General features: G+C 38.6%; 22 protein-coding genes, 1 long non-coding RNA gene and 2 other non-coding genes across 37 annotated transcripts; 10 read left to right on the plus strand and 15 right to left on the minus strand.

The window, feature by feature from the left end:
• Nucleotides 1-20,030: 20,030 nt before the first annotated feature.
• LOC134790481 (uncharacterized) lies at nt 20,031-22,355 on the minus strand. The gene is made up of 2 exons (XR_010144192.1): nt 21,704-22,355; nt 20,031-21,458 (listed from the first exon to the last, which is right to left on the minus strand). It is a non-coding gene; the product is annotated as an uncharacterized LOC134790481 (long non-coding RNA).
• A 707-nt stretch (nt 22,356-23,062) lies between these two features.
• On the minus strand, nt 23,063-51,924 carry LOC134790482 (transcription factor Sp3-like). Of its 3 annotated transcripts, none has more exons than XM_063761286.1 (17): nt 51,243-51,924; nt 47,622-47,727; nt 47,012-47,187; nt 46,036-46,152; nt 44,947-45,021; nt 37,197-37,316; nt 36,412-36,522; nt 35,322-35,424; nt 33,586-33,789; nt 31,407-31,567; nt 30,709-30,795; nt 30,155-30,220; nt 29,023-29,143; nt 25,329-25,536; nt 24,712-24,858; nt 23,744-23,888; nt 23,063-23,318 (listed from the first exon to the last, which is right to left on the minus strand). In XM_063761286.1, the coding sequence occupies exons 1-17, from the start codon at nt 51,300-51,302 to the stop codon at nt 23,154-23,156; spliced, it is 2,172 nt and encodes a 723-aa protein (XP_063617356.1). In that variant the 5' UTR covers nt 51,303-51,924; the 3' UTR covers nt 23,063-23,153. The 3 variants fall into 3 exon arrangements, with proteins under 3 accessions (XP_063617356.1, XP_063617358.1, XP_063617359.1); XM_063761288.1 differs by lacking the exon at nt 51,243-51,924 and adding an exon at nt 50,251-50,386; XM_063761289.1 differs by lacking the exon at nt 33,586-33,789 and having other exon boundaries at nt 23,064-23,318; nt 51,243-51,922.
• Nucleotides 51,925-57,053: 5,129 nt separating this feature from the next.
• On the minus strand, nt 57,054-80,405 carry LOC134790483 (glycerol-3-phosphate dehydrogenase, mitochondrial). Of its 2 annotated transcripts, none has more exons than XM_063761291.1 (16): nt 80,093-80,405; nt 77,092-77,186; nt 73,627-73,795; nt 64,853-65,075; nt 64,483-64,646; nt 64,124-64,257; nt 63,712-63,869; nt 63,406-63,599; nt 62,913-63,107; nt 62,409-62,530; nt 62,157-62,293; nt 61,692-61,845; nt 60,395-60,583; nt 59,912-60,010; nt 57,890-58,035; nt 57,054-57,709 (listed from the first exon to the last, which is right to left on the minus strand). In XM_063761291.1, the coding sequence occupies exons 2-15, from the start codon at nt 77,182-77,184 to the stop codon at nt 57,901-57,903; spliced, it is 2,166 nt and encodes a 721-aa protein (XP_063617361.1). In that variant the 5' UTR covers nt 77,185-77,186; nt 80,093-80,405; the 3' UTR covers nt 57,054-57,709; nt 57,890-57,900. The 2 variants fall into 2 exon arrangements, with proteins under 2 accessions (XP_063617361.1, XP_063617360.1); XM_063761290.1 differs by lacking the exon at nt 59,912-60,010 and adding an exon at nt 59,361-59,459 and having other exon boundaries at nt 80,093-80,402.
• Nucleotides 80,406-82,950: 2,545 nt separating this feature from the next.
• On the minus strand, nt 82,951-87,001 carry LOC134791078 (signal peptidase complex subunit 2). The gene is made up of 5 exons (XM_063762106.1): nt 86,865-87,001; nt 86,545-86,610; nt 83,846-83,979; nt 83,501-83,653; nt 82,951-83,190 (listed from the first exon to the last, which is right to left on the minus strand). Exons 1-5 carry the CDS (start codon nt 86,880-86,882, stop codon nt 83,007-83,009), a joined length of 555 nt encoding a protein of 184 aa, XP_063618176.1. The 5' UTR covers nt 86,883-87,001; the 3' UTR covers nt 82,951-83,006.
• Nucleotides 87,002-87,433: 432 nt separating this feature from the next.
• On the plus strand, nt 87,434-114,182 carry LOC134790376 (probable histone-lysine N-methyltransferase CG1716). Its single transcript, XM_063761145.1, has 25 exons — nt 87,434-87,598; nt 87,840-89,898; nt 90,193-90,321; nt 92,445-92,744; nt 93,391-93,478; nt 94,430-94,582; nt 95,713-95,933; nt 96,696-96,832; nt 97,230-97,354; nt 97,906-98,114; nt 98,732-98,824; nt 99,245-99,392; nt 99,458-99,564; nt 99,764-99,908; nt 99,974-100,080; nt 100,280-100,424; nt 100,744-100,973; nt 106,133-106,168; nt 106,769-106,871; nt 108,071-108,215; nt 108,638-108,739; nt 109,465-109,568; nt 110,203-110,355; nt 112,998-113,291; nt 113,924-114,182. The coding sequence occupies exons 2-25, from the start codon at nt 87,872-87,874 to the stop codon at nt 114,080-114,082; spliced, it is 5,460 nt and encodes a 1,819-aa protein (XP_063617215.1). The 5' UTR covers nt 87,434-87,598; nt 87,840-87,871; the 3' UTR covers nt 114,083-114,182.
• Nucleotides 114,183-117,615: 3,433 nt separating this feature from the next.
• On the minus strand, nt 117,616-121,607 carry LOC134790484 (uncharacterized). Its single transcript, XM_063761292.1, has 5 exons — nt 121,494-121,607; nt 120,046-120,102; nt 119,467-119,550; nt 118,698-118,931; nt 117,616-117,864 (listed from the first exon to the last, which is right to left on the minus strand). The coding sequence occupies exons 1-5, from the start codon at nt 121,533-121,535 to the stop codon at nt 117,772-117,774; spliced, it is 510 nt and encodes a 169-aa protein (XP_063617362.1). The 5' UTR covers nt 121,536-121,607; the 3' UTR covers nt 117,616-117,771.
• Nucleotides 121,608-126,937: 5,330 nt separating this feature from the next.
• On the minus strand, nt 126,938-129,719 carry LOC134791079 (outer dynein arm-docking complex subunit 4). Its single transcript, XM_063762107.1, has 3 exons — nt 129,098-129,719; nt 128,621-128,881; nt 126,938-127,468 (listed from the first exon to the last, which is right to left on the minus strand). Exons 1-3 carry the CDS (start codon nt 129,584-129,586, stop codon nt 127,220-127,222), a joined length of 999 nt encoding a protein of 332 aa, XP_063618177.1. The 5' UTR covers nt 129,587-129,719; the 3' UTR covers nt 126,938-127,219.
• An 11,632-nt stretch (nt 129,720-141,351) lies between these two features.
• LOC134790485 (cyclic nucleotide-gated cation channel beta-3-like) lies at nt 141,352-160,943 on the minus strand. Its single transcript, XM_063761293.1, has 16 exons — nt 160,603-160,943; nt 149,047-149,153; nt 148,234-148,302; nt 147,970-148,113; nt 147,245-147,384; nt 146,623-146,882; nt 145,993-146,142; nt 145,460-145,634; nt 144,966-145,096; nt 144,282-144,405; nt 143,926-144,008; nt 143,604-143,750; nt 143,347-143,459; nt 142,892-143,051; nt 142,372-142,557; nt 141,352-142,147 (listed from the first exon to the last, which is right to left on the minus strand). The coding sequence occupies exons 1-16, from the start codon at nt 160,633-160,635 to the stop codon at nt 142,046-142,048; spliced, it is 2,124 nt and encodes a 707-aa protein (XP_063617363.1). The 5' UTR covers nt 160,636-160,943; the 3' UTR covers nt 141,352-142,045.
• A 168-nt stretch (nt 160,944-161,111) lies between these two features.
• LOC134790377 (uncharacterized) lies at nt 161,112-164,251 on the plus strand. The gene is made up of 6 exons (XM_063761146.1): nt 161,112-161,490; nt 161,664-161,863; nt 162,311-162,499; nt 162,724-162,784; nt 163,455-163,589; nt 163,939-164,251. The coding sequence occupies exons 1-6, from the start codon at nt 161,481-161,483 to the stop codon at nt 164,103-164,105; spliced, it is 762 nt and encodes a 253-aa protein (XP_063617216.1). The 5' UTR covers nt 161,112-161,480; the 3' UTR covers nt 164,106-164,251.
• Nucleotides 164,153-164,224, minus strand: Trnad-guc (transfer RNA aspartic acid (anticodon GUC)). Its single transcript has one exon. It is a non-coding gene; the product is annotated as a tRNA-Asp (tRNA).
• A 1,714-nt stretch (nt 164,252-165,965) lies between the features above and the next one.
• On the plus strand, nt 165,966-171,747 carry LOC134790495 (venom serine carboxypeptidase-like). Its single transcript, XM_063761310.1, has 8 exons — nt 165,966-166,087; nt 166,709-167,493; nt 168,162-168,274; nt 168,732-168,899; nt 169,553-169,720; nt 170,094-170,353; nt 170,723-170,851; nt 171,501-171,747. The coding sequence occupies exons 1-8, from the start codon at nt 166,044-166,046 to the stop codon at nt 171,730-171,732; spliced, it is 1,899 nt and encodes a 632-aa protein (XP_063617380.1). The 5' UTR covers nt 165,966-166,043; the 3' UTR covers nt 171,733-171,747.
• A 1,883-nt stretch (nt 171,748-173,630) lies between these two features.
• On the plus strand, nt 173,631-200,471 carry LOC134790378 (uncharacterized). The gene is made up of 19 exons (XM_063761147.1): nt 173,631-173,812; nt 175,402-175,727; nt 176,840-176,952; nt 177,286-177,456; nt 178,010-178,177; nt 178,421-178,680; nt 179,375-179,506; nt 180,156-180,515; nt 181,133-181,321; nt 187,403-187,538; nt 190,258-190,385; nt 190,912-191,161; nt 191,444-191,618; nt 193,205-193,317; nt 193,829-194,002; nt 198,320-198,487; nt 198,953-199,212; nt 199,639-199,767; nt 200,239-200,471. Exons 1-19 carry the CDS (start codon nt 173,775-173,777, stop codon nt 200,432-200,434), a joined length of 3,486 nt encoding a protein of 1,161 aa, XP_063617217.1. The 5' UTR covers nt 173,631-173,774; the 3' UTR covers nt 200,435-200,471.
• On the minus strand, nt 174,293-452,468 carry LOC134790502 (uncharacterized). 2 transcript variants are annotated; one of them, XM_063761319.1, is made up of 3 exons: nt 451,207-452,468; nt 450,243-451,174; nt 174,293-174,431 (listed from the first exon to the last, which is right to left on the minus strand). In XM_063761319.1, the coding sequence occupies exons 1-2, from the start codon at nt 452,349-452,351 to the stop codon at nt 451,033-451,035; spliced, it is 1,287 nt and encodes a 428-aa protein (XP_063617389.1). In that variant the 5' UTR covers nt 452,352-452,468; the 3' UTR covers nt 174,293-174,431; nt 450,243-451,032. The 2 variants fall into 2 exon arrangements, with proteins under 2 accessions (XP_063617389.1, XP_063617390.1); XM_063761320.1 differs by lacking the exon at nt 174,293-174,431 and adding an exon at nt 378,012-378,022 and having other exon boundaries at nt 450,247-451,174.
• Nucleotides 201,956-283,846, plus strand: LOC134790494 (transmembrane 9 superfamily member 2). 2 transcript variants are annotated; one of them, XR_010144193.1, is made up of 10 exons: nt 201,956-202,300; nt 202,560-202,952; nt 211,373-211,528; nt 212,099-212,434; nt 212,910-213,002; nt 213,937-214,142; nt 214,583-214,742; nt 216,282-216,443; nt 217,120-217,574; nt 283,837-283,846. XR_010144193.1 is itself a non-coding variant. In XM_063761309.1 (9 exons), exons 1-9 carry the CDS (start codon nt 202,169-202,171, stop codon nt 217,459-217,461), a joined length of 1,980 nt encoding a protein of 659 aa, XP_063617379.1. In that variant the 5' UTR covers nt 201,956-202,168; the 3' UTR covers nt 217,462-218,226. The 2 variants fall into 2 exon arrangements, 1 of the variants encoding a protein (XP_063617379.1); XM_063761309.1 differs by lacking the exon at nt 283,837-283,846 and having other exon boundaries at nt 217,120-218,226.
• On the minus strand, nt 219,800-225,283 carry LOC134790490 (DNA excision repair protein ERCC-5). The gene is made up of 7 exons (XM_063761304.1): nt 225,064-225,283; nt 224,801-224,976; nt 224,124-224,332; nt 223,531-223,729; nt 221,272-223,321; nt 220,760-221,046; nt 219,800-220,547 (listed from the first exon to the last, which is right to left on the minus strand). Exons 1-7 carry the CDS (start codon nt 225,149-225,151, stop codon nt 219,876-219,878), a joined length of 3,681 nt encoding a protein of 1,226 aa, XP_063617374.1. The 5' UTR covers nt 225,152-225,283; the 3' UTR covers nt 219,800-219,875.
• Nucleotides 225,516-246,774, plus strand: LOC134790500 (suppressor of hairless protein). 2 transcript variants are annotated; one of them, XM_063761316.1, is made up of 5 exons: nt 225,516-227,015; nt 236,519-236,763; nt 240,283-240,328; nt 240,770-240,949; nt 244,057-246,774. In XM_063761316.1, exons 1-5 carry the CDS (start codon nt 226,158-226,160, stop codon nt 244,249-244,251), a joined length of 1,524 nt encoding a protein of 507 aa, XP_063617386.1. In that variant the 5' UTR covers nt 225,516-226,157; the 3' UTR covers nt 244,252-246,774. The 2 variants fall into 2 exon arrangements, with proteins under 2 accessions (XP_063617386.1, XP_063617387.1); XM_063761317.1 differs by lacking the exon at nt 240,770-240,949 and having other exon boundaries at nt 225,652-227,015; nt 240,283-240,508.
• LOC134791160 (U6 spliceosomal RNA) lies at nt 232,269-232,372 on the minus strand. Its single transcript, XR_010144277.1, has one exon. It is a non-coding gene; the product is annotated as a U6 spliceosomal RNA (small nuclear RNA).
• LOC134790489 (myosin-VIIa) lies at nt 256,834-310,401 on the minus strand. 4 transcript variants are annotated; one of them, XM_063761301.1, is made up of 14 exons: nt 310,114-310,401; nt 289,290-289,335; nt 276,748-277,008; nt 275,128-275,406; nt 270,914-271,198; nt 269,247-270,842; nt 268,590-268,817; nt 264,618-264,857; nt 264,173-264,337; nt 263,808-264,092; nt 261,262-263,730; nt 259,874-260,073; nt 259,316-259,583; nt 256,834-258,643 (listed from the first exon to the last, which is right to left on the minus strand). In XM_063761301.1, the coding sequence occupies exons 2-14, from the start codon at nt 289,305-289,307 to the stop codon at nt 258,437-258,439; spliced, it is 6,501 nt and encodes a 2,166-aa protein (XP_063617371.1). In that variant the 5' UTR covers nt 289,308-289,335; nt 310,114-310,401; the 3' UTR covers nt 256,834-258,436. The 4 variants fall into 4 exon arrangements, with proteins under 4 accessions (XP_063617371.1, XP_063617369.1, XP_063617372.1 ...); XM_063761299.1 differs by lacking the exons at nt 289,290-289,335; nt 310,114-310,401 and adding an exon at nt 278,712-278,865; XM_063761302.1 differs by lacking the exons at nt 276,748-277,008; nt 289,290-289,335; nt 310,114-310,401 and adding an exon at nt 276,552-276,705.
• On the plus strand, nt 324,218-327,793 carry LOC134790499 (uncharacterized). The gene is made up of 3 exons (XM_063761315.1): nt 324,218-325,387; nt 325,470-326,799; nt 327,384-327,793. The coding sequence occupies exons 1-3, from the start codon at nt 325,306-325,308 to the stop codon at nt 327,682-327,684; spliced, it is 1,713 nt and encodes a 570-aa protein (XP_063617385.1). The 5' UTR covers nt 324,218-325,305; the 3' UTR covers nt 327,685-327,793.
• LOC134790504 (WD repeat and FYVE domain-containing protein 2) lies at nt 328,680-344,912 on the minus strand. 3 transcript variants are annotated; one of them, XM_063761322.1, is made up of 10 exons: nt 344,613-344,912; nt 343,637-343,817; nt 342,745-342,911; nt 341,495-341,608; nt 340,971-341,096; nt 339,983-340,179; nt 339,482-339,623; nt 338,866-338,959; nt 337,911-337,987; nt 328,680-329,701 (listed from the first exon to the last, which is right to left on the minus strand). In XM_063761322.1, the coding sequence occupies exons 1-9, from the start codon at nt 344,771-344,773 to the stop codon at nt 337,913-337,915; spliced, it is 1,257 nt and encodes a 418-aa protein (XP_063617392.1). In that variant the 5' UTR covers nt 344,774-344,912; the 3' UTR covers nt 328,680-329,701; nt 337,911-337,912. The 3 variants fall into 3 exon arrangements, with proteins under 3 accessions (XP_063617392.1, XP_063617393.1, XP_063617391.1); XM_063761323.1 differs by lacking the exon at nt 328,680-329,701 and adding an exon at nt 331,224-331,710; XM_063761321.1 differs by lacking the exon at nt 328,680-329,701 and having other exon boundaries at nt 335,764-337,987.
• Nucleotides 345,611-360,463, plus strand: LOC134790501 (aspartate aminotransferase, mitochondrial). The gene is made up of 9 exons (XM_063761318.1): nt 345,611-345,800; nt 347,024-347,180; nt 347,534-347,677; nt 348,103-348,306; nt 349,847-349,942; nt 355,177-355,327; nt 356,948-357,122; nt 358,006-358,156; nt 359,400-360,463. The coding sequence occupies exons 1-9, from the start codon at nt 345,715-345,717 to the stop codon at nt 359,520-359,522; spliced, it is 1,287 nt and encodes a 428-aa protein (XP_063617388.1). The 5' UTR covers nt 345,611-345,714; the 3' UTR covers nt 359,523-360,463.
• Nucleotides 365,653-372,370, minus strand: LOC134790491 (BRCA2-interacting transcriptional repressor EMSY). The gene is made up of 6 exons (XM_063761305.1): nt 372,157-372,370; nt 371,839-372,013; nt 368,883-369,186; nt 368,612-368,780; nt 366,605-368,449; nt 365,653-366,382 (listed from the first exon to the last, which is right to left on the minus strand). The coding sequence occupies exons 1-6, from the start codon at nt 372,215-372,217 to the stop codon at nt 366,051-366,053; spliced, it is 2,886 nt and encodes a 961-aa protein (XP_063617375.1). The 5' UTR covers nt 372,218-372,370; the 3' UTR covers nt 365,653-366,050.
• LOC134791080 (uncharacterized) lies at nt 372,725-374,543 on the plus strand. The gene is made up of 2 exons (XM_063762108.1): nt 372,725-373,523; nt 373,805-374,543. Exons 1-2 carry the CDS (start codon nt 372,766-372,768, stop codon nt 373,914-373,916), a joined length of 870 nt encoding a protein of 289 aa, XP_063618178.1. The 5' UTR covers nt 372,725-372,765; the 3' UTR covers nt 373,917-374,543.
• On the plus strand, nt 380,398-402,775 carry LOC134790380 (uncharacterized). The gene is made up of 16 exons (XM_063761148.1): nt 380,398-380,669; nt 380,953-381,105; nt 381,574-381,659; nt 382,156-382,263; nt 382,798-382,941; nt 385,575-385,634; nt 386,146-386,258; nt 386,602-386,762; nt 392,701-392,858; nt 393,818-394,046; nt 396,006-396,094; nt 398,366-398,509; nt 398,940-399,072; nt 399,480-399,651; nt 401,070-402,271; nt 402,417-402,775. The coding sequence occupies exons 1-15, from the start codon at nt 380,498-380,500 to the stop codon at nt 401,458-401,460; spliced, it is 2,313 nt and encodes a 770-aa protein (XP_063617218.1). The 5' UTR covers nt 380,398-380,497; the 3' UTR covers nt 401,461-402,271; nt 402,417-402,775.
• An 11,933-nt stretch (nt 452,469-464,401) lies between the features above and the next one.
• On the minus strand, nt 464,402-468,068 carry LOC134790486 (uncharacterized). 2 transcript variants are annotated; one of them, XM_063761295.1, is made up of 2 exons: nt 467,814-468,068; nt 464,402-465,225 (listed from the first exon to the last, which is right to left on the minus strand). In XM_063761295.1, the coding sequence occupies exon 2, from the start codon at nt 465,217-465,219 to the stop codon at nt 464,722-464,724; it is 498 nt and encodes a 165-aa protein (XP_063617365.1). In that variant the 5' UTR covers nt 465,220-465,225; nt 467,814-468,068; the 3' UTR covers nt 464,402-464,721. The 2 variants fall into 2 exon arrangements, with proteins under 2 accessions (XP_063617365.1, XP_063617364.1); XM_063761294.1 differs by lacking the exon at nt 467,814-468,068 and adding an exon at nt 465,409-465,614.
• Nucleotides 468,069-530,875: the final 62,807 nt, after the last annotated feature.

Genomic DNA, 530,875 nt, shown 5'->3' on the forward strand with positions numbered 1-530,875 from the left:
CGTTGTATTTTCTCGCAAACATTCGTATTTGTCATGCTACTTCAGTCACCTGTTCTGCGGTTGACTGAAATAATATGAAACGTTCGTACATTTTCGTGAAAATACGATGGAAAAAGATTATGTAATTTTTTTGGTGATAACTAACTTAAAAAATGTACAACCGATGTTCTTTAAATTTAAACGCATAGTTAGATATAGAAGAGAAGAACATATTATTGCGGATTTCGAAGTAATTTTTATATGCACACTAGGGATCCGCCTTATTTATTTATTATACACCTAAACCTTCCTCAGGAATCACTCTATTGATAGGTAAAAACCGGATGAAAATCCGTGCAGTAGTTTTTGAGTTTATCGCGAACATACAAACACACAAACAGACAGACGCGGCGGGAGACTGTTTTATAAGGTTCATGTAGTGATATTATTTAAACGTTTTTATAAATTTACCCTAAAAGTCACTGCTGGACCTGCGCTGATTGCAACAAAATATGCCTTTATTCGTTGAACCTTTTCTTAACTTGTAGTACGTACAACCAACGGGATTTCTAAACCTTCTTCAGCAAGACTAATCCGCGGCAATTTTTGTAATGACATGTTGCGGCGGTCGCTTGCCGGTCATTAGCCACACCACGGTAGCCAAATTATACATAATAACTAATAAAATACATAAACAATCCGGTATTTAGTTTGAGAACCGATTTGTTAACACCAGCAGAAACCAGTTAGGTTAGTTGTAAACAATTTTGAAAGTTCTGAAATAAATACTCAGATAGATTTCTAACAGAAGCAAGCAGAAATCAACTAAAAAAACCGCTTGTTGGTTTGCTAATTATTGGTTTTCATTTCAAAATATATAAATTACCATCAATAAAATTTTAATATTCATTATTTATCCAATACCTTAGTATGTACTCTTTTTACTACCATAGAAAATTGCTACTAACTGGTTATAACATACACTACATACAGACACTATGCAATGCTAGCATCACAGCATCGTAGTTTTAGTGAGTAGAGAGACAGGGGTTCAGCAGCATGGAATATAATACGCAAAACGTGTGGTGCCTTGATTGTGCCGTCTAAAATAATCTAGCTCTATCTAGCTTGTGTCCACCGCTCGGCCTACTGAAAGGCGGGGTCGGCCTAACTGAAAAATCTCTCACTGAAAGGTGGGCGCCGCGCTGCCGCTTCATGCCTGTTCTATGCGAATCGCGGCCTCTTTTGCAAGAACTCGAAGATTACTCTCAAAATTATTGACAAATTGTGCAGATATAGCGAAACTATAACTCTATTCCCTGTTTACACACGCAGTAATCTTAGTAAATGTGCGCTCTGAAAACGCTCTAAAACTTAGAATAGAAAAATCTGTTCAAGTTACCCAATCCCCAGAACATACCGTAAACCGGGGATACTTTGATCAATTTTAGAGTTTGGGACCAGTTTTTGACGATCCTAATATACGTAGAAATATGAAATAAAAATATAATAATCGGTTTTTTCTCTTCTTTCAGCCTGCCAAATAAAAAAAAATTAGGACTTATAATTTTTTCAGAAAAAAATAAAAACAACGTGATCAAAGTTATATTGAGAATGGGGTTACTTTGAAACCACTACTTTTTTTGCTGACAATCTAAAGTAGACCCGCTAATAAGCCCGTAAAAAATAAAAAAATAAAAATTTGTTAAGTACTTTTTAAGTTATATATATTTTTAAGGTGTGGGGTTACTTTGATAACATACCAAATGATACAAATTAATAACTTTAAGCGCTTATTAGATCATTTACTATAAATAACGTAGGGGTTTAACTTATCATCGCACTTAGCAACAGATTTTTGAATTGCAAGCTTTTCCGTTTCAGTAAATTTGGTATGTGCCTTTGATATGTTGCCTTTATACTTATTGTATAAAGTTCTATATAAAATATTGTATGCTTTCCATGGCGCACGAATAGATTTTAAGCCCGCCACTATTTTTTCAAGTGCATCATTGAGTTGATCTTCTTGGTATTTTTTGTAGTCTCGATTTTTTTTTGTAATCTCTGGCATTGTTTCTATAAAAGAATATGCATTATTATTTATTGTAGAATTAATACCCTGGTGGGCTGGTGGCCTCATGCACGTATGATAAAAAACCTAAATCAAAGCCGCAGGATAAAATATAGCCAATTTCCACCCAGAAAGTTAATTCCATACAATAAAAAAGAATGTTTTAAATCAGATAAGCAGTTCCGAAGATCAACTCCTACATACAAACTTATAATTTTACATCCTCTTCCTCTTGCACTGACTCAAACGATACTTATTTATTATATAACTATTGAAAAATATACATTAAAAAATCGTAAGCTGCCAAAATAATTCATGGTGTTACTTTAATATTTTGATCAATTTCACCACGTATAAGTGACCAAAGACACCCCGACCCATGGATTCCCCGGCTACGTGCGCATGTGTAGGTTGTCGAATTCGGGTATTTTTTTATAAACTCACGAATAAACACTGATTAACCTAAGACACTATAAAATTACATGTTTAATACATTTGGCACAAATACAGTCAAAGTTTTTCAACCAAGAAAACCAGGTAGAAAAGCGTACCCGCCATTAATATTTTTTTTCTACACGAAATATTAATAATTACACTCGCATCCGATTACTACGCGGTTAAGCAACTATCAGTATTGCCAAAAAAGAAAAAATAACTGCGAAGGTATTTTTCAATTCGTTAAAACAAGCACTTTAGTAGCGGAGGGAAGTTGTTATCAAAGTCGACCCGCAAATCAAAGTAACCCCGGTTTACGGTACCATGCATTCTCTAGTCCAGCCATACTCTAAGTGCGTTCCGCGGAACCCTAGGGTTCCGCGACGCCCCTGCAGGGGTTCCGCAAGAATTTAGAGTCTTTTGCATTGTTGATATAATACCTAGCTATCTCTGAATGCATTTATTTGCTTTTATTATACTTGGCTTCATTTGAAAGTATTCCTTTTGAAACGTAGAAATAATTGGAACGTTTGGCAGCGGTACTGCCGCATTAGGTAGGTATACCACCATAGAAATATAAGTGGGTGTACCACCTTAAAAAGAGGATCATTAGGTCGATCTGTTTTCTGTGGGCTTTCGGCTCAGCGAACAACAAAACAGCACATCTTAATGACACCTATGCCTTTTTAGTACCGATGTAGTGCATAAATCTTTTTCCATTGTATTTTCTCGCAAACATTCGTATTTGTCATGCTACTTCAGTCACCTGTTCTGCGGTTGACTGAAATAATATGAAACGTTCGTACATTTTCGTGAAAATACGATGGAAAAAGATTATGTAATTTTTTTGGTGATAACTAACTTAAAAAATGTACAACCGATGTTCTTTAAATTTAAACGCATAGTTAGATATAGAAGAGAAGAACATATTATTGCGGATTTCGAAGTAATTTTTATATGCACACTAGGGATCCGCCTTATTTATTTATTATACACCTAAACCTTCCTCAGGAATCACTCTATTGATAGGTAAAAACCGGATGAAAATCCGTGCAGTAGTTTTTGAGTTTATCGCGAACATACAAACACACAAACAGACAGACGCGGCGGGAGACTGTTTTATAAGGTTCATGTAGTGATATTATTTAAACGTTTTTATAAATTTACCCTAAAAGTCACTGCTGGACCTGCGCTGATTGCAACAAAATATGCCTTTATTCGTTGAACCTTTTCTTAACTTGTAGTACGTACAACCAACGGGATTTCTAAACCTTCTTCAGCCAGACTAATCCGCGGCAATTTTTGTAATGACATGTTGCGGCGGTCGCTTGCCGGTCATTAGCCACACCACGGTAGCCAAATTATACATAATAACTAATAAAATAAATTAAACAATCCGGTATTTAATTTGAGAACCGATTTGTTGACACCACCAGAAACCAGTTATATCTAGGTTTGTTTTGAAACAATTTTGAAAGTTCTGAAATAAATACTCAGATAGATTTCTAACAGAAGCAAGCAGAAATCAACTAAAAAAACCGCTTGTTGGTTTGCTAATTATTGGTTTTCATTTCAAAATATATAAATTACCATCAATAAAATTTTAATATTCATTATTTATCCAATACCTTAGTACTCTTTTTACTACCATAGAAAATTGCTACTAACTGGTTGTAACATACATACACTATTATGAATATTACAATACCTATGAGAAACAAAACAACCTCCCTATTGTTCGTTGATGTGTAGTCTGTCAGAAAGCAGGCATTTCTGGATATTGTGTCCGCAAATGAGTTACATAAAAGTAACTTTACACGAATGTATAATAACGGTTCTGGATAGTCGTTAATTGATTCGTTGATCGATTTATGTTTTAGCATCGTAGTTTTAGTGAGTAGAGAGACAGGGGTTCAGCAGCATGGAATATAATACGCAAAACGTGTGGTGCCTTGATTGTGCCGTCTAAAATAATCTAGCTCTATCTAGCTTGTGTCCACCGCTCGGCCTACTGAAAGGCGGGGTCGGCCTAACTGAAAAATCTCTCACTGAAAGGCGGGCGCCGCGCTGCCGCTTCATGCCTGTTCTATGCGAATCGCGGCCGCTTTTGCAAGAACTCGAAGATTACTCTCAAAATTATTGACAAATTGTGCAGATATAGCGAAACTATAACTCTGTTCCCTGTTTACACACGCAGTAATCTTAGTAAATGTGCGCTCTGAAAACGCTCTAAAACTTAGAATAGAACACTTAAAATCTGTTCAAGTTACCCAATCCCCAGAACATACCATGCATTCTCTAGTCCAGCCATACTCTAAGTGCGTTCCGCGGAACCCTAGGGTTCCGCGACGCCCCTGCAGGGGTTCCGCAAGAATTTAGAGCACTATGCTTTAGTCCCTCGAAAAATTTTACTATGCCGCCCCCGCCATTGTAGGGTTCTATCAAGTATTTCGCTTTCCAAAAGGGTTCCGTCAAAAACAAAGATTGAGAACCGCTGCTCTAGTCTGAATTAAGCACGCTCACGGGCGGTATAAATTAGACGCCGACGGTCATCCACCGTCACGGCCGACCGCGGCCGCAGCCGCCACGAGTCTTGAACTTTACAGCGCTTTGAATTCAACGGAAACTTTTGAAGTATCTGTCGAGTTACGTGTTGAATTTAATAATTGTTTATTTTATCATACATGTACCAAGGTACTTTTTTCTTTCTCTTGCTTATAAAAGCTATGTCATGAGTAAGCTGCATTAAAATGGAACTTTATGCTCTAGTGCATCATATTTTAAATCAGTTATTAACTTGTCAATAGAGTCCAAAGTCTGCCATATAACCACTGGGCATGGTGGAAGGCTTTCGTCCAAGCACGCGGGGGTGTGCGCGTAGGTATAAATACGAATTTATTTACACCCTTAAATATTTAATATTTCTTTATATTTGCCATGCAATCAAAGTGAAATGGCCAAGGCAGATCATAAAGGTTTTCTAAACAATCTTTGAATGTGGTTTTCTTAAGTATCTCTGTCTTTTAACCCCCGTAATTCCTAAGAACAGACTTTAGCTGTCTCTTATATTATAGGTTTATGATTTTATCCCACTATTCCGTTTAGATTCAACGACCTGTAGCCGAAGCAAAGACTACAAAGCGAATTAATTTGCCCTTTTTCATAGATAATAAAATATTAAATTTCCTTATAAAAAACACATTTCTTTGGTAGAAATGGCAGGCAGACCCGGGTGTCATTGGCACTGACAGCAAAAAGGCCCTGAAATGCCAACAACCTCGTTGTTCCATCATCAACGAGTGAATTGCCTCAAACGACCAGTAAAAGTTGAACTATGAGATGTGCATCTTACTTATATGACGTAGATAGATACCACCACACCATCACTTCATCAGAAACATCATAGAAGGCATAGGCGTACCCACGGTGGGGCAAGGTGGGGCAATTGCCCCACCCTGGTCTGTGGTCTGACGAGAAGCTAAAAAAATTTAGGAACAATTAAGGCACGTAACCCTACTTCTACCCCACCCTTTAAAAAATGCTGGGTACGCCCATGATAGAAGGGGAAATAAATGGAAGGAGAGGGAGGGGAAGACCAAGGAAAAGTTATATGAGCCAAGTCAAGGGCTCGTAGGAGCTGTACCAGGACACTAAAGGGCTGGCTTCGGATCGACCAAGGTGGGGACAACTTCATCATGCTGCACCGGCAAGCCCAGCTCTTAAATTGAATGATGATGATGTAGATAATATGTATAAGTACCGCGGATCGGAGCGTACCCTGTGGGCTCCAAAACAATTAAGATTGCAACTGGGATGAACGTGAAGATAGGACAAATACAACTGATGCCTTAAATCAGCTGATCGAATCAACGAAATGCCGCATATGACCAGTTATATCCAATGATGGTAACCGAGACAAGAGCGCATAGTCAAACATAGTTTATTAATAGGACGGAGATAATCTACATACAAACATGCAACTGATATGATTCAAGTTCTATTGACAATTTCGATGAAGGTAAGAAAAAGAGTAGATACCTAAACTACAAAGGCAAAAGAAGGAAAAGTTTCAAAAGTGAGATCTTGCACAAAGTGACATAAATGCAAACTGCAGAGACTCCCAAAGAGAAAGTATTACTGAGATCGAACCACTGATACAAGGATTAAAATTGGGTAAGACCTGATCAGACCGCTGGCTACGTTTAGGTCTTGTTCAGTAAGAGACTTGGTAAGTTGTTGTAATACCGATGGCGTCACGGCGCGGGCGCACATTATGCACCCTCTTTAATTAGCCTGCTTTATGGCGGCCGTCATTAAGACCAGCTAATTGAGGGCTTTGGAAACTTCAAGCCTTTCTAATGCCAAGTTTGAGGATAGGAAAAATATTGTTCCTTTCGTACTTCATTCATCAATTAAAGGTTCACCAGAAAGCAGTAATGTTTATGATCGTGTCGTGGACCACGCTATGTTCGTAGCCGATGACACGGGGAAACCCATATGCAGTGAAAAGCGCCTACGAACAGAGAACCCGCCTAGCGGATTGATGGCAGTAGATGTGTAATGTTTAAGAGTCACACACAGAAATTAGACCGAGTAGAAGTTTCAGGTATAAAACTTCTACTCACTCTATTTTCTTTGCATAACAATTTTTAGCCTTATTTTCAACATGCTTATGTTGTTAGATCGAAAGTAAGCCGATGGGAATGGAGTTGCCCCACGATTTCAAGAGCCAGTACCAGTGATTATTTTATTTTGAGACTATTGAGCACGAAACATTCGAAAATAAGCATGAAAAATTAACTGTCTGTAATTTTACCTATTTGATTGGCCACATTATTTTACCATATCGCTGCCCCAATATTGCAGGGTTCTATGTTTCACTTTTATCGAACTGAAGTTTGAACATTGTCATAGTGACATTAAGTCGAATTTCAACTATCTTGAAAATGTAACATAGAACCCTGTAATATTGGGGCAGCGATATGGCGTTACGGCCCAATTTGTCAATCACTGACAAACTCGCACCATTCCCCCACAATAATTTTCCATTTCTAATACATATATAAAATCCAAGTGCGGCGGAGGCGTCGACCGCCACGCGCCGCCGCGTGCGCAGCCACCGTGGCAAAATGTAAGGTGCGCGTCCTAGCAGGTGATGTTCCATCACAGTGCTCGGGCGAGACCAAAGTTCCGTTGAACCGTTATAAGAGGGTACTGGGGGCCGAGATGAAAATCTTTGATAGAAAACGCCAATCAAAACTTTGATAATGAATGGAAATAGTCACGTGACTTTTCGTAGCATCTGTCATCCCGATACATTTGGCATTTGTCGATGTACGTCATCTTGACTAGGCACCCACGTTCGTGAAAGGTCGGCAACACGCTTGTGACGACCCTGAAGCTCCATGCGTCCATAACTTATTGAAACCATTCTTAACCACACGTGCTGTGACAGTGTCTGTCACCGTTAAAGCGTCCGCAAAATTTTATTGTATGGGAATTTTCATAGTTCTCTGTTGAGTGATGTTGACTGGCCCTAAGTATAAAAAAGTTCCTATTACGCTGGATAGCATGAGATCTTACCTCGCGTGCACCAGGGGAGCGTGAACGCAGGTGCACCGTCACCTGCTTATGGGACTGTTATGACATTTGCCAACGGTTAACGATGATCTAGAAATGTCTAGAATGTTAATCGGTACTATTACGTGATAGTAAAGATGGGTGGTTGTAAAGTCGGCTGCAGCGCACAATAACCTAAGAGCTTTTGAGTAAAACATAACTACGCAACGGCGGTACAGTTAGCATATGACAGCTTAACAAAAATATACGGAACAATTTTATTAAAATGTTGCAGATACATTTGAGCGCGAACTGTCCATATGTATCTCTATTCGGAGAAGTATTTGGCGGTAGCAGATACTTTTGGCGCGTTGTCTCATACGCTACTATTGATGCTGACTGTACAAGTGTACATATTATATGTACACAGGCGCATTCAAGATGTTTTTAATCGCTTTTTGTTAGAAATGTGCTTCGTTAAACGTTCTCAAACATCTTATTTAGTACCTATACCTACCAAGTAACATACACTTTCATAAAATAGGCACAAAGTATGATTAATATTATACTAATTTGAAATGCAAACCAACTACACTAATTACAAATTTGGTCTCTGAACCCCTTTTTCATCTATACCTCTCTTCTTCTTCTTCTTCCTAGCCTTATCACATTTACTTGGGATCGGCTCTCCGTATATGGCGTCGCCACGAGCGTCTATCCTCGGTCGGTCTCTGGTGGTATTCTTTCATCTATACCAGGAGCCAGAAATTTATGCTTACGACTTTCTATCAGGTACTTTAAAGACGATTTGCCTACTCAATCACCATGATTATGGGCTTGTTTACGCGCTTCAGTAGGTACTGTAAGCTGCAGTAAATCCTAGAAATTATACAAAGTAGCTTCATGGTTCAATGCGGTGGTATATTAGTGGTCGTGGTTATAAATTGGCGGATGTTCTAAGCTTCTGGTTGGTGGAGACAACGTTGGGAAAGTGAGGATTGTTTAGGATGTCCGAATTGGTTTAGAACAATAGCTTTGTGCTTTAAATTAGACTTCCTATACCTACGTCCATTATTGGGCGTCCATTAGTGCATTGTAAAAAAGAAAATACTTACAAGATAATACGCATAAATATCTACTTTTTTTTTATACCACATCGGTGGCAAACAAGCTTACGGCCCGCCTGCCCGCCCGGCCTTTTTTTGTACTTATCTTAAAGTTTAACGTTCCTTAGGTAAAATGTTAATTTTAGAAAAATGAAATACCTAATCTATTTCCTTTTCATAGGTACCGAATCATTCAGCACCTAACCTTGCTGTCATAAACGAAAAAGCGAGCCAAATAAGCTAAAGCTTGCCCAACGAACACTTTTAAAGTGTAGTAACGTAGGTTCAGCCAGCAGAGTTTTTGAAAAATCATAACGCTTTTTAGGGTTCCGTACCTCAAAAGGAAAAAAACGGAACCCTTATAGGATCACTCGTGCGTCTGTCTGTCCGTCCGTCTGTCCGTCTGTCACAGCCTATTTGCTCCGAAACTACTGGACCAATTAAGTTGAAATTTAGTACACATATGTAAGTCTATGACCCAAAGACGGACATATATAACGTCAACAAATGAATTTTAAACATATATAGGGACTACTTTTGGGGGTAAATGAGAAAATTAAAAAACAAAATTTTTGCAAACTATATCGTGTTACATATCAAACGAAAGGGCTCATTGTGAGAATCTCAAATATATTTTTTTATAAATTTAGGATAAAACATTTAGAAGTTATTCAAGAAAATAGATAAAAAATGACCTTTCCCCCCCCCATCCCTCTATCTCCAAAACTATAAAAAAATTCACAAAAATAGTTCTTTACCTAAAGATGACAGGAAAATCTATTAGAAATCTAGAGTCAAGCGTGAATCGGATTTAAGAACAAAAATGCGGTTAGGCTTTTTTAGGGACACAGCCGCAATGGTTTAAGTGAAACGTGCTGTAGACAGCTATTGCGAAGGCCCTAGGCCGATAGCCGCATAAGATCGAAGGCTCGAAGCGTCCTGATGATTTAGGTTCGAGCGTGAGTCGGACTGAAGACAAAAAATGCGACTAGGCTGTATCTGGCACACAGCCGCAATGGTATTTGTACTACTAATTGATTAGGTTTTCTACTATTGTTACGAGTTAAAAAAAGCACTATAGGTATTACCTCTCTTCGGTCTTCGCTTTTAAAACACTTGCGGAAGTTGTAGGAAGCGCGAACCCGTCGGACGCTCCGAGCATGCAGCCCTACGCGGAGCTCGGCCTTCAGTCTTCGCATTAGGCACTTGTACTATAATCTTCCTATTCAAGCTACTTTGCATAGTTGCAGAGATATAAGCCACCGCGCCGTAACACGTCATGTTACATCTGGTTTTTGATCTGACCCATTCGGGTTTTTCAAGACGTTTCACTCACGTCACGTTTCACGTACAAAAAAAAATTGTTAAAAATTGTGTGATGTACGGAACCTTGAAACGCGAGTCCGACTCGCACTTGACCAGTTTTTTAGATCACAATACAGTTAGGTAGGTACCAATATTTTAATTAAGTAGATCTTGAGGCCTTTCTCAAGTAACTTCATCGATTCGGAACCTGATTTATTGACTTTTGCGCGATAGAAAAAATCACGAACATAGGTCTAGAACGCGCTCTAAAAATTTGTATCAATTTTTGCACATAAGTTAAAAATAGAAAACTTGCGTCTATAATAATGCGCAGTTTTGGGAAGCGGGGCAGCTTGGTACACCTTTTTTTGAAATCGATTTTAGGCCCCAAAATGAAATCAAAATACATTTTTTTTGTACTTAGTAGATGACAAATTTACTAAGGTATACAAAGTGTATCATTTTTTGTTAAATTTATGGCCAGTAAAAGAGATATATGGATTTTAACAAAAAATGGGATTTGTTCAATTGTGCCCCACCTGCAGGGCACTTTGATACATTACATGGGACACTTTGATACATCATTTTGGGGTACTTTGGCACGTGAATCAAAGTGCCCGGTAAGTGTTTCAAACTGCCCCCCAGAGCACACTTTACAGATCAACTCAGTTAGCTGACCATCAGTAAACTTTTTAAACATTATAAAACGTCTATTAAGTGCGGTGCTATTAGAACATACTACAGTTAGTAAGCAGCAGGTGCACTAACTCTACAAAAAACAACTTTTAATGAAATCAGTGTCGTTTTTGACAAAAAGCTACTTTGGTTGTTTTAACTTTTCTTTGTTAATTTTCTTTCTCTTTGTACGTTCGCACTATAGGTACAGTAAAAAAACTTTTAACAAAAAAACAGGCAGGGGCACTTAGATACACTAGAGGGGCACTTTGATATTTTCAAAACTGCCCCAATCTTTATTGTACCAAAGTACCCCAATGGTCAAATTAATTAAAAATAATTTATTAAAAATATACTATTAAGTATTGCTTTAAAATAATAAGCTAATCCTATTATTGAATAAACGTACTAAGCGCTCATTATGATGTTCATGCGGTAAAGTCTAAAATTTCGCACCACGATCGATAAAAAAATCATAATTTATTTACTATGCGACCGCGGAAACACGTTTTCACGCACCAAGCGGCAACGGCTGTCAGGAGAGATGTGCCGCTGCCGAAGCTCGTACCTCACTCACACATACAAAGCCACGTTTTAGTGTTGCAGAAGGTGAACATAAGTTTTTAGTTAAGGAATTAGTGTGGGTGTTCAAAACTGCCCCTTGTGCCTATCTACCCCGCTTCCCCCTAAATCTTCCAAAAAATTAAAATTCAAAAACATTACATCCGTGATCCCGAGCACGCACAGCCATCTCGCTTACGCTTCAACTCAGTGAGAGTGAAAGAAAAACCTGAACCCACGGGACCTTAACGCCACGCCTGCAACTGCAAGTCACTTATTGTCACCTTAATACCCAGTTGTGAGAACCAACGTTACGTCGATTCCGAATCACCGAGGCGTCAGGGAAAATAGAAAAAACCTATCGTTTTGTGGGCAGCGGCATCACGATTTCACGGGCTCGGTAATGGCAGCCATTAGACGACTAACGACACGGAAAATGGACGACGACCCGCCACGGTTCCGATTGCGGCTTCGTAAATGTAGCATAACATAGTTTTGGTCTAGGTCTGTGCATTTGGAGGCAACTAGCGGCGCGCGCATTCGTAAAATTACCTTTAATCCCGAACTACTCAAAATATTTTGATCCAAAAGCATCGTTAAACCAGAATGGTTTGACGCGATACTCCATTCCGCAGTACTTAAATAATTGGGTACATTCCTCTACTTAAAAATAAATTAATTATTTCACACCGTGCACGAAATAAAGCACCAGATCATTAACATAGATAGCAGTTATTTTTAAACACAATTTCTATTTAATCAATCGGATGGAAGTATAAAAAGTAGGTGAGTTGACTGTGACGTCACTACACACGTTTTCATATAAATTCCATATTAGCAAATCGTTTTGACAGTTCTAAAAAAGAAGCTGATTTGACTAGTTCTAGAGAAGAGCAATAAGTACTAGAGAAATAGACTTAATATGCTGAGATCTCTACAATGAATGTGTCCAGATATATAGATGATTTTATATAGAGTGAAAAATTAATGACGATACGTGCTTAGCTATATACAAAAGTAACGCTAAACCAACAACGAACAATTCTGTATGGTACCTGAGGGCCTACCGCGAACCACGTTCGACGTGTTGCCTCCCTGTCACACTTACGTACTAATTTACAAGTGCGACACAGAGGCAACACGTCGAACGTGGTTCGCGGTAGGCCCTCTGCTTCTGTAAATTCTGTAATAGTTAGGTGTATTTATGAGCAGGCGCCGCCGGAAAGGCTTTGAACACTTCGACTTATATTAGCATACTTATTTGTATGTAAATTACGAGCCACACCTCCTTTTTACTTCAGCTAACATAATCACGATAAAATCCACTCCGTTAAACCATTATCTAACTAATCCGTTACCCATAATGTTCGTTCCTACACGTAGAACAGTAACCTACAACACAGATAAGGCCATAAACGCATAAACTAGTGGCTCTGTGAGCTGTAGACCTCGCGAGCAGAGCTTGAAATAACATGGTGCTAAGAGCTTTAAATACACCGTGTTTTTTTTGATTTCCGTTAATTTCAAGGGTGCATTCCTGAGCTTAAATCAAGTAACTTTCTCAAAGACACCGATGTTCTAATTAAGTCCATTTCGGAGATAATCCATAATTTATTTTTTTACTATAAGGCCTCTACAAGCGTGTACACTTGCCTTAGGGCCGGCTTACATAATATATTGATTAGTGTTTAGAATGAGTTCATACATTTGCTACTAAACTTAAGTACAATCTCGGTCGATTGATGTACGAAATGACATTGATATGTCACAGATTTCAATTGTTTGGTTGAGTTAAATGTAATGCCCGTGTTACAACAACGCTATATGCTACATTTAATTACTTTTTAAACAAAAAAAAAAAACAAAAAAGAAAACAAAAAAATTTTTTTTTTTTAAATTAACTATGCCATTTAGTTCTTATAAACGTACTTAACTATACCCCGAAGTTAACGGAATTCAATAAAAACACGGTGTATAGTAAATTAAAGAAAAACAATACGAAATTTATGTGTAAAAAAATACAAAAAGTTATAATATCCCAGCATACAATTACTGAGGATCGAACCCAGACCCTCTGTGCAAACAGAAAAAGCGAACGTTTACAAACTGAGCCAAATAGTTCTTAGATGGGTTGACGAAATTTAGCTACTCCTTCTCAAATTAAAATTAGTTTAAATTAAATATCTAAATACCGCCTAAACCAGCGATAATTTTTTTCTGCATTTTTTGCTATTAACTCTGTAAACATGTCTCAAAAAGAAAAAAAGTCTTATGATATCGATACGACTATTTGTTTAGGCGCCAGGTATCACGACTCCGCCATTTTTAAAAAATTCCAAAAACCGGATTGACAAAAAAATTTTATTTAGTCATAAAATTCGGTCACAAAATTTCACGAGAATCGGTTAAGAATTGCGACCTGTAGAGGAGAACATCCGGACATACGAAAGCAAAATGCCCGAGTCAAAACGTAGACCTTCGCTTCGCTTCGGTCAATTATGGCAGATACATCTCATTCCGGCAATTAACTCTGTATATCTATTTTCTAAACAAGAACGGAACCAGTGCTCCGCGGACGGGAAAGATAAAAAGGCACAAAACCGTTGGAAAGCATTGCGATTGCCTCTTAGTGCTTCGGATAGGGTTGCCGCATGCTATGGCTATCGTAATCGGGGGTTAAGAAATTCGAAGTCTTCGAACAGCGGGTCTACTTCGGACACTAGTAGGTATAGGTAGGTACCACAGATATGAAATTGAATCTGTTGTAGGTACTTACTTGTTTTTGCGCTTATTTATGAAATATAATATACAGGATGATTCATGAGACGTGAGCAGGACTAATCCTGCACACTCAGTAACTGATAATTGATCGATCACCATCGTATTTAGGCGAAATAACAACACTTTTTCCTATTTTTTTACTTTTTGGTGAGGGCAAATTTAATTCTCAACAATCATGGTCACCCTACAGGACCTAATTAATAAACATAAAACCTCTTTAACCGTAATGACATTTTGATTACGAAGAAAATAAACTGTCAAACTTGAGTGAGATACGAGTTTTCAAAAGTAACCAGACCGTGATGACAGTAATGACATTCAATTTGACACAGAATATCGGTAGTTTAGTATTCTAATTTTAGGGTAACCATGCATGTAGAAAAAAAAATAACTTTTTTTTTCAACACGACTAGAAAATTAACGTTAACCTCACTAATACTAATACGAAACAGTTGCTTATAATGAACGATATGCGCAGTGTTAGTCCTGCTCACGTCTCCTGAATCACCCTGTATACGAGTATATGATTTTGTACTGGAATTCAAGCGTTGAAATTATTTTTCCTAACTGTAGTGCTTAGGGTGTTCCACCTGCCTACCACCACCACCTGGATGGGTGGAATACCACTCTAACGCATGCAGCGAGAAATTCTAATTTAGAATTTTGAGCGTAAGGGGATCTTATAAAACCTTGATCTTGTCACTTGTGTAGGCATATGCATACCTATAACTTTTCACCTTAGCCATAAGAACATGTACGACCCCGGCCCCACCCTTTTGCCGTGACCATTAAACTATTTTTTAAACATTTTATATTACCAAAACCTCGAGTAAACTCGTGTAACAAGCCTTATTATGGAAAGTGTAAATGTTTTATGTTTATTTTTAGGGTTCCGTACCCAAAGGGTAAAACGGGACCCTATTACTAAGACTTCGCTGTCCGTCCGTCCGTCCGTCCGTCTGTCACCAGGCTGTATCTCACGAACCGTGATAGCTAGACAATTGAAATTTTCACAGATGATGTATTTCTGTTGCCGCTATAACAACAAATACTAAAAACGGAATAAAATAAAGATTTAAATGGGGCTCCCATACAACAAACGTGATTTTTGACCAAAGTTAAGCAACGTCGGGAGTGGTCAGTACTTGGATGGGTGACCGTTTTTTTTTTCGTTTTTTTTTTTGCATTATGGTACGGAACCCTTCGTGCGCGAGTCCGACTCGCACTTGCCCGGTTTTTTCAAACAGTTTTTTGTCGTTGGCATCGTGGTGCCCGCCGCACTTGGCACAACCCTGCGACCCAGTTCTGGGTTGCATCAAGATCTAGTTCTGTTACGAGATTATAGTACTTACCTCCTTATAGAATCTCAATTATCACTCTACGCAATCTCAATATAGATAAATATTTAGTAAAATGATATTTCAATTTTGTTTTTATTGTGTAACATTTTCATAAAGTAAATGCGCTGCTTTTGATGACGCCATCTATAGTGTAAATAACATTATTTGCGGTATTTGACACATTATGACTGACGTATATATTATAGAGATGTAACTAACGCAAATCGATTGTCACAGCAAGCGATTACGATTGGATGGCACGTAGACTGAGGTATCGAATTGTGACGTATAATGAATTTTTATTTGAGATTTAAATAAAGCTAGAATTATATGGTTTTCCCGCAAGCTACCGGTCGGTCGGTGTATTTAATACACCGACCGAGTAGGTCGCACCCATTATCAAAATTGAAACTAACTGGGGATCTATTTTAAAGTTTATTTATGTTATTTCTGTGTCAAATTTGTTGTCTGTTAAGGGCGGGTTGCACCAAACCACCTGCTAACGTAAGCACGGTTCGCTAAATTTTAACGCTGACGTGGGGGTCTTAACGATTGCTAAATAAAATGCGTTGCACCAACTATAAAATAACAGGACGTTAAAATTACTAATCGGTAATCGTATTGCCGTATTATGAACGCATTCCTACCAAAAATTTTATGGTAGAATTTTTATTTTATATAGCAACCCAGTCATAAATGCCAAACTGAGTTGTCAAAATTCTCAAAGAGAAAAGTTTTGTAGGCGCGACCTACACATTCTTTGCAGATTTAAAATCTAAATATTCAACAATATAAGCCATTCCTGAATATATTTATGGTTATATATTAAAAACACTCTAAAGTGAAATGTCTGACTACGATTGTTGAATGGCCTAGCTAAAGTCGGAATCAAACAAGGAGCGACATTGCCCGGTAAGTTATCTTATTAGTTTAATGCTTATAGCTGCTTCCTACTTCCAGTCCTTTCAGAGCCCTAAGCACAAGCATGCACAAGTGATTACTTGCGCTAACTACGCTATCTACAACTATGAAGCAAAGACGATATTTAGGGAAAAAATTCCAATTATATTGTTGACAAAATAATGCATAACTGTTAGTAGCAGGCATTTGAGTTACTTTTGTACTTTAATTTAAAACTGCTTGGTCTAAGCATTAGTTGCCAAGCGGACCCCAGGCTCCCATGAGCCGTGGAAAATGCCGGGACAAACGCGAGGAATATGATGACTTATAATAATATCATGTTGCTTTCTTTTCAGGTTAGATTGACACCATATGATATGGAATACAAGATAAAAGTTACACACAAGTGAATGAATTCAAGAAATCAACAAATTATACAATTAAATTAACCGGAAGAAACTTGTTACAAAAAATAAAGTACAATTAGAAATATTATCTGAATTTCAATTTTGACAAGAAAATATATTGCTAGTTACCTTATCTACTTTGTTTTCCATTTCATACTACTATCCTTTTTAGGTACTTAAGCAGTTTAGTGACCAATGGAGGTAAAGGGTTACCCGGAGAGTAGATAAAGAACTTATTTATTTTACAATTATATTTAAGGAGGTACCTACCTATCAGTTATTATATTTTCAGTCATACAGGTAACTTGGTTATTAACTATTTTATTTTCTTCGGGTGTAGATAAATAATTAAAAAGCCAGTATGGAGGGAAAACAAATAAAATAAAATAATTCAGACCGAGGGCCTTTTCTTGTGACAAATTCAGGGCTATTTAGGTACCTATGTTAGGTTTAAATGTTATGTATATAGGGACTTGAGGTAGGTTAATCAGTAGGTACTGTACTGGAACATTATTTCCAATACATGGCTAGGGTTAAATATATTTCAATGTATGACTGGTTGAACACAAATTCAGGTGACAAGAAAACAAGCCATATTATATTTTATTTGACCCAGGTATTGGTAGTTGTATTAAAGTTTTATAAATGTTGCTTTGTATTTTTAAAGTCACTGCAAATGTTTTTTGACTATAGTGGAAGAGCCCTACTTACAGAATACCTTGAATTTTGTCAATAGATATGCTTGTCAGATGCAGATAGGGGTATTGTTCCTTTCTGCATCTGACAAGCATATTATAAGTTCCTTTAAAACAACTCAGTTGTTCTCATGTATGTTCCATATTTCCAGAATAATTACTCTACTAAGCTTGACAGCCAGTATCGCCTTGGCACGGTAATATATATTTTAGCTTTTTTTATTACTTAGGAAAGCGGCATCCCTCGGGCATTTATTTTTATTTTATGCTAAAGCAGCGGTCGGCAACTTGCGGCCCACGAGCCTCCATGGCTATTTTGTATGTAATATTGACAAACGTCAATGTCTGATAAAGACATAAATATTAACAAAGTGCGGCCCGCGACTACTTTGTTAACAAATACAATATAAAAGTTAAACTTAGTTAGTTAGTTAACTACTATGTGGCCCTTGGCTGCTAAAAGGTTGCCGACCGCTGTGCTAAAGGATGCTTTGCCATACTATGTTGATAATGGGTGCGGGATCCTATTAGAAGCAACACAAATTGCACTTGTAGTTGTAATTGCAATTCAAATATAGATAGCTCCAAAAATAATATTATTTTAGTTTAATGCCTACTTGGAAAGTTGTTGTTAGGGTTATGAATAAGATTATGTTGTAAAAGCAAATAAAACCCAAGTAAGTAGGAGTTGAAGTATTATAATCACTTTTGCATTACACATTTTTGTCACTTTATTATAACCTATTAGTTATGCCAACTAGTCTGGAATTGTCCCAATACATTCCACACTTCACAAAACTTCACTTGCCATACTTCACAAAATACTTGATTTTATATTTCGCAATTTGTTTTATGTACGTTTATAGTTCTAAACATAGTTCACTTCTATAGCGGGTTACGATTTTCAGAGGCAGACTTGTAGATGGCTATAGGTGCCATCTCGCTGTTTTCGAATATCATAGTTCGTCCGTGGTGGATTTGTCCAAAGGATTTATCATTTTTATCTTGATTCCAATAATCAGAAGCCTTTAATTGGTTTTAATTACCATCCTGGCGACAAGTAGTAGTGCCGACATTATATGCCGTCGAGTTTCATCTGATGGGACGTATTTGTTAACCTGTGATAACGTCAATCTGGTCTTAACTCCAACTTTGAGTCATTTTGCACGCAATTTAAACTTAAAACACGCACATTTCTTTTAAACTATAAATGAATTAATGTATTTATGAAAGACGGATCGTCTCCCAATTATAATGACTTTTAGAGCCATTCATGTCAACTGTCACACGTTTTTGCGTTTACAAACTCCACATTTCATTGTTATTAACATTTTTTAATAATTAGAATAACATATTTCCTAAAATTATTGAAAAATCAAATATAAATTCATGAAATACGGACAAATTCAATAAACTGCCGCCATTTTTATCAGGCGGTAAAATCGTTAACCAGTGGTCTACGACCGGTTAAGGGCAGCGTAACTTTTTAACAGACGTTAGGCGTGGTGCAACCCAAATATGCAGTTAGCGTTCGTTAGCGCCATCTTTAGCCATGATCAGCACATCAAATGGGCACGGTGCAACCCGCCCTAAGTGACGATAAATATATCCATATTTACAGTTAATTATCCACCTTTTCCTTATTTTTATTAAAAGAAAAATGAAAAATTCATATCAATTTACTTAGACGACTACCGATTCATAACGGTGGTGTCCGGCCAACCCTAAAATTAAAAAAAAAAAGACGTAGAACGTAAACGTTCGCAGTGCAGTTGTTTTCCTTTGTGATTTCGATGTGCAAAACATTTTACGTAGTATTGCTGTTGTGAGTGACAGACGTCAAATACCGCAAATAATGTTATTTACACTATACCATGCGCTATGTAAACTAAATAAATTAAGTACAGTCTGGGGTCGTTGTTCTAAGATGTTGTTGTTGTTTGATCTTGATATCGCGATTCAAGATTTTTACTACGCCGAACAGCGCCATCTAGCACGTGATTCATAAACTATACAATTAATGCTCTACTGTGGGGTCACGTGGGGTTCCCAAGAAAAATCTTGATAGCGCGATTCAGGATTTCTAGTCCACACCTCCACAGAACAGCGCCATCTAACATGCAACTTGTAGATATCATGAATAATACAGTAATGCGGCTTACGCTGAGCGCAGCCAGATAGGACGAAAAGAGGCTTAGAAAAAGAAAACAGCTACATTGTGTAAAAATATTTAATTTAAAATGGTTCAACGATAAAATTATATACAGGCTTATGATACAGCTAATATACACTATATAACAGATATACACGTATTTACAAGTTTGTTTTCCTAAATTTGGACCTCACAGTCACAGTGCTTGGTTTGGTTGTGACAATTGATGTACAGTACAGTCAGGAGATTAAACACAGAATTAATATCTATGGAAATCAAATCGTCAGGTGACAACCAAAACTCACTAATTACAAGTTAAAATTTTGATAATTTTTATTTTGCTGTAAGTGAGCTTTGTTTGTTATCTGACGAAATGTAAGTTATACAATTTTATATAACAAGATGGGTTCAAGGAGGGTCAGTGAGGGTCTAATTCCAGTCATTAACCTCTGACGCTCGGCCCACGCGGAACAACATTTCAATTATATGGCAATAACAAATGAATACAATCAATAATCACAATGTGGGTGTATACAATACTGCATCTATCCTCCTAAGTCCTGACGTCCTTTTAAAAGGACTGTAATGGAAAAAAATAAGGTTCCGAATGCAAAACTGCACTTGAGATACTCTGATGTAATTTAACTCTGATGTGAGACCCAGGGCTATTTTTGAGCGTTTTAATTTGGAACTTTCTTAAATTTCTAGAATTGAATGTGTACTTGTACAAGTACGTGGGGTCTCGCTAGGTTAATTTACGTTAAAACACTAACTACAATGCTTATAATATAATTTACATTATTTACAAAAATTATGACTATTTACACAAGTTCAAATTTAAAATGCTTATGTTAGATAAAATTGCAGGTTAAAAAATGGAATTAGGATTAGGAAGTTCGATAAATTATAAAGTGGGCATACATTGCATTAGTAAATTTATAACAAATCCGAAATTTAAATGACTTCCTTGATACACTATGGCGTTAAAAATGATAATCTGCTAGAGTCGGACCACGCTACATGGCATAAATATGACGTTTATAATGACACTACCTCACTTTGTCGCTGCAGATTTAACTTAGACAGACTCTATTAACATAATACTTACAACTCTGTACTTTTAAAACACCCACAGCCATGAACATTTTTAATTTAAACATGAAGGTAAACAAACCTATCGTCGGTACACCATACTACTAAAACTATGTGCTAACGTTCGGTACCAATAAATGGTTTGTTTACCCTAGTAGACATTTTTTTATCAATACAGGCGGCTCAAACGACGAGTAACAGAAATAAACTTTTTTTCACTTATTCGACACACATATTTGCTATAAGAATAACACTCCAAGGCTCAAGAACCAGTCTGTTATGAACCTTGAATGTTCTTATTATTTACATTAATGTTTAATGGACTTCAATTAATCTCAACGAATTTCATCATGTAAATATGATGTTTAACAAAATGTTTTAACTTCTAGACATTTACAAGCTCTAACCTGGAAATCGTAATTCAAGACCAAAAAAGTAAGACAATGTTGCCACTGCAATAATTTGTTTGTAAAATAGCAAATTCCTTTTTATAAATAAACACGCTAAGATAATTTATTAATTGGTAATTTTACTCCTACGATTTAAAAAAGTACTTTTGTTTACTTATTTTTACATAAATACAAGACGCGCTAGTAAAAAGTGGCTACATTGTCTTACTTTTTTCGGTCTTGAATTACGATTTACAGTTTAGCTGTATTATTCTAAGAGCATAAAGGACAAACAATTTTGTTGATTCACTCAGGAAATTGATTATGCTTTCAACGACAACTACTGATCAAGAACCATTTCATCCTAAGAGTATACAATATAAATATATTACTTTTAGTGTAAGATGGTTCATTCATTTAGTGTCCTACAAAAATCGGACACAATTTTATAATAGCGCTTAGGCCTTATTGCAGATTTGTATATAAATAATATAAATAAAAATACAAGACGATTCCACATAATTACGAATTGTGATGCTATTAGTAAAATATCTACAATAAATAATAATGCCTTTTCATTTTCTAATATTAAACTAGCAACAAGTAAATGACAATTTGCACTTAGGCCAACACACATACAATTGATCTTCAACACGTTAACGGATAATTCATTAACTTTATCCTTCCAAGGCCCACCATACAAAAAATAATGCCATTTGAATTTGAAATCAATTGTGAAGGAGATACGGTTAAATTTGCAACTTGGTTCCAATTGAAAATGGTTTAAATCACATTAAATTAATTAGTCCTGCGAGTAGGACCTTGGGCTTACGAGGATATTGCAAATAAAATCCACTGATGATCAGTTTTAAGGTGTTAGCAATTTTCTTAAATAAAACTTTGTTGCGATCAACTATACTCTCATTATTGCTTATAAAACATTCCTTGATTCACATACTATGTTAAAACCCTATTTAGATACTGACCGTATTACTTATTTTAACAGAAGGGGCACCAGCGACACAAATAGAAACATCTTAAAACGTAGTAAAAGTTGACAAGACTTGTGACATCTACGTTCAATAATCACAAATCTTGCAGGGGTCCCTTTCTCAAAAGCTTGTAACTGGATGTCACTTTTTGACAGCTTTTGTTATAAAGGGACTTCCACTTGTATTACAACTTACAAGCTTTTAAGAAACGGGCGCCTGGCAGGATGGATACAACATTATTTTCACACTTGTTTTTACAATCAGAGCAAATATAGTTTGCTATCCTCCTTAGGACTTTGCTACAACATAGTTCGCTCTATAGGAACAGTGCCCATCTGCCACCTGATAACCTAAACCGGAACGGCGCCAACAAACACAACAGTGGGCTCCTATGCTGTGTAAAGTTCACTTACGCTCCTATTCCGGTTCTACTAACACTTCCTATCCGCCGCTCCCATGAAAGGCACTATGCCTTCAGAACCGTCTCATTCCCTCTCTTTTCGCCCTCGAATTGGATGGTCACGCTACAGTTCACTCATTCCGGTACAAACCACCATAATATCATAAGCTACTGCCTATCCATGGAGGTACCAGCCTCCAAAACTGACCATCTCAACTGCCTATCCATGGAGGTACCAGCCTCCAAAACTGACCATCTCATTCTATCTTACTTTCCTATTCACTCAGCGACGCCTACCCGTCGCTGTGCTCGTCCTAGCTGTCGTGGTCGGGTTCTATCTTGCCTGCAGGCCGGATCATGACCAGCTGCTTATCGTCTTCACCCTCGGGATGGATGGTTTCTATGGTGAGCATCATCTTCTCGTCGCAACTGTCGTCGCCGGAGTCCGAGTACATGGATTGCGTTGAGGTGGCTACCTCCTGGAATGGTAAGGATGGAAATTTATAGCTAGGGATATTTAAAGAAAATCCTGTTTCCTAAGATGTTCTAGAGAAATGTTAAGAACGAGAGAATTAGTCTGTTGTGAGATTGGGTTGTCTTTTGTGCAATAAATATTATAGAAACAAAGCTTGGTTTGACAGTTTCAATGAGAGGTGATTAAAATGGTGGAGTGGAGTATAAGCCACTTAGCATTGGTTATCAATGATTCTATCAATAATAAGATTTATCATAAACGATTTTTTTTTTACATTTTTAGTATTGACCTTTACCATAAAGGACCATAGAGGCCTTTGCCCAGCAGTGGGACACTCAAATAGGATAGGAAAAAAAGTATTGGCAAAAAGGTAATTAGTAGGTTTTCATTCAGTTTGTTAACGTGATAGTTGTAAATGCTAATGCTTACCGTGATGCGATTCTTGGTATGTATGCGGACATGCTTGGCGAGGTGGTCAGAGCGCATGAACCGCTTGCTGCACTCGGGGCACTCGAAGCGTTTTTCGCCGGTGTGCGTCCGTCTATGCCGTTGTAATTCGTCTGACCGTGTGAACCTGGAAATGGTTTATGCAATTTACTAGTACTCCACATTTCCGAACTAAAAAGCGTTTAACAAGACACTCCAGTTTCGCTATCACCATACACGCGCGTATCTAAAAATCAACGCAAGCCGCGCTTCTCATTCCAACACTATAGTGTTGTTGAGTTTTTGTATACTACTTGAACCCATAAACCAAAGAAACTTTTATTTGCCATTTAGTAAAGATCGTAGGACTTTAATGCAACTGACGTGAACCGTTAGCATTTCAACTGCTAGCGCTGCCACTTTTACCGACTTCAGTTTGAGAGCCCCAATGTGTAATGATCGCGAGTCGTTTCACACACTCCATCTAGTCAAAGAAGTAAAATCTAATACCTTTAAACGAGCAATTCTTGTTTATATATATATCTCGGAACGATTTCGATGAAATTTGCTATATAGGGGTTTTCGGGGTCGAAAAATCGATCTAGCTAGTACTTATCTCTGGGAAAATAAGCATTTTTTAGTTTTTATATATTTTCCGAGCAAAGCTCGGTCTCCCAGATATTGGTAACACTATAACCACAGAATAAGTAATAGTACTACCATACAGAAAAGAAACTTCCTACAAAACCGAAGTTTGACAGCGGTTCAGGGATGAATTATGCAGTCCCTTTCTAATGGCACTATCCCTTTCGGCTAATTAGGGTTGTCAAAATTCAAGTAATTATGTTATCTGTTGTTGTGCACGCAACGGGACGTCAAGTTGTGCCAACCCTAATAATTGCTCGGAGCAATGCTGAGCCGAACGGAGCCGAGAATGCCCGAACGCTCAAGTTTCTTAACCCTGACTATACCTCTTTCCACAGAAGAGCCAATTGCAGAGGAAGGGCCGCTCGCCGGTGTGCCAGCGGAGGTGAGCGCGTAGATGTGAAGTCTTGCCGTACACCTTGTTGCAGCCCGCTATGTGGCATACGTGTTGCTTCTTGCGGTCTACTAGCCGGCTGTATGAGGAAAACATAATTTAATATAATTTGTGAGATTGAACAGAGAGAAGAGTTTTATGACGTAATTATACAAATATAATACTTAACTAAAATTATCCTGTTATTGAAACAACAAATTTTAAAATGCAGAGCGATTTTATGTTGGTGTAATCTGTGTAATTCATAATTCAAATGGAAAATTAGCAATGCCCTTTTGTTTTAAACAAAATCTTTACTCCATCACAACTTTTATCACAACAGACAAAAATGAGGAACTTGTACCAAAAACACTGTTAATTATTTATTCAGCAGGAATTGAAAGCAAAACAGTATTAAAAAATGAATAATATAAACTACATACCTACAATAAAACTACCTACAATAAACTACCTATAATAAAAATTATTAAACACCTTCATATTCGACAGCTGGTATATAAAATTGACTGCAACATATTTTTACATAGATAAATTCATAAAAACACTCACTTCTCTCCTTGATCACAGTTGGGACATGTACAGGCAACCCGCTTCATCATCCTCTTGCCACTGGGACTGGCCGCTCTCTGCTTCCCATTCTCACACTCGGTACCCGAAGTGTTGCCGCTGTTGCTGTTGTTACTGTTGTTGCTATTGTTGCCAACTGTGACTATCTGCCACTTGCCCGGCTCGTTGGGGTCTTGTTGGATTTGCTGGCCTGCAATCAAGGATGAACTTTTAAGTTTTATTTTTAGGCCTTTGCCCAGCAGTGGGACACAGTAGGGTTTCAATAATAATAAATTTCACTTATTTTCAAATTCAAATAGAATTAGAAGATATATTTATTTCAAAAATTAATATTACAGGAGAGTAGGGAATGCAAATTGGTTATTTTTTGTATGGAAATAACCGCGGTTTCGGTTAATAACTGATAATTTCCATACAAAAAATAACCGATTTGCATTCCCTACAGGAGAGGCAGTACAGTGATCCCCACACTAGGCTCAGCCTGTGACGTGGGGATCTTAGCGAAATACGGAGTACTGACATATCGTGGCTATTATTTTACCGGCTATTTTTTATTTCATAGTAGGATTAACTCAAAGCTCCACTTGCACCATCACACTAACCTGGGGTTTTCCGGTTAAACTGTTAACCCAGTGTCAAATTGTACTGGTAACCATGGTAACTCCAGGCTTAACTGGTTAACCCTGATTTAGTGAATGGTGCAAGTGGCCCTAAGAATCCCAGACATAATCCAATTGTGGTAAAAAAATTCATACTTTTTGTATGGTTTGATGGAGTTTAAGACATAGGCACAAATCACGATAATGACAATGAAGATAATGCATGGACAAAAAGTAATAGTCCCACTCTTCCTCTTTAGCTGGCATTTTTAAGTCATACCCACAATAAATGCCATATTCATCTTTATGGCAAAGGTAATAAAAATTAATGACTAAATACCGCATGATGATTACATGTAAGCTTACAACACTATTTACCAAATAAAATTGACTTAAAATTACACAGTCTAACCTAAAAATGATTGCTACCAGTAAGAATTAAACATTTCTAAAAGCAACCCACTACTTCTCCTTCTTGACACAAATATCTCTTAAATACAAACCTGCACAAAACTATACTTAACCAATAATAATAACACACCAAACAACATGTGATATAGCTTAACTCCCCTATCTTTACTCATAGAACTTTAAGTAGTAAGTGAATTCGTTAGTTTACATCCTACAACACATTATTAAACAATTTACCATTATCGCCAGTGAGTGGATCGTCTTCGCCGGACAAAGGCTCATCCTTTGGTTCAATTTTAACTTCATCTAATTCTGCTGGCCACATTGTTTTAACTATAAATTAAAGTTGCAGATTTAACGTAATATAAATATTGAACTAATAAAAATACAACAGTTTTTAATCAAATAAATTACGCTTAAATTTGGAACACGCAGAAACAAAAACTATGTTGACGTTGACTGCGTCGGTCTGACAGACGCTAGCTTGACAGTTACTCAGTGTTGCCATACGAAAAATTTTACGTAACCTTGTATGACATTTTTTTGTAATGTTGGCTAAATTGGTGCAGCCTTGAATCTATATAACCTTATTGTTTGTGAATAAAATTAGAATAGTTTTTTTTTTATCTGAAGTAACGGACGAAATACTAAACTAAAAAAAACTCCACAGAGTCCAAACATATGAATGGAGGGATAAAAAGGAAACACCCTTCGAGCAACACCGGCTTCCGACACATCGGAAGGGAGGGGCCCAAGCGATATCTCACCGTACAAATCTTTCTGCCATTTTTCGCGGGGGGAAAGGTGCACACAGTCGCACTTCTCACACACTTACATACAAAATCCAATCTGTAATTACGACACAAATACATAGAAAATGACACACGTCAAAGACAAATCTTGCAAACCTCGATCTCTTTTTGTGTACGGACGAGTGACAAGTGTCACAACACGCACACTAACACATTTTCGTTGAAGTATGTTATTGTATTCTGAGAGATGAAAAGTCGGATTTGTCGCTCGACCGATCCGCAATTTGTACTGAGCGAGCAAAATCGATAAATCCAACAATTACATGAGACTAAAATTTAATAATTGTGTTTAAATGTAATTAAACGTATGATATGTAAAAAAAATATTACATGTGAAATGTAACACTTTCTTTTTGTAAATTTGATGTCCCCGACCTCTTTTTATAACAAAAAACCGAGCAAACAGGCATATTTGTGCAGCAGTGTTCACGCGCGCGTCTGGACTCGGTCTAGTGAAAAATCCAAGTGCAACTAGTTTTATTACCCGCGCTAGATTAGATTGACGCGCTAATCTTGTACCTCGGCAGAGGGGAAATAGTGCGAATGCCGCCTCCCTTCCGTGTTGCTCGAAGGGAAACACCTCATAAAAATAGAGAAATGGAAACTTGATTATTTCTGACAGTATACTTCTGAGAGATTTGTGTTCTTATAAAAAAATAATCAGGAGGATTAAATCTATATCATACTAAAATTCGAGATGACCGTTCTGGCCTAGTGGGTAGTGACCCTGCCTATGAAGCCGATGGTCCCGGGTTGGAATCCTGGTAGCTATGGTAAGGGTATTTATTTGTGTAATGAACACAGATATTTGTTCCCGAGTCATGGGTGTTTTCTATAGTACATTATAGGAGAGGACGGAAAACCGCTAAAAGATGGACGAGTGCGTTTGAGGGCCGACACGTTAGTGGAGGCCCTCAAATAATACGAGTCCATCTTTAGCGTTTCCGGCCGAGGCCTTACATAGTGCTTTTCACGACTACTGCGAGGAAATAAGAAAACATTTGCATAACTATAAGTACTAGCCCGCGATTTCTCTGGTAGCTAATTACTAACCACTGCCTGTGCTGTCTCTTGAATTTCGGTAGGCGTCAGCGTAAGAATATAATTTTCTTCACTAGATGAACTCATTTTTATAGCGAGCGTAGATACGTGTTTCTTGTATTTTTAGTCAAACACAATTTACACTATCCAATTCATTAAGTATTTTCAGATCCCGCCTTTTCTACTTTTTTTATTACTTTTGAGAGTCGTTTTTCTGTTATTTGCTTCAAACCCACTCTAAACTTAGAAGCGTTTTTGTTAAAAAAAAACACAAACAGCTACAAAAGTAAAAAACGCCTTAAGCGTGAACTGAATGGATAATTGTTAAAAAAAAATGAACTGAATGGTTTTGACATTTCTTTTTTTTTAAACAAGAAAGTGGTCCTATAAATAACGTAAGTTTATTTTTGAAGGAAAAAGTTGCGCCAAAAAAGACCTTTTATTGATTTTTATGTTTTTTAACTGATACTCATTGCTGTAGCGAACCGTCACCAATGACAGATGATAATAACAATGAAACATTGTAGTAGTGGTGGTTCAAGTGCTACAGCTATTGCCTACTTTCCAGCTTGGTTTTAGATCATCTATTGCCATATTTCCGAACAGTGGCGTGAAAAGTATATAAGTATAATTATATTATATTTATAGTTGTCTGAGTACCCACAACACAAGCCTTTTTCTTCTTGAGCTTACCGTGGGGCTTACTGAATTTGTGTAAGAAATTTCCTATAATATTTATATTATTTATTTCACGACATTACCTAAATCTAAGGTTTCCGATACCGTTGAAGACAAAACGCCTAAACTACTTACCAATGACAGGCTGCGGTTGAGGCTGAGCCTGGGGTAACTGTGCGATTTGCACGCCGGGCAAGCCCAGCGCTGGGACTAGCTGCACAGCTCCGCCGATGCCGCCCACGCCCAACGTTGGCATCTGTGCAAATCATTTCTAATTAGTTCAATTGAATAAGTCTCGAGTTGTTAAAAGTTGTATAGCAACAAAATTTAATATTGGAAGGGAAGAGGGACTAGATTTTCTCAGCTCGTTAATGGTGAATAATGTTTTATGAAAGGTCTACAGGGCATCAAGGGTGAGGTTCATTTCAATGTTCCAGTGACCGTTTAGTTTAGGTGTTTTTTTTTTGTGAATTTAAGGACTGCTCAGCCTGCAAACCTACAGCTCTTAGTTCCCAGTCGGAAACGAGGCTTCCGACCAATGTGAATTTGGTAGTTTCCGACCGTGATGATTGGGCGTTCGGAACAGAAAGCTTGATTGGTCACCGTGTAGTAAATATAAGGTTTTCTGAACCTTGGATTAACCTGTAGGCACATTTCGTCTGCGTTCTGTAGTCCTCTGTATGTTAGATCTACTGGATCAAGTGTCTCTTAAGAACGCTACAGCTATTCTTCAAGGGGTTCTCTCATCCCCTAGTACCTGAACGACATTAGGACGCACGTTGCTAGTGGCGGGTATGACTGTGACCTGCTGGCCGGCAGGCGTGCTGGTTATGATGGTCTGCGATGGTTGTTGCTGGATGGCTGTGGTGTCGCCCTGCATGGGGTTCTGTACGGCCTTTATACGTTACCAGGGTCCGAGCAGCGTGGGATAAGGTGTGAAGTTTAGATAGATTTTAAATTTGAAATAAGAATTAAGAAGTTACGCTCACCTTTTCTGCCATAAGCGTAAATAGTTAAACGCAGTACAATTCCTTCCTTGAAAAGAGAGCTATAGTCTGTCAAGCCATTTCCGTCAGTTGAAATGAAAGAAGCGGTAAGTTTAAATAATTTAGGCTCGAAGGCCGGTGGCCTATTTTTGCAAGTATAACTTTCTATGTATCTTGTATGGGAGGGACTTTTTGATGACGGGTACGTGTAACTCTAACTATGGACTTCTGTGTAGTTATGTCATTTAACCACATAACTAAATAAACAATAATGTTTTTACCTGTAGCGTTATGGTTCCTGGCGTTTGCCCGGCACTGGCGGTGGCTTGTGTTGCTCCGTTTTGCTGCTAAAAAAACAGTACATTATGATGTGACCTAGTCAGTTCATACGAATTCATTATGCGAACGCCAATAATATCGGGAGTCCTCGTATATGTTTCATCAGTTACACGCTTCCAAATACGTTAACCCGCATGATAATTACCTACAATGTAGGACTACTCTCGCGATGGTTTTTGACATTCGCAGTTATCCAAGTCGTGTCAGTTTTTTGACGAATATCACTGACAAACCTCAAACATTTTGCGTAGTCTACATATTCGTGCAATCACACATCCTTTCGCAAACCCACTCACGCTCCGCATTCGCGAATCCGACAGCCTCTCACATGTGTGCAAATCTCCGCACAAATTACAAATTCTCGTACGAGCGTCAGTGTCTCGAATTAGGTAAGGGTGACGAAATACATAATAAAGTGAGCCAATCTCCCAAACAAGTTTGAACAAGATCGGCTCACTTTATATTTCGTCAACTTTAATTTGAGTGTTGTAGTTACCTGAACATTGGCCAGCGACGCGATTTGAATCTGCTGAATCTGTCCCGATGGCGTGAGCACGTTCGCTACTTGCGGCTGCGCTTGCATCTAAAGGAATTGATAATGATACATATTAGGATACCATGTAAGTAAAAGTTTGCTTATCAAAACAGACAAGACAGAAAATAGAATCCGAAAAAAAATTGTATCTATTAAAAAACTTAGTAAAAGCGAAGAGAATTTGAAATAGAGGAATGTTGTCAAAGTAAATTATGTAGTCAGTACATTTACTGCCATCTTTTGACACAAATGATTAAATCTCCTCGAGCGATGGCGCCATACCTTTGGCATACTCTCGAGTAAATGGCGATACTTTTTGATATTTAACAAATTGAACACATTATATTAGTGCAAAAATAAGGATGAAAGTCGAACGGAGTTCTAAAAGTTACTGACTACATAATTTACTTTGACAATATTCCTCTAATCTAAATTTTCTTTGATAAAATAACTCGCTCAAGTTGAAAAATGAAAATTGTTCGTTTTTTTTTAAATTGAAATCATTGAATAAAGTTTTGAACAATTTTACATTGTTGTTAAATAAAAAGAGATGATGATGGTTTCTCCAGCCGGTAGACTCACACCACACGATGTCTTAGTTAAAAGTTGGTAAAAAGAAATCATGACGTAGATTTAGGGGATAATTATGAATGACTTACTTGTTGCAGCTGCGGTATGATCTGCAGATGCTGCGGCGCGTGCACGGGCAGGTGCACGGTCTGGTACACGGTGTGCCCGTTGGCCACGCTCACCGGCACCTGCACCGGCACCATGCCCATGCCCACGCCGCCCACGCCGCCGCGGACCGCTACCCCGCCACCTGCTGATATGACGAACATTGTAGGGTGGCGAGAAAAGACTCACCCCCTTATTCATAAAACTTTATGGGCCTGATTTAGTTCAATTATATTTTATCCCTTTCTTACAAATACGTTAAGTCAAAATGACAGATAAAGACAAACGATTTATAGTTAATTCAGGTCAGTAACGCGTGCTGCTTAACGCCATCAATCGGTTGACAAGGTTGCGCAACGATTTTCTAGTAAGACGTATAGTCTGACAAAAAAGAGTAGAAATTAAAAAGTGGCAATACTGTAGTGTCGTCCCTTTCAAATCAATATATATATATATATATAAGAAAACGGGACGACACTACAGTATTGCCACTTTTTAATTTCTAATCTTTTTTGTCAGACTATACCTACGGTCTGTTTTATATTCCTGTGAATAAAATGACAGATGACAGATCCATTGACCATTTTACTACAGTCGGACCAAGCTAACTCAGCATGGCATTTGCAAAGACAAAGTGTGACAATGTCATTATTAATGTAAATTTTCTATGAAAATATTACGTTTGTAATGACACTCCCTCGCTTTGTTCTGTTCAAGATGGTGCAAAGTTAGCTTAGGGGGTTCTAGTCTCTACACCATCTGGGCAGATGGTAGATTGTAAGGCAGTAAATTGGCCCAGACATTATAGACAATCTGTATCTGGAATAAAAATGGCGTTCACCGCACTGACACAGGCTCTCTAAAGATATATTCAGTCCTTAAAACAGCTACTATTTTATATCAAACCTTCAAAAATAAATTACAATACAAGCCACGCTCTGTTAAAACAAAAAATACACAGGTGTTTATAAAAGATACCTTTGACCATATTGGTTTTCTATTTTCAAGATTTATTAAAAGTCAAAGTGCAAAGAAAACATAACAGTTTATCAGCCAACGTGAGGTACAGATCTGATGTAGTGCATAATTGTTTTCCATCGTATTTTCTCGGAAACGTTCGTATTTGTCATGCTACTTCAGTCAACCTCAGTACTTTTTGTGCCAAGACTGTGCGAAATAGCAAGACACGTTCGTACGTTTCCGTGAGAAAACGATGGAAATAAGCACTACATCTCGCTGCCCCAATATTACAGGGTTCTATGTTTCACTTTTATCGAACTGAAATTTGAACATTGTCATAGTGACATCAAGTCGAATTTCAACTATCTTGAAAATGTAACATAGAACCCTGTAATATTGGAGAAGCTATCTGTATACATGTTTTTCTTTACATTCTCTGCAGCTCTATATGGACTAGGTAAACTATAAATTTACCATTCAAATTTTATAAAGTTATAGCAAATAAATACAATAGTGGTCTAACACCGTGTTTTACTAAAGCCGTGATGGTAATATATAACGATGATGTGCATGATTGTGAAGGAAATGATTACACCAAGCAAAGAAACCATAACAGTGAAACAATATGTAAGCTTGGGAGATAGAATAGTATTAGATAACGTTAGGGTGGAAACAACTTCTCACAAGGTGTATAGTCATTTAGTCAACATAAAACTACAAGCCCTCACGGTAAATGTATTTTTCTTGTGACCATAAATTCGAGTTGTTCTTATTTATATGATATATTAATTGTTGGTTCAAAACGTCAGCACATTTTTATTAGTACCCTAATATTCTCATAATAATCTTATGCAATGTACTCCTAAATTCTCATTTTTAACAACATACTTTGTGATAAATACTTCCACAAAGATTGTTTTTTAATGTTTATTCTACGAGGTGAATATGTACTAGGAAATATGTAGTCATAGTGAAACACTTTTGTTGTTGGGCCCACCCCAAAGTTGCGAAAAAATTTGAGATCAGACAAAGCACGAACACGTGTATGGAACAGCCATTTTTTGCGATTTTGGGGTTGGCCGCATAGTGAACGTTGTTCATTTTGAGATTCATACTCCTACAAAGTATGGGCAAGTGTTTACAAAACCTGTGTAAAGCAATGTGGTTGTTCAAAAGTTGTTCCCACCCTATTAGATTACAAACCTTGCTGCTGCGGACTGCCCTCCTTCTCTTTCTTGTCTGGCGCGCTACACGGTATCGATATGGTCTGGCTGGTCGGCACCTGACTAGTCGGTATCGATAAGCCCTGCACTAGGTTGGCGCCGGGTATCGATATCATTTGGTTGCCGAGCGCGGATAACGGTATCGATATGTTAGTGCCCGGTATCGTCACGGTGGCCTGTTGCTCTGTTAGCGGGGGGGTGGCAACACTGATTAGTATGGTGGTTGTTGAAGCTGCATGCACATGCTAGATAGAACAGTAGGGGAATGAGTGCCTAGACGGTGCCCTCATCCATCACTTAAGTTTCAGTATTTCTAAACTTTTTTAAATTTATCAGATGGTTCGGACACCGAGGCGAATCGAATCGAATCGCAATAATTCGCCTCCTATATTTTCTATGCAACTGCGTCCATTGACGACCGGCCGCGGTGCGCCGATTCTTGTGTAGGAGGCGAATTATTGCAATTCGATTCGATTCGCCTCGGCGAGTCTAGTGGACGCCAGCCTTCATACCGCTCCTCTCAGATGAGTTTCAATATCGATTGGTATTCGCACTATTTTAATTAATTATTATAGACACTTTGGATGAGGGTACAGTCAGGATCTTTGCTCAAAAATACACCTCGACAGTTGGAGGTATGGAAGAAATGTATAGCGTGTACATAATTATTTGTGAAATGTGCGAGTGATGGTAACTAAAATTAAATATATATAAGCAAACATAATTTTCTTATTATAGTATATATTAATACAGTTGCTAATAACACAGAGTATATTAGGGATAAGAATTTAATAATGTTAAATTATGTTTTAAAATTTTCACAAATAAAATGGTAAGCCATACATTTCATTATGTATACGACTGATAGTTCGAACGTAGGGTATGATAACTACATGATACATGATCCAAACCATTTAATGTCTGATAACTGGTGAAGTATTTACATTGATGACGTACAGTCTGAACTATTAAAAGGCGAAGCTTATGAAATGAAATAAGACAGCAATCCCAAAGCAAAGGTCGAGTTGTGAGTGTTATAAGCTTAGGACTTATGATGATAATATCATTCATTCATTCATTCATTGTCTTTTAATAAATAAATTCTTGTAAGTCAGAATTTCCATACAAACTTGTAAACGTCATGAAATAACTATAAGTGAAACATTATTTATTAAATGATATCCCCCATTAAGAAATACATACATCGTTACGGTTACCATCAGTTTGTCACTGACATAAACGCCGTCGAGAACGTAATTTACTTTCTATACATCTCGCTCGCACTCGCATATTAGTGCAAACGGGACGTATAGAAAGTAAATTACGTTCTCGACGGCGTTTATGTCACTGACAAACTGATGGTAACCGTACTTGTGTGTTAACTACGCCACTTTTATACATAAACTGTATTAAATTGACCAGGTTCAAATTTTACAGCAGGCAACTTAATTCCATATACATATTAATATGATCTATACTAGCCAATCCAACTTTCAACTGCCAAATTAGGTAGCTGATTAATTAACTGAATTGTTAGTTTAGTATTAGGGATATGAAAACAGAGCTAAGACTTTCGCTAGGTACGTAGTTTATTAGCTTGCAACGAAAAGAGTAAGACAAAAGTATAAAATTTTAATTTATGGGATGTTATCAAGTTTGTAAGGTAACTCCAACTTATACTAGATATTTAACAATGAGCTAATTGTCAAATCTTACCCGTGGGCAGGTGCATGACGTTCTGCAGGAAGCCGGCGGGCAGCACCGGCGTCCTCACGAGCTGCCCGTTCACGAGGCTCACTTGGCCCATGCCGGAGAAGTTCTGCAATGGAAGTTGGTTGACATTTATTCAACTAACTATTTTGGCTCAGCGATCCAAAGAGATCGGGCTGTCAAGAGGGCGTTCTTGGGACGACCTACTGGTAGACGTCCGGTGGGTCGGCCCATGTATCGCTGGGAAGACAGTGTGACGGCGGAACTGCTTCAGCTTCGCGTCAGTAACTGGCAGGAACTTGCGCAGGATCGGGACAGGTGGCACGCTCTCGTTTCGGGGGGTGACATTTATTCAAGTGTGTTCATTTAATAAATATGTATATGCAATTGGTTAAATGTGTTATCTAATATACTGTGTCTATTGTTACAGTTTTTTTTGTCAGCTAAGGTTGTAAGTTTAGCATTCAGGACATCCACGTCTAAAGGTAAAGGTGGTCTACCACACTGCACGAAGGCTGCGACTTCGCTATTAAGAGGTCCAAAACCAGATCAATGTCTATTGCATCAAGCAAGTGGTGTTGACCGACTTTAAGGTGTTGGTCTTGGCACAGATGTAGTACATAATTATTTTCCATCGTATTTTCACGAAAACGTACGAACGTGTCATGCTTTTTCAGTCAGTCTCTGTACAAAATGTTCTGAGGTTGACTGAAGTAGCATGACAAATACGAACGTTTCGAGAAAATAGGATGGAAACAATTATGCACTACATCTGTATCTGGTGGGCGTCGTATGGTTTAAAGGTACACCTGCCATGTTGGAAGCATTGGAAACTCAACATTATTTATGTAGTGACCCGTACGCTGAGCGTAGTGTCAAGCAGAGATCGACGCCTAACGGCTCGGTCATGACATCGCGCGGCGGCGTCAGCGGAAAGCGGCAGCCATAGATTAAAACGGGACACAGCGATCGGGTCTTTCGTTCCCACCTACGGTTGCCGCCGCCGCCGATCGCGCAAAGTCGTAGCCGGGCCGTAACGACGTAGGTTGCAGAAATACAAGTATGTCGAGCATATCAGTACAAGTTAGTTACCAACCTGCGAGTGCTGCGCGGGTATGAAGAGCGCGTCCTGGCCGTCGACGGTGACGGCCTGCATGGGCTGCACGCCGCCGCCCACCAGGCAGCCGCCGTACACGCCGCCTTGTTGCTGCAAACAGAACCGAACGTAAACCCACTAATACCACCTCACGGATCCATACAACAAGGCTCGGAACCGGTTTTTTTGTAAAACCCGAAATAGCTCAATATTTTTAATTATTTTATGCTCTTTACGTAGGACTCAATCATGTATTTAGGAAACAACTTCGTATTATTAAATTGTCCCATTAAAAACTAAATAATAAACCAAAGAACGAAAAAGAACGTAATAATACTGGTATTTTTGTATGAAGAAAAAACCGGTTCCGAGCCTTGCCATACAAATACTGCCTTGTGGGGCAGCAGTTACCAAAGCAACTTGGTCAATGAAAACGTGGCTCGTCCGAGGTGTCGCACCTGCGCGTGCGATTACTTCGGCCGAGGCTCATCTACATCTACACAGACCAAGCTGCTTTGCGCGACAATTTCCTCACAAGGCAGATCGTTTTGTGTGAACCCGCCATGTAACTCGTTTGACGCGTACCATCGCCCACACTGTTAACTGTCCATCGGTGGACCTTATGCCTTTTGTAATAAGGTCCACCGATGTACAGTTAAGAGTGTTGCTGTTTGTAGATATATGGTATACCATATCAGGCCCGCTAAAGTATACCTATTCATGCTAAGATAACCTGCTAATACTAGTTCTCATTCTAACATAATATAATGCTGATTGTAAATTACCTGTAATAGCTGTGGATGTATCTGCAGCAACTGTTGCGGAGTGTTCTGGTAGGTGGCGCCCTCGCCGTTCGAAACCACTCCACCGCCAAGCAGAGACTGTAGCTGCTGCATTGATATAACCTAAAATTATACAATAGTACATTGTAGGAGAGGACGGAAAACTGCTAAAAGATGGACGAGTCGTTTGCGGGCCGACACGTTAGTGGAGGCCCTCTAATAATACGAGTCCATCTTTAGCGTTTCCGGCCGAGGCATTACATAGTGCTTTTCACGACTACTGCGAGGAAATAAGATAACATTTGCATAACTATTAAGTACTATCCCGCGATTTCTCTGGTAGCAAATTACTAGCCACTGCCTGTGCTGTCTCTTGAATTTCGGTAGGCGTCAGCGTAAGAATATCATTTTCTTCACTAACTCATTTTTATAGCGAGCGTTGATACGTGTTTCTTGTATTTTTTAATCAAATACAATTTACACTATCCAATTCGGTACGTATTTTCAGATCCCGCCTTTTTTACTTTTTTCATCACTTTTAAGAGGCGTTTTTCTGTTATTTGCTTCAAACCGACTCTAAACTTAGAAGCGTTTTTGTTAAAAAAAAACACAAACAGCTTCAAAAGTAAAAAACGCCTTAAGCGTGAACTGAATGGATGATTGTTAAAAAAAATTAACTGAATGGTTTTGACATTTCTTTTTTTTAAACAAGAAATTGGTCCTATACACAAAACAAAGAAGTAATAGAAGTGAAACGTACATCTATAGCGTGTGGCATGATTAAGCCTTATTGTACTCAGTTTCACCACAGACTATTGTCAGTCGTGTGTCAATTCAGTATGGCGCTTTTGAGATGTCAGATATGAAAACGATTCCAGGAAAAATTAGAAATAATTACAAATATGCCGCGCTGCTCCATTTTGGAGTGTAAAAACGCTAGCCGAACAATAAATGTTAGATATGGAGGCATTTCATATCATCGGTAAGTATTATTTCAAGTAATATTTCAATATTTTTTACATTTTCGGTTTCCGCAAGGATTTTTGGATTGTTTAGTGCAAAAATCAAATTTATGTAAATGAGATAAGGTTGATATCTACTTAGCGTCAAAGTCATGTACGGGTGCGCTATTCAGCCACAGTGCGAGGACCATATCTAAAATGTTATCGATGTCGATGTTCGTATAAATACACAGTTCGATTTTTTTTATGTTCATACATGTTCTTAATAATTTATTTTTGTTTTGCCTCTGGATGATCATATCGAAAAAGTCGTCGCTTATGCACATTTTATATTATGTACAAAATATGTTCTTACTTATTTATTGCTATTCAATGGATTATTTGATTTAAAGTTTTTCTTATAGTATTGCATCCATGGATACATATTTGTCAATTTTGTATATTAAATACGAGTAGGTAAGGTGTCAGTTTTAAGCTGTCACATAATTTTACTGCCGGGTATTTGCTGGCCAGTCTAAAGCTCGCTCCACACTCTTGGACAAATCTTAAAGCGGTCTTCACATTCGACCTTTGACTAGACTTTTGACACTTGTTTGACCCATATCGTTTCAATATTTAGTATTTGACGTATCTCATTGTTCGAATACAGCTGTAAAGTCTCCTCTCGGAGTTGGACGGCCAGATGACAGTCTCTTTTGTACAGAAGAGTGCATAAGCCAATTCTTGTGATAAGTTTCCAAGCAGACCCCAGGCTCCGTGCCTGACGCGGGCCGGCTCACGGGCCGTGGCAAATAGCCGGAACAACGCTAGGAACAAGGAAGATGATGGTTGCGCGACATGTAGCACGTAACTGAGGACGCGGACATCACGCGGGGTGTGCTAAGGAGTAACAGTTTTTATTATATACTCGCTTACAGTTATATGCGTGGTTGGTGGCTTGATTACTTTCAATACGAGCATTTTTTTATTAAAAAGTAAGTAGGTACCTAATCGTCGCCAGAAAATATAGTAATACATATGTATAAAAAACCTGAGTAGTTTACGTGTACACTAATCTTTAAGAGCGCTCTTACAAGAAAAGTCGAAATAATGCAAAATTGATGATACTAGTCGACGAAATTCAGGACTTTGCGCTCATTATTAGAAACAATGAGTACTTGTTCCAGTAAAAGCGTCTTCTTATCTTTATAAATATCGTTGTAAATATTAGAAAAAGGACTTATTAAATTAGTAATGATTTTTTTTCTGATGGTCGTTTCCGAAAAACCCCGTGAAGCACTGAATGGCGAGCTCTTATTTGGAAATGTTGAGAATTTTACTCTGCTAAACCTGGCTATTTTGTATTACTAATACCCTGTACTTTAGGCATATCAAACTATATTTTTCCTACATACCTTTGAGAAAGAGAAAATCAAAGTAAAACGAACTCGATTTTCTCTCCGAAACAAGTGTCAATTCCTACGAAAATCTACTTAATATCGAAGTCATTTTCATACTCAAGCAATCTGCAACGTTTGCTTATACTGTTGGTATACATTAGTGTTTATGAAATTCTACTATAATTTTTTGGCAATTTTTTGAAAACTACTCTATATTACCGATGACGCGCGCTGCGCCAGCTCAGTAGAGATGGGCGAAATGTGTCAGTAGAAAGAAAAGAGTGATATATATCTTTCTATCACTGGGATATGTATCACTCTTTTATATCTTTATATCCGTATATATCAGTTGTCCCGCTCGCAACTGTATCGGCACTTGCTGACTATGCGTCATCTTATGAATGTGTGTGTGAGAGAGAGAGTAGTAGTAGTAGCGAGCGAGAAATACTACACTTACTATATCTACTTCTCGCGGAATATTTAGCGAATGACGCGTCCGAACCCGCCCGAACGACCGCTGTCGCTCTTTCGTGTTACTTCGGCCGACGCGCGACCGAGACATCGCTTATCGCTTTAGTAATTTGTTGCTGAGGGAGTGAGACCTGTACGGATATACTGATACATTCGGATTCGTAAAGACAAGAAGAGTGATTCATGAAAAGAGAAAGATATATATCTTTTTTATCTATCACTCCTGAGTTACCCATCTCTACAGCTCAGTGCCGCGGCAGAGCTTGTAGAGGCAGGACGTGTGTCGGTCGGCTCCGCACATTTTCAACGGCGACGACGAGGTTTTTTATCATTGTGTGCGGCGGGCGCCGTGTAAAACGCTATACTGTGTGCGTGTAAACCGCAACGAGAGACTTTGATCCTAGCACTGTTTTTATAGTATTATAATTTATAATGGTACAGTTTAATAAACTACCGGACAGGATTAAAAATATTTGAAACGACCTGACATTCTATATGTATTTATTTGACTCAAGATAGTACTCAGGGTCTGATGATGGAGCCGGAAGGTGGTCACCGGTACCAATCAACCATGCAACTAAACCACTTCGTGTTTAGGCTCGTTTTATTCATCTCAACAAGATCTTTGACACAAGATAGTACTCAGGGTCTGATGATGGAGCCGGAAGGTGGTCACCGGTACCAATCAACCATGCAACTAAACCAATTCGTGTTTGGGCTCGTTTGATTCGGCTCAACAAGATCTTTGACTTAAGATAGTACTCAGGGTCTGATGATGGAGCCGGAAGGTGGTCACCAGTACCAATCAACAATGCAACTAAACCACTTCGTGTTTAGGCTCGTTTTATTCGTCTCAACAAGATCTTTGACTTAAGATAGTACTCAGGGTCTGATGATGGAGCCGGAAGGTGGTCACCGGTACCAATCAACCATGCAACTAAACCACTTCGTGTTTGGGCTCGTTTGATTCGTCTCAACAAGATCTTTGGCACAAGATAATACTCAGGGTCTGATGATGGAGCCGGAAGGTGGTCACCGGTACCAATCAACCATGCAACTAAACCACTTCGTGTTTAGGCTCGTTTGATTCGTCTCAACAAGATCTTTGACACAAGATAGTACTCAGGGTCTGATGATGGAGCCGGCAGGTGGTCACCGGTACCAATCAACCATGCCACTAAACCACTTCGTGTTTAGGCTCGTTTTATTCGTCTCAACAAGATCTTTGACTTAAGATAGTACTCAGGGTCTGATGATGGAGCCGGAAGGTGGTCACCGGTACCAATCAACCATGCAACTAAACCACTTCGTGTTTAGGCTCGTTTGATTCGTCTCAACAAGACCTTGGACACAAGATAGTACTCAGGATCTGATGATGGAGCTGGAAGGTGGCCACGGGTACCAGTCTACCATGTAACTGAACCACTTCGTGTTTGGGCTCGTTTGATTTGTCGCAACAAGATCTTTGACACAAGGTAGTACTGAGGGTCTGATGATGGATCCGGAAGGTGGTGACCGGTACCAATCAACCATGCAACTAAACCACTTCGTGTTTAGGCTCGTTTGATTCGTCTCAACAAGATCTTTGACACAAGATAGTACTCAGGGTCTGATGATGGAGCCGGCAGGTGGTCACCGGTACCAATCAACCATGCCACTAAACCACTTCGTGTTTAGGCTCGTTTTATTCGTCTCAACAAGATCTTTGACTTAAGATAGTACTCAGGGTCTGATGATGGAGCCGGAAGGTGGTCACCGGTACCAATCAACCATGCAACTAAACCACTTCGTGTTTAGGCTCGTTTGATTCGTCTCAACAAGACCTTGGACACAAGATAGTACTCAGGATCTGATGATGGAGCTGGAAGGTGGCCACGGGTACCAGTCTACCATGTAACTGAACCACTTCGTGTTTGGGCTCGTTTGATTTGTCGCAACAAGATCTTTGACACAAGGTAGTACTGAGGGTCTGATGATGGATCCGGAAGGTGGTGACCGGTACCAATCAACCATGCAACTAAACCACTTCGTGTTTGGCTTCGTTCGATTCGTCGCAACAAGATCTTTGACACAAGTTAGTACTCAGGGTCTGATGATGGAGCTGGACTGTGGCCACGGGTATCAGTCTACCATGTAACTGAACCACTTCGTGTTTGGGCTCGTTTGATTTGTCGCAACAAGATGTTTGACACAAGGTAGTACTGAGGGTCTGATGATGGATCCGGAAGGTGGTCACCGGTACCAATCAACCATGCAACTAAACCACTTCGTGTTTGGCTTCGTTCGATTCGTCGCAACAAGATCTTTGACACAAGTTAGTACTCAGGGTCTGATGATGGAGCTGGACTGTGGCCACGGGTACCAGTCTACCATGTAACTGAACTACTTCGTGTTTGGGCTCGTTTGATTCGTCACAATAAGATGTTTGACACAAGATACTACTCAGGGTCTGATGATGGAGCTGATGATGATAGACAGGTACCCGTCGCCACCTTCGCGCTCCATCATCAGACCCTGAGTACTACCTTGTGTCAAAGATCTTGTTGAGATGAATAAAACGTGCCTAAACACGAAGTGGTTTTGTTGCATGGTTGATTGGTACCGGTGACCACCTTCCGGCTCCAACATCAGACCCTGAGTACTATCTTGTGTCAAAGATCTTGTTGAAACGAATAAAACGAGCCTAAACACGAAGTGGTTTAGTTGCATGGTTGATTGCTACCGGTGACCACCTTCCAGCTCCATCATCAGTCTCTGAGTATCACCTAGTGTCAAAGATCTTGTTGAGACGAATCAAACGAGCCCAAACACGAAGTTGTTTAGTTACATGATAGACTGGTACCCGTGGCCACCTTCCAGCTCCATCATCAGACCCTGTGTATCTTCAGTGTCAAAGATCTTGTTGAGACGAATCAAACGAGCCTAATCATGTTACTACATGGTTGATTGGTATCCGTGACCACCTTAATCATCATCAGATCCTCAGTACCAGTTCGTTTTTAAACCCTCGTTGATACAAACTTTACAACCTATAGGTACCAAATGCAATGACGAAACATGTAAATAAGCGAGTAGGTACCTATAATTTCTTTCGAGTAATATACCTTCATAAGTACGAGTATGGGGCTATTCATAAATTACGTCGTTTCAAATGGGAGGAGTGGGGGGGGGGTCTGGACATCGGATGATGGTAACATGACGTAGGAGGAAACAGATTCATCCGAAGCTTGATTTTTGGATGATTTGAGGGGTGGGGAAGGTCAAAAATCGTCAAAAATAGATGACGTAATTTATGAACAGCCCCTATGTACATTTGCATTGCATTTAGTATTTTCGTACTTACCAAATAACAGTTTTAGAACTTTAAAAGTTAAGTACAGTTAGTGTTGTTATGGTTGATTTCAATATGCTTCGCGAAGGATCAAGAATGTTTAATCCATCATTGTAGTGCGAGTGTGGTAGAAGGGATCGGCATACTGAGCTCGCACGGCCTGCCGCAGCGCGTAAAATACCTAAACTCGCTCAACGCCGAAATGTAATAGCGCTCTTAATAAGCGTTTATCGATATCACACCGAATCATGCACATCCCTATCGCATGTGTCAACCTCATAGTCGAATATTTTATCCTATCGCATTCACTCTTGGAAAAGCCATGCAAGTGTAAAGCAATAGAGCATAAATGTCAATTTACAAAAATAAAAATCGTAGTGCATTTTCGACATAGTTTTCTTTGCTGTAAAGTTCAAATTATTGAGATGGGCGAGGGCTCATAATCCTTTTCGAAATAAGAAAAATATGGCCAATTTTTGTGACAGCGTTTTGGCGACATAGGTTTCCATACTAATCCAGGCACATGCCGTTTCCCGTCAGAGCGCGGCGCGCTCATTCTTTCTTCCGTGGTCCTATAAATAACCTAATATTATTTTTGAAGGAAAAAGTTGCACCAAAAAAGACCTTTTATTGATTTTTATGTTTTAAATGATACTTATTGCTGTAGCGAACCGTCATCAATGACAGATGATGATAACAATGAAACATTGTAGTAGTGGTGGTTCAGGTGCTACAGCTATTGCCTACTTTCCAGCTTGGTTTTAGACCATCTATTGCCACATTTCCGAACAGTGGCGTGAAAATAATATTGTTATATGTTGAATTCTCTACATAGAGAATATATTGTTTTTTTTTTTACTGTCCCATTCAATGAAACATATTTTGTTACAATAACTGGTGAAACACATTGTACAGTCAACAACAGAGCTATGAATACAGGCAAAGTGTCAAAAATATGTATACAGTACTTTATTGCCTGTATATTAAGGTCGTGTATACATATTTTTGGCACTTTGCCTGTATTCATAGCTCTGTTGTTGACTGTACCACTTGTACCAGCATGCTTATAGTAGCAGTTATCTCATAGTTAGTCAGGTTTGTAACTTCCTTGAAAACCACAGTATGTAGTAGTAGTAAACCCAAGATATGTAACCAATGACAGGAAAAATATATAAATAAATAAATAAAATAAAATAAAATAGCCTTTTATTTCTTGCAATTATGACATTTTAGAATAGTTTTTAAAGTTAATATTTAGCAAGAACCCCGTCTTCGCAGGTGAAGGCCTCCTCCAGAGTTTTCCACTCATCTCTATCTTGAGCTATTTGCATCCAGTTTTGACCAGCGATATTTTTTATTTCGTCTTCCCATCTAGTCACAGGTTTTCCTATACCCCGTTTTCCTAGTGGCCCTTTCCATGACGTCACATTTTTGGGACAGGAAAAATATAATCCTTCCTAATAATTACTTAATTCAAACGAACCTAACCCAAGGAAACAGAATTACCGGAAACTTACAATCGTCAATCTTGACAGATTGGCGATTGTAAGTTTCCGATTAAAGTGTATCGATGTTTTTATGAAACAAAGCATAATATACTTAGAGCATACCTGAGGTTGTTGAACTTGAATGCCATTGGGGACGGTATTCGCCGCGTTCGCGATGGCCGCCGATAATTCATTTCCCTGAAAAATAAGTTCCTCCGTTAGAATTTCAAAAAAGTCTCTTTTAACATAATTGTGTATTCCGGTTGAGCTCAAACGTAATATGAATATACGGTATGCAGAATCTGATTTATACACTGAAGAAAACTTCGTCCTTTATGTTTATTGAGCCCACGTTACTCGGTAAGCAAATAAACTCCCTACCAAAAAAATTGTTTGCAACTTCATACACCAGTGCCCTGTTTATCAAAAGCTTGTAACTTGTAATACAAGTGGAAGTCCCTTTCTAACAAAAGTTGTCAAAAAGGGACTTCCACTTGTATTACAAGTTACTAAGAGTACTAGTAAGCTTTTGATAAACAGGGCACAGAGGGCCTACCGCGAACCACGTTCGACGTGTTGCGTCCCTGTCACACTTACGTTCAAATTTACAAGTGCGACAGGGAGGCAACACGTCGAACGTGGTTCGCGGTAGGCCCTCTGGTATATCGATACTCGTCGAAGCTTAAAGAACCCTGTTGCCACCGCAGCTGAGTTGTTACAGGCAGCGAGTGCGCACGCATGAACAGTTCACTCGTGCAGTCACCATCAGATAATTGGAGAAGCCAAAGTGGTCAAAAATAATACCTCGGCCACATACTCGACGAGTGGCATGTGGGAAGTAGCGAGGGAAGTAGTCAGAGGCGTAGTGTGGCCGCGCTAGTCGCCATCGGCCGCCATACTTCCCATACCACTCGTCGAGTGTGTGGTCAAGGTATACCTGATTATGCATTTAACGTCTTGATAGTAGAGGCTTTGTTCAGATATTTGTCTACCGTGCAGTACCTTTGCCTCTCCAATATATCTATCTGATGGCGACTATCCGCAAGTTCTAAACACACATAATTTGGCTCTGTTGGCAACCCTATTAATAAAAAATAAAAATAAAAAATAAAAAGCGCTATGTGACGTAAGCGCCAGACGCCATATGATACCTTTTGCCGTGGAACGTCACATATTGTTGATTGATATTGGTAGAAACAATAAACAACTCACAGAGAGCCCCTGAGCACGAAGCTGCTGCACGACGGCGGAGCTGATGACTCGCAGCTGCGGTTGCTGCTGTAGGTATTGCTGCTGGATTGCTGCAAGAGTGGCAGCTTCGCTCTGCACCTGGAATCAAAGCAATATGCAACTTATTCTCTGTCTTCTACTGCCTCTCCAAGTGAGGGTTGACAGCCAGCTTTGAATATTTCTCCAGATCTTTGGCAAGGTTAAAAAGCTTACGATTCCGATTCCGGTCCATTCCAGGATGTTACGCAGCCATGTTTTTCTACGACCAGAACGTCTTTTTCCAGACACTTTTCCACTTATTATCAAATCTAATCAATTTTATATATATTTTTGTCTGATATGTTGCCTTACAATTAGTGGAGTTTTAGATCCTAGACATGATAAATACTAATATTTGCGAAATAAATGTGATAGAGATAAGCAGATATGGCTAAGAATTTAAGTACTGTTTAACATTTTGATTGCCTAATATCTACTACATATAATATTATACTACAGAATAGAACTGTCATTCAAGCACAAAATTGCTAAACACATTATAAATGAATCCTTCCATAATTATGCCAATATACTTTTGCGTCTGCGTGTACAAAGCCCGATGGATTGGGTAGTAGATCTGACAATCAGTCTGAAAATTTTAGTATCAGACCGGTTTAACATGAGTTGCGTTCTCGCGCGTGAGTCCATACTTAAAGTCGCGCTAGAACGCAACTCATGCTAGCAGGTCTGAGATTTTGTACAGCCTGGCAAAAAAGAGTAGAAATTAAAAAGTGGCAACACTGTAGTGTTGTCCCTTTCAAATCAATTTATGAGAACGGGACGACACTACAGTGTTGCCACTTTTTAATTTCTACCCTTTTTTGCCAGGCTGTAGAGTTAACAAACAGAATTTAGTTTCAAGTACCTACCCAAACATGGCCGTCACATTTTGCAGTATTATAATAATTATATTCGGTACCTGTTGCTGTATCAACTGCTGCTGTTGCTGCTGCGCTTGTTGCTGCGCTTGTTGTTGGGCCTGTTGAGCCTGTTGTTGGGCTTGCTGCTGCGCCTGTTGTGCCTGTTGTTGGGCTTGCTGCTGCGCCTGTTGAGCCTGTTGTTGGGCTTGTTGTTGTTGCGTTTGTTGTTGTGGGCCTGGAAAGTTAATGGTAGAATTAGTAACTTATAACTATAACGAACTAGATTTACTTAGTCATCTCCTCTAGCCTCTAGTTACCGAGAAGTTTATAATAAGGCCTTCTTCTATTCCATTATACTCGTATTCTGAATCTTTATTTTGCGCTTACTTAATAGTTAGCCTGATATATTGACTAGATCATCACCATCAGTCTACCTACTGTATCTTCTAAAGCCCAAAGCCCTACCTATAGTACTTATTCAGTTCAATGAAATTTAAATCATATTCAATTTGGAACAGAGTCGCATTTGTTTAGTTTCGTTCAATTTTCAAACCAAACCAAAATCAACTCTATTCCCTGCACTATAGGTTCAAGGTTCAGTGGCAAATTCTGGATTTTTCATTTGTATGGCTGGGTATTATAGCTTCATGTCAAAGAGTTAAAACTTACTGAAATGTTGTTGCTCCTTCTGTTCCTGTTCTGGCCCCATGTTGGCGCCGAGACGGCTGCACGTGGCTGCCAGCAGCGCTAGGGGCGACTGTGGGCCGCTTCCCTCCTGCCATACCAAATATGTATACATTTATTACTAATGTTATAAGGCAGCACCATGCTCCAGTGTTAAATGACCAATTTTATACCTTATTGCATAGGAATAAAGTCCACCATGTAATAACGTGGGAAATTATAATTATAGGTGAATTAGAGCCAAACACACTAGACAGACTGATCAAGTTAGCTATGAAATTTCCGTTTAAAGATTTAACAATGATAGATGGTTTTGTGCAACTGACCCAATTTTTTTTTATTTAAGATGCTTTATTGAAAGCCTGATAGGTATAGAAATATATGATGGTTAAATAAAATAAGTCAGAATGATATTGTATAGATAGAGACCAGGGACCGTTACCGGTATAACTAAAAATCAAAATATCTCATAGCTTTCACATTATTTCTTTGATATTATAGAATAGTATTTAGGTAAGGATAACGATTGATCAGATTAGCTACATTAAGTGCAAAAATATACATAAACAACCCAGATACCGAAATTGAATACCGGTTAATTTGTATGAAAAATATACCGGTAATCGGTCCCTGATTAGAGACTGCTAAGGCCGACCCACAGTGTGAACAAAGTTACTTGCACACAAGTAAGTACATTTATCTATTATTTAAAAGTACAGGCCTTAAATGTAATCAAGAGTATAAAGAGGAATGAAAATGGGTCACTTTCTATAGGTATTTCTATAGAAAGTAACCTGTTAAAATTGAATGAGCTTATGACTATGATGCAAAATAAATTTAACCCACCAAAGTATATCCTGGATGGTAAGCTACAGTGAATAGGAAAATATTAGCATTAAAATATGGTTAGCGTGTTATAAATATAATAATTACTATGCAGATGAATTAGTATTATATTAAAGCGAACATGAAATAGGAAGATACAATAAATAACATAGTTTGATAGAGGCCACATATATTAGCAGAAGTAAGGACTAATGTAGTTACACTTAGTGACCACTTATTGTTAGGATAAAATATTTTTTTAGTTGTTTCTTCATGTGATTGATACACAGATATCTTAGATATTATTGTATGAGCATTCAATTTATGATGTACATTACATTTGTGAATTTAAAACAGACAAAGTATGTGTGGCTATTGTGGCTAATCAAATTTACATATTCATCACTAAGACTGAATAGCCATTAAATTGTAAATAATTTAACAAATATAACAGTAATGAAACAGTGTTTTCTTGAGACAGTTAAGACACTTTCTGTAGCGGTAGATGACCATTAGCATCAGACAGTTACCTTAGTATTAATATCTCTTATCTCAACAACATAATGTTTTCAATCGCTCAATCAAGAATTTTATTCAGTATATAGGTACTACACTGAATAAAATTGCTAAAACCTATAATATTTAAGTCTTATTACCAGTCAGTAAGGAAGCTATTTAGATAAAAAGTTTATCTGAAATAATTTTTACTATCTATCAGATCAAATAACAAGCGCATGAGACGGGTAATGGGAAAAGGAAGCAAGCTTGATGGTTCCATTGTGCAAGAGCTGGGTACTTTTTTAACCTAGTTGGTTATCTACTATCAATCTTAATGATTGCAAACTAACTATGCCTGCTTGTGGCTCTGCCAATGTAGATTCTGACCCGTGTCATTTACCTTTGCCACCAAGGGAAAATGAAAAAATAATTAAGTAGGCTATGTCCATCTCCAGGGATTAAGCTTTCTACATATTACTAGTTCATTCAAAATCAGTAAAAAGACAGTTAATAATTTGTTTTATATTTATTATCTTACCTACATGTTGATGTTGCTTAATCAACAAAATAAAATATGAAAGTAATTAAATAAAAAAAGGGCTCTAAGAGATTTAAGTAACATATTTGATAGTGAGTATTTGTTGTCAACCAGTTTAGCTTGTTAATTGGTTATTTTTAATAAGTTGTAGTCTATTTTGATGCATAATGTATTCACTGGGACAGCTCTAATGTGCCAGCCAGACTTGGTCCTAGGTGAAAAGCCTCTAGAGCATCTATTATATTCAATGCACAGTCAGACTAGCTCTATATTGGGAAAGTGTTATGATTTCTAAAGTAAAAGTAAAGGTTTCCCTCCAACTCTTAAATTTCAGTATACTATGTTTAGGGGTTACTTTAATGTTTTTTTAAGTTCTTATGAAAATGAGGTATTGAATTAAAAGTTTCAAGTAAAATATTTTTGAGTTAAAACTAGTTAGTGCAAATTAGGCTATCAACTAATTAGCACAAATTTGCGATCGAACCGGCTTCATTAATGAGTAATGAGTGTACCGCTTCATAAAGTACTTTATTCGAACATTATATTTTAGCGGAGCGGACATATATATCGACATAACTTACTAAACAGATAGCCGCTCAAGCACAATGAGTGCTAAAAGGCGTGAACTAAAGGGGGAAAATGACACTGGGAACCCTTTGTAGTACAAATGTAGGCTCAATTTTTTTCTGTAACGGTTGTTCAGATAAAACCAAAACTAAAATACCTACTAAGTTTATTTTAACACACACTTACCATGTATTGCAGAACTGGTGCTGCAACCATTTTCACTTAAGTAATGACACCATGGATGTTAAATAAAATAATTTAAGCGGGTGAAGATTTAAATTTTGAACAAACTTTAATTTTCGCCAAATTAACATGAATAATATGACAGATGTCCGTTATTGCACAGATTAAGAAAAAAATTGAAAAAACAAACAACAAATGCATTAATCATAGACAAATCATTCGTTCAACTACGTTCGTTTTTTTATTATCTTCAGTAATAAAACTTCCGGTAGTAACAACTTCACAAGTACAAAAAAACGTGTTATTGACTGACACTTGAGAGATTTTTGATGAACGCGTAGTTACGAAATAAGTTTTGCTGAATACTTCAAGGAAGTTCAAAAGTTCCAACTGTTCAGTGTATACATCGCAGTAGTTGAAGTCGACACGCCTTTTCCTAACGAGTGCCGGGAGTCGTCGCACGCAAGGCCGCCGCCGCCCTTTGATCCACCCACCTCAAATCGCGTGACTGATTTTATGCAGTTGTTGAAGAGGTTATCTGAGACGTATTGAATATGCTGTGATCATTAATATATCCTACGCTCAGGATTGTACGTAAGACGTATCAAAATCTTTGATCAAGTTTAACAATAAATCAATCAACATGTTTTATTTTAAAAATGGCGACATCCGCGACCTTCATTGCAAGAGTGAGTACAATCAAAATGTTAATTCTATTGACAGTTTTACAATGCTCTTATCACGTAACTAGTTTGTTATTGTTGGTGTTAAATTGTAAATGGGTGGGAAGCGGAACTGGAGGAGGACGCTGATGCTATTTCGGCAAGGGAGTTGCTTGCAAAGCGGTCACAACCTCCTGCGTGTGGCCTGGCGGGCCCCACACGCCAGGGGCCGCACTCGCCCCGCCCTCCCCCTGCGCCGACACGAGACCGCTGCCCGCTGGCGTCCGTTTTGTTACACAATAATACTACGTCCTTTCACTTCAAACAATTTACCTTGCCTGTTTTATCCTCGTTTATGTATTCCACCTCCACTTTAGTAGGCTCAGACGACATTATCCACTTGACACTTGCAAAATAATATTTTTCTTTGTTCGCGAACGGAACGCACCATCCTCACGACCGGCCGCCAAAATGCGGCGAGCGTACTGACGAGCATAGGCGAAACCGCTCGGCAAACTTCGGAGATCCGCCTCCTATCGCGGTCGGATTTATTTCAGTTTTAAATGTTTTTCAGGGATGACGTTTCTTCTTGAGGGTATGAAAGTTGCCGAAACTCACCAATAATTATATTTACTTACAATTTGATACCTGAAAAGTTTCACTGGGCATTAAAATCAAGTATAAGTCTTATTTTGTGCTTGTCGGTCGTTATCTCTGTCCCTTTCTATCGAGGACAGGTCTCGATTATTGGTAGGCAGCAGCTGCGCCTCTCTCCTCCTCCCCGTCGCGGGTGCGGCGCCGCCGCCCGATAATAATAATTGAAAGTAGGAAGGACGTAATAATGGGTGTATAACCTCGCGCCCGCGGCCTCCTTGGGCGGGCAAAAAATGCACACATGTCGTGCCGCTTGGCGCGCCAGCCGTGTCTGGTAACGAGACGTGGTCTGTAAACAAACGATAAGGGTACACGAGGTACTCTGTTGCATTTGCAAGTCTTTGTTCACATGACTCCACGTAGTAACTCACATTACGACATGCTCATGTTTGAGCAACTTTTATCGTATTCGAGCAAGTACCCTTGGTAAGTGAATTACCAACAAGAAGGATATGTCAGTCATGTGGCCTTATAGTTTGACCTACAAAGGAAGAACACAATTACCTGTGCAATCAGGCATCTAGTTATCATTTCTCAATACATATGTGTGATATGTGTAAACAAATCATAACGGGCTGCTGGTACCTATTTAGTATTTTTGTTGGTTATTAGACTAATTATTGCTATGACCGCTTTGTTCGTGCAGATAGATATTACTTATATTACTTACTGAACATAATTATTTCGTTTAATAACTATAGTTTCTTCTATAGGGTACTACCTACTCTTAGGTTGCCTGAAAGTGATAATATGCGGAATGCATTGAAAAGTTATGTAAATAAGCTCACAAGGCCGAAGCACTGTAAAGAGCGATAAATTTGCTTAATTATTGAGCTGCCCAATGTGTGGTAGTCTCAAACTAGTTGGAAGCGAGAGTGAAAGTCGCGCCACATTTTGTCAAGCATCAGCCGCGTCGCCCCGAGTCCATTATGCACGAATGAGCAGCCGCCCCGAGAGAACGTGTGCGGCTTAATTATCTCTTCCCACGAAAAAGTATTCTCAACCTTAAATCAAGAGCAACAAGGCTCACTTTACTCTGTGAGAATATCTCGGACAACGATTACCGACTTGGTAGAGCTGTTATCCAACATTAAATCGTATTACAGTCTGATAAGGCTCATTGCTGTAGGTTTTTAATTTATAACCCGTTGTTAATTTTACTTAGTTCTATTATGGGTGTAGGCACTTCGACGCGACGCGTGGTGGTATTTCATGCGACAGAAGCGTGACGTGATGCTGTTTGCGCTAACTAATTATTCGATGAACTATTAAAAACAGCTCTATTGATTCACGAATTATGGGATTATAATTTAATTTTAAGTTATAACATACTCATAGATTTTGTAAGTCGATGCCAAAATATACTTAAAATAATGATAGGTCCCTGTAAAGTTAGAATTTACGCCTCCTACGCCAATCCCTTTATCAGAATGCCAGCGGCGCAAGAACATTCATTCATGCTCTTGCACTGGGTTTCGAAAAGGACAACTCAAGAACGAGTTTCTGCGTGCCTAACTTATCTCGAAAGATTGTAATCAAGATTGATAGTTTCCTCTTGAGGATGTAAGCGTAAAATTATGTCCTTGTAAACCTATTTCAATAATGCAGGGTTTTAGGAGTTTACAAATTTGGCTTGAAGAAGTAGCTCTAGGCATTGATATGATGTGCTTTATAGTGGGTACATACCTAGTAAAGTCTTGGATGTAAGTACGTGTTTATCACCTATTCTACCCTGCAGTTAATTTCCTGTGTTTTGAGGGCGAAGGTCCTTCTATTGGTAAAATGTAAATCAGAATGATAGTACTCCCTAATTTTTACATTATTTTTACCTTTACGGTCTTTTACTGTATATGTAGCGTTTCGTTTTTAGTTTTGTCCGATCGACTTACTTAACAGCGTCCTTAAGAAAACAAAACAATTGTTAGTTTGCCCGCAAAACACACTAGTTAAAAAAGTCCTTAAAACTATCTTGAAAGTAAATAAGGTCTGGCACTGGCAGCCAGAACCAGCTAGAATGACCAACCAACATGTAGCCGTCTGAAAAATGTTTGATGTGTCTCATCACACATACAAAGATTGCAAACAGAAGAAAGAAATGAGCTAGAATCAAAGAAATGAGCTCTTATACGTACTCGGACGACGCTCACTAATTACGGTAATATGTTATGATGGAATAAGAGAATCAACTGAAAAAAGAAGTTAGATCTTACTTCACGTAAAAACTTTTGCAAGGATGTTACACCTTATCTTCAGGAATACCGTCATCTGAGATTTACAGTTTTTGTTTACGATTATAAACTCACTTATGAGTATTATGATAAAGATCTATTCATAGGTTTAGTATGTTTAGCATATGCTTAATAGGCCAGTGGTCGATACCACTCTACCTACTTGTTAAGGACATTACACCAGAAAATCCCTTTCTTCTCTCCGTGTATAGTGTTATCAATGCATGTAGTAGTTATTTTTGAACACTGCAAATAGTGAAAAAGTCGAGATCTATTACAACTACCGGAAACGAATAGATGGTCTATTAATGCCACTGAATTAAACTTTGCATTAACCAATATTTTGATTCACAACACGATATTTTTATATGCATTTATATAACGTCCAGAGCATTATGAATTATTGTTACTCCCTAACAACAAACTATAGGGGACTATTCAATAGACCTATGGGGTTGACATCGCCAAATGGGTGTGGAGAAAAAGTGCTACTAATCAATTGTTCACGACTGTCAAATTATAGTCAGGACTACCAATGACCAAATGATTGTTGCATCATTATCAACCACCTGAGGGTTGCTGAGTGTCCGGTAGGCTTACGTGCTAGCGGAAGTGGAAGTGACGGTGGGCGGTCCGAACCGCCCGCGCCACCCGCCCCCCGTACCCGGACACGCCCTAGCTCTCACGATGCATCTCGCACTAATTAAAATATTAACCTAAACAAATTGGTTCCATACATGTAATTGGGCTCATGTGTCGTCAGGGCAGGTATTGAAGAAGGGCGAAGGCGAACTCACCGCAACGAGCCCTCTCGAGTGTCTTGTTCGACGTACGATGCGATTAATCATGGTGCTTACATCCGGGATAGCAGCCTTTTATTTTTCCAATGAGGTGACGACGGTTTTATACTTTTATAGTATCTTATTGGGTAATAGTAAGTCATACCTATGTTTGATTGAAGACTTCGAAGGTGAATTATTTTAGGTACTTAGTACCTACTGTCAATTCAATTAAGTAATAAATTAAGTATATTTGGGGTGTGGTGTTTCATTAACGTAATTGTTAAGAAACCTCGAACGATACTTTAAGTGTGAATGCTGTCAACAATCATGTATTCAACTCAACAACTCAAGTCAACTTCAACATGATTTAAGGTAATAAATTAATAATGTAGGTTGGTCGGACACTGAGGTCGATAGTTGAAGGGATGGCTTTTGTCAGATTATTTCATCTTAGATAGTTTTGATTCCATTTGACCAATTTTTAATTTCTAGGGAAGGGGTTATTTCACAGTCGTGTTTTCTATTGTTAAAAATCTTGGTTATCACTTATGACAAAACCTAGTACAGTATTTTCCACATAGCTTGCATAGCTTAGTACGGTGCCAGCTGGCATCACAAGACATATTTTTCGTTTTAAGACTTAAGGTTATACATTGAATGGAGATGAAAGCTGTCACCGTACCCAAGCTGTGTGAAAAATACTATAGTACTTCGTTGACAAAGTATCGTCGTTAAAAACCTATTTATTTTTTACTAACATGTTTGTACCAAGCGTAAAAGTCGGTACGAATGTTTTACGCCAGGTACTAGTTTGTTGGCAAAAGGTGTGTGAGTAATTAGTTTGATTAATGGTATGAGTATAAATAAATGTTAACTGCTCCCAACAAACAAACCAATTTAGTATCATTCAAACCTATCAACATTTGTATTTGTACTAAAAAGCCATGGACCATGGATCCTCCCTTTGATCACTCCACTCGCCCTAATACTATTGTTTGCCCGTCAATCCCTCATCTCTTCACGCTGCGTAGCGGCCCCCTTCTGTGATCATTATTTAAAATTCGCAAGAACGCAAAAGACGCTCCCACCCACCGCCCGCCCGCGACAGCACGCCGCGGGGGCGTAACCGCCGCCCTACGTCGTGCAGCCCACGCGTCATCATAACTTTTTCCCGCCAATTTCCTTCAACAGATTTCTGAAGAAAGTATAATTACCAGACCGTGTATTTTCTTTATAATCAGCACTGAAATTTTATATTCTAAGAGCATTCAATTTGGAAAATCTAATAATAAAATTACGATCAGGGCCATGTTGCATAACAAACTACAACTAATATTACAAGCGGAACTCCTTTTTTAATTAGTGAAATTAGAAAAGGAGTTCCGCTTGTAATATTAGTTGTAGTTTGTTATGCAACATGGCCCTGGTCTGAATCGTAATGAATTGCCACAAGCACTACTATTATTTTGTCGAGCCAGAGAAAATTAATAGGATAGTGAATATTATTCATAAGAATAAACGATTCCACTTCGTTTACTGAAAGCGTGAATAACCTTGTAAAAGTGAATTTAACGATTCAGCTTATACAGCGCCATCTGTTTAAACTAGTGTGAACGGCGTAGGTGTATCTAGTTTGAATTCAAGCATTGCTAGTAAACCAATTGTGATGTAGATGGTAGCAGTATGGCGATACATTTAGTTTGATAGGCTGTCGCTAGATGTCTTTACATGCAATAAAAAAAATTAAATGGTGACAATGGAAACGCTGAGCGTGGTGTTACACCTGTACAATTTCTTTCTCAAATTCCATTGCGTCTCACTCTCTCATTAAGCAAAATGTGAGACGCAATACACATTGGACAAAGAAATTGGATAGATGGAATACCATCCTGAAACATGGCAGTAAATATAGCGCGACAAACTAATTTGTCAGTAGGAATTTTTCATTTTTAAAGGAGTACTCTTGGCGCATAGGTACATTTATTTTAATTTTCCTACTTTATTCATTAGAATAGATACATATATGTATATGAAACGAGGCAACCATTCGAGGTATCACATTTTATTGTGGTAAAGCGCACTATACTAATTGATATTAAGTACGTCGTGAATGTTGACTTTGACATAACACACCTCCGGCATGAATTTTTAGAAATTTATCCTTTTATAGTGATTAGTTGATTACTTCTTTAGCCTTCTTCATTTATCTGACTTGTAAGTAAGTAGGTACGTACTTACATTTAATGGACAGTAAATTTAAAATGCACCACCTGGCAACGAAAGTGATAGATACTTGATGCCCTTGATGGGCAAAATTGTTGCCACATAAGTTGAAATAAAAATAGCATAAGTATCTATATATTACAGGATAAGAATAACGTAACATAATGGGTATATCTATTTATAACATAATAATTAATTAATTATTATTAATTTAATAGGTATGGCATATCTGGGAAAATTAACAAATTATACAAATGCTTGATTCAAAATTGATTTATTAAATTGCACATTTTATAATACATAAAGATCTTGTTCAAATTGTTTATAATATAACTTAACTTATTTTAGTACACTAATTCATAAGCTATTTGTGGCTATATAAAATGTAACAATGTTTTTTTGCCTGTATATGGTTATAAAATAAAGTTTTCATTGAAGTAAAGTAAAAATTTAGAAAATAAGAGCACCTGAATAAAAATATGACATTGATAACAATATTTTTTCCATCTTTAGTTGTTATTTTTATCATATACCTATGTAAATAAATTAACTCATAAAAGAGTTTAGGTATGATTTGTTATTGCTGAAGAAGTATTCACATGGTTAAAAAAGGCTTGAAACAGTCAAAAAAATCCTAGAGAAATATAAAGAATTTCTAATGGCCTACAGCTAATACTACAATAGGTTGTCTTTGTAAAGAAAATTATATTTGTGTGTAAGTACCTACTTAAATAATGATCTCCGTTGCAAATGCTTTAAGCTACAATCAAATATTCGAGTACAGCACATAATGCAAGCTAAATATAAATTAATTGTTGGTCTAACCAAAGAACTAATTTTAAAGAGTAGTGCATGGGTTGTTTGGGATTTCTAATAATACTTAAGACTGGGTTAGGGTAGATACGCCTTGGATCTGTAACAAAAAAAAAAACCTTAGTGCTTTGGGCATTTAAATAAAAAAGAACACGAAATCTACTGCAGTCTGTACCTATACGCATGATTTCAGGATTATGGCCGCAATAGGGTACCTGACTCGTTACAACAGTCATTGGTTAGTCAAATTTGTCAAAAATAAATACATGTAGGTACTTACGATATGAACATTTACAATCCGCCGCCGCTCCTGTCGACCGTGATCATTTTCTTCAGCATTTCCTTTTCGTGATGTTCCTCTTCCATCTCGGCCATGCGCGCGAAACGGGAGTAGGCCACGTGGCCGGATTTGATGGCCGACATCATCTGTCGTTCAATTAAGGATTAGTACAGGGCTATATTTGAACACTTTGTATAGTTTCAAAAATCCCGATGATTCGCTTAAATCTGTGCCTATAGTAGATTAGGTAAAAACTAGGAGAATCAATGTTTATGAAATATATCTTCGAAACAGGCGAGCTATCCATATTTCCTAGTCAATAGCACCCTAGTACCGAACAGTCGTACAGGAGACACTGGTCCTTTAAACGGATCATCTGTATTTTTAATACATTGTATAATTTCTCTAGTATGAGAATTTTTGAACTTGCCACCTTTTTTTGAGTATAAAACTGTTTGGCAGATTATATAAAACTAGTAGGTATCAACATTTGAATACGAGTAATGGGTTCAAAAGCTCGTTACAAATGACAAAACGTTTTCGAATGTCCCCTGATATTTGTAAACTTTGGCATTTAATTAATTAAAATTACAAAAAATTTTGAATCGCTAATTTGATCCAGTTTTTTCTAATGGCGTTATATAACACAAATAATAGAAGGATCTGTCAAAGGAATGTTATGCAGTGAGCAAATGACAGTTTTACAACCCATTTACGATATTACGTGTCCATAAACGTTCAAATAAATTGAAAGTTTTATCATGAGATAAATGTTGTTTTCAATAGGTGTAATATAAAAACAATAGTTCTTTCCATTTAAAACAAGTTATATATAACTCTAGTTATGTCAAGCACAACTTGTAATAATTATTTCTTAAGTTAGAATTATTAGAACCTCGGTGTAAAATGGAAATTGTTAGTTCATAACATGATTGTTAATATTGCTAGGTTACTAAACATTGCATGCAGTTGTGGTAGTTCATGCAGTGTGATAAAGACACGGCAAGCGACATAGCAGTAGCAAGAAAGAAAACCACGACCGTTTAGAAACTTTAGAAGAAGTAGACAAACGATATGTTATAAAATAAATAGTCCACACCGTGCAAGATCAATCATATTTAAAAAATACTGCTAGAAAACATTGCACTTGTATAAAAAAGTTTTTAGTCTAGCTAGGCCTTTGTCGATGGAATACGAAGCGCAGTCGAGAGATTGCTTTTTCAATTAATTATCCAAACGAAAGCTGTGGATATATTCATTCTGCTTTGAATAATGAAATTTTATTGCGGATGCCCAGAATTATATTCGCAAAGGTTTACGTTACGTATACGTCGTACAAAATGCCTGTAGTTTCGTGCGTCGTGCTATTTATATCATACAAAATTAAGCAAAATAAATCCAAATTAATAGCAAATAAAAACGGTCTGCAAGGCCTAGCAAAAAGATCATTCAAAACACTCTAGATATGGACCTGTAAGTATTCGTCGAGCTCGACTTGGCCGTTCATGTTAGTGTCGATCTCTTTCAGAATTTCGTGCAACTGTTCCCCGGTGACTTCCTCGCCGCCCGCCTGTGGAAATGCTCCGGAATCAAGCAACATGGACATGAGAAGCGAAAACCATGCTATACGGAACTTGTTTATTTGCCACATCATGGTCAAAGGATAGACGATTGCAGAACATGAAGGAATCATCCAGGATTTCAAGATGGTGCATCTTTTTCAAAGGTTTGATTACTCGTAAAAACTGATAAAATTGTTTGTTTATTAGTTGATTTTGCACCACAGGTTTTGAGACTTTACCGTAGTTTAGCCTCGCGCCTTATTACCACGCTCTCTCCAAAATTATCTCGTGAGTTTACTGACTAGTAGTTAATCTTTGCATGGAGATTTTATTGTCTTTTGAGCGCAATCAAATACGAGTTCCATATAATACAGTTCAGCATTATTTTACACTATCTGTGAAAAATATTCCCAACGACGACACAGACATATATCCTCTACAGTATATTTCTCCCTTCTACCTGCAGGTAGTCCTGTATTTCCATCTGCCCGTGGGATGTCAGATCTATCTCGGACAGAAGAGCGCTTAGTTCAGCGTCGGACGGCTTCAAACCCATAGTCTATAACATTTGTGGTTAGAAAATTTAAAAGTGGTCTTACTTCGGTCAATAGGTACCAATGTTTTAAGACCAAAACAAACGTACTCCCTTAATAATTACTGGGCAGAAAACCTCGTGAATTATCTTGTCATTCTTAACTAATATTTTCAGGTCGTTCTAAAATTACGAAATGACTTCTCAAGTTCTCAAATTAAATCAAATCAGAAGTAATTTCGTTGAACGAAATTCAATCACTTTTTATAACACTTTTTAAAACAATTTGTAAGGATTTCAAAAATTTTAAAAGAATGATTACTTACTTATTAATTGCATTAGACAGAAACTATTAACATTTTGAATCCTTCAAGGAAATTCCGTTAATAATAATGAACCCTATCACGTTACCTTAAGACTCCTCCTAATGTCGTTGATAGACACGTATCCCTTCCTATCGGCGTCAATGATCTGGAACCGCTTGATGTACGTCTGGATCTCGTCCTTGCTGAGATTTATGGGGATCTTGTCTCGACTGGCGCGGTTAACGAGTTGACCCATCTCGTTGGATAAGAATTCGTTGGCTTCTTTGATTTGCCTCTGAAAGTGTTTAATTGTAATCAATATTACGACACTACGTGACGACCAGTCTGGCCTAGTGGGTAGTGACCCTGCCTGTGAAGCCGATGGTCCTGGGTTCGAATCCCAGTAAGGGCATTTATTTGTGTGATGACACAGATATTTGTTCCTGAGTCATGGTTATTTTCTATGTATTTAAGTACATATTTATATATTATATATATCGTTGTCCGAGTACCCACAACACAAGCCTTCTTGAGCTTACTGTGGGACTTAGTCAATCTGTGTAAGAATGTCCTGTAATATTTATTTTATTTAATATTCTAGTTTTTTCTAGAAATGTATAAATATTCAAAGTTTTTGTGCAAAGTTAATACAAAACGGGGTGGGAAGAGGTGACCCAAACTTCCCAGGTGAAAAACAAGTGGAAGAATATAAGCCCGAATAGCGAATATCGAGCCCTACACACCAATAGAGTGCAACAGTAAGAAAAAAGAAGAAGGCACAAAGTATATCGGTATGTATAATGGACTCCACTTCAAATTACTAGAATTAGACTCTACTACACACATAATTAAGTATTTATGAACTGAAGTCAGAACTAGTGGTGTTGTTGTTACATTAATATAGAAATGTTGATACAAACGCAGAAAAACAGAATCAAAATGTTGAGAATGGTATGTATAGAGAGTCGGTCGTCACGAATACAAACAAAATCATCAGACTCAAACTCGACCCAAACAATTCTATCTCTTATGTGCGTTAACTACATGATAATGACGGCAGAAAGAGGAATCACTTTCATTTCAAAGTAGGATACCTTTGAGATTTCTGCATGATGTCCGCAACCACTGCAGGTGACAACTCTATGGTTGCTTGTACGAGGAACGTGAGCCGTAGATTTAATGCATGATGAAGGTAGAGAGAAACCATTCAAACCTACTAAAAATTATGGTTATCCTACCTTCTCGTTTTTACGGCACTTGAGCACCTCCTGCATTATGTGGTAATGCATCTACGGTCGCTAGTACTTTAAGGAACGCGAGCCGTAGATTTAAAACACACATGTGACACATGTTGATGAAGAGAGAGAAACCGCCTAAAAATATTATTTTTACGGGTACCCTACCTTTTTCTCGTCGTTGCTCCATTTGAGTTCCTCCTGCATGATGTCGGCTACAACTGGTAACGCCTCTACGGCCGCCTGTACGTTGAGGAACGCGAGCCGTAGACGTCTTGCGAGCATGTCCACGCAAGTACACGCGTACTCGCGGACACCATATCTGGAACACGGACGTTTAGTATGTAGCGAGATGAAAACTTAGAAAAGCTGGACTATTCCGAAAAGTGGAAGGACTCGATTCGTTCAAAAGATGATGCTTTTATCAACACTCATTCAAGATTCCGTTTATATGAGGTTCTACATGGTGCCCATCAATTGAAATTCTGCATACACCTACTACTGTCGGCCGAATGTGAATGGACTCTCATTATGGCTTTGGTTTTACGGTCGCTTGTACGTTGAGGAACGTGGCCGTAGACACCTTATAATGTGTATGGGGATTCGCGAAAGAATATGAAAATTATTTCTAACCTGATTTCAGCATCAATGTAAGGGAATTCTGGATGAATTTTCTTGCCGATGATAGGCCATCTCTTGCCGGTCATGGAAGCCATCTTAGCAACAGCAAACGCTCTGTCACCGTATGACTTGGCCAAGTGTTGTGCTACCTGAAACAAATGTAAAAACGGTACATATCAATTTGAACCGATTATTAAAATTTGCTATACGACAGAAGTTACATCTACGTAACGCCTCGCTCTGCGTACTTGATTCCGCTATTACCTCCATCTCCAGGCCGAAATCTTGTACTAATCTAATGTACATGGTCGGGGTCCAGCCGTGGGCGCCTTCGAGGAGGAATCCGTCGGTCTGGCACTCGCGGAACAGCGGCTTTAGGTTGGCGCCTGAAATACAACGGGTTTTGTGAGTTATGGTATTTTGAATCGCGATCACAAGAGTTGACACCAGTTAATAAGTAGTTACCTATTTTATAATGGGAATTCGAAAAGAAACTTCAAATAGGCACTGATTTCCCTTTAGATTTAAGAGTTACTGTCTTGTAGAAGAGTTACTGTATTATAGAATTTACGGACAGCAGAACTGCAGCGTGTTTAACTATTAGTATAAGAAGATATTAATTTGTGATAATTTTCTAGAAGATACTGAAAGTACAACGTAACTCATAAAGCTGTATTTTCGAGTTAATTTTGTGCCCGAAAGAGCTAATGAAATCTCAAATTGGATTTTAACACTGGAAAATATCCGTATTTGAGTCTTATCACTCACTTTCAATAGCAGCGTCAATGGTCTCAGCCGCCATAGCACGGTACGTGGTCCACTTGCCACCCGCAATAGTGACGAGGCCGGACTTGGATACGTGCACGATGTGATTACGGGCCAGGGACTGTGTGTCCTCCTTGTTGGGATCGGAGACTAGGGGTCTGATGCCGGACCATGCTGAGAGTACATCGCCGCGACGGACTGAAATTAAAAGCCAGTCCAGTATAAGCCTATCTGCAGTATCTGCAGCGGTTAAACCCTAAATTCTAGAAAGTTTTAAGCGCACATTGTGGATCTCCCTGTGGAGCGTAAGGTTATAAATGCCTTGACAATTTAGAGCATTAAGGTTTAATGCCTTCATGTCATAAGCTTAACCTGAAGTTTTATACTTGTAAATATAAAAACGGGAATACCTAAACCTTGATAACAAGTCAGAAGAAAAAAAAAGGTTATATTAAAAACGGGGTTCTACAACAACCAAAAGCTGCTAAATACAAACCTTCAACATCAGGATTGAGATAGTTTTTGACTTCAGTGAGGATGAACAGAATCTCGTCTTCCGTCGGCTTGGGGTTGTGCGTGACCTTGCAGGGCATGTCGGTGGTTCCCGCGATTGTTCCTTTCAGCCACGGCAGGAAGAAAATAACGCGACCGTCAGATGTGGCCGGGTCTAGAAGACCCATATGTTCGGGGCTGAAAAGTTTTTGTTAGACTTTTTCGTCAAGATTTCGATCATACACAGTTGAAGTAAGCTTGCTCCACAAATATAACTATCACTCTTATTTTTAACTTTCATATGTATTACCTGTAATAACCAGGCAAGACAATGTGAACTCCGCTGGACGGACAACAGATCTCTTTAACCGTGGGCTCGTCCATCTTGCGGATACTGTCGGTGAAGGGGCCGGTCGCGTTGATGATGCACTTTGCTTTCACATCCCATTCCTTGCCGGTAATCTCATCCTGGAATTAATTGGCAGCAAAATTTAATACATGTATAAACAAATTCGTTTCGCGAGCGTTTGTTGGGGAACATATAAGATAACAGTTTCGGCCAGCAGTATTTCGATACGTTATTTTAACTTTTGTTTTAAGTTCTAGCTACAAACTATTTGCATTTAAGATAAGAACGATTTTTAGACCTAAATAACTTTTGATGTTACCTCTAGGGTTTACTCGATACCTATTCTCATCCGTGATTAAAAATAATGATTTACCTTAACCCTAGCACCGCTGAGTTTTCCTCCAGTCTTGTGCAGTTTGGTGACACTGACGTGATTAACGATTGTGGCCCCATGGCGAGCTGCAGTCAGCGCGATGGCCAGATTCATTCGAGCGTCGTCTTGTTGGCCTGAAAAAATAGCATTAATGTACTGATCGAGAGCAAACTGACATTGGCTATGCTTATCTACAAAGTGAAGTATTTGGCGGATGAAGTCCAACGTATCACAGCCTGGCTGTGGCATTTAACCGAATTTTAATTGCATGGCGGTTAAATTCACAGGTCGATATGGGATTTCATTAATTGATGACTCTAAAAGGTTTAAAAACTTGGAAAGAAAACTTAACTACTCACCATCATAATATACGATGCCACCGCAGAGATTATCAGATTTTAACATGGGGAACAGTTCCAATGTGTTCTTTTTGGACAGATAATAGGAGCTCTTCACGTTCCTGTCGCCAGCTACCACATCATACATTTTGATACCGAACCAGTAGTAGGGTACTTGCCACCATCTGGAAAACAAAAGCATTGGGCTATTCAAAACTAATATGCCAAAGAAAGGCAACTTTCATTCAACTATCACAGCAGATGGTCAGAATTTTCAAACAAATAAAGGGATACTAAAAGACACGTAACAAATTGTTAGTTGAAGTAGATAGCACTGTACGATACGACCCCGCAGTAGCTCGGTCGATTATATATAAAAGGTTATACTAACTTGTAAACCGGTAACAAAATCGGTAGTGGCCTGGTCAAATGCGGCGCCACTTCTAACATATTAGCTCTCTCGTGAAGCGCTTCCTTAACCATCTTGTACTGGTCGTAGTCGAGCTGCATGATAGCTTTCTGCAGGTATCTGACACCGCCATGGATGAGTTTGGTGCTGCGGCTGGAGGTGCCGCTGGCGAAGTCGTCGGCTTCGACGAGGGCTGTACGGAGCCCTGAAATTGAGATGAAGCCTTAAGTACGACTGTGGAATAAAATAATTTGGCCAACCTTAGCTTGGTATTACAGTTACACTGTACAGTCACCTGCAATAATATGTTACTCTTCGAAGGCCGCAAAAATATCTGACACGCTCTTATGGCTCTACAAAATAAGATTGTGTCAGATATTTTTGCGGCCTTCGTTGTGTAACATATTATTGCAGGTGACTGTACATACTATTATTTTATTTTTTTTATTTATTTTTTTATTTTATTTATTTGGAGAACCAACAGCTATGACAATACCATAGAAATTATAGTGGATACAGAAAGCCAATTATAGGAACTCACAGGTAGTAACACAATACTAAACTAACAGGTACTACTTATACTAAGGTTACGCACTATCGCAAGCACATATGTGAACAAAGCCAACACAAATTATATCTAGTAAAGATAAATGGAAAGTAACAAAGATACTAATTAATAAGTAACAAAATGAGGAATATTAAAGTAAAAATATTAATAATACATTTGTAGGTATTTAAGAAGGCGACAACACGCTCACTCAATAGACTCGAAATATCTCTGCACTACATTACGTCTCACGTTAGGGATTCTACAGTTGAATATATCAATATCAAATTCTTTAGACAACTCGTTAAGGTTACGACTGGCGCGCGTTAAAAAACTATTCTGTCTGTATTTGGAAGATGCATTTTTGATTGCTAATGGGGGATGATACCTTTTAGAACGAGAGGGGGTTTTGAAACACAGTTTACTTAGCAACTCGGGGCAATCGATTACACCATTAGTAATACTTATTAGGTAGCTAATATCGGCTACTTCACGGCGTTTTTGTAAAGGGACAAGGTGATGGTGCTTACATATTTTAAGATAGTTGGAAGAACTGTAGGGATATTTTAATTTAAAGCAAAGGTGTTTTACGAATTTTTGTTGAATGCGTTCGATTCTGTCTATATATGTATGGTAGCAAGGGTTCCAGACCTGAGAGGCATATTCTAACTTACTTCTAACATATGAACAATAAAGCACTTTAAGCGTCTTAGCCTGAGTGAAGTGAATAGAATTGCGCATTATAAAACCTAGTGCTTTATAAGCGCCACTAATAATGCTATTGATGTGATTATCAAAAATCAGTTTTGAGTCGTGCATGACACCTAAATCTCTCATACATGATACTTTGTGAAGAGTTTGGCCCTTTAAGGGATAGTTAGTGTCGATTAAGTTACGTTGGCGTGAGAAGGTCATTGTAAAACATTTAGAGGGATTCAAATCTAATCTGTACAATTGGCAGTAATCGTCAAGGCGTGCAAGGTCAGACTGAAGTAATATAGAGTCAGCAGCAGATTTTATCTTTAAGAAAACCTTCATGTCATCGGCGAAACATAGAAGCTTAGAATGCAGGAGACATTTGTCAATATCATTAATAAATATATTAAAGAGCAATGGCCCTAGTAATGACCCTTGCGGTACCCCACTAGGAACAGTGACCCAGCCAGACATATAATTATTTACCACAACAGCCTGGGTCCTATTCTCGATATAGGATATAAACCATCGCAGTAAATCCCCACTTATCCCGATGTTATTCAGCTTAGATATTAATAAACTGTGGTCAATACGATCGAAACATTTGCTGTAATCAGTATATATTACATCAACTTGGGACCCACTGTCCATAGCTTCAGTAACATAATCGTTCAATAGAATAAGATTAGATACTGTAGATCTACGTCGGAAAAACCCGTGTTGATTAGCACTAAAATAGTTACTTAAAGAATTATAGACTTGTTCAAACACAATTTTTTCAAGCACTTTTGATATAATACATAGTTTGGAAATGGGCCTGTAATTCGCAATATCAGTTTTGGGTCCTTTTTTATGTAATATATTATTATCAAACTACACACATCAAATCAGATCAGAGAGAGAGAGTCAGTTATTGACAGACTGACAGTGGCCTCAGTAATATGGATAACTAGATGAAAACCCGGCTTCGCTCGGGTAAAATAAATAATAGTAATAGGTAATACTCATTTTGAATTAAGTAATTATTTACTTTTAGACTTCATACCTTCATTAAGGCGGTTACAAACCTATCTCATCTCAGAAAACTTTAAATCCGTAACATACAATCATAACTCGAAAAATTTACTATTCCGATAATTATATCTAAAAACAAATATGTAATTAAAAAAACCTAATCCGCTTTTCTGGTAGCAGTTCGGTTCTGTAAGGATCACAGTTCTAACCTGACCCACTTTTCTGGTCGCAGATCGGTTCTGTGAAGGCCGCATTTATAACCTAGCCCACTTTACAATCTCAAAAGAGGGAACCCTTTTGTACCTACCCTTCATGGCACTAAAGTGAAAGTATGGAAATTATCACTACTATTTCATTCTTTAATATTAATGCCTATCCGTTAATATTAAATTCGTTTACAAAAAAAAACTGAATAAGTGCGAGTCGGACTCACCCATCAAGAACGGAACACTTTTTAATATTTGTTGTTATAGCGGCAACAGAAATACATCATGTGTGAAAATTTCAACTGTCTAGCTATCACGGTTCATGAGATACAGCCTGGTGACAGAGGGACAGTGGAGTAAACTGAAATAAAGGTTCCGTCACACCGGCGCGATTTCAGAGCCGGGCCTGAGCGTTTTATATGAAAAAGCGGCGCGCCCCGCTCACGCGCCGCACGCGAAACGCGCCTGTGTGACGGAGCCTGAAATGTCAAACCGGGCAAGTGCTCGCGCACGAAGGGTTCCATACTTTTTAGTATTTGTTGTTATAGCGGTAACAGAAATACATCATCTGTGAAAATTTCAACTGCCTAGGCCTATCACGGTTCATGAGATACAGCCTGGTGACAGACAGACAGACAGACAGACAGACGGACAATGAAGTAAAACTGAAATAAATGTCATACCTACTAAGAAAAACCGGCCAAGTGTGAGTCGGAATCGCTAATAGGTTCCCGTTTTTTAGTTACCCTTCAGGTACGGAACCCTAGTATGAGTGTAATAGATTTGTAACCGGTCAGCAATGTGAGTCCCTTGGAGAAGCAGAGGTCTAGTCTAAACCCCCACTTACCATCGGCATTAACAGCCTTGTATTCTTGTTTGCCACCAACATGTCATATTAAAACATATTAATAAAAATTTACTCGGTCAACAATGTGAGTCCCTTGGAGAAGCAGAGGTCTAATCTAAACTCCCACTTACCATCGGCATTAACAGCCTTGTATTCTTGTTTGCCACCAACATGTCATATTAAAACATATTAATAAAAATTTACTCGGTCAACAATGTGAGTCCCTTGGAGAATCAGAGGTCTAGTCTAAACTCCCACTTACCATCGGCATTAACAGCCTTGTATGAGTTGTATGCTTGTTTGCCACCAACATGCCATGTTAAAACATATTAATAAAAATTTACTCGGTCAGCAATGTGAGTCCCTTGGAGAAGCATAGGTCTAGTCTAAACTCCCACTTACCATCGGCATTAACAGCCTTGTATGCTTGTTTGCCACCAACATGTCATATTAAAACATATTAATAAAAATTTACTCGGTCAGCAATGTGAGTCCCTTGGAGAAGCAGAGGTCTAGTCTAAACTCCCACTTACCATTGGCATTAACAGCCTTGTATGCTTGTTTGCCACCAACATGTCATATTAAAACATATTAATAAAAATTTACTCGGTCAGCAATGTGAGTCCCTTGGAGAAGCAGAGGTCTAGTCTAAACTCCCACTTACCATGGGCATTAACAGCCTTGTATGCTTGTTTGCCACCAACATGTCATATTAAAACATATTAATAAAAATTTACTCATTTCATCAGTCATATCCAGCCTAGCATTGCATTGGCCCCGCTTAAATATTTCTTTAATTTGTTTTTAGTATTTGTTGTTATAGCGGCAACAGAAATACATCATTTGTGAAAATTGAAACTGTCTAGTTAATCTAGTTATCACGGTTCATGAGATCTTGAGATACAGCCTGGTGACAGACAGACGGACAGCAGAGTCTTAATATTTAATAGGGTCCCGTTTTTACCCTATGGGTACGCAACCCTAAAAAGTGACCAAGGCCTCCAGTGCCCTAGGCTGGAATCAAAGCAGCGTCCTCTGCTATTGCAGCAGGTGCCTGTGCCATTCTGCCACCGGGCCACCCACGGCGGCATAGGTCGAATTTTTCCAAGGATACTTATGCACTACTTACTGAAGGTTTATGGAGCCTCGCCATCCCTAAGCCTAAATTAAATATTTTCTGAAAATAATTTGTTTTGATCTAATAACATATTGGAGTCCTCGTAATAGGGGTCCCGTTTTTACCCTTTGGCTACAGAACCCTAAAAATCAACCTTGTTTTGGTACTATGTACTATGCTTCACTATGACTCTGAAATTTTAGCAGGAATTAATATTTTTTTTGTTGTCACCTGTCAATTTAGAATAGAATAGAATAGAATAGCCTTTATTGACCAAAAAATTAAATTTCAGCACATATTACATTTAAATAAATTCACATTTCATTTATATCAATTAGTTTCAATATTTTTTCCTTAGTAACTTTATTAAATAATTTTTATGTCATTGCTTTTTAATAATTATTTCAGTCTGCCTTCTTGGCATAGGCCTCCCCCAGCTCTCTCCACAGCTCTCTATCCCTTGCCGTCCCTATCCAATTAGGTCCCGCATGCTTCTTTATGTCATCCGACCACCTCATTATTGGTCTCCCTTCTCTCCTTTTTCCATCTCTAGGATACCATTCCGCTTCCTCTCTATCCCACTTATCTTTACCTTCCCTTGCCATATGTCCAGCCCAACCTGTTGCAGTCAAAAGTGTGAACTGGCCAAAGAACTTTTAACCGACAAAAACAGGCAAAACTGCTTTGACTGAGCATGTTAGTCAAAAGTAGTTTTACCTGAAAATCATACCTATTTCTGGCAGCAGTTTCGTTTTTAGGGCGTAGCAAAAAAAAAATAACCCTAACCTACCTATCTCTGGGAACAGTTTCGTTTTTTGGGCGTAGCAAAAAAATAACCCTAACCTACCTATCTCTGCGAGTACTTTTGACTGATAGTAACAGTCACAACACAATTACTATTAACCAATGATTTTCAGGTATAACTACTTTTGACCAACATGCTCAGTCAAAAGCAGTTTTGCCTGTTTTTGTCGGTTAAAAGTTCTTTTGACCAGTTCACACTTTTGACTGCGACATATATACTATCTATATATCTTATTATATTTAATCTTATATTCAACTTACATTGACTCCGGAGATAACTTATTAGCTTTATGCAGTTGACTTTCCAATTCACCGATACACCTCAAATTTGATTCATAGTCTAAAGCACAGTTATTAAATATGTCCACAATACACTGTAGCTTTTTGCACTGTTTCACACTGGCAATGTACTTAATTAGAGTGTGTTACAGTCAGCTGGCACTTAACTCAAAGTTTCTTTGAACAACGTCATTTTCATCTCGCTCACTTATTAGTTTATCACAGCTGCTTCAAGGTTGCTTTCACTTGCATTTCCAGGTAGCTAGTAGTGCCTTGACATGTAAGAATATTTGGAATCATTCTGAAATATTAAAATACAACTGAGAGACCGATGTTTATACTAAACACAATACACCCATGGAACGCTTTGAAGTTCAAATCTCGTTACGTTACGATGGCGTTTGCACTTTGCACTATGTTCGGTGACTATTTTTTATTGTTAACACACACAATACACTATTTAACAGGTTTTTATCACGTCTGGAGTACCGGATAAAGTATTTTCGAATAACAGCCGTCGTTGACGTCTAGGCAGTGTTGCTATCGTCTTAAAAGCCGTAACAGACTATCGCACGTTCTGGCTTAAAAACTAATTTATGTAATAATTATACCGGTATACATATCCATATGAAACGAAACTTAATGCAAATAATAACCATTATACATACCGGAAAGTCATCAAATAAACAGTAATATTCGTCTTGCTTTTTATTAAAAAAAAAACGACCAACCTAACTTGTAAGCATGTTTGCAGTTTCTAAACGCAACGCATAGCTGTCAAATGTCAACCAACAAATTGAGCCTTTAGTATCACTGAAATATGAAACCTATGGAAGTGAAACGTCAACGAAAAATGCGTGCCAGTGTGACGTCATCCGGCCGCTAAACATGGCGGTTTTAGTGCTGCCCAAAAGATTTTTACTGTTACTAGGTTTTATCGATACGTCGATAACTTTTGAACGTTCTCGGCTCATTTTATTTAAAATATGAATGAATAATGAATATGTATGAATTATTTGTGGAATTTATATTTTAATAGTAAGTAAGTAAGTAAATATTCTTGATGAGTATATTGTTATGTGAAAAGATACTTTGAGTAAGATGTGTAAAATCTAAGACAATTTCGTGCTTCGAATTTAACAGGTAAACCGAGATGACGCTGTTCAACTGCATATATATTGCGATTTTTGCGGTAACTCTGATTTTCAAAAGTTGACGTTTGACAACTCAGTGACCGCAAAACACATGGCGCAGTACAGCGCCATCTGTTTTGGATGTCAGAATAAGTGTACGTGTTTTTCTTAGACTTTACCTCTCTATTACAATCAATTTTGTTGTGTTGTTAACCCTAAAGTCCGTAACACATGGTAACACACTACCGCACCGCACCTCGACCTTGGTGCGCCGTACCTACAAGTGAGAGCGATACAAATTCAAACTTATCAAGCGACGGGTGAAAAAAACAAAACACTTTCAGAACATTTATTTAATTACAAAAATAAGGAATGACTTCCGCTCTTCAACTTCTTCAACATTTATTTAGCAAATAGGCCAAAAGGGCACTTGTGCACGTCAACATTGAATTTACATACAAGCAATAATAATAACAATACATCAACAATTTTATAAAATACAACTAACTGCAACTACCAGTCCAAACTAACATATTACAATTACTTATTGATGTACCTATATGGTCTCTTAATGTCGAATTACATTAAAAAAAACTATACTTAGTAATAATATAAAAAAAGCCCGCAGGGCAGCTTGTGGAGTAACGACCCCACGGACCCGAGTGCTCCCGAGAGTCCGTCAGGGTCTCCGTCTCCAACCACTTTTTCTTTTTATGTTCATTTCTTGGTACTTAACCTGTAAAACATGTTTTTATTATTTAATTAAGATAATTTAGTTGGTTTTAAGCGGGGTAGCATGATAAAATAAGAAAATATAAATAAACAATCATAATAAATCGATATCAAAGTCGATAAATAAAGTACAACCCTAGCTAAAATGTTTACATTATTTAAGCGTAAAAATATAGTTAAATAAGTCAAATCACTTCATGATCTATAACTGCACATAAGAACCTTGCTATTTATAATGTGAAACATCCTTAAAATTCCCAGGAACATTAACAATAACCAATATTTTTAATGTAAATTATAGCGTACCTGTGTAAGGTTAAAGATGGCTGTTTTGGTGTTTTTCTTATGCAGCACCCTAATACACTACACACTGGCATATTCGCGACGTAATTGTTCACATTTGGCTTCAATTATTTTCAAACAGAAGCAAAATACTGAAAGATAATTAATAATTTTCATTTTCACCACGACTTTTTGACAGGACAAGTACCGGCTGAACTGACTGACAATGACATTTAGGCCGCTAAACATGGCGGATTTTCGGCCGCATTAGTATTTACGTATTTTCATGAACCACTTTATGTACGTACCGAAATACTGTCATCCTTTTTTGCTGTGGGTGACAGTGCTGAGTAAAAACGAGATAGATAGATATTTATGTTTGTGCCGTCAAAATGGGTGCTATTTGTATAAGCAATTGTACGTATAGAACAATATGTCTTGTCCCTATTATACAGGTCTATGTTTAGTATTGTTTGTCGAAATTTTTTCACTTTTAAATGCAAAATACGCGACAATACGAATTTTGCGGATATATGTTCTCGATTCAAAAGTGATATTTTTTCAAGCTCTTTCGATTGAGCATAATTTAATTTGTTTCTACCGTCAAAGCCGCTCGCGTTTATATATAAGGATAGTCAAATGATGTGTGGTAGCATTTGGTATTCTGTAAAATGAGAAAGATAACTAATATCTGTTGCCCTACAAACACGCCTCTCTAAGTGGCCCCTCTAATGATGACTGATGACCATCCTAAATATACTTACGTTCTGAACTGACCACGGATCTGGCTCATTGTTATTGCATTCACATAAGTCTATATTTATATTTATATTAACAATACGACACATACGACCTTGCTATCTTAGGTCAAGGTGAACTTGCCTATGCGAACAACAACAGACCGCGCATAGAGACCTAAAACATGTTTGTGGTCCTATTAAACGCCTTATAAGCAAGTAATTTATTCGACTATCCACAGTCCACACATCCGGCATATTGCATTCACAAACTGCTAGTTTAGCATATTGACGTGAAGAACACCAAAAGAGTAGAACGTAACGTACGAGAGTAGAAAAGTAAAACGGTTTATGATCCTAACCTCTTGTGCAAGCGTCCAAAGCGCAGCCGACACCAGTGGCGCCTCCTCCGACGATAAGCACATCGTATGTATGTCCCCCTTGTAAGCTGGTGACCTGTTCAGCTCGGGACGGCAGCGGTCTCTTCTTGCGTTCAGTCTTGGCCGAAACCGTCGATGGCTTGTACCAAATCTGGAATGGAATGCCCGGTAGGTATATTTGTTGTTATTGTTTACAAATTGATTGCGGACACGTGGCTGTCTGGCAGCAATAATGTTTACTTATCTAATTATGAACTATAAATGGGTATTCGTATGTGTCAGGCTTTATCGCGGTAATTTAAACAAAATTTGGATTTCCAAAAAAATGCATTGTGTCTGAAATAAGTTTCCAGAAAAAGAAATGGGTACTATAATAACAACACATGCTATATTTATAAAAATATTACCTAAATGAAGTAGCTTCTTAGTTCTTAGCGACACGAGTGACGACCGCCTATTGTTATAGTTACAAATTTTCTGTGTATTTTTTATTTCTTAAATTTAATTTTAGGTTATTACCCCGACTTATTACTGTTACGACAAAGAGTACCTACTTAATAAAGCAAATAAATATACACAACACGTGATTAATTAAAAGAACCTACATTACTTCGTAATAATATTATTAAATCATTAATAATTTAATATTCACTACTACACACACACACGATACTATATGTATACCTACACAGGTTCTATGAAACATTAATTGAAGGACGTTATATTAAAACAATATACCTACTGTGTTAATTATTTAACTAAACTGTCTTAAAAGCCGTAACAGACTACCGCGTTAAGGACGCAGCTATGAGTTAGAGCGAGAAAGATATATTTTGACCGCACCAAGGTCGCGGTGCGGTGCGGTAGTCTGTTACGGATATAATGTCGAGCCGTCGAGAGACGACCGGTCTGGCCTAGTGGGTAGTGACCCTGCCTATGAAGCCGATGGTCCCGGGTTCGAATTCTGGTAAGGGCATTTATTTGTATGATGATGCAGATATTTGTTCCTGAGTCATGGTTGTTTTCTATGTATTTAAGTATTTATATATTATATATATCGTTGTCTGAGTACCCACAACACAAGCTTTCTTGAGCTTACCGTGGGGCTTAGTCAATTTGCGTAAAAATGTCCTATAATATTAAAAAAAAAAAAATGTATGCATAGTAGGTACCTATTCATTTGCACGTTTTATGTTTACTTAAAGTTAAGTATCATATCTTCAAGTCTTATATGAATAATATCTATAACCCTTCAAGTGGCGCCAGCGAAAACGCGAAAAGTAGTCAAGTGGCGGGGCCCCGGTGGGTGGTCAGCGCAGATTAAGAAAATTTTACAAAATCGTCGATCTAAGCTTTTCTATGTTTGAAAGTATATTAAATCACATATTGTTAGAATCAGCCTTATATAGGCTATTTGAATAAAGCAATTAAATTATTCTAATGTTTATACATTTGACCAGACCTAATCAAACTCCGGAAGAATGACAGTTTTCCAGCTTCCTTGTTAAAAATGACTACCACCCATGGTCTAATAAAACATGGTCTTCCATTCCCAGAGTGACACGGGCCTACGTCACAATAACATTGCCACTTTATTTCAACATACATGTTACATGGGTACATTATACCTATGGTTAATAAGTTAAAATATTTCTTTATAATTTTCATTTATATGTATTTTAGCTTAAATTTTACAATAACACGTCATTTTTAATTACTCGTTAGCAATATCTTCCGATTCACGAAAGAAATTTCAGACTTTCGGGTAATTCTGTTTATACTACTGGCAACACAGGATAGCGCTGTGCACATTTGACAATTCGGATCTAGATAACTTCATGCCCTGACCGTCATCCTTGTCGAACGCGTGTTAATTGTTATTTCCTTCTCGCTCAGTGTCAGCAGTCGCAGTGTTTTCCAAACTTTTCACGTCGTAAGCTTGGTAATTAATGTGTAACTGTGAATTCGTTTTTTAAACGTTTGTCTTGTATAGATAAATAAAGTTTAATTTAATACATTAGATTTGTTTTATTTTACTATGTTTCTATATGAATAACTTAAAATTAATGCCGTTAAAATAATTTTCACCGTTGGTTAAAATTCTCCCACATTTCAAAGTTTGAGAACCTGTAAACAGCATGATGACGTAGGCGCGTGTCAGTTAGGTCATACGCGAATCTCGGAATGGAGTACCAGGCGGAGTATATTATTATACCATGCTACCACCATAAAACTTATTGATCATTGGAGGTAATTGCTATTTAATTATCAAAGGAAGACTTTTATCTTTAAGATTAAATCAATAAAAGAGACGTAAGATACAATTTCTTTTACAAAACAACCTCTTAAAAAACGAGACTGACCTCGGACTAGGCGGTCGCTCCCGGATCAATGGTCCTCACCAACAAATTTTATACCAAGTGTTTTTGTGTTTCTTACGGTATGCTATCCTTCTCTAACTCGCTACCTAATTTTGGGCACTAGAAGAGCGTAAATATACTTAAATGCGTTCAATTTCACCTCTAAATACGTCAACACCTCATTAACCACTCACTGGTGGATGACAGTTTACTGGTTTTCGCATCGACCATTCACGGGTTGACCGCCACTTGAAGGGATAAGAGTCTCAATTATTATATTCTCATCCGAAACAGTTCTTCAAGGTTAAGTCAAGGATAGATATTCTTGAAACAAAATGAAATTTTTCTCAAAAATGGACGGCAAAGTCGACTTTGCCGTTTAAAAAATAGGTTGCGAAGCGCGTAGTTTATGGTCAGTCAAAAATTAAAAAGTTAAAAACATTGCAGTCTCGATTTTGGGACTGCAATGTTGCATACAAATTCCATTATTTGTCGAGTTCCAAACTTTTTAAAAGTTGAAATGGCCATATCAAATGAAGGCACAGGCCCATTAAACAGCCAAACAGATGATTAGTACCGCGACTATTTAGCTGTCTCAAATAGGTTGGCGTATTTTCGGCAGAAAAATACACTTCTATTTTTTTTATTAAAAAAATAAAAAGGCGGCAAAGCTAATTTTTTCAATTGTTTCTACTTTTTTCTGTGAAAATATATACGTAAGAAAGTTGCTTTTGTAAAATATTTCTATGATATTTATATTTCTTGCACCATTTTTGAGAAAAGCACTATATATGACTCGGCTGGAAGGCTACTTGCTGGCTTCGGATTCAATTAAACGGACTCCCAAGGTCGTCCGTTTAAAACGAATCCTCAGCCTGCAAGTAGCTACTTCCGAGCCTCGACAATAATGTACTATTGTAGGTCTCGGTACTAAATTAACATAAATGTAAGTGACCTTCAGACATATTTCACAACCATTACATTAAAAAAAATGCGTCAACATAGATAAGCATAATTAAGATACTGGCTCTATTTCGGTTGCTACTCGAGCGTTATCTTTAGTTGCGAGGGTTTCCTCGTTACTTACGGCGGGTGAGTCATCTGCGGAGAGAGCCCATGCTGCTAGTGCTGCGCCGGCAACACCCGTGGCGCCCCCAACAAGTAATCTTCTTCGTGACATTACTGAAATTCAAAAGACTTTAATTTTAGCCGTTGTCAAAGTAGCTGGGCGTAGTGATGGACGATTGGGCATATGCCCAAGGTGGAAATTTTCCCTTTTATGAAAATGAGTAGTAGTAGTATGAAAAGGAGTAGTTCATTTGTCAAATATTTGTTAGATGTTTACGGTACTTGGAGATAGAGATTATAATTACTATTTGTTAAATTTATTATATTATTTTTAGTGTCATATAGTAGTTTACATTTCATTTGAATGTATTACTAGCCTTTAGTATAATTCGGTGATATTTTAGTTTGGTTTAAAATGTAAGTAACCCCCCCTTTATACGTTAGAGTGGTATTCCATCTGTCCAATGAGTATACATCTCACATTTTGCTTTAATGATAGACTGAGACGCAATGACATTGGACAGGTGGAATACCACCCTTATATACTTACGGAAAATTTTTAATGCCGTAGGCAGGTATCTAAGTAGTTATACGTATTGGTATATGTAATCTAGATAACGGCGAATAGTGTAAACTAGGAAATAGTGATATTCACGTAAATATCACGCGTACATTGCGTGTTCACGTCTATCTAGCGTGATACGAGGAAATATAAAGCACTATGTCCCATGCACTATTTATGCAGGCTTACATCATAATATGGGGTGATACAACTGAGGAATCACCTCACACTGCATGACATATCTGTAATTATCGTAATTGTAACCAAATGCCTGAATCACGTAAGGTCAACGTACCTAATACTTGTAGGTAGATACGTAGTTTACGTTTAAGCCAAGAATTCGAGGGAGAGTTATTTTGGGACTTTTGTAGCAGCTTTTTAGCGCGTGATTGTTATGCAAATTTGCGATAAAAAATATTTACTAAGGACAAAAACTACCAATAGGTACCTACTTTTTATTCATTGTCGCAAACTTGTGCGGAAATGTCGAACTTATGTTTTTAAGAGTTGCGAATTGAGACACCCGGCATAGATTTTTCATACATCATTGCCGGCCTAAGGCTTTAATAGGCTCGTTTATTGTTAGCTGTCCCATAATGATCAGACTAGTAGGTAAGACCATCCCCTGTTCCCGGTCTTTTTAGTACTTACTTAATGTTTTACTTTATTAAGATAGGTACACTTAAAAGATTTACGTCAATCTGTAAACCGTTATAAAGGTTTCAAATACTTTAGGAGTAAAAGATTTAAAGATATGATAAGTCTTTATCAAGTGCCTAGATTGAATCTATTCATTAGAGGGATTATCACTTCCGACTTGTCTGTCTATACCGGTCCCCCTGATAACGCTCAAGGCCGCATCACATATTGTACGTGCTCACCTAATAATATCCGCAAATTACATTGTAGTGCAGTAATGCGTGTTCGCAGCTACTTAGGTCGCCTGATTTTAGCCAAAATACAATGTCGTTGGCCGCATAACAGAGTTCGATCTAATCGGAGATAGGTGAATGTTGGCAGGCGTTCGACGTTCGTCGCATTCAGTTCCAATTTTATTTGAGACAACCACGAGTTTACATGCCATCAGTACGTACTTTATTATATACTCTTCGTTCAATACATAGCGTTTATACCACGCCGGTAGCCAGAACTAAAATAGCCTGTGAGCTTGCGAAATAATGACTGCGGTACGGTTTAATAGAGACGGACGCGTGAAGTCAGGTGACACTTGCACTACTTGCAGGGAATATAAACGAATTGTCTCTTACTTAACTGCAAAGGCGCGGTTGCACAAGTATATTCACTGTGTTTCTTTTATTTTATGTGCAGTATCAATGTACTTTCTCCCGAAGGACTAATAAAACTCTTTAGAAATGTATTAATTTCGTATTGAATAGTTTAAGTCACCGCAAGACGAAAAATGTGTGCTGTATGTAGGAATAACGTTGCCAAAATTTTTGTAGTAGACTAAGAAAATGTAGAGATTTAAAGTTTAGGATTACAACTTTTAAATGATATAAAATGGTATCCCCTCGTGTCTACCAGTCATCTTTAGGGCAAACAGCGACACAATTAAACCGACCTAAAGGGTCCTTGCCAATGCAGCCCTAATCAGCGTACTGTAAGGTGTAGGTAGGGATAATTAGTTAACTGATACGACGACGATACCTACCTTCTTTAACACTAAACAAAGATTTTATTAATATTTTATAGGTAGGTACCTATACTATTTCTTTTTCAGTGACTGAATGCTGCAAAATATTTGAAACTTCGGCATCTGTATGTAGGTAACATCAAATAAAGTATGCGGTAAATACATAATTTAACGTTTCATTTAAATTATTAATAATGGCGGAAATTATAAATGATTGGTAGTTGGAGATAAGTACCCAATCAGTAGGTACCTACACTATATGCCTAGATTGCCTAGCTAGTGCAAACTAAGCGGAAGGAGGAAGCGTTTGCCATCGGTACTATTGTTGAATATTATGTTGCTGTATTAAGACAATAACTCAGTAATATTCATTTAACACGCAATATTGCTATGCTGATAAATCTAATCAATCTCTAAGTATGATCAAAGAAATAAAACTTGTTATAGGTAACTCCATATAATGGATTAAAGGCCTTGAGTTGCAACGCCAAGTAGGATGATGTCATGTGAGGCAGCATAGGCTTTTATTTCACTCTGAGATATTCTCTTGCAAAAAAACAAGTCATTGGATCTTAAATAATTTCATGAGAAAATGTGGAAGTTCCTATAAGTATTTCAGTCAAGTTATATATAGATACATAAAGTAAATTTAGCTGAATGGAAAAACCCTAAAATATTTAAAAATGTGCAAGAAAAGATTGACATCGCGAATACCAATACACTTAAACGCGATCTTTCCGTTATTAAATTAATATTTGCTATACTGATAAAGTTAAAATTAATATGAACTAGTTTTAAACTCACCTTTAGCAATTTAATTGTATGAAGGAAAACTACGTAGAAAACATTTAACGAATGTTATATAGAAGAAACAATTTAACAAGGACAACAAGGTTACCGTATTCGAAAAGGGATAATTTTGTATGAACACTACAAAATCCCCTTATTAAATTCACTTTATTTTGTATGTTATGTAATTTAACATTACACTGAGGGTAATGTTACGAGGATGTTGTTTTAGTTTAACTAGCACTTATTAGCTAATCGTGAATGACATTCATGCGCGACCGGGCGTTGGACGCCCCAGCCCGGTTTAGCCGACTGACCGTATTTTCGTTCGATCTCGAGCTGAAGCGTGACTCATTCCCCTTTTGACATAATCGCAGGCAGTTTGGTACAGCACTAACTTCACTGCCAAGGCCAAGCGACATCTATAGGCGAACTTCAACAATAACTAATGAGTTGTTAACGCCATCTAGTGACAAACTAGAAAGTGGTGACTTTCTTGTGTCAACTGTCAAGTCATAGTTTGAAATAAATAAGTTCATACGGAGCTAACACAGCTAGTTAACTTTTAATTACATTAAGCGCCGCGCCCGCGGTGTAATCATCGTGGTTTACTTGCTCATTATCGGATTCACAAAATTCAAGAAGTAACATGTAGCTTAATCACCTACCTAAATTATTTATATGACATATTTTTTATCCAAGTGGTCGTTTTCATTGTGTTTTTTGGGTGAGAAAAAAAAGACAAATGTAAAGTTTTCGTATTTTTGCAAATAAAAAAAAAATTAATGAAATCACACTTTTAGTTACATAGCATGTTTTATTCTACATTTCATCAGCTTTCACAGGACACCTCATTTTAAAAAATCTGATAATAACTTGCCGAGTAACAATCTAAACTTTGAAACCCGGGACCGCCATCTTTGTGACGTCACAGTTAACCCCTCCACGGTCTTAGAAAGTGACGAGTTCTTATTTCGTACTCAGTAAACTCTACCGAACACAACGATACCACTCGTCGGTAGGATCACAGAATAATTAATAGTACAGTCACATCAAACAGTGTATAAGGTCCTTGGGCCGCTGTACTATTAAAGCAGCATTAAAGTTACCGTTAATATGCCATTTAACGTGTAAGTTATTTTTAATTTTAACTCGTGTATCTTGGGAGTTTTCAGAAAATAACAAAACTGATAGTGATTAACTACTTTTCTTAACTAATCAGTAATCACACTTATTGGGGGTAACCCTACTTTCAGAAAACTTCTATCTTCACTAGTGATAGCGATTAAATAAGAAGCAAATTAATGATACCTAAGTACATGTATTTAATAATAAAATCTTATAAGTAGATTTGAACAAACTTCTAATAATGGTACCGATATGAAACTGCTTACTTTGTGCATGTGCTACCTAAATTAAATTATTCAGTGTTAAATTTTCATGTAAGTAGGTACTTATTTTTTAAGATCAAATAGTATGTGTAAACAACATCAAATCAAACACAAAAATATTTTGGTACTTACTCCTTATGCTTTCAGAACTTGCAAGAATCTACAGCGAGGGCCATCTAAGAAGCTTTTATTTACAATCGAGAACAATTTTGAAAACTTAAAACATGTCAAAACCTCTAGTTTGATTGCTGAGGAGGAAGAAGTGCTTCATGAGGGTATTGTTGCCAATATGGTTAATGTATGCCTGCTATTTGGTCAGGATAATCTAAACTTCAATCCAGGAGACAAAAATTCCGTGTATATATTTGTCAAGATTGCAGCTAAAATAATAAATTCAGCCAACCATAACACAATTATATTGAAAGTAACATGCAATGAACTCAATTATTCAAAGCAAATTACTTGTACTGAACAGTGGTTAGAATATATACTTATTGGTAAACACGAGGTGATTCTACCAAAGGAACAGTTTATAGTTTCAACTGATTTAGAAATAAATGTAAACATAATTAAGAAAGAACCAGTTACTTTTGGCAAAGCTTTATGATGATACAATCTTGACGGACTTTCAACTGAGCACTGCAGAAGGTAGTGTAGCGGTACACAAAGCATGCCTGGCTGATGCTCAGAGTGATGTATTTAAAACAATGTTTAATGGGCCTTGGAAAGACACTTCAAATGGTGGTGTGGGATTAGCAGTTACTTTGAGCAGTCTACAGCAATTCAAGGACTGTTTATTTGGGCAAGCTGCCTGATGAAAAAGAAGACCTGCAATCTTTGCTGCTTCTATCTTCATTATACTTCATGGAATCTCTAAAGTCTGAATGCATTTGGAAGTTGATGGAACTGGTCAACCCAGAAAATTTGTACAGCCTTCTGAAATTTGCTTGTATAAACAATATACCAGATTTGTCATTTGCTATGCTTCTGCAAGTTCCTGATGATGTTATTCATAAAACTTATGAATTGAGGAAAACTAACCGGCCTATGGATAAACAGATATGTGCACAAGAAGACAAAGAACATCATACCAGTTAATTAAGTGGTAGGTATGGTCTTGTAGTCTCTCTTGCTCATTTTCTTACGTATGTTCCCTGTAATAATTGTAAAAGTTATTATTTAGAGAAGTATTTAGTAAATCCCTCTCATAAATATTTGAACAATCTTGTTTTTTTTTTTCATATTTTATGCTAGTTTCTACAAATGAAGATAAAGAATTTCGCAGCTATCATGAAATTATATTTACTTATAACAATACAAGCAGATAAAAACAAGACTACATTTAAGTTTACATATATATTTATGATTGAAATGGGGGATTTATCATTGAATACCATCATACTCATAAAAAAATGTTATTGCATATAGTAGCAAAGAATTTTTAGGAAATCAGCCTGTTCTTAAATCAGAACTCGTTGCATCATTACAAATTATTTATTGAGACGAAATTGCAGTCACACATTGATCTTAACTTTAGATTACTTCTCCTTCTTCTCAGAGGACAGAGAGTTGTATAACTTATTTACTTCGTTGAGTACGAGGTTTTGGACAACTGTTCCATTGGTGTCAATGAAGTTAGCGAAGGACTTGTTGACGGAGGCTTCACGGAACTTGCCATTGGTGTCGCGGAGCACCAGGATCAAGTTGTATTTGTCGTCATGTCTGGAAAAAAATAATTGTAAGGTGATGCTTTAGTTTAGGAACTAAAAAAATTACTTACTTTTTTGGCCAATTAAGAACAAGTCACACAAGGGTTTTGTCTCTATACATTATTTTAAGGCCCTAATGGAATAGACCGTATGTTGATCTGGTTATCAAATATTATCTTCAATTTCTTTAGGAGACTATAAATGCTGCAATATTATCTCAATAGAGCATACCTAATTACCTATACTATAATACGAAGAATGTATTAAACATAATTAGTATAATTAAAAAATTTTATACAGCTATAATAAATATATATACTTACTTCTTCACATATGAGCTGGCTTCCCACACTCTGGTGTTGTTCCCAACTTTCTCCTTGGCAACAACAAATATGCCCTTCTCTTTGAAAGTTGTGTACAGGGTCAGAATGCCCATTAGCACAAAGTAGGAAGACACACAAATGATTAGCACCAGTCTGAAAATTACAAATAAAATATTGATTCATTTGTTGATGTTGTAAATTCTTCATAAAGAAAATAACAATACTTTGATACATTTGTTATTTGTATTCATGCTGAGAAATTGAGGTTTAATAGCTTTTTGGATGTGTACCACTATTGACATTAAATAATACATTTTCTAAAATAGTGAATTATAAAAATCACACCTTGACTGGGGGAAGGGGTATAAATAGTCCCAGAGCAGGGCATACAGGGCAACACCAACAGCGAGTGCACAGAGGAACAGGCGGCCATCAATTAGGGCAAAGCTCTCTTTACATTTCAGATCTCCAGTTAACACCTGCAAACATTAAAAAAAAACAACTGAGCAAGACCAAAGGTTTAGCTTGGTAAATGCTTTTGTAGGCTGTGCTGTCTGGCTGTTCTCTATACAGGGTGTCCCTAGCCATTGGACAAAGCCGAAATGTACATATGCATTAGGATATTTAGAACCAGTATACAAAGTAGGTATCATAACAATCGGTGTAGGTAGCGGTTACGAAGAAATTAACAAATTACGATTTTTTTACTTTGGAGCAACCTGTATATGTTAGTAGCTCCTGAGTTTGCTCCTGAGGTAATAAATAGTATGAAACCTTCTTCAACCGTTTTGATTATCCTTTTTATTTATGACAATAATATTCTGACTTTTGACAAATGTCATCGTCACCGCATATTTTCAAACAAATTGTCAAAAGCAGTGCCAATGATTAATACAGAATGTTTCTTTTTGATGTAGATTATAGGAAATAACTTTTGTTTGATAATTTATTTTTTTATCTTTTGTTCTAATTAAAAAAATATTACCGTTAGAGCATTTCTGAGAAGTAACCCTACGTGAGATTTCAGGGTTTGTCCAATGGCTAAGGTCACCTGTATAAATAAATAAAATAAAAAGCCTTTTATTTCGTTGCAGATTACAAAAACTTAAAAACAAAAAAAGTTAAATCTAATAAGTTAGTAATTCATTTTGTTAGTAATAGAGTTATTAGTGATTTAAAATTTATTTTTTATTCAAATGTTGGTATTATTTGATACAATTTTAATACAATTTTAATCTGCAAGAACCCCTCTGCAGGTGAAGGCCTCCTCCAAAGATAGCCAGTCCTCTCTAGATTGGGCTACTTGAATCCAGTTGGGGCCGGCTGTTTTTTCCAGCTCGTCTTCCCATCTATCTACCGGTCTTCCTTCCCTTCTTTTGCCTTGAGGACCTGCCCATGTAGTCACCCTTTTAGTCCATCTCTGGTCTTGTATGCGTGCCACATGTCCGGCCCACTTCCATTTCAATGATTGAGCGTGTATCAATCCATCCTTTGCCTTCGTGATATGTCTTATTTTTGTGTGTCTTATTTTTTGTATTTTTTTAATATTCATCATACTGCGCTCTATACCCCTTTGGCAAGAAATAATTTTGTCCTTTATTTTTTTGTTGAACTTCCACGTTTGGCAAGCATACGTTAAGCACGGTATAAGGCATGAGTTTAGTACCTTAGTTTTAATATTAGTTGGCAAGCTGCTTTTGAATATCTCCTTTAGTGCCCAGTATTTGTTCCACGTTAACTGTGTTCTACGTTCCACTTCTTGGTAGTTACTATTTTGGTCAAAGCTAATTTGTCTACCCAGGTATATGTATCTGTCTGTATACTCGAGCGGCTCACTACACTCACTATCAGCGTATATTGTCCTCTTTGTGCTGTTAGTCATCAACATTGTTTTTGACAGGTTCATTTCTAAGCCTACTCTTTTACTAGCTTCATTAAGTGACTCTATCATATACTGAATATCTAGTCCTGTATCCGATAGGAGTACCAAGTCATCTGCAAATCTTAGGTGGTTTAGATAGGCTTCTTTGATCTTAATACCCCGACCCTTCCAATTGAGCTGACTGATAATCGATTCCAGTGTTGCTATAAACAGCAGTGGTGATAGAGGGTCGCCCTGTCTTACTCCTCTACTGACCGGAAACCAAGGCCCAGGTGTCTCTAGTTTTACTCTACTCCTGCTGTTTTTGTATATACTCTTGATTATACAAATGTATTGATTTTCTACTTCTTGAGCTTTTAGAGTTCTCCATATGCTTTCATGTGATACGCAATCGAAAGCTTTTTGGTAATCAATAAATGCGATGTAGAGTGGTCTATTTCTCTCTCGGTATTTTTCTATGACAAGATCGATTGTATGTATATGGTCAACAGTTGAGTAACCTCTTCTAAATCCGGCTTGTTCGATAGGTTGATGCGTCTCTAGTGTAGAGTTTAATCTCTTGTATATTATTGAAGAGAAGAGCTTGTAGATTGTAGGTAGCAGGCTTATTGGTCTGTAATTCCCTATGTCATTTGGGTCGCCTTTTTTGTAAATGAGAATAATGTCAGATTGAGACCATTGGGTGGGTGTTTCTCCAGTTTTAATAATGAGGTTGAACAGTTCAGTTAGGTGGGCCGTAAGAGTTGTTGATCCAGTTTTCAGTATTTCGTTTGTGATGCCGTCTGAGCCTGGGCTTTTATCCGCCTTTAGAGCTTTTATTGCATTTGATACTTCCGTTTTTGTAATCTGAGGTACAGGTGAATTGTTGTCGTCTTGGGTTGGACATGGGTCTCCGCTTTCATCTGAGATCGGTCACCTGTATATTTATATCGAACTCTTGTTGATTCACAGTTTGGAATATTTTTTAATGGCAGTGCCTGTTCAGTCTACAGCTCACAGAGTCACTAGTTTATCTTCTAAAATTAATACTGTGTACCAAACAATGAGAATTTGTATGTAGAGCTATTCAAACCATTTTGGCTAGGCTAACACAACCTCACTTCTTGGAAATCGTCTAAGAAAATATTTAAAAAGTAAGATTCAATTTAAAATAATACAGTACCTCTCTGACCGCATCATCAATAGCATTTTTCGCCGCAGCACCATCCCATTTGTTGATTTTTACTACCTGCAAGCAAGTTAAAAAATTTATGTATGTATATTTATATATACTTCAAGTACAGATAAATTAAATAACCAGCACGTGCCTTTCTAGCGGACATCGTTAGTTATTAACATACCTATAAGGCGCAACATTATTTCTCATATTCAAAGCACCGTGGATTTAGTTAAGGAAGGGAAAACATGACGTGTCCCCGGGAAAGATGCAAAATCAAGTGAACCAAACGAAAACGTAACGAGATTTTATATTTATAACATTACCTCTGGTGTTTCAGTCATGTTGATTTGATTTAAGAAAAAATATCTTAAAGAAAGTTTGATATTATAACAATTTTCTCCGAAAAAACGGCGTTTCGACACGACTGCGAGTCAGTGTCGGTCGATTTGTTTGACGTTTAGTGAAGTGAAAGTGAAGAGCTTATGAAGAGCTGAGAGCTGAACTGAAGAATGTTTGAGTCTATGGTTTGAGTGAATGATTGGTAAATGACAAATTTACTTTTACAGCTTGGCAAAAAAGAGTAGAAATTAAAAAGTGGCAACACGGTAGTGTCGTCCCTTTCAAAACCAATCAATATAAGAAAACGGGACGACACTACAGTGCTGCCACTTTTTAATTTCTACTCTTTTTTGCCAAGCTGAAATCAAAGCAATCTGGAAACAAAAAAAATATTAGTGATAAAATTGATAACAAAGCACATTCAATTATTTAAAAATTAAGCGATCAATAAAATATATATGAAACAACAAAATGATTTAAGCTCTTCGCAAGAACAACACTAACTTCAACATCTTCAACGTTTTGTTTGGTTTTTACAACACTAACTCTCGATGGCTGCCATAATTAAAAAAAATAGTTAATGAACTGAGAAAATATAACTCGCTTCGCTGATTTATTTTATACATATACTTATTTGATGTATTACGAGCAGTAATAGTAGTGCTATTTACATAATTCCAATGACTTTAAAGAATATTGCTAGATTAAGAAAGTAATGGTATGTGCTCATGATTTCATAAAACATACTGATATACCTATTGAAACCGGTGGTTATGATACCAAAATTTCATTACATTATACTAACATGTCGTACATGATCTCATTGTCTCTCAAAAAACCATTTCAAGGTGTCTGTATTGGTTCGACCGTAAATAGTATACGTACCATGTGGCGTTGACAGGCATCTTGAAACAATAACGATCGAAAGAGGTCATTGTATTCGTTTTTCACTTCTACAGGTTGATTGTCACCGTGCTGAGCAAGGGGCACGATGGCAAGGCGAAAGAAGGCAGCAGCAAAGCCCGCGACGCGGCGGATGCCTCGGCGGGGAAAGGCAGCGGCTGCGGCCGCGGCCGTGGAAGGCGAGTCGTCCGCCGTTGAGCCTCCTCCTGAAAAGCCCTCCGAGCTAGAGCCGCCTGTCGAACCAACACCCGTTGAACCGACGCCCGTCACTGACTCCCAACCATCTGTCTCCCAAGACTCGCAAACTAATCAGACACCAAAACCAACAGTACCCACTGTCGTAGTTCACAAGAAATTCGGCAAATATCGCTGCCTCTTCAACAACGAGGATTCATTTACTAGAAGATATGACTTAGGAAGTGATAGTGAAACTAACAGTAGTGTCGAAATCAGGGTTGTTGACCCCTGTGCTAGCTCAGAATCTGATTCAAATACAGCAGCAGATACACAGACAGAAAACTGTGGTGTAGTGACAAATTTTAGTTCTTTGAACAATGTCAATCACCAGATAAACATAAATAACACAAATATGTCAGCAGCAATACAAACAAATTCTGTACTTCCGATAGCAAATGAAATACCAATGCCAAGTGAAGCCCCTTTGACTGAACTACCTCTAACTTCTGAAATACCTCTACCTATTGAACCGCCTATAGCTTCCGAAGAACCTGTACTATATAAGACATCTGAGCATAGTGAAATGTTATCTGAATCAACACCAATTGGGGAAAACGAAAATTTACTAGCTGGCATCTCATTGCCGTCTGAAATTCCCCTACCAGTAGGACCACCAAGTTCATCAGAACCTTTTGTAATTGAACCATCTTTGACTTCAGAAATTCCATTTCCTGCAGAGCCGACTCAAGCTAGCATACCATATCCATCAGATTCAGATGCAATACCAGGCTTGATATTGGCGACGGGAGTTCCTCTACCAGTTGGCATTCCACTGTTGAATGATATACCAATGCCTGAAGCACCAGCAACTGACAGCACTTTGAATCATGTACCGGAAGCAGCTACCTTAGAAACAGCCTTAGAAACAAATACAGAAGTAACATATAATCAGACTGATGAATATCCAAATACAGTAAATAAAGAGAACATGAACCTAGACATTCCAGGTGAACAGGAACCAATGGAGTATGGTGCTGATGATGAAGAGCTCATAACCATTGTTCAGATTGTTGAAGATGACAACCAAGAGCTGTACTACAACATCAAGATGGACAGTCCAGATGACACAACAGAAAAGAAAGAACAGGATGGAGAGTTTCAAAAACACTTTGAAAAACTCAACATTACTGCTCATAATGCTGTTTCTATGGACTGTTCTCAACCTGGGTCTAAAGTACAAATGCCTGAGCACTTATCTAGACCAGACCCAAGTCTAACTCCCAGCTCCATTGTATCTGATGACAGTAACTCTTCAAGAGTTGCTGAAACAGCTGTAAATGCAACTGAGTCAACAGAATCTTCCCCTACGGGAGTTAGACGCTCAAATAGAATAAAGACTATTAGTAGTCAAAAACAAAAATCAAAAGGCTATGGATTAGTAAAGACTCCATTAAAGAAAGCTTTAATCACGCAAACAAAGCTTAAGCTTGAAGAGAACAACTCAGATAGTCAGGAAAAATCAGGAGATACAGCAACTAGCATTGCTCCCAATTCTCCTTCATTCCCAGTGCCTTCAGATCTGCCTGTCAAAGTGAAATCAAGATGGCGTCGGTCCAGTGAGCTAGAAATGGGCGCCAATTCTCCAGCAAACTCACCATTGGCTAGCCCTAGTCTGCCTCAACGGTTGCAACCAGTACCTGAAGCTCAAAACCCAGAAGACCAAACACACACATTAACTAAAGAAGCATATGACAAAATTATAGATGAGAGAATGAGACAATTTCAGCACTTGGATGAGAATGAGTATTTGTGTGAGCGAATGATCAGTAAGGATACAAAGAAGATGATTTGCGACTGTTTTATGACCAAAGAGGAGATTGAGAGGGGAGAGCTAGGCTGTGGAGAAGACTGTCTTAATAGACTGCTTATGATTGAATGGTAAAGTATTAAAAAAATTACAATTATATCATATATTTTTTCTATTAATTTAGTAGGTAAGCCTTTTTCTATTGATGCATAGCTTCATTCAGTGCAGTGCAAGTCGAGAGCTAACCAATTCATTTAAGATTTTAGCATTGTACAACATTACAAATCATAAGTTAAAGTTTAAGACAAGGATATAATAATATATTCAGACTCTGTTGTTGCAACTGCTAACTTTGAGTGTTTTTTGTACTTTTATAATTTTTAAACAGTAATTGCTACTTTTAACACAATATTTTATTTTTTCAGTAACTCCCGATGTCCTGTGGGCGACCGGTGTACAAACAGAAGGTTCGAGAAGCGAGAGAATGGGGCGCTGAAAGTGTTCTACGCTGACAAGAAGGGTTGCGGTGTGGAGGCCGCTGATGACATTACGGCGTAAGTGATATTTCTGACTGCTTACGCGAATGTTGGTTGACTTAAGGTATTGTATATTGGTCTCTGGTTGGTGGCGTAAGGCATTGTATGGGAAAGCAATATTTTTGTGGCTTCAGCTATGCACAGTATACGGCGTCAACCAGAGACAAAACCTTAGGCAATTGTTTTCTAAGCTGCAAAGCTTACTGTGATATTGAATATTGATATCTACCAATTAGAATACTTTATATCTTTATCTTCACTTTTTGTATAAGTGAAGATTAAAATATAAACTAGGTATTTTAGTACCTAGGTTAAGTGTAATTGCAGCGGCGAACTTATGACATTTCTATTATTTTATTCTATTAAGCCCTTTTATGGCTTTCATTCTCTCTCATCAGCTCTTGCCATTGGGTTCTGTCGTGGGCCACTCTTCTCCAGTTCGGGCCCGCTGTGAGTTTGAGTTCATCCTCCTATGACATTTAGATTTTCTTATGTTAATAGGAATAGTAGTAAAACATTTTATTGCTAACAAACAGAAAAAGTAACGAATGTGTACAAAGGAGAATGTACATTCAGACATAGGTACTCTATGACTATGAGTAACCACTGTTGAAAATCTCTTATACAATGAAACTCTCGTAGTTTAAAAAACCCTTGTATCATGCTCCTTTTTTATCATCGACGTACAACTAGTTCGTGTTGAAAGACAATAACCCCCTCGTTCATAATACTTAGCAAATCTCTGTTAAACGTTATCTCTTTCTGACAAACGCATATGTTAAAATGTCAGATCGTGATACTGAAACATCAAACAATTATTAACGGCATGTTATACGTACATTAGGCGGATGCTTATGAATAACGCTACAAGTGTTACAGAGCTGTCGTTTGATGTAAATGAATAAACACTTCACAGAACCCTTTAGTTTAAAGATGATTTTATCAGATAATATAAGGAATAAAGAATGCATACTAATTCTAAAGAAATCTGTTTAGTAGTTTTACAGATGACAAGTACCTACAGAGTTAGTATTGATTATGCATTTATTTCGTTGACTTTTTCGCCATCATACGAACTTGAGCGGACTAGATGCTCACAAATACCTGGGGCCTGTTTCTCAAAAGCTTGTAAGTTGTAATACAAGTGGAAATCCCTTTCTAGCAAAAGCTGTCAAAAAGGGACTTCCACTTGTATTACAAGTTACAAGCTTTTGATAAACGGGGCACTGCTTGTATTACCTACAAGTTACAAGCTTTTGAGAAACCTGAACACAATTATACTATATTGAACCATGGAGATAATTAACTACTAAAATCTCCTGTTACCACTTTATATGGTCCAGTCACTCGCAATATATTGTGCAGCGTGCAACAAAGCGCCTAAAATATATGACAAATTTCGTCTACAGTCTATATAGCAATTATTTGTGTAAGAGTGCTGGTTAAACACTAAAGAGCATAATTTTAAATGTGCCCTTCATGTCACTTAATTTTCGGGTACCATCAAGTCCACTCCCACACACTGGCTTCCAACATTATGCCATGCAGCCCCACCGCACCTGCGAAGGAAGTGTGCACTAAAAAGGGAAGTTGCAAAGATTAGAGTCCGCTGCCTCATTACCCATTCATGTGGAGTATTGTGGAGTTCTGTTACCCGCCACCTCAGCGCCTAAAGTCCCGAAACCCTTCATTTGTTGCTGCCCAGCAACTCCAGGGCTTCAACAGTCTCGAGGCATGGAAAGCCGAATGGGCGGCTGCAAATGCAGACTCACTTAGGAATCGTGGACCCCACGCGCCAGCTTCCAGGGTTCGATCTTCCCCGAAAACTATGGTGTCGCCTTAACAGGCTCAGAACGGGGCATGGGCGCTGTAATTATTTCCTTAACAAGTGGGGATGGAAAGATTCAGCCTTGTGTGAATGCGGCAAGGACATCCAAATCATAGAACACATCATCGAACGCTGCCCTCTGCACTCATACTCTGGAGCTAGAGAAGACCTGCTGCCATTCACACCCGATTCAGCAGCGTGGCTACCCTCAACCCTGTTTAAATGTTGACTTAGAATTGTATTAGTTTTGACCCGTTTAATTATATATTAGGGATAGGCATTACATGATCACACACGTTATTTTCTCTTACAGAGGCGAATTCCTCATGGAATACGTAGGCGAAGTGCTAGACTACGACCAATTCTACAAGCGCGCACAGACCTATTCTGATGAGAACAACCTTCACCACTACTTCATGTCCCTAAAAGGAGACACGGTCATCGACGCGACGATGAAAGGCAACATATCCCGGTTCATCAACCATTCCTGCGACCCGAACGCTGAAACGCAGAAGTGGACCGTGAACGGGGAGCTCAGAATAGGGTTCTTCAGTAAGAGAGATATCGGCGTTGGGGAGGAGATCACGTTTGATTACCAGTTCAAACGGTTTGGGTGAGTTTTTATTAATAACAAGTGTAGATGACGCAGTTATTGATCATTTTATTATTATTTGTAAAGGTAGGCAGTTGAAATAACTGATAATGCCTGTATTTTTGTTTGTATGTAAGTATATATTACGCACCTTGGAATGGAAATAATTTCGGAATATGCATATGTTTTGTGATGACGAAAATGACGATTACAATATAGTCATTACTTTTCAGTCATAACTGTTTTGTTTTTCTTTAAGGTTAGGGTAAAACTTGCTATTTTATACCGAAACCATTTGAGCTTCGGGTTAGGTACGTGTGGGGCAGGCGTGTTTTTAATCCTTTTTTAATCCAGGATTTTACTTTAGAATTCTTCGATTCGGATCACTTCGGATTCAATGTACGCCCTCGCCGCAAACTTTACTTTGCTTCTACGACTGATAGTTTCCAAATACTTATGGAAATAACTTAGTAATCTCGTAAAATTGCCTAGGTATGGGATTTTCCCAAAATGATATTTTGTGGAACTATACAGAGGCTTCGATATAACTTTTTAGAACATTTCTCAGTCCATCCAATAAAACAGCTTACATCAAATACAGTGTACAATTTGTGCCTATTCCAGTAGAGGTGTTTATGCGGAAGTTTGAGAATGTGTTGTTCTGCAGAAAAGAGGCGCAGCGCTGCTACTGCGGGGCCGACGCCTGTCGCGGGTGGATCGGCGCTGAACCCGACTCAGACGACGAAGATGAAGAGGTACAAACTACACGTATTCAATGTTTAGCGCGGTAACGATGTTCGTTTAGTTAGACTTATCTGACGGCGGCGACTGGCTTGACGTAAAGATGTAGTTGTAAGGAAAGAAAGCTGCTACTGCGGGGCCGACGCCTGCCGCGGGTGGATCGGCGCTGAACCCGACTCAGACGACGAAGATGAAGAGGTACAAACTACACGTATTCAATGTTTTGCGCGTTAACGATGTTCTTTTATACATATCTATCGGCGGTGATTGGCTTGATGTAGTGTAAGGAACGAAAGCTGTTACTGCGGGGTCGACGCCTGTCGCGGCTGGTTCGGCGCTGAACCCGGACGAATATGAAGAGGTATAACAGAGAGAGTTTTAACAGTATATTAAACTCTTAATGTCGTTTATACTTTGCCGCTGTGGGTAGGACAGAGAGCGGATGTGTAAAAGTCGCTGTTTATGCCGTAGCAACATGCATGGCAGTGGCAGAAGTCTCAGTTCCACCTCCTTATTCCTCGCGTTATCCCGGCATTTTGCCACGGCTCATGGGAGCCTGGGGTCCGCTTGACAATGAATCCTAGGCATTGGCGTGGGCACTAGTTTTTACGAAAGCGACTGCCATCTGACCTTCCAACCCAGAGGGTAAACTAGGCCTTATTGGGATTAGTCCGTTTTCCTTACGATGTTTTCCTTCACCGAAAAGCGACTGGTAAATATCAAATGATATTTCGTACATAAGTTGCGAAAAACTCATTGGTACGAGCCGGGGTTTGAACCCGCGACCTCCGAATTGAAAGTCGCACGCTCTTATCGCTAGGCCACCAGCGCTTGTTCCATGATCGTATATAATGTCAGCGGCGACCGCGATTGCGTATCTACAATCTACAACCCAATTCAGTCCTTTATATTTAGCTGACATGTTTATAGAAAACCTTATATTTCAAATAAGCCATAATCCCCAGGAGGAGGAAGACGACGTGTCAACAACGAAGGTTCCAGAAGCGGTGTCGGTGGAGGCGCCGGCCGCCGTGCTGGAGGCGCCGCGCCCGCGCCCGCGCCGGCCCCGCCGCGACCGCGTCTACAAGCCCAACCAAGAACTGGTGCAGGATGCCGACGTGAGTTATACGTAGCCTAAAGATAATAATGGCGGCCATTTACAACGTTTTCATTGTGTGGCCGATAACATTATAATGGAAGCAGATTCAACTTAGCATGTTGACCTGAATTATACTAAACTTGACTGAGATATTTGACTTATTGCATTTGAAATAAATAGTGTACATAATATATGGATTATTTGTATCGGAAGCAGATTTAACTGGGTAAAAACTTACATTCGATTTCGTGCTAAACACCGCCGTGATTTTCTCGCATTGTATTGGTTTAGCGTTATCTAGGTTGCAGGACTTGCAGGTCAAAGTTCCACTCGCATGGAAAAAGTAGCCGCCGTTTCGAACTTGTTACTTATATGACCGATTGCATTAGTTATGTTTCGATCTGTCAGTTTTATTACTCGTACTCTTCGAGCAACACCGGCTTCCGACACATCGGAAGGGAGGGGCCCAAGCGATATCTCACCGTACAAATCTTTCTGCCATTTTTCGCGGGGGGAAAGGTGCACACAGTCGCACTTCTTACACACTTACATACAAAATCCAATCTGTAATGACGACACAAATACATAGAAAATGACACACGTCAAAGACAAATCTTGCAAACCTCGATCTCTTTTTGTGTACGGACGAGTGACAAGTGTCACAACACGCACACTAACACATTTTCGTTGAAGTATGTTATTGTATTCTGAGAGATGAGAAGTCGGATTTGTCGCTCGACCGATCCGCAATTTGTACTGAGCGAGCAAAATCGATAAATCCAACAATTACATGAGACTAAAATATAATAATTGTGTTTGAATGTAATTAAACGTATGATATGTAAAAAAAAATATTACATGTGAAATGTAACACTTTCTTTTTGTAAATTTGATGTCCTCGACCTCTTTTTATAACAAAAAACCGAGCAAACAGGCATTTTTGTGCAGCAGTGTTCACGCGCGCGTCTGGACTCGGTCTAGTGAAAAATCCAAGTGCAACTAGTTTTATTACCCGCGCTAGATTAGATTGACGCGCTAATCTTGTACCTCGGCAGAGGGGAAATAGTGCGAATGCCGCCTCCCTTCCGTGTTGCTCGAAGCTCGTACTGAACAATACGTTAATATTTTCTAACCTATTTTTTTTCTCAGATTGAAGAAGACCTGGAAGCGTTGCACCGCACCGGGGTGAAGAACCAGAGCCACACGCTGCGCCTGTCGCGTACAGTCGTCCGCGCAAAGACACGCCGTGCGCAGGTCGCACTACTGCGGCTGCTACGCGACGCGGACCTGCCGTGTCGCCGCCTGTTCCTCGACTACCGCGGCCTGAGGCTGCTGGCGCCCTGGTGTACCGACGCTCCCATGGACTTCAGGTTACTCTTGTTTTTTATCACTACTAGCGAAAGCCAACTTGGCAAAATACTATTTTATTTTGATGCTGATTGTACATAAAAGTTCTTTGCAAAATTGGATTGATATGCTATACCTTGTCTAAATAAAAACCGGGCAAGTGCGAGTCGGACTCGCGCACGAAGGGTTCCGTACCATAATGAAAAAAAAACGGAAAAAAATGCAAAAAAAAAAACGGTCACCCATCCAAGTACTGACCACGCCCGACGTTGCTTAACTTTGGTCAAAATCACGTTTGTTGTATGGGAGCCCCATTTAAATCTTTATTTTATTCTGTTTTTAGTATTTGTTGTTATAGCGGCAACAGAAATACATCATCTGTGAAAATTTCAACTGTCTAGCTATCACGGTTCGTGAGATACAGCCTGGTGACAGACAAACGGACGGACGGACGGACGGACGGACAGCGAAGTCTTAGTAATAGGGTCCCGTTTTACCTTTTGGGTACGGAACCCTAAAAAAACACATATTCACTTGACGCTGCAGCTGTTTGTCCTGGTCTTCGTATTACACTTCTACATAATGCAGACCTGCTGTGGTACGACCGGTTACCGTAAAGTTAGAGTAATATCGTAAGGGCCAGAGCACAGCGTGCGTATGCGTAGTCTCTCATAAGGATCTGCATATTTCACAGGCCTTAATGCGTCGTCAATTGATATTTTCAATGCTTTTACGCAGTAACAAAAGCCAAGAGATGATTAACATATTGTGTTTATTTTGTTCAGACTCGAGATGCTACAGACAGTGGATCGGCTGCCAATAACGAACAAGACCATGGTCTCTGAGAGCCGATTCTTCACCATTGTCGAGCGCTGGCTCAGCGACACTCCCACTCCTGATGTCTTCATTGATGAATCCACAGGTAAGGCAACGTACAAATAAGTTTGGGGAAGGCGATTGCCAATTTGATTGTCTGTATTGCATTGTAGAATTTAGTATAGAAAAAAAAGTTACCGTGATCGAGAAAGCCATCTACAATTGCCGTGATTGGCTGTGACCGGCTGTTGATTTCGATATAAAGAAAGTACCATCATCGAGAGATTTCGAGAGTGCCATCAACGTTTAATTTTTACCGGTCTTCACCGTTATTTAGGTACTTTTAGTAATTTCAAGTGGTTGTGCAGATTAGTGGATTAAAGAGCCAATAATTGATAGAATGTCTGCATATCACATACAATAGTAATATGTTTCTGATGTGGATTACCCTTCTTGTGCCCAATTTACTTCTCTGCTTTTATAATCACATTTTCTGCTTACAGGTTTGCCAGTAGAACTGACCAACAAACCGCAAGACGACAGTACAGATGTCAGCTCAGTGTTGGAAAACTTGGAAAAAGTCAAAGATCTATGTAGTCAGTTACTGGAAAGATGGTCCAGCTTAAAGGTATGTATATCTTGCTGAAAATTTTACCCATTTTCTTGTCAATGTATATAGAAAGAGACATAACTTTTTACTTTCTTTGTGTTTTTTCGTACTTTTATGCTTTATTGGGTGCAACCGAAGTTGTTAAGTTACATTTTTTTTTTCATTTGCTAAGTAAAGGGTTAAGTTATTAAATAAATAAATAAATATTATAGGACATTCTTACACAGATTGACTAAGTCCCACAGTAAGCTTAAGAAGGCTTGTGTAGTGGGTACTCAGAGAACGATATATATAATATATACTCGTAAATACTTAAATACATAGAAAACAACCATGACTCGGGAAAAAATATCTGTGTCATCACACAAATAAATGCCCTTACTGGGATTCGAACCCAGGACCATCGGCTTCACAGGCAGGGTCACTACCTACTAGGCCAGACCGGTCGTCAAATATAATATTAATAAGTAAAGTAACAATAGTTACTGTAAATGTGTAGCTGAAGTAAATATCCCTATACGTGTAAACTTTTAACTTGACAGCGGAACTAAAACAAACATTATTTACAGGAGGCCTTCAAAATACCCAAAAAGGAGCGCATTCAACAAATGAAAGAGCACGAACGCCAAGCCAACGTCGAGCGACGCGCCGCAGACTCGAGCGGTTCCCGCGACCGCGACCGCGAGCGGCGGGACGAACGCGACCGCGACCGTGAGCGCGAACGCGACCGAGACCGCGAGAGGGACCGCGAGCGGGAACGTGAAAGAGAGAGGGATCGGTATGTATTTTGATATAAATTAAAAAGTGTGTGCAACTAAACATGCCGCCGATTCCAGGGGTTCTCGCAAGCGTGAACTTGAAAGAGAGGAAGATCGGTATGTTTATTTTAAGTTTTCTTGATATAAAATAAAAATATTCAATATATAAAAGAGCACGAACGCCAAGCCAACGTCGAGCGCCGCGCCGCCGACTCCAGCGGTTCCCGCGACCGCGACCGTGAGGGAACGTGAAAAAGAGAGAGACCGGTATGTTTAAGTTTTCTTGGTGTACATTAAGGGTCCTTTCCACCAAACCGTCTATCATCGTTAAAAATTTGCAGTTTTATTTAATGGCAAATTTTATAGTTCTCTGCTGAAGTAAGGTGTTAGTATTATAGCTATTAAAAAAGACAAAAGTTCGATTATCTCGAAAACCACGAAACTTTTACTAGACCTAGCGCATTTTCTGGACCAGTCTAAGGTGCCCTGTCGGTGGTTAGAAGCTTATCCATTAATTATTGGGCATCCTGTATAAATTGCAATACATTTTTAATTTCTCGGAATTCAATTACTTTCTACTGAAGAAATCAGTTTTGTAAAATCAGTCAATCGTGTTTCATAAAAGATATTTTTTTAGGTATCGGGAACGAGAGCGTGACAGAGACAGGGAAAGGGATGAACGGGACAGAAGAAAAAGGAGAACCAGTCCAGACGCTAGGAGAAGTATAAGGTAAGATCATGGTAACATAATTACATGTTGCCCACTTTACAATGCTATAGTAGGTTGTCCCTAAATTCGTTTAGGATGACTGCTACTTTTGAAGCTTTTTAAACGGCGTCCGATGTCAGCATATTGATTAATTTTATGTGGATTAAGGAAACATTTCTACCTACAGTGGAGCCCGCTTAAATACGATTTGCCACCATCGTGTACAGGGCGCTGCAACTCTTTATAATATATTTTTTCTTTTCACGGTTATTACGTTTTCTTGGTTAGATGAGCGTTTTCAAAGAATTATCTTCTGCGTGTTTTACTATATTTTGTAGGAATGGTTCTTACATTCTTAATATAATTTTTTGGCTTACAAATTCCCCAATAAGTCGAATGCTCAAGAATATTAAAATAACTAAGTTAATAATGTCGTCACAGGAGCAGTCGAGTGTTAGCCACAGTACCGCCAATGAGCAAAGAAGAACGGCGGCGAGCTTTTGCCGAAGCGGCCGCCGCGGCCGAGGACTCACGCCGACAACGGGAACAGCACTATGCTCACTACTGGCCCGAGCAGGCCTTCCCACAGGTAACAACATGATAACGTGCACTCTAGTCTTACTGTGATGGGTGTGATAGTGTCAATGAGCAAAGAAGAACGGCGACGAGCGTTCGCCGAAGCGGCCGCCGCGGCCGAGGACTCACGCCGACAACGGGAACAGTACTATGCGCACTACTGGCCCGAGCAGGCCTTCCCACAGGTAACAACATGATAACGTGCACTCTAGTCTTGCTGTGATGGGTGTGATACTGTCAATGAGCAAAGAAGAACGGCGGCGAGCGTTCGCCGAAGCGGCCGCCGCGGCCGAGGACTCACGCCGACAACGGGAACAGCACTATGCTCACTACTGGCCCGAGCAGGCCTTCCCACAGGTAACAACATGATAACGTGCACTCTAGTCTTGCTGTGATGGGTGTGATACTGTCAATGAGCAAAGAAGAACGGCGACGAGCGTTCGCCGAAGCGGCCGCCGCGGCCGAGGACTCACGCCGACAACGGGAACAGCACTATGCTCACTACTGGCCCGAGCAGGCCTTCCCACAGGTAACAACATGATAACGTGCACTCTAGTCTTACTGTGATGGGTGTGATAGTGTCAATGAGCAAAGAAGAACGGCGACGAGCGTTCGCCGAAGCGGCCGCCGCGGCCGAGGACTCACGCCGACAACGGGAACAGTACTATGCGCACTACTGGCCCGAGCAGGCCTTCCCACAGGTAACAACATGATAACGTGCACTCTAGTCTTGCTGTGATGGGTGTGATACTGTCAATGAGCAAAGAAGAACGGCGGCGAGCGTTCGCCGAAGCGGCCGCCGCGGCCGAGGACTCACGCCGACAACGGGAACAGCACTATGCTCACTACTGGCCCGAGCAGGCCTTCCCACAGGTAACAACATGATAACGTGCACTCTAGTCTTGCTGTGATGGGTGTGATACTGTCAATGAGCAAAGAAGAACGGCGGCGAGCGTTCGCCGAAGCGGCCGCCGCGGCCGAGGACTCGCGCCGACAACGGGAACAGCACTATGCTCACTACTGGCCCGAGCAGGCCTTCCCTCAGGTAACCGCTACCTATACCCTAGATAGCCTTACGGTGTCGGTTCTATGTAAAGATGGGAGTGTTAAAGTAGCCGCAGGCCTTCTCACATGTTAGAGTTTAGGAGTTAGGCGAAGCAGGATTACTGTGTGTATTTTCATTTGCCTAAAATTAGAAAATGGTATATTCCATTTTCCAAGTCCCTATGAAGTAAAATGCTATTCTAAATGTTTCTCATTTAACTCTAAAATTATGCGGTGCAACTTAATATTACAGTAGCAGATTCTGTTTGCCTGCTTACTGTATTTCTTCAAACATATAACATAAAATAATATAATTTCAGATGTTCCCACCCGGAATGATGGGCGCACCGCCCAACATGCTCCCGGGCATGCCGCCGGGAATGCCCCCGGGGATGGGCGGGATGCCGCCGGGGATGCCCGGGATGCCCGGGATGGTCCCGGGCATGGACGTGCCCGCGGAGTGGCTGGGGCCGGCGGGCGAGTTCCAGGGCCCGCCGGGCTTCTGTCCGCCGTTTGGAGGCCCGCAGCAGTTCTGCATGCCGCAACCTAAGTAAGTTACATTATTACCTAGTGTATGTCACCACGTAAAAATATTACGTACTGTCACAGAATAACTAATAGTACTACCGTACAGAAAATTCACTCCTTCAGTCAGATTTAGGTATAAAATTATACCTATACACGAACCGTGAATCTTCTTTGCGCGAGCGCCACGTGACACGACTATCGTGCGGTCGAGCGGCAGCCCACTGCCATACGCCTGCCCTGCCCGGGAGGTGCGCCGGCCAAATGTACCTAAACTGCGTAGTGACACCCCCCTGGTACTGTTATGAATCCACCCTTTAATTATGTATCAAGCAGAAACGTCCGTGAACGATGCTATTAACCCTTTACCAGGCTAAGGGATATACATATATTTCCCACATACGGCACTTCAAACATGTGTTCTATTTTCGATGAGTAGGACTGACATTCGATTGTCATTTTTGAAATGTCAGCCTGGTAAAGGGTTAAGCTTAGAAACAAATTAAAAGTGGAAAAATTCACTGTCTTAGCTAGCTTACTAGCCCAGTGCTCTGCCATCTGAGCTACCAAGACCTTACCCAATACAGCGAATATTTCCACCATATACGAACCTTAGGAAGGCCCTAACGACATCTACCGAAAGAATACCGTATGATCCTCTCGGTACTAAATGGCTGAGTAAGCCTAACATCAGCACATCGCCTCCCTTCCCTCGCCTCTACAGCGAGCATGACCTCAGTCAGTTCCCTGTCGGCTTCCAAACACACCGCGTCTTGCCAATTTCGTACCGTTACCCCTGGCCTTAAAGAACAACATGTTAATCTACTTTAAGCCATATTTTTTTTAATGGCTTTCACATTTTCCATAATTTTATGTATTATTATTGGTGGCAGCTTGAGGGATTTTCCGAAAAACCTAAAAACTATGCGGTGAAAAGTGATAGTGAAGTGTAACAACATTTCAAAATTTGTAAAGTGGGCTAAATCGAAAATAATCTCGATAATTAGGTTAAATCGTCAATTAATGGCCACCGGTTAATAACTGGCCACCTTATACTAAAAATGAATTCTGTTCACCTATAAACTGAATTCATTTTAGTATAAGGTTTCGATAACTGGCCGCCCTTCAATAACTAGCCACTTTAGACTAAAATGAATTCTATTTAACGGTGAATAGAATTCATTTTTAGTATAACCTCTAGCGATCCACCATAAGGAACATTGACAATCGAATTCGAATCAACGGTATTAGAAAATAGAGTTCAATTTGTTTTGTATTAAAATCGAATGAAACAAAATAAAAGCAAAAACCCGCGGTTTTAAAATAAAAACAACTCTGTTTCATTTCATTAAGATTTAGATTTCATTGGAGGTAATTTGTACTAGTATTGGACTTAGGACATTGAAACCCAAGAGGATAAGGTGGCCAGTTATTAAACAGTGGCCAGTAATTGACAAATTACCCTATGCTTCCTGTGTGTATGTAAGTTATTTTTAAACGCTTTATTGACAATTAATAGAATTAACTTAAATAACATAAATACATATAAACTAACTAATATACTAAAACTACAAATAAATACAGCACAATACATTAATTTGTCAAAATAGATAAAAAATCTAAAATAAACCACCCTGAATCGTACCTGGCTCAAAGGTCCCCATTTTCCCGCTGCGTTTCCCCGCTGACCTGCAATGGAAACCTGCTGAACCAAATACGACCCAGAGCGAGGACCGCAGCCCCTCTCGCGCAAATGACGCCTTTATTCTTTAAAGAAAGTGCGAACCTCTGACCCCCAAGGCCCTGCCGTCTCGATAGCCACCGGCACAATGTGAGAATAGAATAGAGAATGTTTATTTGTGACAAAAAGAAAGAAATAAAACAACAAGTAACACAATAACACAGTCACGAAATGGTCCCGACTCAGCAGGTGCTAGCCTGGCTAGGCTAGCGCTGGTCTTCCGTCGGGGCCATGATCTTATACATCTAAATTATAAAAAGAACATATTATGACTACAATAATGTTATACAATAAAAATTGGAAGAGACAAAAGGCAGTAAGTACTTAGGTACGCGTTAGGAGTACTTAAATGTAGCTTGTCTCAAGTTTGAGGCACTCTTCGTTAAATTGGTGTTTGACATCTGAAATGTCATACGAGGATTCCAGCGCGGAATACTTCGCGTGCTTAGCGCTTGCCGCGGACTCCGCAGCTGAGCCAGCACAGCTTGTGGTTTTTTAAACTGGAAGTCTGACGTCATTATTATGACTGTGTATAGCCCAACAACTTTGTATTTGACTCTGAGATAGTGTCGCTACAAACAGCTTACATAACATATGGCAATAATGTGTGTAGGTACAAACAGCAACACTCCTAACTGTACATCGGTGGACCTTATTACAATAGGGATAAGGTCCACCGACGTACAGTTAACAGTGTGGGTGATGGTACGTCATGAATAGTCGGCAGCAGTGTATTGGCTTCGTGTTATAGTTGTATAATGTAATGTCAAAACACTGTTTTCATAGAATCGAACCCTTATAATAATATATATTCGTTTAACCTTTTGAACGCCACAGACGACAATTGAAGTCAACGCAAAACCGTAACAACGACGCCAAAGACGACATTTGACGTCGATCGTTTTTTATGAAAATTACTGAAAAACACCCCACTTTTAGGTTGGCATTATTTATTCACAAAACTAAATTTTACCCCCGTGGCGTCAGTGGCACGGCAAATGGATGCGCCGTTTGGCGTTCAAAAGGATAATAAAACGTTGAAAAAATTAAATGTTAATTCTACGCGTCTTACGGGATACAAGCTGCGCGAGTCTACGGGCACCGCATCTCAATTCCAAACTGCGAGACCGTTTCTCCATTTCTCCAAAATCCGCGAGTAGACGGACATCGAATATTCTATTTTCAAAACGCTGTCTAAGAATGGTATTCTACCTGTCCAATTTCTTGGTTCAAACTGATTGCGTCGCACTCTCTCATTATTAAGCAAAACGTGAGACAAAATACACATTGGACCAAGATATTGGACAGATGGAATACCACCCTAATGGGAGTCCTGTTACTAATCCTACAAAATCGGGTATACGGGCACCGTACTACTATTATCTTACGGGATAGTTATGCTGCAACCAATAAGATGTACGGACCAGGTCAAAAATGCAGTGGATGGGTTGGCACACGAATGTGCCAGAAAGGCGGCCAACAGAGAAAAATGGCGGCGTGTTGTGAAGCTCGTCACCATCCGATAGTGACCACGACCAGACGACCACTCTGTCAACAGTGAAATGACTAACAAGATCCTACAAGTTCACCGAGAGTCTACAGTTCCTGAGTTCCTGATGTGTTTGCTGAAATGGCATATTCATATGCTTTTTTAATCCTGCTGAGTACTTTCTATTTTTACACGACTGCCCAAAAAAAGGAGTGTATTTTCAAAAGTGATCAATGCCATTCGTGAAAGTGTTCATGTGCGTCAATTATCAATTCATAACATCTCTTATCTGTAACATAACACCGTCCGCCTACGCGATGATTTTGCCCACTGTAAGTTACTTGGAAATAATTAGAGATAAAGCTCGCTATTGCAAATTAGAACAATTTTAGTAGTTGTAAAGATGCTTTAATAAGTAATAACTTTTATATTTGAAAAATTGACAAAATTTTATTCCACTACGTCATGACATGACCTATTTGAAATTGAAACCGAAGTTCGGTCGTTATCTTATAAACCTGATGATTGTAAAAATAAACTTTTGCATAAACTTAATAAGAAAAAGTGGATTTATGTGATTATTCAAAAATCAATATGAGATGTAGAATGCTAAAATAATTCTAGCATATACGAAATTGATATTCAAGATACTGGTTTATTAACATTACCTAATAAATGGACCATTTCTAATATACCTAAGGTTATGGGAGCTGACTGGCCAAAATTCTATCGACAAGGAAATTCTCCTTAGGAAATGGCGCTGGATAGGTCACGTGTTGCGAAGACCAGACAATCACCTGTCCAAACAAGGTCTGACTTGGAAAACCTCTGGAAAAAGAAGACCCGGTCGTCCACCTGGAGGCGCACAGTCAACAAAGAGGTGGCATCCGCTGGCCTCGACTGGAAGAAACTCGAAGAGACAGCGCAGGATCGACAACAGTGGAGAACCCTTCTGAGAGCCCTATGTCCCTGATGAGGGATAACAGGATACCATCATCATCATCAATAAATGTACATCATACTTACTATAAAAACATACAATGGTTTCTAAAAATAGTATAAACTTAATCTAGTTTAAGTGTTGTAGGAGGTTGGGAACCGTTTGCGAGATAGAGGCTTGGATCCCCGCTCCGGGTCATTCCTGGTGGAGAGGTTGTCTATCGCGATTCAGCGCGGTAATGCGGCGAGCGTTTTGGGCACCTTTGCGCCTGGGATGACGCGGGGTGGGATATTTGACTGACTACTGACTGCTTTGTTTTTGACTTGTTGATTTTTTTTTTGTGTTATGTGATTTGTAGACAATGTAGTATGTAATTATGGGATGTTTTTTATACCTAATTAATGTAATTTTGGTGTAATATTTGTAATTGTTTTTTTAATTGTAATTTTGGTTATTTTATTGCTTGTAAAAATATGACATGTAAAAGTGATATGATACGATTTTAATAAATTATCTAACGTTTAAGTGTTAGAAAATATATTCTTTTTAAAATGGCTTTTGCGTTTTCCTTATAACAGTACCTACATAGAAACGAGAAAGTATATGTCCAGCTTGTAACACAAATAAGTCAATTATTATACGGTGAAAGTCAAAAATGAATTCCTGACTTCAGAACAAAGCTGCCTTATCTAAAGTAGTGTTCATCATCTTCACACATTTGCGTTCATAATACGAATATCACTTTTTTTGGGTACCGTACTCAAGCGCCATCTATTGAAAGTGATATTATGATGGCAAAACTTCTTAAGGCTCCTACACACTATACCGGCGGCCCGGCCGGCGGGCATGCCGCCAACAAACCCGGCGGGTATTGTAAACTTAGCTTTTACGTGGTATGTGTATGGACTTTAGAAACTTGTACCTCAAAAAAAAACGCATAAAAAAGTAATGATATGTTGAAATATCTGTGATTTTGCCCATGTGCTTTAGCGAATACCTTTTTTATGTTAAAAGCGGCATACGGGTGCTCGAGTCACCTACTGGGAAGAGGTAATCATCCACGGATATATGTAACACCCTAACACCACATGCTTCCATTAGAGAACTCTTTTGGCATTTCGTTGAACCCTTGTATGTCAGAGGCGATTTAGAAGCATTATGCGACAGCATTTCATGACATATTCATAGTCTAGTCGACAAGTTAAAATGGTGGAAAATAGTGATACTGCTCCTAAAAATACGTGTACCTAACTACCTAGATAGAGTTCAAAACTTATGAGTAGTTGATTGGAAATTTTCTCCTTGTTAAGAATTTTTTTTTTCTTAAATAGTCTATAAGATATTGGCGAAAAACGAAATACCTTTTATTTCATGTTTAATTGTTTAATTACTTAAAAAAAAATGTGGTACTAATCACTTCAAATACATTTTTGTAGAGTTAATTCCGAATCCAACGAGGTATCACACGTATTTTTAAGAGAAATATCTCTTTTTTCCACCATTTTGAAGTCGACTATCAATGAGTAAGACATTTTCGATTGTATTTCCGAACAGTCAGTCCGGATAAGGGTTAATTCGCATTTGTGTTTCTATCAATGTCGTTACTTTCAATTGTGATAAATTATTTATAGCAAACTGTTAATTTTTCAGTATAATGGGCATGGGCGGGTATGGGATGCCCGGCTTCATGTTCGGGCAGCAGATGCCGCCCAACGCCTTCCCGGCCACACCGCAAACTGAACCCATGATGCCAGTAAGTCGAATTAATTATGCAAGCTTAACATTTTAATTTATTTTATTTAGCATATTAGTTGGTCCTACTGCTGGGCAAAGGCCTCCCCTCTTTTCCGCCACTCGGCTCTGTGTAATACTTTAGCTTTAAATTAAATTTTCACAATTTTCGTAGACAACAAAATAGAGGGTTTTTTTTAGTTCTGGCATTTTTGGTGAGGTGAATGTACTGAACATACTGAACACCGCCAACGTCGAGAAAAAATTAATCGTCTTATAATAAAAACCGGGCAAGTGCGAGTCGGACTCGCGCACCAAGGGTTCCGTACCATAATGCAAAAAACAATGCAAAAAAAAACGGTCACCCATCCAAGTACTGACCACGCCCGACGTTGCTTAACTTTGGTCAAAAATCACGTTTGTTGTATGGGAGCCCCATTTAAATCTTTATTTTATTCTGTTTTTAGTATTTGTTGTTATAGCGGCAACAGAAATACATCATCTGTGAAAATTTCAACCGTCTAGCTATCACGGTTCGTGAGATACAGCCTGGTGACAGACAGACGGACGGACGGACGGACGGTCGGATGGACGGACGGACGGACGGACGGACAGCGAAGTCTTAGTAATAGGGTCCCGTTTTACCCTTTGGGTACGGAACCCTAAAAAAGAAATATGACCGTCCTGTAAAAATACGAAATCATTCTTATTGATCAATAAGAATGATTTCGTGTTCGGTATCGTAGGAAAGTCATTCAGTATGATTTACGTAATCACCTCCCGAAATATGGCAGGTAAATATTGATATAGCGATCGATTGAGTAGATCAACAAAGAACGAGCTTCGCAAGGAAAACCCCTCGAAAATCAGCTGTTTATGCAGCTGTGCCTCGTGTCCTATGTACAGTCAACTGTAAAAATATGGGTGCATAAATAATTTTAAAAATATGTCCCATAGCTCATATGTCAGCGACGATGGGACATATTTTTGAATAAGTTGGCTACACCCATATTTTTACAGTTGACTGTACAGCCTGCAATTCTATTCGCTTAGCACCTTCGTATACACTTTTCTCTGCAGCTGACTGTACTTTGGCCGCGCTTACGTTGGCTTCGGAGTTGCTTTCCTCGATGGTTCCTCGCGAAAGGTCGTTCTTTGTAGACCTGCCGTATGATATCAAAAGACAAGGAAAGATAATGATTTATGTTGCATACTTATCAGCAGGTAGCCGAGCAACCGCCTGAGGAAGTGATCCTGCCGTCGCACTGGCGCTCGGCGCTGGACGCGCGCGGGCGCACCTACTACTACCACGTGAAGCTGCGCCAGCCGCAGTGGCTGCCGCCGCCGCCGCCCACAACCAATGGAGGTATACAAAAATATAAACTTGTCTTTTTAAAATCTTATTTAATAAAAATTGTCTTGGGCGGGATCAACTAAAAGTGTACCTAATTGAGAACATTGGTCAAAATCTGGAAGTTTTTTTTATATTTAACACATTCAGGGCCAAGAACCCGACTGTCGGGTACACTGTTCATAGCGACTACGCGCTCCATGCGGCAAAGATGTGGCTACGCGCTACGAGCGTAATCCGTAGCACTTAGTGGCAATGAATGTGTTAAAGCCCTCATATTTGCCCGGAAACGACGAGAATTGTCTGTTAGTAGTTTTATCCAAGAACGAAACATAAATAATTAAAAACTGAACGGACCTCTTCAAAGTTCAAAAACTACCGAATGGTATTTACATTTGCAAAGTTAACAAATATTAACATTAAAAATGTATTGGCAGACGACAGTTCATCAGAGGAGGAAGCCGAGATACCCGCCGACACGCCGGCCGTGAGGCGGCCCGGCAAGGTGGTCGAAGGAGTCAACGGAATCATTTATGAAGGTACACTTTTTATCGGCATTGTTACAGCAAACCTATTCAACCCGCATATTTCGTCAGACATTTCGTTGAGGCTCGATAGGAGCATTCGATAGGGGCTGTCCCGTACATACGCATTTTATTTCCTGTGTTGCGACTTTTTTTTCGGCATTTAAAGCAGGCGCATATTTTTGACCATTTGTAATAGAAAAGGAAACTCTTATACCTGCAAATCTTCAGAAAAATCGCGTTTGTATGGGACAAACGGTAGACAATTTCATGGAATGCTCCGATAGTATGAACTTTGAACAGTCGGAACTATATTTGCGGGTCATTCGCTTGAAAGTAGAAAGTAGATTAACTGGATCTGGCATGAAAGGTGGGGAAAGTGACTGAACAGGATAGTCTTATGTATCTTTCAGTAGGAGTAGCAGCGAAAGAGCTATTATTGTTTGCCCTTGTCACAGTCTCACATTTTATTTGTTCCCCACCTTAAATTTAGTATGGATTATGGTGGGCAACAAATAAATTCGACCAATCATAGTGTCGCATTGCATATGTTTTGTCCCTCATGGAGGCACGCGTATACCACTTCTATAGGATCCTACCTTCTATGAGATAAACAAAAGAATAAAATTACCATGCAGCGCACTCGCTATAGATGGTACTCCAGTAGACGATCTTTGTAATGGATGGAAATATGATTGATGACTAAAATGACATGAGATTTGTTTATACATATATTGCAGTGGTTAAAGAGAATCCTCACAACGGCTTGATTCCCGATCACGCGCTGGTGAGCGTCAAGCCGAGGAAGCGGCGCCCGGGGCTGGTCTCTGAGCGGCCCATCAGTGTAAGTACCTATTTTACTTTTTATTTCACAGGAAAACTATAGAATACACTACGTGAAAGTTACGTTATGACAGCTACTTGACAAAGTCCATAAGTGAAACTTTTGATAAACTATAACTAGACTACGGATTTTTTACTTAGGAACTTCATATTTTTTGGATGTACCTAGTTTTGTACAAAACTACTCATCGTCATCTTCCTCGCGTTGCCCTGGCTTTTTGCCACGGCTCATCGAAGCCTGGGGTCCGCTTGGCAAGTAATCCCAAGAATTGGCATAGGCATTAGTTTTTGCGAAAGCGACTGCCATCTGACCTTCCAACCCAGAGGGTAAACAAAACTGTTTGATAAACACACAGGCCGTAATCACAGAATAAGTAATAGTACTAGCGTACAGAAAGGAAACTTCCTACAAAACCGAAGTTTGACAGCGGTTCAGGGTCGAATCATGCCGCACTATCCTATATATATAAAAATCAAGCCATTATCTGTGGTCGTGCACGCAAAGGGACGTCAAGTTGTGTCAACCCTAATAATTGCTCGGAGCAATGCTGAGCCGAACGGAGCCGGGTTTGCCCGAAGTCAGGAGTTTCGCACCCCTGCCGTAATGAAATTTGTTTGTTTGGTTCGCTTGACAGCCCCGAACGGAGGAGGACAAGCTAGCCGGGAGACTAGAGGTGAAGCGCTACAAGCAGACTAAGGAGAAGCTCCGGCGGCGCCGCGAGAAGTTGCTGCACAAGGTGCGCCAGCTGGCGCAGCGGTCCAGGAAACCCAACGTCGACGAACTCAAGGTATGAGCCAAAACGAACAACAACATACCGGCATCTCACCGGCAGATAGATGGCGCTGATCGCCGTCCACTCCCCGCCGCTAAGTCGCGTTCAGTTTTATGATGGGGCCGTGTCGTACAGCTGCGTTCGTGACCCGCAAATGGTCTCACCGGATGATCAGCGCTGACTTTTGGGTTAGCATTATGCTGAGGCGGTATAGTAGTTTATGTGACTGCTACATAATGAAAGGCATTAAAATACGAGTGTGGGTTTATGAAACGAATGAAATGAGTTTCATAATAGTATCACACGAGTGTTTTAATGCCTAATTATGTACAGTTACATACACTGCTTTATCTACACACATATTATAAACTTTCTATGATATATTCACTAACCTCATATTACACCCGACATTGGGGCACTTTGCTCTCTGGCGGAACTCGCGGATATGAGATGGCGTCTCCGAAATATATTTATCGCACATTTTACACGAAACTTTTGTTATAGTTAGGTACTTTAAAAACAACAAAACAAATTATTGTTTACTTACAAACTAATTCAAAGATAAACTGTACGTCAAATGGCGGCAAATGAAAACTTTTTTCACGCACGCCACGCATCCGTAGTTTTTTTTTAATTCAAAGACAAACTAGAGTCGGGGTCGATTACTATATCGTCCGATACCAACTTACATGCGAGATTTGTCAATATTGTATGCAATTGTCATTTGATTTCGAATAAAACGTCATCTCGACTGATATTAGAATAGGGGTCAAATCAATTTGCTTTTTTTTCCAGAGATGTTCGAAATTTGAATGCATTACCAAATCGATTTTGATATAGTAATGAAGCTATTACCACATTTTCACAGATAAGAAATTTGCTGTAACAAAACAGTTTATCGTAATGTGGGCCATTATTTACGGATTTTGAAGGCATCATAGAGAGTTTATGATATGTGTGTAGATAAAACTATTTATTTATTTTATGTTTAACTTTCTTTGTTGTTCTGTACTTGTGTATGTTATAGTTTATCACGAATAAGTGCGATGAAAATAGCGATGAAAAAAAAATGCTACAACGCATTGTAAACAATGATTGCTACGTAATCGGATCGGAGGCTTTAGAGACCAATTTAGGTTAAAAATCTAGTGACAACCCTGGTTTTCGAGCGCCTACATTAAAGGGTGGCAACATGCCCTTTAAAAGAACCTTGACAAATAGTAATAGTTTTTGTTCTTTGCTAATAGTTACGTGTCTGCGGCCTGTACGGATATGATGGTCGTTCTTGTCTACGTGACAGCGTGATAAAAACAGCGTCCGTCACTTTCAATCGCGATCTGTCAAAAAGTGACGGAAATTTGGTAACGTGGATAAAGCCATCCATAATAGGCCTGTTGATAATTTTTTCCGTCTTTCGTCTTATCAAAGACATATGTAACTCCGTATAAGATGAATAAAGTCTAAGGAAAAAACGTGCCTCGGAAGTCAAGAAAAAGTCATTCTCGGACAGATGGCGCATACACCTTTGGCCTATCCTCGGCTAGATGGCGGTGACGACACCGTTTCATATTTAACAATTTTAACACATAGGTATAGGTAAACCAGAACTTTGGGAGTATTGTCAAGAGGGCGCTCGTTTTCAATTTTATATAGCAACAATTTGTATAGTGGGGACAATGGAAATTGGCAGATGATTTTTGTTTTATTCCGACAACTTTAATAAGTGCGAAGTTTGATGTTTGGATATTTCTTCGGTTTTTACGCTATAAAATTCGTGAATTTTACGACGTATGACACATAAATCAAAATCATCGAAATCTATTTTCTTTTTTTGTTTTCTTTTTTTTAATTTTAATTCCGCCCTTCGCCCTTCGCTAGCAATCCGTGATGCCGATGCATGCGATACACCTAATACACAAATCAAATTATTACAAGACATCAACCAAATCGTGACGACCTGACTATAGTGACATTTGTCCATAAGTTTGAAACTTACCCGTCAATTCAGGTGCTAATTTCGTTATGTTTTCTAATGGAAGAAATTTCTCTCCCGCACGTTTTTTCCCAATAAATAACTATATACACTATTTACAACTTTTTTCTCTGTAAAATCTTAAAATTTCGGCATGATTATTGCAGTCTAATAATAATTCACACGAAACTAGACAAAGCAATGTTTACATTGTCAATATTGACAACTATCATAGAGGGTAGATGTTGTCTATTATTAAAATTGTTGCCATTGCTAGAAATTAGTACCAACAAATTTCCGTAACATGGCGCACCCTCAATAGATCCTGGTTCACCTATATCAGTGAATGAACATGGGTCAAAATGATATAAAAATAATAAAATCATTTATCCAATCATTAACCATTTATTTGATAGTTTTATACGTTTTCATTTTGAGTTTTGGTCGTGTGTCGATAGATGGCAGTAGATTTACTGTGACTACAAAATTTACTATGACAGGACCCCTCTATACTATCTATTCTCTTTGGTCTTATATTTTGTCACAGTACGGAATTCATATGTGATATGGACTCTGTCGCTATTCGATATAGCAGATCTATCGGTCATCTATTTTATCAGATTTTGTAAAAAGCAATATGCTAGAAAAAATAAGTTTACGCAATTTACTTTCTAATATCACCCAGATCGTGGACCTCGCCGAATCCGAATCAGACTCCGAAGCCTCAGTTGAAGAGACCGAGCCAGCGCCGGTACCGGTACCGATACCGGTGGCCGTGGTCGAGCCCGAACCCGTACCCGTACCCGTACCGGTTCCATCTCCCCCCGTGGACGCCGAGGAAGCCGCGAGGAAACTCAAGGAACAGTTCCGGAGTAGCATGGCGAGGGTTATGGTGCACCATCTTAACCCGTACCGGCATTCGGACGCGCCCGCTGGTCGAATTACTTGCACGGCTGACTTCAAACATCTGGCTAGAAAGGTAGGCTTGATTCATCTTTCCCTGTCGAAAAGTAAGCTTACTTACCTCTTTCGATATCATTTTTTAGCAGAAAACTCACTAAAGTCAGTGCTGAAAGATGGGTCTTCTGCACCCTTTCTCTCTCTCTCTTCAACTAGTCCATCGGTGGATCTAGCGATTACTGGCGATACTGTTCTAGCATTCTAAAGTTCAATGACATAATATAATTTCTGTGATCGATTTTAAATTTGTATAATTGGGTACTTTCCTCTACTTAAAATAAATTATTTCACACCGTGCACGAAATAAAGCACCAGATCATTATTAGAAAAACATAGATAGCAGTTTTCTATTTAATAAATCGGATGGAATGTATAATAAGTAGGTGAGTTGACCGTGACGTCACTACACACGTTTTCATATAAATTCCATATTAGCAAATCGTTTTGACAGTTCTAAAGCTGATTCGACTAGTAGGAAAGTAGCCAATTTCAACAATGCTTTGCTGTGTAGTTTTGGATTGCGCTTTCTAAGGTGTTCCAAATTGTGCCTATAGATTTTTGTATAATCATGTTTATGTTATGGTAGAGATAGAGTTCGGAAGTAAGTCGGTAATGAACGAAACATAACCTAAAATTTCCTTCCTTCCCCAGCTAACCCACTTCGTGATGCTAAAGGAACTCAAGCACTGCCGCTCCGTGGACGAGCTGGTGGTGACGGACTCGGTGCGCTCCAAGGCCAAGGAGTTCGTGCGGAAGTACATGGCCAAGTTCGGCAAGGTGTACCGCCGCCCCGCCGAGGAGGCCGACTAGCGCAAGCAGGGGCCCAGGGCCCCGGGAATAAACCGGACTACTATAAGCGCGGTACTGTAAGCGCCACTTGCACCATCCCACTAACCCGGGGTTAAGCGGTTAAACCGTTAACCCAGTGTCAAATTGTACTGGTAACCATGATAACTCCAAGTTTAACCGATTAATCCCGGTTTAAGTGAATGGTGCAAGTGACCCTAAGTGGCCTAGACTTTGCCTTAGAGCGTAGCCATGATTTGATACTTCTTTAGAGAAAAAAAACCGCGAGCGGTGCATTAGGCTTCAATACCAAGTTCATCAAGTACGTGGTAATGTTTGGCATGGTATATTCACTCTAGGTCACCCTGCTGATAAGGCAGATTTGCACTTTGCGGGGTGCGGTCCCCAGGTGTATACTAGTGTATACTAAAAGTAAACTGCAGTACTTAGCACTTTTATAATTTGCTCTATAGCAACAATATATCTGTCAGAGGTTTACGCGTTACAATTCTTGTTGAACCCAAGTGAGCCTTTTGTTGATGATATTGATAACTGAAATTACGACTGGTGCGGAACAAAGTTATGCGAAAAATGTTTCTGAAGGAAACTGGTGTGATGTTGTGTAAATTGGTATTCGAAGACTGGACTTATAGAAAGATAAATGTTACTCCAATACTTTTAGTAAAGAGAATGAACTAATGTAATTAGTCGAGATTTGAAATGAGTTTTATCTTGACATACGGAACAATAAGCTGATGTATCATTTTTACTGAGCTCTACAGCTTAGCAAAAAAAAAGTGGCAACACTGTAGTGTCGTCCCGTTTTCTTATATAATTTAGTTTGAAAGGGACGACATTACAGTGTTGCCACTTTTTAATTTCTACTCTTTTTTTGCCAAGCTGTATACAGTTGAACTTTTAGCGTAGTGGGACAGGAATTCGTGGCGTTATGAAAGCATATAAGTACTGATAGCAAAGGTCTTAACCAATTATCAATGGACCTTACGTCTTCGGTATAAGGTTTACTATAGTACTCCTCGGATTATTCAATGTTTAGCGGTGATTGGACTTGTCATCCGCTAAAATGTTCTGACTCCATGAATTTTTGTTTGACTTCGCGCATAGTTCATTTGTTTGAGGTAATACAAAGTTATGATTCTCCAGTGGCGATTTTTGTGCGAAAATGCTAATCACTGATTTATTAGTTATTTTTAAACGAAAACTATGTAAAAAGATTAATCTGACTTATATTAGGTAAAATAAAAATATATGAATTTTCCTCGTGGCTGCATATTTGATGCACGTTTGAACTGATTCAAATCCAAATCGCGTCGTCTATTCTAAATATACATAGCGAAATTATAATGATCTTTACGTTAGTTCCTAATTTTAAATGCGAAATTTTTACACTGTTCGATCTACTATAAAAATAATGAATAATCCTAATTTTATATTATTTTAATATTCTAGCGGACAGTGTACAATGGGATGATTGTAGGCTAACCCCCTTATTAAAACTTTACGGTCCTGATTTAAGTAGTTAAATTATGTTTTATCCCTTTCTTACAATTACATAAGTCAAAATGACAGATAAAGACAAATGATTATTAGCTAATTGAGGTTTGTAGCGCGTTTATGAATAAGGGGGTAAATGTTTTGATTGGAGTTAAAAACAACAGATTAGGATTATTATAAATAATTGATGGGAATAGTATTGTAATCGTTAATCAATATTTATGGATTGATTATGAAAGACCCAAAAAGAACAAATAAATATACCACTGCAAGCGACTGATCTACTTGCAAGTGTAGTAGATATCATTTATTAACCCTTTAACGCCTATCGTGCGCGACGTGCCTTGACGGAATGATCAAAGGTTGATGAGCTGAAGCCGGTACGTCAGTTGACGGTTAAAGGGTTAAATAAAAAATCTAGCCAAAATATCTGAATAGAAATCTATTCTTAGATTTTCTTTCAACCAACGAATTAAATCTGAAGTTTTGAGTTAACACAATTATGTTTAGCTCAATAACATAAGATGTTATTAAACAGACAGGTGTCCTCTCGATAGATATCGCATTGGGCGCCAAATTGTAAATAAAACGATAAGTCACTCCTCATTTTCCTAAGTGTAGTAGTATTTAGTTAAGAGTAGATTCTAAGCGTGTCTAATTCATGATTGTGCTCGCTAGAGCGTGTAACCAGTGAAATGAGTTATTCTGGTATACGCAGTTTCAGCGAGTGATGTACTTTCGTATATAAAATGCAATTGAATGTACAAATGTGCAAGTTACGGAAAATTTCCAAAAAGTTCGAAAGGTTCTCGGAAATTTCAGAAAAAATATTCAAAACAAAGGAATCGGAAATGAAATATTTCGATTCTCATACAGTCTCAGAAGTTTCCGAAATTTTTCCATGTGGAAATTTCGCAATCATGGAAAGTTTCCGACAGCGCATCAGTAATTGAAGGTATTTATCACAATGATCTCTAGTTCGACTGGGATGCCTAGGATTATTCAAATATGATAACTACTCGAATATGAGATACCCGCATGTAATATTTTCCAAGTACATACACAGTATTATATGAGTTTTGTGAATGAGTTAACAATAGTGGCCGAATGACACAGTAATAGATAAGAAATTCATATTATTTTAAGGGAAATATCTATTTTTTCTTTTTATTTTCTAGAGAAAAGGGAGATAATTGTGTGACATGTTTGGAAACAATCCTGGATCTTTTTGCTAGCGGAAATGACTGAATGTTATATAGAAATGTGTTAAAGAACTGACTTGTAGGTACCTATATCACCGGAAGAGTCGCAAATCTTAGTCATTTTAGACGTAAACCAATTATGTGATCGTTTTTTTTGTTTATTCTTTTTTCTTATTTTTATTTTCCGATTTGAAAATTAAGTATGTGTTAATGAGTAAAGTATATTTTGAGTAATCATCATCATCAGCCCGTTGCAGGACCGCTGGAGTAAGCGTGTTCGGGAGTGGAGACCGCGTCTGGGCAAACGTAGCGTGGGACGCCCTCTGGCCAGATGACGGGATGACTTGCACAGGAGGGCCGGCAGCGACTGGATGCATAAAGCGGCAGACCGGGCTCTGTGGCGTACCTTGGGAGAGGCCTATGTCCAGCAGTGGACTGCAACGGGCTGATGATATTCTGAGTAAATATCTGAAATGATTTTAGTAAGTTATTTTGGGAGAATGATATGTGAACACCAAAAGCGTATGTTGGAGAAGTGGGTTTTAGTTAACTTTAAACATCACTGTTTTGTTGCTCTTAGACGCTTTTAAGTCTATGCAAACTTTGTTTAAAATAAGCAGTCGTATAAAGGTTATATAAAGCTTACTTTTTCAGAAGGAAAGTGACGAAAAACCGTTGTCAGCTGAAGGTAATTCCCATCCGTTCTGTAGAAATGTAAATTCTTTAAGAAATAAGGTTCAAATTCGGAGAGAAATTATTCGTTCTTTAGAATTAATGGGAAGTGACCTTTAGTAGAGGAGTGCTGTAAATATTGTAAATAAAACACTTATTGCTAAACGCTTGTTCAAGTTGATAGAGTGACAATTTTTATTTTTATCTCTAGTACGTATGGCTTGCTGATTTTATTATTTTGATGTGGCGATGAGATCGAGGCCGAAAGAACAAATAAAATGTTATCTTTTAATATTGTGTTGTTTTCTTTGACGCCGGGCTGATTCATTCCTTAAGTTTGTCGAGCACCGACTTGCAGGTTTTGGCGTGGTCTGAGAACTTTTTACAGGTGTCATCTTGCTTCCATTTGTCACACTCCTGCAAAAAATATTGTTTGTTTACATTTTCGACGCCATGGACTTGATATAAAGTCAGTACATTCAGTGCCCCCCACGACATCGCCATTTATATCAAGTCGTGGCTTTGGTCAGGTTTGTTTGCGTCCAATTTGTTGCTTGGCCAATTTGTTACGGTAGTACTATTAGTTATTCTGTGGCTTGGCGTTGATGACACTTATTTACTTCATTGCCATGGCGGTGAAAAGGTCAAGTAGCTTTACAAGGGTGCAAGTCGTGTCAAAATATAACTGTGAGTGTAGTTTAAAATGTAGAAGCTTGCGCGTTGCGAGGGTTTCAAGGCATAGGCATACAAAGTTTGTAGTCCGATCAAAACATATTTTTGCAATATAAAAGTACTATCATCATATAAATCAAACAACAAACAACTTATTTACATACAACATGAAACTAATTCATTCGGAACACGCCATCATTACATTTAAAAGGACAAAAAGAACAACGCGCGGATGGCACCATTATACACATTTAAGTCCATATTGTATGATATAAACATGAATCATTATTATTTCCTCCATGCAGGTGATAAACATCGGATTGTTTATCGTGCCCTGATCATAAAAATAACTTACGCTTACAATTTTATACCCAACTTATTTTAGATTTAACTTTGATCTATAACAATATAAACCACTGCTGTAACTATTATGAATTATGATGCCTAATAAAATAGTCACCCAGGGGGACACAAGATCGGCCATATCTGTGATTTCTGGACTTATTAACTTACCCCTGCAAAGTCCACTTACCGTGGAAAAAAGATGCAAAGATAATTATGCATAAATAAAAACTCACCACAAGAGCATTAATGTAGCTGCATATCTGGAACCTTATGAGTGGACAGGCCTCCTTCGGAGGGTAATCTTCGTACTTCCCTTCCAGACACTCTGTCCGCACCCGATCGACCATAGCCTTACTTTCCGGACGTTTTTGCTTTATCTTCTCTAGGAGATCTATGGTTTTCTTCTCGTCTAGAGTGTCGCCGTTTAATAGATCGGACTTTCTTAAAACACATTTGGCGTTTTCACACTGAAAATTGCATGGTCGATGTAATGAACATTTATATATAAAGTGCCTCGTTATCGTTATACATATTTAATATTTATGAACGGTGTTACAAATCGTGTCTCTTGTAGTGTTATTTTCTATATTTAATCAGTCATGAGCTTAAAAAAAAAAAAGGTTTTTTCGTTATTGACTAAGTACCCAATGTATTTCTAACAGCTGATTAGAATATTTACAATCAAACTCCAGAAGCAAAATGCGTGGTAGGTACCTAATACCTAGTAGTACTACCAACTATACCCTAGGCACCAGGCTATAGTACAGTCAACTGTAAAAATATGGGTGTAGACAACTTACTCAAAAATATGTCCCATAGTTCTTAATTCACTGACATTAGAGTTATGGGACATGGGACATATTTTTGAGATGATTTTTACACCCATATTTTTACAGTTGACTGTACCTAGCTAAGGTATAGTACTTTGGTAGGTAATAAAACTAACCACTTTTGTTGCTCCTGCCTTTCCCAATTGTGTCGGTTACTAAGGCTATGTCTTACCTCCCATTCGTCACCGGTTTTGCAGGATTCGAAATGTTCTTTATTTTCTAAATCCGCAATTTCACAGCAATTTTGTTCTATGTTCTGGCGAAGGAAAGCACAATACAAATTACAATGTCTGCAAGATTTGAACAAGTCACTATAGCCATGTAGGTCGCATTGCCAACATCGGGAAAAAAGTATTAATCAGTTCTCTACTATACTGGGTACAGTTATCATCAAAAATATCTGTAGTAACTATATAGAGTGCTCTATAATATCCGATCATAAATCAACTATGCCAGCCATTTATAGAGGCTGGATTTTATTAAATGGAGCAATGGGGGCAGATAGCACAGCTACCTGTTCTCGTGCTGCTACGCGAAAATTGTCCTCGGAGATCTTCCCTAACTTTTGATGCAGTACCTGACGATGTCAATGCATTTACAGATTTTGGAAAAATGTGCAGTCAGCGTCGATATCGTCAATTTTGAAATAAAAATGCCAATCAATGCTATTTATATCCAGGATTAAAGTTAAAAAAAAAATACCCTAGTTGTGAACGCTAGAACGCACAAGTATTATTTGTTAGGTACAAACCTCGGGTTTAAACAGTTCCAAGCACGACGTGACGTCATCGTCTCCTGCTGCGACCATCTATTAACACAAAGGTTTCATTATATTCAGTAATGCCATTTCAATTGACTCCGATTAAGGTCACTGTGTCAGGCTGACTTCATCTGGCTAATCTGGCTTTGGCTAGTTCCACGCCTTTTGTGCTTGTGCCTAAAAGATTTCTGACAATTGACCTGAACTGAACGTAAAAACCTTTTCATAAAGGTTTCTCAATGTAAATAGGAGGAAAGCTAACTTTTTGTATTTTCGGGTCGGTAATGTAGTACCTATATAGTAAAACTAATAAAGTATTTATGTAAAACACAGCTTATTAGGTAGGTAGGTTGGGTATTATACTCTGTATCTTTAGGTATTTAAATAAAAGTAAACAAAATCTACCCTCAAATAGCACCTTAAGCCAGTTGAGGGTAGATGAAAACATTACATGATCAAATAATGCAGGTTAAAGTCAGATCGTTCAGTGACAGATCCATGCGGTTTTGTATATGGTTGGTAAATGTTATAACTACCTGAAAATGTACTATTTGTTTGTTTACTTCAATTTAAATACCTAAAGATAGGTACAGACTATAGGTACCTGGATTTGTTGCGCTGGTATGAATTGCGTCTAAGATATGATTTCTTTACCCTGGCTAACATAAGTTGGACTTATAATATATGTCAAAATATTTCTTTGCCTTTTTTTTTCTTTAACCTTTTCGACGCCGTGTCAAACACAAAAGCTGTCACGCGGACGCCACGTCACCGAAGTGTCAAAACTCCATTGTTGAAGTTGAAATTGAACTTTATGCATAATGCACGTAGGTCTATGTTGCTCTGTGGTCTGTGACCGATTAATCAGTCTTTGGCGTTGAACCTGCGGTGCGGATATATCGTTCAATGGCGTCCAAAAGGTTAATATTTTCCCCCGATGAGTTGTGAGACTTGTGAGCGAGGGTGCTCTCACTGGGCGCTCATTTTAAACAATGGGTTATTCACTTATTTCTATCACCCCTTGACACTAGAATACCACCGCTAAATAGGTAACAGTTATAAGATAGGTAACGCAGAATCTCAGTGGCGAAGAAAGCCCCCCTCCGGGCCTGTAGCTACCTACAGGCCCGGTATAGTTTTTTCGATAATTATCATAATTTAAGAAAATAGCTTAGGTATTAGCCGCAGTGGTGATTGGTGTAGGTAGAAATACCTGCATGCATTCTTCCTTAATCCTCGAAAAACCATTAATGGGCGAAGCGTAAGGACCTATATATTCTAGACATTCCTAGAGCATTTAAGGTGTTAAACAATCTTTTGAGTTCAGGCAAATACGGTTGCTAGATAGGCAAAGTATACCTGCATGAATGAGTAGATCTTTTTTTATGTGGCTAAAGGTAAGTATCAAATCATGTAGTTATTTGACATTAAATACTTACATGAATTGTAGCAAAGAACAAGGCAAAAATGTAGTAAACCATGTTAGCGTCACAAACAAACTGCTGGGCCGCGCCAGCCGTTCGGATATTTTATATCGCGCCAACAAAAGGCTTGTTTCCTGTGCAGAAGTAATCATCTCATACTTACATCGGTATACAACATTATCATCATTATACATTTCATGATCGAATTTTTTTTCGAACTGTTGTAAACTATCGTTATTTCATTTTGTTACAATGTTATGGTTTATTTACAAGGTACGTAATGAGCATGGCGAAGTATGCTGCTGTCGGTACAAGTTTTTATGGACCAATTGTTATGTATCTACCAGTAGCGGCGGCTTCATACAACCCGATTCCCACCGGCTTGCCTAAAATGTATTGCTACATATGTATCCATAACGAAAACACTACGTATTACCTTGTAATCGATAACACGATTTACTAAAGCTTCACTATTGATTAAATTTCAACTAATCATAGCGGGCGCGCGGGCGACTAAGTTTAAGCTTGAGTATTCATTCATGAGCCACCACACACATACGAAAACTCACGCACACGCTCATAAAGTTCGCTAAAGAAAGTCCGCGTATTTACGCATCAAAATAACACGGTTTTGTATCGAGTTATTCATTCATTAATACCAAATTTTCAAAAAACCTTTAAAAAAAGAAATTTTATTACAAAATCTAAGAATATTATGGAGTCGCAAGTTTAGTTAAGGTAATTTGATAACGAGGGTTTCTTCAAAGAAAGTACTGTTTATAAATTTGTAGTAATAGGTTTTGGAAGTCCGTAGGTCGTGGGTGAAAATGGAATAATATTATGACAACACTTCCGTTCCGGTTATTGCCAAGATTTGTTGTTATTGTTGTTTTTATTAGAGTTTTATAGGTTTTAATGAGATTTTACTTAGTTGTGTGCATATATTTATATATAAAGACTAAATCAGTGAATTTTTGAGTGTTATTAGTGTTGCGTATTGTTCGTGCAGGTGTTTCAAGGTCAGTCCTTGTTTTTATTAGGTCGATCTGTATGTAACTAATGTAATGGAATCTAAGGTAACTAATTTAAACACCTTCCAAGGATCGTAGCGTCATGAAAATTGGCAGCTGTATGTAGTTCTGCTGACAATACAATAATATCATACTGTCGAACTGATCTGATGATGGAGACAGGAGGTCGCCATAAGAACTCTGTGATGGAACAACGCAACCTAATTGTGTTAGGGGTTCTTAGAATTGTCTCGATGAGTATTAGTTGTCTGTCGTAAGAAAAGTATAGTCAGCGATAAAAGCTTGTACCAAAAATGAAATTTTTGCAAAAAACTTATTAGTTAGGATTGTTAGGAATTTAGGAGTAGGAATCCGCTTTTGTCATACACGACATACACTGTTTATGTGACGTCAGTGATGACAAGTATGGCAAAGGTGGTTATACACTAACTGCAAAAGAACGAACTCAAGGACACACCTAGCGCTTTACTTTACCTTCGCTTATCATGAAAAAATAAGTACATAATGTAGGTGTTTCATGTAGGTGTTTTTTTTTTGCTCCGAGTTGTCTAGAGAAAAATTCCACACGCCGCCACTGGTATCTACAGACCTTTATGTAAGCAATATTGCCTACTCAAGTAAGTTGATTTTTCCTAAATTAGTGCGGTTACTGGCTCTGAATTATCTCTTCGACCGCTTCCCAAAAGGCATGACTAAATATCCTAAATATGTACGCGGTTTTGTGTGCGGCTTCTAAATTGGACGTCTTGGTACATCTGCTGGTACAGTCAACTGTAAAAATATGGGTGTACAAATCATCTCAAAAATATGTCCCATAACTCTTATGTCAGAATTAACAACTATGGGACATATTTTTGAGTAAGTTGTCTACACCCATATTTTTACAGTTGACTGTGCTAATGAATTCTTTCTTACTGTGTAACAAACAGCGGAAGATCACGAATCATGACCGGTTCCGGGCTGTCTTAACTAACCTGCGCTTGGGTCCGAAATAGCCTGAGTCGAATCGGCTCCCTTTACTTTTTTTGTAATGTTTCAAATCACCTATCGCAATGTAATGCAATTTTTTTTAAAGTACAAATCACCTATGTCAGTGGTCGGCAACCTTTTTTTGCGTAGTTTTAATAGCGTAGTTAACGATGAGTAAGTTGACGCGGGCCGCACTTTGTTAATATTTATGACTTTATCAGTCATTGTCGTTTCTCAATATTACATAGCCAGAGAGGCTTGCAGGCCGCAAGTGACAGTTTCACGAGCCACATGCGGCCCGCGGGCCGCAGGTTGCCGACCGCCGACCTATGTACTTAATGCAATTTTTTTTAAGTGCAAAAAGCAATGTTCATTGTTAAATTCCTGTAGTCTCATGCATGCACGATACGTGGGTGGAATTAGATAGGTACACGTTTTTATAACTCGAAAAGGGCGTATACTTACTATAAATACACAGTACGAGTATATTACATTTTAACACGATTACATCAACACACGGGGAATAACTTCAACTAAGTAGGTACTTAGTATTATTTTTATACTTAGTTTAGGTACTTATATTATATGTAGTGGCCCCAGTAGTTTACAGTTATTTGCTCCTTGCCCCTACGGCTACCTGTGTGTACCTAGGTGTACGCAAAGAGAATTAAATCACTACGTTTTAGGTGTACGAGTGCCTGGCTATATATACAGGGTGATTTCGGGGTCGTGGAGCAAGAGAGCCAGACATCATACAGAATCCAAAGATGAGCCTAATGATGTTGTTAATTATTGTTTATCACCAATAATGATGATTATTTTCCAGATGACAAGTAGGAAAAAACATTTTTGCATACAATTTGGTGACCCTACTCAATGTGACGTCTTAATTGTCGCTTTCCATACAGCGTATGTCAAAAGTCATAGGGTGACCATAATTACTTAGTATAACATTAATTTTACTTGAGAAATAAGAATAATTCAAGTAATTATCTTTTAATCAAATACTACCATATGATAATGTGGATCATTTACAGAGACAGAAAAAGTGGTTCTGGATCACGACCCCGAAATCACCCTGTATATGCTAAGATTATAGAGTCTTACATTCGCTCAGGATTTAAGATAAACACTCGCATAAAAAACTCTCTTGTTGCACAAAAAACTGCATAACTGTTATGATTTAGGTATTTTTTCTTATTAAGCACCTACTCGTAAAAATAAAAAAAAACTAATCTGAGTAGAAAGAGACATTTGTTCTTGTAATAGGGTTAGAGTTAGACCAAGAAAAGTCTGCAACGATTTTGATAGCACACGCAGTGCAAGTGTCGTTTATATGTCATATTTAAATTCATAGAAGGTTGACGTTTAAAATAACACTTGCACTGGGTGTGCTATCAAAATCGTTGCAGACTTGTCTGGATCTGACTCTAGAAACATTTGTAGCAAAGAAATGAATATGTTTTTAATTTTACGCATTTAATTCATAGTTTTTTTCTATTTAACTTCAGTGATTTATTGATGGTCTTAACACATGTAAATACCTATAAGATTAATTTATAAGGTTCGATAAAAATAATACAGTATAATGAGTAACATAAAAAGATTAAAAACTAAATTTAAAAACTAAATTTAAAAACTAAAATTAAAAACTACCTAAAATTAAAAACTAACTAAAATTAAAAACTACCTAAAATTAGAAACTAAACTAATCTAAACTAAAGTAAATCTAAAAAAGGCCCCCGCGGCATTGGGGGTCATCCATTAATTACGTCACACGAATTTCTAGGTTTTTTGACCCCTCCCCCCCCTTGTCACATTTGGTCACATTTGGCAAACCCCTCCCCCCTAGTGTGACGTCACATTTTTTCTACGAAATCGCCAAATCGAATTAAGTAAGTACCTAAGTATTATTAATATTTTATCAAAATATTTTTGACGATATAAATATTAGTAATGTTATAACCCAAAACTGCTTAGAAAAGAAAATTAAAAGAATAAAAACGATTATCGTTTTAAAAACTTGTTATTTAAATGTACAGCGAATAAAATAATTTAAAAAAAAATTTCGGTTACTGATGAAGTTAAAGTGACGTCACAAAGTTTGTGTCTCCCCCCTCCCCCATGTCACAATATGTCACATTTTCTTGACCCCCTCCCTCCCCCTAAACGTGTGACGTAATTAATGGATGACCCCTTGTGCCAATGATGCTGGCAGCATTCCCTCGCTGAATGGCAATACTAATGCGTTGCGAGAGAAAGCTGCCAGCTCTCTGGTCACCGGTGGTATCGGCCAGCTTTTTCGACAGTTAAATAATAACTTAATAGGTTGTCCAACTAATTTACTCAGTAAGTACTTTATTTACAGTTTTTACTAAGTACCTAATTCTGTGGCCCTGGTGAAAAAGGGTACAAGTCACGCGCAGCTTAGGTGTAAAAGGGCATAAGTGTTACGTGGAACTTAGGCCCTTTTACAACTGCGCTGCCTGAGACTTGTACCCTTGTTCACTAGGGCCACAGCTATATACATAGTATTTAAAAACAGTAGGTATTTTGTTTTTATTACTTACATTAACAAAATTACATAGGTATAAGGAGCTGTTCAATATTTCCAATTATATAACGTGTGCTGCTGTCTCCAGAACTCATCCCCGTTCCCTTGTGACCTCAGCGGCTCCGGCTCCTCAACCTGCTGGGTCCACTGCTTTAAAATGTATGGGTCGGCAAATTGGCCTATATGACCAATAAGGACAAGCAATATACCCATGGATAGCTTATTCTAAGTTCTAAAACTTTTACTATGGCAGGTAGTCCGAAATCTTTGTGTGAAAAAAGTTATCGCCGCAAAAATAGTGTGAGTTGAAACGTGACTGTATAGTTTTTTTTCGATACTAGGTAAGTTCCTTTGTCGCAGATCATAAAGGTTCTGTTATTGTGGATGATTTTGTGTCACGATGTTTTAGTTTTTTATTAGTTTTCTTATGTTTTATTTGTGTCATAAAACTTTTTTAAAACAGAGATTTGACAAGTCTCGCCATACAAAGAATGGAGTATATAAAAAAACCTATCCAATGGTATGTCGCTTTTCTTATTGGTTCATAGGCCAGTGTCCATACTCGTACAAATCTGCCTATCCTCTGTAAGCATTTTCAGCTTAATACAAAAAAACTTCTCCGAAATTCTAGTTTCCTACTTAAATTTTATAACGTCTGCTGCTGCTTCCAGAACTCCTCCCTGTTCTCCAGGAAACGCGATCGGCGCCTCCTCACAGTCTCCTGTGTCACAATATCGTTATTTCTATCCACTCCAGTGACATACTTAGGATATACAATTACATACATAGCTATAACTATGTCCACTACTTCCATCTATCTTCTACTATCTTATCTTCAATCGTCATACTATTCATATTAAATTACCTAAGCTTTTTCAGCTAATACAACATAAACATCAACCTAAGCTTAGTTTCCTACTTAAATTTTATAACGACTGCTGCTGCCTCCAGAATTCCTCCCTGTTCTCGAGGAACATCAGCGCTTCCTCAGTCTGCTGAGTCACAATATTGTTCTTCCTGTCCGCGAAGACCAGGTCGGGATTCTCCAAAAGATTCTCTAGGTACCTACAGCTTGTGTCATAATCTCATAAGCTATTCACTTCTCTACTACACCTACATATTAAATGAAGCCTTTTCAGCAAAATATAAAGAATACCTCAACGTAAGCCTACTTTCCTACTTAAATTTTATAACGTCTGCTGCTGCCTCCAGAACTCTTCCCTGTTCTCCAGAAACCTCAGTGCCTCTTCAGCCTGCTGGGTCACTATGTTGTTCTTCCTGTCCGCGATGGCTAAGTCGGGGTTCTTCAGAAGATTTTCTAAGTAAAGCTTGTCGGACATGAGCTGACCGAGGACCGGCCGGGCGGACTTGGAGCGAGTCCGCTTGGTTGGCTTCTTCGCTGGTTTCACGCCGCCTATTGTATTTTCTATGGCCTCCTGAAATAATATTATTATTTTAAGCTAGCACAATTGCTGAGCAATTATCAACTGAGTGTTTTCTAAGTTCCTTATTTCAGAATTTTTGATTTTTGTTGTGACAGGATTCTTGGAATGGGTATTTACCTATGAAGAGTTTAAGTCACTCATAATAACGTTCATAGGTCCACGATCCTGGTTCTATATAAATAAATGTAGTATTGTATCATGATTAGGCTTCTTGGCTAAGCTGGTATTGGTATACTTTGTAAGGTGTTTAGTACAGGCTGGACAATTTATTGTTCCAAGGTTGTTAGTTGAGTTCTGGATAGATACAAGCTCTGATACATAAAATGAAAAAAAAAGTTGTCTGCCTTGTGAAGCCACATCTTCGGTCTTACATCTTGGATAGTATGACTATTATATTTATATGTCTTTCCCATCACGGAACAATGGTGTTCCGGACCTTTGGGAGGCGTGCGCGGAGCCGAAGCCAACACGTAGAGGCCCTTTTGACACTTTAATGAAATGTAAGGGGTACACCGAGCGGATGCTGCCCTTATGGGACGCACGCAGAGGCAGCACCTGCCAGGGTGTAAGGGCTATTGAGAGTTGATGGAATCTAAAATGAACTAGGTTATTGGGTGAAAACGATGGACTAAGTACTGAGCTATGGGGTAAAAAACCGGACGCCTGCCTAATAAAACGGTATGCAATTTTATTTCCGGCAGACGGTGACTCGCCCTCACAAGATGGGCCCCCACAAAAAGCGACATCTAGGATGGCTCAAGGGCAACACCGGTGTGAGCGGCTCAGGGGTGTCGAGAGGTGTGCGCCGCTTTCTACCCAGTGGCGGTTAACAGCCACTGTGCCAACTCGCGTCTTATGCATATTTCACTTCCACCCCTGGAGCTTATAGCTCTAACGACTCCACTCTGGCCGGCCGGCTAAGGCAAGCCAGAGGCAGAGAATCCTGTCCCACCCACCCTCCTTGCGGGTAACAGAACTCCCCAGGAGCACTCGGGTACGTGAGGTCGCTAATCCCCAACAGCTCGCCACAGGCTGCCCTGCGTTGACTGATTGCACTGGTAAAACCAGCGGGCGATGGGGTCGTCACATCCCTACCCTATATTTATATAATTATTATATATAGTATAATTTTTACTGCCTTACCTGCGCCTTCTGCACTCCCAGCCTAAAGTCGTTTAGGTCAGGCCTCGCACGCAAGCCCCTGTGGTAATGCACCAGGCTCATCTCAAACTCCCCGCAATAGTACAGCGCCTCAGCCTTGTGAAGTAGCGCCTTCCCGTGCTTGGGGTCTAAAGCCAGTGCGGTTTCGGCGTCTGCTAGTGCGGCCTTAGGCTCGCCGAGAAGGAGGTGGCATTTGCTGCGCGCGACGTAGGCTGCCTTCTCTTCTGGAGCTAGTTCTATTGCCTGTGAGAAAACATAAATCACATTATGGTGTTGAAAAACATTATGGTATCCTCTTACCACTCATGGCCTTTAAAACCGTAATAACGACTTAATAAAGGACGTAGATTATGATGTCAAAATCTTCTTCAAAAACAATTAGGATTTTGGGTGTTGGAATTATATGATGAAGAATTTTAACAAGCGCTTGTGAAACGGGCCCTTGATATAAGTAAGTACCTTGTTAACAAAATTAATAGCGGTCCTAAATCTTTCCCTAGTCATTTCCGCTCTGGCCAGGGCCAGCAAAGTTCCAGCATCAGCTTCCACGGGCAATTGTAATGCGCTGCTTCTGTCCGCTTTGTCTTTCATGCTCAGCGACTGCTTGATATCCCTAGAACCCATCACTACGGCAGCAGCTCGGTCTTTGTCGGTATACACTTCTTCTTCTCGCCTTCGTCTCTCACCCTTCTGTTTGCGTTTAGCGCTCTTTTTCCTCGGTTTGAGGGAATCTTTCCTTTCCTTCGCTGAATGCTTTTCTTCTTCGACGACTTCATTGCTCTTGTCAGCGGATTGCGGGGCTCTCTTGCTGATAGATGCTTTTGGGGTGGTGTCTTCTTCTTCCTCATCTGTTATGCCGACTCGGACAAAGCTCGCGAGAAAGTCAGCGTCTTTGGCTGGTCCGAGGATGGACCTGGCTAGGGCCTTTGCGTTATCGTCGCTGTCCATTTTGTTTACGTAACGCGGAGTGTGTGAAGAGGCGACGGTATTGACGCCTGAGCTGTCGTTACCATAGCTACTGAATGTGTTTTCGCACCCACTTCGCTCGCTAGTGGGTCTCACGAGAGCCCGCAGCGAGCACGTATGACGGTCTAAGCTTTCAGCTAGGTACGTTATGATGTTTTACGAGTAGGTAATAAAATCTAACTTTCATGGGGCATTAGGTACACATACGATTGTATGAGGACGCATTAAAAGAATTATAAAATAAATGTAGGTATAAAGTTGTTATTACCATCGCAAACGGCCATAAATGTCGTAAAAATACACCTAATATTTAATTTATATACAGGGTCCTTTTGGTATCACTGATTAAATTCAGACGGGTGAATATGTAGGTCATACTGAATAACATTTACTATGGAGCCAACCCCAAAATCGAGAAAACAAGTTTTAACTCTAAAATAATTTTGAATAATTAGTGGAAACTAGTTTCGCCAAGGCACTTTGAGAAAACTAGTTTTCACCAAAGAAGTTTGCAAAAACTAGTGACAAAGACATATGTAACTCCGTATAAGATGAATAAAGTCTAAGAAAAAAACGTGCCTCGGAAATCAAGAAAAAGTCATTCTCGGATAGATGGCGCACACACCTTTGGCCTATGGTCGGCTAGATGGCGTTGACGACACCGTTTCATATTTAACAATTTTAACAAATAGGTATCAGTGAATAAACATGGGTCAAAATGATATAAAAATAATAAAATCATTTATCCATATATATAATTTTTTTCGATAGTTTCATTACGAACGATACGTTTTCATTTTGAGTTTTAGTCGTGTGTCGATAGATGGCAGTAAATTTACTGTGACTACAAAATTTACTATGACAGGACCCCTCTATACTATCTATTCTCTTTGCTAGTGAAAATGCGTTTTCACCAAGGCTAACAGTTAGAACAAAATTTTGACAGTTCCGAACAACTGAAAGGCCGATACCGTCCGGCGGACTGTTAATCAGGGGGCTCCTTAAGATACGAAAAACTAGGTTTACTCGGAAAAACGCGTTTTCACTTAAAACGGGTCTTTCGGTAACAACCATCTATTAATTACAAACCGACTAAAGTATTTTTTTAACGACCTCAATAAATGGGAGGATTTCAATTCTTCGGGTTCTTTTAAATATTGTTACCTTATTTTAAACTGGTCTGTAAGAACTGTCGTAGCGGTATTTGTAGGCCTCCGCGAGGTTGCTGGTAATACTCGTCGGCCTCCAGTCGGTAGCTTTGGCTTGTCTCACATGCTGTTTGTAGATTGTGTGTATCTACAATATTTTGTACCTTGTTTAGAGACGTGAGCGCTCTAGTATAGTATCCGTTCTTTAGGTGTCCAGAGGACTCGTCACGATATTTTTTGGCCTCTACGGGGTTACTTGTAGGCAGCTCTGGTTCCTTCCCACGCCCCATTCTGCTGGTTTCTGAAATATTATTAAATACTAAATTAATAGGAATGGTGATACATGTTGAATTTTATAATGCAATAAGTTTATACCTATTATTTCAAAGACAGGAAAAGATCAAGACAACAACGAATTAATGTACATTATTGAATACATGTCGATAGTAGGTAGAATTAGAAGACTAATTAGTGTAATTTATCACTAATTGTAATGACTGAAATTGATAAAGAAAGGTACCTGTAGGTACATTGGTACCCACTTGTTAGGGCTTGTGCACAAATCACGCGAGGTTCGATAAGGGGAGGGGGGGTCACGAAAAAAATCACGTTAGATCACGTAGGGGGAGGGGGGTATAAGGAAACCTCACGTGTATTTTTCTACAGTGAACGAAACTAAGAGAAAAAACCTACCACATGAGTAGATACTTTTTCTCGGTTTCGTTAAACATAAATCTTCACTCTGCACTTCAAAATAGCGAGTATATTTAACGAAAATAAAAAAATAAACAAGATTTTCTATATAAAATACTACTTATCTTAAAATTAGGTCAAATGAAAAAAAAACAAAAAAATACACGTGAGGTTGTGTGGGGGGAGGGGGGTTAGCCAAAAACCCACAAAACAAAGAAGTAATAGAAGTGAAACGTACATCTATAGCGTGTGGCATGATTAAGCCTTATTGTACTCAGTTTCACCACAGACTATTGTCAGTCGTGTGTCAATTCAGTATGGCGCTTTTGAGATGTCAGATGTGAAAACGATTCCAGGAAAAATTAGAAATAATTACAAATATGCCGCGCTGCTCCATTTTGGAGTGTAAAAACGCTAGCCGAACAATAAATGTTAGGGAGGCATTTCATATCATCGGTAAGTATTATTTCAAGTAATATTTCAATATTTTTTACATTTTCGGTTTCCGCAAGGATTTTTGGATTGTTTAGTGCAAAAATCAAATTTATGTAAATGAGATAAGGTTGATATCTACTTAGCGTCAAAGTCATGTACGGGTGCGCTATTCAGCCACAGTGCGAGGACCATATCAAAAATGTTATCGATGTCGATGTTCGTATAAATACACAGTTCGATTTTTTTTATGTTCATACATGTTCTTAATAATTTATTTTTGTTTTGCCTCTGGATGATCATATCGAAAAAGTCGTCGCTTATGCACATTTTATATTATGTACAAAATATGTTCTTACTTATTTATTGCTATTCAATGGATTATTTGATTTAAAGTTTTTCTTATAGTATTGCATCCATGGATACATATTTGTCAATTTTGTATATTAAATACGAGTAGGTAAGGTGTCAGTTTTAAGCTGTCACATAATTTTACTGCCGGGTATTTGCTGGCCAGTCTAAAGCTCGGTCCACACTCTTGGACAAATCTTAAAGCGGTCTTCACATTCGACCTTTGACTAGACTTTTGACACTTGTTTGACCCATATCGTTTCAATATTTAGTATTTGACGTATCTCATTGTTCGAATACGGCTGTAAAGTCTCCTCTCGGAGTTGGACGGCCAGATGACAGTCTCTTTTGTACAAAAGAGTGCATAAGCCAATTCTTGTGATAAGTTTCCAAGCAGACCCCAGGCTCCGTGCCTAAGGGGCTACCGCGAAAACCGAAATTCGCAAATTGCGGGGATCTTTCTCTCTTACTCCAATGAAGGCGTAATAAGAGTGACAGAGAAAAATGCCCGCAATTTGCGAACTTCGATTTTCGCGGTTATAGCCCTGACGCGGGCCGGCTCACGGGCCGTGGCAAATAGCCGGAACAACGCTAGGAAGAAGGAAGATGATGGTTGCGCGACATGTAGCACGTAACTGAGGACGCGGACATCACGCGGGGTGTGCTAAGGAGTAACAGTTTTTATTATATACTCGCTTACAGTTATATGCGTGGTTGGTGGCTTGATTACTTTCAATACGAGCATTTTTTTATTAAAAAGTAAGTAGGTACCTAATCGTCGCCAGAAAATATAGTAATACATATGTATAAAAAACCTGAGTAGTTTACGTGTACACTAATCTAATAAGCGTTTATCGATATCACACCGAATCATGCACATCCCTATCGCATGTGTCAACCTCATAGTCGAATATTTTATCCTATCGCATTCACTCTTGGAAAAGCCATGCAAGTGTAAAAGCAATAGAGCATAAATGTCAATTTACAAAAATAAAAATCGTAGTGCATTTTCGACATAATTTTCTTTGCTGTAAAGTTCAAATTATTGAGATGGGCGAGGGCTCATAATCCTTTTCGAAATAAGAAAAATATGGCCAATTTTTGTGACAGCGTTTTGGCGACATAGGTTTCCATACTAATCCAGGCACATGCCGTTTCCCGTCAGAGCGCGGCGCGCTCATTCTTTCTTCCGTGCAAAAACCTCACCAAATATCACCAAGGGGGAGGGGGGAGGGTCAAAAAGTAGCGGAAAACACCTCGCGTGATTTGTGCACAACCCCTTATTCACTTTCTTTCTAATAAAACTAGTGCCATAGCGATTGCCAGAGCTTCTAATATTGAAACAATATGCTTATAAGTAGTTTTACATTACATAATTGTGCCTACAATAATTTGGTAAAGTGCCCACCCACCCTTTCCAAACATGGAGAATAAAATATTACGGATTCGGCAAATGTTAGCTGAAGGTAGTTCCACTTCCACGACATGTATTGGATAAAGTACCTCGTTTTACCCGTCAGATGTTGACAAATCGTTTCATAAGTCGCTAAACTTAAAGGGATCCGTACCGTTGTTCCTTCGAACCATAACAGATGTGTAACCTAAATAAACAATTCGTTTTGTTAAAATTGTATCTAAAAATAAATACTTAAATAATAAGTTTCATTGCGTTTATCGCGTGATAAAACACTGACACACTTTCAGATCGTCCTTTCTGCAGTGGCGTATTTTGAAATTTGGCGCCCCGGGCCAATACGTTTCGCCGCCCCAGAAATCAAGGAAGAATAACAAAATGCAATCCGCCAGGGGCGGCATGGCGCGGATGGCCCTAGGGTAAATACGCCCCTGCCTTTCTGTCACCACATGCTAGAAGGACATTTGAATCGCTTTTAACTTCAAACTCGGGTAAATCCATCTGTCAGATTAAGCGATTTTGGTATTAAGAAAAGGTAATAGGGTAGATATTTGCTGAGAGGGTCGAATGGATTTACCCGAGTTTGAAGTTAAGCGACATATTTCACCTTGTCAGTTTCGTATCATCAAGCGCAATTTCAGCATTTTGGGGGCCGATTTATGAATTTCGAGCGTTCGATTTCGTTACTCGAAAATCGGTGGAAAACAGCGAAATGCAAATTTTTGAAATACGAGCGATAGACATTGGGAATCGAGTGGTATTGACCACTCGTTTTCAATTCTTTAAATGTCGGGTTTTATTAGTACAATTTAAATGCCGGGTACTGAAGATATTATTGAACGAAATACACGAAATCGAGCGGTCGAAATTCAAAAATCGGCCCCCTGGGCCGTATTGCATAACAAACTACAACTGATATTACAAGCGGAACTCCTTTTCTAATTTCACTTATTAAAAAGGAGTTCCGCTTGTAATATTAGATGTAGTTTGTTATGCAATACGGCCTGCCCCCGTAGCACGGTCGCGTTTTTATCGCTTGTCACCATGCCTGTCACGTTCTAACAATTATGTAAGTGCGAAAGGGACGCGCATAGTGATAGGCGATAAAAATGGAACCATGCTGCGCCCCTGGTCGGAGATTTTTGCTATCCCTGTCCGCAATAACAGCTAGAAATTGGAGAACGCGTTTGAATTTGGAATTTGTTGTGCGATAATACGGTAAACAACAAACGGCTACTTTGATTATCTGTATTGTTTCTCGTTAGTTAGACGTTACTAGTAGGTAGATTAATGATCTTGCGTTTAACCGTACGAACATGTAACTATTACTTATCAGTAGATTCGCGTGCCAAGATTTGGCAGTTGTAGGCAATGAGTAGTGAGCCGTCTTTCTAAGAAATATTACCTATGTTGAAGCATTAGGTAACCTATGTTGTTTTCCTTTTTTCATGCCTCATCCATAAAGTGGGTCACTGAGTCACATCTTTCAAAAGGTAATTTGAAATGAACTTGTGTAACCTATCAGTCGCATCAATCAGGCAAAAATATGTGACATATTTTATAAACATAATCAAATCCTATACGACTCCCAATATCCGGCCTCGACGGCAACAAATGTAATCACCTTTGGTCCCATATTCCCGACTACTGACGATTACTCGCCACTGCGACCCATTATTAAGTACGACCTCTGATTGCGATTTCACGCGCGAATATCGAGGAAGCGAAATTAATCCCCGCTTGCCTCTCTCTCCTCCATGCCAAGTGTCCAGCTCAGCGATAACCCGCCCGCTTTCTCCCCCAATTCAATAAAAAAAAAATATTTTAGGGACTTTATGATGCTTTTAATATACCGTATAGGAAATACAGTTCGGACAAGCCTATCGAGCTGAATTTGAGACTATTTCACCGACTCTTTGGTACGATTTAAAGTAACAACAGGTTAATAGGCTGCCAAAATATGTTATCTAAGTATCCTCTTTATGACTGTTCAATTGAGCAGCTGCGGAATAAATGTGGTGAATTTTTATTTTTACATAAAAACGATTTTTCACCCCACGTTTTGGAATCCCTTCAATTTCCGATGCAAGCGTAATGACGGAGACAGCTAGAATAATAAGCTTAAAACCAAAGCCTAACGGACATTCATGGCGTTGATCCATCGCTATTAGAGTGGGTCGATAGAAACACTCCATGATAGTTATATTAGATGTCAAAGTCATAGTTTTCGTAAGTAGCATGCCATATTCTCTAAAAGGCCACCATGCACAGATCCTAAACTTTTTTTTTTACGAAAAGAAATGCTTAGACTATGTCCAGATGTTTAGCTATACGAATCATGTGTAATTACATAGTACGATTTTTTTTGTGTGATATTGTCTTGTTCGCAAACCGCAAATTTTCTTGTAGTATTTGTCAGCAGTCGTAATTGTTACTCGAGAGGATTGGGTAAATTTTGTCCAAACCATATGCTTTACGTCGAGGTCCCTGGACGAAATGTGCCTTATTAAAGCTATAATGTGTAATTTTGAAATAAAAATATAATACAATAAAAATGGCTAAGTAAAGTTGTCCCTAGAATTAACGATACAGTCTTTATTTATAAAGGCCCGTGCATAAGGAAACGAGATCCCATTAGCCGTCCTTCAGCTCATCCCGTCAACTGCCTTATATCCATCTACAGCCCCTTCTGCACTTCCAACGATGTAGACGGTGGTTTGCCACCAAACCACATTGCGCCCCGACTGCGGCTAGGGCAATCTTGGACCGTCAGAAGTTCGGTTGGTTATCGTGTAGGTAAGGGATTCAAAAATGAGCGCATTCATTACGGATCTTGAGGTCAAAGCTATACTGGTTTTCGGTCTACGACGAGAATGAGTCATGATCAGATAACTTAAATGATGCCTGTTAGTAGTGAATCGTTTTCGTGCGCAGCGACGGTTTACCGGTTATCGTTTCATCGCTGACAGCCAATGGATGCATTCGGCTTCTAGTTTCAGGACCTCTATTTGTCATGCGTTAGATACTGAACGAAATGTTTATCATATTACCTAGTTAGTTTAATCATTATAGATAGGTACAAATAGTGTATTTAAGGATGACTCACGTTAGACCGGGCAATGTCCGGGCCGGAGCTTCCGGCGGCGCTTACTTTTCTATGACATGACAGGCGATCACGTGATGCTTTCCAGACAAAACGATGCGCCGGAAGCTCCGGCCCGGAGACGGCCCGGTCTAACGTGAGTCATCCTTTTACTTAGAAACTTTTACCGACATTGGTGTTTAAAAATGTTATGGTGATTCCCACATTTACCATTGATTATCCAGAGTGGGAGAATAAACGGCTCACTAGATATACTTAACTCAAATCAAATTAATTTAGGAGCATATATTCTTGTTCGAATTCTGCAACCTCATTAGGTATATGCATCTAGTATAGTCATTATCTATTAACTACTAACTTCTAGGTACGTGTACGGCTGTACCTGTATGCTAGGTAGGTACAATCACCTGCAATAATAGGTAATTACTAATTATGTTACTCTTCGAAGGCCCCAAAAAATTGTGACACGCTCTTATGGCTCTACAAATAAGATCATGTCAGATATATTTGCGGCCTTCGTTGTGTAACATATTATTGCAGGTGACTGTACCTACAAAATTATAAATTACGTAAGTATCTCGTGCTCGGGGCAAGGGGTGGGGGTGGAACGCCATAACTTTGGCTTCGGTACGGCGCTCATTACCATCGCATTATTCATGCAAGCCCGCTATGAAATACGACATGATCTTCATAATGCAGTAAACAGTTGGCGCATCGCGAATTTAAATAAAATTTTACTTTAATTTTATTCTGTATGCTTATCCGGTAATAATAATTAAACATAAGCTATTTTTTTCGAGACTTTTTAGACTGCTGGCTAAATATTATAAAACTATTCCGGAACAATCAGATAGTGTTCCGGATATTTGAGAGGAATAGGCGTGCACGGTACCTAACAGAGCAGCTGAGGCCAACACATAGAGACACCCATTTGACAATTAATTGAGATGTTAGGACACAGAGGGGATATACCTACCCTTGCCCGAGTCATGGGACTAGTATTTGAGTTACCGGTGCCTTAACATAGTTCGTTATGATTTTTTGTGTGCTGCGCCTGTCAATTTCCTTTATAGGAGAGGAGGGCATACAAGGCTCCGCGTAAGAGTCAGTGTGGCACTGCGGAGCCGGATACGTATTTTGCTTCTGGTCTGCGGCTGCCACGCCGAATAAGGCGCTTTACGTATCACGCCTGCATGATTCCACAACTGCAGACGATGTGGTGGAATATGTTTATGTTTACGCCATTATAATATATGCACTTGCTCGTTCGTGGTGCGCGTACCGTTGCCGCTGCTGGAACACGTCGCCAGCGCGGACTTCTGGCCGAGGGGTATATTTCGACGGTTCCGTGGGAATCTGCCGAATCTTACACCAGAACGTAGATGACAAAGCAAAAAACTTTTGTTTCGCCAATGTTATTTTTAGTTTTGAAGATTATAATTATTATATGTAGGCATGTTAGTCTGCAATCTATGGGGCTTTGTTGCCTGACAGTGACAATACCTGATTCTTTTTTAAATTTTATTTGAAAATGAGTGCTGTTCGTTACCGCATTACTGTCGCGATTTGAGAGTTCAATCCGTCACTCCTTTCTGCTGCAGTCTTCTTTCGAAAGTCACCTTGTATCACTGCGGGTACTCCACTATCAGAATAACAGATTCGGTTAACGATTAGGGTAATAGGGTAATAGCGAAGTGATATATCTATATCGAAGCTAGGATTGCATGACACGCGACCCCACGCTGTCGTGACTCGGCGACCACAAAAATAATCAAATTAGGGATTATTTTCCTGTGAAGTATTTTATGACATCCGTTCGTTGATTTTTATGAATGTTTTGTGGAGTTTTATGCAGTAACATCTGACTTGCTAACGATGTATAACATACGACTTAAAATTACATATCTCTACTTTTAAATTTTAATATATATTTAATTTAAAAAAAAACCGGTCTGTTTTTTGTCTGTTACCTCGAATCTTCACGCTTAAACCGCTGATCCGATTTAGCCGCGGGCAGAAGTTAGTATTATATATAAGAAACTTGCCCCAAATTATTAACTTCTAAATAATAGGAAAAGTTTCGCATGTCTGGCGAAAGAGTAGGTAAATAATCTACCAAGCATAATTAGTACAGTCCTCATCGAAAAAGTGCCGTAGTATTTCAGCGTTCTCCCGGCTTTTTGATACGGCTCATGAGAGTTTGGGGTCCGCGTGGCATAATGCCATATATTATACAAGCAAATATTTAAACTGAAGTAGGTAAAGTATTAATTATCCTTATACCGAACTGTGAGTACGTTTTTTATACTTTCGATCATTCTTAAATTGTATAAAAATTCTAACTCGAGAATTTACGCGCTGGATTATATTACCAGATTATTATGCAGATCATACGTGACAACAATAAAATTTTTATGTTAAATAAAACTTACCTAAGACGATATTAATCCAAATCAATGAATAGCATGAAATTAATAGTTTCTTCTCAGTTTGCTGCTACACATTTAATTAATAATTAAAATTGCCACTTTAAAAAATGCTAAAAGATGCGCTGCCGCGGGGGTTGATTTCAGACTGAGCAACTAGTGGAAAAGTTCTGGCTTACCAACCCTAATGAAAAGGGGATATTTACACTATGCGGCGACCTCATTTAAGACAATTCGAGCATAAAGAACTAACAAACCTTCCTATGGAATTAAAAATAGTCTATAACTTAATCCTTTTATGTTTCTGTAATAGGTAGATATGATGAGTTAGACCAAGATAAGTCTGCAAAGATTTTGATAGCACACGCAGTGCAAGTGTTATTTTATACGTCATAATTTCACAGAAGTTTGACGTTTAACCTTTTGGACGCCAATGACCGATATATCCGCACCGCAGGTTCAACGCCAAAGACTGATTAATCGGTCACAGACCACAGAACAACATAGACCTACGTGCATATGCATAAAGTTCAATTTCAGTTTTGACACTTCGGTGACGTGGCGTCCGCGTGACATCTTTTGTGTTTGACACGGCGTCGAAAAGGTTAAAATAACACTTGCACTGCGTGTGCTATCATAATCGTTGCAGACTTTTCTTGGTCTAATTCTACCTAATTAATTTCATTATTTGAAAAAATTTATAAACTTACCTAGTACTTACTTCCTTAATATCATGATAATTAGTGCAGAAATGAGAATTGTCTTGGACAGAGTACCGAATTTATCACAGTTTTGCCAACAACTACCTATACATACATGACGTAATTTTATAAAAACCTAAATGCCCATTACCGTGTAACTCTAATGATATGTTGACAATTTCATTGTTGATTTTAATACTTGACAGGATTACCATATTATAGCTAAAAACTATAATTTATTTAAATGGGCTTAACAATACCTACAAACCATGTCTGCATACCTAAGTGACTTTTAAAAGGCACCTTGATTGACCGGAAATGTACTACAAATACCTTTTCATTAGTCACGGTAAGTGCAAAGGATAATGGTGTCGATGACGACTTCCGACCTACCTCGTTCGCTCACAAGGTGACACCGTGTAGTCGATCGTGCCGCGTGTTCTAATGGCTCGGCCACGACATTGCGCGACTTGCGACGGCGGCGGCGGCAACCATAGGTGGGAACGAAAGGTCCGATGGCTGTGTCTCGGGCTAAAGGGCCCTCTACGACCCAATCTGAGAAGGACGTGCCGTGAGTCATAAAAGGCCCTTCACGACATGCGATCCGTAAATAACAACTGAATTATAGCCACCCATTAGTCGGTATCGAACTACCCAAAACAAATAAAAAATTATATCTGCCAAGTCTACTAAATGACAGTTTTCATTTTACTTTTGCTGTACATTATTACTTCGGCGATTCGCAAAATGAATTTTGTCACGCATTTATTTTATTTACGTTACTTTATTACTTGGTTTTTGAGTTTAATACGAAAACAAAAATACTAGTACCTAACCAGCCTAGTGTAGTTTTCATCCAGTCCTGTTAAAGTCGTTTTGAACCGCTCTATTTGACGGAGTACATTACTGTCGTGAATGCACGCAAGCGATGGCACAATACTGTAATTAATGGCAGACTAGACAATCCACTGTGCATACCAAAATAAAATTATTGATCGTTACTCCACAGCATTAAGGCCTATTTTTGTCTGAGCACTGTAGTAATTTAGGGGAAGGAGGAATTGATCAAAGGCAGTGGTTTACTAAATTACGAAGGCTAAAGGGCAATTTTCGATAGTAGTCGTACACTGTCGATATTTATGTCATAATGGATTTATGGAATCTGTTATGTAAGTTATAACCTCTCTTAATATTGGCAAATAACTCGCCCACGCATTCCTCATTTATTACATTGTCCCCTTATTTTTTATGGCAATCGGTTTTGTTATATATAAGTATTTGAAATTAGGAAATATTGACATACCTTTTACTTACATTAAATCAAACTTTTATTGGTAAAATAGAAGTATTTTCATACATTCATAGATCATTTTATATTTGGCTATACATTATCTCCACAACCAATGTTAAGAACTGGATCTGGATCGAAAGGATCATTTTATATGCCACAGTAATGTTAAGCGAAAATTAAACAACAAATTGATGCTAGACACTCTTTATTAGATCATCATAGACATTTAGTAAAAACATTCAATCAGCCAAAACGTTTGTTTTTTCCTTACCTAGAATTGTTTCTTCACTTATTTTTGCTCAAGAAGTCAAGTATAAACATTATTAAATAAATAAATACAAACCTTATTCGCCAAAACGTCAAATGACTCTATTTTTAAAAATCCTTGACTAGAATCTAACATCTAGGTATACGTCATACGTATTTTCTTTTAATACCATAGACATTCTTAATCTAAGATAAATATTAAAGTCATACAGAAGGAATTTGAGCTTCCATATTAAAACAAGAGCACTATATTTAACACAGATTGTAGTACAATGAAAGAAAAAAGGATGTTTCTATTTTTCTAAAAATATATAAGCCAAGTAAAATGGCGCCCAACGTGGGGCTTTTAGAAACATTAGATTTTAAATACTTAATTAAAGGAATCACAGATTTAGTATAAATTAGATACCGTTTGATAGACGTAGAATAATTTGACACTGATTACTTATTCTAAAACATTAAAATACTGCTTCATTAAAATATGGCGAAGTTTTATAATGATAAAACATTCCACATAACACGATATCCTTTATAGGTCGGCTTAATGTTTATAGTCCTCATAGCCAGCCATAGCCTAGCTTCACGATTATTCCTCGAGAATCCTGCTCGATTCGATTAATCCGACGAGAAAACGATTTTCGGCACGGGACCTCGCAGACGGGCTACTACTGTTGTATCGTCTTCGTGACTTTCAGATGATTCTCCGCAATTCAGTGTCTGGATAAGGCAAATATTTAATGTTATAAATTATAATTAATCTTATAATAGCATATTACAGTACATTACTATAATACCCATCACGTATAACAACTATTGGAAAACTCATTCAACTGAAAAAAAATCAAATTGAAACTGGTTGTCCAATGGCTGTTACGACTCATATGCATGTTAGCCACTCCCTATTTCTATCGTCCTTGCCTGTTAGAGCATGATAAACTGACCTTGTTTTCTGAGACTACGGAAAGTTTTCTTCTGGACAGTGCACTGGCAGCTCGTAGCCTCCTTACTTCCACCCCCGCGGTTAATCCTCCACCCGTGCCACCGCTCTCGCTTGACTTTTTGGACAGGCTCGAGTTCCGACGCCTTCTTAGGCCAGTTTCCTCGTTGATGCTGGCTGACTTCCTTGCCTGTGAAAAGTGTGAATGTCTCATCAAGTGTCTAATACCATTGCAGGCAAGGGTCTACTTCTAGAGTCAAGGAGAAAGATCTTTGTCTAGCAATAAGAAAAACACAGAGCTCAAAGAGTAGCCAGATATTACTGGCAGTGCGCTTGCTTGCTTGCTAGAACCAATGGCGGCTGGGCAATATTCTTGTGTTACAAATCTCAAGGCCTATGTCCAGCATCGTCTGAGATGATAATGAAAGCATGCATGGGTTTTTAAAAACATACCAGCCTTGTGGCGTTCTGGCGTATAATCCACGCCACGTGACCTGAGACGTTATGAAGTAAGGATGATGTACCTGTCGCTCGGCCATGCGCTGTTGAGCGTGTCTCGCGGCGTTCTGGCGGATGATCTGGTCAGCACGCCGTCGGAGCACGAGCGCCGCCTCCTTGTGGTGGAGTAAAGCGCCGTATAGATCGTTGCGGGACAATGCGAATAGGTTCGAGTAGCCACGTGACCTGTTAGATTATGGAGTTAAAATCTTCTATTTCAGATAAGTCTTTAAATTGTCAAAAAGGTCTTAGACGATAGATGGCTAATATTTAAGTGCAGTGAAAAGTTTCTGTTAAATAAAATATTATATTGATCCACATTGCGAATAACTTTAACTAAAACTGGCGCCCAACATGGGGCCAGTAAGAAAAAGCACAACATTGATATTTTTGTGGTAGGTATTATTTGCCTTAAGTATTTCTAACCTTTTTAGAACCTAAACTTGCTCTCCATTATAAATTGGAACTGCCCAAAACTCACCTGACTGTAGCTGTTCGACGTCTCATCCCATCAATGCCGAGTAAACTGATCTCTCCGAAAACACAACCTTCGCCGAGTGTAGCCAGTACTTCGTTTTCATCAGGTGACATTACCTGTTTACAAACATATAAAATGGTATAGTTTCGCAGACAACTGACGCAGATCCACCACTCAAGGCATCTTATACATGTTACACTCAAGAGAATCTTTAATTTACGCTAGTTAAGTGAGAAGGAGACAAAAACAGAGACACTCACGTAGCACTGTCCAGATTTGATAATATACATCTGGTGGCCGACATCCCCACGACGCACGATCACGTCTCCAGGCAGGAAGGATACGGGTCGCAGCTTCAAAACCAGGTCACGCAGTAAAGAATCTGAGCAGTCACGGAATAGTTCCACCTGTTTAAATTTATTGCTTATAAAATATCATATTTATTAGCGTCTTTTTATACATCTAAATCTGTAATAGAGCTTCTATAATCTCCCCTTTCTTTGTCCAAATATAATTCGTTAATAGCATTACCGTAGGTGTACAAAAGCTTATATGTTAAAATTAGATAAACAAAGCAGTTACCTTGCTCAACGTTGACATGTGCACTTCTAGAGCAACATCCTGTTTCATGTTGTGCGGTAGTGTGTTCAATATGTTTGACTCGTCTATAAACAGAAACATTACGAGTATAATGAGTAATTGATTCATATTTCACAATTTACTAAAATTTCAAAATTGGGAGCCAACAGGAAAAAGTTTGTAAGTAGAATATTTATATACCCTATTTTACATGAAAAATATAGTTTTTAGAACAATCCAGCACCTTATCCGTAAATAAAGGTACTGGTGGTAAAGTCAAGTTCAGAACAGATCAGCAAAACATTGTTTGTAATTGGGTTCTTCTCAATCCCCAAGCTCAAATATAAATAATTTCTCACCGAAGCATCGTTGTTCGTTCCACGTGTAGTTGAACCAGCAAGTCACACGCTGCTGAAGAGACGCGGGCATGTTCAGCTTTCGAAGGTATCGGGTGCACCCATCCACCCTCTTACGGTAATCCGTCTGAAAAAAAAAAAAAATGGTATGTAACTATTTCTTTTTATACCTACTTACTTAATTTTTTTACAAATTTTCGTGGATAGATTTATGCTGTGGCCAGTAAACTGTAACACATAATAGGTAGTAGTTTGTAAGTTTAACTTCTCAATTATTCAGAGACCAAGGGTAATACGTAAAGGGTTAACGGCTTTAATAAGACAGACTAGATATGCTGCTATGCGGGTTGAAGCGGCTGATGAATTGCAAATGCACCAATTGGCTTTATTTGACAAGGTTAAAACATGTTGAGCGAAAGAAAAGTACTTAAAAACAAATGAAACTTTAAAAGCTGAAAAATTTCATGGACATATTATGAATAAATTCTGGGTGGTGACGTTTCTCCAAACAAAAACGTGACGTTTGACACTGACATATCTAAACCATATCATATCTAGCGGTCATATTTGACTTATCTTAAAGTTCGAATCGGGCCGTAGTCTATCTATTCGTACATATAAAGAATAGAAGTAAAAAAATTACACCACAACAAATACGTAATACATAAATAAATGTTTGTAACTGACCCGGGCTCTAGTAGCGGTGGCAATGATGTCTCGGATCTGGCCAATGAGCAGCGCGAATACAAACACACCCATCAGCCAAGCAACAGTCATGAACATGTATTCTCCAGGGTTCTCTGGCTTCGGGTTCTTTCCTGAAAATTATAGTATGTCTTATTAACAAATTAGTTCGAAACTTTCTCCTCATTGGGTAAGTATAGTATATTATTAGGTCATAATTTTTTTTAACATAAAAATGTCCAAATATGCAAATTACCACATTTATAATTAATTAATTATAATCTCTGGCATGGCATGATAAATTAATCGAGAAAAAGGTAATGCTCAATCTATGTATCTATATATATCCAGTACATGTAACCATTATAACCCGTTGTAAGCAAATCCCTACAGCCACAGCCCTACACACTCACGCCCATATCTGCTTAGACTCATTTTTATTTACCAGCAAAATATAAGTCATCATAGTGCATGTAACTCATACTAATCATATTTACCTATAGAAGTGGCAGTTTTGGTGGCAAAGTAGAAGCACCGTATGTAAGCATTGCCTTGCCCGTCATACACCCAGTTATTGATGCCGAGGCCCTCGTAGGCGCTCATGGTGTAGTACGCGCACGCATTCAGGTGGATCAGGTAAAATATGTACACCAGGGTCTTGCCGATGCGGACCTAGTGATACCAAATAGTTCATCTTAATTTCAATACCAGTGTGAGAAATTAAGGATATCAAGGATATAACTCTTATTTGTCAGAAACGGTATACATTTTTTAAGTAAATTTTAAGGGTTTGTACCACCAATGTGGAATATAACAGAATAGACACTTAATTTCAAATAAGTACTTAGAGTTTTTAGGTACTTTTGGGTCTCAAAACCGCCTCCGATACTATCACCTTTTATAAATTAACTTTTTTCTGTGTGCTTATAAGGAATCAATTGCAATATTTATTCCTTTCATATGATGTAAAATTTAATGAAAATTGCAGATTTTACAACTATAAAAGTATATTCTTAGTATTCTTACTGACCACATATGGTGATGACAGCACTCTGTCGACAGCTATATTAAACTCCCAGAAGGTTTGCAGTTTCAGCAGCCGAGGAAAGCGCAAGATGACCATGTGCGTCCCAAAGTATAAGTACAGGAAATCAAGCGGAGTAAGGGAGATTATGTCGAACTGAAATAATAGAAGCAGATTTCAATGACGATAACGCCCTTTATATTGATGACCGATTATGTGGCTTTTGCTACTGTAACCCTACGGTCGGTGTTGCAGATGCTAGATGGTCACATCACTATAGCGTGGCCATCTGACAAATGAGCATCGCGGCATTGCTAGCGGCGTTCGTAGTGGAGTTACCCAAGCTATGTCGGTCTTCTGTGTCTAATATATTAAATACTTACTTTATTTGATCGATGATGATTGGTGTATTTATGAAAAGATAAAAACTTTTATCTATTATCAGCAATGCAAAAAGGAATTCAAGATTACATTTGATATTGCCAACGCTGCAGTGCGAAATGAGTAGCAGTTGTTGTCCATTAAAGATGACCGTAAATTGTATAAGTAATAAGAGCAAACCGAATATATTTCAGGAGATTACATAATACATGACTTCTAGCTTTACAATTCAGTGAAATACAAAAAAATACGCACCTTATATTGTATTTTCTTCCTATAATTCCTCCTAGTCTCCCCAGGGTCATCTACCCAGAACCCTTCATGCAGATACATGAGTCTGGGCTTGATAAACGCCACGTCTAGCAAGTAGACCAGATCGCAGAAGTAGTCGGCCATCATCCAGTGGACGGTGTTCTCTTTGGTTTGGTAAGGGAATGTAGCTCGTAGGACGATGCACCAAGCGTTGTAACAGTAGCAGAATGTTACCAGGAGAAGCCAGGAGATGTAGAGTCGTCCTGGGGACATTTGAGATCGGTCAAATTGAAAATTATTATACCTAAGTACATTTAAACTCAATCGCTTTTTGACTGATGGTGGCTCTGCAATTAGTGTCCTTGACATGTCATCTAACTAGTGAACTGATCCCGTATGATAACAAAGTGTTTAATGTCCAAACATTGGGGAACATCTTAATCCTGGGAATGCATAAGTAGATACGACTCAGAAGCATGTTTATGTTGTTGACTTAAAATAAGTATGAAATTTTAGCACCTGTAAGCTAATCTTGAATTCCTTAGATAAACACAACCTAGGTTTATGGGTGAAAACCATTACCAAATAGCAAGAAAATCCTGCTTTGTTTGTCCCTAGTCTTTACCTTGAGGATCGATAGTCACGAAGGGGTCGCAGCAGTCAGGCAGCTTGAAGAAGCCCTTGCATTTCTTGGCGCGGGACGGCGAGGATGGCACCGGGCTTTGTGGAGTTTCTACGGTAGGCGCCTTCTTCTCTGGATGATTCCTGAAGACGTAACAAAGTTTTCAATTGTTTTAATTATAAAACAAGTAGGTTCAACTATATAATTAAAAATGCAATTTTTCCGTAAAACCTGGCCTTTTTATTTCAAATACCTAGTTTTGTACAATGTCTGTCATTAAACATTAGATGTGCTAATAACTCCTTACGAGTACAAACGGTATTAGACTAATATTATTAGTGTGTTGCCATGGTAACCTACGATTTCACAGTTCATGGACTAATATTATTAGTGCAATGTCGTTCGAGAAATGGGCCCCAGTCCAGTGTAATAGGGTCCATAAAAATCGATTTTTCTAACGGTTTGTTAGATACAATCTATAAGTATGGAGGCAAAGAGCAGTAAGTTAACTGATGATGTTCTCCTGACCGATTTCGGCCACAGTGTAGCGACTGTGTGCTCTGGAGTAGGCAATTTTTAACTCGTGTTATTAGAGTGTAGCTGATCCACTCTCTGGTGCGCTCTTTGGTGGCTCACGTACCTTATCTTCTTGCTAAATACTCGAGCGCATTTTGGGCACGTCAGCACATCACCTATATAGTATTGAAAAAATCGTAGGTAGTACTTGCCATTTAGGAGGCTCTCCAATAATTTCAGAACGCTTGAAGTCCTTCAGTTCAGTCTCGTCATCTTCAAAGATGACGGTGTTGCCCTTGTACTCGTGCGGGGGGCTTGATGGGAACAGGCGGACTTTTTTCGGTGGCAATAAAATTCTGAAAACATTTTTTTATTGTAAGTACAAGTACATGTCAAAGTTCACCGATGAGAAATAAAACATTTAATAAAACCAAACACTACTACGCGTCGCAATATAAACCATTAGCACTCCTTACCCTTTGCACTGAGCGTTCAATTCGCGAACCTCTGTCTTCGTATCGTTGTTAGAATTAGTGTGTGTAATGCTGAAAAAGACACCAACTGATTATCTCAAGAATTTCTATTAACAAGTAAGGACTTCTCCTTGCTAAGGAGAATAATGGTCAAATAATAGAGTCTTCTTCTTCCTCGCGTTATCCCGGCATTTTGCCACGGCTCATAGGAGCCTGGGGTCCGCTTGACAACTAATCCCGAGAATTGACGTATGCACTAGTTTTTACGAAAGCGACTGCCATCTGACCGAAACCGAAACGCAAATGGTAAATATCGGATTATATTTCGTACATAAATTCCGAAAAACTCCTTGGTAGGTACGAGCCGGGGTTTGAACCTGCGACCTCCGGATTGGAAGTCGCACTGTCTCTCCTTAATTTAATAACGTTAAGTTTATTTTAACGCGATCTAGATTTCCTTTATCTTTAGTATTCAGTCTTTAGGTATACCTCGCGCGTCTAATGACCCTTATAATGACAGTTCATTTTTATATATTTTTAGGGTTCCATACCCAAAGGGTAATATAAAAGTATGGCAGTGAAGATGAACCCCCTTATCCATAAAACTTTACGGGCCTGATTTTGTTAAATTATGTTTTATCCCTTTCTTACAAATACATAGGTCAAAATGACAGATAAGGACAAATGATTATTAGCTGATTGGGGTTTGTAGCGCGTTTATGAAAGGGGGTTAGACTAAACTAAAAGACCTAGACTGTTCATGTTATTGGCACATAACCATTGGTGAAAGCTAAATCTATTGCAATCTCAACTTACGGCACATGAACTGGAGAAGCCTCAGGGGTGCACCACGAACCGTATGGCTTGGGCGGACCCACATGGTTCTGGACTGGCTTCGTGGGCTCGGATGGATGGACCGTGTGCTGTAAAAAGACATACAGAATGATTAGTGTATCCATAAGAGGGTAAACAGGGTTTGCCCTACGTAGACAAAGATTATAATTTTCCAGTGTTGTATGTTGTTGTCGTTTTTAATTCCCTAAAATAAAAAAAATCCCTAAAATAAAAAGAAGCCATTTTTAGGTCAATAAAAGTTTATTTTTATATGTGGCACGTTGATTTATATACTTGAAAATTGTTCCGGTAGTATGAACTTTAGTTTTTCAGTGATAATCTGTCGTTTCATTTCATATATTCAACGATAAACACAAAATAATCCCAGCTCACTATATGCCGTAAAGTTGAAAATAAACGAGATGATGAAAATATTATGTTATTTGTCGTTTTTTTTTTCAAATTTAATTTCCAAAATATTGATCCTAGAAGAAAAATTGTGAGGACCAAACTTGTAGAGAATCAAATTTCCTACAGTTTTTGTCCTTACGGTTTTACTGTAAAATCAAAAATGGGCGAGTTATTCAAGAAAAACCGTTTTTCGAATATACACAGGAGCCTGATTCAGTCTATTTTTTGAATTTACACTCCCAGTGACCCTCCCGAGGGACCAACAAAAAAAAATCCTGAACTAAGAGGTAAAAATAAGAAATTTTCGAAAAAATGGATTCCGCTTATAGAGGTCCCAAAATTCCACTTATAGAGGAAATTCGTTGCCAAGGGACTGGAACCGAGAACTTGGTTTTCCACTAACCCAGGTTCCACTTATCCAGTTTCCACTGTATATCCACAGTCGTAGAGTATGATACAACCTTTCTTATGTATTCCATATTATTCGTAAGAATAGATAAGCACAGGCTATTTATTGTTTACGCCCGTACCCTAACGGGCTTAAACGACTAATAACTGTAGCAATTAATATCGTCGTAAACCGGTCAAAGCCTCGCTGCAGGGGCTCTATAGTCTAGTGCCCACTAAACGTCCTTCTTACTTATACAGGGTATTCTAGTTCGTTCTAATACGACAATTAAACCAGACCGCATAGCATCTGTGTTGTCGCGCGCGATATGTCAAATGCGACTTTTAAAGTATCGAGTGAGCGAACGACAGCGCAAGTCATGCTAAGCTGTCAGGAGGCTTATTCTGTTTGTCATAATGGGTAACGAATTTGTTAATCTGTCAACTGTTAATAGCTAGTTTGTTAGTGCACGACACCTTGCACTTTGTGACTATGCGCTGAAACTTGGCACAGTTGATTCTTAGCTGGTCATGAGCAGATACAGACCGGGAGACCTCGAGAGCCACGTCTCATTTAGTGGGAGGGAGGGGGGGAAGTTCGACGCCGCCGCGCTTGACTTGGAGCAACATTTCTCTAAAACTGTACCTATTAGGGCATGTAATATATCATTTTCGAATAAATTAAGGATGAGGAATCTAGTTTTGGAACAAAAACAATGCACTTTCTAACAAAAAAAAAGCGTAAAGTAGAAAAGACTAAAAAACGTATTTTTGATTTTTTCATAATTACCAATTTTTTTTTAAAGTGTAGCAGGAATCTGAAAACAAAAAATACAATCGTAAAGCTACACTTATTACGTTTAAGAAAATATATAGTTTATTATACAAAACTGTTGATAAATGGGAGATAAAAAATAATATTAAGCGTGGGTCAGAGTGATCTCAATAGAAAATATTATGAATGTGGGAAAGTTACCTATAATTTGTTCTACAATCGTTTATTTTTCTTGTTTTTCGTAAATAACTCGTAAACGGTAGCCCACAGCAAAAAAATATCTGTTACGTAAATAATCTGTTTCAGATTTCTTATAAAATAAGTGCTACTTTTTATCGCTACCATCAATATAAAAAAAATATTGAAGGGAGAAAATAAATACTTAGGTCCCCTTTTTTAGTCATTCGTAAATAACTCGTAAACGATCGCCAATAGCAAAAAATTTTTTAGTACATGAATAATTAGCATAAAATTTCCTACAAAAAAGGTTATTCAAACTTTTTCGCTAGGATCAATATTTAAAAAGGGGACCTTAGAATTTATTTTCTCTCTTTAATATCGTTTTTAATATTGATTCTAGCGAAAAAGTTTGAATGACCTTTTTTGTAGGAAATTTTATGTAAATTATTCCTGTACTAAAAATTTTTTTGCTATTGGCCATCGTTTACGAGTTATTTACGAATGACTAAAAAAGGGGACCTAAGTATTTATTTTCTCCCTTCAATATCTTTTTTAATATTGATGGTAGCGAAAAAAAGTAGCACTTATTTTATAAGAAATCTGAAACAGATTATTTACGTAAAAGATATGTTTTTTCTGTGGGCTACCGTTTACGAGTTATTTACGAAAAACAAGAAAAATAAACGATTGTAGAACAAATTATAGGTAACTTTCCCACATTCATAATATTTTGTATTGAGATCACTCTGACCCACGCTTAATATTATTTTTTATGTCCCATTTATCAACAGTTTTGTATAATAAACTATATATTTTCTTAAACGTAATAAGTGTAGCTTTACGATTGTATTTTTTGTTTCTAGATTCCTGCTACACTTTAAAAAAAAATTGGTAATTATGAAAAAATCAAAAATACGTTTTTTAGTCTTTTCTACTTTATGCTTTTTTTTTGTTAAAAAGTGCTTTGTTTTTGTTCCAAAACTAGATTCCTCGTCCTTAATTTATCCGAAAATGATATATTACATGCCCTAATAGGTATAGTTTTAGAGAAATATTGCTCCAAGTGAAGCGCGGCAGCGTCGAACTTTTCCCCTCCCCCCCCCCACTAAATGAGAGGTGGCTCTCGACGGCTCTCGGTCTGTATCTGCTCAAGACCAGCTAACAATCAACTGTGCCAAGTTTCAGCGCATAGTCTCAAAGTGCAAGGTCCCCATACAACGGTGTGCAGTAACAAACCAGCTATAATAGAGGCATTCTTCAACCAGAAATGATTTTAACATTATTGATTAGATATAATATAAGGATTTGTATCGTAGTTGTAGGAATCTAAAACCGTAAGACACACACTGTGGGTACGGGTACCTATACATATATTAAGTTACTAGTTGTATTAAGCCTTATACAGCTATGTTTATAATATATGAGTAGCGAGTACTAAACGGCCGCGACGACCTAATTTTACGTCGTTTTTATTGAAGTCGTAAACAATAGAATTATTAGTACCTATTCCACCCCACTATGGCTGTAAGCTGTCCCTTTTAGCCGATTGATTTCAGACACCCTACGCTAGTTGACGTTTAGTGCCCATATACATCATTATTCCACCCTAAAACATTATGTAAACAAACACAATGTTTGAAAAACTTTAACCCTTTAGTCCGTAGCGGCATCATACTTAAAACAAAAACGCATCTGTATTATAAGATTTATAAGAATTACGGTTCGAAATCAAATGACTAGAAAGGAATGGTAAATGGTTAGCGCCACTTGCACCATCCCACTAATCCGGGGTTAAGCAGTTAAACCTTTAACCCAGTGACAAATTGTACTGGTTATCATGGTAGCTCCCGGTTTAACCGGTTAACCCCGGGTTAGTGAATGGTGTAAGTGGCCCTTAAGGGTTAAACCCGATTACACGAAGGTCAGTCGTAGAATCCATTGCTACTAGAATATATTCATTTTAAGGTACCATCACTATTTGTTAGAAGTACTCTCAGACCTCGCATTTCACCCCTATTCGTAATTCCGAAGACCAGCACAATGACACTTGTCAGTAGTCCACTATACATCGCACTTAACCACATTAATAATATTATTTTACATAATCCTACTCTTGACTTATTCTCACAAACAGAACCGAAATTCCTAGCCACGGCAGCCCGCTATCTAGAGTCAATATCTACGCCCACAACTATTAATATTAATTAGGTAAATTTAGTGATAAGTCTATTATAATTAGTTTTAAGTACATATGTTTGTAACCCATAACTTGCATGTTTGGTTTAACTGTCAATGTAAAGTTGGTTAAATAAATAAATAAATAAATAAATAAATAAGAAACGTCTTGACGTTGACGGACGTTGGATGTACGGACCTACATTGGAAAGTACTTACAGTAAACTTACGAGCTGCAAAATTGCACTGATATATTATAAATGAATTTCATAATAGTATTTTATACAATCGTGATATTATAATAGAGAGTTTTTCAGTCGAGTAAGTACCGTGTTTAGGCAACGAAGCTTGCTGAGTTGCCTAAGTAAGGTACGAGATTGAAAAGCTTGATTATATCACTATTGTATACAATACTTTTTCTACGAGTCAACAAAAATAATACTTTAAACTAGTAGAATCATACAAACAAACCAAACCAAAAGTATACAGCTAAGATTCGCAAGCAGCTGCAATACTTTCATACTGGTACGCGCCCCGGCCGCGGCCCGGCGGGCTGGTCAACGACACCTTCTCGTAACTCATGAGGCCCTGGTACTTGCTCCGCGCTAAATTCAATTTTTAAACAGTTGTTTTCTCGATTTTGGCCACCGTAGCCTATGGAGACTAACAAGCAACACTAAGTGGTTTTCGTAGTCTATGGATGTTGCTATATTAAGGGTGTCACATGCGTGTTTCTGACCTATGAACCAATTGTTTGTACTATACAACCTAAAATAAATAATTAAATTGAGCTATGGTTTTGTTTCGTCCTCTTGATCGCGGCGAGCTGTGATTGGTCAATTTCATTATAGTTGACTAAACTGTATCGAAATGAATATTATAGTTGAGTTGGGAGCCCATACATTAAAAATACCCAATTGCAGTTTGGTATAAGAAATCTTAATTCAAGAATTACAGTCGACGAGTAGAAAAAGTGGTCTTGCAATGCGGCTGGGTATTCCAACCCAAATACCTATTATTATGCTAACATATTATGTTAGTCGCTATAGAACAGCTATTAGTCATCGATGTCATGCCTCCTTGCATCTGACGATATTTATAATATACCGTCATCATTGGCCTTTGTGTCTATTACAGACGATTTTATGGTGTAACACCGGAGAGACACCGTTTGGAGTGACTTTTCCACGGACATTACTGTGTGATTATTTTCTACCTGTTTTAGAACCTGTTTTTTGTTTTAGTTTCCAAATCTTAAATCAAAAGGTAAACATGGAAATTACAGGATCACTCGTGTGTCTGTCACGGCAGAATTTTCTTAGAAAACATAAGCTAATATAGCCTATTCTATAGGATCTAGTCAACGACACATAGGGACAGAGGGCCTACCGCGAACCACGTTTAACGTGTTGCCTCCCTGTCACACTTACGTACGAATTTATAAGTGCGACAAAGAGGCAACACTTCGGACGTGGTTCGCGGTAGGCCCTCAGATAATGCCAGCCCTGTTCCCAGACATTTGTCCGTTTTTTTCCAGAACCAGTATAATTGCCTGCAGGTACAAAAACTAACTATCTCTGTACCAGGACCAGGTTGTTTAGCGGTCATAAAGCGTTGGTAATGAAGAATTGTTTACGCCCGCAAAGGGAAAGCACTTAGCGGCACTCGGTATTCAAATCACACGGAGGCTAATTCGAACGCCCTTGAGGCGTCGATTGAAACGCGCCAGTGAGCTGGTGTTCGTACATATACATAACTATAACAGTGACTACTTTTTTACCTGGCTATAGAATGGAAAAAGTACCCATTTTGCGAGTGGCTACCGTAAAATGGGGTGAGTAGGTGCAAAACTGACATTCAAACCTCGATAACATTTTATTTTTACATATGCAAACTGATATGAATGGTGTATATAATAAGTGTTCCGGACGTTTTTATTTTTTATTTTATTTTGGGTAGTTCCATTTCATAACTTTGACGATAAACAGGAAATCCCACCTCACCCCGTAGTCCCTCGTAGGTATTTGGGGTGTTGGGTAAGTTGGGTTTTCATACAAAACTGATTTTGGAAGATTGTTGGATAATTTTTGCCGTCAAAGGCCGTCAAAGCCCTACCATCAATCATTGGTCTACCATGACAGTGTTGGCCAAACACCGTAATGAAGTAAATTAGCCCAAAGCCTAATAGACCATTACCTCAGAGTGATTAATTGCTAATTACTTAGTTTATTTACTCGAAAAACACTATTCGATAATGTATCTTGGTTAGTGGATGATTAGACAGTTTTAAGTCATTCATATGACATCGTGAAGGTTAAAATAGTAAAAAAGCGGGGTGAAGAAAAATTGCAGTCAAATAAAAACGACAAAATCGTAAAATATTAAGCAATTTGTCGAGGAACTTTTTAAAATTTTATAGTTATGGTGGTTTGCTTATTGACTTAATAGTACCTAACTCATGCATTTCCTCGAAGAAAACACCATTACGTAAAGTGGAACTGCTGATGATCATAAAATAATGGCTTGTTAAATGGTTTTGTAAGAGCGGTTTTATTTTGTTAATAGTAGTTTATGTGACTGCTACATAATGAAAGGCATTAAAATACGAGTGTGGGTTTATGAAACGAATGAAATGAGTTTCATAATAGTATCACACGAGTGTTTTAATGCCTCATTATGTACAGTTACATACACTGCTTTATCTACACACATATTATAAACTTTCTATGATATATTCACTAACCTCATATTACAACCGACATTGGGGCACTTTCCTCTCTGGCGGAACTCGCGGATATGAGATGGCGTCTCCGAAAAGTCCGAAATATCTTTATCGCACATTTTACACGAAACTTTTGTTATAGTTACTTTAAAAACAACATAACAAATTATTTTTTACTACAAACTAATTAAAAGATAAACTGTACGTCAAATGGCGGCAAATGAAAACTTTTTTCACGCATGTCACGCATCCGTAGTTTTTTTTTAATTCAGAGACAAACTAGAGTCGGGGTCGATTACCATATCGTCCGATACCAACTTACAAGCGAGATTTGTCAATATTGTATGCAATTGACATTTGATTTCGAATAAAACGTCATCTCGACTGATATTAGAATAGGGGTCAAATCAAATTGCTTTTTTTTCAGAGATGTTCGAAATTTAAATTTCATTACCAAATCGATTTTGATATAGTAATGAAGCTATTACCACATTTTCACAGATAAGAAATTTGCTGTAACAAAACAGTTTATCGTAATGTGGGCCATTATTTACGGATTTTGAAGGCATCATAGAGAGTTTATGATATGTGTGTAGATAAAGATTATTAAACGCTAATAGGTAAGTAATTTTTAACCAATGCAAGCTGCATGAGACGTGTAACACAATTTGTATTAAGTAATAGCGTGAGATCCGTCGTTTGAGATCATGCATCTGTTGGAAATCAAATCACTCACTCGCGTTTCTTAAGACATTGTAAATTTCCCGCATTGTAATTTCAATAGGTACCTATGTCTGAGTCTTACGGATGATCTCTTTCCGTCGACCTTCCTAGTAGGTAACCATCAGTCGTTCGAGGTAATGTCTTTTCGGGCAATGTGACCGAAAACTCCAGGATCCTTCGCAAGTAGGTGGTGGAGTCTCGCTTTTGCGTTGACCTCTCTTAAAAGTATAAGTAGATGCTTTGGTTCGAAATTTGAAGCATCTTTCGCCAGCACCATATCACGAAGGCGTCAATTCGATCAACTTTAACAAGGCCCTTTTCGGCGTTAAGTTAGTTGAAACTAATTATTCGACAATATGTCTGATGACGTGATGACCATGACCTAATTATTATTTGGCATGTGATTCGGTGTCCATGTTCGTTAATTGGCTGCGGTTAATTTTGACATTAGGCATATTGTCAGGGACACGGTTGTCGAGCCCGGAAAATGATCATTTTTATTGAGATATACCTACTAAAACCATAAAGCAAGTATTTTATTAAAGAATTATTTTCCCCAATCAAAATGTGTGAAGCTTACGATTTTTTCCTTGTGGAACATTTAGCAAATTTTGAAAAATCTCCATCGGTGCATCAGTAAGGTAAAACATTTTGAGAACCCTTTTTTTCCATGTGTAACTTAAATAATTATATATTTTCGATTATTAATATGTGATCCAATACATACTACGACTCTTCTCTTTCCGAACAGACTCTAATCCTTTTCAAATTCAAACATAAACGTGTCGCACGAAATGGTTTAAGTTTCCACAGAGAATACTTACCACATCAACTTTTATTTCCATAATTTTTCGCCAGTAACCAAAGACATTAAACACACAGTTTAATTAACTAGTCACTTTTATAAAAGTATTTATACTTTGCACATTTCTCTATGCCAAAAGGTTCGAAAAAAAGTTGTTAATGGTAGTTTTTCCCGCGTATTACCGCACGTGCGATCCGGCCGGAAGTTTTCGTACCACTGTTTTCGATTGAAACTTGAAGCTAGTTTCATTCGGCCAACACAACAACAGGCGTGGACCGCCTGTTGAATCGAATTAAGTGGAAAGTAAATTTTATTGCTTAATAAATACCTACCAGTGTCACTTTCAGATAGGGTTGGAAAACGATTTACTCCGAGAAGTGTCTACTTTGGAACGAAGTGGATTTCAGTGAAAATCTGTACCTAGGTGTCCTTAGTATCGGTTTTACGTCTTCAGCATTATTTAGCACTTGTTTCTCTACATTTTAAAATTTACCTGTAGAGTAGATATCTATTATGGGAGTTTATGACATTGCAAATCTTAGTTGCGTCTCTAGTGTCGCTGATAAGGACCATAGACGTCGTTTTAGGGTTTCATACCAAAAGGGTACAAAAAGAACCCTTATGGTGCGACTCTGTCCGTCCGTTTGTCTGTCTCGAAAATTGCTTAAGCTGCGATTTGAAATTTGGAATAGTTATGAAAATGGCTAACCCAGACACATTAAAAGAGTTCTATTTTAATATTACATATTTTTATTAACTATTGGAAAAAGCCTATTTTAATACGACGAGAGGGAAAAACTTCAAACTCTAGTTACTAAATAGGTCCAACGGGATGTCATAGATAGAGCTTAAATTGAACATTACAAAACAGTTTTTATTATTTTTTTATCGAAAAAGTCCAAATATAAAAGTATTTTTACAAAAAATACCATCTTTCCAATAGCGAGTGTGGGTTTATGAAACGAATGAAATGAGTTTCATAAAAGAATCACACGAGTATACATTTTAATGCCTGATTATGTACAGTTATCCCTTATCTTGGCAAGGCTCAAAATATTTAAAATTTTAATATTTTTTTAGTTTTTTGTCACCTATTGACCATACACAACTATTAAAAAATGATGAAAAAATCCAGGGTATTCCAATTTTGGAAAATCATATGTATCATATTTAATACAACGCCAATCCCTCGACAAACTCAGGAGTAATTCTCAAAAAAGTGGCATCTTAACCTGTCATCGAGTTTTTGAATTGAATGTATGTTTATTTGCTCTTTTTCATATGAAACAAAAACGTATCTGGATAAACAAAAACAATGTTTATCGTGGTCAAGTCATTTTTATTTAAATTTAAGACTTATTTTTATAAAAAATAAAGAGTGGCACTTTTCACTGTAACCTGTCTTGTCCAAAAGCATCGCTCTTCCAGTTTTAGTTCTTTAGATATTATAAGCACCAATTTATGTAAATAAAATATCATGCTATATAATAACATAAACAATACCTTTTAAAATGTACATTGCACGGGCCTTATATTTTTTTTTTACAACAATATTCTCGTACGAAGTTTGTCCAAGGATATTTTCACTGTAACCTGTACATCCGCGGTATTGCATCTGACTCATACACAGAACATTTTATTTAAATCATAACTATGGCAAAATATTAGGTAAGTATCAAGCTAACCACCGTAGGATATCATCATGACCCAAGTGTCGTAGTTTCGTAGAGACAAGTGGTTAAAGGCAGGAATCTGGGGTTTGTAACGGAATGTTATCTGTAACTTGTCTCAATTATTTTAAGAATTTGGTATGGGGCCTAATGTAATAATATCAATTAATTTAATATTGTATGAAGGTTTATTCATCTATGCTAAAAGTGAGACTTTTGTATTATTATCCGTTCAAGAGAAAAAATAAAAAAGAATGTATTTTTCACTGTAACGTGCTTAACTTTAACATGTGTTCAATGTATAGGTTATTGTAAGTCTTGAAAATAACTTCTTCATTTTCCGTTCCCTTTTGAAAATTTGGGGTACTTGATGAAGTAAAACATATTTTTCATTCTTAAAAGTAAAAAAAAATACAAAAAAATATCATTAACTTTAACCTGTGGATGCCATTTTCTTGAGAATCACTCTAGAGATGCTTATTTTTAGAAGAAAAATGTGTATCATAATCAAAATAAAACATGTAATGCAACAAAAATAATCATTAATTGTTATTAAACCGCAATATAAAGCAATATGACATATTTGAAACATGTATTTCAACCCCCCACAAGTATAAAAAAAATCAAAATTAAAACAAATCATGTACCACCACCTATTTTGACGACAACTTGCCAATGTATTAAATGTAATACACATGTTCTTTTATGAGTTCTTGGCAATGTATCAAATATGATATGTAACAGTTTTATGTAAATATTCTATGTGTTGAATGTTTTTAAATACGACCACTATGTAAATCCTAATACACTAACAGATAGTAAGTGCATTAAAATGGAGATTATGCAAAAATATATACTAATCTAAGAAATAAGTGCAAAACTTACAGTACGGAACGAGATCTGTTGTTTCCGCGGCGCCATGTTGATAATTAATAATTAATTTACGATGACACTTGTATGTATTATTTTTTGCTATAATAAAGGAGGGTAGATCGACATATTTATAGCAGAATTATTTTGTTAAGTAATAATGTGAACCTGCTAGATTTTTTAATGTTTCATGTATCACGGGTGTTACAATGCCCATATAAGCTTCAACAAAACAAACTAATTTTATACTTACAAACAAGTATAGGATACACGTGCAAATAGGTAATTCGCGTGTTTTAAAATTCGCCACTCGTTGCGAATTTCCTATTTTTCCCACTTGTATCGTAAATAACTATAGTTTGTTACAACATGACTGTATACGTATTCACAAATTCACTTCTTAGGTAAGTATGTGATAGACACGATTACCAAGCAATATTTTTGTCTCTGAAAAGTGCATAATCTGCCCAAATTCCTTTGTAAAGATTCAATACAAAATAAGTGAAATGCACTCACTAAGAAAATTGTAATCATGTCATACTTCGTAATTTTAATTTAGTTGAAAGCTACAACTGCGTCACATCCCATAACCTACTCGTACACGCGACAGGTACTTTAACTGGAGTATTGACGGAGATTTATTTCCTTTCCGACCGCGACCTTGACATTGACCAAGACTTTGAACCACATATACCTATATCATAGTAAGCACAAAACAATGCATCATCACTAATAAAGTGTTGCCTCGTTACCTTCCATATTTCTATGCAAACCTTTTACTATTTAGAATGTGAAAATAATTAATTAGAGCAAAACTTACCCGCTGAAGTCGAAATCGCAGCCCCATCACCATCTTGTTCACAATCAAGTCACTAAGAGTGTAGAATTAATTAATTTTATTTATCATCGTCACGGTAAAATAGGAACCAAATCAAAGACTTGCCGACATCATATCACTTGTCAATTTTATTGCCGTGAACGATTTTTGACTGGACTAAATTGAAAATACACCTAGTGAACTGTACTTGCGAGGATTGGACACACATTTTGATTTGTTCGCATTACCACGATGTATGGGGCGAGATGTAAATATTTGCGTGCGACCAATTTATGATAATCAGCGTTTTCAGCGCTTTTCAGTAGCAAGAAAATCTCACCGATACAATTTTAGGATCCTTTAAGTTAAGTAGGTACCTTATACCAGTTTATTCTTAGTCCGTTATGAACTTATGATAGTTGCGATATTGTTTTATTATTTTATTAACAATTTACGAACACTTTTCTCCGAATACCTATAATAAATTTAAACTGTACAACATAGTTACGTGTTATTTTTGGGTTAAAATTATTCGTTCAACATTGATGTTCAGTCTCAATGTTTACAGCAACTTGTTATATCTGATTGAAGCGCTGCAGGGGGTTAATTTGCTGGAAAATCGAAGATGCGCGCGCACAGAATTCCCACCAACGCGTCGATAAAACAGATGGAGACTTGCCGATTTTAATAAAAGTCGGTCCGGCCCCGGCCTAAATCGACCCAACGATACCGACGCGATCTTATAAACGATACCGATATTACGACTTTACGATAAAATTACGACATTTCCAACAGAATATTGAAATACTGACTAATAAATAAGTGGTTCAAAGATAAAATGTGATGTAAATAGTAGACAATTACTTAAATTTTAAGATAAAATGGATACAGGTTAGTTCAGCTTTTCTTTTTTCGTTCGTTTGAATTAGTGCTCGTACAAGTATCAGGCTGATTAGAAACGTCAAACGAAATGTACCGGTACCATTTATTTCTGTTCTTTCTTAGAATATAATTCTTTTTTTTTATTTCTTTGATAGATGATGACCCCTTTCTTTGCATTTAAGATTTAAAAGCCCGAAAGCAAGTAAGTTTGGAGCAGTTAAAAGGTCTTTTAGAGTACCTGAATGAACATCAAGACTTGGCTAAAGGGTTGACCAGGGGTCGCAGAGGGAAACTCCACTCCGTGAAGTTATGGAATGTTTGTGCCAAGAAACTAAATGTTATCGGGGAAGGTGCTGTGAAAGATGGCAAAGGATGGTCTAAGGTGTGTAATATTTTAGGTATTTTCATGATATCCATAATAACTATACTTAATAGTATGTAAATTATGTAAATAGGTCCCTCAAATTAGTTTTCCACTTTTGTAATTATTTAGATTACTTACTCCGCTGGCTCAGCAAGCCAAAATGAGACTTGGCCTCCGACACAAGACAGCGCCACTTTTCTACTTCTTTTTTTCTTTTCATTTTTCTTTTCTTTTTTTTCCTTTATTTTCTTTTTCTTTTCTTTTTGTTCTCCTTTTTTTCTAGTTTTTTTTCTCTTATTTAGATTACGCCCTTGGATAAATATCCCGCCCGTTTCGAATTAACAAAATAACGAAAGCGTAAATTCGGGCGACTCGTAGGCCACCTTGGCTCCATGTTTTCAAAATAAAGACTCTTGAAGGTAATTTTTATCCACATTATGTAAAAAAATAATTATCAAACTTCAGTATTGGTGTGACTGGAAATACAGAGTCCGTCGCCGGGCCCTCGAGCTGAAGGCGGCCCGGGAGAATAACAAGCCACCGCCTGATGGAGTGGCCAGCCTCAGCCAGATGGAGGAAACCATCCTGGAGATCATCGGAGAGAGCGTGGTCTCTGGCGTGGTGATCAAGAGCGACCCTTTAGCTGAAGCTAGCGTTAGTACATGATATTCAATTCTCTTCTGCCCTCGACTTCTTATACTTAGAACTAGTATTTCCATATCCCCCTTCTATAATACATTTCACCCCTGAAAAACGAGTGAATCAGGGTAAATTAGACTTGATTACAGTGAAAAAGAAGAATCGGGCGCAGAAGAACAGCTGACATCATGTAATGTGATGTCCCTGGGTTCCAATGCACTTTAACGCTTTTTTAATAGTTTTCAGATGAAGAAGAATCGTATATGGCTGACAATAGCGAGGAAGCACCTATAAATTATGGTAAGTATTTTTATTTTTACATTATCTTCCTGTACTTACCTACCTAAAGTAGTCTAAAGTATTTACCTAATGATTGTGTCATTAGGTAAATGCTCATGTTTTGTCATTTTCCCCCAATTTATTGCCATTCAAAGTGTTATGTTAAGGATTAAACAAAGAAATGAAAAGACTCAGGGAGCACCTTCTGACTACCACACTTAATAATTAGGATTTCTTGACAACCTATACTCTTCTTCACAATTTTTTGCTGATTTTGGGCCGATTTTAATTTTTTTGTGGATTTTTTAAATCAGATTTCGATAAAATTTGGTGCAAAGATTATTCCCATATTCAGTAGAATATAAGCCCAATTTTTACCTTATGCCCTAAAAAATCTCACGGATAATTAGAAATTTCTCATTCTTTACAGGACTAGTTGTGATTTCGTATTAATTCCGCCCAGAATGACCCCTCATTCTCTTCAAACCAGCAAATTTTTTATCCAAATCTAACAAAAAACAATGCGACAAATATAATAATAATCGGCCCATTTGCTGATTTAGATGCAAGAGGCCTAAGCCTCACACATTTTTTTATTTGTCAAATAGGTATCTATAATCTGAGTAGCCTGTATAAAAAAAGTTGCAATGTCACCTGAAAGTAACCATAAGTACTCTTGTTTCTCCCAAAGGCGTTACGAAGACCAGACGAGGCAAAAAGAGACGGCATTCATCCCAAAATATATCTGATGCCGACGACGAGGTCGGGACCAGTAGCCCTCACCTTGAGAGGAAACAAAAGAAATTGAAGACTGACAATGAATCTGGTACGTACAATATTTTTTCTATTTTTATTTATAAATATAATTTTTAACACTCACTGCTCCCAAAATGTGTCGGACACCATTGTTCCATGAGACAAAAAATATTTTATTAATGACTTTATTATTGGTGATCGTAGTTTTTTTTTTAAATTATCTAACGTAGTTATATTTTTATTTATTTATAAAAATCTTTCTTTTTCAACCGACGAAAAAAACGGAGGAGGTTCTTCAACCGACGAAAAAAAAAACGGAGGAGGTTCTCAAGTCGACGCGTATATTTTTTTTTTCTTTTATGTATGACCACGCATAACTTTTTACAGAGATGTTCGATTTTGATAATTATTTTTTTTAGATGAAGATGAAAGTGCCTCGGAGTTGATTCGCCTGGAAAGGGAAAAACTTGAATATACTAAACAATTTCTCGAAACTACTCGAGAAATATCTAGCCACGTGGGAAAACTTGTAAACGTAATGACTAGAATTAAAGATTTTCTTCTAATGAACCATAGAGGGGAATAAATTAATAATACAATGAAAAATAATATAAGAATAAATACAAAAAGGATCTCTCCGGCGGGGAATCGAACCCCGGTCTCCCGCGTGACAGGCGGGGATACTTACCACTATACTACCGAAGACTTAACCGTGAAGTTGAAAAAGTGTATTGTGTTACAAAATGGTTTATGATTTATTCACGTGATCTTAATATTCGTACAGTGAAGACTTGAAGAGTATGAAGTTTGACGACCTTATTTTTGTATGATAAGGAGATTGCAATTGAAGAAAATAAATGGAATAAAAAGTCAATTAGTATATTATTTAGGCCCACTTGCTCCATCCCACTAACCCGGGATTAAGCAGTTAAACCGTTAAGCTTAGTGTCAAATTGTACTAGTAACTTTGGCAACTCCAGGTTTAACTGGTTAACCCCGGGTTAGTGGAATGGTGCAAGTGGGCCTTAGATAACAAAAATATCGTCTTTTATTTATTGAAGTTCATTAACATCATATGTGGCGTTTTCAACCAAACGGGTACTTATTGTCGGTTATCAATTCAAAGGGTGGTATTCCACCTGTACAATTTCTTTGTCCAATGTCATGGCGTCTCACTCTCTCATTGTAGCAAAATGTGAGACGCAATACACATTAGACAAAAATATTGGTCAGATGGAATACCACCCTAAGACGCTATTTCCATAAGGCCCACTTGCACCATTCCACTAACCCGTGGTAAACCGGTTAAACCTGGAGTTACTATGGTTACCAGTACAATTTGACACTGGGTTAACGGTATAACTGCTTAACCCCCGGGTTACTAGGATTGTACAAGACCTAGATTAGGAATAAAGGTGAATTTTGTAAGCCACTATTTATTTTAGAAAAACCCTTAAAAACTTCACACATGAAACTACTTTGTATACAATATATGTACCATCGCCCACACTGTTAACTGTACATCGGTGGACCTTATGCCTTTTGTAATAAGGTCCACTGATGTATAGTCAGGAGTGTTGCTGTGTGTACTATGTAGGGATACCCAAACTCTACTGTATAGGTATACACACATACATAAGTATCCTCATCGAAGGAGTGGGTAGTATACCTGTACGCTGAATGTGATGTAATGTTTGTGATTTTGTGGGCACTCAGGCCTCAAGTAGTTAGTAACTTAGTTTACGTGCACAGTCTAACGGGTTCTCAAACTTTTCTGTAATTTCCGGTAAAAACTAAAAATGATGTTCCTTTTAAGACTTGCATCGTCCGTCCTGTGGCGCCCTCATTGGGGAATTGTATTTTCTAAAAAAACAATTAATTTCTGTATAAATCAGTATTTTAATATTGTTGTCCTAATATTGGTACTTAACCTAGTTTTGAGATGGAGAAGCCCCCCCTCTCTAAATTCTAAGTTCCAAACAAGTGCTTCAGTAGGGGCCCTCGGTCTCTAAATCCGGGCCTAATTGTTGTCCTACTGATTCCCTACCCCTACCCTAACTTTTGGTCTTTTTCACATAGTTTTGTTTTGCTTATTTTTTTGCTTTATTAACTAAACGGCAAATGGTGACCACATTGTTCCGTTTACGAGCCAACAAAAGCCTTAATGAGCTTACTGTGGGACTAGGTACACCGATTTGTGTAATAATGTCATATAATATTCTTCTTCTACCTAGCGTTATCCCGGCCTTTGCCAGGGTCCGCTTTCCTATTTGCGCGATCCTGATGGGCGTCGTCTCGTGTGAGCCCGTTCACATAATAATATTATATGACATTGTTAATATTTATTAAGTAGGTATCTAAGTTTGAGAGCAGCAGATAGACGCGATTACAGCGCACAGTTCAGCAGTTCACAAAGATAACTCAGATATTGGCCATACTCCGCAGTTTGACAGAAATGCCCGCACGGGGCCGATCTCGTGTTTAGATTAAGTAGTTAGTTTAATTTAAACTTTACTTTACCAAAATGGAGCTATTTTATTTGTTATTAGTAATATTTATGGTCAGCAGGTGAGTGCAATTTTACGTTAATACACATTGGAACTAATTTGTATCTAAATTTGTCATGCACGTACAATTTATTATTAACGGGTAGCAATTATAATTTTTTAAATTGTTTTCTATATGTTGCATAAACATACTAATTTGGAATATCCAAGATTGATTATTTGCACTTAATTTTACCATTATCTCGCTAAAATATTCACAAGTAGGTACCTACATATTGTACCTACATATTGATATGTAGGTCCTCTATTGTAGTAATGTATGTATATTGATTTTCTTTTTTTTTCTTTGGGGCAGTAGGTGTTGTTTGGGTTGTGCACAAGCTAGTAGTTCATAAAAGCCACTAAATGGGAGTGGACCTTGGTAAGTATATGATAAAAATGTAGGTAGGTACCTACTTATCTATATAATATAGTTCGGGATTCCGGCCAACTGTAACCTTCGACTGTAATCTTTTATGGCATAGGTACTTCCTTAATAACGTTCAATTACCAATTTAATTTAATTACAATTATGGCGTAGGTACCTTTATTTTCAAATGTTTAAAATCAGTCATGGATTAAGTAGGTATTACCTACATACATACACACAACAGCGACTCTAATCAACTATTGCGCTTTCCAGTACCTGTGGGAAAGTAGTTAAACATGACGAAAACATCCACGCTACGAACGAGATAAGTAAAGATGATTCAGTTCCAAACATCACAACTACTGAAGCGCTAACCAATAACTTACAAAACAATATAGAGGAACCTATTCCCAAGACAGATGACCCCGTGAACACAACCGATGCTCAAGCTAATAAGGATGCACTTGAAAAGGCTTTTGACGAAGATTTTCTAATCATCACACGAGTTGGTAAAGAAGAAAACTCCGTGTCAACCACCGAAAAGCCTGCGAAGGATCCTCTTGAAAACGTCGTCGATGAAGAAGACTCTCTCATTATTATCAGGAAAAACGATATCGCTAAAAAAGATAACCTAATTCTAACAAGTACCGAAAAATCTACTAAAGATCCATACGGAAACGCCCTTGACGTGGATTTCCTGAACATAATAAACGATTATGAAGAGACACAGTCAAGTGAAGCACCTGAAGCTAAAGTCGATAATGGCACAGCCTTGCTTCTGACGGCTTTTATAAAAGACGGGCTTATAGCTGAGGCGCGGAACGCTTGTCGAGTAGACCCAGATTTGTTCTTAGGGTTCGAGAGTTACAGTGGTTTCCTGACAGTAGACGAGGAGTTGAAGTCTCACTTATTCTTCTGGTATTTCCCGGTGCCTGACAAGCCTGTGAATGAAACGCCGTGGATCGTGTGGTTACAAGGAGGGCCCGGAGCATCTAGCATGGCGGGGCTCTTTGACGAAGTAGGACCTTTCACTGTTAGTCAGTTTGGAACATTAAAAAGTAAGTATCGTAATGGCATATGTATCTACTTTAAAAATTCTCATATACATTGGATTAGTATCAAAGTAGATATTACATAGATGACTACAACCGCAGTATTGCATTGGTATCATGCTACAAAATTCAAATGGATGTAAAGGCTTCTACAGACCTTGTAACAAATGGCATGCTATTTTAGATAATTGCTGGGCTGGGCTAAGTAGGAGCAAAGAACTTAATCGATCGATCAAATGCAGCAATGTATTGCAAACCGCATGTGATTGTCGGCGACATTTGTAGAGGCCAATAGTGGCTTTAGTTAATACCACTTTATAGGCTAACCCCCTTATTCATAAAACTACGGGCCTGATTTAGTTAAATTATGTTTTATCCCTTTCTTACAAATGCATAAGTCAAAACGACAGATAAGGACAGACGATTATTAGCTAATTGAGGTTTGTAGCGCGTTTATGAATAAGGGGGGTATACTGTGAAATAGAGCAAAGAGTGGATAAACAGAACCTAATACTAGCACCAGAAACCAAGACCTGCAAGCACGATACATAGTTTTAAGCCTTATAATTGTAAAAAGCATTTGACAAGATATTTCACTCTCTTAAAAAATATTTTAAGTTTAAAGCATACTACAATTCCTAAAGGTTAACCATTGACAATGCTATTTATTTCAGAGAACCGCTACAGCTGGATCCATAACCACTCTCTCCTGTTCATCGACAACCCGGTGGGCACCGGTTACAGTTTCACGGAGAGCAAGGAAGGTTATGCGAAGGACTTAGAAACGGTATTGACATTGTTTTTTAATATTTACACAAAATATTATTGAAGTGAAAACTTCTTTAGCGGCGCTGTGCACTTTTTGTGATGGGCAAAAATGTTAAACTCGCGACAGGTAACGTGTCCGTAAGACGTAAGATTCGTAAGACGGACACGTGACCTGATCGAAAAACTGTTACAATGTCATTGAGTTTTCACTTCTGCCGGCAGTCCCGGGGTGCAACCCGTTGTTTTTTTTTTATTTTAATAGGAGTTATAGAAACAAATTCACGATTTACGACGAACTTACGACCTTGCGGAATACCAGTCCGATCGCTCTTAATCAACTGAGCTACCGAAACGACGAATCCCGAAGCGGTGAATTTATAATAAATATAAAATAAAAATATATAACTATAGTATACAAACAAAATAGCATAGATGTTTTCAAAACAATTATTTTAATTTAGAAATAACGATTCCAGTACACGACCCACCTCCATATGGCGATGAAGCAGTTCATGCAAATCTTCCCCGAGCTACAAGCACCGCCACTGTTCGTGGCCGGTGAATCATATGCCGGCAAGTATGTCCCGGCGCTAGCCCACAGGATCCATAGGCACAGGGACAGCTTACCGCACTTCAATTTACAGGTTAGATAATATCACTCGAGAAATTCATTTATTTACATAAATAAATGACTCTATATATCACTCTTATATAAGTAAACGTAGAGGAAAATGAGAGGCCCCCAATAAGATCCATTTAGTGAAGACTCAGAGGTGTATTATATAGACGCCTTTTTTAACGTGCGTAGCATGCCACTTGCCACGCATAATGAAATATTTAAGTAATTTACCTAAATTTTTCTCGAACTAGCTTTGTCATCGATTAACCGTATCGTACGCGTGACAACCCTATAAAGTTATTTACATTTTAAATTGACACATGTCATGTCATTCAATAGCATCTACTTGCTAGGGTTGAAACATACAGATTTTTACAATAATGTTTAACAAACTGTATCTCAAAAACGGTTAGAGATATTAAAGTGACTAATAGGTGAAAAATAAAGTATGTACGTCGTAGCCTAAGCAATTCCCCGTTTGCGTAATTAAGACCTTCGTTCTGTTCCACCCAATATATGACGAGCATCTAAGCAAAATGAGTCTAAAGGTGTTACTATTTTTTATCCAAATTAGTTAAATTGGGTGACTGGTCTCGACTAATACCAATGCTCACCACTACCTAATTAACTTGGCCAAATTAGGCCTAAAAATTAATTTATAATTCCGAATATCCACAGGGTGTGATGCTGGGCAACGCAATGGTAGACCCAGAAGAAATCGCGCATATAGCAGATGCTTTCGAGTACTTTGGGCTGATTGACCAGACGCAAGTGGAAATCATCAGACCGCTGGTGGAAGGCTTCCAGGACGACATCGCTCAGAACAGGAGCGGTCCCGCTAAGATGGTATGTGTGCAAGCTATTATTTTCGGGGTTTCATACACCACTGAGGACGATTTTACAACGGAAATACATTTTAATTTTCATTCCAAATATTTAGGACAGGATCAGAAGACCTTTATTAGGTATAACCGTGGTTTAATATGTTACGATAAGATTCCAATCTGCATCCGCTTACTCCAGTGATAGATAAGTAATTCAGACTCCAATTTTGCACTCCGACCTACTCTGAAATATTTAGGAGAATCTTTCCAGGCTTTCCAACTGCCATTACGAAGCTTCTTTGCTCAGATTTTCAGTAATCAGCTATCAGTCATTTATTGTTTTCATAGGTACATAAAGTATACAAATATTGACCCTGCTTTCATCTTGTTTACAGAAATGGGTCAACCTCGTATCAGCTCTCCTCCTAATGTCCCATCAAAAGCACGCGTACAACTTCCTCCGAGACAGTATCTCCGGCGGGAAATACACGGAAATGTTGGACAAGTCCGACGTGAAGAGAGCCCTCCACGTCGGGGACATTCGGTTCAGTCGTGTCAATGTGACCGTGAATATTGAGTTGGCTCCGGAATTCCTTAGCAGCACGAAATCGATGCTGGAGGAGTTGTTGGATCATTATAGGGTGTTGGTGTATTGGTAAGTCATTGTATCAATTTAATTGCCTCTTATTGGTAACTAAATTAAGGTGTATGGCAATGGTGTGTGGTAACCCCGAATCACCCTCGAACGTTATTTCAAAAATGGGTCCTGATATCATTATATCCATTAGTCTTAGAGGTGATTTTGAAGCTTGAAACCTCTTAGATCCTTAACTTATTTATACGACATGATTCCTAAGTTCTCGATGCTCTCTTTTCCTTAAGGCCTCGGGCTTTTTTTTATTTAACCCTCTGCCCATGGGAATGGTCATGAGGTGTTTGGATTTGGATCGATCGAATATAACGAAAACCAAAGTCTCAATAGGTAAATTAAGATTTTATTTTTTAGACCATGTTTTCTCAACAGTGGGCAGTTAGACCAGATGCTGCCTTGTCTGCAAACCTCCAAGAACGCTCGGACATGGAAGTGGAATGGCACTGAGGAGTTTCTGGAAGCCGCGCGGTACCCCTTCATATTCAACGGCAGAAACGCTGGGTAAATAACGTAGTTTTGTTGGTGGAAGAATGTTAGTTTACATCTCGAGTAGGTATTACCATATCACAGCTAGGGAATCAAATGATTGCGCCTTCCTTAAAATACCGGACAACTCGGACAAGCATGAATAACGATGCTAAATAATTAACATAATACTTACCCTTTTATAACCTCTTCACGTACCTAGTTTTAATTTCAAGCGTAATTCTCTCTACATCTCCATTTATTAGAATTGGACGGATATTTGACAATAATAGGTCACGAAACATTATGCCTAATTGCGGTGTAACTAGTCAGACTGTGCTTCAATTACTGTCAATAAGAGCAGTCGTGAGTCGTGAGCCAATAGCGTAAGAAAATTGATTGATGCATCAAGTATGCCGAGTTTCCAAGGGTGCCTCATCATCTTCCTCGCGTTATCCCGGCATTTTGCCACGGCTCATGGTAGCCTGGGGTCCGCTTGACAACTAATCCCAAGAATTGACGCAGGCACTAGTTTTTACGAAAACGACTGCCATCTGACCTTCCAACCCGGAGGGAAAACTAGGCCTTAATAGGATTAGTCCGGTTTCCTCACGATGTTTTCGTTCACCGAAAAGGGATGGAAGGGGTTTCCAAGGGTGCCTAATGTTGTATAATTATTTCTCAGCTACCACAAGACCGGGGGCCACCTGACAGAAGTAGTGTTCCGCGGCGCAGGGCACATGGTCCCTCAGGACGTGCCCGCGCCATCGCAGGCCCTCGTCACTCGCTTCACCCACGGCGTCCCACTCGGTCCGCGCAACATGCAGTACGAAGCGACCTTGCTAACCATGCAGAAGTATTTGCGCAATGGAACAACGAGTAATGTTACTAATACCGATGTTTTCGTATATCTATAATAAATGATTTGTTTTAATTTGTACCTTCAGTTTCACCCCTTCAAGTAATTAAATAAGATCTCCCCTCGTTAATCTAATCGTTATCGTTTCGCATTGCCTGATTGTTGATGTGCTCGGACAGTTTGACGGCCTCCTAGCCTATAGTCGATAGTGACCCTGCCTACGAAACAGGAGGTCCCGGGTTCGAATCCTGGTAAGGGCATTTATTTGTGTGTTTATCACAAATATTTGTTTCTGAGTTATGGATGTTTTCTTTGTATACCTAATACCTATAAGTATTTATATAGCATTATATATTATATAATTATATCGTCGTCTAGTACCCACAACACAAGCCTTATTGAGCTTACCGTGGGACTAGATTAAACAGATTAAACTGTGTAAAATTGTCATATAAAAAAAAAGAAAAAAAAAGTTTGGAACTCTTCTCAAAGTCATCTTCGATCTATTTAATGCTTACTGTACCTATTATACAGAATGCGTGGATTGCCTAGCTAGAATAATGTGCCATATACATTCCAAGCGACATTTCACACCGCTTTCTATATGAAGGTCCAGTTATTTAACAACTATTATGCAATACAAACCACAAACAAAAATTATTTTTTAAGCGTACCTATATGTAGTCAAGGAGTCAAGGACTTTCAACGTTGAGCTATTCAGGACTTAGAGGATATAACCAACGGAGACGCCATGTCTAAAATTTTCGGTACAAAATAGTCTGCCGTTTTTTGCGGGGGAGGGGCACATCAAATGTATAGGTACGTCATGTCAGATAACCGTCAGTCCATACATATGGTTGACAAGTTGTTGACCATTGGCCGCCTATTTTCGACAGAGGGGAACGCCTGTTAATGGCGGCTCCATTGTTAATTACTCCGAGATTCAGGATGTGAAGTGATTTATATTGGAGACTTGATAGTGTAAGTATAGAACCAAATTAGCTTGAGCCCCAAAGGGGTCATCCATTAATTACATCACACGTTTAGTGGGAGGGGGGGGGGGGGGGGAAGGATGTGACATGTTGTGACAGGGGGGAGGGGGTAGTCATAAGCTTTGTGACGTCACTTTAACTTATTCAATTCTACTTTTCAAAAATATTTTGAAAAAATATTAATAATAGGTACAACCTACATAATTCGATTTGCCGATTTCGTTTAAAAAAATGTGATGTCACACCGGGGAGGGAGGGGTTTGCCAAATGTGACCAAACTAGAAATTCGTGTGATGTATTTAATGGATGACCCCAAATGACTCAACTATTATAGATAGACCGTGACCTCTAGATATTGATCTTTATTACGATGCTTCGTTTATTATTACTACGACGATGTTATGGTTTCAGACAAGTTTTGACTCGACCTCGACAATCGTTTTCTGATTGGCGTGTGCATCTTACGCACCACTTTCACTTCATTTCGCATATCAATCGCAATCAGCTTCGATCTTCGAGGTCGTATCAAAATGAGATCAAAACCGTAACAAGTTTTTAAATTTGAATCGGGCTCAGTAGTACCGCCTTTTAGATATGACCTATAGTCTAATATAACATGGTCTTCTCTTCCCAGAGTGACACAAGCCTAACGTCACAATTACATTGCCACTTTATATGACGTAGCCTTGTGTCAGTCACGTGGTCGGAAGAGAGTACCAGGCGGAGTATATTATTATACCATGGATATGACCTATAGAACCTATAGAAACTTAGTCTCACGTCAAATATCAACATTGGTGCTATTATTTATTTCTACTAGAAGCCTCATCGCCTCAGGTAAGTCAGGTATTTCGGATACCAAGATAAAAGTTACACTGGTCCACCCGATTCAATGCTCGATAACCGATAAGAATACACATACGACGTATGAGTCAGCCATGCTGACGTTGTTTACCAACGAATGCCAGACAAATTGTCAGTGTGCGCTGAGTCGAGCTATGAGGCGATTGCGTGTTCGCGTGCGTGTGAAACTAGCATAAATGCTATATTTAACCAGTGCACAAAACAAAGAAACTATAGACTCTGAGCCATAAAAAGAAAGTACAACATGATTATAAGGACTGGGATAGTCGTTTTATGTGTAAGGTGAGGTTATGTTCGCATATGTTTGAAATGTGAATGTTTACAAGTGCTGGCGACTGGCGTTCCTAATGCCGGCATTGCCGTAACGGTCCGTACGCTTGATAAAGTTTAGTACGTATTCTATAAATTTTAATAGTGATATGCCTATTTAGACAGTAATTACGTGGCATTACTAGTTATATTTTATTTGTCAGGTACGATTCTCAGCAAATCCGGTAGGTGTTTAACAATTTTTTGTTGTGGACGAATGTAAACAAGGTTTGACCTTCAATACAAAAAATGGATACAAAGAAGAGATTAGATTGTGAATGTTAGACGTTAATTATAAATTATAAGCGCTGTGTTAACCTAGAGAGAATCCTTACTTAATAAATCGGAGTTACTAAATAGACATAGACGTACCTACCTACCTAGATATTAAAATCTATAAACGGTGGACTGCCTAAGTGAATCGGTTTCACTCATTTACTTAACGCCCTCCATTAGGGAGTGTTTTAAATCGATACGAGTTGCGAATTACCTATTCGCACATGTATCGTACAACGTTTTACAGTACATATGACCCTTTAAATATTCGTCATAGTTGCGTAATGTGCTAATTATCGCACTAGTGTAATATCTACTGTAAAATTTGTTTTCATTTCTCATGCTCTGAAAGAGGGGTCATTGTTGTTCTAAAAGGTGTGCAGAAAATTATACGTTTCTGCACTAGACTAGAGCATTTTACGTTCCAAGTACGACTTTATTAATTTTTTTAGGATGAGCAATTGAAATTTGGGTATAAATGGATTTGTTATACAATTTCCATTCTGATATTAGACTCCCCATTCCATAAATACTTTTGCCTAAATTGTGCCTAAAAGTACCCTCAAAAATACCTCACCTCACCACGGTTTTTTGACCCCCCCCCCCCCCCCCTCCTTGTCACACTTGGTCACATTTGGCAAACCCCTCCCCCCTGGTGTGACATCACATTTTTTCAACGAAATCGGCAAATCGAATTAAGTATTATTATTTTTTTGTCAAAATATTAGTAAATTTATAACCCAAAACTGATTATGAAAAAAAAATTAAACTAATAAAAACGATTACCGTTCCAAAAACTTGTTTTTGAACTGTACAGTAAATAAAATGATTAAAATAAAATTTTGGTTATACTGATGAAGTTAAAGTGACGTCACAAAGTTTGTGACTTCCCTCTCCCCCTTGTCACAACATGTCACATTTTCTTGAACGGCAAACTACCTCGGCAGAAATGAGTGCCTTTTCATCCCTTGGTTAACAATCTATTATTTACATATGCAACTGAATGGTGTATATAATAAGTGTTCTGGACGTTTGTATTTTAGTTTTTATTTTATTTTGGGTAGTCCCATTTCATAACTTTGACGATAAACAGGAAATCCCACTTATTACTTATTAATACATTATTTTTGTAGCAGTAGCCTTAAAATCCCATCTCACCCCCCTTTCATGCCTTCTCTCCCCATTCATAAGTTTCATAACCCAACTCTCGCCGCGAACCCTACTCACCCCATTTTACGGTACATAAGGACGGATCCCAGTGTAAGTCAAAATTTGTCCAATTTCAGCATCACCATAGCAGCGAATACTCCGATCAACGCCACGCCGGCTTTGATGCTATCCCCATTTATCAAACAAAATCGCCTCCAGGAAGCAAGAAACGCATCTTCAGTCAACAGCACACTCTTCCTGAATATCACGAGCCATGCCGGATTCCTTACGGTTGACTCGTCGTATAATTCCAACATGTTCTTTTGGTACTTTCCCGTGGCAGGGAAACCTGTTAATGAGACGCCATGGATAATTTGGTTGCAAGGAGGACCAGGCGCCAGCAGCTTGGCTGGGCTGTTCGATGAAATAGGCCCGTTTCAGTATGATAGTGCGCAGTTGAAACGTAAGTATGAGATCATTCTAAGATGCGGTAATTTCTACCTGTTATTTGATTCAACCATGCAAGATAATGCCACAATACGACAATAAATGTAATATGTTGTGTAATTGATTACAATTACTGTTCGATAATACGGCAAGAGGCAGGAAAAGGGGAGTGAAAGGGTATATTGAAATATATCGATCTGCAATGGTTAATTTTCCGAACTACTTTTAATGCAATAATTACGAAGGACAGATAGTATGAGAATGGCGAGAGGTTAAAGACTATCAAAGTTATCTTTAGACTGTTTTCTCAAGTTAGTGCCTGGGTATATTGATTCGATAATGGGTTGGACAACGACTCTATTGTTCTAAGATTTATACGTAGGTGTAACGGTGTCTCTATTTTAATGAGGAATTTTACATACTTAGTTGTTTTGTCATCATCGGCTTAGGGAAAACGACCAACGTTGTAAAAAATCTATTGTTGAGCGGAGAAGCAAATTATCCAATGGCTGTTGACATATAACGCCTCACTATAAAATGACTTCCTTGTTCACACACTGTAAACAAAACAGCACGTTTACAAGTTTTTGGAAGTCACAGTCAGAAAGGAAGAACAGAAGAGCGGAGCCAAGCTCTTCTGTTCTTCCTTTCTGACTGTGACTTCGAATTTCGAATACATTTTTCTAGACATCATGACGAATCTAATGAGGTATCACACGTATTTTTAGGAGTAGTATTTTTATTTTTCACCGTTTTCAGGATCTCGAACAGGCTAATGGTCTTCCCCACATTGAGTTTAATTTGACATTTGTAGAGGTACTACCATTCCCTGTCACTTGCAAGCACAGACAATACATCCTCCAGCCAGACTGAGCATAGTAGCTCTACCCCCTCTGCCACAATATACGGTAGTTTTACTCCATTTTCGAGTCGAAAGTGTCTTTCTGTGACGTCCGTGTCTTTGAACGGACCAATCACGGCACGGGACCTCGCTCACCTCGTCCCCCGCACCCCAGTATTTTTGGCAGCATCGGTTTCATGAAATAATTGCTCTAAACTCCGTCTAGAGGATTCCTAGTCTATGCTTGCAAGTCCTCAATGTCACTATAGAGCTCCGCTTGTTTGTAGGACGCCAGTGGTCATGGGGCAACAACTACTCGCTGCTGTTCGTGGACAACCCGGTGGGTGCCGGATTCAGTTTCACCGACAAGCAAGACGGATTCGTGAAGGATATGGAAACGGTCAGAAGTTTTTATATAGGCTGTTAGACTGAGTACCACACACCATCTTAATTCTTAACCTAACCCCTAAAGCACCGGTCGGCAACCTGCGGCCCGCGGGCCGCATGCGGCTCGCGAAACTGTCACTTGCAGCCCGAGAGGCGCCTTTGGCTATTTTGTATGTAATAGTGACAAACGACAATGTCTCATAAAGTCATAAATATTAACAAAGTACGGCCGGCGTCACCTCCGTTAACTACTATTGGCCCTTGGGCCTTGGCTGCTAAAAGGTTGCCGACCGCTGCCCTAAAGTAACGGCTATGTAAAATAATTATTGAATGTTTTACATTCCAGTGCTCCAAGTATCTCTACAACGCACTACAGCAGTTCCTGACGATCTTTCCTGAGCTAAGAACTGCGCCGCTGTACATCGCTGGGGAGTCCTACGCCGGCCGCTACGTGCCGGCCTTCGGGTACAAGATCTTGGAGGAGCAGCCTACGGGCAACGCGTCTATCAATTTGAAGGTAGGACTATTGGTCTCACCCCCGTTTCTAGCAGCCACGATATTTCCTGACGAACTGCACCGCTTTACATCGCTTACATCGCCAGCCTTCGGTTACAAGATCTTAGAGGAGTTTCAGCCTAAAGGCAACGCGTCTATCAATTTGCAGTCTTCAACAATAATCCCTTACAATCTTTACTGGTGGTGAGGACTACGGTGTTTTTTGTTGGGGTATCTTACACGAGCCGCACGTGCCTGACTTCGCGTAAGTACATTATTTTAGCGGAGAAGCCTGCACTTCTGTAGGCAACGCATCTAATATCAATTTGATTTCATTACCACTTCTGCTTTCAATACATATAGTAGTTTAAATATAAATTAAAGGTACTTAAGTATCAAGTTTGTATTATTTAACATTTACAATATAACAAATAGTAGAGTTAAAGAAAAACTACGTGTTTTTGTCACGTTTTAGGCAACATAACTACTTAGGACTGCTATTCTAACCTCAACTGTGGGCGTAGAAACATGCAACAACACATTTATTAATCGGTCTTTGTAAATTTACGTTACAGGGTCTCACGATGGGCAACCCAATCATCGATCGCATTGACGCCGCGAACATCTCGTCGGTGTACTACCACTGGGGTTTACTGGACACACAAGGCTTGCTCGCTGTCAAACCACTACAGGATAAATACAGCCAGGCCGTAGAGCAGAACAACCTGCAAGAAGCTTGGGACGTGAGTTTTTTTTTAATATTAATTCCTGATATAATGATATCTCGTGGGTCCACTTGAGTCTTCTTGACACACAAGACTTGCTCGCCGTCAAGACACTGTAGGATAGTCAGGCGGTGGAACAGAACAACCTGCACCTACCCTTAGCACCATTAATTGCCCCTACAAACTATTTGGCCACTATAAATAAAAGCTGGAGATGATAACGTTTCTGAGAATGTTTATACAAATTTACTAATTTTACAGCTCCGCGATCAACTCAACCAGTTATTGGTAGACATCTCCCAACAACCCAACCACTTCAACCTGCTGAACGAATCAGGCAATCTTCGCTCATTCACTGGCTTCATAGATCAGCCTCACATAAAGGAAGCTCTTCACGTCGGTACCATACAGTTTACGTTCAACAATGGATCGGTGGACGATGCTCTGATGAAGGATTTCCTTGGACCTATTAGACCGAAGCTGGAAAATCTTTTAGAACATTATAAGATTATGGTTTACTGGTGAGTACTTTAGAGATGCGTTATTTATGCAATGAGTCGTGGATGATCAGAATTTAACTAAATTCAGTAATCAGTAATCAGTAATATCGGCATCCATCGGGCTCCTTACCACTCCAGCGATGAGTGACAGATTAAAACCACACCCTCTGCGGGTTTTGCGCTCTAATAAATTATGGCGCAATCACACTTGGTCGTTTACGGCAAAAGTATTTCTCTTTGTTCGCGGCATGAAAACAATGCTGGTTGCCTGGCAACGTCATGACTTAATTCCGCGACGGCATTAGGTGAACGACCCAGAGTTATGGTACCATTACTTCAGACGTGTTTTATAACGAGTCCATAAGGACTGACGACTCCTTTATTAAGAGCATTAAGATTCCATAAGGAATCTTAATGCTCTTAATGCTCTTGTCTTATTATTGCAATTGATATCTGAAAGCGAAGTAGTAGTAGTAGTTACAGTAGTTGTATGTATGTAGTCACTGCTGTGTCGGGCACAGTGGTTGTCGACTTGCGGAAAATGCCCAGAAAAGTGACCGTTGCTCTGAGAAGAACAGTTTGAAGATTGCCGCTTATCAGTAGATCAATCTAAACTGTTCCTTTGAGAAACACTCACTTCTTTGCTTCATTGTACACACGACGTCAATCAATGTGTTATGGAGGTGTTATGTTCACACATCCATGCTTGTTCCAGCGGTCAACTGGACCTGACTGCGCCGTGCGAGCTGGCAGCGGACTCTCGGCGCAAGCGCTGGCACTGGAGTCATCGCGACGACTTCCTCAAGGCCCCGCGACGGCCCTGGACGGTTAATGGAACGTTGGCTGGGTTAGTAACATTGAAATGAAAACTTCTACTAACCGCATTTCTATATTACTTACTTATTCAGTACTTTACAAATTTTATCGTGAGTAAAACGTAAACTTAGTAAACTATAGAAAAATTGTTCTAATTTTACTTATTTTAATAAGTTATTATACTACCGTATTTGAAGTGAGAATCAATTTTTATGTAGGTTATGAAATCAATCGATTCGATGATCGAAAATCTAATCGAAATCGAAAAATTAGAGTAAAATGTAAAAATATATTTATTAAATTTTATAATGTCGAAAAACAATTATTATATCAATTCTCTTTATTTTATTATGCAAACAAAAGGGAAATATCGGAATTAAAGATCCGCGAAGGCTGGAGGTGCGATATGCTTTTGATATTTTATGATTTCTTTTGAACGCGCGACCTCCAACCACCAATGAGTTTTTCGGAACTTATGGTACGAAATATCATTTGATATTTATTTCTTTTGACATGAAATTGGTCGGAATCAATGGAGACATGAAGTAACCTTGAAACAGAAACCCAAACTACGTGTAATACGTAAATACCCCTTAGAAACGTAGAAACGTTCATGAAACTGCCTATACTGAAAAAATAAAAACGGAAAGCACAATATGACTCAGGCCATTTCGTTTCAGCTACATAAAAGAGGGCGGCGGTTTAACCGAGGTTCTGGTCCGCGGAGTAGGGCTGGTTCCCCTCGACGCTCCTGCAGCTTCGTACGCACTGCTCCAACACTTCATACGAGACGACGACCTACCTATACCCCCCGACTTCAAAGATAAACCGGAATATACGCCGCCGTATGTCGATAATCAACCTACAAATCAGCCGACGCTAAGAAACAACGCACTTATAGCGTCAGTAGTACTAAATGTGCTCCTTATAGTCTGCCTTATTAGTGGTGTTGTCGTATATATGAGATTTAAGAGAAGAAGCGAGGCATATTTCTACAGCACCGTGGAGGACTCTATATCTGATGGTATTTTAACCATGGCGTGACAGCTGCTTGTTTTTATTATTGTTTTATTATAATTTTAATTACTGATTAATGTTGCCAAAAAAGTTATCGTCAAGAGATCCTCTTTGTTATTTCTAAATTTTATAAAATTATTGTAATGTTGTTTTTATTGCTTTGTTTTATTTTTCATCACAAAATAAATCCAGATATGACACACAAACCACGGTACATAAAAATCACAGATAACTTCAACTCGTTTACAAAATAAGTAATTCAAATTTATCTTATTTATTTATCTTGGTGCCTCGACCAGGATCTGAAGTTAATATGAACGCCTGCGGACCAGAACCAAGGTAAAACTATTCCAGATATAATTTACTAAGTACCATTCCTACTACTACAACTTTAATTCCTTATTCTTACCTATACGACAGCGTAGCCCTTCAAGTGGCAGATATTAATTGTCAAAAATTTAACTTTCTGTCAGTTACATATATATTTATGTTTCAAATAGATATTCCTGCTGTGGGAGTTTGCCAAACGAAGGAGTACTTAGTCGTGAAATACATATAAATGCGAGAACATAAAAATAGCCTCAATTAATGAAGAGATAGAATAAAATGTGATCGAAAAACCTGTCATCCGTCTTTTCAGCTACGTCAAGCAGGGCGGCGGTCTAACAGAAGTTCTGGTACGTGCATCAGGCCACCTGGTACCCAGAGACGCACCTGCCCAGGCTTACCAGCTTATCAACTCCTTCATCAGTCAGAACGCAACATCTTGGTACTACACGGATAAAGCCGAGTACACTCCGATGACTGTTGAAAAAGATCCATTAGGAGCGTTAGGTTTGAAAATGGAAGGACGAAATGGAATGTTGGCGACTAGCATTGTGATTAATGTGATTTTATTGTTTACTTTAATTGTATTTTTGGCGTTTTATATTAAATGGAAATGGCAGAGAGAGCATAGTGAGCGTGATAGAGTTTATTATAGTCCGCTTCTAACGTCTGATATCTGAATGTTGCAATTACTGCATTTCAATATTTTTTAATTTTATTTAGCTACTTAAAAACTAAGTTTGACGATACCTTTCCATTAATTACGTAGAATTTCATGTGTAGTTTTAAAATCTCGCGCTTGAAACTCTTGAAAGTCTCTAGTTAACGTAATACCTATATTATCGTAAATGATGCGATGTCACGCGTATTCCTTGAGGTAATAGAATATTTGTTTTTTTTTAACATTTTAAATACCTATAACAAATACAAAGGGAGCGTCCATTAATTATGTGAGGGGTTTTTGAGGATTTTTAGGAGGCACAATCAGCATTTAAAATGCATTTGACATTAAGTAAGTTAGATATTTGTTTTTTATACTCAATTGCTAACTAGGTACGATGTGTAAGGAGCTGAGAGGATTATGGGTCATACTGTGAGTGTGATCACTTTATAATACGATTAATGAACAACGAATGTTAAAGTGCCATATTTACATAACCAATACTTATTTAATTTAAAAAATGCATAATTTATCATTTAAAAAAATATGAAATCATGTATGTTGGTACATGTAGTAAATAAAATAAGTAGTACGTAATACTTAGGTACCTAATACATATTTCACACTATAATTGTATTAACACCAAGATATATTATTATTTTACATAATGGTAGTTAATAAACTGTTGTCTACCTCAAATTATCTTTTCACGAATATTTTATAATAAACAACTGCCTTGTAATTTAATTAGGGTTATTGAATTTTTTTTTTTTTTTTTTTTTTTTTTTTTATCGCTAACAAGAGACTTTATTGAGACAAAAAATACAAACTAAACAATAATAAAACTAAACTACATGGAATATAAAACTTAAAATAATCATATAAATAGACTTATAAATGAACTTATAAATGAACTTATAAATGAACTTATAAATGAACTTATAAATGAACTTATAAATAAACTTATAAATAAAAAATGCTCCCTAGGTCGCTGTCATGAGTTATGGTGCCCAGTAGGCTGGCAGCGTTACCTCGTTGGATGGCCAGACTTAGTCTCTGGCCGAAGTAGCTGCCAGCCCTCTGGTCACCAGACGCATCTATAAGGCGCTCGGAAATTTCTTTATATAAAGACTTCGCACTGGGCCCTTTGATATTCGAAGTCGGTATTATTAATAATACATATTTAAGTATTATTGTTGTGAGACTTGTGACTCTTATGAGTCACAAATTAGGTTTATTTTTTACAAGTTTTTATTTTTAGTTTCACCTGTCCCGTTGTCTGTCGGTCTGTAATCAAATCTTGCAAGTTAAATTTGATCCACTTCCCGGTTTCCGTATGAGCTGAAATTTTGCATGCATGTATAAATCGGATGACAATGCAATATTATGGTACCATCGAGCTGATCTGATAATGGAGACAGGTGGTGGCCATAGGAACTCTGTGATGAAACAACGCAACCTAATTGTGTTATGGCTCCTCTACACGATGGGCCAACGCCGGCCACTCCAAGGGACGCAGCCATGCGGTAGAATGAGATAGCAATATCACTTGCTCCCTCTAACGCATAAATGCGTCCCTTGGATTGGCTGGCGTTGGCCCATCGTGTAGAGGAGCCATTAGGGGTTTATAGAATTGTCTCGATGAGTATTAATTGTCTGTCGTAAGAAAAGTACAGTCAGCGATAAAAGCTTGTACCAAAAATGATTTTTTTGCCAAAAACTTATTGTAAAATTATGATCACTGTTTTTTCATCGTTGTATTAAGAAATAAGTCGTCAGAAGGAAGAGAGTAGCGTCTTTGTTGAAGAGAGTGCGCGCGGCAGCCCCAACACCATCCTGAGCATATTCGGCTATTCGCTGAGCGCTTGGACTGCCCCATGACAAAACACTGGGTAGAAATCATCACTGGCCAAACAAAGTGATGATTTTTACCTAGTGTCGCTAATAATAAGGCGTAATTTGTATTGTATGTATAATAAATGTTTGTAGCGTACCTAGATTGTTAATGTATTTAATTTTTAATTTTTTATCAATGTTTTATGTAGTTATTTTGTTTTGTACTTAAATGTAATATGGGTTTTTAGGACCTGAAATATTTTTTTAACGTAACAAATACATAATAATAAGTAATACAAGTGTCAACGCATGCATTTTTGTTTATTTGTTCGAAAAAGAAAAACGAGACTTACCTACCAACGCACCTACCTACAATAGGAATTAAACGTACCCAAGACAGAAACTCAAACCCCGTGTTGGAGTTGAAAAAGCCCCTTGAAATAGTATTTTATGCAACGCTCCACTCGCCTTTTTTGACCCGTCTTATACAACGGTTGGATAAAATAATTAGACAAGCTTCGGCAGGTTTTTTAACCCCCGACGCACTTAATATGTTTGACGCCAATGTCTGTCTGTCTGTGGCATTAGCTCTCCAACGGATGGGCCGATACCGATGCGGTTTTTTATATGAAAGGGAGTTTTCTTGCGGTGCCAGCAGTTTAAAGAGTTTCAGCTCTTTTCCAAAATGATGTGAGGCATTTTTGGCATAAAATATTTATTTATTTAAGTAGGTATTTAAAAATCATTAAATAACTATAAAACTTAAAAAATGAAAAACCCGTTACGCAAAAAGCCTAAGCATAAAAAAGCAACCTTTAAGAAGTAAAAAAAAAACCTAACCATCTTTATAGATTTGTTTGTTGAGATTTAAAGTTGCGGCGGGGTATCGCTAAGTAACTTTAAAATATCCATTGAACTTAATAGTGGTACCCCGCCGCGACGACTAACAAAAATCGGGCAAGTGCGAGTCGGACTCGCGCACGAAGGGTTCCGTACCATATAATAAATAAAAAAAAAAAAGCAAAAAAAAACGGACGGACGGACGGACGGACGGACGGACGGACGGACGGACGGACGGATGGACGGACGGACGGACGGACGGACAGCGAAGTCTAAGTAATAGGGTCCCGTTTTTTACCCTTTGGGTACGGAACCCTAAAAATCTATAAACATAATTATTTTTGAAGTGAAAACTTCTTTAGCGGCGCTGTGCACTTTTTGAGGTGGGGAATAAATGATAAACTCGAGACAGCGTAAGGCGTAACGCGTAAGGCGTCTCTCCTCTCTTTCTACCGCACGGCGAAAATGTATGCCTGAACCTGATGCTGTTTCATGTAGGCGGCGCAGGGCGCTTGCGTGACTTATGTTATGTGTGACGGACAATGTCATTGTTTTTTTTATTTAAATGCCATCTAGTGAGTTTCCCTCAAACTGGTATTAATATAACGGTAGTACCAGTAGTACTCACACCGATGTGCTTAGGGGTTTCAAGTAATGCGACGATACAACGCTAGATGGCGTTAACCTCAATTATACATAGTGCTGCAGACATTTGGCACTATATGGCCCTGTTATTAATATTTTGAGTTACAATGTCGTTGAGTTTTCACTTCTGCCGGCACTCCCGGAGTTCCCGGCACACGTTGTTTTTTTTTTTACTTTTTAATGATTGTTTCTTATGCTATGTAGGTATATTCTACTTTTTAATTTTTCCCACTAAGGGGTCATCCATTAATTACGTCACACGAATTTCTAGGTTTTTTGACCACTCCCCCCCTCCTTGTCACACTTGGTCACATTTGGCAAACCCCTCCCCCCTAGTGTGACGTCACATTTTTTCTACGAAATCGCCAAATCGAATTAAGTAAGTAGGGTGTATTCGGGTATTGCCGAGTGTGGGATAATTCCGAAATTCAGATGAAAATCACCCTTAATTCCATCATAATAAAAGTCTCTTTTCGGAATTATCCGACAGTTTTCGACATTCGGAATTACCCGAGTAAACCTTACCTAAGTATTATTAATATTTTATCAAAATATTTTTGACGATATAAATATTAGTAATTTTATAACCCAAAACTGCTTAGGAAAGAAAATTATACGAATAAAAACGATTATCGTTTTAAAAACTTGTTATTTAAATGTACAGCGAATAAAATAATTAAAATAAACTTTCGGTTACTGATGAATTTAAAGTGACGTCACAAAGTTTGTGTCTCACCCCTCCCCCATGTCACAATATGTCACATTTTCTTGACCCCCTCCCTCCCCCTACACGTGTGATGTAATTAATGGATGACCCCTAATGACTTATGTTACAATTTACAGCTGAGGAAAGTAAGGTAAGCCTAGAAACGGTTTCATAACGCCGACGAAGGACTTCAGTCACTTTGGTTACCAGTAGGTATCTACTTACTTTCTAGATTTTATGATTCTAAAGCAAAACCAATTGCATTAATTTGCTAATGATTAACGAAGAAGAAGTGATAACCAAGAATTACTTTCAACGGTTTTTAACGGATAATAAATTTGAAAATATTTCCCATGTACAATATAGGTACCTACCTAAGTACCAACCAATCTACGTACATAAAAAATCGCAATTTATCACCAACGGCTTATCCCACTTTAACGACCGTGGGAACATAGTATGCTCTTCATTGTGTCATTATTAACGTAATACCTAAGGTTTTTATGGTCGTACATTTTGTTCGGGCGGCTGAGCTCCTGGTCGAAATACGTGGTAAGAATACGAATGGTGGATGTATGGACACCGATGGTTTACACTACAAACCTACTCGTAAATATTAGGGGTGCGCCGAACATTCGTTAAGTAACTAATCGATAAGGTGGTAGAGTGCTGTTGCTCGACGCGGTCCCAGTACATGTCATCTTGAAACTTAAGTCATTGTCAATAGAGGTGACAGCAGGTTGTCATCTATTGGTCATTAGCATGTCGAGCACTAGTACCACCACCTCACTCGGAATATTGGATTGTTTATTTATTTTTTAAGATAATATCTTTAGTTGTTACAAAAAATGTACAGTCACCACACGGGATTGTTATGCGATTTAGGGTTCTTGCTAAATTGGAAATTCTATAGCGTAAGTATTGAACAACCAATTTAGCTAGGACCCTAAATGGCGCAACAATCGCGGAGCGGGATGGTACATAGGTATATACAATATTTTAGTAAAACACAAATATTTAGGAAAGAGAGATATTTTGAGTCTTGACTTTTTTTTTCAGAAAATGGGAAAATCATTTACTTACAAACTAGATATATACAGTTACAGTGGTACTACTATTTTAACGATGGGGATTCCATTGGTTCTTGAACCACGGTCTGCTACGAAAAGTCCCAGGCCTATAGGTACGTAAGTAGGTACATATAGTGCACTACCTTATTTATGTTAGGTAGTAAATTAATTATATGAAACCGCTATTATTAACTTTCAATTTTGAAGTGGTCAATTAGGGATTTAAAGTAGGACCAAATTAGTTAGTCCCACCGAATTTTCCCGGCTCTAAATTTAAACCGATATTGGTCAAATGTTAATAACTTATTTATGAAAACTAAATGAAATAAATAAAAACAAACATGATAAAACTTACTACTAAATAGGGTAATTCGCCAGTAACTTAGTTTAGGGCGGCCAGTTACTAAAGTTGGCCAGTTACTAAAGTTGGCCAGTTACTAAAGTTGGCCAGTTACTAAAATTGGTCAGTTACTAAAATTGGTCAGTTACTAGCGAATTACCCTACTTAACGTATAGGTAAAAAAATTTGGCCTAAATCGCCGTCAACGGGCAGGGTGTCCAGTGGCCTATTTTATAAAGCTACAAGTTACAATTTACAAGCGGAAGTCTCTTTCTAACCCTATGTGTTAGAACGAGACTTCCGCTTGTAAATTGTAACTTGTAGCTTTATAAAATAGGCCACTGAAGGCTGGCCGTATTTCCTCGCTGTATACTCGATATAAAATAATGCGCTGTGCGAAATACTGGTCAGCCCTCTGGTCGCCCGAGGCTTCTATTAGGCGCGTCGATAAGTCTTTATATAATGTTAATTAATATTTGTCGAAGTATTTGGCGCATCACTACTAAATATAGAGCAAATCACGGCGTGGAGGAATCTATCGCGAATCGCGAGCGGGCGTGGGAGCGGCTTTATGCTAAACAGGTCGTTGGTACCCCGCGAGCGTACCTGTTCATCGGCCCTGTACAGCATGTTCTCATTTTAGTAGTACCATTTATTAGTAAAATTCAATTACATAGGCAAAACAACGTTAGAATTAAGTAATTTAAAATTAAATAAATTAGGAGCTATAAATACAGTATAAAATTAGATTAACCTATGTAAATAACCCAATCATGAAAAAAAATGCCCTGTCCAACAGTTCGGCCTGCAGCATGGACCCCATCACTGGCGGCGTTGCCTCTCTGTACCTACCGCAAGGGCGATATGTACCTACCATAAATATATTAAAAAAAAATATTTAAGTACCAACATGTAAATGGGTCAATTTTCAAATTGTCATTTTTTGCTGTCCCACGGCTAAAACTCGAAGTCCATAGGACTAAAACAATACACTCTTTTTGTTTGGGCAGTCGTGTAAAAAGACTGGGTATGTATATATTTTCATTCAATCTATTATAAGCTTAAAAAAAATGTAAAACTGTACCTTAAATATTATTTGTTTCTGACAAAATCGCATTTGAAGTTTCAAAAACGGCGAAATTTGCCGTTTTTCGCGTGTCCCAGTGGCGACATAGCCCAATAAAAAAAAACATAACTTTGGATGTACGCAACGTATTATGAATAACTTTGTATTTTTATAAAGAGCATTTTCTAGAGAATTCATTTAATCCGTTCGATAAATTAATGCGTTATTTAATAAAACAAGGGAAGCCTTTTTATCGTTGTCCGCGCGGCACTTGTTTTGTCATGACTTAAAGATACCCCCCAAAATCTTATTTGTCTATTGAATAACGGTTAGATTAAATTTATGACGCAATAGTGCGGTTAGTTGGGCGTCGATTACATTGAATGTGGACGCGGAAACAGTTTAATTTATATAAAAACAGGTAAGAATCTCTTTCGATATATTTTGGTACGACTACAACAACATTTGTATGGACGCTTAATATGTTGGTACACAGTATAAAAATGTGTATTTTATAATAATAGTTACAAATATAGTGTTAAGATATATAGTAAAATATATAAGTGAATCGGTTGTATTGTGTAGGAAATTTCGCAAAAAAATATTATTGGCGACATTTGTATGGCGACATTTATACGGCTATTTTGACTGCACAAATGTCGACTGTGGCATACAAATGTCGACATAGTGGCATACAATTGTCGAAAAGGTGCCATACAAATGTCGCTAGGCTCTTATAAATGCCACAAAAATAATAAATAGTGCCATAAAACATTAGATACTGCCATACAATATCGAAAAAATGCCATATACATGTCAAAAGCGCCTTATAAATGGCTAAATAGTGCCATACAAATGTCAATTTTTAAACGTCCATATCTAACGAACTATAACAAGTAGAGTGGTGCCTCGTACAGTATATTTTTTTTGTTAAGAACCCTTCCTGAAACTTTGACTATAAATCAGATTTTCCAAAAATAAAAAATTGCCATACAAATGTCGAAAAAACACCCTCTTCAAAAATTTATCCAAATCTAGGTTTAATAAATACCTACAATTAGTAGGTAGGTAGGTACCTACTTATTAAAAATTAACATGATACGACCGCGTCGTCACGACCATTTCAGGTCAAAAAATAAATTTAATTGCATTGCGATAACTCTTATACCTATTATACTTAAAAAATAAATATTATTAAATATTACTTTGTGCTTTTCAATAAGGATATGAAAAAAATTACCTATCTATTCCTACTAAAATTATAAAAGCGATTGTAATAAATTAGTGAGAGTAGGTATATGTTGATAACATAATGGTATGTTAGATTTTTTAGATTCATTTTATTTAATTTACGAATTTAATTAGGTAATCGATATAATTGTGTTTACTGGCAAAAATGATACCTATTTCATGGCAGACTGTTTATAAACTGCCGACTATATCGGAGTTGCTCATAGCTTCTAGTGTCCCGACACAGGCAGTTGGATATTTAATGTAAGCACTTTATATTTTCTTTACTTAGCCAATATTATATTACTAATAAGTACATTATATTTATTTCAATTAGGTACAATTTAGTATAGGAAATCTAGGTAAGTTTCATGACTATTTTTTATTCGTTTACTTCCTTTTGTGTCGTCGTACATGACTAAGTAAAATCCAAGGATTTTTATAGACCAATGTCTTAATAAATGTTCATTGTTCGTGTCTGGGATTTCTTTAATTACAATAAATACTACGAGCTTAATTGTGCTTATTTTAGGACTAAGTCGATTTTCTTATAATTATTTAACATTTTTTTTTAATAAATAAAATAAACAAAAAATAAAATCGGTTTATTTTAGTGGAAAAACCTTACATCCTATGTTAGTACTTAACTTACCTACATAAAAACACTTATAGGTAATACCTATATACATATTGTATTTCAACATTCACCATCTTCTGGTGGTCTGCCTACACTTCAACATTTACCTAATAACTGGAAATCCTTATAAATTAATTTAACCACGCAAAAATTACCAATACTTTTTCAAATCACATTCATTTTAATAACCTCAACACAAAATCAATTTAATCATTCGTAAACAACTTTTCCGGATCAGCCTGTACATCCGCGCGAGATAATAATCCAAGTTCAAGGCGCACCGCGCCGGGGTACAAGATTCCACCCGCTAGGCGCCCGCTACCATTCCACCGCGGATGCTAGGACGAACCTGGTGCCTGGTTCCACGGAAACAACTGAAGATCAGCCAGTGAACACTGGCCGCTAAGAAAATCTCGACCGTTGTGATACTCACTGGCCATCGAGAAAAACAAGTGACTGCAAAAGTGGGGGAAGTTTCAGGCAGACTAGCTGTGACCGTGGGAAAAATGTTGCTAATTTGGGCTTTAACCTTAGTGTGAGTATTTTTTGATATACCTATCTATCTCTATATTATTTCTACAGGACACTTGCACTCCTCCTACTCAAAGTGGAGTGAAAAATTTCATCACCATGAACCATGAAACATACATACCTACATAGAAAAATAAAGCGAAAAACAATTTCTATAAAATTTTTGTATAGCTCCTAACTCTTGTTATAATTAAAAAATCGAAACAAATCAAGCATAGGCATCCAGAGAGGCATAGGCAACGTAGTCCCACGTTCAGTATGGATAGCAGCGCTCACGTTACGTGACTTGGTCCCCTTTCATCTTATATATATTTTCCTATACATACTTACAGCAGATGTGGGCTTCAGTACCAACTAACGAATATTTCCAATAATCTCCAAAACAGATCGACCGATTTAGTTGCGGTAGGTATATTTTCTACAGGGTTTTTTAATTTTAAAGTTACAATTATCCATGTCCGGTGGCAAAGATGCATCAACCAGTCTGGTACAAAGCACTGGAAAACTAACAACCTTTCTTTACCTTTTAGTTGCGCAGCGTCATGTTCCGATCGGTTCTCCTTACCCGAGCTGCCTCCTGGCGAGGCACCGGACCGTATCCTCAAGTTCATGGAGGATACGTACAAGACCGGCCGAGGCAAGTCCGCGTCCGAGGCGGGGGAGCCTCTGCTCCTCACCCCGCTCATTGAGCAGAATAAGCTGGAGGAGGCTAGAGAGGCGGCGAAGGTTGACTCCGATTACATACTTCCTGACATGGACAGCTATGCTGGGTATTTGACAGTAAGGAAGTATTGCGAATAAGATTATTTAAACAGTAGAGAGTTGGTAACTCTTAATTTGATTAAAAAAAATACAAACTGTCATTTCTAGATACCTAAAATTTTATGAGATGCACTCAATCTTTTAATCTTGTCACTTGCTGTTTCACGAAGCCCAGATAGGCAAAAGCGCCACTAGCGCGCCATTCGCTTGCCCATGCTTTCCCTAAGTAGTGGGTACAGTTCTGCAGAGAACGGACGTAAGTATGAAAGCGCATTTCAATCACCATGTGTTTTATTGTAGGTGAACAAAGAGTACAACGCGAACCTCTGGTTCTGGTATTTCCCGGTAACCGACAAGAAGGTGGAAGAGACTCCCTGGATCATCTGGCTGCAAGGCGGCCCTGGTGTGTCCTCGCTGTACGGGCTGTTCACCGAAATCGGACCGTTTGTCGTCAATGAAGACGGCAATTTGGAAGGTAACTACCGCAACGTTTGCCGTCAGCACACCGAAATCAAATTGGTCGCATAATGTAGGTACTCTAGATACATGTAGGTAACTCTGGACAGTTTGGAGGGTTTTTATTTACTATATTGAGACGCGTATTTGACACCTGACTCACCTGAATTTTGGTAGCGAAGTATGTACTTACTGTAGTGAGCTACACTGGTGGTAACTTCCTACCATCACCTGGGTTGACCGCTTATTTTATTTGTTACATTGTGGTACAAAAAGTATAAAAAGAAAGTTTAAATTATTTTTCACCACTCCAGCTCGGAAAGGCTTACTTTGCACTTCAAAAACTGATAGCAAAGTTGCATTTTATTTACATGTGAGGCAAAATAATCAAATGCAAATTTTGAGTTGTTTTCTTATGTTTGCTCGTAGAATTAACTTTTAAATTATGATTTAGGATAAATATTTAATATTAATTTGGATTAGATTTGGTTTGAGTTTGTTTGATAATTTACATTTAATATTTGCTTCGGGTTGATGTGGTGAAAAATTTTGTGTTTTACTCGGGGGCAAATTTTGTTTAACCCTCGTGCTTTGAAACCCTCGCAACGCTCAAGATTCCATTTTTCGAATACTTAGCACGAGCGGTTAAACAACTTTGCCCCCTTGTAAAACAAATAACTATTATTTACTAAATCTTTCTCGCAGAATCGATTTTATTTTTATAATATTTTGCAATTTTTATCTGTCTTTGGTAATCTGAAATGTAATGTGTTCGGTTCTCACTTTACATAATTTTATTTGTTTCTTACATACGCAAGCAAACCCTATTGCGAATAGGGTAAATCCGCTGGAAATTAAACGTTCATAATACCTATCTAATTAAAACATAGTAAAAACCAACTGCGTAATTAATATGCAAATTATAGCCTGTAAATGTGTCATCCACAATAACTTACGCTCCTAAAATTAATCTAAAATGATGACGCATAATAAGTGCAGCAACAATTTAATAGGGGGTGGAAACCTAACATAGATTTAAAAGGATAACTTTGTTTTTTTTTTAATATATCATTCAAAATAATTCGACTCCACAATGTAGGTGTACTTCCTGGCTCCAATTGCACCACGGTGACAGGTGCGACAATTGTAAAATATCACTGTTGCTGACGTCACAGGCATCCATGGGCTACGGTTACCGCTTACCATCGGGCGGGCCGTATTCCTGTTTGCCACCATCATTGTTTTATTAAAAAAAACTTTATTATATCGGAAAAAAACAGATATTTCTCTTGCTAAGTTTATAACAATCCTGTTCGCACCAGTGTGTTAAGATCGTCGAACCATTATGACATTTTAAATTTTGTAGCATTGACCCCGTTATGTTTAGTGATCAAATATAGGTATGTTATTAAGTCACATTAGGTATATAAATAGTATATGAGTATACTAGAGCAATATGAATAAATAAATATTTAAGTTACTTATTTTCACAAACCTGATGAGTTACCTACCTATAAGAGTGTAATTTAAAAGACTACTTTTTATAACTATCATACTTATGTGCCTACCTATACCTACTTAATAGACATGTTTGATTTATTACAGAACTAAAATATTCTTGGGGCAAGAACCACTCGCTGCTGTTCATAGACAACCCCGTCGGTACAGGCTTCAGTTTTACTTCGGATGATCGAGGATATGCCACCAATCAAACCACGGTAATGATTGAATAATTTTACGGTTTAGACAATGTTATTCAATGTTAGTATGTCTCACAACAGTTTAAATTCGATCACGGTAATGATATTTTTAACACAGCTTTATTCGCCCGAAAAAACCATTCAATTTCAAAGTGATTACAAAAATTATGAAAACGCATTCAATCGAAGCGAAAGCAGGACTTCGAGGTGATGGGTTACCGTAGGTAGGTACCTTCTGTAAATTTACAAGAAAGGTGGGCATTGGGCATTTGGTCGCCACCGCCACGTCACCAGATGAAACTTGCTTGGGTTAAATAGAACCCCTTTCCTTCGGTGCACTCTACAATCCCTCTATTATCTATTGAAAATTGTACAGGGTAGTAAAATTTTCCTTTACTTTCATGAATTAAATAAAACTATTAGCATTATCAGACAAAAGCGACGTAGCTTAATCATTTAGCTTTAGTTTTAAAGGTAAATTTGAACTTAAGTACCTAAACCTAAACTTCAACCTGTGTGAAAATTTTAGATCGGCGAGAACTTGTACACAGCACTGCAACAGTTCCTGACATTGTTCCCCGAGTTGAGGAAGGCGCCACTGACGATCGCCGGTGAATCGTACGCTGGCAAGCACATCCCGTCCATAGGCATTCAGATCCTGTGGAACAGGGACAGGGACCAAGACCAGCCCATCAATCTACAGGTAATCTACGGGCAGTGGGGAGACACTCCTGACTTCGGTCGAAATCGGCTCCGTTCGGCTCAGCATTGCTCCGAGCAATTATTAGGGTTGGCACCACTTGACTTCCTTTTGCGTGTACGACCACAGATGAGATAATCACTTGAATTTTGACAACCCTAAATTGCCGAAAGGGATAGTGCCATATATTAGAAAGGGATAGCATGATTCGACCCTGAACCGCTGTCAAACTTCGGGTTTATAGGAAGTGTCCTTTCTGTACGGTAGTACTATTATTTCTTCTGTGCTACAGGGTCAGAAGATCGGAATATCACCTTGAGAGTGTGGGGACTAGGAAATAAATGAAAGCAAAGACGGCAACTGACGCGCGCGGCTACAGCCCAATATTAATCTTCGTGCATTCCTCCATAGGTTCACGATAATGATAATATATGGACGACGAAGAGGTGTGGACTGTGGAAGAAAGAAAGACTGCGAGTATAATGACCTTAGCTAACAGTTATCCAAAGCAATAAATGTGACGTTCCACGGGTAAAGGTACCTTATGGCGTTCGGCACTTACGTCGCGTAGCGCCGCATTAGTATTGGAGCGTCTTTAATAATAGCCTGAGCCCCAACCGCCATAAGGTACCTTTACCAGTGGAACGTCACAAATAGGCTTACGTAGCGTATTAGTCCGGTGGCCAGCTGCATGAAACAAACCTCATCAAAAAATAGAATATACCTCTACCCTGTAGAGGTACCTGACATTTAGTAGCTTCCAACGCACTTGGTCGGCCTAGGCTTAACCTGGCAGATTTTGTACAAATGGCAAAAACGTTGGACAAAAATTCATCAAAAAAAACCTCATCGAAAAATAGAATGAAACTTGTATGGTAGGATACCTGACCTTGAGGACAGTAAAAAAAAATTGGTCGGCCTCACCTTAGCCTAGCAGTTTTTGCAGTCCGACCAGATTTATTGGGTCACGTGAGAGCTACAATTTACCTCATCGAAAAATAGAATGAAACAAACGGATTATAATAGCTAAAATAAGCCTGTTGACGTATGTCTTGGTCGGCCTCACCTTAACCTGGCAGTTTTTGCAGTCCGACCAAATTTATAAAAAAATCATCGAAAATTTTTTTATCGAAAAATCCTATGAAACTGGTATGATACGATGGCTGCCTTTGAGGACAGTAAAAAAAAGTGGTCGGCCAAATCCTGTGTTGGCAGGTTCCTGTGTCCGACCAATTTTGTGGTACCACGTGAGAGCTACAATTTTACCTCATCGAAAAATAGAATGAAACAAACGGATTATAATAGCTAAAATAAGCCTGTTGACGCATGTCTTGGTCGGCCTCACCTTAACCTGGCAGTTTTTGCAGTCCGACCAAATTTATAAAAAAATCATCGAAAAATTTTTTATCGAAAAATCCTATGAAACTGGTATGATACGATGGCTGCCTTTGAGGACAGTAAAAAAAAAGTGGTCGGCCAAATCCTGTGTTGGCAGGTTCCTGTGTCCGTCCAATTCTGTGGTACCACGTGAGAGCTACAATTTACCTCATCGAAAAATACAATGTAACAAACGGATTATAATACCTAAAATAAACCTGTTGACGTATGGCTTGGTCGGCCTCACCGTAGCCTGGCAGTTTTTGCAGTCCGACCAAATTTGTGGTAACACGTGACAGCTACAATTTACCTCATCGAAAATAGGATGAAAAAAAAAACGGATTATAATAGCTAAAATAAACCTGTTGACGTATGGCTTGTTACGGACGGCTTTCATAAATTCAATGTGGCAGTGTGCGGCAGAATCCACTTGCATCAAATTTGATGCAACACATTGTGGCTGGACATTAAGAGATGAAATGTATAAGATCAAATGGTTTGAAGGACACATAACGCCTTTGCGAGTCGAAGAAATAACAATAGATAAGTCGGGAGTCTGGGGAAAATTCGTCAGACTTCGACTCCGAAGATGATTATGATTAACAGTAATTATTAACAATAAAAGGGTTATTCCCACTAGTTACCACCAAGTTCTTATCAGTGGTAACTACTGGGAATTATTTTCCCACCTTTTACCACTGGTAACTACTGGGAAAAAAAAATCCTAGTAGTTACCACCAACTCGGTTTGGTGGTACCTACTGGGAATTTTTATTCCCAGTAGTTACCACTGGTAAAATGTAGGAATTTCTTTTCTACAAACCGAGCTTCGAAGGAGAAATGCTACAGTTGATGGAAAAAAGGCTGATTTGATGCAAAGATAATCACTTAATATATGTGAGGTTATCTTGTGTATTTTACCGTTTATTAAAATTTTGGAAGGCTCACGTGCAGTTTTTCCTCTTATATTACAAGTGTTCGATTGAAAACTAAGCTTTGGTGTATACCTGGATCACCTGCATGTACAAGAAGGCGTTTCATATACGCCCGCCCATCAGATAGGTACACAAAGTCATGATGCGTATGGAATACAGCATGTGTGGCCAAGCCATTATGCCCTAAATTATGTACTACTTCGTTAAAACTTAGTTTACCTGTGTATTTACTCTTTCCAAAATATTTATCTTCCTTAAAATGCAGCCCACACAAACGGTCTTTGTCATTTGCTTTAGTTTTTGGTACTCAAAGCTTTTTCTCACCGATTTATGCATATCGGGTCCTTGGGAAAAAAGGGAGATCCTATAGGTATATTTCCACAATTTATCGCACACTATTGCAGTATTGTGGAGAAAAAAAAACATACAACCGAATTGATAACCTCCTCCTTTGGGATTTGGAAGTCGGTTAAAAAAGGAGAATGTTTACAATTTATTGGAAACAATGTATGTGATTTGACAGTGACAGCAACTCCACTATGGAGGTGCCACCTGGCGTGATAAAATGTCAGTTAGGCCTCCTCATTCTATCTGAAGTGGAAAAGTAGGATATACGATTCAAAACTTGTCAACAATCGATGAAAACCTTTTTATTTTTGACATCTGTGAGACATCATCTCAACGTAAGTGTTACTCTGAAACCACGTCAGTAGTTAGAAAACGTTATTTAGATATTAGATAGATTTATGAATAAAATTTGAACTGAATGTTTTCTTTTTTTTTAAAGCCCTCTAAGACCTCCATGGACTCATTTACTTATGACTTTTTTCAGTTAGCATTATTAAGTTATGTTCAAGCTGCGAAGAAACCATATTTTCAATATAGAAATTATTATTCTTTATAAATGTGGTCGGACTGCAAAAACTGCCTGGCTAAGGTGAGGCCGACCAAGACATACGTCAACAGGCTTATTTTAGCTATTATAATCCGTTTGTTTCATTCTATTTTTCGATGAGGTAAATTGTAGCTCTCACGTGGTACCACAGAATTGGTCGGACACAGGAACCTGCCAACACAGGATTTGGCCGACCACTTTTTTTTTACTGTCCTCAAAGGCAGCCATCGTACCATACCAGTTTCATACGATTTTTCGATAAAAAATTTTTGATGATTTTTTTATAAATTTGGTCGGACTGCAAAAACTGCCAGGTTAAGGTGAGGCCGACCAAGACATACGTCAACAGGCTTATTTTAGCTATTATAATCCGTTTGTTTCATTCTATTTTTCGATGAGGTAAATTGTAGCTCTCACGTGACCCAATAAATCTGGTCGGACTGCAAAAACTGCCAGGCTAAGGTGAGGCCGACCACTTTTTTTTTACTGTCCTCAAGGTCAGGTATACTACCATACAAGTTTCATTCTATTTTTCGATGAGGTTTTTTTTGTTGAATTTTTGTCCAACGTTTTTGCCATTTGTACAAAATCTGCCAGGTTAAGCCTAGGCCGACCAAGTGCGTTGGAAGCTACTAAATGTCAGGTACCTCTACAGGGTAGGTATATTCTATTTTTTGATGGGGTTTGTTTCATGCAGCCGGCCACCGGACTATATTGTAGTACCTAAGCATTCGTTACCAATTTGGCATGTCTTAAAAGTCGGTTTTGTCAACTAAATGAGGCATTAACCTTCAGAGAATGAAGCTGCAAAATATTCTTAGATACAAAAGTAAATATCTTCAAAAGACATTTTGGCTAACTGTGGCGTTTTACACTAATGATTATGGTTTTACAAATCGGTACTTAAGTTATTTTAATAAGACCATTCCATTAGGATAGAGTTTTTTAGACATAAAGGTCGTAACCTACCTTATAAACCGTAAAAGACGTAGGTAACCGATCATTCAATATTCAGGGTCCAGCGCTACATCATGCGCAAAATCGTGGTCGACAACGTCAACTCTAAGCGACAACGACAACTTGTCATTTGATAATGTAACCATCTTGTCCCCAGGGTCTAGCCATCGGCAACGGTTTCATCGACCCCCTGTCGCTGCAACGTTATAGTTACTTCGTGCGCGAGGTCGGCCTAGTGGACGATAACGTCGCCGACTCCATGCGACACTTGGAGCTGGCCGTCACCCAGTTCATTAACAACGGGGAGATGGTTAAAGCTTATGCGGTAAGAGATAGAGTTCAAATTGGAACAGAAAATAATATAACGACTTATACGATTTTTAAACCCAATTTAAAAAATAATAACAAATCAAAAACGAAAATAAGATTCAAACCTAAATACCAGTAAGTCATCTAGAATCTAGTACAATTAAGTACGAATTAAGCACCAACTTACGCGCTTCATTTCAACCTACGCCGATTAAACCCTAAGTGCGTCATGATTGTTGTGCCCACAGTGCCAAAAACGTTTATAAATGGCCTACGTTTTATCAAGATATTCAAGATGTTGGCGTGTGTGTGATATTTTTGCATGACATGATATGACAAATGCGTCTAAAGGTTAGAGTCTGTTCGGAAAGAGAAGAGTCGTGGAATGTATTGGGCCATTACATACCACGACTCTTCTCTTTCCGAACAGACTCTACTTGGCGATTAAATGCTGGCTCACTTGATGTAACTTTTTTTCCAGTATTACAACTATCTGCTAACCACATTCCTCCGCGAATCCCAACTGGACAATCTGTACAACTTCCTTCAAACCGACATCGGCCTCGGCGGTCCTCACATAGAATACCTCGAGCGTAACGAAGTGCGCCGCGCTCTGCACGTCGGCAACACCAACTTCACGTCGGTCGGCGTGGTGTACAGGAAGCTGGTGCCGGACTTCATGAACAGCGCTAGGACGTGGCTTGAGGAGCTGCTGGAGAACTACAGGGTCATGCTTTATAAGTAAGATTCGCTTATCCCACTTTGTTGTAGTACCTATCCTGCGTATAAATGTAAGAGTGATAGAAAGGCAGATAATCCCCTAGAGTCTGTGCCGTAGAGAAGAGTCGTAGAATATTAGGGAAACCAATACATTCTATCGGCGCGATTCGGGAAATGAATTAGAGATTCACTAGATAAGAAAGTAAAGATATGTGACGTTCCACGGCAAAAGGTACCTTATGGCGGTTAGCACTTACGCTATTATTAACGCCGCTCCAATATTGTTGCGGCCACCAAAAGGTACCTTTTCCCGTGGAACGTCACATATTTTTACTATTTCATATCTAGTGAACCTCTAATTAATTTCCCGAATCGCGACGTATGACTCTTCTCTTTACGCATAGACTACCAATTGTTGATGTTGAAGATAGGTTACTTCAATTTCAGTGGGCATCTCGACATCATAGTGGCGTACCATCCGTCGGTGAACACGTACAACTCCCTCAACTTCTCCGGTACGAAAACCTACAAGACAGCAAAGCGCAACCCTTGGTACCACGACGACAAACTCGCTGGGTAAGATTTAACAGGCAAAACATGAAAACTGTGCCCTATAGAGACCTGAGGAAATGGGCGGGTATGGAAGGCCAAGGACACATTTCCATTTTTGTTTGGAGTGCCATTTCCTTCCTGAGCTGTCTGACCAGCCGTTTAGCGACTACAAGTCCTATCATCCTATTTTAAGCTCCTTCTACAAGGCAATCCAGCCAAGGTGATCCAATCAATCCAGCCAGCCGTGTGGACGGTGGTTTACCACCAAACTCAAGATAGCCGTGGTACACCGGAAGCTGCACTTATCCTAAAATTTGTATTGTTCTCGGCCCATTCAGATCATTGATACGACTGAAGAATTTCAAGCCCCATTCAGTAGGTACATATGAATATGACACTAAAATATCGCGTCCGTAGTTGCAATATACCCATCAATTTCTCTTTATCGCTATCAAATTTTGACTAGACTACCTAACCCTTGTACTCTTCTTTCAGATACGTAAAAATCGCCGGAAACCTGACTGAAGTGATGGTCCTAGGGGCAGGACACATGGTGCCCGCTGACAAGCCGGCGCCAGCGCTTGGTCTGATCTCGGCCTTCGCCCGCGGCCTGTCTTTGGACGATGACACGGGGAACCTCGTCAACATAGATAGAAAGTCTTTGCGGACCCGCCAACTCCCAGTGCAATAGTCATATCGAGTCATATCTTTTGTAAAAGTGTTAATAAATCAATAAGAAATAAGAGATGGAAGTTTTGTCTTTTTAACACCGACTGGCACCCCTACTCATTGGATCCACTCGGATCTTAAACCTCAAAGTTCCATGACATTACCTTGACACCAGTCCCTTTCCAATTAACAGAGTTTTCAATTAAGATGGCCAGGGCCGTCTTAAACTATGCTGGGGCCCCTGGGCACATAAGAATTTGGGGCCCTTTTGGAAAGTAAAGAAAGAGAATTAAACTAACATTTGTCTACTATGATGTTCTATTTATTATGGGTAGTCAAATATACTATTACTGTCTGTCCTGTCCCCTGAGGATGGCGGCCCTGGGCACGGGCCCCGTGTGCCCTTATTATGGTAAAGACGGTACTGAAGATGGCCTACCCCATCTCGCAAGAGAGATAATGTCGTGTCGCACTTGACTCGTGCTAAACCTACAGAATCGATTTGGAGATTTAAGGGTAGGATGACTCAAGGGGTAGGAAGACCCAATATGGGTTATGCAGTGAGTGCGAGAAAGTTAGGTCGAATTTGTTATCATATGAACGATAGATAACGCCGTTTTTTGCTAGCGTGTTGGTAAATAATGTGGTGAAGTAATGACCCTACATTTACTAATAGCCATGAATTCTCTTTGCTAATATGATCTGCCATACCGTCAGTAAAAAAATGGGTAAAGGCTGTCCTTATGTAGAGAATTTGAAGTTTAGCCCAATGGTTGACTGGTAGAGAATGCCTCAAGGCGTTAAGTCCGCCAATTGTACCTACTCTTTTTTAGGGTTCCGTACCCAAAGGGTAAAACGGGATCCTATTACTAAGACTCCGCTGTCCGTCCGTCCGTCCGTCCGTCCGTCCGTCCGACCGTCCGACCGTCCGTCTGTCACCAGGCTGTATCTCAAGAACCGTGATAGCTAGACAGTTGAAATTTTCACAGATGATGTATTTCTATTGCCGCTATAACAACAAATACTAAAAAGTACGGAACCCTTGGTGGGCGAGTACGACTCGCACTTGTCCGGTTTTTTGTAAAATTGTGCAATGAAGTTTAAATAAAATTAATTAATTTCCCGCCTTTTTCTACTGACAAACTTGTTTGACCGGCTATAGTTTGGTCAGGGACTGCAAAAGGGACTGTCTCATTTCAGACATAGAATTTCATACTGGCTTTGTCTTGCGCATTAGCGCAATTAGAAATAAATATGTCACAATATTTTTCCGTTTCACTCAAAAAGCGTGTTGGAATATGTAACAAAAACAAATAAACCGAAACTATAGTCTGGCAAACCCAACTTGTCAGTAAATAAAAGAATGAGAACAAAAAAAACTAAACTCATCCCTTTCTTTTTGGCGCTAGTATTAACTAGCGCCAAAAGCTTATTTTATTTACTGACAAGTTGGGTTTGCCAGACTATAGTTTCGGTTTATTTGTTTTTGTTACATATTCCAACACGCTTTTTGAGTGAAACGGAAAAATATTGTGACATATTTATTTCTACGACTAGCAACACTCACTGTGGTGACGTTTTCCAGGACCGTGCCGTGTAAAGATCTCAGAAAAATCGACAGAAGAAGGAAAAACAATACTTTTCTACAAATATTTTGTGTGTCGAACGTAAAGATTGATTATGTGGACTGTAATAACGCGTATCATTGCAATTTAATTAGTCTTTTGATGTGATAGTAAAGGAATAACATCTCATCATGATCACGACAGCTTCATTATTCGTTTGCGCATTATCGCTTTTGACATGTGTAAAAGCGTTTTATTTACCCGGCTTAGCCCCGGTAAATTACTGCAGTAAAACCGGCGAGGATAACGCAAACACTTGCAAAGTAAGTACAAATAATGCATGTGAAATTCGGTGCATACGCCCAGGATGTTTTGGCCGTATAAACCGTCACCGCATTGACAATTTCATGTTGCGATTTATTACTTTTTACTGTGAAATTCGCGATAAGGTATAAATAGCGGTACTAATTGTGCCCTAACATCTATAATTGTAATACCAAATTACCATTTACAAAAGAATCTTGTTGTAAAACATGTTAAATGATATGAAACTTTGATTGATGATTTGTGTATTTGTTTCAGAATGAAATCCCATTGTATGTGAACAGATTAAACACAGAAGAGTCAGTGATACCATTTGAATATCACCACTTTGATTTCTGCACAACAGATGAAACTCAATCCCCGGTTGAGAATCTTGGACAAGTTGTGTTCGGGGAGCGAATTAGGCCAAGTCCGTACAAGCTGAATTTTATGGAAAATGTGGATTGTGCAGCTGTGTGTACAAAGACTTACAAGGGATCTAACCCGGAGTCGCTAAAGAAGTTGAACTTGTTGAAGATGGGTATGGCGCTGTATTATCAGCATCATTGGATACTGGACAATATGCCGGTGACCTGGTGCTACTTGGTGGATAAGGAGAAGACTTATTGCAGCACTGGCTTCCCTATGGGATGCCAAGTCAGGAGGGATTTGGTAAGATAGCTTCATATAAGATTTTTTGTGATTCCAGAGAAGATTTGTAACTTTACAACATTATACTTCTCATGGGGGTGTCCCTAAAGGAATTCCTGGGGGAGTCTAATAAGATTACATTCTTCAAATCAAAAATATTATGTTGTTATAGAAACTTAATGTGTCATACAAACAAAGCAGATCATACAAACTTGTACTGATAAGTAAGTTGTAATGAGATCTGGTTGTTTTTGTTACAATGAAAGGACCTTTAGGTACATTTTAAAATATAAATAAATAGGGAAATACCCATACAACCATTTCCAGTCGCCGTTACGACGCGGTGTTGACACATCTTGTGTCGACACCATCTGTTTCGGTCACAATTCCAGTCGCAGAGTCGTCGCCGTGTCGACACAGTTACCAGAAATGGGGAAGGGTCGACACATGACACAAAGTGACATAAAGTGTGGTCGCCGTGTGCACACATTGTTTCGGGTTTGCGACTACTTTATGCCAAAATCATTCGTTCATTCGTTCATTTTGTTCCTGTCAAATGGAAACTGTCAGATGGAAAAATACTTAAATAAAAATAAGTGACATTAATACGCCATCTCTTAAACGGATTACAAGACGTAATTATATATTGTTTGCATTTATATTACAACATGACTTAAATTATTATGGGGAATTAAACTGCTCGAGTGATTTGATAAACTAAGTGTAATATAATCAACGCGCCACCACATTGTTTTAGTTTAGCCGGAAATGAAATTGTTTACTTCTCAGTGCCTGTGTTCATAACTATATTATTTGAAGCATTTTTAATACTTCGATGCGTATACTATACTTAAATAACAGAAATAACGCTTTACATACTACGAAACTTGTTAATTATGATGTATAAATATGGTTCAAGGCTGAGAAATATTGCAGTCACAAATGTTTCGACTTTGTGTCGACTCTGTGTTGACACATGACACGCGCTGTCAAAAGTAATAACAAAGTTACTGGTATGTTACTGGATTTGCAAAATGGCTCCTTGTGTTGATTTGTTTTCAGATATTCTCAAAGTGTAAAAATGCCGTGGTCAGAGATGGGCATTAATCGATTAACTGTTTATTCGACTAATTAATGGAATAAAAAAAGCTAATTCTCAAATTTTAATCGCGATTAGTTTAGTCGACCTAACATAGATTGAAATTGAATTAATCTGAATATTAATCGAATAAATTATCGATTAAATCTCGATTGAAAGTTGACAGGGGGCCATTTTTGTACGTAAAAATAATAGAAATGTCTTGCATGCAGATGGTAGCAAAACACTTTGTCATAAAAGTCGAGATGGGTGTCGATATATAGGTTTTAGGGAGTGCCGATTTCGAAAATAATGACCATTTTGGAATCCGAAATGGCGGCCATGCACTGTGTCATAAAAGTCGTCATGGATGTCGTTTTATACGTTTTAGGGGGCCCCAATTTTGAAAAAGATGACCATTTTGGAATCCAAAATGGCGGCCATGCACTATGCCATAAAAGTCGTCATGGGTGTCGTTTTATAGGTTTTAGGGGGCGCAGATTTCGAAAATGATAACCATTTTGGATTCCAAGATGGCGGTCATGCACTATGTCATAAAAGTCGTCATGGATGTCGTTTTATAGGTTTTAGGGGGCCCCGATTTAGAAAATGATGACCATTTTGAAATCCAAAATGGCGGCCATGCACTATGTCATAAAAGTCGTCATGGGTGTCGTTTTATAGGTTTTGGGGGGCGCAGATTTAGAAAATGATAACCATTTTGTATTCCAAAATGGCGGCCATGCACTATGTCATAAAAGTCGTCATGGGTGTCGTTTTATAGGTTTTAGGGGGCGCAGATTTCGAAAATGATGACCATTTTGGATTCCAAGATGGCGGCCATGCACTATGTCATAAAAGTCGTCATGTATGTCGTTTTATAGGTTTTAGGGGGCCCCGCTTTCGAAAATGATGACCATTTTGGAATCCAAAATGGCGGCCATGCACTGTCATAAAAGTCGTCATGGGTGTCGTTTTATAGGTTTTGGGGGGCGCAGATTTCGAAAATGATGACTATTTTGGATTCCACTTTTATGACAAAATCCGTAGCCGCCATCTTGGATTATAAAATGATCATCGTTTTCGAATTCTGCACTCCCTAAAACCTATAAATCGACATCCGTGACGACGCAAGTTATCTTTATTTTCAGATCTAACAAATTGCTACAGAATACAAAGGACAAAAAAGAAGCGAGGAGGTAATGAAACATGCAAAAATACAGATGATTCCTCGATGCAATTGGGTGATTCTTAAATTGTGTCCAGATTTTTTTTGTCATAAAAGTTTATATTTTTCACATATTACTAAATCTATGGCAAAAGTTATAATATTGCAATGGATTCCATCGCATGTAGGTATAAGTGGCAATGAGACAGCTGATGCATTAGCAAAACAGGCATGCAGCGATGGCATTGAATTTCGCTTGAAACATTATATGGGGGCAATAATGACTGTTTACATTTAGTCAAATTAAAGTGTCGCGAATTGTGGAAGGAATATTTCGACGAGAGATCTAGGGACAAAGGTATTTGGTATAAGACAATACAGCCACAACCCTTTAATTCTCCTTGGATTGATAATAGTGTGTTGTGTAGGCAGGATCTAGTTTTATTATTGAGATTGCGCTCTGGACACATTCCATTGAATAAGTTCGCCTACCTCATGCGTAAAGTGAATTCGGAATTATGCACCTTATGTAATCGCGTCGAGGATGTGTATCATATTTTAATGGAGTGTGTCCGAAATGAGCGACTTAGAAGACAGATATTTCATGACAATGACAGTTCCATTGGGTTATGTAATACCTACCTTTCGAACCCCATGTCTGAGGTTGTTGAAAAGGTACTAAATATTGTTAAGTGCGGTCTGAGGGACAGAAATGTGTGATGTAATTAAACTAGATGTAGCTATTTACTTTCTTGAAATTGAATTAATCTGAATATTAATCGAATAAATTATCGATTAAATCTCGATTGAAAGTTGACAGGGGGCCATTTTTGTACGTAAAAATAATAGAAATGTCTTGCATGCAGATGGTAGCAAAACACTTTGTCATAAAAGTCGAGATGGGTGTCGATATATAGGTTTTAGGGAGTGCCGATTTCGAAAATAATGACCATTTTGGAATCCGAAATGGCGGCCATGCACTGTGTCATAAAAGTCGTCATGGATGTCGTTTTATACGTTTTAGGGGGCCCCATCGTCCCCATCATCGGGGATCTAGGGACAAAGGTATTTGGTATAAGACAATACAGCCACAACCCTTTAATTCTCCTTGGATTGATAATAGTGTGTTGTGTAGGCAGGATCTAGTTTTATTATTGAGATTGCGCTCTGGACACATTCCATTGAATAAGTTCGCCTACCTCATGCGTAAAGTGAATTCGGAATTATGCACCTTATGTAATCGCGTCGAGGATGTGTATCATATTTTAATGGAGTGTGTCCGAAATGAGCGACTTAGAAGACAGATATTTCATGACAATGACAGTTCCATTGGGTTATGTAATACCTACCTTTCGAACCCCATGTCTGAGGTTGTTGAAAAGGTACTAAATATTGTTAAGTGCGGTCTGAGGGACAGAAATGTGTGATGTAATTAAACTAGATGTAGCTATTTACTTTCTTTTAACTTTGTTAATTAAGTCTGTTTTTTATGGGGTGACATATTCGTTCAATCGAAAAAGCCCCTTAAAAAAGGAAAAAAAAAAAAAAGTTCCGTGACATTTCGACCTTGTAATTTTTTAAGTAAATGTTTTTGTTTATCTATGAGGATCTCACTAGAATAGTATAATCAAGGTATGTTTATATTTGATGAATGAAATAGTAACGCAAAAAAAAAATATATTTGTGTCTTATATTCCTGCCGAAGACTTTTATTTTACCTTTTCCTTCTACACAAGTTTGGCCAAGTAATAAGAATTTAGGGCACTCAATTTTATTTTCACTTCTACAACAGTAAAGCTACGAGGCCATGTTTTGGTATCGTTTTCGTATAAATTCGCAGTACCAAATTTAGTTAAGGTATCACATTGACACCATTCCGAAGTAAAAACATATAAACTTATTAAAATACTTTCTTTTAAACTCCTCTTCACGCTTAAACTGCTGAACAGTTTTAATTTAAATTTAGTACACATATATTTTGAGTCCCGAGACAGGATATAATAAGTTATCTCAAAAATCACCCTTTAAAGGTGTGAAATGAGGTGTAGGGGGGAATTCAGAATTGACTTCTTGAAGTTAATACTGTTTAAGTTTTTTTTTTTTTTTATTGAATACTTGGGGGACTTTATTGAGACAAAAAATACAAACTAAACAATAATAAAACTAAACTACATGGAATATAAAACTTAAAATAATCATATAAATAGACTTATAAATGAACATAAATGAACTTATAAGTAAACTTATAAATAAAAAATGCTCCCTAGGTCGCTGTCATGAGTTATGGTGCCCAGTAGGCTGGCAGCGTTACCTCGTTGGATGGCCAGACTTAGTCTCTGGCCGAAGTAGCTGCCAGCCCCCTGGTCACCAGACGCATCTATAAGGCGCTCGGAAATTTCTTTATATAAAGACTTCGCACTGGGCCCCCACGGACCCAGAGTTTCGACTCCGAACGGTGCAAATATGTAGCCCTCGCCGAGGACAGCATATTTGCGCCGCTTGTTTAGTTCTGCTGTTGTGGCCGCAGCCCCCGCCTTGACGGAGGTCGCCTGTAGGTGGGACGGCGCGAGCGTGTCAACGCAGGTGGCGTCCCACACAAGCGTCCTCCCCAGCTTCCACGGAATGAGTGACATCCCTGTTTAAGTTTAGGTTTGAAGTCATGTTTTTTCATCATTTTTAACTAAATCAAAGATGTAGACCATCCCAAATTTCATATAAATCGGTTCAGCGGTTATTGATTTCCCGTACAAATTTCCACGCCACTTTTCACACCTTCAAAAGATGATTTTGGTTATAAGATCTATCCTATGTCCTGTTCCGGGACGCAAACTATTTCTATACCAAATTTCAACGAAATCGGTTCAGCGGTTAAGCGTCAAGAAGAGTTTCAAAAAAACCGGCCAAGTGCGAGTCGGACTCGCGTATTAAGGGTTCCGTACATTAAGTCCGACTCGCGCTTGACTGCACATTTCTAATAGGTTTTCCTGTCATCTATAGGTAAAGAACTATTTTGTGTATTCAGACGGACATACATACAGCCGCACGAGTGATCCTATAAGGGTTCCGTTTTTTCCTTTTGAGGTACGGAACCCTAAAAAGATTTATTTTTATTTTGTGGAATGGTGTCAATGTGATATCTTAAATGGATTCAGCACCCCAGATTTATACGAAAACGATACCAAACACGGCCTAGCACCTTCACTGATATAGATATATCAAGATAAAATTGAGAGCCCTAAATAAACTTTCAAGAGCGGATATCTCAAAAACTATTCAACATATCGAAAAAATTGACGGAATAAACTTGTAACAAATTAAATTACCTTTCATTTTATATAAGTGGCCATGTCGCTGAGATGCATAGTTTCCGAGATATAATCGAAAAACGGGAAAATGGGACCTTCAAAGCCCCCTCTCTCCCCCTCGCTCAAGGGCTACGGCCGGGGACTTTTGATATGTTCACCTCCTAACTTGTCAAACCGAGTTACGGAGTCAAAAAATTGTGTTCCGAGCATTTCCCTCTACAACTTTTGGCGCATTCGTTGCCTGACCTAAGTAGCTTATTGAATTTCTTTAAAAACTTTTCTGTAAAAGGTTGACGGGTGTTGGGTGTTTATATGGTTTCGGTCGATTATTATCATTTGCATTGCCCATGATGACTTACTAGAATTACGAGCACACGAGACACTAATAGTAGTTTGACAAACCTTGGTTTTCAAGAGGTATTTTATATTGACATTTGCTGTCACAAATTTGCTGTCAGATTTAGTCGCAAACCGCACGCAAAGTGCACACAAATGTGTCGACACCTTGTTACGGAAAAGTGTAGACACGGCGACGACACTTTGTTTCGAAACAATTCTAGACACATTGTGTGGACTCTGTTACGACACATCTGACATTTAGTTACCACTTTGTGATTCTGCGACTGGAATGGTTATATGGGTACCCACTTGTTTGTATGACTGTGCTCAACTCAGTATTCATATTAAAATGTAATTGATATTGGTATCATACTCTTAGCAGCACATTTAGAAGGTGTTTCATTTGTTATATTTTCATTTATGGTACTGGGTCATATCGGCATAGTTATCAAAATATAGAATAAACAATATTAAATTCTCACATCAGTTAACAAAACTGAATCTATATTGGTTGTTGCTTCAATGACTAATGGTTTTATTCTGTGCATAATTATGTATGATTACCAATCTTAACTATAACTATCCATGAAATACAAATAAAATAACTAACAAATTGTTAATCCATTTTTTACTGTAAAAATAAACACCAATTCATTGATCACTTGGTTAAGGAATGTGTATAATCTACCATTTGTTTGGTTGCTTTCAGTACAAAACATGTGGCCATGTTTGTGGGATTAACACAACTTGTGGCATTTTAGTAAACAATAGTTTGGTGTTGTTATCATTTCTACAATTGGACTCTCTATTGCATAACTTGTGCTATTGTAGATGCCAAAGGATCGTTCCGATGAGGCCATAAATCTTTAGGCCGACCCCGCCCCTTTTACTACCTGCTTGTAGGGATGCGTGTCGCAGCCTTCGAATATTATGGATGGTGGTATTTATAATTTATAATAGATAATAGTCAGTTTATGTTTATCTCAGTGGTTATGTTAGTTTTGAACTCATTGTATTAAAAAAATATGCTAATAATTTATAACTTTGTAATAAATACCATAAAAAGAAATAACATAATAAATATCAATGAATAAAAACTTAAACAATAAACATAGTTTTCGTCATCGGAACTGTCGGTATCACTGTCATCTTGTAAATTTATTACCAGACGGTTCGAAAATATTAATGAAGCCATCGGTACTATAATAAATGCAGATGTATAATACTGTTTCATCGAGCAAGCGTAATTCATCGATAAGCAATATCGACTTTAGCCGCATCCTTGTTGACAGCTCAGTTTATTACCCTATCGGAATGATTGTTTGGCGTCTATTATAGTGTGTTACAGCACTGTGACTGTACCTATGCTACAGGCATAGGTACAGTCACCTGCAATAGTATGTTACACAACAAAGGCTGCAAAAATATCTGACACAATCTTATTTGTAGAGCCATAAGAGCGGAGGTACATAGTGTGGTTTTCATATAAAATTCTTTGTGTCAATTTCGCATAAGATGACTTCGCTTATAGTGACAAATCGCTTACTATGACCTATAAATCCTATTTTTATGAAATTATGTCCGGTTATACTGACACTTTCGCAGCATACGGTGGTTTTCGTGGCCGTCCCCGCGTCTTTCCCTGCGAGGACGTTTGGTGCGTGAGTGGCGTTTAAGTTGTTTGATTCTCGGTGAAAGTTGATAATTGGTACAAGGTTAACAAACCTCATCTCTCACACAGGAATTTGAGATTAATATGGAAAAATTAACAAAAATAAGATTTTAATCAACAATACTTTATTATGACATCCGCTTAGTATGACGTGTTTGTCACTTCCCTTCGATGTCATTATAAGCGGATTCTACTGTATATCAGCAAGTAAAATCTTAATCTATTCGTTTAAAACTAATCCATTGCATAATTTAGGTTGAATATTGCTTGAAGCTCTGAGCCCAGGGTAATTTCTATACATATCTAATTTCTTTTGACACATTTTTGATAAAGTGTCCTTGCATTTCAATGATATTTCTGGTGGATTGGGAGTGGGACTCAGGGGGGCGTTTTCAGAAATAAATATTGAAATTCTTTCACAACTGGACGTTCTTGGGCTCATTCTACTCAGAATCGACAGCATTCTCCATCCCACCATTAAAAAAAATGTCCCAAAATGTCCATTCCATTACGTCACGTTATAGTATGAAAAAAAATTTCACTTGTATGTGCGTGACGTAGTGGAATGTACAATTTTCATACAAATTTTTGGGACATTTTATTTTATCATCAGAATTGAATATGCTAGTGATTCTGAGTTGAAAGAACCCAAAAACACCAGGATCTGTGAGAATCGGGTTTTCGATATTTATTTCTGATAACGCCCAGGGACCTCCAGGGACCATTACCAGACCTCAAATATATCATCAAAATATCCAAACACTTCATCATAAATATGTCCAAATAAATAAGGAGGACAATAATACTGTGATAATAACCCCCCAGCTTTCGTATAAGGTGATTTCCACTTTAACTGTAAATTAATAAATTTAAATCCAGGACACATGTACACCGATCGTAGCGACTAATCAAGCCCCGGTCGGCGCATACTTCCTGTTCAACCACGTGGACATCGAGATAACGTACCACAGCGGCGCCGAGGAGGAGTGGGGCGTCGGCTTCGGCGAGAATGGCGGCAGGATTATCTCGGCTAAGGTAAACTAGCTCTGTGAGCTGTAAACGCGAACCGTGACACTGCTATCTTGAATTCAGGACACATGCACACTACTATCAGTAGCGACCAATCAGGCTCTGGTCAGCGCGTATTTCCTGTTCAACCACGTGGACATTGAGATAACGTACCACAGCGGCGCTGAGGAGGAGTGGGGCGTCGGCTTCGGCGAGAATGGCGGCAGTATTATCTCGGCTAAGGTAAACTTGTGGCTCTGTGAGCTGCAGACCTCAACCCCCTTGGCTTTGCCATATCAAAACTAAATTTTGGATAAACAGTGAAATGAATGTTAGATATAGGGGTTATTGTCGTAATTAGAATTTCGTACCAAAAAGGTAAAAAAAAACCCCTTATGGTGCGACTCTGCCTGTTCGTGTCTGTCACATCGCTAAATATCTCGAGAACTAGGTACTTAAGCTATCTATTTAAAAATTTGTAATAGTTATGTATTATACGAATCTAACTCAGACGTATAGAAAGTGTTATTTAAATTGTTTCTATATTTTAAAATGTTTTGTCCCTTAAAATGTTTTAAAAATTATATTGCATCACAGATCAAACCAGCCAGCATCCGGCACACGAACACCGAAAAGCTCGACTGCAATGCTCGAACTCCCCTCGAAATACCCAACATGCTCACCGGAGACGAGACCTTCTCCATCACCTACTCCTACAGAGTCACATTCCACCGGAATAACACCATCAAATGGTCATCCAGATGGGACTACATCCTCGAATCGATGCCGCATACGAATATTCAGTGGTTCTCCATATTGAACTCGCTGGTTATAGTGCTCTTCCTTAGTGGAATGGTTGCTATGATTTTGTTGAGGACTCTTCATAAGGATATTGCGAGATATAATCAGATGGAGTGCGGAGAGGATGCTCAGGTAAGAAACTGTTAATTCAATAATATATAGGTAGGCAGTGACATGTTACTTATTGAAAATAATACCTTTGGAAAGAAGGATAAAGTTAATTATGTATTTGACAATGGTAAAGGAAGGAAGTAGAATAAAAAATATTTTTTATATCAGTATGAGTTGGGTATTTTTAGAGTTGATATTATAAGTTATCATAATGAATGACAGAATGTATAGATTACCAAATAAACCCTAACGACAAAACGTTAACAAGATCCAAGAGCAACACCTAAAAACCATGCATTTTTTTCCTCTATAAAGTACCTTTCATTCCATTGTATTGTAAACTTTATTTTGATGAAACAAAATTGCATGAGTCTTGCCAAGTTTTGGCGTGTGGGCGGCTCTGAGGATAAAAGTGTCAGCACCAAATTTATACCATCCTACGTTACTCTCAAACGATGAACAAATTACGTAATAAGTATTTCCTGTTGTCCTACAGGAAGAGTTTGGTTGGAAACTGGTGCACGGAGATGTGTTTCGGCCGCCGCGGCGGGGAATGCTGCTGGCTGTCTTCCTGGGATCCGGGGCGCAGGTAAAACAAATGAAGATATACATGACAGTCATATTACATAAATACTGACAACATACTGCCTAAGCGATTAAGACACAATACAATCTAAAAAAAATTTAATTCAATCTAATAGCGATTTGGAAATGTTTAATTGTATTGGTAACCACCATTACACAGTTGACCCAGTCCGCTGGGCGAGATTTTATCGCTACTCTGGTAATTGGCGATTGGGCCGCGATAACGCTCCAACACACATATTAAATTTGGGGAAAACGTATTAAGCGCCATTTGATTAATTTAACTATTAAGTAGTTTTGAGTTTTGATAAGTTAATCAGCAGGAAATGATAGACTGTATACTGTAATAGAGGAAGTAATATAGAATATTTTTTCGAAGTGTTAATTCAGAGGAAAGCGAAGGAATATTAGATCCAATACAGAATCCCAAGTCTAAGGAGGACAAACTACACATATATTATGCCATAAGTTTGAAATGCAATAATATAGGTATAGGTATTGACGTACTTTAAATAATTTCCAGTGGAGTATATGTAGATTTCAATTTGATTCATAAACCTACACCATAGTTATGAATCAACAACGCCCTATGCCTTATCACTGTTGTAGTTGCAGAGACAACTGTGATTTTAATGCTATTTTTAACTTCGAAGACATATATTATAGTCTTGTGTTACAAGCACAAAACCGTTCCCGTATTTCCCTGATACAGTTTATACTTTCTGAACGAAATGTGACCAGGGACATACGGTCAGACAAACAAACCCGCAGTACCTATTACTTTCGCTATTATTTAACCCTTAAATTGGCAGAAAATGTAGAAGGATCTGAGTTCAAATCAAACCTCCTGAGTAGTTGTGCAAAGGTTATGTACTTCCTGTGTCCCGTTGCCAATTATATAGTTAATATCAAAATATCCTGAGCATCAATATTTCCAGGTGTTCGGCATGACCTTGGTGACCCTCGCATTCGCATGCCTCGGTTTCCTGTCGCCCGCCAACCGCGGCGCCCTGATGACGTGCGCGCTGGTTGCTTGGGTGTTGCTAGGAGCGGCCGCTGGTTATGTCAGCGCGCGTATCTACAAGAGCTTCGGCGGACGGCGGTGGAAGAGCAACATACTGCTCACTTCGATGGTGTGCCCTGGGTGAGTTACTGTCTCGGCATGACCTTGGTGACCTTAGCGTTCGCGTGCCTCGGTTTCCTGTCGCTCGCCAACCGTGGCGCCCTGATGACGTGCGCGCTGGTTGCCTGGGTGTTGCTAGGAGCGGCCGCTGGTTATGACAGCGCGCTTACCTACAAGACCTTCGGCGGACGGCGGTGGAAGAGCTAAACTAAAGTAGCATTTCTTTTGTAACATTGCTTTCTCAAACAAACGAAATTCATCCCAATTTATTATACAACAAGGGTCAAATTAAAAGAGGGCAAAAATATGGTTAGTGAAACATGAATATAAATTCACTAATTCATTCTTTATTTCACTTTCCATGGCCATTTGGCATTAATAAAGAAGATTAAGTGATATTGATTATGATTGGGCAAATGCAATTTAGCGTATTATTAACATTGCAATCTTGTTCTTTTCAGCGTGGTGTTCTCCCTGTTCTTCATAATGAACCTGGTTCTCTGGGGCAAAGGCTCATCGGCGGCCATTCCATTTTCGACCCTATTGGCGCTGCTGGCTCTGTGGTTCGGAGTGTCTGTGCCGCTAACATTCATCGGCGCTTACTTCGGCTTTAGGAAGAGGGTGAGCCATTTTTTACTCTATTACTATTGACATAAGAATCAAGTGCTCATCCGCGGCTATTCCATTCTCGACCCTATTGGTGCTACTGGCTCTGTGGTTCGGCGTCTCCGTGCCGCTAACATTCATCGGCGCTTACTTCGGCTTTAGGAAGAGGGTGAGCCATTTTTTACTCTATTACTATTGACATAAGAATCAAGTGCTCATCCGCGGCTATTCCATTCTCGACCCTATTGGTGCTACTGGCTCTGTGGTTCGGCGTCTCCGTGCCGCTAACATTCATCGGCGCTTACTTCGGCTTTAGGAAGAGGGCGAGCCATTTTTTACTCTATTTCTATTGACATAAGAATCAAGTGCTCATCCGCGGCTATTCCATTCTCGACCCTATTGGTGCTACTGGCTCTGTGGTTCGGCGTCTCCGTGCCGCTAACATTCATCGGCGCTTACTTCGGCTTTAGGAAGAGGGTGAGCCATTTTTTACTCTATTACTATTGACATAAGAATCAAGTGCTCATCCGCGGCTATTCCATTCTCGACCCTATTGGTGCTACTGGCTCTGTGGTTCGGCGTCTCCGTGCCGCTAACATTCATCGGCGCTTACTTCGGCTTTAGGAAGAGGGTGAGCCATTTTTTACTCTATTACTATTGACATAAGAATCAAGTGCTCATCCGCGGCTATTCCATTCTCGACCCTATTGGTGCTACTGGCTCTGTGGTTCGGCGTCTCCGTGCCGCTAACATTCATCGGCGCTTACTTCGGCTTTAGGAAGAGGGTGAGGCATTTTTTACTCTATTACTATGGACATAAGAACCAAGTGCTCATCGGTTGCGATTTCATTCGCGTCCCTATTGGCGCTACTAGCTCTGTAGTTCGGAGTGTCTGTGCCGCTAACTTTCATTGGGGCTTACTTCGGCTTTAGGAAGCGGGTAAGGCATTTTCGACTCTATTGCCTTTGATATAAGAAGCTAGTGCTCTGACGGAGGCTATTACAAATTATAAGTACAGGGATGTTTAGTTTGTGAGGATATTTTTTTTTTATTTGCGTATCATAAATTCATAAAGCGCCACATGTGTCACAAGAATATCATACTTGGGATCAGGGATGTTGCGGATGCAGATTTCTTGCCATCCGCGGATACGGATGCGGATATTTTAAGGCTCACATCCGCGGATGCGGATGTCGAGATTAGGTACTTAAAAAACATCAAACATGACATTTTTAGTAATTTTTATTTAAAAAAACGAAACTGTTAGTATTTGAGCAAGAATATAGGTGCGTTATATTTAATAAACAGTAACTTGGCCGACTTTTCTGGATCTAGACGATTTCGTTATAGGTAATGACGAAATTACCTAGCACTTACGCCGCCGCTAAGACGTTCCTGTACCGACTTCCTCGACATCCGCATCCGCATAAGCTCCGCATCGATTTCATGCGGATGCGGATGTAGATGCGGATGTTCCGCGGATGCGGATGCGAATATTCGGAACATCCCTGCTTGGGATCGTATTTTATTAATATTGCACTTAATTCTTTCTAGATCCTGGACCACCCTGTGCGCACCAACCAGATCCCCCGACAGATCCCTGAGCAGTCTCTCTACACGCAAGCAGTGCCCGGCGTTGTTATGGGCGGTGTGCTGCCGTTCGGCTGCATCTTCATACAACTGTTCTTCATTCTCAACTCTCTGTGGTCTAGCCAGGTAAAAACACTCAAACCAACCCTGAACTCCCGAAAAAAGGCTGTCCTATAGAATATCCGTTATAAAGTCCGTCAACATCTAAACTTCAGTGTATTAATGAAACAGACATTATTTGTGACGTCCCACGGGTAAAGGTACCTTATGGCGGTTGGCGCTTACGCATTTATGGCGGTTGGCGCTTACGCATTAACGCCGCCGCCATAAGGTACCTTTTCCCGTGGAACGTCACATTTTTTTGCGGCCCCTAAATTAAACCAAAGTTCAATTTGACCACACATTCACCTCGTAATATAGCTTTCGTTAAAGAAAACCTGTATTCGAATGAGAATACGACGATGCCTAATAGCTTTTTTATCTACTACAGATTTTTGTGAACGCCAAATTATTTACCGATAATTATTATAGTTCGTTTTTTTAGCATTAGAAATAAGGTAACAATCTTGATGTCTTTTTATTGAAAAACACAGTTTAAAAATAAGTCACGGCAAATATGTAACAATTATGAATCTAATATGATCATTTATATGCTTCTGCTTTCATAAGAAATAGTTACTGATTTTTAAAAAGAGTTTTTCAATTAAAAGACATGTCAAGATCGCTTACCTTCTTTCGCGCTTTTCTTCTTTATAGATTGAACAATATAACTATTTAACTAATCACACTTCCATCTTTCCAGATGTACTACATGTTCGGCTTCCTATTCCTCGTGTTCGTGATCCTCGTGATCACATGCTCCGAGACAACCATCCTGCTCTGCTACTTCCACCTCTGCGCCGAGGACTACCACTGGTGGTGGCGCGCCTTCTTATCCTCAGGCTCCACCGCTGGTTACCTCTTCGTCTACTGCTGTCATTACTTCGTCACCAAACTGAACATAGAAGACGCCGCCTCCACTTTCCTCTACTTCGGTTACACGCTGATAATGGTATTCTTATTCTTCCTTTTAACGGGCACTATAGGATTCATGGCCTGCTTCTGGTTCGTGAGGAAGATTTACAGTGTAGTTAAGGTAGATTAGATGGACTCTGTATGCCCCGTGTCTCAGATGTTTGGGATGTGTAAGGATTTTAATTCATCAGTGTATAGTTGGATTTACAAATGTGCTGGTTGCGCAATTTCAAGTTGAAAAGTGTTCGGAAAAATTAGGATTCATTTTGGAGACGGAAAATTTCGATTCTCATACAGAAATTTGAGAAGTTTTTGATATTTTGGAAACTCTGACGGCACATCAGTAGATGGATTTATGTATGTTCAAACAAAAGATGTTAAGTAATAAACATCAAATTTCAACGTCATCAAGGTTGAAAGTATGCTGAACATTTTTTTGGCCTGTAAGTCGACGTCGAAGATATGTTTACCCTTTTAAATCGTATTCAGTTGTGATGAAGTGAAAAATGTATACATATCTTTAACGTCTATACTATTGAGGGCGTTTCTGCAGATACTTATATCCGATAGCGGAGAGTACACATAATAAACGAATGTAACATACAGTCAAAAGGAATATGTAAAGTATTGCATGAACTTAAAGCGTCCTTATGATGAAGTATAGTTGCTATGGGATCATCGGGATCTCAAAATTGAGTGAATGTACATTCTATTTGCTGATTTGACAAATTAATGTTTAATTCTAACAATTTCCTGCAGTAATCGGTTATTGGTACACAACAGTGAATAATGAAAACGATATTAGGGATAAAAAATAATGAAAAGGTTGATGTGAGCAATAAGTAATTGTTAATTGAGATTTTGCAGAATGATACAGATTTAAAGAGTTTATACATACATACATACATACATTTCATATTCAGTTAAATTCCAATACAGCTGCATAACTGCAATCTTACCTTGTCAAAGTAACATGGTCAACTGAAGTAGTTATATTATGTTAGAAAGTATGACAAAACTAACTCTTTAATTTTTCCCTGGTCATACTGCAAAATGTCAGAAGTGAGGTCTCTTCAAAAGATTGTTCATACATTAGAGTAGGTATAAGTACTTGTGATACCAGTTATCCGTACCTATAACGATTTAGACTGCTTGACTTACATTTATAAATATATAAGTGTCTTTTATTTGTCGTCCGGTACGTGATTATTTAAAATGTCGATTCCTGTATTTTTTATTTTATTTGGTGTAGTCTATCCGACTAAAACAAAAAAAAATGCGCTCTACATTCTATGTCACTAATTACACTAGTCTTCTTGTATGTTTTAGAGTCCAGCTGCGTCAATCTGGATATAAATAATTGGGCAACACCTCTATAAGCGTCACTTTTTAACAGAAGGTTGCCAAATTATTTAATTGCATATACTAACCTAACCGGACTTTTAACCCTTTGACCGGTAAAGAAGTCAACTAAAGCGCGTAATGCTCGAAGGTGGCTATTGGGATATCAAACTATGCTTATTCGACAGGTTTCTCGGTTCCTTTTTTGCCTTTAATGTTGAAACAAAGTTCGAGGTCTACTACTGCTGCACTGTTGTACTCTACCAGTCCTTTTGGATGTACATATATTTTGATTTTGTATAAACTTTTAAGAATGATGTACTTCAATTTGTTTGCAATCAATTTCACATTACCCTTATGTATATGCTTATTTGTTGTATTAGCACGCAATCTACGTGTTATTTATAGCACGCAGTCGTCATAAATTTTATATTCCTTGTATACCAGTTACTTGAGCAACGGGTACGTACTTTCTATTTCTTTCATGGAGCCAAAATTTTAATGACACTACCAACTTTAGCTTTTTAACTTAGTAAATCGGACTCAAGAAGAACGAAACTTACCACAGTCAATGCACGTTTATTTCTCGACAATATTTTTAAGATCCTGCTCATGCATGATTGTTGTTTATCTTAAGATTTTATTTATTGCTTTTCAGTTGCATTGTGTTCGCGTAATTTAACTGTAAAAAAGGAAAAGGATGGATAGATAGAAATAAATATAATGAATAAGTACTTATAGCATATCTAAAATTATTACAGAAAATTCTGCAAAAAGAAATTAGATGCGTAGTCTGTCACTTATTTGTAGTCGGGAAAATATAAAAAAAGGTTGAGAAGTGCTCCTTGATCTATGTAGTCGTGTGCAAAAAATACATACAATTTACATATAGACAGACACTTTACCTCCACATAAATAAGAAGCACTTCTTGAAATCTTGAGCTATACTATTTTGGAAATCAAATTTGGATAAAGTATTAGATATAATTTAGTAACCTTTATTTTATTTATGTCGCGTTATCATCGGTGTGTTTACAAATATTGTCAATAAATGTAATTAATCAATTATGTTTTTAAAACTATGCTTAGTTAACCGAAAAAGTTGAAGTAAACAATAAAATTGACTATTTTATAAAAAAATATTTTTATTTGCTATACCTTTATAAATAAGTAACATGCCACATAAAAATAACAAAGACAAACTCAATCACTGCAGCTGCTTTCAGACAAATCTGCCTTGTCTTTTGGCAAAATGGGCTTCCTTTTCTTGGGTTTACGTTTACGGTCTATTGTGGTCTTCCTGAAGATCTCAATAGCTTTCATTTTATTTTCAAGCAGATGCTGTTTATCTTTCTCTCTTTGTGGAATAATCTCTTGATATCTATCAGTCTTTGGTACGTTGATTTCTATGCCCGTTTCGCCATCTTTAACTTCAACTACTTTGACAACTTGGTTAGAATCTTCTACTTGTTTTTTCTTTTGTTTTAGTTTAGAAGGTCCGGCTTCATTTTCCGTTGAAGTTCTAACAAGTTTCTTTCGTTTCTTAGTAGTTTTTACATTTCCTCCATCAGTAGGATTTGCGTCGGCATTTTGTCCTTCCGGACCCATTTTCTGCACCGCTGCCTTAACTCTCTTACTCATTTGATCCTCCAATGTTTGGAATTCTATTCTCCTTTTGAAATAATCATGAACCGTCTTTTGATTCTTCCTATCTTTCATTCTTGCTAGCACAGGTTTGATAATCTCATCAAATTTCTGTTGAGACCATCCAAACTTGCTTTTTGCATAGTCTCTTAACACAGTTATGTCTAAGTCGCCCCATGTAAATTTGTCTTCACTTTTCTCGACATTCGGCTCCATATATGCTTGAACAACCTAAAAATAAATTGAGTGGCCAATAAAACTATGATTGGCCTTAAGATATGTAGAAGCTATACGCAATTTATCATTGAATCAGACTGATTTATTGAATATCGATCGAATTTAAATAAAAGATAAATCTACTTTATTAGCAATTGCAAGAAGTCTGAAGCACTTAGTAAAACTGTCAAGCCTGGTTGTTTAGGTAGTCTAACTACGTAACTTACTCGAATACTAGGAAAGTCCTCTGACAGAATAACATTTCTCAGTTTCTTCTTCAAACTTGTGTTATCAGTCCTCTTTCCTGCTTTAACCCAAAGTTTAAATTCTTTCAAGCCATCCAACAACTTGGCGTATCGGACTTGTTTGGATGTTTCTGAAAGCACTTGCTTCTTGTTGAAAGGGAAGGAGGCTAGAATTTCCATGGCTGTCACTGGACCAACGCCGGCCACTCCTGTTGTGTAGTCACTCCCGACCAAGAGCGCCAGCAATATCAACTGCTCCCGGTTTAAATCTGCAAAATAAAACATGTTTTAACCCTTCAGAACCCAGTTATCAGGTATTTATGTATGACCAAACTGTATGCAAAAATGTTTTTTTCTACATGTCATTTGAAAAATAATAATTTGGTGATAAACAATAATTAACAACATCATTACTCATTAGGCTCATACTCGCCCTGCGACTAGTATTCAGACGTTTTTACAACTGTGGGATGAAGATAAGGTTTTATACTTACTGAACGATTTCTCTATCCTTTCAGAGACATACTGCAAGACATGTTTCTTTTGATTGAAGAAATTCTTATAAACTGTTTGCCCTCCAAATAGCCAAATATCACTATCGTCGGTAATAGTACCATCTGTCAATTTGACACTCTCTAGAAATGCACACTGAGCTTCAGCCTCCATTGGCGCTACAATGTACGGAATACCGAAAATTTGCAATAATTCTTGGGCCTCTTTTGTCATTTGTTCAGTGATATTTCTTCCTATGCGATCCAGTCTGCCTTTTTCTTGGTTCAAATATTGTTCCTCACTTCGAATCTCTTCTACCATTGAGTTCAGTTGTTCAGTAGTTAAAGGTTCTTTTGGCTGTTTATTTGTTTCTACTGGTTTATCGTTATTAACATGTTCTTGGTTAGACTCCTCATTGTTAGTGTCAATGGTGTCGTTTTTGTGAACGCTTTCAATATTGACTACCCCATCATCCTTTTGTTTCTCTGGTTGAATAACCAAGGATGATTCTGTTATTATTGGTTCAGAGACAGGATTAGATACATACTTTTCATTTTCTGTACAAACTTGATCCTTTATTATATTCTCCTTAAAATAATGTTTGGCAGCTATGCTGACTTCGTTGTCATTTTGTTTGTTTGGTCGTGCTCTGGCTGATGATTCCTTTATTACTTTCGTGTTTGCATTAGATACCTCAACACATTCTAATGACATTTGTATGGCTTTCTGTAGTTCATCGTCTTCATCTGTAGATAGATCGTTTTCTTCATTCTTTACTTGTTCCGTCGCTTTTTTTTGCTGAGCGGTATTATCTTTTGGTATTAGTCTAGGTTGGGCTTTAATCGTATAGTCAGTCGGTGGTTCATTTTTTTGTACAATATTTTCTAAAGTATTGATTAAAGGTTTTTTAAAGCTATTGGAATTTACAATGGGTGAAAAAACATCTGCAAAAATATCTTCTTCATCATTTGGAATGTCATCCACTTTTAGCGTAAGTTCTACGATAGGCTTGCGTGACTTATCTTCTAGTTCAGGTACTTCTTCAAACTCATCATCGGTATCACTAGACTCTAGATCCTTAGCATTATCACTCTCTTTCATGGTATTCACTGTTTGTTTTATTGCTTCAGGTACTACTTCAAATTCGCCAACGCTACTAGACTCTAAATCACTAACTTTAAAACTTTTGTCTGTTTCCTTTTCTTCAATAGGCTGTTCAACATCAGAGTCTAAAGATATTAAATCTGGCTCAGTATTTTCAACAAACATAACTGATGCTTGAGTAGATTCTACATTTTCATCTCTTTCATCCAGTGTATCTTCTATCTGCTTTTCATACCCAATACTCTTTCTATCTGCATTTTCATAATGAATTATTTCTGGTCGTGATTCTTCATCACTAGAAGATAGTTCTACATTATCAGCAATTATTGACTTTTCACTATTAATTTCTTTTAATATTTGGTCTACTTCTGGTGCCTTCGATTTAGTTTTTCCACTTTTCGGTCGATGAGTAACAATTTTTTCAATGGCATTATGTGTGTAATCACTATATTGCATAATGTACGCTTTTGCGGTGGACAAGTCTGGCTGTTCTAGTTCATCTTCAGAATCGCTCATATCAGAGTAATCTGTGTCTGTTAAAACTGAGGTCCAAGAGTCATCAGTCTTAGATTGACATCCACTTGTATTGGGTTCATCAGCACATTCTAAAGACATTTGAATGGCCTTTTGCAGATCATCTTCCAATTCATCATGCTTACCTGGCTTTTCTGTGGGTAGAGATTCTTTTGTGCTTGTCTGTGGTTTATTATCTGCTTCTTTCCTTTCTTTGGCCTTTGCCAACGCTTCTCTAACATTATTAATGAGTAAATACCTAGTGTTATTATTAGACGCGATGCGTCGAGTAGGTAAGCTCTCTATCTTCGTGTCAATGCCTTCTTCATTCAGCAAAGATTCTAATTCATTCATTGACATTCCAATATCTCCCATTTCTTTTTCTGTTTCTTCTATACATTCTTGGACCTTTCTCCTTTTCAGTAATCTCTGCATCTAAAATAATACCAAATTAATAACCTAACCCTAACTTAACCATTACATACACTATGCTACTGAGTAGTAGTATACACTATAATCATGGGACCTACATTCTATACAAAAATTCTATTCTGATAATTAAAGGTGCAAAGCAATAAAACAAACAAATATTCAAGTAGTATTTTCCTGATATGCGAATATAACAATAGTATAATTTTACTTACTTGGAAATCAGAAAAGTTGTCACTTTTCTTTGGCAGTGTGTGAAGTTTGCCCCATGAGTTCATTTTTCTTGTTTCCTTCAATTCAATAAGCAGATCATACTTTTCTTTTGTTGGCAAATTCTTGAAGCTGTCGGACTGAAGGTCCACAGAGTGTAAATCCACAATGGAGCCACTTGATGTGTCTTCATCATCTGATGACCTAGAAAAATATAATGTATGTTGAGTTGTCTATAAATTTCAAGTCCACAAGTTGGATCTCATGATAAAGTTCTACAAAATGTTTATAATCAAAAGACACTCAACAATATTTGAAAATGCAGGGTGTATTATCACTTTTTTTAAACACCTTGAATATAGAACCAAGTTCAGATATTAGTGAGCATCAATTTTGCTTTAATAATTCTAATGGTAACTGTACAAGCAGAAACTTAAATGTCTAATTGTGGACCTTATCATGTAGAAATAAGGTTTACATATACTTTTTTAAATAATAACAACTTAAATCTATCATTACAGGTTTTATCAAATGCGATAGATAAGCAACAAACAACAATATGGTCAGTTCTATAACAGTTATTGTTATTGATACTTACTCTGACTCAGATTCCTCTTTCTGTGGCAAGGCTGGCAACTTGAACAAGTCATCTTGTTCTTTATTGACTGGATTAGTCCTCTTAGTCGGAGATATCTGCTTGCCCAACAAGCTGCCAAGTGCAGTTTTCTTGCTGAGTAGAATGGCTAACTCTCTTTTTAGGCGCTCTGACTCAGAATGGTACTTGTTTTTACTATCTTGTCGTTTTGCCTAAAACATTTAATTCATGATATGAACATAAACAATACAATATTGCAATGTGAGTTGGTATAATATGCATTCAAAATGTTTAAAGATCTATATTGACCCTTGGGACGCCTAGTGCCATATCCGTACCAGTCCTGTCAACTGCCGGAGGGTCTTCAATTTTTGTACCCGTCAACTGCCTAGTCCCAGATCTGTACAAAGTGTCTCAACTGCCTTGTGCCTTATCAGTCACCAAATTTATTGTATTATATTTTTACAATTTTGAGATCTAAACACTTACAAATAGAGTTTTATATCATTTGCACAATATCACTTTTTTTTGATCGCGGCAGTTGACGGGTACAAAAATTGAAGACCCTCCGGCAGTTGAGGGGGATGGGACGGATCCGGCACTAGGCATTTGACGGGTACAAGTACGTTTGTCGGTTCGGCGTTCCAGGGGTTAAAGAAAACCAAGTATTGAAAACTTACAATAGTTTCTTTTTTCAGTTCTGGAAAGGCACCATCAAAAACAAATATAGGTTTGATTCTAAAATAGAGCAGCTTGCAGAGACGTTGGAAGAGACCTATGAGATGGGCATTTGGTAAAGGTGCTCCCTTGGCATCTTGATAACCTTTCACAACCTGATGCAACCATATTGAGATATCTGTGAGAAAATTGTGTTATTTAATTGATAATCTATCCAATCGTTTGAGATCATTTCTGTGTCGGTAATTAAACAAAATGATCATACCCACAGCGAGTACTTTGTTCTCCAAAGTCTCGACTGGTACCGGCTTCCCCGCGGGCTCAACCAGCCGCCACAGACCGGTGACTCCCATCGCACGCGATTAAATTCCACAACACACTTTTTGTTTCATAAACATACTCAACTAACAAATACATGAATTAGGATACATAACATAGGTCGTTTCCCACGGAATCTCCGGTCAATCGTCGGTCTCTTCCTCACACATCGCAACCTTTTCGCTTCGTGAACTCCGTGTATTTATCACACACACAGTTGCAATTGAAATGTTAGCTACTGGCGCATCACGTTCATAAATATGTGTTTGGTTCACTACAACGTATCAAATGTTTTACTACGCTGAGACGCCCACTCTTTCCCACACTTTATTTTCTCACGCCCCATGCGTAACCCCACATCCTATCCTATGACCGACAGACCGGCTGACAGTTCAGTCGGCGCTCCGCGGTCCGCGATTCGGCCGGCCCTCTGCTATCATTCCGGTGATTCGTTTGTGCGCGTGCAGTCAACACCGACAACACGCTTGCACCCCGCATTATTTAGTCTATGGTCATTTGACAGTTCACAATGTTCACATTTCTGGCGTTGTCGAATTTATCACGAGATAAACACAAGTTTTATTAACTTTTTTTACTAATTATTGTCTGGATATTCATTAAAAAAAGATCACAACAAGTCAAAATTCGCATATGGGGTGGAATTATTAATTTACAAATCGTGGAATGTTGGCTCTACTGTCCGAAAATTCTGACTCGGAACAGGTGTTTTTGAAAGAAATGTGTTGCAGTTCCCAGCGTTATTAATTTTTAGTGTCGTGAATAATAAAAAAGTGTATCGATCCGCGTCGGCCGGATCGCACGGTCGCTCGTTATTTTGGCTCGGAAGGACTGGACGTCGTTTGGCGTTCGTAAACAACTGATAGATATAAAGAAGGACGCCACTCTGTCTCCGAGAATCATTCACATGATGAGGTGGTTCAGGCCGACGGCCGAGAGGTCCAGCTAGGGGCTATGGTGCAGCATCTGAGCGAGCAGTGGGTGATGACCGCGGGCGACCGGTGAGGTGGCGCCGTGGCGAGGATGCCGCACCAGTTCGGCGCGGGCCTGGGCGGCGCGGTGGGCGCGGCGGGGGGCGGGTCGCCGCCGCCGCAGCACGGCGCGCTGTTCCCGCGGTACGCGAGCGCGGCGGGCCCCGGCGCCGGCGCCTACCGCCCCGAGGAGCGCCGCCTCACGCGCGAGGCAATGGAGCGCTACCTGCGAGACCGCGCCGACATGATCGTCGTTATACTGCACGCTAAAGTCGCGCAGAAGTCCTATGGCAATGAGAAAAGGTTTTTCTGCCCACCACCCTGTATATACCTATTTGGTGATGGCTGGCGGCTGCGGCGTGAGCGCATGCTGCGCGAAGGTGAGACGGAGCAGGCGGCCCAGCTCTGCGCCTTCATAGGCATAGGAAACTCTGACCAAGACATGCAACAGCTTGATCTGAACAATGGGAAACAGTACTGTGCAGCTAAAACCCTGTACATATCAGACTCTGACAAGCGAAAGCACTTTATGCTATCAGTTAAGATGTTTTATGGAAACGGACATGACATTGGTATATTTAATAGTAAGAGAATAAAAGTAATATCTAAGCCTTCTAAGAAGAAGCAGTCATTAAAGAATGCAGACTTATGTATTGCGAGTGGTACGAAGGTAGCTTTATTCAATCGTCTAAGGTCACAGACAGTGTCAACTAGATATCTGCATGTAGAGAATGGGAACTTCCATGCGTCGTCCACACAGTGGGGAGCGTTCACGATTCACCTGCTGGATGACAATGAGAGTGAATCTGAGGAATTTGCAGTGCGAGACGGTTATGTACACTATGGGTCCACTGTGAAGCTTGTCTGCTCTGTGACAGGCATGGCTTTGCCTAGGCTAATAATACGAAAGGTAAGTTGACACCACTTAATATTTTATTTTCATAAGTGTAGACTCAGATCTATGATGTTACTCTACTTATAATACATTGTAAATTGTCTCAAATCACATCATTGTAAACAAAAATGACCTTGTAAACTTAACGTAACACGATTTATAGTGTTTTTGTAAGTTTCACAATTCTTGCTTTATCAAATGATGATACAAAACCTAAGTATAAAAGTTAAATGGGGTAAGTATAATCAAAGCCGATAATATATATTTTTCATTAATTGTATGCTGCATAATATATCATCCTACTCAGTTCAATCAGTTCACCATAAATCATTTTCGGGCAGAAAAATATAAGCCATTGGCCGCTCCGATATATCTGATGGTGACTGTACCTAGAACCTCTTTTAAGGAATACCCTAAAATTCCATCAAATTACTTACAAATTGCAGCAAATTACTGAGGTACAGTTAAAAGATATACTTGGGGTCAAGCAGATCTTGTTAGTAGAAAAAGGCGGCAAATTTGAAAAATGTAGGCGCGAAGGGATATCGTCTCATAGAAAATTTGAATTTCGCGCCTTTTTCTACTGACAAGAAAAAAACAGGAAACTTAGGTACTTATGCCCTATCCAATCTGCAATCTGGTTTTTGTAATGAAAAAAAAAAACATACAATAAAACGAAATTAAAATCTGTTCGGAAAGAGATGAGTTGTGGAATGTATTGGGCCCCATACATTCCACGGCTGTTCTCTTTCCGCACAGACTCTAATTAAATTGATTTATTGACAGCGTTTTACACAAAAATAAAACGCTAATTAAATAACTTACCATATTCGGAACCTAATAATAATATTGAGAATGGCAACACTGCGTAGTCGGTCGTATTGTCCTTTTCTAGCATATACGTCCTTCTCTCTCCCACACTCCCACCACTCAGGCAGGTTGCTTTGACAGTTAAACAAGGGAAATTTTCAAGTCATTGTCTCAAAATTATTCATATTTACACCAGGCAGGATTAAAACTTTAGGTTCCGAATATGGTAAGTTATTTAATTAGCGTTTTATTTTTGTGTAAAACGCTGTCATTAAACAACTGTACCGATATTCGGAACCTAATAATAATATTGAGACGTGTTTGTTATCGCCTGGTGGTGGAAAGACGCCAAGCCAATGTGATTATACATGTAGTTATTATGTATATGTAATATTATTATATTACGAGTGTTTAATTAATTATGTACACCCTTTATTGTGAGGAGAGAGGTAGTTAGTAAAGCATACATTTTGATATAAAATTATATTATAATACTAACTTTACATTTTATATATGTACTTAATGTAGGTCCTTATACATTTTCAAAGAGGATAAGTGTGTCACCACAAGGGTGCTATACTTAATTATATGTATGTGAAACTAGGTAAAAGAAAATGAGATTTTAAGTCAGTCTACTCTTCAAGGAGCATACAGCATCTGTGATAAGGAGTGATGTAATAAAAATATGAAGAGATAAGAATTATTTATAAAGTACTCGAGTAGTTTTTATTTATAACTCCCAATTATTAACAAATTTGATAATAATTATCTAGTAAAGTAAGCAGTTGCAGGAATATAACAAGGACAAGACCTTTCTTATTTCCAAAATCTCTCGGGATTAAGTAGACGAATATTGTACATATTCGTTATATCACTATCACTACCCACAAAGTTAGTATTGGGTACCTACTTACTAAAATGTCATAGGGAATTACTGAATTCCTTTCATGACTGTGAGCCAATGTGAGCTACATACTTGGTTATAGCTATAAAATGCATTTAATCCTTTGTACGATTTACTAACGCGAACGCGAGCTAATGTACCTAAACAAACCTTACTTAAAATTGTGAAGGTTACTTTGAGAGCTTAAGCCATAACATAACACTCATGTTGGCACGACTAGTAATGATAATGACGCTTTTTGGTGCTCTTGGCGTTCAAATGGTTAATATAGAAATGCCACAGAACCTTATCAATGATATTTGTATAGGTGCAGGCTCATTCTGATTATATTCATGTTAAGCTATCATCAAGTGACCCAAATTGTACTCATTAATTTCTATATATGCAGTAAGTTTACCTTATCTGGTGCCTACTAGTAGACATAAGCTTGATTGGTTCTGAACGCTTAAGTGGCTTAATTTATGTAAAGCATTTATAGACATTGCATAGTTCTGAATATTCAGTTTCCTCTTTCCAGTGTGTAAATTATTAAGAATAAGGTACTTAATTCGAAACCTTAGCTCATCGCATGTGTTTTAACCAAAATGCAGATTTGTGTGTTTATTTAGTGATTTTACATTATTTGCAAAAACTGTGCGGAACCATGGGGTCCCCGACCTTTTGCCGGGCACCCGTGGGCCCAAAGCCAACAGTGCAGAGGCCCTTTAAGAGGGACCTATTTCATCCAATGCTAGAGTCAACACTTTGTCGAATTTATTTGATATTTATGTATACTTATCCTCCTTATGAACTAAGGATAACTGTAACTTTTTGATATCAAATATACGCAGAATTGTCAATTATTTTATATTCTGAAAACATAATATTACTGGATTTGGGCCAGTGTGCTTTTGTATAATATATCTCTGGCCTACGATATAGGCTAGTCTATTAACATCCCGCCTCCTGGAAGGCAGTATACAGACTTCTTAGATATATATTCACGGTAGCGCTAAGTGTGTGGACCTAGTTTTCCGACACTTGACTGCATGAGATTATTGTGAACATTTTTTCAGGTCTCGAGCAAGAAGGGTACCTAGATAGGTTGAGGTCCTTAAATTGTGGATTTGGTAGGAGCAAGACACAGACGGGGTGTAAATTAATTAATCCACCATGTTTCAAGAGATTTTTGTTCATTGATGCCTTCAGGTTACACTGTACAGACAGACTAACACTTTGGCAGAGTTTTGCTAACATATAATAAATGACTGCATTTGTTTGGGTGTACATGTTCCACATCAAAGACATATTTATATATTTCAATCTATTTTTGAAAAGTTCGCGTTTCAAAATAGCTTCGCCTTTTCGCAAGGCGTGCTCCTGTTTCCCTATTTTATTGTGCAAAGCGAACAGTATCACAATGTTATAATTATGTATAAATTGAGAACTAGAGGGTTATGCCCTAGACGTGACCGCCCAGAAGTTGTGCTAGAACCGTTCGTGCAAACCATTCAGTCACTGTTTTTAAAAAAACCTTTTTGTAGTGGGTACATTCCACGGTCTTAAATTTGTTAAACTTGCAGTATCAAACTATGACAAGTCATGATAAGTGAATTATGTGTGATATGTGATAACAGTATCTAGTCCGTGCATAGAAGCACTTGCCCTTGAGGTTAGGGCATGGGTAGTTTAAAATAAACTTAATCCGTGCAGACCGTGCATAGGAGCACTTACGATACAGGTGGTTTAAAACTTCCTAGGTCACAATACAGACACAAGGTGTAAAATACATAATTGATAAACGCCCGTCAGGCCAGTTTTGTATATTTTATTTCAAACATGCTTGTGCAGCACCGCCAGCACATGATAATTTTCCTATACCATGGCAGTCAGGGATATAATAGTTAAATAGGTAGGTAACCTTGGTCATGTCGTGTACAAAGGTAGGTACTCGTAAACATGTTAACTGAAAGCAAAGCAAATATAACGCCATATAGCTCGAGGCAAATATAATTTATGCAACTGTGAGCTGCTCTTACATTGAGATCATATGTATTTATTTCTAGTCTGCCTTAGCAGGCCTAGACTTCAAAGGTTTTTTAGATATTCATAGGGCCGTTAATCGGACCCTTTGTACACCTTGAGCAGGCTGTTTGTTTCACACCATGAGTAATATAATTTAAATTATATTGTAAACATAGCTTATTTCAGAATGGAACCGTAAGCACTGTCGTGAGCTTACATAGTCTGATTAAATTAGAGTCCACAGATTGTCTGGACCTTGGTGGATTGACCACTCCTTATTCTAATTATCAATTTTCTGCCTGGGCTTAAAATCGAAATTAGGTGACTAAATCTCTTAGTATTCTCTATGCCGCCCAAGTTATGAGGCTAAGCGTCTCCAGACCACAATTTTATATTAGGGTGCAAAGATTTTTTCATCTTTAAAATAAAAATGAGTCGAGATAGGCCTGGAATCTTAGGTTATTTTATACCTTATAATTTTAGAAATGTAATGTAAATGGAAAGCAGTTTTCACTTTTACCACAGTTAATTAGCCCAATTTTGGGCTTAGCCAATAGGGTGTTTGGGACCCTTTTAGAATAGATTGGTAAACAAAAATGAAAACTAATAACAAAGCCTATTTCGACTGATTTTGTTAGAACCCTTTTTACTTTCTCTAAAAGGAGATATTTACAAATTCATTTTTGTAATATTTTTCTGATTGTGGCTTACTTGCTCGCATGTGTTATGACCATATCATTTATATTTCTGTGAATATGTCTGACATGCCTTGCGCAGGCTTACATAGGTTATAATATTATCATCAATAACTTGACGTCAGTTTGTGAATGAATCAAAGATTCTTTGGCACACCTTACGCAGGTGGAGACATGGCAGCCTTGCGCAGGCTTAGATAGGTACCTTTACTTATTACTTTATGATAGGTACATAATATATTGGTTTCATCACAAATAACTTGACGTTAGTTTGTGAACGAATAAAAGATTTTCTTAGGCACACCTTACGCAGGTGGAACCATAACAGACGTAGGTTTAAGAATATCATTCAAATCGAATACCCTGAGTTTATGGGTAATATTCCCTTAGTTGCGGGTTCCTTGCTCGACAAGGTGAAAGGCTTTATGCAGGCTTTTACAGGCACTTTTAGAAAGTGTCATTCACGGTGACGCGCAGATTTGCCAAAACTAAACTTTAACTCTTCAGTTAACTAATATAATTTGACAATATGAACCATGCGTCTTCGTCAATGAATCAATCTAAAGATTCCCGTATCGTTAATGCCAAGTGTACTATTTATGTAGGTAGGTAGGTAGGCTTAAGAATTGACCCTCTTGTATGTAGTTACGTAACGAATTAATAATCAAGTTATTCAAATCCAATATAACACAAGCACATATAGCAACTACATGCAAGAGTTATTTTCCTTAACCTTTTAAGCTGTAAGTACCTGCTAAGTTATTTATTTAAGTAGGTACCTACATTTTAACCTACCTACATTTTAACAATTTTTTCAAAATTAAATATCTAGTTGGAGAGATATAAGTTGGTAGATCAAGAGTGAAATACTTCACGATTTCGCATGCCATTCTTGCGCAGAGCCATGCTAATCTCTCTCTATGTCTAGTCAGATTTAAGTTTATGTACTGCCGAAGTACTCACTTTCCACAAAAATAAATGCAATGTTTGCGATGTAGGTTTGTTCGTTACCTTGTGTCCCTCAGAGCGGAAATAGAAGCCCCGCGAAGGCGGGGCTTCGTCGACTCCTAAGTGGGTACACTTATTTATCAGCAATTTAATTCACAAAAAAATAATTTTGCAATATTATATTAACCCGGAACGGGATAAAAAGACAAATTGCTGATAGATACTTGGGCAGATAAAAGCTACACGTCTATAAACTTCTACCTCAATACATTGGTTCTACTTAACACGTATTAACTATCCGATCCTTTCGTATTCGAAAACACAAATCACTTGAAAACTGAAGGGTATGCCTCCACACATCACCATTTAAGTATTATAATTTCAACCGTTATTATACACACACAAAGATTTAAACTAACAAGACTCGGAAGAGACTTAATGTAGGTATAAAATTAAATTCTAATGGTGACACGTGCACGCTTTACCAGCTCGATGTGTTTTCTAACATATGTGTTTTAGTATTTTCATTGGCATAGCCACGGTGCGCGCAGGAGCCTTTGAAAACACTTGCACATCACTATTCCGGATCGTTTTTATTTGCTAGATAGTTTATCGGACAACTAAATTTAAATATTTATTTCGAACGGCAAAAACCGTTAGAAACTGTTTTTCAATATAGTCAGCTAAACTGGGGTACAAATTCAAAAACTCACCAGCAGTTTAGCTTCACGACCTTCCAGATGGAAAAACAACAAGCCAATGACTTGAAAATTTCCCTTGTTTAACTGTCAAAGCAACCTGCCTGAGTGGTGGGAGTGTGGGAGAGAGAAGGACGTATATGCTAGAAAAGGACAATACGACCGACTACGCAGTGTTGCCATTCTCAATATTATTATTAGGTTCCGAATATCGGTACAGTTGTTTAATTTTCTTTTAAACTAAATGAAACTTTTTGAATTTTACTGTAGAAGGACTTAGGTACTGCTTGTTTTATTTATTTAAATACTTTTCAATTCGTGACATCCTGCTTAGCACCTACCAACCGCAACAATCCTAACTGAACTGACCATGGGTGGACCTTATGTCCATGCAATAAGGTTTATGTATTGTCAACTAACAGTGTGGACGATTATATGGTAGTTATAGGTACATATTTCAAATAAAGTTTGAATGGTGTAAGCGTTGGGTGTAAGTACCTATTATAATCCTAGTGAAATACACATTTTCAATAGATATTGCGTACATGTAAAATATATACTATATCAGCTAAAGGAATTAAATAAGTAGGTGAAAGTTATTTTCGTTGTCTCATTCATAGATATCCTCGTAAGGCCCAAGGTCCTACCTATAGTCCTTATGCAGTTCGATGAAATTTAAATCATATCCAATTGGAACAGAGTTGCATTTGTTTTGCGTCATTCAATTTTTATACAAAGCAAAATCAACTCTATTTCTTACAGTATAGGTTCAAATTGCAGTGGCAAATTTTGGATTATTTATTTGTATGGCTGGGCCTTATGAGGATAAAAAATACAGGTAGGTATATTAATATTTTTAATAGTGAAACTTAATACGCGATTAAGTCAGTTGGGAGACACTCCTGACCTCGGGCAAACTCGGCTGCTTTCGGCTCAGTATTGCTCCGAGCAATTATTAGGGTTGACACAACTTGACGTCCCTTTACTAGTACTTATTCTGTTTCTGTGATTAAGTCCTGTTGTGCAATTTAATAATGTTTAAAAATCGTGAAAGTTTAAATCAGTATTTATTTTATTAGGTACTCCCTGTCTAGAAGCATACATAAAGTAGCACCCTTTATGAACGTGATTGTGTGATTAAGAATCTAAAACAATTCAATCCATATTAAATAGGTACACAAATAAACGATATGCAACGTCTGCCTATCAACTTTACTCTAAGTACTTACACGATAGTCATTAGAGATCCTATCACGCTTTTGATAAAATCTGCAAACATAAGTAATGAATCACGTTGCATGAACTTTTCTGCAAGACTGCGCAATTTAGCGGCTTATTAGCAAGCTACATCCATAAATAGGTACATATAGTTAGAAACAGACGCAGCTATGCGGGTGTGGCGTTCAAAATGATCTGAGCACGACTTTTTGTTAAATTATCACTTTTTTGCGTAGTTTCAGGGGGCCGATTTTTGAATTTCGACCACTCGATTTCGTGTATTTCGTTAAACAATATCTCCACTACTAGGCATTTAAATTCTACTAATAGAATTTAAATCGAGTGGTCAATACCAATAGATTCCAAACTTCGATCGCTCGTATTTCAAAAATTTGCATTTCGCCGTTTTCCACCGATTTTCGAGTGACGAAATCGAGCGACCGAAATTCAAAAATCGGCCCCCAGACCAGAGAAAATTGACCAATAATATTAGTAATAGTAGTAAAACACTTTATTGTACAAAAATCTAAACAAAACAGGAAAAATAACATTCGTCATTAGTACAAAGCCGAACTTATCCCTTTAAGGGATCTCTTCCAGTTATCATTTAACAGTATAACTTAATTAACAGTATGAAATTTATTTATTCCTATAACTTCTGCCTGTGACTTCATCTGCGTGGAATGATGTACTAAATTACCCTGTCTTTAATTAATTTACCTTTCTTTCTTTCTTTATTATGTCCTTTCTCGGGCCTCAAACATCTCCATACCAAATTTCATCTAAATCCGTTCAGTGGTTTAAGCGTGAAGACAGCTAGACAGAGTTACTTCCGCGTTTATAATATTAAGGGCGTGTGCAGATCATTTTGACTACATCACCCGCCTAGTTACTTCTGCTCCTGACTCTATAATTGTCTACACTAAGTAATTTCTATTTGCAACTTTTAAAGATTAAAGGAAAACTCGGGGTCCTACGCTATTTCAAATAAGCAATTCTGTAAAAAATATTTAAAGAAAAAAATAAGACTGTTTACTGTAGTAGTCAACCTATATTTCTTTTGTTTAGTTATTGTTATCATAAACTGGATCGTATATATATATATTTATAGCATTGCGCATATATTATTTAATCTGTCTTTAATTAGGGCTTGTGCACAAATCACGCGAGGTTCGATTGGGGGAGGCGGGGTCACGAAAAAATCACGGTCAAAATCAAAGTAGCCGAAAACACCTCGCGTGATTTGTGCACAACCCCTTATCTAATCCTGTGTCATCATCAAATCTTGGAAATTAAAGTTTCTCAGTCGCTCTTGCATAATCAAGAGAGTCGGTCCAAGCGTGGTCCAAGCTCACTAGAGACACACTTTGCAATGGCAAGTTCTTCCAAGTCAGCATAAAGTTTTACCCCGTCGTTTCAGACGTTATTCATTAAAAAAAAACTTTCAATCAGAGGCATTGAATTTAGCGTTCTTTATAACTATTCCAAATTTGAAATTGATTGCGACAGATTCGCATCATCATAAACTCCTTTGTTACCTTTTGGTACGAAACCCCAAAAAGAACTATATAATCGGAAATATAAGTAGAAGTTACAATTACAATACTAAAATAACAGGATCTTGTTATTTATTTTTTTATTTTATTTTATTTATTTTATTTTATTTTGTTATATTTGAGGAGTATCGATAGTTTACATATAGGATAGGAATAAGAGTAGGTATTCGTATATTCTTTATTTTATTTTATTTATTTTATTTTATTTTGTTATATTTGAGGAGTATCGATAGTTTACATATAGGATAGGAATAAGAGTAGGTATTCGTATATTCCGCTATGGGTAACGTATAATGCCATCACCAACACACTTGGCTTTTGGCCACTTTCGTTCACGATATGATTTGCGGGCAATGTTACCTGACCAAGCCGATGCGCCGTAATGATGGTAGCCAAAGATCTTCTTTTTTACGAAAGCGACTGCCATCTGACCTTCCAACCCAGAGGAGAAACTAGGCCTTATCGGGATTAGTCCGGTTTCCTCACGAGGTTTTCCTTCACCGAAAAGCAACTGGTAAATATCAAATGATATGTCGTACATAAGTTCCGAAAAACTCATTGGTAAGAGCCGGTGTTCAAATCCGCGACCTCCGGATTGAAAGTCGCACGCTCTTACCGTTAGGCCACCAGCGCAATGATATTAGCCAAAGATGTCGCCTTTCAACTTTATCTTTTTGTCCTACAGGTAGACAAGCAGATGGCCCTCCTAGAGGCCGACGACCCGGTCTCCCAGCTCCACAAATGCGCGTTCTACATGAAGGACACAGAGCGCATGTATCTGTGTCTATCACAAGAGCGAATCATACAGTTCCAAGCCACGCCGTGCCCTAAAGAGCCCAATAAGGAGATGATCAATGATGGGGCTTGTTGGACTATTATATCCACGGATAAAGCGGAGTACCAGTTCTATGAAGGCATGGGACCCGTCAGGTGAGTTCTGTACTATAGACATGGCCTTCAGAAAGGACATCACGATGACCATGAATGGAATCTGAGGGCCTACCGCGAAAATCGAATATCAAAATTTCGTTATCTGCCTCTATCAATCGATACTCGAGTGATAGAAAGGCAGATAAAGAAATATCGATTTTCTTTCACGGTAGACCTACTGAACATACATGGAGGTCAAATCGGTAGCTTTTAAGGTCCTCCTATCATTGGTCTATCGTTTGATTCCTACTGAACGCGACACCCTGTATACTAACTTGCGGGTGTTAAATGCTGTGGAACTGCAATAAGTCGGGCAAACATTATCTATCCCTTTAAAATATGACGATCGCATTAGCAACGCTGCATTACAGCTCATCTGCTGCGTACACGCATTGTCGCTGACGCACAGGGTTGCCAAGCGTATAAAAATATCGTACAGAAATAAAATAGAATTACAGATAACTTTCTCCAAACCGTTTGGAACCATCGCAACATCGTAGAAATGGTTTCAATATCTGACTACTTTAAAAAAAAATTATACGACAGTTTGTACAAAAACGTGCATTTTGTATGCTTTTGACAGTCACGTTGCAATAGGTACTATCGCGTTGAATGACGATCCCTATGACAGTTCATTTTTAAAACGACGTGGACACTTTTTCGATAAAATTCACTTTTACAGCTCGCTGTTCGATATGTTTCCTGTGTACAATAAATTTAAACCATTTTTACGACAATTCGTTTGCACTCGCCTTGTAACCGGCAACCATGCGGCCACATGCGTCCCGATGTTCCCATGCCTAATTACGAAAACACCGCGTTCTCCCACGCTCCGTATAGTATTTAGATTACAGCTGTATCAATAATGTGCGATAACTGCCTGTCAATAAGAATGATTGGCGGAATTCAATAACTTACTTCCCTCTTCCTGTTGTTAACTGAGTGATTGTTCCTGGTATAAATTTAAACTTGATATGTAGGTATAAACGTTAATAAAGTAACAGACGTTAATATCAAATCATCCTAATAGGTTGGCAAGATCCGTCCATATTGATTCCTACCAACCGTAGGTATGGGTCTCACGGATGTCCATACAAACAAATTATTTACAGGATAATAAGATTGTTTTATTTGTTGTATTCATGAACACTCTAGACAATTATTAACTTGTTATAAGAAAACTGTTCTATAAAGTAAAGGGACTAGTTGTTCGACGAAATGATAGAAAATGTCTGTTGAACTAAAGCAGTGGTGGGCAAAGTACGGCCCGCGGGCCAGCTCTGGCCCGCGAATGGATTTTATCTGGCCCGCCGCCGGTCCTATGAAATAATTAGTATATTATATGTCATTGGCCCACGATTATCGCAAATCAAAATAAATTCTGGCCCTCCTCTTAAATTTCTTAAACTTTCTGGCCCCCCAATGAGAAAGTTTGCCCACCACTGAACTAAAGGAACTTTATTCTATGACAATGGCAGCACTTACCTGGACGCCATGGTGTTCGTATAAAGGTCCATCGAGCCTCGTCTTGAGGTCTTTTTTAGAACATAGGTCAAGACCTATGTTCTAAAAAAGAACACATTCTTTTATGTGCTTTCTGTCCAGGCGGCGTAGCACGGTCGCGTTTTTATCCCTTGTCACCATGCCTGTCACGTTCTAACAAGTATGTAAGTGCGAAAGGGACGCGCATAGTGATAGAGGATAAAAATGGAACCGTGCTGCGCCCACAGAAGGCTTTAGCCAAGAAGATAATCGTACATCCGCGACAAACGCAAAACGAAAAGTAAAAATGTACCGGGATGACAGATGCGACGAAAAGTCACGACGTGACTCTTTCCATACGTTAATTAATAATTAAGTTATAATCAACAATCAGCGGTGGTGCCCGAGTAGATATGACGTCCGACTTTCAGTCCGGAGGTCGCGGGTTCAAATCCTAATAGCTCGTACCAATGACTTTTTCGGAACTTATGTACGAAATATCATTTGATATTTACCACTAGCTTTTCGGTGAAGGAAAACATCCTGAGGAAACCTGCATACATCTGCGAAGAAATTCAAAGGTGTACGTGAAGTCCCCAATCCGCATTGGGCTAGCGTGGGGACTATAGCTCAAGCCTTCCTGCGCATGAGAGGAGGCCTGTGCCCAGCAGTGGGACGTATATGGGCTGAATTTTTTTTTTATATAATCAACAATTTGTCAGCGTGACTAGTCCCCCAGGAATTTCGAAAGAGTATTTATTAAAAACATTAGTCACATTAGATAGAGTAGAATCCTGAAGTTTCTTAAAAAAAATCTTAAGTACATAAAAAGTCGAAAAGTTGCTTGCAACTTTATTGCAATGCGGATCAATGAGATGCCAGTATGTAGGTATGCATCAAGTTCACGCACCGTCTCAATGGGGCTTAAGCGTTATCGACTTTATCCCAATGCTCCTAGTAGTTAATATGATATTATAAATTTACAAATCTTAACTGCTAGTAGTTTTCTCAAATTATCTATCAATTTAACGCCTTGGTATTAAAGGCGTGTTCAGTTATTTATAGGTTATTGGCTTTTCTGATATATCTGATAGCAACTGTACAGATTTATAGAGGTATTGTTATAATTATAGTCATTCGTATGCAGAAATGTAGGGGAAACTCGATGTAGGTAAATTAAACAAAGTGTGGGAATAAATACATGTACCGTTTCCAAAGATGGTGCGACTGATAGGTAGTTGTTAAACTTTTACACTGTCAACACAACACCTCTATGGGGCTGTCCATAAATTACGTCATCGATTTTTGACGATTTTTGACCCCCCCCCCCCCCCCCTAAAATCATCCAAAAATCATGCTTCGAATGACCCAGTTTCCTCCTACATCATGCTACCGTCATCCGATGTCCAGACCCCCCCCCCCCCCCCTAATTTGAAATGACGTAATTTATGAATAGCCCCTATGCAGCAAAAATTTGTGATAGGTGTCACAAGTTACTTTCCCAATTAAGAGCCCATCAACGTGCACACTAGCGCCACAGCTAAATAATCGTAATTATTTTAATTTAACGAAAGATATTGAAAAAAGGGGGCCGGTACGTACTGTATTGTGTATTTAAGTACCTTTTGAATACATAAAACTAGTTTTTATGTTGCTGGATTCGTCAATCTTTGCGTCCAAAGTTAAAACGGCCGTTTTTGTTTTGAGTTCCTAGATCGACGAATCCAGCAACATAAAAACTAGTTTGATGTATTCAAAAGTTACTTAAATACACAATACAGTACGTAGCGGCCCCCTTTTTTCCATATATTTCGTTAAATGTAAATAATCACGATTATTTAGCTGTGGCGCTATGCTAGGGACAAATCCGATGAAAACACTACCGCTTCAACAGTCAGATATTGATTATGGGCGCTTTATCCATGCGTTAGCTCATGGTTTGGGGAAGGTACATTTACCGAAGTGCTTTGCATGGGCAATGGACTTGTAATACCAACACCAACCTCCAATTACTAACATATAGGTATCTTCCAACAGGTCCCCAGTGACACCGGTACCCCTCGTCCACTCCCTCAACCTCAACGGCGGCGGCGACGTCGCCATGTTAGAACTGGCCGGCGACAACTTCACACCATCGCTACAAGTGTGGTTCGGAGACGTGGAAGCGGAGACGATGTACCGCTGTGCGGAGTCCATGCTGTGTGTGGTGCCGGATATATCGCAGTTCAGGGGGCAGTGGCTCTGGGTGCGGCAGCCTACGCAGGTGAGAACTGTCTCTTTCTCTCGTACCTCTCACTCCCTCAACGAAGTCGCCATGTTAGAACTGGCCGGCGACAACTTCACACCATCGCTACAAGTGTGGTTCGGAGACGTGGAAGCGGAGACGATGTACCGCTGTGCGGAGTCTATGCTGTGTGTGGTGCCGGATATATCGCAGTTTAGGGGGCAGTGGCTCTGGGTGCGGCAGCCTACGCAGGTGAGAACTGTCTCTTTCTCTCGTACCTCTCGCTCCCTCATCCTCAATGGCGGCGGCGACGTCGCCATGCTAGAGCTGGCCGGCGACAACTTCATACCATCGCTACAAGTGTGGTTCGGAGACGTGGAAGCGGAGACGATGTACCGCTGTGCGGAGTCCATGCTGTGTGTGGTGCCGGATATATCGCAGTTCAGGGGGCAGTGGCTGTGGGTGGGGCAGCCTACGCAGGTAAGCTATATAACAGTCACCAGTAAAAACAGTTTACTCGTTTAGTCCTTAAAATCTCTACTCAAAAGTGTATTGAGGAGGCAGTAGGAGGAAGTGTAGGAGGTTTAGGTCTTTATCTTACACTTCTGGATCACTATTTAAGACAGTAACACTCGTCAACCTCTTTAAAACTTCAAACTACACTAAGGGGCATTACCTATGGGTTCGGTAGCCTACGCAAGTGAGAACTAGTTGTCTCTTTTCAACTGCCAGAAGTACAAGGCAAGTTAAATAGATGTGAAGATATGTGATACCAAAAAAATAAAACTACAAAATGTCCATGGACTACTAATGCGCATTCAAAAGTACTGAAGTCATTAGGTATACCAATTATTATCTTTTGATATAGGTATTATCGTAAGTGTCAATTAGAATTATTCTCTTTTTCCTTTGTCTAATAATAATAACAGTAATTAATGGCAATATAATTGCCATCAGTCATCACAGCTTCAGAACAAAGACGTAGCTATACAATTTAATGACTACCGTTCAAGTTAAAAGTTTTTTAAAAGATTAAATAAAATAATGTCCGACCACGTTTCGGTTTCGGCCGACAGTTCGGTTTCTGCCAAAATACTGCCGAACCTTTCGGCCGCGTCGAAACTGTGTCTTCGGTAGTGTCCGACCAAAGTTTCGGTTTCGGAACAAAACCGAACCTTCGATAAGTTTCGGCGACCACGCTAAGTTTGCATGGAGTTGCCACTTTTGCCAGTGACAATGTATGGCCGGTTTCAAAATATCAAATTATTATTGAAGATTGAAGAATCAAAAACGCCTCTCTAAGTTCCAATATATAAACATTCCGAAATATAGTATAACGGTTTACACTAACTTTGTTGTTTATTTATTTTTACTTTGTTTACTTGAATAAAGATGATTAGTTGCCTTCAAACGCGATAGCCTCTAGACTAGCCATTACTGCTCTTTTACAATTATAAACTCTACCTGAACGTAATAAGGTTGTAAATGTATTGTAGCCGACCCTTCCCGCGACTATTAGCGATAATACAGTGTTTACAGGCGGTAATGTCGACGTCACGGGATCGAGTTCCCACGGGTGACGCTCGGTCATAATCGAGGGTGACGGATAATGACAACGCAACCGAAGATTGAGGCTGGTTTAGGCATGGTTGTATTTATATTGCTAATTGATAAATGAGAGTTTTCCAAAAAAAAAATTACATTTCATTCATGTCTTCAAAATATTGACTTCTTGGGCTCATTTTACTCAGAATCATTTGTACATCTAAATTTAGCATGCCAATGTTATCTGAGTGATGTAGCCGGCCCTTCTGGCGACTATTAAGTCTAATACAGTGTTGCCAACGTCACGGGATCGAGTTCCCACGGGTGACGCTCGACGGTGACTGAGGACTTAGAGGATATAACCAACGGAGACGCCATGTCTAAAATTTTCGGTACAAAATAGTCTGCCGTTTTTTGCGGGGGAGGGGCACATCAAATCAGATAAACGTCATGTCAGATAAACGTCAGTCCATACATATGGTTGACATGTGGTTGACCATTGGCCGCCTATTGTCGACAGAGGGGAACGCCTGTTAATGGCGGCTCCATTGTTAATTACTCCGAGACTGACGATGACGATTTGACATATTAGGGTCGCTTTAGACATGGATAATATTTACTTTGCTGGATGAAAATACTGCAAAAAAACATGTAAAAACAGTGGACGTAAGAGTACAAGATTGTAAGCTGTCTAATTAGGGCTTCCAATACCGGGATCCCGGGATCCCAAAATACCGGGATCCCGTCATACCGGGATCCCGTCTGTTTAAACGCATTTTTCAATACCGGTATTTTTTAATGCAATACCGGGATCCCGGTATTTTCAAAAACAAGGAAAATGTGCCGATTATAACGTTTAAAATCCATTAAAATGATCAAATTCGGCTGTATCAAGAAAATACTTGCCCATTTAATTAAAGAATATCATTTAATTGAAACAAGATCTGTGCATATATGCGTTAGATAAATATTTGGTGACGAATTCGGATGTTCAGGATATGATATTAATATAATTAGTTCTTAAATTATATCAAAAAGTAGAAAGAAATTAATTGTAGAATGGCAAACGAATTTTTGGTGGCAAATTTGAATACATATTGGCTGGTTTATTAGGTTGAACTAAAAATGTGACTGGTGAAGTCAACAAGGCGGATAAAATGATTGCCAACCTGGAGGGTGAAATGATAATTATTGCAGATGACGATATTGTTGAATATCCTAAGCTAAGGACATACATATCTGGTGTTAGTGTGAGCCTTTTTTTAATAAAACTCAAAAAATTTAAGCGATTCATAGTCAATACCGGGATCCCGGGATCCCGGTATTGATGAAGACAGTTTCGGTATTAATACCGGTATTGAAAGAAGTCCGGTATTTGGAAGCCCTATGTCTAATGTTATCATGCTAAATTTAGCCATGGATAAAGCGGATTTTACTATAGTTTAGCTACTAGTATGGGAGTATTGTTTTTGTAGTTGGACCATTAATAGTTTATCGTATACGGAACAAATGACAGGGACCGAGCACAATTTACCGATTCACAGACTACCTGTTACTTGGATTAACCATTTCGTGTCTGAGGATCTACCGCGAAAATCGAAATTTCGTTAACTGCCTCTCTTTCGCTCTTGCCTATTCGAGCGATAAAGAGGCAGATAAAGAAATTTCGTCAAACGGGGTTTACTAACTGGTGTTGTGATTCTAAATGTGCGTGACTTAACGAATAATAAATCAAATAAGTAATTTACAGTGTAAAAACGCAATGGTCACTTTAATAAATGCTAGAAGGTGAGGCGTGACGCACTTGCCATATTTCTGTGTTAGTGTATTAGGTATGTATACCGGCAATAAGTCGTGTAGGTTACTTCGTAATCTTCGTATTAGAGTAATTTGAAAGTTCTAAATATTTTGTAATATTGAATTTCATCCTTTCTATGCGCTGTATGTAGGCCTAAGTGATATTCTTATGTCTCAAAAATATGTTTTTTTTATTACTTGTTACTTTTCCAGCATATCATAACACTTGTCTCTGTCTACTTCAGGTGCCCGTGTCCCTCGTCCGCAACGATGGCATCATCTACGCCACGGGTCTCACGTTCACGTACACGCCCGAGCCCGGCCCGCGGCCCGCCTGCACGCCCGTCGACGACGTCATGCGCCCCGAGGCCGCCGCCACGGCCTGGCATCACGAGCCGCACGCGGGGCATCCTGCGCATCCGGCCCATGCGCTGCAATAAGAAATGATTGCCCCTTGCGACGGCTGCGCGATGAACTCGGTACGTGGAATAAGGCACCGTCACAATGGATCGGCTGCATGACCTGCGACACGGCCATCCTGACTGAGTGCGACCCGTGGTGTACGACACCAACCAAAGAATCAAGATAGAATTCTCGATTCGGTGAGTGAATTGCGAACATTATAAAGTCCATTCCAGCTGTTTTGTTATATTTGGTAAACAATTAAAATGCACATAATCAGTCTTAAACACTCGCATGGTTTACAGGGTTAGCACGCGATTCGTAGCGATGTTGAGCGAATGACAGCTATCAGCGTTATATATACACCGTTAACGTCAAAATGTGCTGCAACTCGCAATTCGCGAGCTATTTTAGCGAACAAAATGTATTTTAATTTATAAAATTGTTTACCAAGTACAACGTATAAGTGATGTAATATTGGATGGACCGTAGTTAGTTTCGATAGTGCCTAGAAAGCTTTATTATTGATACGGAGTGCCACGTCGAACGCTTCGCCGACTGTGAAACGACGTGCCTCTTTTGTAAACGTGTTTTTATTAATTATTATCGAGATTATCACACCAAAATGATATGTTAAGCTCAGATTATTTCTGTGAGACTCGGTCGAGCTATTACTATAATCTACTAACAGTGCGTCAGATGTTACCACATGTTAAAGAGACATCAAGACCTGAACTATGTCTAACATCTCAGATACTGTAAGTAGTGATGTCATAATAAGGACAAAGCTAGCGAGACCGCTCGTTAAACCTAGTAATTGGGACGTTTAGAGTGATTAAGATATTTTCTCGCAGCTAATATGCAAGACAACTTTGTCGCTTGTCAATAAGACGCCACTGGCAAACATTGCAATTAGAAATCACCCTTCTTGACTTGACAACCGACAAATTGTTACATTTGCCTGAGAACACAGTCTATCTGTCTGTGAACTATATCTCGCTGACATCAATGTGTTCAGCCTCTCACTTTTACACTCTTCTTCTTATAGAAAGACATTTCGAAAGACTTGTCAACTGTATATTATCGTGTAAACCAAGCTTGCATTAAGCCAATGAAATAGCCGCTTGTATATGGAAGTTAGTTCCTACACTGGCATTTAACATTTGCCAATATAAAATTAATGTACGTATCGAAACGTGGAAGATCTCTCTGCTCTTAGATTTGTTTCTTCGGGGCCAAATAGCTGTAATCCATGACAAGTCATTCAGTATGTTGTAACGATTTTGATTAGTATTACATAATTTTAACTTGTGTTGACGGTTATATGTGATGGGATTTTAAACGCGCACGCTTAAAAACTTTATAGATAACGAAATAACGCGACGCCAAATAAGTTCGGTTAGGTTAATTTATACTGTCTCTTTGCACAATTTGTTTCTTTCAAAAATAGACAAATCAACTATAGAATCGAATTCAAGTAGAAAATATGTCGTCGAGCAGTTTCAGAACAACTAACTATAGATGGTCAAGCAAATCTTGTCAGTAGAAAAAGGCGCGAAATTCATATTTTCTATGAGACGATATCCCTTCGCGCCTACATTTTTCAAATTTGCCGCCTTTTTCTACTGACAAGATCTGCTTGACCAAATATATTTAGATTGTCAAACCACAAAATTAAATAATTGATAATCCAGTTGCCACAATTCGTATGACGCCGCATTTCAACAACATTTTGCTTCTGTGTGAGCTACTGTAGTTGTTTTGTCTATGACTCAAGTCAATTCTAACTTCACTTTAGTTACTGCTAAGATGCTTTAATAAAAGATTGTTGTAGACAACCTCAAAGACGCCGGAGTTGCAATATTTGTCATTAGTGCACCGAATATCTCATTTTACGGCAACCGCTAGTTATAGAATGCTCTAAGATTACTTGTATTAGATTTTAATTGTAATCAGTTTGATAAAATTATTTGCACACGCCCAAGGGCTCGCAGCAAGCTGATATGGCATATTGTATAATAAATTAACCGAGACTTTAAAGAACAAATAGATAGTTAAGCTAGTTTTAGTACATAGTACAGTTTCGTATTGTTGAAAAACACAAATTGAAATTATATTTATTTTTAATCCAATTTAATTTTGTAGGAAACTTGTGTGGAAAAAATCTGATTCGATGTTTATTATAAGCAAAAGTGTGATTTCCAACATTCCATTCGGAACGTGTAATATTGAAGTACAAAAAATAACAATATTTTTGTAGCACAACATTTGATTATCGAGATAATTTTATGGAATTGGTCGTACAGTATTACAAATACGTTAGAGTTAGAGATTGGTATAATTAAATAAATACGCAGTAATTACGTCAATTTGTATGAGATGGTCGATTGTCTTTTTAAAATGTTGTTTACTCGTGAGTTTTTATCATTTTACATTTGGTAATTATATATTTGAAAATTCGTGTTTAAACGAACTGCTCGTGTATAATAAGTACCCACTATGAATCGAAGCGGTGGATTTGAAATATGAATATTTTTAATAAAACTGAATTTAAATAAAAAGCTAAATTTTTTATTGTCTACCACACATGGTCCGCTAGCCGCGCTTTGAGTTCCCACGTACTTGTAGGAGCACTAAGACATTAATTCTTATTGTCTAATTAAAGCTAAGGTCAAGTAATTATGAATCGGCGTTAATCGAGGAATCAGTGCTCGGTGTGGGAACGTCTTCAAAAAACTCTTCACATGATAATAACGTCTTCCCCTACATACCGTTCCGCTCCGCTGGGACTGACCTCAGATAATTATCATAAGTTTATACCCATTCGCCATTGTTCGCTGAGATTCAGAATAACTCGTACACTAATATTTATAAGAACGCTAGTTTCCGGGGTTCGTTAGGCAGCTAAAGAGCCTGAAGGCGGGAGTCATTTAGCTATTATGCCGCGGTAATTTCTAGTGAAGCGATGAATAGAAAATTGCCTTGAAATTGCTGGTTACAATGTAGCAGATAGATTAGTTAGTTAGCAATTTGTACCCCTTTAAAAAAAATGTGTTATTTTATTATTTAAATAAAATAAAAAATATATAAATAATTTAGCCGCGTATACGTCCCACTGCTGGGCACAGGCCTCCTCTCAAGCACGGGAGGGTGCCTGAAAAGAAAATAACAATTTTAATAAAAAATCAAATTCTCAGTTCAGTTTAGATTTACAAAAATTTATATTTAAAATTTTATACGAGTAAGGAATAATGTCTGATTTTTGAAAAATAAGGTATTTTTAACCCTTTGAACGGCGTCACCGTGAATCTTGACGGAATGCACAAAGGTTGATATCGGGTCATAGCCGCGCGCGTCTTTTGACGTCTTTGCGGGTCAATATTTTTATGCTAATATAATCTGAAGTTTACGTTCAAGGTGCCATTTACCAAATGATTTTAAATTGACGAAATGGTTTATGACCCGATCATTTGATTTGTTGTGTCTAAAAGTTTGTCGGTTAAGAAACTTATTTGTATAGTGTTTCTTGGGAGACCTTCAGCTTTACTCTAAGTTATATACTACTGACTGGGTAAATGCCTAATGCGAGAGTAAAGTCTACATATCGATGGTTCGATATGCTGAAATTTAATCAAAGATAAGATAAAGGGCGCGCCTTCGTGGGATACACTCTCTGTGGAAGGCATAATTCATTCACAACACCATCAGGCCTATAACAATGACCATAGCGACAACTGGTTTCCCAACAAGTCGCCATGCTACCATGCAATCAGTGACGCCCAGTGACGTCACACAAGAGATGCGTGGACATAATCGATCATTCAGAAAGAAATCCGCGCAAAAACTCCCACAGGTCGCTCATTATCAGATAATAACTAAGTGGCGGACTTTCCTGCATCCTGCTACATAACTAATCATTTCCTCGACTTAATTGTCTGAGATAAGATAGGGTATAAACCTTTATGACTTGATAATGTCCGGTTTCAGATTTTCCGCCGTCATGATCTTAATGTTTGCTTCGTCAAACCTTTATGTTCTAAGTTTAGCTACGATCCCCTTCCGTTCATAAGTTTCATTACGGTCGTATTTTAAGCAGATTTTTTCTTCAGATAGGTTAAGTATTTTATAATAAAATAATACCAAATAAATCAAACACAAATGTAGGTAACTAAGTTGGCGACAGTATTATCTGATGAAATCAGTTCAGAAATGGAAATCATAAGCGAGAGCTATAGACCGACTAACACAAGTGGCTGAGGTTGCCAGAGATACAGTAGTGGTGGAGGAAGGGCAAGGTTGATAAGGTGCCCACAGACCCTACGAAGTCAACCACATTCAGGTTGAGGTAAATAATTGTAATTTGAGCCCTTTACAAAGACTAACAAGGGTCCTTCCAATAGAAAGAACGACAAGCAACGTGCAACACTTTGAAAGAAGACCATCCTTTACCCTCATCAATATCACTTCAAACTGCATTGTTTTCTTATTCACTTGTTTCTTTAGACACAAAAACTTCGCAACTAAACCTACCAGTCTTTTCTTAAAGCGCCAACACCATGTTCTCATATTAATTACAACCTCGCATGGCGTGACTGCATCGATTATTGTCATCGGTGACGTGCAAGAAGCAGTGACGCCAGAACGAGCACGTAACCATTCATTCATGGCCTGAAAAAACGCATCCTGCTGCATGATTGTCGGGGAAAACGGGCAATTATCGGGCAAAAACTGAAAAATACCAGGATGTTCATGTGACAAAAACTGAGAAGACTGCAGGATGATTAAATAACAGAAAAAATTACAGCTGAGGCTTTAACTGTACCTATTATTTCAGATGTTAATATCTGAAGAGGGATGTGGGAATGTTTTGTGGTAAACAAATAAGCAAGTCTGACATCTTTGAATTTTGGACGGGTTTAGAGGAATTTCTTCAGGCGAACACTTCGGCTGTGGATTGAGGTTTTTTGAGCGACTGCAGTGTGGGATTCTTCATTAAAGGAGTTAAGGGCTTAAGTATTGAAAGCATTACAATAGCTACTCTATAAATTAGGAACCTACGTTGTAATTTTCCACATGATTGTCTCCAATCATGACGTGGGGTACCTTTTTGGTCACTAACTTGGCAAAAAGAAAAATACTCAATCCCGGAACAGAATGTTGGTCATTTACCTTACTAATTAAGTACGTTACGCCGCCGGGGGCTGTGAGAAAGCCGAGCAATGTGTACACAATTGACTCATTGTCTGTGCTTTTTACATTCTGCCAGGTTGATCTATGGAGCCGAGATATGCAGAGTGTGGGAACAGCGGGCTGCTCGTGTTTTCCGACATGTCATCTCCGACCGTGGGAAGGAAGCGCCCAACATCGAATTAGCAATTAAAATATTTTATATTCGTTTGTTTCAGAAGTTAGATTAGCGTATGATCACGCGATAACAATTATGTCGGGGTAATTTGATTGAACAAAAGGCATCATAATTGGTAGGTAACTAACAGTCGTAATTTCGTTCATAATTCGTGAGTATTGCGAAAGTAGAAAAATAAATTTGGCTTATTTGACGTGTAATGTGTACCGCCACCTGTGCGCATTGCTATTTGGAAGAAAGTTTACCTGGTATTCCATGGTATCTGACCTCTCACTCCTTCAGGATACACCTGAAGAGCGCTAAGAGGACAAGTGATGTTAATAGGATTGACCACTCGGTCTGGGTGTGACAGAAACTGAAAAGACAGCAGGGTGTTTAAACAGGAACCGTTACCGGTATAACTAAAAATCAAAATATCTAATAGGATTCACAATATTTCTTTGATATTAAAGAATAGTATTTAGGTAAGCATAATGATTGATCACATTTGCTAATGTAGGGGATTAATAGCAAAAATTTAGGTACATAAACAACCGTGATACCGAAATTGAATACTGGTTAATTTGTATGAAAAATATACCGGTATTCGATCCCTGGTTTAAAAACCCAGGACCGGATTAACCATGTCGGGGCCACATCGCAAGTGCCAGGCAAGAGTGATCTTCTCCAAACAGGAACGTGGGCCACAGGGTGGGTGTCTTACACTAGAAAAACACTTTAGCCAGGCTAATCCGTAAATGTCAAGCGATCTTTCCGTGAAGGGAAGATTAATGTTGATTGCCGTTATTTCCTTCAGACTTGAATAAGAAATCATTGTTATATCAGCAATTACATCTCCATGATGCAAACACGTAGGTAACCTATTGTTGCATTAGATCATCTCGTTTGACGGAAGCTGCTAGAGGAAGCACTTAATATGGTAGTGTCGAGACTGTCAAGATATGTGGCCAGAGCCTCTACCATCAGTTTTGACATTGACATAACGCTCACGTCTACGTAAATTACTTTCTGTACATCTCGCTTGCACTAATATGCGAGTACGAGCGAGATGCATAGAAAGTAAGTTACGTAAACGTGAGCGTATATGTCAATGTTAAAACTGATGGTAGACGTACTGGATGTTATATGTGAGAATGTTTCCGCGATCACTTGTTGTACATTCGCCATCAGATATATCGGAGCGGCCGAGGTGTTCATAAATACCTGAACACACAGTCCTTCGCCGTGTTCAGATATCTGTGAGCACTTTGGGCGCTCCGATATAGATATCTGAAGGCGACTGTACATATGTGTAAGTATGCGCAGAAACGCTAGCTGTAAGTAATAATTATAAGCAAAAACCAGGACAAAGGTGTAACTAAGTAGGGGAGCAAGCAATAGTATTAAGTAAAAATATAGATATGCACCTACATAATAAACTACGGTTATAGTAGGCTGGATGATAGGGAATTCCTCTTGGCATTAAGTCCGGTAAGGTTTTCTTTTGTGCAATATTAAAAAAGTTTACTGAACTTTTAATGCTTGATCATGCTAGCTAGCTGCTTAAATCGTAATGAAGGACCTGTGATGATTTACTGATGCTGAGCTTGCTTACTCTTCAATTTTTATTGCCTGGTGCTTGCGCGAATGAGATGAAGTTACGTGGTGGATCGAGATCGGTCCAACTGTGCGCCATGATGTTTCTAGGTGTCCGGCAACCTGTTCCGAGGGAAAAATCAACCTAACGGCAGATCATCACATTAGGTAGGGGAAGTCCGGGTATAGTGAATGAACACCTTAAGCTTTGACTTGACATAACAGAAAAAATTTACAAGGAAGAAATGAAAAAAGTGTCAATAATAAGTCCTTATTTAATAAACTTTTGATTTAAAACAACACTAGCCTCCAATGTTTAATAATAGCTGCAATTTTGAACAAAACGTAAAAAAAGATATTTTATCCGCTTTGCCCAGGGTGCCGGGCAAAGTGAAACAGGCCTCCGGGCAAAGCAAATATCACTCATAAAATCTTAGTGAACTTAATAACTAAGTGAAAATTAATCAACATAAGATCATTTCATTAATATTAATTAGAAAAAGCTGTCACAAGTAACTTTTGATATATTTTCACTAATTTCATAAGCATAAAAGTCTTCACGGCATCTCTGAAGACATTTTAACACAGCGAATCCACGTTTTCATTGCCATTTCCATGACGTCTGTTAGCCAGGAGCCATGATCGATCTTTTTTTGATATTTATATACCATCTGTAACAAAATATTATCATAAAAAAAATTACCTAATAAATTCAACGTGAACACGCTATCCGCTTTGCCCGATCCACTTTGCCCATTCAGTCAGTTAAAGAAATTAAGAATTTTAAAAAAATAACCGTTGGATTGTTTTAAAAGAAATGCATTGTAAAAGGAAGATACTTTAATAAGCAATAGAAGCATCTTGAATTAAAATTCGAGGTAATTACTATGACAAAATAACATACAATGTACTTACCATTCAAAATCGAATATTTTGCACTAAAAACACATTTTGACTCGTCACCGACGACGCTCGCAGCGACCGCTCCCTGTGACGCTTGCCGCTCATAGAGCGAAGGATCCTGAACATCATACAGGCGCGTGGTGCGACAAAGTCGAATAGTTTAGGATTGGGAGCCCGAATTCGCTTTACCTGGGGTGTTCGCTTTACCCGACCTTCCCCTACATAATGAAAGCACCGACGGTGGCTCCGTAAAAAAATAAATCTTCGAAAAGGGGCGGGTTGCCAAAAAAGTTTGAGGGTGCTCTAGACCCCCCCAAAGGTAGACAAAGGTTTATATGGTCAATCAAGTTAATATAGCCAATTGGCCATCGAGAGTGAAATAGTGCAAGCGTTGATTATTTATTACAGTTAAGAATTATATACGTGTCATTTATCTTTCTAATTTTAGCGCTGTAACCAGGAAGGCAATTTCTTTAATGACACTTTGATTGCTCGACTATAGGTAGGTATGCGGCCATTGTTTGCTCCGAAGAATTCATTGAGGATTTTTAATTAAATACACGCTCGGTATAGATTGGCGTGTTACGTCTGCTATATATAGTTATATAAATAGTGTAATTTAGACTTTCTTAGTACATAATTAAGTTCCACCTATATACCTAATTGTGGCCCTTTAAGCAATACTTAAGGCGTACCAAGTAATGGGACTTCAGCATGAAACAACGGTTATTGCAGTGAAAACTTATCGTGTAAGCGGGTTCTTTTCTTGCAGGATGCTGAAAACGTCGTCTAGTGTTATGTATGTTGATTGCTTTGTGTGAACATTTTTATGAAGTAGGTACCTTTCCCTTCGCGTAGCCTCAATTCCTAATTAACTACATCAGAGCCACGAAAGGTTAAATTAAAGAAATTTATTCCAGTTATAATACCCGGTTGAGTGAACACTGGTCTAACAAACAAAAGAATGTCAGTCACCGTCATTTGGGCCGACCCTCGTCACCAAAAATTGCGCACTTTAGGATGAGAAATCAGACACGAAATTGCTGTAAACACTCATATTCTTGATGGTAGATAAATGACTTCCTGCTACACAACAGCGCGTCATTATTCTGCCAGAATAGGCTGTGCCGTGAGAAAATCCCACGACTTTATTACGGATATATATATTTTTTGTTCCAATTAACAGTTTTTCTATTAGCCCGCTTTTTCTTTAATTGTTAGAATGTGTGCTGCCTCTCGGTTCCATTTCAATTGTGTGAGTGGTGCTGGTGAATGTGTATCACTGGACTTGTTAAACTAATCAATTATTCGTATCTGCGGTTCTTTCTGAACGTACATAATAGTATACGAGGGGCGTTCAAAATATTCTCGGTATTGATATCTTACAACCTCTTCTTAAATTTCTTTCGTTACTGGCCGCTAAGGTTTATTCATTGACATTAAAAAAAAATATAATTGGAACCGAGATGTTCTTTTGTTTTTCTGCAATTGCTGAACAAACATGAACATCATGTGCGAATTGACCATGTTAACTAAATTAGAACATCAATGCGTCATAAGATTCTCGACAAAACAGGGTAAAAATCAAAAAACCATAAAAGAGGAAATGGATTGTGTTTACCGTGAGTCTGCTCCTTCTTTATCTACCATTCAAAAGTGGTCAAGCGAATTTAAACGTGGAAGGGAGAGTATTGAAGATGACCCTAGACCTGGTCGGCCTGTAGTAGCTACTTCACAAGAAAATATTGATAAAGTGGAAAAACTTATATTGGAAGATGGTCGAGTGAAGGTAAAATCTATAGCTCAAGTAACCAATCTTTCTATTGGTATCGTACATGATATTATCCATGACCATCTTAATATGTCAAAAGTAAGTGCAAGATGGGTTCCGCGAATGCTGACTCGGCTTCAAAAAGACATGCGTGTAGCGTGTTGTTCCGATGTTATTGACCTGTGCGGTGAAAATCCTAATGAGGTGCTGCAAAGAATAGTTACTGGAGATGAAACCTGGGTTCATCATTATGACCCAGAGAGTAAACAAGAGTCCATGCAGTGGCACATTAAGGGTTCAGCTCATCCCAAAAAGTTCAAGGTCGTCCCTTCAGCTGGCAAGGTCATGGCCACGATATTTTGGGATTGTAAAGGAATATTACTAATCGATTATAAAGAAAAAGGTGTAAATATCACACGACAGTACTACGCTAACATTCTACGTCAATTAAAGGATGCAATCAAAGAAAAGAGGCGAGGAAAGTTAACCAAAGGTGTTCTGCTTCTGTGTGACAACGCCCCCGTCCATACTGCTCATATTGCCAAGGCAGCTATTGTTGAATGTGGGTTTGAAACTGTTACTCACCCACCGTATAGTCCGGACTTAGCCCCCAGCGACTTCTTTTTGTTCCCCAATCTTAAAAAGGATCTGCGTGGATTTTTTTTTCTGACGATGAAGCATTGAAGGCTGCAGTGGAGGAGCATTTTTACACCAAAGATAAAAAATATTTTTATGAGGGATTAAAAAAATAATTGATCGATCTTTTAAGGGGATTAACATAGGGGGGGAGTATATTGAAAAATAAAAATATCAAACTTTTCGTACTTGTTTGTTTTCATTCTCATACCGAGAATATTTTGAACACCCCTCGTATATGTCGTAGGCCGATCGTAATGTTCCTGTGTAATGTTTTGACGATAGTCACATCAAACCAATATATAGGTAGGATAGGTTCGTTAGGTTGCTTCAGATGCCCGAAGGGCAAACTGCCCAGGAATAGGAGCCCCGCGGGGCTCCGTCGACTCAGGGAACGAGTCAAAGATTTTCACGTTTCACGATATGCCTAGGAATTTCACGATATGCCTGATCTTACGATCGGCCGCCGACATCTATGCAACGAAGACTAGAGGTGGAGAAGGATCAGGGTGTCTATCAAAAGGTGCCTAAAGGCCAGGAAGCTTCACTTACTTTTATATCTATCCTTTTGGGTACCACCGCTATTAGTTTTCAAATTAGCTTACCACCTCTCCCTTTAGTTAACTACAACGTTATTGTAGTGTAGACAATAGCGTAAATTTTAAAAAGGTTGAGTGGTGGTGTCTCTCCTATAGACACGCCCTATGGTGTGACATAGTCATAGCACCCGCTCCTATTTGCGAATGCCTATGAGCGTTCTCCATGACAACTATAGTCGTTTTGGGCCTTACGAGCACACTTCATGATATAGGTAGGTATACCTTTGTGTTAAGTGGTTAAAAACAATATTTAAACTAGAGATGCAACGGATAGTTGTTTGGCCGGATACCGGATACCGGATATTCGGCCTGAGCATCGGCCGAATATCCGGTATCCGGCCGCCGAATATTCGGCCAGCGAAACTATACCTACATTTCGGTTTTTCAGGTGCGTATTCTGCAGGTTTGACCTGTTTCCTAGTAAACGTTCGCGCGGACTCATTTCTAGGTTCGAATACAGTGCGCGTGCAAGTCAGTAGAATGATTAAATTGTTTTAAAATAATAAACAAGTACGATTATGACCGTGTCTGTTTCTTAAATCCAATTTGTTTACTCCGAAATCAAGCAATGTTACTATCCGGTATCCGGCCGGATAGTAGGTCACTATCCGGTATCCGGCCGGATAGTAAAATAATGGCCGGATAGGCCGGATACCGGATAGTAACCGGATATCCGGTGCATCTCTAATTTAAACCATCTAGTGTGCTTAGCACAGGAGTGCCGCGATAGTATCTCACACGTAAGACTCTACACGGCTTTTTCTAACTGTATTATATAATTAGAGAGATATGGGTAAAGTAAAGTAAATTTTATTTGTAGAACACAGGTGATATAGGTCTTAAGTAAAAAATAGGTAATAATTACAGAACTCTGTGTTTTGCCTATTGGGTAAAGGCGATAGATAGCGCGGGCGAGATATGTAGCTTGTAGCAGAACAGATACCTGGTACCTACACAATAGGCAAGTACCTACCAACTCAAAAGTAAATAGGTAGGTAGGTATAACAACTAGTTGTAAATGTGAACGGTTAAACTGTAATCACGGCACATGCTTTGTGCTGTTGTGTCTAATTTGCGGTAATTTTAGACGTTTTTGTATGGACACGAAACATGCGATTGCCGTAACTACTTGTACCCTCGATTCAAACTTACCTAATCGCGTCGGCTCGTAGCTTAATAGTACACGATATTAGCTATTGGTTGCGCAGAAATAATGTCGCGTAATAAGATTACGATTTTTTAGTATCTTTTTCTACACCTTTAGCTTTTTAGGACCATTTTTTATAGGTAGGAGAGTAGGTAGATACGGCTGCCTGCGATGTTGTCAACTTTTCATCGGTATGGTGCATATGATTTTTTTACTTGCCGATTTGGTGTGTCGCACTGCTGGGCAACGCCTCTCCCCTTCATTTAAGTACCGGCAATTTCATAAATATGTATAGTTACATTTCTTCAAATGTACGTACGAGTCGGTGTAGGAAAACATAGTGAGGAAACTGGATTAATCCTAGAAAGACCTAAATATACAGTCGCTTTCTAAAAAGCAATGCATGCGGCCTGCGATGTCTTGGTATTAGGATATTAGGATGCCAAAAGCAGACCCCGGGTTCCTTAAGGATGTAACCGGAAAAACGCTGAGATCTGAGATGGAGGAATTGTGTTCAGTAATAGGATAATATGTTGCTATCCGAGTAATCTCTAATAAGACTAAGGCATAGACGGCAATTAGGAATAATACAAAACCAAATATACGAAATAAAACGCATTGATGATTGTGACTCATGTTTATACCACTCACAAATGCAACATTTTTGACTAAAGCGAATAAACAAACAGAAGAATTGTCTTCGTACTCATGGCATGATATTGACAATTTAACACAATACTTATAACAACATTTCGAATCCGATAGTACGCAGCAACCTTTGTTGACCGCCACGACTATTTTATATAACATGCAATAGTAGACTTTATTAAAACGTGTTAAGGTTAATTTTATGCTGTAACCTTTGTCGTCTATGGACGACCGTGGCGGTCAAAAGGAACGTTTTTACGGACCACGGCTTCGAAATGGCAACTTTAGATACTTAACCGACTAATTACATTGCCTACAACTTCATTTGGAATATATCTATTTAAAATAAAGGTTAATTTATTTAATTATAAAATGTATAAAAGAACTCTCGGTTACGTCAAGCAAGGCATTTGATTAACAAACATACGTAATATGGGTTTATTAATTTACCTAAAGTTATCTACCAAGTAACCAATATAAATACGATATAACAGATCTTTATTTTCTAAAAGCTACATTAAGTTGATTACGCGACTTCCAGTCATAAAAAAGTACACACAAAGTACGAATAAAATAGTAAACAAATTTGTTGATTTACCTCCAAATAACTCTATGAGTGTTAGGTAAGATAGGAAGATATTCAGTAGGTACTAAAGGTTATTCAGACAAACACAGTTAATACAATATATGCAAGGTGAATTAAAAGAATTGGATAATGTTCTGTCCTAAGCTTATTGCCTGAGTCGAAGCAAAATCGAAAATTAGATGTTGATGTGTGTAGATTAGGTACCTATCCTCAACCCGAACAAAACTCCGGTAAATATGCTACATATCTACCTGTAGGTAATAGAACAATAGGTATAATATATGATTTTTCATGGATTCGTTAGTATTACCATAGAAACCTAATCTTCCAAGAAAAACAGTCATACAAAAATAAATTATGGACGGATACGACTTAATTACAATCCTCCTGACAAGGTTTCATATTTAATTGCTATACTTAATGAATTGAATTGCTATTGTTATTAACTTTGTGCAACTACCTTTATTTCTCGGTAGAAATTACCGCTTTCCTTACACTACACCTAACCAATTCGTAAGATGTTTACAGTTCACAATACGATCCGATCGATGTACCTAAAACTATTATACCATGCAAAACTTTCTTATATGTACCAACATACACAATATTTATAAGCATTATAATATCCACATCCTTTGATTAAATGCACCTAACTAGAAAACACGCACCGATAAAAGTTCATAAAGTTTATAGTTTCCGAAAGTTAAAATAGTTCCGAACATTCGCGCGCATTTAAGCATAGACAACCATTCGTTCACTAGAATATTGGATTTTTATTAAGCACCCTACACACGTCCTTACTTGATGGTCCGGCAAGGGATACCACTATCTCAGAAAGAAAAGTGGAAAAGAGTTACATATGTACTGCTATCCTGTTCAATCAAACAGTTGCGTTCCCTGATGACCTTGAAAGGGCTGCAGGAAGGATGTGAGTTAGGTGTAGCTTCAGAAAGAAGTTCAATCCCGCCTTAGCATATGTGGAACAAAACCGTTTCACTTGACACGCATAGACCGTTGCTTGTTCATGTTGGTGAGCATAAGGGAGATGTATGATGTTAGGAGGTCGTCCATCTTGTAACCGAGAGATGTCTCGCAGAGAAGCTTGGAGCCGCGAACGAGGTTGCCTATGGTCATGTGGAAGTACGTGTTCCCGGATGACCAATTTGATATCCTGGTGAATGGGTGTGTCACTAGGATGTCCTGAAATAGAAAACATACAATTAATATCTTTGTTTTTGGGACGTTTATTCAGATAATCGGTTATGGTAAATTTTTTCTCAGTTTCACAGCTGTATCAGAAAATCAGTAAATCGAGTAAAGTACAAGCAAGTAAAAGCTTGCTTCATTCACTGTGTCACAATCCTGATTGATCATCGGTCTAATTGATGAAGAAGTAATTATAACCGTAGACAACCGACATCGTTAATGAACGCATGCCCATCAGAGTAATAGATAACAATTAAGTAGGTAAGGTAGGTAGGTAGGTCTGTCTTGCCTAGGACATATTACGATAACTATAGGTTAGAATTAATTTAAGTCGGTCGTGATAAACTGCAGTCTTTCTATAATTAGGTAGTACCTTCCAGGTAATAAGAATGCGAAAGAGACCGAATGAATATGATAGAGGTAACTTCGCTAGATTAACGATCTATCTATTCACAACTTCCATAGGTGCAAAGCTGCGGGCGAACGGTGCACGGTGTAGGTATTTTAGTTTTTCTGAATTATGTAGTTCCCGATCCGCCGGATTCTTGTTACGTCCGATTGTGACGCCCTAAAGTAAATCCGGCGAAACAGGAATCCGGCAAAACAAGATACCTACTGGGGAGTCGGGAACAAATCGTTTAAAAAAAAGTGAAGAACTGCGCTTACCTTAGACTGCGGGTGGATCAAACTGACGCCATGCTTGTTAATGGCGATGAGCAGCAGCTCCGGATAATTGGGCTCGGTCGTCTGTTTGACCTCGAAGAACGCGGAGCCGAAGGTCGGCCACCGGTATATGACCTTGAGGAACGTGATCTTGGCGTCTTCAGGGGTCATGCCAGCGTCCTGGTTGTAAGAGGCCACTATGGCGCGTTTCCAGTCGGCAGAGCTTTGCAGCTTTATTAAGTCTGCTGGTATCAACTCGCGGAGCATTTGTCTGGAATGTAAAGGTGATTATGAGACACTACAACATTGAGTTTCCCAAAAATCCTGTCTAGCTTTTCTTGAGCATGTAACACGAGCGATCTACGCAGTTCAAGTAAAGGCGGGGGATAATACACTAGATCTTGCTTTTGTATATAACACCGCGGCTATAGCGAATATTTATATAAGAGAAGGAAGTGAGAGAGGATCATTCGCCAAGCAGACATGGTCAAGTACTATAGTCCGGTCAATTATCAAAACAAAGTCAAGCAGTTTCTGGAGAAAATGATAAGGTGTACTAACGGTATCGCCTGAAGTTCCTGCTTGTTTTCCCCGAAGCGGGCGCGGTAGGCTAGCGCAGCCAGCCGCGCGGCCTCCTCGCGCCCGCAGCGGTGGTAGCCGCGCAGCAGCTTGGGTAGCTCCTGGTGGAAATGGAAGATCACGTCCGCCGCGCGGTCCTTGCCTGGCACCGTATTCGTCCATAGCTTCTTCATGAAGAACACCTGAGGAAGTACGGATTTTTGTTGTTATTGCGCCTGTATTGGGTTCACGCAGAATCATACGAAAATTTTACGTGACACACATTAGATAGTTACGTAAGATTTAATTTCTCTAGCCTGTTTCCTTCAACTACTGTAAGATGATGCCATGTACATTGATTTCTTTGTGTAATTTTTGTTGATTTCTCGGAATTTGATCAGGATTTCATGATAAATCATATCGATATTTTTGTTAAAGCATGTAGTGTAGTAAATAAAGGTAGTGGACCCCGCAGTAATTCCTCAGCCAGAAAAAACTTTACAGTATGATAAAGTATCAATAAATAAAAAGTATTGTATAAATTTCCAAAGAATAATAATAATAGAATTAAAGTAAATACCTAAAGTCTTAAATCGTTAATAACTTTTTACGGAAAAATGCTCCGTTCAAACTTTCTTCACCGGACATATTCATGTAACGTATTGAAACAATATATGAAATATCAAAAAAATAACCTTGCAGAAATCCCAGTATTAATAAAATATAATTTTTTGGCGTGTCTTGGACCGGAAAATTGCTCAGTCTAATTTTTTCACTGGAATGCCATTTTATTGCCGTTTTATACCTACAAAATGAAAATCTAAAAATTTTCCGCTCTCAGTTTTTAATAGTTCTATAATACATACATTTGGGTACGCATTTTTTTTGGATTTTCTTACCCACTGCGCCAAATTATATTCTATGATCATATAAGAAGAAAAAAATGACAGAGCAATTTTCCGATGAAAATGAGCGGCAAAAAAAGGAATTATCATAAAAAAATATTCTCATGTTTCACAAAACTTTTAGATTTTTTTCTAGTATTACATACTGATACAAATAACTTATTTTGTAAAATAATTTTGGACTGAGCAATTACTCGGTTCAATATATGATCAGATTTGTGTTTTTACCTAACTTAGGAGTGTTTTTTTTTTGGATATTTATATGTTAGTCTCGGCTCATGCTATACAATAACCTAGCTAAATTTCATCGACTGAGAAATTAATGCATGGGTCTCCATACAACAACTTGCTTCATTTACTATACTAATGGGTTAGGTAAATTATAATTACGGATTCACTGATAATGACGCAAACTTATTTTGCTATCTGCTACAGATATCAAACTTATAGGACTTGGTTATATTATTCGTTATATTGATTATGCACCTGATAAGTGAATTGTGGTGTGATGCCGTCTCGGGTAGGGCGCGCTTTCTTGATCCAGTCCGTGAGGTGTCGCACGAAGTCAAAGAAGAAATCTCCCTCCGGCACCGAGATCACCTTATCAGCTATCTTAACGAACAAACTAAAGCCTTCACTAGATCTGAGATTCAGTCTCTGTGCGATATTCTGACAGAAGTCTTTCGCCCGCGTTGACGAGTCTACTTCAAACGCTTCGTCCGTATCGTCGGGGAAGTAAACCTTATGGAATATCTGAGTAGTCTTATGTTGAATGGCTTCTACTTCCACTTGGTGCGGAGGATATTTTCTTTGTCCGTTTCTTAAAGTCTTCTGAAGTCTTTGGAGTGAGTCTTGAGCAATTGGATACCTTCTAGTCCTAAGGAACAGTGTCAGCTCTCGGAGCAGTCCCTGGCTACACGCGAACAAGCCTGTGGCGAGCCACATCAATTCCCAACCTCTTTCTTCAGACATTCTGTTCCTATTGTCAGTCAATTGTTTCATTATTTGGCAGTATATTTCATCTCGTAATATCTCATGCTTCAGGGGGCCGTCGAAAATATGGTCAGTATATTCATTCCCAATTCGAGGCCGTTTTGAAGGCAAATCTCCCATATACTTTAGGATAGCGGTAAACGCGAAGCAAGCTTCTTCGGCGAGCTCCTCTTTGGCCTGCAATTTCTTTAACAACGGTTGTTTAATAGGCTCCCTCGAATGTCGCCATAATTCTTCGGTGCCTCCTCTCTTTGCAGTTGATAGGGTAAGTGCTTTGGAGACCGTGCGTTTTGGTGGCAATCTGAAATGGTCCATGGCGTATTCTATTAACGTGTGAGGTTTATCTTTTGTTTCAGTTCCGTTTAGCGTCGCGGTCGGCACTCGGCGCCCATGTGACGCACCTTCCATGCAGAACAATGCTAGTATGTCAGGCGGTGGTTTGGTCAGAGCAGGCAACACATACACTGTTTCTGCTGGGAAGTCGCCCCGTTCCACAGTCCTCTCACACCGGCCGATACACCAACCATTGTTCAGTACAGACTCGCCAGTGCTGTCCTCTTCTAGAATAATCAGATCCCCTTTTTGGAATGTTAAGAAACTGGAACCTTCGCCAGGAGCCTTATAGTCTTGCAATGCTATCACAAATTTAGACCTCTTCTTCAGACCTTCTAAGAAGTACACCACTAAATCCCGAATATCTTCTGCATTTGGGCTTTGGAATGTGAACTCTTCTCCTCGGACTGTAGACAAACTAAATGTTTGAGTAAACACTTTATTTGTCTTTTGACTTGCCACTGTGGTAATTTCCGGAAACGATAATTCTAATAACACTTGCTCCTGGTCATCTACCACGTATACGCCTGTCCAATTTACAGCAATAATGACATCATTTTTGGGTAAATTCGGGCCAGAATTTCTGTAAGCCTCATAAAATCTAGAAAATAACAGTGGCCACTTAAACTTCGCGTAACTAACAACGTCTTCTTTCACTCTGTACGTAGGAACCTTCTCTTTCACATAATAACTTTTCTTATAAGCCTGCACTACTAAAGCACCCCATCGGTCCACGGCTTTTTCAACTCCTGTTAGACAATAATCCGGTATGTAGTTAGGTAACAATGTGTATAACCTTTCAGTGTTCATATCTTGGCCATACTCAATGTAATATTGCTGAGCTGCAATCATTGCTAAGTCTTCTTCTTTGTCACACCTGTACTCGCCGAATTTAACACCTCTGACAACTTGTTGATAAATGAGATTCGTGGCCACTTGGTCTTCAGTGGGGTCGTGCCAGGGTGCGAATATTTCTTTCCTAAAGAACAATCTCCATGGTGCATTTCTTTCTTGTGCGCCTTGTTCTTTGGCGTATTGCTCGCATTGAGAAATCGCATCCATTACGTGGTCACCTCCACTTCCCAGTGAACTAACTTTATCGAACAGAGCAATGTAGAGAGAAAAACCAAACTGGTCTTTCAAGGCAATCTTATCAGACAACTGATTGCACAATTCTCTGGCTGTTGTTGCGGAGTCGGCTAACAAGGTTTTTGTATTACCGTCCATAAACGTAATTGGCAACATTATAGGTTTTTTAGATTTTGTAGCTTGAAGTTCTAACCACGAAGGCGGTTGGTTTCGTGTACCATTGTTGAACGTTCTCTTAAGACGATCTTCGCAGTAAGGTGCATATCCGGGTGGGCCTTCTCTGATAAAAGCTCTGAGATAGTTCACGAATTTCTCACTTGGAGCGAAGCATCCCACACACAAGGAAAGTAAGATCCAGCCTCTTGCGTGAGACGATTTTGACGGATTATTCGTCAATTGTTTGCATATTTGGCAGTAAATCTCGTCTCGCAGTTCCGCGCGCAGGATTCCGTGGCCTATAATGAAGTGAAGTTTTTCTAAGTTAGACGTGGGACGCGATTCTAGCCAAGACTGGTAGCTGTCTGCCGTATATTCTTCATCCTGCAATAATGAAAAAACATTTTATTGGTTTTTCCTGACAGGCAGATATTTTCCAAACTTCAGATTATTATCCTTACCTGTAATTTTCGTCTGACATCTTCGCCAAGCTTGTTCTTTCGCTTTAGCGTTAGCGACACCAACTTGTGTCTGATGGACCTTGGCTTCTGTTTGTTGAGGTAGGCGTCAGGGTCGACGCCCATCATTTGCGCCTCCTGGAACTCTTTGGACCTGATAAAGTTCCTGCCGAGCGTCGCAGTCACTTTGGACATTACTGACGTGTTGTCTCTGTCCATAGTGTGGTATCTGGGTTCTGGGAGATCACCCGTAAAGCGTAGAATGGTGATCCATAACGCTTGGGCAGCCTGAAAAAATATTGGTTGTTAATTTTGGAGTTATTAGGAGGGAAGAAACTTCGTTCATATTAATTATCTAAGTTGCTTACCAATTGATCTCCCTGCGTGTGTAGTGGTAATAAGGGATGCTTCAGCGGTTTTCTCGAATATTGGTGAGTAACATTTCCTTGGAAATATGTAGCTGCAAACTTTTGGAATTTGAATTCGGAGAGATCCTCTTCGTCTTCTGATGTTGTTTGCATTGGTGTCACCATCTATAATCACGAACAAAATAATTAAATCTTAGCTATATAGCCAGGTATATAAAATCTATCAATTGTCTATACATGCTCTTGGTATAATAAATATTGCATCGAATGTTGGGGACGATAGTTATCACCTCAACCCATAAAAACATTTAAATTAATCATAAAAACATTTAAATTAATTATTGTACGTTCCAGAGCGCAAATTTTATACATCTGGACCTCATATTACTGCTTATAAAGACATAATATACTGCCTGCAATTCATCACAATGAAAGGCTTGTTTACCTCTTGCTGGTCCGCTCTTTGTTGCGGCAGGTCACTGAACATCGAAGTATCCTTCGGCGCCGGCGCCTCGCTGCTGGAGTCTGGCAGGAAGTCGAACATGGCTTCCACCAGCTTGCTGTCATCCACCGGTTCGTCCTGCTTCCTCGTCGCCTCCTGCACGAGCGCCCGCTTCGCCTCCAGCTGTCGCTTCTCTTCCAGGGCTAGTTCAGCATCGCGCCGTTCCAACTCATACATGCGTTCCTGTAGAACAGTTAACCTGAATGTAGCAAGTTGTGCTTGCGTTGCCAACATACTTGACTTAACACTGCGACTTTCGACTAAAGACTATTTAGAAAATTGGATTGAAGAATGCAAGTCAATTAATAAGATTTATATCCAACCACAGCGTACTATAATTATCACCGGTTTTTAATTACATCTTTAAAGATCGTTTAAGATTTTTTATTTGTTTTATAAATATTTCTAAAACACACATAGTAAAAGTCCCCGAAGTCATCGCGAGCGCGCTTGAAACAGGAAACCATAATCGAGTTTACACTTTCGCGATTTAAAAATCGCACACGACCGGCATTCAGCAATGTGTAGTTTATATTGCTCCTGCCGTCTTAGGTTACGAAGTGGTTCAACTGGACAGTATTATACAACCAACCGTGTGTGATAATTGCACAACTGGACTGTTATTAAGTACTTAGAGCTGAAAGAACTTATAGTCGCTTCAAGGCAGGCAGGCTAGTTTATATATCTCGAGACCCGTAGCTATAATGCGAAATCGAAGATCTTACTTATGCTGGTTCTTTAAAGCGATGAGTTTAGCAAACATTGTGTAAGTAATAGCCCTGTATGCTTGATTGATCGCCGTCGGTGTCAGCCGCGCGAATATTTGACCATAAAGTGATATAATTGTAGAGTGGCGTAAAACTGTGTAACGACTCTGCTCACGATTTAACTGCCAATTAGATTATACCTATCATACCTATGTAGGTAGGATGGTATGTAGGCAGGTAATCATACGTATGTTGGAAGAGGAAGTCACTGAATCGTGTAAAACACAGCGTTTTGTTTTTAGTAGGAGACTGTAACTACCTGGAAAATTTCAAAAGTAAGTAGCTTTAGCTCTTACTACCGTGATACTTCCCAATTAGTTCCGAATTGCTAGTACCTAGTTTGATAACCTTTAAATTAACACTGAATTTTTATGACGGCGAGCAGATACCTATCTATTGAAAATGGTTCCTACCATGGCGAGTAGGTACCGTTTACCTTACTCACCAAAATCATTAAAGTATAATATTAGGTACCTACCTGAAACGCAGCAGTAGGTACACACGCAACCCAATATAATATAGAAGCAAATATTGAAAAAATAATAATCGACAGCACATTATTTGTTCACTGTTCGCGGTAGCACCAAAATTTATGAGCCCAATAAGACATCCTCCTGATTTCGAAATTTTGATAATCTTTCGAGATAAGAAAATTAAAAAACCGCGGCGATTTTGTTTATATTGTTATCTTGCATGTTTGATTGATCATTCAATCAGCGTCGATAAAAAATAAGTAAGTAATATCTAAATGTAGATTTAATCAATTTCACTAATGAGCGTTTAACTACGGTTTTACTTGATATTTGGTTGTCTGTGCATCTATCTTCTTGAATTTAGGTACACATATTTCTTGTATCTACAAATTGAACAGTAAAAGTAAACATTTTTCACAATTCTGGTTAGTGAATTTATTTATAATTACTATAATTAGGTTATGTAGCATTAGCAGTTCGAAGGTGATAATTTAATTAAAAAATAAGTTTAAATAACAGTATAACCGTTTAACTAATCCGCATAATATAATTATATTTAGTTGTTTAATATTTACTAGATACGTACATAATATACATATTCATACTGATAATCAAATTAATACACACTCAAATAACATAAAAATGTAATTAAGAATAGGAAATAACCACTAACCACCTAGCATATCTACGTGATAGCACTAATGGAACCATCTAGATTGCAGCTAATTTTAAAAACGACTGAAATGCAAATAAGCTTGATTGTAAAGATAAAAATCGAGGAGTTTTATCTTATTATACATCAGAGATATCTACCTATTACCTAAAATTTGGTGCCAAGTAAGATAGAGCATGATGGTCAAGCTGCTTGTAGCGAGATATTGTTAAAATTACTTAAATAAAATGGTTTCGTCATTCAAATCTAAGCAGGGGCGTATTTACCCTAGGGCCATCCGGGCCATGGCCCGGGGCGCCAACCCCCGGGGGCGGCATATGCCGCCCCTGGCGGATTGCATTTTGTTTTTCTTCCTTGACTTCAGGGGCGGCGAAACGTATTGGCCCGGGGCGCCAAATTTCAAAATACGCCCCTGAATCTAAGACACGGGTGTTTGACTGAATTGCTGCCACCGATCTAGAATGACCCATACGCCTAAAAATAATTGAAATATGCAAAAGGGAAGCCATCAGGTACATACATGAACTTTTCATGAGTGCGAAAGAGGCAGACTACAAATGAAAAAACGTGACTACTTCTGAGCCGGCTTGAATGTTAAAAACATAATATGTATAAGTACATAATATTATGAAAAATACGACATCCTGCATTTAGGATATATAGGTACGGTAATTTCTTGGAAACGAGAGTTCTTGCTGAGATGTGACGGTCTTCCCGACACAATTTGGCTTGTTTAATATTATGAGATACAATGCCGACTCCGAAAGTGCATGCACTTTGATCAATTTTTATCATTAACGGAATTCTTATCAAGTACCTACGTTAAGGACATGACGACAATGGAATACGTCACAATAGGAATATCTTATGTGACGCTGCAGATTTTTCGGCAAGTCCTTTTATTTTCAGGAAATTACTTGCATTAAGATTGATTGCAATTTAAATACCTATTCATAAATATTCACTTCAATAGAGATAATAACTCTATGATTATTTCCGGAGACAATGAATGAGTACCTAAGCAATACTTTACTGAAATGCACCTGATAAGTAAAATGTAAGCCTAGGTTTATAAGCAATGTTACTATAAAGTAAGTACTACCCCTTGATGTTACTTTATATTTATCCACATCTGAATATTTTTGCTATCAAATTTAACACCATTGATAGAACTTTTCGTCTATACCTAGTTGATTGTTTAACTAAGATTGAGCCCCTATTAGATATGTAGTCAATTACAGCATAAGTCGTGACTAAAATGATATTATCTTTCAATAAATTAGCGAAAGCGATTACCTATAATCCCTAAACAAGTGATCTGATGACAGTGATGACTACGTAAGTGTTGCTCGGTGATAACCTATCTGATTGCAAATTCAATTGTTTCATAGAAAAAGTCTTAGCAATAGCACGAATTTCATATTTCACGTTTGTACCACCAGCTGCGATCGGTACAAATATAAATGCCGCACTTGGCTACGTAACACAGCGTGATAAAGATGGTGTTTGTTTTTTTTGCTTTGTTATAATGGCGTGGTGTCCAAACGTTTACTTTACCGCTTTTACTTTACCAATACCGCCACGTCTCATTAATAGCCTCATAGCCTAATCGGTGTGGCTGCCTACGAAGTTGAAAGTCCTGATGGGTTGAAATTTCGGTGAGGGCATTTATATGTGTGTTCATCATGGATGTTTGTTCCTTATCATCATTTAGTAGGTACCCACAAAAAAATCCTTAAGGCCAGAGGACACCGGTTGCGTATGCATAGACTGCACATGCGCTAAATAGTTGGAGCCGTGCACGGTGCACGCATACGTAACGCAAGCGATGTGCAGTCTCTCATAAGGATCTGTAAATTACAACGTGCACGTGCACGCATACGCACACACATCAAGTGCGCACCTAGGCCTTTATCGAGCTTACTGTGGGACTATTGTGCAAGATTGCCCCATCATATTTATTTTTTATGTGCAGACAGGATGGTGTGAAAGTATCCCTTACCCGATAGTTCTGCTCGGCGATCTCCTTGGCGCGCGTGTTGCCCTGGTGCTGGAGCCGCTGCTCCTCAATGCGACGCAGCCGCAGCGCCTCGGTGTGCTCGCGCGCATCCTTGCGCAGCCGATTGTAGCGTCGCATGGCGATGAGACGACGCACGTGGCTCTGGATCTTCACGATCGCCCACATCTTGTGGCCGTATGAACGGCGGACGAGGTAGCCGCGGGCTGCTGCCTGCAATTTAGAGTTAGTTTGTAAGTGATTTCGATGTCAGTGTGAAAGACTAAAACAGCATTACTGTCGAGTAAAAATACAATCAAATCATAAAATATGAGTTGGTTTTGCTAGGGACTCAAAAGTAACATTTAGGTAAAGCAACACTTAAATAAGTAGTTATTATGTAAATCCAAAGCCGTTTCTATCCAGTCGACGGCGCCAAGTTAGCTAAGGTCTTTCTGCACTTCGTCTCTCCAGCGGTACCTAGGGCGTCCAGACGGCTTTGGACAGAGTAGCATGGCGGTCTTTGGTGTCGGAGGCCAAGATCCACTTCGGGTCGTTGCGCCACAGCAGTAAGTAAGTATGTAAGTATTATGTAAATGTATGTATAAGGTAATCCTAAATATTGTTGACATTATTTTTATTATTTTTGAGATTTAGACTGACCTGCAAAGACACGATATGGCCACGAAGATGCCTGAACCTGTGCGCCAGCACTCTGGCTCGGATCAAGGCTTGCAGTCTGGCATAACCCACTTTCATCTTGTTGTACCGCAGTCTCTGCAGCTTGCCTCGCCAGTGACGCTGGATCAGAATGGCCGCTGCCCTCATCTTCAGGAAGCGGCGTCGGTACACCCACCCACGAATAGACCTCTGAAGTATTAAGATCTTTCGTGTAAGTACCCTATCTCTCTCTTGTTCCAAGAACAAATCGTGGGCGTCCTTCAAAAACACTTTGGTATGACCTAGTTGATAATCTGATTTGCCGAGAACAGATGCGCAGATTTTCGCTGTTGCCATTCTGCAGTCAGTTTTGTGTGCGGGAGGAACTCCAGATATTAGGAATCTGTATCTTTCCACGAACTCTTTGAAACTGTGTCGAATTGGGTATCCAGCTCTTCGGATTCTTATCGTTTCCATCATCCCGGAGTATCTTAGCTGTCTGCAGCACAGCCCTCGGTCGAACAACATCGGCTTTTTAAATTCGTTTGGCTTTATACACCGAATGAAGAATGGCTGGCAGGTCCCTAACGTCCTCATCAGTAAGTCCAACGACTTCTTGAACTGCGTTGATAGTGTCGGAGTTCGCTTTCTGGTTTCGGATCCCATTACTATGTCATCTTGGAAAATGGTTTGCAAGAATTTGTTGGTTGACACGTGAATGAGCTGTAAAAGGTCAGCACTGAACGTGTCTCGATTCTTTTCTAAAAATCCTCTAGTGTCATAAAATACGACACCAGCGAAGTGGTTGAGCCCGAAACTCGTATTAATATCCGATTTTGGTTTCAAATAGTTCCTATGCAGTCCATGCGTTTTATGTAGTTTGGCTAACATAGTTTGGTCAGTGCCTTTTGGGAATTTTGATTCCTCATCTATTAAAGCCATAATGTTCAATTGTTTAAGAGCTATTAAATCTAGCGCGTCTTGGTTGTCAACGAATTCTATATGCTGCCAGTTGATTCCTTCATGATTGTATTCTTCTTGTTCAAGTTTGAAGATGTGCCGCACGAAAAATTGTTGCAGGTTTTCGTTGGCAAAATTAATGCAGAATTGTTCAAAACTGTTTTGATCGAAATTCTCGAATCCGAATATATCTAAAACGCCAATAGCAGTTCGCGTCGTGGCTTTGGGTTTGTATATAGCTGCGTTGATTTTCTTTACAATGGTGACAAAAAGTCTTCCATAGATTCCTTTTACAAAGGCATCTCTAATATCCACTGATTGGATTTTACTTAACGTAGAAACAACTGTCTCTCCGTGTGCAAAGAGTGTTTTTCTTGTGAGAGCCTGAATTAACGACTGCGTGGGCACTCCTAGAAGATTGGCAACTCTTTTCACATTTACTTGCTCAATAATTTCTGTGGCATCTAAATTGTCTACAACTGTTGCTTCATATTTAATGTTTCCGCAGTGAAGCACTGCAGCTAGTAGTTTCAGAATTTCCCATATTTCTGGTTCAGTAAAGAGTAACACCTTCATAGCTGACCGTATATCAGCGAATTCGGCGGCATCGTCTCTGCCTTCACATGTGAAACTGCCACCCTGAAACGAAACATTATTTTAGTAAAGGAGTCATTTTGTAACAATTATTCTCAATACTTTCATTTATTTACCATAGATAGGTATCTATAATCCTTTGGTTCTCCCAGCTCCAATTTCTTCTTCTCTTCCTTAGACAGACCAGCTAGTAAACAGTAGAACACATGATAGTTCCTCTCATCAGTTCCCTGGGATACAATCCTGGACTTCTCCAATAAGTATTGCTCTATTTTGGCGCCCTCAATGACCCCACCGCTGTTGAAATGTATGTCGATGTATTTTCCAAAGCGGGAGGAGTTGTCGTTCCTGACTGTTTTCGCGTTACCGAAGGCTTCTAGAATTGGGTTAGCTTCTAAGATCTGGAAAATAAATAGGAAAATATAAGTCGTGTATACAGTCGTTGTATGTCTATGTAAGTAAATAAAACAATCAATGTTGGTTTTAACGGCCTCGTAGTCGGTATAGTGACCCTGCCTTTTTTTTTTATTATTATTCTCTTTATTCAATTAGGGTCTTAGGTTAGGGTTTTACAATGTGAGTATAAAAGTAAAATATAAAAACACTTACAAAACATAACAAAAATATATAAACACATTATAAAAAACCTAACCTAGGGTGCCGCCGGCAGCGGGGCAGGGTCCAAGCTGCCGGTGGTCAGGGCCGCAGAGTGAGGAATCGACGTACTATACGCGCCGTGTCCAAAATTACCGCCTTCTGCATCTGACCCTTGATCCAACCACCCAGCGAGAGTCTCTCTAGGTGTTGGTCGAGACTCTTCGCTATGAGACCGTTCGCTGACACGACTATAGGAACAATGATCGTCGAGTCAACATCCCACATAGCGGTTATCTCGTGGGCTAAGTCTAGGTACTTGCTGGACTTGTCCTTCTCGGCCTTCACGAGATTCTCATCATGGGGGATGGTGACGTCGACGAGCACGGTCCGGCGCTGCGATCGATCTATCAGCACGATGTCAGGCTTATTGGCTACAATAGTCCTGTCAGTGATGATAGATCGATCCCAATAGAGCGTGGCACAACCATTTTCGAGAACTGGCGCAGGTGAGTACTTGTAGTACGGCACTTCGCGGTCCACAAGGCCGTATAGGAGGGCAAGCTGCTGGTGAATAATTCTGGCTACGAGGTTATGTCTGTGCAAGTACTCGCCGTTAGCAAGATGAGAACAACCGGAGATAATATGCCTGAGTGACTCTCCGGGACGGCGGCATGCCCGACAAATGTCGACCGTACCGTCCTTCAGGATATATCTCCGGTAGTTATTCGTCATGATAACTTCGTCCGCAATTGCACAGGCAAAACCCTCGGTTTCTCCGAAGAGGTCCCCGAATCGTAGCCAGTTCACCGACGCGGGTAGGTCTACATCGGGTCCCATGAGGGCCTTGTAGAACCGCCCGTGTAGCTGCTTATCCTTCCATACCGCCCTGCGGTCCTCGGTGCTTAGTACTACAGGTTTGCGCCAGTTCTCGTTCGCCAAGGAGAGCGGCGTGAGGCCCTTGTCAGCTGCCACCACATCACGATGCATCCCACACTCGTTGTTGAGGAAATAATTCCTGAGATTGTACACCTCACGGTTGTGGAGATTTTTGGCGTTTAGAAAGCCGCGACCTCCACATTTCCGTGGGATGTACAATCTCATAACAGACGAGCGTGGGTGCAACATACGGTGTGTGGTGAGCAGCTGTCGGACCCTCCGATCCAGGGCATCCAGCTCGGTCTGAGTCCACCTTAGTATGCCAAAGGAGTATGTGAGTAGAGGCATTACCCAGGCGTTGAAGGCGCGCACTTTGTTGCCTCCTGACAAAAGACTGTTGAGTACTTTTGTGAGCCGACTGAAAAAGCGCTCCTTCACCGACCGTCTAATACCTTCTTCCTCAATACCCAACGACTGTGACATACCAAAAGGTATTTATAGGTTTCTGATTCAGAGATGGATCTGAAAGACATTGTCTCAGAAAGTTGTAAATTTGTTGAATTTACAACTTTCCCCCGCTGTACATGCATAACCGCACATTTATCGACACCAAACTCCATGTTGATGGCATTACTGAAGACTTCGGTAGTTTTCAGTAGCTCCACCAAGTTTTGGCTATTTGGTGCAAATAATTTGAGATCATCCATGTACAGAAGGTGAGAAATGACTTCACCCCCTCTCCGAAGCCGGCAACCTAGTTCTAAATCCTTCAGCAAGGTACTGAGAGGATTCAGAGCTAGGCAGAACCACAGAGGACTCAGACTATCACCCTGAAATATTCCTCGCTCAATCCTTATAAAATCCTGCGGGCCAGGGCTCTCATCCCCGCCTCCTGGTTGACGAAGGACTGTGGTCCATTGCCTCATACACGCGCTTAGAAAGGCTCTTAAAGCTGTATCAACTTTATACAGCTCTAAGACCCTCTCCAGCCATGAGTGAGGCACCGAATCATAGGCCTTCTTGTAGTCAATCCAGGCTGCTGAGAGGGCCCCCCTGTTCCGCCGGATTTGTTGGCAGATGGTCATGTCTATGAGGAGGAGCTCTTTAGTACCACGGGACCCAACCCTACATCCATTTTGAGCAGAGGCCAAAATATTGTTTGCGACAATGTGCGCGTTGATTTTTGCTCTCAAAATGGATGTAAGGAGCTTGTAGAGTGTAGGCAAACATGTGATGGGTCTGTAGTTCTTCGCTTCCGTGGTACTACCGGACTTATAGAGCAGGAAGGTGACACCAGTTGTTAAGGAAGGTGGGGGAGAACCAAGCTCGAGGGCTTGTTGAAATTGTGCTGCCAAGCAGGAGTGTGAGCATCGGAACCATTTTAGCCAGAAGTTGTGCAATCCATCCGGCCCAGGACTTTTCCAGTTCTGGGCCGTGCGAATGGCACAACTTACGTCATCGGGGCTGATGGTGACTGCCCCCATAGGTTCGATGGACGCGCACTCACGCTCGACAACACTCATCCAACTCCCCTCGGTGTGTCCGACAGGCACTGACCAGATGCTACGCCAGAAGTCATTCATGACAGTAGCATCCGGTGGCTGCGAGTCGGACGCACGAGGGTTGGTTTCCTCCCACTTTCGGTACATCTTCCTTTGGTCACTCTGGAAAAGACGGTTCTGCTGGAATCGGTCCACACGCTCTCTGTAGCGGCGAATACGGTTTGCCCATGCATAGACTTTCTGCTTTAGAAAGTCGATGCGCTCCGTAATGTTGGCCATGTAGTCGCGGGGCCTAATATCCGTCCCCGCGAATGCCTGGTTTACAAAGCGCATTACTCGGGGGCGATTGTTGCCCCCCCTGAAGCAGATCAGCTTTGCGATAAGAGTCCTAAAAGAGCTGATACGTCGCTCGATCCGTATTTGCCATGCGGGGGCACCCCCGGCGGTCCTAGGTGCACGTTCAGAGTCCGGAAACTTGACTCGTGCAACACGGCACGCCGCGATGGCTCCGCAATACATGATCGCGTGCGTATCATCTAAATCTTTACTAGTCCGCAAATATGGCTCTAGTAAAGCGTTTAGGGCTCCCATTAGCGCTAGATTGTGTCTATTCATAGGCAAACGTGGTAATCGTGGCCTAGTATTGGGTGTGGAGCGATACTGCGTACCTAATCGCCTCATCCAAAGTCCTCCTCAGTTGCTCATTGGCTGTACTACTCACACTCTGCGCGAACTCCTCCTCGTCGGCACAGAGATCTACCCGCGGCGCCTCCGGTGCCTGGTCGGGTGCCGGCACCGGATCCGGCGATGTGGCGGGCGGGTCTCGCACCGAGGTGGAGGCTGCGCGAGCAGAGAGAGCCTCCAGGCGAAGCCGATCAAGTGTCGAGTCATCCAACCGCTTTAGCCGCTGGATGACTCGCACCTGATCCGATAGCCGTTGCGCAGTCACGTCGATGGTTGGTTATTATTATTATTATTATTTTTTTACGTTGGGGAAATGCGTTTACGCATGCCACCTGGTCAGGGGGAACCAGGGAGAATGATGGACTAACCAGTGGAGGACTACCGTCTAAAACCACCAACGAGTGCCAACTCCGCTTTAGATGGGGTGCCGCAGGGTCGCTATCAGCATAGTGACCCTGCCTGCGAAGCAGGAGGTCCCGGGTTCAAATGCTGGAAAGGACATTTATTTGTGTTTTCGCCACAGATATTTGTTCCTGAGTTATGAATGTTTATGTTATGTCGTTCCAGAGAACATAAGCCTTATTGAGCTTACTGTGTCCTAGGTCTATTTGTGTAAGATGGTCCCATAATATTTAATTATTTATTTGTGTTATTGTTACAATTGAACAGACCTGTTGCTCAATCCAAGAGTGTTTCCCACTGATAGCAGCCAGATACTGCAAAATCAGCTTCGTAGACTCCGTCTTCCCCGCACCAGACTCCCCACTGATGACGATGCACTGGTCCTGCCCGTATCTGCGCATGTGCGCGTACGCATTGTCGCCGATCGCGAATATGTGCGGCGGCAGCTCTCCGATCTTGCGCTCTTTGTACAACTTGATCTGGTCCGCTGTGTAGATGGGCAGGATTTGGTAGGGGTTCACTGCTACTAATATTGACCCCGTGTATGTCTGTAATGTAAATGTAAAATTCTCACTTTTATTGTAGAGGTAAGTACCTACATAATTGGTTAGTCCATCTAAATAAAATGTGACCTTAGTTATATGATATGAAATATTGTGAATTTGGAACTTCAAATTAATATTATGATATCATTTCGAGAAGTTCAAGAACGCTAGAAAATAAATCAAATGCTTATGTAACAGTGCTAATACTTAGCATTATAGCAATGCTAGAAAAAAATGTGAATAGCATTTGGAATGAATGGAATGGTACCTAGTTTATCCTCGATCATTATTAATCAGTGCTATTTTTATAGCTGCATCATTTCAATTGTCTCTACAAGTATGAAATGCTTGTGATTCTTTATACGATTTATTGTTTATAAAAAGGCTGTAAGAATTCGCGATGGAAAGTAAGTAAATATTTAAGTACCTACTTTATGGAGTCGCGCATAGCTAAGTGGATAATAAGTAATAAGACTAGGCGACGGGTGACTCATCAATATCAGCCATTGATGAGAATACAATGGCTTCGTTAAACTTCGTTCATAAAGAATGCATTAAAAATAAAGAATTAGAAACCAAGTTTTTTCATTCTGGTGTTTGATTTGATTGACTTTGCACAAAAGGTTCTTTCTGTATCTATTTATTTTTGGGACTGGAAATGGAATTGATATTCCATGCATTTGGGCTGTTCTTATCGTCGTGCACGCCAAACGCCGTTTAAAGACGAAAACGTAGCGTTTAGGTACATAAATCTGATAATCATTGTAAGTATAATGTCCAGTTACGAGTAGGTATAGGTAACATGGTTCTTTAATAGTTAAGTAGTTCTGGTTCATGCAATCTCCCAGCGGGATCATACATGGTTGATTTGACACCATTGCTTTGCCCGTCATTATTGCACAAGCCTAATTTAAGCTCTTCAAAGACAACATAATAGCAATAGTTACTTACATAAATGAGATTCTCATTGTATATTAATACGCAGGTTCATCAGTATCCCCGCTTCATGCAGATCTCCCAGCGAGATCATGTACTCCACACCATGCACGGAGGTGGCGTGCATGGCCTTGATTCTCCTCTCCGGTGGCAGCCATTGCTCCTGGCGGTCTTCGCACAAGCCAGAGCTCTTAAAGGTAAAAGCTACTTACATAAATGAGATTCTCGTTGTACCTAATAAGCAGGTTCCTCAGTATCCCCGCTTCATGCAGATCTCCCAGCGAGATCATGTCCTCCACACCATGCACGGAGGTGGCGTGCATGGCCTTGATTCCCCTCTCCGGCGGCAGCCATTGCTCCTGCCGGTCTTCGCACAAGCCAGAGCTCTTAAAGGTAAAAGCTACTTACATAAATGAGATTCTCGTTGTATCTAATAAGCAGGTTCCTCAGTATCCCCGCTTCATGCAGATCTCCCAGCGAGATCATGTCCTCCACACCATGCACGGAGGTGGCGTGCATGGCCTTGATTCTCCTCTCCGGCGGCAGCCATTGCTCCTGGCCGTCGTCGTCTCGCACGCGGATGCGCCGGCCCTCGGCCGCGAGCACGCGCGCGCCGATGGCGACGTCGAACTCGCGACTTGACACCGGCTCGATCCATATGTAGTCACCCTGGAAGTTAACAATCTTACATTAGCTTAACCTCTTTATTCTCACCATTAATGTTTAAGTAGGTACCTCTATGTGAAAATGAGGGGTTTTGGAGTTGAGAAGGAGAACTCACGACAGAAGTCACGTCACGACTACTAACAGAAATCCTACCTACCTCTACGCCTACATACGCAGTTTAAATACCTACTGACATCAATGTAATTTTTCTCACTTCAGACAACAAATTTTTCATCACACTCGCTCAGTAAATGTGGAATTGATGCACGCAGGTTTAGCGGGAGTTATAGAAAAAGCGTTGTCCCTAGGGAGTTATGAAGTTTCTAGTGCCATAATTAACAGTTTTTTGTCTTTATACTTAATTTTTGTATCGCAAGTGTGATGAAAAACATTGTGTGTAACTTGGGGCGTAATAATATTGCAAACTCGAGTCTATAAATCGCTCCGGCAAGCCGTCGCGATTTATCTTACTCTCGTTTACAATATTCAACTTACGCCCCATCATGTTGCACAATTACTGCATATGCTGAAATACAATGAATCTCTCGTCAAGGAAGGAGTTGGTTCATTTTCAAGGGCTTAAGTAATGTAACTAAACTACCTAACGAGCAAATCTTAAATTGTTCTGGCAAATTCAGATGCCTAAGAATAAACTTATCCCTAAAAACTGATTTTAAAAATTTGGGTAGGTAGGTACCAAAACTACCACGACATTCTACTTTTTTGCTAAAATGTATTAAGTTGGGGCTTAGAAATTATTTGAGATTGTAAAGCTGTGCAACTGTGCATTTCCAGTAGTTTATTTGACACATAACGTGTTATTTGACTCCAAATTATATTCATTAAGGCACCGTATTGTCTGTTTTGTAATGCGATCCAGCGTACGTGACCAATCACGCCGTACGTGGAAGCACATCTTTAATCACATCGGCTACTGCGTGCGGCTTATCGTCCAAACTATCATCTTGCATCAAAATGTCGGTGTCATTCAACTCATCGGGGCTCACAAAAACATCAAATAAATATCGGCACGTCTTCAGAGCTGTTACAATGTTAAGCACACGTCTTAAACTGACCATTATAAACCGACATATACCTACTGGTAACGGTTATGTACAATCGGAGGTACCAATTACACTGGTGAATAGAAGTAGGTGAAGACGGGGTAATGGTTGCGTGCTTGCATGTTTATCACAGACAAATGGCCGGAACTTATTCCAAGACAATTGTTTAAATTTAATAGAAAGTTCTCCGAGATAAACATCAGTCAGGTACTCGGTAGATCTGTTGGGGTCGGCTCGTGAAAGTTAATCCGCGATATCGAATTTCAAATAATATTTGTATAGATTGGTATGTAAATAAGACGTAAGGCCGATCGAGCGTAAACGTGTAATTTTAACAACCATATACCTACGTCAGAATTATTCAAATTGAATGTAATTATCAGCTCAATGGTCAATAGATTATAGGAGCACATTCGCAATTTTCGCAAACAATTTCTCGTAGGTCGTTAAATATTGTCGCGTTGTCGCGAATCACGGTGATAAAACTAACGCTATTAAATCCTTGTTTATTTACCTACTAGTATATCACATAAAGTTATTAATACGCCAGCTATAAATTTAGTTTTAACCACTCACGTGTATTCTGACAGTTTATTTTATTCGCCCATCAGTTTCACACGCCGAGCATTTCAAATTACCTACCTCAAAAGCCCAGCAGGTCTCCATTGCCACACATAACTCATCACAACTCAACTTTCTCACCGAGTTAATTAAATACCGCACTACACGTACCCGACCATAGTTAACTATGATTATAAATGACACTAACAATATATTCCAGATGAGTTTATCACAAAAACTGACCTGGGTTTTAGTTCTAACCGCTTACAGAAGTAGGCGAGACGAAACCTCAATCGAACCATTATAGGTAATCTCATTACTAAACGTCGAAAAATATTGTAAGTAGCATTTTAATTTAAGAGTTGGGCAAAAAGTTTTTTTTTGTGAAGACAATGCCAAGGAAGGCGATCTATTAATTTACGGCTCATGTTAGTGCAATTATGAGAATCTTTTTTTTAAATAATGTTTCTACCTCACACGATCACAAGCTCTTTCGATCTTAATATGACAAAATGTGTTTCAAAATTGGACAAATGTAGATACATATATGAAGTTGAAGTATGGTTTAACGTAAGTATATAGGTAAAGTGTTTTAAATTTCACCCTGTACAATGGAAAAAAAACTTGGTATTTCTTTATTATAATTAGGTACAATAAAATTTGACTAATCGGAAAAACTGGCGGCATCGGCAAGGAGTTTTTGGACTATTACCTACACTATTACAAGTCTCGGGGTCTAATTATAATGGTTCGTTAAAGTACGAACTCGCCTGCGCTCTGTAAGCAACGTAAACACACGACCTTCTTCTCGACAAGGTCGGTTATGATTGATTCAATCGGGTTAAGTTATCGTTCACGTTAGTTCGGAGCAATGAATGGAGATAGGTGAATGGGTATCGTTTCTTACAAACAATCCAAGTTTGCTAAAACAATTGGCGGATGTTTATTTGAATGCAGGTGGAAATCTTTTGTTTCCGATTGAGCGGCCGTTCACTGTGATGAAAGACGGATTGTGAAATTGTTCAAATTGTCCCAAGTAGTTGTAACTGTAACTGAGATGTAGTTGTAGGTACCTGAGCTCAATCATAAGAAGAGGTAAATAAACAGAGTAATTGTTTATGTAAACAGTCAACAGTATAAGTTAGATAGCGTGCTAAGATGCATTACATTTATATGTAGGTACCTAGTATTTCACGGTAGTATAAATAACCTTTTTAGGGTTCCGCACCCAAAGGGTAAAACGGAACCCTATTACTAAGACTCCGCTGTCCGTCCGTCCGTCCGTCCGTCTGTCACCAGGCTGTATCTCACGAACCGTGATAGCTAGACAGTTGAAATTTTCACAGATGATGTATTTCTTTGCCGCTATAACAACAAATACTAAAAACAGAATAAAATAAAGATTTAAGTGGGGCTCCCATACAACAAACGTGATTTTTGACCGAAGTTAAGCAACGTCGGGCGGGGTCAGTACTTGGATGGGTGACCGTTTTTTTTGCCGTTTTTTGCATTATGGTACGGAACCCTTCGTGCGCGAGTCCGACTCGCACTTGCCCGGTTTTTTACTTATTTCGAGAAATGAGGTAAGTAATTACGTAGGTACTATTTATTTATAACATTTAGGTATGTAAGACACTGTCAGTGAACAAATCTTTACAAAACTGTGAACGCAAGCACAACAAGCTAAAAACTGTCGTGCTTTGACTGACATTACACTGTAAAACATATATTATATCATTTTCTCAGCCGCGATGGGTGCGGGTTCTCTGAACCAGTTTTGTCATCCACTTGGAATTACGAACGCGACAACTAATGGCCATGTTATAAATTCCGAGTGCCAATCCAGCCGTGTTTTTGGGACTTTCGATACCGGTCGCACCGGCCGTGTGCAGCTTACAGAACATATCTACTTTCTAAATAAAAGTTCATTAGGCGACATGCAGCTAAAACAAGTAGGTATGTAATAGCTGTTTGTTATGAAATAAATGTAGTCATTGATGCAAGGATAATGAAATGAATAAAGATACATGTTATGCTTCTCTCGAGCTAGGGCCCGAACTTAGAAACGTACTGGAACTACACTTGCATACCATATTACACGACACCTAAATAACGAGGCTACAAAATGTTACAATGTAAACATATTTCAGAAATCTTAACATAATAACACAATGCGTTGTTTTTACTCGTAAATTGTTAAAGATATTTCACATTTTTACAGAGCAATCTTTGCCCCAGTTAACTTTTGGTTATTAATGTTTAATCTTTATCTTGTAAATTTTCTTTTAATTTAAATACCTAACTATAGAGATTTCATCATTATTAAAAGCAGATTTTTTACTGACTTTTTAAGGTACTTATAACCCTTAAAAAGTCAGTAAAAAATCTGCTTGTTGTTGTTTTACTCTCACAATATGTGTATTTTTTTAGTGTGTTGTAGCCCTTGTAGCTTAATTTTTTTTATTAACACGTTAATGGTTTTTTCTGACTCTACCTTTACTCTACTTCATAGAAATCACATACTTACACGTCTCAAAATTCCAAGTCATCGCACAGATGTGTACACTTGTAACGTCAAAATGTACAGTTAACGACTGCTTAAAAAGTAGCATACTTACCTTGAAACTAACTGTTCAAATATTTGCCCGATTACTTTGGAAAGAAAATTTTAAGTTCTAGTGACACTTATATAATGTTTACTATTTATTAAATTGTGCGCAAAGCATACGTTTCGATATTTTGTTTGTATCACTGTTTACGGATTACTTTACATTTAGGTCGGAAAGTTATTTAATTTACAAAACCAAAATTACAGATTATTACAAAAGCCTTGCGTTAAACAATGCAGTCTAAAAGCGGTGCCGGTCACTCCTTGGTGCCCGCCCACCCGGCACTCCATCTCATTCGGCCTTTATTCGGCCGGACCATAAAATGGCACTTCCATTTATGAAATTGAAACGTGAAAGGAGGTAAGTGTACTATTGTACTATTTAATGTACTTACTATGTATAATTTCATATAACTTATGTAACGTAATGCTGCATGCACTGTTAACTATTAAGCGTTAAATATTTAAGTAATTTTATGATCTATGAACTCAATGTAATAATAACCTTTACCTTGTCAATGCCTCCCGGAGCCTTAAGCTCCAGAGGTATAAGCTCCGAATAATCAAAGTACCTAATTGTAATAAGTGGTGAACGGTGTTGGTCACACATACTGTATATAGTGTTAAAAATACTTTTTCACCTCAGCAGCTCGAACAAGGGTACTTTGCTTCTTAAAAACAGTGAGCAAAATGCGATTTTGCTCACTGAGTCATTTTGTCTCACTCAGTGAGCAAAATCGCATTTTGACAAAATGACATTCAAGTGACCTTTATAGTCAAATGTCATTTCAACATGCGGGGTCTAATACAAGTTCGATATACTTGGGTTCTATTATCTCTGTCCCTCTAGGTATGTTCTCACTGCTTAGGGTGAAACATTTTGTGTACTACACGAGATCAAAGTTATTTACATCTCGTGCGCTTTTGAATCCCTTACTACGCTCAAGATTCTAAATTAGATTCACTCGCTACGCTCGTGAATCCATTATAGAATCTTTCGCTTGCACGGGACTCAAAATAAGCACTCGAAGAAATATCAAACTTTGATCTCTTGTTGTACAAATAACTATTTCACCTCAGCAGCTCGAACAAGGGTACTTTGCTTCTTAAAAACAGTGAGCAAAATGCGATTTTGCTCACTGAGTCATTTTGTCTCACTCAGTGAGCAAAATCGTATTTTGCTCACTGAGGGTGTCTCACTCAGTGAGCAAAATTCGATTTTGCTCACTGAGTGAGACAAAATGACATTCAAGTGACCTTTATAGTCAAATGTCATTTCAACATGCGGGGTCTAATACAAGTTCGATATACTTGGGTTCTATTATCTCTGTCCCTCTAGGTATGTTCTCACTGCTTAGGGTGAAAAATTTTGTGTACTACACGAGATCAAAGTTATTTACATCTCGTGCGCTTTTGAATCCCTTACTACGCTCAAGATTCTAAATTAGATTCACTCGCTACGCTCGTAAATCTATCATAGAATCTTTCGCTTGCACGGGACTCAAAATAAGCACTCGAAGAAATATCAAACTTTGATCACTTGTTGTACAAATAACTAATAATTACTTACCTAAGCATGAAACCATCGATACTGAATTAACTGATTGAGAAAGTAGGTATTATGAACTATTATCTGACCATATTTATGTCCCATGTCTAAGAACTACACCAAGCTATAAATAATCAGTCAAAGTTCATCGGCGAATAGTTAAAGGGCCATTTCTACTGATAACATAAATAAACAAACAATATAAATCGTTAAACACCGTCAACTCTATAAAATCAACCATTTCTACAACATAACTTGTAACACTTTTATGCCGTTTCGAAGTGATCAAACAGCCTATGTATAATGTTATGGGAAAAGAAACCTCCGGCCGCACCGCTTGACCGCATAATTTGCTTTCAAGTTCAAGGCTTGCTGTAGTACTCTAGGTGTAGAAGGTGCAGTCTCATTAACTAAGTTACATAGCGATGTTGCCGAACGAGAAATGTTCCTACTAGGTACCTACCTACCTACCTACCTACTTAACATACTGTGAGACACTATTCCCTTAGTCCAGTCCCTACCTACTCATAAACTTATAGCCGATAATATTTGTATCACTTTCATTAACATACCTAAGTATGGTGAATTTTACTAGTTTGATAAGCAATATTTGAAGATCAAGCCATATATAGATGGGATGAATTTATTAGGGAAAGTTAGCTAGTTAACTTATGGCTAAATTTGCTGTGAGGCTACATTCATGTTTTTCCTAAGAAGTATAACTGCATTTAGTAATTTTTGGAAAAATTTAGGTAAGTACATACAGCCAATAATTATTATCTACATTCGCATTTGCCAAAAAGTTTATTGTTTTTAATTATCTACTTTTAGACTACAGTAAAGCTATTTATATTGACATACTTACATATTAATAATTTACAAAACATCAATCGCAGGTCTTGGAGTGGTCAGTACCTAGCTATATCTTTGTGTTTGTATCGGTTTGGCAACACCACATTCCATCTGCAGCCTTTGGCCATTCACCTCAAACACACTATCTAAAGTTTACATTCTTAACTATTAGGGCAATCAAATTAGATCCAAAAAAGTGTTTTGAGGTATTAATTCCCTGCAAGCTGGAAATCGTTTTAATACCTTCACTTGGTCCTAAATGCGTGTAATCCGAGTTTGCGCAATCCCAGGAGGTGTGCATAAATTTTGGGAGCCTTAGAAGTTGGATTTTTGTATATAAATGAGTACTTATGAACTAGAATTTCGAATTGTGATACTTAAGTAGGTACAAACTTCTTATTTGTTTTTAATAAACAGTCAGTTGTTTTCATTGAGCTGCTGAGGTGAAATAAATAAGCAAACGTAAAATAATGTTATTAAAATACGCACTTACAAACATACGTGGACACTTTAACAAAGGTGGAACAACTTGTAAAGTCTTTGATACCCGCATTAGTCGTATAAGGAAAGGAGAAACAAATCTCTCAATTTCAGTGGTTCCACCTTTACGGCTAACAACTTTCGCACGTTCCTATAAGTACACATATATATAAAAATTACAACACACCGGATTCTCAAAGACCGTTCGAGTAGTTAGTAATTATAGTACCTAGGAGCAACGTAAGAATAAATTATCAAGTATCGATTCTTACGTTATACCTACTCCAACTAAATAAGTCTCCAATATTTTTGTGAATAACCGGTAGATATATAGGTACTTTTTACTTACTACTGTTAAAAAAAACAGTATAAGTAATTAAGTATTTGATCCACAAGAGACAACACAGGCAGCAGAAAAAATTAACGAGGACTTAGATATTATATATCGATGGGCAGTTAATAACAACTTAGTTGTTAACCCTACGAAATCCAAATTTTTAGTCATAGGAACCAAGCATCAGTGTGATCGTGTCGCAAGCCATAACCCTAATATAATCATTAACGGACAGGCGGTCGATAAAGTACACTCCGCGAAAAATGTGGGCCTGTTAGTTGACGAGGAATTGCGTTACATCGAGCACATCAATGCTAAAATTAGAAATGCGTTCTATAGACTGAAAATTCTATATGACATAAGGAACCATTTAACTGAGCCAGTCAGGTTAATGTTGGTGGAATCACTTGTCCTGTCACAGTTCAATTACTGTGATGCAGTGTACGGGCCAAGAATATTTGCCAAAACTGCCCAAGCTATACAAAGAGTACAGAATGCGTGCACGCGATTCTGCTTCTCGGTGCCGAAGAGAGCCCACATCTCACCGGATCTTAATGAGAACTGTATACTTAAAATGGCGGGCAGAAGAGTATTGCACTTAGCCTGTCTTATAAAAAAATTCACAGATTTCGTGCCTCACACGACTATCGAGCACATTGGAAATGAATCTACGGAATTCGAAAAAATATTGTCGCTGAGCGACGAGAAAGTCTGGATAAGGAAAAAGTTACAAAATAAAACTGCAACGTTGAATGATAATTATTTTATTCTTAGACTAACACAAGTATCCTGGACATAACGCATGTGAACAAACAAATTGCAAAATTTCCACACGCGTATCCAAGTTTGAATAATTGTCGCCGTGGCGCATAAGTATAGGTACATATTTCATTTTTCGATTAATAAGCAGGATATATTAATGTTCAAAGTACAAGAAAATTATTACACGGCAAATCCGTAGTCAACTCGAGAAGTGGTGATCAGCAGCGGCGCCAGCGGCCCATTTGCTGCAAGATGAAATTTTCTTGACAGCAGTTTGACGCGACGAGAGATGACCATAACAGCGTTTGTCTATGTTGCACCAAACCTGAGTTCCAATAGGTACTACCAGGGTTCAGCATCAGCTATCTTGGGTAATGCTCATCATGACGAATCGGGTGTCCAAAACAGCGTGTGCCTATGTTGCACCAAACCTGAGTTCCGCTAGGTACAACCAGGGTTCAGCATCAGCTCTATCTTGGGTACTACTCTCCTAAGTGCTCATCGAGACGAGTCCGATGACCAAAACAGCATGTGTATGTTGTATTAAACCCGAGCTCCACTAGGTACTGCCAGGGTTCTAGCATCAGCTATCTGCTAGCAGTCGCCAGCAACATGCTGAGGTGCGACCATTTCGTGGCACTTTTTCTTTTTTATGTTTCTCTGTATAAGTTTTTATTTTGTGTTTCTCGCTCTCGCTCTCGCTCTCGCTCTCGCTCTCGCTCTCGCTCTCGCTCTCGCTCTCGCTCTCGCTCTCGCTCTCGCTCTCGCTCTCGCTCTCGCTCTCGCTCTCGCTCTCGCTCTCCCTCTCCCTCTCCCTCTCCCTCTCCCTCTCCCTCTCCCTCTCCCTCTCCCTCTCCCTCTCCCTCTCCCTCTCCCTCTCCCTCTCCCTCTCCCTCTCCCTCTCCCTCTCCCTCTCCCTCTCCCTCTCCCTCTCCCTCTCCCTCTCCCTCTCCCTCTCCCTCTCCCTCGCGATTTTGAAAGCCCACGCAGTGCAAGTGTTATTCTGCCGTCATAATCCCGATAATTCACAACAAACACCGATAACGAACTCTGCGAAACATGAAGTCATAAATGTCCTGTGAAAAATGTCGTTCTACTTTTTGACTATTTTAAGGTTAGGCTACAGGGCAAACCCTTAACCCGATCGTCTTTGTTTTAGGCTCAAATTGTAGCTGACTAAATTGTCCAGAGCCGTTTTTCTCAAATTTTTGATATCATTCTTCGTTTCCAAATTATCGAGCACCAAAATCAAAAATTCGGAAAAAATTGAATTTTATTTTCACTATTTCGACCATAACTTTTTTTGTTTTTGACTTTCTCGAATAATTATTTTTGCACCTTACAGCTCTCGTGATTATGCGTCTTTTGAGCCTATTTTTTAATATCATATCTTCACAACTTTCCGAGATATAAGGGGATCGCACTTTTTCGTGAAATCGGACCGTATACTGGAGCGAACGAAAAGACATTTCCAATGTCAAAAAACTGTAACAACCAAGAAACCAGACTACCTTTATGAAAAAATTAACTGGTTAAAGGATGAGCACCATTTGAACACCCGCAGTAAAATACAAAATAAATTCTCTTTACCGCACCACAAAACTGTTGGGTATAGAGGGAGCTTTAAATTCTCAGCAGCCAAAATCTGGAATGATCTGCCTCCACCTCTAAGAAATAATGTGTCCCAAAATACTTTTAAAACTAAACTGAAATCTATATTACTCTATAAACAGAAGAATACTTAAGCACCCTTGAAACATTTATTGAATAGTACCTAAGAGTAATTTTTCATGTCTTGTCCTAGCTAATAGTTTTATTTTTTATTTTATTTTTTTTCCCTCGCCTTTTTCTCATGCCATCGCCATTTGCTAAGTTAACTTAGATTTAGTTATTAGTAGATTTCATAAAAACACTTGTTTTATATTTTTTATTATATTTTAATATCTTATATATAATTAGGGGTGAACTGAAAACCAGCGCTGTGACAGCTAGTCTGTAACACAGCAAATGCTGAGTCCATCCCTATTGTCACACTATTGGTTGTTTATAAGTTATAACATAAGTAAGATCGAGTATATTAGACTTAAGAAATTAATGTCAAACTATGTTAATTTAATTGTTGCTAGTTCAACATGTATTTTTGTTTATTTTACTTTTTTACCCGACTACGGCAACGCAAAAGGAGGGTTATGATTTTGACCGGTATGTTTGTGGGTATGTATGTATGTATGTTCATCTGTTCCCTCATAACTTCTAAAGTACTCATTTAAATTTGACAAATGACGTGTCATTCGAATCGTCTTACTCGTCCGCTGGTTATAAGCTATATGACGTCACAAAAAAATGAACACGGCGCCCTCTAGAGGTCATGAAGTCACGAACCAAAAAAATAAAAATAAGTAATGATGACGTGTTGTATATCATATGAAAGAGCTCAATTAGCACATTTCAAATATATACATATTGTTAGCTTTTGCACCCGGCTTTGCTTGCATGCACCCGATAAAACATTAATTTATCTGGTAGGTAATTCGAACTACGAATCTACAATCGCTCTGGATTCTATCTATCCGCGTGTTACGCGACTACGGCGATACAAGAAGGATTTTTCAAAAAAAATTAGTTTGGCCGCTATATACATGGTGTTTTTTAATGACCTGCAATATTTTATAACGTAAATAGGTATAGAAGTCCAGATCAGCAAATTTTTTTACGAGATCGGGTTTGGTCCCATGGTAAAAGTTGCTTAGTAATCTTAGTATATTCACCTCGTTAAAATTCGCAGTGGTCAGGCGAAGCATACTGAAACGTACCTATGTGACGCACCGCACTCGGTCCAAAAGGCGACACTAAAAGGATCAGGCGTAGCCCGATGTACGTGGCGCGCCGTACGCGGTCAAAAGCCGGGCGCCTTCGGCAACCTCTACTAAACGAGTCGGGCGTAGCCCGACGTACGAGGCTCGCTGTACGCGTCCAAAGCCAGGCGCCTTCGGCGCCCTCATACTAAAAGAGTCGGGCGTAGCCCGACGTACGAAGCACGATGTACGCGTTCCAAAGCCGGGCGCCTTCGGCGCCCTCATACCAAAAGAGTCGGGCGTAGCCCGACGTACGAAGCACGATGTACGCGTTCCAAAGCCGGGCGCCTTCGGCGCCCTCATACTAAAAGAGTCGGTCGTAGCCCGACGTACGAGGCTCGCTTTACGCGTTCCAAAGCCGGGCGCCTTCAGCGCCCTCATACTAAAAGAGTCGGGCGTAGCCCGACGTACGAAGCACGATGTACGCGTTCCAAAGCCGGGCGCCTTCGGCGCCCTCATACTAAAAGAGTCGGGCGTAGCCCGACGTACGAGGCTCACTGTACGCGTTCCAAAGCCGGGCGCCTTCGGCGCCCTTATACTAAAAGAGTCGGGCGTAGCCCGACGTACGAAGCACGATGTACGCGTTCCAAAGCCGGGCGCCTTCGGCGCCCTCATACTAAAAAAGTCGGGCGTAGCCCGGCGTACGAGGCTCGCTGTACGCGTTCCAAAGACGGGCGCCTTCGGCGCCCTCATACTAAAAGAGTCGGGCGTAGCCCGACGTACGAGGCACGATATACGCCTTCCAAATCCGGGCGCCTTCGGCGCCCTCATACTAAAAGAGTCGGGCGTAGCCCGACGTACCAGGCTCGCTGTACGCGTTCCAAAGCCAGGCGCCGAAAGCGCCTTCATAACAAAGGTTGTCGGGCGTAGCCCGACATATGCGGCACTCTGCGTGCATTTCTGTGCTGAGGACGCCCTCGCAAAAGTAATATAAAGTGACTTCAAATATTATTGTAAGTAACGAAATCCTGACCCCAAAATGAATTAAATAAAAAATAAGTTCAAAAACTAAAACCCGACTACTGCAAATCGCGCTCTAAAAAGTATGAAACAAGATAGAATTCTTATCTGAAATTATCATATAGGAAAATTATATAGAGTGCGATTTGCAGTAGTCGGGTTTTAGTTTTTGAACTTATTTTTTTATCGTCTTTGTTTTCTTGTATGTGTGTGGCAATAAATAATTCTTATTCTTATTCTTATTCTAAGTAGTTCTCACCCTGGTAACGATCACCATGGCGACGGCATGTGATCACCGGTCCGATCTGAAACAGAAAAATATTGTTTACAAACAGCTCAGACTTTTGAAATACATGACAAGTTTAACAATTTCTAACTCAATTTTATTCACCATTTATAAAAAAATACAGCTGACTGCCTGCACGAGCATATTACCTACTTAACAGCAAGTATTTATATCAATTTGAAAACTCGTTTAATTGTACTACATAAAGTACACATTGGAACTAGTTTCCCTCCATGTGAACATACGAGGTATGTTAAGTGACGGTTATGACCCGATTGCATCAGCAGTTGCACGGAGGTGGACGCAACTGAATGACCGTAATGCATGTTTCCGCGCTCGATTATGTCACTCTAATAATAATAACTAACGCTTGGCTGTTTATGGGTTTTTTAATGATTTAGCTAATAAATGTTAGCAAAGATTACGGCACCTTTATGAAGTGTTCCCATGCAGTGGTAAAAGTTGAGAAAAAAAAATCTCTGTGGTTTCCACTGGTATAACTAAATAGTTATACTATATATAACTATAATAACTCCTCACTACGTGTGTAGTGTTATGAATAGGTAGGTACCTACAAATATCCTACCCTACCCTACCCACACATCTGGAATTAAAATTAAAACTTACGCTTATTATTGTACTTTATAGATCTGTGGCCGTACCAGACAGGACGTAGGTATGCTTTTTTTCAGTTCACCATCATGGTGATATACTCTTATCAGACGATATTTCTCATGCCTGGGTGCTTAGCCAACATGCCAATCGTTAACGCTCCGCAGCGTAGCGTAGTTATCATCTCTATCGAACACTTCCATATTAGTGCGACAGTCACAGTTGCGTTTCGGTCGCTACGGATCGATCGGATAAACGATTGGAATGTTGGGTACGCACTCTGGGCATCAAACCACGAGCTCCTGTTTAGAAGCCGCAAGTCTATAACCGCTCGGCTACCCGCTTACCTACTTATTGTCAGTTTTACGAGCACTGAAAACTGCTGAAACGTCTCTTTAGTTTACAAATGAAGTACGATCATGTTTACACAGATTCACAAGGAAATATAAATTTCAGCAGGAACACCTGACGGATCATTTAGAAGTAAATAGCTGCTAATGAATGGTCGTCGTATTTTACCTATAAATAATGTATGCACGAATTCACGATCAACATGACGTTTGATGAATATGCTAATGACGTTTCAACGTTCTTGTAACTTAGTTTGTAACATGCCCACATTTCTATTTGATTATAAATCAAAAAATCTACAACACATCAATGTCTATGTCGATTTGACAAGACTATGAACATTTTTTTCAATTACGTGCATGCACTTTTGACGTTCCGGCAAGCACGCATGAAATGGATGCTGTTAAGCAATAATGTGTCAACCCACATAAATTTTTCAATAAGATGTCAACTCAAAAAATTGGCGCTTAAAGTTGACATTTTATTGCAAAATGGATGTGGGATGACTCATTTTTGCCAGCCAAATGTGCTATGAATGCTAAATTCTTGAAATATATATGCAAAAAAATCAAAATACCTACATATATATTTTGAATTTTTTGCTATTTACTTTAATTGGGAATAATTTACTATTAATTAAGTCCGCATAACTGGATAGTTATGACAAAACGGAATAAACTAGTTACCTAGTTATTTAACGTGCATCAATATTTTATTAACATCTTGGATGAAAGGATCTACTAACCTACTTATTTAAAAATTGCATACTTTAATTTCCATTTCAGAACGAATTAAACTACAGTTCCTTGCCTATAAAATTCATTTTTCGTCAGGAACTCGAAGCTTATACAGAAACGTAAAATATGATTAGATTAAGGTACTACAGTATCAGTCGTATGAAAGTGAGTGAGAAAATGATGATATTCCCGAAATTTAGGTAAGTAATTATCAACAAACCTATTAAGTCTGTCAATATTTAGTTTATAAATATGCTTCCTGAAGACTCATTAGTAAGCCGCTACGTTTTGCGCTACGCTACAATTTAAGAAATTAACTGCGCCACTTCTCGCCTATCGGTCCAACTATTTTCACTTCACGCGTAGCCATTTCTGCCTCTTCTGGTCCGCAGCTAGGTATACTTAACTCCTAATTGCTAACGCCTAGATGCCTAACGGCACCCGCTGCTCTGGATTGAGTTTTATGCTCGGTGCTATACTGCTTAATTAATTATGAGTAATGTTTACTTTATAAGACTTCACCACATCTTTATCTAAATCGCTAAGCGCCGGACAAGCTTCAGCGCTACTGGGGAAATAGTTTTGCTGGATATGTTTTGGAAACTAAATATGTATTTTTAAAATCGTATATTTTTACCTTGAATATTACATAATAGATAATTGCCGCGTTTATATTGTATGTAATGTAACTAATGTATTCAAAACGGCTTCACATACTATTGTTAATTTATTTACATTTTTATAGTAGGTATCTAATAAGCCGAACACGATAGATTCTAAAGTGCTAACAGGATCTTTAATGGACATAACCACTTTTTTGTTAAATATAATGCAATATGACGTCTTCTTGTCTGTACTATTTATTTATTCTTATATTTTTAACAAAATTCCGTTAAATATATAACGTATACTGTAGTTATATTATATATAGAACAAAAACACTTGCTAGAATATCGTCGGTGCGAATAAAAAAAATATATAACGTATACTGTAGTTATATTATATATAGAACAAAAACACTTGCTAGAATATCGTCGGTGCGAATAAAAAAATCGCCATGTATTTTTCAGCTACTATTCAGGAGACAAAAAAAACTGTTTATTTTCCTGTTTGTAATATATTTGTCGCACCTGTATTTTTTTTTCTGGTAAGTAGATCAATGGTTTTTACACATTGATACTTACTTATGAAGAAAATAAACAGTTTATTTCGTAAATTTTTACAATATTAATTATTTTAACCAGGATATTGCTACATAGCGACCAGAATTACCGTAGTATGGGACTCCTATACTAGTTACCAGCACACGTGTTTGTTTAGGGCGCTCCACGGGTTAACAAGAATGGTCTGGTTATGTTTACAAAGTGTCCTGTCGTCACATATACAACAAGACAAACACAAATAATACAACAAGCTAACCAGATTCTGGTTACCAGTACCAGGTTTTTTTTTCAGTGCATCCACCTTTTCCTCGGTTTTCCTCTCCCGTTTTGGTTCACTTAAATCCGTCATGTGTAAAGTTTACACATAGCTATTTGATTCCAAAGTAACGGAACGTAGCACGAAAAATGATACATAGCGGATTTTAGGCTCAATAAATCGCCATGTGCAACATTATCGCCATCACCGTCGACGGAAAACAAGGCATTTAATTTCGTTATGTGCTAAAAAAATCACATAAGTAGCAATTATTTTGTACAAATTTTGTTAGTTATTTTCAAAACTAATAAAGATATTAAAAAATATATTGATATAGGTCGACGGGAAATTGAAAAAGAAATTAAAATATGCCAAAATAAAAAAATCGTAAAAAATCACATAGCGATTTTTTTATTCGCACCGACGATATGTAACATAATCACCAAAAAACAAGTAGGTGACCAAAACTTGCGCCATTCAGGAAAATTATTGTAACTTAAAAAGATTCAGTTTTCACCGCTTTTCCCGCAACGTTTCAATTAGAAACACTCGATTCACCTACCGGCCACGGGGACTGAACTCTCCGATATTTCGCAACTTGCCCATTGTTTCTGATACGATGCTCTTATTGTACCACTCCTGCGCATCCAATACAGCCGCTCACCAATTGTAAATTAATAGCCCTTACTGCTTTTTTGCGTTATAGAGTTTTGTTCGCAGGTGAGTACGGCTTTATTGAGATGAAGGTCGGAATCCCAGTTTTGTTTTGTTTTGTTTGTAAAGAGTTTTTAATAAAATATTTCTGCGTAACTGAGTACTGGTTTAGGACCGGTTTGTGGGGAATCTTAAATTGCTTACAGTGTAATTGTTGGACTATATCCTGCAAAATATAGTTATGTACCTACCATATCTTAATATCATTTATTTTATAATCCTTCGAAGCCGGATCTGTCTTTGCGCGTAGGCGGTGGTCTACACTTGTATATCCTTCCTTCCAAAAGCGTATGTACAAATCCAAAAATAATCCTTCAACTTAAGTACTATTTAAACATCACGTATTTCAAAGGATTCAAAACAGAAACGTGCGTATTGTTCGACACTCATACCATAACGTTTTACACTTAACGAACCTTCCTGAAACAGGAATAATAACAAAGGACTCCGGCGTTGCCGTCATTGGAGTGGAATTTTAAAACCTCCAGGTGCTAAATGCGGCATTGTTTTAAGGTAAGATTTTGCCGTTTAAGCTTTTCACACTCGTGTTCAAAGGGCAGTAATCTTTTTACGGCGACAAAGCCATGAGAGGTCTAATGAAGAGAGTCAATATATGTATGTATATTCAAAGTAAAATTGTGAATGGGCACTTATACTGGGTTATACACGGTGTTTTTTTAAAGTCCGTTAATTTCAAGGGTGCATTTCTGAACTTAAATTAAATATATACCTATTCAGATATAAAATATTGAGAGATAAATACCATTTTTGTTCTGCAGAAGCGGGCTATTCGAGCAATATATAAATTGAACCATAGAGACTCACTTAGAGATAAATTCAAGGAAATTGACATAATCTGCCGTATTCGAACTTCAAGATATTCACAAGAGACGACACGTACTAGATCCATTCTAGATACGTTATAGTTTAGATATCAACTAGTTCTCTTTTGCAGCGCAATTCGGGCAACCAATGTCACTTTTACGTTAGATAGAGTAAGATATCTATTAGATGTGAATTGGATCTCTTAGTCATATCCTGTGGAAATCGTTCAACAGTATCTCCAGAATCGCGTAAATGTCGACAGGTTAGATCTTAAACATATCGTTATCGTATCTTGGTGATGTCTAAAAGATGTCTAATAGATGTCAATGACAGTGCACTGTCAATATATTTATGAGAATATTCAGTATGTAAAACACTGATTTAAACTTTCACGATTATTAAACATTATCAAACTCAAAAGTGGCAACCCAGACGAAAGGCAACGCGGAAACGTCCTGATGTCTCCAGACAGCCGGCATTTTTGCCGTATGTAAAAGGGGTAACGGATAAAGTTGGCACAGTACTTGGAAAGTACTCTATAAAGACGGTGTACACACCTTTATCCAAAGTAGCAGGGAGCCTAAGGTCACCGAAGGACGTTATTCCGTTCCAGTCACCTGGCGTTTATAAAATAGATTGCAGTTGTGGTAGTTCCTATATCGGAGAAACTAAGCGCACCATAGCAGAAAGAGTTAAGGAACATATCGCAGCTGTCAAAAATCGTCAGGTCAACAAGTCTGCGGTGGCTGAGCATTTGCTGGAGTCAGGACCAAACCACTGGATTGAGCTGCATAACCCTAAAATCCTCTCCACGGATCGCCATTTCTACAGTAGAAAAGTGCGGGAAGCCATTGAAATCAAAAAACATTGCAATTTTAATCGGGACGAGGGTTTTAAGATCTCATCCACATGGAATCCAGTCATTAGTAAATGTAAGCGGAAACGAATATCGACAGTCGATAAATCGAATATCGTTAGTGTTGTGTGTCGACAGAGTGACATCCCTAGTGCGCAAAACGTTCAAACTGATAAACAAGACCAAGTGCGGGTAGTTCGAAAAACTCGCGCGGCTAGAAGATGTTGATGGCAACTTGAGCCAGTCTTCTCCGAGACCACGGGGACAACGCCGTCCTCGAAACGTCGGAGGTAAATCTTAAAACTTAAATACGCGATTAAGTCCCGTTGTGCAGTTTGATAATATTCAGTATGTACATAAAAATATTGTTAATTTTAGGAAAAATTGTGACATTCATAATATTAATACCAGAAATAAACATAAGCTCGCAGTGCCCTTCACACGGCTCCATAAAATTAAAAAATCATTCATGGGTAAGTAATTGTGTAAGATTTTATAATAAACTTCCAAACCATATTACTGAATTATCTATTAATAAATTTAAGAATTACGTAAAGCGTAAACTTATTTCTAAAGCTTATTATACCACACAAGACTACATGAGTGATAAAACAACGTGGGATTAATTGTGACTCGAAATGGATAATTCAATGTATGTACTTCTTTGTTATGTTTTATTGACATCTGTTATTGACATTTAGATTTTATTCTAGAAACATTCTAGACTAAATTTGATCTGTATAATAATCCAATTTATTCAATATGACTATGGAATAATATTAACATCATTAAATTGCTCTGATAATTAGCTTAACATAATACCTATATTATTATGTAAAACGTTCATAAGTGCTTGTTACTAGGCCTACATGAATAAAGTATATTTGACTTTGACTTTGAATAACTTTCTCAAAGACACCAACCAGTATTCTAATTAACTACATTTTTGAGATTATGTTTAGTATGAGTTTACATTTGCTACTAAACGCAAGTGCTATCTGACTATCTCGGATGATCGATATTTGAAATGCCATAGTTTTCAATTGTTTTGTGTATTTAAATATAATTTCCGTGTCACAACAACAACGGCATTTCACTTTTTACGAAAACTAAAAAAAAAAAAATAACTAAGTAGGTATGCCATTCAGTCCATACCCCGAAGTTAATGCAGATAACAGACAGTAAACTTTATTTGGAAGTACGTTACCTATTTTTGCGACAGATTACTTTTGATAGCAATTCTAAAGGGTCTAGCAGGCTAAGCGAACAAGAAGTGCCCCCAACGACGGATTTGGTCATTCTTTCAGGTGGTGTACTGGCAGGTCGCGCATTTTTGAGTTTTTTTATGTTTAGAGCCGTTTCCGAGATCCTTGTTCGATAATGTTTTTTTTTTGACATGACGCACGAAGATTTATGCAAATATTTTTATATGTGTATATAGTGGGTATTAGTGGCTACTCATGCATATTTTTTTTGTAGATGTACCTCCGCGAATAGTATAAAAAATAATGAGAAGAAAAATAAAATGTTTTTTTTTATAATGAAGTATAAGGACATGATGAAGGTTAAATATATTCATTTTGTAGTCTATTTTATTGTTGTCAAATATAATTTTGTTTGGTTAATCTAACTTGAACGGTTTACAAAATATGACACTTTCAATGATACACTGATGATTTTACATTATCCTGAATAACTCGAAAACAAAAGAAGATCGAGGACTGATATTAAGCATAGAGATTTCTTAGGACCTGCCAGTACACCACCTGAAAGAATGACCAAATCCGTCGTTGGGGGCACTTCTTGTTCGCTTAGCCTGCTAGACCCTTTAAACCTATCGAAATCACTTTTACATTATACTTTGTAGAGTTCATTTTGTACAACTTCTGAACTATTCAAAACGAACTTTGATCTTTACTTGATGGAATATCTCTGTTGCTCGTTCTTGCTCTGTCAATTAGCTTCAGATATTATCTACTGCCGTTACACAAACGGTTACTTAAAATACGTCTCTGACTGTACAAGATTGAGAGTACAGAGTAACGTTTTCGTATCGCGAACATGATCGTCGCGCGGGTCGCAACGCACGCGCAGTGGAACTGATCGCTCCGGAAGTTCTTTATTTACACGTTTTAAACGTAAAGACGCATTTCCATATGAATTTATTGGTGACATACGTCATTTTAATTTAGGGAAGGTATCTCGGCCATTCATCTCGCCACACCTGCCGGAATTCGGGGCAATGATCGATCCGTATCTATGATTAACTATTAATGTGAGAACATTATGCTACTTTAATTTTCTTTCTAGTTGTAGGTTTCGTCAATTCAATAATCTCATTATCTACGCAATTAAAATTGGTCTAAGTACACAATGATGTATAAAGTTATGATTAAGTTAAAAAATGAAATATCTTCGCTGTATGCGTCTTTCGCTCGTGCAAGTCGTGCATTTAAGCCAGAATAGTAAGATTATGTTTTGTATAGATTTAATCTAAACCAATCTTAAATCTGTCAAATCCCAAGGAAGCACGGAGCGAGAATAAATGCCGATGCGTGACCCAACATATCCGGTAAAAACCTGAATTCATCAGCGTTACGCATCCTAAGCGGTTTATAATCGCCCGTCAATACACTCGGCGTAGCGCAATAATGGAATCGGTTTAGTATACATTATTAAGCGGCCATTGTCTTCGGATTATGACCGGCCAATATGTAAACAAACATTTGTGTTAATCCGCGAGTTCCCACACTACACTCCCAGGTCGGATTGTTTAAAGAATTGCCGCCAGGTATGTTTCTACAGATGAGTTCTTGAAGAACGTCCCGCTATGTAACGGCGGGCATGCGACAAGCGGCTCTACATAATATAGGTACCTATGGGTATGAGTTTGCTGCACAGCTACTTAAGTTTTTAGAACAAAATGGGTGTCTGTGCATAACAATTGCAATGAAATCAGTTACTGCATTTAAAGTTATGTCAACTACAAAATTTAACACATTAACAACATGTCTTAATGTAAAAAACTATCTAGCGCAACCATTTTTCAAACCACGAACTGTTCATCGTGATGAGACCAATAAATCTTAGGTTGTTTAGATGAGATGCAATCGAGGCCACACAATCACACAACATAGATGTAGCGAATGAAACTATTAAACATTCGTAGACACTTACAAAAGAAACCCTTCAAAACTAGGTCATGCCTCTACTCTGTGAACTACGTGGCTATCCATTGATCAGATGAGACAGTTACAGCAAACCCACTAAAATATAAACGACGATCTTACGTCTCTTAGCAGAAGGTTTACAATTGTTTGACCAGATACAACTTGGCTGGTATTCCTATACAAATATCTTGATAGCTGACGCCATCTCTTGAATAATAAACGTAGAGACTATCACGAGAGCAGTGCTAGATGAACTTATCTTATCTGCCATCCTTGGCTGCCACATTGTCCTCAACTATGTGATGAAATCACTTAATCGCTTTGAGTTCCAGTTTTTTTTTGCTCTAACTATCATAGATAGTTTTGATAATGTAATTGTTTTAACAGCTTTACTACCTAACACTTAATAAAGTTTTCTGACAGAGAAATATTAATAAACAGAAATAAATTGATGTATCTGATTGATAAGTACGAGTACATATTGATTCGATTAGGATTGTGAAAGTCCGCTAAGCGAGCCAAGTATGGAATAGATATTGGAACCAGATGTACGTAGTAAGCACTTGTTCAATCCACTTTTAGAATAGCAAGAAAGATTCTAGGTAAAAATGTTTCACATTGCATTGAGGAGGAACTGGCTATCCGCATGCCACATGATTTTGTAATATTTATGATTTAATAAGATTAAGTTTTAATCATTGGTTTTTTTTTTTGACAAAAATAATAGGTAACAATCAGGCCGATAATAGTCATTAATCTTATTTAACTTAATTAATTAGGTAGGTACGTAACTAATTTAACAGTAATTGCTTACTTGAAGAAGTCCAGATCTTAGTTACTTATTAGGACCAACCACGCCACGCCGGAACAACGTGTGTGCAATAGAATAGGATTTTGCCTTCCTGTCCTACCCTTTGTCACAATAACAGCTAACCGGTGTAGCCGATATCTTTATATTTTATCACAATTTGTATGGGAGCGAGTTCCAATCCGTCAACTAGAAGGTAAAAGTTAGGTGCCGCAAAACTTCGAAATTGGAAAATCTCTGCTGTCGGTTTAATGAAGGTGACAGAGATGAAGACACACTTATTTGTAGATAATGGCATGACTTTCAATTGCATAGAATTTCCTATTCTGCGGCGCAGCTATGTGTTTACCGCCGTGACCCTCCACCTGCCGGTCGCGGCTCAATGAGGCTTCCGTCCGGTTCACGCCCACCGTGCCCTTTGGTACAATACCCTTTCATTTCTAATGTTGAAGACATCCAATCGATACAATCCAATAAAGTGGCCTTATGGGTTTTTAGCACCTAATACGTATCTAGTAGGAACTTAAAATTTTACACAAACTGCATTGGCTTTTTTTTACCCGCCCCTGGAAGTTTGAATCCTTATTATTAGGTACCTAATACGTATGTTTCTCCATAGTATTAAAGTATTACTACATCTGATCTGGTTTTAACCTTTTCGACGCCATGTCAAACACAAAAGCTGTCACGCGGACGCCACGTCACCGAAGTGTCAAAACTGAAATTGAATTTATGCATATGCACGTAGGTCTATGTTGCTCTGTGGTCTGTGACCGATTAATCAGTCTTTGGCGTTGAACCTGCGGTGCGGATATATCGGTCATTGGCGTCCAAAAGGTTAATGAATCAGGATTCCTTTTTATGGTCTGGATTACTAAGACATAAAAAGAAGGAGGTCCTATCTATGCACAATAAGTTTTCAATGTCTATTTACCTATTTAAAACGCTACATTGTGCTTCTATGACAGGTAAACAGCTCATCAGAAAATTCAATGTAATTGTTATGTGGCCATTGAGTATAAAATGAAGCGCACTTATATTTTGGACATTGATTATATTATACTTATACACACACACCTTACCATTCCTTACCCGACCATAATAAAATGGGTAGGTATTTGAATAAAGGTTGACCCCTGCGTTTGCGCAGGGCAACGACACGCCTCAACGACGATCGATTATTTTATTACGAGCGAGTCAGCTGTTCCACGACTTATTGGAACTAACGGTAAAAAATAAGGAAAAATGTTAAGTGTCGGTATAAATGCGACCGCAAATGAAGATCCCATAGGTAGGTATCCCATAGTTTAAAGTTCCTATGCCAAATTTATTTTTAAGGGTGGCCGCGTGATTTTGTTCATATTATAGTAACGCATTTGTAAAGCATCAGACATGAGCGTGTTTGATAAGTAGTTTGACTAGTGCGTAATTCATAGCAAGTGCAGAAACAGCAGCATTCTATCACGTCGCGAGTGCCTCCACTTCCTGGCTGCTTACTGAACACACCCGCTCATACGTTTAGTACCTTTTAAAACTGATCGTTATTATTAATACAGCTTATCCTAGGATTTCAAATTGCCTATACATATGTACTTACATACAAGGTAGCTAAAAAATAGGTAACTACATTCCCGTTGCCAGGGAGGTTTTGGGATTATACTGAGCAACTTTTACTATGGGACCAACCCCGAAATCACGAAAAAAAATTTACCCTCCCATAGAAAATGGACCAGCCAAATATATAGCCAGGTATATATACATATATTACATATGTGTCAATTAATTATTAAATAAAATTGTCTTTGCAAGCTATAGTGACAGACAAATAGTATGTATAGTTTCAATACAAAAATCTAAATCTCCTGAACAATGCCAATTAGGTAAATTTATCTGAGAAAGAACTAGATAAATCGACTTAATTACTTAATCTACCTTGTCTGTGATCGTGAATAATTGTACCTGCGAGATATGATGTCAATACCATTCTAATCTCTTCCATTCTTCCTTCGCCCGCTGTGAACTGTAGGTAGTATGATATATGTATAATAGATAATGTCTGTGCGTATAATAATGACCCCCTGACGAAGAAGTAATTAATAAGTAATGTGTAGAGTCAATGAATACAATATTTTTTTTGTAAATAAATGGACTTTATTTGAAACAAAGCACCTCTATATTTGTTTGTGCCTTTTTATTAGCAGATTTGTACAAGTACCTTACAATACATTACAATTATCGTAGCTGTGTTCCTGCCATTAGCTATTTTCGACTTCGACAATATTTGATTCATAATTAATTTAGAATTCCTCATGAACTAGTAAGTATAGTAATAAGTAGATACCTATTGCGTACAACAGCCGGTACATAGAGAAAATTTATTATGTAATCATTACAATACACGAGAATGTAACAAATCGATGCGTACCTACATCGTTGATAAGGCTTCTTGCATTGACCCCACTGTAAGAATATGAGCAGAGCCGTAAGTAGATTAGTTGGTAGTTACTTTGCTTTTGCAAAATGCTTCCAATAGTTACTACACGTAGTTTTAAATTAAGTATTTGGAGATACGATACCTAATTGAAAAATTTTGAATAAATACAAAAAATCTAACTACTTACCCAAGTAGTTTACATAGGTTTAATTCTTGATAAAATTACCTTCCCCTTTGTTCTGTTTAACCGGTAGAACAAATCTCCTGGATCCAGGATATTAGGGCTCAAAATCAGAACATTATTGTACAAGCATTAGCCTCCCAAGTCCCAGAAGTTTAGTTTAGCTTTTGAATTTGGAATCTTGTCTTATTTAATAAAAGTTTATAAGTATTAAGTTTTGGGAAAAGGTCTTTAAAAAGGCCTTTGGGACTCAGGAAGATAGAATAAAAATAAAGGATCATTTGGGCACGAGTATGCCTGTCAGTGGAAGTGTCAAACTTATCACACGTAATAGCTGCATAGGTATTATTGCAAGCAACAACGAATTTATTGCACCTTTCAGAAGTTTCTATTGGGGGACTAGAAATTTTAGAAAGTGCGACCTTCGCGACGTGACTACCTCTTCCCCTAATAGCATTTTCTTGTAGGGATTTTGTTGGGCCTTTGTTTACGTATTAGTTGGGCAACCGTTATATTTGGCCGTACGATTTGCTGGAGGGCCCTCGACAAAGGCCCTCCCGAAGATTCCCAACAGAGGGCCATAAGAGTAATTTTTTCGTTGGGCCTATTTAAATAAATCATACAATTATTCAACGGTGGTGGTTTTGGTTGGGCCGTGGTTGGGCCTATACACATTTGTTTGATGGTTGGTTAATTGTTACATTTGGCCGTACGATTTGCTGGAGGGCCCTCGACAAAGGCCCTCCCGAAGATTCCCAACAGAGGGCCATTAGAGTAATTTTTTCGTTGGGCCTATTTAAATAAATCATACAATTATTCAACGGTGGTGGTTTTGGTTGGGCCGTGGTTGGGCCTATACACATTTGTTTGATGGTTGGTTAATTGTTACATTTGGCCGTATGGCTTGCTGTAGGGCCAACTGCAAAAAAATAAAAAAGGGCAATTTTTTCGTTGTGCTTCTGTTTGCAAATTCAACAATTACCCAACGGCAACCAGGTAGGTCGGTAGGTAGTCGTGCACCAGGTTGAAGGCCCAACACAGCTTGTCCCACAAAGGGCCAACATTGTAACTTTAACGTTGGGCCTTGTGTAGGATTCTTACAATACTACCGTAGGTAAATAGTTGTGTAATTTATAGTGTGCCTACAGTCTAATTATGTAATGGGCTTTTGTTTACGAGTCCTACAGTTACCCTACGTTAAGTAAGTGGTTGTGTAATACGACGTTGGGCCTTTGCTGATAAATATTACAATTACACTACGGTAGGCATTGGTTGTATCCACATGAAGGCCCTAGGCTAGGCAGCAGTTGTTGTTAATCTTCTCTGTATCGTTCCAATTTTAGTATATGTACTGCCGAAGCAAGTACACTTACTATACACTCTAATTTGTATATATACCAACCGCACTTCGAAACTTCGTAAGCGAGATTTTTTAAATTTATGTATAAATTTTATAGTTATAGCTATTAGATTTATAAGTTACTTTTAAAAAATATTATGATTATATCCGGAATAATCGAGAAAATAACTATAACTTCGATGTTTGGAGACAGTAACGCCATCTAGTGACGCCACAAGCAAACTCAACTGGTATTGTTGGGCATCAGTACCACAGCCAATGTTGGTAAATGCGATATTCGTGCTCACTGGGCCAACGAATGTTATCGTTGTTTAGCCACCGGTACCAAAATACACAAAGGCCCATTGATAGGCGTCAGTGCCACAGCCAATGTTGGTAAATACGACATTTGTCATCATTGGGCCATCGGATGATATCTTTGACTAGCCAACGTTACCAAAATACACAAAGGCCCATTGTTGGGCATCCGTGCCACAGCCAATGTTGGTAAATGCGGTATTCGTCACCATTGGGCCAACGAATGTTATCGTTGTTTAGCGAACGGTAGCAAAATACACAAAGGCCCATTGTTGGGCCTCAATGCTACAGCCAATGTTGGTAAATGCGATATTTGTCGTCATTGGGCCATCGCATGATATCGTTGATTAGCCAACGTTACCAAAATAAACAAAGGCCCATTGTTGGGCATCAGTGCCACAGTCAATGTTGGTAAATGCGATATTTGTCATCATTGGGCCATCGGATGATATCGTTGATTAGCCAACGTTACCAAAATACACAAAGGCCTATTGTTGGGCATCAATGCTACAGTCAATGTTGGTAAATACGATATTTGTCGTCATTGGGCCATCGGATGATATCGTTGATTAGCCAACGTAACCAAAATAAACAAAGGCCCATTGTTGGGCATCAGTGCCACAGTCAATGTTGGTAAATGCGATATTTGTCATCATTGGGCCATCGGATGATATCGTTGATTAGCCAACGTTACCAAAATACACAAAGGCCTATTGTTGGGCATCAATGCTACAGTCAATGTTGGTAAATGCGATATTTGTCGTCATTGGGCCATCGGATGATATCGTTGGTTAGCCAACGTTACCAAAATAAACAAAGGCCCGTTGTTGGGCATCAATGCTACAGCCAATGTTGGTAAATGTGATATTTGTCGTCATTGGGCCATCGGATGATATCGTTGATTAGCCAACGTTACCAAAATAAACAAAGGCCCATTGTTGGGCATTAGTGCCACAGCCAATGTTGGTAAATGCGATTTTTGTCATCATTGGGCCATCAGATGATATCGTTGATTAGCCAACGTTACCAAAATACACAAAGGCCCATTGTTGGGCATCAATGCTACAGCCAATGTTGGTAAATGCGATATTTGTCGTCATTGGGCCATCGGATGATATCGTCGATTAGCCAACGTTACCAAAATAAACAAAGGCCCATTGTTGGGTATCAGTGCCACAGCCAATGTTGGTAAATGCGATATTTGTCATCATTGGGCCATCGGATGATATCGTTGATTAGCCAACGTTACCAAAATACACAAAGGCCCATTGTTGGGCATCAATGCTACAGCCAATGTTGGTAAATGCGATATTTGTCGTCATTGGGCCATCGGATGATATCGTCGATTAGCCAACGTTACCAAAATAAACAAAGGCCCATTGTTGGGTATCAGTGCCACAGCCAATGTTAGTAAATGCGATATTTGTCATCATTGGGCCATCGGATGATATCGTTGATTAGCCAACGTTACCAAAATACACAAAGGCCCATTGTTGGGCATCAATGCTACAGCCAATGTTGGTAAATGCGATATTTATCGTCATTGGGCCATCGGATGATATCGTTGATTAGCCAAGGTTACCAAAATAAACAAAGGCCCATTGTTGGGCATTAGTGCCACAGCCAATGTTGGTAAATGCGATTTTTGTCATCATTGGGCCATCAGATGATATCGTTGATTAGCCAACGTTACCAAAATACACAAAGGCCCATTGTTGGGCATCAATGCTACAGCCAATGTTGGTAAATGCGATATTTGTCGTCATTGGGCCATCGGATGATATCGTCGATTAGCCAACGTTACCAAAATAAACAAAGGCCCATTGTTGGGTATCAGTGCCACAGCCAATGTTGGTAAATGCGATATTTGTCATCATTGGGCCATCGGATGATATCGTTGATTAGCCAACGTTACCAAAATACACAAAGGCCCATTGTTGGGCATCAATGCTACAGCCAATGTTGGTAAATGCGATATTTATCGTCATTGGGCCATCGGATGATATCGTCGATTAGCCAACGTTACCAAAATAAACAAAGGCCCATTGTTGGGTATCAGTGCCACAGCCAATGTTGGTAAATGCGATATTTGTCATCATTGGGCCATCGGATGATATCCTTGTCTAGCCAACGTTACCTAAATACACAAAGGCCCATTGTTGGGCATCCGTGCCACAGCCAATGTTGGTTAATGCGGTATTCGTCACCATTGGGCCAACGAATGTTATCGTTGTTTAGCGAACGGTAGCAAAATACACAAAGGCCCATTGTTGGGCATCACTGCCACTGCCAATGTTGGTAAATGCGATATATGTCATCATTGGGCCAACGAATATTATCGTTGTTTAGCCAACGGTACCAAAATACACAAAGGCCCATTGTTGGGCATCTGTGCCACAGCGAATGTTGGTAAATGCGATGGTGGGCCAATACAAAATTAATGTTGGCTACGGAACGAACCTCATCCCAACGTTTTCCCTACCGTTGGCACCGTGGGCCCCAACGAAAATGCTACTAGGGTCATTACTTCATTTAACGAATGGCGTACCTACATATATTATGCAATACATCACACTTGTTAGGGTAAATAATTATCGTCTTACTATATGCTTATTGCGAAACTTTACATAAATAAAAAGCTTGGTTTCTCTTAAAACAAGTTACCTACAGGCAGCCAATATATTGTAACCAGCTGTAGTGTCAGGCAAAGCTTCAAACAGTTCTTATGATTGATTTTGTTACGTGAGCGCCCCCTTCCAAACCAAATAACCATCCATATTTGTCAGACTAAATAAAGCAATTTATTTATAAGACCAAAAGTCGCATTTTTGCAGTTTTCATCCTATTCATTACTTACACTTAGTACTCTCGATGAATTCATTAATAAAAGTACCTAATTTCATAACTTGACGTATCTATATGACAAGCAATGTAATTCCCCACGTTACGGACAGTATCTTATAACGGTTATAGCTATAAGTCTATTATTGATCTCGAAACAATAGGTACCTTAACAAAACACTAAGCACTAGGGCGTATCTATGCGTGCAGCAGGTGGTTCCACTCAAAAACAATAGCATTAATACCCTGACCTAGCACGCGCTGCGACCCTCAGTGAAAGTGCTCATGGATTGTAATTCAAGCCATGGCGTCGGTTTCGCCACGTTTTTAGGACATATTCCGAACGCAAGTGTTTCCTGTGCCCTTTAAAACGCCGCTCAAATGTTAATGGCGGGACGGTCTGAGCTTGTGGCAAAAACGTTACACGCTAGGAATTAACCACATTCGTGTGTGAAATTGAGACGGTCAGTGATCGATAGCACATGAATTAAACAATGTATTTTTACGTCTGTCTGGTTTTATTTTTGTGAGTAATTGTGTTGCGAATGACTTTTATGAAAATCTACAAGTTCTACAACCACAAATCAAACATGACAAGTAAAACAAAATCTATATCATTATAGTTAGCTAAAATTAAGAACATTGCGACGTTTTATACTTAAGTTGATAGCCTATCTATATCCTTAAAACTTTATTTAACTACGGAACTATAACTTGTTAGATTATCTTCCTAACAATTGTCACGATAATGGTATGGTAATCGATAGGCAGTTGATGCTTTTTTTAGAGCGACGTAAACAATGCCGAGGCATTCGACCCCGCATTTAGTTTGCATCTTTTGTTTTGTTTAAACTTTCGCTTTATCACGCTTAAGACTGAGTTAACGATAAGAAAGTAGAAACATCTAAACATTTTACGATTACTAATTGCGCTTCTGCTCATGATGTCCATAAATATATAAATTTAGATAGGTAGGTAATACTTACCTACTTTATCAATTATCAATAACAGCACATTTATTGATGGACGAAAGAAAAATGAGTAGGTTATCATGTACGTAGATATGTTTTATTAATGAAAAACTACGCACTATGATCCAAATCATGTGTACAGTAAAAATATGGGATAACTCTTATGTCAGTGAATTAAGAACTATGGGACATATTTTTGAGTAAGTTGTCACTGTAGACAACTTACTCAAAAATGTCAGTGAATTAAGAACTATGGGACATATTTTTGAGTAAGTTGTCACTGTAGACAACTTACTCAAAAATATGTCCCATAGTTCTTAATTCACTGACATAAGAGTTCATCATCATCATCATCATCTCAGCCATAAGACGTCCACTGCTGAACATAGGCCTCCCCCTTGGACCTCCATACGTGCCGGTTGGAAGCGACCCGCATCCAGCGTCTTCCGGCGACCTTAACAAGATCAAGACATAAGAGTTATGGGACATATTTTTGAGATGATGTGTACACCCATATTTTTACAGTTGACTGTACATATATACTTGTCAGCCTATATGTTCAGTTTTCGTCGGTTTAATTAGCACTATTACTGCAAACATTTAATGCGCGTGGTAATTAAATCCTTTTTAAAAGCATTAAAGCTAAACATACACATTCAACTGTAAATATTTTGAATGGGAATGTCCGGTGCAGACAGAAGTGGTGATTATGTCAGTCATCCGCGTCCATGCTCGCAGCTTGTCATCATCTACACCACGCACGGACGGATCTCTACAGATAAGTAGTAGGTATTTTAAATCTTTCAACAGTTTCCTGTTGTGAAATTTTCTAAATATGTAGGTAATCGATTTTAAAACAACCTAACCTACGAGTATGGGCAATAGCTAACAGCTTGTGAGCATACAATTAATGGTTTTATCACACAGGATAATTTAACAGTAAATGGTAATCGCTTTATGCGAATAAGTAGGTATTATATCATAAATTCATAAAATTTGGCTTTATAACCCTAAGGAGAGAAACCAGATTGCTGTGTATGAGTATGACCCAAAAAAACGTGTTAAAATAAAAATAAAATACACTTAATCCTGGAGCACTTTTTTCTTAGAATTAATGCTACGATTTTGTCCTCCGCATTACCAGATTTGTTTTCAATGCTTAAGTATTGGAAATAATGTCAATTAGAGCATAAACTTAGTTAATGGAGCAAAAATACACAAATTTCCTACCCCCCTTAAATTAATTATCTTAAGCGATTCATCACTTTATTTTTTAGCCTCCGCTTGTTTTTCTACCAATACATTCAGTCAGCATCAAAAGCAGTTAAATGTTTATACCAAAAGAAGTAGATATTATGTATAGGTATTTCTTATTTTCTATATGTAGAAGTTTGTAACTGATACCTTTGCTGATACTTTAGAAGGCGAACTGTAGGGATATACTCGTACCTATCTGCATGTACTATTTGGAAAAGTATTTCAGTGTGGCAGATTCTTTTTGTGCCTTATTTCATCCGCTACTATTCTGACTGTACATAGCTGCCACATCATACCAGTTTTTCGAGCCAAGTCATCATTTATAAGTGATCATTTAGTTTTCAATAAAGATATGTCAAATTATTTAAAGCATAATTGTCTATACAAAAGACTTCAACGACGTCTTCTACTTAAATCATAATGGCTGAAATAAATATAATAAATTAATTCTGCGATGTTTTTAAATGTTGACATCTTATTGCAAAATTTAAAAAAAAAATATTTTAAACCAACAGCCCCAACAGGTATCATATTTATGAAATCTGCATACTTACGCCTCCAGAGCAAATGATGCTCGGGGTCTGGAGCCTGTTTAATTTTTTAACGTCAAAATATACCTACTTAAATCAATTATGAAAATCTAAGAACTGGTTTCCATCTATTTATGTATCCGCTTTGATGTTAAGGATTAATAAAGATACCTATTCTATTAAATTTGATCTTTAAGCCGGTCTAGGGTTTGCACGACGGATCCGAAATGTATGGGAAGATCCGCGGATCATTCATATATATTCATACATTTCGGATAATAATATATCGACGGCTACCGTAAGCCACCGACAGATATCTTAGAGTAATATAGCTAAGCACCACACACGACAACGACACCAAAATATACATCGCTCTTTATCTATAGCACCTTACCTATCATTATTGGTTTTATAGATGTAAACTATGCGCGATGTTCTCACTAAAACATAGGTACCCAATAAAAAATATGATTTATTTAGTATGTAAAACTAACAAACCTACAAGCTTGCGTTCTTAATAGGAATTAACCATACACGAATAAGGTAAATAAATATATAATTTGGAGATTAAAGAATATAAAGAACATAATAGAATGTTCTACTAGGTATAATACTTAACAAAGAAGCAAATAGTTGAGTTAGAGGGTCATCGATAATTTCGAAACATTCGGCGTTCGCACATACGAGTATACCTACCTACGTGACGTACCGCAGCGCGAAGTGCAAACACCGCGTTTTCCTCCAATACAACAATAGTCCGTGGAGACCATGTGTTTACTACTTTCCATGGGAACCGAATCCCATTGTTGACAACGAGAGCGACCAAAACTTAAGCTTTGCATGTAACTGCCTTTCATATACATATTCAAATCAAGACATATAAAAACTGAACTTATGCCTATATTCATATTTAAACGAAGACCAGAAATCGAGTTTTTATTTATTTACAACCGGTTATCAGTCAGACAAGAAGCCGTACATTGGACTAAGAAAATTAACGATTCCAATAAGACTCTTTTACCACTTAGCAATTTAGAACGTAAAGAATTTAACATATTTGCCGTCGCTTAACTTTCTTCCGCAACGGTAAACTAGCGCCTAATTCCATAAAATTTTAACTAACAAATGATTGAGCGCGATAAATTAATTTAGCCGCTTTCTTCGTATTTTACTAAGTAAACGTTAATTATTAGCTGACTAGTGTCAGTCACGCGGAGTAAACGTAAGTGAAGACTAGGTGTTAAGACTGAGTAAACAAGGGCACGGCGACGTGGAACATAAATCTCGCGATCATCTCAAAAGTGGAGCGCTATGCGCGTGCGACTATGGAATTCAAATCAATCAGACCCAACGGTACCGTTAGATAATCGCGTACAGCTTCAGTCACCTGATCACACAAACACAGATAGGTCACAGTGTCACGTAGGTATTTACCGTTAAGATCCGTGAGGGTGGCGGGCTAGGGGCTGCGAGGCATGTCACACACTAGGGTCACGGGCACTTTGTCACTGGCACTGCACGTCACAGATCCTTCGCATGTCGCGCACGGGCCGCGTCGGGAGCGCTCGGCCCAGCCAAATGCGGCAGACCGTGAATCTTAACCTACCTGTGGAGCTTGCGTGTCGCAGCACCCACCGGACCGGGGCGACTGCTTTACCGACCGAGCCTGCCGCCATATTTGATATACACACAACTCATAACACTCTCCTGAGCGATATTCGTCAAGAACATTAAAATTACTCACCTTAATTTAACATTATACTACTAATTACATTTTGAGACCGCTATTTTCAAATCAAAAAATATAGTTTTCTGTAATGAACTCACCGTCAAAGCCTTAAACTGCATTACCGACGCTCTTTACTGCCATCTAGCGTTCCACCATACAACTATTTAACTCTTTAGAAGGCTATATATATATAGGCATCGTTAACTCGGTCTTAACTTTTTATTAACTTTAATTTCCCTATTTATATATGTCCGTTAGATATAATTTTTGCAAAGAACATAGTAGTCACAATCACCAGATTATTTTTAGTTCTTTCTTTAATCAAAACCATGAATCAGTTAATGGGATTCGTTGTCTTGCCTCAGCAAGTAGCTCGCTTCACCTGTTAGTTAACTCAGTAGAGTTAGATCGTTGTTAAATTGATGCCGGTGTGTTATCACAGGTGGCGCCACTAGTACTTCAAAAGCCTTTAACTTAATCAATCTAATCAATCTGGCGGTCGTGGATTCGACTTATAATTTGTCCTAATCTAATACATAATGAGTTCGGAGCTATGAGCATAATGTCGTTTGATATCTACCACCAGCTTTATGGTGAAGGCTTTTGGGCGGCTTTTTCCGGACCGTCCATGTGAGCTGTAGACTTCACGAACCCCCAAAAAATTCGAAAACTGAATCGACTAAAAAATGTTACTTAATTCTTGAGCTTGCTCACAAAATATCACGGGAATCGGTTGAGAAATGCGACCTGGAAAAGAGAACATCGGGACATACGAATTAATTTTTTTCCAAGCTGAAACGGAGACCTTCGCTATTGCTCGGTCAATAAATATGCATACACCAGCATATTGCCATAAAAATTAGCAAGGACGCATAAAATAATTTCGGGAAATTGGTCACATCAACCTCTAGACCTTGACTGTTCACTGACTTGGTCCTTCGAACCGGATACATTTAAAAATGTTTATCAAAGACATATATGATTGTAAAAACTTGTAAAGTCTAAGAAAAGAGCGTGCTTCTGTTTGACAGCTAAAGTAGATGGCACATTAGGTGCCATAAGTTTTGTGGTAACAGGGTGGTCAAACGTCAACTTTTGACAACCAGAGTTACCGCTTACCGCATAATGTACGGAGCCGTTCGATCTGTGTACATACAGCTATCAAATAGGGATGATGACACATGTTGAATTTTATAACAAAACCTAGTAAAATAGATAGCTAATGAGCAATTTATCACAATAATGTGGATATTAAAATAATATATGGAAATAATACAAAAATACAGGACCAGAAAGTTCCAAAATTTAAGTTTTTTTTTACTTCCAAGAAGGAAATAAGTAAGGATACCATTCGATTCCTTAAATTTTATCCAAAAAAGATTGTATAGCAACTATGTACATAAACGCAATATTTCACCGACAAAAACGCAATTATCTTGTTTTTTCCATACAGTCCATACTTCAAGATGGACTCTCAGTGACCTTGACGTCACGGTCACTTATCGTTTTGTTAGGGGCGTTTCGCGAGTGAAGTACGATTGTCAGACTTTGACTATCATTTCTGACCTGTACAAAAATATTACAGGAAACTTCTATACCTATAACAAATGTAATTCCTAAAAACCGGCCAAGTGCGAGTCGAACTCTTGCCCCAAAAGGTGTCCCACATAAGGCTTAATACGTATGCGGTAAAGGGTTGTCGGACTCACGCTTGACTGCATGTTATAAGTTTCCTGTAGTCTGTATATAGGTAAAGAATTACTTTTTTTGTTTTCAACGATAACTATAATCAATAATAGCAAACTTTCTTTTTTTCATATAGGTACCCCCCAAAACTGACGTTTATTTTTTTTCGTTACCTATCCGTCTTTAGGTCACAGATTTGTATATTATATCAGTCACCAAATTTCAACTGTTTGGCCTAGTAGATTCTATAAGGGTTCCGTTTTTATCACTTTGAGGTACGGAGCCCTAAAAATTAACCTTACATTCGTACGATGACTGGAAAACCCACTGTGAAATATGCGTTAATATTCTTGTATAATAAAATCATAATATGAGAAATTTGATACTTCAAATATTTATACAGTTGAAGAATTTTAATTAACGCATTCTTACCTTTCAAAACAATATTCAATTATTTAAATGAGATTGATTAAAATGGACAGACGTGTGAATAGTAATTTGATATATTGCGTACTTAAGAGCGTTTTCAAATTGTCCGATCCGATACCGGATGTCGGATACGACTACAAAGAAGCAAAAAATGTGTAAAAAAAGATCATTCTATATTTTTTATACATTTAAATATTGATTGTTGTTCAATAGAAAGCGTTAAGGCAAAAATAAAAGGACTTGATACCATATTAGGGCATTTCTAGCAAAAACATCCGATATCGGATCGGGCAATGTGAAAACGCTCTAAAAACCAAGACGATCACTTCGAACTGCCAAAGACGGATTAAAATATTGGGGCAAATTCCTAATTTGGGAAAATTATGCTTCTACTCCAGACAAAAAAATAGAGTCTTCGTTCCTCAAATGTCCGCCTTCATCAAACACCTCAGTGAAGCTATTGCTGACCGCTGGAACAGATCCCTAAGTGTCGTAATGGGCTGGCTTAGATCAAAAACAACAATCACAATTTCGATAATCAGAGCTACAAGCATGTGCATACGCGGTACGCGGCACAGATTTAAATCCACAAAAAAAATCCTAGGCTTTGACGACGGGGCAGCTCTACCGCAGCCCTAGCCCTAACCCACCACTCCCAACCAACTCGCTTCATATATGTATTTTGTATTTCCTTATTTCAATTTAAATAAACTTGTTGTTGCCCTCGTTTATTCTTATAAAATAAAAAATATAGTGTTTTACGCACTTTGCCTGCTTCGAATGGGACGCTTGGGTAAGTAGTTGTAACTAGGGAAAACAATCGATTTATTTTATTAAATATTTTGATTAGTTATTTTTATAGATAGTAAAGTCCTCTTCTAAATTTTGCGTATGTTTTTTTAATATACCTAATGAAAACTCGATCATTTCAAGCGGGAATCTAAATAGGCATTAAATTAGCTTAGTCACCATCAGGTAGGTAGGTATACACTATACAATATAACAAAACATACCAACAGAGTAATATTTATGTTAAGTTCCGGCTAGTAAGCAATGTAGACTTGTAGAGCGGCACTTTGAAAGGTATCGCAAGAAAAATGTAGTATTTACACTTATGCATCTTAAATGACGGCCATTAAGACATACTGAGATCATAAATTATACTACTCGTAAGCAACATTGTAGGTAGCGGAATTAAGTGCTATTTGTCTTTTTGTGCTGTGTGTGTTGAGGGTAAGGTGATCATTAAAGTTAGAGCAACACGCAAAGTTTAAGTTACTAGCTTTTGCCCCGTGATGATGAAACATTCCGTTATGAATGACCTCAATACCCCTTGAAAAAAATCTAGTGCATTTCTGAAACCTAATTAAGTACATACTCTATGTTCTATTAGAGGTTCAAATTTTCTAGATATCTAAGGATTGCAATCCCTGTCAATTATAAATCATAACGTAGACTACGTTGCGGGCGCTTTTTTGTGGATACTTTACACTTTGTCGGGTGGAAGATGAAAGACATGTGACATTTTCTAAAAAATGTAAGATAATGAAATTACTTACATTTTTACTTATTTTTTTACTGTAATTACTTTGAACTACATAACATAACATTTCCTGGGCATTTGAGACGAGATATGCTCAGAGCAATGTGTGATTTTTGGTTAAATTTTGTATCGATCTAATGTTAAGGTTTCATAAAACATAATATGTAACATAAATTTAAAGAAAATACCACAAATTCTAAATCTCAGATATATTATAGGTACCTAAATTCAAAAGAAACTGATTTCCACGAGCCAGATTTTTATGATAAGGCACGCTAAATAAAGGACTACCTACCTTCCATACATGCCTTAAAAAACTCCACCTTTTTCTCATAATATTAGCCGCAAAGTACCTATCTATTTATAGTAGGTACTTATTCTGATGACTAACATAATAGTATGTTACAACTCTAACATTATAACATGCAATTACAAGAGAATCTATTTCAATTGAAGGCTAGATAAATCGACACAGCTTTTACTTGAACAAATCAACTCGCCTTTTCGCTCGATAACAGTCCTATTTTTACATTTCATTGTTCTCAAATGTGGACTTACATTCGATTGACGTAAGGTTGTTTTTGAAATTGCACATTAGGTTAAGATACGAGCTTGAGAAAATAGGAGGATAGTCAAGATCCGACCCGGATCAACTCTTTAATAGTCACGGCGTGAACTCGTAGCATCAATATTTAGTTAGGAATGCGCGCAAAAACGCCAGTTCCGTAATATTTCGGCCAGAAGAGGATTTGAAATAGCTCCTCTAACAAGATGCGCACGATATATGCTTGCTGTTATTATATTATAAAACATTGTTATTAACTCGATAAACGGATGTGCTCCAAATACTCGATCAGGTGGGTTCTACACGATGAATCATTTTCCGACAAAAAAAAAACTAATGACCATTAAAACCCGATGCTACTAGATGTTAATTCCTGCGATAGTACTTAAGGCCCACTTGCACCACCCCACTAACTCGGGGTTAAGCAGTTAAACCGTTAACCCAGTGTTAAATTGTACTGGTAACCATGGTAACTCCAGGTTTAACCGGTTAACCCCGGATTAGTGGAATGGTGCAAGTGGCGCTAAGGAAATCAACATTACTGTCCGTTGACCTAAGTCATAGACCTATGAAATTTGGCAAGTAATATCGTCTTACACTACAAGTACTTACCTACAGGAAAAATTTGAAAATTATAAATTAGTAAAAAATAAAAAATGGTTTTTGTACGGAACCCTCGGTGGGCGAGTCCGACTCGCACTTTTCCGGTTTTCTTATTTATACTTGGTATTTAAATGATATTAGATCACGATGATGGCAAGTTGACAAGCAATATAGCTACGCAATTTGTGTGGAGTCAAGGTATGTGCTGAAAGGTGAATTTTAAAATTACCAAAGTTAATCAATATTTAAGCATTTTAAGCAAACAAGTTATCACGGGAAGTACCTACGGATGTCGGACATGTGATACACCTGGATCAGTTGAGATTAATGGTTAAAAAAATATGTATCATCATTAATTGCGAGTAATTCTAGTAGACAGTTTTGTGACCTTAGAGTAGGGTTGCCATACGTCCCGGTACGCCGGGACAAGTCCCGGTTTGAAGCATGGTGTCCCGGTCGATAAGCAAATTGTCCCGTTTTAAAGATCATAGTAACTATACTTGGTCAAGCAAATCTTGTCAGTAGAAAAAGGCGCGAAATTCAAATTTTCTACGGGACGATAAACCTTCGCGCCTACATTTTTCAAATTTGCCGCCTTTTTCTACTGACAATATTTGCTTGGCCATCTATATTTACTTAGTAGGGGGCTGGACTTGGTAAATATACATATACCAACAGTCCAACAATAAACACGACTAGTCTAACTAACTAGCTAGGCTAATCGTACGTAGATAGAACGATGTAAGCGCTGACTAGGGCTTCCAATACCGGGATCCCGGGATCCCGAAATACCGGGATCCCGTCTGTTTAAACGCATTTTTCAATACCGGTATTTTTTAATGCAATACCGGGATCCCGGTATTTTCAAAAACAAGGAAAATGTGCCGATTATAACGTTTAAAATCCATTAAAATGATTCAATTCGGCTGTATCAAGAAGATTACTTGCCCATTTAATTAAAGAAGATCATTTAATTGAAACAAGATCTGTGCATATGCGTTAGATAAATATTGGTGGTGAATTCTGATGTTCAGGATATGATATTAATATAATTAGTTCTTAAAATTATATCAAAAAGTAGAAAGAAATGAGCAAGGAATTGTAGTATGGCAAACGAATTTTCGGTGGCAAATTTGAATATAAGTTGGCTGGTTTATTAGATTGAACTAAAAATGAGATTGGTGAAGTCAACAAGGCGGATAAAATGATTGCCAACCTGGTGGGTGAAATGATAATTATTGCAGATGGCGATTATTGTTTAATATCCTAAGCTAAGGACATACATATCTGTATCTGGTGTTACAGTGAGCCTTTTTTAAATAAAATTCAAAAAAATTAAGCGATTCATAGTCAATACCGGGATCCCGGGATCCCGGTATTGATGAAGACAGTTTCGGTATTAATACCGGTATTGGAAGAAGTCCGGTATTTGGAAGCCCTAGCGCTGACACTTGTCCGTTCACTTTTTACGAATTTACGTTAACAGTGTCAACACATTTCTACTCGAGAAACTGAAAACGGTGAAAAATAGAGATACTACTCCTAAAAATACGCGTGATACCTCATTACTTTCATTAGATTCGTAATGTTGTCTAGAAAAATGTATTGGATGCGTTTATTAGCACACAAAAAATATCAAAAGTTATTAAACAAAAAAAGGGGGAAAAAGTAGATATTTCTTATTTCCCCAACATCTCAAAAAGTATACATATTTAAGAAACCAAATTAATATTAAAAAAGTGGAGGATATTTTCTATTAAAAAAGTCTATACTTGCAGAACTCTATCTCCATCATTTATACTTTTTAGGGTTACGTACCCAAAGGGTAAAAACGGGACCCTATTATTACTAAGACTCCACTGTCCGTCCGTCCGTCCGTCCGTCTGTCACCAGGCTGTATCTCATGAACCGTGATAGCTAGGCAGTTGAAATTTTCACAGATGATGTATTTCTGTTGCCGCTATAACAACAAATACTAAAAAGTACGGAACCCTCGGTGGGCGAGTCCGACTCGCACTTGTCCGGTTTTTATTAAACGCTGAACACAACCCTCCGCGCCTCATTTCAACGCGCGCGGCGTAAAAAAGCGAGTAGGTACGTAACATTTTAAAGGTATTAAATATTGACTAAAAAATTTGAAAAAAAAAAATGGTGTATGTGTTTTAAACATGTCAGAAAATGTAATACTTGTAAAAATTTATCTTAAAGTTATTTTTTTAACAAGTTCGTACTTCCTTCTTTATTGAAAACTGCACAAAAATGGTAAAATAACTATCATATTTTTTTTCACTTTCTAAAGCCCTTCTCAGATACATGCGTAATAAGATCAAAATAAGTTTTAGAATAACATTGATAAACGAAACGAAACGATCAACAAAAAACGAAAAATCAAGGTAAAATGGTAAAATAAAAAATAATATAACGTGCATTTTCCGCTTTGTACCGAAAAGCGAGTACAAACAGAGAACCCGACTGGCTACTGGCTGGTTACTGGCAAAGGCTGGTTTTGTGTTTAGGCAAGGGCTAAACCTTTTAAGTTACCTATTGTTGTAATAAAAGTTCCTTTTTTTCTACATTTACTACTTTTTAGGGTTTCGTAGTCACCTAGAAACCCTTATAGTTTCGCCATGTCTGTCTGTCTTTTTTGGGGTAGGTACCTCCCATACAAAATGCTTTTTTTTTAATTTTTTTTTGCTTTGTCCCAATAGTGTGGGGTATCGTTGGATAGGTCTTTCAAAACGAAAAAAAAAATTAACATAAACCATTCTTCATAAACCATTTTTTGATATAGTAAATATTTACGGTTATAATCGCTCCGAAAAAAAAAATGTGTCCCCCCCACTCTAACTTTTGAACAATGGGTCCAAACAAAAGCATAATAAATACTTTCAATGAAAACTATAGCGAACATGATTGGTTCAGTCGGTTTTGAGTTATTGCAAAAAAACTTATTTTCTTAGTAAAAGTGGAGTACTTATGCTTGTAATGTACTTACATGATACTTACCTACTATTAGTCCCCATTTGGCCTATTTTGACAGAATGGAAACTACGAAACCCTACAATGAGCATGGCCCGACATGCTCTTGGCCGATTATTCTTTAAATGTCCCGGTCTGAGTCCCCACACTTATGGCAACCCTACCTTAGAGACCTCGCACTACCTGGGTGATTCGTAGGAAATTGTTACAGCGTTTTTATTGTACAGTTCTAACACGAGCGAATTGTCACCACGATTATCCTGCACGCCAAACCCCCTCCCACAGGTCCAGAACTGATAGTTTTTTGTTCAAGCAAGCATTCTATCCCACGTGTACCTACTTAATATAACAACCGTGTTACATTTACTTGTCGTGTAATTTACCGAGTGGGAACGTAGAGTCTTCGTTTCAGTTTGAGCAAAAATGATATGTCTTGCCGACCTTTTCGGGTCACGTTTCACAACTAAGGGTGGTATTACACCTATCCAATTTCTTTGTCCAATGTTTACTGCGTCTCACATTTTGCTTTAATGAGAGAGTGAGACGCACTGACGCAAATTGGACACATGGAATACCACCCTAACTGTTATGGAAGGTTGTGTAGTTTTATTGTCGATACAGTTTTAGGAAATTCATCAAACGGTGAGCCATGGAGGTCTACTGCTCACAAGAGCCACTAGTTACCTGAACTTGACTAGGTATTACTAGGTAGAGTACCTAGTACCTAGATAACAACTGCTGTCGGAGTGGTCATCGTTTGAAACACTTTAAGAATGACCTATCTATGAATCATCACGTGACCAATCATTAGATATTAATTACATACTCGATTAGGATTTGATCTAAATCACCGATTTGCAATATATATCATTCACATGTGCATTGCCACATGAGTCACGACGCGTTATTCAATTTGCATATAAGGAATTCTGATTGAAATGATATGAAGTTATTAAATAAGTAACCGGTCAAGTGCATGGGTAGGGTTGCCATTGCATTTTGGGATTCCGTAGTTAAAGTAGGTACTACAAATGGAAGTATTTCCTGCAAACAGAATAAAACAGACACTTTGTTAAATTGGCCATAAAATCAAAAGAACCAAGCGAATTCGAAAATCACCCATGAAGTTACACTACTACATAGAAAGAAGAACCTGAATGCTCTATGTTAACACGTATCATAAGACATGTAGTGCATAATTGTTTTGCATCGAATTTTCACGGAAACGTTCGTATTTGTCATGCTACTTCAGTAAACCTCATTACTTTTTGTACCGAGACTTACTGAACTAGCAAGACACGTTCGTACGTTTCCGTGAAAATACGATGGAAAATAATTTTGCACTAGACTAGATCTGTATAATGACTTGATGTTTATCACGTTCTGTCATAAATAAAATTCAGTTGCCATTACAATAATATACATAGAGCTTCGAGCAACACCGGCTTCCGAATAGAGTGTGCGGAAATAGAAGAGTTGTAGAATGTTTTGGACCCCATACATTTCACGACTCTTCTCTCTCCGCACAGGCTCTAATACAAGTGCTCTTTTCTGCAACTTTCTTACAAAAGAACAAAAAAAAAACGGCAATTGGGCTATCATGGCCCGAAGCGAAGCACGCAGCCCAAGACAGAACGAGATGGCGACGCACTGTGGACGCCACCTGCCCCTACTGGTACTAGGGGGACATAGGACTTTAAGTCAAGCAGAAGACACTGGTTCGCTCCCAGCCCCAGCGCTCCAGGCCAGTGGCCAGACACTGGAGCCCTTGTTCAATTTTTTCTTTCGTACTTATAAATTATGGTGTCTATTTCAGATTATATGATACTGTTATATGACTACAAGTAGGTAAGTACTTGAATTTAAGCGTTATTTTTAAATTCGTTGGTGCAGTTTGACTCACAGTTGTTTAAATTTAAGCGCTGTGTTTCCCCAATTAATTTGAATAGGCATTTTTTATCGTAGAAAGAATTCCCGAGCTAGGAAATTCCATCAAAGCACTTGCGATGAACGATTTGTTTATTAATTAAAGCGTAACGGATCTTTAAAAAGCTTCAGATTGGGTTTTTATACGCTGCGGTACCTACCTAATCAATGCATTGTCTTGGAGTTTTGGTAGGTATTTCCTTTTAAATAGCGGTAAGATTTTTCCTGATAATATTTGTTTTCTTAATTAATATGTTCAATAAAAACTGTATTTAACTATAAATTATGACGGTTACAAAAAATAGATAAAATTAACCGTCAGTTTAGTTTTATTATCGGGGGATAATTTCGTCATTATTAAGATGGGTACCTACAGTCACCTGCTATAGTATGTTACACAACGAAGGCCGCAAAAATATCTGCCACGATCTTTTTTGTAGAGCCATAAGAGCGTGTCACATATATTTGCGGTCTTCGAAGAGTAGTATATTATTGCAGGTGACTATACATTTTTTTTTTCATCACACTTACTCGTAATGGGTGTTTGTTACCGGGCGCTGCACAGTGAGGGAGTACCTAATATTTTTTTAAATGATGTCTTTAAATCATTATTATAAACCTACTATTCTAATTCATTCGCTCAGCGAGGGCTAAGAAAAGATTAGTAACCCTTTTTTCCTGATGAACCATAAACAAATATCCGTTCCGTTTGGAGTTACCTACTTAAAAACAGACCATTTATTATAATATAAGAGATCAAAAATCAAAAGTACCTACTTAGTCATTATGCGCTATGAAAAAACTGTTTGTACCCTCTTAACTTACTTTGGCCATTTTTCTAGTTTGTATCCATAAAATGGTAGTTCCTACATCCGCTTGGGAGTCTAGAGTCAATGTCAACTGTCGGACAGTACATAAATGTACAATTTATGTAGGTACTAATCAATTAAAAATTACAACTTCTCGTATTCGCGTTGTTTTTCCTAGGCCTAACCTTGTACTTGTAGGTAGAGCTGTATTTCCCTTAAGAGAAGGATTAAACGACACAAAATAAAGGTTGTAAGCAGACAATTAAGTATAATATTAATAAAACATAACGATGCATCTTGTTAATATTCATAACGTAAACCCTAAAATTAAAATCATTATAACTGATTGGCTTTTTTCATAATTTTAAAATGCAAACATACCTAGTCGATGGCAGGCAATGCTCCCAAAAAAATAAGCCTCTACTTTAGTCAAGTTATGTAGGTATATCAATTATATCAAACACGTAATAGGGACCTATAGGTAGTGTAGGTATACTTGTGTACGTAGGTATTAGACCGTATCCCTATCACTCCTTCTTTTTTTTAATATTTAGTACATATGTTTTATTCCTATACTTACCTACAGTATTACGAGTTTTAAGATACTACATATTAACTAATAGAAGAAACAATGTCCACTAATAAAATTTCCGTATTAATTTTTCGTACCAAAAATGTAAAAAAAAACCTTATGGCGCGACTTTGCAAACGTTTGCAAACCCTATCGTTTATATACTTAGGTACCTAATGTACACACTCAAGTAGGTATGTTTTGAGACTACGAAACCACCAACCCCCATCTTCGAACAATCAGCATCTTATTTATTTCTAAAGCCGCTAGAAGTATGTTGCATATGAATGTAGGCAATGTAGCGCACCAACCGGATCTACACATGCTGCACGTGTGCAGTCCCTATTCGCACCTTCCACACAACAATGGCACATGCACTAGTGTTGACATAGACGAGTGACTTTTTCGTCCTAAGTTTCTCAACTCTACAAACTTCAAGCCCAGTTTCAAGCTTCTGAAGTCCCGTAACTTCAACTTTATATGTTAATTAATATAACTCTACATTTAAGAAGAGATTGCCTAAGAAATAAAAAGGCTACAAATATAATGACCACCAAAAAATACTTTGGTACCCTAAATAAAAAAATCATGCTTACCAAAAAAAATTACTGATCACCAAAAAAATAAGGCCTAAAAATACAAAAGTACCACCATTTTAATTACGACTGCACTTCAAATTGTATTCAAATACCAAATATATTGAATGATCACCAAAAATCATTAATGATCACCAAATCTTGAAGACCAAATTAATGCGATATTTTCACCTAAATAAACCACTATGATTACCAAAAAATGTATACATATTACCACATAAAGTAAACTGATGCCAAAATTACTAGCCCCTCCCGCTCAACCCCCCGTAGCCCGCACCGCATACCTAGTATACCTACCTAACCTAATCTACTTTTCTAGTAGCATTTCGTTATGCTACTAGAAAAGTAAGTTACACTGCTATCAGTTAAGTGGGTTAGGTTAGGTTAGCACTGCGACCCTTACAGAAACGAAATCGTACTAGAAAAGTAGGTTAGGTTTAGTTTCAACTGCTACCCATACAGATACGAAACGCTACTAGAAAAGTGGGTTAGGTTAGGTTTGAACTACGACCCTTACAGAAAAGAAATGCTACTAGAAAAGTGGGTTAGGTTAGGTTTGAACTGCGACCCATACAGAAATGAAATGCTACTAGAAAAGTGGGTTAGGTTAGGTTTGAACTGCGACCCTTGCAGAAAAGAAATGCTAGGTACTAGAAAAGTGGGTTAGGTTAGGTTTGAACTGCGACCCTTACAGAAACAAAATGCTACTAGAAAAGTGGGTTAGGTTAGGTTAGAACTGCGACTGTTACAGAAATAAAATGCTACTAGAAAAAGGTGACGAAGTGGATTAATTAATTTAATAGGATAACGATATATTATTAAATATTTGCATATTTTTAATTAAAATGTGGTTAAATATATTGTGATCATTTACTATTTTTGCGTTTACAATGATTATTTTGGAGTCATTTGCTTTAGTAGGATAGCAAGATTTAAAAATTTGGTTATCATTTTACATTAAAATGGAGTTCTTATTTTGGTGGTCATTTACTATTTTTGGGTTTACAATGATTATTTTGGTGTCATTTTCTTTAATAGGATAGCAAGATGTAAAAATTTGGTTATCATTTCACATTAAAATGGGGTTTGAAATTTGGTAATCATGAACTATTTTTGGGTTAATAATGATTAGTTTGGTGTCATTTCCTTTAAAAGGATAGTAAAATGTAATAAAATTGGTAATCATTTCACATTAAAATGGTGTTATAATTTTGGTGATCATTCATGATTTTAGGGTGGTAAAATAGATTTTTTTGGTATTAAATTTTACTAAATCTGGTGATCAGTTAAATAGCAGCCAAATAAAAACGTGTGTCAATTTTTATGTAATTAATATACATGCATGCAGACATGCCTTTTTTCGAACTTTTAATTCCCCCATTACCAAAAAATCAACTATTACCTAACCCTTTTTATGAATTAGCAAAAACGCTGAAATAGTTTACTAACTTTTCCATGAGGAATGTGTATACGGAATATTAAACTTCTTGTTAATTACATGTTTTCCATACAAACTTTCAACCCTCAATTTTCCGACTTTAAGGGGCAAATTTCGAAATACCGTGAAAGTGATTTTCATATATTTGATAAAGCGTGACTTAAAATCACACGACCTCTTAACAAAATCACACCGCAAATTCTTCGGTCTGCTACATAAAATCTCTTTGCACCATTCTCTGTTCTCTGTTTAGCCCTATAATGGTTGACGGGTCCACCATTTTTACATTGTTGTATGTTTGTGTTTGAATCGTTTTCTGTGTGTTAGTTTAGATTCCGCTGACCAAGCACTTTGCTGAACAGTTTTATACGGTACCCACTCAACAAAGACCTACTTGAGCTTAAAACTACCGTTACTTATGTACTTATCAGTCTTATCACCTAATCAAATCAGGAACATTGACTTTCAATAGGCAAGCTGTGCTGTCAACAGCTTACTTAGCTGTGTTGTTATTGGCGCTTATGTATTGATGCAAGAGAACCAGTACAATTAGGACCGTGAGATCATAACAACCTTGCGTAATTAGAGATGACACTAATAATGGTAGATCTAAGGATGTATGCTCGGTTATTAGTGATGGGAGCAGCTTAAAGCAACTCATCTCGATCTCGCCTCATGTGACCCCCGTCGCGTAACGGTCAAGCGCCGTGGATGCGGAACTAAGCTCGAGGCTGTAGGTATTATAATTATGATAATTGAGGTAAGATAATGATCGAGTAATCGATTACAATTAGAGGAGCTATAGTGCCCCCCGCGGCGGTGCCATCGATATCGCGTCCCTTACATAACTCGGTGAGACCTTTGGCCTGCTGAGGCGCCATGGTCGTTTTAATATGCGATCAGGATGTTCATCAAGGTGTAAGTCCTTAAAGGTCATCTATTTTCATGGCAGAATTAGAGCGAATTTGAACTAAAATATGGAAAATTAAGCACACAGAATTGGATTACAGAGTTGTTTGTGATTACTTAATTGATGATCATATTTTTTATCGCGAATGACGCGTTTACTAATTGCCTCACGTATTTTTTACACCTTTGCATGCACCTCCGTAAACAATAACAACGGACACATCCTTTTGCGTAGAAACATCCTCAATGTCAAATACCATAGTGTGCGATTACCTTACGTTACTACATAAATGTTATTATTATCTGATGCATGCCGATGGAGCCTCATTCGTATGCCTGCGCGATTCTCAGAGATTCCGCCTCGGTACCGAGTAAGTATTACGTATTTGCGTTTCGACACGTTCCGTCTTTTTTTACTTATTTTTTATATCAGTTTCCCACGGGTGCTATCGTGGCAACCGCAGCATAGTAATTGTGCTATTCAATGGATATAAATAAAATGGATCTTGTCCACCTTCTGACTCGAGATGTGAATGGAGATTTAGTATGCGGGAAAACAAGACATCCTGCTTAGCGTCGACCCTTATACGGATCCGCGTGTTAATTACATTAACACAGCTTCATCGGTACATATTTTTATCATTGTTACGTAATGAGAAGTTAAAGTTCATGGCCAAGTTCACTAGCAGCAGAGGCGTTGGACAAACATGGCGTGTCTAGATTCCTAACTCGGAGGCTGCATCCGGGCCGTGATCCGCAGGGATCGGGTTACCGCGGGGGCGTGCGAATGTCAAGGAACCCCGGCGCGGGCGCCGAGCCGTCAGTCGCAGACCCGCCGTCGACATGTCTGCCCGCGCGCGAGCCTCGCGAGCCATCTGCCGGCTCACCGCGATCTTTGCGGTCGCGGTCGCCGCGAAATGCGATAGTAAGCATAACACTTCAATTTTACCTATCATTGTAACATACAAATAACTTCACCGTACTAATAAAATGATAATTTGTTTCAGTCAGTGGAGATATTTCGTGCAACAGAGATGGGCTTTACGCAGACTATGACACGGATTGTCGGGAGTACGTGAGGTGCTCCGGCGGCTCAGCGACCGGCCGCTACACGTGTGGTCCTGGGCGTGCTTTCAGCGAGGTGGCCGGCGCATGTGTGTCCCGAAGGCAGCAACCCTGTGTGCGTCGCGGCTGCGCCCCAGGAGATACCCTCGCGTACGCTACACCCGACACTGCCTGCCGGCATTACTACCGCTGCGAGAACGGAACCGCCGTAGAACACGCCTGCCCTTCGGGCGCGTGGTTTGACTTGGGGCGTCAGGCTTGCACTCGCGGTGCTGGAACATGCTACGAGCCGTTATGCGCAGGCTTACCCGACGGTGATTATCCGGACTCGTCACATGATTGTAGCCGCACATTGCGCTGCCGCGGGGCTGAACTACGAGCGGTCCTTTCATGCGGGGGACCGTGCGACCCTACGGCCACTTGTCCGCCTCCGCGCTCAGCCGCAATACCTCTGCCAGCCGGTGATGCAGACTTCTGCTCGGACGAGACATGCTCCTCTCTCTGTCAGCACGCAGAAGACGGTGCGTATGCAGACCGCTCGACTGGCTGCCGAGAATACTTTGTGTGCGAGGAGCGGCGCGTTATTCGCCGCGGAGTGTGCGAACCTGGACTGCTATTCGCCGGTGGCCATGGCACTTCTGGAGGATGTTTACCAGCAGATCAAACAGAGTGTCGTCCTCCCGCTCGCAGCCCATGCTATAATCGCCCCGACGGTCGTCATCGAGACTGGCGCGACTGTTCATCTTGGTACGAGTGCCGGCGAGAGCGCGTGGTTTCACGCGGCTCGTGCGGCGGTGGACTCGTCTTCGATGGGACGAACTGCGTGCCACCGGACACCTTTACGTGCGAAGGTCCCACGCCGGCGGGCGAGTGCGAGCTGCGCCCAAGCGGCACATACCAGGATTTAGAATCCAATTGCACTCGTTATTTCCACTGCGAGGGACAGCTCCGTACGATGATGTCCTGCGCGCCGGGCCTGGTGTTCGACGGCGCGCGCTGCCGCGGCGGCTCGGCCTGGCGCGACTGTCCGAGCCTGGCCACGGACGGGTGCTACGGGCGCGCGGACGGCCGCTACCGCGCACGCGGCGCGGGTTGCCGCGGGTACTACGCGTGCACGGGGGGCGAGAAGGCCGCGTACGCGTGCCCCGCGGGCAGCGCGTTCGATGGCGATGCGTGCGTGCCGGCGCCGCGCGCGCGCTGCAGCGACGATGACTTCTCCTGCAGCGGCCTGGCTGATGGATACCATGCCGACCTCGAAACTAATTGCAACAGGTATGTACTAGTACCTATGGTAATTTTAATCCTCCTGTAATAAATACTTACGGCAACCGGCTAATCGAATAGGTATCGAATACATTCCTTAATGCTCCATTACTGTTTATTTTTATATGGGTCGTAAACAATGTGTCGTAAAAACAACAGTGTCACTAAATGGCGTTTTTACATCACCTCGTGTCTTTTGTAATTCTAACAAATGTAATTTTTATGAAACTGCTAGGTAAGTATTTTGTAACACGGTTTAAATACAAGGTTCCGTGACTAAAATTTACAAAACAAATATAATTAAAGTATTTTATAGTAACAGTCTTGTCAACTTCAGCAATATACCTGTATATAAACAGTCGACAATGAACTAAGATTCAAAAATTTATAGATTATCTGTAAAGTTCAATAAACATTAGCAAATGACAATTCATAATAACATTTTGTGTAACTAACTGTAACTGAAAATAATAATTTCATCGAAATAATTTAGTTAATACAATAATAGGTTATTCGTAAAGGACGTCCCACCAAACAGCCAATCAACGCTAAAGTATCTATCTATATCTATATCAAAACTAATAATCTTCCAGCTACTTCTACTGCGAAGGCGGCGACCGCCTCGCAACACTCACCTGCCTCGGCGGCAAGATCTTCGACGGCCGAGCCTGCGTTGACCCCATCCACCACGACTGCGGCGCGCCTCGCCGAGCCACCCTCGAGAATGGAGGCAGCCGCTGCGAAAAAGATGGCTTCTTCGTGCAACCAGGAACGGAGTGCAAGAGCTACTACTTCTGTGTGACGGGGGAAAGGACGTACTTAACCTGTCCTTCGCAGCAAGTGTTTAACGGGCAAGTGTGCGTGCCAAGCTCTCAGTACTCCTGCCCTGGATGAGCGGGCAGCTTCCAACCGGTGGTCCGAACCGAAAGATCTTAACCAAGACCACGATTACTAGGATGTTGTTGTAGAATTGTAGAGCCAAAATCATCTTAACGATAGGATAACGAAGGAAGAGAGAATACTACCTACTTCATCGGTCTGATCTAAACCTTATATAAGTCTATAACAATCGAAGTGGTCATGTATTGATAAAGGTTAGGAACCACATGGAAGGAAAGAGATGAATATAGCGCTACGAGCGAGGGAGATAAGTACCTGACTGATATTTATATAGATTAGGAGGCTGTGAATATTTAGTACCATAGTCTTTCACTCATTTAGGTATAGTGGCATCTACCTCTAGTTCACATATTTTACTCTAGTTAGGGTGGTATTTATGTATTATTATGTCTAATTTCTTTGTCCAATGTGTATTGCGTCTCACATTTTGCTTTAATGTGAGAGTGAGATGCACTGACATTGGACAAAGATATTGGACAGGTGGAATACCATTCTTAACCCATTAAAGGCTACGTCAGTACATTTTTTGTAACATGTATTTTTAATACAGTACAGGACAAGACAGATTCGTAAGAATGTATTAACACGTAGTTTAGTTTACGTAATTAAATTATAAAATAAATAAGTAACACGTCTGTACTTAATTTTACCGTATATCATGCCTTCTAAAAACCCCATGCTTACTTCTGCGCAGCAGCTCTTTTTAAGGGCGTCCGCGAGCTGGCGCGGATGCACGGAGCAGGTGAGGACCATTGGACCATTCGACTAACCCGGGGTTAAGAGGTTAAACCGTTAATCCAGTGTCAAATTGTACTGGTAACCATGGTAACTCCAGGTTTAACCGGTTAACCCCGGCTTAGTGGAATGGTGCAAGTGGCACTTAATCAAAGAAGCGCCTTCCGCAATAACTTTTTGAGATTTTAATCACATCGAAACTTTTGGTTTAATGCAACATTAGCGTGTTAAAGGTTGACATAAATAAACGCATAGTTTATCTATATTTTTATTGGCATAAAAACTTTAAAGCGACCTAAGTATACATGTTAATTACACAGTGACTATCTTACAGTATGACTTTACAAACACAAAGTATGTAAGCTTTGCGAATAAAAAAATAAAATCTATTAAAACGACTTAAAATAACGCACCTTTTTATACATGATATATATTTTTCGTGGCCTTGAAAACAAAAGGCAAATATAATATTTATAACAATTTAGTGAACGCTTATAACAAAAAGCGAAACTAGAATAAAATCAAAATGTTCAGACAATAAACATTGTCCAAGATTAATAAATATGTATTTATATACTCTGGTCACAGTAATATGATAAAGTGCCTTGCTAATATATATCTTACTGCGTTGATATAAGAACTTTGGCAATAATCATATATCATATTACTGTGATCCTTCTAGTGCTTAACTATTGTTAACATTTGGCAATACACATTAAAAGCATGACATTTCTATACAATTTGTATATTTAATTTACGTATGTAACAAGCGACCTTGTTCACAATTGTTTCCTAAAAAAATAAGTATTTATACATTTATATGAAAAACATTGAAAGATTCACACGAAAAGTTTGAATATATAGATGCTTTTGTACACAAAATTTACTATAAATTATTTCTCAATTGGTCCACACCGAAAACAAGTGCATCAGTGCATAATGCTGTTAGTAGGAATTCCAAAAAACGACGTTCCGTTAGTAAGTAAAGCTTTTTTAACTCTAGCAGGGTCGAAACAGTTTGATAACTAGAAACATATTTCTCCACTAAATACTTAGTACGAAATTCCGCAAAGTAACGTCCGATTGAATAATTAATTTACGTGCGTATTTCATCCTTCGATGGCGTTGTAGATAAACAAATGCTCTCATACCAATATAAAGAAATATAATCCAATTATTTTATCCTACACGGGGCAAAAGGAATACATACCTATATTTATTCCTTTTGCCTAGGTTGTGGCAATTGCTCGCTGTGTTACTTCTGTACGTATCTATTCTGTGGTAAAAAAGAGAAAATATAGACATATAGGAACTGTCCAAACATTACTACAAAACACCCCAGCGAGCAAGAGTGAACGATTATAGGTAACGGAGCTATGCTGATTCTACAAGTGGATTTATTGTCCAAAGAATAGGCCCCCCATCCACAGATTGACCAATAAACAGTAAATACATATTATTATAGCTACCTTGTTAAATTTAAAAATAAGCGAACACCTCATTGCAAATATTTCAATTACATACCTACTTATTTTAAAGTGTTTGGGGGACCTTAGTGTTAATACCGCACTTATTTACGAATTCATAAAACCAGCACCGTACAAGATGTGTTTAATGTCAGATGGACCTTCCCTTTATCCGACAGTACACAACAAGAGTATAATGGTAGTATTTAGAGATGCAACGGATAGTTGTTTCGCCGGCCTGACCATCGGCCGAATATTCGGCCGGCGGAACTATACCTTCATTTCGGTTTTTCAGGTGCGCATTATGCAGGGTTGACCTGTTTCCTAGTGAACGTTCCCGCCGTTCTAGGATCGAAATGAGTGCGCGTGCAAGTCAGTTGAATGTTTACATTGTTTTAAAATAATAAACGAGTACGATTATGACCGTGATTGTTTCTTAAATCCAAATTGTTTACTCCGAAATCAAGCAATGTTACTATCTGGTATCCGGCTGGATAGTAGGTCACTATCCGTAATCCGGCCGGATACTAAAATAATGGCCGGATAGGCCGGATACCGGATAGTAACCGAATATCCGGTGCATCTCTGGTAGTATTCCATCTGTCCAAAATCTTGACCAATGTGAATTTGCGTCACACGTTTTGCTTAACGAGAGAGTGAGACGCGATGACATTGGACAATGAAACTGGACAGGTGAAATACCATCCTCAGCCCCAACTGACCTAAAGAAATAATTTTGACAAGCGACATCTTTGGCATATCCTTTCGTACATGTTCAGAAATTTAAAAAACGGACGCAATTCTTGACGTTATCGTAGCATTTACTTAATATGAACCTAAGTATAATTCACGAAATTTGAAGTGTACTGAATGAAATGAACTGAAAGATGACATTCTGATTTTATTTACTCATTCAATTGTGTCGCTTAACTTAAACTCGGATAAATCCATTCGACCCTCTCAGCAATATCAAAAAGAATAGATAGTATAGAGGGGTCCTGTCATTGTAAATTTTGTAGTCACTGTAAATTTACTGCCATCTATCGACACACGACTAAAACTCAAAATGAAAACGTATAAAGTTATCAAAAAATGTATATATATGGATAAATGATTTTATTATTTTTATATCATTTTGATCCATGTTCATTCACTGATATCTATGTGTTAAACTTGTTAAATATGAAACGGTGTCGTCACGCCATCTAGCCGAGGATAGGCTAAAGGTGTGTGCGGCATCTATTCGAGAATGACTTTTACTTGAATTCCGAGGCACGTTTTTTCCTTAGACTTTATTCGTCTTATACGAAGTTACATATGTCTTTGGCAATATCTACCATATTATATTTTCTTAATACCAAAATCGCATATCTGACAGATGGATTTACCCGAGTTTGAAGTTATGCTACTCAATTGATACATAGGATAATAGACTTGTACAATATAAATCCACGTTGCCCCCACACCCAATTACCTCAATACTTAGTAATCGTAAAAACTGTGCCAAAATTAAGTGAACATTATTTAATGTTAAAGTAAAACTCGTAAATATATATTCTTTAGTATAATCAATTTTAATAATACTTAAAATTTAATAACATTTTTTTCTTAAACAAGTTTAGTTACATTAGTGACTTTATTACGAATACGAATTTTGAAAAATTAAATATAACTTATATAATCTCATGCCTCCTTCCTATGCTCAATATCAATGAAATCGGTACACTTTTGAATAAGTGTCTACGTGGTAGTTAAACCCCGCTGCGAGAATAGCGGCAGTAGCTGCGTCTCTCTCGGTTGTCGTGATAAGTTGCTATGTCTGTAAAACACTATTTAGTTTTAGATTTTAAAGAAGTTTGACGTTTAAAATAACACTTGCACCGTCTGGGAGTGGGCCATCAAAATCGCTGCCATCTTAGCTTGGTCTGACTCTAGCAATGCAAATCTCAGTGTACCTAATTTTATAAAGCCGCGTGCACATGACATGATAATTATTAACATAAAGTAAAACCGCGTTTACCAACGCATATATATTTTAATTCGGCCACAGCCTCTTGTGGAAAGCAGTCATTCGTGTAATAATAATAAATTATACAGCGTGGCACAAAAAAACGTTGACAATTATTTTTTAGTGCTACATGTTGTTGATAATTTTATTGACAAAACTAAAGGATGATAATCAAATTTTGAATATTTGATTGTATTGTAATCATAAGTTTTAATGCTATTTTGTATAAAAACGATTTTAAAGTTTTACGTTAAGATAAAAAAAACCCTAAAAATTATATGTCAACGTATTTTCGGGCCAGCCTGTGCATATATGTAGTGTTATGCTTCTAATGAACAAAACCTTAAAAAATACTTTATAATAATGAATAAAAGAAATCCGTCTTTTCATTTCTTTATAATCTTTTAAATGATAGATGTCTCTATAATTTATGATAAATATTGATATATTTAGACATGTAAACCCATACACATAATCGAGCATACCGTAAAAGTATAAAACTTTGCCCACCGCGTCACAGTTCAGTAAAAGCGAAAAAACTTAAAAGTAGTTACGGATACTTTTAAGTTATTTCGATATTATAGATCTTCAGAAAGTGTATCTGTAACCAAGTACTTTTAAGTTATTTCGATATTACAGATCTTCAGAAAGTGTATCTGTAACCAAGTACTTACTTTTAAGTTATTTCGATATTACAGATCTTCAGAAAGTGTATCTGTAACCAAGTACTTACTTTTAAGTTATTTCGATATTACAGATCTTCAGAAAGTGTATCTGTAACCAAGTACTTTTAAGTTATTTCGATATTACAGATCTTCAGAAAGTGTATCTGTAACCAAGTACTTTTAAGTTATTTCGATATTACAGATCTTCAGAAAGTGTATCTGTAACCAAGTACTTTTAAGTTATTTCGATATTACAGATCTTCAGAAAGTGTATCTGTAACCAAGTACTTTTAAGTTATTTCGATATTACAGATCTTCAGAAAGTGTATCTGTAACCAAGTACTTTTAAGTTATTTCGATATTACAGATCTTCAGAAAGTGTATCTGTAACCAAGTACTTTTAAGTTATTTCGATATTACAGATCTTCAGAAAGTGTATTTGTAACCAAGTACTTTTAAGTTATTTCGCTTTTACTGTACTGTGACGAGGTGGGCAAAGTTATGTTAAGGGCAAAGTTTTATACTTTTACGGTACATCCCATGAACGCATGATCACGCACGTTCTGGTCACATGTTATCATACAACATACTTGCCTTCTCCGCTATACCTACTCAGAAAATAAATATTTAAGATTTTTTTTTTAGATTATGATTGTCCTCCTCCTATGATTAAGTCGTCAAGTGACACAAAATCTCACTTATTGCAAAAACACAAATAAATAAAAACAACTTTGTTTTAATAGCTATTACTTTTTACTGTACTATGACTGATTTTTTTTTATGATATAAAAGGCAAACGAGCATACGAATCGTCTAATAGTAGTAAACAATTACCGTCACACATGGACACCCACAACACCAGAGGGGTTGCAAGTGCGTTGCCGGTCATTAAGATGGGAGGACGCTCTTTTCTTTTTTTTTATTAGTAATTAGAGAGTTTAGGTTGTCACCAGTCGAAAATTTGTGTACACAATGTATTATTGTTATAGAAATAAATGACATGAATGAATTGTAAGGTCAATGTGGCGATTTCCGTCATAGGGACTATTCCGTCACTAGCGTTTTTCTCGAACAACGAACAACATTGATAATTTCGTCGACAAAGCAGCGATTACTTTTAGTTTCAGCAATCAAAAGCAAATGGTTTGTTTTTTCCTACTATTGTTAATAACATAAAATAAAACAAATATACGGCATAGCCAGTACCGTCTTTACCATAAGGGCACACGGGGCCCGTGCCCAGGGCCCCCATCCTCAGGGGGCCCCGAAGGACAGACAGTAACAGTATATTTGCTTACTCATAATAAATAGAAGATCATAGTAGAAACATGTTACTTTAATTCGCTTTCTTTACTTTCCAAAATTCCCAAATTCTTATGTTGGGCACATCTTCCTCTTATGTGCCCAAGGGCCCCAGCATATTTTAAGGCAGCCCTGGGCATAGCACCTATGACGGAATTAGCTACATTGACCTTATGTATCTTATCTGTTTGCTGTATGGATTACTAACGGGATCGCAGCACACGCAGCCGGTGTGCACAGGCCTTTATACTTATAGAAGGGACAGTGACTTTTTCCAAAAGAGACAATGGGATATTTTGCGAGTCAGTCATTACACTCATTACGTGCCTTAACCGTTTTTGTAGAAATCAAAATAATGTAAATTTTATTCATATTAAGGAACTAAACAATGGAAACCACGCCTAAAACATTTCTGCATAAGGAAATACCGGTTTTTTGTCATCTCGAATCTCGGTCGGTCAGTAACTGCGGTCAAACGACGATGATCAAGCGATTCTATAAGATACACGGATTTCAATCGTATTTAAGTAACGGTTAAGGTTCAGGTTAGGTTGCCCCTCAAATTCTGGGTGGTAGTGTTAGTTGCTAATGTCAATACCTACATGGGTTATAATCAATCTAAATTTTACCTTAGTTCCACAAACTATAGTTACACATGCTCACATCGACAATCTTATAGAATATACAGTAAAACAAATACAATAATACACAGTAAATATAAATGTAAATATAATATACAGTATTTTTTTACATTTAGCGTTTGCGTCAAATCCGGTAGTTCTGATTTATTACAGACTTGTTTATGATGTTGGCCCAATGAATAATCCAAGTTTGAGACCTCGAGCGCTTTGACAAAAATCTAAAAAACCGCGAAAATATCGATTGTTTTTAGATTTGGGCGATTATAATCCTAAAGAACTAGTTTCTGATAGTACCTTCTCAAGACGTTTATAAAGAAGACTAAACTTGCTATTCAAAATAAACATTTGTGTTTTATTTTATGACCCACTCACAAAATATCGCAAGATGTCTGTTTTTAGTAAATCTCAAACAAAGCTAATAGGCCTATTATTAAAAAAAACCCACGCAAAGTATTTGGTAAACGATCCCTTTTTAAGCCCCTAACGTACTACACATATCGTGACTACTTTGAAAAAAAAAATTGTATCTTGTTCTGCCAATCAAAAGAAAAATGGTGTAACGGCCTCCTAGCCTAGTCGGTAGTGACCCTGCTTACGAAGCTGGAGGTCCCGGGTTCGAATCCTGGTAAGGGCATTTATTTGTGTGTTTATCACAAATATTTGTACCTGAGTTATGGATGTTTTCTATGTATATAAGTATCATATATACCTATGTATTATATATATCGTCGTCTAGTACCCGCAACACAAGCCTTATTGAGCTTACTGTGAGACTAGGTCGATCTGTGTAAAATTGTCCTGTAATATTTAATATTTATATTTATTTAATATTTAACTATGTATAGGATGCATACAGAGTTACTGCGTTTTAACTTTGAGTAGCAGTGCGAGATAAGAGACTTTTTTTAAAGTAGTGACGATATATGAACTGTCACAGGTATATGAACCAGTAAAATGTAGTAAGGTAATGAACGAAGGAGGACAAATAGATGAAGATGTTAAAATCTTTCGTATTAGAGATCCATCAAGTTGACTCTAAAACCTATTTTATATATATTTTTAATACAAATACAAACGAATGTATCCAAATAAGCTTATCTTCACACTTCATTTGAAAGTTAACCTTATTAAAAGAGACTTAAGTTTCAATTTAGAACAGAAACAGTTTAGAAAAAAGTTGTTAGTAATCAAATTATCTCTGAAAGGGAAAGGATCAGTCTTAGTAGTAGGCTGGATAAAACTCATTGAAACGTTCGTTGGACCATTTATAAGATATATTTTAAAAACAATTATTCCAATAAACAATTCCATAAATAATTAATTCATAATTTCTAGAAGGTAAATATTTAATATCCCTTCGAACGGCGCTAGTGTAGCGTTTATCGTGTCTCTTTCGCACTTGACTGGTTGGAAAGAGAACGACAAACTGAGAACTAGCCCTGGGTTGATTCGCTAGTGATCACACCCGATATACATGCGCTATCGGCCATTTTATTTTAAGTTGTAAGTACACGACTTTTTTTTAATTTTGACGTTTATATGTTATTGCTACTTATACTCTATATATTTAGGTATTTAAATAAAAGTAAACAAAATCTACCCTCAAATGGCTCCTTAAGCCAGTTGAGGGTAGTTGAAGACATTACATGATCAAATAGGTAGGTTAAAGTCAGGTCGTTCAGTGACTGATCCAGGCGGTTTTGTATTTGGTTGGTTGGTTAATCAATAAATGTTATAACTACCCGAAAATTTACAAATTGTTTGTTTACTTTTTTTAATACCTAAAGAAACAGAGTGGATAATCACAAGCCCATTCGATCCTAATAGGAGACAAAAAATGTCCCAAGATTTTTCCCATCCCGTTACCATTTTTCATAGACTTTGTGGGAAGGTGACGGAATGGAAAGATCGATAAAATGTATGGAAATTTTGAGAAACTTTTTCTCTTATAAGGATCGAAGCAGCTCGTTATTCTGACTAGAAATAACATGAAAACACAATTAAAAAAAGGGTAATAAATGTGCAACTGGAAATAAAATGGCCCCTATATCCATAAACTACACTATTTAATCGATTTTTACAATCGAAGTAACCATCTGCCTATGAACACTTAATATACATGATATTAATTACATGGGCCTGTTTCACGAAATTTTGTATTAATAGTTACAACCTTTCATGACACAGGCCCCAATTCTTAAGCACTGGATGAAAATGTGGTGGAAAGTATGAAAAATATACATATATTAATTAATATTAATGGAACGACAACTTCATATCTAACCACGACTCTATTGTCAGATGCATAAGAGATTTTTTTACATCGTATAAGAAAAGGCCATACCGCCACCACTATTTTCACTGGCTACAGATACAGGGCCCTATCTTACAAAGTTACAAATTTTCAGGTAGTCCGAAACTAGACTTGCAAAATTGTAACATTTGGCGTAAAATAGGGCCCTGTTGTTTTCACTTCTCTCGACAAGAGCGGGACGAATGAGAGACTATCTCGCTCACACAGGTGTAACAACTTATCAGAAACTCTCAGTATATGATTTAGTTTTCAGTTTAGCAAATTTGATCTTTATAAGGATTGAACAAGCGTGGTTAGTTCATAAATTCGCTAGCTAGACTATGTGCAATGCAATTATGATCTTAACTCTAGGTCTTAAAGTTCAGATTACAATGGACTGCTTGTTAATGAATCAGTCGCTTTATGTCGAGTTATAAAAACCCATTATTTCCTATGAATGAAGGTTTGATCGCTCAGTATCCGTATCGTAAATACTCGCGATTAGTAATTGATTATGACGCCATCTATGTAGCGTTGTGTAAAACCTTCACCGATTATGTCACAATAAATCGATAATTATTGATAATTAGAGAAGGACGTTTCATGTTGCGACTTTTCAACCGATCCATAGTCATAAGCTGCCGTTTGACATTTAACACTTACTGTGCGACTCTGGCAGTAATTATATTAGTAAGTTTTCATTAGTGTTCGACCGAAGTTCCGGTTTCGGCAGGTTTTGGCATAAATCTTGTTTCAGCCGGTTCGGTTTCGGCATAAAAATAATATTTGAAACCAGAGCAAAACCAAGCCTTCGATTTAGCAAAAAAAATCTGGGTTCCATCGGACACGTTACTAGTTTTCCGTTAGAATAATTTCTTTCATATCCGGAAAATCGCGTACTAACCATAGCCAAATTTACAAATGTATAGGATAAATAGAAAAAAAAAACTATGGATCGGTTGCCAAAATCCAAATGTATCTCTTCAAGAGCGTTACTGCGATAAAGTTTATCTATCTCCATCTCTATCACTTGCAATCCAGCGATAGAAACGGGGATGAACGAATTTCGACTTTCAGTGTATACGGTTAGAGTTCAGAGTTGCGACTCACGGCTACTGGTCGCTGGGGCCGGCGCGCGGCGAGGGCGCTAGCAGTGCTGACACGTCCCACACCTTGATGACGCGGTCCTGTAAGATAATAATTAATATAGTTTGACCCCGTGGCCTATTTCAAACACAGAGAGAGAATCACACTGTCTTTGTCTTACGTTAGTACTAGCAACCAAAAGAAAGGGATGAGTATAATTTTCCTGGTTCTTACTGACTGACAAGTTGTGTTTGGAGACTATAGTACTACTATCTTCCTTCCTCGCGTTATCCCGGTATTTTGCCACGGCTCATGGGAGCCTGGGGCCGCTTGACAACTAATCCCATGATTTGACGTAGCCACTAGTTTTTACGAAAGCGACTGCCATCTGACCTTCCAACCCAGAGGGAAAACTAGGCCTGATTGGAATTAGTCCGGTTTCCTCACGATGTTTTCCTTCACCGAAAAGCGACTGGTAAATATCAAATGATATTTCGTACATAAGTTCCGAAAAACTCATTGGTACGAGCCGGGGTTTGAACCCGCGACCTCCGGATTGAAAGTCGCACGCTGTTACCGCTAGGCCACCAGCGCTTTTTAGTAGTACTATGAGTCCATAAAATAACACATTTCGCACGGGGCAATTTATCCGTCTATATACTCGATACGCTATAGTTTACTTTGATTGCTAGGTTGTCTAATAGCATATACGTAAATTGGTATGTGTGGACCACTCTCTGGTGTATATATGATTAATCAAAAAATAATAATTCCTATGCTTATTATGGGATAGTAAAATTATAATACAATTAATTTATCCAAACTAATTTTCAAGCCAATTCTACTGATTCTGGCTAATATATTTAAGTGGAGCTCCCATACAACAAACGTATTTTTTATTGCCGTTTTTTGCGTAATGGTACGGAACTCTTCGTGCGCGAGTTCGACTCGTACTTGGCCGGTTTATTCTATTACTTACCTTGCCCGCCGTCACCATGCGCCCAGTCGCCTCGTCCACGAACAACGATGCCACGGCGTGTTTCATATCATGGAAAGATGCTAGCGACTCGCGACTGCAACAGAGGCAGAATTTAAATTAAAACATTTCTCCTGGAAATACTATCACAAATTAAATCATATATGAGCACTGTGAGAAGCAATGAATCAAGTCAATAGTGCTAACTGGTGTCAACGATGTTACGGAAAGCAAAAATTGCAAAGGACCCACCAATAGGGTATTTGACTACTAGTCAAATCAGTATCTTTTTTCGAACTGTCAAAACATTTTTTCTACTATGGAATTTATATGAAACACTAGCATGTGACGTCACAATCAAATTACCTACTCTTTATAGTTTTATACGGGTTTAAAAATAGAATTGGTGTCTAAAAATAACTGCTGTCTACGTTTGTCTAACAATGTTCTGGTGCTTTATTTCATGCATGGTGTAAAAATAACATACAGTCAAATACCCTATTGTGCCTTTATTCATATATGTAGTTCGATACCATTGTGTCTGCTATAAACACATTTCCAATTTTAGCGACGGAGCATTTATTCTAAATCATCACCATCTGTGTCTAAAAGTACTCACGGTTCATGTCGTAATGTCTCGTAGCAGGCGGTGCAGACGCGCTGCGGGAACTCGAAGCCCATGACGGGTAGGGGCAGGCGGTGCGGGGAGCAAGTCGCGCATACAGCTGCGCCGCACCAGCGGCAGTGGTGCTGTCTCAGTCCTGTAACAACATAGAACAATCAATAAAGCTCACTTTTATCCATGACTTCGGATTTAGTGTAAAAGAAGTCACTGGCGAAGACTGAGTTCACCACTTTGCATGGATACTTTGAATAGGTCATGATGCCCTTGTGACTTGCACCTCCGTGATTTGTATTGTGATTTCCATCTTAAACACCATGTAATGAGATTATCTAGATTTTCGACGAACTGACGAAACTCCTTCCAACTTAAAATAAACTTTTCCGACGGTCAGACCTTCAGAAGCGACCTTAGGTGTCTAATGGCGTAATGATTATTACGTTCATGCACTTGCTGCGTTACGATATGGAATAATATAATGGGGTAATGTGAGCTAACCTAGTTGTTTCTTCTCCATCATGGCGCGCACGTTCCATATGAAGGGCGCGCGGCACAGCTGGCACAGGTCCGCCTCGCGCCACGCCGGCGTCTCGCGCCGCCGCACGCCCATCTCCCACACGCCCAGCGCGCCGTCCTCGCCGCCCGACACGAGGCGGGTGCAGCTGCCGACGTACCAGAGACCCGTCACTTTGTTGCTGTAAGGCAAAAATCACTAATATATATGAAAGAAACTACGGGTCGTGAGCGGTTAAATCTCCACCACTCCAGCCTCTTTTAAAATCTATGCGGGTGTCACCTTAATGGCGATATCGAGTCTGAAGACTTTGAAGGTCATTGAATTGACTCTGCGTCGTGTCATTGTAAACCTTGTCGTAATGCACGAAACTTGATATTGGGCGGTAGCTGAGTACGTCATTCAATGTTTCTGGCAGTCAAACTGTTAAGGAACAGTCGCCCCGAACAGTCTAATTTTATTGGAAGTTTTCAAATTTTCTGCCTGGTTACTAACCTAACCTAGCCAGGGGTTTGTTATGCAATAGGCCCCAGGCTGTCAGTTGTAATTAGCCGGGTCCACATAGAGCGAGCATACGCGCGAGGCAATTTCCTCGTGCACAAAACGGCCAGTGTAGACGTGCCTCGGCCGTGGCGGCGCGGCGAGGAAATTGCCTCGCGCGTATGCTCGCTCTATATGGAGCCACAGAATAAATAATAGTACTAGGTACAGAAGACTCACTCTCTAACAAAACGCGTCTGTTACAGATATGGCCGCTAGGTGGCGACAGCGCCACGCGCGGCTTGGCTTTCCCCAAAATTCGGGCGGAATGGATGTACTTTTAGCTACCTGTAGCAAAGCGACGAAATCGCGGAGTGAGCCACGCCTGGTGGAGCCGGCTATTAGTGCAAACGAACCTAAGTCAATTATGAATCAATTAACGAACTCACCTATGCCTTTGTAATTAGTTGATTAACTAAACTGTCCACTTACCTGTGCCCCTGTAATTCATAGGCCGTGCCCTTCTGCCCGCCGATGTCCCACACGATAATGGTCTGGTCGAACGAACCGCTGAAGAGGAGTTGCGGCTGCGGCGCCCAGTTCAACACGCGCACAGACCTGTTGGCAATACCAAAAGTCAATATCACATTTCATAAGGATTTCCCTATTAAGAATTATTCTTTTACGGAGTTCGTGTGTCAAGAATATCACTTTAGATCGCTCCATGTAGAACGAACCTGTTTCATCATCATCATCATCATAACTTAAGAGCTTTGCTCTTGTCGGTGGAGTAATCGCCAATCATTTCTTTCTTGTGCCAGTCTTTTAATTTCCTCATACGACGCATTATTTTTTATTTGGCTGAGATAAGTAATAACTAACGGACTTAATCGCGTATTTAAGTTTTAAGATTTACCTCCGACGTTTCGAGGACGGCGTTGTCCCCGTGGTCTCGGAGACCTATAACCTGTTTAGTACTTGAATTTGTATGACTTAGCAAAGCAACTTTATCTTACCCGGTGTGTCCTTTAAGTGTAGTGACGAGCGTGGCGCCATTGTTGTCTAGCTTCAACATCGTTATCTGCCCGCTGTAGTCGCCTACGAACGCGTACTTCGATTGGGAGTCGAACCTGCATACTGCTCAGGAATTTATTTCTATAGATTTTTAACATAACAAAACTATGATGTACCATACCTATTAATGAAAATGTTATGTTTTTGCAATTTTGGATCGAAAACATATTTAGTTTTGGATTTAAAATACCAAAAACTCAACCTTTACAGTTTCGTAACATGGCCACCTGCTTGTGGCTTAGTTCAGTGACTATTAGTGCTACAATTGCTACAGTACAGTTGAAGGGATGTTTACAAAAACAACATAACTGCTTAGAGTGGTTGACACTTTTTTAAGAACATTCTTAATCATTTCAGGTGTCAACCAGTGTAGTCAGTTATGTTATTTTTGTAAACATCCCTTCAGTTGTAATGTAACATAAATACAAATATAAATCACACCCACATACTATGAGGCAAATCAATAGATATGTCTTTCAGAAACAATATAGGTCTTGAAAAATCGATTAGGGATCCATTTGCGAAATAGTTTTAAGCTTATGCAAAGGCGTCTAAAATAAATATCAACCGTTAGTAAAACGTCCTCCTAGCCTAGTCCGTAGTGACCCTGCCTACGAAGCAGGAGGTCCCCGGTACGGGCATTTATTTGTGTGTATATCACAAATATTTGTTCCTGAGTTATGGATGTTTTCTATGTATATAAGTATTTATATATACCTATGTATTATATATATCGTTGTCTAGTGCCCAAAAAACAAGCCTTATTGAGCTTACTGTGGGACTAGGTTGTTCTGTGTAAAATTGTCCTATAATATTTATAAAAAACCGGGCAAGTGCGAGTCGGACTCGCGCACGAAGGGTTCCGTACCATAATGCAAAAAACGCAAAAAAAAAACGGTCACCCATCCAAGTACTGACCCCGCCCGACGTTGCTTAACTTCGGTCAAAAATCACGTTTGTTGTATGGGAACCCACTTAAATCTTTATTTTATTCTGTTTTTAGTATTTGTTGTTATAGCGGCAACAGAAATACATCATCTGTGAAAATTTCAACTGTCTAGCTATCATGGTTCGTGAGATACAGCCTGGTGACAGACGGACGGACGGACGGACGGACGGACAGCGGAGTCTTTAGTAATAGGGTCCCGTTTTACCCTTTCGGTACGGAACCCTAAAAAAGAGTAAAGGATACTGTAACGCGGTGCACCACGCCTCGAACGAGTACCCGCCGATCCTGCGTCCGGTCTCGCTGCAGTGGTACGAGAACAGCTTGTCGCGGCTCACCGACAGCACCCACTCGCAACTCAGTGAGAACTGCACGCCGGTCACGCGCGCCGTGTGCGCTAAATACTCGCGAGTCTGCAAACGAAACGAAACTCACTACCGTTCGTTTTTTTTTGCATTTGAAAAAAGGTAACCAATCTTGACATGTCTTTTTATTGAAAAATAAGTCACGGCAAATATGTAACAATTATGTATGAATCATATAATTTTTTATTTTTTTTTTGCTTTCATAAGTAATAGTTACTGATTTTAATAAAACGTTTTTCAATTAAAAGACACGTGAAGATCGCGTAGTCTTTTTATAATGCTAAAAATTTTGGTTTGAAATGAGTGCGCGTGCAAGTGAGTGTAATGTTTAAATTGTTTTAAAATAATAAACGGCTACGATTATGACCGTGACTTTTTCTTAGATCCAATTTGCTTACTCCGAAATCAAGCAATGTTACTATCTGGTATCCGGCCGGATAGTAGGTCACTATCCGGTATCCGGCCGGATATTAAAATAATGGCTGGATAGGCCGGATACTGGATAGTAACAGAATATCGGGTGCATCTCTAATGCTGATCTTATTAGAAATTGAGAAAAGTACAGTTAACTCAAATATAGTCTTATTTTTCATTAAAATCTAAAAATAAAATAATTTATTATGTCTCAACAAACTATTCAAAATATAAAATCATCACCAGAGATTATAAATTCATATCATCCATATACAGTACAGTCACTGGATTAATAATGAAGGACCTATATTTAAACAATATTGGCCAGACTTATACCAACCATACCATACTACACTTACAGGATTAATCCTATTACAATCTGTAGCTAGTGTGAACTCCGAGACGGTTCCATTCTCCTGGCCAATGAACAGCTGACGGGTCTCAGGTGTGTAGAACATGGACGTACAGCCGGAGGGCATATACTGGCAGATACTGGGCCAGTACTGCCCTGAGTCTCTTTTTAGCCATACTCTGACTGTCCTGAAATAAAAAAAAAATAAAAAAAATTAGGAAGTAAAACAGTTGGTTTGTGAAAAATATTGTGGTTTTATTATAATTTTAGCCCTCCAATTGACTGAGATGGTTTATAAGGTGCTTGCACAGTAGGTCACTAGAATTCCTAATTCCCTTAGCTTGAGACTAAGTCCAGTTTAACAACCTATGTTATTTTTACCTAATGTGTATACATACTACATACCCGTTGCACAAAGCCAAACCTCAAAGGTACACAGTACACTACAGTTAACCCAATTAACTTCTCATGTATCATCATTTAAGTGCTAAACCTAAACAACTGATTATACTAACTGCTATGTTTACACTATAGAAATTGTAAACATATCATATTACAGCCAACAGCAGCTAAGTTAACATCAGTATATTTGGTTCAATCTTTCTTTTAATAATACATAATAAGTACATATCTAAGTATACTTCAAAAATGTAATTAAAGTGACACCACCCGTAACATGAATAACAAGCCATACAAGGAATCAATTAACATAATCCTAAGAAATTTATCACATCTGAAATGCTCAAGGTTTCATGGATGAATGGGCTTCGTTCAGGGGCCAGACATATTGTATGTGTTGTATCAAAGATCAATTTGATACCGATTACAAACAGATGGTTTAGAGATAAAACAGAATAGTTGACAACTTTGGGGGTATATTTAACGTAAAATTACAACAACGTAGGCGAAAAGTATCCACCTGAAAATCAGGCAGCACTATCTAAGAGGGACATGGGCTAATTAAAATAAGCTAAAACTCTCACTTATCGTCGCAAACGCTAATTACTCCATCCTCGCCAGGAATAACAACCGCTGCGTTGACATCGTCTGTACATCCTTCCAATTTACTCAATAGGGCCGGTTTCTTCGTTGTTGAAAACCTGTCGTTAGGAGTCCTGGGTGCGGGCTTGATTTCAGCAGCCATTATAAATTATATTAAACAACAAATAAATACGAATTTCTATCCACCTCTTTACACAGAAAGAATAACGTCATTATATTTTGACATTCCGGTTTAGGGGTGCTATTCTTGGAACGAAAAAATATCTCTGGGATTAGTTTAAATAAAAAAATAAACGCCGCTTTTCCTGAAAAGCACGTCATTACATAGTTTTAAATTTACAAAAAATAATTACATTTGAGAAAATACAATATTGTCTTCTTATAATAAATTATTTGTGTGCTTAAATTTTATGTACCAGTTTGAGAGTTTAGAGAATAACTCCCCTCGTGCAGTCGTTCCTTTTCACGCAAAATGTATTTTCAAAACATAATTTTTTAACATTTTAAATGGTTTTTAAAAATGCCATCCCTTTTGTATTCAAGTAAATTTTAATTGTTACCTTGCTAAAACAATAAATATCAGTAATCGGTCATACAAAATATTTTTTTACTACGGAACATTGAAAATTGACCTCTCGATGACATTGACGCTGTGACGTATCGGTGACGCATTTGCTGAAACTGACGTTTTATTAAGAATGTTGCCATAAAATTCCGTTTTCATGAAGATTCAAGAAATTTTGGCAAATATCTGCCTTTATTTGATATGAAGCTTTAATGTATTGATAGGTTTAAAAAGTAGTGCACAAGATAGTTTAAATATAGTAATGAACCACTATTATCAAAGGAACAATATACTAATTAATCAAGTTGCGATTGCTTGGTATTGCTTCACTTGCGATTATCAGTATTTTGGGAAGGTTACCCTATCAAACATATGATATTTCGCAATTTTTTGGGTCCGTCCGTATGTCCGTAATCTAATCTTGCCTTGCCGTGATAAGCGCAGCGCTGGAACCCGGCTTGTAGCGCTAACGCCAGTTATTGCTGTGTCGCTCCACGTGCCATACAAACGCCGTAAAAATGGCTCACGCGCTAAAGAATTTATCGGTTCAAGTGCTTAAAACCAACAATGTTGAAGCCATCGGCGCGGCTGCAGCGAGAGCCAGGTAAAGTGTACCTCGCCGGCACCACCCGGTTATTTACGTAATACACCAATAGTTATAGTTAAAGATCTGCATGTCTACTGAGCTAGGACAAGACAAGTAGTATATATTGTAGATATACAATATGACCTTGTGTTAGGTTATTTTTCTATTTAAACTGTTTTCTTACTAGAAAACTAGGTACTAATAAGAACGTATCCCTACTCTATTTTCGGTTTTCAGTCGTACCCATCATTTAGGGACTAGCTGGACTACATCTGCAATTCTGCATTGAAAAAGACCGCAATGCAGTTGGGACCTTTAAGATAATATAACACCTGTAATGCTGCAGTCACTACAGCACTTAAATTAGACTATTAAACTTAATTGTATTTATTTTAATAACATGCCTTGTAGTTCTCTGATTCAATTTTTTTTTCTTTAATCAATCTATACAAATAGTTGTTTAAGATTTTAATATTGAGTGTATTTACAGTGTGCAAAATTTAATGGTGGGTATAATAAATACCTATGGAGAATGACTGATGAAAAGTGTAATTTTTAAGTTTTAAAAATATGTATATAATATCTAGTTAAAATACACTAAAAATATGACTAAAATAAAAAGAGGAAAGAATGAACTATAAGGTTAAAGGTTATAATTCAAAGAGTAATATAATATATGTATAATTACAGTGTAAGTACACCTACAGTATTGCAAACAAAAAATAAAAACAGTGCTATTCTTCTTCTTATTGTGTGATTATCCTATCCCAGGGGGTAGCTTTGGAGGTCTTTAATTGAGTTTATTGAGTCATCTGTAGGGTTTCAAATGGGTCATTCCTCAGCAAGAGTAACACAAATCACCATTTTATTGAAATTGAACACACTTAATTTTATGACACAAATTTAAGCATTAATTTATCTCTAGACATATGTCAGGATAACCTGGATTGATATTTAAATTTGCATCTTTAATAAGAAACAATGAAGAAGGAATGACTCACAATAATTTTACCCATATAAGAGTACATAGCATGCAGACTTTAGGCCAAGCCCTCTCGAGTATGAGAGGAGGCCTGTGCCCAGCAGTGGGATGTATGTGTGTGTGTGTGTGTACATGTAGGCTGAATTATATATATAAGAGTAAAACATTAAAAACATGTGGTGGTGTGGTCCTGTTTGCTTGTTAGACCGCATCAGTCCATCTCCACCTAATAAGTTTACTAATGTTTTAAGTTCTACAGCCACTGGTGGAGCCAAGTGCAGATGGGTCCGCCGGACGTGATCCTGGGCATCACGGAGGCCTACAAGCGAGACACTGACAGCAGGAAGGTGAATCTCGGTGTCGGGGCGTACCGCGATGACAACGGACAGCCCTTTGTGCTGCCCTCCGTTAAGAAAGTAAGTTGATATGAAGTGTAGCCTTTCTTTCTATTTGTTTACTCATGTTTCAACATCGAGATGCACCTACAAAAGGCTATAGCCGCAATGACACTACCACATTGAATCTAAGCTTTGTCCCTTCGGCATTTGTCCCTGTAATGCTAATGTGATACATCTGGAATTGCAACCACTTGTCTTCTTATAAAGAATAATTTTTGGCATTGTGCTATTTGTGCTGTTCATATCAAAAGTTAATATTGTCTTACTCAGCTGTGTACAAAAAAATTGTTAAGGTACTTAATCCTTAAACCACATTCACCAATCTCAATTTTTACATGTATTAAGTAAAACCAATCTCATTTTGTCAACAGGCCGAGGAAGTGCTCTACGGCAAAGGCCTGAACCACGAATACGCGCCAATCGGCGGCGAGGCGAGCTACACGGACGCCGTGGCTAAGCTAGCCTTCGGTGACAACAGCCCCGTCTTGGCTGACAAATCCAATGCCACCGTACAGGTAGGTCACCTAGTTCAACAGCAAGCGCAACAGCCCTATGTTGGCCAAAAAGTCCTTGGTCTCCTATCAAATCTAGTTCATCTACATTAAGTGTCTCCAAACAGATCTGAGCCCTGAGCCTGCCAATCTGGCCCGCGAAAAGGAAACAGGGCTGATCCTACGGTCAGCCCCAATCGGGTCAACAGGAGATCGCTGATGTACTTCAATGTAGTACCTACACTTTTACTACACTTGTACTATTTGCCTCACAATCCTATACCCCAGATGGCGAGCTGTTGGACATATTCAGTGCACTGTAAGATATGACGCCGCAGTTCAAATCTTGTCTTTAGTAACACAGCCATATCGTAATCTTAAAGGAAAACGGATTAATGCACAAAACTACAAACTTCAAAGCTAACTCCAATATGTTTATTTATAAACAGACCCTGTCCGGAACCGGCGCCCTACGGCTCGGCTTCGAGTTCCTCATCAAACACTACGGCGACAAGGAAGTGTGGATGCCGAACCCCACGTGGGGCAACCACCCCCAGATCTGCAACACCCTCAAGATCAACCACAAGAAGTACCGCTACTACGACCCTAAGACCTGCGGGTTGGACTTCCAGGGGGCCCTTGAAGATATCAACGTGAGTAGATGTTATTTAAAAACATGTTTAAGGATGACAAAAAAAATGAAAGTAAGAAATTTAATAGGCTCTTAAACGTGGGCCGCGGAACGCAAGCTCCGAGCGTCGACACTGGACGCTTACGCTAACCGCCATACAAACGTTTGACGTCAGCGTCGAGCGTGCACGCACAGAGTGTGCGTTTCGTGGCCGAAACGCACCAATACATCTGGCTCTGCCGTTCAAGAGGTCAGATAAATTTCTCAGATCTATACCATCTAGAATGGGTTTTGCACTAGAATACCACAGGCAGGAATATTTCCAGACTGAAAGAACTACCAACGAATCACCCCATACTGAGTTTGACTGACCGAATTCTTCTCGGTTTTTATGTTTCGCTGCTCCAAGGAGGTAATAATGCCATTCTAGCTGGTAAAAAATTCAAAACCCAATAAAGATAGCCAGATAGCCTTGACCTTGGACGAAACTATTTCACGTTTAAAAATACACAAGAACTAAAAATATATTCTTCCTGCGATATTGCATCAAAGCTACTTGTAGACACCAAATCAAAACATAAAAACATCTTGCTATTTTATCATGTACCTAGCAACTGCTTGTAGGCTCCGTGAAACCGATTCAGTCCGGTTTTGATAAAGACCACGGCACCCATTCAAGGCCATGGCGTGATAATGATAAATATGATAATAGAATCGACGGTGGGTCTTGCATAATACTTTAATATTGCCATATCCACTTATATCACTGATAACGGGAGCGTCATCAAATTCCGTTTATTAAAAGTCGAGCTTCCGAGATTTTCTTTTAATAACGGTCAAATTCAAATGACTACTAACCAAAAAAGGTTTACTACCTTTTCAAAAACGCCGGACTCTCGCAATATTTGGCGATCAACGTTCCAAGTGTTTTAGTAGTAGTAGTAGTAGTAATCACTTTATAACGTTTTGTCTATTTGCAAAACATTTGTATGCCCAATAGAATTTCATTAGAAGATTGATTGCACGGGAGTGACCTCGCTCCATAACTACGTGAGTTACAGAAGTATGTCAACCGCAGCGATCTAATTGCATTCGAAGTGCTCACATGTTAAAAGGTGCAGTTGCTCATAGACAGAACATTAGCACTCAGCACTGTCTCTTTATGCTGACCATTGGGTACAAGTTTATAATTTTCTCATCTACAAAATATATCAACTATTTTAAAGAAATAAGAAGGCTGTCTTTCAATAATTGTCTTTTCGAAACTGTTTACTTGTGAAATCTGTTTTTGATGAAGCAAGTAAAACTGCTGAAATCCATTCCAAATGCACGTACTCTTTGTTCTTCGTCTTCAAAACCGCTGTAAACATGTTTATAAATAGCACCTATTTGATAATAAGATAGTGAAGTGTACCTATTTTTGCCTATCCTCAAAGCAATAATGAATTGAATACGCGTATTGAGTACGCGGTTTCGGATATATTCAAATAAAATGTAGTCGTGTTTTTCAAACGTGCCGCTGTGTTTTTGCCGCAAGAATTAAGTTTTTTTGTGGCTTTCAGAAAATCCCCGACGGCTCGGTCATCCTGCTCCACGCGTGCGCCCACAACCCCACCGGCGTCGACCCCAACAAAGAGCAATGGAAAGAGCTTTCTCAGGTGAGTGTTCTACATACTACTGACTTCTTGGATTGCTATTGAAGGGCTGTGTAATCATGCTTTGACACATTAAACCTTTGAACGCCACGCCGATGATGCGCGGCGCGTCATTGTGAACTCTGTTGGAATATATAAAGGAAGGAGGTTGATACTCGTATTGGGATGTACCACGCGCGTCATTTTTAATCTTTATCGGTCAAAGGGTTAAAGACTCCTAGTGCAAGTCGATAACAAATCTCGAAAACAAGTGTATTAAGGGGCCCACTGATTAACAGTCCGCCGGACGGTATCGGCCTGTCAGTTGTTCGGAACTGTCAAAATTTTGTTCTGACTGACAGGCCGATACCGTCCGGCGGACTGTTAATCAGTGGGCCCCTTTATGGCAACAGATGTCAACTATTTACAACGTATTGACTAAGATCGTTCAACAATTACGTCAGTTCAGTAAACAGCCCAAAAGTATTAACAACGCTTTTTGGAGCATACAAATATACCTCAACACATATGTGTTTTTTCAAATGTTGCTTGTAAAGCCGTTTTCTCGTTGATATATGAAAACGACACTTATAAAAATGGTTCAATTTCTTTATTTGTATTGATCATACAATCACACTTTTAAACACATCGTACATACAGCTGACACTGAGTTGATAAGGAGTTCAAGGGCCTATATCTTGTTTATTGTTCAAAGCACCCATTCTCTTCTTATATGTATAATATTCCACTAACTATAATTATGTATAAGAAGAGAATACAGATACATAAAATACGTAGCGATTGTTACTTATCCGTATCTAGTTCTGACTGTTCTGACTTCTGAGTAATCAAGATACAAAAAACATCGAGAGACGCGAGTTTAAAAAGTATTTCTATATTCAAAAATTCAAAATATATTTACTTATTTCAAGAAATTAATATTAACGATTATACTAGTGGCTCTGTGAGCTGTAGACCTCGCGAGCAGAGTTTAAAACTGAATAAATGTATGGTTCCGTTGTTTTGAAGAATTTAGAGAATCTAATTTGACCATAAAAACTTAACTATCAATTGCTTACAAAATTCGGGAATTGGTTTAGATATGCGACCTGTAGAGTAGAACATATGGACATACGAAACAATTTTTGGCTAACAGGCCAATTCAAACTTACACTGATATCAGAAATAAGACATCTAACTGATGTCATTTAGTTATCGTGCATTTCACTCGTTCTTGTCCGTACATGTATTGGCGCAAGCGAGACGCACGATGACTACTAATTTACTAAATAACATGATAAAAATATCATCCCGATGTCAGTGTACGGTCGATGCCCCTTAAGTATACATGTCGCCATACTAATTGTATAGAAAAGTGGATAGAGTTAGACCAAGAAAAGTCTGCAGAGATTTTGACAGCACACGCAGTGCCAATGTTATTTGTGCCAGTGTCAAAATCTCTGCAGACTTTTCTTGGTCTAACTCTACCTATGTTAGGAAACCAACATTACCTTTGAATTAACCTGTAAACTGCAACTAAGAAGCTTCGTGCGCGAGCGTGGCCCATAATTTCCGAAAATCATTTTTTCTTCGAGGCAATTACTCCGTTCTTATATTTTGCGTTGTCCATAATTTCCCGAAATCATTCATTCTCGGTAGCAATTACTCCGTTCCCATATTTTCCCAATGGTTTTCTTCCGCAATCGCCTATTTTTAATATTTTTAAATTAATCTTTTCCTTATAGTTTTCGTTCTTTTAAATATCTAGGATAACATTTTCTTGTTACTGTATGTTAATAGTGTAGTAATTATATTTGTTACTTGTAGGTATTTCACATACAACAAATATCAAAAAAACTAAAATTAAAACATAATCTAAAAAACTACAAGTAAAAAACCAAACGCTGTCAGCCAATAACTCTAACCATATCTATCTCTGGGAGCAGATTCGTTTTTAGGGTCATCAAAAAAAAAAATAACCCTAACCTACCTATCTCTGGGAGCAGTTTCGTTTTTAGGGTCATCAAAAAAAAAATAACCCTAACCTACCTATCTCTGGGAGCAGTTTCGTTTATAGGGTCATCAAAAAAAATAACCCTAACCTACCTATTTGAAAAAAACCTGGTTATTTTTAACACTAGCATTTAAAAAAAGAGAAAATATGGAGATAGAGAATAATTAGTTAGTGAAAAAAAAACCTACTGGTTATTTTAACTACTACTGGGATTAAAAAGAAAAAGGGAATAAATTGAGAAAAGGAAAATTTAGTTTATGAAAAAATGTACACGAAAAATTAAATAAAGCGAAGAAATTCCACTGGGAAAAAATGAGAACGGAGTAATTGCCTCGAAGAAAAAATGATTTGCGGAAATTATGGGCCATTTTAGCGAGGTGATCCAAATTAAAAGGCTCAAAGTCTAACTAACATTATTGTCTAACTAACATTATTGTTAGTTAGACTTTGAGCCCGGGAAAGCGCAACGTACGAGCAACCTACAGCTAGTTCTAGCCCTAGGCAATGTTAACCCCTGCGATTTATGGATGGCGACCGCCCATGCTATAAACGTAAGTGGAAATTGACTCCTGGAACAGCCATGCCCTTGAACTAAAACCGCTAAAAAATGTTCAAACAAAAACTCAAACGAATACGCTTACCTCGCGCTTCGCGCTCGCTTGATCAATCAGCAATACGATGTTTTAGTGCAAAAAATAAATTAAAAAAATTGCATTTATTGGGGATCGAACCGGGTACCTATTCCCATATCCTTGCTTGTAAGCGTCTTTCCAACTGCGCTATGATAGCATTTAGATGAGCTGACGAAATTTGGTTACTTATTCTCGAGTAAGAATTTAAATATCTAATCTAAAGAGAATAAAGTGTATAGGGGACGTGCATGAACTATAGGGGGCAGCACAGGAGCCGTCAGATCTTTGGCGCGAAGCGTAGATGTGTAGTTTATGATTCCGATGTAGCCCACGAGATGGCAGAACCTACTATGTACAAGGAAACGTACTTACGAGAACGGTAGATAGTAGCACTTGCTTTGGCAATGTACATGTGCACATATGTTTCCGATTCAGGCCACAAGATGGCAGGCCCTCCAACGCGCACGGTCCCTATAGTGGGCGTGCGTGAACTATAGGGGGTAGCATAGGAGCCGTCAGATTTTTGGCGTGAGGCGTAAATGTGACGTTTATGCTTCCGATGTAGCCCACAAGATGACAGAACCTACTATGCATAAGGAAACGTACCTACAAGAACGGTAGATGGTAGAACTTGTTTTGGCAATGTACATGTTTCCGATTCAGGCCACAAGATGGCAGACCCTCCAACGCGCACGGTCCCTATATGTATTAGAGGGTTATTGTCATACTAAATTTTGTAGTCACAGTAAATTTACTGCCATCTTTCGATACAGGATTAAAATGAAAATGAAAAAAAAAATCAATAAATGTATATATGTATGGATAAATGATTTTTTTTATTTTTAGAACGCCATATGATTTTGACCCATGTTCTTTTACTGATATGAGTAAAAATTGTTAAATATAAAATGGTGTCGCCATCTAGACGAGCATAGGCCAAAGGTATGGCGCCGTATATTCAAGAATCAAATTTTCTTTAAAGCGCAAAAAGCCATCATCTGTTGCAAAAAATAAACGAATGCGCTTAGCCCGCGCTTGATAAATAAAAAATACGATTTTTTTCATTTTTTCAAAAAAAAAATAAAAAAAAAAACAACAATTGATACGAAATTTAAGTATAAAAAAATACAAAAAGTTATGTAGCAGCATACAATTACTGGGGATGGAACCAGGGACCTCCCTATGAAAACAAAAAAGCGAACGTTTGCAAAATGCGCCATGATAGTTCTTACTAAAGCTGACGAAATTTAGCTACTCATTCTCAAGTAAAAACTAAATATCTAAATACCGCCGAAACCAGTGATACAAATTTTCTGAATTTTTGGCCATTTAATCTATAAACATATATCAAAAAGAAAAAACTCTTATGATATCGATACGACTATTTGTTTAGGCGCCAGGTATCACGACTCCGCCATTTTTAAAAATTTCCAAAAACCGGATTGACAAAAAAAAAATATTTAGTCATAGAATCTGGTCACAAAATTTCATGAGAATCGGTTAAGAATTACGACCTGTAGAGGAGAACATCCGGAAATACAAAACTAAATATCTAAATACCGCCTAAACCAGCGATATTTTTTTTCTGCATTTTTTGCTATTAACTCTGTAAACATGTCTCAAAAAGAAAAAACTCTTATGATATCGATACGACTATTTGTTTAGGCGCCAGGTATCACGACTCCGCCATTTTTAAAAATTTCCAAAAACCGGATTGACAAAAAAATTTTATTCAGTCATAAAATTCGGTCACAAAATTTCACGAGAATCGGTTAAGAATTGCGACCTGTAGAGGAGAACATCCGGACATACGAAAGCAAAATGCCCGAGTCAAAACGTAGACCTTCGCTTCGCTTCGGTCAACCATAGATCGGGATGTTTGACAATGATAACGTCCAGTATAACTTATCTAATTTCTTTATTAATAGTACAGTCAAGTGTCAAAATATGGGTGCATATAACTTACTCAAAAATAGGTCCCATAGTTCTTAATTCGCTGACATAAGAGCTATGAGACATATTTTTGAGTATGATTTGTGCACCCATACTTCTACACTTGACTGTACATTACATACTGTATGGTGTATGCCAGCGGTCGGCAACAAGCGGCCTGCGAACCTCTCACTTGCGGCCCGCGAGCCTCCCTGGCTACTTTGTATGTAATATTTACAAACGACAATGTCTGATAAAGTCATAAATATTAACAAAGTGCGGCCCGCGTCAACTTCGGTAACTACTATTTGGCCCTTGGCTGCTAAAAGGTTGCCGACCGCTGGTGTATGCCATGAATTCATTATAAGATGTAAACTGTTTTGAAAAAGAAAGTCCCTTGAGTTTAGTGCTTATTTCTTCTTGAGGCAGAGGTGTAGGGTTGTTATAGTTTTTTTTTGACAATTCATAAGTGGGTACCTATATTGTAACGCGCCAAAATGAAGAATAAATGATCTTCATCTTTTATGTTTAACGAAAACGCAATTATCTAATTGAACCTTATTCTTATGAGATTCTTCTATCCTCATCTATCTATTCCCTCTATTCCCCAGCCTCCTCCCTACCTATTAGATCAATTTTTTATATTCCCTCGTTTCTTATAATTTATTGTAAATATCCAGCTGATCAAGAAGAAGCACCTGTTCCCGTTCTTCGACATGGCGTACCAGGGCTTCGCGACGGGCGACGTGAACAACGACGCCTTCGCCGTGCGTCAGTTCGTGCAGGACGGACACCAGGTCATGCTGGCACAGAGCTTCGCTAAGAACATGGGTGAGTTACTAACGCCATCTAGTGAATAAACCGAGGAACGACGTGAACAACGATGCCTTCGCCGTGCGCCAGTTCGTGCAGGACGGCCACCAGGTCATACTGGCACAGAGCTTCGCTAAGAACATGGGTGAGTTGCTAGCGCCATCTAGTGAATAAACCGAGGAACGACGTGAACAACGACGCTTTCGCAGTCCGTCAGATCGTGCAGGACGGACACCAGGGGCCGATTGCATAACAAACTACAACTAATATTACAAGCGGAACTCCTTTTCTAATTTCACTTATTAAATAAGGAGTTCCGCTTGTAATATTAGTTGTAGTTTGTTATGCAATCGGCCCCAGGTCATGATGGCTCAGAGCTTCGCTAAGAACATGGGTGAGTCCACATTAGGCCTTGTGCACAAATCACGCGAGGTTCGATAGGAGGTGGGGGGTCACGAAAAAATCACGACAGATCACGTTGGGGGAGGGGGGGCTGTAAGGAGCCCTCAAAAAGTAGCCGAAAACACCTCGCATGATTTGTGTACAACCCCTTACTACTAGCGCCATCTAGCTACTTTCACGATGGAAGTGTATTGAGGGGGTGCCACCTAATGGCCTACGAGTAAAACGAAAACTTATACTGGACATAAGCTTTCATGGATATTATGCATATAAGGCGCTGCTGCCGCCTATTTCACGCACGCTACCTTGGACGTTAGAGGGTCTCTCTCTACACAGTCAATGCGCCTAATCCTACCATCTCCATCTTTCGTGATCTGTCTTTTATTTTGCAGCCCTCAACATTTATACATATACAATGAGTATTACATACTTGAAGTAGCTTGCCCATTATAAGTTATACTGATGTTTGATAGGTATCGTAAGATATCTGCCTAGCAATGTATTACATATATTACTACTTATGCAATAGCTATAAAGTTATAGCAAACTTACATAACCCATGGTTGTTTATCACTTTTATCAGTTGTTTTATGGAGTCTTAATTAAGGTTATCGTACATCGTTATTCTATGGAAAAATCACCATATTTTCGACCCATTGATAATTCGATCGATCAGTGATAATTTAGGTAATAATAGCTTCTAATGGAAAATACCATCTTCTGATAAAATGAAGTGGCATAGATTAAATAAGTCTGTCTTGACAAGCGATTGAAGATGCGATCCTGACCTATTCTTGCATGCATAGATAAAATGTTTAAATGTCATAATATGATTTAATAATTTAAGCCATTGCATTGATAATTTAAATAGTTGAATAAGAAGAAAAATGTAGTCAGATGCTCTGGTAAGCCTGTTCCGCGGTGGAAAAAGGCGGCAAATTTGAAAACGCTAAGCGCAAAGGGTTGTTCAATGTTCACAAATAAAAAAATTGATTTTCGCGCCATTTTCTGGATTTGACAAAATTAATTTTCCAGAGCATAGTTAAGGGTGTGGTATTCCATCTATCCACCAATATCATTGCGTCTCACTCTCTTGCAGACTGTGAGACAAAATACACATTGGACAGGTGGAATACCACCCTAAAATACTCCAGAAAATGAAAATTACAGTTGGCAGTAAATAATAAAATAAATGTTTATAAATAAAATATAGAAACTATGTATTTCTAATTTCAGGCTTATACGGCGAGCGAGCCGGCGCCTTGACCATTTGTTGTGGCGACGAGAACACCGCCAAAATCATAATGTCCCAGCTCAAGATCATGATCCGCGTCATGTACTCCAACCCACCGCTGTACGGCGCCCGCATCGTGCAGACAATCCTTAACGACCAGAAACTCAAGGATCTCTGGTCAGTACCTTATCATTTGTTGTGGCGACGAGAACACCGCCAAGATCATCATGTCCCAGCTCAAGATCATGATCCGCGTCATGTACTCCAACCCGCCGCTGTACGGCGCCCGCATCGTGCAGACAATCCTTAATAACGACCAGAAACTCAAGGATCTGTGGTCAGTACCATACCTTTTGCCTGAGATAGTCACATTTATCTTCTTAAGTCCTGAATGAGGTTGGCACTGTCAAAGGTTTGCATAAATGGCGCCATCATAGCTTGCCCGTTTTTCTGAGATTTGGCTTAAAAAGCAGGCATCCAGGGCATTAAAAAAACAAAAATTTGATACAATTCTAGGAATTGACATCTGCTAAATACTTCAATTCAACCGGCTAACCCCATTTGTCGGCTCAAAATTGGCATTAACTTTTAAATTTGGAATTGAATTTTCGTTCTCTTTGCCGACCTGATATCGCGTTCGTGGGACTCGAGGGTTATTAATTCATACATCGGATTCTAGGGGGCAAATTGTATGACGGGATCCCTATCCGTCATACAATTTGCCCCCTAGAATCCGATGTGTTATTATACAGTCGTATAATTTCCAGTCTATTTTTTGAGATAGGATAAGTATGTACAGCTGAGCATTTTTATATCATGGGTGAATAAACCTAAGAATATTTAAGCTTAGAAACCTAGCCAGCCAAAAGCGATCTTCACTTTTGCTCTTACTTTGAAACTGCAATGTGTCATCAGTCTGACCACGTATATTAGTTAGTACTACATTAGAGGCTTTATTATTCTAAGCCTATAGGCGCTTATCACACTGGATGCGATTCGCACGTCGGCCTACGAATCTTGGCCATACACGTTTCTAAGCAGTTTTCTTCCGTAATTCCAGGTTGAAGGACGTAAAGCTGATGGCCGACCGCATCATCACGATGCGCAAGGAGCTCCGCAAGGGCGTTGAAGGCGCCGGCTCCAAGCTGCCCTGGCAACACGTCACCGACCAGATCGGCATGTTCTGCTTCACCGGCCTCAAGCCCGAACAGGTATTTATAAATTGAAATTATACTTAGTCAAACAAATCTTGTCAGTAGCAAAAGGCGGCAAATTTGAAAAATCGCGGGTTAGCAACACTGTTTTCGAATAATTTCAAAATCGCGTGTCATTTGATCTATGTTTTATCTGTGGAATGTGGATCGTGAATGACAGCCATCATGTTTGTTTACATTCTGAATCTTTGTCAACTCAAGAGAAATTTTTGCTGTCACCATTAAATACCAATGTATTAAATAAGATTGTGCATGATTATGATAATTACTACATGTTTTGGTTATTGTACATTGCTGCTTTTCTTAGCGCAATACTGCTATTTGAGTGTTGCCCTACTTCACTTTGCTGTACATTAAATATATATTATAGGACAATTTTACACCTAGTCCCACAGTACGCTCAATAAGGCTTGTGTTGTGGGTACTAGACGACGATGTATATAATATAGACACATATAAATACAGCCCTGCAGTTTGGCAGAAGAAAAAAATCTGTATAATAGGGTTTATATCATCTGAATAAATGATTTATTTATTTATTTATTTATTTTTTTACAACAAATATTTGTGATGAACACACAAATAAATGCCCATACCAGGATTCGAACCCGGGACCTCCTGCTTCGTAGGCAGGGTCATTACCGACTCGGCTAGGACGCCGTTGCTACTGACATACTTTGCTTGACAGACTATAGATGTCATATACGAAAGAAAAAAATACCAAGGGGCCGGATGGAATGACGCTGCTGAGAGTCACTATAAGCTCGCGCTACGGCTTGCTATCCTCAGAAACATCTGTTGCTCAGTCTAACGCTCGGTGCTCGAGGGTTATTTCCAGAAGTAACAATCGTTAGAGTTGTTATTCAGCTGATACCAGCGGTAACAGGTAGAAATAGCCCACTTTCAATAACCCGTTGCCTTTAATGCACAGGATGCTCGCTCGGCGTATGGTTGCATTATTCGCTTTTCTTATACGAATCTTGAGTTGATTTGATTTTCGTCTTGCTAATCGAGCAGGTATGACATCCTAATTAGTAATTACCTAATATTAAAATATTCGTACAGAAAAACATGAGAGAAACATCAAGAGAAACTGAGTTTGCACCAAAAACAAAACTTCAATTCTCGCAGTGGCGTCCGTCTTAGGGCTTCACCACTATGAGTATAAGCTTATTTAGTCCCTCAGTAGTTTGGCAGACAAATTGGCCTAAAATCCTAACCGCTACCTTTCGTCCTCTAGGTGGAGAAGCTGACGAGCGACCACCACATCTACCTCACCAAGGACGGGCGCATCTCCGTCGCCGGCCTCTCCAACAAGAACGTGCACTACGTCGCCGAGGCCATCCACAAAGTTACCTCCTAAACATATCACCGACCACCTGCCTTTACTTACAGTGCTCACAAATATAGGTTACACTAACTCAGGAGCGAATAGAGGTAGGGCGCAGCATAGAAGCCGCTTGTAATATCAGTGTCAAGTCCTTTTGAGTCCCGGGGACGCCATATCGGGCCCGGAATGACAATCAAATTTCACTTCTAATGTTATATGCCTAAGGGAGCTTTTTGGCTGGCAAATTAAGTCCCCTCAGACTCTGCTAAAGTTTCCGATTTAGACAAGATGTCAGAACCTCTAACGCTTAAGGAACTTAAACTTTAGTTCCTTTGTTTGTTTTTTAGACAATAAAGTGGCATATCATCCAACGTGCACTTACTTGACTGAAATCAAATTTTATTAATGTAACTTATATATGTGTAAGTGCTGTAATGAGGTCCGAATAGGTAGTGCGATATTATGTACATAATAAGTGAACAGTGAAATGTGAAACGCGATAATGATTACTTTGAAATTCGTGGTTGTGGTAGTTTGTAATAGTTGTTATCAACCGGTATCGAGGAAAAGGTCCCCAGTTTGAGAACCGATGCTGTAGTTGAATTTCACGAAACGTTGCAAATGTATAATCTATTTAGGGCCGTAGCTGTAGGGGGAAGGAGGTCATTATATCTTAAATTCAACTCTGGCTACGGCCCTGAATTTATTTAAATCATTATTGCACTATATCTCAGAGATGTCATTATGATATATATATAATACTTTTTTTTACAAATACATAAAATGGCACTAAATATTTTCGGCAACCTTTGCTATTATACTACTGAACTGTATACAGTACCGAGAGAACACAGTATTTATTCATATATTTTGGATTAATTTTTGAGATTTCTAGGACACTCGAGTATAACTTGAATGTTACTCTATTATTTTAATTTGTATGTTGTTTAAAAATATAAAAAACTAAAATTATATCTGTTTTATTTTGATTTCCAGATATTTATATTTAAAATAAGATAGAAATAGAATCAATGGGATTGTATACTTTGAATACCTAGAAACTTGTTATAAAAGTACGTATTTTTTGCTTACTTTAGATTTAAATATGGACTATGGAGTGCCCATTTTTAGGTAGACGGATATGAAACGACATAATTATGATTAAAGTTTTATTGTTAAAATAAGTAGATAAAATAAACTTGATGCCAAAAACACAGAAATTGTATTAACGTTGCGTTGATTCTACGACGGAAGTAAAATTAAAATATATGCGGAATATGTACAGCCGGTAAACTAATTAACGTCTTAAGCTAGTTTAAAAACGGATGCAGGTCAATCGTTAACATTGTAATTTACATACATATAAAACACGAATCTTACCAATTCTACACTTAAACGTGCTACTTGTTCCTTTTAGGAAATTGCTTATTATATAATTTTGGGAACACAATTTTATCCACAATTTGATTGTTTTCAGACAATCTTAAGCATATTCACCTGCATCGACATCAAAAAGTTGATGTGAACCTATACGCTAGTCTAACTCAGTAGGACATACGCACATACACGCCTATATAACGCGAGCTCCGTACAATTCTATTATTATGATACAAATACACTAATACATTCTACGTTGACAGTAGTCAATGATATTTCGTTATTACAGGTAATTATATGTACAAAATTTGTCATACCTAGAACAAACTAGGATCTAATCATGGCACAATTTCTTAGAATGTCTACATTCTGTTGAAATTCCGAAATATGTACCGTTTTATCAGCCTCCGATAACCGACAGGCGGACAGACTAACAGCTAGCTTACAAACGAATGGTTAAATAAGTAATTGAGTGGCCATCGTTACATATAAACCGAAACATACGATGCTATATGTACAAAAATTTTGGTTGCCTTAACCTATATTGGTCTACAATACATTTTTACTATTAGTCTCGTCTACACAGGACGAGCCGCCTCGCGAGGAAATTGCCGCGCGAAGCAGATCGGTCGGTAGAGACGTACCTCGCCTGAGGCATTGCGACCGTGAATGCGTTTGCTTCGCCCGAGGCACGTATCCACCGACCGAGCTGCTTCGCGCGGCAATTTCCTCGCGCGGCAACTCGTTCTATGTGGATCCTATTTAGGTAGTGAGCTGACTTCAGACGACACGACGACGTTATGTTATTGCACGAACGGTACAAGATTAAATAAATAAAACATCCACTTAAAATATACCTTACAACATACGTTTACTGATATTATGAATATTATCTTAGGATCTTGAAAGATTCTATATAACATAGAACCATTTTGCACCAATACCCTGCACAAATACAGCTAGAGTAAATAATATTACGTATTTACAAAATATAAATGTAATATTTAATATTACAGTTGCCTCATCACCTGCCGTTTGAAATCAGCCGTGGATATAAATATAGTTTTCAAGGGCTCATAATTTAACTGCAACAACTATGGTATAAAGGGGAACAATAAACTCATAAATACTATATGTAGGAACACCAAAAACATACATGTACAAAGTTAAAAGACCAGCCTATTTTATGCAGGAGGTTGTTAAGTGTTGTGGTATGTATCAGGCAAGAAAAACAAATGACGCATCCACCTTTTTTTGGCAGGTTTATTATGTGCGACTCACACCGAGCGCGGGCCGAGCCGGAGCGCACCTTACTTGATGCCTCTCGCATGAACTTTATGAGAATCGTACATTATGGTGCGAGTGCTTTATCTCAGGAATTGGGAAATCTCTGTAAAGTCACTTAGCTTACATGAGACAGACAAAACACATAATGTTTGTGAGCAGAAATGAACTTTTACCGTCCATATAAAGTAACCGGTCTATTCACGTAAATGTTAACGGCTCGGCCACGAGCGATCGGACCTTTCGTTCCCACCTATGGTTGCCGCCGCCGCCATCGCCAGTCGCGCAATGTCGTGGCCGAGCCAGCGATTTACACCACTCTTTAGGGATACAATGCTTTTATCGTGTTTCATGTCATCCGTCACTCTCGCATTTACATGCTTGTTAAAAATGAAGTTTATAGAGTTGGACCAAGCTAACTCTGCACGGCATTTACAATGGCATCATTATTGTCAAATTGATATGAAAATATGACATTGATAATGATACTTTCTCACTTAGTTCTATTGAAGTCGGTGCAAATTAGCTTAGACAGATTCTATATGATGGACATCATTTTACGAAGCTTGAGAATCGACCAAAGGCTCGCACTTATAGGCGCCTACTTATATCTTTGATGGAGCTTTACATTAGCGACACACACTATGTACAAGATTATCACAAACTATAAAATAATTCATAACATTAATTTATACTTATTTATTCTTAAACAAGGATGAATTTAGGATGGCTTGTACGTACAGTGCTTACATAATCTTACTCCGAGTGCATGTACATAAGTAAACCGTTTTATAACTTTCCTAGTTGAGGAGTCTTCGTACTATATCTTGGTTAAACTCTAATTTGTTATTGGCAGATGGGTTTTAATGTTTGATTTTCTACCTTAATTTTAGAAACTGAAATAGATGTCATTATGTTAAAGAAAAAGTGACCAAGCCCACCGGTGGCCGAGGCCGGAATTGAACCGTCGTCTTCAGCTTACGCGGTTATTTCCTGACCATTAGACCACCCGGTAACGGCGGTCAATATTTAATAATTTGATTTGTTCCCTAGTTGCTTAGTTTTTTAGGGTTCCGTACCCAAAGGGTAAAAACGGGACCTATTACTAAGACTGCGCTGTCCGTCTGTCTGTCACCAGGCTGTATCTCATGAACTGTGATAGCTAGGCAGTTGAAATTTTCACAGATGTATTTCTGTAGCCGCTATAACGACAAATACTTAAAACAGAATATAATAAATATTTCAGTGGGGCTGCCATACAACAAACGTGATTTTTATCCCGTTTTTTGCGTAATGGTACGGAACCCTTCGTGCGCGAGTCCGACTCGCACTTGGTCGCTTTTTTAATCATAAAGTGTAGGTAGGTAATATTACAAGAATCATACTATTCATACTATTAAGCAAAGTTGTTAAGTTAGAAAATCAAATGCAATAAAAACCTTAATTTTGTTTTAACCTTTTGACCGCCGCAGTCGGCTGTGGCCGTCGTCGGAAAGTCTTGTCAACGACGTCTACAGCCGAAGGCTTCGCCAATGTAATAGCGACTTACGCGGGATTCCGTAAACTTCAATTTCGCTTAAATTATCGCGATCGCCTGGCGTCCGGATCACGGCATATTCCTTCGCCGTCTGGCGTTCAAAAGGTTAAAGCAAAAATTATCTGCCTGTTGAAACAGATATTTTTTGTATCACAACGTGCAACTGTTTAAAATTAATAACACGTAAATTTAAAAACATTTGTGCAACCGGGCACATGGGCAAAGAAATACATTTTATTACGAGGTTTTTTCAGTTTATTTTATTATTATATTCACATAGTAATCGATTTTAGATACATGTGCTAAGTTGTTTTTTAATCAGACCAATGGGCGTAAATGAAAATCATCTCGCTGTAATAAAAGTAAGTATAAACAACAGTTATATAATTTTCATATTGACAGTTATTAAGTCTAGGGATGTTGCGGATGCAGATTTTTTGACATCCGCGGAGGCGGATGCGGATATTTAAAGTCTCACATCCGCGGATGCGGATGCGGATGTCAAGATTTGGTACTTAAAAAATTACATTTTTAGCAATTTTTATTAAAAAAATACGAAACGAATAGTATTTGAGCAAGAATATAGGGGCGTTTTATTTAATAAACAGTAACTTGGCCGGCTTTTCGGGATCTAGACGATTTCGTTATATATAATGAGTAATAATGACGAAATTACCTAGCACTTACGCCGCCGGCGCCGCCGCTAATACGTTCCTGTTACCGACTTGGTCGACATCCGCATTATGCGGATGCTCCGCATCGATTTCATGCGGATGTTCCGCGGATGCGGATGCGAATATCCGCAACATCCCTATAGTAACACTCAAGCTCGAGCCCTTGAAGGTAGGAACTTGAAATTTAATATTTCCACCACACCAGCTCGTAAAACCTTTCTTTAATCGTCAAAAACTGATAAGATAGTTGCATTTTATCCGTATGGTGGTGGTGAAAATTTTTGGAATATTTCGCTTGCTCGGATATCAATATTAGCACAAGGGGTTAAACAACAACTTTGCCCCCTTGTAAAACAAATAACTATTAAATGTTGTACTATAAAGGATAATTTGTTGACATTCAACCCATAACACGGTGATAGTTTTGACGAATCCTAAGCAGCCAAAATTTGTATTAAAATATACAATCAAACGAGAATCTCGAAATATACAACCACATAGGGAACGTACGATATCAGGGCATTTGTATTGCAAACAATTTAATTAATAAGGGCGTCTTATTCTTCCCTGGGGTGCGGGATTGCCAGTGCCACTAGTAACCGCTAGAGCCTGGTGGTATAAATTAGCAATTTCCTAACCGTCTGGCTAAGTTTTATTCTCCGTAAACGTGTTAGTGTTAATAGGAGAGGTCCGAAACTTCTCTCAAATATCACAGGTATTAACTAACACCTTATCTTGCTTTTTTATTTCAAGTGATGCCTATATAGCATTTTTTGCCTAAGTAGCAATATTTTTATGCCTCATCCAAATGACTCAACAATTTTGAGATTATACTAATTTCATAGTTACGAAGACCGCTGGCGCGCATTTTTTCCAATATTTATTCAATTACTGACCACAATCGATCTTCATTTACCGCGTAAGTTAATGAAGTAAAAAGATTTCATGTAAATTATTTTGTATACCAATTAATTTATGTAAATAGCTCTAGAGTAGGCAATTTGAATAAACATTTTACCTACCTTATTTGCAACTACATATAGTGGATAATAATAAGTTGATTTCAGAGCGCACTATGAAGCATTTACGAAGACTCGGAAACACCTCTTTACTCGAAAATATGACGCTAGCTTACCCCTGTTGCTCAACTTTGGTTGATATTGTAATTTACCATGAGTAAATAAACGTACACGCAACTGTACGGGATCTAATAAGTGATCTGTGATTCAGGGTTATTGGCGAAAATCAGTCGTTTCATGCAGTGCGATACTATGTATACATACTTGAGTAATATATATTTTATCTATAAACATTAACAGATAATTATGTATATAGTTCACTCCAAAAATATACCAACACGAGTATATCAAATATAGTAGCGGTTGATATATTTCTGAAAAATTACCGTTAAATGCAAGGGCTATCAAACAATCCAAAATGTAATAAGAACAAGTGCGTAACTCATTCCTTTAAAAGGCTGTACATTATCGAAATGAGATTTGAACTCGAATCATTTCGAATTACTTAGCCTCTTCATTCCAAGGGAATTGACGAGTAATACATTCTCACAAAATAGACCGGCCAAAACTGTCAATGATTTCACAGAATAAATTACAAAAAAAACGTCATACAAAGTTTACCCCTCGCCTATCACTTCACATCACATTATATGTCTTAAAAGTGTCTGTTTCACTGTTTGTTGTCGGTCGGGCTCGGCTCGTCGTCGGCCATGATGCTTTCCTCTAGATACGGGAACTCGTCGAGACTCATATCGTTGGTACTGATAGCGGTGCTGAATACGTCGATGCGCTTGTGGCGCGACCGCGCTTCGGCGACTTTCTCCGACAACTTTTCTTTGGCGACGGTGAGAGCATCCGCCTCCGCTGGGTTCTTCGCCGCGCTTTTAGATTTGAGCGCGAACGACGAGTCGTTGCTCGATGAACCCTCGTCTTGGAGCTGGCTGAGTAACGTTCGAGTTGCTTTTGACATCGCGCTAGAACTATACATTTCGCTCCTTTCCCCTAAAAAATAAAAAAAAATAAAAATAAACAATTTTGACTAGCGGAACGAAACGATCAGTTTTATACGGTATCGAAATTCAGTGAAAATAAAATAGCAAACATGTGTACAATGTCGATTACCAATTTTTTTTTACCTCTTTCGGTATTTTCGGAGGTCTGCAATAGTCTGCATATTAAATAAAATTGAAAAAGTAGCCGTAATAAATTAATCTGATATCTTACCACTGGGCGTCGCCCGTTGTATCGTCTCTTGCGAGTGCTTCGCCTTAGCCTTCCGGTTGTCGACCATGTACTCGCTGTCACTGTCGCTAGACATGCCCAGGTCCAGGTGTAGAGAGTTCAGTTTGTCTTCCTCATCCTTCCCTTTTCTCGACACCGTGTCGAGTTCCATCTCCCAGTCGGTAACGCTCGAAGAATCCTTCACGCCTTCAGAATCTTTGTTAAAGTTAGGTTTGGTGTCTTCATCTTTTATAATGGCCAAACCTGATTCTTCCATAGGTACGATGTCGCCTATACTTTCCGACGCAGAATCTATGCTCGCGTTGCACGTGTCCTCTGACATTTGGGAATCGAACATAACAGGTGTGTCCTGAGTTATCGCCTGGGATTTTTTGTTTTCGTCGGAAAGGCGAGCCGCGCTGCCTCGACTGTCTAAGATCTCCGACATAGTTGTCGTCCGGCCTGATTGATCATTGTTTAACTCTAGAACGATCACGTTTCCCGGACACTTGCTCGCTTCCGCCTGCTCTGGCTTGGAGGCTTGTAACAGCTGGTTCACGTTCTTACCCATGATTATTTTTGACATGTCGTTACCGTTTTTTGTAAACGATAAAGCTTTACCTATCGTCGCGCCTTTTTGAACGACGATGACGCTGCCTTTTGCGCTCGCGGGTCTTACGATAGGGTTAGAGATTTTGGTGGTGGACACTGGGGTGAGTCCTTTCACAGGGACAATGTCGGCCAAATTGGCGGTTTTGATGGTCTCCGCGCCTACTACCTTGGTGACTGGTGCTGGAGTACTGACCGCACTGGCTGGTTTCGACACGACAGTGACGGCAGGCGATTTAGTGGCTTGAGTGAGCGATTGGGAACTGACCGGGACCAACTTCATACCAGTCGGAATCCCTTTGAAATGCAAGAGCGGCAGCTGGACCTCCGACCCCGCTTTCGTTCGCGACTTGGCGGGTAACACGACCATCTTTTGACCGGGTTTTTGGTTGAGGACAAAGGTTTTGGCGGAGACTTTCAAGTCGGTGGCGGGGATGCCTTTAGGCGTAAACGTTTCCGTACGCGGCGCAACCGGTGCCGAATCCTTACTCGGGGTGCGCATAGCGGACGACGTTATGATTATCTTAGAATTCAAATTCTTATGGTCTGGAGGTTTGGATACTATGATCATCTTATCAGACATGGGTGCAGGCGTCGTCTGTTTGGTAACGGGCCCTATCAGCTTGGTAGTGACGATTTTTCCAGCCGGATTAATCGCCTTTTGAGTAGAGCTCGCTGCGACGACCACCTGACGGTTCGAGAGGACTTTGATTCCCTCTGGTTTCTGTAGGATTTTCATTTCTGGTGGTTTCTTATCGGGCGGCGGCTCCGGCCGGCGGCCCTTTAGTAGGAGTTGGTGAGGTTTGGGCACGCCGTGTTTGGACACCGGGGTTTGGGCTTGGAGGGAGGCGGGGTCGGGGCTGTCGGACACGCCCAGTTCGTGCGGGACTGTAGCCGGCTGGGTCAGTAGCGCCATAGTCGGGGAGTCCGTGAGCATGCCAGGTGAGGAGAGCACTTTGGGCTTGAGTTCATCCATGTAGTCCGGCTTGGTTTTGCCGCCGAGTACTGACTGAGCATAGGTAGCCTGGAAAGTGCCTGGTGGTCCAGCATAGTCGGGCGGGTAACGCTTGCCGGGGGAGCCGGGGATCTCCTGTGCCTTCTTGGGCTGGCGCTGGCCGGGAGCCTTCTGCTTGTGCGCGCGGTGTTTGTGGGCCCGCGGTTGGTGTGGGTGACTTGATTTACTTGTGGACACTTTGCTCACTTGGTTGTAGGAGTGTTTTGATTGCCCCGATGATTTACCTGAGGAAATAATAATGTCAGTCAATTTACCAATACATGTAGGAAGAAATTTAAATTCCCTAACGTTTATTATAATTAAAATTTCCATTCTCTAACTAAACTTTGTAATACATTTCCTAAATGAAGTAAGAAGTTGAAATAATTTACAAAAAAATTAATTACTTGTAGCAGGCTGTGAATATTTTGAGTAAATCTGTGACAGATTAAGATGTTTCTGATTCGTGTTAGCTGGGATGTTCCTCATATTTTTCACCGGTGTTGTGGCATCATCTGGTATTGAACCACCCTCAGGTATTTTTCTTTTTCGGTTGACAAGTTCAGTCTCCCAAAGCTGAAAAGAAGTCAAATTATAGTGAAGTTATAAAAGCTAATTTCAAGTTTTAAAATATAAAAAATAGTTTTATAAGAGATTTAGAGAATTGCTTTTATTTACTTTTGAAGTTTGATCTTCCATGGCAATAGGAGGGTATAGCATCTCATCCATCATGTCATTTGTCTGCAGTGCCCCCTCTGCCGTTTCTCCCTCCGGGTCCGGCATCTCCTCTTCACTAGATTTAGGAGCCACCAGCTTCTCAGCTTCTAATTTCTTCAAGATTTCTTTGTTTTCCTCCTTGATGGCTTCCGCTGCTCTATCCGCAATCTCTGTGTAGGCGGTCTGTGGAATGCCGCGAGGCATCAGGGGCACTCTTCTTCTGCCTTCGCTGATCCATCCTAATCCTGTGTTTGGACCTGTTAACCTGAAAAAAAAGATAAATAGACAACATTGTAGAAATTTTTGAAACTTTCTAACAAGTGAACATAAGTTACAACTTTTTTAGTCTTTAAAATAATATTACACAGAATTTGATTTAAGGTTTCCGTTGTAAAGTATACTTGAAAGATTTTTTTAATGATAAATTGATAATTAATATGCAAGTTTAAAGTTTTAACCTCTATCATCCCACAGTCACTCTAATTGACCGATTGATTGAGTGAAACGAAACTAAGGTCTCCGTTTAAGCTTCTGTCCGGATGTTCTCCTCTACAGGTTGCATTTCTCAACCGATTCTTGTGAAATTTTGCGAGCAGGTTCAATAAATTGTATTTAAAAAATTTTTGTTCATTTTTTTTTTAATGGCGAAGCTGTACGCTACGGGTTCACGAGGTCTAGAGCTCCAATGAAAATAGAATCATTATTAAATGGAACAGAGTCGCTTTTGTTTATTTTAGTTTGATTTTAAACAAATTCAACTCTATTTTCTAATGCCATTGATTTTAATTTGACTGCCAATTATTCTTGTCAGATGGGCTGGAGGTTAAATACTTTTTTGAAAAATTCTAACATAAGTATTTTTACCTTTACCTTACTTACCTAACAAGAACCTATTATTATTTTCTTTTACACCAAATTCAAGGTTTGAAATTCAAATATACTTGTTGATAATTTTCAAATAATTATCACTTCAATGAAGTAATTATTTAACATGGAAATGCCCTCTAAAAATAAAAGTCGAATTGAATGAATAGGCAAATAAATACATGATTTATGATTTATGAATAATAATGCCACGTCACCACTTTAAGTCCACTACCAGGTGGCCCCCTAAATTTTTAAGTATGTTGCACCAATTATATTGAATTGATTTTTCGCATGGTAGTAGCTAATAGTATTTGCAGTTTATGTGATTTTTTCCATAGGTGTACCTTTACAATTACTTGTTGAAAAGAGCTGTCAAAAAATTCTCTGACATTTTAATCATTATTTTATCAGGGAATTAAATATTTTTAAAATCTGAGTTATACTCCTACTCATTCTTTGTAGCTATGATTTGGTTTGATTGCTCTACCTTATATAGTTCAGGAGAAAAACGACTTTGAAAAATGTGTCCATAAAATGACGTTTTTGACATTATCTCGGTGACGGTTCAAGATAGGGGGCTGAAAGTTAAGATGTTTCTATATTATAAGATAGCCAACAAATGACATTATAAAAATCCGATATTCGTCACAGGGGCCACTTCTCCTTCCTTAGCCTGCTAGACCCTTTGTGCCTTTGGATATTTCTCAAACTATAAGGCTTTTTTCCATTGCTCAATTCAATAACAACATAATCTTGTACAGTAAACAGTTTAATTGGTAGATAGGCTCCATGATAACTTCACGAGTTATCACTAGACATTCTAGATTGCAAAAACTCTCAGTCTTTTTCGCTGCATAACATTTTTGACGACCCAAATGTAAAATAAAGGCATGTTTTTTCATTGAAGAAATATTTATATTAAAAGGAAAATTTAGGAAACTTTAATATTTTTGTATCAATATTGATACATTCCTGTTCCAAAATAGAAGTGTCCATCACATTTTCCAGAAATTTATGAGAAAGCTTTTAACTTTTAGGATTATTCTCACAACTATCTGTAATTATAACAATTAAAAAATACCACCAATGGTCTGGTATCTCTTATTAATTGGTAATATTTATTTCAGTATCTAGATACATCACACATCTATAAGGCTACATACTGTAATAAGTAAAAATTAAAACCAAAAAATAAGCTTGAGATTGACTGGATATCCAAGAAAATTTTTATTTGACCTAAACCTAAACTACCCACAGTTTTTAATGTAATCATGTTCTATGAACAGTGTATGTGTATGTGGCATACTAAAGAATGTATGGCTTTCCACTAAAACTGAATATTCTTATATAACACATTGAAATACTACAGGTATTATATATTATATAAGTAAATTTATATTTAAGTCTCGGTTTAAATTTGTAATGGGAATGACTGATAAGAAATCAATAAAATATAAAATAAACATTTATAATGAAGTCATAATTCATTCTATACTTGATAATATGTGTAACAAACTATTCTGAGTAATTAAAAGTTACTTAGATTTTAAAATATAAAAAATCAATTATTATATAAATACTATAAATAATCACAACAATATATCTGTTAACAATACAAATAATACATTTCCAAATATCTAGTTTAAAATTCTTACTTGATTTAATTTATAACATCAAAAGTTTTTCAATATTATAAAGTGACATTTAAAATTAGGTTACCTGTCAAATTTCAAATCTTTACTATTTAATATTTTCACCATAAAACTCAATTAAAACAGTGGTAAATGCCCAACATGATCACCCTCTGTTCATATGAATGTCAAAAACTAAAGCATCTATGAGGCCAAGACAACCACAAAGACTCAAAATCATTCCAATAAAAATCAGTATTTCTCACTGTAAAATGATGTAAATGTATTGTTTCTGATCATTGTGCCTACAATTTCAATAAAGGTTCATGATAGCTTCTACCCACAGCCATCTTTGACACAGTACAATGGTGTATAAAAATAAACTATAAAGCTAAAAAATACACCAAATATTAACTTACTGATGTGCAATAGTAGCCAACAACTCGTCATTAGAGACGCGTCGCGCCTCCGCGCTGTGACGATCGCTGCTAATATGCAAAACGGCGCGCAGTTCCTCAAGCAACTTTTTTCTGTTGTCTTCCAAAGCCCCTTGTGCTCTAAACACACTGATCATATTCGAGTAGGCTTCCAATTCTACAAACAAAGGAACGTACTGATTTATAATTACAGAAACTCACGTACATTTCACGTTATAAAAGCTTTTAACATACGCTCACAGTCAAAGAAAATGTTAGGAGGGAAAATGAATGCCATTTATAAGACTAAAATATATATACCAAGTCTGCGAAGCGTTCGACGACATTCGTCGTGCGTCATGTTTAGAAGCATTGGCCACATTATTGGGCCGTTTTATTAAACACTGTTAATCCACTGTTTGATTATAATAATATAACCATATTTTAAGAAATTCTCAATTGGCAAATATCCATACTGTTTACTTCACTTCAAACGACAATTTCGTTCATTTTGACACTTCAAGCAAGTAGATGCGAAATAATAACGGATGGCTTGCATCTTGTCTATGGTTTTTGGGGATACCAGCAGAGCGCTCCAATTTCCTCAGAATAAGTATTGACTTTTTAGTTAGAAAGCTTTATAAAATCTTGAAGCATTATTTTTGTTAAAGGAGTTTTAATTGCTGTTCTTAGGTATTCAAACTATTTACTAGTGACTAAATAAAAAAAAGAAGGAAATAATATGTCATGCATATATTGTGTCAATGTCGTATGTGAAAATAAAATAACGTTTCATATATGTGCTATATTTTAATGAATCTTCTCGTAGTGATATCAATCTCCAAAACTGTGTCCCAAGGCGGACTCCACAGACGCTCTGCATACACGCATGTGTAAAACAACATCAGGTTATCGGTCCCACCTACTAAAATGGAGAATATCGCTAAAATACAAATTGGTTTGTTGGAAGGGAAACTAAATTGGGATACTTGGAAATATAAAGCCATAAGTCTACTACGAACCGTCCCTCACGCGCTGGAAGTAGTGGAAGGCTCATTCAAAAAACCCACAGAACCCGAAAGTCCGACAGATGCAGATGCAGTGACCACGTACAAGACAGAACTAGCGCGTTTTGTAAAAGCTGACGCGACTGCTCTGCTGATCGTAACTACCAATATGAAAGAAGAGACACTTCGAAAGGTCATGAGGTACACGAATGCAAGAGACGTATGGCTTGAGCTACATAGACTATTCGACGGCACGGACGAAGACAAGTCCTACAATCTATGTATGAGCTTCTTTGGCTTTAAAAAAGATCCGGCAGATGACATAGCTACACACATGTCAAAATTGAAAAATATTTGGACGCAGCTCAATCAGGAGATAAGTAAGGATAAAACCAGTGAGCTTCCAGATCTGCTACTACTTTGCAAGATTCTCGATACGCTTGACGAAACCTACTTTTCCTTCAGAAGCAGCTGGCTGTTATTGCCTAAATCTGAACGAACAATCGAAAGCCTTACAAGCCATTTATGTGCATTTGAACGAGCTCTTCAGAGTAACAACGTACTTCAACAGGAAGCTCTCATTTCAAATTCCGGCACTACGTCTACTGCAGAGAAGAAGGACAGAAAGTTGAAATGCAACTACTGCCAAGCTATCGGCCATCGAGTGAGAAACTGTCAGAAGTGGATCAAAGACGGCAAGCCTCCGAAAAACAGTAATCCGCAAGCAACACCTTCCTCCTCTAAATCCGCAAACATGATCCTGTTGTCTATCGATAGCACAGAAGTATTTTCAATTGTTCCCGACATCGAAAACTGGTACGTGGATAACGGCGCCACGAGCCACGTGACAAACCGGGCTGATTTATTCCAAACCTTCAAATGCTTTGACAATATCCACACTGTAACAACGGCTGATGGCAAATCGATTCGTGCTAAAGGCAAAGGTTCAGTAATTATCGAAGCAAATGTAAGAGGGAAGCTACAACGAGCAACCCTTCAAGATGTTTGGTACGTTCCAGCCATATCGAAGAATTTATTCTCAGTACTAGCACTCCACGACAAAATTCCAAATAGCAAATTCGTATCGACGACAAAAGAATGCACCGTCTATGCCAACGGCGAAGCGTGCTTAATAGGAAGACGTGAGAAAGAAGGTGGATTGTACAAATTAGATGCAAAAGTTGTACATCCTGAGAACCCCGCTGAAGTCTTTGCAACGTCCAATACTATGCAACTATACCACGAGAGGTTCGCACACCAAAACAAAAGGCATGTGAGGGCTACAGTCAAGCGTGAACTGGACATAGACCTCCCTCTTGACAAGGAGTTGTGCGAGGGTTGCATATATGGGAAAGCTCATAGACTTAAATTCGGTACGAGAACTCGAGCTACCGCGCCAGGAGAACTCGTACACACCGACGTTTGCGGACCATTTCAACCAAGCTTTTCAAAACTCCAGTACTACGTGTTGTTCAAAGACGACTATACAGGCTATCGTATGGTATACTTCCTAAGATACAAGTCAGAGGTTAAGGATAAGCTCGCCTTAATGCTAGCTCAGACGAAGAATGAAGGACATGCCGTAAAATGCCTGCTCAGCGACAACGGTGGCGAATTTGACAACAAGTCCATTAGAGATATACTAGACTCCCATGGAATTCGACAACGACTGGTAATGCCTTACACTCCCGAGCAGAACGGTGTAAGCGAACGTGAAAATCGCACCTTGGTTGAAACAGCGAGATCCATGATGTACGCGCACGAATCTATGCCACAAGAAGTTTGGGCAGAACTGATAAACACGGCCGCGTACATTCTCAATAGAACAGGTCCGACAAACAACAAAGACAAGTCACCGTACGAACTTTGGACTGGAAAAAAACCGACTGTCAAACATCTGCGTATCATAGGATGCAATGCTTACGTCCACGTTCCAAAGCAGAAACGGAAAAAGATGAACAAAAAAGCCATAAAAGGACGACTTGTCGGCTACGATGAAGATGGCTACCGGGTATGGATTACTGACGGAAAAAGTAACAAGCTCGTCCGTTCACGTGATGTCACTTTCGACGAAAGACCGCTTCCTAACAATGATGTTCACCCAGCTTGTGTAAACAACGACACAAATACGAGGGAGTACACAATAAGACTGCCGATGGGTAACCACAACATCAACGAGGAACCGGTTCCACTTCCCGAAGCGCATCATAATCCATTACCAGACGAACCCGAGGGAGACTTCGAAGATGCTGTCTCTAGCGATCATGAACTTGACCTTGAGGGAGAAAATTTGGAACCCGAACCAGTCCAAGAAGATCAAGTACATGTACCCGAGCTCGAACCTCACGATGATACTGAAGCAGTCGACTACGACGCCGAACCGCCGCGTTACGATTTGCGCAATCGCAACGAAATACGACGACCTGAAAGACATAATGACTACGTATGTATTACAGAAACGTACCCGTCGGATTTCGCTGATGCCATGGATCGTGATGACAGTGAAGAATGGCGAAAAGCGATGCACAGTGAAATGCAGTCACTGAAGGATCTTAACGTGTGGACGGCATGTTATCTACCGAAAGGGAGAAAAGCGCTTCCTTGCAAATGGGTCCTGCGAACAAAAAGGAACCCAGACGGCTCTATCGACAAATACAAAGCACGGCTAGTTGTGAAGGGCTTCAGACAAAGAAAAGGAATCGACTACGATCAGACCTTCAGTCCTGTCACACGCCTAGCGACTGTCAGAGCATTATTGAGTGTCAGCGCTCAAGAGAACATGCATTTAGTATAATTTGATGTTGCTACTGCGTTCCTCAACGGAAAGCTTGAAGAGGAAATATACATGCAACAACCCGAAGGCTTTAGCGACGGAACGCCTAAGGTCTGGAAGCTTAACAGAAGCTTATACGGCTTAAAACAGGCTCCAAGATGTTGGAACTCGTGTTTTGAAAGCATTTTACTTGATATGGGCTTCAAGCAATGCGAGGCAGATTGTTGTCTATACAGTAAAGAAACAGATGGCAAGAAAATATTGATCACGTTGTACGTCGATGACGGATTAGTGGCCGCAAGTGATGAAGACTTAGCGCAATCGTTTCTTAATGATTTACGGAAACGTTTGAAGATCACGACGAAGCCCGCATCGTATTACCTGGGGCTACAAATCGAAAGAGAGAAGGATGGCTCTGTCTTCATTAATCAAGAAGCCTATGCAAAGAAAATACTGGAGCGTTTTGGGATGTCAGAATGCAACCCTGTCACGACACCCATCGAGAAGGAAACCACGACTATTCAGTCAGGGAAAGTCGAATCCGAAAGCGTGAAGTATCCGTACAGAGAAGCCGTCGGTGCTTTAGCTTATTTAATGGTCGGAACACGTCCTGACATTGCATTTGCAGTGGGTGTTGCCTCCCGAAAATTAGAATCCCCCTCCAAGGAAGACTGGCTTGGTGTAAAAAGGATTTTGCGTTACATCAAAGGAACGTCTGCCTATGGAATTAGGTATGGACAGCATAAACCAGGAATACTCGAAGCATTCAGCGATGCTGACCATGGAGGCGATCGAGAGACCAGCCGATCTACTACAGGCGTGGCTTGTCGCTATGCAGGAGGTGTCATATCTTGGCTCAGTCAACGACAAGCGTCGGTTGCTATCTCTACTACCGAAGCAGAGCTGGTAGCAGCCAGTGAAGCAGCCAGAGAGCTGGTATGGCTGACCAGAGTAATGCAGGAGTTAACTGAACTGAAACATATTCCTGCGCTATATGTTGACAATGAAGCAGCAGTTCGCTTGGCACATAACCCAGAATTTCACAAGCGAACAAAGCACATTCGTATTCGGCATTTCTACGTTCGAGAGCAAGTTGCTGAAGGTGCAATGGAAGTCAAGAGAATTGGCACTGCAGATCAGCCAGCTGATATTTTAACCAAAGGACTACCGCGGCCAAGATTCTCTTTCCTTTGCCATGCCCTTGGAATAGTTTTGTATAAGGGAAAGTGTTAAAGGAGTTTTAATAGCTGTTCTTAGGTATTCAAACTATTTACTAGTGACTAAATAAAAAAAAGAAGGAAATAATATGTCATGCATATATTGTGTCAATGTCGTATGTGAAAATAAAATAACGTTTCATATATGTGCTATATTTTAATGAATCTTCTCGTAGTGATATCAATCTCCAAAACTGTGTCCCAAGGCGGACTCCACAGACGCTCTGCATACACGCATGTGTAAAACAACATCAATTTTTACGAGTGTACTATTATTTTTGTTTCATATGTACGTTTGCAATTCACAATCCAGTGTCAAAATACACTATACTAAACTATATTTTCAACAGTGATTGTTTGATACATAGAAACGAAATACCAAAGGAAATTAGCTTTAATTAACGAGAAGTATGCATGAGATAAATTAGACATATAGGATAGATATTAGGTTTCTAAAACACGTATGTCAATATCATAGACAATATGTAGAAGGCAAAAGGAGATTATATGTCATTCTCCCGCTCTATGATTTCTTCGTTCGGGTCCAGGATGTAGTCGTTAAGATGTTGAGGCATTTTCTTAGACCTCGTAGATCTACGGAAGATCCGTGAAGGCGAAGCGTCTTGTGGTGGAGTACTGTAGATCTCTTGGTCATAATTAAGTGTACCTGCATCAACAGGATTTTCTTGTTCTTCGTCTAATGTGGGAATATCAGATCCTCCATCAGTAGCCGTTCCGTCAGGTATAGAGCCTTCATCATCCGATAAGGGAAGAGGCGCTAAGTGTCTGTTAGATACGGTAGACTCCTGGCCATTACGTCGTCGTACATACGAGTAGTTCGGATTACTGTGTAATAACTCGACTTCTTCGACGTAGGGGTCTGTTTTCGATCGAACAAATTTCTTAAGTAAGAAAATGAAGGAGAGCCTGTTTAATTTTCTTAAATAATTTAATGTAATCGTGATTAGAATAATAAGAAATTTTAAGTTTAAATTAACATACATACGCCACCATAGCATTAGAAACTGTGACGAAGATAACAAAAATTTGATAGCGTGCCTTTAAAGGTAAATTTAAAATTACGTTTATACTATGTCTAAAATATAGGTTCTAACTGTTATGGCCTCCAAATGAAATATATTTTACAGTACATATGGTCCTATTTTCCCGCACTAGTGCGTAAAATAGCACTTTTTGTGCGTATGTAAAAAGTTTAAAGGGCCATATGTACTGTAAAACGTTGTACGATACACGTGCGAATAGGTAATTCGCATTTTCTCTTTTCCGCACTTGTATCGTAAATAACTATTTTAAACGATTGCCGTGAGCGTGACATCTCCGTTTAGCTTTTCACGTTTATCCTCATGAATATATGAGTCTAATTCATACTTATTTCTGCTTCTTCCTGAAATATGAATTAATAAACAAGCACACACCACTTAAGTACTCTATTTAAATATTAGATTTTTTTATAACATTGTGAAAAACCAGTCCTAGCTAATAAAGTAAATTAATGACAATCCCTGTTCTGCAACATGATGAGAATGCAAAAGATACTTAACCTTGTAATAGTCAATTTGAGAGCCTGCCGCGAAATAAAAAATCGAAATTTCGTGTTTCGTGTTTAGCCCTCTGATATTAATAGCACAGTTTATAAGTTTTTTAATATCGACAAATCTATAGTTATTGTAGTACTAAGTTTTGCCCCGGACGCTGGTGGATGACGGCCTTTAGCAGGAATTAGGGTGATTTGAAATTAAAGTGAAGAATTAAGCATAGTTATTCCAGTAATTTCATAACAAAATATTGGGAAATTGTCGTTACATTGCCACACTGGCTAATGCCAACCATAGACAAGTTGGCGTTTGTAAAATTAACGTTTGTGAAGTCTGCTAATAGTAAGCAATTTATGAGAACCTAACCTATAGCTGGTCAAGCAGATCTTGTCAGTAGAAAAAGGCGGCAAATTTGAAAAATGTAGGCGCGAAGCTTAGAGGATATAACCAACGGAGACGCCATGTCTATAATTTTCGGTACAAAATAGTCTGCCGTTTTTTGCGGGGGAGGGGCACATCAAATGTATAGGTACGTCATGTCAGATAAACGTCAGTCCATACATATAGTTGACATGAGGTTGACCATTGGCCGCCTATTTTCGACAGAGGGGAACGCCTGTTAATGGCGGCTCCATTGTTAGTTACTCCGAGGCGCGAAGGGATATCGTCTCATATAACATTTGAATTTCGCGCCTTTTTCTACTGACAAGATTTTCTTGACCATCTATATTTATGAAGGTCTTATTTGTAATAATCTAGAGTGTGAGATATAAAATGGAGAAATAGTATTATAATTTAAATTGATTTCAAATTATACTTGGTCAAGCAAATCTTGTCAGTAGCAAAAGGCGGCAAATTTGAAAAATCACGGGTTAGCAACACTTTTCGAATTCCTTTTCGCGTGTTATCTGTGGAATGTGGATCGTGAACATGAATCTAGTATTAAACTGGATTGGGCATGAGTGGTGGGGATAACTGACAGAACGGGATAGTCTTACGTATCTTTCAGTAGGAGTAGCAGAGAAAGCGCTGTCTCAAATATTTTTTGTTCCCCACCTTTTTTTAGTATGGATAATGGTGGGCAACAAATAAATTCGACCAATCACAGTGTCACATTGTAGTATCTTTTGTCCCTCACGGAGGCACGCGTATACCACTTCTATACGATCCTACCTTCTATGATCGTGAATGACAGCCACATAGAATGGCTCCGTTACACGATGGGCCAGCGCCGGCCACTCCAAGGGACGCAGCCATGCGGTAGAATGAAATAGCAATATCACTTGCTCCCTCTAACGCATAAATGCGTCCCTTGGAGTGGCCGGCGCTGGCCCATCGTGTAGAGGAGCCAGAAGGTAGGATCCTATAGAAGTGGTATACGCGTGCCTCCGTGAGGGACAAAACATACGCAATGCGACACTATGATTGGTCTAATTTATTTGTTGCCCACCATAATCCATACTAAACGGTGGGGAACAAATAAAATGTGAGACTGACAAGGACAAACAATAATAGCTCTTTCGCTGCTACTCCTACTGAAAGATATACTTGGTCAAGCAAATCTTCTCAGTAGCAAAAGGCGCGAAATTCAAATTTTCTTTGAGACGATAATCCTTATCGCCTACATTTTTTAAATTTGCCGCCTTTTTCTGCTGACAAGATTTGCTTGACCAAATATACATGATGTTCGGTCTCTTCCCCCCATCTTTCATGCCAGATCCAGTTATGATGGTCAAGCAAATCTTGTCAGTAGAAAAAGGCGCGAAATTCAAATTTTCTATGAGACGATATCCCTTCGCGCCTACAGTTTTCAAATTTGCCGCCTTTTTCTACTGAAAAGATTTGCTTGACCATCTATACTAGATTCATGGGCTCAACAGACTTTATAATTATTTCGTATGTTGGTCACCATGTTTTTGATATAATACTTATGTTAAGTTAAAATTTATCGTTGATTTATACAGTCTTACATCAGTGTTATTAACATTATCTGTGGTGGTTATTATGTGTCAAAAGTCCAACGTTTTCTGGGTTTGATTTGGTTTATTTTGATGTGAACTAGAGTTGGTGCCTCATAATATTATTTCTTGTTGTTTTTGTTATTTATACATGATGTCCGATGTAGACGAGATTATTGATTACATAAAGTCATTGAAGAAAGGCTTCGATAAAGATTTGTTTCAAAGTAAGATCGATGAATTGGCCCATGCAGTTGACACAGTTGGTTTGGAATATGAAGATTTTCACACATTGTTTAAAGTTTGGCTAAATTTAACAATACGTAAGTAACCATTTTATATTCTCGACATCCAACAATAATATTTGTAACAACACGATATAAAACTTGCATTACACAGGAATTATCATGCAAATAGTCCCACTTTAATTATTTCTTTCTACCATAGGGTGGTATTCCGCCTGTTCAATGTCATTGCGTCTCACTCTCTCATTAAGCAAAACGTGAGACGCAATACACATTGGACCACCCTGAATACCACCCTAAATGTTGCCTTTACCTCCAACACCTTACTTATGAATAACATTGAGTAAATTGTAAATTTCAGCCATAACTAAATGGGTCAGCATCGGTGTGTGTCTTGTACCTCAGAACAGTGTGACTGAGCAAACTGTGGACTATGCTCTACGATGGCTGTTGGCGAATGCACAAGATCAGACCAACTTCTCCAGGATAGCTTTCCTTCTAGATTGGCTTACAGGTAACTTCTCTATTAGAAGTATTAGAACAAATAAATTATTTTCAGAAAATATTTTAATTTGTTTTTATTTCAAGTAGAAACACTACTATATAAATTATAAACTGAAATAAATGTCATATACTAAGAAAAAGTGACCAAGGCCTCCAGTGCCCCAGGCTGGAATTGAACCAGCGTCCTCTGCTATCACACCAATAAACCAATATGCTGCAGGCACCTGCTGCGATAGCAGAGGATGCTGGTTCGATTCCAGCCTGGGGCACTGGAGGCCTTGGTCACTTTTTCTTAGTATATGACATTTATTTCAGGTAAGTTCTGGTTTTTACTACAGTGTATTTGCAATCATTTTAAATGTTTCTTTTGTTAAAAATATGTGTTGCAATAAAAGATTAGTTTGATCAAATACTTATAAACAATGAATTCTGAAAGTATTCTTTATCATAATAAATGTGGTTTCAATACTTTTCACAGCTGCTATGGATTGTGAGTCTGTAGACATTGCAGCTCTAGACTGTGGATATGAAGTTTTTTTTTCTTTCCTGACCTCTGAAGTGCTTGTAAGTTTTTTTTTCATTTTTTTCAGTTATATTTATGTTAGATTTTATTTAAAATAGCCCTACTTGTATAAATAATAATAAAAGTTAATTAGTGTAAGTCATAGTTTTTTTATGTTAAATTGAGATAGAATTATTTCAATTATATGTTCCTAAATTATACTTCAAACTTAGTTTTAAACATAGAGGGTCCTCTTCAGTGTTGGCCGAAAGTTAATGTAAATTGAAAATGTTGGCCATTAACCATTATAAATTGAACCTTAAACCGTAACGGACGATTACAGTTTACAATTCAATTTATAATGGTTAATGGCCAACATTTTCAATTTTCATTAACTTTCGGCCAACACTGGTCCTCTTGAAACCCTAATAGTATAAAACGAACAATATGAGTTACAAATAGTGGAAGGTTGGGACAATCACCATTTTTTATGATGCAAGGAGGTTGCATTTTAAAAAAGGTTGAACACTTTGAAAAAAAAAAATGTATAACTTCCAGGCAGCCCATGTGCTGAAGTTGGTATACACACTGACAAAGCCAACAGATGTCACTAGAACAAGGGTGTTGGAGCTGTTTGATTGTGCCAAGAAGAGAGAAAGTAAAAAGGTAATTAGTAAGGAGTTTGTTAACCAATCATCCATTGTATTAAATGCCCTCACCAACCCTGCTTCGTAGGCCGGTTCAATACTGACTTGGCTAGGAGGCTACTAAAGAGGAGGAGACCTAAATATGATGTATCGATTCTTGTAGCATTTGGTACAGTCAACGGTAAAAATATGGGTGTAGACAACTTACTCAAAAATATGTCCCATAGTTCTTAATTCACTGACTTAAAGAGTTATGGGACATATTTTTGAGATGATTTGTACACCCATATTTTTACCGTTGACTGTACCAGTTGCTCTTTCATGAAATAAAATATCCTGAGGAAACACAACTAATCCCTATAATAATATAAACTAATTGGGATAGAAGGTCAGATGGCAGTTTTTGTCTGAAGAATTAATTCCTGTGCCAATTTTTGGGATCAAAATGCCAAAAGCAAACTCTGAATATTAAACTGGGAAAGTTCTTTGGCTGCTCTTGTAAGTTTTTTGACATGTAACCATCAACCTTTATCCTTGATTGTCTTCTTTCCAGAGCATGTGTAGGCAGCTGCAAGTGTTACTCGGCTTGTTCAAGTCATATAAGCCTGAGTGTGTGCCAGAAGATATCCCTGCTGTGCCCGTCCACACCACATTCAAGAGCAACATCACCCTTCTGACCAGGTTTAAGAAATGGCAGGTAATAACTTTAAATAATTTCAGGATATTTTAAGGGTTCCGTACACAAAGGGTAAAAACGGGACAATATTACTAGTGTCCGACCGAAACATGTTTTTTTGCCGAAACCGAAACCGAAACCGAATGTTCGGCTTTGGCTCTAGTTTCGGCCGAAACCGAAACCGAAACCGAACCTTTTGTAGACTTGTTAAAATTGTTGAAAAAATGTTATAAAACCGCCTTTACACACATATTATAGGGCTGTCAACACCCAATGTCCTTGAAATTGATGTTACTTGAGCAGTTTTGTAAGAAATTTACTAGAGTTAGACCAAGATAATTCTGCAACGATTTTGATAACACACGCAGTGCAAGTGTTATTTTAAACGTCAAAACTTCTATGAAATTATGACGTAAGTATAAATAACATTTGCACTAGTTGCACTGCGTATGCTATCAAAATAATTGCAGAATTTTCTTGGTCTAACTCTATTCATTCACCAGTCAAATCAACATGTAGATACAGGGTCAACCAAAAACGCGAGCGCAGCGAGCGCGAATTTTTTGTTGACAATATCGCAAGGCCGGGTACCGATCTTCACCTGGGCCTAAACGTCCGAAGTGCCCCAGTGAGGCGAACTTTCATGCGAAGTCAAAGTCGTGCTTCAGGCTTCAGGATAAGTAGTTGAGCACAGACTCCAACCAATGTCCATTGTATTAAAAGCGAGATATTTCCTTGAGCGCTGGTGGCCTAGCGGTAAGAGCGTGCGACTTTTAATCCGAAGGTCGCAAGGTACAAACCCCGGCTAGTACGAGTGAGTTTTTCGGAACTTATATACGAAAAATCATTTGATATTTACTATTTGCTTTTCGGTGAAGGAAAAACAGTGAGGAAGCCGGACTAGTGCCGATAAGGCCTAGTTTACTCTCTGGGTTCAAAGGTCAGTCTGATGGCAGTCGCTTTCGTAAAAACTAGTGCCTACGCCAATTCTTGGGATTAGTTATCAATTGGACCCCAGGCTCCCATGAGCCGTGGCAAAAATTCCGGGATTACCTAGGCGAGGAAGATGATGAGTTTTCTTATTATTCCTTTGCCCTGGCCCAGTAACATGCGACAGTGTGCTATCTCATTTACTCCGATACAATTAGACAGTGTGCGCGTTATAGGTATTAACAGCCTCTTAAGACTGCGTCGACCGTCTAGTGGCGCCCTCATTAGTGGAATTGTGTTTTATAATAAACCAATTAATTTCTGTACCTATACATGAATCAGTATATATGTAGGTACATATTAATATTGTTGTCCTACTTATTCCCCAATTTTTGGTCTTTGTCACATAGTTTAGTTTCATAGTACGAAGTACCATTTCGTAAGTTTCGGCCGGGCCGAAAGGTTCGGCTGTTTTTTGGCCGAAACCGAAACTACAGCCGAAACATGATTTTTTGGCCGAAACTGGCCGAAACCGAAACCGAAACCGAAACCGAACCTTCGGTCGGACACTAAATATTACTAAGACTTCGCTGTCCATCTGTCTGACTGTCACCAGGCTGTATCTCATGAACCGTGATAGCTAGGCAGTTGAAATTTTCACAGATGCTGTATTTCTGTTGCTGCTATAACAACGAATACTAAAAACAGAATAAAATAAATATTTAAGTGGGGTTCCCATACAACAGACGTGATTTTTTTGCCGTTTTTTGCGTAATGATACGGAACCCTTCGTGCGCGAGTGCGACTCGCATTTGGCCGGTTTTTTATAGATTCTAGCTTCTAGCTATTATATTTTATAAATGCTGGAGTAATTAAATATTTACTAAGTCTCTAAGTGCTGTTGGAGAGGGAATAGGACCACTGCCTAAGGATTTGCGCTGCGCTGTGCACTTTTTGTGATGGGTAAAAAATGTTAAACTCGCGACAGGTCACGTGACCGTAAGATTCAAGACGTAAGACGGACACGTGACCTGATCGAAAAACTGTTACAATCAATGTCATTGAGATTCCACTTCTGCCGTGCTCCTGGAGTGCAACCCGTTGTTTTTATCTGAGGCCTGTCTGTCATAAATGGGGGTTCAGCGAATGTTCTCTTAACCCTATGATCGCCAAAGACGTCAACTGACGCGCGGCTACAGCCCAATGTCAACCTTCATACCTTCTGAGTAGTTTCACTCCATTTATTTCAGCATTATAAGCATTACAGTGTCATACCAAAACCCACGATAACGTGCCGCACACAACAGCCGTGGCGTTCTAAGGGTAATCATATGTTCCTTGTGCGGAAAAGTGGTAGATTGATAGAGTTAGACCAAGAAAAGTTTGCAGCGATTTTTATAGCCTACGCAGTGCAAGTGTTATTTATACGTCATAATTTCATAGAAGTTTGACGTTTAAAATAACACTTGCACTGTGTGGGCTATCAAAATCTCTGCAGACTTTTCTGGGTCTAACTCTAGTCGCTTTCTTGTCGCCGGTCGAGCAACTGCCTTAGAAAAAAGCTAAATGTACAGTCGACGTCAAAAATAGGTTTACATTTTTCGCCTTATTACAAAGGAGTAAGGTGCAAAAGTGTAAACATATTTTTGGCGTCGACTGTACACCTGCACTGCCCTCTGTAAAGATTTGTCCTAATTTTTTAAGAGTATTTTTTTTTGTTTTAGGAACAAAGAAATGACGAGGGAACTCAAAGTCTACATTTAAGGTGGACAAATCCCATGCTGGTAAACATTTATTTCTAATTTTTTTTCTCATACTTATTTTTTATTTATATTTATATGAGCCTAGAGTGCCCCACACCTGGGCAAAGCCCTTTCTCCTCCCTTTCCGCGTATCCCGGTCTTGACCCGTCTCCCATCAGTTCCTATTGTAGGCGTCAAGGTCATCTCGCCAACGCCGTCGAGGTTTGCCTCGATCCCGGGTTTGTTGTGGGACCCAATTGGTTGTTATTTTAGCACACAAGTGAAATTGCTCATACTTACTGAGTTTAATTATCTCTCTATAAATATTTTTTTACTATATAACACTTTAAACTCTCGCGTTTTGTACACGATACAAACATAATTTAATTACACAAACGGGGCTACCGACATGACATTTGCTGGGATGTCAGTCTTTCCGTGACCACAGCTGGTGCAACTCAGCTGAAACGTCGGAATTAAAGGTAAAAATAATGAAATTATATCGCGGTAGACCCGTTTGTGTAATTAAATATGTATTTTTTTACTGTTTTAGGGAGGAAACGGCAAGAAGGGTGAATCACTGGTACCTAATATAGAATTTATAAATATTGGATCACAACAGTACCAAGACAAAGAGCCTCAAAAGAACTATCTTGATTTCACTGAGTAAGTGCAATATAGTCTACCTATTACTAATATACAGGGCGTTTTTTGAACAACATAAAAACTAGTTTGTTGTATTCAAAAGGTACTTAAATACACAATACAGTACGTAGCGGCCCCCCTTTTTAAATACCTGTCGTAAAATTTATTTAAATAATCACGATTAATTAGCAGTGGCGCTAGTGTGCACGTTGATGGGCTCTTAAGTGAGGCATGACTTCAAAGTGACGTAGACTGCCTTGTCAGCTAACTTGATATGACGTTAATTGTCAAGAGGCTGACTTCCCCTTTGTCTTTACCTCTCCACCTAGTTTCATCCTGCTAATATTACATATTTATTCCACAGCCCGGTATCACTCCTTCAGTACAGCGTGCATCGCTCAGTATCGCGCCCGGCGAGATTACGAGCACTCCTGCGCAACAACACAGGAGTCATGCTACTGGCTCTCAGCGACGCACGCACGCAGGCCGCGCTCCACCACGACCTGCACTACATGCTCACTGGCTGTAAGTATACCTTAAGTTATAAATAGCTTTTTCACTTCTCATGCTCAAAAAGTGCACCTTTATGTCGTGCGTAGACGACATAAAATCGCATTTTATGCTCTAGAGCTGCTTTCGGCAACCTGCGGCCCGCGGGCCGCATGCGGCTCGCGAAACTGTCACTTGCGGCCCGAGAGGCGCCTTGGCTATTTTGTATGTAATGTCACAAACAACAATGTCTCATAAAGTCATAAATATTACCAAAGTATGGCCCGCGTCACCTCCGTTAACTACTATGTGGCCCTTTGCTGCTAAAAGGTTGCCGACCGCTGCTCTAGAGCATAAAAGTAAAATTTTCTTCTAAGACTAAGGTAATCGGTCTCAACAGCCAAACAGTTAAAACATATTGCACAATTTTACTGAGCAATAAAATTGTGTAGATGACAAAACTTGTTATATTATTTTATTTTTGCTACAATTTATTAGAAATCCGTATTTTCTGTCATTAAATTTAGTAAATCACATAAAATAGGAGTCGATTATCGTTCAAAAATGCTCCGAAATGTTTGACTTGGCAGAAAACCAAGCGTCTGAAACTCTGATCACATGTTGAAAATTAAAAAAAAAAAATTAATACGTTATTTGGCGGGAATTGATTATGTATTATGTTCTTTCGCTTTACGACAATTTCGTGGTGAAAATTGCCGTGAAAAATATAATTTATTTTCCTCGCAATCGAAGTGAAAAGCAGAGTGTACAACAAGGGCATAAATGTCCATTTTTACCCTCGTCTACTATTTTGGTCTTCGCTTCGCTCTTCTTCTTTCTTTCCATCCTGTTACCCCCTGCTGGGGTGTAGGGCTCGAATCTTTTTCTTCCACTGACTCCGGTCCTGGGCAGCTTGGGTAGCCTCCTCCCACCCCATCCCCAATACACCCAGCTCTTGCTCCACAGAACGGCGCCAAGTAGATTTAGGGCGACCATGTTTCCGTTTGCCGGGCATCTTCCAGGTCAGGGCCACTTTGGATAGGTGGGTGTCAGGTTTCCTGAGGATATGCCCAACCCAATGCCATTTCCGCGTCTGGATCTCCTTGTGTACGGGTGCTTGTCCGGTTATTCTCCATAAGTGAGCGTTTGTGATCCAGTTAGGCCAAAAGATACGTAGGATTTGCCTTAAGCATTTGTTCACAAACACTTGGAGTTTTGTCATTAGGTCTTTGCGGACAAACCAGGTTTCGCACCCGTACAGTAGCACGGCCTTTACATTCGAGTTGAAGATCCTCACTTTAGTTCTTCTCGTTAGGATAGAGGAGTTCCACACAGGTTTAAGCTGGCTGAATGCAGCTCGGGCTTTGTTTATTCGAGTTTCAATGTCAGCTTCCGTTCCTCCACTCTGGTCGACAATACTGCCCAAATAGCAAAAGCTCGCCACTTGTTCGATCTGGTTTCCCTTAATCAGCAGCGGAGTTGAATCGGTGGTATTCTGGCGCATTTCCTTTGTTTTCTTGTAGTTAATGCGCAATCCTTCCTTTTCAGCCTCCTCTGCTAGATCTTCCGCCTTGTCTTGGAGTTGCTCACGCGTGGTTGCTATAAGACAGAGGTCATCTGCAAAGTCGATATCCTCGAGGTCTTTTTCAGATGTCCAAGGCAAGCCTCTTCGACCTTTGCTGGTAACCCTGCACATCACGTCGTCGAGCACCATCAAAAATAGCAGTGGGGAGAGCAAACAACCCTGTTTGACGCCTGCTGTGACATCTATACTCTCAGTGAGTTTACCCTTGTGGAGCACTCTACACGACGATCCATGGTAGAGTGCTTTGATAATGTTGATCAGCTTATCTGGCACACCGTTAAGCTTCAGAACCCTCCATATGCTTGCCCATTTTACCCTATCGAATGCTTTTTCAAAGTCCACTAATAGGGTAAAAACCTCACACTGCATCTCCTGACATTGTTCTAGGACCATTCGCAAGAGGTTGATCTGGTCCGCACATGAACGCCCCGGCCTAAATCCTGCCTGTTCTTCTCTGAGCTTGCTGTCAATCACTTTTGCCATCCTCGAGAGTAAGATCTTGCACAGCACTTTAGAGCAAATGGGTAGCAGATTTATACCCCTCCAGTTAGAGCATTGGGATAGGTCTCCTTTTTTGGGTAGTTTTATAATAATGCCTTCCTTCCATGATGTTGGTACCTGCTCTTGCTCCCAAATGCGCGTCAGTAGTGGCTCGAGAATTTCACCGGTGAGATTTACATCCACTTTCAGAGCTTCCGCCGTGATCCCATCGTTACCGGGTGCCTTGCCAGATTTTAACGTAGTAACTGCTTTGATGATCTCGCTTATGCTCGGAGGGTCTTCATCAATATCGGGCAGAATCTGGCTATGTACGACTGTAGTCTCCAAAGAAGTCGGGGCCCTAAACACCTCAGCGAAATGCTCTCGCCATGTACAAAGCTGCTGCTCCAGAGTTACCTGTAACTTTCCGGCTGCGTCCTTCAGTGGTTTGTCAGCGATAGGCTTATTGCAGAGAGTCCTTGCAGACTTATACAACTCCCCCATATTTCCTGAGTACGCAGCCAGCTCCGCCTTTTGTGCTATCGCTTCCGTCCAAGTACGTTTGTCTTTTTTGAGGTTGCGCTTGATTTTTGACTCGCATAAGTAGTACTCGTACGCTAGCTCTTCCTTAATTTCTACGGACTGCGCGGAGTTAATTCGTTGTTTCTTTTCGTGCCTTGCCTGGATCATATCCCAAGTGGTTCCTGAGATCCACTGCTTCTTTGGCTTTCGCTCGTATCCGAGCACAACCTCGCAACTTTTCCGAAAAGCGTCTCTAACGGAGTTCCAATGTTCTTCCAGGGCAACCTGAGTTTCACTTATATTCTCGCCACGCGCGCGGAGTTCGTTTTGAAAACGTAACCTTGTGGGGGATTTTTGGAGCTCCTCGATATTGAACCTGCGATTTGCTGACTTAAAGCTCTGCTGGATGCTTGCCACTTTAAGTTTGATTTTGGCGACAACTAGGTGGTGATCACTGTTTATGTCAGCCCCTCGTTTATTTCGGACATCTAGAAGAGATCTTCTCCACTTTCGGCTTATCATAACATGATCGATTTGGTTCTCCGTGCGACGATTAGGTGAGACCCATGTCACTTTGTGGCATTTCTTGTGTGGGAATATAGATCCTCCTACTATTAAGTCATTTTGGCAACAAAGATCTATGAGCCTATCACCGTTTTCAGTTCGGTGTCCCTCCGCGTGCTTGCCTATCCACGGTTCAATATTCGAGTTGCTCTTTCCTATTTGGGCATTGAAGTCTCCCATACATATAACAATATCTTGGCGCTTTGTTTTCTGTAGTGTGGCCTGGAGTTGGCTGTAGAACTTGTCCTTCGTTCTTGCGTCCGCTGCATTTGTTGGCGCGTAACACTGTATAACCGTGATGTTTCTTACTTTTGAGTGAAAACGAGCTGTTATAATGCGGTCCGAAACAGGATGCCATTCTAACAAGCTATTCTTTGCTTTGTCGGTCATTAGGAATCCTACGCCATATTCGTGTTTCTCAGTGACATCTTTGCCGGAATAGACAAATGTCATCCCATCCACCAGCTGCTCCCCAAACCCCTTCCATCTGGTCTCTGAAATGCCTAGAATCTCAAGCTTATAGTTACGCATGACTTTGGTAAGTTGGTGTAGGCGACTTTCTTCTTTCAAGGTTCTTACATTCCAGCAACCAATCATTGTCCATTGTTTCATGCCGAAGGTTGTTAGAGTTTTATCAGTCCGGTTTCTATTGATTCGAGTTTCAGTAATAAAAATGGATTCGGGCATACAGGTTATTAGCCCATAGTGCCCTAGGCTGATGGCAGGGCTGCTGCCTCAAAGCGTACCGCCACGCTTGATTTGTACCAGAGTTTGCTCTCCTCTCATTCGTTTATTGGTTATTTAGACCAAAAGGCCGATGAATGCCTCCTCCAGTGAACTGGGTGTATGGTTATACCGCCACGGCTCGGTCGCCAGAGCCTCGTTTGTTATCCAGCAGGGAGCACCACGGAAGCAGATTTGCCTCCGCCGCCATCCGGCGCGTGCAGGTGAGGTTGACATTAGGGCAAGCTAGATGTTGATGCTGTTCTCCCCTTACTCCCCTTCGCTTCGCTCAGACCAAAAAATTGCCTCGGGTAAAAATGGGTCACTTTATGCCCTTGTTGTACAATCTACTATTGCCTGCGACTTCGTCTGCGTGGAATTAGAGTAGGTATAGCGCCTGGATAATGCTAATAGCAATCATTCAATTCGCGCATTGCTTACTTCAATTATTAGGCAATGCATTAACTCTTTCAATTCCACCCCCCGTTTGCACTCTCTTCAGGGATGATTTCCGACATAAAAACTATCCTATGTCCTTCCCCGGGACTCAAACTATCTCTATACCAAATTTCAACTAAATCGATCCAGTAGCTTAACACATTCAATACCACTAAGTGCTACGGGTTACGCTCGTAGCGCGTAGCCACGGTTTCGTCGTATGTAGCGCGTAGTCGCTACGAACAGTGTACCCGACAGTCGGGTTCTTGGTGTTGAATGTGTTAAGCGTGAAGAGGTAACAGACAGACAGACAGACAGACACTTTCGCATTTATAATATTATTAGTATAATGGATATTATTTGCGCATATTGTTAGAGTAAGACAGATATAGTAAGAGTGCATCACGCTCTAATCGCTCAACTACTACCTGCACTACATACCACTGGCTGTAAGTACATCTTAAGATATAGAGTGGAATTCTGGCAAGGAGAAATGTTGCAAAAATTAACTTCAAAATGTTGCAGCGGTTAAAGAGCTCACCAATATCTGAATGCGCTTATCACATCGACAGGGTTGGGCAGTATTTCAATTACATGTATTTGAAATACGTACTTGAAATACATTTTAGTATTTTGTATTTGTATTTCAAATATTACCTGGAAAAGTATTTTGTATTTGGTATTTGAAATACTGCAGTCACATGTATTTTGTATTTTGTATTTCAAATACTTCAAGCTTCAAAATACATTTCTACAAAATACATTTTATTAAATTCTATGATCCTAAAATGGAACGTTTTTTTAAATATAATGTACGTCTTGTACGAGGGCAAATAGGTACAATGCGCGAGCTATTCTGCGCGGAACTTTTAGTCAACAGCCAGGGGATAGGGTCATTGCAGTAGTTTCCGTCCATGCTCTAGTTTTAGACCACTTGACAGATTAGCAAATAATATATTTCATTTTTAATTTACTATTTGCGAAATAACATTTTTATATGTAGACAGATAGGTATATTGTTTAGCTAAGGATTCAAATCAGTCCAAATTTGTGCAGCAATGTAGGTTTATATTCAAATTTCGTCAAGTGGACGAAAACTAGAGCTGGACGAAAACAAGCGCAATGACCCTATAAGTTTTTAGGAAAGGATATTCGTTAAAAAAACTAAATGATTAAACAAAAAAAAAAATTAAAAGTATTTTGTATTTGAAATACCTACATTATTTTAAAACACTGTAATTTGTATTTTGTATTTCAAATACCAGTCACCAAATACAAACGTATTTGGTATTTCAAATACTTTTAAACATGTATTTTGTAATTTGTATTTGAAATACGTGGAAGATAGTATTTTTCCCAACCCTGCACATCGACATAGGTACGTGATGTCTACTTGACGGTGATATCTATGTTAATTTTCGACGAAAAGTCATACGCGTTTCTCATTGTTTATTGCGCATTGCCATGTCAAGAACGAATCAATATGAACCAAAAGAATATCAGTTGATATTTAAATGGTTTCTATTGTCATCAATGGGTGGTCTTAATTTGTCCCAATAGGTACCTACTTATTGTTCAGAGATAATTTAATAAAAGTTTACTGTTACTTAATTTGAACCAGTATCTAGATATTTCTGCTACAAATGTATGTTCTCTGCGTAGGTTTTCTGGATGCATCGCCACACAGCGAGTTGGAAAAGCGTGACGCACTGCACTGCGTAGCTGTACTACAACGCACTTTATGCCAACCGATACGGGCTGCTTCGGCTTTCTTAGCGCATTTTCTGCCTCTCTGGGATGAGACTCACTACTTTAACGAGGTAATCTTTACTATTATTTAATTCTACAAATAGTGAGATAGAGAAGTGAGTACTGCGTGGCTGTATACTCAGCATCAAATAGATAATAACCGCCCAAGGTCCCAGGTAGTAGACTACTTAATTCAGTTGGATGAAATTGAAATCATATTTAATTGGAATAAAGTTGCATTTGTTTTGTTTCGTTCAGTTTTCAAATAAAGGAAAATCAACTCTATTACTTGCACTATAGGTTCAAATTGCAGTGGATTTCTCATTTGTATGGCTGGGCTTTAGGAGGATAATGACGGCCAAAGTGGCCAAATATATCGTAAACATACCTTTGTTACTATGTTTATTTGGACAGGGTAGAATGGTGCTGAAAGCCATTGAAAGGTTTGCAGGTTATAAGGTCCATTTCGCCTTGCTTACTCAAAAATCAAAGGCCCAGATCAAGATAGTCGTAGTAGTCGTAGTCTCATTACGTAAGGCTTTATGTGATCGTACGGCGTAGGTGTAAGGTATCACATTTGCTCGTAAAAGGTGTTATTACACGTAGGCGATGCGGTCCGTAAATCCTATGTTTCGATCTAGGGCTGTAATGTATTTTTTCATCACACTTGTTAGGCGATGCGGTGCGTAAATCCTAAATTTCGACCTATGGCTGTAGTGCAGTGTATGTGCGAAATTAGGCAGAAGCTTTATTTATTTCCCTTTATTTTTCCTCACCTCACAAGTGTGATGAAAAACACCGTATGTGCCACAGGTGGGACATTAATTACGAACTCGTGTTAATAAAGCCCTCGCCTTCGGGCTTCAATTCATACTCGTTCGTAAATTCTTGTTTACCGTCCTTAATAAGTAGTAAGGGGGTATACATATACACGTATAAGCCTATAAAAATCTTTACTTCTACCTAATTCCTAAGATTATACCAACTTCGCTGTAAAATTTGTGAAATCTTATACTCTTTCGTTGTGCAGTTTATTAACTATAAAAAACTGACTTTTGGGCTTCTAAATCCTGGTTCGCTCGGTACACGTCATCACGAGTTTCTTGCGGCTATGTCAAGTGCTGATGTGGATATTATGGCCATATGTGAAACCTGGCTGAGAGAAGGACAGGAACTACGCGCCCCGGCGCCACCTGGCTACCGGCTACGGCACGTGCCGCGCGACGCTGCGAGCGGTCGCGCGCGGGGCGGCGGCGTAGGTATGTACCTCCGGCGCGGCATTACCGCGCGGCGGCTCCAGCAAGCACCCTGTTACACCACGGGTTGAGCAGATGTGGCTCAGCCTCAATTATAATGGTCTTAAACTAGCTGTAGGTACTGCATATCGCCCCCCATGGTTAGACGTTGACACATTTCTGGATGCTCTTAGTGATTCCCTGTCCTCATTTGCGATGTTTGACTATATTATTCTATTAGACGATTTCAATATCAATATTCTAAATGGGCAAGAATCAAACTCAAAGAAGCTTATCAACTTTTTTAATTGCATGCATATGACACAGTACGTAACTTCACTGAACCCAACACACTTCACTGAACATAGTGAGAGTCTTATAGATGTTATATGTTACACAATTATTACATACATTATTACAATAAGGCTGTCTCTAATGTGTCCGTTACCCACATCCCTGACCTAAGCAGTCACGCATTCATCACCTGCCAAGTAGATATCAAAAAAGTAAAACCACCCCCGAAATTGTTTGTATATACCTAGGCCAATTAAAAATATTGATATTGACAATTTTAATAACACTATTAATATTATTCGGTGGGAAGAACTGGTCAAGGGCAGCGTTGACGATATGGTGACACAGTTTAACTCCTGCTTAATGAATGTTTTTGATATATATGCGCCCTTAAAAAAAGTTCACATTAAATCGAGCACTTACCCATGGATTACTTCTAATATCAGAGAGATGATGCGATTAAGAGACCTAGCGCATTCCAAATATCGTGACACTAAACTAGATAGCCACAAACAGTATTATAAAGATCTCAAAAAGTTAGTAAACATATCACTTTACCACGAGCAATCTGCATACTTCCAGTATCACATAAACAGAAATATCAATGACCCCAAGAAACTTTGGAAAAATATTAAAAATAACCTAGTAGACTTCAAGTCAAAGGAATTAGAACTACCCTCACATCTCACAGATCCTAACTCTATTAATACTCACTTTCTAAATATACCCGGTAACGATACAGTGGACGTATCTTATATAACTTTTCTCGAGTCCAATCGATATGGCCCTGCGGTGTTTAACCTAAAAACTGTCAATGAAACTTTGGTGGCTAAGATTATTAAATCGATATCAACTAATGCTGCTTGGGCCGACGGTCTATCCTTGGACATGTTGATAATGTCACTCCCAAGAACATTAACCATAATCACGAACATAGTTAATAAATCAATTGAAACAAATGTTTTTCCTGAACCGTGGAAAGTAGCGATAGTTAAACCTATTCCTAAAACGCCGCACCCCGCCGATTACAATGACCTGAGACCAATCAGTATACTACCGCTCCTATCTAAAATACTGGAGAAGGCCCATTAAGACAATCTGGCTTTAGAAAAGGGCATAGCACCTCCACTGCCCTTCTTGATGTGGTAGATGAACTTTTGTCCTCACAAGATGTAGGCGAAGGAACAATATTAGTCCTTCTGGATTTCTCTCGTGCCTTTGACTGCATTAACACATCTACTTTACTATCTAAACTAGCATACTATGGTTTCAGCAATAACTCGATAAAGTGGTTCGCAAGCTATATGAGTAACAGGTCACAATTTGTTCAAGTGCAAGGCGCAGACGGCTTAACTGTAGCATCAGGATTACTTCCAGTATATAGAGGGGTGCCGCAGGGCTCTATTCTTGGCCCAGTGTTGTATAGTCTCTACAGTGCGGATATCGTACATAATATAAGACATTGTAAATTCCATATCTATGCCGATGACATACAGCTTTTCGTATCATTCAAACCAGAAGATACGCAGCGAGCTGTCGATAGACTAAATGAAGATCTGCACCGCATTGACCGCTGGTCAGAAATGAATAGTCTAGTTCTCAATTCGACAAAATCCAAGTTCCTCGTTTTGGGCTCAAAAAAACAAGTTAACCGAATTACAGCTGCAAATCCGCAAGTTAATATTTCAGGCAAATATGTGGAGATGGTATCGGAAGCCCGCAACCTAGGCCTGCTTATGGACAGCTCTCTGCACTTCGAAAACCACATCTTAGAAACTGTAAGGAACTGTTTCTATAGACTAACAGTCCTTTACAGAGTTCGTAATTATCTTAGTGTAGATATGCGTGTAAAATTGTGCGATACACTCATCCTGTCCAAACTTAATTACGCGGATACGGTATATGGTGATTGCCTACTCTTTCGTACCAAGAAAGTCGTACAACGGTTACAAAACGCCTGCACACGCTTTTGTTTCCCAATACCCCCACGGTCACATATTACTCCGTTTTTAAACATGAACAAACTCTTAAATATGAATGGTCGACGTACCCTACATTTTGCCACGCTTTTATTTGGTATCTGCAATAGTAAAAAATCCATATATTTGCATGATAAGCTGGTCTTCTATCAGCGTCGTATCAGGCGTAATCCCCGACTGATTAGCCCAAGGCACAATACCGCAGCATTTCGTGGCAGTTTTCGTTATGCTGCCACGAAGTGCTGGAATAACCTTCCGCCACCTATTTGGGAGAGCATTACTGTTAGTGGGTTCAAGTCTAAACTGAAAAAAACATCTATTGGCTCAACAAGGTATTGCTGCCTAAGGGCATCATTTTCTAAAATATTGGTATTATAAAAGTCAACAAAAACTCAAAGTCGATTCCTAGTTAACCGCCGTATAATAAAATCATATGTATAATATTTTTGTAATACTTATATAAGTATTGGTATTTAATATCTTAAACACATTACTTAATCTGACAACAAACTACTCCTACTACTGACACACAAGTCGCGCAGTATGCTGTCCCGCACCGCACACCTCGCTGGCTCCACAGAAAATCAGCGCCGTTGGCAACGCTTAGTCGTGCCAACTGCATTACTGAGTGGAGACCATTTCAGCCTCACATCTTTATCTTTAATGTCTCTTTGTGTTTTGTATACTTCTTGTTTCACATTTTATGTTATTTTTAGTTATGCATTTTGTAATGGAATCATGTGTTGCCTGAATAAATATTTTTTCTCAAACATGCAATGAAATATTGATGTTATGTTCCTTATAATAGGCTGCGAAGTATGACGTTTCAGGTGCGGCTAGGACAAAAGGTCGTTAATGGAATTTCATACACATCTTGCAGGCCTAGGCCGGCAAAGTCCTCTTTTTTAATTTTCATTTCACAGATATTTGTGACACAGCATCGTGGCATTCATCCATTAAAAAATACTAGAGGCAGCATTTGCTTTATGGTTCGTAATGACACTCTGCCACTACGCCTATAAAAAAAAAAACAAAATAATGTTTGCTATAATTTGCAGTTTTATTTGTATAAAATCAACATGAACTTAATAAATAATACATTCTATAATTTTAAATTATAAATTTAACTACACAAATAAAAACATTTAAAATATTTCATCTAAACGTTAGCGGTAAAAAGGTCTACTCAAACACGCGTAGTTATATTTTTTAAATTGTTATGGAGGTAAAGTTGAAAAATATTCATTCTGTTTTATTGGATTTATGGTGCGTTGTTGATTTTTTGACTTTAATATGAGTTCCGACGAAATAATGAAATTAATATTAATTGTAATCGTAGGTGTTGGAATTGGCAGCGTAAGCAGAATTGATTTTAATAACTTGCTGCCTCTGCCGCCAAGTCAAAGACGAAGTATGTATATGGTTGCTTATGGCAATTTTATTATTTGAGAAACTCAGAAAAATGGCTTTCAGTTTATTAGAAACAGTTTTGTGGCATATTTTAAATGAATGTAACTACAAATTCGTCAACACTGTGGAAATTATACTTATTTACTCCATGCATAAAGCAACGATGTATGTGAAACATGATATCAACATGAAAGACTATGTAAACTTATGTGACGAAAACGACAGTCAGACGGATACAAGGCGAAAAAATCAAAGATACATGAAAATATACGGGTAGTAAAAATACACGACTCGTGTAAAACATACGCGTGATAATGATATAGGTACGTGTTGGTTATATTTTGGGTGTAGTTTACTTTTAGTTTTTTGTATAAATAAAACTTGGTCGTGGATTTTTTATTTTATTTATTTCATTGCATGTTTGAGAAAAGCACTATACATACCTCGGCGGGAAATGGGGTTGCCCGCGCTCAGACCTATTCGGCCTCGCTTCGCTCGGCCGTCTATATGTCTTCGGCCGGCAACCCCTTTCGTCCCGGCCTCTGTAGTAATGTACTATTCTACTCTATTCTATTCTATTCTATTAATACACAACGTATTATATCATTGTACCAGCGTTCCTTAGCCACGTACCATATAGAAAACCTTACTGTTGGTTAGATCTTGGAGCTGCTGGAATGGGTCTCGGCGGACCCGGAGCTGCTGCCGCTGGTGCTGGAGCCCGTGGCGCGCGCGCACCACCACGCGCCGCCCGCGCGCCGCGCCGCCGTGCTGGGCGCGCTCCACACCCTCTACACCAACCTGGTGCGTACCGTGTGCAGACGTAATATCGGTTTGACCTGATGACGCTCCACGCTTCAAACTTCTATGTAACCAGCCCATGTCGCGGAGCCGAAGCGAAACCAATGATGGTTTAATTGACAGATTCCGCGTTCATAAATGTTATAATTATAATACACTGTGGCTACATTATTAGCTACGCGTCGCTTTACAATCACATTTACCTACTGACATGATAGATATACCTGAATACCATTATGTTTAGGCTGGACTGCTCCAAATATATTTAGATCTATAGATTTACCTATAACTCTTTTCCCAATCATGCAGCTGTTAGGCAGCTATTTGAGGGTTAGATAACGTAAACAATTTGCATGATAAAAGGCATGAAAATACCATCACTCTTCCTTGTAATCTGAGTAAACGTGGGCATACAATAGCATATTACTTACAGGTTTACTCAAGTACCCGTAGAAGACAGCACTTCGTGTGTAGCGCGATGCCGCGCGACATTTATAAGGACGCGCTGAGCTACGTAGCTTCTACTATAAGCACCATGTGTGGCAGAGCTCTACAAGTTGACCCAGGTACAGCACTAATTACTATTCGCTAAGAATTGGGTGTAATCTGTAAGATTTTGCGTATTTGCTTCCCTGTAGATCTAGCACAGGAGCCTCCTGAGGAGGAGGAGGAGCCTGGCTGCCCGACTTTTTCTAACTGTATTAATTGGAAAGGGATGAGTGCCGCTTCTTTGCTTACAAGAATATCGGAATGAGGACAATAAACGCGTAAAGCTTAACGTAGATGGCTCTGCAATCATTAAAAAACATACAAAACTGGGTCATTATTGTCTTCCAACTTAGCCATCGAATCCTAAGCTAGATTAGAACATACAATGACACTGTACAAAGAAATTGGACAGTTGGAATACCATCCACAGTTACAGATTTGACCGCATTGTTATTCCGATCCTAAACAAGCTCTTCTTTCGCAGAGGACCACCTTGCACTATACAGCTGCGTGTCCGGCGCGCTCCGTGCGGCGCGCGCGCAGCTGGTGCTCGGCGCACCCTCGCTGCCCGCGCCGCCGCCGCTGGCCGCGCTGGCGCTGCCGCTGCTGACCGTCTCCGCCGACCTGCTGGACAAGGTGGCCGCGCTCATCCTGACGTGAGTTCAGTTTTTCAGTTCTATCACATCATATTTAACCCTGACTCTTCGTAATAAGGTTCAAAATTAAAAAAAAAAAATACTTTAGGTGCTTGCATCTCGTTTGAGGTTTAAATACCGGAAGTTTTGGGGCTCGCCACCTATTAAGAGGATGTTATTATGTATTTGAGTCGATCAACTATTTCTTGTTGTTATTTTGTCCCATCAGCCAGGAGACAATAGTAGCATAGTTTCTTAGAAGAGCTGCTGTACCATTTTCTACAAACGTGCTTAGTAGATGTCCCATTATGGAAAGGCCTTATAGCTACCAAAAAATTCAAGTTTGGTTCATTTAAATACGAAATAACTAGTATTTTAAGAGTGACCCAGGAGACCGTACCCATGGCAACTAGTGACAAGAAAAAGTTGATTCACCCATTTGTGCTCTTACCGTGTAACATTATCTATATATTTCATCCTTCACCATGCCATGAATCATGATAGTATTCATACTATATACCAACACTATAACTAACCATATGTGGACCTTATGGCTTTGCAATAAGGGCTACGAATTCTCAGTTAACAGTGTGAAAAATGATATCTTTTAGGTTAAATATTAGAAAATACAGTATCATGTCATCATTGTAATACAGCCTCATATATTTTTCTTGCTTAATGCCTATGAAATTACTATAAGATTAAACTTTGCCTGGTTTATGCTATACGTTCCTAAACTACACCTATACTCAATCAAATCAAACAACATAAGAGCGAAGTCTTTACCTTGTGCCTGTATCTTCGCTTAGCGAACGCGCTTAACGTCGTAGTTATTATGAATTTAAACAGATGGCGTTATTGCAGTCTACTAATATTAACTCTTATCCGACGGGTACATTTTGCCGAATAATCTTGTTCATAAATTATTATTAGTCGTATGGTACCGTTCTATGCTTTATCATTGTATTTAATAATTGGTGGCTGCTACTCATCTTAATTTTCACTGATCACCGTGAAAACAATTTGAACAAAAAATGTTCAAATTGTTTTCTCACGATTTTGTAAGTAATATTTATGTTTCCATTTTTATATTGAATAGTTTCAATTATATTAACGATAAGTTTCATTCATTATAGTTTGATCCATACAACGTTTTACCATCATCAACCTATACTTATATGTTCCACTTTCACTTCTCATAAGGGTAAAAGGTGATCTCGATTTGACAAGTCTTGGACATCTCGCTCGCGTATGTTGCTAAATTGCAAAATGGATTGAAACGAATAATGTATCAAATCAACATTGTATTTCTATTTGTAATTGGAATGCGCCTGATGGAGGAAATAAAATATTTAGATACTAAATATTTAATAAAGAATTCCGCCTCAGGCGAACTTTTTTTCAAAGCATTTCCTCTGGTAAAATTACTGTTCTTTCAGATACAAGGAAATAATGTTCGCAATGCAATCTAACAAGGAGAACAGGAGAGATCAAAGCTACATCGAACAAAAGAGGACGCTCAAAGGGTACACTTCTGACATCGTGCGTTGCCTGGTGGACGAAGCCAGCTTCTCAGGCGGGCAGAGCGGTCTGGTCTTCCAACGATTACACCCTCAAGTCGTTCGGAAACTGACCGAGTACATACCAGAATCAGATTCAGCATTGAGCATAAGAAACCATCTAGCCTTCGCTCCGTACACGTACATACAAATATCTGACTCCGGTTTCGCTGACAATGAACTGTGGTTTGATACGGTCATAAAGAAGGAGTTTACGCATTTATCTACGTTATTAAACATGCTTGGCTGGGGTAGAAAAATGGTTGATTAACGATTTTGAACCTTATGTGTTAGGTTAAGTTGGAATTGGCTTTAAACATAGTGTTTTAGTGTAAAGTTTGGACGTAAGTTAGCCTAGATTGTTAAGTACTTGCCTCGGCGTGCCTTGTTTAAGTTGTACGAGTAGTATAAGACAGCTTTCAGAACCAACTCTACTTATAGTGTAAACCTAACTATGTGTTGTGTAACATCGCGTTGTTTTAAACGTGGCAAATGTAATTTGTAATACAGTGCATTAGAAGAAATATAAGCATAAACAATTTGAAAGATTCATGGTTAACCACAAAATCTTATATGAATGAAGGCAAATGCTAGGCCATATGAGTCGCTTAACTTCAAACTCGGGTAAATCCATCTGTCAGATTATGCGATTATAGTATTAAGAGAAGGTAATAGAGTAGATATTTGCTGAGAGGGTCGAATGGATTTACCCGAGTTTGAAGTTAAGCGACACATATGGCCTTGCCATTTTAAACGTACAATGCTCAGAGCTTTAACTAAGGAATAGTTAGACTGAGAAACTGAAACAATTTTAGGCAGATAATATGGAGCCATACGCAATTACGCACACACGTCGGACAAGTCGGGTGTCCCACCGACGCAATTCGCTGTGATTCTAATTCTAACCCGTCATGCCTATAAGATTTTAGGGGAAGAGTTGTTTAGAAATGTACGTAAATCAAACATATCTCTGGAAACAATAAAGGATCAGTTGGAAACAAATTTTAACATTCGACCTGCAAAAAAATATCACAAAAGTACTCATTTGTACCGAAAACAAAAGGGTGAACATCTTTTGACCGGTACTCTGCCCTGCTAAGCCAAGTAGCGGCATCGGCATCTCAAATAAAAATTTAATGCAAACATATACCTTACATTCTTTATCTGAAAATTCAATTTTCAACGTCATTTGTTTTTGAGATGCCGCTAATCGGCTTAGGAGGGCAGTACTGTATTTAGAAATTGCTTCTTGATATCGATCTACTTCAGTTGATATTGAAATTATTGAATTAATCCCTAACACTGGTGCATTTTCCCCCGTCAAACTGATGTATGAAAATAACGTTAACTATGTTATGATTACTATTGATGAAAGCTCTTGTGTACTGTGTCCAAATGTATTATGTATTTACAATATCATAGTTCACAGCTAAGTAATGAATGTAATCAGCGGGAAGCCTGTGTACGTTTGATTAACGACGTAATCAAATTAGAGTAATCATCAAAGACATTATTGTAAACCATCCATTCATGTGTGTAAAACAGATTCCTGATGACAATAGAACATAATTATTGATTTTGGTAGACAATAAATGTTTAAATGTGACAATATTGTGAATCTATTTTGTAGATAATAAATATTTTTTATCTAAAACGGATTTTATTTCAAGTCTCCTCAACGTCCTCTTGTTCGAAGCACTTAATTGATTCGGAACAGCGAGCGTCCTTTGTCCGTGAGCTGAAGCGGCGAGGGCTGTTTTCAGAGGTTGGAAAAATATTTGAGTGTCCTTAATTTACCGGGATTGATTAAATTATCCGGCCCGTCCATCGCTTTTCAATCCGCCGAGAGAAAGAAAACAAGGAATCAAAATAAGCCCGAGAGGTGCTCGGGCCCATTAATTACTCCCTAAAAATGCTGCGACCCTCCGCCACGCGGCGGGCACAAATTAATACAATATCATGATGTATTATGTATCGTATCGCACGGGTACTCTATTGAGCTCTGTCCTGCGTAGGGTGACCAAGCCGGATCGCCTGTTGTACTTCAGTTTGTACGCTCGGCAGGGACACTTTATATTATTTCTTTAAAGGGCCGTTCTTTTACGAGTTTCCGTAATATTTATTGAAAAGGAAATTATCAATAGAGTATTGTTAGGTTGGAGACTCTTACAAAAGGAGTAATTTGTGCAAGTTGGTAAAAAGCTTTCCCTTTTCTTTTTTCTTCAACGCGTAAATAATACGTCAAAAGAAGCGTACAATTTCCAATAAACTTTTCTCCAAAGTTAACTATTGCAGAGATGTATTACAATGTATCCCTCCTCTTTGTATTTGATTTAACTGCGAAATTGTGCAGTCTATCAACGTAGGTTCCATAAATAGTAGGTATCTACCTGTTGTCTAAAATTATTATATTCTGGTTCTGAATCAAATAAACGATGAGGGTAGAAATTATGAAGCTTAAACCATTATTAAATGGATTCAATTAAATATTAATTTAAGTTTTCTACAGCTTCATAATTTACTTAATCGTTTAAGCTCCAGAGACGGCAGGTACGACTGTGCTAGGACGACCCTATACTCTGTATCTTTAGGTACTTAAATAAAAGCAAACAAATAATTTGCACATTTTTGGGTAGTTATAATATTTATTGATTAACCAACCAAATACAAAACCACCTGGATCTGGCACTGAACGACCTGACTTTAACCTACATTATTTGATCATGTAATGTTTTCATTGGCTCAACTGGCTTAAGAAGCCATTTGAGGGTAGATTTTGTTTATTCTTTTTTAAATACCTAAAGATACAAACATATACAGCCAGCAACCAGCAACAATAGTTAGCTCATGAAACAATGATCAAAAAGTAACTGCTACTCGTACTTATCCAGGAATTCTTTTTCAAGTAGGGATATATCTACGATTCGTGATCTCAAGTATCTGACACAGTTTAATAAAATTGTTCTTCATAGGTATGGGGACTTATCTTTTTGTTAAGCTATTAGAACGGTAGATATTTTTGACGCGTAGTCTGATCCGTTAATTTTGATGCCGACTGTACGACTACAACAACGACTTGTCATTGCGCAAATTTCACTGATGCGAATACGTGAATACGTATGGGACGTAAGTACGTACGTTGGAGGTGTCAATCTACTGTCAATACCTCCAAAGTTTGACAATTGAAATCCGAATGATGAACTCGCGTCATTCGGACAACTTTATATATTTCCCGTTTTCTCTTGCAACTAGCGCTCATTTATTTTTCGCGGTCCGCTCGAAAGCATAAATTATGGACATCGTGGCCGGAGTCTGCACGTAGTGGGGCGCGGGCGGGGTGGCCACCCCTCGCCTCAATGAGAAATGTTTCAGGGCGCTTTGTTCCCTCATGCCCCTTTTTGCGAGCGACATCTTCAAGGATACTGTGTTAATCGGACCCCGCGATACTTTTTACGAATTACGTCAACAGAAGTCGTCAGGAAAAACTGTTTTTGCCGGCAGATTCGTCTTTTGCCTTTGATTGTCCTTTGTCTGTTAGAGGTCGTGTAACTTTTATTCAGCCGAGCTTAGATTTACGTTTTTTACGGATCGTCGGTACGCATTTAACGTTTTAAAAGGTTTTTTGGTCTACTTAATAGCATAGTCTTGTTTTCTGTTGTCGGGTTACAGTGATGATGGTATACCTTAGTCAGAGGATTTGATCATTTTTAATTGAACTTTATCTAAGGGTGGTATTCCATCTGTCCAATATATTTCACTTTCACTCTCTCATTAAGCAAAATGTAAGACAAAATACACATTGGACAAAGAAATTGGGCAGGTGGAATACCACCCTTACGAATATGTAGTACTTGTCTATAAGTAAGCGTGCGTCGATTTTCATAAGATTACCTATTGACGTGTTTATGACATCGGTTACACGCTAATTCTGGCGTCAGTTCAGTCCATCCGTCCATTCGAGTTTTGACTGATGCCAGAATGATGGAAAATGGACCCGGTTAGACGATCAGCCCAGACTGACAACAGACTGATAAAGTTACGACACAGTCGCCGTTTGGACACAGAACGCAACACAGTCATTTAGTCTTGTCTAATATGGTGACTGACGCGAGAATGACACATACAGGTTACACGATCAGTCTCTTATCAGTTTTCTGTCATTCACAATGGACTGACGAATATTATCTAAAAATTTAAATTTTCATCAGTCCAGACCATCAGTCCATCAGTCCGCGTGTTACACGATAATTCTCCCGTCAGTCTGACCAGACTGATGGACTGAACTGACGCCAGAATTAGCGTGTAACCGATGTCTATGAACTCCTATAAACCTGTGTGGTGAATGATACCTGTCTCTGGCACGGAACGAACACACCGGAAAAAATATTTAGAAATATACGGGAAATGTAGCGAGCGTGAGGCATAAATTACATTTTTACCGCATTTCCCTTATACCTACTTACCTACCTACTCGTGTATTGATTCGAAAATTATGTAGATCGAGATCGGTGTCCCATAATATCTCAATAGGCGTATTGAGACGGAAACATCTGCCGAAAAGACCTTGACGCGAAGAAAAGTCTGAAAACGCTCTTCATTTTTCTAGCGATGTCATATAATTATATAATAAGAAAACAAACATTTCGTACATCTTAATATTATTTATTTATTTCTTTATTTAGAAACAAACAGTCTCTTATAGTAATAAATTATTACAGTAAACGGTTATTAGACTTATAGACCTACAGTTTCCTTAATAAGAATATATAAACCATACAACTTATATAAGTAGTACTAAAACTAAATGGAATTTCAAAGTTGAAATTAAATTAAAGTTACTAAAATACTCAATGGAATTTCGAATTTGGAATGAAAAAGAAGTTACAAAAATACTCGTGCATCCTAACGAAAACGGATAAATTTTAATAACAAACAAAAAGTGCACTTAGAGTTATAAACTATCTAATTAAAGCCTATTAATACACTTCAAGGTCAGTCGTTTGAAACTATATAACTTTTCATTGAAAATATCTAAATTCTGAAATTTATCATCGTACGTCCTGCATGCTCTTCTAATGAAACCGTTTCTCGCGTATGAAGTTCGGCTACGAGGAATATAAAAGAGGTTCTTCTTTCTACATGCTCGCTCACAACGACGGGGTACTCTAAAGGAAAGAGATTTTAACAACTCAGGGGCGTCGATAATGTTGTTTATGATTTTATAAAGAATTATAGCATCAGTGCGTTCACGACGCAAGCACAAGGATGAAATATTATATCTCTTCATAGCGGTAGAGTAATCTATGTATTTATTTCCAGTGCGATAATCAATTGTTTTTACAAACTTTTTTTGCACTTTCTCAATTCTATCGCTATGGATTTTATATAGCGGATTCCACACCGCGCTAGCGAATTCCAACCGACTACGGACATAACTATTATACAATATCTTATAAGTCGAAGGTCTCCTGAAATCTTTACCTACGCGCAGGATGAAACCCAACTGTTTAAAAGATTTATTTAAGATATTGTCAATGTGGGGCACAAAGGTAAGCTTTGAGTCCATGATTACGCCGAGGTCACGAATCTGGTTTACACGGGTTAGCTCTTTATTGCAGAGATCATACTTGAAATTAATATTTGTCCTTTTTCTACTAAAGCTAATAACAAAACATTTTCCTGGGTTTAAGAAAAGATTATTTACATAACAGAAAGTCTGGAAATTATGTAAATCGTTTTGCAATAAATTACAATCGTCTGGATTTCGTATGACTCTGAAAATTTTCGTGTCGTCGGCGTATAAAAGCATGTTTGAATTCTTGATACATTCCGTGATATCGTTTATATACAGTACAAATAATAAAGGCCCCAGGTGGGAACCTTGTGGAACACCAGAGCTGATGGACCTATAATGAGAAATATGCCCTCTCACAGCTACAGCCTGCGAACGATTTTCTACATAAGACTTTATCCAACGGTAAAGGTCCCCGTGTATACCAAAATGCCACAACTTTAGAAGTAAGCGCTCATGACAGACCTTGTCGAAAGCTTTGGCAAAATCGGTATACACAGCAACCACCTGACAGTTGTTATCTAATGCAGTTAATATGGCTTCTGTGTAAGATAGAAGATTCGATTCAACACTACGACCACTAAGAAAACCATGTTGGTTTGGGATGATATGACGTCGCATAGCAATAGAAAGCTGATCACTAACAATCTTCTCTAAAATTTTCCCAAACTGACACAATTTTGATATAGGGCGATATTTCTCTATGTCCGAGCTAACTTCACCTTTTGGTACTGGGGTAACTAATGCCTGTTTCCATAATGATGGTACACACCCCTCCCTGATAGATTTCTCAAAAAGTAAAGTAATCGGCAATGTTAAGCTAGAGGAGCAATTTCTAATTATGATGGGAGGTATACCGTCAGGACCAGCGCCCTTATTAATATTTATACGCTTAAGATATTTATTAACAAGGTCTTTAGTTATAAAAATAGTGTCCATGTCAAACACTGTGTCATTAACAGGTGGAAGATTATTCAGGTCAACATAACTAACAGTTGGTTTTTCGAAAACTGAGTGGAAATGTTGATTGAAAAGATCACATATTTGTGTACCATTTGAGGCTGTCATACCCTTATAGTGCATAAGCTGTGGGAGACCACTTTTAACAAAAACCGATTTTATATACGTCCAAAAGAATTTAGGGTGACTGCTAATTTTGGCTTCAGTATTGTTTATATAATTTCTGTAATAAATTGGTTCCAATTTTAAAATTCTTTTTCTTAGAGTTTTAAAAGTGTCGAAATCTAAGGGATTACCAAAAGTCTTCCACAGCCTATGATATTTCTTTTTCTCATTCAGAAGTTTTCTAAAAGATCTAGTATACCAAGGGGGCTTAGAACACGAACACTATTATGCTGTGGTACCGTGTTGATTACGCAACCTTCATATATTCTCGTGATAACGAAATACGGCAGAGTCACGGCTCCCGGAGGGTTGTTTTTGTGGGTAAAAATATGCGCAACTGGTAACAATTGATAGGGGACTGCGAAGGGTGCAATAGTTCATATCTCGCTTGGAACTAGGGTGACCAGGCGTTACTGGCGGCGCGTCGAATCGGTTAGGCAAGCCGGTGCTTTTTTGTTTTTTAGACATGTAGGATAGGTAACAGTTTTGAATGATTCATGGTTAGTTTCACTAGACGTATATCGACCGGGATATGGACCATGATTACCTTTTGTATTGTACAAGATGCATGTACCTAACTGCGTCGAAATATCGGGAGGTCGAAAACAATACAAAAGGTAATCAAATCACGGTCCATATCCCGGTCGATATAAGTCTAATGTAGGATAGGTGCTTAGTTGTTCAGGAATAGCCCGATGGGAATAGAGTTGTATAGACGCCCCGCCAAAGACAGGCGTCAGGATTTTCTGGAAATGTCAAGAATATTATGTAATTTAAAATCAGGATATTTGTGACCACTCGATGAAAAACTCAAGAAATTTTCACAATTTCACTAAGAATCCATAGCGGTTTTAGATTAGAACGTATAATTAAGCTCCTGTATTATTTTAAATCACAATTAAACATTGTATTTTTTTAATGGCTGTATATTCTGTGATATTGATACTGGAACATGCAGTGAAACGTAAGATGCTTAACGAATAGTAGTGTAGTAAATGAAGCAAGTTGTTGTATGGAGACCCATGCATTAATTTCTCAGTCGATGAAATTTAGCTTGGTTATTGTATAGTATGAGCCGAGACTAACATTATAAATATCCAAAAAAAACACTCCTAAGTTAGGTAAAAACACAAATCTGATTATATATTGAACCGAGTAATTCCTCAGTCCAAAATTATTTTACAAAATAAGTTATTTGTATCAGTATGTGATACTAGAAAAAAATCTAAAAGTTTTGTCAAACATGAGAATATTTTTTTATGATACTTCCTTTTTTTGACGCTCATTTTCATCGGAAAATTGCTCTGTCATTTTTTTCTTCTTATATGATCTTAGAATATAATTTGGCGCAGTGGGTAAAAAAATCAAAAAAAAATGCGTATCGAAATGTATGTATTATAGAACTATTAAAAACTGAGAGTGGAAAATTTTTAGATTTTCATTTTGTAGGTATAAAACGGCAATAAAATGGCATTCCAGTGAAAAAATTAGACAGCAATTTTCCGGTCCAAGACACGCCAAAAAATTTTATTTTATTAATACTGGTATTTCTGCTGGGATATTTTTTTGATATTTCATATATTGTTGCAATACGTTACATGGATATGTCTGGTGAAGAAAGTTTGAACGGAGTATTTCTCCGTAAAAAGATATTAACTATTTAAGACTTTAGGTATTTACTTTAATTCTATTATTATTATTATTTGGAAATTTATACAATACTTTTTATTTATTGATACTTTATCATACTGTAAAGTTTTTTCTGGCTGAGGAATTACTGCGGGGTCAACTACCTTTATTTACTACACTATAGAATGATGCTTAACAACTAAAACACTCATTAAATAATTCGTGTAATTTAAAAATTGGTACAGTTATAGCTTGTGGTTATATTAGTTATAGCTCATTAAATTGTTGACATGTCAGGAAAGTTTTCCAAGAATCAGGATTTGGTCAGAACCTATTAAACTTGTACCTGGTAAGCTGGTAACCCTACAAGAAACCCTTTGCGACCCCGCTTTCCTTTTATCCCTACTCAAAAAACGCTCTGAGTGTTGTGTTTTCGCTCGGCGAGGTAACTACTGCTCCCATTTTTTTGTTATCACATTTTTGCTTGGAGCGGGGTGAATACGTAATGTTCTGACCAATGTGAGGATACGGCGATCACTTTCATTTCTGTTCACTATTCAATAGTTCTTTATTGTAACTTTTTTATGATATACAGTGGAACGGCGGAACCTCGATAGCACGAATCTCAAGGGAAACGCCAAAAACTTCGTGTTAACGAGGTTTCGTCTTATCGAGGGCATCGACTTAGGGAGGTTCTTATAGGTTTTTGTTCGTCTTAAAGAGGTTTCGAGTTACAGAGGTAAAACGCTTGAAAATTTTGTGTTAGAAAGGTAATTATAGAAACGCAGAAAGTACAGTCTTTATTGTCTGTTTCGAGTTACAGATGTTTGTTAGTAAATAACTTGAGTTATAAAGGTGGTAGAACAATACGGCTATTTTTTCGAGTTGTAGAGGTCAAATTTCATTTTTCGAGTTATAGAGGTCAAAAATGTACTGAATAGTCGTGAAGGGAATCGCTGCTTACTTCGTCTTAATGAGGTTGAATAATTCGAGTTATGTAGGGTTTGGGCTCTGAAGGCAAGGGAATAGCATTTTATTTCGTGTTAATGAGGATTTCGCCTTATCGAGGTACGAGTTAGCGAGGTTCCACTGTAGTAGGCAAACGAGCAGACATATCGCCTGATGGTAAGCAATTACCGTCGCCCATGGCTCCCTGCAACACCAGAGGGGTTCCAAGTGCGTTGCTGGCTTTAAGATGGGGGTATGCTCTTTTCTTGAAGGTTTGAAGGTCGTATCTGTGCGGGATAACCGCGGGCGATAATTTAATCCACAGTTTAGCTGTGTGAGGCAGGAATTTTCTGGACGAACGAATATAGTTGCCAACTATTTAAGCGTGTAGAGCGATGGCGGAAAGAAGCAAATATATAGGTACCTACAAAATGGTGGAAAGAAGAAGAATAGAAGAATATAGATATACCACACATACGCCATGATTCCGAAGTAGGTGCATACTCTTATTCGGTAGATTTTAACCGCGATGCTGTATGTAAATGCTTGAACCGAGTCCGTTCTATTCCTATGTAAAAAGATTTGCGCGCGTGAGACCTTTGCCACTTTAGGTCCTATACTAATACCTATTAAAAATTGCCTACGGGCACAATATCGCGGTGCACGATATTTAGTTTAGACCTCCTTAAATTGAACAAAACGGCTTGTAACATATGTTCTTAATGTTGGAGATTTTAGTTATCAGCGCCCCAAGACTGCGAGTTCATATAGCCATTGACCCCATTCCTTCCGACCCGCTTGCTTGCGAGCTTGGCCCGAAACTATTTGTGAATGTTTAATGTCTCTGTATTTAATACCTACTGAAATAATTTTAGTCAAAACTAAAATGAAGTTATTGTGTTCCATCTTGTCCTTTTACACTTACTTATTTAAGAAACTTTTTAGACTTATTTGTATCTCCAATATTAATTGTGTGTAAATTGCGTTATTGTATACATTTCTACATACATATAGGTTTCCATTTTCTCCAATTTCAACGGGGTCCGCTTAACAATTCGAAATAAATAAGAGTTTTACTTATTGCCAAACTAAAACAGAATAATATAAAAAAACAAGGGAAATAACAAGGATGACATATGATATAAAAATTATAAAGGGAATAAATACGACGATAAATAAGGAGGACTGTTTTTAACCTTTTGAACGCCACAGACGGCAATTGACGTCAACGCAAAATCGTGACAACGACGCCAAAGACGGCATTTGACGTCGATAGTTTTTTGATGTAAATCTACTGAAAAACACCCCACTTTTAGGTTGGCATTACTTATTCACAAAACTAAATTTTAGCCCCGTGGCGTCAGTGGCACGGCAAATGGATGCGCCGTTTGGCGTTCAAAAGGTTAAAGAGCTTTATCTCTTCGAGACAAAAATTTAGTTAGGGTTATGATACTTAGGTATGATAAGAACGAAAATATTACCTATAGTACCTAGGTAATAATTTAGGGTTCCTATGAACCATGTCTACGCAGCTTATCTTCGGGAGCGGACAGGAGCGATTTCTTTTACGAGGACTGTTTAGCTACACGTACATATTTAAACAGTCCGAATGTCAAAGCCCTTCTAAACCTCCGAGATCTGCAAACACGGGCGTTGAATCGTGTTAGTGTAGGCGAGAGCGGCTGCTGTCTGTACCGAATCGATAAAATTCGGGTCCGGGCCCCCGTCCGTAACCATGGCAACGGGAGAGGGGACACCACCCGCCTTCTCCAGAACACCGATGTTGACTCTAGACGGATAGGGTAAGAGGCTTATTAATGGATTTATGTTATTTCACTGTTACCTATAAAATAACGCAAAAAACGGTTTATCTTCGATTAACGTCAGGTAAGAAATGAATTAGTAATTAGCCTTAAAAATGTGTAAAAAATCGTGTATTGTTTTGCGTTGTATAGCATTGTTCGAGGCATTTTTGTATAAATTTCGAAAAAAGAATGGGGACTACATAGAGTCATATTTTGTGTAAGGGTAACTTAGTGAATCTTACAATTTTTTTTGCTGAGTTACGAATAAGAATAGTGGAAAATGTATTCTAATTTTTATCACTTTTGAACATTAGGTACTTAGCATACCTATAGTACTTCACAGAATGGGACGTCGTTCCTAACAACCAACATTAATTTAAATTAAATCGGATATCAAATAATTTAAGGAAGGTCTGTGAAAAGTGCCGAGCTCTGTAAATAACAGTGGAGCGTGTCGGCCATGTTGCCAGACCGCGTGACGCCATTTCAAATTGAGTGCGTTCACGTCTGAGCCCTTCTAACATTATTTTCATCCTGAATCACACTTAGTGATGGGCTAAAGGAATAACTTTTCTTGGGAATATTCACCTATGTTCATCCATGTGTCTGCATGGAATACAAAAGAAAACACGACACATACAATTAGAGTTTTGTGTTTTTTTAACGATATCAGAGATTACGAATATTGACATTTTACTTTGGGCTCGAGTAGACGAACAATCAAAATATTGTCATTGAAAAAAATGGATATCTGTGTTTCGTTTTGTTAAGACGAGTTTCCAGACCGATTAGGTATTATGCATTGATTTAAATTTCTAATGAAATACTAGTTTAATAATGTAAGACGGTACTTACCTATTGTTTGGATTTGTTGTATACCTACTCGTATATTGGAAATACCACAAATCAATCTAAGTAATTAAGGAAACTTTTTAAAAATGTAGCACTAAATATGTGTAGGCAAAATGAAAATTTCCCTATATTTGCTTGAGTTCGGCACATCACTAATCAAACTGGCTGTGCGGAGTCTTAATGTAGGATGTATTGAATCGAAACGAACTTCGGATCACTGAACATGGCTTACCCGAAACGCTGGAATTTGACGATATGGCATCTGTTCCTTTAATGTTATTCCATTTTAGCTAGGCTCATAATTTATTGTGTCGAAATTTAAACCCCTATCCCATATTTCAGCCAGGATTTTCTTCGACAGATTTAAAACGAAATGTGTAAGGTATTCATAACTTGATTGAGCAGCCAATTTATATTTCAGAAGGTACAAATAATAGTATCGTTCCAATTAAGCCTCGTAATTGGAGAAATTAACGAACCCATTTCAATTAAAACTTATTCGGGAATACACCTTAATTATAAGAATTAATTTCCCTATCAAATCTTTTAATTAGGAGATGTACACATGGTCCTTTGAATGGTTCGTATCTCGTTCGAATATCGAGTTGGTTAGGACATCAAAGGGACGCAATATGCAATAAGGTAAGTAGCCGGGAGCGTATCAGTGTCGCCCTCGTGGGTCCCCGGGTAAGGGTTACCAGTAAAAGTCCTTACAAATCCTTGATTTTTGTAACAAATTCCTGACATTTATACCTACTATCCTGACGAGTATTTGTAAAAAAGGGCTTCTTGTATATCCAACGTTAAATACCGTAAAATGGGGTGAGTAGGTGCAAAACTGACATTCAAACGTCGATAACATTTTATTTTTACATATGCAAACTGAATGGTGTATATAATAAGTGTTCTGGACGTTTGTATTTTAGTTTTTATTTTATTTTGGGTAGTTCCATTTCATAACTTTGACGATAAACAGGAAATCCCACCTCACCCCGTAGTCCCTTGTATTTGGGGTGAGTTGGGTTTTCATACAAAGGTGATTTTGGAAGATTGTTGGATCGATTTTTTTTATTATGAGTATTACTATAGCTCCATTTGAAGTTGGAATACATTATTTTTGTAGCAGTAGCCTTAAAATCCCATCTCACCCCCCTTTCATACCTTCTCTCCCCATTCATAACCCAACTCTCCCCGCGAAACCTACTCACCCCATTTTACGGTACACTTGTTTACTGTCAACAAATGCGTAATTGCGAGTAAACTAATTGGATTCGTGATAATTGGATTCATGCTTACAGCTAAATTTTATTTTGCTTTGGAAAGAAATTTAAAAGATATATATTTTTTTAAACTATGACGCAGTAATGTTGACTTCAATTACCAGAACTTTTTTTATACCACATCGGTGGCAAACAAGCATACGACCCGCCTGATGGTAAGCAGTCACCGTAGCCTATGGACGCTTGGGCAGACATCCTGTTTTTAATGAAACTAGCTTATCTATCAAAAAAACCTGTGTCATTTCTGTAATAATATGTGGCTGGTAAATTATTTGGACGGTTGGTAACCCTACCGTCTTGCGCCTACCTAGGGCTTGGAATGAGGGCAAAAACGCCTGAAATGTAAGAAAACACCCTGTCATGTGGCCACCCTACTCAGGGCCGAAGCCGGTGCCCCGGGCGCCGGCTCAGTGCCGGGACGAGGGTGTACAAACTTTCGCCTTTAATATTTCTCGGCTTGGGATTACTTAACGATACATAAATGGCATTTTAAAATGCGTCAATAATATAACTTTTGGATTGGACATTATCGGTACATTGTTCACAAAGGGCGCTTTAAAAGTTTTTGAGCTATAAGTAAGTGGTTATGTTACTCCAAATTGCATGGCATGTTTAGTTTAGGTAGTTATTTAATGTCGGCCATGTGATCCAACCCGGTTGTGGCAAAAATGTAGTTAGGTTCCTAGGCAAACTTTTTTTATAAGTTCCTAATAAAGCATAGTTACAGGCCCAGTTGGGTGGTTACTAACTATGCTTTATTAGGAACTTATTAAAAATGTTTGCCTAGACACCTAACTACATTTTTGCATGTAGGTACATCGAGCAACAGTCCATGGACACATTATAAATGAAATTCATTAACACCAACATTGCCGGCGACCCGCTAGGCGGGTTCTCTATTTGTAGGTGCTTTTCGCTACATGCGGTGTTTCCCTTGATATCCGCTACGCTCGTAGCGCGTAGCTCTCGCTGGCGCTGAATGTGTTAATGTTGTGAAAAAAAAAAAACATTCGTATTAACACATTCACTGCCAAGGACACTTATGTGTGTTCATTTTGCACTGGACACAGGGCGGCCGGCAGCAAAAGTGTTAACGGCATTTACTGAAACGGTTGAAGCAGGAATAGAAGTTTTTATCTTAAATAAACCGGCGTGTTACTTTGAATAAGGGTTCACAAATATGTATTACAATTTCTGTTCCGTACCCAAAGGGTAAAACGGGACCCTAATTACTAAGACGCCACTGTCTGTCTGTCTATCTGTCACCAGGCTGTATCTCATAAAGCGTGATAGCTAGACAGTTGAAATTTTCACAGATGATGTATTTCTGTTGCCGCTATAACAAAAAATAATAAAAAGTAGGCGACCTTCGGTAGGCGAGTCCGACTCTTGTCCGGTTTTTTGTATATCCTATTAAGTCATACTAAATCCATGTAAATGCTAGTACTTAATGAATAAAAAACATCATTTATTCCAACATAAAATAGTCACGTACGCGTCGTGCGCGTACCTTATTTATGAATTAAAATGAGAAATGGCATTGCAGGTTGTCTCTAGAATTGATTAATCAACGTCGTTGCAGAGCGGCATGGTTAAATTTTCCCCATTGTCCCGATTGAGCGACGAAAGCGGTGGGACGCGTACCATAAATTTCGGCCTGGTCCTAACTGAGCGACAAATACGGCAATGCGATGCGATGTTTAACGTGGATTTCAAAGATTTTCACCACACCAGCTCGTAAAAGGCTTTCTTTAAGCATGACTCACGCTAGACCTAACCGGGGCCGGGCCGGAGCTTCCGTTGTTCCGTTAGTTTTCTATGGAAAGTACCACGTGATCACCGATCAACCGTCATAAAAAATGACATGTCGGACACCTCGGCCCGGGCCTGACCCGGTCTAGCGTGAGTCATATTTATTCTTTAAAAACTGCTGAGAAAGTTGCATTTTATCCATAAAAGTGGCAAAGTAAAATGATGTTTTTGAGTTGTTTCCGAATTGATTTATAAGTGTTGATTTTGAATGATAAATATTTAATAACGATATTTGAAATACTTTGTGTTTCACTCAGAAGTAAAGTTTGTTTAACCCTCGTGCCTTGAATCCCTCGCAACGCTCACGATTCCACTTTTCGAACCAAGAGCGTAGCGAGTTTTGGAATCTTTCCCTTTCTCGGGTATCAACATTAGCACGAGGGGTTAAACAACAATTTTGCTTTATATATGATTATAGGTAAGGTGGTGGTACTAGTGCTCGACATGCTAATGCCCAATAGACATTAACGTATATATATCTATGGACGGGCCTTACAGGCACTAAAATGGTACTAGTTTAGCGGTGTGACTCACGAATTCCAGCCAATCGTGCCGTCTAACGCAACTAGTTGCGACCAATAGCGCGCGTGATGCGACCTCATCAACCAATCGCGCGCGTGATGCGAACTCATCAACCAATCGCGTTGTACCGGTGTCACACTGCTGTACAGTCAACGGTAAAAATATGGGTGTGCAAATCATTTCAAAAATATGTCCCATAACTCTTATGTCAGTGAAGTAAGAACTATGGGACATATTTTTGAGTAAGTTGTCTACACCCATATTTTTACCGTTGACTGTACTGGCCCCTGTCATGCCTCATTATTATTGTCCGTAAAGCCAGTCCCAGATATCTATGTCAATGCCAATAGATGACACCCTCCTGTCACCTCTATTGACAATGACTTAAGTTTCAAGTTACATGTACCTACTGGGACCGCGTCGAGCACCAGTACCACCACCTTAGTAGGGACGTGATTGGTAGTCTCTCAGTTAGGACAGGGCCTGATAGAGAATTCCCGGGCGAAGTATTAGTTCTTTTGTCTAGCGGGCAATAAAGGCGCCTGCAAATGTGCTGCATTAATACAGGTGCCAGCGTCTGGCGGTCGTGGTTTATTTTCAGCCCATACTACGCCCCGCGCATTGGGTGACCAGGCGAGGCGTATACACTTTACCAGACTTGTCAGAAATATTGGCCTGGCGTCTATTTCACCAACGTCACAATTGACATTCTGCTACTGGCAATTTCGTGTACATTTCTGGATCGGTAATGTATCCTTCTTGGACCACTAATATTATCAATGTCAGACGACAAGACGATGTATGCGTGGTGATATAGGGACCATTTTTCATATATTCCAGAAATAGTACTGAGTTATACAAGGTGTGCCATGGTCAAGCATAGCTTACAGAAATGGAAAAAAAGTTATTTTCAATTGAATTACATCTTACAACTTACGTGAAATGAATAAATATTTATGGATTTTTAGAGTAGCGGAAAAGTTTGCAATTATCAATAAAATCAGGAATTTTTCAAGGACTTTTCCAATTTTGCACCTGGCAACCTCAGCGGAGCGCGCTCTTATTCCTGAGGCTGCCTTTTAATTATTTTCTTTAATGAAACTTCGTCGCCAGGAAACCTTTGTCCTTTGTGAGCATAATAGAATTCTAATTCTAACAATTACTGAATAAAACGTGTAACATGTTTTCTATCTTGTCGTTATAGCTCTGCTTTGTTCGTTAATGAGCACGCTCGGATTTGCAAAGGGTTTACAATGTTCCATCGTTGGCGTTACTGTTGCCAATTTATTTTTTGACGAGCTCAGGATTTTCTTTGAGTATACGGTATACATAGCTATTATTATAGATTCCTGAAGATGATCATTAAGGGGTTCTCAACTTCTCAGTTGCTGAGAATAATGTGAAAAACGGATAAAAACTAGACGTCTTTGGTTATTGTCTTTACGATGAATACGATTATAATAATTGTTTAAATTGCACTTTGCGTTGGTGTTTCACGTATTATGTAGAACTTTTTTCCCAATCAGTTCATCTGCTTGGTGCCCAATTGGTGCCACAAACAAACAGTTGCTGGCATCAAAATTGTAGCAACCAATCAAAACCAAAATATTACTAATATTACAAATAATAATTATTCATATTACTAATTCGCGGATTAGCAAAGTAATATTTTGGTTTTAATTAATATGGATTCCCGCAAAGTAACGCCTGAATTCACTATTGTAGCAACCTTTATTTGCAAAGGCTTGTAAAGGCTTTTAACATTGAGCGTCTATAGTTGTATTAATCTTTATTCAAAATCCATATGTGCTATGTATGTACCAGTATATCCAGGCCCGCCCTTGACCCTGTATATTATATTATAATAACCTCACTTTGTTTTCCAAGAAACCCTCACTGAAACGGCCAGTCCCCACAGAACCCATATAAAGTCAGTCCGATCACGCGGTCCTCTTACCATTCGCGTAAGCGCCATCTTGCGTAAATACGATGTGATGCGATGTTCAATTGTTCGAATACTATCGCAGCCGACGCGTCATTTACATTTATTATGGTTTTGCTTTACTGTGATAGCTCGTTTTGGTTGTGTTATGGCTGATCACTTGCGAACGGATCATTTAGCAAATAATAGTGTGATGGGGATCGTTTATTTATAACAATATTTATGTTGTCCTAGGGTAGTGGTTCCTGGTTCGAACTTAGAAAACTTAAAAAGGATGGTCAATTAAACCTTTGTGAAAATTAAACTCACGCTGAAAAAATATTTTGTATTAGATGTCCGTTATAACTACCTACTATGAAAACCGGGATGTTCCGAACAGTAGTTAAATGTAAATGACCGTATCAGTTTGAAATCGCAAATTTCTGACTGTTAAAAAAACTTTCCACTCTAGGACGGCAAAAGCTATTTTGTCACCCGGCTATCCCCATATAAAAAGTCAACTTACCGAAAAGGAAAACTGAATTTTTCTAAAAACTATCAGGAATACTTTTTTAAAGCTTGTTGGGTTATTGGGGCACACGGTGTATACCTAAAATATACTAAAGTAATAAAGCTTATCTGGAATGCAATTACTCTGAAAGTCCCCTTTCGACTCTCCACATGCTTTTCCACTTATTACGAGTTGAATTTGCGTAAAAGTAATGTAATAATCTGTGATAGGGGGTTAATTTCGTTATTAATCTGTGCTTTCCCTTCCAATTTGATATTTGACAAAATCCCAGCAACTCGTATCAAATAGGTATAAAGTCGGTCCATTAAAAGTCTGCAGCGGATTTGATAGCCCACGCAGTGCAAGTGTCATTTATACGTCATAATTTCATAGAAGTTTGACGTTTAAAATAACACTTGCACTGCGAGGGCTATCAAATCCGCTGCAGACTATTCTTGGTCTGACTCTATCTCTGGAGGCGTATTCTGATTGTAATAACAGGTTGTGAATTTGATCTGAATTTAATTTTGTTATGGATATGATCTGCCAGTGTCAGAAGTGACGTTTCTTCAACCAGAAACATATCCCAGATCATTGAATAATTTTACAGTTTAGGCTCCTTGTTTTAAGTCACTCGCAAACACAAGTGAGTCTAAAATCAAATTCATAACCTGTTATTACTATTAGATTAATCCGAATATGCTTGCTGGATGACATACAAAAGGAAATATTGGAATTCAAGACATAGATACTGAAAGAACTGCGATGGATCTTTAACGAAGCTCTGTTCACCGGTGAAATACCAGAAGAGTGGCAGAATAGCATGGTCACATTATTTCACAAGAAAGGCGCCAAGACAAGTCTTAAGAATTACCGCCCTATTGCCCTCCTAAGCCAAGTGTACAAAGTATTCTCACGAGTTGTCACATCGAGAATATCACGAAGATTGGACGAATACCAGCCTAAAGAGCAGGCGGGCTTTAGGAGCGGTTTTAGTACAGTCGATCATATTTTCACAGTAAGGCAAGTGATACAAAAGTCACTTGAGTACAATATACCACTTTACCTTGCCTTCGTGGATTATGAGAAGGCGTTCGATACGGTGGAGCATTGGGCAGTTTTTGACTCCTTAAAACGTTGCCGAATAGACTACAGATACATCCAGCTGTTGAAAAACCTTTACCGCTCAGCGACAATGACAGTGCAAATTCAAGGCTCCAAAACCTCAATACCACTCGGAAGAGGAGTGCGTCAAGGTGACGTAATATCTCTAAAACTTTTCACAAATGCACTAGAAGATGTATTTAAACACTGTAACTGGGACGGCAGAGGTATCAAGATAGATGGAGAGTACTTAAACCACCTACGCTTTGCTGACGACATTGTTTTACTCGCAGAGACACCTGAAGATCTCGAACACATGCTCAATGATCTAAGCCAGGCATCGATGCGAGTTGGTCTAAAAATGAATATGGAGAAAACAAAGTGGATGAGCACCGCTGAAAAGGCAACCATTTCATTGGAAGGCAAAACGATGGAGAGAGTAAGCGATTACGTATATTTGGGCCAGAAAATAACGCTTGACGGTAACCCTTTGGATGCCGAAATTAGTAGGCGCATTCAATTGGGTTGGGGCGCATTTGGAAAGCTAGGCGATGTTTTCAAGTCCAAAATCCCACAGTCACTGAAAACCAGGGTCTACAACCAATGCGTCCTCCCAGTGATGATGACTTACGCATGCGAGACATGGACGTTGACCGTCGGAAGGGTGCGCCAGCTAAAAGTGGCACAGAGAGCCACGGAGCGCGCGATGCTCGGGATCTCCCTGCGAGACAGAATTCGGAATGAGAACATTCGCCAACGCACGAGAGTTACCGACATCGCCAAAAGAATTGCGCAACTGAAGTGGGAATGGGCCGGCCATATCTGCCGCAGGGATGACGATCGATGGGGCCAGCGAGTGCTGTTCTGGAGACCTCGACTGGGAAGCCGGAGGGACGGAAAACCACGAGCCAGATGGTCGGACGACATTAGAAAGACGGCAGGGCCGACCTGGCATAGAACCGCCGCATACAGAACAACATGGAAATCCATGAAAGAGGCATATGTTCAGCAGTGGACGCAAATATGCTGAGAAGAGAAGAAGAGATATGAAAAATTCAAGGCCCTTTTCAGATAGGCGGTTTTCTGCGCGTATAAGCTCGTTTTGATACCCGCCCCGCGCATTATAACGCTACACTCTCGAACCTGTGCGTGAATGGTGGTGTCTGTTGTCGCGCTGATATTATAAGTGCGTTATTTGTCATACGAGTTATCTCGCCCTCGACTCGACCTCGCTCGAATATATGCAATTATAAAATGTTAGCTAGTCTAAGTTTAAAAAAAGTAGTTAGTTGAAAATCGCTCCCTAATATAGTCTCCTCGCCTACTCGGTCCCACTAAAATTTCTATACATTTACTGGCTGTGCATACCCAATGGCGTTTCTCGCCAGCGGCGCAGTGGAGGTCTCGTATACAATCGAACGTTTCTCAAATGTGTTGACTTTGCTCTCCTTTAGCGGCAGCGTCACAAACCGTTTTCGTATATGTAGGTACATTACACCGACCGGACGACGATATTATTTGTATCACTTCGTCCCTTATTTATTTGATAGTATATAGCTATATTGCTATATGTGCGCGTAAAAAAAGGCCACGGAACGTGACCCGGGCTTGTTCTTATCGCTGACCGCCTAAAAATAGAGTTATTAGATGGACCAGTACAATGTGACCTATAGACACTTAACACACGTTACAACATTTAATACTGGTTTCCCCAGGGTGTCTTTCTTAGACGTTTGGAATGTGACAACCCCAGGACGAGGGCAACAAGGGCATGAATCTTATAGGTGATTTATCGAGCAGCGGTCGCCCGAGAGCTACGTGCGACCGCTATCGCTGTTATGGTTTGCCCGAGGAAATGTAGGCGAACGCGGCAAAACAGAAAACTTGGGAGCGGCCAACCCAGTTTTTAAAATACAGCTAACTAATATTATCGTATGAAGTACATATCACACAGTGCAGTTATTATCAGGTTATAAAGATCAATGAATGTTCTTGATGATTGCATTAATTGCGGTGTACATACAGACTTAAATAATGAAGTAAGTTAAAAATTATATTCCTTACTACCGGCACTGCGATGATAACATGCCGTTAATAGATTATCGACTAACCTGCTTTAGTTTTTAAAAGCTGGACATTACAAAGGATCAAATCGTTTTTAAATCAGTTTAATATCCTAATTATTTCAGGGCAAATGCCACAAACGATAATATCTTATAACACTTTAAACTCTCGCGTTTTGTACACATAATTATGATAATATCTTAATTTAGTATGCCCCCCATAAAGATGAGTAGGTACGTAAACCATCTAAATTTTTGACAACACTTAAATGTTTCCAAAAACGTTTTTTTGTTTCCGTTTCCCTTTTCAGTGTATCCCCTCTTTCAAACGGCTCCTTATACAAAGAGGTTAAATAAAACTAATGGAGGATGTGATAATATGAATTGGTTTGCGTAGTCCCGGAAATTGCCGCCGGGGCAAACATTACGCCATCTTGTTACAGGGATTTATACACTCAACGTATACTATTAGATTATTACTCATTTATTCAGTACCTATTTAAATAGATATTATACATAGTGCCAATATTTGCATATTGAATGTATGCGCGACAATAGCGCCCCGTGATGGTTATATTATAACCGCGAATGTTTAAATTTTATTCGGGTAGAGCGCAATCATCGCTTTTGGTTCCCAACCGCACTTTGCAGAATGTCAATAATACTGTTAAGGTAGGTACTTTATTTTCGTGTCAACTCATGTGTTTGATGATTTTATTTTAGACCGCGGGCCAGGAGCAAATATCGTCAGTCATCGTCTCCCGCTTGATACTTTGTCAGATGATAGTTTAGATGCTATCATGAATTAAAAAAATAGTCAGCCGGTTGTATCGCGGTGGAAAGACCGTCAGTTTATCATGTCCGCAAATAAGGCGTTTATTGAAATGCCTGATGAAATCCTACATGCAAAGTTTCATGATTTAGTAATTACTATAATAAAAAGGTACAGCGCTTATTTTTTACATGTTTATGCAAATGCAAGTAGCTGACGGTCTTTCTACCGCTATACAACCGGCTGACGGTTGTTTTTATTTATAATAACATCTAAACTATCTTCTGACAAAGTATCAAACGGGAGGCGATGACAAAATTTATTTTAATTTTTTACATGTTTCGGTGGGTGCCATTCCTCAACCCACCAAAGTAGCGCCAGCTGACGTCCATGAGGAATCATCATACATAGCCGTTAATCAATATACGAGTTATCGCCCGGGAGGCGATTGGTCATGAAATCTGTTCGTGGCTCGCGGCCCATTTTGTTTAATTTCCGCTACTTAAGGGTTGCCTGAAAGTAATCGCGTTATACGTACCTACCGATAAAAGGGCCTTTTTTGTTCTTGTTACCCACTGTTTTAATTATGGTTAAGGCGCTATATCGGCAGGTAATCAAGAGTTCGGCTCCTAACTTTTCTCGTGGGCTTTGATCTATTGGTACCGAAATTGAAAAAAGACAATTTATTTAAATTTTTACTTTATAATGGAATGGCATGTACACCAAACGAAATTATTTATTTGAGAAACATCTAAGACAGTCTCCTAATGGCTACAAGTAGGTACAAAGAGATTAATCAACAAAAGCACAATTTTCCCGATATAAACCGGGGCTTTGTCTCAGAATCTTTTACACGCTTCTTTAATATCGCGAGCCGGTAATCAATCTTAATAATGAGTTTGCAGGAGAAGGATCGCATAGAGAACAGTACTTGCCGCTAGATGGAGCAGCAAGGCCGACGGGTTACTCGTATTTAGCATATTTTGAGAAAATATGCATCAAAATTCCTTTATTTTCTATACTAGGTAATAATAGTAATAATCTGCTAATAATATAGATGCAAATATGACCAAGCGAGTTGCGATCTTACATTTTTTTGAAGTGAAAACTTCTTTAGCGGCGCTGAGCACTTTTTGAGGTGGGGAAAAAACGATAAACTCGAGACAGCGTAACGCGTAACGCGCTGACGTCATGTGTGACGGACAATGTTATTCACCAAAGAACTTTAGTCATAACGTATCATAATCAGGTCAATTATTTAAAACTGGACTTTTATATTAAGCAATAAAGCTCAATATTCTAATCTTGTACGGGCTGAAATACGAGGATCTCACAGTTACATTCTAACTTTATATCACTCCAATATAATTCAATAAAGCTACATCTTGATGAAATCGCTAATAAAAGTGAACTCTAGTACTGGTGAATAAAACTCAAAATATCATTACCAAATAAAATATATTTTTCATATCTCATGCTCTGAAAGTTGGTCGTTGTTGTTCTAAAAGGTGCGCAGAAAGTGATACGTTTATGCTCTAGCGCAGAAAAGTGGTGTACTCCACTTTTCCCCCGTCCCACGAACAACTGGGTGGAAACAAAATGGAAAAATAGTGTCTTTATTTCCTCGCCTGGAACAATTGGTAATTGTTTAATTTTACTAATCCCACGTTGATCCTTTTTTTATAAAAAATATGTAGGTAAATTGTTAAAAACAAATTATTCTTGATTTCTTTCGTTGAATTCTATTTACTCGATTTCATAATGCGGGAACCAAAATGAATGCACCAAAAATATTTTTTTAAACCTTACACTTGCGTAAATGAGCAAAGGCAGAATCTTATACAGCCACAGTAAAACTTTTGTACGATATTAAATTGGTTTTTAAAGTTATTTAGCACTATATTCATGAAAATAAAATAAAATACAAGATAAAAAATTCTTATATTATTAATTAAATTGTTATTTAATATTTAAAATACTTTTATTATGTTATTACCTGGTGCGGCGCACCAAGGTCGCGGTGCGGTCCGGTAGTCTATTGCGGCTTTTAGAACGAAAAAGTATAAAATTAAAAAATAAGAGGCAATCCCGCTGATTTTCATATTATAATGAACAAATAATTTAAAAATTACTGCAGTTTGTTAAAAAATGTGTGTTTTCGTAAATATTTCAATCTAAATGATTTTCGCTAGGGATTATTAATCTCCACACATGTAAAGTCTCCGATTGCAAGTAAGTCCAAGGAAAAAAATTATGGCCGTAGGTCTATTAGGTACTTCAATTACTGATTTTGCTAAATTGCCTTGTCTTGTTTGGTTTCCTCGCATTCGATATGAAAAGTAGAGTGTTTAACTCGGGTGAAAGGCACCATTTCCGTCTCGGATTATTGGCGCTCTCACTGCGTTCGAGCGCCAAACTACCTCGACAGAAATGGGTACCTTTCAACCCTTGGTTAACAATCTACTATAGATGCGAGGTCTGCAAGGTAACTTTACAATCTCTATTCGAATTTTAAACAATTAACGCTACAAATTTAAGCAGCTCACTGGCCAGCAATTTCGGAACTAAAGTTTTTCAACAGAAAGGAGGATGGGTCAATTATACATAGTGCTGCAGACATTTTGGACTAGTCATTGAGTTTTCACTTCTGTCGGCACTCCCGGAGTGCAACCCGTTGTTTTTTTTTATACTGTACGTTCATATTACGAGTTAACCCCTCACTGCAGTTATACAACTCTGGCATAACAATATCTAAAATCATCTGAAATTATTATTCAACATGACTCCCTTAAAATTGTTTGTTCCGATTTCTTTTGTGTTGATCACATACCCAAAATGCAGCGTTAAATTTATCCATCTTAGCTTATCACGGTCGATTCATCTCCGAAACACAGCTTCACTGAATTACTTATACGGCGAGCAGCTGCTGAAAACGCTATTTCATCCTGGGATCCTGGGAAATGTGCACATAACGCCGTTTATTGGCTAGATCCATTATTTTTTAAGTACGCCGCGAGCTGTTTTTACGGAGATTAATGTGTTTTAGCAGGAATAATCGATTATCTAACTAGAGTATGACGACTTGCTGACGAGTATTTGTAATTACTTGTATAAGAAGTTAAATATGCTCAACACTAGAAAATTATTTTGTAGTGTAGATACTTTAAAGCGGTTGCTTTAGAATTCTAAAGGGGCCCACTGGTTACCAGTCCGCTGGACGATATCGGCCTGTCAGCTTAACGCAAAATTTGAAAGCTCCGAACAACTGACAGGCTGATATCGTCCGGCGAACTGGTAATCAGTGGGCCCCTTTAAGAACAAGAGCCTTATGAGTATGAACTCATTACCTAAAGAAAAATTCGAATCAATTATGCGAGACTTTGCGCTTATTATTAAGTCTTCAGTCTTTTGCGACTTAAATCGAATCTTTTAGAGTACCTATTATTGGAACTTGACACAAAAGGACTCGACTCGAATCGTAATAAAACACCCAGTCATACTTTTTTAGCTGTCTATATAATGTTCTATCTACCTATACAAGAGTAACGAAAATGGTGGGTATTGAAAAATGTATGCTTCTCTCAGTTTACAATGGTTACGCATGAATAAGCGGCGCGTAGAGGCAGAATGGTGCCTGTCAGTGATTTCCATTGGTAGCGCAACCGCGAGTGAGCTCAGTTCTTGGACGGACCATTTCAGCGTGATCTCTAGACCCGTAACAATCATACGCAAGCTGGGACTACTCTTTTACTGGTTTCCTCGAGCGATCAACTCTATAAGCAAGTAGAAACTCCCTCGAGCGGTCCAAGGCGTGCTGCCGAGAAATATTCAATCAAGTTTATAGTCCCAATTCTTCGCAGCCTCCGACAGCTTTATCTCCGCCCGACGATTTTCAAGCCTCATTTAGCCCAAACAGCCGATAGTGCTTGCACAGGATAAAAAAAGAGATATGTAGCTTGTGGACGTACCATATTACCCAAAATTTCCCGAATGGCTCAAATGCGTAACTTTGTTCCGTCGTCGGCATTATTTCGAAAGTCAGTAGGTAAGGTACCTATATGTAGTACCATCTTCGATTAGTTTGAGATTATTTAGATAATCATTATTATCTTTATTTCTTTTTCTTCTTAAGTTAGGTTGTTTATAACATGAATATAAAAGTAAAATACAAAAGCACATAAAAAAACAATGAAAAATACATATAAACACATTATAATAAACCTAACCTAGGGTGCCGCCAGCAGCGGGGCTGGGCCCAAGCACCCGGTGGTCAGGGCCGCAGAGTGAGGAACCGACGTACTATACGCGCCGTGTCCAAAATTACCGCCTTCTTCATCTGATCCTTGATCCAAACACCTAGCGTGCACCGAGAGTCTCTCTAGGTGTTGGTCGAGACTCTTCGCTATGAGACCGTTCGATGACACGACTATCGGAACAATGATCGTCGAGTCAACATCCCACATAATCATTATTATTATTTATTCGTAGGTCTTTTCCATATTTTTATATGCATATTGCAAAAAACCTAAACACATAACATACAAACACATAAAAACAATAAAAATACATATAAACACACTATTATTATTTATTGTTAATTTCTAGGCTAATTCAATTAGGATTTATTTTCGAAAGTTCGACTGCACTTGGTAGTCTTGCGGTAAGAGGTGCGACTTTCAACCCAGAGGTCGCGAGCTAAACCCTGGCTCGTACGAATGTGTTGATCGGAACTTATGTAGCTACGTTATATCATTAGATATTTACCAGTCGTTTTTCGGTAAAGAAAAATATTGTGAGGAAACCCAATAAGGCTTAGAGGAAGGTGACATGAGAGGAGGCTGTATTCGGGTATTATTAGATCATTTCGAATTTAGATGTTTATTCGTCATGACAAACCTTGCTCGTGTAGGTTGATAATCGTCGTGTGCTAACAGGAACACACTTATCTGACCATTGATAGACTTTATCTCGTAGCAATAAGGTTCACTAGTGTTTAAAACTGTTTCAACAATGATACATGGCAAGACAGGCCTTCATATACGCCATTAGGACGGTCCTTTGTGCCCGCATCCGGCGGAAACCCGCAAGAACTCCGTCTCAGTAATAAATGGCTGGGAATTATTTTCACGTGAAGACATATATTATAATAAAGCTGCGTGATGTATGTGAGAGCACCGAGCATGGCCCGGAAATAATGAGCACCCCCATACAGCTGAGCTGATCCGTTATTCCATACGTGGGCGTGGGCGAGTTGAATCGTAGTATACCAGTATAATGTGACCTCTGGGTCTAGATCCTTGAAGCTTATTCGGATTATAATATCTAGTTATAAATTTGATCTCAATTTCTTTTTTTGATATGATCTATCAGCTGTCAAAAGTTCAAAAAGAACCTCCAAGCTTCTCCTTAGTAAAGTATATTTAATTAGATTGAACGATGAAAGAATGAATGATTCTGTTATTTTTTTGAAGAGGCACAAGCTCCGAAAGAGCTGCGGTCTGCCGGTCCGACTAAACCGACCTTTGTGAGAATATCCCCAAAAAACGAAAAGCGATCAATCTGGTTCATATGACCTACCGACTCGCACTGCTCGGCTATAAGCAATTTGAATTTGGCACCCCTGCTTACAGTCTGTATGCAGGGAAAGTTAGTTATATTATATGTGAAGCTGATTGTACTCTATCACATCACACACTGTGCTAGCGACCGAAGAATTTGGAGATATCGGTACAAGTATGAGCTCGTATTCATTGAAAGAGTTCTCTAGTTTACAGTTTATGAGACGAACGCTAGGTATAGCAAAGGTAGGCGTTGGTAATAACATCCCTGATACATTACATAGAACAAAAGACGAGCGTGTCGAAGGAGTGATAATGAGCCGCCATTAATTACGAAGCACACACGTAACACTATCCTGGAAATAGGTGAACATCGTAGGATGTTAAACAGAATATTATTAACATTAACACCGCATGAAAACCCGTTCAGTGTTTTTTGAGTTTATTGCGAACATACAGACAGACGCGGCGGGGGACTTTGTTTTATAAGGTGTAGTGATTAATGTTTTGATTACTATAAATAGTTTAACATTTACTCTTACCCTTCAGGGCAAAGTACTAACCGTTTAACATTTGATTGACAGACTTTTACTCTCCAGGGCAAAGTTGGATGGTTTCACGGTATCGGTACTCTATTTTTAGATACCAGGAAAAGCTTATTGTAAGCCGGTATCTCACTCACTCATCACTTTACCTGCTTCCGGCCCAATATCTATTTTCCCTGTGGCCACGTGTAACACACCAACTATCCGTCAATGAAAGAGTATATTGGGGTATTAATGTTAATTATATCTTGCATTAATACCCCTCTTATCACGTCGTTCTTCTGTATTATTTGAATTACGTCAATGGAAGCGAGAGTTGGAGGCTATAGTAAATTCGATCCATTCTGCTTGTTATGCCCTTAGAAGCCTCAGAGATGTGTTAGATCTAGATCAACTCAAAATTGTTTATTATGCCCTAGTAGAGTCAAGATTGCGGTATAGCATAAGGTTTTGGGGAAATAGTTTTTTATATAATATAAACGGAGCCTTGATTGCCCAGAAAAGAGCAATTCGAGCAATGGTACACATTCCTACTCTGGGTTCATATAGAGAGTATTTTCAAAAACTGGGTATTCTCACGGGTCCCAGCTTGTACGTCCTCATTCTTCTTACCCAGTTTGTGAAAGACGTTGCTAAAGTTTGTACAGTTGAAGAAAAGTAGTCTCGCCTAGGACAAAAAACATAAAGCACAGTTTCATTCCAAAGCTTCAGGTGGCTAAACATTGTGCAAGATATCAGGCAGTCACTCTATTTAATAAGCTCCCTACTGACCTTAAAGTCATTACGGACTGGTTTTTATTTAAGCGTAAGTTGAAGTCGTTCTTATTGACTAGATGCTCCTATAGTATTGAGGAAATATATGATAGGTCCTAACATAAGGTATTTATACTATTTATAATTGTTATTTAGTATTAGTATAAATGGTTTATTGTTGTTATTTATAAAATGTATTTAATGTGATTTCTGACACAATGATTGTATTGTTTAAGAATAAAATAAATGAAATTACCTATGCCCTATGGTAACACATTTGTTCAATAACTGAGGGGAGTCTAACATGCTACCCGACAAGCCGGCTCCGATATCCACCGGATAAGATAATAGACGAATAATAAACGACCCTTATGCTACTGCGACATTTAATATCAGCAATTCTGCTGACGAAGCTATGCCGCGGCTGCATTAGGCTTTCCTGTGGAGGCTGCAGGCTGACGTTAGAATAATCAGTCATCATTATGCCATGGAGATTATTTGATGGATGTTAGGCTCATATCGTGTACCTATTCTAATTAATGGCGTGAGAGTTAGCGATTCGTGTTCTTAACTTGGCGTATTATATACCTACTGCCTGATTCGAACTTTAAGATACGTCAATTAATAGATCTAGAAACGATATGGATTAGATACCTATGTCGAATATGTTCGAATTGGGCCGATAGAGTCCATGTAATTTCTTTTAATACATTTTAATTTCAGTTAAATTTAGTGAGTAGATTCAAGAAATAAATATAACTATTTTGGTCGATTCAGTTATTGGGAATCTTCTGTTCTGTTCTGAAAATGGCGGTGCCATGGGAGTTCGCGAGGTCTACTGCAGCTCACAGCCATTTGTTGATTTATTTCATACTTTTTTTGCAGTAATATTTCGAAAACCTCCATCGGTTACCTAATTATCATTTCAAAAGTACTGATATCCATTACATTATCCCTCCTTTGCCCGCTATCCCTCCTTTTTGCTGCAAGGCGCTCAGTATGCCATAATCTTTCAAAGTTATTCATATATTTCATAAAATTTATATAGGTCCTACATTTCCCTATAACTATATACTTTTCGCTCTAGCAACTGATCCCTAGAACTTTCCCGTGATTCGGCCCGGCTTAACGGCGTGTCAGGGACAGCTTTTATTATTAAATCACTGCCTACGGCCTGCCGGTGGGCAGACAGTTACAATGGAATTAACCTGCCTACATGTCAGCTGCGTTTGTACCAACGGTATATAATAAATAAACGTTAAACACATGAACTGAAACACAATAAGTATTCTTTGATAACACCCTGTTTTGTAAGAATTTATATTTTCACGTTTTCCACACATTTCATAATTTTTTTCCTCATCTTCTTTTTGACCCCCATTAGATCTAATATATAGGTAAACAATAATTTCGAATTTACATGATGTGGTATAATGTCTTTCAAAATAGGTATAATTCAAATTTCGCCTCCCAGTGTCGCTTAATAACAGAAGAAAATAAGCTAACCTATTTAGACAAGTAATACCACCTAAATATTTGCTTGTTCTAGAAATATCCTTTGACGGCCTCCTGAAAATGATATGAATGAAGACAAAGGTCTCGGTTTTGTGACAATTGAGACTACTATCGAAAGTAAAATAGGTTGCGGCTGGCAATGGTACCTACCCATATAACTAATAATACAGTCAAGCAACTCGGATCCCTACTAAATTTTGAACGCTTACTAAACATCCTAACCACAACACAACTTGGAGAACGTAGGGCACTTATTGGACGTGTTTGCGGCGCATTCTGTGCGAACTGTCTAAAACTCGTCTCCGGCAGAAACCGCCGCGAGCGACGGCCGGATGCCGGTTAATTATTCCACCAATTACAACATCCGACGCTCAAAATAATGTGATGTCAGTACCAACAGATATTGATTTAGTCGGAGACGCCGCGCGCTACGTGGTAATGTAATATATTATATGCACCGAACACTGGTCAAATATCAAGTTCTACAGCGCATGCATGTTGCCCGGGGCTCGCTCGCGGTCCGGATGTTACTATTGGCAACCGCGCAGCTCCCGGCTGCGTTCGAACACGCCATCATAAATACAAATTACATGGAAATACGATCTAAACTCGCTTGTCTAACAACGAAAAGTTGAGATGTTACATAAATAAAAGTGGGTTGCATCACCTGGGCACCTGAATTCAGTCCCGGGAGGGAGCTAGACTCGCCTTGCTTTGTTCTCTGCAAATAAGTACGTCCACCATTTGGGCGATGCACACGACGTTGACGTGCACTAATTACTCCGCCAGTGCCGCCCTTTAAAACCTATTTATACCTAGCTACGGACATCAGAGGGATCCAATATCGGTCTCTAATTAATGTAAGATATAGGTAGTGCTAGGTACTATAGTCCCTAATTGGACAGACGGACACAGACTCAGAGGTGGGGTGACTAATTTCCGAAAGGGTTAATCCGAATGGCGGACGACAAAAGACGGGAGGCTTAAAAGAGTAGTTAGAAGGAACAATTTGAATAGATATAAAAAGTCGTAGATAGTCAAACTATTGACTTAACTGAAGCGATTAGACACTGCCGTTTGACTTTTGCGACCTTTCTTGCCTTTTTATAGGGTCGCTGTGACGTTATCGCTTATATTTCTTCAATAAAAAAAAAACCTATGCCTATGCGAATCATGTAGTTGTATAAATATGCGAGCTTTCATAGCAATTTGGGGCTAGATACCGTTAAAAGCTTTCTGCACATTTTATATTTGATATACATTACAATTCAATAGATTTGTTCAACTGTCGCAGTGTTTCTATGAATTTTTCATACGAACCCGTTTGCTCACGAATCTGTAGATAAGCTTGAATATATTTCATGCAGTTTGGCGAAACGCCGGAAAATACAATTGCTTTCTTTTACCGCCACTTTTAAATCGTTGATGAAAATTTGCCAAGATTTCATGGCCGCTAAACGGCCCCGTAATGTGTAATAACAATTTATTGGTTGCACAAGTATCAAGGAAGCTAGCTTATTTAATTTTAAAATGCCGTTCTGCTTCGTAGAATGTAGGGAAGGCTTAATATCGCACGCAATGTGGAGTATGTTAAGCAAAAGCAAGAATGCTGTGGACAATGGGGTCGAGAATTTCGCTTCATTGTTGCTGCGAGATTTACTACAAATAAGTGACATTCTTATTTACAGGAAAACTTCTCTTTATTATGTCTAAATTAATTTAATAATAAGGACATCTTGCTAAGTGACTTTTAAGACCATCCCTTATAGGTTAGCGTAATGCTTCTGCATATAGAACGGGATTAAAGTTTTATAATTTACGAGTAGGTCTGCTAGGTCTCAAGTAAGTTTGAACGACTTTTGGGTAGGTACTTTTACGTAGCCAGTTGCAGAGAAATCTGACCTCGTTTGCAATAAGTTTGTATGCAGACAAGTGAGGTTTCTTTGCAGTTGACTAAAGTATTATGGTATAATGAAGACAGACTTAAAATAGCATGCCACATTTAGTGTCTATTATGCTAGTTGTTCGAACAAATGTCGGGAATAGTGAACTGAATATAAGCCGTACATTTAGATACTAGAGTTACAGGCAGTTACATTCTACAGTAAAACAAAACTCATCAAATGTTATTCCCACTAAGACTTTATTCTCGTATTTGCATATGACGTATGAAAATTATATCCAGACCGCATTAGTTGCGTGCGCTCGCTCCAACTGAATAGCCACAAATGAGAGCGGAAAATTCTGATATTAACATTAAATTTTATTTTAAAAGGCTGCTGGGTCACCTATGATGTATAACCTAGTATAAATATTGGGTAATGTTGGCATTGTATACCGTAAACCGGTTGTTTGTGATTTTTAATAATAAAACATACTAACACCTGTAAACTGACATGCACAATCTGACAATAAATGATTAAGGATGACTCACGAGACCGGGCCGTGTCCGGGCCGGAGCTCACGGCGCTTACTTTTCTATGACATGACAGGTGATCACGTGATGCTTTCCATAGAAAACGATGCGCCGGAAGCTCCGGTCCGTGTACGGCCCGGTCTAACGTGAGTCATCCTCTATTTAGTTACTGATTAATGTTTTTTTGCCAAAACATTTTGTTTCGGAGACATGGTGGGTCGCGTCTCGCGAGGTCTACAGCTCACAAAAAACATCAATTGAATTAGTATTATATTGGAATTGAATCCTCATGACCGAACCCGTCGCTGAAAGCAGCTCAGGCTGCACGGTGCACATACACACACTAATTTTAATTGGCGCCCCGTGCACCGGTGCATGTGTTGATTATTGCAGTCAACGGCGTAATTATGATCACTGACTGTACCGATGAATATTAATTTCAGAGTTATGTGCTGGTATTTACATGTTATATGATTTGCACAGCGATTTACATTTATGTGATTAATAAAGTGTATTCATCCTTAATACCAAAGAGAATAGATAGTATAGAGGGGTCCTGTCATAGTAAATTTTGTAGTCACAGTAAATTTACTGCCATCTATCGACACATGACTAAAACTCAAAATGAAAACGTATAAAATTATCAAAAAAATGTATATATATGGATAAATGATTTTATTATTTTATATCATTTTGACCCATGTTCATTCACTGATATCTATGTGTTAAAATTGTTAAATATGAAACGGTGTCGTCACGCCATCTAGCCGAGCATAGGCTAAAGGTGTGTGCGCCATCTATTCGAGAATGACTTTTTCTTGATTTCCGAGGCACGTTTTTTCCTTAGACTTTATTCATCTTATACGAAGTTACATATGTCTTTGTTAATGCTGATTGTCAAGTGTAACAAGTTCTGCTGCTCATAATTTTCGTTACAAAGTAGTTTCTTTAATGTTATATTCCTCGAAGCGCTGGTGGCCTAGCTGTAAAGGGGCCCACTGATTAACAGTCCGCCGGACGGTATCGGCCTGTCAGTTAGAACAAAATGTTGACAGTTCCCAACAACTGACAGGCCGATACCGTCCGGTGGACTGTTAATCAGTGGGCCCCTTAAGAGCGTGCGACTTTCAACCGGAGATCGCGGGTTCAAACCCCGGCTCGTACCAATGAGTTTTCGGAACTTGTGTATGAAATATCAGTTGATATTTACCAGTCGCTTTTCGGTGAAGGAAAACATCGTGAGGAAACCGGGTTAATCCCAATAAGACCTAGTTTTCCCTCGGAGTTGGAAGGTCAGATGGCAGTCGCTTCCGTAAAAACTAGTGCCTACGTCAAATCTTGGGATTAGTTGTCAAGTGGGGTCCCCCAGGCTCCCATGAGCTGTGGCAAAATGCCGGGATAACGCGAGGAAGAAGATATTCCTCTAAGCACCATCCCACTAACCCAGGGTTAACCTGTTAAACCGTTAACCCAGTGTCAAATTAGTACTGGTAACCATGGTAACTCCAGGTTAAACCCCGTAAGGGGCTGTCCATAAATTACGTCATCGATTTTTGACGATTTTCCTGTCATCCAAAAATCATGCTTCGAATGACCCCGTTTCCTCCTACGTCATGCTACCATTATCCGATGTCCAGACCCCCCCTAATTTGAAATGACGTAATTTATGAATAGCCCCTAAGTCCAAGTAAGTAAATCCCGGGTTAGTGAATGGTGCAAGGGGCCCTAAGCCGCTTTCATAAAAATAATGTAGGTACCTATTTACCGATATTCACCAAAACGCATACGTACAGTCGCCATCAGATATATCGGAGCGGCCAAGGTGTTCACAATATCTGAACACGCGCTCTAACGCCCTGACAATAGAGGCGTGTTCCGATATTTGTGAGCACCTTGGCCGCTCCGATATATCTGATGGCGACTGTACCGCTAGTACGATTATACCTCGTACACTAATTGAAAACTTTTCCTGTTACTCAATAGATTTTTTTCTTTGGCTGGGAGACTGCGGAGTTCTTGATAGTTTTTAGGGTTCCGTACCCAAAGGAAACGGGACCCTATTATTAAGATTCCACTGTCTGTCTGTCTGTCACCAGGCTGTATCTCATGAACCGTGATACTAGCTATAGTTGAAATTTTCAAAGATGATGTATTTCTGTTGCAGCTGTAACAGCTAATATAAAAAATTTGAACTCTCGGTGGGCGAGTCCGACTCGCACTTGTCAGTTTTTTCCCTTAGGGATATAACTTTGTAGTTCGTTAGCCGTAATTAGAAAATTGGGTGCTATAATAGACTAGGACATCAAAGGTCGAATGTGTTTTGTAGAGTATTCTTTAACACATTCATTGCCACTAAGTGCTACGGGTTACGCTCGTAGCGCGTAGCCACGGTTTCGCCGTATGTAGCGCGTAGTCGCTACGAACTGTGTACCCGACAGTCGGGTTCTTGGGCCTGAATGTGTTAAACTACAGAATACTCTACAGTATTTTGTAGTTTAAAGCTGGACGGACCAAAACATTTAGGTTAAAAAACAGCTCTGTTCCATACTTCAGCTGCATTTTTTAACCTTTTGAATTCCACAGACGGCAATTGACGTCAACGCAAAATCGTGAAAACGACGCCAAAGACGGCATTTGACGTCGATCGTTTTTTGATGAAAATCTAGTGAAAAACTTTTGGGTTGGCATTATTTATTCACAAAACTAAATTTTAACCCCGTGGCGTCAGTGGCACGGCAAATAGATGCGCCGTTTGGCGTTCAAAAGGTTAAAAAGTTTGATAAATCTTGTTTACTTATTTTTCATGAAGATTCAACACTTTCAGTTACGTATTCAATTCACGTTCATTCGGATCTTAGTGACTAATACCGTATTTACGTCACAAAAAGACATTAGTCACAAAGCCGAGGTTAATCCAGGCGAGTGGCCAAAGTCGGTCCAATTAGTCGTGTGTTGGAAATTGGAATCCCTAATGTTTTATCTGTCTAGTTCGGGTCCTTGTCAGATAATGCTAATCACTGAGAATCTCAAAGTTTCACCTATAAAGGTGGGTAAAATCGTATCTAAATGCGCTTATTTTTTACTGAAAATGCATTTTCACTAATAAAAACTAGTTTTCTGTATCGCCTTACAAAAAACGCGTCTTCACTTGGGATTATTCAGTCAAAACTAGTTTTCCCAAAGTCTAACAACATATTCAGGGCCAAGAACCCGACAGTCGGGTACACTGTTCGTAGCGACTACGCGCTCCATATGGCGAAAACGTCGCTACGCGCTACGAGCGTAACCCGTAGCACTTAGTGGCAATGAATGTGTTAAAACTAGTTTTCTGTATCGCCTTAGAAAAAACGCGTCAGCACTTGGGATTATTCATGAAGTCAAAACTAGTTTTCCCAAAGTCCCTTGGTTAAAACGAATCATTATGAATATCATGATTCGTACCTAATAAAATCAATGAATTGGCCTTCCTTAAACGTATACCCCCTTATCACGCGACAGGTAAACAATGCATCTACTTGTTGATTAGTTCGCAAGTTCCACAGTTCGGGAATAACAAGCGCTGCTACGCCGTAGCTACGTCTACGAGCCGCAGCCGTCTACGAACAGCGAACTGAATAGTTCTTCAGTGAATTATAAAACTTTAAAACTTGAGCTACGTGTATTCCTATTGGTTGCGCGTGTGTAGATAAGTTGAATTGTTGGGCGGACCATTTTAACGTGATCTTGAGATCAGTAACAATTTTGCGTAAAGAAAGAGAGCACTTATACTGGTCCGATTGAGCTCGAGTCTCGCCCGGGCTCGTCAGACCATTGAGATGACATCCCGGCAATGAGACATTTTATGTGAACGCCTTTCTCTAAGGATTCTAAAAAATGTTGACGAGGTTTTATTCGCAGTAATATAAAAATATGTGCAAAGTAGCTTATTTATTTGAACGTTCTTATTAAACGTTGTCAGTTCACGTATTTGTCGGTTACTTCATGCAATAATTTATGATTTTTCCTACTCAGATTTTTTAATATCAAATTATACTTGGAGAAAAGAAAAAAATGTTGCTCAAGGACAAAAATTTACCGTTATTAAATATCATTCGAAGCGAATAATTTTTCCTTCCAAAAAATACAAGGTACATTAAACATAATGAAATCACCGTTTTGTGAGTACCTACTTCGATGTAAACACGTTTCATATTTCCCGTGTTCCGAATTTTGCTTGCAATTTGTTCCGCACCGCCGGACGTCAAGAGATGTATGAATGCAAGGTATTTTCGCGTTGCATGTCACCCTCCGCACAACGACGTATAATACACCCAGTTGGCGTATTTTAAAGACCTTTTACTGCACAGTACTTTCCACGGATCGTAGATTGAACTAGAAGCCGCAAGCTCCCTTAATGTGATGAAAATCAAGTGTGGCAGTTATGCCTATGGCGTCACGAGAGCTTTTTACGAATGAAAACAAGTGATTTTCAACATTTATTGAAATTCTAAAACTACATAATTTAAGGAGCAATGTGGCAGTTTCTATCTACAAAAAGACACGTGAAGTATGAGCTGCGTCTAATTGAAAACATGGTCTGTGGTACTTTCCCTCGGATGCCGACGTCCAAAGGAAATGTAATAATGGGGAATGCTCGGGCACGCGCTGCGTTTTATGAGGCATATTACATCGAAAATGTGTCATTCCGTGCTCTCGGAGAAATTGAGAATTTCGCTACATACCTGTCTGCTGAAAGGCTTCTACAATTTGTGGCAGTTCGAATAGTCTGGACATTGAATGGTGGTGGTGGTGGTGGAGGGGTTGATGGCAACATTTATGTAATAAATTCTTTGAAAATATAATTCATTCAATGCCGACATATCCTTTTTATAAGATGATTTTTACTATGGCGGTCGCTAATCGATATAAAAATTGTTTTTTTTTTTATAAATCTCTTAAATTATACTTAGGGCATGAATACTATAGGGGTAGATGATGTAGGATGGCAGTCTGAAACTAATATATGGTAGATTGTTTCGTTTCATAATATACTGGAAAAAATTGTCAATGGTCGCAAAACAAGCAAGCAGATGGGAATCGAATACAATAGAAATGCATGCCTATTCACAAATCGTAAGTTCGCCAATTAACTCTCATTTTCATTTTACGACGTTAAATCTTGTCGCTACTCGGCTCTACTCGTCATATATATACGCCACGCATATTATAAGGTGACCTACATGAGATTTATATGTAGTTGGATGTTGGTTTAATAATCTTTCAGATATAAGTTGATAACGAGAACGGATTCTGTTCATTTCCTTTAATATAAGGCTCTTGGCGCGTGCCGCGGCGGCAGGGCGCGGGTTTAGGCCCGTTTTCCCATCGATGAACGTTTGCCTCAGATAACCAGTAAAAGTGAGGCCTAGAAATTCGTAACGACTATGTGTGATCGGAGGTCCTGCGTACACTGGATTTGTGATACGATCGGTAAGCGTCTTGAAGGCCTGCCTACCTAAACATTACCGTAATTATGTTTACACTGAGCGCGGCGCGCGCGCCGGTTACCGCCCGTGACTTAGCCGATATTAAATCCCCCTTTGGGCCTTCAGCTATAAAACCAAACGAAGCTTCAATAAAAAATCAAATTAAACCAGATTTTGCATCATAACCCAATAAAAACACCCGCACGAAAACTCCACAAGGAGACTAATAGAGCCATAATCTCCTGCTGAATATAGTAAACGAATCGAATCGAATGATCCCCTCGGTCGGAGATTACATCAAACTCATCAAAGCGGTCTCACCTAGCGCGGTCTCGAACAAAAAACTTGTTCGGGGCTTGAGGGCAGGCTGTGCTGCCATCTCGCGCGTTGCTAGGAGACGCGCCGATCAATACAGCCTCCGCCGGGCCGCCTAATTACCCCGTCCCCCGCGCCGCCGCCCGCCCGCTCTCCGCCCCGCCACCTCGCAGATTTAAATATCGAATGATAGAATTCACATTCAAATGTTTTTCACTTCTTTGTTTGAATATTTATTCTGATGATAGCCTTTGTTATTTGAGTGGCCGCGTCAACCTTTTTGTTCCTTTGTTCGTGACGTTATCAAAATGGGTTTACAACTGAAATTACGATATTAGGTTTTGATGTGGTATTATAAAATAATTATGGTTTTGATTCTATTGGCAATGAAATCAATCATAGATTTTATCATAATTCAGATGATACTAATTGTGAATTGTAACAGTGTCATATAGTGAATTTATAGATAGGTATATAATTTTTTAACTAAACCAGGTTTTATTTAATAATAATAAGTTAATGGTTACCTTTGATGACCATTCTATAAAAGAAAGGGTCCATAACTATAAAAAGTTTACGTACGGACCCTAGAATTAGGAAGTTTTATGAATTTGTCCGCCCGAGGAGTAACTAAATTTAACAGAGATGCCTAATTTTGAAAATATAGTTTACTTCCAAAAAGCATTCAGTTTTATAATTCATAAAAATCTAGTAGAGTTAGACCAAAAAAATCTATGAAAGTATGACGTATAGATTAACACTTGCACTGCGTGGGCTATCAAAATCGCTGCAGACTTTTCTTGGCCTAACTCTACTTACGTAATTTGAATGCTTCAAATTTGTACCTGACAAGTATTTTCAGGAAAAACATTACTTATCGAGTTATCGTTCAGTTTTAGGAACTATCAGTACATAACATAACTCGCCTGATCTATATTCGTAACAGAATAAGGTTGAAGGTTGAAAATTAGATAAAGAGATATTTCAAGCATGTTACAACCTCGTATCCTTAGTGCTGCATAAGTAGTATCAAAGACAATCCGACCATTTCTTTTACTTTTTGATTGTGTCTTGTTCGATACATAGGCAATCGTAGTTAATGTTGAATCAATATCAAATTCTGTTGAAATCTTTAAAGTTTGAATATCAGGCCTATTCGGATTTCGAGATAATCACAAGATCTTGAGACGATTTAGAGATCAACTAGATCTACATTAGATATCGACTAAATGTGACTTGGATATCTAAGTCATAACTTGTCGAATTCGTTCAAGAGGACCTCCAGAATCGCGGAAACGTCAAATTTGACATATCTATCTTACAAATATCTTTAAATTATCCGTATCGTAACTTGTTGAAGTCTAATAGAAATCTAATTCATTTTCCGAATCGAGCCGTTTGTCTCTGGTGTGCATTTGTAGGTGAATATAAATATCCATTACAAAAAGTATGCAGCAGGGAGAATAGGATCATAACATAGATTTTCAATCTATCTCTATTCAAGCACACTCTGAATTTTTTGTGCTACCCCCTTATTAAAACGTTTACTAAAGTTGACAAGCTGATAATAATCGTTTGTCCCTTTCCGACGTATTGGTATGATGGAAAGGGACAAACGATTATTATCGGCTTGTCACCTTTAGTAAACGTTTATGAATAAGGGGGGTTTACAGGTAACACACAAGTAAGTAGTAAGTTTTAGCTAAGTAAAAGATTATTTTATAATAATGCAAGAATAGTTATTTGTACAACAAGAGATCAAAGTTTGATATTTCTTCGAGTGCTTATTTTGAGTCCCGTGCAAGCGAAAGATTCTATAATAGATTCACGAGCGTAGCGAGTGAATCTAATTTAGAATCTTGAGCGTAGTAAGGGATTCAAAAGCGCACGAGATGTAAATAACTTTGATCTCGTGTAGTACACAAAATTTTTCACCCTAAGCAGTGAGAACATACCTAGAGGGACAGAGATAATAGAACCCAAGTATATCGAACTTGTATTAGACCCCGCATGTTGAAATGACATTTGACTATAAAGGACACTTGAATGTCATTTTGTCTCACTCAGTGAGCAAAATCGCATTTTGCTCACTGAATAAGACACACTCAGTGAGCAAAATGCGATTTTGCTCACTGAGTGAGACAAAATGACTCAGTGAGCAAAATCGCATTTTGCTCACTGTTTTTAAGAAGCAAAGTACTCTTGTTCGAGCTGCTGAGGTGAAAAATTATTATCAAGATAAATGAAGACATAGACTTGTATGTCAGGATATCTAACATAGCCTTCCGAACTGTTGTTCGGATTTTAATATGAGGTGGCAGGAAAATTTGATCACATCTGTTGATGTGATCAAATTTTCCTGCCACCTCATATTAAAATTCACGAAACAAAAGTACACCAGGAAGCTCTCATGGCTCCAAGCTACTTAACGGGCAAAGTTATTTTCGATAGCATTAAAAGTCCTGAAAGAACTTTGGAACAGGTGAATCCCCTATACTCGCAGCAGGTGCGGATAATGTATGCCGCATATCGGCGCCATCTTGAAATATTGGAATATGATATCGCTGCGCTGCGACCTAGTGCTTTCATTCAATTTGCCTGGGGCTTCGCTTTGAGGTTTATCTTGCAAGAATTGTGCTTTTCCGGGTCTAGAGAATGCACAGACTCAAGTTTATACATATATTCTTTATTCAATTTGTATAGCAAAATTTTCAACATTTTGTTGTCATTTATGTCTTCTTTATTTTTTTAATCAGCAATGGTTGTTAGTTCTCCACTAAGATAGAACAGTTGTTACATTATCAAGCTTTTGAACACATTTTCTTTACAAAATTGAAAAACAAAATTACCTTCTTATCCTGCTATTTGCAGGTTGGTTTTTTGTCGGTTTACTATAACTCTATCAACTACTGTTATTGTGCAGATATGCTGATCTGGTTAGTGTGTAAATGATCACTAACTCCAATAATTTACTCCTTTGTCATACCTTAATATCCAGACAATATAGTAATCCCGACACAATCAACAAATTTGCATCACAAGTTCAAGTCGGCACGTTTACTGACTATCATATAGGTACACCACCATCGCTTACAGGTGTGTTGACACGGAAAACCGACTTTATTTCAAAGTGTTAAGAATAATTTTTGCGTCGTCGGGTCCTTACAGAGCCCTTTATGAGTGAACCAGCCCGTGACGTCAGTGGATCGACCGGGTCCAGATTGTATAAGCCACTGAGTCATTAAATACAACCGGAGGCATTAACTCGTTTTATTGCGTTATTTGTTTAAGTGTCAAAGTTGTATTTATTGTTACGATATTTTATGTTTACTGCTTATTTTACCCAATTTCAAAAGCGTTTATTTCCTTTAATTAGTGTGTTTAAAAGAAAAAAATATGTGAGGGAAAATTTTCAATTACCTACTCAAAAATTATTCTCTGAAATACCTACCTGCCATTCCGGAATTTTTTAAATTATTCGAAAGTTACCCCCGAAAGGTCGCAATTTTTGTCAGGACTAAAATTCGATGATTTACGATTTAGAAAATTATATTAATGATGGAATTCTTTAGATAGCACACATTGTTTCTGGAAAGCTTTATAATAAATTAAATCATATTATCCTAAAGTTACTTTATAATTGTTGAATGTATTATTTGAACCATACATGCGACAAATTCCTTAAATCTCCTGTTTGATTTTGACTGTTGCATAATGAAATAAAAAATATTTTAGGTACTTACAAGATAGAAATAATGTAAAATTGTAATGTCCAAATTTAGTTTACACGGTAGGTAAATTAGGTGTCATTATATAATTCAATTCTATAGAAGTAGAGACTAGCGCCAGACCCGCTCTTTCATTTCATCTCGTTACTACTAGAGACTAGAGGCCGCCCAACGCAGAGCTACGAGTAAATCGTTGCATATTTTATAGCCGTTCTACCTACAACCGAATTTGAGTCAAATTTTTCACGCTTCTAAAATAAAATAACACAACTTGTTATTATTAGATTAGACAGTTCGACTCAGTCATTCAGCCAGCATTTTGTGAGCGTCATCATCGGATAGACACGTAATCCCATAAAAACCTACCTAGATTGATCTGAAAAAGAATTAGGTACGACTAACTGGTCGACAACTTTTTTGCAAACCTAAAATAATGTTGTGTGTGTACCTATTTGTGTGTGTACACAACGATATTTAGGCGAAAAGATGATGTGAATTTTGAGCTATTTTGAGAGTTAAAATTTAAAGGATATGTGATATGACGTTGATGTTGACATGCCAAAAACAAGTGGAAACATATGTTACAGATATATCTAAATGCTCACTAATTATGCGCTAACATGGAAAATATCAGACACTATGTAGAGATTTACCCTCCAACATCGCCGCATCTCGCACCCCATGGCTCTTACATAAAGTAATCGGCTTGCCGATTTATTTTGATTTGAATAGAATCTTCTATACGAAAACGTATCCGACAAGACGAAAACTTAAAAGCTTCTAAATAATTTCATACAAGAAAGTTAATTAACATTTGCAGTTTCTATTGAACTTCACTTAAAGTACACTTATTAATATCTGTCACGAACGGAACTTGTTTAAAGTTAAATTATTGCCTAACGCATTACTTAATAAATATAATATAATTCTAAATCGTATCTACGTTATAAGTTCTAATCTTGTACCTAGTTATTCTCATTGTGTTATTGTGGATTTGAGGTTATTTCTGTTAGTATGTCACGTCCGGACTGTTTTTTTTTAATGCGACGTTGTCGTCCTATGGTTTATCGTCTTTCGACCACTCCATTTTACCTTCCGTTATTTCTTTATTTAAAACCCACAGATCATAACTAGTTTCAACTATCAGGAACCCAAAAAAGTCGGGTTCTTGTATTTTTGTCAGTCTGCAAGGCATGACAAGCACATGTGTCAATCTCCTTCATACCAATTTCCGAACGTAAAATACATCCTGTGCAAGAGTTATGATGCTCATTTATTATGAATCGAAAATTCCGAATGACCAGGTTCATTTTATTGCACAGCATATACTATTCAGGCTATACCCTGCGGAGAGATAAGCACCACACATAAAACCGTGTAACGACCGCCATTTTGCAACTGAAGGCCGCCGTTCTCCAATACCGTAATGAATAAAGTTACTATTGTAAAAAGTTCGGTGAGAACATTTTTATGACGGCAATCAATCGCGTAAACAAATGCTTGCGTTGGCGGTGATCGTAACTCTGAAATTAGTGGATTTCTAATCACAAAAGTGTTTGGGCCCAATTTGACTCGAGAACGTCAAGGAAGGTTATGTAATGTGTAATGTATTTACCTATAATCGTTGCTATAATATACAGGGTTACTTTTTTACCAGTACAATAAATCAACATACGTAATTGTTGCCAATAATAAAAAATACCAGCATTCTTTGTTACTACTATTTGGGAACAAAAAAACAAAAATACCAATGCCCGAACTTATCCGCTAAAGTACTAGAAAATGTGGATGCCTTACGCATCAATTAGCAAACGCACGAACTGGCAACTGTTTGTTTACGTCATCGCGCGCGATTTAGCGAGCGGCGGCGGCACACGTATTGACATAAAAAAATACTACTTGATCCCAATTCTTCCTTCATACTTGCACGGGCTTAGGACCGTCAAAATGAAGATGTTGCTTTGTGTGAAGTATGACAAAAGGTCTCGAAATCTGATAAAATTACGAAGTAAGTCTGCAACATTTTTCATTGAGGCGTATTTAAAAAATTGGAATCAACTATGTACAATGATTGAAATCTACCCTACATACCTAATTAATGGAGTCCATTTCTCGTACTAATTCACATACTTAAGTAAATGTTCAAAATGCTGTCCGTGGTTTTGTAAACAAAGCCGTGCCCGTTTTTGTGCGTTTGCTTCGATTCTTTCCAAGTAATTTTCACGTTTAATTTCGTCAAACGCACTGTCTTATCGGTCAAAGGGTTGCACTTTGCATTCGCAGTTTCCCGGATGCTTTGTTGTTGATGGTTATTTGTAAGATAAGTGAGAGTTAAATAAAACGGGAACAAATAACACAAACGTATTTTTGAAGGAAATCAAGAAGTGACGTGACAACACATGTCAGTAAGAACAGAAAAATAAAACCTATCTAATGAGGTTGCGTTCTTAGTCTCCAACAGTTGTCAAATCGTGCGCCGCCGGCCGCTCGCCCCGCCCCGCCCCTTTTATCTCATACCGTTGACACCTTGTAATTAGTGCAACCAGAAGTTACTAAATTGGTGAAGGCTAAATTAATTGATGAGAAATAAAAAAAAAAAAAATTTTTATTTGTGCAATGTGATCTATTATCGATACCAATGATGTGGTAAAATTTATTGTACCGGTAAAAAAGTAACCCTGTATATCCAATCTATACAGTTAGCTTTGTGAGAATTCGTGACGTCACGACCGAACTACCAGATTTCCAATTACAATTTCAGTCTGTGTTCAAAAAAAATTGTTTAGTTCTGACATAACCATCTATTCTTAAAGCAGAGAGCTATGGTAGCCATATAGCGTGCAAAACCTTTGAACCTATAAATGTAGGTTTTTTTCTATCCCTACCAGACTACTCCTTCATAGTTTACCGACGAATTTTCATCAAAACATTAACACGATAAGCATTTCAGGCTTTCCCATTTCGTAAAGGTAGACAATATGAGCGAAAAAATAAAAGGCGAGCTAAATTCGGTTAAATCATTGTCATGCAAAACGCGGCGCGGCAGAGGCAGCGGGCGTCAAACGCGTAGGTACAGACAGGTAAAACGTGCCTTCTGCTCTCCGTGCCCTGGGTTACCAGGGTTGGGCTTAAAAACTGCGTAAATTCGACGTAGACTCACATGATGTTTGTAAATGTAATACAGAAGAAAAATATTATCAATAATATGGTCAGAAGTTAGCACTCGAAAAACGCATGGCCTGCTTTCCATTTTCTCTTGTTTATTCTCATACAAAGTTGGAAGAAATTACTTCTTAGCGATAATACCGCCTGTTGTTACCTAGATTCTAACTGTATTTCATTTTCTGTGTATTTCTAACTATATGGTGCACAGTAATAGTTATTTACCTACTTACAAGTGTAAAGCGCTGAGAGTACCTTCAGATATGTTGCATTTCAGTAAAAATACTGCTGACTTTTACCAATTTACCAATTCCGACTTTTAAATGACCAATTATTAAATTACCAAACAAATCAGGAGAAATACTGATGTATGTTAACCCTAATTATACCTGCCAGGATCCTTTTGTAGTCAAAACGTCCAATAATAGTCCTTATTAAATACATGCATATAACATCTTATTCAGCTTTCTTGTCATGCACAGGGATGCGATACTCCACTGTATATCAGCCCTCCTAACTCCTTTTATTTTCGCATCATGGACTTCTGTAAGACTTATCTTACGAAGTTATTGCTAAATTGCTTGAAGAACTTGGGAGTGGTTTCATAGCATGATTTTTCGTATTTCAACGATCTTTGTAGTTGTTGTACTATTCTGTACACTTTAGTGTAAGTAGGTATATATAGGTACATACAAACGAAAATATCGATTAATATACACTTATGCATGCGTTCAAACCATGTATCAAACATGATCTTCCACCGCTCCTCTGTGACACTGGCGCAGGCTTCATCCCATGCACTCAATAGCTCGTCATCAGTCGCAAACCGTCGTCCTTTTAACTGGCTCTTAATCAGCGGGAAGAGACCAAAATCGCACGGTGCAAGGTCGGGGCTATAAGACGGGTGGTCCAGCACAGCAAGCCCCGATTGCTCCAAAAACTCCTGAGTTCTGATCGCTCGATGAGCAGGAGCGTTATCATGGTGGAAGTGCCAACTGCCCAGATGAGGGACCCAGAGAGAACATAACTTTTTAACTTTTAGGTCTTGGTGTAAAATTGAATTAAGTGTTGAGGCACTAATGTGGAGAATCTCCTCAATCTGTCTGCACATAACTCGCCTATTAATAGTTATCAGTTTTCTAACTGCGTCTATGTTTTTTTGGGTCCTGCTTGTAATGGGTCGGCCCGGTCTTTCGTCGTCGTCTAAATTATGGTTGCCTATTTGAATTTCCTTGTACCACCTGAATACGGTAGAAAGGGAAGGGCACTCTTTACCAAAGACACCAAACATTTCCTCGTGGCACTCTTGGTAAGATAATCCACATTTGAAATTATAATATTAAATCACTCTGTATTCGCGATTACCGAGACAAGCCATTTTCACAATTGTTTCGATCTATTTACCGAATATCACTGCTGGCAGTCTCAACAAATACATCATGTAAGAACTTGTAATTACTGGCAGATAACCATACGCTCAGTCATACATGTCAAAGCTTGTTAGATTCCTTCCATTGCAAGACTTATGGAACAGCCTACGTACTTAAGAAGAACTTAATTAGTTTCTTTTCTTCGTTTTCTCGACTTATGGCTTCTAGACCGCAATTTCCAACTTTCTATTGTTTTCTTACTTTATCCTTGTTTTGTACCTAGTTTATTGTTCAAGTTTGTTCGAGTTTATTGATCAGAATTTTCATCTGGATTGTTGGTACTGTAGTACATAACCTTTAACACAATCAGGGCTGTCAGAAGCAGTGCCAGCCTTGTGATTCTGGTTGCCTAGCGAAGAAAGGTCAGGGAAAACTTGAGAAAATGATTGAATTTGTGATCTCGAGATCCATAACACAATATGCATACGGTCAATGTGCTGAAGACCGACATATACAATTTCTGGTTGGGAAGACCGTCATATATAAAGAACTCTCGTATTTGTATACGTACTTCGCTCAGACACAGAAAGGTTCTTCGCTCCTTCTGCTCTACCGACCTTCTATGTGGAGTTGTGTTGAAACACAGGAGTTAGAAAGGACGAAGATTTTAGAGTTTATTGTAAGAGAAAATCTTTCACATGGCTACTCGCATGTCGCTGATCGACGCCGGTTGGATATCGCTTTAAGTAGCCAGCTACATAAGTTACGTTACATTCGTGACTGGCCTGTCTACATGCCCCTACTAAGTTCGCGTCGCCCATGCTCGGTACACAATTGGAACATTACCGTTGACCACGCTGCGCCCGGAGGGCCGGATGCAGTTTTATGTCCGCTCCGACACCCTCTATTTTATCTAAACTAGGTACTTTTATGACGACGTACCTACTACTATATTTACTTCGATGGCTATGAAATAATGCTACTAGATATAAAAAAAAGTTCTTACTCATAGAAGTGTAAACAGTCAGCAGTCAATTAAAAATATAGGTACTCGTATATTAAGTGTAGATCCAATGTAAATATTTAGGTATCTTAATGCGTTGCATAGTTTTTGTTACTGTAGTTTTTATTACGTATTCCGTAATCATAACTGCTTTTCCTTAATATCTTTGTGTAGTATAAAGTAGTAAGTATTAAGTAGCTAATTGTAACAAAGTGCCTAGGTGATAAGTTAAAATTAGGGAATACAATCTCGCACCAAGATTGATGATTCGAGATCTCGCATTTCAATAATTAGATAATACAGCTACAATATTTTGGTCGATTCAGATATAGGTTTTTTTTCCAAATTTTGGAATCATGGGGGTTTGCGAGTTCTACAGCTCACAGGGTCACTAGTATTGTAACCATTTAACTTAGTAACGTGTAGTTCAGAATGTTACTTAGTGACAGTACTACAACTAGGTATAGCTACTCTGTTCGATGTAAGAATCCCTCGGCAATCCAATTATATCGACGTTTGCTCTCAAAGGCGCTGAAGGCACCGCTTCCGCGCCGCTGCGTGCCAGCTAACGAGCTCTGTGGCAAGTCCCGGAATAGGTACAACCACTTTAGTAAAATTTAATAATATGATAGTTTGAATATTTCCATAGTATTTTCTTTACCAATCCTTTGGTAAGGTAGTCCGACCCACGACGAGAAAATGATGACCTATTTTTTTTTCACAAGAAATGTAGCCGGCTGTACTTGTACGATATTTGTTTTATTTATTTTTATTGAAAAGCAAATAGCGTAGTTGTTAGCTTTAGCTACGAGTATACCCGCATGCACCGCACGGTACACTTGGTCGATATGTTTTATTTCTACCTCATTGAACATTTCAGAAAAGCTGCGCTTCTATTTCACTCGAGAAAGTGGCAGGTGTTGTGGCTACGATATAACTAAGTAGTTTTGTGATGAGTGGCGATGTCACGGACCAACTAACAACTTTCGTAACACCAATGTCTAATTCAAAATTTAGAATATTTTGCCGATAAAGCAAGCAGATATGTGTTAGAACTAAAAAAAATGCCTTAGCTAACGCATAAATACATCCCTTATGTCACAACATCATGATCGAGCTTTAATCAAATTATCTATTGTACCTAACAAATATATTAGTTGCTGTAATTGTTTAATGAACATCAAGTAGGTACGAAATTTAGTCTGAAAAGCGTCAAAAGAAACCTTTTCCTTGCCTACTTTTTTTATTAAATCTTAACACATGAAAGTACTCAATCAGATACCTAACTACATGCGGAACCCTCTGACCGACCCATCATCATTCGCTTGCCCTTATCCCATTCATTTGGGGTCGGCGCAGCATGTCTTTTTCTTCCATACCTCTCTCTCGCCCGTCATCTCATCATTCACTTGCGTTCGCTTCATATCATCTCTCACACAGTCCATCCACCCTTTTCTCGGTCTTCCTCTCCCATTACTTCCCTCCACATTCATTCGTAATACCTTTTTCGTCACATGACTTTCATCCCTCCGCATCACATGCCCGTACCACGCTAGGCGATTCGCTCTTACTTTTTCTACTATAGGTGCAACTTTTAGGCTTCCTCTTATATACTCATTCCTTATCCTATCCATTCTTGTCACACCACACATCCATCTTAACATTCTCATCTCCGCTACATGCAACCTCTTTTCATCCGTCACCTTTAGGGCCCAACACTCCGATCCATACATGACGACAGGTCTTATGATGGTTTTATAAATTTTACCCTTCAATCGAAGAGGCATTCGGGCGTCGCAAATGGTTCCCGTGACCTGTCGCCATTTCATCCATCCTGTGCTAATCCGGTTTTTCACATCACGGTCAATATCGCCATCGCACTGTACCAGCGAACCGAGGTACTTGAAGTCGGAGCAGACCGGCAACGTAACGCCATCGAGTTCCATGGCAGCGAAACTGGAGAGACCGCCGAAATCGCAGAACATATGCTCAGTTTTAGATCTGCTGATCTTCAGGCCAACATTCTCCAGCTTATGCCGCCATTTCTCAAGTCTGCTCTGTACCTCGAGTCCGTCTTCACCCACAAGCACAATGTCATCAGCGAAAAGCATACACCAGGGTGCCTCCTCCTGTATGTCCGACGACAGAGCGTCCATAATAAGCAGGAAGAGGTAAGGACTTAAGGCCGATCCCTGGTGCAAGCCTACCGTGACACTGAACCTGTCGGTGGTGCCAGCAGCTGACCGGACGCGTGTACAACATTGGTTGTACATTGACCGAATTAGCTCCACATACTTCCCAGGCACGCTTTTCTCTTTCAAAGCCCACCACAAAACCTCTCGGGGTACTCGATCGTATGCCTTTTCAAGGTCCACAAACACCATATGCAAGTTCTTTTTTGCACGTCTGTATTTTTCGCACAGTTGGCGAAGTGCAAAAATGGCGTCTGTTGTACCTCTCCCTGGCATAAACCCAAATTGGTTTTGTGTTATATCACTCTCGTGTCTCAGGCGTCTCTCTATCACTTTTTCCCATATTTTCATGCTATGTGACATGAGCTTTATTCCTCTATAGTTGTTGCATTCCTGTACATCCCCTTTGTTTTTAAAAATGGGCACCAGCAAACTGTCGCACCATTCGTCGGGAATAGTTTCTTCATGCAACAACTTATTGAAGAACAAAGTCAACCACTTACATCCATCCTCACGCAATAACTTCCATACTTCTCCTGGTATATCATCTGGTCCTACTGATTTTCCATTTTTCATACTTCTCACAGCCGCTCTTACTTCATCCATATATATTTCTCTCACTGCACCCATATTTATCGGTTTATGATCCAGTACTCTACTCCAATCATTCTCTTCATTCATCAACCTTTCAAAGTAGCCTTTCCAACGTTCTCTTATGCCTTCATCTTTCGTTAGCACCCTTCCTGCATCATCTTTCACACATTTTATATAAGATACATCACGGGAAGTCCTTTCTCTCGCTTTGGCAAGGCGGTACAGCTGCTTTTCGCCTTGAGGACTATTTAAGGAGTTATACAATTTGTCCTGTGCTGTTGTTCTGGCTATAGCAACTGCACGTTTTGCCATCTTCTTACATTCCATATACTTCGTTCTTTTTATTGCCTCCTCAGTTTCTTGTCCAGCTTTAACCTTTTGCCATTCTCTAAATGCTTGTTTCTTTTGCTTTAGTATTTCCTGCACCTCCTCATTCCACCACCAAGTTTCCTTGTCTATGATGCCTTTGCCTTTCGATTCTCCCAAGACATCTTTCGCTACTCTCCTTATACAGTTTGCCATTTCTTTCCAACATTCGTTCCCATTCAATCCTTCCATATCTTTCATCTCTATCATTTTATCTATCACCCGTTCTTTGAGTTTTTTGGCACATTCATACTTCTCTAGCATTTTCCATCGTATCTTTGGTGGAAGCCGTTCTTTTCTTTTAAGTATATGGACTTTTATGTTGAGATCGATTACAAGCAGCCTATGCTGCGAAGTAAGATGTTCTCCTGGTATGATTTTAATGTCCTTGATACATCCCTCTGACCGACCCGTTTCTTTTTATTTACGCTACACTTTATTACGACGCAAGCCATGAAAGAGGACGCCCTCGCGTCAAAGGCAATGAAACGGACTCTTAAATAGACCCTGCGCTGGTGCCTGGATACCCGTTGCCTACCAAAGACATGTATAAAGACTATCAGTGACGGCGCGTTAAATTAAATAACTTGTTGGGCAAATAGCTGTAAATTTTGTTTGTGTGTTTTTTCCGAGATACCTCTGTAGAATACTTATGCTCAAATTGGGTAAGCCGAGTTTAGCTGGACGCTCCGCTACTAAGTTTCCATAGAATGTTGAATTTTTTTAGTTGAAGATGACGTCACATTACCGAATTCACCACAAGCGAACACACAAGATCTCAAAACTTCGGCGCTCACAAAATCCGTTTACCTATAGGTATTTAATTATTCACAAAGATTGCCAATGGCCGCTTTGTTGTTTTATTGGTCTCTTGTTACTTATTGGTCTCTTGTTACTTATTGGTCTCTACTCTAATACTACGAAGTACCTGATAGTGCTCGAGCGCTCATATGCGAAGTATTTGAGAAGCAGACAGAGCGTAAACGTAATGGAGTGCAGAAAAGCATTTTCTTTGATGCAAACATTCCTTGCGAGATTTCTAGAGTGAAATGTCTTTCAATATTGGAAACTAGGTATTCCCTGATACCTAAAGATGTGAATTTAGTTAATTTAACTAATGTCACTAATGTGTTGCATATTATGTAAGTAATAGGAGTTGTTAAATAGATCTGTTGCTGGAGACCATCGGAATTGTTAAAGTTTATAGTTCGGTAGAATAGACGACTCGTGTGTTAAATATATATGGAACATACGTAATAGTATAATATAGTTATTTAAATTGTACTGACTGAAAATTACACAATTCAACCGCACTAAGGTTGATTTGTTTTATGCCCAGTACCGCCACCAGTGAGAAGAGAGACTAAGAAATAGACATGATATCTCACTCCTACGACTGAGCCGACCGACACCTATTATCTCGTAAAGGATGACTCACGTTAGACCGGGCCGTGTCCGGGCCGGAGCTTCCGGCGCTTACTTCTCTATGACAGATGACAGGTGATCACGTGATGATTTCCATAGAAAACGAAGCTCTGGAAGCTCCGGCCCGGACAAGGCCCGGTTTAACGTGAGTCATACTTAATCCACCAAGTCGCGTGGGTTAAAGTAATACCTATAATTACTTATCTATGTACAGTTCTCCACAGTCAATAGTACTACAAATATTCAATTTCACACATCGCAAACACGTTCACGAAAGACGGTTCAATCGCAAAGCTTCTAAAACACTCTATTGACTCAGCGACCGTCTAATGCATTATACTTTACTAGTTATATAGATAAGCGCAGATGAAAGTGCGCTCAACATCAGCACAATATTTTTCACGCTTAGCGCTCTTTCTAATGGCTCCTTCAAAGGCGCCCGCGGAAGCTGTCAAACGTTATTTTGCTCGCCGTCCTCGCCTCGTAAATTGGCTTCAGCTCCCTTTAAAAACAAATAAGAACGAGCAGAAATGGGTTTTGCCGCGCTCTTTATGATTGCGAGTTTACTAAAGCGTTAGAGAACTTTATTTGGATTCCGTTATGATGTTTAGTTAGATATTTATTTGGAGAATGATTTGAATGATTACATTGTTTGGACTTGATTATTTTTCTTGACGGTTAAAATACACGTACCTAGTAGATTTTAAGACCCCCGACTGAAAAGTTTGAGCTAATTTCGTAGCGCCACGCCGTAGCCCGTAGCAGTTAATTCACTACACAACTCAAACAGGCCAATTCGAACGTACATCAATCAATACATGTGCGGACAAAAGTACGATAAAATGACATTTATGTACATAGATGTCGGTTCCCTAACATAAGTACCTATCCACTTTTCTATACAATTAGTATGGCAACTTGGGTACTTAAGTTGGGGCACCGACCGTACGTTCGAATTGGCCTGATAGGATTTATTTATTCAACTTGAAACAGAAATAAATACTCTATAGGTTTGAAAATGTGCCGTGATAGTGACGAATCGCTCCGTTGGCTTAGCGACCCCAAAATTAATCTAGAGACCTCGGCCTTTTTTCATCTTATTGTTCCTCACTTTCCATTCTTACGATATTGTAAACCCAGCGTGTTTGTTCTCTTCTCCCATATGATATTACCACCACAAATGGCTCCGCTACCAGATCTTCTACTTCCATGGTTAAGTTTAGTAAAGCGCAGAATAAGTTATTGCAATGTATATTGCTTCTTATATTACAAGTTATTGGTTGTATACTGTGTTTGTAAGTTTTCCAGTTGCTGTTTATTACAAAATAGTTACGCTTTCATAATAGAAAAGCTTTTGAAGTTGAAGAAATTTTTTCCCAGAAGTTTCTTTGAATGTGCAGTCGCTACGATCGCAGACATCAAAAGGTGAGAGTTTCATAGAAATTCTACAGAAGTACGTTATTGAAAGAGGTCGCGCACAGACTCATAATATTGTAATGTAGGTAAGTACGAGTAAGTCGTTTTATTTAGTTGCCCCGCCTCGCAGGTATTCCTTATGACGCAAACCAAGTATTACCAGTACGCCGCAAATGATTCGTTTCGAATGTTTTGAAAGTGGCGAAACTTTTAGGCGACACGGGACAACGATGCGGAGATGAAATTGTAGGTATTCGTACTTTGTTCCGTTATTGTTCAGGCGTGTTTACTGTGATACGGAGACAATATCCTATTTCAAAATATATTTAAATTATTTGGACGTTTTCTATCTTATTTAATAATATTCCCAGCGTCGCGGCAACGAATTCATGACATTATTATTCACTTACAATTTAAATAATTAAGCGCTATAAGTAGAAGCTGAACATTCATTTACGCCTGTCTTTTGTTTTCTGAAAAAGCGTTATTTTAATCAGCTACTGGTTGCCAGCGGCGAAGCTGCTGTTACTTCAATTATGTACAATAAATTCCTTTTGTTTTTCATGACTTTCATGAGATACAACATGAATAAATAAATAAATATTATAGGACATTTTTACACAGATTGACTAAGCCCCACGGTAAGCTCAAGAAGGCTTGTGTTGTGGGACTTGTGGGTACTCAGACAACGATATATATAATATATAAATACATAAATACATAGAAAACAACCATTACTCAGGAACAAATATCTGTATCATCATACAAATAAATGCCCTTACCAGGATTCGAACCCGGGACCATCGGCTTCATAGGCAGGGTCACTGCCCACTAGGCCAGACCGGTCGTCAATGAATAATTGGGAAAACACGACAAAAGGCTGCCATCATCCAGTACTAATGATAATTGATAACTCGCTAAAACTTTGCAACATTGAAGGCCCTTGGACAGCTAATTAGAATTCGTACGAGTAACAAGATCGAATAATTTAGCTGCTAAGTTTTAAGTGATATTGAACCATTGTTAGAATTGTTACGCTTTGGCGCCGCATTGTTGCCAAACCCCTGTCACAGTACCCTGAGATCAAGAGGCGGACCTTTATTTTTTGAAGAATTCGCACTGAGTATGGTTATGTCCCGGACCAAAGAATATAATACTCACTAGGAGAAGAACGGTAACTCCATACAAAAAAATGTCCCCAACCGTTTATACGTTTATACTAGTGGCGCCGTCTTTGTGTACCAATGGAACTAAAGTTGACAACCGGTTTAGCCTGGCGGGTATTGGTAGGTAGTAATTCTGTTTATGAACATATTTGTTATCTTCATATCACGAAATATATGAAAGATGCAAGTATTACCCCTTGTTTGTGGTATTATCAATTGATTTAAATAAAAGGCATATTTATGTTTATAACATTGTATTATTTTATTTATTAAAAAAATGTTTTACATATAGAAATATACACTGAAAATTAAACCCTGACAACTTAATAAAAAAATAGACATTAATAAAGCGCATTCACAAGGTTTTCAGTATAATACAAATAACTTTAGGCATGCCTACCTATTACACTTTACACACACAGATACACTACACTTTACACACGGCATTTTACACAGATTTCCAACTTGTATTACATTTCTTCACGGTTAATTAATACGCTTTCCAGATGCGTTATGACGCGGTTCCTTCTGAACCCACTAAAGCTGTGAATTTCACTCAAATATGTATCTTCAACAGCCGTTGCTTCGCATTTAGCACATTTTCTATGTGCATTGCTGTAATCCATGTAGGTACAGACTTACAGAGTCTTAAGTGGCAGTACCGCTACGTTGTATTTATTAATTAAAGATTTAATAAATAAAATTTTCGTTATGAACTTTAACCACAGCAGTTGGACAGAGTCATTGACAATAGTACATTATTGTCGAGGCTCGGAAGTAGCTACTTGCAGGCTGAGGATTCGTTTTAAACGGACGACCTTGGGAGTCCGTTTAATTGAATCCGAAGCCAGCAAGTAGCCTTCCAGCCGAGTCATATATAGTGCTTTTCTCAAAAATGGTGCAAGAAATATAAATATCATAGAAATATTTTACAAAAGCAACTTTCTTACGTATATATTTTCACAGAAAAAAGTAGAAACAATTGAAAAAATTAGCTTTGACGCCTTTTTATTTTTTTAATAAAAAAATAGAAGTGTATTTTTCTGCCGAAAATACGCCAACCTATTTGAGACAGCTAAATAGTCGCGGTACTAATCATCTGTTTGGCTGTTTAATGGGCCTGTGCCTTCATTTGATATGGCCATTTCAACTTTTAAAAAGTTTGGAACTCGACAAATAATGGAATTTGTATGCAACATTGCAGTCCCAAAATCGAGACTGCAATGTTTTTAACTTTTTAATTTTTGACTGACCATAAACTACGCGCTTCGCAACCTATTTTTTAAACGGCAAAGTCGACTTTGCCGTCCATTTTTGAGAAAATATATTTTTTATTATGGTGGGTAGACGTGTACCTACCCTCCATATATTTTATGAACATTGATGCAGTTGGAAGCAAATATTCATAATAAAACTTAATCGCGTGTAATTAAGTTTTAAGTGTTTTAAGTCCCGTTTTATGATTAATAATGTAAAAAAATCGTGAAAATTTAAATCTTAGTTGGGAGCAATGTTGCTGTAGAAAAATGTTTTTATTTTGATAACTTTTTCTAGGAGGCCAAAGCACACATAGAAGCTTCAGGCGCACACATGCGCAATTATAAGGGGACATAACTTTCTTAGGAAGTGAACAGGCTTTGTCCCGGACTGACCAAGGAGAAAATGTAAAATTCGAGAAAACGTAGGTAGTGCCCTTGCGATTCGCTTGGCTCGTCTTGACGGGAGCACTGCCGTTCCCCCAGATGTTACAATAAATTAACAGATTTAAATTGACGAGTGATAAGCAGTTTGAATTTGTGATGTCTCCATTGAACTTGTTATGATTACTTCATAAACTTTTCTTCGGGTAGTTACACAAATCCGTTTTGACATTTAGCTGGAACTTCAGTTATCCGCGGCAACGAGCACTGTCTACACTGGTTTTAACCTGCGTCGAAACGTTGGACGGAAATAAAGGTAAACTAAATAAATTCGCCTAAGTAGATCCGTTAAAATTGTGATTAAAAATTGTTTTAATAATTAGGTATTATCCGACAAAACTACATAGTTGCCAAAACCGACTTGACACCTTGAGACCAAGAGACTAACCGATCCCGTCTAACCCGAGTACCCGTGTGATGAAGCAGAGAAGACGACAGTTTTCGCAACTTGAATTCAGGCTATTTTCTTTCGTGTTATCCGTGGGCTTTATACTGTAGGTGAGAGTTTAAAAAAAAAATATGTACATTTCATTCATGTCTTCAAAATATTGACTTCTTGGGTTCATTTCACTCAGAATCATTTTTACATTCACGCCCCATACATGAAAAAATGTGTCCCAAGATTTCCTTTCCAGATCGTCACATTTTGGTATGAAAAGTTTTTTTATTTGTATGAACGTGACGCACTGGAAAAATATTTTTTCATACAAAATTTTGGGACACTTTTTGATGTATGAGGTACATATTTATTTAATAAATACCAGAAACCTATCTAAAGTCCTTGGTCTTTACAATCCACTAAGACTTTGCAACATCGAAGCAGGCCCTCAGACGTCCACTCGTCGAAACAAGATATTTGTCTAACGAACTGTTAACTTTACGAGTACTTCTTACCCTAAGCATTGTTTGAATAGTTACATTCTGGCGAAGCTACATAGTTGCCAAAACCGCCTTGTGGTCAAGGGGCTGTCGCTAACCGATGCCCGTCTTACCAAACATATTTAAACTACTTGCAACATCACACATTTAACACATCACATGTTACCTACTCAGTAATACGATTTAATATTATACTAGCAAAATAATAATAGACTACGGTGTAAGGTGTATAGTCAAGGGTAAAAGTGTGGGCACAACTTACTCAAAAATACGTACCATAGTTCTTAATTCGCCGACATAAGAGCTATGGGACATATTTTTGAGTAAGATGTGTGCATCCATATTTTTACACGTGACTTTACAGAAATGAGATAAGTAACTATTAAATACGAGATCACTTTCGAGAAAGTATGTAACTATGTAGTAACGTTCTAACTAAATAGCTGGTATAGTTACCGGTGAATACTGGCCCCGGGTTGCAATCAAACCTTACTCATTTTCCAATGTTCGCTTGAGCTAGAATACCGCATAAATATGTAAACTGGATAACAATGAAATGTGCCTTGCAACAATGCAATAACGAAGCTAAAACCTAACCACCTAACCGCGTTGGGTCGAAATATATATATTTATTATTTTACAAATGGGACCCTGAATTCAAAAAATGGTTCCTGGGGAGCGGAAACCCCTAATACTTTTGGAGTGCATATCCAACGACTTTCCACACTTGTGCAAATCTTGGCACCCTTTCAGATACCTACCATAATTTCTAGACCCCCATAAACTTGACCTGTTACAAATGTTTTAGGTGATAAGTATATCTCTTTTTTTGTTTGCGCATGTCGTATTCGGTACGAATAACTACATGTTTATAGAAAATGATGAAACTGCCCATAGGAAATAGTATGGAACGCTCATTTGTTTTCTGCATACAAAATGTATGGCGTAGTATTTTTTAAAGTAAAAAAAAAACACATAAAAGAGAGTGAGTGGGTAAAATCAATTTTAGTTGAAACCTCGTCTGTCACCTACGTGGGTAGGTGTACTAAAGAGGTACGCCTTTTCTTTTAGGCTAACATACAGCCATGTGTTTAGATATGAATGCATATTATACCTACATTATAATGTCTCGACCGGTACGGGATGAAAAATAATAATCGACTCATTTTCGATGAGCAAAACTACTTTTAAAAGAAGGATGTAAAGTAGTCCATCGTCTAGGTTTTCAGGTATACAGTAATGCAGAAAATCATTTCCATAATCTTATCTGTCCTTTTGCTGCCGCCGTCCGAGAGATGAGATCTAATTTGAAACCCGAGCAGATGTGCTTTACGGGACTCATAATCTCTGTCAGGAGATAAAGGAACTTTCGGTGAATTATTGTGCTTATTCAAAGGATATTACTTACTTCTCGTAACGTTTGTTACCAACGCGATAAATTCTACTGGACAAATTACCAATATTTCCGTCCGTGTTTATTTTTCAATAGCTTCGTGGTACAATTACGTTTAGGTACTGCCTACTTCTTAAATTGTTCGCATGAGCTTACTCTGCATAAGCACAGAATAAATAATAGTACTAGGTACAGAAGACTCACTCTCTAACAAAACGCGTCTGTTACGATCAGCACAGATATGGCCGCTAGGTGGCGACAGCGCCACGCGCGGCTTATGGCTTTCCCCAAAATTGGGGCGGAACGGATGTACTTTTAGCTACCTGTAGCAAAGCGACGAAATCGCGGAGTGAGCCACGCCTGGCATAAGTATTAAGGTGAACTATATTTTTTGTGTTTGGCAATGTCTTTTGTCTCCCACAAAATGCGTACTGTGCGCGAGTCCCTCAATTTTATGCTATTCGAATCTGACAGGCGCATAGACACCAATACTTCGTCGAATCAAATTTTTACACGCTTTTACATAGTTATCCTTTGTATATTTTCGGTTCGTTGGAAACGTGTCTATGAGTTATTGATAAAGTAGAAGTGGTCAGAACCTACATATCACTCCTTGATAGGACTCCTTGGTACGGTTTGGTTGATACCAAAGAAAAAGTTTCATCTTTTATGTGACAGTCCTACTAACTCAATAGTCTTCTCTAAAGATTCAATGCACTTATAATTTATCTGAGCCATACATACTAAAGCTCTATGTACATCTACTTTAGTTAATAATGAAGCTAAACTCATATATTATGCTCTTCCATTTTGCACAACGTCTCCCTCCTTAAACTTTAAGACGTGCGTTATCTACTTTCAAAGTATTGAAGCGCATCAATCTACGAAAACTTGGCTTAAAATGTAGGTACGTACAGGCGAGAACTCTTCACCATATCCCCATTCACCGAACTACAAGTTTGACAGTTTTGCTGAATACCCACTGTTGAAAAACTAACCCCAACGGAGGGGGTTGGGAGTTGGTCCCAGAGGGGGCTTAAGCGCCCGGAGCGTGAGGGGCCAACTTTGAGATATCGCGTTGCCCACATATTTATATGTTTGGTACGCTGTGGTTGTTAAGCTTCTGTGAGTTTTGTGCGGTGCTTGTATTTACGTTGATACTAAAATAGAAAAGTTATGGTGCAAGTATATAAAACTTCGATCAAAATAGAAATATCGCATTCAATTTCGTAAGTGTTATTCTAATAGGGGTGAAATTGCTTACGACGATGTTTTACGACGAAGAAACCCACTCACTGTATGACTTCATGACTGAATTTCATGGAATAGGTTACTCAAGCTCAAGTCTACCTGCTCAAGACAAGAGTTATTGATAAATGGTTGTTAATGCCTGCGTAACCTGCGTTTATCAATTTCAACCAAATAATTAACATTTTGTCAGTATAATATATCTAGAGTAGGACCAAGAAAAGTCTGCAGCGGATTTGATAGCCCACGCAGTGTAAGTGTTATTTATACGTCATAATTTCATAGAAGTTTGACGTTTAAAATAACACGTGCACTTGTCTCTAGTTAGGCAATTGAAATTATAGATTTATACAGGTTAACCCAAAAATACGTTGTTTTACCGCGGCATATTGTTGATAATTTTAACATACGTTTGTGTATCAAATATAAAGGAGAATAATTTTAAGATAATACGTATTGTTTTAGTTAAATGATTGTTGTTTTAATTTTTACATTTTGTAAAAATAATATATTTTTTAGATAAAAGTACATTACTTTTGGGCTAACCTGTAACATAAGTTCATTGGGCCCCTTGGCTTTTATTTTCATTTCCTTTTTTCGCGATACTACAATTATTAAATTATAAAAGAACCAAGTCCACTGGTCAGCTCTTCACATATTACCTACACATACGGGTATACTATGCATCGTACAGTATGTTTAAAGTGGCACAATCAGCGCGAAGCAGGCACTCGGACGTCCGAGCACCCGTCGTCGCGACCCGCCGCTTCCTTCAAGCTACTGCACTTGCATGCAATTTCATGCAGCTTACATTTCCATGCAACTACTGCAAAGGTCTTCATTAATGCGAAATAGAGCGGTTTTAGTTTTAGGTGTTATTTTGTCTTACCTGTATCTTCTCTTCTTCACTTATCTAATTACACGAGGTTCTTCCGCCTTCCGCCCGTGCATGTGGTATACCTAAGCATTCGTCTGCGAAGAGAATATGATTTGGAAATATTGTTACCGCAGTTCTACGTACATAAATACATCTATTTATCCATCCATCATCCATGGTCCATCGACCATATTAGAACAACTTACGGTCACCAGACTTTGGCGTGTCCAATACTATCGTACTTACTACGTTGTGACTTTCTTTCTTTCTGACTATAATTACCGTAGGTCTACCTCTACCGCTTAATATTTTGTATGTGCTGGTCAAAAATCGTTCATCATTCCTTGATTTTATATAAAAATTGCTTTCTGCCGTTCCTGGTGCGAAGCCTATTTTCATTGATATTGAAGGTATTGTAAGTAGAAGATACGAGTATTTACGCGAATGACGTTTGAGGTTCTTTTTTTGAGACAGGCGATCTAAAAACACTCAGTTATTTTTATAGTCATTAAATTTAGAGGCTGACTTTGCTCTATAATTTATTAACATAAAGAAACAATGGCTAACTTGATTGCCTACTTATTTTTCTCAATACTAACTCAGCACGTTTGTACTGTATCTATCACAACTTCACAAAACACCATTGCACTGGTACGGATTCTTTCTGTTGGGCGAGTGGCATGGCCTGTAATATTTTGTGTTTTTATGAGGTTTAGGTTTTTCAAATTCCTATCATCTTTGTTTGCTAACAGTTGATTGTGATATTGCGTACCTTTAGGACTTTACAGCTTGACGCTAACCACATTTAAGCATCGGTTATCCTTTTGAAATGCTTGAAATAATGAAACCATTGTAAAGTTTAAAATATTTATTGAACGTATAGTTACACTAATATTAAGTACTTAAGAAATAATTTAAAATAAATCTCAAATCATCAACAGGTTTGGCATACATGTAGGTAGGTGACTGCGGTCCCATATAAACCTCTTCAACATTTTTTTTATTTGTGAGGCTAAATAAATAATCTAGAGCCTAAACTAACTTAAGAGATCAAAACTTAAATCAGGTAACGACAAAAAATATAAGGTACTTAATGTCTTATAATTATACAATAAATATTTCGTTTTTAATTTAAAGAACAATGTTTAAAAAGTTAGTCTGATCTGTAATTATCTTTTTTCCACTAATATCACCAATCACCGATTATCACATTAGTCGATACCTGCGCCGCCGAAGTACGGCTGCGCGCGTATTTGGATTGAACGAACGAGCTATGATACAATCAAGATATTTATGAGGAACAATAATTTCACTTGTAGATTCACATGGGTACTAAAATATATACTGATATTTATTTTCTTATTTCACGCTTGATTTGTCTTGCATTACGTATTACGAGTATGCCTATTTGTCCTGACTGAATAATTTTCGGCTAAGAACTGTTACTAGAGTTCGATTTAATAAAAAGTTCGCTTAAACAATCCACGTTATCATTCCAAAGGATATTTGATAACTTAACTAGCTTTCCTTAATAGTTCGCTGGACCCTTATCTATATCATTAAGTCATGCTTGGCATGTGAGATTTTTAACAATCCTTTCCCGTTCCATTAACCCTTCTAAACCTACACAACACCTCTATATCTTGATATGTTCCACAAATATACATTTCCCTTATTATCACAGCCCTTAACTTAGCAAGATAAAATTTACTATTAAATAACAGAATTTTAAACTATAAATTAAGAATTAACGGATGGTTTGATTCCATTAAAACGATAAGTACAATCATAGCATTAAAAATAAGTAGTATCTAGCGCACGTAGAGCCAGAAACCTTTTTGCATATCCAAATGTTCGCACCTATCACGGTTCAAACGCACCCACGTACCGAGCAATAGAATTACTAAATAACTTCATAGCTACAGTCCAAAACGCAGACATATTCGCAGACAAGTGGCCGTCCCTACAACGTAGTATCAGGATTTTTTTAAACTCTACCTATGTTATTTAATATCAGATTCTTTTTTTTATCTCTATGTAACTTAGTAATACATAATATGTATGTTCAATTATAAAGATAAGTGTGTAATACAATAAGTGTACCTACTAATTTTATGATACTGACTGATACTGACAACATATATGTACCTAATTAACAGTATAAGTGCCTTGGCTTGAGCTGTAAACTTATACATAGTGTTTGAATAAAGAATAAAGAATAAATAAAGAACACGGTTTTGTTAAATATCTACCATAGGTGTCTTGTAAAACTTTCCTCTATTTTTGAGCTTTGTTAATTTGTTCCCTACATTTAATTAAAAATAGATTTTTATAAACTCCCCTCTTGGTTTTTTCATTAGTCAAATCTTTGGCCATGGTTTGCAATGCTTTAATTTCTTGGCCATGGCACTATACATTGGTTTGAGCGGCATAGTAACGTCTCCGTATTACCTTGAAGGTTCTTATAGTTTACAGTTTTTCAGACGAGGTCTTTCTATTGTATATGAATAATGTCATCGTAAACCACTAATCATGAGAACTGAACCATGAAGTGATAGAATTGGTCGAAGTTCACCGGCTCCAGTTCAAAGTCCTTTTCCGATTTGTGCATCAGCTCGGGATTCCTTTTAAGGAAATTCCTGACCCAGTCCTCGCCGGCCATTCTCGAGTTGGTATCGAAGGGATGATTCAAGTGGTTGTCTTCAGCATATTGGTACGCGAGCTCCCTGATGTCTCGGCGAGATACGCCCATGAAGTACTGCTCCATACTCTTGATGTAGCCAACTAAATCTTTCTCTTGGCTTTCCGTGAAAACGCGCCTGTAGTGGCCCATGATGGGCTTGGGGTCGTCGGGCTGCTGGTACCGTATCTTGCTGGCGCGCCGCTGTAGGGTCGAGCGCGGTATGTGGAACGTCCTGGCGGCCAGTTTGTACCCCATCTTCCCTGACACTACAGCTGCTACAGCCCTCGCCATGTCGGCTTCGTTCCAAGACTGGCGGCCGCTCATTCTTTCGTATTTCCTCACCATTTCACTCTGTAATAAAAAAAAATTGACACAATTATTTAAACATGTTCATAGGTGTTCATGTAAACATGTCAACCTAATCATTTCAATGCTACATAATCGGTTAATGACGTAAAAACCATAGCCACATTGAATTGAATTGCGGAAAAATATAACGAGGAAAGAACATTACAGATGCGGAGCAATACCTACAAGAACAAGTGGTTTCATAATGTCGCTAGCCCAGTGGCAGTGCTAAGTTGTAACGTGAATCTTTGGCCACAGTATGTGTGTCAATGTCGCGCGCGGGGCTACACGGGTGACCACTATCGGGCGCTTCAAGTGGGCGAGGATTGCCAACCTACAGGCTTGCGCCGTTTACCGCGAACAGCTTGATGACAGTACGTCACGCTTGTGACTGGTAGCGTCATGATACGACCTACCTAACTAAACTACCTACTCGTATAATTGTACTGAATAGGTGACACAGTACGGTCGTACTGTGTCAGTGGGTCCACTTGATACGATTCTGGAGAATCTGATGGAACTGAATAATAACGGGTTTTAGGACGAGAAGTTAAATATCCTCTTTCCCCCCTTCTAAAACAAATAATTATTGTAGGTTCTTATGACGTATACAAACTACCCGTGCTTTGGTCATGTTCAATCTGACTTATTTTTGAAAGCGAACCAGTGAATTTTGTAGTGTTCTATTATTTTGGCATATACGTTATTCATTTACCTAAATTATAAGTGCAGTATTGAAGTGTATTGATTGAGTCGCAACAGACGGTAAGCGCGTCTCTCAATGTTCGGCGAAGGGTAACCGCGACCTACCGGTTTTGTGGACCACGTTCAATGCCAACTCGAGGTGAAAAATATACACAACCCGGGCCTCAGCGTCAATTACGAATACAGTAAACGAATGAGTAAATAGATCCATTCCATTCTACATGTTTACTTGATGTATAATGTTGATGTGTATGTTTCAAAATAAGTAGAAAATAAAAACATTTTTCATGCGTCACTTGAAAACCACATACAACAAACTCATAACGAAAGTTAAATTATAATACTTTAAAATGCCAAAAGTAAAATACGTTACTCTCGTTAATACGAGTACAGTAGTTAGTCATTATCATTAGACATAATATTCTTAATACTGAATTCTTACTTGAAATCTACCGTTTTACAACTCAAACTCATATAAAGATGATAATTTAGGTTCAATCAAGGCAAGAAAGTAATGTAAACTGGAGCGGGTGCGGTGCATTTGGTAACACGGTGAGAGGAAAAGCCGACGATCTCCTTTCGATTTTATCGTTTTGGTCCCGTGCCCTAAATGACGCTCGGCCACGACATTGAGCGACTTGCGACGGCGGCAGCGACAACCATATAGGTGGGAACGAAAGGTCCGATCGCTGTGTCTCACTCCAACCTATGGTTATCGCTGCCACCGTCGCAAGTCGCTCAGTGTCGTGCCCTAAATGAAGCATATGCAATAAAAGCGCCGGCGCCGGTGAAGGCGAGCGGATGATACTGCAACGCCTATCTGTTCACGTATGTGTTGCTAACCATGCATAAATGCACTGCAACAAAACTTTATTACAACTACAGCGGGTTACACGTATAAACAAAACGAGTAAACATTCTATTTAGTGATAGTGAAACGTTGCGGTTGCGTTGAAGTTCTACTCGCTGAATTGCACTGCAGATTGTGAGCACGGCTGCGATAAAGTATGGCGTGTTTTTCCAGCGCGATAACTCGGGAAACGCCGAGGCCCCTTGTACATATGTAGGTAGGTATGCGTACTGTGCACGCACGCCTCAATACCTTATACTTACCCGTATTAGGTACCTGATTTGGTAAAGAATTAACTTACATATTCAAACGACCGATTCGATTAACACAATACCTTTAGTAATGACGTCGTTTGGCCGAATCATTAGTAAATAAGTTAGTTTAGCACTAAACGGGAAATACCATTCAATAATGATCGGTCGTCCTTGATCAACCGCGTCGTTTACCTTTATCTATCAAAAAGAAATACGTCGTCATCGGTCAGCTGTTTGCGTCCGCTCCGTCAAACGCGTCTATCAACACAAGCCCTTACCAAGTCGTTTTTACTACGCGACTTTACGAAATAATTTTGTATCCATTGCGGGCCAATCCTATGAACAGCCTTGTTAGACGCTGCGCCCTATGAATGAGCGGAGCAATGGAAAGCGTACGCAGAATACGAATCGTCTTGGAAACGTTATCGTACGAAAACGCGGTAAAGGTACGAGCACGGCGTGAGGCGAGGTTAGTGTGACGCGTGACTTGCAAGGTCCCCGCTGCAATGCACGATGCGCCAAGGTTGACTCGCTCTTCGATACAAGAAAACTACGGTCCAATTAACAATAAAAAGTGCAATTACATACTAATAATAGATATGTGTGACGTTAGGTGGGATCGCTGCACCCTGATATCAGAGCCGGGAGGAGAAATCTGCAACGGCTTGTCACCTCGGTGCATCGGTCGCTGCAGTTGGACAATAACTTTCCTAGCGCATATGTGACGTGTAGATTAGGAAAGCATGCGAGGCGGGGAGATAGATAGGTTCTCAAATACTCACCGTCTGTTTGTTCGGGAGCGCGTAGGCAGCCGGCAGGGGGGGTGGAGTGGTGGGCGAGACTGGCGCTGGGTGGCTGCAGCGGTACGTGCGACCAGGCGGGCGGCGCGCGCGGCACTGGCGCGGGGCCCGTCTTGCCCCGCCGCCGGCCCTGGCCGTGACGTCATCTGGCCAGGGCCCGACTACGCACAGACTATTTTTGTCCGCACCTAATTATTTAGATCCTTCCTTTGTTCAGCTGAGTACTTACCTCACTGAAAAGAAAATTTTATATTATTATATATACCTACCTGTTGATTCTGTATATAGGCATATGCAAGCATACATAGTTTAACATTTATGTAAAAAAACAATTTTAATTACCTACCAATATCCAACATTACTGCTCTGCAATTAAGGTACCAATATCTTGACTCCATTAACTATGTATAACAAGGCTTATATTAGTATAATACTGCATTAATTCTACTTATGCAATTGCCTTAATCAAATCAACAAGTAAATTTAACATGACATTATTATAATGCACAGTCTGTAAATTCAATAATAAACGACTTGCAATTCAATGTGCAATGACGCAATAATGTAAAACAATAACTGACACACAATTTTACTTTATAATTTATAAGATCTTGCGTTTTTAGTCGGTGCCTATTTACCTAGCTTCTAATCTTTTGCAAAATTATCTATCTATGTTGCGTGACATAGAACTTATCAGCTTATCATTTTGTTTCTAGTTTGCCAGCTCATCTTTCAATATTTAGTGAAATATTGTATCCTAGTGTATCATATTATATATATATGTAAACAAATAAATAAATAAATAAATATTGGGGACATCTTACACAGATCAAACCTAGCCCCAAACTAAGCAAAGCTTGTACTATGGGTACTAGTCGACGATATACATACTTGTATAGATAAATACATACTTATATACATAGAAAACAACCATGACTCAGGAACAAATATTAGTGTTCATCACACAAATAAATGCCCTTACTGGGATTCGAACCCAGGACCATCGGCTTAGCAGACAGGGTCACTATCCACTAGACCAGACCGGTCGTTAAAGGGCATATATTCAATATGGTGTTCTGATTCGGAAAAATTAGAAGAATTTTTTTTTTGACCCTAAAAACAATTTTTTTTATGGGCGAGGTCGTCCAAGTCGGCCAACCCTCCATACAAAGGCCAGAATTTATTCGCTTCAAAAAATTTCTCTTCTACTTTTTCCTAATCAGAACACGATACCGAATGTGCCCTTAAGCGGATCCTCACTTTTTTGTTACTTGCTGTATGTATCATATTTGATATTTGGCACAATAATAAAATACCTAAGTAGGTACTTAACTTACACTGAAAAGTTCCCATACTTACCTATTCTTTTTATTTTTATGCAGACCTAATTTAATGCAGGCGCAAGTACTTCAACATACTGGCAACCGCGTCGCCGGAGGAAAACCCACGTAGTATGTGAAAATACATGTCACAAAGTCTATAAACAAAGGGACGGTATATACAAGTAAGTACAGGCTTTGGCCGGGGGCCAACACGTTAATCGCTGAGTGACAACGGAGATGCCCGTCAGACTAAACTGTGGCCAAAATTGCAGCGGCGGACGGGGTGACTCATGGGTTTGTTACCCGTGTAGAAATGGGCCGCGCAAGCGGGTCAGAACATGCGTAATCGTGAATTCCCATGCCGGAATTTAGGTATTAATCCCTTATCTAACTGACTACAGCACATATATTGTCCTGGTCCTGGTATATCTCAGGCGGAATATGTAGTAAAAGTACTTACAGAAAATTTGTTAAACATTGCCTGACTTGAAAAAATTGTGATTTGTTAAATTGCTACCAAGCAGCTAACTTAAATACGTAGGTATATGTAATCCCTAATAATGGACACCTCTTCCCCATTATTCGGAATATACAGTTTTTTGGTTTATTTCCATCCCCGCCCTGCGTGACCGCCGCCATACATGAGGTGGGAACATATGGGAATGATTCATAATGAATACACATTATGGGGACAAATGGGGATATGAGCAGGTACTCGGTGTAACCCAGGAAAAGTTTGGCTTACTTGTAGTAAGCTTAATGGCATCGTTCGCAGACGTTTCTGCTTGGGTACTTGAAGTAGGAAAGTAAAGTAAAAGTAAAAATTATTTATTGACCAAGAAGAATTGTTTAAATACAAAATAAAATGTTTGAATTATTTGAATAAGTTTACCTCATTTAGTGATACTGCTACCCATTGGTGTATAAATTATAAACTGAAATACCTACATGTGAAATAAAAAAGGCAAGTCTTGGTAGGCGAAAACAAAAGGATATAATATCACTTTTTCTTTAGTATATGACATTTATTTCAGTTTAGAGTCACTGGTAAGCGGTACACTCAAGGGCTATTAAATTTAATTTAATGAGCGTTGTTGACAATTCGTAAATCTGTACACTCCTATTAAATGTTACCTTAGTGTCTAAACTAAGCAAAACCTTGCCATAGAATTTATTCCACAGTCGAAGGATTCGCGGGAGAAAACGATGATTTTTAATTACGCATAGTTATTACAGAGTCACGCTTGTGCAGTCGACGTCAAAGATATTTTACACTTTTGCACTTCACTCCTTTGTGATAAGGCGAAAAATGTACCAAAATATATCTTTGACGCCGACGGAACGGTACAGATATGATGGTAGTTAGGAGTCTATACGTGACAGCGTGATAATGTATGTCTCTAAGCTTTCAATAAGGTGGTGTTAAGACTGTTAAGATGAAAGTTGACTACCGTTTTTAAAAGTATACAAACGTAGTCCCATTTTTCTCTCTGGATATTAAGTTATTAACATTATAGAAAATATTTTCCTGCAATTTGATGTAAATTAAGTAGAGGCCGATTTTTTAATTATTATAGGAGATAGGAGCTTTTAAAGAACTTTACAGTACATATGGCCCTACTTTCCCGCACTAGTGCGGGAAAGAGCACTTTCCGTGCGTATGTCAAAAGTTTAAAGGGCCATATGTACTGTTAAACGTTGTACGATACACGTGCGAATAGGTAATTCGCAACTCGTGTCGATTTAAAACACTCCCTTCGGTCGTGTTTTAATTTATCGCCACTCGTTTCGAATTTTCTCTTTTCCGCACTTGTATCGTAAATAACTATTAGATACAGTCATAGATGTAAGTAAATTGAGGTAGATATGGTACCAGGCGCACGATTGTGAGCCATTAAATATAGGTTCCGGAACCTATATTTAGTTAGGCGTATGGGTGACGCCAACCTGTCAAGCTGTCAAAATCGTTGGATCAATTTTTAATTTTGTCAACTATGAACGTCACACGTCTACATAAATAAAAGGTCATTGGATACAGTACATATGGTACTACTTTACCGCCCTAGAGCGCACAATACGTGCCTATGTCGAAAATTTAAAGGACCATATGTACTGTAAAACGTACAATACACGTGCGACAAGGTAATTCGTACTATTATGCTGGAATTTGTTTTTTGCTCCTGACCTTTACAGTAATCAAAAAATCTAAAAAAGTCATACGGAGGGGCATAGCTATGGTCATTATACAATAAATTGTGTATGAATATTATCCATAAACTCATTATCCAGGAAGGAAAGTGGGGACTACGTTTTTATGGAGAAGCGGTCGTCCTCTATCCTCTTAAAAAGCGAAACTTATTTTTATCTCGTGGATAAAGCCATCCATAATGCACCTGCTGGTTCTTAACCGAGCGCTCTCGGGATCAATGGAACACCTTGTGGAAAGTACACCTTATGACACCGGACCGCGTTGAGACATTGATAAAATTAATTATAAATGCGGTATCTACACGCACACAGTATTACTGGAGGTCATTACCTATGCAAAATGATAACGCTCAATCCGCTAATTATCGGCGTAGTCACGAATTTGAGCTGCATGGATGCACGCTTTTCATTTACTACTATTGCAATTATTTGAAATAGTTATTTGTTTTACAAGGGGGCAAAGTTGTTGTTTAACCGCTCGTGCTAATATTTATACCCGAGCAAGCGAAAAAATCTTGAGCGTTGCGAGGGTTTCGAAAGCACGAGGGTTAAACAAAATTTGCCCCCGAGTGAAACACAAAATTTTTCACCACACCAACCCGAAGCAAATATTAAATGTAAAATATCAAACAAAATCAAACCAAATGTATGTTATTAAATATTTATCATCCAAAATCATCATTTAAAAGTCAATTCTAACCAGCAAACATAAGAAAACGACTCATAATTTGCATTTGCCTCACATGTGAATAAAATGCAACTTTGCTATCAGTTTTTGAAGTGCAAAGTAAGCCTTTCTGAGCTGGTGTGGTGAAAATACATACTTATATATGGAGGCCGAAGACTAAGAGCTTGATTATAACCCTTTTCCCTTTTTACTACTTTACTTACTACGTACTTTTTACTGTATTTTTCTCGGTATGCCCGGGGGAATACCTATTCTCATACTGCATGGGAATAACAATTCCCTATGCACATATTCGGGACAGGCACATCACTTCCATTACGACTCACTTTACGTGTGCGGTTTTCTCTGGGGAATTTTATAGAGTGGCCTTACTAAAACCCAACCGAGTAACATGCAGGTCCATACTATATGAAGCTATAGACGAAATTGATTTAAGCCTTTATAAGGCAGAGGGAATATGTTTCCCACCTGATTTTGAACTTTATTTCAAAGTGATAGGGTTCAATTTTGCATAATTCCTGACACTCTTATGCCTTATAAAGGGTTTAATAAACAATTTTATAGAATCTCATACCTGAAGGTTACATTTTATTTGTACAACAGACGGGGTTTAATCTGGAGGCGTAGGTATTGAGTTATACAAGCGATTTCGTTTCGATATTACTCTTACAAGTACCTATTACACTATTGACGTGAGTGACAGTGATCGTTAATGAGTGTGTAATATCAAATTAACTTTAAATCTTATACGCCTACCAATTCTAATCAATAGGTTAAATTAATGGCTATTAGGAAAATAAATGTCCTGCACAAAATACCTAAAATTATTCAGAGTTAAAAATTCTGTATTCTACTTACATGAGTTACATGTGGTAAAAATTGCTATGACTGAGAAAATAGCTGCACCAATTTGATAAAAACTAAATGCTTGTGATAAAATAACGTTCTACTAATGTAGGTTCATAAAAATAAACAATTGTACCTATTTTATTAATGTGACACTGATCTCCCTTTTGTGAAGTTTTATAATTTTTCCACAATCCAGCCGCGTATTTTCGTCTAGCGACAATCCCAAAGTAAATAAGTACTTAGTACAGAAAGTAGCGATCTAAATTTTAAACTAATTATATTACGTTTTGAACAGTATAAAACAAGCTTTGAAAATTAGGTCTTATTTTTTTATCGAAGGCTTTATATTACCCTTTATCAATCAAAACCTTGTGACAGAACTTATGACCTGACTAAGTACCTATTTATAATCTCGGTTAATAGGTATCATTAACCGAGGGGAAGGTAAATGGACGCTTTTATTCATTTAATCATTATGTCCCATTTGAAGTGGGTAGGTTATATGTTATTGCGGTGCTATCAAAATAGCCAAAGCAGCAAAGGTGTACTCAAAATGTGTAACGATTAAATTGTAAGTGCGAAGTGCGTGCATGATAGATAGAAACTAAGAGCATCGACGATTTGGAAAAAAAACCGGCCAAGTTTGAGTCTGATTCGCGCACGAAGGGTTCCGTAACATTACGCAAAAAACGGCCAAAAAATCAAGTTTGTAGTATGGGAGCATTGGGAGCCCCACTTAAATATTTGTTTTATTCTGTTTTTAGTATTTGTTGTTATAGCGGCAACAGAAATACATCATCTGTGAAAATTTCAACTGTCTAGCTATCACGGTTCATGAGATACAGCCTGGTGACAGACAGACTTAGTAATAGAGTCCCATTTTTACCCTTTGTGTACGAAACCCTAAAAATGATAATATTATATGGCTCGAATTTTTAGCCATACTAATTAGTAAGCATGACTTTGATCTCCTGATCTCGTTAACGTTCAGTAGTGAAGAATTTCGAAATCACAGCACACTGACCCTTGTGAGTGTTGTTAGAAAAACAGCTCGGTAAATGTTAACGGGGTTTTACAAATTTCAAATAATCAATCATTTATTTGTCTTTAAATGTGGTACAATTGTAAAAAAAATATTAGGCACACCCTGCCTTAGCAAGAATAGGCATAGAAATAGTGAGAAGTACGAGTAACTGCACGCAAGTAAAAGAATAAACTTAATATAAAAATATAAATCATAGGAATGTTAATTGTTTCGTAGCTTACTTAGTTAACCCTTTGACTGATAAGCAAGAGGGGCATGAGGTCATTTAACATGTATATGGTTTTGAACTGGTTCTGATAGGACCCTGACGATCATCTTGGTGAGTCGCGCCATAGAGAAATATAGTACTAAGAATAGAGTGCTCACGCCATACATCAGTTTTGGTACCATAACCACTATTATTTTCGCAGTCGACATCTAGCATCGAGTAGCGGAACTATCACTAGTATCAGTACCGCTACTTGATACTAGAGAGCGTAACTACGTTTCTACGGAGAACCGAGCTTGCTGGGGGCTCTTAAGTGTTTTAGTTTACGCTTTTAATTCATGTTTTCAAGTAGGTAGGTATATATGAAAGCTAAGTGCCAACATTTTTTGCGTGTGCGTAACGTTTTTCAATGCCTATGCCAAATGGTGGTATAAAGGAAAAGGCTTATTATTAACCAGGCAACTAAAATATTAAGCAGGAACTTTCATTGGGCATATAATAATATAATTTGGCTGTGCATTAATTTTTTAGCGCCAAAAAAAATATATTAGCCTCAAATATAAGCATCATATTATTAAAAAACTGGCAGCAAAATCAAGCCACCCAAAAAAAATCTAGGGAACTTAAAGTGATAGGTTGGCGACTAAAATAATAAATTGGCAACTAATATTGTAAAGCGATCATAAAATTTAGTTGTTTATACTATTTATATGTTTACACAAAACACCTCAAATTAATTTACCAATACGTAATGGTCAGTTTACTTATAGTCGAAATTTCTAATCATGAAATGCCTAATGGCCATTATACCATTAGATCTTTAAATTTTTAATTACTAATTTCAATAGTTGCAACTGTGTTCTGCTAATAAATTAATAGATAGCCGTTTTCTTTTTAAAATGTGCTTCATAAATGGTCGCCAATATAATAATTCTGTTGCCAATTAAATACTTGGTACCTGCCTAAAAATAATCAAAAGCTGTAATGGCATTAAAATACAACTCATATTGATATATTTTAAGGCTCCGTTTTTGACGCCAAACTATTAATTTAGTACTTACCCATTTCTATTTTTTTAAACTACCCAAATTCGATTAATTAGTTGACCGGTTAAATACGTGCCAAAGGAAAACAATTACATTAATAGCTGGCTGGCATTTAACCAAAACGTATATTGATAAGAAGGGACAATCACAACATGTCCTAGGCTGATACGCGTTATCTTAATCACGTACCTAGTGTAACCCACGTACGCGCAGGAACCTCGTTTGTTGGGGTATTACGACATGAGGCTGACCGACATTTGTTTTCCAAACTTAGCATTTGTTAAATACCTACTTAGGTATGCTAAATCGCGATTACTTTAGGTACTAAACTGTAAATCAGACTAGGTAAAAATACATGCGCGGTGGTTTTCTAGTGTTTGTAATTCATAACAAACATGTTAGTAATGCGGGGTCCTTTGTAATGTTCTAATAGGTAGGTAGGTACTGAACTTGATGCATATAATCGTGTCATCTGTAGCTGTGTAAAACCAACACTGCGCGCTCATATACATAATATGTACTTATAGTGCGCTCGTTTAACCCTTAAATGCATAGTGTTGCCAAATGTCTACAAAGCATTAAACAGCTCACAGATTAAAAAAAAAGGCTTACGTTCTTGAACGCACCTTTATACCAAACCTCAAGTAGTAGGGTGATGATTTAAGGGTTAAATTTACGCAATATTTTTAATTTATGGAAATTACATTCGTTTGAAGACGAAAAGTCGGAAAGCTTGGAAAAATCCAGTAGTTGATAATTTTTAGTATGCGATTTTGAACGGTGTTTTAGGGGTTTGTAATTATTTTATATTTAAAAATTTTATCATAGGTATATCACAAATAGTGTACCTTTCAAATGGTAGTAAAAAAATCATATATCTATTACTGAAAATTACATATTTACATAAATATGATTTAGCCAATTCAACTTCTAACACTAATTTCGCAGTGAAAATCGAAGTTATATTTTTTTAGAGTTCCGTACCCAAAAGGTAAAACGGGACCCTATTACTAAGACTTCGCTGTCCGTCCGTCCGTCCGTCTGTCTGTCACCAGGCTGTATCTCACGAACCGTGATAGCTAGACAGTTGAAATTTTCACAGATGATTTATTTCTGTTGCCGCTATAACAAAAAATACATAAAACAGAATATAATAAATATTTCAGTGGGGCTGCCATACAACAAACGTGATTTTTATCCCGTTTTTTGCGTAATAGTACGGAAACCTTCGTGCGCGAGTCCGACTCGCACTTGGCCGCTTTTTTAATTATAAAGTGTGGGTAGATAATATTCATCATCATCATTATCATATCAGCCAGAGGACGTCCACTGCTGGACATAGGTCTTCCCCAAAGAGTGCCACAATGACCGGTCTTGCGCCACCCGCATCCAGCGGAAGAATCATACTATTAAAGTTGTTAAGTTAGAAAATCAAATGCATAAAAACCTTAATTTTGTTATAACCTTTTGACCGCCGCAGTTGGCTGTGGCCGTCATCGCAAAGTCTTGCCAACGATATCTAGAGCCGACAGCTTCGCCAATGTAATAGTATATAGTATATAAATAAAGATTTAAATGGGGCTCCCATACAACAAACGTGATTTTTGACCAAAGTTAAGCGACGTCGGGCGTGGTCAGTATTTGGATGGATGACTGTTTTTTTTTTGCATTTTTTTCCGTTTTTTTTTTAATTATGGTACGGAACCCTTCGTGCGCGAGTCCGACTCGCACTTGCCCGGTTTTTATTTTACTATTTTTCCTAGAATCGGCAAACAATTATGTGATACCTATATTAATTTCGGGCAAAAAGAAAAAATCATGCATTTTAGGGTTAAGTTATCGAATTGTATGTACTCCAGTTGTTTTGCCTAAATAAAGACGTATCTGAAAATATCAAACACAAATTAAATTTTACACGTTATTAACACAAACTAGAACAACACTAAATAATAGAACGTCGATAGCAAAGCTAGCAATTAGGGCGTCAACTGGAAGTCTTCGGAACCGTAGTATTAGTCCGCTCTTGGCATTCACCGCGTGCCTTATGATCGGTTAGAACACATAATGGCTCCGGCAGTGAACGCGAGGAGTTGGACATATCTTCGCTCTTCTTTCTTCATTTCTTCGCTTCTCTTTTCTTTTATGTTCCTTCATGTGGTTTAGCATATTTGGCGAGTAGAAAAATAAAAGATTGTTGCATAAGCAGTTAACTTGTCATGGAATGATCTAAGCTCCATAGGATAGGTTTTAATATGACGATTTAATGACAAGTTGCGTTTCAACCAACCGGATATTATATGTACCTTTTTCACTTTATGTTTCTTGTTATTGTTGTGTCTTTCTTTTGATGTCTTCGCTACGTCACTCATTTGTCTGTACGATACACCTTCCCTAAAGTAATTGCAATCGGGATCAATAATCAATTGACAAAATTTATTTTGTAAGTTATGTTGGCTATCATAATTAAATAATTTAAGACTTAAAATCGCAACGAGTAACTAATGCACTCTCTGTTATTTAGTACATAACATCTAAAAATAGCTAATACTGGTTGTTGGTTTAAGCGTAAGTGCTTGAAGAGGTACCTATTGTTGGCTGCAAAAAAATTACACATTGACGTGACCCTAGTCGTTTTTGCATAAATACGATGTCTTTTGAAACACTTATTAAATATACAAGAGGTTATACTTAGTGTGGACTTAGTCGTACCTTCACATATTTTAGAAATGTGTATTTATCGTTTATTTTATAATGAAACTCCTTCACTTTGATCTATTCAAGTCTAGATCTATAGCTATTGTCATCAAATCTGCCAGGTAAGATATACTTACCCCACACCTATTAGCGTCTCCCAAGCGCAGGGACCGGCCCGCTATCCCTTATGAAGGGTTTTGTATGGGTTTTGATAATGATAACTCGATAAGGCTTAAATCATCATACCCTTTGCCCGACAAAACCTTTTCATTTTACTTTTAAAGCCCTTATCTAAGCGCTAACCTGCTTAAGTGGTATCCAAATACCCTTATCATCCGCTCACCAATATAAGTATACCTATTGCTTATAAATCTTATAATGGTTAGCCTTAAGTAAGGGTATCTTTAGCATATACCTAAGCGTGCTAATTTAAACCATTTACAAAGTTCCGAAAGTAACTACATTCTCTTATTATAAGAGTGAACTGTAGTTAGGTACTAATATAATTCGTGATCAATGTCTATTCGATTTTAGCTGTGTAAGTTTAGTGTTCAACGGGAATTTACATTATTTTGGGATAACCTAACATGTGGACAGTATGATTGAACCGAAACGATTGAACCCGACGGTTTACTGTCATCATTCGATTCCACAATTTAATAAAAACGCTACGCGATTGCCTTATTAGTCTTATGATGGTAATTTTGTATAAACTAATTACAATTTTAGGTAGATATTTAAGACACGGATTTATTGCATTGGTTGAAATTTACATCCTAACGAACGAACGATTCTTTAATTCTGTATGTACATGCAAGTGGAACAAAACAGGTAATTAATGTGGGAATATTCATAAGTAAAATTAATATTTTTTTCCAGATAAAATATTACTTCATTATTAACTTAGGACATGCAGTTCTTACTTTTTATTTGCATGAAATCCGTAGTATTTTGGTATATTTTTGACCTACGTACGTACCTGTTTAAATAAATTAATTGCTATGTTACCAATCAATACCAATCATTTATTCTCATATTAGACATTTTATAGGTTTTAAGATACACTATCGTAACCTAGTTTGCGTATGTAACAGCGCCATCTTTTAGGAAATTTGGATCAAACTAAACAGTACCAAGTACCGACGTTACGTAGCTTATGTTAAATCTTAATTTCGTAAGTTATGTGGCAATGAATCCAACTATCGGTTTTATTAACTTAGTACCTACACCATTTAATGACTAAACCATTCTCGTTATCTATGAAATATTCTCGAACTCGGTTTATTACGACAAATATTTCTGTAACGTATTTGCTATAGTATTTTAAGTAGGCGCATGAAAATTATGTTCTGAATATGATACCTACTCAGTACCGTCTTTACCATAACGGCACACGGGCCCGTGCCCAGGGCCCCCAACTTCAGGGGGCCCCGAAGGACAGACAGTAACACTATATTTGATTACTCATAATAAATAGAAGATCACAGTAAAAAAAAAATGTTTAATTTGCTTTCTTTACTTTCCAAAAGGGCCCCAAATTCTTATGTGCCCAAGGGCCCCAGCCTTAGAGCATTTTATAACTGGAGTCGCCTTTAAGAGCTTACCCCTCTGCCGAAAAACTTGCACAATTGTGCAAACTTTTGTATGGACTGACATGGCTATTTGTACGTTACGTACAAATCATGTAGAAATAGCAATACATTTGACGTCCCCTCCCCCGCAAAAATCGGCAGACTGTTTCGTAAAGAAAATGACAGCGATGACATCTCCAGTTACTACTAAATGCTCTAAGGCCCCAGCATAGTTTAAGACGGCCCTATACCTACTATATAATATAAGCCTTGTTTTTATTTCTCGAATATTTCAATGCCAGTTCTATTACCACAATTTGCCTTTTTAGTACAAAATCGGTAGAAAAATAAGATAACGTAGTAATTGGCCAATCGAACCGTCATTTATAGCCCATACATTATTATGTTGTTACAAAAACACAGCTTAAGTTTTTATAATAATTTGCGCCTCGCAACATAATAATAGGCGCTAGGTGGTTGGATCAAGGGCCAGATGCAGAAGGCGGTGATCTTGGAATTCTTGGACACGGCGCGGATAGTCCGCCGGTTCCTCCCTCTGTAGCCCTGACCACCGGCAGCTTGGGCCTTGCCCCGCTGCCGGCGGCACCCTAGGTTAGGTTTTTTTATAATGTGTTTATATAAGTATATGTATTTTTTATTGTTTTTTATGTGTTTTTATATTTTATTTTTATATGCATATTGTAATAAACCTAAACTGAGAGTCTAAATGAATAAAGGAGAAGAATATTAATAATATTACTTTTTTCATGACAAGATTGTTTTCAGCTTGACCTATTTTCGAATCTAAATTCTAAAGTGGGTAATACAAATTCCTTCCGAAGGTAGCATGCACCGAATAAATTTACTTCAAGCTACATAATACGTAACTATTTCTTTTGCATCTGATTTGATCTGAGATAGCTTTTCAATGAAAGACGTAGGTACTTACTTAAACATTTACGTAGGTATAAATACACACCGTATATTGTACCTACATATGTATAGTTTCGTCATGTTCGTCTCTCTTCGTGTTTGTCGTACGTAGGTAATAAAAGTTTTGGAAATTATGAGGTGAATATTGATGTAATTCGGAATTTTCAGTACTTAATCATCGACAGGTTACAAATCATTCGACAGGTTTTAAAAAATAACTTTTTGATTAAGTGAACATTTGTGGAAATATTGAAACTTGCGCACAGCGCTTTATCTTTGTCTAGATGTGGTTTACTTCGTTCCAGTTTGTTCAGTTTGTTGGCACATTAATTTAATTATTAATCTAAATGAGATTTAAATTTGCTTACGTGTTGCTTGATCTTTTACCCCACCTGTCTCACTCCGATATAAATAGGTGCTTGTAAGTGCACGCTTTAAAATCTATCTTATCAGTTCGAGTACTTTACCAACTTAATTTGATTTAATATTACCTACCTACAGTGCATCTTGTTCATTCTTATTGGTGCGCGCGAGATGTACTACGAGTAACTTCAATTCAATATCAAATGAAATTACCTTACATGAGCATCATGAATAGGTCATTTCAAAATAAAATTTAATGGTTTTATGATTATTTTCAGCTTCTCAAAAACCTAAACTATGTACATAATTTCCAACGACACAATAACACGGTTTACCCTTAATAGACACCATAAATATAAATCAAAGTCAGAATCAGTTAACAGCTGAGCTGGAATGCTCGTCCAGGGCCGAGGCCGGTGACCTTGCCCTTGACTTCTTGCCTTGGTAACTCACTACAAAACACACACTTCTTTACTACCACAACATTTTAGGTTAGGTCAAATTAGATCTATTTTTACTACAAAAACATTTAAAAAGCTTGCTTTTTAATGTTTTTTTTTTACAAAAAAATTGTTTTATTTAATCCTATCTACAATGATTCACTTTCTCACGGATAACATAAGGGCAACTTTTGAAACTTACAATAAAACCAGTTTGTTGCCCTAGTTAAGTTGAAAACGAACAAAATACATGCGTACTGAACAACTAAGTTCAGTATATGCTGCCCGATTCGAACTTTAAGGTACGTCAAATATTACGTCTAGATACGATATGGATATGCCAGTGTCAAAGTGCCTTTTTTGTTTGAAGAAACGTCACTTTTGACACTGACATATCATCACGTCACATCATGACATATAATCCATATCGTATCTAGACGTAATATTTGAAGTATCTTAAAGTTCGAATCGGGCCGATAGTCAGGCGACAACCACAACTCATTAATTGCAATTAACCATATTTTGTTACTAGCACGGTTCAGTATGGCTCTTAAGTTGTGATAACATTAGTAAGTTTTGGTTGTCATCTGACGATATTTACTAAATGGAAAGCGATTTGGTAGCTATGTATTTTTCGAGTATCATTTCAGGTCCTGCTTTCAGGGAGTTTAAGTTCCGCACTAAAAATATGACGTCACATCGTTGATAAATTACCTAGGTTTCTTATGGTGCCCATGCATTACTGTGCATTAAGTGGCCTACCGTAAGTCCTTGAAATCATACGGAAACGCCATTAAAATTAAAAAGGTTCGTGCTTAATCCGAAGGTCGTCCTGGGTGGTAATACCAAGGAGTTTTTCAGAACTTAGGTTATATCTAAGTGTGGAATGTCATTAAATTATTACCGTCAGTTTTTTGGCATACGAGTAAGAAATAATTACATGCGAAGGAGTGGAAACAAGTGAGTAGGTAAGTAGGTGCCTAACGTTAATTTGAGTATAAAAGTATACGATTTAATTTTATACCGTAACGAGGCAAACTCATCTAATAATGCTCACAACTTTGCCCTTCCTAATTTTGGATACTACTGCATTAAAAATGAAATCAACAAAAAACGTGAATACGTGGCCAAAGAGACGTCCTAAAAGCACGTTCAAACCATCCACAAGTCGTTGACCTCTGCGATTTTAGGAATAATAATAGACCAAATATAAAATTTTGATAGCGGCGGCTAGATGCGGGGCTAGCATAGATCGGGGGAGCATTGTGCGCGCACAATAGCGCAGCTGCGCAAGGGGTCGCCGGCGCAGAGACCCGGACTGAACCTAAACATCGTAAGTCTGTTAGAATTAGAACATACTTACGATATTTTAGAATATACGGCACATTAGTTGCAGTGTAGTTAGGTGAGAAAAATATAGATGACAATAGCTCCCTGTGTCTGCTTTTTTGGAAATTAATTATTGTGGAAGGTTATCTAAAACACAGTCACTGTCAGTTACAATGTTGATTGGTTTTCAGAACTAATTGATATTCTGGTTCTACTCTAGTGAGGGCAGCTCATTTACTACGAAACTAATATTTAGTTTAAGACTATTTGATTCACAGAGCTTTACCAGCTGTAACAGAGCTGTCTTAGGTATTTAATAGTATTATGACCAGGAAATAGTCATCGCTGAAAAGTTGTATCTTCCAACTACAAATAGGATTAGCAATGACAACTTAAATATATTTTTTTGAGAAGTTCTAATTTCAAACTGTTATAGTGCATTATTAATCAACCGGCAAGTTCGCGGAACCGTCCCCCACACAACGCACTGTCGTCGCCGCCGCGGCGGCAATCGGCCATCGATCCACCGCTAATTTGATAACGCGTTACTTACGTGTATCGCTTGCACATACTCGACTATGATATACATACGTTTGACGTTACTATTATATACTACTACTATATATTACTACAATAGACTAAATAATGACGTAAAACCGAAGCTAACAGTGACTAAGTTTTACATTACGATGGTATTCCACCTGTCCAATCTATTGGTCCTATGTGCATTGCATCACTCTTTCATTAAGCAAAATGTGAGACGCAAATACTCATTGGACCAAGAAATTGGACAGGTGGAATACCTCCTTTACATAGGTAGCATTAAACACATTTTAAAATAAATACCTTAGCCTTAGTACAAGTATAAGATTGATTAGATATGTAGTCCAGGAGAAATAAATTGTACTCGTTTAATAGTTCTTCGTAATTACTCCATTAATAGTTCTACAACGATGCGCCTGATGTTATGGGACTCGACTTTTTGCCTTTTTACATTGTAATATGTACAGTTTATGAAATGAACACCAAAACCACTGATAAAGGCCCCTGTACATATTGGGCCAACGCTGGCCAGTCCAAGAGACGCAGCCAAGCGGTAGAATGAGATAGCAATATCACTTGCTCCCTCTAACGCATAAATGCGTCCCCAGACTGGCCCACGCTGGCCCAATATGTGCCTTAACGATTAGTTAATCGTGTCGTAGAAAATAGTGTGGAGAAAATAGAGTAGGTACCCAATTAATCTTAACAACTCTTAATCTTAATTTAATCTCTTAATCTTCATTTTTTCTCTTTTTCTTAACAACTCACATTAATTGGGTACCTACTCTATTTCCTGAAATCTCCTTAATACAGTATAATAATATGTTTGCGCACTCGGGACTACGTGGCCCACTACTCTGCCCACTCCACTTACGCAAACAACACTCACGTTTCGTGTAGCTTTTGTGAATAGACTGCCCTACGACAACAAACCCGGCCAACCTTACTTGACAACCACTTTGAATTCGTTGACTTCACTTTATTAGCTCATGCAAGACTCAAATTCAAAGTTTCAACACACAATGTCATGTTTGAAATGTGATTTTTTCTAATTTAAACTTTGAGCATATCCAAAGAGAAAGATAAATAAAGTTGATGTAGCGTTATTATAATTACGATACTTAACTACCATTACGTGCTGACATAAATATCAAACTTGTTAATACAATGGGAAGAATTAGTTACTTTAGAATGCTTGTTTACAATTTCCTAGGTATGGTAGTCGTGGGGATAATAGAGCTACCATAGATCCGTCATAGATTTAGAAGGAAGTTTCTGTATGTTGTGTCGTCCAAAGTAGATTGAAACTGATTGTAACCGAGTATAACACAAACAGGCTTCACATTAATCGCTGATGTAACTGATATCCCGGCATAAATGGTCGGCAATCGATACAATAGAACGCATTTTACTATAGCTATACAACTCCGTGGGTAACTACCTAACGTCATATATTATAGTATACTATACTTATATCTAATCGCCACGTTGCCACGTAACACGTTGTCGATATTAGTTTCAACATAACATACATACTAACTGGAAAGTCTCGAGGTACGCTTAAGAAAGTATGAATAATGAATTCTACCTCACGCCACGTAAAATGACTCTTCGTTAAAAGTTAAAAAATAAAATGACGCGGATTGACACAACCACTGTTTGTAAGTTGTACAATTTAGATATCTGTCAGATTTGAAACGATTTCATTACGATAAATAGGTTTTAGCGCGGTGAAGGTTGTTTGTTACGAGAATAGCACCAACTGGTAGTGTCATTCATGCCTCGCGTGCGTTGCCCTGCGGGGTGACGCCGTGTATACCTTTAGCCTTGCCAGGCAAATACAGGCAGGAAATATATCTCAATGCGTCGGCAACAGGCATGGAGAGGTACCATCGATCGCGATCAGCTGTGGTGGCGAACGGCTCGGTAACAACCTTGTACATAACTTAAAAGGTTTGAGATTAGAAAAAATCACTAAGACACAATATCACAACTAGTAGTTTAGCGTAGTGACTACCGATTATACTGTTCTAAGGCCTCATTCTATTGCTAGATTAATACAATATTTAGAATTGGTTACAGCTGTCTAATAACAATAATGCATTATCATTTTCGCGGAGGTTTGTGACGTAAATCTAATAAATCGAAAATCCACCGCTGTCGCGTCAAGCATGCAACACCGCTTATGTGAATGATAATCGCAGCACGTTCGACAATCATAACGTGTACTAGACTACCTGATATGGTTGTTAATCCTGGATAAATCATAAATAATTATATTATAAATATCATCCGGCCGTTGAAGTGTTCAGTCGTACTAGTAGCGAGAAAGGTAGGACTATTAAGCAGATATTCCTAGGCAAAATTCCACAATAATCGTAGGTATTATATAAAGAGATACCAAAATTGTACCTACCACTTTTCAAAGATTTTTAGCACTACACTGAAAGGGAAGTATGAGTAACTAGGGGTTCCTTGTTCACTACTAATCCCTCAAAACATTAAAAAGTGTCTTAATAGACATATCTTAACATTCAGATTAAGGCAAATCTTACACTACGAATTTACGGGTTTTCATGGATTACGTGAAAGGCAATCACGGCATGTTTGACAATCATAGCGCGCGGCTACCTGATTGATCGCTGTACACTCTCCATGGTGAAAGAATGTAAACACTGGCCAATTACCCGCCCTCGAGGGGAGCTGACCGACACCGACACACTTTATTTATTTACACGTTTCCACCTCGCCGGTTATGTCACGTTACCAAGTTTGAGTTATGTAGTTTAAAAGTTTTGGATTTTTAAGGAGAGTTGCTACGAATAACAAGTCAGAGATTCCAAGTAGGTACAGTTCTGATTTATCGTTGTCGATTCAGCTTATCAGCGGAGTAAGTGGCGCCTCAAGATTAAGAAAGCCGACCCCGCGTAACGGGAAGTGGCGAGGAGAAAGAAGAAGAAATAAATTCCACTTTCTTCACTAACTACCACATTTTCTAGTCAATCGAGTTGCATGGTCGAGTTGTTCAGACTTACATACTCATTGACGTTCAATGTACCATAATAAAAATGTTCCCCAAAAACTTTGGTAAACTTCTCTAATATTTATATCGCATACTAATTGACTTATTTTATACATTTTTGTACACAACTTAGTTAAAGTACAGCCAATATAACTACCACTACCAGTATAACCGAGTACATGGCTACTTCCGCAAGGCGTGCTACGGGTACGTCGTGTTCGTAGCCGTCGAGAGGGAAGCCCCGCTTCCGTGCGCGCTGACACCGAGCCGCGGGGACACTGCACTACCACTCCGTTTTATAATATTATTACTAACAACAGGGTGGTTGTTATATACTGCCATTTTATGTCTTAATTTAGGCAATGATCCTTTGAAGTTACGCACTTGTAATTATATTTAAGTATATAGGTAAATCAGAGTGTAATCAGTCCGATTTTTAAACATCAACTCACTGTTGCTGCGTTTGGTTTATTATACTATTGCTATAGGGGTGTTTTACTAATAAATACAATAGAAATGTATTGTCATGTATAAACCGAATATTTTTTTAGGTTAGTTGCGATGCATTGTCTTCATTTCAACTATACCAATAATCAACTTACATTACAACGACTGCTGCTTTAAAATTTCTCAGGTTTAAATATTCGCGCACGCTCTAATACACCCTCGCATTTTTGAGCGCACCCCTCATTCAATTGCCACCCAATAAAATCATACATCCACGACCTATTTTTTTAAACTTCCAATTCAATAGAACCCTTTCATTATGGGCAAAAAACCGGGCGACCTTAGCACACTTTAAAACTGCTTTTTATTATTTTTCAATGTTGGCATTGTAGTAGTAACGGCCTGCGTCGCGTGGCGCTCTGGCCGGGTGTTACTATTGCTGGCGCGAGTTCAAGTGACTCGAGTATTTGGTAATCCAGTATAACATAACCTCGAGATCTGTTCTAACTGTATGTAATCGAAAAACCCTAATATTGGTAAGCCGGTTCCTCCGTTCTCGGTAAGCGATCGGAATGACACTCCCGGGCCGTTGAACCGCACTTTCCATTTTAATCGCTAAATATTTAATGTTGCTCGCACGCATTCTAATAAGGCACTTAGTGGAGGACGGCTCCCTTGTCGTATATAGATAGCATTCTGCCTGTCTTTGAGGGCTGCACTTTTTGTCGTTACATATTAATCGTAAATACCACATCTTCTACAAACCTAAGGATGTTAGTATCGTTTTGTTAGTCGCCATTTGACATGTTTTGAGTCGAATTTAAACTGTTGTGAGATATACTAACATTCCATACATACCACACATAACATACTACATTCTATTATTCTTTTTTACCAGGCTCTCCGAAACATGTCGCGCGAGTGACTAAAAACAAGTGAGTCTAAACTGTAAAATAAAATTATTCAATGTTTTGAGTCCATGCAACCTACTAAATATTCCAAAAAGATACATATATTTGTTTTGCATTAAATTCTTCTATCTTTTTCGTTATCTATTGTATGTTGTTCTATGGATATACAAGCATGCAGTTTTGAAGGGTGCCGTCAATCTAATCAATCACTGATTGTGTATCGACACATGCTTTATAAAAGTACTGTGCTAAATGATCATCTCTATTGAATACGACCAAATAGAGGTCTAATGTGCGATTGTGCCATACAACTGAAGATGTAAAATATTCTTGAATGCATAATAAAATAGGTCAACCAAGTAGTGAGACGCGAGTGCATGTTTTTCATAATAGTATTCATTCTGGTGTCTACAAGCATTTAGGGTTACACTGAATAGCTCTAAAGGAACAAGTCTTCGTCTATTCTAATGCAATTCTAACGGCTAGCCTCAAACACTCTCGTGGGACATCAGATGCGTCACCGTTACCGTGACAAAGACGTAGGGGCTGGCCAAGACCGTGGGAGATGGGACCCTGTCACATTTCCCCTGGTGCCAGTGGTAGCCCCTCCCCGCGCAGCTGTCGCGATTATAAATGGACTCGTCGATGGATCGATTGTTTGATTCACGAACTTTTATTGTTCTGCAGTTTGATTGTACGTCGCGAAACTTATTCTGTCGGGTCCGATCAGAGCGCCGAATGTCTGGTATTATTATTGCGTAATGGCTGTCTGCAGGACCTGCGGAGGGTGACTCTCGACAGAGTACAGTCAGAAAACTAGTTGGATTCTGTACAATATTTATATGATATATGACTAGTACAGAATAATTAAGTGATATTAATTGAATGTCACGAATGCTAAAGAAGAGGCGGTTTTGAAATAAAAGTGCATTAGAAAATAATATAATAAATAACACTACAACCGGTTAGAAGGATTACACGCATCACGCTTGTAGCTAGCCGCATATGCTGGAGCCCGTCATGAATACAATAGATGCATTTTAATATGCAGTATTACTTATGCAGATAGCTTGCGCGTGCAAATAATGCCGAATGGCTAGACAAAGCGGTTCGGATTAATCACCCAAAATATGGGGTGTCTTTTTGGGCGTAGAGTTGAATGGTCTAGGCGCAGGGGTCGTCGCTCGCAGCTGCGCGGGCGCGGATCAAATTGATACGCGCACATGTCGCGTGCGCGTGACGTCACGCAACATGGCGCGGGGGGCCGTGTGAAACCGCGCGAACAGCTTTTATGCTGTCATATTCATTTATTATATCATATTAGCGAGGCACTTTTGAGGCTTCATAAGCTCTATCGCGTTAAGAATCGATTAGTGGTAAAAGTTAAGACATAAAAACGGTATTGGAAACCCCTAACTATATATTATATATTGGTATTCGTCCGGTTTCCTCACAATGTATTCCTAGACTGAAAAGTGAGTAAATATTATCAAATGATATCGTATTTATGTACATAAGTTTGGAGAGACTTATTGGTACGAGCCTGGGTAAGAACCCGGAGCTCCGGTTTAAAAGTGGAATGTCTTTATGGCTAGGCTACCAACGCTCCTTGCGATGAAAATTATGTACACGTGATCCGTTATTGTTTTAACTATAATGGCAATCGATAGAAATTGTTAAAGTCAACAAATTGGCAGATCGTTTTGGCAGGTTACTTTGGAAATAGTTTGCTATTACTGTAGTCGAGAAACAGATATTATTACTAAAAATGAATGTGCTTAAATATAAGGTTTAATTGTATGGATTTGTATGTACAAATTAAATAACTTAAAAAGTGTAGTATTTTATTTATATATGATATTGACATATTTATTGTTAATAAAGCAAAAGGAGGGTTACCCGACTACGGTAAAGCAAAAGGAGAATTTTTATTTTTATTATGGTAAAGTGTTTACTAGAGTCAGACCTACAAAAGTCTGCAGTGATTTTGATAGCCCACTTAGTGCAAATGTTATTTATACGTCAAAATGTGATAGAAGTTTGACGTTTAAAATAACACTTGCACTGCGTGGGCTATCAAAATCGCTGCAGACTTTTCTTGGTCTAACTCTACAACATTTTCAATTATAATCATATATTATGTTTTCCCTATCACAGATTTCAAATTTATTTGGTTTTGTATGTCATTGTCACAAAAACTATTGAACGGATTTTCATGCGGTTTTCACCTATCGATAGAGTACGATTCTTGAGGAAGGTTTGTGTATAATTTGTTAACCCGTGCGAAGCCGGGGTGGGTCGCTAGTGAATAATATATATGACTAGAATAAATAAGAAAATATAAGAATATTATTTATTAAAAAAATACCTTGTTAACAATAAATATCAATATCCTGTGGCCCCATTCTAGGTTATGCCTGTGACGTGGCAGCCGGATTCACAATTCGTAGGCTAAAGGTTAAGACAAATAAATCTCATAGGTAATAATTAAGAAAATTGTGAAATTCAGAGAAAGCAAAGACTCACCTACATCTCCTGTTTATTCATTTTCTACATTGCTGGCCTCTGTATCGGCAACCGTATACGTAAGGGGCTGTCCATAAATTACGTCATCGATTTTTGACGATTTTTGACCCCCCTTCCCCCCCCCCCCTATAATCATCCAAAATCATGCTTCAAATGACCCCATTTCCTCCTACTTCATGCTACCGTCATCCGATGTCCAGACCCCCCCCCCCTAATTTGAAATGACGTAATTTATGAATAGCCCCTAAGTAAAAAAATAAACGTATTTTATCTGTACAAATACGACGACATTTGTGCCGGTTTATCATACTAATAAACGCTGGAGTTAATAAACAATATTGACGTAAAGATAGATAGATAAGTATGGTCTACGGAAAAGGATTTTTTTAAATTACGATAAACGGGACATTACTTACATATGTTTCTGAACTCGTTAATTGTTCCACTTTTAAGTATCTAATGAGAATCATCATAGCTAAGGCCTCTTTCACCTGAATATATGATGTAAGCAATGTCTGTATATGACTATATAACAACATCGCTTGTAACTATAAGTTATTGAAAGAACGAACTTGCGTCTCTATTACTGACTTTTGAAAAAGGTGATCTAATGTTCGGGAACTCGAGTGGGCGCGCGCCAATAGGCATTATAAAACAGCGGTTGTTTAATATATATTACTGGCGTAAAAAGAGTCACAAATTTATTTAATCTTTCGGTTTTCAAATTTTTACTACCGCCATAAGTAGAGGTGATTGGAGACTATCGGCCCGATTCGAACTTTAAGATACGTCAATTAATAGATCTAGAAACGACATGGATTAGATATGTCAGTGTCAAATGTGACGTTTCCTCATCCAAAACGTCACTTTAGACACTGACACATTTAATCCATATTGTTTCTAGATCTATTGATTGACGTATCTTAAAGTTCGAATCGGGCAGCTTAGGTATTTGCGAAATATAAATATGTAATATTTTTTCTCGAATATTTATAGATATCGGATTTCAGCCCAGGCATAAAATATGAGGCCGTGAGTTCAAGTCTCACCCAAGACAGTAATTTTTCCACTTTTAAATTTATTCTAAGCTTAGTAGCATCGTTAGCAGACGTTTCTGCTTGTTAAAAATTAAAATAAAATATGAGTTCCAATTTCGTGGTGGTGTAAGATTAGACAAAAATTTGGTTTGAAAGACCGATGAAAAAGTAGAAATTTAAACTTTTTTGGAATACAATTACTTATAAGCTGTATACATCTAAGTAGGTACACTAGGTACAGACATAGACAGTACAACTAACTGAGGCGTATCGCTACCAGAACATTTGCGTGTTAAACTACACTTGCTATTTGACATACTTGCAATACTTACACAAATAAATAATTGAAATAGTTCAAAATATTTAAATGTCTGATTTTTATACTGTGTGTTATTTTTTCGTACCTTACATAGGTATTATATATATCAATTTTTTGACAGGTAATAATACGGTAAATGCTCTAAGTTGAACTACCTATATATGTATGAGTGTATATGTGTTTCGAAGCAGCGGCTGAGGGTGCCATTGGGATAAAAGTTAATATTAGAGATATCAAGCTTAGGTTATGTTGAACAATACGAATTCACCGATTTTACATTCATGATTTTGCATTCTGAAACATGTAGACAACGAATAACGACAAAGAACTAAAATTATAAACTGTGGTGCCCACCACAGCTTGAAAACACACACATAATTTGCTACTCGATTGAAAATCATTTGCTAGAAGAGGTTAAACAAACTTAGGGGCTATTCATAAATTACGTCATTTCAAATTAGGGGGGGGGGGTCTGGACATCGGATTATGGTAGCATGTCTACGACGTCTGTCCTACGGGAGTGATTTTAGGGGGGGGTCAAAAATCGTCAAAAATCGATGACGTAATTTATGGACAGTCCCTTAGCTACGGAGTGAAACACAAAATTTTTCATAACTTAGGTGTTGTATACTGTAAAACATTAGGTATAAATGAAATCCAAATGAACGTTATTAAATAAATATTTATCATTCAAAATCAACATTTTAACGTCAATTTCACCCAGTCAACATGAAGAAAGAACTCAAAATTTGCATCAACTTTGCCACTCTTGTGAATAAAATGCAACATTCTCATCAGTTTTTCAATTATAATAGAGCCTTTACGAGCTTGTGCGGTGAAAAATAAGTACCTAGCTAATACCTACATCTTTTAAGTTGTTAGTGTTTCCTTCTGCTTAGACGAAATAATAATTCAATGTCGATTCAAATTAGAAACTGCTCTTGTGAACTTAACTCCACATAAATTTAATCACAATAAGTGTCTAATTCACACTTGTAAGCAGACCCCGTTATCAGTGGTGAAATAAGATAGGTATGTCAGTTAATAGTTCTAGAAACGATATGGATTAGATATGTCAGTATCAAATGTGACGTTCCTTCAAACAAAAACGTCACTTTTGACACTGACATAACTAATCCACATCGTTTCTAGATCTATTAACTGACGTATCTTAAAGTTCGAATCGGGCAGAAATATTTATGAAATTGTCTGATAAATATCCGTAATAATTTAAGAATATTATTTTAATAAATATTAATACTTTACTTGCGATATTGAATAGTGCTTGATTATTTATTGCAGCGGTCGGCAACAAGCGGCCCGCGGGCCGCATGCGGCCCGCGAACCTCTCGCTTGCGGCCCGCGGGCCTCCCTGGCTATTTTGTATGTAATATTGACAAACGACAATGTCTGCTAAAGTCACAAATATTACCAAAGTGCGGCCCGCGTCAACTTCGTTAACTACTATTTGGCCCTTGGCTGCTAAAAGGTTGCCGACCGCTGATTTATTGCATCAAAACTTGACTTAAATGAACTATATAGGTCATAATTATACATCAATAATGCGACGTCTGTCGAACTGCTTTCACCTTGCTTTCACTTTGCGTCCGCAGCTCACGTGGTTCCAAAATATCGACACAAAGGACATAAAATCCTGCTAATACACACTTCGCTCCCATCACCTATGCCGATGAACGGCACACCGCGATCTCTTACCCATAGCGTACTCTTACCCCGAATGACTCTGTTAAATATGTGCAGTGCCAACCCATGCATTTTCAATAAAATTTCACCAATGATAACGGGGTCTGCTTGTAAGCTTTAATAATACGCTTAATGAAAAGTAAAAATGTATCGGGATGACAGATGCTACGAAAAGTCACGTGTCTATTTCCATACATTTATTTAAGTTTCGACTGGGTTTTTTTTATATTTTTTTATTTAAACTTTATTGCACAATACATGAAGAGTACAAATGGCGGATTTAACACATTCAACACCAAGAACCCGACTGTCGGGTACACTGTTCGTAGCGACTACGCGCTACATACGACGAAACCGTGGCTACGCGCTACGAGCGTAACCCGTAGCACTTAGTGGTATTGAATGTGTTAATGCCAGAAGGCATTCTCTACCAGCCAACCATGAACCAGTTTTCTATCAACTATTGTCATCTTGGTTAGGCTAGGTTTCACTTCCGATTCTTGTAGTAGTGATTTAACTGATCCATATCTATATATACTAAATATTATGACAAATGTTATCATGTAGCAAGTTATACAAATGAGACCGTGATCGTAGGTAATTAAGTGACCCTATCATGTACCTAACTATAAATCCTGGTAAATCAGGTTATATTGACTGAATAAAACGTGGGTATAGAATCATTATGATGTACTGAAATATTTTCCAAATTTAAAAAATACTCAAACAAGATATCTGGTCAAACGTAAGAAGTCGAGTAATCGCATTCAGAATATTCGTGTTCTAAGTTCTAAATCATATTTGTAAATTACGTGAATAAAGAGAGGTCGGGTGACTAAACATTGCATGTCGCCCACCGTCGATGATAACGCACTATCGCTGCGCCCAATCGATACCAAACTTAACGTAAACGTGTCCGCGTGGAAACACAAATCCCACGCACGACACGATAACTTTTACTATGCATTTAATTTTCTATCAGTATGCTACTAATGTGTTTAGATACTACGCCCTACCGGCTTATGTCACTACGCCCTAGGAGATCTAAAGTACCGGTTTATTTGACACGCAGATTCGAATTAAGTCATAAATTAACTTGATTAGATTATACTCGTAGACGAAACTAATTAACTTCTAACATTCACCTGAAGGCCACGATTGTAGTTGTTTAGTATAATTTGAAAACTCACTTGTGTCTTGTCTTTTTGATTGATTATTATAACGATGCGTTTTATGTAGGCAATGAGGGCTTTATGTTAAAACTTTAAGAGCTCTTCCGTTCGCGAGAGACGGGCGCCTACGCCGCCCGCGCGTAGCGACTGCTACGCGCTACGGATAGTTGTCCGTATGCGTAGTTACGCAGAGCGACTACTTTATTACTGTATATAAAATACATACGTATCTGTATACATTCCATCAGCTTAGTTATCATTCGATAAGCAAGTGTCATCGTAAGGAGAACAAAAGCATATCTTATTGAAGACTCGAACAAAAAGGCGTTAATCGCTGCCCTGTTGCCTATTAATTGTTAGTAATAAGAAGGCGAACGGTTTGTAAATTGCCAATAACGCCATTCATAACCAATTTACTGGACATTAACTTTATCTATTGTAAAGGATTCCCATTTTAAGTTTTAACAGAAACATTAAAGCAATGATAACGTTCTAAAACTATAAGACTTGTATTATCGAGCGCTGCCCTCTCATAATGGCACACACGAAGCTAGCGACATAGCTATCGGAGATGTGGCTCGGGGCGGGGGAGGCTGGCACTGCGCCAGCCGACAAGGTGAAGTGGCGGCGCCAGTGAAAGTCGGAGGGTCGAGTCGAGCCGAGCACGAGGCACGCGGCTGGTGCGAGGGTGGATATACTGGATATAGATAGCGAACACTTATACAACGCCGTAGCACAATCTTAATTACATGCGACGGATGTTTATTTTAATAAATTTAGATCAATAGAATTGAGGAAATGAACCCTTTCAATGGGAAAACGCAAGAAACCCGATCCTGGCGAAAGCCGAATAACGAAAGTACAGAAGGTACATAAAATACTAAGTACGTTAATTGCGTAAAGTAGTTTCTGGTTGTCGGATATATACTTCATTAGCTATTATAAATAGTAGGTATGCTTAATATCGACATATCAGCAATACTTTAGGGTGATCCAAAATGCTAAAATTTTTCATAATTTTATTTACACGCTTGAAATTTAAGACAACTTCTGAGTTTTTAACTGTCTGAATATGTAAATAACTTGAACATAAAAACCTCATTTAACTTTTTTAGTCGCGTTATTATTAAAAGTGTTAAAAATATAGGTTTGATTGTTTTCTCTTTAAGGGATATTAACATCACTTTTACTGATTATCAATGAAATCAATTCTTAATTATCATAATTTTAAACGACATTTTCACCGCACTCAAATTCTTATCCGTCTGACCGTAGTAAAAATGTATATCTTAATTGTCCGGAAGTAGTGAGCATTACTCATATCACAAGGCCATATCTTCACTTGGGGTTAGTACGCACGAAACGATTAAGTTGGGGGTGCTTTGATACATTAAATGGTGTAGTGGCACAACGTCGTGCATGCGTACGTACCTCTGGCGGCGGCGGTCGCGGGCACTGGCGCACACTCACAGCACGACTGGGTACTGACACTCGCGGAGCGCGCGGTACGGTACGTGCAAACACCAAAAGCAAAATGGACATACCTGAGGGTGGCGGCTGGCACGGGGCGCGCTCGCTACTTGAATGAGCCCGCCGGGGCGGAGCGGCGCGCGCAGGGGGCGCGGCCAGCCCGCGTGGCTCCGGCCCCGCCGCCCCCGGCCGGGCCGCCTGCACCGCTCAGCTGAGCCCTGATTAGCCCCGGCCGGGCTATTCAATTAAGGATTGTTCGGTGCATCTCGCCGGAGCCCTGGCCGCCAAGAGTGCTCTTCATTACGACCTCTCTATCACAGATCCCATTACTCTTGCTGGCTACTTCCGCATCGAACTTCAATCATTGTGAGAATCTGAATTTTCCGCCGCCGCAAACATGAAACTCGTAGCTACTATGAAGAACGTCGCCCGCTACGGCTCTGTTTACTCGGCGCTGCAAGCCAGTAAATTTGTCAAAATGCCAAGAACGAGCATTGCAATAAATCAAACCCACGTCTCCCTCGCTCGCGGTACGGATGCTGGCTCTATGCTGCTCTACTTTTACTAATTCTCTACAAAATAGCGCTCTCGTGCGTGCGATGACGAATCTCTTTGTGCGTTCAAAAATGATGTTACACGCCAGCCTTGGTGGCCATTAAAAAGTACTGAAACTTAATTGTATTTAGAACTTATAGGACACGAAGACTACTCTTACTTTGTAAATAATTGAATGTTGAATAGAAACACTACTTCTTGCAATGTCAATTTGTATTCCTTTGCAAGTAAAGCTTCACATTGCACGGCACTTGTACCGTGACTTGTACGGAGCTCGCAGTCGCTGCCGGTACTGAGGAAAATCTTTAAATTGAATAACAACGTCGGGCGCATTGTGCAGCCGGCTCGAGTGCCCTTCTCGCGCGCACTCGCATAATGAAATACAGCACTAAATGCAGTCGTAGCTCTGCTATAAACTTGGTTCACGAATGGTTAACGAGTTTAACTACAATTAAAAACAAACTACTACTTTTGACAACTAAACCGTCACTTTTTTTCTTGCAGAAATAGGTGAGAAATAGTCATAATTTCCACGGGGAAGGCCACTGTCAATTTGAGTCTGAATACATTGTCAATCCTAAAAAAAGGTCCAATAAACGAAAGAGAGGATACGAAAAAAAGCGCGTTTCTTTCTAATTTAACTCGTCAGTTGTCTTGTCACTCTTACGCATGTGTAAACACCGATTTAGTTAAACAAAATATTTAAATTTTCTATACATCTATGAACGTCCAAGATTGGCAGCCTTATATTTGATAGGTATATTCGCTACCAGCAAGCTTCCAGGCAACGTGCATGCATGCATGCATGCAACGTGCATCTAGTTTAACCTCATTACCATTAGATAAACAATTTCACTTACGACGTTATGGTCGTAAACATCGCAACAAGAGTAGCGGCGCAGGAACGGTCCATAAAGGAACAAACACGCCGTTAGGGCGAACTTGCACGGCCATTGTTATCTACTAATTATAACACTTGTGTATAGTTACACACGTTCAAGCTCTAAACAATGTTGCTTTGTGCGCAATAATGTCTGTAATTAAATTTATAGGCACTTACGTTGCAGGACAGTTAAATAAAACAACGGAGATAGGCATTGGGTTTAATTGCACGACTTGATATGTTTACTCGTACAAAGAATGTTTTCTGTATTAAATAGCAATAGGTTAATGAATAACGTAGGTATTACATAATAAAAGATTAACTTACATTTAACCACAAAATATACAATGATGAAACTGTAGGAAGAACTGTGTTTTTCACCGACAGAATACTACGGTATTTACGGTACCGTAATATGATAATATCCTTGGAGGTATATATTTTTAAGTAGATATAATGGAAAATGATATATTTATATTTCGTCTTATTTTCTACAACAAGTTCTTGTTGTCTTTCATTGAATTAATACTAAACGGCTCTTGATTTTAAATATAATAATAAGTTATGGTTTAGGTACGGATAAAAACCTTTTTTGTTCGGTTTGGTTGGATTAACTTTTTACAAACCATAAAATTGTGGAATTAAAATATAATTGGAATGGTAAAATTAAGCAGCAAGTCGAATTAAGTTAATCGCTCATAAACAGCCATTACCCAAATCCCTAATTACCTCCAAACTGTCACTAATTCAGTTAAGGAAGTCGGCAGGTGATGGCGGAGCAGCCCGCGAGGGCCATAAACGCCCCGTTAGGGCCAACTGGTGTTCTCATCACTTATCGAGGCAGACGACCTTTCATCTCAAGCGAACCAGTGCAAGTACCGGATAATTTCTTTTTCTTAGCAAAAATCTGATATGACTTTACTAACGTTTAGCCAGCCTTTACTAAAGCTTATGCCAATTTTGGTCCGATAATATTGGAGGTAGCTCATAAGCTCACAACACTTTTCGCCTATCTTTAGCAGTATGATATTAACCTTGATACCTATCGATTTAGGATGGGACAAGGTGAGGCACACCTTTTATTTTACCAAGCACCTGTCGCAATAGCCGATACCGTATAAACAAGACTAATACTCGTATAATATGTAGAGAAGGAAAAACTGTTTCTGGTTCTACTAAGTATGCACTGGTTCGCCTGAACAAAATGCTCCCCTGTGGATGGGAATACGGTAGGAATAACAACCCTGGTGCAATAACAGCGGCTACTAATATATTCACCCGCTCCTTCCATTTATCTTCGCTTAGCCCTCGCAGTCCGCGGTAATAAGGATATGGCCGCGAGATACCGCTCCCAAATTAGAAATTTCGCATTCGATCCGATTGGATTTAACTTGTCAGAGGCTTTAGAGTTACTAATTTGAATCTAATAGGAAGTTTAAAATAGTTGTAGCTGTCTGAGCTCTGTTATCGCCGTCTACTCGTAAGTCCAATTTAATTGAAACTAAGTAGGTACCTATGTAACCTATGTATATCAGAAATCAGAACTTCAACAGCATGCTAATGGGTGCAGTAATTTTTGTCAGTTAGTATTGATTTTCTGAAATGTTGTTTCTTATTCTTAGTAATAATAAAAACAATTCCAATAGTTATAAATCAGGTTAAGTAATAGTAACCTACTATAAGCTATTTAGTTTATCTCTGCTTATTTAACTTTTTTTGTTCCCTTCTTAAAGAAACAATATTCTAATCCCTGCTTCTAAACTTCTATGCAGAGGTGCTTACTGCACTTCTTTGCTTAACTTTCTTGAAGTCATAACACTCGCGACCCCTGTGCCTTGAGATGTCTTTTACGACTAGCCGTCGTAGGTTTAGTAGTCTGTGGAGACCTTAGTACAACGTGTATCTAGCTCAGCAAATACTCGGGTACCTACCTCGATAAGCTTTAGCAGAGTTCGCTAAACCAAAAAGCTGTAAAACTACTACACGATATCAGTAGTATTTATCTATAAAGTTATTTAAAAATTAACTTTATTTGAAATAATTTTATCAAGTTAATTTTTTTTTATTTGCTGTAGGTACGGATTCCTTAAGGGGCCCACTGATTAACAGTCCGCCGGACGGTATCGGCCTGTCAGTTAGAACAAAATTTTGACACTTCCAAACAACTGACAGGCCGATACCGTCCGGCGGACTGTTAATCAGTGGGCCCCTTTACGTATGTCTATGCACGGGATTTGGGTCTAACTCTACACACATAATATTACGCTAGTATGTAAACTTAACAGTATCAAGAGCACACACAATGACAAACCGTATCTTCAAGATAATGATCTTGCTGTTATACGGTTTGGTGGAAGAACGATGACCGAAGGATGGTCCAAAATAGCCATGAGCTGCCATCATTATCTTATTAGGATCTTTCTAGCGGGATCGGCACCTTGCTGAGGTAACAATAAAATTTGACATTCTAATCAGAATCTAATTAGAAGAGATTATCTCCATCCTCCAACGCTTCCACACGAATTAAATTGACATTGTAACGAATGCATCATAAATAATGCTGTAATAAGTGCGGTTCGTTTCCCATGTAAGGATCTGAATAATATTTCACCTGCGACACACCAATCAAATCTCAATCGTATTTCTTTACGCGTAAGATTTTAAAACGCCCGATCCGTTTTTAACCTATTACGGTCCAACGTGAGAGCGAGTTGGAGGGTTGCCAGGATCGGGATACGATCACCTTAACGTTTTACAATAACTGCATTTATTCGAAGTCGAGCGTATAGAATGTTTTAGAATCTAGGGAGAGCATTGGATAAGATTAAAAGCGACGAAACGTGAACGCATTTGAATCGGATTTTCTCATACGAGGCGGGCGGAGCGTCCAGCGTGACTTCCGGCGCATTCACGCCGGCTCCGGACCGGCTAACTGGAGGCAAATTCAGACTTTATAATATGTTATTGATTTGATATTTATCTCATTGCGTAACTTACGCGCCAGTATAAAATAAGTACATATAATATGTGAGAGCACAATGCACTCCGATTATTAACAGAATCTAAATACGCCTCCAGGCAATTTGTATTCGTATGACCATAGACCTGACATAGACCATAGGCCATAGACTATAAAGAATTTCTATTATATGCTTTCTGTTATGCTTGAGAACATTTAATCAAAAAAGATCAGGCTGCTATGTTGTTATCCATATGTCGCAGAAATAAGTGTGGGTAATGGTAACATTCCATTTCTAACCGCAGCTGCATTACTGTCAATTTTACTATGGGAATTGACAATGCCAGCGACGCTTTCAGTACCGGTAGTACAGCTGCGGTTAGAAATGGAATGTTACCATAAGGCTAATTGTAACCATACAGACATGTTCTTCTTTAGACGTTTTGTTTTTAAAGATCTGTAATAGATTTCTCATATTGTTATAAATTTTGACCTGATCTCGATTTTTTGTCGAAGTTTTACTTCAAATTGAGATCAAGTTGTGAAATTCAAATGTGGCTTCTAGTTCTGGTTAGTGAATTGTGCATCAATAAAGTGACTCTAAAAATAATATTCCTATCTATAGGGCGATGTTCTGCGTACGGCTTATATGGAAATGCACTTTCAGCTGCCGGGCGGGGAGGAGCTGTGCCTTGGTCCATTCTCAAACGCTAGGTGTCTGCTTGTTCAACGCTATTAGCTCCGATAGCGTTGCACACGCCGCCATCACACAGTCGCCATCGGAATGGCCAAAGATATTCACAAACATCTGAACAAAGGCATACATTATCAAGGCGTTAAAGTGCATGTAGAGATCTTTTAGAGCACCTCGGCTACTCCATTATATCTGATGGCGACTGCGCAATAACTATTTTAATAAAAATGCACACCGAGAGGTAGAGGTAGATTTAGTTTGGCCAAGGGATACCAAGGTTATAATTGAAGGAAATCGGCTACTGAGTGTACTGTGGACTAATATTTTCTGAGAATCACCCTAAAGCAAGCTGCTGTGTTGCACATAACCAGGCATCATGTGTGTTATCAGCGCACACAGTAGATAAACTTGTGCTATCGAGGAAGTCTAGGTATTTTATAGCTCTCTATAACGTAAGCTCATTGGAACAAACAGTTTAATTTATCTTCCTAAGCTTCAACTTAGGGGCCGTAGCCTAGAAGACAATCGTATACCTAAGCAAATATATTTATTTCATAATTAAAATAATACATAAACTAAACATAAAACTAATTAAAAACTAAACTTAAATATAAACTAAATAAGTATAAAAAATTGCCTACTGAAGCCCGTCCCGGGCTGCCCCCGACGCAAAGGTGCCCATCACGCTCGCTGCGTTGCCGCGTTGGACTGCGATGGACAGCCTTTGCATCAGGAAAAACCCGGAGCGGGGGTCAAGGCCTCTTTCTAGCAGGCGACGACCCAGCTCCCGGAGGAAGGACATACCCTCAGCGCACCAGCAGCCTGAGGTCTCGACAGCGAGGGGGACGAATAAGTACCCGCTTAGCGCCGAGTATTTAGCTTTTTTAAGGGACGCCGCGTGCTCAGCAGCCGCTCCTGCCGACCGTATTGTGCGGCTAAGATGCGAGGCGGCGAAAGTACTGACGCACGTGGCGTCCCATAATAAGCACTTACCTCTTTCCCACGGCACCAGGGTCAAGCCGTCAGGCCTTTTGCCGTCCGATCGGCTGAGACCTGGCGGCTCAAGCATGCATGGGACATTAGCTAACACTAAGGCTCTTCTAATAATGTCATTAAGAGCATGGTGCCGTGGGAACCTCCCAGCGCAACGGCAGCAGCTCAAGGCATGGTGACCGTTGCTCTCCACAGTGGAACCGCAGATGCATTGGTGTGGTTGGCATACGTCACAACCTAAGCGGAGAGCAACGGCCACACGCATCAAGTCGCTGTCTAGTAAGGTGCCTAAGTTTGGGGAGGGAAGAGCGTGTAGCCAGGCTCCAGATTCAGGCCTGGAGGCAGCGATTAGCCTGGCTCTGTCAGAACCAGCAGCGGTATGAATAAGACTGTCGAGTAGTCTCTTTACCACGACGTCATCCCATAAACGCTGGCGGTAAGGTTTGTCTGGTACTGGCGCATCAGAGTTCAGAGTCTTCCAAGCCGACAAAGCCTCGGCGGCATAGGGTATTGTGGCCTTGGCACCATCTAAAGGTAAAATTTTAGTGACAAGGTCCACAACCCCGGCCGCCGACGCAAGGAAGGCCGGAAGGCTTACATCTCGTGAGCGTCGTATACCCAGACCGCCATTGCGAATAGGTAAAGAGGCCTGGTCCCACTGGTCATGGTTGAGGGATACATTTAAAAGACACTCAGCAGATTCTTTTAGTGCCAGGTCGAATGAGTCCATGTGTGTGGGGTGTAGCCAAGTAGGCACTGTGCGTAGGAAGTAGGTGATTCTGGGGACGGCGAAGCAGGATCTTAGCAAAGTCAGAGCTACATGTGCCGAGAGCTTTCTAAGCCTTTCTCTTGCTAATAAGAGAAGTTGTTCTCTTGTCTTAAAAGCTCCAGGAACAGCATCGGGAAATATAGGGGAACCCAAGAGGTGAAAGTTTTGACTGGACAGCTCTTTGAGACCAGGTAGTAGGGTGCTAAACGAAGGTAATGAGGAATGTGAATTGGCGCTGCAGGGGAAGAATTCACATTTGTTGGTGTTGACTTCGAGGCCCAGATTATGGAGGAGTGGGAGGAGTGTGACCAAGTCTTGGTATACTTCTTCAGGCTTACCACCAAGAGTGCCATCATCTAAATACCAAACGTTTAGTGGAGATTGAGGACCGGATATTGCTTTTTGGATGGCGAGGCTAAAGATCAGGGGGCCAAGCGGATCCCCCTGCTGAGCCCCCACCTGAGACTGGATGAGGGACTCATTGAAAAAAAGTTTAGACGGAGATGAGTAAACTTGGTGAAGAAAGGGGTACAGTATTGGTATTTTCTCCCTAACTTCAGATAAGAGTACGTCCCGCTCTACGGAATTAAACGCATTTTTTAAATCTATCTTAATGATAACGGAGTCTGCGTTTTTAGGGTCAAGAACGAAGGCTCGAGTGGCGTGAATAGCAGCTTCACAGCCAAGTTTCGTGCCGAAACCTAATTGGTAAGGCTGCAAGTAAGACGCCATTTCGTCACGCACAGCTCGACAACCTAACTTGGCAGTCAGGCGGCGAAATACGCTGCCAATAGCGATAGGCCTTAAGCCACCATCTTTTTTTGACAGCGCGCACAGCGATGCTCCGTAAATATACGGGGAAACTGCTGGATTTAGCTGGCCACTGAGTAGGAAATTGCAGAGTTTGGTTAAATATTCAAGCAACCGAGGCCCATTCTCGCCAGCAGCACTGGAAGTGAGCTCTTTCAGGTGTGATGGACGGATGCCATCCAGGCCGGCAGCAGAGCTATTGTTGAACGAGCCTAGCGCCTGTGAGACTTCTTCCAGCTTGACAGAGAGAGCGGGACAGGAATTGTCTGGTTCAGGTGGGAAAGTCAACGGTCGAGATGGGGCTGGGTGCTTGGATACTAGGGTGGCAAGGGTTTCAGGATTGGGCGGCGCTATTCCGTCATCCGACATAAGAACCCGTACTGCCCCTCTAAGGTCACCCTCGTAAACTTTGGACTCTATAGTTCTGAGAATCGAGGGTGGTCTCAAAGCGGCCGGCTCAGCTTCCACAAAAAGAGAATCGATTACCCCAGAAGATACAATGTTCCGTTTAACTTTGGTTGTTAAGTTGCCTGCGCTGGTTGAATCTGGCGCCTTTAGAGCAGAGTAGGCAAATGAAAGCAGAGCAAACCAGTCTGGAGTGCCGTTGTTCTTAATACATTGTTCGATAGCCTCGCACAATTTACCTGCCGCCAGGTTGCGAGCCCCCTTAGGTATGTGACGCAACACTCGTACAGATTGCTTTAGGGTAGCAAGGTCATCTAGGTCTATACAACTACTGTTACCTGAGAGGGCTTGTTGCCGCTGTTGTGGCTGAACTGTTAGAGTAGGAGGAAGGGCGGTGGGTCGGGTTCTATGCTTGCGGGTAATATGTACCTTCAGCCCGTGCTCGGTGAAGGTACGCGAAGAGTTAGGGCTGTAGGGGCACTGCGAAAGGGTCGTAGCCTGCATAAGTAACAAACTAACAATTAAAACTAAGTAAAAAGTACAGTCTTAAACTAAATACAATAGGATGGTAACTAAATTAACACAGCAACTTACAAAATAAACATTAGAAAAGAATATAAGATTATTTTGTCCGTCATTTTTAAATTACATAAGTATATCAAATAACAAACACAAACCACTAAATAAATTCACAATTAACGTCTGGCACGGTACGGCAGAGTCGATACTCTCTCGATGTGTGGTGCACCGGTGCACAGTCGCCTCTAGCGACGGCAGCGGGGACTTTTCGTCGTAGCCGGAACGCTGGGTAGAGACGGGGCGTCGAAAGAGGCCTTACGGTGGGCGAAAACCGGCACTACGATGGGTAGATCTAGATTTTCACAGGAGCCTTCGGGGACATCGGGAAACAATGAATTTGAAAGGGTTGTAATGCGATTTCAAACCGTAACACATAATTCTTGCATTGCTTGTTTTCACATATATATGTACATACTATTTATCACAGATGATTTTCGTAAAACTGTACCCCGAGAATTGAATTGTTGTATTTATACAATATTACAAATTTAAATGAATTTTTCAATATGTGAAAAAATTTTTCGTGGCAGCTGTCAACCTAAACTAGAACTAATAAACCTAAGTATAGTTAAACCCCAATTAATGAAAACTAAAAATGTACCTATCGGGATGACATACCTAAGCACTGAAAAGAGTCGCGATTATTTCCACACATTATTTAAGTTTAGATTGACGTGAGATAATATTGCCACTTGGGTAGTCTGCGCCCACCAATTGACACAAGATTTTCTGTTCAATAAATCTTTGTATAAATTCTTTGTATACAAATATTACTGTCTCGTATATAAATAGGTGTCAGGTGGTAGTACTAGTGCTCGACATGCTAATGCCCAATAGATGACACCCTGCTGTCACCTCTATTGACAATGACTTAAGTTTCAAGATGACATGCACTGGGACCGCGTCGAGCACCAGTACCACCACCTTAGTATGATTAAAATTTGGTTGAGTTGATACTACTTATATTTCCCCAATTGGTGAAACGATAAAAATATGCATCGTTCATATCCCTTAAATTACATTTTTAAATAATTCTTAAGAAAAAACATTACTTTTATTTTTATTAAACTAGAGTATCTCGTCCATATTGCCGCTGCATCTCATTTTATATCCATCTAGAGCGGAATTTATTTTAATCTCTGTCCTCTTATGAAAATAAATCAAAAGAAAAGCAACCTTGTTAGGGGTTAATAGGGTTGGTTTTTGGTTAGTGCGAGTTAAGTACTCGTACGAGGCTGTGTCGTATGCACTGGCGTGTGTACAGCGTACAGGTGGACTGAGTTACCATTTGCCACACTTTTCTCGATTGAGTTCCTATTTAGGAGAATCTTCGTAATAGGTAGCTAGGTAGCCAAAATAAATGTTTATAACTAAACTAACCAAAATATTTTGTTTTCGAATTTTGAAAAAGTTTGTATTAGGCAAAATGCACCAGCTATTTGACCATTGTTAAAAAAACATAAATAAATTATACTAAAATAATGCTATTAGTACTGTAATTGCTACACAATAAAATATAATATAAATGTAACTGGGACAGTTAAGATTTTTTTATTATTATGAATTAATCTAGCTAGTTGAAAATTTGACGCAAAGACTGGTAAATCCTGACTAAAAGATTGTAAAAACCAGACAAGTGCGAGTCGGACTCGTCCACCGAGGGTTCTGTACTTTTTAGTATTTGTTGTTATAGCGGCAATAGAAATACATCATCTGTGAAAATTTCAACTGTCTAGGTTCGTGAGATACAGCCTGGTGACAGACAGACAGACGGACAGTGGAGTCTTAGTAGTAGAGTCCCGTTTTTACCCTTTGGGTACGGAACCCTAAGAAGTACACTGCTGTCATCCACGTTTATAAAATTAGGGAACATTATCCTTTGTCTAATGTTTTAACCTCCTGTCTCCAGTTATCCCACTTGACGGTAAGTGTTATTGGTGTGTGACTTTTCTTAGGAATAAGAATTTGCTCAAACTTTGTTTTATTTTCCATAGGTACTTTATTGCTTTCCTTCCGTCAACTTTTGGTGAGTGTTTGTTTGACTAATTCAAATAAAAAATACTATAAATAGACTACCGTTCTCTGCTTAGTTCAGGTGCGATTCGAGAATATATAGTAAGGCAACATGCGGATGGAAGTCAGGTGAATTAGTAGCACGTAGATCCGCGTCCCAGGCGGCGCTGCTGCGCTGCGCACTGGACCCGCCACAATGTCAGTATATTATTCACAGTTCCTTCTTCTATCTAATATTCTTGAACAAATAACAACTTTTGTGCGAAATCCATCTTCGCCTTCTTCTTAGTCCATACTCATGCCATAATTATCACCCTTATTAACATTGACCTTCTTATTTTAAATTAAAAAAATATGATGCCAACTTTCTCGTCTAGCACATGACTTCTGGGACTTCATATCTCAAGTCATGCTAGATTGTTGAGATCGTTTCAATCACTGAGTCCCTCACGCTCTAATAATATTCATAAACATAACAAAGACGAATGGGTATTCACTTCAAGTTGGTCATATATTTCTTGAATCTGAATAAGTAGGTACCTACGCCTGACGCTCGTAGCGCTGCGCCGTAGACGTACCACCTTGCCATGCCCGCTGTATGAGTATAAAAAGGTGCTGGTGGTGTACGAGTGTACAGTCACCTGCAATAATATGTTACTCTTCGAGCGCCGCAAAAGTATGTGACACGCTGTTATGGCTCTACAAATAAGATCGTGTCAGATATTTTTGCGGCCTCCGTGGTGTAACATATTATTGCAGGTGACTGTACATAACATGTGTTATAACTTATATATAAAGAACAATTCGGCTGTGATAGATATTTTTGAATGCGAACTACAGATCATTTAAGTTAAGTATGAACTACAGTTGGGTCAGTTATTTTTTAATCCACTTAAAAGTTAAGTTCCTTTTGCAAACATAACGTTGTATTATGTGAGTGGTATGTGAGTGGCGCGAAATCGTTTTTTTAGTTTTCGTGATGTGTTATATGAGATAAAATACTGTATAACATATTGACACTGCGCTCGGAGCGACAACAAGAATGTAGGTAATATAAGTGCAACGCAAATAAAAGCAAACCCAGCTACGCCTGCAAGCTCCAGCTTATATGTATTGAGGTATCTTAAGCAAACATCGCAACACCGACGACGTTTTAATCATTAGTTTGTTGATTCTTTTCTGAAAGGCTAAAATATAATATAGGTTGTTGAATTAGATAAAGTACCTACTTCATTTCATATACCTACTCGCAGTGTGTCTCAAGTGCACACATATAATATTTTATACGTAGGTACATACATAGCTGCAAGTCCGCCATGCGCGGAGTCTACGCAGTAGCATATTATTTTTAGCAAATAAGGAAACGGATGATGTTGATGGTTAAATGCCAAGAAGAACTGTGCTTAGATATTTTTGGGGATCGTGTTTATTGACTATTTAATCGCATCTGCACATAAAATACTTACTACTAAAATAACTTTATAATCCTACCTAATAATATAAATGTGAAGATTTACCTAATCGCGCAAAAACAACTACCTACACCAATACGCAATACTCTATAGGTCTCGGAAATCATGGTTCAGGCGAAGTATGTCACTTTCTTAGGACGTCACATTCTGAGGACGTCACATTCTGAGTTCGTCACTTTCTGAGTACGTCACTTTATGAGAACGCCACTTTCTGAGGACGTCACTTTCTGAGTTCGTCATTTTCTGAGTACGTCACTTTCTGAGTACGCCACTTTCTGAGTACGTCACTTTCTGAGGACGTCACTTTCTGAGAACGCTACTTTCTGAGGACGTCACTTTCTGAGTACGTCACGTTTTTTAGCATAGGTACGATATCATTATCATCATCATATTTCCAAGCAGATGAAGTCGCGGGTCGAAGCTAGCGCAACATATATATTATCTACCGTCCGTTAACTGTCAGAATGACCTTCGGATTTTAGAAAGATACTTATATACATCGGGTATCGGCGGTAACACGCGAAGGTGATACTTGTTCTGCTTTCTTACTCACTCGCAAAAAGTTAGGGATACCTATTGTCTCAATGTAAAACAAGCACTAATTTAATGACGTTATGCTTAATATTTGGTTGATGACTATATTGCGATTTGACTTTTTGTCATAATCTAAATAAAATAGAATCAGAATTTGAAAGCAGAACGGCCACATATTTTTTTAACAGGCACATATTTTTTTGTAGGTATGTCTATTTTTTTATAGTTTGTGTTTTTTTTATTTTATCTCTAGTTTTAATTAAAATTTACTTTAATATAAAAAAAATAATTAAAACAAAAAAATTATATTTAATTTGTAAATAATTATACAGTACTTAAAAGTCACATATTTTAATATGAATTTAAATATTTACCTACTAGTTATGGTGGTATTAACTACTCTATACAGGGTGGTACAAACCTCGATGTCCAAAATTTTAAGTGAAAACTTCTTTAGCGGCGCTGTGCACTTTTTGTGATGGGGAAAAAATGTTAAACTCGCGACAGGTCACGTGACCGTAAGATTCGTAAGACGTATGACGGACACGTGACCTGATCGAAAAACTGTTACAATGTTATTGAGTTTTCACTTCTGCCGGTACTCTTGGAGTGCAACCCGTTGTTTTTTTTTAGATTCTTCACTACGTGGGCTATCAGATTACTAATTTGGGAACTTTGCACCTCGATTCCTTTGACCGGTGACTCTGTCAAATTATGACTATTGTCACTTTTTTTTACCTTTAAAAAAACTTAGGGACTAGCAGTTTCTAAAATAACCAAAAGTCGTTGGACTCGCTTGTTTTTTTTTTATTAGGTAAAATGTAAACTTGACCTGCTTGAACGTAAAACTTTGACTTTTGTCTTTTTTTTCCAACTCGCAACCAAGTGAGGATGCTGATTTTTTTAGCATCTGCGTCGTTTGTAAAGGATTATGTTACAAAAAGAAACATTCAAAAAAGTTCAAACGTTTTTTTAAATAAATTAATTGGTTCACCCCGGAATTACTTAACAAAAGTTAAAAGTTCAAAAATTCATAACTCGAAAACTACGAAAAACCGGCTAACATACATATTCTATAATTGAATTGAGGAATCTAAAAAAAATTTTGGACGTCGTGGTATAGACCACCCCGTATAGTTTGAGTGTTGGATTGCAAGTTGCAACTAAATCAGTAAGACGCTGTCATTTTCTATTACGCGAATACGTCCGATTTTACCCGAAAAACGAAGTTCATTCTGAGAGTTAACGGACTGTAAGTGGTCATACAAATTTGTCATGAAATAAGAACAATAAAAACTACACTCATCCTTTTCTTTTGGGTGCTAGTACTAGTGTAAGACAAAGATAGTATGTTTATCTCTGTCTATGTTTGAAATGAGACAGTCCTTTGACAAACTATATAACCTTTTTGTAGTTTCGGATTTTAAATAGAAAAAAATCAGCGATGTCAAATCGGCGACATGATAGATTTTTATTGTCAGGCTAAAAGTACAATGTAGGTAATATTAATTTAAAAATTCATCGTGTAACCTATATAGGAAGAAAACAAACAAATAAATTACATTAAATATATGCAGAACATGTGAACTATGAGAGTATGGATCACTATACGCAGAAGTGATTGATGGCTGAACATATATTCTGAAATTCGGAAACGCTATGAAGAAAAAATCCTTTGACGCCTATACTCCACAGGTGACACGAGAAGAAATATTGTCTGAAACAAAACTGCAAGAGCTGATTTTTATACGCAGATATCCAAAATGTACACTATGGGGTCATCCATTAATTACGTCACACGGATTTCTAGGTTTTTTTACCCCTCCCCCCTCCTTGTCACACTTGGTCACATTTGGCAAACCCCTCCCCCCTGGTGTGACGTCACATTTCTTCAACGAAATCGGCAAATATTTATTTAATATTTTATCAAAAAAAAATTGACAAAAGAAGTATTAGTAATTTTATAACTCAAAACTGATTAAGAAATAAAATTAAACGAATAAAAACGATTATCGTTTCACCTTGTTATTTAAATGATAATTAGCGTATAAAATAATTTAAATACATTTTCGGTTACCGATGAAGTTAACGTGACGTCACAAAGTTTATGACTCCCCCCTCCCCCTTGTCACAACATGTCACATTTTCTTGACCCCCTCCCTCCCCCTAAACGTGTGATGTAATTAATGGATAACCCCTATCATCAGAAAAAAAGACGTGAGTTTATGGAGACATGACAGAAGACGCGGTATGCTGAAGAATATGTTGTCACGAAAGGATCGGCAGTCCGTTTAAATGTAAATATGTGGGAATGACCTTCTACTGGTGTCAGCGAGCTTGCCGTGATACCTTCACCAGCTAATCACAGCGGCGAATGATAAAATCATGGTTCCTACTGTGCGAAACATTTGTGTGTTGAATCGAAGCTGTTGCCGGCCTAACTCCAATCTGTGGCAAAATGTTTTGGTGCTTGTAGTTTCTAAGTATTCTGAATTAAATAATGATTTAAACATAATTCTATGGTTTTTTTATTATTTATTTATCTATTTTCACTTTATTGCACGAAACATAGGACGTTTTGCCAAATGGAATTCTCTACCAGTCAGGCGTAAGGCAAACAGAGATTGGTATTGGTATGTAGGATATAAAAGCGACCGTATGTCGAACAGCTAATCTGGTTGCTGGCAGTATACATTTTTAGTGCAGGTATATTATACTGTTAAATCGTACCTATGCTAAAAAACGCGACGTACTCAGAAAGTGACGTACTCAGAAAGTGACGAACTCAGAAAGTGACGTCCTCAGAAAGTGGCGTTCTCAGAAAGTGACGTACTCAGAAAGTGACGAACTCAGAAAGTGACGTCCTCAGAAAGTGGCGTTCTCAGAAAGTGACGTACTCAGAAAGTGACGAACTCAGAATGTGACGTCCTCAGAATGTGACGTCCTAAGAAAGTGACATACTCCGCCTGAACCGAAATCATCCCCCAACGGGATACGAGACGGAGTTTATATGAGAGTGTATGTGGACGAAATTGTGGGCAATTTATTATAGTAGTCGCCGTTTCAGTTATATCGAAGATATTGACAATGCATGGCGATGGAGTGCACTTCCGAATATTGTGAACACCATGGCCACTTTGATAATTATTTGATAGGTACCTAGATAAAAAATATTCAGCTCTCGGCAAGTAGATTAGCGGAGCCTTTGTTGAGCCATGAGTGTTAATGAAAAATGGAAGGTTCTACGTAAACGTAAAATCTGCGTTAGATTTAATCTAGACATCGCCTGCAAGAGCTTTACTGCTAGCGTTACGGATGGAGAATAAATCCGTTCAAGGGGATAGTGGCGCGCAATCGAGCACTAACCTAATCCTACCCTCGGGTAATAATCCAGCTAGTGCTTAGACTCGACCATAGCGGGCAACTAATTAATTAAGTGTGCAATTCAATTGTTCGGCCTACATTGACAATGTTTTACTGTTAGAAACATGAGTACTATATTAAAGAACGCTTTGTTGACTTATTGTTAACTTTCCAGTCTTGATTTGTTCGGATTTGCAATATTTTTAAATTCTGTCGGTCCAGTCAGGGAACGTAATCGCTTAGGCCCACTTGCACTATTCCACTAAACCCGGGTTAACCGGTTAAACCTGGAGTTACCGTGGTTACCAGTACAATTTGACACTGGGTTAACGGTTTAACCGCTGAAGCCCGTGTTATTGGGATGGTGCAAGTGGGCCTTATAAAATAAAATTATTTCGAAGACTATTTGATATAGTCTTGGTTATAGCCATCAGCTAAGTCACTGAGTTGTGTTTGCGTATTATGGAATTTTCTTAGTAGACATTTAATAATTTATAAGTAAGTGATAAATGCAACAGTTTAGATACGCTTTTAATTACTAACCCCATGACGCTTGATGAAATACACCTGTTAAAACATTTGTGTTTTACGTGAACGCAATCGTACATTATTGCGAGAGTCATGTTACGCACGTGTCATACATTTTAAATGACTCTGTCCCGGGCGAAATTAAAAGGAGTCCTTGCGTCTGAATAAATGAGTCGAAAGAGGAGATATAAGCCGGTTATGTAAACAGCGACGGCTTTGTCTTAACGAAGGGATGAGGGGCTTTTATAAATTAAGGACTAGAGACTAATTTCTTAAATGCGCCATTCATAATTTAAACACATCCGCCCGACACGATTTCAAATGAAATTATCGAATCCCAGTCTGTTTTCGGTATTTAAATGTTTAATGTCACTGGAATATCATTAAGGGTCTATTAGCAAAGTGGATTCTATGATTTTTTTATTTAGAACTTGTAAATGTGCTTAATATAAAAGGATGTTTACATGACCAGAGGGTCGCCGGCTAGCCAGTGAGCGGCGGAGTGTGAAATGCGTGTGCTCATCCGGCAAACAAACACCAAAAGCTCACCGCAGCCGCGCCATCCACATCAACAAGCCACCTACCCCCCGCACCCCGGATCCTTTAGCTCCGTTTAAAAATAATGATTACCCTGCAAAAGATCCGGCCAAATTTCAAAGGTCAGCCTTAAATAATTTTCGACTTTGTGCAATAACGGTTTCAGGCCGTAAACTAAACCCATTATCGAACGTGCCGTTGCCGCTGTATGTATGCGATAAAGACACACATTACAATACATACATTATCAGATCAGATCGTCTGTCAAGTATTGTTGCCGGATAGCTTATATAGCTTTGATATAAGTAGCTACTGATATCGGTAGTGTCTTCTCATTGTTGGATTTCGATTGGAACTAGGTACAAAGCAGATTGTGTAGTATTTCTATGAAGCTGTATTTATTATTCGTGAAAGATTAACCCAATAGGTAATACCTTTTTTCAGTTATTTATTATTTTAGTATACGTTTTCATACATCTTACTTGCTCTGACGGCGGCGTCGTATCCGATACCCAATATTATGTAGCTGTATTCAGTAGGTAGGTACTTGTTTTTTCAAGGCGTTTCGGCATTATTGCCTCTTGAAAAAGAAAATGCCGACTCCGCCGGCCCAATAATTGCAGCATAAACAGAATCTACGTTAATTTACCCTCCGAGCTCTTGACTGAAAGTAATCAATAATTTAAAACATCGCTTAATCTGGCTTAAGCAATTATCTAGATGGGTTTTCGGTGTACCAACGGTAACAGTTAAATCCGCTGTCTCCTGTACAAATCAGGTGGAATCCAATTTTGTTTGAAGTGAGTCTCATTTAAATTGGGTAAGACAGTCGTGAATAGTAATGCGCTGGTCCAATTCGACTTAGGAAATGGACAGAAGGTGACATGAAATGTCGGCTGTCAATGTCACTGTGCGAGGTTGACAGCAATACATATAATAATGGAAGTGCAATAGAGATAGCAACATGCGGGTCAATGTACGGAAATCTATCTGGGAAGCGTCTCATCTTTAAACAATAATATGTAAATTACGAAATACTTAATATTTGCTAGACAATTCCTTGTTCTGTAGCACTCCTAGTCGAGTAATGTGTGTGAATAAAATAATTTTGCTAGTACTAGGAAACTAGTTTCATGTACCTTATGCCTAGTATGCTTTCTGATAATTATTCTCCTTTAGATGAATACAAAAACGCATCCAATATTTTTCCGAGACTCAGGAGTTTAGTTCAATAATTCACTTATTTAATTAGACATAGAGAGTATTCAGACCAAATTAACAGTTATATATAAACTGTAAAGTTTAATTTCTTGGATTGCATGAATGTGAGCGTGAGCAGGAACTGATATCATAATCACTACTTAATTACGGGGTGAGAACTGATAACATAATCACTACTGAATTACAGCGGGAAATGTTTTTGATGGTAATGTTTATACGTTTTTGGTCCCCAATACAAAGTGTTAGCGGTTCTAAGACTTCTAAGATATACGGCTCGATTCTGAAAATTAATTAGATTTCTACTAGACTTCAACAAGTTACGATACGGATAATTTAAAGATATTTGTAAGATAGATATGTCAAATTTGACGTTTCCGCGATTCTGGAGGTCCTCTTGAACGATTTGGACAAGTTATGACTTAGATATCCAAGTCACATCTAGTCGATATCTAATGTAGATCTATTTGATCTCTAAATCGTCTCAAGATCTTGTGATTATCTCGAAATCCGAATAGGCCTGATAGACTCTGACGTACTGCTGCCAAATTTACAAAAAGTTCTGTCACAAATGCAAGACCCGTACTTTACAACTTGGCCTCAACATCTCTTATATAAAAACTACACATATTTGGTGCAAAAAAACTATACTGTGTGCATCGTTATTTGCGTTATTTGACATCTGTCACTCCCAACAGCAATACAACGTAAAACGTCTTGCACATCGAAATCACAAAGGAAAACAATTGCACTGCGAACGTTTACGTTCTACGTCTTTTTAGGGTTCCGTACCCAAAGGGTAAAACGGGACCCTATTACTAAGACTTCGCTGTCCGTCCGTCCGTCCGTCCGTCCGTCCGTCCGTCCGTCTGTCACCAGGCTGTATCTCACGAACCGTGATAGCTAGACAGTTGAAATTTTCACAGATGATGTATTTCTGTTGCCGCTGTAACAACAAATACTAAAAACAGAATAAAGTAAAGATGTGAGTGGGGCTCCCATACAACAAACGTGATTTTTGACCGAAGTTAAGCAACGTCGGGCGGGGTCTGTACTTGAATGGGTGACCGTTTTTATAGATAATGGTACGGAACCCTTCGTGTGCGAGTCCGACTCGCACTTGCCCGGTTTTTTTTTAATTTTAGGGTTGGCCGGACACCGTTATGAATCGGTAGTCGTCTAAGTAAATCGATATGAATTTTTCATTTTTCTTTTAATAAAAATAAGGAAAAGGTGGATAATTAACTGTAAATATGGATATATTTAACGTCACCTAACAGACAACAAATTTGACACAGAAATAACATAAATAAACTTTAAAATAGATCCCCAGTTAGTTTAGATTTTGACGATGGGTGCGACCTACTCGGTCGGTGTATTAAATGCATTTACCTTGCGTATATCATTCTAGCTTTATTTAAATCTCAAATAAAAATTAATTATACGTCACAATTCGATACCTCAGTCTACGTGCCATCCAATCGTAATCGCTGGCTGTGACAATCGATTTGGGTTAGTTACATCTCTATACAGGGTGTAATCGTTAAGTGTGGCCAGGCGATAATTCAGTAAATATAACAGATAACAGAAAACTTAAAATTGATATCGAAAGTGCGTTACTCAATGAGTAAAATTACATTAATAACTTTTTTTAAATAAACGTAGAAATATCCCAAACATTAACTTCAAACCCTCCCATACATTTAGTACGACGACTCACCAGATAAAACTGCTAGAGATTCATTATTTGCGATAATAAACTGTAAAAAAATAATAAAACTACCGTTTATAAAATAATAAATCTAATAAAAAGGGCGTCACTTCGAGCAACTACTGTAAACAAAAAATGTACTTCCTTAAAAAATAAGTTAAATGTTAGATTTATTATTTCATAAACGGTAGTTTTATTATTTTATTACAGTTTACTATCGCAAATAATGAATCTCAAGCAGTTTTATCTCTTACGACACCGACGGCGTTCTTTGAGGGGTGAGTCGTCGTACTAAATGTATGGGAAGGTTTCAAGTTAATGTTTGGGATATTACTGCTTTTATTTAAAAAAAGTTATTAATGTAATTTTACTCATTGGGTAACGCACTTTCGATATCAATTTGAAGTTTTCTGATATCTGTTATATTTACTGAATTATCGCCTGGCCACACTTAACGATTACACCCTGTATACGTCAGTCATAATGTGTCAAATAACGCAAATAATAAATTCATACAGTATACGAGACTTGGACTAGTTTACCAAAAGCGATGCAATCGCCAAGCGTTGTAAATGAAATTCTGCCATTGATAGAATCGCGGTCGGCGGTCCCATGTCCGCTCTGCATTTCATTCCAAACACTTGCTAAGCGTGGATGAACCAAGACTCCGTATAACGCATAAGTGAGCTCTTTCAGAACACATAGGTGTGTATATCAAGCCTATGTTACACTGGATACTCTAAGAGCTCGATACACTAACGTTCGTGCAACGGATAGGAATACCATAGCCTGCACGACAGGAATCATGTCGGTTTCAAACGTATCGCATGCAGCCTAATGACATTCTGTGCCTGACGCATCCTTTAACAATGCCCGTATGCAATGCTCTGAACGCTGGTGGTGCACATCTCTCATACGGCATAACACCGCTGTTCATACATGGGGAGTTAACAACAATTTTGGTCAGGCATTGTCGCATATGTAAGCTATCATAATGAGGGTACAGACCTATAACTGTTTTACATTGGTGAGATCTAATGTCACAATTCTACATAGTAACATTATACAGGTGATAAAACCTGCGTTATAAAGACATTTTTTATATACTTAGTAATCAAATGTGACGTCCCACGGTCAAAGGTACCTTATGGCGGGTATGGAGTTATGCATACCCCAGTAATCTACAATAAATAAGCTATCGATAACACAAAAGATCAACCTTCTAGGTTGCGTAGTTACAGAGATATGATTTTTTGAAAATAATGTTGTGAAATGAGCAACTTTACGATAGAGAAGTTTTAAGTTTAGCCGCCTAAAAAACTATGTTCCTGAAGTAAGTTACATAGTTGACTACAAATAATAATACCTTATATATCTGAGATTAAAAAAATATTGCGACTTGTTCTGTAATGCAAATAGAAACTTTTGATATCGACTGATTTATGTGTATACTAACCAATCTCTTGAAAATAAAGTTTTATTTCATTTTCACGATTGATTGCAATGAGCTCTCAAGATTTCAATTTTATCTATTAGAAAACAACACTGACAGACAGTTTAAGCAAAAAACAATACCGATTTAGAGGTGAAAATGTATTTTCTGACTTTTTCATATAAAATCACAAAATTGAATATTTTTACTTTTAATGTGACACACAATCAATTTTTCTGAGCACATATGAAAGAAATTCTGTCATTCAAATGAAATAAATCCTAAAACCCCAACTAAATACTATATTTAACCCCTTATGCCACTTTAAACTTACATAACAATAACAGTATTTGCTCCATACATTTACGAAAAGGTACCTTATGGAAATAAATCTAATAATACATCACTACAAAATATCAATCATATTACAGTTTATCTTTTATGAATAGAAAATATTAATTTACATTAAACTGCCCCAAATTTAATTAGTTCTTGGTCATAATAATCTTAAAAAAGACCAATAATTTGTATGTAATGAAAAGGTACCTTGTGATTAAGTTACATGATGAGGCATGATGATGATGGAACAGTTAGGATAAACTAATAATATTTTGGTAATGGTATAAATCGTCTATTTCTTATCAATAATATATTTCGGTTGCTATTGAAGATAAGCGGCATTGAGGTTCAATGACCTCAGATATTCCATAAGGTAATGCGTCGGGTATTGGCATTTTTCAGCAAACCAATGGCTGATTTACTGCATGCGACCAAACCAAATGAAGATTATTTTAGTTAAGAAAGACTTGACGAGAGTAACTTTGGTATAATAGCAGGCTACTTGGGTTTGTGATGTCGGTCTATGTACGGTTATAATATTTGCGAGGCGCCCCAACCAGAACTGAAATTATCAAATTAGTTTTGCAGAATGCTAATACAGTTCTCTACCAAACTTCTTTTCCCGTATTGACTAGTTTTTTTGGGAATTTTCAATCTTTTTTCCATAAGGTACCTTTTCTACTAAACTCTGAGACGACATTACTAGGCTTATAACTAACTTATAACAAAAATAAAAACAGGTAAACAAACGTTACGCATTAAGGTTTCAGATCACACAATAAAAAAAAATTGAGCATTTTTTCACCTCTTTACAAAACATTTCATATCTCCGAAACTAGAAACCCTCATAAGGTACCTTTTCCCGTGGAACGTCACAAATGAATCTTTACTTTCTGGCAACTATTAGCCCAAATATGATATATTTTAAAACTAAACACTACAAATCACATTATGGTTGCGATGCATTACACAACCCTGTAGTGTCAGGGAGAATAATACGCCTAGTCTCAATAACGTAAATACGCGCAATTTTTTTATAAGCATGACTTCCAGGTACACGTATTAAGCTCATATAAAATACAGGTACAAAGCTCCGTGAAACCTGCTTAAAATTTTCATCAAAGCGACCACTGTCCAATGTCCAAAGCATAGTTGGGCGAGGATTAAATTCGTGTAAAGTTAGTAGGCTACATAGTACCACGGCTCTAACGCCCAACTTCGTTAGTTAAGCCGCGTGCATGTCCAACTTACACGCAGACAGCCGGCTTTCTATTGCCCGTGACAAATACGGGTACAGGATGAGAAATTCAATTGGGCCAGGTGGGTAAATTGGTTCTAGGGAGCCAGGATTAGATATAGTTAAATACGAAGAAAATTACATTCAAAGATTAAAAATTTTTTTACTCTCAGTTGGTAGTTCAACAAAAATACATATTAAAATTATTTTAAACGGATTTCTCACGTAATTTTAGTCAAACGATTGCTCGACACATTTCGATTCGTTTACAAGATCCTCAACAAGAGCACCGCTCAGATAATAAAATCCTTTTATCCACTTGCCCAAGCATGCTGCACTGATTATAAATTATGGAATACTGTTATTTTTGTCTTATGAAATAGTATTTTCATTATAAAAATAGAAGTCGCAATTTTTTTTTATCTATGAATTTTTTTGGGGTGCCGTACCTTAAAAAACGGATCCCTTAAATTAAAGGATCACTTTGTTCTCCGTCCGTCCATCTGTCTGTCAAGGCCCGTATCTCGGGAACGCGTGGAGGTATCGAGTTGAAATTAAAACCCAGGTCTACAGTCCCTTGAATCTGTGAAAACACAAAAGTGGCAAAAAAGGTCACAATATATAAAAATGGCAAAAAATAAAAGAAACGCTCATATAGAGGTAATATTGTTACATTTACGACATTCTCAAGGGAATCAAAATTTATAGGGTAGTTTCCGTTGACCTAGAACTACGAACTTTGGCAAGTAATTGGTATCGTCTTATAAGTACTACACTTACAGGGAAAAATCTAAAAACTATAATTTGTATAAAATAGATAGTTAAAATTTATTTTTTGGGCGCGTCCGACACGCACCTGTCCGTTTTTTTTTAATCAAGATAGTTTCTAAAAACCAAAACTCATATATACCTACTCTTGTCTGGTTTTTGTTTTCCTTCTCCATTTGGTTTAATCACTGTCTAAATTGGCATCCAGCACTGTGTTTAAAACACAGTTGGTTAGCGAATAAAGCATGTAAAGTTAGTATTTATTAAGCTACATAGCTCTACGCTCTAACTTCCACCTACAGCTGGCTCTGTATTGCTCGTAACGTAATGTTCCCCGTGTAAATGCTTTTGTGATTGAGTTTTAACAAGCTAAGCTTTAAAATGTAGTTTTCAAATGCATTTATTATATCAGTGTAGGTACTCACTCATTTAACGTTTGTTATATTCGACTTCGTTAGTGTCCTTATTATTTCATACATAACAAAGCGTCGAAGCTAGAGAAATACACATTAAATTATATCCAAAAAAACTGTTTTCTTTATAAGTACCTACCTAACACTCTTAGCGCCACTTGCACCATCCCACTAACCCGGGGTTAAGCGGTTAAACCGATACCCCAGTGTCAAATTGTATTGGTAACCATGGTAATTCCAGGTTTAACCGGTTAACCCCGGGTTAGTGAAATGGTGCAAGAGGGCCTGCTTACACGACTAAGGCCCACTTGCACCATTCCACTAAGCCGGGGTTAACCGGTTAAACCTGGAGTTACCATGGTTACCAGTACAATTTGACACTGGGTTGACGGTTAAACCGCATAACCCCGGGTTAGTGGAATGGAGCAAGTGGGCCTAAGCGCCATTTGCACCATTTCACCAACCCGGGGTTAACCGGTTAAACCTGGAGTTACCATGGTTACCAGTACAATTTGACACTGGGGTATCGGTTAAACCGCTTAACCCCGGGATAGTGGAATGGTGCAAGTGGGCTTAAGTTGACAAAAACACAACACTTTTTTATAACTGATTAATATTTATATTGTGCACAAAATTTGATCAATTCAGTACCTTAACATACTAACTTTCACTTTCAAGACCAAGCCCTATTGTAGTGTAAAGATAGGTATCCTATCTTTCTTTTTTATAATTTTAATGACCGATATCGATGCTTCTATCTTATAAAAATGAATGTTCAATTCGTTAACATGCATTTATTTACATGTAAGTTATTATTATATCGTCACCAAGAGCCTAAAGGAGTGACATTATTACTTCTAACAACCTCTTTCATGTTAACCCTCACACTATTCGCCAAATTATACCTACACCAAGTCATAATATTTTCGGAAAGTAATTTTCCGAATTAGTCAAAGGCTTCGGGGGTGACATGAGTAATATTGAAAAGAGCGGCATACAAAACTTGACGGACGTCCGGCGTGATTGAGTGGGTGCCTCCCCGATACAGGGCTGCGCAGTTTCAAACGCTTGACGAGTCGAAGTGCGTGGTGGAATTAAAAGCGATCTTTTGCACAAAAATGTAAGCAATCGAAGGTTTGAACTTTTATACCCTCCATCAACTGAGAAATAACGACTTATTTATTGGAAAAGTTTTAAACAATCATCGTCTCGTTTCAATAGACTTTATAAAAGTACATAGGTACTTCTAAATACCTATTACAATACAATACCAACTATAACTGAACTGAACTATAAATAAGATTAAACTTAGGTAACCTTGTCGAACTACTTACCTACCCCGCAACGCTCCCGACGCAAAGATGCATGCGATGCGACGTTTGCTGCGTTTCCCCGTTGAACTAATTAGATATTTCACTATCATAACAGCTTTGACGTATCAAATTGTATTGTGAGTCATATTATACTGGTTTGCCCCAAAAAGCGTTGGTAATGGTTGGTAATGTAATGGGAGCTGCCTCGGGCCGCGGGCGAAGGATCAATGAGGTTTGCGTAAGGCTCCCGGACCTCCATAAAGGGCAGCTGGGGACCCGCGATTGTGACGTTACCACCACTGCGAGAATAATTATTACACGAACACTATATTTATACTTAGTCGTAGTCGTTTCATGTCCTTGTTCGTTGTTGATGTGTATTTTTATACTCTGAAATTGTAGATAGTGAAAAATTTCTAGAGTTAGACCAAGATAAGTCTGCAACGATTTTGATAGTACACGCAAGGCAAGTGTTATTTTACACGTCAAACTTCTATGAAATTATGATGCATAAATAACACTTGTACTGCTTGTCTTGACTTGTCTTGGTCTAACTCTATTCAAATATTTTTTCAAACATATTTTTAATTTACCTATTTGTCTAAACAGGCGCTGTTTAAAAAATATATCATAGCCTAGTTGGGAATTCCCTAAATTTATAGTATTTAATGGAATAAAGAGAATATAAACCCGGAATATTATTTAATTAGAATGAGGAAGAACGCAGAGAAAGAACTAGCATTTCCCTAAAAATTTCACGTTCATAACCACGCAGATTTTAAAGCGCACTCGAACCATACTCAACTTTAAATTACGTGTGCGCTGCAAAATTTTCTATTTCGATGTAAATTTAATTTTTACTCGTTTTGCTAAAGATGTTTTTAACAGCTTTTGTTATACATCGCGTATAATACATCGCGTAGAGCGCTGCGCTGAGGCGCTCCGACGCGTGTTCGTTTGTTTGGGCCGCTTTATGAAGCGCTTGTTAGCAACTGCCGCCCGTGTCTAGGATGCATGGTGGAGGAGGCTGACGGTAACAATTACAACAACCTATTTACATTTGTAATAATATAAATCTTGGACTTTCTTCGAAAAATTTTAATGTGAACATATCGTTATTCAATTACTTTGGTCCACTTTCCATAACATAACTATTGTCGAATTTGTAAGAACGTTTTTACTTTACATGTACTTGATAAACATGGGGAGTCCTTTTCATAAACGGTAGCAAACCAGCCGGCCTAGCCAAGGTTACAATCGCTATCGGTTCGACAACGAAAAGCATGATGTCTCTCTATCACTCTTCCATATTAGTGTGACAATGACAGTTGCGTTTCGATCGCTACGGAGCGTAAGCGAATGGCATCTTGGCTACGCGGCCTGTGCTCACAAGTGAAACCTATATGGGCTTGACGATGCTGATGATCAGTTCATGCAGCTTCTGTTGATAACGATAAAGTTGATTACATATGATATATGATACACTTAAGTCATTGCAGTTGGTTAAATTTTAAAGAATATTGTAAACAGATGTGTAATACGACAAAGCTACATCTAAATGGGTAAACTTTTTTATTTTAAGGTTATGCGACTTTCCTGTGAACATCATAAATTTCAGGTTTTAGCCTTATAGGCATGTTAAAACCTCTCTACTTCTAATAATTTGTATGATGATACTTACTTACTGCTGCGGCAGTAAGGCAACGACCCCAAGTGGATCCTGGCCTCCGACACCAAAGACCGCCATGCTACTCTGTCCAAAAAGCCTTTTCTGTCCAGTCGACGGCGCCGAGTTCGCTAAGGTTTTTCTGCACTTCGTCTCTCCAGCGGTACCTAGGGCGTCCAGACGTCCAGACGGCCAGATGATAGTCATAGAAATCCAAACCATAATCAAAGACGATTTGTCAAACGGTTTTCACCCAAATAGTATGAACACTGCGTACTGAGACACGGCGTAGTAAACTAGAGAAGTGCAGAAGTTTCGTAACTCGAAGTCCGTTCTCGCGCAGAGGCGAGGCGCTTTGAGCGTCTACAATATCAGCTTGCTCGTTTTGTTTTGCGATGAAATTAAAATCAAGGGGACGCCGACGGCCCGAAGCCCCGCAGAGCTCCTCTTCTCCAATTTTTACAGAAAATTGGCTGTCATGAAAAGCTCTCGCCTGCTTGTGGGATTTCTACGTGCCGGGTAATTTTATTCTTCAATATTACTCAAAAAGCTTTAAGCTTGCTTTACCGTTCAGTTTTATGCTCTCTTATTCATTGCAATATCTCCGGAAATTGAGGCCCGTATGTGCATGTCGGTAATATAGGCAGTCTACTCGTAAGTATCTACGATTGTTACGCTTCAAGTTCCGTATAGCATACTTTGAAAGGACTGATAAATATATTCTCACTACGCCCGCTACTTAATAGTATAATGGTGAATTTTCTTTTCAGTCATAGATTTAGGGTCGGTTGCATCAAACAGTCTGACTCCGTTAAAACGTTCGCAAAATTTTATTGCACGGGAAATTTCATATTACATAGTCAATCGTTATTGCAACTGACCCTTAGGGACCAACGATACCTTCTTTCTATTTTTTTCTTTTACCTATATGTTACGATTGTTACCTAAGGGCCACTTGCCGGTTAACCGGTTAAACCTGGAGTTACCATGGTTACCAGTACAATTTGACACTGGGTTAACGGGTTAACCGGTTAGCCCCGGATTATTGGGATGGTGCAAGTGGGGATAAGCGTATTAGTGTAATATATCGTATTTATAACGCAAATTTCTCCAAAAAAGATAAGAGACGAGGAGCCGCTCTCCGTCGACCAACTTTTCGCCATAGTGTGAACTCCGTCTCAAGACTTTCAAGTGTACTCCAACCAAGTGCTACATCATTTGTGAGCCCCTTTTAGTTAGATTCGGTGCTAGCTCGCATTGTAGTAAGTAGGAAAGTGAAGTATATGTCGGAGATATGATTCAAGAGGCATTAGCGGGCGGTGTCGCGGTCACTGGCTCGCGCGCTCAAAGGAAATCTCATTTCGCGTCCCCGTCCCCCCCCGCACCGCACCCACGCCGCGCTGACCGGACATCTATTAAAATTATTTGAAAGAACCACAACACTTTCTGGAGGACGGACTTTGTATCTTGGACTAGAGACCCAGACGAATTAGTTTTCATTAAGATCTCATGCTCATCTCATGCATAGCAAGCCATTGTAATCTAGAACCTTTGTACTTCAAACTGTAAACATCATTAGTGATTTGAAGTTTGAGGTAGCTCATCATTATATTACGCAATCACTAGACTAGACCTAAGAATTCTTGTTTTTACTCGTATTTGAACAGCATGATGTCGTGCTGAGTATCCATGGCTTGTTTAGTTTGTTTGGACGTGTTGTATGTGTGCCTTTAGACGTAATATTTATAAGTACATCAAAAGTAATTATGAAGTAGTTATTATAGAGCATGTATGTCTTTTCTCGGAAACGTTCGTATTCTGAAATAGCAAGACACGTTCGTATGTTTCCGCGAAAATACGATGCAACACAATTATGCACTATTTACATCTGTACTAAAATTATCCTTGCTCTCAGGAAAACGTACGCAAATGAAAAATCATAACAATATCCTTGTACACCCAGCCAGTTATTATCTAACATGCAATATACAGCGTGAGAGGAGATCGCGAGACATGTATAAATTCTCATCATCCTGCGCTACGGCGTAGCTCGTAGACCCGGCTGTAGGTCGCGTAGCGCTCGACTAAGTAATGGCAGTAATACATTACTGGGAAGACACGATGTATTACAATACTGAAATGTAGTCAATTATTATAATAGTTTACGTTTAATATCGCAGGTATTATAGGTATGTATAAAGTTTACATTTATGTTAAAAAGTAATGCAATAAGCGAAACAACTTGTAAACAACAGGAGAATTATATGTGGTATCAATTACGGTTATAACTTAACTTTAATAGCTACCTATTATCTTATTTTATAGTCCGTGAAAAACGAAAATAAAGTTTTGGCAAAACTTTCATTTTTGGTAAGCTTTTATCGCTGACTGTACTTTTCTTTTCACAAGCAACTAATACTCATCGAGACAATTGTAAAAACTCCAAACACAATTAGATTGCGTTGTTTTATCACATAGTTTCTATGGCCACTTCCTGTCTCCATCATGAGATCACCTCGATGGTATTATACCTAATATTGCATTGTCACTCGAGGCCGACATACATATGTAAGTAGGTATGCAAATTTTCAGCTTCATCGGAAACCAGGAAGCGGGTCAAATTTAACTTGCAAGATTTGATTACAGACCGACACACAGACTGACAACGGGACAGGTGAAACTAATTAAAAGCTGGTAATAAATATAACCACTTTACAAAGGAATGTCACCGAAGAACTGAAAAAAATGAGAGAGATGCGTTATATCATAAGAAAAGTTTAAGAAGAACAAATATTAAATCATCAAAAATCAATTTAGGATTGTGCTCCAACGATTTCACTGTAATATGTTTTCATAATAAGGCTAGGCATTTATGTACAACAACTGAGAGAAACTCGTTTGTTTCTATAAAGGGAATTCGATGTGGGCGTCGGGTTTCAGCGAGAATTACGCGTCGAGCGGAACATTTTGCTTTGTTCCGGCTCACAATTAATTTAGGCGATCGTGTAGTCGCGCATTACGTCTTCCGCTAGAGAAGCTGCCAACAAAGAGTACCCGCCTCACGTGAGCACGAACGGCGGGTACATAGGCGGCGTTTACATAGGTACCAGAATTATCTATGGAAAGCCCCAAGTACAATCCATCAAATTCGTGCCGTTTGACGAGCACCATTATTCGACGGCCGCGAAACAAATGATTACAAATGAATCGGACGCGGGGGGCGCGCGGGGGCGCGTAGCCATGGCGACGCGAGACGATCGATGCCCCGCCCGGCGCCCGCGCCACCCCCGCCACGTAATTAAACAATGATTCACACGTAAAGTGATGACTGGCACGCACGACGCGCACCGGCCTGCTGAGCCTCCTGGGGCATAATCTCCGGCTTCCTCTAGACTGCGAGGTATCAGACAAACTTTTTTGGTATGTATTACCGCTAATGAGTTGTACTAATTAGAGGCTGTGGTCGACGTGAAAGAAGTCTGTACGAGTTCACACGTAATGAGTCGCCTCCGCGCGCTCCCTCCCCACATACCTACAGCTCCCGTCTTTATAAACGACAAATAATTCAGCTCTTTTGGAGCGTATACCCCGCTTTATTGGGTTTGTCGTTTGTGCCAATAAGCCTACCTGCTACGTATGTACAACATTAAAGTATATTTGCCAAATAGAAAAGAGGAAATTCGGCCGATCGTTCAATTCAGATATTTTCGTCACGCAATTCCGCACAAACGAGAAACACGTTGGCGTCAAATGAGATATACGTCAATGAGACGGGATCAAAGCCGAGTGAACTCATTCCGTCGAGTGGATACCAATAATGTTACAAATGTTACAAAAGCAGCATAGAAATTTGAGAAATTCATGTACGACTTTCCATCATACTAACGAGAACTGGTACATACCTATTTACTGAAGTGTTGTTAATATCCTATTTAACTTTAGGTACTTTAGACAATTGCGAAATATAGAACCTACATGTCGGTTCAAGCCAAATCATAAATAAGTTTATTATTCATTTAGTAATTATTTATTCACAAATTGCTTTGATTCAGTACCTACTTAATGCAGAGTAGTTAGCATGGCGGCTTCATTAGGATGAGTTTTAATTGTAATTAATTTCAATACAATATTCTTTTGAAATGTACTGAACGGAAACCACAATTTCGAACCCATTTTCGAGCTGAATGGGCTTTTTAATTACGACAGATCGACCGCAACTCTTATTACATTGCTAAAAAGCAATATTTATTCGAAATTGGTTCGGTGGCGAGTGTTTGAACTAGCGGACGGCGGCGGCGGCGGGCGCAGCGCGAATTAATTCGGTTCAGTTACATAACATTAAAATTGGAAGGCCGCCGGCGAACGCAGCCGCCCGAAAGGCTTTGCCTCCAATCCCAATAAGCGATTGGCTCCACGCTCTGCACTGTGGCCGCCGAGCTAATAGCTACCACACATCCGCGCTCGCCATATAAACACGGCCCGGGGACCCGATCGAACGGGCTTTTAACGGATCAGACAGTCTAAACTTTGACCAGCCACCCCAATAACGCTTTTGCGAATTATATGGGGATCGAGCAATTATATACGACTGTTTTTATGTTCCGCCCGTATGGATCGGACTTCAAAGAAATGATAATCAAATTAAAACAAATGAAAACCGCTGGCGAAACCGCCGCCGAGTGTTTATCATTTAATTAGAAGGGTTGGCAACACCGGCAGTTCCGCTAACAAGTATGTGGGCCGGCGGCGACACGGGACCGGTACGACGGGGCGCGGGAACCGCGGCCAGATGTAAGTGCTGCATTTTAATTAAATTCTCCTTTCCGAGAGATAGCACTGTGGGCGGATTGTACCGTTTTTTTCAACAGTTTGTTCGCGGCCTGAAAAAATTGAAGCAGCATTTAAAGTTAGAGAGCGAGCTAACACGCTTCCCATGATAATGATAATGCGCGCAACGGTTGAATTTTAATAAAACAGATTCTCTTAACTCCCGGCGGCGGCTGCTGGTAATCTCGCGAGGATTATTATTATTTTTGCACACAATATTGTTTTTTGACGGCGGAGCGTGTCGGGCGGAGGTTAAATATTCAGCGCAAGATGAATAGGCGGCGCCGTGCGAGCACTGCTGTTGACACGAGTCATTACGCCGCGTCACCGGGCACACCGCACGCCGCCAACAACAATGCTCCGTGCACCCACCTCATAACAACGTTTCTCACTTTCCTGTGACAGGGATATCATTAATACTTTTCACAAACTACATTGATCCGTCGCTGCAGGTTATGTATGTGATACAGTATAAAAAACGCATACTCATCACGATAGGTAAGTATATAAAAACATAAGCAATAATATTACGCAAAAAGCCACTCAGCCTCCATATAATATTCATGGCGCACGCAGCGCGACTTAGTTTGCTTTTTGCCGACCGTACTTACCGACTCAAACTCTCATTTCACGGTTGTTATTTTTCACAAAACAAACTTTGCGCTCTTCAAGAACCGTACCTAGCTCGAACAGTCCTCGATGCTGAGTGGGATTTATAATGAAATTCTTTACGAACGTTCCAGCTAAGCTTTAAATACCCAAGTATTTATTTAACGAGAACTTAAAGGGAAACCCCACTCAAATATAGGAAGATAAGAATATTAAGGAGGAATGAAGGCTTGAAAAGGGTAGAACAGTGCAAACATCCTTCAGCTATTTTTTTAATAGCTTAACCCACTACCTTATACTAATAATAGTATACCTGTTACCTACCTAAGTGTGCATCCAAATGATAATCCACCAGTGCCTTCCACGTAATATTTGTGTACCTACTAGTTATCAATCGCAATTAAGCATATAGTTTTTGCGGCGGATACATTCAGCGGACAGTGCCATAGCGATTATTGACAAAACCAATAAGATAGCGCCCTCCGATTACCCACAGTTGTTATGAATTTCGAAATCACATTACACTGGTTCTCCCAAAATCAACTCGCTTATGCAATCAATATAATAGTCAATAATAATCGGCCAGTAGACAATCAGCAGACTAACGAACGGTGATGGTCACACAATGGAGCATCGATTGGACGTTCGCGATTATCGTTTTGTACCAATCAGACTAATGTAAAGTGTGATAATTCTTCCAAAATCTTGGCTTAGTTGTAGTCCACGGGTTTTCCAAGTGCTTTACAACTCACTTTTAAAAACAATCTTTAGAAGAACGAAAGATTGATTGCGATTGGTTGCAAATAACTTTCAGCTAAAATGGTTTATTCGATTATAAATATTTATGGATTTTAATTGATATCTCCTTTGCAATTGCTTGCACAAGTTGCACATATTAATTTACCTGAACTTCGGTTAAAAGTATCATTTCAATGAAATGAAATCAATCAAAATGAATTAACCGGTTAGTGAGGATGAGTCCTTGGGATACTTTAGTGTAAAAACGGTACTTTGTGGTTTTTCGTAAATAAGATTCATCGCGGCCATTAACGAAGCGTTTTCAGAAATATACGGTTAAGGCCTGTTACGTTGAATTAAAAGAGATAGAGAGGCATATTACAATTTAATTTGAAGATGTTTTAAAAACTACAATGTAGGAGGTCGAAATATGCAAGTCATGTAGTAGGCGGTTGGTACGCAGCTGGTTCATTTCTTGGCTACGTGAATTACTCCTATAGGTATTGACTACGTTATTTATCTATGTGATGTATCCACATAAGATTAGTGGGTTTTGTTAATTTATTTAAACACGATGTAAAATTTAAAATGCGGACATACTGTAGTTATTCTTTCACTAAACACACTTGGACTTTTTAAATTTAGTGTTCCTGATAGCCTTCTCCGTCTTCAAACTCATTTTCACTTTCTAACAGGTGAGGTTATAGGTGATATTTCCCTGTTTAAAAAAAAACTAATAGAATTAATGTAGCTGTTGCTAGATTAAGGTCCAGTTCCACGGTCAATCGAACCCTGAACTTTAGGTACCAACGTGTGTGTGTTACTTATGAGTACTGTACTTAGGTACTCAATTGCACGCTCCTGATTGATTGAATTATCGCGCCCCTGTTGCGAGTCGACGAGCTCATGCGAAACATCTCGCTGAAGTTCTACTTAATGAAGTCGGATTTTATTAGTGTTCTCAGTGTGGGGGTGTAGGTCAGTGATGTGTGATGTCCCGGGACTAATGAAACTTTCCACGATAAGACATGATTAAAATATTTTAAATATTTCATTTCAGCCATTCAGGATTCTACAGATGTGTTTGGTTACTTTCACATAAACTGTTCAGCAAGAATGATTATACATATATAGGAATTTATGGATATTCTTTATTCACATCAAAGATGCATTAATTGAAAGGTCTGTAACGTCTGTAAAATCTAAGACAATTTCGTACTTCGAATTTGACAGGTAAACGAGATGGCGCTGTACAGTTGCATACATTTTGCAGTAACTCTGTCAAATGTTGACGTTTGACAATTCAGTGATCGCAAATGACTTGGCGCAGTACAGCGCCATCTGTTTTGGATGTCAAACAAAGGGGCACGTTTTTTTCTTAGACTTTATCTGCCTATTACAATAAATTCTCATTGATTCACATTAATATAATAGTATGGATCAGATATTACCTATATTACAGATGTAGTGCATAATTATATTATAATTATTTTCGTTCATATTTTCACGGAAACGTACGTACGCGTCTTTGAGCCAGTCTCGGTACTAAAAGAAAGAACGAATTATTAAATGGAAATAACGTTCCTTGTCTTGTAATTTGTAACGTCTTTTAAACATTCAGTTTCAAGTTTGCTTCTAAAACTAACGTATTAAAAGCAAAAAAACACAGTCAGTTTCGTTGAAAGGGTAACCATGTTTGTGAAACAGATTTGTGGATCTGCGCGGATTGTGCCAAATATCATTAGGGTTAGAGTTTATAGCACACGACACCCGTACGGAAGCCATGCATTAATCACAAGTGTCACTGGCGCAGGCAGTTGCTGCTCCCGTTC

The sequence above is a fragment of the Cydia splendana genome, chromosome 5 (assembly GCF_910591565.1).
Source record: "Cydia splendana chromosome 5, ilCydSple1.2, whole genome shotgun sequence".
Taxonomy (NCBI): domain Eukaryota; kingdom Metazoa; phylum Arthropoda; class Insecta; order Lepidoptera; family Tortricidae; genus Cydia; species Cydia splendana.

Bases quoted from the DNA above. Each gene is read 5' to 3' on its own strand.
- LOC134790482 (XM_063761286.1), bottom strand. From the start codon at position 51,302: ATGTCGTCTGAGCCTACTAAAGTGGAGGTGGAATACATAAACGAGGAT. The intron at 37,317-44,946 runs GTATGCTCTAAG...GTATAATTTTAG, and splicing joins TTCAAGTTCAACAACCTCAG to GTTATATCAATGCAGCAGCT. The intron at 23,889-24,711 runs GTATAGTCAGGG...AACCATTTCCAG, and splicing joins TGGCTCTTCTGTGGAAAGAG to GTTCACACGGTCAGACGAAT.
- LOC134790483 (XM_063761291.1), bottom strand. From the start codon at position 77,184: ATGTCACGAAGAAGATTACTTGTTGGGGGCGCCACGGGTGTTGCCGGC. The intron at 73,796-77,091 runs GTAAGTAACGAG...ATTCCATTCCAG, and splicing joins CCGCAGATGACTCACCCGCC to ATTTGGTACAAGCCATCGAC. The intron at 60,584-61,691 runs GTAGGGTACCCG...AAACACTTTCAG, and splicing joins GGAGCAACGACGAGAAAAAG to AGGCAAATCAAAGAAGCCAA.
- LOC134791078 (XM_063762106.1), bottom strand. The intron at 83,980-86,544 runs GTACTGTATTAT...TAATGTTTGCAG, and splicing joins TTGATGATGCGGTCAGAGAG to GTGTTAACTGGAGATCTGAA. The intron at 83,654-83,845 runs GTGTGATTTTTA...TGTAATTTTCAG, and splicing joins TACCCCTTCCCCCAGTCAAG to ACTGGTGCTAATCATTTGTG.
- LOC134790376 (XM_063761145.1), top strand. From the start codon at position 87,872: ATGGCAAGGCGAAAGAAGGCAGCAGCAAAGCCCGCGACGCGGCGGATG. The intron at 106,872-108,070 runs GTAAGTCGAATT...CATACTTATCAG, and splicing joins AAACTGAACCCATGATGCCA to CAGGTAGCCGAGCAACCGCC. The intron at 108,740-109,464 runs GTACACTTTTTA...CATATATTGCAG, and splicing joins CAACGGAATCATTTATGAAG to TGGTTAAAGAGAATCCTCAC.
- LOC134790484 (XM_063761292.1), bottom strand. From the start codon at position 121,535: ATGGTTTACTACATTTTTGCCTTGTTCTTTGCTACAATTCAT. The intron at 120,103-121,493 runs GTAAGTATTTAA...TTGTGTTAATAG, and splicing joins TGTTCTTTGCTACAATTCAT to ATGGTCGCAGCAGGAGACGA. The intron at 117,865-118,697 runs GTGAGTTTTTAT...TATTTTTTGCAG, and splicing joins GCTACATTAATGCTCTTGTG to GAGTGTGACAAATGGAAGCA.
- LOC134791079 (XM_063762107.1), bottom strand. From the start codon at position 129,586: ATGGACAGCGACGATAACGCAAAGGCCCTAGCCAGGTCCATCCTCGGA. The intron at 128,882-129,097 runs GTACTTACTTAT...GTTTTCTCACAG, and splicing joins CTATTAATTTTGTTAACAAG to GCAATAGAACTAGCTCCAGA. The intron at 127,469-128,620 runs GTAAGGCAGTAA...ATATTATTTCAG, and splicing joins TGGGAGTGCAGAAGGCGCAG to GAGGCCATAGAAAATACAAT.
- LOC134790485 (XM_063761293.1), bottom strand. From the start codon at position 160,635: ATGGTGATGGGGCTGCGATTTCGACTTCAGCGG. The intron at 148,303-149,046 runs GTAAGTTGAGAT...TGTCTTTTTCAG, and splicing joins GCTTCTCCAGTTCATGTGCC to CATTACACACACTAATTCTA. The intron at 144,009-144,281 runs GTGAGAAATTAT...TTCTGTTTATAG, and splicing joins GAACGAACAACGATGCTTCG to ACGAGTCAAACATATTGAAC.
- LOC134790377 (XM_063761146.1), top strand. The intron at 161,864-162,310 runs GTGTGTAATATT...ATCAAACTTCAG, and splicing joins ATGGCAAAGGATGGTCTAAG to TATTGGTGTGACTGGAAATA. The intron at 163,590-163,938 runs GTACGTACAATA...TATTTTTTTTAG, and splicing joins GAAGACTGACAATGAATCTG to ATGAAGATGAAAGTGCCTCG.
- LOC134790495 (XM_063761310.1), top strand. From the start codon at position 166,044: ATGGAGCTATTTTATTTGTTATTAGTAATATTTATGGTCAGCAG. The intron at 168,275-168,731 runs GTATTGACATTG...TAACGATTCCAG, and splicing joins ATGCGAAGGACTTAGAAACG to TACACGACCCACCTCCATAT. The intron at 170,852-171,500 runs GTAAATAACGTA...ATTATTTCTCAG, and splicing joins TTCAACGGCAGAAACGCTGG to CTACCACAAGACCGGGGGCC.
- LOC134790378 (XM_063761147.1), top strand. From the start codon at position 173,775: ATGATTATAAGGACTGGGATAGTCGTTTTATGTGTAAG. The intron at 178,681-179,374 runs GTGAGTACTTTA...TGCTTGTTCCAG, and splicing joins TATAAGATTATGGTTTACTG to CGGTCAACTGGACCTGACTG. The intron at 180,516-181,132 runs GTGACAGCTGCT...CCGTCTTTTCAG, and splicing joins GATGGTATTTTAACCATGGC to CTACGTCAAGCAGGGCGGCG.
- LOC134790494 (XM_063761309.1), top strand. From the start codon at position 202,169: ATGATCACGACAGCTTCATTATTCGTTTGCGCATTATCGCTTTTGACA. The intron at 212,435-212,909 runs GTAAGAAACTGT...GTTGTCCTACAG, and splicing joins AGTGCGGAGAGGATGCTCAG to GAAGAGTTTGGTTGGAAACT. The intron at 213,003-213,936 runs GTAAAACAAATG...CAATATTTCCAG, and splicing joins TCCTGGGATCCGGGGCGCAG to GTGTTCGGCATGACCTTGGT.
- LOC134790490 (XM_063761304.1), bottom strand. From the start codon at position 225,151: ATGGGAGTCACCGGTCTGTGGCGGCTGGTTGAGCCCGCGGGGAAGCCG. The intron at 223,730-224,123 runs GTAAGTATCAAT...ATATTTTTCTAG, and splicing joins AAAGAGGAATCTGAGTCAGA to GTCATCAGATGATGAAGACA. The intron at 220,548-220,759 runs GTAAGTTACGTA...ATTTATTTTTAG, and splicing joins AGGACTTTCCTAGTATTCGA to GTTGTTCAAGCATATATGGA.
- LOC134790500 (XM_063761316.1), top strand. From the start codon at position 226,158: ATGCCGCACCAGTTCGGCGCGGGCCTGGGCGGCGCGGTGGGCGCGGCG. The intron at 236,764-240,282 runs GTGAGTTCTGTA...ATCTTCCAACAG, and splicing joins GAAGGCATGGGACCCGTCAG to GTCCCCAGTGACACCGGTAC. The intron at 240,950-244,056 runs GTAAGCTATATA...TGTCTACTTCAG, and splicing joins GGGTGGGGCAGCCTACGCAG to GTGCCCGTGTCCCTCGTCCG.
- LOC134790489 (XM_063761299.1), bottom strand. From the start codon at position 278,735: ATGGAGACCTGCTGGGCTTTTGAG. The intron at 277,009-278,711 runs GTAGGTAATTTG...GTTAACTTCCAG, and splicing joins AGACCTGCTGGGCTTTTGAG to GGTGACTACATATGGATCGA. The intron at 264,338-264,617 runs GTAAACAAGCCT...TCGTGATTATAG, and splicing joins AAAGAGCGGACCAGCAAGAG to ATGGTGACACCAATGCAAAC.
- LOC134790499 (XM_063761315.1), top strand. From the start codon at position 325,306: ATGTCTGCCCGCGCGCGAGCCTCGCGAGCCATCTGCCGGCTCACCGCG. The intron at 325,388-325,469 runs GTAAGCATAACA...AATTTGTTTCAG, and splicing joins GGTCGCCGCGAAATGCGATA to TCAGTGGAGATATTTCGTGC. The intron at 326,800-327,383 runs GTATGTACTAGT...ATAATCTTCCAG, and splicing joins CTCGAAACTAATTGCAACAG to CTACTTCTACTGCGAAGGCG.
- LOC134790504 (XM_063761322.1), bottom strand. From the start codon at position 344,773: ATGGCTGCTGAAATCAAGCCCGCACCCAGGACTCCTAACGACAGGTTT. The intron at 343,818-344,612 runs GTGAGAGTTTTA...TTTTTATTTCAG, and splicing joins ATTAGCGTTTGCGACGATAA to GACAGTCAGAGTATGGCTAA. The intron at 338,960-339,481 runs GTGAGTACTTTT...CCTCTGTTGCAG, and splicing joins GAGACATTACGACATGAACC to TCGCGAGTCGCTAGCATCTT.
- LOC134790501 (XM_063761318.1), top strand. From the start codon at position 345,715: ATGGCTCACGCGCTAAAGAATTTATCGGTTCAAGTGCTTAAAACCAAC. The intron at 355,328-356,947 runs GTGAGTTACTAA...TTCTAATTTCAG, and splicing joins GAGCTTCGCTAAGAACATGG to GCTTATACGGCGAGCGAGCC. The intron at 357,123-358,005 runs GTCAGTACCTTA...CCGTAATTCCAG, and splicing joins CAGAAACTCAAGGATCTCTG to GTTGAAGGACGTAAAGCTGA.
- LOC134790491 (XM_063761305.1), bottom strand. From the start codon at position 372,217: ATGTGGCCAATGCTTCTAAACATGACGCACGACGAATGTCGTCGAACG. The intron at 372,014-372,156 runs GTATATATATTT...CTTTGTTTGTAG, and splicing joins TCGAACGCTTCGCAGACTTG to AATTGGAAGCCTACTCGAAT. The intron at 368,450-368,611 runs GTAATTAATTTT...TTATTTCCTCAG, and splicing joins ATATTCACAGCCTGCTACAA to GTAAATCATCGGGGCAATCA.
- LOC134791080 (XM_063762108.1), top strand. From the start codon at position 372,766: ATGGAGAATATCGCTAAAATACAAATTGGTTTGTTGGAAGGGAAACTA. The intron at 373,524-373,804 runs GTGGATCAAAGA...TAATTATCGAAG, and splicing joins CGAGTGAGAAACTGTCAGAA to CAAATGTAAGAGGGAAGCTA.
- LOC134790380 (XM_063761148.1), top strand. From the start codon at position 380,498: ATGATGTCCGATGTAGACGAGATTATTGATTACATAAAGTCATTGAAG. The intron at 381,660-382,155 runs GTAAGTTTTTTT...TATAACTTCCAG, and splicing joins TCCTGACCTCTGAAGTGCTT to GCAGCCCATGTGCTGAAGTT. The intron at 386,259-386,601 runs GTAAGTGCAATA...TTTATTCCACAG, and splicing joins AACTATCTTGATTTCACTGA to CCCGGTATCACTCCTTCAGT.
- LOC134790502 (XM_063761319.1), bottom strand. From the start codon at position 452,351: ATGCTAGAGAAGTATGAATGTGCCAAAAAACTCAAAGAACGGGTGATA. The intron at 451,175-451,206 runs GTACAACCAATG...GCGTCCGGTCAG, and splicing joins GTGGAGCTAATTCGGTCAAT to CTGCTGGCACCACCGACAGG.